The sequence below is a fragment of the Ornithodoros turicata genome, chromosome 1 (assembly GCF_037126465.1).
Source record: "Ornithodoros turicata isolate Travis chromosome 1, ASM3712646v1, whole genome shotgun sequence".
Lineage (NCBI taxonomy): Eukaryota > Metazoa > Arthropoda > Arachnida > Ixodida > Argasidae > Ornithodoros > Ornithodoros turicata.
In genome coordinates this window covers 37,076,539-37,653,254 of record NC_088201.1, presented here as the reverse complement: position 1 = coordinate 37,653,254, position 576,716 = coordinate 37,076,539, and the positions used below count along the sequence as shown (strand labels likewise).

The 576,716-nt window shown below is 45.7% G+C and overlaps 2 protein-coding genes, 2 long non-coding RNA genes and 1 pseudogene across 9 annotated transcripts; 2 read left to right on the top strand and 3 right to left on the bottom strand.

Moving 5' to 3' along the window:
* Positions 1-52,708: 52,708 nt before the first annotated feature.
* Positions 52,709-61,261, top strand: LOC135398370 (uncharacterized). Of its 3 annotated transcripts, XR_010424093.1 has the most exons (5): positions 52,709-53,078; positions 59,036-59,149; positions 59,225-59,454; positions 60,961-61,043; positions 61,122-61,261. It is a non-coding gene; the product is annotated as an uncharacterized LOC135398370 (long non-coding RNA). The 3 variants fall into 3 exon arrangements; XR_010424094.1 differs by lacking the exon at positions 59,225-59,454; XR_010424095.1 differs by lacking the exons at positions 59,036-59,149; positions 59,225-59,454.
* Positions 61,262-265,766: 204,505 nt separating this feature from the next.
* LOC135378021 (iroquois-class homeodomain protein IRX-3-like) lies at positions 265,767-340,281 on the bottom strand. Of its 2 annotated transcripts, XM_064610842.1 has the most exons (7): positions 340,109-340,281; positions 303,164-303,267; positions 294,013-294,288; positions 276,264-276,379; positions 269,250-269,406; positions 268,867-269,152; positions 265,767-268,019 (listed from the first exon to the last, which is right to left on the bottom strand). In XM_064610842.1, the coding sequence occupies exons 3-7, from the start codon at positions 294,280-294,282 to the stop codon at positions 267,199-267,201; spliced, it is 1,650 nt and encodes a 549-aa protein (XP_064466912.1). In that variant the 5' UTR covers positions 294,283-294,288; positions 303,164-303,267; positions 340,109-340,281; the 3' UTR covers positions 265,767-267,198. The 2 variants fall into 2 exon arrangements, with proteins under 2 accessions (XP_064466912.1, XP_064466913.1); XM_064610843.1 differs by lacking the exons at positions 294,013-294,288; positions 303,164-303,267; positions 340,109-340,281 and adding an exon at positions 276,965-276,998.
* On the top strand, positions 288,460-548,031 carry LOC135378025 (uncharacterized). 2 transcript variants are annotated; one of them, XR_010418237.1, is made up of 4 exons: positions 288,460-288,707; positions 463,446-463,507; positions 535,264-535,373; positions 547,381-548,031. It is a non-coding gene; the product is annotated as an uncharacterized LOC135378025 (long non-coding RNA). The 2 variants fall into 2 exon arrangements; XR_010418238.1 differs by lacking the exon at positions 288,460-288,707 and adding an exon at positions 363,450-363,590.
* Positions 439,542-539,728, bottom strand: LOC135378020 (iroquois-class homeodomain protein IRX-6-like). Of its 2 annotated transcripts, XM_064610840.1 has the most exons (7): positions 539,459-539,728; positions 492,158-492,466; positions 475,436-475,530; positions 448,027-448,186; positions 447,409-447,628; positions 442,144-442,869; positions 439,542-441,399 (listed from the first exon to the last, which is right to left on the bottom strand). In XM_064610840.1, the coding sequence occupies exons 1-7, from the start codon at positions 539,495-539,497 to the stop codon at positions 441,212-441,214; spliced, it is 1,737 nt and encodes a 578-aa protein (XP_064466910.1). In that variant the 5' UTR covers positions 539,498-539,728; the 3' UTR covers positions 439,542-441,211. The 2 variants fall into 2 exon arrangements, with proteins under 2 accessions (XP_064466910.1, XP_064466911.1); XM_064610841.1 differs by lacking the exon at positions 492,158-492,466.
* A 6,087-nt stretch (positions 548,032-554,118) lies between the features above and the next one.
* Positions 554,119-554,750, bottom strand: LOC135385438 (uncharacterized; annotated as a pseudogene).
* Positions 554,751-576,716: the final 21,966 nt, after the last annotated feature.

Genomic DNA, 576,716 nt, shown 5'->3' with positions numbered 1-576,716 from the left:
TGTATAGTATCAGTGCATATTATACTGCTATACTGGCAGTAGGCGAACTATCGTGCCTCTCGAACCGAGAGAAGTTCCGCGCTTCCCTACAAGTAGAGAAATCCGAATGCCGCCTCTCGTCAGAAGCACCAATATCAAAGTGGGAGCAACATAATGGTGGCAGAATGCACATTGTTCTAACAAGTGTACTTGGGTGCCGTGCACAAAGTCGTCCTCCAACCTGGCAGGAAATGTTTACATGTGGCTGCCGTGCTCCTTGGATGTTAATTAAAAGGACCCCGCGGGGTCAATAAAAGTCTCTCGCACCTTGGGTCAACAATCCGCCGCTTCGCTGTGTTTGGACTGTTGCTCATACAGCTCCTGCTTTGATATTGAACACTTGGTTCCAAGTTGGTAGCGTGGGATAGTGGCCGGAAATTGCCGACAGGGGGACAGAGCGTCAAGTACACCAGGAAGGCCACCTCTTGATTCCACTCGGCTTTTTAAAGTGAGATCGCCTTTTTGAGTTGCTTTTATTGCCTGCGTGCCTGCGTTTGTGGTTGCGTTAAATAAACGCCAAGCTCGCCAAGCTATTGCTTGCTACCGTAAATTTAATCCTCGCGTTGCCTCGGGAAGTGGATGAGTGGGCGGACCTTTGAAGCCATCTCCCATGTTCCATATAAAGTGGGCTATCGTCTGTCCCAAACGGAGTCACACCGGGTGAGGGCGTGTTGACACAGTGCTGAAATTGGCTTCGGTGTTACTCTGGTTACTGGCGGAGCATTTCAGCCAGTGCCAAGAAAATATATTTGGGGGCCGCGTTTACGACATACGGATGACACCTTAATGCGCGGAAACTTTTCACGTTTTCAATGACGAGTTTTGTTTGTTTTAAAATCAATCTAAGGGCTACTTGTAAAATAGTGCAAAGCTTCTGACGATATTCGTCAGACGGTATTCGTCAGACGGTATTACTAACGGTCAGCACATCATCCTGCACATGTTCTCCAGCTCGGTACATTACACTTGACAGCCAGACATTTGTCGTTAACCCAGCTCCGGTTCACGTGTTAAAGCGCGACCGCGTGCATACTCAATGTCCCTTCCCTCTCCTGTTCTGATACATTGATCCCCGCAGTTCCCGATACAACTGTAACTCGTGACCGGCCCGCATAGCTATTTGACGATTGCGCGCATAAGAACCCCCGCACAGATGATTTGCGCTCCTTATTCATTGCCTGTATACATGGCGTCATTGTGGGATGTTAAAATGTAGCGGCTCCAGGGAAGCGTATCATCCGCATGGGGCTGCGACGGAGTGCACCATAAACACGGAACACAAATTGCATATACGTGTAAGCAGCTCGTTCCATATAGCCCATCAATCACATCGGAAGGCGAGTTTGAGACAGGCGCACTTTATTCATTCCCAGTCACCGCAGTGTATCAGGCAACCGCACTGAAACTGGGCTAGCTTACACATAAATGGCTATATAGGCCCGCATGTATTTATTTACGCTGGATGGCAAGCTGTGCTCCTATAAACGCGTTCTTCTGTGTGACGTCGAGCACGACGCTCGTAAAAGCCCTGTCTTTACTGTCTCGGGTGGCACTTTATTGTACGTCCCTTTTAATTTTACGCCACAATATATATTTACGTTTCTACAAGTGAAGACACTGGTACGCCTTACAGAGGGAACCTCATGAGCGCGGTTTCAAGTTCCTTCGCCTCGGGTAAGGTCGTTCCCTATTTAGTTGTTTCTCTCTTTGGTTTGGACGCAAACATGTCGCGGCTTTGTTTATGAACGCTTTGTGCATTCGTAGATTTACACTAATTGGATATAAAAGAGGCGCGTATACTTATTATTTTCTTTTTTTTAACGAAGTTGTTGCTCTGCATTTGAGAGCTGATTAGTGCTCATATTATTCGATGTATGTAAATAAAAATCCGCACGCTGGGAGAACACCTTCTTTTATGTACTGTTCGTACTATGTTATGTACTTTGCAAACCCGCTCATGGTGCTCCAAGCGCAGCTACAGCTAGTGAAAGCTTTAAGCTCAATTTAAACTCAATTTCTGACGCGATTTCTAGCCGACACAAAAGCTACCGATGGCGCTCCCTCATTGGCTCTGCACAACGCGCAACTTTCTTCTCTGTCGTTCTCCTCGAAGATGGCGGCGCTCATCTATAAATCATGTTCTTGGGGTTGGTGACAGGAGTTCCATCAGGCTGCTTTCTCCATAGAATGCCATTTTAGCCTGATAAAAACCTGGTACCCCCCGCTAGCGCACCGCCTCGGTGCTGGTGATAGGACTCCAAAATAAATAAGGGATTTCTGGTTTACTTTATACAACCTCATTGAAATGCAGAGCGATATCGAAATTTGATCTGGAGCGCGAAATTCGCCTTCGACATATGAGCTTAGGTTCCGGTTGCTTGGCTCTTTGTCTTTTCCCCTTCGTAGATGAACGCAGCGCGACGCTACCAACCCCGATGACTGCGTACTGTTCAAATTGCCTTTTCGAATGCCTTGTGATCGCCAGTGTGACCGACACTAGAAACTGTTACAGTGTTTTCGCGATAAGGGAGTTGAATATGAATATTTTCGTTCTCGATTGACAATATCTCTTTGACTTCCCTGTATACACTCTTACACACTGTATAACTGCTATAACTCTATCTTCTGGCGTACTGGATTGGCGGGTTAGCGCAGAGCGTGCTATGCAGGGAAGTTCTTTTACAAAGGTAAGGCGCGCAAAGTAGCTATACGGAGCAAAACAACCACCATTATAGAAGGTTGCCGAAATGTCGTACACATGCGTCCCTCTGCGTTTCGGTGAGAGGGATTTTAGGCTGGTGTTATACGACCGAAGCTCCACCGTTATAAACAAACCGGATCGACTGCTTATTACTGTTTTATTCGCGGTAGAAAAAAATCGTGACAACAAGGCCTGCAAAAGCAAAGCACGGTGACAGCAAGCCGAGAGCGAATGTGGATTGTCTTTTGTCGTTCTTACAATGCGTAGCTTTTTCTAAATCGACTTTCTCACTATGTGATTACAGCGATTAAGGAGGCATCGGAGGACCCGTACACAGCCGCGTGTGCCGGAGCTCCCGTCCTTTTAAGAGGCTTTTCTGCTCCGATGGTTTTAATGTATAAAACCTGTTCCTTTCTATCTCTTAACGTGAGCATGTTTCGTATAAAAAGCGGTTGCAAAGACACGCTAACTTACCTGCGCTCCTGATTAAAAGTTGATATTGTGCGAAACTTGGGCTATGTTTTTCTGTCGGCAGCGTATCTGTATAGGCAAGTTCGCTGAGGCATTATGACGCTGATGACATCAAATACTGACTTTCGAATCTATTTCGAAACCAACTGGTAATTATCGTACTCAGTACCCTCGAGATTTGATATGACATCTTGTCGCAAGAGTCCCCAGTGTGACAGTGATGTCCATCACAGCGTAAATATGCTATCGGACCTTTAGTGGCCTCTGCGCCTTAGATTCTTTTTAATGAGACCACATCAAACGTATCTGATGTACATCATGCAGGTAACGTATATAGCTAGGATTGATCGAGTGATTGGTTCAAAGAAAAAAATATCGGCATGAAACGTAGTTAGGAATGCTCCAATAGCTGTACTTGTATGCAATTGTGCTCTTCAGCGCGATTTCTGATAAACATGTTGTCATGGCATGTACTGACTCGGAGCCAAGGCTTGTTCGCGTCAGTAACATATGCGCTGTAACAGGCTATCTGCGCTGTCTGGTGGGCGACAATACGGCCACTGGTCGCGTTTCGGCTGACGTTGCTTCGTGGTTGATGATGGTTACGGTCAAAATACAGCGAGGTAGAGACGAGCGATCACTGTTACAACCAGTGTTGTACGTATCGCCGTTACAGTAATCGATACTTTTTCGGTATCGGAGTGCGTATCGCGATACTTTTCTAAATCAGTATCGGAAAAGTATTTCCGTTACAATTTATAGTAACGCGATCTCTGTATCGTTACCGATTAGGGTTGCCACCTTTCGTAGTGAAAAATACCGGCTGAGGGAGAGGAGGTCGAATAGAGGGAAAGGAGGAAAGGCTCGCGGGAAAGGGAAGTGAGTAAGGGGTGGAAGAGTACACACAGAACACAAGAGAGATAGAGCTCAAGACAATACGAGGAGACGTGTTCCTGTGTGTAATAATAATAATAGTAATGAGTAACTAAGGAAACAACTGGTGACTGCTGCACGGAGTTGGGTCTGTGCTCCAGATTTATTCAAGCTGTTAGTGGAATGTTCAAGGGAAAAGCTCGCAAAAGCCCCTATGAAAGGTCTTGAGCCACAAATACCGGCAAAAGGCTGCCGGTACACCTTCCTACCGGCAACCGGCAGAGCGAGCAAATAACCGGCCGTGCCGGTATAATACCGGCCTGGTGGCAACCCTATTACCGATACCGATACTTTTAGTGTCCCACTCTTTCTTCATCGACCATATTTCTCACTCTTATTCATTGTCAATGGTCCGCCTTGCCCTCGACCATATTTCTCACTCTTATTCATTGTCAATGGTCCGCCTTGCCCTCGACACGAAGCCTGTGGACACTCCTACGTGCTAATTATGGAATTATACCAAACACATGTCCACTGTTTTTCTTTGAAACCGGAGGAAATAACCAGGCTGTGTTCAACAAAAGGGTTGAGGTCAACGAACAGAGGTCAAGTGTGTGACAGTGCTGGATTCCATTGCTAAGCTGCCGTGTCGCACTGAGTGACGCTCACATATACTGCGATATTGTTAACTTCGGATAGGATTCCTTGGTCATTGGACTCCACGGTATGTGCGGGCCTGACACTAACGTAATTGTCACACTGACCTCTGTCAGCTGCCAGAGAGACCACGGCCTGCAAGGATGGAAGAAGACGACTTCGAGAACCAGCTATTGTTAAAAGTCAAGCACAACGTGTCCCAGCTATATATAAAATATGCTGTTTTTATTGCAAAACTGTTCACGTAAGCGATATTTCTATGTTGCATCATCTTTTTCAGTAACGGTAGCGGTACACCGTTACTTTGAAAAAGAAGTATCGATATCGTTATTTCGGTACTTCTTACTCAAGTAACGAGTATCGGTATCGCGATACCATATTTCGGTAACGGGTACAACACTGGTTACAACACGTTAGGGGAAGACTGAAGAGCCTCAGGACGAAAGCCGCCGATATTTCGAACAGATACGTTCTTCTTCTGGGCACCGTCCTAATCATTGGCGTGGTATTTACAGGATTAAGGATGACCATGGGTATTATAGGTCAACAGCATGCGTGGATGGGATATGCGACGGGGAGGTGCATGTTGTTGACCTATACCCATGAACCCTTTAGTACGTCATCCCTAACCCCTTAAACGCCATGTCAATGATGACGTTGCCCAGAGGAAGTGTCTCTGTTCGAAATATCGGCGGCTCTCGTCCTGAGGCTATGAACTCTACCAAACTAGACCGCCGACTGTGTCGGCACCAAACGGCGATTTTAACTTGTTGGCTGTGACACTTTTGTATAGATGAATCCGACAGGTCCGTATGCAACCACTGCGATCACGGTTACCTCGGCTCGGTTCCGCGGTCGGTCAGCTCGCCACTGTTTTTCAACGTGAGCACGCATTTCTTCATATCTTCCTATTTTAGGCTTTATCGCAGAAAGCATGTGCAGAGAAAGGTGCCCGCGTGCTTTGTGGACGAAATACCTACGCTGTGTGCTGTCGTCGTCGTCGTCAGAGGCAGAAAGTGAATTGCACCACATCAGAAAACAAGGCGCGTCAAAGCGCGCTGCTTCTAGACTGCTCTCCGATGTAGAGCAGACGACGTTATGTGTATATACCTCCGCGTTGGCGTCTGATTGGGTGCTACAATTCTACATATGACGTAACAATGGATAGAGGTATCTGGATGGCGGTACGTCTAGTCGCCCGTATGCGAAAAAAGTGCCTTTTTGTGTTAACGCTGCACCCGTTATGAAGGAGAAGTATTGAACAAGAACTTGTAAATATAGAATTACGCGTAGAAGAACAATATTACACCTATTACACCCGTAACTCAATAGCTGCAGAGAGGATACCTGTGGCAGAGTGCGTCGCGCCGGAAAAGAGACACAGAGGAGAACAAACTAGCGCTTTCTTTCAACACTTCTGCAAAGAATACGTAACAGAAATAGGCCACACAGAAACCCGCAAAAACCTGGCCGTCACCTTTCGTTCTGCCGAAAAAATGCTATCTCCTTTCCAAATAGGATGATCGACGCTGTCCCCACGCATTAACTTCCCAACTTATCAATTACGTTTGCCTTGACTATCTCCCGTGTAATTCGGCAGGAAGACCTTGACACGCAGGCCCTGCCAGAAGTATGTTCCATTGCAACACGCCTAACGTCTTACCTTGTTGCAGATAGGAGCTAGATTTTCTACCCTTGGGGTACTGGACACTGTGCCCTTGCCGTGTTGTGATGAATGCATTCTAAAACACCTTTCATTATGTGTCCAGTTGCAGGCAACCTATTGATTCAGAAAATCCAACTCAACCTGCGCATGAATATGGACTTATGTGAGTATCAAACATTCTTCTTCGTACTTTACAAGATGCCACCCGCTTATTTTGCCTTAAGATTTCTGTCCCCCTCCCCTATTTAGGCATCCTCTAGTTAATCAACATACTTATTCTCTGTAACGAATTGCAATTTCCTGCTCAGCTAGTCTGATTTATTCGTATTATATATGGTTAGTGTACATTCAAAAAAGTCGTCGCATTTCTGCGCCAGCTTCCCGTCATAGATTTTAGTTCCTCAAGTGCATCATCGGAAAGGGAAGACTGGCCTGGCGACGATAATTGTGAGTTTTAGTGGATCGTACGCTATCGCCTTTGCGTAGGTAAGGAATAGCGTTGGTGGTTATGCGCACGCGCAAAACATAAAGAGAGCTTCGCGCACTGCGCAGGACCTATACGCTATCCCCTACGTACGCAAAGGCGATAGCGTACGATACACTAAAACTCTTTAATATCACATTACATGCATCACGTACAAAGATAAGTGTACTAGTCAAAGAAATATAATGGTGGAAACATGGTTCATGCATAGTTATCGCATACGGTAACGAAGTTTTACTAAAAGTCAAGTACGTGTAAATTTTACTTTCGGAAGATAATCCACCCTCCCCCAGAAAAAACAACAACAACAGTGAGTTTTAGTAAACCAGTTTGCAACGTCCCGGTATGGTACATGGTACTATAATTCGGAACGATATCACGATATGCGAGACTGACGCTGTTGGGGTTTTAGTACGCCGGGGAAGGAGACGGTACGGTTAATTAACGTCGTAGCGCTCCCCCATGGCAAATCCCGAACCCTGAACCGTGAAGCCTTTCGATGTTACGCTGTTGAGGAGTTCTATTATTGCAATTCACTTCGTTGCATCCACAAAAGAGTTACTCGCAATCTCTTTCAGCAGCATAAAAATGCTACGAGAGTCCGCACCGCCATCTTGCTTCTCGCGTAGTTGGCCTATGGTGAGCCTAGTCTTCTTCCTCTTCTCGCTGGGCTCCACACCCGCGTGACACCTCCGATTAGTCAAACGCGGTACGCTATTACTGTAGGAGATCCGTATCGGCGATACGCTAGCTGAGCTCCGATAGCGTCGCGTATGCGCCAACCAACGCCGTATCGGGTATCGTATCGGGTATCGTATCGGAGATGCCAAAACGGTCTCATAAAAATCTCTCTCTCTCTCGAAAAAAAGAACAATATCCTTTCTTAGCGCAACATTTTTCTTTTTCTTGATGCAATCCAGGTAAGTGTTGGAAGTTTAGTTCAATCCACCATTGTCCCATTTTTTCATGTTGTTTCGCAGCATTGTATTCATACCGCAATTCTTCTCAACAGTCCAGCATTGCTAGCATGATATGCGCCCCCTTTTAACCCTTTTCAATGATATGCGCAACGTTTCCTTTAAATGTGAAAGCCACGGAGTTAACGTATCTCTATAAACACTGCAGGAACGATATATCAGGACGCGATTTTTTATGCCAGGTCACAGGGCGTTTCACAAGTTATTTAGAACGCAGAAAAGTAAAAAAAAAGTATGAAAATAATAGTAAATTTGAAAACGTCACCATCGGCCGAAACGGTGTAGCTGTCCAGCAGACCGCAATACCTTCGTTATTTTCTATCCTTCGTTGGCAAAGTTTTCGAATAATGTATTAAATAACTGTAGTTGTAATTAAGGAGTTGTATAAGTATTACATAATTAAGTAACTATGTAAAACAGAAATCGTGCCACAGTGGGTTCCGCTTCCAAAGAATGTGCCCGAAGTATGTGCCTAAAGTATAAGCCGAATTTGCGGTTCAGAATGGGCCGACTTTACCAACAAAGAGAGGACACTTCACAACAGCGGTGCCGAATACTTCAAGAGAGCGATTCTTTGTTGGCTAGCCAAAAAAGACTGTCTATTCGAAGAACGGCCCCTGTGCACTCCAGTAAAACATGTTCGCGTAGCGGGGATCTCGCTCAGGCGGCCGTGTTTGAAATTATTTCTGACCATAGGACACCTGCGCCGCAATTAGCACTGGGGGTCAGCCATTCTTGCGATGCGTGTTTGAAGGTGGTTCTTCAGCAAGCATAGAACTCCTAATCCTGTCTTGTTAATTCTACACCGTAACGGTAATCTTCTTTTAAGCGTTGAGTGTTGTGCACGCTCGCTGCGCGTTGCAGGTGTGAGTGCGGAGTTCATGTGTGTGGAGACTTCAATAGACATCCGCAGTACAAGAGCTGAGTTGTTTGAATTGTGTTCTCTAGGGTTGCACGTGTGCCGGAACATGTGCATTAGGTGGCGCGGAGTATTTTTCGTTGATGTCGTGCACATTGCACGACATGATGCAGTGCGTTGTTGCGAAAATTGCAGTGCGTATGTGGGCAACCTTTGAGGAAGTGGTGTATATGTATAGGATGTGATATCCTCCATATCTAACCGACGTTTCGGCAAGCAGCACTGATGGCTTCAACATGACTGAGCCAACCCCTTGCAATCCTTACTCATCGTGATAATCATAAATCGCAATCATTACAAATAGGAATCTGTGCAACAACGCTTACGTGCGCATACGCTTATTCAAGCTAATCGCGCTACTATATTAACCATGTCGTACCTGTTTTTGTAGATCACTTTTTTTTTTTTTTTTTCTGCTGCCGTTTGTAATGACGTTGCAGATGACGTTGAACATTTAATGACGTAGAATTATGCGTTTACTCCCGACGCGCTGCTCTGTCAGCGTGCGATCAACAATATGTTTTTTGTCGGAGGCAAACTCGATACGCTCACCGATCTTTATTTATAATGCATGTCGTCTGACTGCATTTCGGAATGATGACATCACACACGAAGTAGCGTTGAGCATGCAGCACAGACAGAACGATACCTCCCTATAGATCCCGTACGCATTTACTCGATCTATAAATTTTGTTACGGATGTCAAACGACCTACGGAAGCGTTAGGACTGAAAGCGTAAGTCTTGTTGTATGATATATTACCTGGGAGTCATTTAATATCCAAGGTACTTGATGCGCCTTAGACACGAAAGCAGCCTTGCCCAGCATCATGTTTGTGAAATACAGCAGCAAACGAGGAATCGAGAAGCATTAGTGTGCTCCGATTGTCCAGGCATGGCTCGCCTTTGGTGGATCGTGATATCGATCAGCTGCGGTGTTCTACCTTGTAAGCAAGTACATGGAGAAGGGAAAGAAGGTATGGTGAGGCATGCATACTAAGGAAAATATGGACATGTTGGCTTACATGGGAGAGAAGAGAAGAAACGGCGGCACAGAGAGTTTTCACGTGTTTATTCAGTACTAAGGTGGTCCTCATTTGTTGCTTAACTGAATCGCTTCAGTTTACACGGGGAAAAAATAACCCATGTCGCCACTGTGCCTTAAAGCAATGCAATTTTGGCACACTTATGATAATGATAGTGTAATGTTTAAAGTATGGGTACAGTGTGGGTACAGCAGATGGGTGCAGAACAGAGATCCGAGAGCAAGCTTCTTCAGTCCACGAGCCTCGTCGTCGATTTTCTCCCTCACAATAGGAAGAAGGAAAAATGGGAACGTGAGTAGCGACAAGACTAGAAAATTGACAATGAAAACTAAATATATAGTTAGAAGGAGGAAAGTAGTAGCAGGTGAATGGAAATATTCAATCGGCACGAATCACCAGTCGAATTCAAGTGACTTTCTTGAAGGAACCGCACCGCCTGAGGACGTGCAGGCTAGTAAGTGACATTTCGACATATTTTAAGACCTCTAATAGACAGTGCCACAATGAGTCATATTACGCGTATTATGCACCGCTACACACACTCTTCAAACAGAACTTCACCGCATAACACTCTCCTAGCCATCATCCCAAATAGCAACGTCCTCGCCCATGATTTGTTGAAAACCAGAGGCGTATGTCTTTTTGTGACACTTACGCAGTTATGTTAATATTCACAAAAAGGTGCACGCCCCGCGCTTGCCATAAATCAGGTGTGATAGTTCTGTCAGTCTGTGCAATGGCTGACCTTCAACGTGTTATGAGGTGAAGTTCTGTTTTAAGAGACCACATCAGCTAGACCAACAACGGTAAGCCGGTATCACCACCACCACCACCACCACCATCACCTCTGTTTTAAGAGTTCAAATTACCTATACCGTTTATATACGGTATAAAGGGCTTGACCCATTGCTGGATTGCTGTATCTTTCAGAAGGGATGGAGGGATATTATTTCTACTCTGCGGGTTATAAGCATACACCTTTAATGAATGAATGTGTGAGTGCTTTTTTTAAACAGCTGTGCGGAATGAAGTAATCCATGGATAACGCTCCTGCCAGCTGACCCCGTGTGCCTCTAGCTTCAGTACATTGTGATGCTTGGTTAGGACACTGAGACAATTAAGCGCACACACCCATATCCGGCAGTGCACAATAACATTGTCTAGCATGTCTAGCCGTATGTCTACAATGTCTACAATAACGTCTAGCATGTCGTCATTTGCACAATATCTTTAAAGAAGGCTGCAATATAAGCGAGAACGAGTAACGCTTTTGTGACCGCATAGTTGAAATGGTAACTTAGCTGCGTCTGAGGACATGTAGCTGGCGCATGATTTCAATTATATTTTAAAAGTATACTTTTAAAATATAATAGCAGGTTGTAGCAGGTTGGCCGTATCTTAGTATAGGAGACGAAAGTCTACATATTTAAAACAGTTTCCTTTCAAGATGGCACGATCCCCGCCTTATCCCAAGATGGGGATAGCTAATAAACTATACTCCAAAATACATGACACACAATAATCTGACGGCACAGTTCAAATTTTTTTCAGGTAATACAAAGTTTTAGTGAGTTACCAGGTTGTCGGAAAAGACTGGAAGGTATTACTGAAAAGCAAAAACGTATCAGGAAAGTTGATCTCTCTGCCTTCCGTTCCCTGAAGTTGGCGAACACTGTTCTTTTCTTTTTTTTTTTTTTACGTGGCGTTTGTTTCGTGATTTTTTTCTTTCTTGAGCGTTAATGAGCTGGAAGATCTGTTCTCTTTCTCGTTTGTTTTCTTGATATCTTGAAAAGTACTTAGGTGGGCCCGCACCCCGAGTCGTTCCAAGTCCTTCCCCTTTCGTGTAGAGACGTATCGACATCTGGGTTGTTATATACTTTAACGGATTACCGGTCGATGAAATCTTCGACGTCGTTCAAGAGATCGCTTACACAAATCAGTTAAAGTGCATAACGACGGGGGCCAGAAGATACTGATCGCAGCGTTGCACAGCGCAGCTTACGACTTATCGACGAAGGAGACGACTTGAATGATCATCAGGAAATCGTTTAGTAGATTTCGTTCGCTGTTTCTTGAGATCGACGTTAAGGCGAGCTTCTCTCGGGTATTTCTTATGATTTCATCTTGACCATTAATTGGGCCGAAGTGATTTGGAATCGTCCCAAAATGACATGTAGCTTTGATTGCCCAGATGCCCTTATTAGAAAAAATTCGGTTGTTGCATATATTTTTGCAATCGACGATCGATCTATAAAAAAAAAAAAAAAAAAGCGTGCACATGACATGTTGGTTTGTTAACACAAAATAGCAAGCCAACACAGCGACATAATCGTATTCTGACATTCTGATATTTCTTACCACAACACAACGCCCACTCCCTTCGTGCTTCTGGAGTTTGTGTGCAGTGAAACATATCTCGAAATATGAAACATGTCGTGAGGACATCTCTACTTGGACTGTTGCTTCTATCAAAGATCAAGATTAGTGTTTTGTTACTCGTTCTCCGCTTCCTTTCTGTTAATTTATACAAGCTTTCTTCTTCCGTTTTTTTGAGTACTTATCAAAGTTCCGACTCAGTAGCGCAGCCCAGACTTGTGCCCGTTACTCGAAAAAAGTAATTGATTACCGTTACCGTTACTTGTACGGAAAAAGGAATTGATTACCGTTACCAATTACTCGACTCCAAATGTAATTGAGTAATGAGTAGAAAAGTAACGCGTTGCTCCAGTCGTTACTCTGCATTCATGCAAATTGTACCCATCTTTGTGTGCCCCAGAAAAGAAAAAAAAAGGCCCATCAGCAGTACAGCTGAAATAACAAAAAAAAAAAAAAAAGCCTAGAACAAGTAGATCTGTACGTCTACTGTGTTCATCGCACGGGAAGACGATGACCCGATTGTGGAAGAACATACCGTGGAACTTCCCCATGACTCACTAAACTTCCAAAGCTTCAGGTACCACTAGAGTCACTAAATAAGCTCCACTAGAGTCACTTATTTAGTGACTCTAGGTACCACCACACAGGTGTAGGAAGAGATTTGGAAGAGAGAGACCCTGAAATTCCACAACTTTATTACAATGACCTCCGCTTGCTATAGTGACAACACCTGAATGATAAGTTAATCTCTGCCGGAAAAGTAATCAGTTACTGAGTAATCGATTACTCCGAAAAGTAATTGATTACTCGAAAAATTACTTTGACAGTAAAGTAACTGATTACTCAAAAATTACTCAAAGATGTAATTGATTACAAGTAACGCAATTACTAGTAACGCGTTACGCATAAGTCTGGCGCAGCCTGAAAAATATTTTGGGAGAAATTCTACGGGAACATAAGAGAGAGGGTCCCCGCCCCCACCGGCCCTACTAAGGGTACCATTTCGGGAGGGGGGGGTTGAACTCCCTAAACCTCACCCCTCTCTGGCTACGCCACTGTTCCGACTCTCGGGGACCTAAACTTTATCTCTGCATGATTGCACTATATAAGTATAGGAGCTTGTATTATCTGACGTGTATTAACTTTACGGCTATCGCACCGAAAGACATTTCAGATACACTACGAACGAAAGCTAAAATACTTTCATAAGCCTTGTCAAGGTTTGTATTGCACGTCTCATGAATTTGTATCAGCTGAACCACTTAAATCACCGGTGTTGGGCACAGACGTAGCAGGTGTCCACCTATAGTCATATAGTCATTGACATCTCGTGTACGCTGCGCACTGTATACACTCGCTGAGCACAGCATCCCCCCGAAAAGCGCAAAAGATCTGTTGTGAATTGAATTCCACGGACATTCTTTCAGCTTTCAGACCCTTTAGAAACATGTGCGACACTACAGCCGAGCCCTCTGTGACACAGGAGGACCTACCCTTTAGGTGGGCTGAGTGTGTACAGCGCCATTGTACGTGTACCGCGGACCACCGTCGAATTCTTGCCCTCCATAATGCCCATTGGGGACATCACGCGACTTTTAATGCACTGCGACCGGAGAATGCGAAAGGAAGAAAGGAGAGGATATTGGCTTCTCTGGCAACGTGCAAACACACGTGCGAGGCGAAGAAGTCAAATTGTAGGAACGTGTCCCTATACGCCTCCTGCAGGTTCGGACGCTGAACTTTATTGTCGGGGCGGTTTCGCGCGCAGCAGGCACGCACTGATGGATAGGAAAGTGGAGGTGGTGTCGTCTGCGGTGTACGTTGGGCCTCGACAACGTTGCAACGATATAGTTAAAGACGACTAAAGGAGGCGGATTCTGGTTGTGTCAGCTAGGACGTGGCAGTTCCTCGCGAATTGTTGTGTGAATTGATCTCCATTTTCCTGTCGTATGGGACGCTCGTGTGCTGGAGAGTGTAAATATGAAATCATGATTATGTTTACTGTTTGACAATACGTGTGAATTTGTTGCACCTAACTAGAGAGGCGTTTTCAACTCTCTCCTATTCCGAAATAATTCACCTATGCTCGTGGGACTAACGCAAACCAAGTTTGCCAGTCCATTCGCACCAGTAATTTTCTTCTGCGATAGGAAGCACTGTACTGGTGTTGGGCTGGTTTCACACTACCGTATTTGCCGTCCGTTTGCTTCAAAAATAGAACCTGAAGGTAATTGAGCTCCGTAGGTCCAATCCGGGCCCGTTTTGGCTCCGCGTTAAAAACACTGCCGAGAAAAACGTTAGTGTAAAATGGGCCTTAGGCCTGTTTTACACGACCGTATTTGTCATCCGTTTGCTTCAAAAATAGCACCTATGGGCATTCGGGCCCCGTATAGGTTCCAATGGGTCCGTTTTGTCTCCGTTAAAAACACGGCCGAGAAAAACGTTAGTGTGAAATGGGCCTTAGTGTGAGACAAGACAAAAGCTGCGTTTACATGAATGCGACAAAAGCGTATCGTATCCACTTATCGCAGCGAATCCTCTGCCACCAGGCCATGTCAACCAATACGGTGGAGGGGATTGGTGTAAGGAGATGTGATAACTGACTACGTTTCTTTCTTTTCTTTTGAATCCGTGTCAGCGCCGCGAAGCAACTGTGGATATGAGCGGCGTACAGACGTGGAGAGGGGGGACTGAAGTCTGCCCAGGACGCACACGAATTCCTCTGTCTCCTAATCCTTCCTGCTGTTCTCTCTCCATCTGTGCACGTCTCTACGCGCAGTTCATAGCCACAGTTGCTGCGTGGCGATAACGCTGAATTAAAAAAAAAAAACGTACCCATCAGTTATCATATCTCCTTACACCAATCCCTTCCAGCGGATTGGTTGATATGGCCTGGTGGGAGAGGATTCGTTGCGATAAGTGGATACGATACGCGTTTGTCGGATTCATGTACCCGCGGCTAAAGTAACGCTAACTCCTCGTTGACCACTCCGACATGGTGACTCCCGGTTTGGTTCTCTGTTATATTTTTGCGCACTGCTGATTAAAGCGACAGCTTTATGAGGCACACCATATGCTGTATGCTCAAAGATGCAGCCAGTGTTTTAATATTTGAATGTGTACTATACACTCTAAAAAACTGAACTTCACCACATAGCACGCTGCGCGCCAACCATTGCCGCAAATGATAGGGTTATCGATCACTTCTGATTCGAGGAGAGAGGGGGCGTACGCCTTTTTGTGTCAATTTGGATGTATGATAATTGACACAAAAAGGCGTACACTCCCTCTTCCTTCGAATCAGAAGCGATACCGCTATCTTTCGTGGCAATGGTTGGCGCAAGGCGTGCTATGCGGTGAAGTTCTGTTTTATTAGAGTGTAAATATAGCTTAAGAATGAAATATAACTTAGAAGTACGTTTTTATTATGAGTAATTAATAAGAAGCACAAACGAAGCTGAATCGAAGATGAAAACAAAGCACTGTTAACGTCCGTAACTTTTCCATCTTGACAAGCTAGCTTGGTATCAAGTCTGACAGGGAGTACAGAAACATATCTGGATCTATCTTTATCGAGAACGATATGAAGCTGGGCTTTCGATAAGTCTGGGGCTGCAGGCAAGGGTTGAGAGTGAGACACGGTTCAGCAAGGAAGAAAAGCGTGTCAGCCGCTGTTTGCGAGGCGATGTCAAAGGCGCTCGTGGTGACGCCTCATTTACAGCAGAAATCGATCTGCTGCTGTGGGAGATTGTTTTTGCCGACTCAGGAGAAACGCGATCGACTTTCAATCGGCAACAGCCTCCGAATGAAATGTAGCGACATTGATGGAGTGCTCAATAGCGATGGAGCCATCCCACGCTATTCTTCAATGTCGCACTGTTATGATTCGCCGCCACGCGTCGCCACTCATCGCTCTCGCGGAACGGACGAGATTGAGCAGGAACAGGTCTTTGAACAAAACTTCAACACTTCATGGTGGTGCGACATTTTATCCGTCTCAAACGCGAGAATGACAGGCTGGAACTTGCCACGTGCTTCCATGGTACAGTTTTATGACAGACAACTTTTTGATACCCGGATGTTAACGTACCCGGCCGACATTCGTGCTCGACGTTCAAGACACCTGGGAGCTAAGCGAACCTCGTTCACACTACCAGTCTCCATGTGTCGTCAAACGAAATCATTTGTGTTGGTTGAAGAATGCGAATAACACGATGTCGAATGTCTGAAACTAGGATGAAGTTTCTAGGCCGTCTTAGAGACGTATCAACTGCGAGATCACTGGTTCAAATCTACCACACCAGCTGCGCCGTCGGGGTAGCAGCAGACATCCTTGACGAAGTCCCCTGTAAGGTGGTCTGAGGACACATTAAAGAAAGATGAAAAAAGTATTTGACACCAGCTAGTTGCTACATCTGTGTGCTTCCAACACTATAAGCGGAGCGTATGACCCGTGAATGTGGCAAGAGTTTACTACACCTACACTCTAAAAACAGAATTTCACCGCATATCACGCTGAAGGCCAACCATTGTACAGAATGATACCATTATCACTGTGGATTTGTTGAAAACGTGAGGCGTATGCCTTTTCGGGACACTTATGTAGTTATGCTAAGTGCTAATACTACAGCATGCAAAAGACGATAATTGCCGCAAAAAAGCGTACGCCCCTCCCCCCCTTTCTTCGAACCAGAAGCGATATAACCCTATCATTCGTGGCAATGGTTGGTGCACAGCGTGTTATGCGGTGTGGTTCTGTTTTTAGAGTGTAGAATTTCAGAATATCGTATCAAGCAGGCATGAAGTGTAACTGGTGCTTTTCACAACGTTCGATCGTTAGTTTAAGTTATATCGGTGAAATAACTAAGACCAGGACGAACAACACGGACACAAGATGACGACGACAGGAGGTGCTTCTTTGCTTGAATTACGATATCCTACCCCATAACATGTTGGATAACGCACACGCTCAAACTAAGAACACGGATTATTATGGGAGCAGCAATGTAGGCAGTTCTACTCGGCGTTCACACTAAACGAAAAAAGAAGCATTAACTATACATCTAAACATTACAACCATGTATCTGTGCCAGTGATGGCCACTAACTACTTCTACAGTAGTTTAACTATAACTACTAACTACTTCGCAATGGAGTAGTTTAACTAGTAGTTCAACTACTATTCAGGTGAGGTAGTTAAAACTACTTCTTTAACTATTGCAATGTAGTTTAACTACATCTCTAACTACTCAACGTTGTCTATCAGCACCAATCCCATTCTATAGTGTTCTTCAACACCTAAATATGAATCACAGGCAGTGATGAAAGTGAAGATTTCGTACGCATGCACGGCACAATTGCTCTGCACCTCCATTCTCATCAAGCGTGTAGCTCAAGGTAAAAGGCGGAAGCACAATCGTGCCGTAAAGCTTGCGGCAAAATCGGAGGTACGAGTAGTTGGCGCCTGCAGTAACCTAACTACTGTAGTTAACTACTCAAAATAGCAGTTTAACTAATAGTTGCACACTACATTTCTGCAAGTAGTTGATAACTACTTTTTAACTACAATCAGGTAGTTTAACTAGTAGTTTAACTACATGTAGTTAACTACTGGCCATCCCTGATCTGTGCTATACTTCGTGTTCTTGTATTTCTTGTGTTGCCCCCTCTTTTGTTCTGTCATTTTGACGTCTGTTGACGTAACTCTGAAATAGCATCCTGCTCTTTCCTCGTCCACACGAAGGTCCGTCCAAGACCCATATTCGTGTCCCTCCCTACTACCTGTCCGCCATGAAGCGTACGAAGAGCATGTTGCGTGATGCTTCTTCTTCTTTTTTTTTCCTTTTCTTATGTTCTTTTGTCCAGTCGTATGGGATTGCGGACATTTGTTCGACAAGAGATTCTCTGGTACACCATTTGACGCCAGGAATGTCTTCTGTGCGTCTTGACTATATATTCTTTTTTCCTTTGGTGACGACTTTCCGGGAACCGCACTGTTGTTCGTCTCGTCTATCGCAGGTGCCTCTAATGACAGTCATCCAAAGCCAAGATGAAATCCTGGTTGGTTTGCTATGCCAACAAACGCCTCTTTCAGTCGGCGCTTTGGTGATGCCGCGTCCGCCTCCCGATGGACGACGAGTCCAGCTGGCAGCTACACATACTCAGAACATCAGTCGCGGGGGCGGATGGTATCGTGCTCTGTAATTTTCGTAATGGACACCTGAGACACTAGCGACCTTCCGTGTTGCTGCAATTGCTGCAAGGAGCGTACCATAGCGCATTGCCTAGAAGATCCTGGAAACGTTATCTTATTCTTCTGAAAGGACGAGGTCCAGCTCCTGGTTGTTTCTTTCATATAATATCGCGCTGCTCCTTTTTGCGAGATGTCTAATGGATACACTATAGCCATATTTTGTCTATCAGTCCCAGTCACTCATTTCTCCTTTACGTCGTCGAAAGCTGCTTCGGTAGTCTTGCATTTTGTAACACGTCTACGTAATAGAGTCACTAATGTCACATTTTATCTTTTAAGAGAGCAATTACCCTCTCCAGGCAAGTTTCGAAGACATCATGACGATTCTTACATTCGAGCATGTCAACATCAACGATTGAATCAATTATGTTCAAACCCCGGTTCCTACTTGGAGCTTGTACCTGTCAATCAGCACCCATTACTGCCGGCGGGACTTTTTAAGCGTATCATCCACTAAATCAGTATACTGCTAAATAAAATCTTCGCAGCTAATGTCTTCGGAACCTCTCCCCTTGAATTAGTATGCCTCACGTTTCGCTCAGTGTCTTCTTTTGGTTTCAATGAAGCCTAATTACATTTGTATAAGCTTTTTACTCTGAAGAAGTTGCTGAATTATTAAACACCGTGGCAGCAGGTCTTTCGAGGGGGTGGAAGGGAGACGTCAGAGCTTTGAGCTCTGTTTTTGTATTTGGCACGTCTTTTCAAACCTATTTAGGGGGAAATCATTTAATTATCTGGTTTGGCAGGCTAAAGCATCGTAGGCGTTAGAAGATAGGACTCGGGAAGGTTCCAGCCCTGTAGAGCTGGAGGGCGTATGTCGTCTCTACGCGTTCAATTAGGATTTCGCCTGTTTATGGAACAGGCGCACGCGACGAATGGGATTACGCGAACTGTAGGCTAAGCCAGACAAGTAAAGAGGGTTTGTTGTGCTCGTTTCTGAAAGATCGTGCGTGTAGAATGAGTGCGTTCCCAAACAGGTGAGGCTCAGTAGGATCTGTGTGTTCACAGTATAGTTTGCGCGCCTATACTACAGAGTTTGTGACCATCAAGTAAAAGTAGGAATATCTTTTTAAAAGTCACCTATACGTTAGTTATCCGTAGTACCAAAATTGTACCTAACAAATACACAGCAGATATACAGCGATACGAGGGGTGTTCAAGTCAAACCGGTACCTTTCATTTTTCGCTAAAGTAAAATGAACTTACAGGCAAGAAATTAGTTTTATTTTTCAACGTAATCTCCAGCTGCACTAATGAACTTTTTCCAGCGTTTCACGAGGGCTTGGATGCCAGCAGCGTAGAAATCCTTAGCAGCCACGTAGCAGCCATGATCGGACCGCATTCTTGACCTCGTCGTCGCAGCTGAAGTGGGGGCCCCCATGGAACGCAATCAGTGGCCCGAAGAGACGGAAATCGCTGGGGGCGAGGTCTGGACTGTAAGGGGGATGTGGCAGCAACTCCCAGCCAAGTTCCTGTAAGGTGCGTGTCGTGAGGTGCGCGGTATGCGGGTGTGCATTTTCCTGTAGGAGGAGGACTCCTTTGGTGATGAGGACAGACCTTCAAATTGGAGGTTGAGGGTTGAAATAATGCAGCGTCAGAAACGCCAGACAGCGGCGGAGCTCGTAACTACACGTCTTATACAGGGTATGTGCAGAAAAACGTGACCCGCGTTTAGGCACATAGCTTGTTGCCTACCTAACTAACGAACTTCCGGTGGCGCACGATGGCGCATTTATGCGTGCGAAATCTGCAGAAAAATTGTGGAAGCCATACTCAGCTTAAAAAATAAACGGAACAACGAAAACGTCGGCTTCCGTGCATCAGAATAGGGCAAGATGGTGGACAACAGGGTGTATGTGAAAGGGCAACATGGTGGACGTAGGAGAGTTGTGTTCAAGTACCGCTAGGGGAGCTATCGGTGCATAAATCGAAACGATGTTCCACATGGATCCTCATCGGCAGTACCCCTAGCGGTGCCTGCACATAACTCTCCTGAGACCGAAATGCACTACCATGCACTGTCATGACCGTCCTATTCTAATGCATGGAAGCCCATGTTTTCGCGCTCTGTTTATTTTTTTACACTGAGTATGGCTACCAGGATTTTTTTGTAGCTTTCGCACGCATAAATACGCCGTCGTGCGCCACCGGAAGTTCCTCGGCTAAGTAGACAACGAGTTACATGTAAAAATGCGGGTCACGTTTTTCTGCACACACCCTGTAGTTGTCGGTCAAGTGCGCTACACGTGCTACTCCACGCTGGCACGGCTTCCTAAGGGCTTTCCTATTTTAACGGCTGTTCCTATGCACTGGAGGCATCGTGTTTGTGTGTTTGTGTGCCGGCCTCAGCTTGGTTAATTTTCATCACGTTCGAAGATCTAATATAGGAGATCTGTCTGTTTCGTCGTCCTCCATTGCCTCTAACAATGATCAGTTACAAAGTCGCGTGCGACCTGTCTGTATTTTCTCTATGGGCTGGATCCTGCTATACACAAAACTTGGAGGAGAGAACAACAGGAAATTTCAGCTTGTATTGTTCGACTATATGCTGCAGCTTGTTCCGTTTATTATCATTATCGACACCCTTTCTGCACATAGTGACTGATTTCACTGATTTTCGTTTAAGTCGAGTAATGCTTTGAGACTAGCTCACAATCTATATATACAATGTATACACAATGTATACATATATTTCACTTTGACATACATTTTCTTTGTCCTTAGCATATAGATATGTTGCTGTTCGTAAGCCGTTCGTGAACAGTTCGTTGAACTGTACACTGCTGACTCAGGTAACAGACTTCGTGCGACATTAATTTGTCGAACTGGTACCAGTTACGCTTTTTCCGCTTCCTCGCTAAGTACGAGACCTAACAGGCGCTCAGGACATACCTAAATTAACCTTTGTGTACCTCTAATATTTTTAATAAGCGTTCCCCTCTCGTATGTACTCCTCACAAGATTACGCGCCACTAACTGACGCAAGCAACTGCGTAGAAAGCTTCGCAGAAGGTACGCAGACTCTTTTGATCCTTGAACCTACCAATCGAGTGAAAGTGGGATTAAACCTGACGTCGAACCTCTCTGTCTTGCTCGTTTCGCTCCTGCCAACTCTCTTTAGGAGAGCGACGCCTCGCTGATGGGCGAACGATGGGGGCCGGGTATTTAATAATTCAGGGACTCTTCGCAAGTGTAAGTGGCTTACACCCATGTAATTAGGGGTCGAACTAAAACTGGAGAGGTGTTGTCTCCTCCACGGGCGAGCCACAGTTACAGTGAAGTGTGACATGTGACCGTACTCGTCCTGAGTGCATTTAGAGCACGGCCCCAGCGAAGCTTTGTCTTAGTTATTTTCCTTGCTGTCGCAATAGGTGGCGTTGCAAAGATGAATGCGTCCTAATTAATTGCTCGGGCCACGTAATGCAATGGAGATTTTGCCAATGCGCTTTCATTGGAATTCTACAACGGTATAGGTGAAACACGAAAGGAGTCGTTGTCATGGGTGCAGGAGACATTCGTCGCAGGACGCGGTTTAACGGACCTAAATGGCGATGTACGCTTGGATAATGCGGCTGCTGTTTGCAAAATGTCCTTTTGAAATGGGTGCCCCTGTATATTGTTTGTTACATAATATGGGATTCCGTGGAGCAACGATCCATTCGTTGATTTGCATTCATGTCTGTACCCGCTATATGGTTTTTAATGGTACACCTACCCGACGCTGTGGAGCTTTTTTACAGTGTTGTACGTATCGCCGTTACAGTAATCTATACTTTTTCGGTATCGGAGTGCGTGTCGCGATACTTTTTTAAATCGGTATCGGAAAAGGATTTCCGTTACAAATTTATGGTAACGCGATCTCCGTATCGTTCTCGACCACCGATACTTTTTAGTGCCCCACCCTTTCTTCACCGACCATATTTCTCACTCTTATTCATTCTCAATGGTCCTCCTAGCCCTCGACAAGAAGCCTGTGGACACGCCTACGTGGTCCGTAACCGGAATTATGGAATTATATCAACACATGTTCACTGTTTTTCTTAGAAACCGGAGGAAGTAACCACGCTGTGTTCAACAAAAGAGTTGAGGTCAACGAACAGAGGTCAAGTCATTGATAGTGCGCTCTGGACTCCACTGCTAAGCTGCCGTGTCACACTGAGTCACTCTCATATATACTATGGTATTGTTAACTTCGGATAGGATTCCTTGGTCATTGGACTCCACGGTATGTGTGGACCTGACACTAACGTAATTCTGATACTGGCCTTTGTCAACAGCCGGGGGGACCACGGCTTGCAAGGATGGCAAAAGACGACGGCAAGAGACGGCTAGCTATTGATAAGCGAAAAGAACCAGCTATTGATAAAAGTAAAGAACCAGCTATTGATAAAAGTAAAGGATAACGTGTCCGAGCTACATATGAAATATGCTATTTTTTACTGCTAAACTATTCACGTAAGCGCGATATCGTCTTCGTATTTCAAACAAAACTATCGGGCAAAGTATCGCGTTACTTTTTTTAGTAACGGTCGCGGTACTCCGTTACTTTAAAAAAGAAGTATAGATATCGGTATTTCGATACTTTTTACGCAAGTAACGAGTATTGGTATCGCGATACCATATTTCGGTAACGGGTACAACACTGCTTTTTAAGCACCGTGCATGATCGCTATAGCATGACACTGCGCGCAGCAGGTCCATCGAACACTTGCCACGAACGAAAATGAAGAAGGCGCAAGCAAGAATCTTCGTCCCGTTGCATATGTTTTTGACATATTCCTGCCAACCGCCCCACAATCCCGTAGTTGACCCCATGGATTGACATACGCGCTGAGAAGGGCATCAGTTGAACGTGTAAAGCTAGAATATATGACGCTAGAATTATGACACATCCCTCACCCCTTCCTGGATCCGGACATTTCGGTGCAGGAAATTTCGGTGCACGGACGTTTCGGTGCACGGACGTTTCGGTGCACGGACATTTCGGTGCACGGACATTTCGGTGCACGGAGTGCACGGACATTTCGGTGCAAAACGTTGCTGAGGTGTCCCGGAAAAATGGTCTCGGGTATGGCTCTCACGATGTCGACATATCGTAACAAAACAAAGGGAAGAGGGCGTCTTGGCATCAAAAGTAGTGTTGTCAAGGAATTTGGTTTACATAGAGAAGAACGTGCTTTATGTATTTTTTGTGTATTATTATAGATTTAAGACCTGATCTGCATGTGTTTGTGGTCTCTAGTGGCTTTTAAACTTTGGGGGAATTTTTTTTTTATGTTTTGCGCCCCACGTTGTGGTCGGTCCTGTACAGATATTCATTTTTTTATTTCTTTTCTCAAGAGTAGATGAAGAATTGCTGTGTCATTTTCTAGTGAGTATTATCTCGAAAAGGGTATCGTCAAGGTACGGATACTATGCAATTTGAATTCCATTTGTTGAGGACGTGCGGGTTACATCTTTAGTGGAAACATTTGATTAGACGTTATTCCCCTTGTATTCCTACATAATTTTTCCTCGGGGATGGCCGCGTATTTTCAAGACCTAAACAACGACATAATATTACCGTGGTGCCCCTCCAAAAGCTGTTAGCTGTTAGCAAAAAAAAACTCGCTAGCCATAAAATTATTGCGGTGACTTAAAATGATAAAATGATTTCAAAGAATAAATTACGTGGTTGACAATTATGTACTGCTTCTGCGGTTTAACCTCAATCTTTTGTTTTCTTAACTCGAGAGCAAAAGCTGACTGAGTGAACCTATGTGTAGTGCATGTCGGAGCGCATTAAACGTGTTGCTTTTGTCGCGCAAATAATTTTTTTAGATGTTTCTTTTACTGCGGACCGCATTATTTTTAACATAGTTCATCACGGGACGGCCATAAGGTGATAAAATGGCTTATTCCATGCTTGAAGACTTTTGTTCCATTTATGCAAACTTGAAGGGCCACTGGAAGGTGCAGAGTTTTTATCGAAATGAGAACACAGGAACGGGACATGGTAACTTGGTAACTTTTTGGAATACAAGGGGAATAACGTCTAATCAAATGCTTACACCAAAGCTGTAACCGGCACGTCCTCAACAAATGGAATTCAAATTGCATAATATCCGTACCTTGAAGATACCCTCTTCGAGGTAATACTCACTACAAAATGACAAAGCAATTCTTCACCTACTCTTGAAAAGAGAAAAAAAAAATGAATATCTGTACAGCACCGACTAGAACATGGGGCGCAAAATATTAAAAAACAAAATAAATGTCCCAAAAGTTTAAAAGCCACGACAGATCACGATCACATGCAGATCAGGTCTTAAATCTATAATAGTACACAAAAAATACGTAAAGCACGTTCTTCTCTACGTAAACCAAATTCCTTGACAACACTACTTTTGATGCCAAGCCACCCTCTTCCCTTTGTTTTATTACGATATTTCGACATCGTGACAGCCATTCCCGAGACCATTTTTCCCGGAACCGACGTTGCAGTGATTCCCCGCCCCGAACGGGCCGCCACGCTTTGCACCGAAATGTCCGTGCACCAAAACGTTCGTGCACCGAAATGCGTATGCCGAAACGTCCGTGCACCGAAATGTCCGCACCGAAATGTCCTGCACCAAAATGTTTTCCTCGCACTGCACGAACTAAAATAAGACCATCTGGCACGTCTTCTGGTATTAACTCTTCGAAATTATTCGTCAGCTCTGCTATTGAATCAGTATAATAAACTCTTGACATAAACTTTATTCTCACTCCGCCCCCAGGGGTACCTACACTCTTAAAAATGAACTTCACCGCATGGCACGCTCCTAGCCAACCATCATCTCGAATGATATCGTTATCTGCCCTGATTTGTTGAAAACGAGAGGCGTACGCCTTTTTGTGACACTTATGCTGATCATAATTGTCACAGAAATGGCGTACGCCTCCCGTTTTCAACAAATAAGGGCATATAACGATATCATTCGAGATGATGGTTGGCTAGGAGCGTGCTATGCGGTGAAGTTCATTTTTAAGAGTGTAGTGCCAAGTATGGGTAAAGGGTCCCTCACTTATTGCTCAGCCATACAACTGTCTCCGTTGTATAGTCTGATTGTCTTCTCTTCACCTAACGATGTATCCCACAAACTCAACAACAATGTCGCCACGGTGCTCCCCTCTGTTTGAAGCTCACTCAGGACATTCACCGGCTGTTGCAAGGTGATCCAGCGAGCCCTTGAGTGGAGGGAACGGCAAGGGAAGGCGCTGCGGTAGAGTGCGCTTCGAGAATCAAAGAGAGGGCCCCTTGAAGCGCACTAGGCGCTAGGGATTCCCGGGGGCGGAGTGAAAATACGTGGCGGTTTATATAGGAACTTTGCTTCCCTACGCGAATATCCCTTCACGTGTCAAAAGGCACGCACACTCTTAGAAATGAACTTCACCGCATAGCACCCTCCTAGCCAACCATCATCTCGAATGATATCGTTATCTGCCCTGATTTGTTGAATACGGGAGGCGTACGCCTTTTTTGTGACATGGCTAGGAGCGTGCTATGCGGTGAAGTTCATTTTCAAGAGTGCACGTCACTAGTCGAGACGCTGTCGTAATGGAGTGATTGTGTGTCTGCAATTTGGTTGTTATGTACAATATAGGGAAAGCTACACGAAATACCATGACTTTCCTCATGATTCCTTTTCGCTCATTCTTAATTTTAATTTATGTTCTTAGTTTCTTAAATGGGCACAAAAATGCAAAAAAGAAAATTATCCTCGTAGAATGAAGGATGCAGCTACCTAATGCGCAGTTCGTGAAAGAAACCGCATTCTACCCTTTCTCTCTCCCTCTCCTTCTCAAGAAGCGCGACAATGCGTTGGACTCGGATTGATCTCCTCAAACGATCTCCCGCGATGATTGGACGAATCGTTTGAGGAGACCAATGAGAGCGCGCTCCACATTGTCGCGCTTCTTAAGAAGGCGAGGGATAGGGAAAGCGTACATTGTAATTTTTTTTTGTAATAACAAGCGTAATTTTTGCACTTTAGTGCCCCCTTTAATGGTAAGGATTTAGAATTAGTTTGATTTTAATGAATAATTTATTAACAAAATATTTTGCCACTTTTACTTCCACCCGTTTTGCTGCTGCCATCAACTGTCGTATTTTGTTTACCAACGTATCCCAGGTAGTGAAATATGAAATATATCGAAGGCTTCCGCTTAATACGTCTATGACACGCGGGATGAGTACAAGAGATCTTGTCGAACTGAACAGTCATTGCATATGACACATAGCTGGCCTTCTCTGCCACGCAGCGCGATGTCGCTGCCGCAGGACAAGTACTGTACAACCGATGGAGGCTTCCACCATAAATGCCACTAGGCAGTATTGCACAGAAGATAGCGAAGCCCAAGTGGAAAAATCTGCTTTCAACAAAATGGGCAAGAATGCCGTCCGATTATGCGTCGAGAAAGGATGGCGGATGAGCCGCAGTGAAAAGGGATTATATTGCAGGTTCGCGTGTAACCGTCGTCAGTGCGTCAGGCAAATTGGATTTCGATGCTACTTGACTAAGATGCCCAATAGCATTCTCTCCCCCTGAGTGCTGAAATGCAGCAGGAGTAAAAGACGAAAATGGAAGCCAATTCGACAGTGTCACCAGTTGGAAAACAATATCCGCGCGTGGAGCGAGGGATGTCTCGCGTCAAGTTTTGCAACACTCTGTTGGACGCGCGTACCTATAGATCCACTTTAGGCTGCCAAAGTTGCTGCAGGGGATTCGCGGGGATTAAGATCCCGTTTGTCTCCAGCATCTGCTACTCTGCTTGCTCGTCCAACGCAGCCATTTGAGCGAGAAAAGGAACAAGGAAAATTGGTAAGTTGTTCCAGGAACCCGTATATACCTCTACTGAAACTGTCTCTACGGGAAAAAAGGATGTTGTCGCAAATCGCAGTCGTACTTTTCGATAACAAAGATCCTTTCAACGGATGCATTTTATTGTCAATCGATTCAGTTGAACTCAACAGATTATATCGTGTATACGCGTATAGCATTCTAACATGGCGTCTGCGTCTGATATATGGATGTATAGGGATGGAGCTGATGAAGCTGTGCGTGAAATAGCCAACAATGTACCGAGAATTCAAATGAACAGTGGCGAGCAGTGGTCCTGTGAACGACATAGGTTTGACATACACAGAAAAGCAACAGAGAAAAGACAAAAAACTTAACGTGCTCTGTCCGATCCTTTGCAAAGGAATGTGGAATTCGTTGTAGAGCCAGGTAACGGTGAAGTACCAGATAAACATAATTAGGGGGAACGGATGCCACGGGTGCTCCTTTATAATGTTTCCAGCATTGGTGCCTACTACGCGTAGGTCGGCATGTAAATTGCATTATCCGGAAGACCAAAATTGATCGTCATACACTCTAAAAACAGAACTTCACCGCATAGCACACTCTGCGCCAACCATTTCACTAAGTGAGACAGTTATCGCTTGTGATTTGAGCAGAGAGCAAGACATGCGCCCCTCCGTGACAATTGCCACACCTGCATAAGAGTCACAAAAAGACGTACGCCTCCCGTTTTCAACAAATCGGGCAACAGAACGATATTTGGAATGGCGGTAGGTCGTGAGCGTGTTATGCGGTGAAGTTCTGTTTTTAGAGTTATAGTGGCATATACTGTCTGACAGTATCACGTGCGAAAAGCCAAGTGGGCCCCCGCATAAAGAGCGAGATCCCAGCATTTTCCAATTTCTTTGAATATCAACTCCGCGGCACCTCCGCCTGCATAAAACACGGCCCGAAACCTAGCAAATACAAGCCTGAATCGACCCCAAGTTTTGCTTTGCATTATTATACTCGCTGTCTCCAGAGACGGGTGCTGCACGTGGTTATACTTTCGAAATCAAAATTCTGTAAGTCGGCCGGGGTCGAGGAATGTCTGTTTGTGTTTTCCGCTTCAACTTCGTAAGCAGATCATGCTGTTTAGCGAGCATACAGCTCCTCTCAAAAGATATATATCTGTGTCTGTATAAAGGGTTGATATACAGGCGTAAATGAAATGGAAAGCCATAGGGTGTCTGCATGCATATGTTTTGGAGAGAAGATTTCCCCAGCGGTTTAGGGAAATTCTGCTCTTTCTCATCCGCTCTGCTGTTTTAGACGTGTGTTGTGAAGTTCACACGTGAGGGAGACGAGATAATGTTTTCGTTGTGGTAACCCAGCGCTGTATGCAAATCAGAGGCTCCGCAGTGAAAGGCAGGAAATAATTCCCCGAGAACGGGAAAAAGAATCAATTGGACCTCGGAAATATCCCTTTGCCCAAGGCTTACAAGATATCCTAACGCACTTTTTTTATACATGGATGCAAGCGCCGAACGCACGAAAAGGCTGTCGACACAGGTTCCATAATTTACCACGTCACCGCTTTGGGTGCATGCAGTGACATTCTCGCGCGTTTCTTTTTCTTTTTTCTTTTTTCGACTTTTGTAATTTTCGTTTTCAGCTGAGCAAAGTGTCTGAACAGATATATGAATCCAGGAGCCTTGAATCGCTTTTCTCACCAGTTTCATTTTTTACGACGCATCTTGTTCTTGTTGCTTCCTTTTTCAGCCTTCGAACACAAGAAACCACAAGTAAATAGCATTTTGCGCTACACCCGTACGTTATATACCTTCCCTTCGGGAGCTTCAAGTGCAGACGTTATTTAACTTGAGTTGCTTCACCGCATATTTCTTCATTCCGACAACACCCCGCCTATGTTGAGAAATTAGTTTTGTGACTTCAACAAGAATTGTGCACACACGTCAAAAGTAGTGCCGTGTCTACGGGTTATTATTGCCCCTTTTCGCACAGGAACATTTGGTGTCACTTGGCTATATTGGTAAATGTCATTCCTCCTTTCAAAAAAAGAGAGGAAAAAAAACTGATACGGGATGGGTAACGTCCCTTGTTTTCGTGTGCGCACGCCGCACATTTTCCTTCTAAAGATCTAAATAAGCATATATATGTGCGTATATATACGTGAAAAAAAAAAAAAAGATAAATAACGTCAGCCAACTGGCAGATCGGGGTGGACCGTGTACAATAAGAGCATATGGGGTGCACGCATCCTTGCGGAATATTGAAATAGGGAGAACGAACTGCCAAAATGCATATCTCCTGTAAGTGCGCGTGAAATGCAGTTCGTTTCAAGGATATATACATATACCCGGACAACAAAAAGAGATAAATATGGTGCGATGGGGCTAAGGAGAATGTGAAGCGTGGTGACATTCGGCATTAATATTTACACTGGTACATTTCATACTTAGGCGTCCGAGTGAATGCCAAGTTGGGACCAAGAATTTCCGACGTTATTTACTTTCCTATCTTTCAGTATAGCTCTAGTGCATGAAAAAAAAAAAAAAACGAAAGAGAGAAAGAAAGAAAAATCGTGGCGCGATATACGAGGAATGTGAGGTCCTGCGTGTGGTTGCACAGTGGTTCACTGAATAGGCACGCTGCTGATTATTTATTTAGGTCTCTTCGTTAAATAAAAAATAGCTTTTGCGTGAACGGTTCAAAACAAGCCTTTTGTGTGCCGAAAAAAGTACTAGAAGAAAGGAGTTGAGCCCTGGCATACGCATTGCAGTCCGTTTCTGAATGTGTGAATGAGGAAGAAAGTTGAGAAAGTGGGTTATTTTTCATTCCCGACGTATTACGGCGAAAGTGTGGGTTTTACATCGCATCGCGCTCTGAATATTCACATATTTCTTTCGGTATAAGTTCCCGCCTTTTTCTAGGTCTCTTCCCGTACATATGTCGGCAGCGTCCACTGTTATCCAACGTGATGTTTTCTGCAGACAATAATGTCTCTCGCTGTATTGGGCATGCAGTCAAGGTTCTTCTAAAAACTTCTCTCCCGTAATGCCTATAAGGTCCAGTAGTCGAGTTCTGAGACCCAAAGCAACGAGACCATCTTGCATGAATTCCAGTATATGCTTTTGATCGATATCGCAATAAATGGTACTATCGAGCATCCTGCATAAAAACTGCATTAAACGGACGATTTATTTTTTTTACAGTTGCCTCGTCTCTAATGGACATCCAATAACTAATGCGTCTCATTAAGGTTTCCTCCGACCATTAGCGATAACGTACTGCTGCTTTTCTCTTTTCTTTTTCTTTTTTGCGTCATTACGACCTACAGGCCACACGTTGATGTGCCACTAAACTCAGGTTTTGTCAAGTTATCCTGCTTCATTTGACTCGGTCGCACTGCAGATGGCGGAGAGGTTCTAAAATGGGTGGCAAAAATACCATAAATCCGAACGTCGTTCAGATTGCGAGTTTCAATGGACTCACGTCCGCAACCACGACGTGCAGCGCGTCTTGCCCGTCTGTAGAGAGCAATAAAATTAAATAAGCCTATAAAACTTGCTTTGGAAAACGCCCAGCAGATGGGTTCATTTGTTCTCATTTTTGTGGAAATGCTTCGAAATGTAGCGCACACTGCAAAGTGTGATGGTGAAGCCACGCGGGTCTGTCCCGCTTGTGATTCACACTTACGAGAAAGAAAGAGAAATCCCGATTGTAAAAGTACTTACCTTAATCTGAAGGCGGTTCGTGAAATGTAAGTCTGCTGCGTTGTGTCACTTCATTGTATCTACAAGTATTTTTGAGTGCTATAGTTGAGTTGAGATTTATTACATTCAGTTGTATTGAGCTGAGACGTAAGGAAAGATCACTTGACGTGCCAGCATAGGCAAGATGAGCAATAGTAAAGAGCGTAAAAAGCAAAGGAAGAAATCACTCAGCGAGAATCGATTTATCCTCTAGTATTCGGCCTGTTGTCGCCAGCCCAGATTTTCACGAAATGGTTACAAAATAGCGGAGGACTCAGATGTTTGTTAGCCCTTACGCGAACACGAAAAAAAAAACAAAAAAACATTGAATTATTAGACAGCAACATTGCCGCCGAAACGCACACAAGAGTCTTTTGTTTTTGTTCTTTGCTCCAGTTTGGTGTCGATTAAAAGCCCACTTGATCGAGCAATTAATTTCTCTCAATCGAAGGCCGCCTGTACATATGAGTGAATGAATAAACAGAAAAGATCATACAAATATCAACGTTTATTATTAAGATTACGCTATAGTTTTAATGCAGGCGAGTGCCTGTGCTTTACCTCGGCTGGCTTATTACGTTGCAGTACATCGTAGTAATTCACACCTTGCATGTGAACATTATGTACAACATAGGTGGATTTTCGGGCCTTGGCAAGATTACAGAGCTTGTCGCCCTCACGGAGTTCCCATCCTGCAGGCTGTGCGTGCATCACGGCGACAGTAGTGCTTTGTGTCTTGCCGGTCTCTATGGCAAGTACACGCAAACACAATTACACTACGCTGACGACAAAGCATCATCACACCACACGACTCTATACTGTCTAGCGGTGACTGAAGAATGGACATGCAATCAAGTATGGTGATGGTTCCGTTGAACCCGGAGTATTTCTTCTGGCCGCATTGATGATGTTGACATGCAGCAGTCACTACGCTTTGACAACACGTCTGCAAGACTTCGTGGTATAGGTACATCCGGTATTTTTTCTTTTTTGGGTGGAGCTAATGTCTGCTTCCGACTCTGACTTGCGATTCCTGTATAAATTGCCTGTGCGGGAATGGGTTTACGGCAGCATACAGCATAAGGGCGCTGTCTCGCAAAGTGGTTGCCTCACATTGTTGTAGATTAGTAGATCAAAGGCATAGGAAGTCCGCTCATTGTTCACAGACAATTGGAACTTCTTGCAGGTTTTACGTTTACTGACGAAACAGACGAACTAGTTTATTTCTACGTCGAGAAGCAAACGTCGAGCCTCCGGTCTGGAGCCGCTGATGTTTCGAACAGGGGCTGTTCTTCTGCTGGGTTCTGTCCTCATCATTGGCGTTGTATTTAAAGGGTTGGGGAATAACATGCTAAAGAAGTGTAGGACGTTGTGTGTGAATTCTTGCCTGTACAGAAAAATGCAACCACTGGCGCAGGGACAAAGGTGAACAACCTTGGTTTCTTTTAGAGTGGAGAAGTGGTTAGTGCCGAATGCCGGTGTTTACATAAAATCAGATTAAACAGAGTAGAATGTTAAGGGGTCTATTATGAGTCTCATGGTATAGGTTGCAGCCTTTTTTTTTCCTTTGTGTGTGTGTGTATGTGTGTGTTTGGTTAGTGGGGATTTGAGAGTTGGAAGAAAAAGTTTGTATATATGACGTTCTTCCAATGATATGATTTTACTTCACGTTCGGCACTTTCTGTTTGGAATTTGAGAGTACATTTGAGAGTTTGTTTCCACACTAAGAGAGTGAATATTGGCGTACCTCAGTCTTCAGCATTGATTATGAAATTTCGGCAATATGTAGGCGAGAAATTAGCCGTCATATCCAGGAAGATGCTGACTCTTCTCGTGACATGTGTATACTAATATCAATGAGTTTTAATAACTGGTCCATATTACTGAAGGGCGTTACAGGGTCTTGGAGAAATGGGGGAGATACCCGGCCTTACCAGAATAAACGATGCGATGTGAAATTAACCACTTGACGCGATGTTTCATTTTATACGCTAATCACTATCGGGCGACGTAGTACACTGGGTTTTCAGCCCACTAAGGATGAAAATGAGCTATAATGAATTACCCAAAGAGAAATACCAGTTAAAGTTACTTGAGGAACAACGCGCCATTTGCAGTGCAGGAATTGCATTGAAATTGGAATTGAATTTGCATTGAACATAAAATACGAGAAAAACTGTTGGTTCACCTTGGGCGGAAAATCGAACTAATACTCGTGATCAAAAGCTTGATGATCGAGTTAAATGAATTATATTTTGATCAGTCTAAACAGAAGCAGTTCCTTCACAGCATGACTACGACACGAATAGTTCTCAACTCAGCTATGCACCTTAGCACCCGAACTGACTGCATGTGAACGACCTATAACAGTGCGTAGATGACTTAATGTGCTTATTCTGCACTGCGCTTCAGGTGCCGGTTGTTCTACTGAAAGTAATACGGACCATCGCTTAAAAAGCATCAGAGTTTTCACCGGATATGAAAACTGCGTCGGGCGCACAACCAAAACAAACGCAGACCCCGTCATGCTTAAAGGAAATGTCCGTAAGTCTCTCTATTTAAGGCCTCCTGTTGCTCGCGCGCATGGAGTCCACATTTTAGGATGACTTTATGCGTGATGATGATATGATAAAGCTCACTTAATCCTGGATGAGATATATGACTAGGTTAGTCGTAGATTGTCTCTGTATTTCCTCTGGCGGCTTTACCCCGTCAAGCTGTAGAAGACTGAGCAAGACTTTTCGCGGCTGAAAAATAAACGGAAAGCTTTGCAGATGCGCTTGTTCCGGTACGCTAGAATTTTGATCCCGCTGTGCGGCTTGCACAAGGCGCTCAGAAAAATTTGCGTTTGTAAATACTTTACAGACTCGATCTCTGAAATATACCGAAGGAATCCAGACATGGATGTGAATGTTGGATAGAGCTCAGAAGCATTCTGCAAGCGTGTTGTAAAACTGTTACACCGTGTGCGCTATTGTTTCCTTTTATTGTGTGAGAAGCTTATGAGGAATACATCTGGGTAGGACAGTCTGAAAATGAGGGTTTTTCGAATACCAAAGCGAATAATTGTGTATTCGATTCGAATTCAGAATGGAATGTGGATAATTTCGGTATTCTCATTTCGAAGGACTGTCTTTCTGGTCAGGTGGACAACAGGTATGTGCTAGCTAGATGACCTGGAGTACACAACGAAAATGAGACGGAAGCAAAGAAAAAATTTAATACATAAGCGTTAATTTCTAGCACTGCTGCGTCTATATATGTAGCCTATCGTATCATGTTTACTTCCTGTAAGTACTTGTGTGCTGCAATCTTAATCTGCCGTGTGTTCTTAGAATCCATCCGACATTAAACAATCCTCAGGTGAGAAAAATTAATCAACTGACCACCCACTGTGACGTCGTTTATACCCACAGTTGTTTCGCTGTGTAAAGCACCGAACTGTTATTCATATATGCAATTCCACCTGTTGCAGAAGAGCAGTTTAAAGACGACATGCAAGGATAATTGCAAATCATTGCACAAAGTCAATTTGTCGCCTGCTTACGCTCTAAAAACAAACTCTGCGCCAGCCAGTCCGCCGCATGATGCACACTCTTAGTACCCAACTTCACCTCATAGCACGCAGCTAGTCAACCATCATCCCGAATGACATCGTTCTGTCCCCTGACTGGTTAAAAAATGGAGGCGTACGCGTTTTTGTGACACTTATGTCGTTATGATAATTGTCACGAAAAAGCGTACGCCCCGCGCTTTCCGCAAATCAGGGGTGATAACGATATCATTCGCTGCAATGGTTGGCCTTCAGCGTGCATGCTATGTGGTGAATTTCTGTTTTCAGAGTGCGGGGCATATATAAATTGCCATAAAAGGCCGTACCCCACTTTCAACAAATCAGGAAAGAGAATGTTGATTCTGAGCGTGTTATGTGACAAGTTTTTGTGACAATCAATATAGCTGCGTATAGTATAACAACTGCAGAAGTGCCACAAAAAGGCGAACGCATGTCGTTTTCGACAAATCAGGGGACCGAACGATATCAACCGGAATGATATGCGGCGAATTTCTCTTTTTGGAGTGTATATTTCTATGCGGAACGAAACGAGACGTGTGTGGGTTCACCCCTACACTCTTTAAAATGAACTTCACCGCATAGCACGCTCCTAGCCAACCATCATCTCGAATGATATCGTTATCTGCCCTGATTTGTTGAAAACGGGAGGCGTACGCCATTTTTGTGACAATTATGAACCGCATAAGTGTCATAGAAAAGGCGTACGCCTACCGCTTTGAAAAAATCAGGCCAAATAGCGATATCATTCGAGATAATGGTTGGCTAAGAGCGTGCTATGCGGTGAAGTTCATTTTTAAGAGTGTACAGCTGGCATCGGGTTTTATGTCTGATCTTCTGCTACAAGAAAGCCTGTACTTTCATTTGTACATCATTTCAGTGCAGCTGAACAGGTAGTGTTTGCTGCATAGTGTTTGAAGTACACGTACAAAACGACGCCTTATCGATAATCTTCGTTTATGGCATTATTAATCATCAGGATCGGTACGCATTAGATGGCGTTCAGTATTTATAACAGTTTGCATATTACACGTACGCAAAAAAAAAAAAAAAAAAAAACGGGAGGGGACTTTTTCCCTTCATTTTGTGCCCCCTCATGCGGCCCTCTGTACTAAGCGCCCTTGCACCCAGTCTTTTTGAAACACCGTCTGCAGGTTTTATTAAATGTTTGGGAGCTTAATAAATTCGCTAAAAATATGTTATGACCGGGCGTGCGACAAAAACTGATTAAAAAAAAACAAAGGCAAAATGAAAAGTAAATTTTCGAACTATTCTCACGTTCAAGCCTCTCTTTGTCCTGTGCCTTTCATTGCTTCCCCTTGCTGCGCTGCGAAATTTCTGCCAGAATAGTGATTTAATAATGATGAATTGTTCGTTCCATTGGGTGGGGTTGCAGGTGGAGAGGGGATATCGGTACGTTCCTTAATCTTGCATTTTTTTCCCCTCTAGGTTTTGGGAGGCGCTTCGTGTTCTATCCGAGCAGCGGCTGTCACTGGAATAGGCTGATTGGATTCTTTACGGTAACTAGTTGCACAAGCTGCCGTACACTGGCGGGCGTTCGAGATTACTAAGCGCTTCGCTGACGGCGAATTTCATACCTCCAACCCCACAGTGAGGGGAGCAAAAGGGGAGAAAAGGAGCTGACCTTCCTCCCTATATATATGTTGGCTTCTTGAAACATGCGTGTGATAGCTACACTCTTAAAATTGAACTTCACCGCAGAGCACGCTCCTAGCCAACCATGATGTCGGATGATATCGTAATCTGCCCTGATTTGTTGAAAACGGGAGGTGCGCGCCTTTTTTGTGACAATTATGAACAGCATAAGTGTCACAAGAAAGGCGTACACCTCCCGTTTTCAACAAATCAAGGCAGATAACGATATCATTCGAGATGATGGTTGGCTAGGAGCGAGCTATGCGACGAAGTTCATTTCTAAGAGCGTAAGGCAGTTACTGATAACCAGTGTGCTGAAGTCGTGTTATATTCTACAGATACGCTTAGCAGTCACGTCAGTATAACATTCTTTTCTTTTTTTAAGTTTCTGGACAGCTCCCAGCTTGTTATTTGTTTACTGTCTCATGCACTAAGTGGAGCCCGTCTTCTACACTCAAACCTGTGGGCAACTGTTCTAACACGACTGCGTTTCTAAGAGAGTAAATTGTACCATGTCCAAATTACCTCTTACACCTTTATTCACTGAAAAGTGTCAGTATCTGAATTCACGTAATTTTCCAGCTGGCATTACGACCAAGCAACAGGAAGTGGTTATAGAGAGGATGTCGTAATGGCAAGGAGATTGTGTATCCGCAGGATATGTAAACGTTACAAAAGACACACAAACTAACTTCAGCAGATAGTTATCGTGCGCAGGTGTGATGATAATGACAGAAGAAGAATAATGACGAGGTTAGCCACAGGTTTGCACGGGCAACATTCAGTTAGTTTATAGACAAAAATAACAATTATAGGAACATTACTTCATAATTCTTATCGTCATCGTCATGAAGTCTATGTTCTTTGAAGAGGCTTCTCCAAATGACGGGAAAAAGTCATTGGGAGCAAGGTCTTGAGAATAAGAGGGGGTGATTGGCACTGCTAAAGCCATATTGTCGTACCCTCTAAAACCAGAACTTCACCGCATAACACGCTGTGCGCCACCCATTGCCTCGAATGATAGGGTGACCGCTTTTGATTCGAGGAGAGGGGGAGGCGCACGCTTTTTTGTGGCAATTACCATATATCCAAATTACACACACACACAAAAAGTGTACTCCCCTATCTCTTCTCGAATCAGAAGCGATAACCCTATCATTCGTGGCAATGGTTGGCGCACGGCGTGCTATGCGGTGAAGCTCTGTTTTAGAGTGCACAGTCGTTTGTGGAAGGAGGAATGTGCGTATGGATGTGTTGTGATGGAGCAGCAGAATTTTCCGATGCAATTTACGCTGATTTTATTCCTAAATATTCATAATCGAAGGAATATACTTGGCTGTAATACTATGCTCCTGTTATGGTACACTCTTAAAAATGAACTTCACTGCATAGCACGCTACAAGCCAACCACCATCTCGAATGATATCGTTATCTGCCCCGATTTGTTGAAAACGGGAGGTGTACGCCTCTTTTGTGACAATTATGAACAGCATAAGTGTCACAAAAAAGGCGTACGCCTTCCGTTTTCAATAAATCAGGGCAGATAACGATATCATTCGAGATGATGATTGGCTAGGAGCGTGCTATGCGGTGGAGTTCATTTTTAAGAGTGTATTTTTAGGTGAAAGGTAGTAAATAAGCAGTACACCACCTTCGTCCCAAAAAAAATGTTGCTATGGTCATTCCTGCAGGTGCTGTCTCGAATATTCGGGGTCGATAATTTCGATGCATCCGTGCTGTTGTGTCTTTCTTGCTCACCCAACACCCGTGAAAGAGATTCTCATCAGCAAGTTCTGGCTAATATTTCTTGCGACAACATCCCGCTCGATTCTCCGTCATTGCAGGCGTCAGCATTTTCGGTATCCTGCGCTCCCCACACCGGATATGCTGTCTGAGGTTTTCCCTGGGTTTTCCGGCAGACTTTCCAGACGAATGTCTGCACAGTTCCCCCTGAAGTCGGCCCAGGACGCATACAAACCATTGTCCTCCCACTTCTTCCTGCTGTCCTCTCCCATCGGTCCACGTCTGTGCGCCGCTCATAGCCACAGCTGCTTCGCGGCGCTAACACGGAATATAAAAAAAGTATCCAGCGCATGAAGAGACATTCCTAAACGTTCATGTAACGTCGTTCCCACAGGCTTTGTACTTATACGCAGTTCTCCAGTAGCCTGAAGGACCATCACTTTCACTTCAAGTGAACTTCAAGTGAACTTCAAGTGAACGCCCCTCGTATATTCTTCAGTACGAAATTTGCCCGCAATTTATCTAATTACAAATACCTTTTGCATTATTAAATCACGTGTTTACTACATTATCTATTGTCGCTGTTCGCGGCTTACTTATTTTTTGCGCGTATCACTTCGTGAGCATCCGACATTTAACTTCTTAATATGTAGAGAGAGGTATACATATATATATATATCTATATATATATATAAGTATATCATCGCGAGTAGGTACCTGAAATAATGAAAGCCAGAAACGTACGGCGTGTATGTGGCGCGCTCATATAGGACGTCACTTTGGGATTTTTTGTTTTGTTTTTTCTGAGGTGCTCCACCGCTGTCGGTGGCGTGTTAACCCGTTAGGTGGTAACAGCGACGTGAGGTGGGGAAGTGATGAATAAATGTCAGTGAAATTTCATTAATGGGGTTTCCCTTTTTGTGAGTTGCTCGTTTATTTTACGGGAGGTTCTGGGAAAGGTTTGTTATTCTGATCCCTTCGCGGTTTGGCAGGTTGGGGAAACCACGTTGATGACAAATGACCTCAAAATGGGTGCTCTAAGTTTGGGGAAGTTCAGTCCGTGTTGGAAGCGAAAATTTCAGTAATGCACGTGGCAGTGGGTGAAAGGGTTTACGGTGACAAATGTGTTCTGGGTGTCACTTCTTTTTGTGTCTGCCTGTGCTGGTGTTGGCTATGTTTTTGCAGACGGTCAATTTGTCTTTGTCTGTGTGACTGATATTACGTAATCAGTTTCAGTTAGTGCTCTGTGTCAGAGCATAAGAAACCGCTAGTGCAGTACGGAACCTAAGCTTGTTAGAGCGCTTTCTCCATCATCTTGTGAGATATATGAAGCTGTTCTGGCTCTGGTGGTTTGGTTCTCTAAGGTAGCCTTATACTTGACGGAAAGCACAGAGAAGTGTAGTTCCCCAGTAGTAGTAGTACATATGCAGATGCGCATGTGGGCCATGAGAGCAATTTTACATCATAGATTTACATTTTAGCGTTTTGCACGGTTTCCTGGCGTTTTACTCACCCGTATTCCTTTGTTAGCTCTGCACTCGACTGTTTTGCTAAAGCCGTTTTGCCGATAAGCTAAATGGGTGACTAGGTCGCATTAATTTCGCGATGCGGCTAATGGAGCATCTCTGCGCGGATAATCAATTTATGAAGGTCCATAACTTGCTGCAATCGCGTGATCGAGCCAGATGCAATGCTGTTCGACACTTGTTCGGGTCAGTTATACTTGTGCAGTGCTTGCTGGTCCTTCTAACAATGGCACGAGGGAAAACACTTCATGATGACAACACACATATGTCAACTATGCTATAAGGCTCATGTCATATCAGTGTGTCAGCACATAGTCAATCAGTCATATAGTAGTCAGTCATACGAAGTTAACTCTATGCACTCTAAAAACAGAACTTCAGCACATAACATGATGAAGGCCAAGCATTGCACAGAATGATCCCGTTATCAATCACTCATAATTTGTGGGGAACGCCGGGCGTACGCCTTTTTGTGACAAATACCATAACTGTATAAGTGTCACGAAAAGGCGTACGATTCCCATTTTCTACTGATCAGGGGAGAGAACGATGTCATTCGGGATTATGGTTGGCTAGGAGCGTGCTATGTGGTGAAGTTCTCCTTTTAGAGAGGCAAGCCAATTTTGACATTGTCCCCTAACTCTCCCCCTCTCTTTATTATTATTATTATTATCTATTTGCTTTTTTTAGTGTGGTGTACCGAGGTTTAGGGTTTACAGGTGCAGCATCTTCAGCTTCTCACGCAAAAATGACTCCGTCTGTCTGCTTTATAGTGCGGCAAGATTTGCAGACAAATGACGATTTCACGTCGCGCATGTATGAAGTATGCGAAGCGTAAAGAGCGCACAAAATGATCGCTAATAAGCGTTAATATTTTGTCTTCTACACTGCCCTGTTCAATGCTCCTGTTAATAATCATTGACTAGTGTTTAACTTTGTATTTTTATACATATGCGACTCTATAGCATGCTCCCTTAGAATTCCCATCATTCCTATATATATAGTTTTCATACCGGTCTGGTGACGGATCTCTGAAAGTGCTCCCCCCCCCATCATCATCATCATCCCCTCATCCGTTCCCAATGTGCAATAGCTAGGGTTCCGCGTTTTCGGTTTTAATCGAAAAACACCGAAAAACATACGCCGGGTAAATTTTCTCTCATTCTGTTTTAATCGAAAAACATCGAATACACAGGACAGAGATGACAGAGATGATGAGATGAGAGAGACATGACAGAGATAAATTGCTGCACATGCCCAGCAAGTTGTGGATGCAAATCAGAAAACCATACAGAAATACGATGGTTGTGAAAAATGTACGTTTACTTTTTCGTTAGCCGTAGAATGCCACCGCAGCGAACAACGCCATGTTGGATGAGCGTCATGCGGAAATTACATTGTGATTTCTATTCGCCGATAACTGTCGAGTACGTGAACCATGCCAGGAAAAACATCGAAAAATGCCGATTTCGTGGAAATCAATAAACATCAAAAAGCATACGGCGAATCCGCCCAAAAATAAAAAACGAAAACGCGGAACCCTAGCAATAGCCTCACTCTAAACCTTTTTACACCTTAAAAGGTGTAAACCCAAATGTGCAGGGCGCGCACTTTTTAAGGTGTAGTTTAACACCGTCAACATTGTTAGGGTGTAAACATGTGTGGAAGGGTGTAATTCTCAACGCCGAATAAGAAAAGACACAGAAAATGTTGTCAGCCTGATCCGAAAAAGCTACTTTTTTCGCATCGAGCTGACAACACTTTCTGGGTATATGCCCAGGACCATCTAGGCATGAAGTGTATTTGTATGTCATTTTGATAATCACCAAACGAACATATCTATAAAAAGTTTCACTGCATCTAAAATATTCAGTAAAAGTTGGTCTGCTCATGCAGCATGTCTATAGGTAATTGGTGAACTCTAATGTGATCAACTATGTGTATAAGGATGTTATGCTAAGGAAATATATACGGCTATACATAGGCAACTCAAGGATAGTCCAATTCACCAGAACACACTTCAATGAGCTATATGAAAAATGGTATGCATGGCTTGTTATATGCTCTGCTTTCTTTTTCTTTTTTTTTGAAAACTGATGGAGCCAGTGAGGTGTCACTTGAACAGGTACCAGAATGTCACATAAACTATGTTTCTGACAATCGTATAGTTGTTGACATTGTGATGTCTGTCAGAAGTGTCACGATTGATGGCTTTACAGTTTCAGCAAGTTGCGTAATTGTAAAAGAAATTCCTGAAAATGACTTGCCGGTATTTTCAGAGATCTTAGGAATATATGTTGTAAATTCTCAGATTCTTTTCATTGCCCTGTGTTTAACCACCGTTGAATAGGATTGCCACTTGCATGTCCATGTGGTAACCACCACTCAGGAGTCCACTGTTTTGAAAAATTGGAAGAGCGTTTCACCTGACGTGCTGAACCTGCACAAATTCCCGGGTGGCAGGCGCGTTATTAATCCATGTCATGCGCTTCTGTAGTGTGACTTACTTATGTCAATTCGTGTGACGCGCTCTCTGATTGCCTATGTTATTTCTTAACTTAGGTCAAGCTCTCCTTAGTGTGCCTGAATTAATCCACGCCTGGCTGTTAATCATGCCATGTGTTTATTATTTCGTCATTTCGTGCGTTCTTCTATTGTTTCGTAAGTAATTTTCCGTAATATGGAAAACCTGCCCACTTCATCGTCAAAATATAATTGTTGTTGTTGTTACGTAATGCGCTCCTTTATAATGTCCCCCTGTCATGTCTGCAGTATTCGATCTCCTTTCAGTGAACAAAGTAAATGTATGTTCAAGATTCAAACACACCCTAGAATACACCCTGTATCACACCCTCACCGAGATTTTCCAGAAAAGGGTGTAATACACCATTCTTACACCCTCAAGAGCTCTCAAACAGATTTTTGGGGTGCACAAAGGGTGTATTACTGCTGTGTACAGCCATTTTACACCCATTTTACACCTTTAGGGTATGAAAAGATTTAGAGTGATAGGGCAGTGTACCGCCTCAGCGGCGGTGAATCGCCCACCTCATCATCATCGTCCAATGTATGTGTGCGTGTGTGTGTGTCATACCCATATCATCATCATCCAATGTATGTGCGTGCGTGTGTCGTAGTCTAGTGCATATTTCTAAGCTCCGTAATCGTATACTTTCCGTCTTTTAGTGCTCATGCAGTTCTGGACCTTGATCAGCCATTTCTAGGTACAGGTCTAAAATACAGTTGAGGTGCGCGATTTGCTCTTATTTTTTCCCCTTCTGGTCAAGCCAGTTCAAGCACTTCAAGTTGTACGAGGAGTTGACAGGTGAGAATATCCGGCGTCCTGGTTGGAACGCAGATAGCGTGGATAGACTCAAATCAGGATAAGCCGATATTGCATAACAGGCTGTGCTTTGCCTTGCGCCCCCCGGGGGAGCAGCTCTGGGTCTCAATATTGACGGGTTCTGAAATGATCTTTAATACTACCCAGTACATGAACTCAAAGACAGCAAGGGTCATAACGAAGTAAACGGTATAGTCTGTGTTGATGCTAATGCCGAAATCAACCCAAAGATGTTGCGGGGTTATCTCGTGATTATTCGTGCCTTTCTTCCGCCTCAGTGGCGCCTCCTAATTCATCGCAAGCTTGATGTCCTCAAATATGAGCCGCTTAAAGCTCTCATGACCAGGCAAATCCCCGTTGTGGATTGGTGCCATATAGAAAAGAAGGGTAGCGCGTCGTGGCTGGGTCTGGCAGTGATGGATCGGCAGGCTGATGTAAAGTAGCGACTTGTATAAAACGCGTAGACACGGAGAGGTAAAGGAGAAAAGGCACTTTTTATTGCAGATTTTTTAGTTGCAGCACATACTATATAAGAAACGTAAACATCCTGCTGAGAGTACCATACTTTGGGAACGGTTATGTTTGAAGAGGGCTAGTCTGTTTCATCAAGACGCATCCGAGCACCGACACCACAAATGGTCTAGCCTTGAAATGAAGGTATCATGTGAGCCCAAGAGAATTTCGAAATCATCCGTTTTGACGTGCCTCAATCTGCACGTGAAACAGTGAGAGCAAAGTGTAGTTGCCCTTGGGGTGCTCGCTCTGTCACAGTTAGAAATCAACACAGCTCTGAGAGTGTAAATTGAGCATCGTATATACCCATACCTTATTTTGAATAATTGAACACCAGTAGATTATATTACGCTCACAGAAAGGTGTCGAGTGACACCCGCAAATAATAGACTTACACTTGTCAATGTACACTCACAGAGGAGCGCGCACACTCAACTCAGGTGCCAGCGAGGTGTCATACAAGAGAAAATGACCTTCGCACATGTCTTTGATTCCTTTTTTCAAACAGTGTATACGTGCTGCCAGTTTTCAATACATTGGCGAAGAACCTGCTGGCGGCCTAGTTCCAACACGAATGCTTCATGTGTTTCGGATACGGCTACGACGCCGACATTGGTGAATCGTTTTCATTTTCGCGAGAGAGTGGATCGTGTTACGCAACAATCGCTATTAGTGGCTCAAGTTAATAACAATCCTATTACTGGTTCAAGAAGATCGCTATTACTGGTTCAACTCGCAGAAGAAATTGGGGATGTCGGTGTACTTCACCGTCACCTTACGTGGAATCGGCACAGTGATACTTTTCCCTCTCTGAATGCGAGCAACGTCACGAGGGCCCGCCTTTCGTTTCTTCTTTTGTCCTTGAGACGCGAAACGTGGCAGATGTATTCCGATTATGGTTTAAAGGGAGACTGCGGGACAGTCCAAAACTATTATAATGGCCGTGTAAATAAGTTCGATACATTCTTCCGAAACCAGAAATAAAGTTTGTTTCGCAGTCGGGGACTCGCTAGTTGCCAAAAGAGCTGGGAAGCTCAAGACGAAACCGAAACTTCTGAAGGTTCCCTCTCCTACCTCCTATACCATGCGTGGCATCACCGGTAGCACGCGCTTTGCAAATTTATGCCACATGGATGACCGGTCATCTGCTTCCTCGATTTCGTTCCAAAATATTCGCCAGCGGTAAAAGCGAAACCTACAGAAAGCCGTACACGAGGAATACCGGTGAGGGGAAGCCCAGTGTTGCTGGACTGCTTTTCCGTGGAGGGGCGCCTAATCACTCAGAGGAAAATATTCCTTTTCAAATTATCTGTGCCACTTGGGGATGTATTCACTGAAATATCATACGGTACGGATTGATGTCGCACTGTTACCTCAACACGTTTTTGGTGCGGAGTCTCCCTTTAAGAACCACTAGGGATTGTTTCACACGTCGCAGTACGATAATAATAAACGTGAAGACAAAGGCAGAAGCTTTTGTAAGGCTTCACGTACTAAGTGATCTGAAAGTACGACGGGTATCTTTTGCCACGACCAGAATTAGTGCTTCAAACTGAATCCACTTTCTTTCATTGTGTTGGAAGCTGCAAGCGCTAAACTGGGTGACATGCCCTGATCTCGAGCGCATATCGGAGTGCAAATCCTTGTGTCACGTCTTGTGCCGACATGTCTGAGGGTGCGTCGTTCGCAAGCACCTTTAACCCCTCGACGCAAGGTTTTCACTCGACGACCTGATGTACCAGCTTTGAACACATGTCTTCCTGTCAGATTCAGGTGCTCGCCGAAGGATTTGTTTCCATGGCAACTGAGCGAGGCAAATGCACCTTCCATCCCCCTCGAAGAAGTAATGCTGCTGCTGTCACTTGGTTCCTACACACTCTAGCTCACTGATTTGCAGAAGATCCGTGGAGACCTCGTCGTCGGCTCAGACTTGGGCTTCATCCACGCAATGATCTTCTACGCTTGCACTTCCTGTAATCGCGTTGTTACCGGAAGAGGAGCTTTCAGCTTCCGGCGCGTCCCGTGAAGAAAACCTGCTGTGAAGCCCTGTGCTTATGAAGCAAGAGTAGGCTTTCGGTCCGGTCTTTCGGCACCTTGTTTCATTTTGTTGTGCAACCATGTACGAGTCACCGGCTGTATTTTTTGGTGTGCTGTCTCCTGTAGCTGTAAAAGAAGGATGAAATCTACATTAGGTCAAGCCCTGTTCATGTTATGGGTTGATCGCTCAAGTTACAAAGAGTGTTATCTTTTACAGAGCAGAAGACACTATAATGTAAGTATGTGGTATACTAGTATGACAATACCAGGCTTACACTGGCCATTAAATGAACCCTTAAAAGTTTTGGCAATGGGTTCCGTATGGCCGTCTAGGTTTGTGGAAGAACGTTTTCTTTCTGTTGCTCAGTAGGTTTGTGTTACGAAATGAGCAGCTCGGCATTTTAGACAGTTTTTATAGCTTTTGTACGAAAGCCCAACTGTAAACACGTCATGGGTGCGTTATCTTCTTGTCGTTTAGGCCATTTGGTGTTCCTGAATGTGTTTAATGAACACGATTTTCTCTACGATTCCTAAGCTTTCTCTTCTGTACTTGTCTGTGTCTATTTGGCTGCTTTGTTAACCATGAGAACATGGAGGACTTCTAATCCATTGCGCTCCGTCAGCTGACACATATCTCGAGTTGTCATATTTGACACATATCTCGATGCCATGGATTCATTCGTGCATGTAATAATAGTGCCGGTGACTTTTAACTGGTCGCCTGTGCCACGTGCAGGAAACTTGATAAGCATGTACTATGCTATAAGATTTCTTTCCAACATCTTCTTTCATTCGAAAAAAATAAACACAACGCTACGTTGTTAGGATGCACTGTCTAAACGATAACATATTGGACAATATGATGTACTACAATAAGAAAGCCCGAATGCATGCTTGTACCGTGGTAACACATCCAAATATCTAAGCTGTTCCTATAATTCTGTCTTTCAAACAAACGTTGGGTTCAGGTAAGAACACAGGCGTGCGTTGATTCATGATCCGCGTGCTCTACGTTGAGCGCGTGTTGCGGAATTGTTATATTCTCATTAATTATAACTGATGTACATGAAGTCAGCTCACTCTTCCATTAATCTGCAGTTAACGCATATGCGTTTAACTTTCCATCTACAGCAGAAGGAGTTTTACCTGTATATATAAGTATAATTTACTCTGGAAAGCTTGGCTTGATTCCTTCTTGCGTCTGACCGCAAGAAAATGTTGACAAGAAATGCCCGAGAAGGGTACCCGCCCCCTTGTCAACGCACACACGCTATCCTTCAGTGGAAAGTGAATTAGAGCCTAATCACCGTGCGTTATGCATACATGTCGCCATACTAGGCGTGTTGATGTTATTAAGCGAGCGTCCCGTTCTTAATGAACACCCTACACTTGGTAAGATGAGAAAAAAAGGGAAAGCGCGGATCCGGTGCTTTTTACGTAAATTAGTTGGTGACGGATTAGGGAGGCAACATTATAATAAATCTGCCATTATGATTAGGCGTTTTTGGTTGCAGGGGCAGAAGACGATAGCGTTAATGGCTGTACGGAGGGCAATATTATACGCGCAAGGGAAAGATTACTCTTGCATTATTCATGAAGAAGTTATACCTTCTTTTTTCGTTCCCCTGCTTCGCCATAAAAGTGACACCACTGCAGTTCCTTCCCACCACATCTATTCGCCGGAATGATAATAAATCCAAGACGGTCCCCGGGTTGTGTATATTTTTGTGTACACTGACAAGAATATCGTGTTTATATTCGTTGGCGATGCGCCGGTATATATACACATACATTTGCATACACGGGAGTCTCGTTGTAACACGATATACTGGACCCCGTGATATAAATATTTCGCTCTTGTTCGGGCTGCCTTGAGTGCTAAGCTGGCGTACTAGATGACGCAAGACTGTTCTGTCTTCTGATTGGACAGTTTTTACTTCCCGGGCTGGCTTCTCTGTCATGAATGTTATGGACTGCTGCTTTTGTTTCTTGACTGTATTCCGCGTACCAAGAACGCCTTGTGCCCTGTGGTATTTGCCATACGTGGTCTCTGTGAGTCATTGTATCCTGAGCGAAAGAAGAAGGTAGGGGAAGCGAGAGAACGATAAGCTTGACTAACTGTGTGGTGATAGTTCTGCACCTGCTTTCACTATAACGTTGAGGAGATTCCCTTCAGTATCGGTAAGGGCTTCGGGCACGTGTTACTGTCCTCAACTCTGCTCGTGCTAGTGGGGAGTGTGGACGACACTGAGGAACTTCCTCAACGTCCGTGCAAGTGGGCCCTGGTGTACTTAAGCTCTGTGTAATAAGTTAGAGCTGGCGAACTTGTGCACAGTACAGCCTCACCGTCACCTACCAGTTTCGTACACGAGCCTTCAACAGGGGTTCTCACACTGAGGACCGACGTTTTCTGTGGCGGCTTCGTTACTCTGAAATAGCTCCTTATGCGTGGATATGCAACATTTCGTACCACCGCAGACACAACTAACACAGGAAAAAGAAAATTAAAAACAGACACGCACAGGCTTATGATCGAGTATGGGAGACATTGTCTAGATCGATGCCGCATGTGGTAATTTGTACACCATGAACTTCGCCTTGAACATAAAGATAAACACATTAGGCAGAAGTTTAGAAACAGCCGGTGTTTCAGCAACCCTTTTGCATGCGAATGCATCAAGACATGTTGCCCATCATGCAAGGCTTCATGCACTTCACAGCTTGACCTGAAGAGCTGCGTATGCTTCAAAGGTGTCTACGGGCATGTCAGACCCTGCCATTCGTTGCGAGTGCATAGTTGCCTAAAGAAATGCGTTTCCATGACTACAATATGTGCGGTACAGTGGTCTTGTTGCAGGATGCAAGTAACCTATACTTCTTTTACTGACACCTTCTGTTACACTCTAAACCTAGTACCGTCTAGTAAAGGGTAAAAATTTTAAAATTGTTACCTTCTATTTCAGAAGTTACCCTGTAACCTATGGGTAATACCCTCTATAAACGTTACACAGATCACCTATAAAGAGAGGTTACTGTCTCCTAACCGCCACACAGATGTAAAAGTTAGTTTGGCCAGGCATGGCTGCCTCTAAGGCGCCTGCCTCTTCATAGACGCTGCGCAACAAATGGTGCTCAAAATCAGCTCGTATCAGTGCACAACGCAAACTGTCTTCTGCAACATATAGCTATAGCATACGTAATCCAGAGGCATCCAGTGCTGAAAACTACTGGTCACTACATGCACAGATTCCCATGCACAACAAATGAAAGAGAGAAATAATTGCAACTGGAAAACATTTATTATTAACATTTAAAATATTTATTATTTAATTGGGAAACCTGGCCAGCAGAGGCAGGAGCACGAGGACGTCACAATAGAAACACTTCAGCTATGGTCAACGACATTCAGTTTCAACGAGGTGTAACAGTCCTCACGTTGTTGCAAGTCCCTATCAGTACGTCGAGAACGTTCCTATTCTTTTCCGATATCTGAGCGACACACACACACACATACATTGGATGGTGATGGGGTGGGCGATTCACCGCCGCTGATGCGGTACACTGCCCTATTTCGCGTTGGGGGAGGATGAAGGGATGATGATGGGGCTTTCAAAGAACCGCCGCCAGACCGGTGGAGCACAAGTACTCCGCCAGAAGACGAAGGCCCTGCGTCTGGTGGGCAGCGTTCGACCACGGACCGAGGATCTTCGCTAGGTTGAACGGCCGCTTGTCAATGCGTTGCATAGAGAGTTCCATTAGGGCACGCTCGTGGTGGTATTGCCCACAAGCCAGGATGACGTGCTGAGGTCGCCGTGCACTCCACAAGTGGGGCAGAGGGAAGACGAGGTGGAGCCGAGACGGTGTGGAAAGGCAGGTGTAAAGGCAACGTTGAGCGACACGTCAGCGACGCGACTGTGGTAAATCAGAGGCACATGAGGAACTAAAACACAAGGATAAGAAATGATTAAGCAAAGAAAGGACGTAACGCACACACACGTAACACACTGTGTCGAACCGTTCAATCGCGTTGAAGAGACAGACACACGCTGCGATCAGCGTTGCTAGACTGTCCAGCAAAAACATAACGGAAATTTTGTAGTGAAGATATTGTACAAATACCCTGATAAAGTTCCATTACTTCAATCTTGTGCTTTCTTCATAATTCTGAACACGATCCGCAGTTCATGCAGAAACAGACACACAATAGTGTGACGCTCACTGATCCGAAACTCTCGTATTGAATGTGCGTCTAGAACAAGAACACAGTAACTTTTGAGCAGTACCTTTTATAAAGGTTACTTCGCAAACGAACAAGAAAAACAAACGAAGGAAATGCAGACGCGTAATTCGTTTAGAAGTTAAACGTTTCCATAAAGGGTACATTTATAAGTTACGACGATTGGATTTGGGTTGAATTCAAAAGAAACTCCTATTACTTCTACAATGTCAGGTTACAAGTCGTTTTTAACCTCTACATAGAGGTATCGGGCGGGTAACCTATACGATATTTTGAAATCTACGTCTATATAGAGGTTACACGTGGGTAAAAGTTACAATAAAAGGTATCCAGTTAAGAGTGTACTTCGAAACAGCCGTTCGTCATAAGGGGGTTATTGTAGATCACAAAAACACGTTTTCTACTGCATGGTTGTGTGACGGAGAAGGTTGCAATGGACGACATATCTCCAGAGTGTGTCTCGTATATGATGTGGAAGAGATACATGCCCCGCGAAGATAACTGCAAAAATTTGCAAAGGATTGCACGCTCAGTCATCTTATACTTTGAGTAACATCCTTAGGGTGACAGCCGATGCAAATATAGGAATTCATGAGATGCAGCAATGTGGCTGCCCCCCAGAAAGATAATTAATTCTATTAATTTATTCAGAGAAACTGAATTATCGGGCGAATTTGAAGCTAATATCCGTGGCCTGCAAATATGTCAAATATTTCTCGCATGTTAGAATGCCAGAACACGTTGTTTTAGAGCACTATGTGACAGTTTGCGAGAGAGAGAGAGAGAGAAAAGGAGGAGTGACAATTTAAACTCCAACTTAAACAGTGACCAGCATCGGAAACGCATTAGAAACACTTGCTGTTGCCGCACTGTAATCAACATGTACACGTGTCTTCTCGCGTAATGCAATACAGAGAATAGAAAATTCGTGTGGCAGAGTGGATCTACAGGACAAACGACTGCAATATATCCGACGCAAATATTCGCGTTTGTCCAAGCTGCTTTTAACTGGCACGACAATGGGTGCCGCTCTGGGATATATAGGTCTGCTCTCGAGCTGTTTCTTTTTACATAGATTCATGACATGGTTGACAGCGCCTGCATGTACTTGTTTGTTTTCCTGCTGGAGTACACCAGCAGAGGAGCCCATGTTTTATGGATGATGGCCGCACTTTTGTGTTTCTCCTTCACAGCAAATGGAAAGGCGTATAAATGAATTTCGTTATGCTTTCCGGAACCTGACGTTCGTGCGAATCACGTCGGAAATGTACCATGGCGTGTATCAGTCGTGATCAACTGTGGCTTTGATTTTATCTTCTTATGGTTATGGTATGTGTCTCTTCTCTATCTTATCGCTGTCATGGAACGTGGAAGCACCTGGAGCAACGGAAATACAAATGACTTTAAACGAGTAGTGAAAGCCCCTCCCTAAACTTTTCGCTTTCAGCTGCGGTCTGTTTTAGGACAGATACAATGCATGCTTACGCAAGAATAATCGTAGTTGATTTTTAGCGCGCGGGAGAGGTCTTTGTACTGGACGCTTCCTAGTCAACAATCCTCATCTCCTTCAGAGAGCTCGTAAAATAATGAGTCAATAGACGACACTTCCTGATGTCCCAGGATCCGATGGGAGTCCCTATCGGGTGGCATGCTTGCGGCTGCTCGCTGCGCTGCTCCTACGTCACAGTGGGCTTCATACGTCACGGTTGCAGATCGGGTCGCACCTCCAAGGTCGCGCCGCCCCTCACAGGGCTGACAAGACACCTTTCAGTGAAAATATTTTACGTAGTTGCTCCTGATAAACTGTCTGATGTATCAAACAGGGTTCCGAGCAATCATAAACGTCATTCCTGGCTGCTTTCATGGGCGACAAAATATCCCTATAGTAATATGGAATCGAAGCGCAAAATACTTTCAATCCCAAAGTTAAATAGGGGTAGGTTTTTTCCACGCGGCTTCATGTATACACAATATGTACAGTGCTGGACATGGACAAAAGTTTACGGAACGCGCGAGTGGTGTAGTTTCTCCTCGGCGCGGACGCCCTAGCGGGCGGAAGCGGGCGAGTTCACTCGTTCAGAGGGGTGGGCGAGTGCACTGGTTGCGATACACCGCCATAGTTTCGGTATCGATTGAATGTGCTCACGTAGTGGTTTGGATTGGTATCGCTATCAACGCACTCCTCTCCCCCTTCTGAACGAGTGAACTCGCCCGTTTCCGCCCGCCGCTAAGGTGTCCGCGCCGAGAAGAAAATACACCGCTCGCGCGTTCAGTAAACTTGTCCAGCACTGTGCAATAATGTCTCTAGAAATCTTCTGGCAGAACATCCGAGACTATTGCCACAGAACCAGCAATTTTCTTCGTTAAGAAATCGAGTTTCAAGTTCAAAACTTGGTGCTGCCTGTGGGATACACTGGGAGGTCCTCCTGTTGCTTATGTTAAAATACATCACATGCTCATGGTGGGTATAATGGTACATCATGTGCATGCGAGAGCATGCATGAATTGCGGACAGACCTTCCACAAGACGATAGGCGTTTTCGAAATAACGAAGAGACGCCCTGGTAAATGACGTAGCAAGCTGCGCAACGAAAATCTCATTCAATCAACCATCATTTGAACTTGCGCTGAAATAGGTATGCCACTGATAAGGACGAGGATTGTAAGAGTCCTGTGGAGTCGATCTGTACATAGACATCTGAGAATGCACGTCACAGCTGTTCAAGTCATGCAGGCAAACGTTTCCTCTTTTCTATTTCTTTTCTTTTTTTGTCGTGTTTCTATAAAGACCACTTACGTCATTCTTTATTTTTCTGGAGGTGGACGTGAGTAAGATTTGGAACCAGGAAAATTTCCTTTAGGATTTGCGAGACAATCTCCTTTTGTTCTCTCGGGTTAAACTATAAAGGCAGGGACCCTAAGCCCAGGAAAGTTCGCCACTCACTTTGCAGGCTGGACGTCGTACTCTTAGTCCCGCATTTCAAGCCGCAGTATTCAGTAGCAGTAGCCAACGTGAAAGAAAGCCGAAGTGAATATCCAGAGCGCGCGTTGCGAGCCTCTCTGGTGGCGATCGAAACGCTCTAGGTATTTTCTTGATCCCCTGGTCTTTAGAGGATCCATTTTGTGCCGAATTATGTGAGTGGCATAGAAACAGGATGTGTCAGTGCAAAGGACTAACCACAAGGGTCTCCCTGTGGTCCACGTTTTTAATAGAATGACGCTACGTATATGCTTAGTAGTACAACACTGCTTGCTCGTCGCTCATGATTTGAGCCCCCTGTGTTTCACCCTCACGTGGAGAAGCGGCTTGAGAAAAGTTTTGTTCGATGGTATATTGGCTGGTATTGGTTTGTGGCTGTCCTCTTCGGCAGGCGTTGGCAAACTTCAACGATGCTCTTTGAAGGAACCAGAGGTACGTATGATATCCTCCTCTAAGTGGGTCTGGAGGTTGTGCCGTTATCCCGTTTGCAGCTTTCCGCCGTTTTGGACTGTTGCTTGGCGACGACTAGCACATACATTAATCCTTGACATGCTGTGAGTCCTTGTCCGCGTTCTCCTCTAGTTTGTTTGAAACGTTAGAGGGAGCGAGTCCAGGTGATTTGACTTCCAATCTGATGGCAACACATTGTGATGATGTTCGTCTTGTCCCATCCTACAGTTTGCAATACAAACATGTGACCAGAATAAGTTGAGATACAAGACGACACCCACGCACGATCGCACCTTCGTCTGGAACACATACGTGACGAGATACTAACCTATTGACAGTCCTTCGTCGTTCTAAAAATTATCACAGAGCCCCGTAGGTAACAATGGGTCCGTTTTGGCTGCATGAAAAACACGGACGAGGAAAAACGTTAGTGTGAAATGGGCGTTAATGCGACACCACATTTCTTATAGTTAATGCGCCATGTGCACGTTTGCTTCGCGTTCTCACTCGCTCCCTGTGAGATATCAATTCCACGAAACGTCGAGGAATAAATTGGTATCAGGATTTAGTATAGGGAGCCTGCGATCACCAAGTAAAAGAAAGTAGTCATTTTGTATTATCAAGACTCATTTGCCCGGTATGCCTGCGCTTACCAACTTCCCGGAACCTCCTACGGTACGAAAGCACCGAGAAGGCTGACCGATTGCCCCCGCAGCCGCAAGGAACTTATGTTCCGGTCAGAGTGGACCGATTCCTTTCGCTTTCTTCGATCGAAGGGGGGGAAAAAGCGCTCGCTGCAAAGGACAGCAACGAACCACCCCTGCCTTGTTTGTGCTTTCACCCGACTGACCCCGACAAGGTTTCTCAATATAAAAAGGGGGAACACGGGCCAGAGCGACAAGGGCCGAGAGAAAGGTAAAACAAGCGGGCAAAGTTTGTTCTCGTGTTCTTTAGGTGGGCTCCATTAGCGTAAAACATGTGCTTGGGCAGTGACTAAGCTCTGTGCGGACCGGAGGAGAATCCGCCTCCGGGGAGCACCAGCGACAACGCCACACGCTGTCCTGCTGTGGGGATGGGAGTCCGTTCTTGCCGGTTTTTCTAGAGGAGTAACGCGGATACATTTGCACAGGAGGGGTGTTGAAGTTTTATAAAGGAACTCTGTAATCGAAGTGCTAATTGTGGTTTAATTGAAGCATACAGGGTGTTTCAAAAAACGTGTCATTCGGACTTTATAAAAAAAACGGGGCGACGGAAAAATACGGGGTAAACGGCACTTGTGTGGCAACTGAATTTGCCACCTTGTAAAAATATTTTCATTTAATTTTAATTAAGAGAAATTGAATTTCTTTGATTGAACTCAAAAATTTCCCAAGTCAACCTAACGTTTTTTTTTTTAACAGAATTAGAGAGCCCGTAGCGAACTTAGTCAGATCCACCAAGAAATCCGCTCGATATTGCAAATGGAACTGCCTCAAAAAATTCTCGAAATTGAGGCTTCAAAGTTTCGGGTATTCAACGGCGCACCAAATCAGTCGCAAAGATGCGCAGAGAGCAGCACATGCTCCTGCTCCCATGAAAGATAGAAGGTCGAAAAAAATAGGGCGGGAAAAAAGAGGTGGAATCATTTTTGTTTGCCGCTTATCAACGTATGGTGGAATGTCAACCGCCTTGTTATCGGCACGTCTTGTGCTGCACGCCGGTTCGGCGATAAATTGTCCTAGCTTCGTGGGGACATGAGCATGTCCTGCTCTCCGCGCGTCTTTTGTGCGCGTTGATTTTGCGCGACTGATTTTGTGCGCCGTTGTATACCCGAAACTCTGAAGCCTCAATTTCGGGAATTTTTGGGGGCAGTTCCATTTGCAATATAGAGCGAATTTCTTGGTGGATCTGACTAAGTTCGCTACGGGCTCTCTAATTCTGTAAAAAAACGTTAGGTTGACTTGGGAAATTTTGGAGTTTAATTAAAGGAATTCAATTTCTTTGAATTAAAATCAAATTAAAATATTTTTACAAGGTGGCAAATTAAGTTGCCACACAAATGCCGTTTACCCCTTATTTTTCCGTCGCCCCGTTTTTTTATAAAGTCCGAATGACACGTTTCTGAAACACCCTGTATACCCTATGTTATCATGCTTGCAATTGAAACGTGATTTTTCTTGAGGGAATTCGTCTATATTTGATTGACGATTACTCGCTATACCGGAAGCGAAGACTGGCAGTTGGGAGTTTCGGTAGATCGGTAGCGCGCTACGAAAACGATGGGATACCTGTCAAATCAAAGATCAGGTATTGTCAGCAACTTTAACTTTAAGGGAATAGCTAGCAACTTTAAGGGAATAAGGCGATTGGTTTATCATGTCTTCGGAATCGTTCTCGTAAATACCGTCCGGTCTATACTAAAACTCTCTGATACGTCACATTGTGCACAGATGACGCTGAGGAAACTTATGGAGGACTACTTTCTAATCAATGTTACCTTTCTCTTCGCCCTACCAAAACAAACACGAATGGATGCAAAACACGTTGTACTCTCCGATATATGGAACTGTGAAATTTCCACAGAATGACCTGGCTGGTTTTGGGATGACTGGAAAGCGAACTGACACGCGTTGAAATGTCGGAAAATGCGCCCGGATAAAGCCCGATTAATGATTTCAATAGCGAAAATATTTCATCCAGAATTAGGGTACACTTTCCGCGCTTACAGACTTGCAACGCACACTGGACCTCTCGTGTAATACGCTATCGAATCGCGCACAGCCCTTCAGCACTTGAAATGCAGAATTATCAAATTCCACGCCTGACCTGTGCATGAAGAATCATCATGACCGAAAATATTGCGCATGTGGCTGAGCGGGATATCAAGTGCGAGTGCGAAATTGAGGGTGTCGACTTGTGGGCTTCCGCATATCTGCCACCGCGATCGGGCGCGCTGGTTGGCGTGCAGGAGGGCTGTCTTTGTGTATGTGGAGGGGTGATTAAAGGCGAGCAGAGAGAAAAGGGCCTTATTTTGATTGATACGTGGTGATACAATCTGGGCGGGAGTCACACTCCGGTGACCATTGTGTTTATGAAAAGGTTTTGTGCGACGCTCGGGGCGTCGATATTAGCTCGCAGGATTAAGGTTTGGGGCGGATATAGATTAGCGAAGTCGTCGAGATTAGAGCGTCCCCTACTCACTCCTTTAGTGGCTTTGGCTTCCCAATGGTATTAGGGATCATTCAGTCAGGAGGGCTCCGCGGACACCCGACCAGGTTTCATCTAACGATCGTTAGGCCGCAAAGGGGCCAGCTTGTTGACAGTGGGATGCGGAGCTGGATTTGTCTCTGGACACTTTGGACGGTTGCTGAGTGCCTGCTGTTGTAATGTATTGTTCACAGTGAGATTAAAGACAGAGAGGGAACGGAAAGGTACTGTTCTGCCTTCATTGGGGAATCTGTCGCGTATCTTTTGGCTGCGGGGAGAAACGTGTGAACAGTTCCGAAACATGTTAGGATTTCGGTTTCGGTAATACGGCGTGTGCTATGTCTACCGCTGTACGATACGGCTGTTGCTGGATTTCTTTCATGAACTGTGCTGCGAGAACGTATTTATTGAACCTTGAAGGTCGGATTAGATAAACGCTCTTATATTCCCGTGCACGACATCGAAGTGGTGCGCATCTATTCGTCTACAGGATGTCGCTTTCGCATAGACTTTTAAAAGGGATGAGGGTGGAAATGTGCTGAATAGGCGCGGCGCATTGTTTCCTAATGCATTGTTCCTAATGCTTCTTGCCCCACTGACATTCCCCACAAAGAGACAGACGCATCAGAGTCTTAAAGACGCCATCAGCAAACACCGTGCTGCTGGGTGAAATAGAGTTAAACCTTTAAAGGGTGCATTGTGACGTGCTTTTTTCTTTCTTTTACTTCTGCTTCGAATGTAGCGTAGAACGTTATTTCCTGGCGTACGGGCTTTAAGTTTGCGCTATGCCGCTGCTTGTAGCGATGCTGTTGGCTTTCTGTTGGGAGGTTCTGTTATGAGATGCGTACGTCGCAGCTATAACGGAGGGACAGAGTATTTGCAATAAAGTTTTTGAAACATTTTACAGTGGCACTGTCCGATGACTCCACATTCTAAGGCAAAAAAACAACAACAACAACAGAAAACTAGATATCGTAGTCCTTTTGCGGACTAGGTGCATTGACACACCCATTGAACCCTTTCAGGATAAATGCACAGAAATTCATGCGACGTTTAGGGGCTATTTACAGGGGACTAAGATGAGGTTGATGGTGATGGTGATGTGATAAAGAGTGATGAGGAGTGAAAGTGAGGAGTGAGTGATGAGTGAGTAGTAAGTGATTAGTGAGGTGGTGAGAGTGATGAGTGTGATGAGGAGTCAATGCAATCTAGGTGAATAAGAGTTACAATTACTGAATTTACTCCATTTCTTTTCCTTGCAGTGCATGCAAAACTCACATAGTGTTTTCTCGGGGAAATTAAACAAATGAAACAGCAGTGATGACGGTTTCTGATTGATCTAGGCGAGTGAGTCTTTTAACAAATGTGCCACGTTGGTTATGAAAAAATAAGGAAGGAAGTATAGAAATGAGCAACATGGAACGATACGACGCAGGTAAATCTACAGACGGAAAAACGCTTCAAGCTGCATCGTAAGCACAGTACCAAAAGACGACTTAAAAAACACGCCTGAACAGATATGCAAGCGCAGGGTATTGGATGAAACGTCACTTCATATTTTTCCTGATCCTCTTTCTGGCATTTGAATCGCGACAAAGGGCACACAAGCCGTCGTTATATATCCGTGCCCAGCCAAAATGAATGTGGACAAATCTTCCCAAAGAATCGTTTTAAAAAGCAATACTCAGCTCAACCAACCCCCTCCTGTCACCCAACAATGGGATCAACGTCATCATTTTGAGCATTAGGGCTCAAGGAGGATACCTGCTTAGATGCGTGAAGCCAGGCACCACTACCATTGTTGGTCAGCGTCCCAGAGCGGGCCTTCTTCCTCAACTCGGTCGTTTAATTCTCAGATTATGTAGAGGGGAATAATCTGAAAGCTTTGTGAGTTTTGCTCCATATTGCCGAGCTCGTGTGTGGTGCTATGTATTCGTCACCAGGTGGCGCAAGCAGTGGCCTCGCGCGTCCATACAACGGGAAGCAGGGAGTACTAAGCCTCTGTGTGTGGGAGAACATTTGAAATGCGGGGTTTTAGTCTTGTTGAGGAGAATGCACCGTCTGAATGATGGCTATGATCTTACGGCCAATGGGTGACACCATGTCCCTGTTCATGGATGTTTAACCAAATTCTGTACATTCCAGAAGGAATGCGGAGCATTGGCTGTCTATTGTATTGCTACGTTCCATTTTACCGAGGATACAACTCTAAGAAACAAGAACTAAACAACGCCTTTTGCATTTCCACTTCTTGCACAACGTAGTGTTAAACGAAGCTTCGCATCTCTTGGTGCGTTCTGTGTGGCCTTTCTCAATTATTAAGGAGCAGAAGAAATCCGCAGCTCGTAAAGAACATCACTCGAATTTTTTGCTGTGTAGGCTGTATTAGGTTATTGGTTGATAGGATACTGAACACGCCATTCGCTCGTTGTACATAATCTTGAGTGCCTCTGCATACGAATAGACATTATGCATATTTGAAGCGTCATTTTACAGCTTAGCACGTGAAGCATGTAATCTACTAACGGAGGTCCCGAAAAGGGTGACCATAATCTTTCCTACACGAGGGTTGTGATCTGAAGCTTTTAACGCCATGGTTACTAGTTTCGTGTTATGTTACTATGTGAAAATGCCTCCCGCGTCGTCATGTGGAGAGATGATGAATGCACGGTCTTTTCTGTCTGAACGGGGCATCGCGGTATGCTGACGGGAGGATCACGCGAGTATAGTACAATGGGTAATATCTTTGACAGGTAATCGGAGAGGTGTGAGCTCGAGTCCCACTGCTACCGCTTTGTTCCTTTCGTCAGGTGCCGTTCTGTAATCGAGGCATGTAACTCCAGAGAATTTGTTAGGCTCCAGAAAAGGTAAGCCCTGACAGTTTGTTTCCTTTTTGTTCGTTGCGAAGTACTTGAGGCTCGCATGTCTTTTTTTTTTCTCAGGTTATACATGGTTGTATCTAACGTCTGATTTGAGAGCCAAGCATTCAACATACTGAACCATCGAGGCGTCACATGTGCCAGATCTTGGCTTCGTGCTTTTTCCTTCGTATTTTTCCTCTTTCTTTCTTTCTTTTTTTTTTGTGTGTGTGTGTGTGTGTGACTCATTGTTTGCCCGCGATGGCCCGTGAGACGACACTTTGGATATCGACCGTCAAGCTCCGAAATTTCAAGTGTGTGCCCACATTCTCATGCGTGTTCTGTGCATATTTATACATTAAGCTGCACAGACGACTTCAGAAGCACCAACAGTGGGATTCGAACCCACAACCTTCTCCCAATTACACCATACCAGCTATACTCTCTCTAATTGGTAGCATATCGCTGACCGGCAATCAGAGGGTGTGGGTTCGAATCCCATCGCTGGTGCCTTTTCTTCAACTGCCATCATTCAATTTGAAGTATGCAACTGGGCGTTATGAGGCGTGTGTTGTGTTTGTCCTTCTATGTTTAATTGCCTCATCTAGGGTAAAGTGGGGCTACTTGAAGCCGGGGGCAAGTTGAGGACAGTTTGGGTTTTTCGCGTGGCATTTTCTTAGCAATATTTTTTTCTCGTCTGTGAAACCAGGGTGAGCACAGTCGTTGTCTGGGCTTTGAAGTAGCGTGTTGGCGTTCTGCACGTGGCTTTTTAGAAAGACGTGAGACGATGTTTTGCAGATGTGGTCGAGGTTAGAGGGGCTTTTTTTTTTTTTTTTTTTTGTCCCATCTGTAACTTTCGCGAGCATTGACTTCCAATTTGCTCATTTCTGCTCCTCGGCTAATAAAATATGACCTCACCGTTATCATGCTGTGTCACTGCCCTGTGTTTCCATGTGCACTACTCGTGGATGACCGTTTCGGTTGGCCCAAACAAAAGACAAAATTTAAACCCGGCATTAATTTTTTGATATCCTCAACTTACCCATAGGGTGGGGTAAGTTGATGGAAATATGTAGCCTGTCATTCTTGGCTCGTACGAAATAAATATCTGGTTTAGCACCACAGTCATTTGTGGATCATTTCTGGAAGGTTTGGGGATTCAGTCAACGAATTATGATACAATTTAGGCGATTATTCTGACTGCTATTGACAAAATAGTTCAACTGTCTTCAACAAGAGACCACCTTACCCTACTACTACGCAGCACTGCAACCTTTGTATTGCCTGTCACACAGGACCCGGAGCCTTATGGCCCAGTGCCCACGTTGCACCGACTCTGTTGGATACACGAACGCCACAACTGCGTGAAATAAGAGAGCCATTGGGAAGATGATTCAACGGAGAAACTGTTATCACTTCTCACAGGAGACGGTAACCCGGAAAACCGCAGGCAATTCTTCATTGGGAATCTTGCGTGGTTTCTCCCCCTCATCATCTTCCCACTCATTTCATTTTGGCCGCCGCATGCACAAACAGTGGGGCATAGCGATAAGCAATCGAGAAAACGGGCTGGCACAAGCGAGATGACATGAGCCGCCGTTGCTCAAGTACTGTCAAAAATCCCTCATGAATATTCACCGCCTACGCATCCTGTGTCGTCAATCCCGGTTCTGCTTGTTCAGACAACGAGATTTGTCAACTCTGCTAGACGAGATTAAGTTCCAACAACGTTTCACAGGGGCCCCCTACACGACCACCGCCATGTATTCCGTCTGAAAGGCTTGAATGGCTTATGATCTCCCTTGGCTTATCTCCCTCAGGGATGACGTGCTGATATCTACGTTTACTCCAATCGATATTGCAGCTTTGCGAAGGACTTCGTCCGGGGGGACCACAATAGAAGGCGAGTCTTCGACGTATACGTGTTTAGTCGCGACATAAATTATGGGCATGTTCTAATCTGGCATCCTTTTCATTGCAGTCTTCGCCTTGGAAGTAACTGAAGATTGAAACGCATAGAGCGGTTTCTCAGCGTGAAAATGTCGCGGGTGTTGTTGTGCTATTATCGTTCACCCGTTCACACATTCCGGTGATGTTGTTATAAACGCTTTGTGTGCGTCATTCGTTCGTAATATCGTACAAATGATGAGTACAATCGTACAATCTAAGCGCATTGGGTGTTGTCCCGAGAATTCGTGCAACCTGCTTATACGCAACTTTATTTGTCGCACGGCGGACAGCGCCCTCGTCTTCCAGTTCCTGTACTGGGGTATCTGTAGTCGACAGACCTACACTCTAAAAATTGTACGTCACCGCATAGCACGCTCTGCGCCAACCATTGCGACGAATGATAGGGTTATCGCTTCTGATTCCAAGAAAGACGGAGGCTTACGCCTTTTTGTGTCAATTCGGATACATGATAACGGACACAAACCCAAGCAGCACAATGTACTGAAAGTCAAGTGCAATAGGGGTGGACGGTATGTGTCTTATCAAAGTTCTTTAGTTTCACAAGTCTGTTCAAGGCCTGCCACCTACCCGTCCACCCCTATTGCACTCGACTTTCAGTACATTGTGCTGCTTGGGAAAAGGCGTACGCCTCCATCACTCCTCGAATCAGAAACGATAGCCCTATATCATTGGTGGTAATGGTTGGCGCAGAGTGTGCTATGCGGTGAAGTTCAGTTTTTAGAGTGTACACCTCACGCGCTCGCTGGAAAACTGGCTTTTCCGAGGTAGCGCGCCGAGGTCGTCGCGGAATCGTCGGCAAAACGCTGCATGCGTTTCAGGCCTTGAAGCTTATGAACTATAGAACGTTTTGAATCTCTTCGGTTCTTCATAATTTTCTTCCCTATACCTCAGCTAAGATCTTCGGTGAACAGCGGTGTCGCGCTGGCTGCAGGGATTAATTGAGTAACGGAATACTTCAATTTTCGGAATGTAACGCGATGCCACACCGCTACCAAATAAGAGCAGCGGTTTCCCGCTCTCTTTCCCCATACCATACCCTGGTAATTCGGGTATAATGTTGCTCTAAATATCTAACGGCAGTGTATTTGGCTCCTTCAAAGGTATGCTAACTCGAAGTTGGGCTCAGTATCTTATGATGTTGCTATACCTGCATACTAAATTTTCGCAATCTGCTAGAACACAACATTTTTGTTCTGTTTTCTTCTGTTTTGCTGCGCATTCCTGAAGAGTTCGATCCATATAAAGATTATTATGATACGGTAGGGGGGGGGGGAAGGCCCAGGTTGGGAGACGCTCGAAAATTTCGAACCAGGTAACTGTTTTTCCGTACTCTAAAACAGGAGTCTCAAACACACGGGCCAGACGAATGTCGGCGCAGTTCCCCTTGAAGTCTGCCCAGGACGCATACTAACCCCCCTGTCCCCCACTCCTTCCTGCTGTCCTCTTTCCATCTGTCCACGTCTGTACGCCGCTCATAGCCACAGTTGCTTCGCGGCACTAACACGGAATAATACTGAAACAAAAACACGCGGGCCGCATTTTTCCCCTTGCATGGCATATAGTGCTGGCCTTGTCCGCATTAAGCAGCACGTACGTGTGTGCGCACTTCTTTTCCTCATGCATCTCAACAGCAAGTTACCGCCACAGCAGTCTGGTCTTCGAGCGCAACTACGAATGACCGCGTTGGTAAACAGTCAGTTTACAATTTGTTTTTTAAAGCAGCCGCCTCTCTAATCATCCTTGTCATCCACACGAAGCTAGAAAGGATCAGCTATGTGCAAGGGCTATTGTGTTTCTTTTTTTCTTTTTTTTTTTTACGAGTCATATTAGTGTAACAAGCTTGAAACCATTCAGAGTGGATAAAGTCAGCTTGCTTTTCTGTTAGTGAGTTTGCTTCTTTACTTTTCTTTTTTCTTTTGAGTTGGAACTGAAAGGAATGGCCATAATACAGTTCGGTAAATATGACATAAGCTCAGTGCTTTTGAACGGTCATAATCGTTCGCGAAGCACCACATATTAGAACTCGTTTTTCATCTTGTCACTATTCCGTTTGGGAAGGCAGCTTACTGACTTCTGTTGGCGTGTCAAGTGGCGTTTTTCAGTAATGAATTGCGTATACACACTTGACTGCGCTCGTGTTTTTAGTGTATATCGTCATTTTATGATATGTTAGGTGTCTTATGGCAATTACGGCGTTTTATTTTGGGTGGGGGGGGGGGGGGGTCTCTGCAGCCCGAGAAAGGCAGCAACCGCAACCGCGCAACAACAACAGTGGAAATAATAGAAGGAAGAGTAGAAAGCCGTGAGGCCTACACTTCTGCATTATTGCCCACTACTAGCACTACTACTTTCCTCCCTTTCTCTCCCCCCCCCCCCCCTCCGCCCCACTACTAGCATCATGATTAGAAAAAAAAGGCAGAAGGTGAACCAACAACAGCAGATAAATTGATGGTAATGAATGGAAAGGCAATGGACAATGGTAGAAGGTGAAAGTTCAACAAATATATATCTGCTTTTTCGTTTTTGAAGCTCTAGCCACTAACATTTTTCGATGCTACGTTATTTAAAATTATGTTTCGAAAAGCAAGCGAACAGGTATGAAGACTTAAAATGGGGCGTGGGCCTATATACGTGCAGCAACGGGAGCACTCCATAGGCTGCTTTGTGTTGGCAAATAAGTTTCTACGCTCTTGAGCTCTCTTTTTGTCAATAACGTAAGGGGGCACAAGAGATCCCTGTTGAACTATGAGCAAAGCACTCTGTACCTTGACAGTGTTGCCAGCAATCGACTATCGATGCTCACGATGAATAGCACTGCGGAAAGCAGTCCTGGAGAATTGCTGCGAGAAACAGAAGCTGGACGATATTTATTCATTCTTGTATACTTATGGGTATATAGAAATTCGTAATACGGAAAAATCTCCATCCCCGACAGCAGCGTTTTCTCTCGGGTGGCGGACAAAGGCAGCGTCGAATTCCCAGCTGGTTTATCTTTCAATTCCCGGGGTCCGGCTGAATGCCTGTTGCTCGAAAGAGGGTCTCGCTTTGATCACACGAGCACTTCCCGTTGAGTGATGACTCTCGTTTTAGAAGGAATATTTGCCGATTGGAGGTCGTTTATCTGTAGTCCCTTCCAACTCGCGTACTCCCCAACGCTCTCAGCAGTGGGGACTTTGGGGATTTCCAGAAGGACCTTCCCTCTGGCGACCAATTGCGTTGTTTCAGCCCCAACTTCGCTACACGCGCCGCTTTTGCTTTTCACTTGTTTATACAAACATCTATTCTACTCTCGTGTGTCAGGGATCTCGGGTCACTTATATGTATATAAATCTAAATGACACATTCGGATGATTTTTTCCTCTTTCTTTGGTCGCCGTTTAGTTTTCCCTCGTTTGATGTATCAGTTATTCGCTTTGAGTCGGCGTAGCTTACACAGAGCACGGCTGATTGGTTAGTCCCTTATACGTGGACGCACATCGCGACGGAGGGAACTTGGCTGCGTATAGTTTGTCGGAATGAATCAGTTACTAAGCAGATCTCTCTTTTTATACTAGTAAAACAGATATTCTTTGAGTATGTCGGCATCCTACTGATAACCCGGTCAACGTCAAAATAATTCGAGTACGTCCCTCGGCGTCGAGCGCCACCTCAATCCGAACATCAGCTGTCAAGGCATTCAGACGAGACAGTCTACCCAAGAGCAAAATGGAGCCTGGCCTTTCAAATAGTGGATGGCATTGTGCCTACAGTGACTTTTTGTGCTTTGCCAGAGGGACGCTGCTCGTAGTGGCTGTCAGGTGAGAAGGGGTGAAAGGCTCGTGAAGGTGCAGGATGTGACAGAAGAAAAGGGGACTGCAATGGGTGTGAAAGACAAAATAGCTGTCGCCCGAGGAAAAGAAGACAAAAAAGAAAAAAAAAAGAGGCGAAAAAGCTAGTTGTCAAAGTTGTCAAAGGGAATGTTGCGGGAATGTCAACGCGGTGTTTGCACGAATTGAAATTCACGCCGGATGTTGAATCTAGTGCGCTGGGTTCATCGACAGGGGCGTCTGTTTGTACCGCAGCGGGACTGAAGGAGCCAAGAAGAACCTTATTGTTCGTTTTGTTTTTCTTTTCTCACCATTTGCTCTGCTCGACCAGCAGCACAACGGGGCGCTATTTTTCAACAATGGCGATGGCTTGATTTTGGTGTCCGTGATGGTTTTACGCTACAAAGTAGCGAATCTTCAAGGGTGTTCAGGCTACATAGGTAACTGCTAACTGACGCGACAACATTATATCTGGTCTCTTGGTATCTGTGTGCCCTGAAGTCTAACTGGTATGCACAGGCAATTTCTGTGCTCTTTTCAGAATTTTCCTTGTCGTGTGACCTCCTTGCATTATAATATAGAGTAGTATAGAGACCGAATTCATAATTCATAAGTCATTCAACAGTTTCATAATTCAAAAAATAAATTCATGAGTGATAAAACAAGACGACTATTTATTAAACGCGATCTACAGCACTCAGTCACTCGCGTTCATCTATGTAGATATGTGCATGTTTTATATCCTCATACGTATGTCCTCTTACAATTCTTACACGCAAGCTATTTGCTTTCATTGGGTGATGACAACTGTCGTACCCTGTTCATCGCTATTTACTTTTGTAGGAACGAAGGAGAGGGGACGTCGCATTTTTACTCCCTATGCGGACACACGCATTTATGGGTCCATGCCAAGGTCAGTATAATGAGAGCCTTTCCCTCATCAAAGCCATGTCTGACAGCAGGTTGGCTAGAAGAGTCGCCAAATCCGAATCGGTCAGTGCCATTGTGCTGTGGGTCATAATACGGTACCTTAGCCCCGTATCGCGGTGTGCCAATGCTTTCACCAAGCTAGCCGTGATTTTTGGGCCTGAAATCAATCTCTTACAGAGCTCGTCTTTTGGGTGACCCCCCGTTGCAGCCGTAAAATCTCTAAGCCAGGACTCTTCACCAGCTTTTGTACGGAGACGCTACAATAGCTACAACTCAACAGTCCTCCCCGATATTCAGGAGACCCCTAAGAGTTGCCATTTTTCCTGCCCTCTATGACGGCGTTCTCGCTTAGATATACATATATATCTCTCGCTGGACCCACGGTGGTGTGGCACTTTTGTGCGTGTCACTTCTCACCTGGCATTTAGCAAAGAAAAGCCTGAAATCGAGATTTCACACCTTTGTGTGCACCCCCACGACGCGTCCTCCGTTCTCAATGCTCTGCGCCCGTGGTGGTCTATTTCGGCCTCAGGAAGTCGACTCAGGAGCACAAAGATAGTCCTCTGCATTATGACAACAGTACCGCCCTTTCTATTCAGGGACCTCAATGGTAGGTGGGGCCCAGGGACTCCTGGCGGTGAAAAGGCGAAAGTATTCAGCGCCTACTCTGTTTAGGGCATGCTTTATTGAGCCTGCTCCGTTTAAGGACCTCGTTGCTCGTGCACCTGGAATTTGGCGTGGGCTGTCAGCTACAACTTGTTAAATGACACGCATGGGCTAGATACACGGCGGTGTCCTTGCGTAACCTAACCTCAGTACTGCCGGGAGGGAAAGATATTAAGGCATGAACAATAGCTGTACGACATTGGAGACCCAGTACTGAATAAAAAAAAAAAAAGCCTAATTACATATATCAAACCTGTGTCATCGTGTAGTCAACGCTGTATGTATAATAAAGCGCAACGCACGCTAACACATTTTCTATATCATGCATTCTTTGGCGCCTTCTATTTGAGGCACGTGAAGCGCCTCAAACACAAAAACCATTCCCAGCTGAAGCTGAAAAGAACACATTCTTCACACCGGCCCGGGTGTCCGTTATTTGCCTGGAGCGGGCGATTTATTTTGGAAGCGCGAACATAATTACTCATATTTCGTAAGTAATTCCTCTGCTCCTCCATCACGCCTGCTTTTCTCGGGCTTCCGTTGTAGTTCGCTGAAGCCACATCAACGCTGCCTTGCCCGTTTTTTTTTTTTTTTTTCGCTTTGTTCCCTTTTTGTTATGACACTGCTTTTCTTTTTCAGAGAGCCGCGACATCCTTTTGCGAATGCTTCAGCTCTTTCCTAATGCGCTCTACCACCGCTAGGCGGAGCAACAAGCAATTAATACCCTTCAGCCCAGGGAGCCTGCGTAATTAGTTTAGAAATATCGGCTTCAAGAATATATTAATGACTCGCCATTTTTCTCGCGCAACCCACTGTTTTGCGCTGTAGTTAATTTGTTTCTTTGGGCTCTGATAAAGTTAGAATGACGGAGAATTAGAATAATAAATGTGAGCCGTTTTCTTTTTTTAAGCTGTCCTTCACGGGTACTGATTCACATGCGCATATTTTCTACTTCCCATAACTTTTAAACAAAAATGCCATCAGGCTTGTTATTTAGAGTGGCAGCTCAAACAATGGTGCTCCCTTTATCAAGTGAACTATAAAAAGGAAAAAAAAAAATGCTGGAACTTGACATAGCTGTAAGAGCCTTGCAACAAGGGGCTTTCACTTCCAATTTATAGCGCCGTGTGGAGTAATTGTGGTTCGGATGACGCAGCCTGGCATCCATGTTTTCATCTATCACAATACGAACTCTTCAGGCAGGTGGCATAGTATTAAACTAAATTACGATGTTCCATAATGAAACCATGCTGACATATTTAATTATTCGAACAGCAATGTCTATGAAACAGTTTAATATTGAATGGCGAAATTTCATCCATCGTGTTTCTTTCCTACAACTCACGAAGCAGCATCTGTACATGGCAACACTCAGATGCCTACTCAGTTGGACGACTAACGCAAAGGCATGGAAGACCAGTTCCTATGCAGTCGTGTTTTCATGGCACTATGCTAGTTGACTCTGTTGTATCATACGAACAGCGTCAGCTTTTTTTCCCCTTTTTTTGCCGCTCCGACAAACAAAATGAAAAAAAAAAAAAAGGAGGCACTGTCCGTTGGAGAACTCCCGACGTTTTACGCGAAAAGCTTACTTTTGTGTCAATGTAGTTTAATTATTTACTTTTATTTTGTTAATTCAATGAATTAATATAGTTAGTTAAGAATTAGTTTCATTATTCTGAAATTGTCAGCCACACAAACAATCGGAAATTCTATGTTATACTTGTCTAGCTCGACACGTTATACGAAAGCTACTTGTACTGTCTCTTTAGTCCCCTCTAGTGCAGGCTCCAAAGCGTGCGAACACGTTTCCATGCCAATATGCAACAAGAAGTTCCCTTCACACGTTAAGCTACGCTAAATTACGCGCCACGTCATCGAGGCCTCTCTCGTGGAGTGAATTGTACGTCCGCTCTCGCGTTAATGCCGGAGAAGCCAACGCAATAACCTTCGATCCTGAACTACTAAACGGCTCTTGTAACATACGAGGGTCGAAAAACAATCAGTAGATTCCGAAGGGGACAGGAAAACACAGAGTATAGTTGGAATAAATACGGCCGATCACGAATAGCTCCTATAATCCTGTCTTCGGGGACGACAGGCCATTTGCCGCCTGCGTGCTTCCGAAAAAGGCCACACGTCCCATAAACCCGTGAAGCCGGGCTGTGCGAAACCATTGGCTGACCAGTGGACACTTGCTGTGCCGGGGTATACGGGGTAATCAAACAGTCAGTTGGGACAATTTTATGTTCGCCAGGAGTTGCACCCTCCACCAGCTTGGCCTCCCGCGCGTGATTCCCGTCCGCCAACTACCGTCGCCGAATCTAATCAATGCGCCCAGAAAAGAAGAGCGAATGCACAGTGTCCGGTGTTCGGTTAAAGGGTAAAGAGAAAGAAGTGTTGCCTTTACCCATTCCGGTATTCACTGGTGAAGAAAACACGTCTATTTACACGCTGTCTTATGTGCTGCGAATGAACTTTTCATAGTGACCACAAAGCACCAATATCATGGGAAGGATGCCATACATTTTCAATGAGTGAGCTTTTCTCTTCTTCGCTCTTTCGGTGACGTCACATCTATCTATCGCGAACTGCCACAGTAAGGCCAGGTGCGTGACGTCAATTGAAAGAGTGCAGATGGCCTTTTATTTATTAAACTCGCGAATCGGAGTCGTGACGTATGAGAGTCATCGCACGTCATTGACTCTAGACACCCACCTCGAAAGGAGAGTCGGTGCGAGTCGACTCTCGAGCACCTCTAGCATTGAATCCTCGAATTTTAGAACGGGAGTTACTGTCACGTGGACGACGTCATGAGTGCCGCGCCGCGGCATTTTCGCCCACCAAGAGTCGACTCTAGCCCAATAAACTAACCCAACCATAAGGTGTTGGTCTCGCGTAGCAATGGGTGCAAACGCCCTCGTAACGTCACGGGGGTTGTGCTCGTTTATTGGACTTGAGCAACCCGAGAGACGAAAGGAGTCTACTCTTGGTGGACGAAAATGCCGCTGCGCGGCTCGCCATCCCTGTGGCAGTGCCGGCAGTGACTCCCGTATTAAACTTCGAGGATTCAACACTATAGAGGTGCTCGAGAGTCGACTCCCAGCGACTGTCTTCTCGATGCGAGTCGCTGGAGTCGATGACGTACGATGACTCTCACACATCACGACTCCGACTCGCGTGTCGCGCGAGTTGAATAAATGAACACAACCAGTGTTGTCTCATGACGTCGCGAATACATCCCTGTGTGCGGGAATTTCAAATAGCGTGGATTCCAGTGTTTTGCGATGCCGATACTAAATTATACCGAATAACGCCATGCAAAGCAACTCAAAACCTCGACAAAGTATCAAATACACTACCCTTTCCAACAAAAAAAATATATGATCTGCTCCGTCAAGAGTGAACTATCCTTTAAAGGAGCATGGAAGTGACCCCCAAAATATTTTTAGTTTTTCGCTGCGACCTCTTCTACAACGAATAAAATGAGCAGCTGCGAAAGAACGATGAGCGCAGGTAACCCAGAGAGCACGCGCAAGACTCTGTTCCGCACAGCTTTAAAGAACGCTCTCCACATCCGAAGAGCGCCGAAGCGAAGCCGAAGACGGCGTGACGTATCACGGGCTACGGCACGTGACCAGTGACGTCCAACGGCACAGCTGAAACATGTATAAGCGACGCGCGAGCCGAGATGAAAAAAAAAAAAAAAAGAAAGAAAAAAGGCACTGAGCAGCTTCTACGTCACGCGGGGCTCGTGTCTCTCTACCGCGACTGCCGTTCTCCGGCTGTCTTTTGTAAAGTGTATTGCGCAGTGACGTTACGCCGCAGATCGGAAATATTTTGCATGGTGACTCCTTGTGGACAGCTTCACAGATGAAGGAGGGTTTCGGGTCATGTTAAATGTCACTTCCATGCTCCTTTAATATGTGGCGCGCTGATCTTTAACTCATCATGAATCCCGAACATCTTATCAGCTAGCGGCCACTTTTAGTCAGCGCCTTTGTTTCTTTTCTTGAAGCATGTGATAGGTCGCCTCCTCAAACTAATCTTCTTCTTTGCTTGCTCTTTATCACCGGAATCGTACACATTTATGGTCACGTGAGCAATTTTATCTGGCTGATTACTGCTTAGTCGACGGATCCTTTCTGGCACAGTGGGAACGTGCACAAGGCTTTACATTCTGCGGCAAACTTCGAGCTGCCTCGGCTATACCTAAAATGGCAAGTATTCATCCTACAGTGGATACTTACTCGTTGTCGGACATTAGCCATGGACACGCTTCACGACACCGACGAAGCGATACCGAAAGAATTAATGTTACAGTAACTGGCACAATCCGCTTTCTGAAAGGAGAAGACGCTCAACAGCAATGTAATATATTAGGCCCAGGACGCAGCAACTTGGTGGCAGGGTACAAGTTGCTTAGATACGGCGTCGTCCGCGAGTCACGTTAAATACGGTCTGCCGTGTGCTGACAATTTATTGCACGTTAAAGGACCCCCAGGTGGGCAAGAGTAATCCACAGACAGACCACTGTGGCGTCACTCATAATCATAGTTGTCTCCCGACGTAAAAACACGAATTATTATTATTCAGTCTAAGGAAATAGCAGGTTGTGCATCTCCGCATTCGCCGAGCGTGGTTTTTCGTGAAGCGCTCGCGCTTGGTGAACACGCTATTTCCTTGCGTACGCAAGGCGATTACGTACGATACAACTAAAATTCACTATTAATAAACAACGAGAGCTAAGCAGCTATCACGCGGTTTCACGTCGACTACACACGTTGCAAGCCGTGTACTTTTCCTGTTCATTCCTCTTCATTCTTTTCCTCACCAGCTCGCGTGGCATAGTGGTTAGGATGATCGCCTTCCGCGCTGAGACTGGAAGGTGACGCGGGTTCGAATCACGGCACCAGCTGCATGTGCTGTCTCACGTTTTCCCTGAGTTTTCCGGCAGACTTTCGAGACTAATGCCGGCACAGTTCCCCCTGAAGTAGGCCCAGGACGTTCGACGTTCTTTTCGAGTGACGACTGTTGTACGTCCGAACAACCTTGCTAATCAAGCCAAATATATGCGAATTGGACGTCCCACGACGGCCGCTTTCGATCCCGCATAACCCCCTATCTCCCGCTCCTTCCTGCTGTCCTCTTTCCACCTGTCCATGCCTGTACGCCACTTATAGCCACAGTTGCTTCGCGGCGGTAACACGGGATTTCAAAAAAAAAAAAAGAAGAAGAAACTCAGACATCTACGTTGTGGGTCAGTTCTTCTATGACCCCGAAGAAATGAGATTACCTCGGTTTGGAACGAAATCACTCATAATCATACGTGTCTTTTCACTTGTAGCGACCGCCGTTAAAGTACAGGAAAGACAGCTTTCCAGCAGCGCTGATCATCGTCACACATTCGCGCTGACTCCCAGCGACATAATCTGCTAGGCACACGGCGAGGGGATCAAAGCTCCGTCCTGAACGATGGACGCGTCATATCCGGTGTCGACAAACATGAAAAGATCATTCCAAAATCCGCTCATTTGCATTGCGTTCCCACCAAAAGTGACGTCTTTTCCCGTACCGGGCTGATTCAATACTTCCGTCGGCAAGCAATGACAGCCAGCGCCATAGATAGCATAGGCCCCGCGTGGTAAAATTAAAAGTGGGCGCGAGGATTACGTGGGGGCACACGTGCTTGAGCACGTGCTGTAATTTTGACGCCCTTTCCTCCCCTGCCATCCCGCCCGTGTACTTTGTATGCACATTTGAAGCTTTACGCAGTGAGCGTCCTATAAAGCTGCGAGGGAGGCGACCGTGTTTATCGCTGTTCATTTTACAGTGTATCGCAAGATGGAGGGCTGCTCTGCGATATGGCTGGCACTCTCCTTGAGAGCGCTTTGAGATTTATATGCAACGAAATTTCCGATATTCTCTATCGTATAGTGGAACAATCTAGAATGTGGCGCTACTGAGCGCAATTTATACGAGTTTTGTTGGCGATACCGATTGACTGAGAAGCTTCCAACAAGCGGAAAAATCGGGCGTAATATTTAACAATCGGTATCGTTTGCAACGTACCATTCTGTTCCGTCAAGAACAATAACATTTTGAAACTTTTGATATCGTACAATATTTAACATGAAAAGACTTTGCGCAAAAAAAAAAAAAAAGAGAGAGAAAGCATGTGCGGGCAACGTAACTCGACTCTAAGCTGTTTTTGGCATATCTTTATTTTGCCTAAGACAGCAGGCGTCGCCACCATACGGCTATTCCATAGACTGCTTTAGTGAAAACGTTGCTTATATGGTAGTTGTGCTTGCAAATGTGTGTGTAAGGCGACCTTTCTGCACATAGCACTTTCCAACATTAGTGAATTAGAAATTATTCGTGGAAAACACGAAGTAAATTGTCAAATTCGTTGTAACAGCTTATCGTGTTTCGTGCTGTGGTTCTGTAAGTCAAATATAATAGAAAGAGAGCTGAGGTTAATGTTCCGTTCAACCTTACCATCGCAAGTACAACCATGCCACAGTCACATCTCCTGGGTTAGGACTTTGTACCTTCTTTCTTAAAACCACACTGTGATGTTCTCCACGAGCTGACTGAAATGAACGTCGACGTTCATCATCCTGAAACTCTGTAAACTTTTGGCTCACACGTTGGAACGAGTGGGTCAGCTGCAACGGACCGTGCCGTATCCCTACTAAGAGCGCGACCACGTCGCCACCTAGTTCGATGTTTTTCACCACCAGCAGTACGGAAGCTTGCAGTATTTGAACCCTGATTGCTTGGTTCACAGACCAGTTATACGAAGGCACTATCGTCGTAGCGCGAGCCGAATATGCGTCTTATCCCGGCTAAAGCCCATGCAGTGCAGGTGAAGGATGGCACACTTGCTATAACTCGTACATGTGCGTGTGCTACGTGGCAAGTTCGACATAAACTTTTGAGAAAGTTATCAGACAGTCCAGACGAAGACGATTCCTAAACAGAAGCCGGACAAAGCCGAAAGCCGGAGGAAAACTCTATCGTTTGTGTCATTTTTTTTTTCCACAATGTTTCACATAACCTGAAAGCTTTGTCTCAGTCTCTTACAGTTTGCTCACCTCAACTCACATTCTAAACACATGTATCGAAACGTGAGACCCTTACGTATATACTTACGTACTTACCCAACTAACCCACGCGAAACTTGTCCTCACTGGAACTTGACCGCGCGTGTGTGCCAAGCACGCAACACCATACCCGGTAGCGGATCCAGGGGGAGGGGGGGGGGGATCGCTAGGGTTTCTCCCTCTCCACTCCCCGGTTACACGCTTCGACAACGACCCCCTCCCCCCCCCCCTCCAAAAAAAGCGAGGGTCTGGATCCGCATCTCAAATTGTCCGAAGATAGGTCAACGTCAACTTTACATGGCTTCACGAGATTGTAGTGGGTAGAGTAAAGTGGGGCAAGATGAGACACGGGGCGAGACGCGACATTATTTGCTCGACGACGCCAGTGTCAGAGACGTGTTGCTCCATGCGCATGAAACTTTTACTCATGGTGGCTCATTGGCATGTTAGCTTTATTGCACGTGAGAATTGTCCGGATTGGTGCATGCGTTGAACATTTAAAAAATCTGTTACTTTTGCCTGGAATGTAAAGCCCCGCCAAAAAGGCGCGATTTTCTGTAGACCCTTTTCTTGTCATCTGTGCAGCAGCGTTTCGCAGGCTTATTCTGTCAATGCAAGTCCACATCGTATTTCCTTATTCATTCAACTAGATATATGCAAAATATGGGCACTCCTAGTTATCCGGTGTTGAACAGAAAAATTAATGCACCCGATGATATGCACGGGGCAGGACGCGACAATTTATTGTGATTTAAATTTAATGCAATTGAAATTTAATTTAATTTAGAAACGGATAAATCAACTATTAGGTGGCTTTATGCTTGTTTCTTAGATATTGCTTCTTCTTTTTTTTATATTGCTTATGATTTTTCAGCAAATTTTCCTATGATATTTCCAGCAAAGCAGAAGCGCACGCAAAAGCGAGCGACCAGCGACACATGAGACTGGCGGTGCGTTGTTTGCAAAGGACGGTGGAGCAAAGTAGCGCCGGGTTCTGTGTGGTTTTATTGCACATCATTTGGGCAGTGGGCTCAAGGGGGATGTGTAGGGACCCACAGGCTCTACTGTGTCTGCTTGAATTTCAAAAACTAATTTGTATGGTTCATTGCCACGGCGTGTCTCATCGTGCCCCACGCGATGTCTCTCGTCTTGCCCCGAGGGTTGGGGCAAAATGTGACAATCTGCATTTTTGAATTTCTTGTTCTGTGTTTATTTTAGACGGGCGACGTCCGTTCTGCATTTATAGGTCAGAAGCTCTAGATCCCTGAGAATGTACCTATGGCTAGTTTCTTTTTTTTTTTTAACACGAAAAATTAAAATTTCATATTAAATTGCAAATTTGTGTCTCATCTTGCCCCACCTTAGCCTATAGCATTCGCTCGTCGGTAGTAGCTTCAAGGTCATGCTGAAGACACGGAGGTGGTGGGTTCAAATCCTTCCACCGGCTGTGATCTCTGGGGTTTTCTCTGTGATCCCGACAGTCTCTCCAAACGGTTGTCTGCAGAGGCCCCATAAAGTCGGCCAATAACGCACACTATCCTTCTTGTCTTCCACTCCTTCCTGCTGTCCCCTCTCCAATGTGGGGAGTACTTCACGTACTCAGATACCACTTCAAGTACATTCCCGAGTACTTCTACTTTACTGTAAGTGCATTTTTTCAAATTGTTTTCTTTGTACCGTACTTTTTATGTACTTTGGTTCAGCACTTTTCCATCGGGTACTCAAGTACCCAGCTGGTAATAAGAAAGACATAGTATCAGCAAATAACTTTCGTGTGTGTTAGGGTCATTATAGAAGCAGCATAAATGCAGTGTTGACCGGCTTGAAATGTTGGTAGGCCAGAACGTCTACTACTCTGATGTATTTCAAAAGTTCGAAGTAGGGGACATGAAAATACGCGCGCACGCTCTGCGATAGGCAGCGCGGTAACTCATGTTTGAGTCTGTTCAGTGTTCCCAAGACCTGATTTCATTGCTCTGTCACATTGTTCCTTTCAATTTGCAGTGCAATGATGATGTCATTTCACAATATATGATTGTTTTTGAATTTCTATATGATGAATGAAAAAGGGAGAGACTAGAAGCCGCACATGTTTCGCTTCGCAATTTTACGTTTTACGTTTCTTATTGTTTTTTGCTGTTTTAGAAAGCTTGTGATATGCTACAAGGCAGTGTGAAGCGCGCAGAAATATACAATCTCGTTCTGTTAGCTTGGTTCATATACCGAGGGATTTGCACCCGGTGCTGTGCACTGAGAACATGGATAACTCGAGAAATAGTACTTTTTACTAGCATAGCTGATTGCATTTGCGCCTTTGAATGCGAACTATTCCATCTGTTCCATTTACTAAAAATGCTAACAAAAACGTACTATTCTTTTCTCACTTTTTGTCACCACCGAACAGTGGCGGACGTGGAGCGATACACACTACAATGTACTTTATGAGTACTTAATGTATTTCGCGAGGTACATTGTACTTCGCTTTAAGTACATCTGCAATAAGGTACTTTGTACTGTACTTCTACTACCAATGATGCCAGGCACTTGGTACTCCCTATCGCCACCTGTCCACGACTGTACCCCGCTCATGACCACGGTTGCTTCGCAGTGCTACCAAAAAAAAAAAGATAAATCATTTTGTAGTTGAGTGTTTATTGTCATTACTAAATACACGTCATATAAGTTCTTGCCTTTAATGAGTTTGGTATGAGGGGACACCTACTACGACGCAGACAGCTTCAATTTTGTTTATGCCTTTTTAACGCAGCTTGTTCATTACGCGCAGTTCGTCGATATAAGTTTACTGCCTGTCAATGCGAAGCACGAACAAAGACCATCTCTCACCAACCGGTTTCTCGATAAAACGCTGGTCGTATATACAAAGTCCTCCTCCAGTGTCATAGCCAGCCCCCGGAAACACGATCCCTCGACCTCTCACTGGGGCGTCAAGCAAGAACAATGATGTTTCTGAAGGCGATGAAAATTGACCACCGTTAAAACGTCATTAAGCCGCACTGGTGGAGGGTTGTTCAGAAACAAACCTCGCCAACCATAACCACGAACCAGCCCCTTCCCACTTGTGCTGTGATTAAATCCGGACCCCTTAAGAGCACCATCTTCTCGAAGAGCTAATCAAATCAATGAGCCGAGTAATGGCCGAAGTGGGAGCATCCAACGACCCCCGTATCACCCCCCTGTGGGCGTTTTCGTCACGTCGTCTGCTTGTGCACCCTGCATCCGTGGCCCCTGTTTATGTATGTCCATCGCTCGGGGATGCAGATCGAGATCAGCTATTGCCTGGGAAGAAAATCTCGCAGCGCAACGATACCGTCGAGTCTCCTTTGTTTTGGCGCGGTAATTTTTGCCCCCTTCGCAGCCACGAATCCATACCCAGAAGCGGAAACTGCAACGTTGATTTACAGCACTCAGGGTCGCATAATGGAAACAGCCACTTTCGCGTCGTGTTCCTTATAAAGAGGAACAGGGACGCTTTACAGTCTGGAAATTAATTGTAAAGGATAATACAATTACGGTTTTGGATTGTGTATTGTATGAGTGAGGGGAGTCGTATCTGACCGAGTGGCTTCGTTATGGCTGAGCAAGATAATCGGTTAAGCGGCAACACACTACGCTCACAGTCTCGTAACGGATGATTACCGATTCAACAACCCCTAGACCTTGAGCGGATCGATGTTCTCGTTGAATTCACATGCACGCTGTTCCGACTTAGGCGAGGTGTACTCACAGAAAGCAGACAGACGATTACTTAAGAAGACGTGACGAATTCAACCTCTCCCTATTGTTTATTTTTCGCCAACATCAATATCAAGACGGGCGTCAAATAACATCAAGCTCCACGCCTACGCGTTGCGAATGGAATAAGCCACGAGTTTACGCAGCTCGTGCTGGCCACTATTCTCCTGTCTCGCATTCATTCCTGCTTTTCAGCTGCGAATGTGTTTCATTTCTATAGATAAAACATCTCAAGAACCTTCTTGTTTCCATTAATTTTACAGCCTTTTTTCCGTGACGGCATAAGTAAAAACACTAATGCAATAATTTATAGCACTGTTTCCTACACAGTTTGTTACGATTAGCGAAGCCAAATATCTATTGCGCACGCTGTTGATAGGCGACATATATCGGCGCAGGGATCGTCACGACAAGTCTGCAATAAAAAGCGAAATTCAAAACTACTCTGTCGCCGTTTGGGCTGTAGAAAGAACTTGCACGGCGCCGGAAAAAGCCAGAAGCATACCAAGCAAGAGAGGAGCACGTAAACCTTTTGCGAATGGGTATTATATTTCTCGCCAGAAGCGAAACAATCTATCAAGCGAAGAAATCCTATCTGAAAAGACCCGGGGCGGGTGCAATTCGATTGTGGATGTACATAAATAAAAATGTGGAATAGCGCGGGGGGGCCTGAGCCGTGTGGTGCGACATCGTCGTATCGCTGCAGCGAATCAGGCTGAGATCCCGTGCGTCTTGGCGCTCTCTTCTGTCGATCATAAATCTTCAGCGATGCTTTTATTCGCGCTTAATCGAAATTTTATTTGCCACTTCCATTTTCCTCCGATTCAACTGCTCGCTATCTGTTCGCTTTGGATGAGGTGCTGCTTGGCATCCTTATGGCTGTCGGAGACATTCCTGTTGTTTATCCGGAATCGCGACTCATACTTTGCGATTGTTCTGCGCGCCACCCATTCTGAAGAGCTTCGGAGACGAGTAGGGTTGTTATCCACGTGTCAACTCCTCCCCCTCCTCTGCACAGTGGTAGTTTTTTAATCCACTGTGTTATGAGGGAGCAATAAGCGAGTGCTCCATAATATGCTCGTGGACAAGTATGTCTGAAAGTTTTCCACGCAGACGAAAAAGTAATACCCCTGTCACACGGGCACTTTCGATCCGCATTGAGCCAATGCTCATCGAGCTCAATGCGGACCCGGCGCTGCTACACGGACACTTTCGAGCAGGATCGAACTCCGATCCTGCTTAACCCGATCCAGTTCGTTAAACGGGATTGAGATTCTCAAGACGGCTTGAAGACTGCCATTGGCAACCTCGAAGTCAGCGAATTTGTAGTGGTAAACAAAACATTACATTAATTTGCAAATATTCCTATACAAGCCCATGTGAGCCAATGTAAGCCAATGTGAGTACTGTTTTAGTGTTGGTATAAAGGGCGACTGCGGTTGCTGATTTGTTTAATCTCCACCACTCTCGACACCGCGCAAAGGCTTAGTAAGCAGCACAATGCGGAAGAGGATGCGGTTATTCTCGACTTTTTAGGAACATATTTGTCAATCACAGCGTACTGTCTCGGGGCTGTTAGCGCCACCTGTCGACAAGCCAACCCTTCGATACGCATAGAGTTGGACCGTGTATAGCAGCATCGCGCACCGAACGCTCTTGAGAAACTCGATGCGGATCGGATTCAATCCGCATTGAAAGCGCCGTGTGACAGGGGTATAAGACACTGAAGCGGTGATTCAAATATTTATTCTACATTGTAGTAATCTAGCGCGAAGCTTCGCAAACATTTTTTTTTTTTTTGCATCCCCGCACATTGTGCGGTCATTTCCTCAATTGTTGAATTGTTTGGAATAATTGCTGCTATTTTTACACAGCAGTTTTCTCTTCTACAGCTGTAAACATTGCAACATACGTCTATGTGAGACTGAACATGAGTACATATTAGGTTATCACATGAAACGGCCGAGGTCTCGTCTTGCATGGTGGTATAATTAATAAGCAAAAGCATGTAGGATACGTACAGCCATTGCGTTTGCTTTATACCACCTTTTGTTCCTGCATTCAAGTAATATGTGTTATAATGCGTGCGTACAGAAAAACAACAACAACATATGGGTTCGTTCTGTTTTGTTTTGTAGGCACTCTTCAGTTACCTTCTGGTAACGTTGCCATTTTTTTTTCTTTTTTGGCGAGCATACCTGCCAGCAGCGATGGGCAAAGTACCTCAAAAGTATACTTAAAGTAAAGTACCAAGTACCTGGCATCATTGGTACTTCAAGTACAGTACAAAGTACCCAATTCCAAATGTACTTCCAGTAAAGTACAAAGTACTAGGAAAAGTACTTCAAGTATTCATCAAGTACATTGTGAATTGAATTTGTATCACGTTGCATTTCGCTGTTTAGTATCTGTGTGTTGCTTTTTTGGCAAAACGAGCATTCTTGACAAATGCTCTAAAGCCATAAAGTCCCGTGAATATGAACTTAATCAGATGACATAATTTGCAGTTACATGTAGAGAGGTAATCAGTCAGCTGTGCTGTGACTATACCCTGACTGATCCAAGATCACCCGCCTAGTGTGGTGCTGGTACTAATCTTCTGCTATAACAGGTAGGAACTTTCAAGGGGGGGGGGGGGGGGGAAGTACAGGTCAACGGAGATTATATATTAGTCGGCATTCCATGCTGCTTTTTGGAATACATGTTTAAAAAAGAATATGAAGAAAATAAGAAAAGGATGAAGCACAGCCATCATTTTTGTACGACTGATCTGCAGCAATGAATCCATGTGACCAATTAGAAAAACGTAAAATGTAAAAATGAAAGCTGTGAAGAAATGTGTCTTTTAGAGTGTTCATCATGTAATGCAGTCACACATTGTGATATAAAATGATGATTAATTGCCAATGAAGGAAACAATATAAAAAAGCATAGAACCCTGCATTGGGAGAACTGAAATGACAATTGACCAAGTCATTGTGCTGCCGGTTGCAGTGTCATAATGTGTGCATGTCCAAAATCCTTTTTGGTAATATGTCAGATTGGGAATTTTGGTACCGCATCCCATTAAAAGTGCTAAAATGACGGCAAGAAGACAAAAACACACAAATAGCGATACCTGTGTGTTTTCGATTTCCTGTTGTCGTTTTGGCGCTTTTAGTAGGGTGCATTTTTATACTCTTTTGTAATTTTTTGTCTGGAGTCTAAGTTTGGGTACTTGAGTACTTGATGGGAAAGTACTCGGAAAAAAGTACTTTATGTACGGTACAAAGTACACAATTTAAAATGTACTTAAAGTAAAGTACAGGTACACAGAAATGTACTTAAAGTACTACTTGAGTACCTGGTACTTCAAGTACTGCCCATCACTGCCTGCCAGGCACATCTCTACAAAATATATCATCGGCGGTCTGAGCTTCCCTCTTTGCCAACAGCTCTTACGTGGCTTCCGCATTATCAGTGATATTAGTGCTCGTATCAGCGGAGTTTGAAGTGCTTGTTACTTCACCACTATACACAGGAATGTAAACACGTCGATGCTGAGGGGAGTTATATTGCCAGGTCGATTAATTCGCTCCATGACTGGCTTTATTAATCTTGATGTACGCGTTTATGCTGCACTTCACCTATCTCTGTAGTGGCGTATGCACCTGTTATACAGTTCTGAGGTGGATGTTTAGCATGCTCAACAATCTGTTATTTGCAGCCGACACTGAAATAATCGTGGTATATCGGGTCTTATATACCCTTTTGCATGTCTATACTCCAAGTATATCAAGTCTAAGTTTGTTACACCTGGTTGCAATGATCTGCAGTTCGGGTGTTCGATTGTGGAAACGTTACATTAAATATTTTTTTGCGCTCGTCGATTGGCACAGTAACTTATTCTGAAAAAGTAAGTAACTTTGCTAGTGATTTTATAGTTATCTATATCAACTAATTTGTTTTTCAACTATGAATCGTAGTATAAGTAATATTTATTCTATATATGCTTCCTCCATATATATAGTCTTCAAAAGAGAATATGACGTCACCTCACATTCGCGATCGTCACCGACGTTAAACTCAGCTCGCCCTCATTTAATTTTACATAATCCCACGCAGGCGGACGGAAATTTACTCCTTTAGTTCAGCTTCGCCTCAAACTCACAGTCAAGGTAAATGTTGAACCCCACGTGAACCTTGCGTCAAAAAGCGAAAACGTCTTGGCGACCTCACTGTGAGGGATTCGTTCAGGATTTTCATTATACAGGGTGTTACCCTATAAAAGTCTACCCGTGCCGCGATGCCGTACTTGCCAATTACTCAATGCAAGTGCCACATTGTGCGGTCTTCATATAAAGCTCATAAGGACATTTAATCTTGGTAAATTTTGAAGTGATTGAGCGCCGCAGCACGAAGTTATAACTCAAAACGTGCAACTCCCGAAGTCAAAACAATCAAGATGGCGGCGTTGAGAAGAGCAGTTGACATGCTGCTCCCCAGACGGCGACGTATCGCATATCCTGCCAGCCGGATGGAACTGCAGTTTTCATTTCACTTTCATGTAACTGTCGTATTTTGCTCAGAAGTAAGGAACGTGAGGAACGAAAATGCCGACGTACTCAGCAGACGACACCCAAAAGGGATGTCGTCTGCTTACTGAAAGGCAGTGAAATAACATAACGCGGGGACGTCTCTGCCTGGATGGACGGATGGATGGATTGCCAGAGCGACACGTCGCCGTCTGGGGAACTGTGTCACAACTGCGATTCACAACACCGCCATTTTGACTGTTTTGACTACGAGAACCTGACGTTTTGCGCTATAACTTTGCGTTATGGTGCTCAATCACTTCGATATTTACCGTGATGGAATATCCTTATGAGTTTTATACGTAGGCACCACATCGCACCACCTGCATTGAGTAATTGGCGAGCACGGCATGCCGGCGCGGGTAGACTTTTATAGGGTAACACCCTGTAGAAAGGTTTTGGAATTTAGTGGGGGGGGGGGGTGCAACCCACCTCATCTTGCTATAGCCAGGCCGTGTACTATTTAGATTAGATATATGGATGTATGTGTGTCTGTGGGGGGCGTTTATAAAATATGTGGTCACTGTTGTTTCATTTCATTCCAAAACCGTGCATTACATTCATCATTTTTGCTCTGTGACGTATGAATGGCTGTTTCCCGCTGCTGTTCAGCATACTCGACATGTCTGAAACGTCAACGTGGTACTTTGTAGCTTCATTCAAGGAAACGTCATTCTGCTCAGTGAGGCCGGCAACGGCGAGAGATATATCGGCACAGTTCCCTTAGAAGTCAGCCCAGGACGCACATTCCCCAGGCCGTTAGTCGTGACGTTGCTCAACTTAGTGAGGCGGACAACGGCGAGGGATATATCGGCACAGTTCCCTTAGAAGTCAGCCCAGGACGCACATTCCCCAGGGCGTTAGTCCTGACGTTGCCCAACCCTGTGAGGCCGACAATGGCGAGAGATATATCGGCACAGTTCTCTTAGAAGTCGGTCCAGGACGCACATTCCCGAGGGCGTTAGTCGTGACGTTGCCCAACTCTGTGAGGCCGACAACTGCGAGAGATATATCGGCACAGTTCCCTTAGAAGTCGGCCCAGGACGCACATTCCCCAGGGCGTTATTCGTGACGTTGCCCAACTCAGTGAGTCGGACAACGACGAAAGATATATCGGCACAGTTCCCTTAGAAGTCGGCCCAGGACGCACATTCCCCAAGGCGTTAGTCGTGACGTTGCCCTTGGAACTCAGTGAGGCCGACAACTGCGAGAGATATGCCGGCACAGTTCCCTTAGTAGTCGGCCCAGGACGCACATTACCCAGGGCATTAGTCGTGACGTTGCCCGACTCTGTGAGGCCGACAACGGCGAGAGATATATCGGCACAGTTTCCTTAGAAGTGGGCCCAGGACACACATTCCCCAGGGCGTTAGTCGTGACGTTGCCCAACTCCGTGAGGCGGACAACGGCAAGATATATATCGGCACAGTTCCCTTAGAAGTCGGCCCAGGACGCACATTCCCCAGGGCGTTAGTCGTGACGTTGCCCAACTCCGTGAGGCGGACAACGGCGAGATATATATCGGCACAGTTCCCTTAGAAGTCGGTCCAGGACGCACATTCCCCAGGGCGTTAGTCGTGACGTTGCCCAACCCTGTGAATCCGACAACGGCGAGAGATATATCGGCACACTTCCCATAGAAGTCGGCCCAGGACGCACATTCCCCAGGGCGTTAGTCGTGACGTTGCCCAACTCTGTGAGGCTGACAACGGCGAGAGATATATCGGCACAGTTCCCTTAGAAGTCGGCCCAGGACGCACATTCCCCAGGGCATTAGTCATGACGTTGCGGAACTCTGTGATGCCGACAACGGCGAGAGATATATCGGCACAGTTTCCTTAGAAGTCGACCCAGGACGCACATTCCCCAGGGCGTTAGTCCTGACGTTACCCAACCCTGTGAGGCCGACAATGGCGAGAGATATATCGGCACACTTCCCTTAGAAGTCGGTCCTCGACGCACATTGCCCAGGGCGTTAGTCGTGACGTTGCCCAACTGTGTGAGGCCGACAACGGCGAGAGATATATCGGCACAGTTTCCTTAGAAGTGGGCCCAGGACACACATTCCCCAGAGCGTTAGTCGTGACGTTGCCCAACTCCGTGAGGCGGACAACGGCGAGATATATATCGGCACAGTTCCCTTAGAAGTCGGCCCAGGACGCACATTCCCCAGGGCGTTAGTCGTGACGTTGCCCAACTCTGTGAGGCCGACAACGGCGAGAGATATATCGGCACAGTTTCCTTAGAAGTGGGCCCAGGACACACATTCCCCAGGGGGTTAGTCGTGACGTTGCCCAACTCCGTGAGGCCGACAACGGCGAGAGGTTTATCGGCACAGTACCCTTAGAAGTCGGCCCAGGACGCACATTCCCCAGGGCGTTAGTCGTGACGTTGCCCTTGGAACTCAGTGAGGCCGACAACTGCGAGAGATATGCCGGCACAGTTCCCTTAGTAGTCGGCCCAGGACGCACATTCCCCAGGGCGTTAGTCCTGACGTTGCCCAACCCTGTGAGGCCGACAATGGCGAGAGATATATCGGCACAGTTCCCTTAGAAGTCGGCCCAGGACGCACATTCCCCAGGGCATTAGTCATGACGTTGCGGAACTCTGTGAAGCCGACAACGGCGAGAGATATGTCGGCACAGTTTCCTTAGAAGTCGACCCAGGACGCACATTCCCCAGGGCGTTAGTCCTGACGTTGCCCAACCCTGTGAGGCCGACAATGGCGAGAGATATATCGGCACACTTCCCTTAGAAGTCGGTCCTCGACGCACATTGCCCAGGGCGTTAGTCGTGACGTTGCCCAACTGTGTAAGGCCGACAACGGTGAGAGATATATCGGCACAGTTCCCTTGGAAGTCGGTCCAGGACGCACATTCCCGAGGGCGTTAGTCGTGACGTTGCCCAACTGTGTGAGGCCGACAACGGCGAGAGATATATCGGCACAGTTCCCTTGGAAGTCGGTCCAGGACGCACATTCCCGAGGGCGTTAGTCGTGACGTTGCCCAACTCTGTAGGGCCGACAACGGTGAGCAATTTCACCACCGCCACACTATGTTCACCTGTTAATTCATAAAACCTGTTCACAATAACTCTGCTTGCTCCTTCTCGATGTGCTACATCAAGATGTCAAGCTTTTCCAGGCTTTTTGCCTCATGCCTCTCTCACACCTACAGTGGAAAATAAATTACATTGCGTTACATTACACGATATGTGACAGCATCTACGCAGTATTAAGCCGTAATGACGGCGTCATTGACTGGAATTTTCTGTAACGTTAACATTTCCGTGTCTACAGTTTAATAAAGCGATAGCTCTATTATAGCACCAACCACCGCGTAACAACCAAGCGCCGTGGTCACGTGATATGGTGACGTGACGACCCTATAAAGCTACCGCATTTGAACGGGTTCGGCGCAATGCCCAAACATGCAGCTTATTTTTTAAAAGAGAGCACGATACAGTTGAAGTTGCGTCGGGTGCGACCATAAATATTTGGTGACACAGCACACACAAAGATACGATGCTAAAGCCCATAACATTTCTCTTTGGTCAACAAGTCCACCGTCGATCAGAGAAAAATGAATGTTTTTAGCCATACTTAAATCAAAGCGCGGATTACTTCCGATCTAAAAGAAAACTTCCAACCAGACCGCTTACACAATTCGACGTGCAATTCATTGCTTGTGCCAATAGACTGTTTCCTGAACCCTCGTATCAACCAAAGAGAGAGCAGTAGCTGGTCACACAACTGACTCTCTAGCCCCTTTCTCGTCCCCTTGTTCACTTTAGTATCGCAGATTCGTCTTCGGATCCATTGTGCGAAGTGGTGAGTTGCACGTAAAAAGAGCAGCCCAGGTGGCACCACAGCAGCCACGAAGAGGGATCAATTGAGGATGTATTACCCCTCCACGGACGACACAGGAAAAGAAGTCATGGAGGTTATACGACTGCGGAGGTGACCATTACGAAAAGCTTCCCCTTGTGACACTTCTCCTTCCACCCCGAAGAGATGTTAGTGCAATCGTCGCCTCAAAATTGTCGCCTGCGCTATCTATCTATATATTCTAACCCCGGATGTGTCCGTTCACATGTCCTACGTGCGAGAAAAGTATTTTGAGTGGTGAAGAACAGACAAAAAGACGTAGCGTTGAGATAGCAGATACGAAGGGCTGTGGTGTAGCTTTATAGTGGAGTCGATTTGGCCGTATTTCAGAGCAGTGAGAGAAAAAAAAAGAGAGAGATCCTCTAAAGGTTCTAGCGTGCTGTTTCCCCCGTAATAAAATACTACGGATCGTTTAGTTTCATTTCAAATGAGGAACGTGCAAGGGTCCTCCTTATTCTTTTATTTGGGGATCTTTAAGTGCTCGACTGGGCCTTTGAGCTTCTCTTTCGATATAAAGATATATTATCCTTCTAGAGTACTGCTTGAAAACACAGTGTACGATTTTGCGCGGGCGGTTGTGATTTATAGAGAAAGCCTATATTCAGTATACGCATCAATTTCAACACCTTGGTCTTTATGTTGCGTATTCGCAGCACCTGCAATTTTCTGCCTGGGGGTGTGCATCGATATGCCTTCGTGATAGAGAAATGGAGAAGAACAAAAGAAAGAAGGGTGCGTACCGTTAGTGTGAACGTGCTTAAAGTGCACCGTTGCTGAACTTTCTATGCTCATCTAAAGAGCACGAAAGAAATGTAGACATCCTGACGGATTCACCTCGCGAAAGTTGAGAGATGCGCGCATCGCATCGGTGTGTCACTCACAATGTGCCCACAAGATGTCCGTTTTCCTGATCGCCGCTTGAGAAAGCTTCACTCTAAAAACAGAGGTGGTGGTGGTGATGGAGGTGGTGATGAGACCGGCTGAAAAGAAAGAGAATGAAACAGAACTTCACCGTATAGCATGCCCGTAGTCAACCCTTCATTCTAAATACTATCATTCTGGGCGCTGATTGAACTTTTAAAGTTCGCGCGTTCCAAAGCCGCTTTGGCAGGCTCGCGCAAGAGCTTGTGGCGAATCACGGGCCGAAGTGATGCATTTAATGCGCGTCATGGGACAACGCCAAGTTGAAGATCGGGCTTCGATTTGTCCAAAATGGGACGTATAGGGTAAGGTGGGGCAAGATAAGACAGAAATTTGCAATTGAATGTGAAATTTTTATCTTTCGTGCTTTAAAAAAAAAAAAAAAAACGAGCCATAGGCACATTCGCAGGGGTCTTCGTTCGCAAGCTTCTGACTTGTAGATGCAGAACGCACGTAACCGATCTAAAATAAACACAGAACAAGAAATTCAAGAATGCAGATTGTCTCATCTTGCCCCAACCCTCGGGGCAAGATGAGACACGCCGTGGTAATGAACTATACAAATTAGTTTTTGCATTCCATGCAGACAAAGTAAAGGCCGTGAGCCCCTACACAACCCCCTTGAGCCCACCGCTCACATGATATGCAATAAAACCACAATAAAACCACACAGAATCCGGTGCAATTTTTGCTCCACCATCCTTTGCAAACAGGGCACCGCCAGTCTGACGTGTCGCTTGCTTTTGCGTGCGCTTCTGCTTTGCTGGAAATATCCTAGGAAACAGGAAAGTTTGCCGGAAAATCCCAGGCAATATACAAAAAAGAAATCTCGGAGGAACAAGCATAACGTCACCTAATGGTTGACTTATCCGTTTTTAAATTATATTACATTTAAATATCGTTAAATGTAAATTACAATAAATTATCGCGTTATGCCCCGTGCATATCATCGGATGCATTAATTTTCCTGTTCAACACCCGGTAACCAAGAGTGCCCATATTTTGCATATATCTAGATGAATGAATAAAGAAATAGGACGTGGACTTCCATTGACAGAATAAGCCTGCGAAACGTTGCTGCACAGATGACAAGATAAAGGACTACAGAAAATAGCGCCTTTTTGGCGGGTCTTTACATTGCAGGCAGAAGTAACAGATTTTTCTTCTCTTGAATGCGTACACCAATCCGGACAATTCTCACGTGCAATACAGCAGACATGCAGAGTCACCTATGAGTAAAGTTTCAAGCACATGGAGCAACGCGTCCCTGAGACAGCCGGCGTCGAGCAAAAAATGTCGCATCTTGCCCCACATTACCCTACACCTTTTTGTGACGCTTTGGCCTTCACCTCACTTATGTGTCCTTTGGCACTTGGTCCTTTGGTCCTTGGCCTTATGTGCCTTTGTCTGCATATCCTTGTCTGGGATTTCGCAAAGTTTGCCTTTCAGCTGGTATTTTCTCTGTTCTTTTTTCCCCGCAGTCAGTGTCTATTATTCACAGTGATGTTCTCCATTTCTTCTTTCTCTTTCTAACTTTATGACACTTTGCGTTTATGTTAATGGCCACAGAGAGGCGTACGCCCTGCTGACTCCCGTGAATTAGGAATGATAATGGTATTCTGATCAAAATATCTTTAATAAACATACGGATACACCAAAGTACATCGTTCACGTGCGTTACATTACGATGCGGTGTTCAGCCTTGATCGCGTTATGTGGTGAAGTGTTCTGTTTCTCGAGTGTTTCGTCACGCGCCAGCTGGTCATTTAGCGGGAGGATGCCGCCTGTTCGGCGATGCGTTTACTAGATGCTTAGAAACCATCATAAATATGGTTTCTGAATGGTGTTTACTCAGTATTGTAAGGGTGTTACGTGAACGGTAGGAATGCAATTCGTGGAGCCTTTGAAGATTTTGAAGATTTGATGCTCCTCTGGTCCCAACACATGATAATGAAAGTCAGCTGAAATAGCTACAAAAATTAGTTGCTAGATATAATTAGTTGCTACACAGGGGAAACGATGCGGAGGTCCTGAGTCGGGTGACTCGCATGGGGGGGGGGGGGGGGGTGCATTCCTGCTCCACGTGTTGCCCATGCAATTATTATATGTGATATTTATATGTTGCATATATTATTTTCCCATGTTATATTATGTAGCGCCGACATTGTGCGCCATGTCTCGCGCCGCTTGTGACGTCACGGGAAGTCATCACCGGTGATTGAGAGGTAGTATTACTGCGTACAGTAGATGTATCCCTTATCTAATAAGACCTTGGCCCCTTTGCACAACAATTGAGCGAGGAAGCTAACCGTATAGGAAACTTCCTTTGGCGCACCTTTTTAACTGCTTTAAGCACGTACTACAGCCATAAACTTGTGCAAAGCACACTGTCAAAGCTGTGACTAGGGGTGGGGGATGTGTTTATTATAAAAGAAAAGGAGGAAAACGACTTCCTTATGTTAGGTTCCTAGCACAGTTCTTTTTTGCAAACGGGTCTTTGTTTACATAGCGCATATATACTACAGCTCATTATACATACGACACTGTACAACGATGCGATTCGATAAGCGCAACAAGCCGCATAGTACCGATCTTTGTTACTCTCAACAAGCAGAATATCTGTAGAACCTCGTCTACACAGGTAATAGGCAGTGCTCAACTAACTCACCAGGCACCGCGTCTGCTATATATTGGATGTGGAACGAAGCCTCGCTAGCAAAACAAGACGCTTCACTTGCAAATAATAAGAGCAACGACGAGTTCCTGGTATACACATATTGGTGATACCGTGTAGCCGTCGGGAGGAGACAAGTATTGCATTCACGATGCGGAAGAGGAAATTGGAAAAGAATCGTCCCTTGTTTCATGCCTCTCGGTTCCAGTTCTGTTTGTCATTTGTCATTTCGGCAGCCAGGTAGAGGGAGCTGAGTGTCGGGAAGTGCGATCGATTTTTCCTGGGATTATGCAAATGGAGTTATCGATATGCAGAGCGGGAGGAACGGCGAGAAGAGACGTTCATTTCCCTTTTGTATTGAACCAGGTCTACTTCCGGCGCTTTTACGGTGTCACTACTCATAATATTTCACGCTGCGCTGCGTTGATGCGTTCTAAGTGAGACCCCACGAACAGTGTATAGTTAGCAAGCTGCGTACATGTATACGGAATCGTTTCGCACCTGTGTATATATGTACGTCTGCTTTTTTGTGAAGGGAAACAAATGTTTTAGCAATATACCTTCTGCCTCACCACGGAGCTTAGAGAATAGACACAGAATACACTGAGCTTATAGTGAGCAAATCTTCGTACTACGACGTATGAGGAGCAGTTGAAGTGTTGATGAGCATAAACCCTTTCACGTTCTTGTAATAATCGATATGAACTTTTCACTCCTTCTAATATTACTCTACAGCTCAGGTATCGTTACATTGGGCATTGTTTTCTTTTTCGCAATTTTTTCACATGTGATAATGCTTAAGGCTCATATACATAATGCTTTACTTAGGAGCAGCAAGTCTATAACAGTAATCACAGAGTGCTATAAACATCGCTTAAAAAAAATGGATATCGATATTGACATTATGGACTTCATTGTGTGGCTAACTATTTAAAACTATTTAAGCTTTAGTGTAGTATTTGCTATGAGCAATCGGGTAATCTTTGGATTTAGGAAAAAATCTTTCCAGGAGCAGAACTGCAAGCAATACAGCCCCACGATTGGATTGGTTTGATCCTTTTGCAGTTCAAAGAAATTTCAAACTTCTTCTCCAGTATACAGTTCGAAAACGTCAATCCTTCAACACCCAGCCTTTAGGTTAACTTTGAGTAGCGAAAAAAAAAATGAAAAGAAAATGTTGGTTATTACGCTGTCCCGTTTTGTGATACATATTTTCCAAGGAGTAAGCGCCTTTGGATGTCCTGCATGGCTGCAATCCCCTTCGGAAGTGGTCTTTGATTCTCAGTATATAAATTCTGACACATATCCTATTTCTGAACCGTCTATTTGCCGCAGCTTGATTGGTACAGATGTCATGATTTCATCCTGTCAATTCACATCTTCATAACTTGTAAATAAATTCTCTGTGTATGATTTCGTTTTTCGTTTTCTTTTTTTTTTTTATTGTACATTGAGTTTCACGCCAGCTTTCATATGTTTTCTCTTTCACGCTCATACGAAGGTTCCCAGACTTCTTTTCGCTTTCAGCCAATAGAGTAGTGTCCATCAGCTTATCCCAGATTATTCATATCTCTCCCAGTAATCTTAATTCGAGCAGTTGCTTCGACCAGGCTGACGTTTCGCGTCATATTATGTTAAATAAGCAGGGTGATAATCTTACACAGCCTTCTCGTGTCCTGAGCTCATAATAACTCCGCGTTCAGTTCCGGCTATCACCTCCTGATTCGCTCATAGGTGTCGCAGAATACATACAAGATATTCGGTTGCTATCATCTCGGATAACAAACAACACAAAAAAAAAGACGTTGTCTTCTTTGTTTCTTGTTTATCATACTCGAATGGCAAGGAATACAAGATCAGCAGTACATTTGCCGCCGTTGTTGTCTCGAATCCATTGTCATGGGTCACATAAAATAAGAACAGTGTGTTTTACTGACCTCCACTGAAGTTTCGAAACCATTGGTGCTAGCTCATTTTAAACGCGAGGTTGTTTTCCATCATGTCCGCTTTCTGTACCGCTATCCACAATTGGAGATCCGTTTCCTTGTTTTTCGATATTTCTTAAGATCCGCCCGTGTGGGGAGAAAAATATATTACTTTTTCACAGCGTCACGATAGCTATGTTGATGACTCGACAGACGGGAGTACCCTCTTCATACATTTAACGCTCAGTCAGCAATCGACGCCAGGAGGGAGAAAGCTGAATCTGAAGCAGCTTTCCCGTGTTTGTTCAGACGTGAAAACGAAGCCTGACACTTGGGTGAGCGAAAGTGAGACGTTACTGTATATATCTATTTATATATACGTGTGGTGTATATAGCGATGTATATATAGCCAGATATTCATATCCCTGGTGGCTGATAACGCCCCTCTTCCATTTTCGTGGTCCTGAATTAAGCCTCCCCGGAGCAGATATCGGACGGGTTTTCCCCCCGCTTTTGAGGTTGCCTCTTGATGCGTACATTTCTGCTCCTGACCCTCTTGAGCTCCGGCAAGCTGTCGAGGTGGCAGCCTTCAAATAGGGGTGCTAAGCAGAATATGAAGCGCGTGCGTGGGAATGTACGCTACGTGTGGGTTCCCTTGTTGAACATCCACTTGGATAATACGGCTCCTCCTCTTGTGTACAACGACTCAGCTTATCGGCGACATAATGTCGGCTTCACGTTAGGATATATGCTTTCTCTGTGATGTTGGTGCCTACCGAAGATTGTGATGACATAGAGGAAAGGAAAACATGGTGTCAGCTACTATGCTTATAGTATAGTGCTTCACTTGCGTTTGGGAAATGTTATTACACTGAAGCACAAAGTCTGGAGTTATTGCTGGGTTACTTTTTTTTTTGGGGGGGGGGGGGGAGTTCCTGAGTAGTAGCGCAATTACATACTGGAACTGTTTCTTCTGAATCTGTTTCTATGAAGACGCGAGAAATGCTTTTTTTTTTTTCACGCCTTGCTTATTCAGTTCTCTAACAACTGACTCTATTGAACCAGCTTTAAATTATCTCCGCATTCTCGTCAACTCTGGCATGCGGATACCGCACTCTCCTGATTTTTTATTTTCTTTATTCCAGTTTGCCTCTACAGATCCGCAGATCTACATTTACAATACTGCACGTAACAATTCACTCGGCTACATACAATTTATTTGGTTTCGTTTTTGTTCAGGCACCACAGCGTGCACTATTATGCGAGGCAATCTTGCTTCTCACCGAACACATCACTGAAGGAAGCCGAGCGAAAATCTTGCTTCTGCAGTCTCCCCAGGAAGCTGCAATAATTCTCCACATCAGGAAGTCGATCCGTGGCGTAATCAGTCGGCAACACCGCATCAAATCCTTGCGATTCCCGAAGAAGGGCGGCTTGAGGAGCGCGCACGCGCGTTCGCCTGCTTCTTCGGACCTGCGCACTGGGGTGGCGCACATGGACGCCTTCTCCCCGTTCGAGAGCGCACCGATGTCGTATCGCGCCTTATCTGGCGCATTGTTAATCGACTGTTCAGCGAAGCATGAGCTGAAGATTGCAACGGTGGGGGCGTCGCTGCTCGACGGCGCGTCGTGGACGCGCCGATGATCTGTCGATCAAACGCTCAGCCGTGTAATTTGAGGGAAGCGGAGCCGTTGCTAATTAACGGGCCCAGTTACGTTGCGGTGGGGCCGACCGCGCGAGGCCGGTGAGAAGGATTTTGGTTGCGCTCGAAGGGGAAAGTTTGCGAAAGCTGCTTTGTTGACCGGCAGAGCTTTAACGCCTTCCATTACTCTTGGGGGATTCTCTGCCTACTCCAGTGCGCAGACGAAAGGTGGTGCCGCATGGGAATCAACGGATCATTGTTTCATCACTGCGGGGAAGTTGCTCGTGCCCAAAGAGACAAAGTTGGGTTAAGTCATTTTGTTGGGATTTGCGCTGCGTGCGCGCTAACTAATACGACAGCGTGCATGGTATTAATATTATGCCGTACACCTACATTCAGTGTTTCCCCAAAGGATATGCATGTGCTGCATACGTCTTGCTGTCGAGCGAAGACATGCGAATGGAATATTTCGCCGTGCTATATTATAAAATCCTGAGGACATCATCTTGCTCTGAGCACAACGGGATGTTTACTACGTGGTTAATAATTTCTGCGAGCCTGTAACTCAGTCCTATAAGAATAGAATAGAAAAATAAATTACGTGCGTACGAACGTACTCAAAATGCATGCATAAACCAAGTGGAGGACCTGCATGAAGTGCAAACGTATTCTTATGTGGGACAGAAGCTGAAAAGACGGACAGAAACGCACAAAAAGAATGAAAATCTAGGTAGGTAGACGAATTGTGAGCGTCACCTTGAGTATGTGCATTATTCGCCTGACTCGAACACCAACAAGTGTTCGACATAGTCTTCACAACATAGTCTGCTGTATCAGCCAGTACATACATCAGTGTGTCATAGCGTGGAACCCAAAACACAGAGACGAAGGGGAGGGGGAATATAAGAGTGACGACGAAGAAGAAGGGCTCCCTGATGTTCCTTCCCGTTAAGCGTACACTATCTGCTTTTCTTCGTGGAAGATGAAGGCCACGCAGTTCATGCATCTGGCTATACTTCGAGAAAAATCAATTCCTACAGGTAGACCCAGCCCACAAATCTAAAGACATCTGTGATTGGTTTAGGCAGATGCATGACGCCTTCGAGTTACATGGGAGTGCGCCCGCATGCTTCAAATTGTTGCATGTCCACTGATCACGTCGCGAAAACACTCGTCGAAGACGACGTACTTCGAGCGCATTGAATGCTTTTAAAGCAAACACGTCAAATATTCGCGTTGACAAAACATGTGAATCGTCTTCCACATCTCTCTGGCGTCCGTCACATCTTCTCGTATGCCCCACTCTCAATGTGCGGACTAGATTCGCCACTCGCGGAGATACACCTGTGTGCATGCACCTCTTTAGTTGCCTCGGAGTATATAGTAGCATACACATCCGCAATATTTCAGTTCGAGCGGTCGCGCTTCTGCCCTTTTTCAAAGGGTGCACCGTAGCTGTTTCGCAACGTTTGAAGTCACGAAGCATCATTATCACCATAGCTGTCACCAATGCATTTAATCAGAAATTTATCCAATCCTGATGTGCCGAAGAATGTGTTAACTGTCTCGGCGACAAGTGCATCAGTTCCTACATGCTCCACGATTGTTCTTTTGTTTGGTAAAGCTCTGAGGCGACACCCCACATTTTTTTCGTTTTTCGGTGCAGAGTGTTCTCCAACGAATAAAATGGGTTCCTGCGAAAGAACGATAAGCGTAGGTGACCTACAGAGCGAGCGCGATGGGGCTCCGTTCCGCACACCTTTGAAAATCATTTTCCTCGTGAAAAGAGCGCATCGCAGAACGAGAGGACGTCGTGATGTATGCTACTCCCCTCACGTGACCAGTGACGTACAGCGGCACAGCTCAACCATGTAGAAGCGGCGCGTGAACTGCGAAGAAAAAAACAAAGAAACAAGGCACGGAGCGTTGACTACGTCACGAGCGCATCGTGTCGGCCGTCCGTGGCTGCCTTCTCCGGCCGTTTTTTTTTTTTTTTTTTTTTTTGTAAATTCGATTGCACAGCTATAATACACTGCAGAGCGAAAATATTTTGCATGGTGACTCCTGGTGCACAACTTGACAGACGAGGCAGGATTTCGAGCCATGTTCAATGTCACTACATTGCTCCTTTAAGATGACTTGAAACGCTGTTTCATTCACCAAGCAGTCTATTAGGAGTCACTATGCACTATATTTTCGCTGTGCAGTGTATTGTCACTGCGCAATCACATTTACAAATACACCCGGATAAACGCTCGGACGCCATCGGGCCGGCCCGATCTCCTGACGTGACGTCAACAGACCCTGGTTGGCATCAGGCCTGTGTAGGGACCAGCCGTAAGCTGTCATTGGCCACTGAAAATTCGTCTCCTACTGCTACGGTGCTTTCGGCCGCGACGGTCTGAGCCATGCGTCGTGTGATCGGCCCATCTATCGGGACTGCGAACGTCACGAAGTGCTGTCCCCTCGTTTACTTACACGCTCTTTGAAGGCGTGGAGGGATTTTAGAAGGTGTGCAGTTCGACGCCGAGACTGGAAAGCTACCCGGGTTCGAATCCGGGCGCCTGCTGTGCTGTCTCGGTGTTTTCCCTGGGTCTCCCTCAGGCGCTGACAGATGTCGGCATAGTTCCCTATGAAGTCGGCCCAGGACGAACGACCCCCCACTGAGATAGTCGTGACGTTGCCCGCCTGAGCATGGCCGACAATACGGCGAGCAGTTCCAGCACCACCACCATCATGTGCAGATCAGAGGCCTCTCTCGCGCGCTCCAAGTCAGCTCGCACGCCGTACATTCGCAAGCGCTCATGTTATTTACTGCACACCACGCCGCAACCGAAAACGAAAAAAAATATGGAAGGACGTTTTCACTGCGACTTTAAACACGACTGTATTTTTCAGCTCCTGTGGATAAGCTCGTTTGACAGTCTTCTTCGAAAACTGAATAGCTGAAGGCTCATCGAAAAGCCGTGCCCATATTAAAATGTGACCTCTTGAAAAACATGGTTGTGGAGATGTTCTCACTAAAGCTTCCTACTATTGCACATAGTGAAATAGTAGAAAGGAACTAGTGCACACAGTCATTGTCAAAGTATTACTTATTAGTACGCAGTATAATGCTCATTGTTGGTCAGCATTGCGTATCCGCATACACACCCTCATTGTATATATTCCATTACATCTAATACGTAGCCTAAACACGGAAACCATCTTTTCCGGTACTCTCGACGGAGAAAAACTGTTAGAAAACCACCCCCATTAAGACGAACCCGCTTCGTACGCTCACACGCACTAGACTGGTAAACACTTTCTTGTTTACCGTTAAACAGACAGCTTAACAACACAATTCACCCTGTGAAAGTGCTCATTTGTGCAGAACATTCGTATTCCAGTGAGCACAAAAGGGAAAACGTAATGAATGTGGCAGACAGCAACAGCAGCAGGAGAATCTGCATCTGGCCTCAGCTGGCATTCCTTCCGCGCATCAACGTTTGCGCTTCTTAATATCGCATTCTGGCTGTCGTTGCGTTATGGCGCGCGTTCAATTAACCGGAGGAAGGGGGAGCGATGCTATCCCGTATGTAATTGCGTTTCTAGCAGCATTTCTCCGTGTCCACGTGAATGAACACGGGAAGAAGCAAAGCAATAGTTGCGCAAAGTTGACTACCCTCCCACGAACCCCTGTTCGCAGATGTTGACTACGTGTCACTCAGCCGATATTGCGACGTGTCTCGAAGCTCGATGACAGGCAGCTTAACCGGGCGAGCTAAGAAGCACACACGGCGCGTGGAATCCTTTATCCTTTTGCTAATCCGATTAAATTAATTAAGTTGCGTAAAGGGAGCCAGATTTTTTAGCAGGGCGGGGAAACCGTCCCTCCGGCGCAGTACGCTTATCCCAACTGTACACCGCCGTTCCTAAAGTCAGGAGCAGCTTTTTCTTTCCCCCTTTTTCGTTTGTGATGTTTGGTCATATGGGTGCTAATGTTGGCTCTCATGGTTGAAAACGAGGTCGAAGCTGTGGGTGCTAAGCCGGAAAGTGAGGAACGGGGGGGGGGGGGGGGGGAGGTCCTATCTCACGCTGGCCCTCTCTTTTCACATGACGCATTGTTTGATTTACATGCTTGTGTAGATCCCTCATAAAAGTTATCCAATGTGTGTAGATATTGTACGTCCCCCAGGAATTGTGCGGACCACTTGGCTGTTAGACCTGTACGGTGCACAGCATGTGCACAAAGGCTGCGCCATTTATATAGTTTGCTGGCAACTGTTTTCATACGTCGTAAGATGTACGCGTGCTAAAGTTGCAAACAACTGGTCTGTTCAGCGTACGCTGCACGTGCGCTTGATGAAGGAGGTAACCCACTCTCGAGTCTGAGCGATAACCGGGACGGCTGAGTCTGGCAAGAAGTAGACAGGACTTCGTCCGTGGTCGTATTTTCTTTATTTTTTTGTATGCTGTGCCATGATCCTCTGGGTTATATGCAGTCCGCTTCGTTCCTGACAAACAGAGCCCTCTGCAAGTCACAAGTTGTCTTGAAAATGAAACAAATCAAGAGGCAATGTTGCATATCGATTAAGAGAGAGGAGCAACGGCAAAATTACATGCATAAGCGCGTTTTCTAAGCAGAAACCATGCCGAAATTTAATAGCATCTGTTGAAGAACGAACGTCCAGGAACCAACTGGTTTATTGGCGGTGGTGTGTGTCTACTCCTAATTTGATTTGGTTTATTGTGGGAAAAAAAAAAAAACGGCTCGCGCATGTCCTTTGCGCGCAACTCACCCAAAAGCCTCCGAGCCGTCTTTTTCATCTATAACAGCGTCCCGTAGCGCTTTTTTTTATTCGGTGTTAGCGCCGCGAAGCAACTGTGGCTATGAGCGGCGTATAGATGTGGATACATGGAGAGAGGACAACAGGAAGGAGTGGGGGACAGGACGTTAGTATACGTCCTAGGCCGAATTCAAGGGGAACTGTGCAGAGATTCGTCTGGAAAGTCTGCCGGAAAACCCAGGAAAAACCCCGTAGCGCTTTTAAACCAGAGGCTGATTCTCCGGTATATTTCATTCAGCGTCACCTCGTTCAGATTATCTGATCTCGCTTTGCGACACTCTATTGTTAATTAATTAATTAATTAATTAACAACGATAATTATTAAAGGGAATTGTATTTTAACAGCATTCCGCCAACTTGGAGGCGGGTTATCATCAGTTCAGTACATGATATATTCGAGGGTTCATCGGCCTCGGTGGTTCAGTCGGTAGCGTGTTCGCCTACTGATACCAAGGTTGCAGGTTCGAACCCGGCCGAGGACATCATCAACTTCGTGGCAGGGTTATAAGTTGCTTTGACACGCTGTCCTCTGCGAGGGACGTTAAACACGCGGTGTGCGGTGTGTTGAGATTTCAGCGCACATAAGAACCCTCAGGTGGGCAAAATTAGTCCGCAAGCGTCGCTGCAGCAATCACTGTGGCGTCCACATGATCATAGTTGTCTCGCGAAGTAAAGCCACGAATTATTATTATTGTTCGAGGACGGGCGTGGAAGTGGGATAAACAGACTGCAGCAACGTAATGTTTTCTACCAATGTGTTTTTATATAATCGTTGTCGAGCAGCACGTCTCACATTAAGCGTGGCCTGCATCTCCTCATCTTTCTGTACTACGCCATCATCATCATCATCATTTTCAGCAATGGGCAAATCCAGGAGAGTGCTCTGCCGTGAAATTATGGCCACGTTCCAATTCTTAGGCGCCGCAATTGCTGTCTTTCGGTGTGCGTTCACCGATGAGCGCCCGAACACACACTCTAAAACGATTACGCTAGCGCCACCTAGGCAGCGCCAGCGAATAGCTTTGTGACAAGTGTGTATACAACAATTTACAAGCTTATATTTGCGGCAGCCCGACGTATAGAATTCTTTGAGATATCGCTCATGTTCAGTTTGGAGGTGATATGCAGAAAAAAGTATCATCTGCCTTGAAATTATCTGTTGATGGGCGCGACACCATAAGCACCCACAGCAGGAAGCGCGTAGCGCACTTCACGAAGTCTGCATCGCACACAACAGACTTCGTGACGTGCGCCTTCGTTCGTTCGTTCGAGGGCACTTCCTGTGTGCGGTATGCAAAAGCGCACCTCGTACAGCCCGAACGTGCCCTATACTACACTCTGCACTGTGTTCACGTGCAATCACAGAGCTACGTCTTTTACCTGCCCCTAAGCAGAGACACCGTTAGCACATTGCCTTCTGCTCTCGCGCATCACACTAGACATCTCTAACACGTGAACGTAAAACCTTCTGCCGTCCATGATCGGTTCTTGATTTGCTTGCAAAGACGGCGATTTTTTTTTTTTTTTTTTGTGCGTTGTTTATTATTGTCGCTTAGCCATGCAAGTAGTGTCATGAAGTAGTGTCTGCCGTACCACTGCCACTGCGGTCACGCTAGACGAACTGGTCGACGTTCCGGTTCGATTGAGGGAGCCTGTGTTTATAGTCCACACACACACACACACACACACACAAAGAAGACAGCACACACGTGTAATCATATTGATATCTCTCTCGACCGCTTCACAAATGTAATACGGAAGTCGTCGCGACTTCTTTGCGGTAATCAAAGGTACTGCAATGTTTCTATGAAGTTTAAAATAGAGAAATTTTATAAAACAGAGAAATATTTTTTATGTAGTACTACCCGTGTCCAAAAAATTAGTTCCTTCTCGAATAAAACCCTCTACCCAGTTGCTGTGTCGGAACGACAAGAAACACGGTTACTTTTATGATGGCATTTGCCATTTTGGATGTTGCCTCCTTTCCTCATCGTTACCAGACGCGTGCCGTCTTGCGACAGGCGGAGCCTGCTTGATGTGCATCTCGGCCGCGCTAAAAGATGAAAGATGCAGCAGTCACTTCAGCGCTCGCTGCCAACAGCTGCATTGGGAAAAATTCACACAATCAAATTAATCATATCGGTGTCCAGAAGCAACAAGTAAATAACATAAAAAGAGGAAAGTAAAAAAGTTCTGACGGCAAAGAGAGAGAGAGAAAAGAAAAACGAAGTGTAACTCTTCCGGCTGCTTACCGAGCAAGCTAGACATCCTTGGAATACGAAACTCCAGCGGCGCGGAAGACTGGATATAGCACACACTCGTTGGTTGTAGTTCCGAGGGTGCGAAACACCTTATATAAACGAAGTGACGACAATATCCCGCGCGGTTCTCCTTATCCCTTCCAATATCCCATATATACCTCCTGAAAGACACATCTGTAAAAGTCGTTGATGGGGCCTCTCTGATCTCAGCCTGCAACAACTTGGAACCGTTCTTGGCCGCCTATAGTAATCTTCCGAGCGATGGAACACCGTAGAAACAGAAGATGAATCAATAATACCCAAAGTGATTGGATAAGGCTGGGAGAAAGAGCTTCCGAGAAGCAGCAGCCAGCTTTTCTTCGCAGCATCAGCTCCAAAATGACCAACCGTAGACAGAAACCATTTTGCGAAGAGTGATGAACTTGGCAACGATATACACGCCAGGCGTTGCAGCTTTTGCTTCACACTCATGAAGCGGGTACCTTCTTTTTCTCCGACGCTTGTATCTTTTGTCTCGAAAGAAAAGATCATAAGCGGAATCCATCAGGCGGTAGTGACGAATGACAAAGGAGATAGAACCGGGAGATCAATTTAATGCTCCGTGTTCTGGTCATCTTTTATACAACCCTGACGAAGCTGGCCGGTACATCGAAAACGGCACGGTGCGCCTGAATCTGATGTTTATGTAGAGCTACTACAGCCGTGGCTCGGCTTGTAGGAACATCATTTTTCTGCAGGGATTGAGGTACGGGAGGGTTCTCTCTTCCGGACGCTATCTGCTTTCCTTCTTCAATGTATCGACAAGGTGGACGCTGCCTAAAAAAATAAATAAAAATAACGATGTCGAAGCGGTATCCCATCTGCAAGTCTTTCTTTCTCTCACATTCTCATCTCCTCTATACCTTTTTGCGTTCTAATGCTTCTTTTTAGCTGACCTCAATGCCGGCTTACAAGCCTTTGTATATTGCTTTGTATTCCCTTGCTGTTTCTGCTTTTATTTTTAGCCAGAGTAGGTTTTGCTCCATAAAAACTCATAAAAACCACCATCATGATGTTTCTGCTTTTTAAACGTCTATTATATCAACTGCAGAATCGTCTATTGTGTAGCGAGTGCCAGAACAGAGTCCCAGTACGGAAACTTGCAGTATGGTAAACGGACTATGTGATCGAAGGACTGGCGAAGATGAAATGCCAAATTTATTCAACCGCGCCATTCTGTAGGCGTGCAATGCAATATATTCGTGGAACTTGTAAACGTAGGGTGCAAGCACGGAGGTGTATATTTGAGGAAGGTAACGTTTTTTTGAGACTCAGGGAAAAGGAAGACACGAGACGTGTACTTGTGCATGTACCCCTTTGTACTTCGTGTTGCCGTCTTGTGTTTCTCTCCTCCCTCAGTCCCAAGCCAAACGCTCTCTTCTTTGCAATATATTCACGGCGTGTTTGTAGAGCTGGTCACATGTCTCTCGCTTGCCCATCTCTTATGTTTACATCTCTCGTCTTCCACCGATGACGTAACGGGAGAAACAGTGACGTCACGTGGTTGACATTGCTTTCGTTTGTTTTTCTGACTGGGCCCTCCGAATATGAAAATGTGCGATGCGTTTGGGTGCATACATTTCCGTGTACGTAAGGTGTCAGGTATGAATGACAGCAATAAATTGTAGGGTAAACAAACACCTACACATTTTTGTCTGGAGCAGCCGTCGTAGCGTGATGATGAAGACGACAAACAGAAGAGAAAAAAAAATGGGGTGGTGATTCGCGACTAAGTCGGACGGGCTACCCCAGTGCACCTACGTCGTAAAAAAAGTGGGAACGATGGTAGCTAAGTGGGGAGTCGGAGCAGTGTGATTAACAGAATAGTGTCACAGTTATCGGTCACAATCTCAAGGCACAACGTAAAGACATATAATAGTGTCGACGCCACAAGTTGCAAAGCACTGATCAACTTGGTTGCCTCAAGAAACCGCAGCAGAGCCTCCAGCGTCGAAGGCGCCTGCCGTTGAAGCGTCTTATATCTGGTACTCGCCTGAATGTGTATTTGGAGCTCCCGCGTGTGTCTGGAGTGTTGGCTTCTCCATAGTACAGTGCTGTGTCGGGTGAAGCATCACGGTTGTGCTGCGATTTCCAAGCAAGTTCGAGCTCTTAACATATGTGAATACATAGTTCGATTTTTTATCGAGATTTGTGCCATGTGGAACGTGAATCACTAAACTAACAGTGTTGCTGCCGGTGAGAAAGTGGGAAAGCTGTTATAAGCGATAGGGGTACGTAGCGTATCGAATGCTCCGAATAGCGTGATATCGGAATTCATGCAACATTTTTTTCAACCTCTATCTCACCTCTATATAAAGGATGTAAGGTAGAATTGGGAACAATTATTTGAGTACTCGTAATTAGATGATTTACGCGTAATGCATTGTATTTCTAATGGCACGCTGTTCGTATGCCCTGCAGCTGTAGCCGCGGTGCTGTTACCATTTGGCGTAGGTAATTATCATAACATTGCTTGGGACACGTTAGACGGTTAGAAGAGTGTGATGGTAACAACACAGACAAGGTGAAGCCTACTTTCCGAAAAAAAGAAAAAAGACCGAAAGCAGGAATATTCCGGAATAACGAGCGAACGCTTTCTGCACTCTGTCTGTTATTCTTTCCCAACTTTCGTAGACGTCTTCACCAATGTACATACCTTCAGGTTACAATGCCTATTCACTTTCAAATATAATTATACCGCTTAACTCGCGTAAGCGATCGTGTAATCTTGCTAGCGTTAACTGCAAGTCCAAACTTACACCGTATAAAGGGAAGCCCGCTTCTCGATCCTTTTAACCTCGTCTCTCGTTCCTCTCTTATCGTGGTGGACACCAGCGGGAAGTGTGGTGGGGCTACTCCTAATATTGGGAGAAGTGAATCACCACAGCATCAGGAGGGTATACACGAAGCGGTGTCGCAACAATATTATTATTTTTTATTTATTATTAGTACGTACTGTCATTGTGATGCACCCATTTGCACATTTGAAGGACCTCCTTTACATAGGGAGCTAGTGTTTTTCCCAGATATGTCCTGCTCGACGATGGCGAAATCTCCTGGAGGATCGGATGTGCAGTGGAGCTACTCAACCGGTGTCCTAGTCCGTAGTGCTGCCGAGAGGGCTGTTGCTTGTAGCGGCTGTTGCGCATGCATCCTCGTCCTTGTCACTGCAGCTACTTGAGGAGCGACAACCACTAGAAGCGCCGTTAAATTGAAGCTGGATTGTCAACTGTTCTATATCAATTATACACATAAGTAGAGGAGTGAGAAAACCGACGAGAGCAGAAGATGCGTTTCCAGTAGACAACACTCAGTGTCTCCGATTATGTAGATGTGAGATTCGAAGGGCGTTACGCGGGTCGCGACTAGCCGCGGTCGCAACGCTAAAATGTCTTCGGGCAAGGCAAGGAAATCGGTGTACGGTGTGCTGCACCCGAAGGCAAGAATGGTGCGCGGTCCTCGGACGAAGGTAGCATCTATTATATGCCACATCATGCTGTAATTCGAGAAGATCGCATAACGACCATTCGACGCGTCGTCTCATGAACCTTGGACGAAGTCACTAAATGATAACTTGGATCCCGGGCCGAACTTAAATCCAAGCATCAACGCGCTTCTCCTCAATTTCAGACCTCACCCTGTTGCACTGGTATCTGACATTCAAAAGGCGCTTCTGCAGATCGCCATACGTGAAGAGGACAGAAACGCTCTGAGGTACTTATGGTACCAAACTCCTCCTCAAGAAGGCCAACCTCTACCTAATGTAGAAGTATGGAGAATGACCAGGGTAACGTTTGGGACGACTCCTAGCAGCTTTCTCCATGCGGCAACCCTAGGTCATCGTCTTCGACTGGTCGCAGCTGATTACCGGGATACAGTGAACCTCCTCGAGGATTCTATATACGTTGATGACGTCATCCTGGGAGCCCAAAACGACGAGGAGGCTGTAGAGATACGAAGACCTATAAGCGATATTTCGCAAGGCCTCTATGGTACTACAAAAATGGGGTTCCAACAGCTATCAAATGCACGAGCAATTCAAGGCAGAACCAAATGCCATTTTGATTCCCACTACCACCAAAGTTCTTGGGGTGACATGGAATTAAGAATGTGACACACTATCGCTACCTGTCACGGTTAGTCTCAAACCCGATCTGCAAAACGTTGTCACGAAACGCCAAGTTTTGCGTCTTATCGCACAGATATACGACCCTCTAGGATTCATTCCACCCTGTACCGTCACTGGAAAGCTCCTGCTCCAGTTGATATGAAGAAGAGAACTGGATTGGGACATTCCATTACCTCCTGATCTCTACCACCAGTGGATAGTTCGGTACAGCGACCTGCCGCTTCTACAAGACTTTAAACCCCCACGATACTTGGATCGTTTACTTCTGTTCAGACAGAGGTGGAGTTACACTTCCTTTCGGATGCTAGTCTGTACATATTCTGTTCAGCTTGTGACGGCAAGATCATGGATCGCACCCATAATGGAAGTGACGCTAGGCTAGGCTGGCGTCCGCACGTCTCTCCAAATATTTGCAAAAGAACTTCAAACTGAAAACGCAGCATCACTTCTCTGCAGATTCCATCATTGCACTACATTGGATACGAGGAGACCCAAGTCGTTGGACACCGTTTGTGCGCAGAGATACAGCGCACCGTTACACAAGATCGTTGGCAATACGTGGCCACTGACGTGAACCCAGTGGACCTGATAACTAGAGGAATGTCACCAAGACAATTACATGCGTCGCAGTTGTGGCGGAACGGGCCGTCATGGCTACAAGCTCCCTCAAACAAGTAGCCCACATTGAACAGTCCGGTTGGTGCCAAGGAGATCGAGGTAGACCACACCGTGTTGCAGAGCGTCGCATCCAGTTCGAATCCACTCCTGGACATGGAACGATACAGCAAAGTGACTTTCCTTCACTCGAGAGGCGTACGCCTTTTTATGACACTTAGGGCTGATTCACATTACTGCCTTTACGGCTGCGTACAGCATCTTACGTGTACCTTCGTTCCACCCGGAAGGATGTTCCTTTGCAATGATTCGCTGGTCAGCGGACGTAACACGTAAGCGCAACCGTAAACGCAGCAGTGTAGATCAGCCTTTATGCAGTTATGACAGTTGTCACCAAAGGCGTGCGTTCCGCGCTTCCCACAAATCAGGTGTGATAACGGCATCATTCTGTGCAATGGTTGGTGGCCTTCAGCGTGCTATGTGATGAAGTCTTGTTTTAAGAGGGTGGATAGTCCAGAGGAAAAAAAGAAAAACGCAGGGGAACCTAAAACACTACAGCCGGGTTCGACCCTTCCAGGCTTTCGCATGACCATGGAGGTACCACCAACGTGGTACCTTACAACCACCAACGTGATACCACCAACGTGGCATCAACGTGGTCCCTCCAAGGTACTAGTACTACCAAGGTACCAACTCAGCCATGCCACTGGTGCCTATTCCGCAGACCACGAGCCGCCAGTTTTCTGTAGCGCCACCTATACCCAAACTGATCCTCAGTTTGCTTTTTACTTCCTTATGTCCCCAATGAATATAAAGTGTGCGTGGCAGGTGTGGCTAGACGTTGGCTAGGCATTGTACGTTTCTCCCGCTTATTTCATTGTGCTTGCACCGCGGGATTTCCAATGTTGTCAAACTACAACAAACTTAAACCCGATGGATAGTGTGCGCAAAAAGGATAACGGGCGAGAAAAAAAAAAGACATCCTTTAAGAACGCAACCTGCTTGAAAATTCGTTGGAATTCGTATAACATCCCTTTAGCGTGTCTAGTCCTTGCTTGAAATCCCGTCGTCATCGAATGCAGACAGCGCAGGGCATATCTAAATCCAGCTGTCTTCAATTTCCATGCGTCCCCCAGGGCTGCCAAATCAAGACCTCCCGGCGCAGGGAGCCCGAATTTGCATGTACACCCTTTGAGAAACACGCGGTCTGAAAATGCACGCAACCCTTGTGAGGCGTACCGAGGATAGGAACGTCTCCTCCCTGGACATGTCCCGCCAGAAATTGGTCGGCCGTCGACTCATGCCGACTGTCACGACAAAGGACAGGGTGGACTGAGCGCGTTGTTAAGGCACAGATGTCGCCCGAACCCCGACCAGATCCCTACCTTGTTAATGCGACCCTTTGCAAATGAGATTCTGCTCCGTGGAGGATGGGTTCCTGCTATCTTGCCATGATGTCTGCTGGCAGGCAAGAGTGGGAATCACTGGAGGTGTATACGGCTGTGACATAAAACTTGGAGAGAAAAAAAGAAACAAAAACAAAGAGCTGAATGGAAGAAAGAGTTTGAGGGAAAATATCGTTTTCTTTTTCGCAATACAGTAGGGAAATGTATTATAAAATATCTCTACAAATCTGCGTGCAACTTGCAAATGACTCATATAAGCGAAGAGCTGAATGTGTAATCTTTCTTGAACAGTATAAAGTAAGGTTCGCACAACGATGTTACTATTGATTGTAGCCTATCTCAAGTTCACTCGTGCTGATAACTACTGCCTCACTCTAAGAACAGTGGTGGTTCTGGTGGTGATGATGATGATGTGACTGCTTGCCGTAGCCGGCAACGATCAGGCGAGGGAACGTCGCGACTGTCGCAGGAGGGGATCGTGCATCCTGGGCCGACTTCACAGAGAAATGTGCCGACATTTGCCTTAAAGCGTCTGAGGAAAACCCAGGGAAAACACCCAGACAGCACAGCCGGCGCCCGGATTCGGATCCGGGTCACTTCCACGTACTTTACCGCATAGCACTCTCCTAGCCAACCATCATCCCGAATGACATCGTTCTGCCCCCGATTTGTTGAAAACGGGAGGAGTACGCCTTTTTGTGACACTTATACAGTTGTGTTAATTGTCACAAGGAGGCGTACGTCCGGCGCTTTCCACAAATAGGAGTGATAACGATATCATTCTGTGCAATGGTTGGCCTTCACCGTGTTATGCGGTGAAGTTCTGATGGAGGAGAGCGTGCACTCTTAAAAATGAACTTCACCGCATAGCACGCTCCTAGCCAACCATCATTCGGAATGACAACGTTATCGGCCCTGATTTGTTCAAAAAGTAGGGCGGAGACTATTTTGTGACAATTATGCTGTTCATAATTGTCACAAAAAAGGCGTATGCCTCCCGTTTCTAGCAAATCAGGGAAGATAACGATATCATTGGAGATGATGGTTGGCTGGGAGCGTGCTATGCGGTGAAGTTCATTTCTAAGAGTGTAGGCAGTACACTCTTAAAAATGAACTTCACCGCATAGCGCGCTCCTAGCCAACCATTATCTCGAATGATATCGATATCTGCTCTGGTTTGTTGAAAACGGGGGGCGTACGCCATTTCTGTGACACTTATGCTGTTCATAATTGCCACAGAAAAGGCGTACGCCCCCTGTTTTCAACAAATCAGGGCACATAACGATATCATTGGAGATAATGGTTGGCTAGGAGCGTGCTATGCGGTGAAGTTCATTTTTAAGAGTGTACGTGCTGCAGGACACCGAACTGCCGCTAAGATTAAGGTGTCTCGTTTTGTGTGTTTTCTTAGGATGTGCATGCGTTACGTTAAGCCAGTGTATGTACGTGAATACTCATGACGTTTCCCCTGGCTTTTTGTCCTATCTTCCATCTTCGATTCGTGTACAGAAACACGAACGTCCATATTCCGTCGGATCGATATTCTCAAGAGGAGCAACGAACCTTAACCAATCGTCGTGTTATTTTGCAGGTATTGAACGAACAACATGATGAACATGTCGTCCGCACGGAACGAAAAAAATAAAAAAAATAAAGCAATTATATTCTATTTCAGTGATTTAGGAAAAATCTTTCTAGGAGCAGTACTGCATTTAGGAAAAAAATCTTTCCAGGAGCAGTACTGATGTGCTGTTTTCGAAGAATATGTATTGAAATTTGTCTTTTTAATTCGATATAATAGTACGGCATGCATACAGGGTGTTCAAAATTAAGCTTTCACTAGCACTTTATAAATAGGGGAACAAAAGAAAACTGGTGCTATTTTTTCTATTCCTTGAGTAAGAAACAGGTGCTACATAATTAGCAGCACCTGTTTCTTACACAAGTAGCGTAAAGGCATCATCCGGTTTCCTGTCATCGCTGTGTTTGCGTAGCATTCGTGAAAGCTTAATTTTGGACACCCTGTATACTAATGTCAGACATTTTGAATGAATAAAGAATAAATTCAAGCCATCTGGTGCGCAATGCAGGATTTAAGGGGCGAAGCTAGTATGTCCTCTTCCGACGTAAAAAGGAATCAAAATACGCTACGAAGTCCGAGTGCATAACGGGAATATAACGTCCAACCGCATGACATTAAAATCTTCTTGACTCGACATATGTTCGAAAAAGAAAAAAGAAGAATAACAAAGAAGAAAACTGAAATAACGAAAATATTATTTTAGACCTCCATTTTATTCTTCTTTCAGCTTCATGCTTTTTCGGAAGTTTTGCATCCTCTAGACACTCTTCCGCCTTGCTCGCTCCATATTATTTGTTGAACTAGCACCTGCAGAGAGATCGTTGCCAATACACGAAATAGATGTCACTTTATGTAGCATTTTATTGCATTTTGTGTTCTCCGCGCGTGCAGCGACTGTCACGTGCACTTGTTTAGTGCTCCTGGAACAGACATTTCCAAGCGTGCTCTCTATAATATGTCAAATTATTTAAAAGCGTAAAGCGCATGCGGGCATTGTGCTACGTATTTTAATTCAACTGGCAACTTTTATGTTCTAGAGCAGTAGTTTATAGTTACTTGCTGTTCATTGTTTCTTCCTATATCGGGTGGTTGCTGACGCACGACGGAAAAAGAGAAGATGAGGCGTTGCTGACTAAGAGCGTAATTCTGTTTCTGTGTTAGATATTTGCACATTTCGAAGTTGTGTCACAAGAGGTAGTGAAATGTTGCATGAATCAACGGCTTAGAACGAAGTAAATAACGGTGCATACATGACTATAGATTTGCACAAGTGTTTTCCTTATTTCTTATGATAAATCAACATCACAAGGTAGGAGCAATGACATTATACTCGACTACTTTATTATACTGCCTTTTACGATTTCGGAACCATCGGGGTCCATAATTTTCCAAGGAACGTACGAACCTCTTAGTTTACGCTTTGCTCAGACGCAATACGGGCACATAGCGCGCTTGCCGAAGCGCAGTCTCAACAGGAAGCGCTGCTTCTTACACCGCAAATGTACACTGGGTATAAGTGAAACTGTCGCATGGAGAACGAACACAATCTGACATACACGAGAGACATGCATGCTATTCCGTTGCCTTCGTTCACCACCATTAGGACTCACCTTGTATCGATACGAAATGAAGAACGCAAAGTTATCGATCGAGAATTCTTAAACACGAAGCCGGCTATGAAAAAGAAGGATTGACGTCATTGCCATGTAAATCGCGTACGCGCTGTCAAACCTGAGAACTCCTCCGTGATGTAATACACATAGGCGTAATTGAAGAGCCATGCTCTTTGACTCGGTGTAACCATTGGAAACGATGCCATTCAAGTCGTCTATTGCGATTGCCGTCTCCGTAACGGACTCAATGTTCGTCTCGCAGCTTCACTCGGAAAACTGCCTCTTCCATAGCGATACACATTTGTTGTTTTTCTTTTACCGAAGAGGATGGAGATCTCTTCCTCCTCGGGAGAGAAAGCAATGGGCGGGCGCATCGCTAAAGGCCTTATTGGTTGAAGGAGGCCCTCGAGAGGCGGACCTTCCTTCTTCCTCTTCTGTCGCCCTCTCCGGATTTTCCCCTTTTCCCCCCTCGTCTGCTTCTTGCTGGTGATTGACAAAGATTTCCTTTTCATGCAACGTTTCCCCTCTTTCCAATCTCGTAGCGAGCGTCCTTTTTCGAGGAGGATTCCCTGGGCGCTGGTTGGTCACGTTTCGCAAAACGTGGTGGAAGAGGGGGTGAATTCACCAAGAGAGGGATGGCAAAAGAAAATATGGCACAAAAAAAAGGGATCGCCTTGCAAATATAGAGTCGCGAGCGACGACCGTTGAGACGAATTATGATGATGCCCAACAACGTGGGGCGCCCTGATTCCGATTTGCACGGCGACAGATGTTTGGTGTTGGGTACAGCGTCACATTGTGGAAGGTCAATGACCAGCCTCCTAGTAAACTGTCCCTTTTGTGGACATGGCTGGCTCAAAAGAGAGAGAGGGAGTTGTGTGTTGGTCACCTTCATTTGCAAGGACACCTCTTCCACTGTCACTAGCGAGGGTCTTCGGGTGGCAATATTTGGAACACGTTTGGTACGTGTCAGGATTGCACGCGCTGAGGCACAGACAGATGGCGTTCTGTTACACTGACACATATATCACTCTTTGTTTTTCCAGTTCGCTGTTTAATATTTCTTCTTAGGGATGTACGGAAGTCGGAATACGGTATCGCTCTTCTTGTAGTATTCGGTCGTGCATTACCAATCGCAACGTTCGAAGCATCTATACGGCAGCGAAAACCGTATACTATTGCAAAAGTACACCACTTGATGGCAATGTATGTCTTTTGGGACACTTTGCACCTTGAGACACATACGTTATGTGTCCCAAAAGCGCCTCCCGTTTTCATCTATAGTCAGAAATGAAAGTGCTATCCTTCTGAATGCCGGCTTTACTCTGAGCGTGTTAAAGTCGTAGTATAGGAACGGCACATTTAATGTAGTTTCGTGCTGGGCCAGAACGAAAGAAAAAGCAGATGAAAGGAAATTATGGTGATGACTTGAACAAGCAGAAATTATAGCGTTAATCGAGATAATGGTCGAGAATGGTTACTTCGGTACTCGTCAAAGGAAGTAATACGAAAGCAGATATAGTAAGAACAACCAATCAAAATCATACGCACAAATATATGCATAATACATTGAAAGAAAGAAATTAGAAGGATAAAGTGGGTTTTGAAGGCGGCGGTTCAGCACATCTGGCTCAAGCCAGCATCGTGACGTCCTCGTCGTGAATAACATGAATGTACTCAACTGTGTTGTTTTTAACACGACCACCTGCAAGCAACTGATGTTACAATGGCAGTAAAAAGAGATGCCGTCGCGATCGAACTTTTGTTTGTTGACTCCCACAGAGGACACGTGTTCCACGGAGCCATTTCCTTTGGCTGCCCAAAAACAACGAGTCTCTAATGCCCTCCCGCATTGACTCCATGTCAGAAAGCAAAATTAAGGAAGAAAGCACACACGGTTGTCTGCAGACAATCGCCGGCAGAAAGCAATTGTGACGAGAGAAAGCAAGCTGTATTTATTTGGAGCTTGAAACGTTTCGTTTTCTTATACCTCCCTGTTTTATTATCTTTGTCCGTGCCAGCGATTTCTGTTCGACGGCTTAAGCCTCACCTCCTATAACAATGAGAGCACAATCTGTCGGAATACATTCTGCTAATGAACAATGGTCGTCGCCTTGGATTTGTGCTGAGGAAAGACAAGACGAGAGAAATAATTAAGAGACTTACCGGAAGAGACAGAACGGGACAAAGGGGAAGCAAAGGAAAAAAAATAAAAATGAAAGGAAATGGGAACTGATGCAAAGTTTAATTAAAGAATTGAGTTAATACTTGCTAGAAAAGAATCCGTGAAAGCTTCGATTTGTATGATACGGTTATTCTGCCTGTCTTGATCTGGGTTTTTACAAAGTTCGCTGGCCCTAGGATGACTGCTTTTGCTGGTGAAAAGTCTCGGAAGTGAAAGGAGCCGTCTGACAAAGTGTGGTCGTTCTCTCGGAAACGGGGATGTCAATTTACACGTGCTGATTTGTGATTGAACACCATGTGTCGAGGGACGGATTATTTGCATGGTTATAGTTGTGTTTGTTCTAATCGCAGTATTTTGATTATTTGTGCTCGTGAGCGAATCTAGGCATGGATGCAAAATATATGCTACAGGTGTGCCATACTTTTTCATTCCTGTTACATTTCACCCATGCGCATCGCAATACTTCCCTGGAATGCCTGATACAGTATCATGACTGTGGCACAACGTACGTCCAAGCTTTAGCTATTCTATCTTGCATTGTTGGGAAGGCGACCTCGAGAGATGAAAATGAAAGAGATGTAAAAAAGCATGTTTGTCGGAAGAAATTATCGTGATGGCAACACACTATAGTCGCACGTAACTCCGGATCAACTTCTTTGATACTCACAGATAAGAACGAGGTTCAATGCCAAAAGCAACAGAAATAACAAAACAAAAGGTGATAGAGTGAATAACGTTATGCAGAGGAAGCTTAAGGCCCGTCCGTACCGTATTTTCCGGTGTATAACACGCGCGGAATACAGTAAAAAATTGTTCTGAAGAGGTCCTGCGCGTTATCTAAAGGTGCGCGTTGTACATGGAAATATTTTCCTGCAGAGTTCCTTTTCAGGTCGGCGACGTACAAATTCTAGCCTCTTCCAGAGTGTGCTGTGACTTTCTCCCATATCTCTTAGGGTCAGTTGACAAAACCGGCGAAAAGGCACTGGGGTTCATAAAAGGTTGATGATGCCGCTTAAGGATGCTATTCAGCAGTCAATAATCTTGAATTCATTTCAGAAGAATGGCGTCATTGAGAAGGGACGCGAAACGGAAAGCAGAGAGGAGACTGAAGTATACTATGACAGCGACGGCTGTTGCATCGGAGTTTAACGGATTTGACTAAATGTGTTTGAAATATACCATATGCATATATGATTTATTTATTGGTTTATTGTGTATACTGGTGGCAGTACAGAAGCTTGTAGCACCATTGCGGTGCGAGTTATGCACCGGTGCGCGTTATACATCGAACATTTTCCAAATTCGGCCCGTTTTTAGGGGTGCGCGTTATACACCGGAAAATAGGGTATTTTGAAATCCTATACTTTCCTTTCCCATCCCTCTTTCCCTTCGAAAGAGGACCTTCCGCCAAATTTCAAACGATCCTTTTCCCTTTCGGATTCCCTTTCGCCAGCACGAAAGTTCCACCTTTGGATAGGTTGCCGTTGGGCTATACCCTTCGTTGCAACTTTCGCTTCCGCCGACACGCTACCGACTTTCCTGTTTTCTAATAGGACCTTTTAGCTTGGCTCAAGGCTTGGCTTGTATTGGCTTAAGCAGGATCGCTGTCTTATCTGTTGTTACGTATGATGTTCATGTTGCCATATTTGGTAGCATACACCGCGAGCGTATATCGTTAATAGGACAACGTTAACACGTGTCAAGGTCAACGAAAACGAAACACATTTTCGGCAATTCTCTCTTTCCCATGTCAATAAGTGCGCAACGCCTGCGCAGGAAGCACGGGGATTTCTTAAAATTGTCTACCGCCCGTTCTGAAGTACATGTGAAAAAATTTTTAAAAAGTTTTTAGGTTAAAAATAGAGGACGGCAGCTTGTCTTTATGGGATATGGTTTTGTAGTTAGAACCGTAGTTAGACTAGTACTCTCGCTATAAGACGCGCTGCTGGAAGCACTTTTTTTTAATTCTGTGTTTGCGCCGCGAAGCAGCTGTGGCTATGAGCGGCGTATAGACGTGGACAGATGGAGAAAGGACAGCAGGAAGGACTGGGGGACAGGGGTTTTAGTATGCGTCCTGGGCCCACTTCAAGCGGAACTCTGTCGACATTCGTTTGGAAAGCCTTCGGTAAACCCAGGGAAAACCTCAGACAGCACAGCCGGTGACAGGATTCGAACCCCGTGTCACCTCCCAGTCTCGGCGTGGAAAGCGATCATCCTAACCACTATGCCACGGGAGCTGGTGCTGGAAGCACTCAGGTTTCCTTTCGTTAGGAAAGCGAAAGTCGTGCTCAAAACTGTCACTAGCTAAAGAAGGCAACTTTCCGACGAAAGTAGCGTTGTGAGTTCCTAAGAAAAGAAACGAAAGCAGCGGAAGGAAAGTCGCATTCAAAAATTTTGGCATAAGAATTTCACGACTGGGGTGTATATAGAGCAGGCAGTCGGCGGTATGCTGACCGGCGCCAAGCATTTGGTTTTATTGAACGGATCGTTGTCCAGGCGAGGAAGGCTGATTCCGGAGCACGACGACTGTCGCTCTACTGTATACACTCTTAAAAATGAACTTCACCGCATAGCACGCTGCTAGCCAACCATCATTTCGAATAATATCGTTATCTGTCCTGATTTGTTGAAAACGGGAGGCGTACGCCTTTTCTGTGTCACTTATGGTGTTCATAACTGTCACAGAAAAGGCGTACGCCCCCCGTTTTCAACAAATCAGGGCAGATAACAATATCATTCGAGATGATGGTTGATTAGGAGTGTGCTATGTGATGAAGTTCATTTGTAAGAGTGTAAGGCACGCTGAAAGGATATGTTCTACATTATATCGCACTCACTGCATGCAGTGTGGAGGAAGAACCTTGAATAAATGACTTATAGACCCAAGCAGCACAATGTACTGAAAGTCGAGTGCAATGGGGGTGGCCGGTATGTGTCTTATCAATGTTCTTTAGTTTCACGGGTCTGTTCAAGGTCTTCCACCTACCCGTCCACCCCTATTGCACTCGACTTTCAGTACATTGTGCTGCTTGGGGAACGGTGACTTATACACTCTTAGAAATGAACTTCACCGCATAGCACGCTCCTAGTCAACCATCATCTCGAATGATATCGTTATCTTCACTGATCTGCTGAAAACGGAAAGCGTACGCCTTTTTTGTGACAATTATAAGCAGCATAAGTTTCACAAAAAAAGGCATACGACTCCCGTTTTTGCAACATATCAGGGCAGATAACGATATCATTCGAGATGATGGTTGACTAGGAGTGTGCTATGCGGTGAAGTTCATTTTTAAGTGTGTAGAGAGAGAACGTTAGTTGAAGCCCATTTGTAGTTGGGACGGTGGTGACGATTCCAGCTTCCCGTTGTTGGCCTCACACATGTGGCTCAGTGTAGCCACACTCTTAAAAATGAGTTTCACCACATAGCACGCTCCTAGCCAACCATCATCCCGAATGACAGCGTTCTCGCCCCTGGTTTGTTGCAAACGGGAGGCGGAGCATATTTTGTATCTATTATGTATCATATATTGTATCTATTTGTCTCTATTTTGTATCAAATCAGGGGCGAGAACGTTGTCATTTGGGATGATGGTTGGCTAGGAGGGTGCTATATGCAAGATGAGAAAAGATTCATACCAACACTCGTTAAAATCCCTCATGATGCAATTGGCTTTGTCGTTGTCACTGGCGATGAGGTTTGGGATGACTTTCTTTCCTTTCTCTTTTCCTTTTCCTTTCTCTACAAGAAAAAATATTTAGAGTTTAAATATTTTTTCTTCTAGGCAGCCAAATAGAACTCGGAATCTATAGCTTGGACACAGCCGAACATAGAGTTGAATATATCACGATTTTGTTCGTCGTGGACGTCATCTGTTAAATCGTCGTGGAGGAACAATAGATCGTGATCTAGAACGCTAAATGGGCACTATAAAAGTGCAAAAATTTCTCCTCGCGGAATGCATAATGCAGTTACCTTGATATCTACACAAAAGGAACGAGTTTCATCCGTTGTGCCGCTTGTGATTTATACGTGAACGAAGCCACAATTTAAGCTTTCCCTCTCCCTCTCCTTTTCAAGATGGACAATGTGGAGCGACCTCCCAATTGGTCTCACCTTATGATCACCGGCGATGATTGGGCAAATCGTTTGAGGAAACCAATGGTGGGCCGCTCCGCATTGTCACGCTACTTGAGAGAGAGAGAAAATAAGGGAAGGTGCAAATTGCGGTTTCGTTTGTGTATAAATCACAAACGATGAAAATGAACGGATCCCGTTCATTTTGTGTTGGTATCAAAGTAACGGCATCCTTTATTCCGCGACGACAAATTTTAGTATTTTAGTGCCCCTTTAAATCGTAACAAGTCTTGACTTGACCGCGAGCCCTCCGCAGTAGTTCTGATAATGGCAGGCCCTATGTATAGACTGCCAGTGACTTGAAAACCCTTCGTCAGTATAGGTACTGGAAGATATAGGGAACGTTCTACATGACATAAATTTGTGCATTAGCTTCGACGTCCTTTTTAGGTGCAAACGAAAGGTTGGAGTTTTGAAGCGTCGAGAATGCGAACGATGACAGAGCACATAATCTACAACTTACCGCGAAAGATGACAAGTTGGGGAAAAAAATCGTCCTCATCCTCTTGTTCCCCGAGGTGGTCTTCCCAAAAATGTTTCACCAACCAAGAAGTATAAATGCTGTATGCTTCTTATTTTGGGTTCGACGCGGAAAGAAATGTCTCATTCTGGCCTAAGCCGTAACAAGTATACGGAGGAGATATTTCGTAGAGCAACAAGGGGAGACGCTGTTTCTCTCTTAATCCTCTGCGAATTAGGTGCAATTTCGAGCTCCGGCGCACAAAGCCGGTGAAGTGGTTTATGTGGCGCGACTCCTTCAATAGCGCTTCGTTATTTGGAAGCGAATAATCCCCCTTGTGCCGGTGCAGCGGAACAAGGAGGGCGTGCTCCTTCTCCATGGCTGCTTACGATCACACTTTAGAGGAATAAAATCAAACTCTCCCCGGCTCATTTCACGGCAGCTTTCCTCTGATACGCGCAAACATACATCTTGACATCGGTCGCGTTTGCAATCGACTCCCGGAAATCCCTCTTATGTCTCTCTCGCCTCGCACGGCGAGCTCATGTAAAACAGCTCTCAACTCATGAATATCCCGGCGGCCATTACCACGTCTAGAGTTACGCCAAATTCAGCCGACTTTCTCATTTATCAAAAGGGGTGGAGCGGCATAGATCGGCCGCTGTAAAAGCATTAAAGTCCACCAGGGATATAATAGGGAAAGAGGAACGAAAATCGCTATACGAGGACCATAAAGACGCAGGATTAAGGTGCACGTCGGGTAAACTCTTTCCCTTTCTGTTTCACTGCGCCGAACGTATTGCGCCTGCTTTTGTTTCCCGACATCCCTGTTCCTCCTTTTCTTACACGCCATTGGACAAACACACGGATCAAGCTGAATCGGTTTTCCCCATTTTTATTCGCTCCGTACGAAGGGAAATGCAAAACAGGGAAGAAGGCGAAAAATGCTGTCCGAATGACTATTTTTCTTAAGCCTGGTATATAAAGTCGTTTTCTCCTCAGCCGTGTAGTACGTATGTGCCTGTATGCGTGTTTGAAGAATATATATCGTTTCTTTCCCTCCCTGGCAATGGCTGCTAGTATTGCATGCGGAATCGGGCCATATGTTATTCACAATCTCCTAGGCTTTTCTTTGTCGTTGTTAGGGAGTGCACCCTCCGGGTGACGTTAGGAGCAAGCGGAACGCGCAAAAGCTGGTATAAAGTGCAACGGCATATAATTCTACTGAGCCGTACCCCGTTGTGTTAGGTGCATTCGTTCGAGTGCGGAGCTAGATGAGGTATATATGCCTTCTTTTGTTTTACGGAGCGGGTGAAGTGAGCTGGGGTTCCTTTGACGTGACGCGAATAGAACCTCCAGCTTCGCCGTAGAGGTCGATATACATAATAAAAAGAAAGGACGCCGCGCGGTCTTTGAGACTATAGGATGCACGGTTTGACTTGTGACAGAACCTTTACAGAATTGGGCTATTCGTTTTCCCGTGCACACTCCGAGATAATGACATGGTACGTATATTCGGTTGTAAATATTTGGAGTAGATAAACCGCACTATTATTGACCGAGATGGCGAACATCTGTGCTAATCCAATGGCAACTGACCGTGAAGAAGAACCGATAGTAATAGCTTCGATGAGCTCTGCACGAGTAAGCAGACGACGTATATAGCCCCGACTTGCTGTTCAGTAAGAACATTTGGTTTCCATCATAAGAAAAAGTGCAAGAATTTAGACTTTTGAAGATGTACAAGACGTGGTAGTGAAAGGTGCCGGCTATTGTATGCATCCTCACAGCACATGTGACAACGTCTTTCCTGTTGATTGATTTCTAAACAGCCATTTTTCTTTCGGTGCTGAATATGCGGCGACTTCATCTGAAACATTGACAATACACATTTAAAACTTTTTGCGTTATCGTATCTGTAGACTTATTATTATGTCATGTTAATCTGAACGAGGATCTTGAATTGCTACTTTCGCTACCTCTTTTCGCGTCCTGCGATCTAAGGTAATTTACTACGCATGTCACAGTGTTCAACAATGGCTGAGAGTAAAGACGCAATGGTCATAGTTCAACTTTCTTTTAGTTTTTGGCAACTGATGCCGGTAGTATTTAGCTAATGATCTGGCAGTAATGCACGTTCACGTACCTGTTGCAGCATGAATTTCTTAGTGTAACAGGATGCTGACGCACCGACGTGCTTAAGCATTGGCTGCACATACAGCATTAAATCAGTCATCCATATGAACAGTGTCATATTATACGACTTGAACGCGCGAACACCTAGGTTTATCGTTCTGCTGTAATATCGAAGCCCTGTAATATCGAAGGACAACGATGGTGCACCGTTTTCAGCCTGCCTCGATTATGTAAATTAATGCGTCAAAACATGGAGTTGAAGCAGACATCGCAGGTTCCATGGCTCTGACATTAGTCAAACGTGAACCAACATGAAGTGAAGGAAAGGATAGAAAAAATAATAATAAAAAAATAAAATGAAAAGAAGTGATCGTGACCCCGAAGCCAACTGTGGATGATGTCCTTTGCTGCAGTTAGTGATGTGAATCGCTCTTTGATTTTTAGGGTCTTCGTGTGTGCGTGAGAGGCTCCGCGCTTTTGATTTTTTTTGGGGGTGGGGGAGGTCCTCGTTTTTCATTCCGAGGTCGCTGCCAATGACACGACCACAAAGGCGCTCGGGGTCTTTCACACCACAGGCGCTAGATTCATCCTCGTTCGCTTTTCTTTTTTCTCCTTTGCGTCCTTCCCACTATGGTTGCCTGAAAATGAATAAAGAAGGAATGCGCACCACTTTCGCGGTGCTGGATTAACTGTTGGCCCTTCCACCCTATCCTGCATTGCATCTTTCAATGATCGTCGTACACTTTCGTTCACGTGATTGTGGGTACTGCTTGGGACAAAAGTTCACGGAACAATGCGGTGTCGCATTCCTCCATTGGAGTGACACACTAGCAGCAAACAGGAGCGGACACAAATACTGGGAGATGGACAGAATAGCCGGTCACCAGTTTCTTATTCGATCTCTTCTTGATATCTAGCAGGAGGCCGCTCAGATGAAGAAATGCTCCAGTGCCGTGTTCCGTAAACGTTTGTCCCAAACTGTACCACCAACACTGTAGGAAAAGAAGAGTAAATTGGGGTGCAATTACAGCTTTTAGTCCCCTACACCCCATTTAGTCCCCTGGTCAAGAAATTTCTCCCCACACTCTTAAAAATGAACTTCACCGCATAGCACGCTCCTAGCCAACCATCATCTCGAATGATATCGTTATCTGCCCTGATTTGTTGAAAACGGGAGGCGTACGCCTTTTTTGTGACAATTATGAACAGCATAAGTGTCACAAAAAAGGCGTACGCCTCCCGTTTTCAACAAATCAGGGCAGATAACGATATCATTCGAGATGATGGTTGGCTAGGAGCGTGTTATGCGGTGAAGTTCATTTTTAAGAGTGCAGCACCGCAAATAGTCGCTGAGCTTTGATTAGTCTTACGTGCACTTTGTTCCGAAAGGGACAAGAGGTTGTGGTATAGTGCATGCAGTCCACAAAAGGACATATGGAGATCACTCCTCTTTTCTTAGAGTGTACAGAGATGCCAAGGAATGCCGTGGCGCAGTAGCGTTGAATAAGACGCTTCACCACACTACACTCTAAAAACAGAACTTCATCACATGGCACGCTGATGGCCAACCATTGTGCAGAATGATACCTTTATCACTGTTGATTTGTTGAAAACGGGAGGCGTACGTCTTTAAGGGACACTTATGTAGTTATGTTAAGTGTCCCGAAAGGCGTACGCCGCACGCTTTCCACAAATACAAAGTGATAAAGGTATCATTCTGTGAAATGGCTGGTCTTCAGCGTGCTATGTGGGGAAGTTCTGTTTTTAGAGTGTAGGAACGGACATTTCAGTCCCAGTTTCCTGAACTGAAACATATTCTGAACTGAAACATATTCAACCTTTTTTTTAAATATATTATATTGCCTACCTGATATATAATATTCAATATTTCAGTACCTTATTTATTTTTCAAACAACGCCACGGCCGATTACGTACCACATCCACACTCTAAAAGCAGAACTTCACCGCATGAAGTATCTGGGCCTTTGCGCAGCCCGCCAAACGGCACAACGCATCCTGCGACGCCGCCCTTCTGCGCGAGCAGGACCGAGTATCAACGGGTCTCAACGGTACTGCGGCGCTATACAAATACCTTAGGCCGAGCCCAGTGGAGATCTTTCTCCGCATCCCTAAATAAACACACGCGGACCAGAAAGGTATGGGGTGTGGCAAACGCATTGATGGGCCATTCCGAAAAAGGAAATCCTTTCGCTTCATTAGCCATGGCTACTTCGAACACTGCCGACTACTTCGAACATGGCTAAGAACACTTCGATGGAGGTGCTTGCCGAGGATTTCGCAAGCAAGTTCGGCGAAGGTAAAGACATCCCTGCGCAACTACCTTCCCACCAAAAAGTACGCCGTCAGACCTAGACATTCCCTTTACGCCGTGCGAGTTACAACACGCACTATGTCACCTAAAGGCAAAATCGGCTCCGGGAGCCGATGGCATTACCTATACCAAGCGTTGAGAAATCTCTCCACGTGCGGTACCGATGTCCTTCTGGATTATATCAACAAGGTATGGATATCGGGAAACGTCCCTGCCGAGTGGCGAGAGAGCGTCGTAGTTCCCATTCTAAAGAGGGGCAAACCAGTCAACGACATACGATCCTATCGTCCCGTGTCCCTCACCTCATGTATTGCCAAACTCACAGAGCGCATGCTGCTCAGGCGACTGTTCTGGTACATATAAGCAAAAACTATCTTTCCGGACCAAATAACAGGATTCAGAACACACCTAAGTGGTGCTGACGCACTATAACATTTCATCTCCGGCGTGGACCATGCCACACAGTGCAAAAAGAGGACCCAGCGGTTTACTTCGACGTCGAGTGTGCCTTTGACATGGTGTCAATAAACATAGTGATGCAGGCCCTCGATTCAGCCAACGTCGGAGGGAGGCCCGCTGCTTTAATTCATGGTTTCCTCAGTGACCGTACCTTTAGGGTCCGCTTGGGAAAGACGCTCAGCCTGCCCAGACGCCAGAATCTTGGGTTACCTCAGGGATGCGTGCTCAGCCCCTTCTTCTTAACCTTATCCTCTCTGGTCTCCCTATCCTTACCGAGGTCAATGCCGGAATTGAACATTTCTGTTTACGCAGACGACTTATGTTTGTGGCCATCGGAAACAAAACCATGCCATCTCAGACAAGCCATTCAAGACGGCATTACTGCGGTTGACAACTATGTCAGCACCCGCGGGCTGCGACTTTCTCAAGACAAAACATACTTTATGCTTCTGGGGCCTGGGAAAGTTTGGTCTCATTTCTCCCCACTTTCCCTAGATGGAATACCCTTGTCCAGGGTGAAGACGCAGCGATACCTTGGCCTTGTGATCGACAGCCGCCTGTCGTGGGCGCCACTCACAAAAGACATAAAAAGCTAAATGTATGTCGTCACAGAACCTTGTTCGACAACTAGGAGGCCCTACATCTGCATGCCCACAACGCACAGTGCTAGCCATTCACCAGGCCACGACCGTCGCCAAGATACTTTTCAGACTCCCACTCGCTCGCCCCGGCGCCTCCGCACTACAAGGCTTGGAGCAGCTCCACAGAAAGGGATTAAGGAATGCACTCGGCATCCCAGTCGTTGCACGAAACGAGGCTGTGTACGTGGAGGCCCCAGCCCTGCCCCTTCTCCCGCTGGTCACTCAACAACTCCTCAAGCAGCTCACAGGACTCCACAAGACCGTCACTGGTAAATCCCTCATCGCCAGAGTGCAGCGTCGCACCATCACACCATCCATCCGCGCGTCCACCATCCGCACCTTCACAGAGGTGGTGCCCACACCCTCCGCAATGCCTCGCAAGGAACCTCCCTGAATCTATGCTAAAATCCGTGGCGAACTATGCTTAGCCGGTGTCGAGAAGAAAAGTCAGCTTTCTGACACGGTCGTCCAACGCCTCGCTGCGTAGTGCCTCCACAATAACCATAATCAAGCCACGCACATTTCTACAGATGCTATGCACTCTAAAAAAAAAAGGTTTGATTTTCTACCCATTTCGGTAGAGCTGCATTGCAACCACATTTCTACTCCAAGCAGTTTTACCTTTTGGGTATAACTGCAGAGTAGAAACAAACAACATAGTAGAAACTGTCGTTCTATAAGCTTGGGTAGGAAATTCTACCATTTTCTCTTAGAGCAAACGTGAGAGAGAGGAGCAAGGAAAAGGGACGCCGCCGCTTCTACCCGCAGGGGAGAAGTCACGTGTGGATTGGCACGAAATGGTAGAAGTACTGTTTTGCTGCAACTTTGGGTAGGAAATTCTACCTTTTTTTCTTAGAGATGCAGTGTAGACAAACACGCAGGAATAAGTGCCACCGCATACTGCATCCCCCCGCTGAAGCTCAACTGGGCAGAAAGTCTACTCAGGGAGCTAACATCGACAGACGCGGAATTGCTGGCAGTAATAGAAGCGCTGAAGGCTGCAGAACACCGGAACCTAACCAACATTGTCATCATCACGGACTCACGGGGCGCTATTTCTCGCATCAAATACCGCTACGAAAGATGCTGCTTCGCAAGAAAGGCCCGGCTGCACATAGCACGGCTCGAATCCCAGGGCACTGCGGTATCGCTACAGTGGATGCCTTCCCACAAGGGCATAGCAGGCAATGACCACGCTGACGCTCTGGCTGAAACAGCTGCGAGAACCAGGCCGTAAGTCAAAGCTCCCCCAAGCAATTTCTGCTGCTCGAAATCAATTACGGGGTATGTGTGGAGGCTACACCCTGGTAAGCACACGTGAGACGGATTTGCACCACCACTCTGCAACTGGTGGCCTCTCCAGGGCCGAGGCTTCCCGCCTTCTTCGCATCCGTTCCCGCAGTGCTTACACACACGTCCACGTCTTCAAGCTCGGCCGTAGCCCGAGCACTGGATGCCCACACTGTGGGGAAACAGAAACGGAGGAGCACGTTATTATGGACTGCCCAGCCACATCGGCTGCAAGACGCAGGCTGCAGCAAGCTGTGCAGCCCACCGGCACACCTGAACTCGAGGAGATTGTCTATCCCCGTGGCAACCTCCATTGTCGGAAGCTCGTCCAAAGAGCTCTTCTGAACTTTTTCAAGGTCGTCGACCCACAATGACGGCTATAGGAACACATGCTGCTTAACAGCAAATAATTTAACGGTCCTCCCCTTCCCCTCCCTCCCTTTTCCCTCTCCCCGAGCAACGTGCCGCCAGCCTATAGGCAGGCAGACCGCTCGTCTACCCAACGTTACCCCCCTAACCAACGTGACCGTTCCACTTCTGCGACTACGTATTCCTTTATCCTTTTTATTCCGAGTTATTCTGTTCCCTGTAAAGGGTGCATCACGGAAAAACGTCATTCTATAGTGGCAAAGCCTACTTGCGTGAATCACATCCGAGTCGCAGGAAACCAAAAAGCATGGTGTGTATCTGAAATGCGGAAAAGATTGCAAAAGAAAATGCTCTCTGTGGTCGTTATAATGACACCGGGTTTTGACAGCAGCATCGTTAAAGGAAATGCGATTTGCACTGCCGCATTAGCAACATTCTGTTTTTACTTGAACCCGCGTAGTTGTACCCGTTGCCCTTCTGTATCCAGCTACTTCTGTATAACTTAGTGGAATGTATGATGTTGAGTGGTATATAATGCACGAGATTTCGTCCCGAAAGTGTGTCGCTTTTATATTCTACAAACGAAAGCAAAGGATGATCAGTAAGAAAAGGGAACTAACAGAAGCATACCTCACAGCGGCAGTTTCTTATTGCTGTTGCTGTTCGTAAAGCGTTTATCACCTGCTATTCGACAACATGACTCGTGAATATGTTGGCCTATAGGGGCAAATGTCGTGTATTGTACCGAGAAGGCTGCACTGCTAGCAGGTGCGTCGAGAGTCTCTCGCCGCGGGGGAGGGGGGGGGGGGGTATCTGAAGTTCGATTGGTACATTAAGAAGGTTCTGTATACGTATAAAAAACAAAAAGCGCGTAGCAGGGTGGCATACGCTGCATGCAGTGCAGAATGTCTCCACATATGACGAATAGGCTTTACTCTATACGGCATTCGATTAATAAGGCAATGGCTGGTGTAAAGAAAAGGAAGAGGAACATCGCGTGCACTACCCACTGCCATCGTCATCAGCTTATGTTCTCTTGTGTCAGACCCCTTACGGACGTCTCCCGCCTCTTTTGTTACATTGGTGCCGAAACCCGGGACCCCGGTCCACATACGAAGCAAAGAGGGCAGGAGCTACAGGGCGTGAGAGCCTCATTACCCGCAATATCATGAAGGCCTTACAGCAACTGGAGGTAATACGTAAGCATCGCCATTCCATACGTTTGAACATCTTAGGCCTGATCGCGAGCATCGATGCGCTCTTACACGAATGTTCTGGTGGCACGTGTCTGGTGGAAAGACTGAAGCTACTGGATCGATGGTACTCAGAACTGCAGCACCTGGATGAGGATATTTTGGGTGTAGTCGACCTAGATGAAATAGACAACGAAATGGCAGACTGCGATGTTTATCTCGAGGTGGTCATTTCTACGAAAGTAAGGGCAAGCGATCATCTGGAACGCTGCGGCATGGTTTTACCGACGTCAACGACATACAGCTTGACTGCAAGTTAAGCCGAGCGAAGCAGCCTTCCCCGCTCAAACATTCAACCAATGTCGACGCCTCTCTCACACCAGGCGCCTTTCGAAATCTAGTCCTTGGGTACCAGCACAATACGAAGGCCCCAAGAAGGAAATGCGGAGCCTGGTATACAGATCGCAACTGATAGCATTGCTGGAGAAGGGCACGACGTGCTTGATGGCTCGGGCCGGAATTCTGAGAACGCCGGAGTTTCCGAGCCTGGCTTTGTGATTACTGTGCACTTTGCTACGCTGGAACCGCAAATTCCGTCTACTTCAAGCTCTGGACCACGAGAGGACCAAGGACAAGAAAAACGCCCGATTCCTTCCCCGGAGATCCCCGCGAAGAGCCCATCTGACCCCAACTGCTCTGTACGTGACCCATCAGAAGATTTCAAGTGTACGACCATAAGAATCCGTGCCAGTCGCAGACCAGCCGATGGCTTGAGGGTTTGCTGTGCTGCACCTGAGAGTTCTGCACTTGCCCATACTGCCCATACTAGCTGCGCCCGCGATGACGGTCCCAATGGGCTAATGTGTAAGACGTTTCTCGCTGTGCGAATATCTGTGCTCGTCTTCGAGCCGGTCTGAGGCGCACCGACTCCGTGCTCCACGCCATTTCAGGACACTGTGGATCTCACCCTCATCTGACCTCACTTCTATGCATCGTCTGTGGCGGGGGAGTGTAAAGAAAAGGAAGAGGAACTTCTCGGGCACTACCCACTGCCATCGTCATCAGCTTATGCTATCTTGTCACGATCATCATCATCATCATCATCATCTTGTGTCAGACATAAAACCTTGCTTCATCCACCCCTTACGGACGTCTCCCGCTTCTCTTTTGTTACAGCTGGTATTTATGTCATTATCAGATGCAGATATATTTAAGCTTCAAATGTGCTTCATGTCAGAGGGGCAGTCACGGCACCGGTGAATATGCTCATGCGAAGTGCTTTTCCTTAGAAAAATGTTACCTGCCTTAATTAAACCTCGTTGAAACAATGCAATTCCTGTAAAAACTTCCGAGGGAGAACACCAGGCAACCTTCCTAATCTCTCTGGACCAGGGATGGGCAGTATTTAAATACATTGTAATTAAAATACTATTTAAAATATAAATACATGTATTTATATTTTGTATTTAAATACAGACTTGAAAAATGTATTTATAATTACATTTAAATACCAATTTTCGGGTATTTATTATTGTAAATACTTTATAAATACTCTTAAATACAGAATATACTGACTCATATCTTAAAGTTACCCTGCATTTGACCTTTCGGGAAGAAGGGCGAGTTTGGGGCGCAATTATGCCGGGTTTGCGCTAGCATGCGCATGCGACAAACCATTTTAGATGGCGAGTTTTTCACTGTTGTTGCGGACAACGGTCGTGATTACCCTATTGCATTGTTCTACGAAGCATCTTCGTCAAATTTAATACAAGCATTTGTTCATCGGCATCTGTGGAGATGCTGTTCTCCTTTGCGAATCTGATTGTACGGCTGAACAGAAGATGCGTAAAAGAAGCAGTCTTCGAGAAATTTCTAATATTAAAATCGCCATGATAATTTAACAAATAAATGTTATTCTTTCTCGCTGATTTGTCCTCATGATCATAATTATTTCTCTGATTCCAGATGACATCTTCCTCACAGTATTTATGGTAGTAGTTACGGTATTTAAATACAGTATTTATATTTTGTATTTAAATACTCATGTTGAAAACTATTTATGAAGAGTATTTAAATACCCCTGTCAACAAAGTATTTTGTATTTATATTTAAATACTCAAAAATGTATTTATGCCCATCCCTGCTCTGGACGAAAAGGGGGGCCGGGGCCTGAGCTCAACGAAGGCGGTCGCCCCCCCCCTCTCTCCCCTCCCTCCACCTTCCGACGCCCCTAAGTACGAAGCGGTTCCCTCATGCAGATTCACGAAGCAGTTCTCCAGTTTGAAGTATCCACAAGCCGGAGGTATTAGCATCAACTTTCGTGAACCAATTCAGAAGAACGCTTTCTACATACTGATGACAGGTCCGGTGGTTGTATGCCTCATTTAATGTAGACGCGTTGCATATCTTCTGGCTGCTTGGCTGGTTTCTTATCTAACGTGTCTTTCGTTGCAACGTGGTTGAGTGTCCATAGGAGACGTTGTAATGACGGCGTACTCGTGTGGTTTGAGTTAGAGGCGAGATGTAAAACAAGAAACGTCTTCTTTCTCTCTCTCTCTCTCTCTCTATCACTCTCTCATTTTCTTTTGAACACAACGATCCGCACACATTTTTGGTTGTAGAAGCTTCTAGATCAAACTGCGGTATACTCCTGACACAAAACTGCACCGCAGAGCACGCTCCTAGCAAACCAAAATCCCGAATGACATTGTTCTGTCCCCTGATTCGTTGAAAACAGAAGGCGTGCGCCTTTTTGTGACACTTATGAAGTTATGGTAATTGTCACAAAGGCGTACGCCCCGCACTTTCCACAAACCAGGCGTGATAACGGTATCGTTCTGTGCAACGGTAGGCCTTCAGCGTGTTATGTGGTGAAGCCCTGGTTTAACAATAACAACAACAACATCTATACGGGTATGACCATGGGATGAGGTGTTTCACCGCAGGAATTGCGATACCCTACCTCGGTGCATGTCTCCGTTTTAATAGTGTGTGCACACGTACACCGCCTTGAACCCGTTACACGATGACGTTTTGTACGTTGGCACTCACAAAACGATTTGAGGGCCTTCATCACACTTCTGAAACAACACAGGTAAGGGGAACATTGTGACAGAGGAATATTGAGGTGTCCAAACAAAACTCTAGACGTTGCACTATGGCCTTCTCATCGGTGTTCGTTCTCCCTCTCTATGGTTGCCCCTTTCCATTATTTTACACAGGATAAAAATGTTTGCGTGGCTCTGTGACATTCTTACCTGCTGGAAAGGAGGCGCTCGAAGTTTCTAGAAGTTGGTTTGTGGCGTTTTATGATCGAAAAGGATGGATGTTGAATGCAACAACATAGGGTCCTCTGGGAGCTGCAGTTAGAGACCCTTCTCATTTATACTAACGGGATCTCATTCGAGCATATCCAACAACGGTGTATTTTTTTCTCTGGATAAATGGGGCCACAACAAACCGGGAGCGAGTGCACGCCGTATAAGCGATCGCTCTGCCCGGTGACAAGTGTTCTCGCGATGGCGACACGTCAGTACCGATGTTCTGCAAATATCCGGACAATATAAGGGACCGAATATCTCCTGTCGGAGTGGTGACGCTCATCTTTCAGAGAAACCTATATCCCCCTAATCCCAACACATAGTGGATCGCCCTCCCACGCACTTTATTATTATAGACTATATTGCGCAAGTTATAAGGTTGACGTGTCACCCGCGGACCCATTAGGTGATGAGCAGCAGACAGCGCCTTCTGCTCACTGCAATACCCGGATGTACCCGCCGTCTCCCCCCGCGGTCTCATGACGCAATGGTATTGTCTTTTTTATGGACACGCGTGCATTTCAGTCCTCTCGGATGCCTGGGCGATGATCTGAGCGCTCTATGGGGGGAAGTTACGGATGTGGGGAAGGAAGTCGGCTTCCGCACATTCTTATTGGGCTAAATGCACTGTCTAAACTGGGTTCCGCTATATTACGTTTTGAAGTAAGTGGTGATTCTGGCACTCGAGCGCGGTTTTGTGGCGGGTGTGGTGGCGTCGACTTTCACTTGCTTCTCCAGGCATGAGAGGGGCCATTATAGCGATGCTTCCCTGCTGACATTAAACTGACGTGTTGTTGTTTGGGGGTGGCGCCGCCATAAAAAGCAACATGGTAATCTATCTGGTGTTGTAATTAGAACATGCTCTTTATTTGCTCTTGTAGATTTGACCTCAAAATATACAGAAAATGTATTTATGTGCTATGAATGATGCGAACGAATGGATGGTGGGTCTTTCCCGGTATTGTAGTTTTGGATAATTTCGTATGTTTATTTCGGCAAGCCTAACTCTTTATATCCTCGCACCGATCCTGAAAGGCTACGTAGGAACTTTCTGTACAAAAGCTCTTTCATGACTGTTTATATATTGTTATATTGCACTTATCTATATGGTGACCTTTGGAATTTCAGTTTTGGGAAAAGGAAGAAGCCGCACGAACTCAAACCAAGCGAATGAATGGGCTGTAGGACCAATGGAATATCATTTATTTTATTTTATTTATTTATTTTTTTTTTTTTTGCAAAGAAGGTTCGGTCACAATATTGCAGTGTGTGTAACGGGAAGCGTTGTGATGATGCAGCACCCAAGTGTCCACAATGTACGGACGGACACGGTTAGTCCTTTTTTGAAGCCTTTCGAGGACCTTATTTTATTTACTCCCGCTAACAATTGCCCTTGAAGCACGATGTCCCTACGAATAACACATTGAAATTAGCATCCATTTAATTTTCGACTTTTTCTCACTACGTGTATTCTCACAACCCGCTGTCAAGTCGGACGTGCTAACACTATCGGGATGAAAGCTCAAGTACGAATGTATACGTCTCGGCTGATATGGGAGGCGTGGCTACAGTGTTGACTGTTTTCGAGCAAAGCGTTCCCGTCTCATCGCTTTTGAGATAAACCTCGCGTTATACATTACCTCAACAGCATTTTCGTAACTGTTGAGAAACTGATATGAGCGAACACCAACCTTTATTGCACGATACCGTTTTCCCATTGGTTGTAACGTAAGGATTGATATGAAATGTCATACGGTGTTATTTCTCGCTATAGCCGTTTGCAGACTGTGATTGTTGCCGTGAACGCAGTTTTATGGTCTGTGCTCTCATGTAGGGTCACCTGGGTGCCATAAATGCTTAAATATTGCCTCGAAGTATGTCATCAAAAAGGAAATGGGTTTATTGCGCTGTCACCTTATTTGAACCCTAAATTTTCTACCTCCCATTAGAAGCATCTGGCCTTGTTCATCTTTGAGATCATCTAACGCGAGTAGAGCCGCATTTTTCTTAGCCGGATCCTGAAAGAGGCTCTTTTTCTCGGACATTTATATATAAGGTCTTGTATGAGGCCTGTAACGTTAAATCATGGTCTCATTTATTGAAAAGGGAGCATTTCTGTGGAGCTGTGACCCGTCGCTTTTTAAAGCGCTGGAATTTCCGGACTCAGTCGCGATTTCTCCCGCGCCGCTGTCATCCACATGACCCCAACGGGGGGTGGCCGGCCACTAACAATTGAGCGGACTTTACAAAAGTTGTTGTTTCGTGCGTCGTAGCCATTTAGAAACTTGAAAGCTGGTCATTCGGATGGCTCAGGACAACCTTTCTCAGGCCAACCAAGCATTAAAATAAAGAAGCCATCAAGCAGACATCTTTAAAAGATTCACCATCATCTGCAGCGGAAGATGATCTACGCTGCAAAATTATACACTGTTATTGTTATAGCGGCAGACGTGTCCTATCTGCGCTTTGAAAGATGACCCCTCATTGCCACATGGCACAGTCCTTCAGGGTGACAATGGCGAGGCAGTTTCTGACAAATGGTGTTGGTCTATACGTTACTTTCAGGCGCCTTGCCTTTACATAATAGGATGGGTGTCACTAAAACCTCCCCCTCTTTCTATGCGAAGGGCCAACGAAAGGGGGAACTCACTCGGAATATTCGGTCAGTGAAAAAGACGGTGGCGATGTGCTGTTGTCACTTCTATTGCAATCGCGCTGACAACCCCTGGCTGGTGAAACGGACCATTTGCTTCCAGCCCTCCCCGAGACAATCGTCGCCCATAGCTCTGCTTGCGTCCCAAGCATTTGTATTGGACGAACGAGACCAAATAGCCTGTTTGTAGTGGCCGTATTATTTTGGTATTTTCACAGTTTGATATTCTCATATGGATCTTAAGACCGCGACCTTGCCTTTTTGTGTATGTGTGTGTGTGTGTATGGTGCACCAAATTCCTAGGGGTGTGAAGAAAATACGTTAAGGCATTGAGCACTGCCATACGCTGTCACAGAAGTTCACCGCGTAACACGCTGATAGCCAACCATTGAACAGAATACTACCGTTCTTTCTCTTGATGAGTGGAAAAACGCCAGGCGTACACCCTTTTTTGACAATGAGCAGAAAGAGCGTGTTATGCAGTGAAGTTCTGTTTTAAGAGTGTATAGGTAGGGCACTCCATGATAGGCCAGTCTGAGGAGTTTATCCACTAGCCTGCATCTACACCATTCTGGGCACCTTGCTGAAGTAATGTCCATCTTTGTGAAGCTAAATTTCGCCTATCATTACTGTCGCTGAAACATAAAACTGGAAACGTGTATCAAACAAACCCTCATGTAACCGAAGTGCGCGTGAAGTACACGGCTCTGATCCCCTCCATTCAGAGCACCCTACACTCTTAAAAATGAACTTCACCGCATAGCACGCTACTGGCCAACCATCATCTCGAATGATATCGTTATCTGATATCGTTAAAACGGGAGGCGTACGCCTTCTTTGTGACACTTATGCTGTTCATAATTGCCACAAAAAAGGCGCACGCCTCCCGTTTTCAACAAATCAGGGCAGATAACAATATCATTCGAGATGATGGTTGGCTAGGAGCCTGCTATGCGGTGAAGTTCATTTTTAAGAGTGTACACTCTTACACTCTAAAAACAGAGCTTCACCACATAGCACGCTCCTAGCCATCCATTATGCCGAATGACAACGTTCTCTTCCTTGATGTGATGAAAACGGGAGGCGTACGCCATTTTTTGTGGCAATTATGAACTACGTAATGCCACAAAAATGGCGTACGCCCCCTGTTTTCAGCAAATCAGGGGAAAGAGCGATGTCACTCGGGATGGTAGCCAGTCCGATTTAGTCGTGACTCACCTTCCCATTTTTTTTCTTCTATCCATCACTATCACCGTCACTCGGGATGATGGTTGGCTAGGAGGGTGCTATGTGGTGAAGTTCACTTCTTAGAGCCGATCCTGCCATTACCTCCCCCCCCCCCCCCCCAATTTTTTAGAGTGTGCGCCTCCCAGTTTGAACAGATCAGGAGAGAGCGATGTCATTCGAAATGATGGTTACTTACGAGCGTGTTATAATAGTAAGTTTTATTTAACCACAAGTGATTTGGACCAGTGACAAAAAGCCGCTAAGTGTGGCTTGATGAGGCCCCATACAGGCGCAGCAACATACAACACGCATGTGCATATCATATTACATTTGTGACACACAACTGCAATGCCAGCAGCCTCGAAGAAAATAAATCTAAGCAGGTGGTCTAACGTACAAAAATAATTTATGATTTTTCCTTTAGAACTATTTAAAATACCAAGCTTAATAGTATATTCCGAAGCTTAACAGTTATGTCGTGATGGCCAATTTTCATCGCGTACACCCTCTTCAACGGAGTTAAAATGCAACAGTACTTCAAAAGTTTATCAGAGCACGAAATTGCAAATAACAGATATAACTTGTAAGAATATCCGACATTTCCTTTGGATCATGTACTGATGAGCATTCCACCGCTTGGCGAATTTCTGGAGCCCTCACCACGCAACAGGTGCGCTCTGAAACCAGATCTTCACCGCAGAACACCCATCTATAGGCAAGCATCATTCTGAATAATAGTGTTCTCTCTCTCCGAATTTCTCGAATGTGGGAGGCTCACACCGTTTTATGACACTTTGCACTTATGTTAAAACCGTCACAACTAGGAGCACGCCGCTATCCCTCACTCTGGCAGGTAGATCACCGCAACCATAGGTAGATCCGCGTAACACGCTCCTATACCCAACTATCTTCCCGAATGACATGGTTCTCTCCCCTGATTTGTTGGAAACGGAAGGCGTACATTTTCTAGTGGCACTTATGCAATTATGTTAGTTGTCACAAAAAGGCGTACGTGCCGCGCCTTCCGCAAATCAAGAGTGATAAAGGTATCATTCTGTGTAATGGCTGGCCTTCAGCGTGTTATGTGGTCAAGTTCTGTTTTCAGGGAGTGTTATAGCGAGCCGATCCTACCATTACCCCCCCTCCCCCCTGTTTTAACAGTATAAGTCCCTTTTGTGAACAATTTAAGATCTGTATTACTTGCCATACAATGGCGTACGCCTCGCTTTCTCCTGAACACGGTAGAGATAAATGTATCATTCGGCGCAATGGTTGGCGCACAGCGTGCTATGCGGTGAAGTTCTGTTTTTAGAGTGTGTAATTCATCATGTTAGGATACGTGCATTTCCTCGCCCGCAAGCACAGCATATGCTTTAATAAACCACCCATCTATTAAAAATATTCTGCTCAGTTTTTTTTATGAATATTAGTATTAAAGTTATGCGTCATCTATAGCTGTGCTACAAATACATGCCCTGGCATATATAGTTTGCTCAGCTGAAGGAACATAAACGCCGTGAAGCTATACAAACGTCGAACAGGTGTCCCGTGCCTTCCCCGGTGCTGCAACAGACGCTATAGACAACTGTGCTTCCTAAATACGGGAAGGTGGTCTATGTTGAAGACAGTTGAACTATTTTGTTAATAGCAGTCAGAATAATCGCCTAAATTGTACTATAATTCGTTAACTGAATCCCCAAACTTTTCAGAAATGATCCACAAATTACTGTGGTGCTAAACCAGATATTTATTTCGTACGAGCCTAAAATGACAGGCTACATATTTTCATCAACTTACCCCACCCTATGGGTAAGTTGAGGACGTCAAAAAATTAATGCCGGGTTTAAATTTTGTCTTTTGTTTGAGCCAGCCGAAACGGTCAGCCACGAGTAGTGCACATGGAAACGCAGAGCAATGACACAGCATCATAATGGTGAGGTCATATTTTATTAGCCGAGGAGCAGAAATTAGCAAATTGGAAGTCAATGCTCGCGAAAGTTACAGATGGGACAAAAAGGGCCCCTCTTACCTCGACCACATCTGCGAAACAGCGTCTCACGTCTTTCTAAAAAGCCACGTGCAGAACGTCAACACGTTACTTCAAAGCCCAGACAACGACTGTACTCACCCTGGTGTCACAGACGAGAAAAAAATATTGCTAAGAAAATGCCACGCGAAAGGTCTAAACTGTCCTCAACTTTCCCCCGTCGTCAAGTAGCCCCCCTTTACCCTAATTCCCGACGCAAAGGTGAACCCTGAGAGAGAACAACAGTGTACCATAGCATCATAATCTCTACATTGATCACTAGAGATATTTAATAAATTCTAATAAATTTGTGATGGAAATAAACTACAAATATAGAAAGCGAGTCACACAAGCGCACTGGCAAATCTTCACCATTTGAGTCGAGTGGAAATGCCTTTTTAGGAACACATGAGCACAATGGATTGCAAAAGTCACATATTGGTGTAAGAGCAATAAAATGATGCTGTGGTTCCAGGTGCATGGCTTGACGATCCTCCGGAAGAGGAAGTGGTTGTAGTAGTAGTAGTGTTCGCTGTTTAATGCACTTCACGTCAATTGTAGTTTGAAATGTCTGCCACTATACGTCTATTCTACGGCATGTGAAATCTATAGTGAGCTACACAATCGTGTGAGGGCTATTTATTTCGATCTAGGTGATTCATTCGAATCAAAAATGGATTCCGGGAATTCCCTCATTAATGTAAAAAAAAAAAGTGAGAATTTGTAACCAGAAGAACGGCACAAGAATGTCTCTGGCAAAAGCTACTGGAGTGATATTTGTTACAATATCTCAAGAAAGTGATTACCTTCGTGGATTAACACGAACCAAGTGTTTTTTTTTTTTTGTGTGTGTGTGTGTGGCTAGCTGCATCCAGTGCTGCCAACGTCTCCACTTTTGTCTTATCTATCTCCCTCTCTCTTACTGATATTTGTTTTCGTCTACACTCTAGAAAACAGAACTTCACCACAGGGGCGTAGCCACACTCTAAAAACAGAACTTCACCGCATAGCACGTTTTGCACCAACCATTGCCGCGAGTGATAGGGTTATCAATTCTGATTCGAACTGTGAGGGAGGCGTATACGCCTGTTTGTGTTAATTTGGATATATGATAATTGAAACAAAAAGGCGTACTCCTCCCTCTCTCCTCGACTCAGAAGCGATAACCCTACCAGTCGTGACAATGTTTGGCGCAGAGCGTGCTATACGGTGAAACTCTGTTCTTAGAGTGCAAGGTTTAGGGGGTCAACCCATCCCCCGAAATCGTACCTTTGGTAGTGCGCTTGGGGGAGGGAATCCAGGGGAAATCCTCCTCCCCCATGTATAGTACTCATAGACCCCCCCCCCCCCCCCTATATATTTTTCTGGTTACCATCCTGCTTAACCACGTAAAATACTTCTAGCGAGCCATCATTCATATGATACCGTTTCCTTGCCTGATCACTTCAAAATAGGAGGCGTATACCTTTTTCGGTTTCGCTTTTTTTGGTATCACTTAGTATGGTAATGATCATAAAGAAGTCACCTCGCTTTGTCCTCATTAACATCTTGTGTCACAGTCCTAAGACTTCGCCGTGGCCGCTCAAGGCTAACTATTACACAGAATGATACCGTTATCACTCCTGATTTGCGGAAGAGTGTGAGCAGGCGCTTTTTTGTGACAACTACACTCTTAAAAATAAACTTCACCGCACAGCACGCTCCTAGCCAACCACCATCTCGAATGATATCGTTATCTGCCCAAATTTGTTGAAAACGGGAGGCGTACGCCTTTTCTGTGACAATTATGAACGGCATAAGTGTCACAAAAATGGCGTACGGCATATAACGATATCATTCGAGATGAAGGCTGGCAGGGAGCGTGCTATGCGGTGAAGTTCATTTTTTTAAGAGTGTAGCGCAAACGTATAAGTGTCACAAAAAGCGTACGCCTCCCGTTTTTTAACATATCGGGAGACAGCGGTGTCGGAATGTTCGTTGGCTACAACCATGGTATGCAGTGTTGTTCTGTTTTAAGAGTATACAGGGTGTCCCAGAAAACGTGTCATTGAATTATAATAAAAAAACTACACCACCTAGAGTCATGCGGTCAATGGCATTTGTTCTTACTGGGTTTTTGCCACCTCCTCATGTGAATGTCGTGTAACGTAAGTTTAAGGACGACGAAAGGAGGTTGGAAACCCAGCCCTCCCCTACATCGCAGAACGGGATAAAACAGGCACGCCTTCGTCCGACTTTCGCTGGAATAATACTTTCCCTCTCCCAATTTGAGGAACTGTTACTTTTTCTACTACACTCTTAGAAATGAACTTCACCGCATAGCACGCTCCTAGCCAACCATCATCTCGAATGATATCGTTATCATCTCTGATTTGTTGAAAACGGTAGGTGTACGCCTTTTTTGTGACAATTATGAACAGCATAAGTGTCACAAAAAAGGCGTACGCCTCCCGTTTTCAACAAATCAGGGCAGATAATGATATCATTCGAGATTATGGTTGGCTAGGAGCGTGCTATGCAGTGAAGTTCGTTTTTAAGAGAGTATCACTCTGTGGGCTGGCTTCGGAACCTCCTTTCGTCGTACTGAGAGCGATTGCGCTCAAAAAGTAATCGCGCGCTATGGTCCGGTGCTCCGAAAAGCATGATATTCGGCTATTTTTTCCGATGGGATAGCTCGTGAATATCACTGTGAATTATCATGAATCTGAGTGAACTCGGCACGCTCTTCATATTGGTGAGGTAAAAAAGTGACCTTTACTTGGCAAATTGCCGAGTTCAGTTCGCAAATATTTACATAATTAAACTTGGAGTACATGACATTCACATTAGGAGGTGGCAAAAACCTAATAAGAACAAATGCTGTCGACCGCATTATTCTAGGTGGCGTAGTTTTTTTATTATTATTCAATGACACGTTTTCTGGGACACCCTGTATACTCTAAAGACAGAACTTCACCGTATAGCACGCTCTGCGCCAACCATTGCCATGAATGATAGGCTTGTATCTCCTGATTCGAAGAGAGAGGGGTCGTACGCCTTTTTGTGGCAATTAGCATATATCCAAATTAACACAAAAAGGCGTACTCCTCCCTATCTCTTCGAATCAGAAGCAATAACCCTATCATTTGTAGCAATGGTTGGCGCAGAGCGTGTTATGTGGTGAAGTTCTGTTTTGAGAGGGTAGGCTAGGAGCGCGTTATTCGACTAAGTTCTGTTTTATGAGTGCGGAGCAGCTCATTTTGTGCAGAAGTTGGTCGTGAGCATGTTATGTGGTGAAGTTCTGCTTCGAAAGTGTATTTTTCGCGGTGCATCTGATTTTTTACATGGTTATGGAACCATAGATATATAGTGTATGCTTTATATGTCTGCAATTGATGTTTCATCAACAATGCTATCACCTCGTAAAATTTGCTTTTTCTTCCAAATTTCAACTGGACTCGATGCCCATCTCTTCGAGAAACCTTTCACATGTCCGCTCTGCCACTGTTACAAATACGTATCGCCCAAAGACAACACGACAGATCCTGATACAAAAGACCTACCTCGAGAAAACGTGTGTCTCGTGCGAAACACGGTCTATGTCTGGGCCTTTTGCTTTCCGATGTTTTCCTTGCGCCCGGCCAGCGGGTGGTCAAAGCATCTCCGCCGTACATGTCTGGAATCAAGATGCCGTTCAATTACCCAACCTTGTCGTCGAACAAATCCTTTCTTTGTCTCCACCCACTTGTCTCACGCTTTTATCCCCTATATTTTGTGGCTTTTTTTCTTCGACGAGCCTAGCGATTGCAACACTTGTGCTCAACTTATGACTAATGGCAGAGACGTTGTCAACATTTGTAAACAGCTCGAGAGCAACAACACACAGCTGTATGTCTCTCCAGAGGGAAGAAAGAGAAGCATCCGCTCGAGGTGGTGTCACCCCTTGCTTTCTGAACACTCTGTATTAGCCATAAATATGTAGACATTAAAGCGATGGTGTATTTTTCATTGTGTATGCTTGCGACGTAACTATTGGCATCCATGACCTTTACTTACATGCAGCTAAAATGTGAATGACGTGTGAAGCTTATTGGGTATTGTGGGCAAAGGTGTGTATTCATTCATCTATACATGCGAAATATGGGCACTCTTGGTTTTCCGGTGTTGAACAGAAAAAATAATTCATCCAGTGATATGCATGGGGCAAGACGCGACACTTTAATGTGATTTAAATTTAATACAATTTAAATTTAATGTAATTTAGAAACGGATAGGTCAACTATTAGGTGGCTTTATGCGTGTTCCTCAGATATTTCTGTTTTTGCATATTACCTAGGATTTTCCAGCACATTTACCGGTTTCCTAGGATATTTCCAGCAAAGCACAAGCGCACGCCAACGCGAGCGACCAGCGACACATCAGACTTGGCGGTGTCTTGTTTGCAAAGGACGGCGGAGCAAAACAGCACCGGGTTCTGTGTGGTTTCATTGCACAGCATGGGGACGGTGGGCTCACGAGGATTGTGCAGGGGAGGGGCCCACGGGCTTTACGCTGTCTGCTTCGACTGCAAAAAACTAAGCTGTGTAGTTCATTACTACGGCGTGTCTCATCTTGCCCCGAGGGTTGCGGCAAGATGAGAGACAATCTGCATTTTTGAATTTCTTGTTCTGTGTTTACCTTACACGGGCTACGTCCGTTCTGCATTGACAGGTCAGAAGCTCTAGACCCCTGCACTCTAAAAACTGAACTTCACCGCATAGCACGCTCTGCGCCAACCATTGCCACGAATGATAGGGTTATCGCTTCTGATTCGAAGAGAGAGGGGGCGTACGCCTTTTTGTGTCAATTTGGATACATGATAATTGACACAAAAAGGCGTACGCCTCCATCTCTCCTCGAATCAAAAGCGACAACCCTATCATTTGTGGCAATGGTTGGTGCAAAGCGTGCTATGAGGTGAAGTTCAATTTTTAGAGTGTGAGACAGGCCTATGGCTAGTATTTTTTTTTTTAACAGGAGAAATTAAAATTTCATATTCAATTGCAAATTTTTGTCTCATCTTGCTTCACCTTACCCTATCATCTGCACTCAACCAACGCCATATCACTTTGACATCTCTCCCACTGCCGCATAACTCGCTCGTATCCAATTGCCACGAATGACATCGTTCTCTCCCCTGATGTATTGAAAAGTGGAGCCGTACGACTTTTTATGACACTTATGCGGTTATGTCAATTGTCACAAAAGGACGTGCGTCCTTCGCTTTCCACAAATCAGGAGTAATAACAGGATCTCTCTGTGATATGGTTTCCCGTCAGCGTGTTATGTGGTGAAGTTCTGTTTTGAGGGCAGAGCGTGGCGTACGCCTTTTTGTGCCATTGCCATAAATGCAAGTTGTCCCCCAAATGACGTAGCCTCTTATATTCAACATATCAGGAGAGGGAACGATATTATTATGAATGATGGTTGGCTATATAGGAGCGTGTTATGCGGCGTGCAGCGCAGCACACGTCGATCCGGAATTGATTAAACGCACATTCGTCTCCAGAGATGGCGCCGTGGGATGCGTTGCTGGCGTGCATACAAAATGGAGTGGATTGCCTTCACGAGCACTACAAAGACGATGTTTTCGTGTACAATGCTTGCTTAGTCACTATAAGTGTACCACATAATAACGCACTGCCCTATAAAATAGCCACAAAATTAATTAAAGTTATCACAAGAATTATATCCGAAAAGCCTTGCTGTTCCTGGGCCAGTTGCTTACATAATCAAGCTCCAAAACTATAGGTGAACTATAGCTCTGCAATCGTATTCACTACTGCAAACGTGCATGAGTTGGGGTTGGGGTTGGGGACTGCCCTTTCAAGAGACGCGCATTTTACTTAAAAATACGCGCTCAAGAAAGAAACTGAAAACTTGTAAAACTATTATCTCATATTTAAGGAAATGGTGCATACATCACCGATTTTTTCTTCTTTTGCCTAGGCAAAAACTATATAGGTGTATACCACATAACACTGAAAAATCCGTTCCAATATATCTCAAAGTTCCCCCTCTTGAAGAATCATCACGAAATCATTTTTAGTGCATATTCCCTTTCTTCCGCAATTCGAGAAATAGGTTCACTTCATAGTAATACATGCATAGTTTGGTACCGTGCGCGTTTGCGAAGCAATCGTCTTCAGATGTGGCACACGCATCCATACTTGCTAAATCCTGCACTGCTATAGCTACTTCCCTCGAACACAGGAAAACGCACAGCCCCCACTCAGTTCGATACGCATATAAGCAGTTACAACTCGATTGGTGTGGCCATTAGCTATACCAGCATGTTCACCAACTATAAAGTGCATGCTACGAACAGTCGGCTTTCCACGCACAAACACTCCACGCAACGGTAATATAGACCCCGAAGCTGTATCCAGTCGCGTATCATTTCTAGCTACAGGAATGAGCCTTTGTAATGTTGAGAGAGCACGGAATATCCACGTGCAGGCCCGATGACAACATATATTGACAGTGAAGGCGGACGTCGGAGTCGCCAAGTTTGTCACGCAATAGCAGCGTTGCTTGCGCACGCAGTGGCGTGCCGCATCGTTCACAAACTGCTGCCGGTATAGAGTTGTCGCTTAAACGGTGGGCGTAGGCCGTTGCTGTTGCCAATTGTGTAAATAGCGGGTAAATGATGCCGTCCTCATAACGTAGGACGGCCGTGTTTACTTTTTAGGCATCGAGCACGCGGGACAGTTTTCCCCTCCGTGACTTTGATCGGTGTTGGTAACGCGCTGCTGGTTGTTTTACCATGGCGATGTCATAACTGCTTTCCCTTAATGGAAGGATGTACTGTGTTTGCTGTTCGTCCGGTTGTACATACGTGGCTTCTGGTTTTTATTAGCAAGGGGTTAAATCATTGTGTATAAAACTAAAATATGGAATTTCGACAAATATAATACCGGAAGGAAAGGTATACGTAGCTCGATCGGAGATTTCAAAATGCAGAAGTGTTCGTCAAGTGCACAGACCAGGCACGAATGAAGTGATAGAGTTTTTGAAACACCTCAGGGCAGACAGCTTGTCTACCCAACGTTCCCCCCTCCCCTCACACTCTGAAAACAGAGCTTCACCGCATAGCACGCTCCTAGCCAACCATAATCCCGAATGACAACGTTCTCTCCCTTGATTGGATGAAAACGCTGGGGCGTACGCCATTTTTGTGGACTTATGAACTGCATAATGCCACAAAAATGTCAAGAGCTGCCTCCTTGGACACTGAGGTTACCTGTGGGCTCTGTAGTAATTGCAACATGTCAACGAAAACTGTCATCAAACGCGTTGTTAGACATCTTGCACTGGGCACGATGTGGACTACACAGAGAAGAGTCATGTAACTATGTACGCATCAACTCGATGTGCGGAACCCGTGTGTGGTGGTGTAATTGCAGCTGACAGGGCACATCAATGATGATTCAAGGAACACTCCCCCGCTAACAGAATGTTGCAGAACCTCTGGGTGCACAATGGAATATCTTTCTTGCACCCTTTAACAAGCGATATGGGTAATGACCAAGGCCCGTATAGAAGGTCACCAACAACCTTCCCATCGTTGACTCTAGCTGAAGAAACACACAAGCAGAACTGGCTAACATTTCGCTGTAATCTTCTCGCTTGACTGACATCCTATAGGCCTTCTCCACAGCCACAAGTGACTTCAGTCACGTACTTGACAACCACTTCATCATGGCATACTAATTGGACCACACCGCCAAACGTCTCGAACAGAGGTATGCACCAGAGACGCGATAGGGTGGGAAACCAAGCACATCGTAACCTTCCTGAGTCCGCTCTATATGCAAGCTCCTGGACCAGATAAATGAAGCATGCATGGGCCATGTTTAATATTCCCCAACCATAGCAAGAATGAATGTCAGTACAGATTCCCAAACCAGAATAATAAAATTTGGAATGGGAACGGGCGCCATTTTTATTACCGTTTCTGTTTTCGGTCGTTCCGGTTTCTGTCTCCGGTAGTGAAACGACTGTGGAGCAGCGACTCGTCACCCCTTTCAGCTCTGTGAGCACCTCTTCCGCCAAAGTGCTGTCGTAGAGCACATAACGCGCACACACTATATACAATTTCGTTTCGGTGAAATCGTATATCTTTCGGGATTTACAAGGAAATGGTCTCAACACAGACGTCGAGTACGAAAACAAAGCTGCCATGCCAATGTCAAAAGAACGCTGCAGGGACGCGTCCTCATCTTATGTCGTGGACGTGGTGTCTCTTTTGCATGTGTTTGCGTCAGAGAGATGCAGACAGCTACGAGCGAAAGACAGATGCATCCCGAGTACATCAAACCGTGAAGATCATCACCACCAGAACTCTACTCCCTGAAAAATAAAAACACCGAAGCACTCGACAAAAGCGTATCGTATCGAGTTAGCGCAGCAAATCCTCTCCGACAAGGCCACGTCAACCAATCCACCTGTCGGCATAGGTGCGAAGAGGTGCGATAAATGGTTACGATGCGCTTCTGTTGCATTCATGTAACCGCGGCGTATCGGAATAGTTGCACAACACAACTTCACTGCATAGCACGGTGAAGGCGGCCAACCGTTGCACAGAATGATGCCGTTATCACTCCTGATTTGTGGAAAGCGCGGGGCGTACGCCTTTTTGTGACAATTAACGTAGCTGCATAAGTGTCACAAAAAGGCGGACGCCTCCCGTTTTGAACAAATCAGGGACAGAACGACGTCATTCAGAATGATGGTTGGCTAAGAGCCTGCTATGCGGTGAAGTGCTGTTTTGTTGTACCTACGTTGCACACTCCAGGACTGGCACATTGGCGAACATCTACCCCTGCGGTTCTTATGCAGAGCGATCTACAAAAACTCGTAACCTCGTGCGTTTTCTCCAAGAAACGGGCCTTGCCCAAAGACCCCTCTATAGCGTATACCTTCCATCCACAGTGCTCTTCGGTGCCATCGGTTTCATTCATCCTGTACATATACCTGACATTCACCCCTTCATCCCCCCTTTTTTTTTTTGCTGCTTTAGTCTGTACAATGCCCATTCGCGTGTGGTTAACAACGGCAACCCTATTTTGACATTGCCTCCCCCCCCCCTCCCTCTGTTTTAAGAGTGTGGGTCATCTTCTTGGACGTTAGTTTGGCCTCAAAGCACTTAGCGCTGTGACGAGGGCCACAGCCGTATATTAAAAGGGAGCCTGGTCATTGGGATGAGTCACAAAAAGAGGCTCGATCTGTCAATCACAGTTTCGCTCCACTGATTGGTTTGCTTTTTATCAAGGGGGTCGCCATGACACCTCACTGCCACCCAAATTTACGACGAAAACAAACAGTGAAGCGGGGATTTCGTGACAAAAAATTTTCACAGACTACTCTGATTTTACGCTGCACATGTACATCCTCATATACGTTTCTTGGAAATCAGTTTCAACCAGACTTGTACACGTTACTAAAAAAAAGTAATTGATTACCATTACCGTTACCTTGTACGAAAAAGTAATTTTTTACCGTTACAAATTACTTGCCGGAAAAAGTAATGAAGTAACGCCTTGAAAAGTAACGCGTTACTTTGCCAATTACTTTCGATATCTGAGAAAACGATATAAAAAGAAAGGAAGAAAAGATTTAGAAAAAAAGATATCCAAAAAAAAAAAAAAGGAAACTGAGCAAAAACGAAGCGAAACGAAGCAAAAACGAAGTCAGCATTGAAGCAGAGTTTATTTCATAAGAGCAGTGTTCAACTTTAGTAGCAGCTGCTTCTCGAAGTTTTCGTCCGTTAATTTTCCGCGTTTTCTTGTCAGAACGTCCGCAGCCACATTGAACACTCTCTCCACCATCGCGGCGGTGAATCATCCCATATATGTGTGTGTGCGTCGTCCCGAACAATGTGGATGCTTTAGTTTCCAAGTAATCGATTACTTGGTAATTGATTACCGAAATTTGTAATTGAATTACTCAAAAAATTACTGGGCCCCAAAAGTAATCGATTACGTTACAAATTACTCAAATAATTGATTACTAGTAACGCAATTACCCGTTACCCGTTACGTACAAGTCTGGTTTCAACTGATGCTCACCCATCGATATCTAACCGAAAATAATACGTTTTGTCGCCGGTGTTAGGCCTAATGAACACGGCGATCACGGCGATCACAGCGAAATCATAACAAAAACGGCACTGTGCTGTACAATCTTATATTTAATTGCTGGATTCTATAGATATAAACATTCTTGCCTTTTATATTCCAACTGTTCATGTAGATTTGTTTAAAACTCATACTGACGACCGAATGTGTCCCAGGAGGCGGTTCTGCCTGTAGCGGTGCAACGACGGAAGCAGACGACAGCTCCCGACGTGCCTTACGCTCCCCAGGTGGCGTTCATCAAATTTGCACCATTTGCACCAAATATCCATTAGTTCTGCAGATTGCGAGAGGTATCCATTTCAATCCTATCCAATCCACTTGCCACCCAAAATGGCGCTGCACATGCTGGATACGGGGACAAATAGTGAGGATAGGTTGATTGACAGCGCCTCATATTTCAAGACTCCATTGGTCGGAAAGCTGAAAAAGTGGGTGGAGCTTCAGGTATAGGCATGACCCATTAATGGTCAGACTCCCTTTTAATGTACGGCTCTGACGAAGACCAACCATGAGCGACGTCTTTAAGCATCGGAGCAAGGGTATATTGTTAAGCTAGAATGAAATCCTTGACACTGTGGCTTTCATGCAGTCACGCGGAATTCGTCACTTAATAAATAACGATAACGTGCTCAGCGCAGCAAGTGACCACATGATTAAGAGCATGTGGCTATTTTGGGACGTACACTCATGGATCCCCAAATGAACCAACCCCAACTTCACCAACCATCTCCCCTAAAGGGTGCCATGGTCTACAGAGACACTGGTGCATCGTTCAAGACTCAACGTTCCTCTACCAGCAGAACTCTTACACGACACATATACGCCAAGTTGTCAGACGTGTACAAGGCCACGGAGCAACTAAGTACTATGTCTGTAGGCACTGTAGCTCCAGCCGACGGTCTGTGAGGTACGCACTGAATAAGGCAGGCGGTCGACCGCTTGATAACGGCACTGACAGGCAGGCCACAACTACAGAAACAAACCCTGATGCACTTCCGTACGCATATAGGTACTGTGGCCATCTTTAAAAGATGGCATCTATAAGAGAATTACTAGCAAAACCCGCACGATATTTCTGAAAAAAAAAAAAAAAAAAAGCACGGTGAATGAGAGCCAAAACCCAATATAACTACCCGACTGTGGCTATTCCTGGAAAGTAGTAATCAAAGGCTCATAATGAGGAGATATAGGCGCGCGGTTAGCCATTATCAGTCGAAGGGAGCATCACGCTACAAGCGATGCGCGGTCCCATTGATAAGAGCAAGGCGAACATACCATTGATTTTTAGACCTTTCTAAGCTTTGTTGACCCCACAAGGAGCGGATCCAAGACCGATATTTGCCGGAGGGGGCGTATAGGGATTTTCAGATGTGCCGTGAGGTGCAAAGCGGAGGAGGACAAGAAGAAGAAGAAGAAAAAGCCGATCAATTTCCCAAAAGGATTCTCTCTGTGGGGTGGGGTAGCACGCGGGATCCGTGTTTCCCCAATTTGCTCTGGATCCACCTTGAACTCCGACCTGTACGTCTTCTTCCCGTCACTCCACCGTTTCTTGACTATTGCCGTCTTCCTTTCTAGACTTCAGAGCTACTATAAGTAACTTCGTTCACCGGCCTTTCCTTCTTGAAAGGCACGTTTTCACAACTTTAGCGCCTCATCTTACGATTGAAAAATTAACAGAGTGACGTTCCGAATGAGATATACACTCTTAAAAATGAACTTCGCCGCATAGCACGCTCCTAGCCAACGCCTTTTTTGTGACAATTATGAACAGCATAAGTGTCACAAAAAACGCGTGCGCCCCCCGTTTTCAACAAATCAGGGCAGATAACGATATCATTCGAGATGATGATTGGTGTGCTATACGGTAAAGTTCATTTCTAAGAGTGTAGGATGTCACAGGAGTAAAAGTTGAACGGTGTGACGTCAGATGAAAATGTAAATATTTCAAAGCACGTAAGAACTTTGCTAAATGACATCAAAGGGGGATGACTGTTTGGTACTTCAGCTCATTAAAATGACTTATAGCATTTATTAAAGAAAACACACAGCTGCATGTATGATTCGGTTCTGTTGACTTGGTCAAACATCCTTTGTCTGCGCTTGAGCTCTGTCCAGTTTAGATGGCGAACCTCATCGCCAAAATGAAAGTATGGTCAGTGCGTGCTCCGGTTCTAATACCGATGCTCAAGTCCATCTTGATAAATAACGTTCAGAATTTAAAATCATTCCTCCGGGCTTCCCCACTATATACTTGTGGTGACTGCCATCACGAAAACAGCCGGGACGAATGCATAAATTTGTCACTGTCCACAAGGCTTGCAATGAGTCGTTAATCCTCATTTTGAAATCCGTGCCATAGATCGGGGTGGCCGGGAGGACCCGATCCGCTCATCACAAGTCTTGTCACTTTCAGCAAGAGCGATCATCCTTCTCTTGCTTGTGCTGGGGCTTTCGTTGCTCATTATTTCCAACGGCTAGCTGTCATGCGCAAATAAAACAGCCAAGCTTGCCAGGCGGGGGAATCCGTCAAAGTTAATCCTATCGTTACCGTGGGATACTACTAATTACATGGAATTTACATTTGACGGCAACGACAATTTAACCAGACAATGATGCTTCAATGACATCTGTACAGTAAAACAGGCAACGTTAAATGATGAGTCTAACGTACCGTGGTGCTGCGCTACCGAGCTCAAAAACGCATTGTGTTATGTGCGTGTGTATGATTCACGTGTCAATGCGATCGTCAAGTGTGTGTAAGTATAAGCTATGTAAGCCACACATATAAAGGGTGTTCGTAAATTATCTGTAAATTTTCATCTCCTTTATTTTATGTATGCTACTTTAAATTTGTATGGCCGGTAGACTGAATGGCAGACGTGCATGTTTTCAAGTCGGAGTAGAACCGTTAACTTTAGGCGAGTATGTTTCCTTTTCTTTTCCCTTTCTCAGGATGTTACCACCATGATCGTACTTCCTCCGGAGGACCAGTGAGTTAGTCTAGTGAGGACCAAGTCAGCGCGGGGTACAAACTCGACTGCACTCTGTTTCTTTCAGCAGTAATGAGAAGTCGCGCTGGTAATTGATATAATGTTGCTATAATCTGACTCGTTCATGATCTAGCGATATCCTGACTGCAATGTTCTTTAGAAGGCGAGCCCTTGGCAAACCCCGCAAAACCGTAGGTAGATTCTGCCTGTAGTTCAATCATTGACACAAATGTGGCGCCTATCAGAGCGTGATTTCAGTCTTTCAGATTTTCGTCTTGAAGAACATAGTACGGATTGTCACAGCACGAGATGTAGCAACTATATGACAGCCCTCATAAGCTGTTCGAACGTCTCTTATTATCCCGCCTTCCATAGCTTTTGCAAGTTGTAAATACAATCAGGAAAAGAGCACAAGCAGCAAGGCTATCTATGACAACGTGCGTGGCCATTATTACTGTTATTTCTTTCTTTCTTTTACAAATGTTCCTCCCACAGTGCTGAAGATAACTCACCAAGAGAGCCACTTCCCTGATAACAATCTGACCGAGTAGAAACACTTATAAAAACGGTCCGGACTTGAGTACACATCTGCCATTTTTCCTTCATTCCGGCTGTCCGTGATGACCAATAAAAAGCAGAAGATGGCTTCGACGAAGGTGACGTCTGCGAACCGTGATAATTCTTAAGTAGTTTCTGCTTCATCTAGGGGTATTTGGGGCTATTACCTGCTCCTCTCTTTTATTCTCGTTTGTTCCGCTGGGCGACGGTCTGGCAAGAAGATCTCAAATTAAATCCTCCAAAATGGGGCGAGATGTCTCAAGTGGTACGAATGAGATAAGAGCATCGACAAGTGATAGCGAGCCACATAAACCACTTCGTATAAGTGTAGAAAGTGGCGCGAACTGAACTTTCCATCTCCACGGGATAAGCACTGCTTATCACTCGGTAGAAACACACAGCATAATAACCCACGATATAAAGTTTCATTGCAAGCGCACGTATAGTGTTTCTTCTGCCTGCTCTTCTTCTTCTTTTTTTTTTTCTGCATAACAACCGGTTATTTTCCCTCGGTAGCACAGCATGGCACAGAAAAACCGATCGGTGCCTTTCGATCCACGGCGTTAGGAGGTAGAGGAGGAAAAAGTTGTTCGCTGTCTGTAACACAGACTTGATAGGTGATATCCATGCGTTTGATTAATGAATTTTCTCTATTGCCTCGAACCAATTTTTTATTCTGTTTAGGAGTCACATATCTTCTTAATTGGAGCATCGCAGTAATGTCATGTATCGTCATACTGACACTGATTTTATCGGTCAGCCTTCGGATTACTATGATTCGGCAGCGCTCTGTGTGTGATTCCAATGATGTATCGCGAGCGTTGCTCTACTGTTATATGGCAACTGTAGACCCACCCTTTCTAATATTCGTCCAGGTTTTGCCTCAGCTGACAGCCGTCCTTTTCAGAGAAATCGGGATCCCTATGCCCTCGTGCCAGCTGGTTTTGGGAGCAGGAATTAGCATAACGCGTTTCTGTAAACGAACCTCAATAATTGAGCGAGGAACGTGTACACTGCAATTTTCCGTCTAATATCATTCCGTGTGCGCCTAATGAAAGTCTCGCAGAGCATCTACCATTGCCGTTGAGCTGCGACTTGAGAATAATTGTTTCGTCTCCTCCTGCTTATGTGCTAACTATGTGTGCCTCATTTCGCGAAAGAAAACTTAAGGCTAATGGCCTCGGAAATGATCGCCACTGAGACGACGTCGCGCGAGGATTCGCTTTGCCTTTTACAACGGCGCCAACTGCACCTAATGGTTTCAGGTTCCGGAGATGAAGTAGCCAGTCTTTATATTTTACGAAATCGAAACTTGACACCTCTTCTTATGAATAAGCAATAAGTGACGGGGTCTATGAGATTGATAATGATTTCTTTGATTAAATAGCGCTTGGTGTTCCATCTCTGCCGATAGTTGTGAATCGAAGTATGTAATATTCCTCTTAGTTCGAATTGTATAGATCCGGTGGTGATGATAACGGAAGAATAACTGAGGTTTTTTAACAGATTAGATCAGTTTTTCATTATTTGCCGGGTTTGTAATAGTTTTGCCATAGTATTTAGTGAGTTAGGAAAGTAATTCATTTCCGTACGTGCGAAACGGAACTCCGGTGTCCGCCAGCTCTACTTTGGAAGTTGCTTTATCGTACTTTACGAATGAACTTGTCTGAATGCAGACAACCTATATTAATAGTCAGGTATCCATTCTTTTTACAAAGTGTAAGAATGAACCTTGCTCTTCTACCACTTACAAAATGCAGGCGCTTTCTTGTGCGACCGGCAATGGGTACTTGGCGTCCATAATGCCAACACTTTCCTCTCAGCGTTTCCGCTTCTTTCCGAACATCTTCCCGATACGTATCACAGAGACGTCTGCTGATTACACGAACAGCGTGTACGTTGTGCAAATGGCTGTCCTTTTTGTTCCATGTCGGCCTTCTTTTTCCTCGCGCTCCGAAAAGAAAGCGCCTTTGAAAGTAGTGTTACAAGACAGGAAACGCACCCGCCTTCTTTGATGTTGTTCCAACCCGCTAACATGGTCGTTAGGAATACATGGCGTGTACCCTGTCATTTTGTATAGAATATTATTTCTAAGGCTGCTAACGCTATGTGGGGGGAGCAAAAGGCCACGTAAAGTTCATCGGCGCGGGGTCACCAGTACTTTGCTGATCAAACACGTCTTTGTTTGGGTTGCAGGTGGAAACCCAACCTATCTTGGCCAAGCGCCATTTGTACATCGTGTTGTTTTAGATCCGCTATCGAAACAAGCTATTCTTTGCAGGAAGTGTACTGGACAGTCCACAGCCATCTACTGTACTGGTCTTCGGGAGGGCAACTTTTGAGGGCACCTCAATGACAAAATGAAGACTGTCAGACGCAAACGTACAACGAGGCACATCCTTTAGATGAGGGGCCTCAAATTCAAATCTTGTCGCGGACCGTATTGACCTTAGACGACGTCATCGAGGTCAGCACAGAATAGAAATTACTGCCACGAAATAGCCTATAATACCATCAAATAAAAATGCATACGAAGAACAGGAGCAATGTATTTATTTGACCGTTCGTACAATTCATTACTGAAACACTCCACTTGACACACCAAGAGAAATAAATAAGTTGCCTTTCCAAATGTCGTACTGAAACTGTCAAAAACGGTTCGCGGAAAACACGTAGATCGCCACAACCGATTATGACTATGTTCAGAAGCTGTCTATATACAAATCAGAGAGAAAATCGAAGCTAACTTTGCCCTAGCACATAACCGTTCCGTCTCCCATTTTGTCTTCTCTACCTCTCACTGTTCGTTTCTAATTTGCCGCGGATAACACCCCGAAAGGCTGCTTAAAAAACATGCTTTTTTGTATTCCGTGTTACCGCCACGAGGCAATTATGGCTATGAGCAGCGTACAGATGTGGACAGATGGAGAGAGGACAGCAGGAAGTTGTGGAGGACAGGCCGGGTTAGTATGCGTCCTGGGCCGACTTCAGGGAGAACTGTGCCGACATTCGTCTGGAAAGTCTTCGGAAAACCAAGGGAAAACCTGAGACAGCACAGCCGGTGGTAGGATTCGAACCCACCACCTGAGGTCTCAGTCTTCAGCACGACCTTTGCTACCGCCAACGAGCGGGACGCCTTAACCCGCTCGGCCATGCCGCTGGTTTCTAAACATGTACATGTAGTGTGAGGATTAAGATGAGCGCATCTTAATCCTCACATTAGTTACGGTCTGGATGACCAGATTGCTGTAAACGTCACTTATTGTTGAGGTTCATGAGCCGCAAGAAGTCCTCACATATACATACGTGCTGCCTTATATATAGACAAGGGCAGCACTACGCCAGGCAAGGGTAAAAACAATGCTTGAAAATCTGGTTTCGTTCCTCGTTCTCCATTACGTTTTTTGAGGGGCAGCTTTCTTCTCTTTGGCGGTCAAGGGCCCGCAAAATATCCGATTGCGGGACGTGTGTTTGAAACACCTGTTTTGTATGGTTCTTGTCCCGGATATATTCACTTCGGTTATTCCAGTTCAGAAAATGCGCATCTCATGTATCACACAAACGGGTTCAGTTGTTGAAGGAACTGCTTTCTTTTCTATGGGACAGTTTTTGTACTTGTATTCGTGAGGCATAAGGGGTTTCTTTTCACTTTTGAAGTGGCTTCGTATAAATATTGAGCGAAACGCAGTTTGTATCTGAACCTCAGTTAACCTTTTTGTTGTCTGATTTTTCAATGCACTTTGGATTATAAACCCGAGTATGTACAGCTCATGTCAAAGTTAATAACAACACTGGAAAAAATGATCTCATTTCCGAGCGTGATAACAGCCACGATGGGGGCACTGGGGGAATGTTAAGCGAACAAAATCCTTGCGTTAAACTAACAGAATAATTTTGTTCAATTAAGATTTCCTCATGGCCTCAAGGGTTGCTATAATCGCGCTTGGGAACGCGACCACATTTTTTCCAGTGTTGTTATTAACTTTGGCGGGAGCTGTACGTCACCCATATATCTTGTGGGGGCCAAGTGAAACTCCTTTGTCCATAATTAATTTCCTTCTATATGCGCCTGTATTACTTTGCGTTGTGTGTGTATGTATGTATGTTAGAACATGGTGCGTATTTGACGAGAATAATTCCATTATGTCGCAACGTTATCCTCAGTGGTCCCTCTGCATTGCCGCAGGCAACCAACCAGCGGTGGCTCGAATCATTTTACTGCTTTCCGGTGAACCATTGCGCATGCTGCACACGTCTCCTCGCTCTCCAGAGAAAATCCCTTTTCTTTAACTTTTCAACGGGGCGCCCTATTGATATGAACACGTGATCGCGCTGTCTAAAAAGTTCAAAGCCTCACTCTTCTAATGTGATAAAATATAAGGTGAACACAAAAGCTAATAATGTGTTTCCATCTTGATATCCAGTTTTCGCATGCAGGGAGCGATTGAGAGCTCTATGAAAAATTCCTGGATAAAGCTGGAACCAGATATATACCAACATGAGCCCTGTAGTAGACATCTACATCTGCTGCTCCCGTCTCCTTATGAACTTGAGGTCTGAGATCAGATTATATTTGGCGTCGACGTCATTCTTTTCAGCGCTATACTCGCTTCTCGTGGCGTCAGGTCAGCGTATAATGCGGGCTGAGAAATCGTGACGTGGGTGGCTAAGCACCTGCGGGGACAGTTTGCCCCAGGGCTCTATTGCTTTTCTCCTCGCTTTTCACCCTCTGTCGAGTGGTAGAGATTCGCGGTATAGCATGTGCTCCCGATTCAATCGAAAGGCGCGGATTAGTAATGTTTACGCGTTCTTGGTTCAGTTAAAGCGTTTGCATAAAACGAATGTATAGGCGAAAAAAGGTATTTCTAATTTCTTCCCTCTTTTTTTTTTACATTGAAACTCAAGCTCAACTCGGTACACGAAGGTTGTTGTAAAGTGCTCTGGAATAACTGGCATCGTTATAGTGTACGTAATCAGCTATGCATGATTAATGATGCCAGTTATACGTGGCCGCCTCCTTGCGCGAAAACAGCACCTAATTCTATTGTGAACGAAATTTTGCACAATGTCGCTGGCAGCGTCCACTTTGTCCGGATTGCACCTGGAGAGAACTTATTCCTCGGGTGAAAGGGTACTCCTCAGACAGTGCGGGTAATACACAGAACAGGCTCCCACAATTCGTGAATCCCGACCCGAAGAAAGAGCAAAACAGAAACAGAGCATTTGTCAATTTTATCAAAAGGATTATTTCCTCTTTTTCTTTTTTGTCAACACTACAATTTTACTGCGGGCATAATCTCTGCAGGCACGATATTCTTGCCGCGGTGGAGTAAAATCTACCATACCTGCGTGAGAGATTTACTCCGCCTCAAAAGTCGTGCTATGGCGCCACCACTTGCCACCTATAGGGCTCCTTATCGGAGCATTACTTGTTAGGACGCGCAGTGATGCGGCTAGCTATCAGCTACCAGGAACAAGCGTTGGGCGGGGCTTTAACGTGCAGTTCTTAGGTTGAACATGACTAAGCTAAATAGAATATTTCTTTCACTTGTTGACCAAATGTGCATAACATGACCGACTAAGCTTACCCGTACATCCTCCCTTGCAGTTGTTAGAACAGAAAAGTTATTGGATATCACTCTGCATGGGTCCCTTCTCCGGACTGCCTCAATTTCATGGTCTTGGTAAGAAAGGCTTATTCACGAGAGGCCACGAAATAGCTGAATGACTGTCACACAGCAATGCCTTGATCATCAGCGCAGTGACTTCGTTGTTCAGAGTCGATTACAAGTGTTGTGATATTTTTTGACAACATGATTAAACTGTTCTAGGTTTGATTACCTAATAAGAACAGACGGAACTTTCAAAACTTTAAAGTTATTTTCCTGGCAGTCGTACCGTGCCGATGATCAAAAAGTTTCTTTTACACAGCACCGCCACACTTAACCGTAACGCGCGAGCGCGTGGCGTGAGCAGACGCCAGTGCCGCGGTGCGGTGGCCTCTGGGTTTGAGACTGCGTCCAAGACTATCCTGAGACGCGGTCCGTCACTGGGTTGAGACACTGTCTCACGACAGCAGCTCGGCATGCCCGGTTGGGCGGTTATCGCACCTAATCGACGCTGTCACCTATAGACTTAAACCGAGTGGCCACGGCTCCGCGGTGCTGGCGTCTGCGCAGGCCACGCGTGTTACGGTTAAGTGTGTCGGCGGCTGTACACATTGCCCTTCAAATACATCCTGCGTTCTTGCAGTGAACCGCCTTTGAACCAGCGAACTTTGAATAGGTTCAGCTGCAAAGCAGTTCCCGAATCTCGCCAGAAAGGCAGTAATCTCTCGGCCTCTGTGCGTAAGGACGCCACTTAGGTCGTGCTCGCACATACTTCACCGTCCTGAAGCCGAATTCAAATTGACAAAATCGTCATTTCCGTTAACCTCATGAATACATAAGGCGGGTCGCATTATTTCTTTTCTACGGGTAACCGTGGTGCTCGCGCACGCGCAAAAGCACACGCAATGTGCTTTTCCCTTTTCGCAAACCCCACAGTATTCATCTGACATGTTTTTGTTTTTTTTCGTTATTACTCTTTGGTGAATTCATCATTTAATTAGGCCACAAGAGGCAAGTCAGCACACTTAGTTCTGTATGAGTGCTTGTGTTAACAATGCTGATATTCGGACGAGTAACGCTGCGGCCGCAGAATGAGCTAGCAAAGCGCGATACAAGACCACCTGCGTTCATACACGTACACTTTTGTTGCAGCAGCAGTGCTTGCTTCGTCTGCTCAAAAAAACTGAGAGAAGAGCCGATTAGCCTCAGCACTAAATGAAACCCTAATCACTTGGAACGTGTTGGAAATATAAACATTTGCAAGTTTCCGCGCAGCTTTAATGAGTTCGAGTAACGCCTTTGGCCCCGACGGTAAAGATGCGCAAAGGAAAGCAGAAGCATACAAAGAGAACCCACATCAGAAATAGCGGCTTTCCCTCAGTCGTCGAAGAAAAAACGAACCAGAGATAAGCGCTTTCGCCTTATGTGGCCCGCTTTGTAAACAGCGTCATCTCAACGTTTCTGAGGTCCCAAAGGCGAGACTCACGCGATGCGCTTTCTGCCTGTCTTCCTCGCTTCCCCCTCCCCCTTTGTCCCCCGTCCCCTGTCTCTACCGCCATTACCTCTTGTTCAGTACCTCGTCGCAATTCGTTAATTGATTCCGGTAAACGCTGCGGGGCTGTTTTGTTGGCGTGCTATTTGATATTTGTCTTTTCCCGCATGCAGTTGCAAACAATGCTGTGCGTAAAAATAAGAACCGAGAAAGAATACGGTGCCAGTAATATGAACATTAAAAAAAAGGAAACTGGTGTTTACATCGTGTAAAACACTCTCACTTTTGAACCGCAATTTGAGACAGTGTGACCCCCTCCACGAATGTCAGACTATATTTATTTTGTTCGGCATCTCATGGTTGAGCTAACATCAGTCTATGGCACCGCTTTCGGCAGTGGCCTTAACAGCGGGACACTGAGAGTCTGTATCATTAAATAAATGGGGATATGAGTGACGCCCATCATGTCTAGTGCTTTAACGGCATTATATGTAGGTGCAATTGCCACCTTTGAGGATGGTATGCTCGCTATAGCAACACGTGTATAGGCGATGACCAAAAAAGACTGCGACCATCTAGTTGCGATCACATAACTGAAGGTCGTCTCGCGTTTTCGTGGCAGCGCAACCTTTTCCTGTTGAACGCTCACTAACAAAAAACAATTGTCGAATAAGGCACCCCGCATCGTATACTCATAAAACGATTTCGCTGTCCACGGAATTCTGACTAAGCTAGAATGACGAGTGCAACATTCGTCTTATTTGTGTATTTTGAGTAACTCATTTCATGCAATGCGCAGAAAGCAAAAGGCGTGACGCTGAGGTAAAATAGTGAGACGTTTGACATACTCCAGCCAACTAACGTTCATCAGTCGCTGTAGTAGTCGCCCTTCAATATATCCGCCATTGTTTCCCCCTCATCATTTGAAAATGCAGCACATGTGTGCATGTGTGCTTGTGGGAAAGGGGGGATAAGTAACTATACACGTCACGCCAGAAGAAGGGAAGGGAAGGGGGAAGGCCCGTTGACATAGATTATTATATCTAATCTCTGTCCTGGCGAAAATATACTAGTACTACCTTTTTGACTGCGGTGTGTCCTCCATTTTCATGTCACACGTTTTTATGACTCAGCAGGGAAATGCTAACTTGGCTTCTGACTGAATCCTGCCTGCGCATCGCCTCTTCAGTGCCAAGGTTACGCGCAAGGAACTCCATGATTTGGGCAACTACTTCGTCTATATGGAGTTGTAAAATATGATAGATTATAGTACCATTACATTATAGTACGATTATATTACGCAGCTTTTTTCCTTCTTTCTTTTTTTCAGGGCAATGGTGAGCGATTCTAATAGAAAACCAGCTTGTTTCAATGTGGCTTTACTCAAATTTATTGACGCTAAAAGAGCAAGCTATTCTCTGTGTGCGCAGTGAGTTATCTTCCTAATACGTGGCGCGGTAAAATCCGTGATTTTCCAGATACGAAAATAGGTTAAAAATCCCTTCACTCATCTGCCTTATCTCTTGGCACTTGTTTCTAGATAACAGTAATTTCAAAGCATTTGAGACGTGCTGCTGTGGTCTACACTCTAAAACCAGAACTTCACCGCATAGCATGCTCTGCGCCAACGATTGCCACGAATGATAGTGTTATCGCTTCTCATATGAAGAGAGAGAGAGAGGGGCGTACGCCTTTTTGTGGCAATTTGGATATATGAAAATTGCCACAAAAAGGCGTACGCCCCCCCCCCCCCGCCCCGTCTTCCAATCCCAAGCGGTAACCCTATCATTCGGGGCAAGATGTTGGCGCACAGCGTGTTATGCGGTGAAGTTCTGTTTTTAGAGTGTACACACAGCTGTCCTGTTGTTCAGTAGCACAGCACGAATTCCTTCATCGAGCCAGCAGCACCAACGGCACCTTCCCCAACGGCAAGCCCTCCGTCGTCGTCTAATGCAGCTTGGGTGCAGCACGATCTCCATGGCCACCCTCCTTGGTCCCGTCCCTCTGTCACCACCTCGAACCCCCCTCGAACAACGCATGCCAATCATTTCAGTTTTCGTAGTTCAGTTTTGAGTTCAACGTTTAGCCCTCTGTTTCGACTGCATCCAACTGAGGAATCCTCACTTTGTCGCCTCCTTCCAGATTAATTCCTCTTCACATTTTGACTTTGGTGACATCTTATGTTCCAGATCGTGACTAAACCTCACTCCCCGTTAGCCAATCGGCATTGTATTCCGGTCTCGTGCTTCCTGGTGTCCTTTCATGCCAAAGCAGTAGATGAAGACCAGGGATGGAAAACAGACATTGATGGAGTGAAATGAAGCCAACCACTGACCACCAGAGCACGGAATGCTTCCCACAGCAAGCAACCAGATGTACTTCGATTTGATGATGATTGCGCCACGGCGCCCTTTTGGCTCGAAAATCGATAATAAGAAGTCGCTGCCTTGCAGCTGTCCCGTTGCCACTGACAGTGTCCAGAGGACATTGCCAGAGCCTGCTTCCGTTGTCCACTGTCGCACGCCCGGAATTCTTGAATGTTCCATTACTCTTTCCCCTCTCCGACGCCCTTGCCATCTGGTCGGCTCGGGAGCGCTTCCCCGTCGCAACACTCAAGCATACCAACAGAACGGAGGAAAAGGACCATGACAAATCGCGCTGCAAGCATCGTTTGCTTTCTCTGTTCTACGGATACAAGCATGGTTTTGCTCTTTATTCTATGGGACGAGTGACCAGGAAGTTGTTGACCAATGTACGGGTATCTTTTAGATATATGCTGTTGGTGCAGCTCATTTTGCTACATGAACCCGCGTATCGTAACCGGACTCGACTGTGCACAATGGAGAGGATTGTTTCTTTCCTTATGGGTGCGCCCGTCTTCGTGCTCGTAAGAGGTCGTTTTACTAAGCTCCCGATGGCTGAGATCAGAGGATGGTGGCGGATCGAGAAAGTGAGGTTGAGATCATGCTGTTACTTTTCGCAAAGTTTGTCTTCGAGAACTTCTGCACTGGGGAAAACCTGTCTCAGTTATTGTACAGAGACCACCAGCGTACAAGCATTTCTTATCTTTGGATAATCGTTCTGGTATGAAAGAGGAATTGATAACGTTCAAACTTTGTATTTCCTCCTTGTTGACGTCGCACCAGCGAATCTTCGCGTTTGTTTTCTCGAAGAACGACGACAGCCCTTATAATTGATATGCTGTTCCTACAGGTTATGGTTTCTGAGGTCTTCCCTAGGTTTTCTGACACGCTGTTATATAACGGCACGTGCAGACACAATTCCCCCTGAAGTCGGCCCAAGGAGCATACTAACCCCCTCTGTCTCCCATCCTCCCTGCTGTCCTCTGTCCATCTCTCTACATCTGTTTCCCTCACAGCCACAGCTGCTTCGCGGTGCTAAGAGAAAATTCCATAGCTACTGCATACTCAACCTAAAGAAAATGCATAATACTTCGTGTCGCACTGTGCCAGACGTTTCCTTTTGCGTAGGAATACAAAATAATGATGGTTAAAGAGCAATAGTGGTTAGGAAAATATGAACGTGGGTGTTGTGTAGCCACGTTCACGAGGAAAGAATAACCGTGCACGTGCTTCCGTGCTCCTTCTCCAAACTCCTCTTTATTCTCATCTTGTTTACTTTCTCAGCACAAGCAGCGGTTTCCGTAGCATATAGCACAGCAGTAGCGCAATATCATAAGAATTATCACTACGATACGCTTGAATATGTCATGGTATTTGCTGGTTTCTATTCCAAGTTAATATGTTAACTATTTTATTGCGTTGATGCAGGCAAGCTGAAATATACTGTACACACACACACACGCACACACACACACAAAGAACGAAAGCAAGCAAGAAAAAAAATGTTGCAAATAAAATGTATCGTAAATACCATAACCTGTGCACAAGCGCACTCTTTACTAAGGAATAGCAAGCCGTCTTGTCTGGCTAACTTTTCCTGCCAAACTAAATAGATTCTTCCACTACCCGTATATACATGAATAAATTATACCTTCTAAATGTTGCACTCGACTGTCCATCTTATCGATTCCTGGAAAACGGGATTCAAATTAACCTTCGAACCTGTCAGACCCTTGCAGAGACAATTTGCGCACAAAAACACGAGAAGCACAACCCCCGGTCCACGCCCCACCACCTAACCCTCATCAGCAGGGTCCCGTTCTGCGTGCCTTTACTGCACAATGCGTGGCTCTGAACAACAGCCTCTAGCCTTACAGACACCTCAATAAACCGTGCCATAATGCGGGGCTCGATTAATTATGGGCCAACAAACAACGTATGTCTGGGAAGGGGAGGACCACCCTTTGAATGAAAATAATAATCGAGCTAGTCACGCTGATGGAGCTGAGAATCACAGCTTTAGAGGAAGGGAAGCGCAAGACGTGCGCCATTGTCTCGTCTTTAGACAAATCCGCAGTGGCGGATCAGGGAAGCAGACAGAACAAAGGCGGCTCAGAATTACCGCGACGGCCGACAGAGGACGCGATAGCAGGCGCGCAGGCCTGTGGACAGCCAGTCTGCTGACCGGTCGTTTATGTGGCAAAGAGAAACGCCAGGATATACCGTGACGTCACAAAGGGAGTGCTACGGTACATGATTTATCGTCTATTATTATGTAAAGGTGGACGTGTATTAGGACAGCGCTGGACAAGCAACGGTACAATAACCAAGGTAGCTCTACTCCGCTTTTTAATGGTATGCCTATATATCCGTACGCCGGGCAACGGGGTGCACGCAGTTGCACCTTTTGTTTCTACTTGCGTACACTCTTAAAACTGAACTTCACCGCATAGCACGCTCCTGGCCAACCAATATCCCGAGTGACACCGTTCTTTCACCTGATTTTCTGAAAACGGGGGGCGGACGCCATTTTTGTGACGTTATGCAGTTCATAATTGCGACAAAAATGGCGTACGCCCCCCCCCCCCCGTTTTCATCAAATCAAGCCAAATCAAGGCATTCTGGATGATGGTTGGCTATATAGGACCGTCTAATGCGGTGAAGCTCTTTTTTTAGCGTGTAGTAAATATGATTACTAATTCTCATAATTTGTATTCTCGTGAAAATTCTAAAACTTCAAAGGGAGAACGAAAGCAGTAAAAGAGAAATGAACGACATCCGTAATTATAGCAAGTGACAAATAAAAACAATATATAGCAAATATAGCAAAAATATATATATAGCACAAAAAATCCGTTTGGCGTCTCCTTCTAGATTATTACACCGACTGCGGCACATGGCGAAGAGGGAAATGAAGGTTTATGTCAGCCATTTATACAATAACGCGTTCTTGAGCGCTGCAGACACAAGTATTCGCTGCCAGGTAGGGATATCTGCCTCAATTTATTAAAGGAACAATTTTTCATGTGCACGTCCCAAGTGTTGAGAATGCAAAACACGTTCCTTCTGCCTTTCATTTTAATTATACGTATAAGGGTTAAAAGAGCTGTTTTTTTATTAACATTTCAGTAAGCACCAGCGGCGTGATCGGGTGGACACGGCGTTCACTCGACAGTGGTAGCTTCAGGGCCATGCTGAAAAAGCGGAAGTGGAGGATTCGAATCCGTCCACTGGCTATGCTCTCTGAGGTTTTCTTTGGGTTTTCCTGCAGACTTTCCCGACGGATGGCGGCACAGCTCTCCGTGAAGTCGGCCCAGGACGCATACTACCCTTCCCTGTGTCCCACTCCTACCTGCTGTCCTCTCTCCATCTGGCCATGTCTGTACGCCACTCATATACCCACAGTCAGTAGCTCCATATTATTCTTGTTCCTATCATCACCGGTATCACGAACAGGAATTCGCATTCTTGAACTCCGGGTCTATGAGCTCAGAGGCCTTTGGTGTGATGTCACAGCTGCCAACATTTTTATGCTTATGTCAACGTCTCTAAACTTCTCCTGTCACCAATTGACACTAAGCATGGCCCTCCCAGTCCGAACGTTTATCAAGATCCAAATTTTCGTTATCTTTTCTATCTCACGGTACAAGTTCTGCCAGCCAATTTCAGGTCCTCATGAGATTACTTCCTCCGTTACACGTCTGAGAACACGACCGTAAGGAAGGCCATAGACTGCAGCTGATAAGGCTCGTTCTTTCTTTCTTTCTTTTTCCTTCTTTGGATGGCACTCTGTTATGCATTTAGGCACAGAAAACTTATGCGGCACCAGGAACGCATTACAAAACGTAAAAGGAAACATGCGAACAAAACAAATAACAGTTCCAGGTCGTGGTCGACCGTATGGATACGTCTGTGTGTTCGAACATTGTGCACATTAAAAACCGCAAACAGGCGAGGTTGCCTGTCCGGAACGTCTGCGACACAAACCAGAAGGCGGAAAAACAATACGGATAGATAAAAACAGGATCAGCAGCCGTAAAGAAGGGACGTCTCCCTGTCGGGGGACCGACTGGCCGGCGGGAGGGAACCCACTACTTTGGCGCCAAGTCCACATCTCACGGTGATAAGGCATGTACTATTCGGCCAAGTGGTCCTTGGCCACTTGGTGCGTAAACACAGACGTAACACTGTCTGCGGTACAGAAAAGCAGATAGTATACTGGCGAACGCAGGTTCCAGGAAATTCTGCTCAGACATCTGCCCATCCTTATCTTCTTGTTAGTAGCGGATGCAGTGATGATGAAGTGATCTTGACGTGAGGTGCACTGGTGGCGTTGGTCTGGGTTGTCTAGACAGTGATGTTGTCGCGCTGTGCTTGCTGTCAGACCACTAGCCTACGGTCCTTAGTTCTTTAGTCGCGCTTCGTTCTGCGTTTTAGACGATCTCCGAGATAACACTTGCGAGTAAAAGGCAGGGATGCGTGCTGAACAATTTACACGTGTAAGACGGTCAAGAATGCTGAAACGGTCGCTGTATATGCAGTCAGGACATTTTGTACTTCTTGACTCGTCATTATTAAGCCACTTTGATCTCTATCCTTAGTTCCAGTGCAGGCAATGAATTAAATTTCGTAATTTATGCTTGCACATGCGCGTCGTGCCATTTTTGTGCGATTGGTCGTGAAACTCCTACCCGGAAGATGCCTGCTAGTGACTCCGGAGGCACTGCCTCATCCGCCAGAAACTAGCCCCATCTCTGCAACGCAGACTCGGATACAGCGATGCAGGCCTATGTTCCAACTGCGGCGTGGTGGCGAGTATTGGGCACCTCCTTTATGGGCTCTGATCTATACAAATCGGAGTGACAAATATTTTGGGCTCAGTTGTGTAACATTTGCGGGAAGCCGTTCAGCCTTGCTGCAATACTAGGTCCTTCTCCTATAGTCCTGTACAACGCCGTCAGGGTCTTCAACTATTTATGAAGTTCTTAACAATCACCGGCTCGTTCCAGATGCTTTAGTCGGACTCGCAGTGGTCTCGGCTATTTGCGTGTCCTGTTTATCTTTTCTTTTTCTTTTACGTTTTTTGTGGTTTGGAATTTTGATGTCTTGGGGGCTTCCTTTTCTCTTTGGTTTTTACTGCATAGCGACCTGAGAACACTAGGGACTCTGGGGACCGTTACCTCTAGTGGACTTCTTGATTGAACTGAAGTGTAGTTGTCGGAAGTCATTGTGTACGTAGAGCGCCTTTTATGTCAGCCCGGTGACGTGGGTTTACGGTGTATCCTTACTCGTCATGTGTGCGTGTGGTCCATTCATTTCGTTCCCACTTCACTCATGTAATATCCAACTTGTAATTGGGTAGGGCACCGCAACTCCAGCGGCGGAACACCTCCTTTTCTGCTTCATCATGTATCTTCTTCTTGTTCCTAACTCTGCACGGCAGGTCTGTGATTAGTATACTTCTCGGAGCGGTCATAACAAGATATATAAGGTGACAGACAGATCTATCTATCAGATCAGATATATCTATCTATCACGAAAGCTACAGTGACCTCTTACACCGGTCTCTACACTGAACATTTTATTTACATGACATATATCCTGTTCGCTGCTCACATCGTGTATGCAAATGTGGACAGGATATCATCGACCGAAGCACGAAGCATCAAATATTTGTCACGTTGATTTTCACAAAGCGATCTAGCGATGTACAATGTCGGAGAGTCGTTAGCCCGGTGTGAAGACAAATAGAATGTAAATAAGGGAACGAGTGGACAACCGATGATGATACCATGCTTTGTTCTCCTATCGCTGTGTGCGGCCTCGCGGTTGCCTATTTGCATAATTAATTCAGCAGCAGAAAGCGAACCGTCATCACAGGCCCGAAGCGTGGCCCTAGGACAACGCTAGTTGCTCTCTGGAAGACCAGGAAGCAGTTAATAAGCAAAAATTACATTTGTTCCGTGCGAAGGCATGAAGGATTACGGGACCACCGCCCTCTTCTGTGTGCGAACAAGGACCGCGACATTGATTTCGGTTAGCGCAGCTCTAAGCTTTCTCGTGTGTGCACCCATTCAGATGAGATAAATTGACCAGAGCGGAATACAATTTTAGTATTACGCCAAGGGTATGCCGTGCATACTTATCTGGTAGGTGGAACATATATAGTAGCACTTTGTCGAACGCATGTCGGTGGTGTCCCGTTCCCCAAAAGAACTTCAATTTTTATAAGCACCGTCCGTGTGCCAGTTTGTTTTAGATGAGACCTCGATTCGTAAGCTTTCACAATACAAATGGTAGATAAAGCAATTTAAATGAAGCTACGCAGAGAACTTAAACCTACCAGTCTTCCGTGTGGAAAAGAGTTCAGAGCATTATTCATCTACTAAAAGCATGCACTAAAAGCACTATTAGCCTTTTCTTTTTTTTTTTTGACAACGTATGGCTTCGGTCCTCACTTCGCTCATCCACCAAATTACGGTGAGTGATGAGGTAGAGTACCGCCCCCGGCGATAAAACACTCCGATCCTCATCACTAAAACAAAGCTGTTGTTGTAGATTGAGTTCAGAGGCTCAAGAGTAATTGGAGATCACCTGGACTGAGCATACTGCCATTCAGATGTACGGAGCCCAACTGTTTAGAAAGTGAAATGCGAAACATTGAGATCTACAGTGGATCTACAGTGCGATCTTATGCGAAGAAATTTTATTGCAACATTGCTTCCAGCACCGTAGGTCAGAGATTTTCGGCGCACGTCAAAAGAACCCCCAGGTGGTCGAAATTATCCGCAGCCCTACCCTGCGGCACGTGCAGCATGTCGCCACACAAAGAGGCTGACTCACCTTACATGGAAATCTACTCCCAATTATTATGTTATTCATTGCGATTTACATTGAGATGAGAGAAGTATGTTAAAAGAAGGAGGCGATACAGGATGGGGTCAAGCCCCTCTTCCCACAACGTCAGTATCCACGAAAGAAAAATTTTACCCGACTATGAGCAACCTGCACCTGTTCTAGCAGGGGCAGCAACAACAACAGCAAGAAGTACCTGATGGCGATGCAGGGCTAGCTCAAAGACGAAACACCAAAGAATTGTACGCTTTCCGCGCGCATGATTAAGTGCGTTCTGAACTTTTCGCCCAGGTCTCATACGCTTTGTAATAGGCTTCTGGCACAAGATTTTTTAAAACTCGTTTACACGTATGTACAGCACTGGGAATACTGAAGAGCTATATGAAAAGTATTTATAACTAATAGTGTCATCCGTTGTATTGGTTGGTGCTATTAAAATGTCCGATTGCTGGTACGGTGGGAGCACAGGCGCCGGGCCACGAGCACTGGCCCACTGAAGTCACGTGTGCTACGTCACATCGCTACAAGTCCGCAGGACAGGCTGTGGTACCGAGGTCATCAGTAAGTCTAACGCTGTTGAACAAGGCCTCGTCCAAGTGAAGAATGGAGAACACGCAACTGAGAGTACTTGCGACGCATCGCATTTGGGACAGGTACGGCTAATGAACGCATGCGCCGGTGGTTCATGAAATTTTGTGCTGGCGATACAACACCGGAAAATGAGCCCCGTGGCCACAGTCCGTCAGCAGTTTCCGAACTCCAGAAAAATACCGTCGTAGCTGATCCACGGTAAAGTGGTCGTGCTATTGCAGGCAAACTTGGTGCGCACAATACGGCCGCTGTTCGGCGCCTCCAGGCCATCGGTAACGTGCCACATCAGTTGACACCGGTCAACAAGGCACGCCGTTTGGAAGTGTGCAGTTCGCTTAGTCTGAGAAGTAAACGGGAAGGAATTCTACATCGGATTGTCACGTCTGACGAAAAAAGGATATGGTACGGCAATCTCAAACGACCTGCCCAATGGATGAATCGTGAGCAACATCCAGGACGTTTTCCCAACCAATCTCTCCACAAACGAAAGGTGTTGGTGCTTGTGCGGTGGTCTGCTATTGGAATGATTCAGTCTTCAGAAACTATCACGGCGGATCGTTATAGCGCTGAGCCGCATGAAATGCACGGTCAAATTGTCCTCAGGCGTCCAGCAGTGATCAACACATGGTGTCCTCATGTTGCATGACAATGCCCACCCACCACGTCGCACAAAAGACTCTGTAAACTCTTTGTGAATTGCACTGTGGAGCCTCACCTTCCTTGCCCGCCATATTCCCCAGACTTGTCTCCTACTGATTATCACCTCTTCCGCCGTCTTGACGGCTTCTTGGCCGTTAAAAAAAAAGAAAATAAAAAATCACTGATGACAGACAGATCCAGCATGCAGTTGACACCTTCTTGCGCCATGGAATCCATTCGTTGGCGGAACGACGGCAAAAGTGCGAGGACGCCGATCGAGGCTACTCCGACTAACCAGTTATTGTTGATTTCATTTACGTGACATTTGTAGATTACATATGTCACTCAGACAACCACCAACCCAACCCAGTGCGTTGTATTTCTATGCACGACTTCCACTGACGGCAAGTCTCTTCAATATTACACTGTGGTTCCTGCTCTCCTTACATCGCTTACTTGTATACCATAAATGGTCATGGTCATGAACGAATATCTGTGCTGTTCCACACACTACGTCTTGAAAACAAAATGTAGTTAGGAACACCCGTAGAATACGCTATTCTCTCTCTCCCTGTCTCGAACACCAAAGCAAAAATTGGCACTGTCGATCTGTTTTCTCGACTTTTTGGTTTCGGTAACATCTTTTCTGGCGGCTCAAGTGAGAACTTTTAGCAGTGTTTGCGGTGTGGGGTAACGCTGCCCATAAAGAAAAACGTGCCCGGGACAACCTTTTTCTTGGCGACTTCCTGTGCTGGTTCTCTAATAACGGACGGAAGTAGGCACCAAAGCAAGGCTCGCGCGTGCCACGGTAAATGACTATGATTTCGCTCGCAAGTTGAAGCAATGGAACCGAAAGAGAGGCGATGAGGTTCGAGCGACTGCACTTGCTGTTTCCACTGATAGTTTGAGAAAACGTTCCACCCACAGGAAGAGGAGGGATGGCATAACCTTTGAACCTCACGGAGACCATCGGCATAGCTTATTAGAATGTATGGATGGGGGTCTGCATTGATCTTCGCTTGTGTGTACCGTTTTGGGTGTTACTCATCATTTTCTTTGTATGGTTAACGACAATGTGTTGCGAAATGCCGTATATTTGTACGGTACTGCGTAATCGTCCATGGGTGTCATTTCTGTTCATTCTGTTCGTTTGTTTGTTTTTGCGTTTTTAAAATGTTCATTGCCCACACTACCAACCTTCCCGAACCGCACACTCTGGTCTCTTAGTCAACTGGACTCTCACCCATTCTGTCTATCAAAATTGCTTGGTCCATGGCCGAATCCAGCCCACCAACGCTCTGCGCTCAAAGCTCTTCTGACCTTTTTGGACACAACAGGACTTCGATCCTTATTGTGAAGGGGCTCATTATATCATTCCCCACATCACCACCAGCAATGGGATAGAGTATAGCCCCTGGCGATGAAACTTCACATTCATCATCTTAAAATAAAGTTGTTGTTGTTGTTTTTTTTTTCATTCCGTGTCGTTCTCAAGGGATCACAAAGATCCAGATTCGACTAGGTTATCTAACATCCCAAAGCTCCAGATTTCTGTACTTCATCATCAGTGTATTTGTTGTTGTTATGGTTTGAAGTAAGACAGCGATAATGACGATAATTTCGTGAATTAGTGTTTGCCCAGCTGAGGTGGCGGTGCTCGAAGATGCGATGAGATGATGGGTTGGAAGCGACTCGGGTCGGTTGATGGTTGACCGGTACTACATGTCCAAGTGTAAGCTAGAGCAAGCGATAAGAAGACTTCACCTATAGCACATCACAGAGGTCTCCGAGCTTAGCCTGTTTCACGAAAGAAGGGTTCTGGGCTCTGATGTGTCACTCGGAGAACGTACCACTGGTGTGAACAGTATCCTCCAGGTAACGTTCTTAGTCTGCTTGATGTTTTTGGTGCTCGTCATCATGAGCGCAGAAGGTCCTTTTGGGCCGAAATCTCAACGAATGCCACTAATGGGCCGCGCTCAGTTCTCTGTCAGGTCACCACAAAAAGTATTTCGCTGTTTTGTGAAACTTAGTCATTGACGTAATTATTAGCTGATAGCCTACACGACCGCCATCTGGTGGGTACCAGGAATATGTAGTCGGAGTTTAGAAGATTGTAATGTTGCTTCACTTAAGGTCGGAAGCGCAAGCTTCTACAGAATCATAACATTCACTGCATGACATTAGCGTTGAAAGTTTAACAATCGTCTCTGCGCTTCTATGCAGTACATGACAATTCACTATTCAATATAGTTGATAACCTTTAAACGTTTTCAGAACTGGTATGTGTTGACGAACGATACAGATCTTTGGTTGAAAATATCGTCGTCCAGAATATTATGAAGAACTCTGCAGTTGGAAACCGATCTGTAGAAAAATCAAAGGGAATTTTAAATTAAAATTTATTTTTTATTACTTTATTTAAATTTAATGCAGGTAATTAAAGTAACACTTAAAGGGAAAGAGTTGTAGAAGTGGCACACTTGCAAACTTTGCCTCTGCACACATCTCAGGACACATACGAAGTGGCTAAAAATGCGAACAAGGCGAGACACGCATACGCTTAACAGAATATTTATCGTCACCGTCCGGTTATCAATAGAGGTGCGCATTCCATTGGAGGAGGCTTTACCTCGCAGGTACATTCCGGCGTTAACAGGTATGTTAGGTGGCATTTTTACTCCATATAGCTTCCTCCAAATTGCATGCCCTTATCTGCATGGGCGATTTCCGCTTTATTCGAAGGGCAGGAAGCGAAATGCCTTCGGCAAAGTTGCTGGTAATTGTACTCTCCTCGCTTGGCTTCGTCCCTTCGGCTGCTTATTCACGCAAGCATGAAGCGACGGCGTGATCGTAGTAGCCTACACACGTATCGTGATACCACCTGCCAGGTTCGTTTGTCCCGGGGATGCCATCTTCAGCCACACTTCCTCGGAAAACAAGATGCCTCACCTTCTATAGCTGTGTAACCTTAATTTAGTAATTAACAGCTAACATAATTCCACCTTGCACTTGCATCAACAATTTAATAACTCCTTAATGGCTAATAATACCCACCCATGGACGGCGTCTTCAGTTCGCCTTACATCTCCTATCTACGTGTGAAGGTACTTCTACCTGGTGAAGCGGCATGAATGAGGCCATCCGTCAGGTTTGAGTTAAGAGCCAGCCTCTTTTTTTTTTTTTTTTTTGCTCGGCACCAAATTTTTGTAATTAAGAGGGAGTTTGTGGTAAGCGTAAAAGAGGCGATGCTTTGGGTGGCTTCAGCTAGGTGGCGCGTCCGTTGCCATTCTGGTGTCGGAAAGCCATTTTTCCCACACAGCGCATAATTAAGGCGATCTTATCGCAAGGCTCTCCACTTCGTGATAATCCCTCGAAAAATTCGATCCTCCGTGTCGTGAACAACATATTATGGGCGGTGTGCAGCACCTATTCCAGCACGGAGGAGACGGCCGAGTGGTGATTCATGTGCTGGATAAGGCGTCCACCAAGTGGCTATAAAAGGCATGGTCGGTCCGACACCTGGCAGCAACTCTGAATGCAGTGCAGAAACATTGACTGGTCTCGAAGGAGGTTTCAGCGTATATATGTGAGCTGCTTGTGGAAGAACAGCTCGGCTGGAAACATTAATTCAAACTATAGTGTTTCTTAGTAAAGAAATAGGTGATCGGCTCTCTTAAAACGGCGTTAAAAGTTAGAACGGCGAGGGAGCAAGCGAGGTTCTAGAAATGGATAAAATAGTGTTGACTAAATTAGCAGTTTTATGGTTTGTTTGTTTGTTTGTTTGTTTGCAGGAAGAAAAAAAAGATGAAGCGTTTGCGTCACTTTGCACGCAATACAACCATGCAATACTTATACTCGAAATCACTTTCCGCCATGGTTATGTAGTCCTGAAAGCTTGGAGGCATATTATACTTTCGTAATAGATGCAAACGAATCTTTTTCCCAACTTCTGGTCAGAGTCCCTTATGTACAAGGTATTAAGGAAACCAGAAATCAATGACATCGCTGGCTTTCTCCTACGTCATGGCCATGCTAGAGTTTCTTGTCCTGTATTCCATGCAAGACAGAGAATGTAGCATGTCCCACACTATACTTTTTTAGTTTGAGAATGGCGGAATAGAGAGGCTATACGCGTGATCTACTAGAAATACAATTAGTAACTAGTCGTGAGTGGTAAATTAGTAAATTGTGCAATATTATGTATAATAATTATATTTTAATATTGTATTAATAATTGCGTGCAAATTGCTTAAAACCTGTAAGTCCTTTCTATATTGTGAAGGGAAGTGCCTCAGGACGAGAGCCGCCGCTATTTCGAACAGAGACTGTTCTTCTTCTGGAAGTTCTGTTCTTCCCCTGTTCCAGAAGAAGAACAGTCTCTGTTCGAAATATCGGCGGCTCTCGTCCTCTCGTCCTACGACACTTCCCTTCACCTTCCTTACCGGTTCGCTGGATTTCCTACCCTTCCATCTTCTATATTATGTATTCTACGAAAAATGCCGTGGTTGGTTAGTTGACTGGATGCAGGAAATATTCTACAGAAAATGTTATAAAAAACACAAAATATTTTACAGAAAATATTATATAAAACAGGAAATATTCTACAGAGAAAACACCCATCAAAAACAGCCCTGAAAATTGCAGGGCCGTGTCAAATAGGTGTCTTACAAACACCTTTTTTCTAGCACTGTTATACCATTCAGTTGAGCAGTGGAACCAAAAATGGTGTGTATTTACAAAAGCGCCCCTTTTGCACGCTGAAAGGTATAAAAAAGTATATTGTTGTCTTCAAAACTTCGTGAAATGGTAGTCGCCTAGAAACGCTCAAGTGCCGCAATTTTAACGGTTTTCACCTTTGCCATTGAACGAGCCGAATGACGAAGACGCCTCTGTGCAATCTTATGCAGGCGGTCGTCAAGAGCAATCCCAGCCCGCCTTTCTTCAGTTGGATGGTGTCACCCTAGAGACAATCAGACGTCGATTCAGCCCGGGATGCCTTAATGCTGTTTTCGCAGGGAGGGAATGTCATCGAGTTAAAAATCGCACTCGAGTTTTTCCTCTCAAATCAGAACAAGGCAGAGTATCAGCGGCAACCTTAATTAGCCCAGTGTATTTAATGGTTTATAATCTACGTAGCCCTTAAAAACACCGCATAAAAAAACGAATTCAAAGGCCGTTAATCTGCTATTCAACGCATAGTAGAGTGGTCCCCTCCATTTAAAAAAGTATTCCAGGTCCGCGCGGGCATATGCTACTACGGGTATTCCACCTTTTTTTTTTTTTTTTTTGGTTGAACAACGTGTGTTTTAAGTAGGAAAAAAATTAATCTGAATAAAAATGATCAGGACAAAACCTGCCAGTGCGCAAATTCTTTTACCGGTACCCCTATGCAAATAGCCAACATAAAACAGATATTAAACTTACGTATAGGAAATATACGAATGCCATGCATGTTCATGTTAAATAGGCTCTGCCGTAGCCATAAATGGACTGTGGGACAACGACTACATTCTTGCAAGCAAGAAATATGCCAAGCGTTTTGTTGCTAATCATAATTCGAAAATGCTACTGAGCTGCAGGTCTCTCGATCATTTGAAATAATGTAGGAACTTAATACGACTTCATGCACAATATGCGGGGCAAATCTTTTACACTCTTTTTTTATTACTATGTACGCAGGTGCTTTCGTGCTATCCAGAGTCCCCCCATAAACATTTCTGACAACAGACACTTGAAACGTATACGGCACTTGGAAAAGTTGAACGGGAAAAACATGACATGTAATCTTTACGTCAACGCTGTGGGTCGTTTGTTTTTCGCTGAGCGATGAGAAGGAATATAGATTTCCTGCGAGCAATTTCAGAAGCACCGAAAGCTATAATTACGCTTCTGTTGTAGCGACGTGAGATGTAGGGAATAGCAAATCGGCTAAGACAGATGGCACAGGAACAACCTGCGGCCAAATGGTGGCCGATTTAGAAGAACTAATATCGTTGCAATGGTTGCACATGTACTGAAGAACAAAAATGGAAATAGCACATTTGCCGATTTCGCGTGTACGCCGAGCAGCCGCTCGGAAACAATCATAATTGTGGGACATGCTTCCTGACGTATCTTATTATATGGCACGCGGACCTCCTCTGTTCCGTCACATGTGCGTCGTTTATTTGTATCTTGTCGTAGTGGCCTTTGACAACAACAACAACAATAAATGATGACGATGACAGTCCTCATCACAGTATAGAAAAATGGGGAGGAAAGTAGCAAGGACGCTGTCAGTGCACTGGTGCGACTTCGATAGGTTTCTTTTAGTCCTTTTGGGGGACCAGGGGCATGGCATTGCCACAACCATTCGTCCCTTCCGGGACTAACTGCAATGGAAGTTTATGCTAGGTTTAGGTGTTCTGTGCAGTGTTATGGAGGGCTAAATGGATAGTAATTGCAAACTAGGGAATAGGAGCATAATTACTCCTCCCTTCACTATTCCTTTCCCTTAGAGCGCATGAATTTCATTCATGTGGCTCTAATGACATCATTGTAGGAATAATGCGCCATTGCATTCTAGAAACAGAACTTCACCACAAAACACGCTGAAGACGAAGCGCTGCACTGAAGGATATCATTTACTTACAGGATCATCATTTCCGTTTTTTTTATGCTAGCGCCGCGAAGCAACTGTGGCTGTGAGCGTTGTACAGACGTAGACAGATGGAGAGAGGACAGCAGGAAGGAGTGAGGATAGAGGGCTTAGTATGCGTCGTGTGTCGACTTCAGGGGGAACTATGCCGACATCCATCTGGAAAGTCTGCCTGAGAACCCAGGGGAAAACCTCAGACAGCGCAGCCGGTGGTAAGGATTCGAACACACCATCTTCCAGTCTACAGCACGGCCTTGGAGCTACCACCAACGAGCGGATACTTTTATCCACTCGGCCATATGCCTCTGGTCATTTCTGAATTGAGGAAAGGGCAGGGCGTGCGCCTTTTTTTATTTATTTATTTATTTTTATTTATTTTTGTGGCTGTCAGCATAAATGCAAGCTGCCCCGAAAAGGAGTACGCCTCTGCTTTTCAACAGGTCACGAGAGAGAACGATGTAGCTCAGAATCATTGACTGGCTAGAGCATGTTATGCGGCGGAGTTCTGTTTCCCAAAGACTATGCCCCAAGAGTTTATTTTGCTCGCGGAACTTCTCCCCAATCCCAGCAGTGACCAGTCCACAACCTAAATGACGACCGCCATCATTTTCAATTCAATTCAATTCAATTCAATTTTTATTTTTCCTTTCGGAAGGGAGAGAGTAAAAAGCCAGAAGGCTTTACGAAGACTCTGCTCACAAAAATACATCGTACAGCAGCATTACAGAGAATTATACACAAGAAACACATAAGCAATAGCAATTCACTTAATCCCTGGATATAAAGAAATTGCACAATTCCTGTTTAGAAAGCAAGAAAGGGTCTACTGCAGCACCTATAGACCGATTAACAAAGACGCAGACATGTACTGTAGTGACTGTTTCCTGTAGTTAGTTCTACATATCGGTACATCAAATTGCAGCTCTCAGTTTGATAGGAACAGGATCGTTTCCGAAGATTACACAAATCCAATAATTATGCACGATTGTTACGAACGCATCATCATTTCAACATCTCATCATATCATACCGTCCCATCTTATCTTGGCTACAGGCGTGACACTCTCCACATGAGTAAGGCCAACAACGGCCAGCCAGAATCGTCGCCACCACAACCATATGTTCCCTTCACCACCACCACTTCTGTTTCCCTCACCCCTTCACCTCCAATCCCTTCATCCCTTTCTCGTTATAGTCGTGACGGTGCCCACTCGCATGTGAGCAACAATGGCGAACCGACAATACCGCCATCCCCCCCTCTGTTTCCTTTTTATTCCGACTTAGCACTACGAAGCAACCGTGGCTGTGATCGACGTACAGAATTGGACAGGCTTTTCTTAAATTCCGTTTAGCGCCGCGAAGCAACTGTGGCTATGAGCGGCATACAGACGCGGACAGATGGAGAGAGGACAGCAGGAAGGTGTGGGGCACAGGGGACTAGTATGCGGCCTGGGCCGAGGGGGAACTGTGCCGACATTCGCCTAGAAAGTCTTCGGGACACCCAGTGCAAACCTCAGACAGCACAGCCGCTGGTAGGATTTGAACCCACCACCTCCCAGTCTTCAGCACGACTTTGGCTACCACCAACGAGCGGACGCCTTAACCCACTCGGCCATGCCGCTGGTGGAAGTGGACAAGTGGAGAGACCACAGCAGGAAGGGGAGTCGGAGACAGAGGGGGTTAGTATGCCTCCTGGGCCGACTTCAGGCGTAACTGTGTCGGCATCCGTCTACAAAGTCTGCAGCACAGGACTCGGTGGAAGGATTGGAACCCGCCGGCTCCCAACCACCACCACCACCAACGCAGAGCGGATGTTCTATCCACTCAGCCGTTCTTCTTCTCTTTTACCTGCTCATTATCATTTACCATCGTTATCTTCACCCTCGCGTAAGTGGTGCGATAGCCCACCAATGTGAGGCCACATTCGGAAAGCGAGTATAACACCTGAGTGCGTCAGCTTCCCCCCCCCCCCTCTTACCATAGAGTGTGTGTGCCGAATAGTGTTGGCACGCGTCGCAGCAAACTTCCATCCGAGTTGCGAAGTTTCCTGCCAGAGCACTGTTCTTAGTCGCAGACTCCGCGAGCAAGTCTTCACACGCGCATGGAGATCGCATACCATTCATATTATGCGGCTCCTGTCTCGAACAGCGCTTCACTAATTGGCCCGACCCCACTGTTGTGCAAATGATTACTTTGCCCAGAAGAGAGCCACCGGTGAGCACCTGACACGCCGCTTCCAGTCTAATTGAGGAACTCAGACCGTACAGTAGTACCGCAGGCGTGGCTCAAGTGGCTGGACATAAAACGCAGCTGCCTAGGATCTGTCCGCTTGAAATGATAGCGTGGCGAGATGCGGGCTCGCATGCGTGTCGAACAAGACGTCTCCTTTGCGTGCAGCTCCCAGCGAAAGTGACTATGTTGTAAACGGTAGCAGCCCACCAAAGAGGGCAATCTCCCACAAGACATTTTCCTCTAACTTCGCTGTATGAGTTCCCTTTAAAACGCGCACCCTGCCAGCTAAGACATTGGGTTTGAGGGGATCAAATGCTTCTTTCCACCACACTCTGGGACGATACAAGAGCGTCTATGACACTTCTTTTTGCAGGAAAGCAGATAGTGGAAAATTATTGGGGTTGGAAAATTGCTCAAAGAACAGTCGCTGGAAGAACGTTTTCGGGAGGCATTGTAAGATCACTAATGCACTTCCTTCTCCGACACCGACGCTCGCCCCGAGGGTCTATATTATGCTTAAGCTTAATCAATATCATCATCGCAACAATCAATGATCCTAATAGAGCATTATTGTTCGTTTTAGTGCACTATTTCGGGCATTTTATAAATGCATAATTGTATGAGCTTCTACGTATTTGCAATACACATTTATTTGGGCTCAAATATTGAAGAATGCTAGTATTTGTGTAGATAGATCATCGTTGTGGGGTTTCGATAATGATAACTATGTCATTATCAAAATTTTGAAGGACTGACGGCTGCCGTGTTTACGCTATGATGTGAATATGGACATACAGGTCTGTATGTCCTGCACGCGTCTATAGGATATGGACGAGAGGGAAACTCTCGGTTATTTTATGTCCACATCATTCGACAGAACTGATTACAATAACCAAACAGCTCGAGTACGGTGCCCCATATTTTTAAATTTATTGCCGGAACTTCGAAAAATTCATACTATGAAAACGTCAACTGCTCTTGTAATGCCCATAGAGCGGACGTGGAACTCGATAAACTCTATCCCCTTCTCAGTTGCGACTTACACTGAAAAGTGGAAAGAGAAACATTGCCTTCTATGTTGCATTTTTCTTGTATGTGTCAACCCAGAACTGCAGGCAGCCATAAATTGTTTTCGAGCAGCTGGCCCTACGGGCATGTGCGATATTAGTTTTCAAAGTATATTACACGACCAGCATCGTTTAGTGCGTTCGACAGTTTCCTTCCTTTCGCTCGAGGCGCGGAGTTAACGCCACGTTTTATGAACGACTGTTTTCTGTGCTCCAAAATGTTGTTCCAAGAGGCGGTGCGCATTTCCCTCCAGCACTTTTATCGTCATCGCGTGTTGAAGTGAGCGGCTCAAAAAGAGAGCTGCTTTCGAATCTTTTCCCTTATATGTCTCTCGTGTACGCCGTGCGCGCAAGGCTGAGTTAACTCGGTGTCCCGACTGGTGTCAAAAAGGTGATTGAAAGCTCATTACGTTCACTGACATCAGCGCCACACGCAAGTCGTTCTCGCCATTACTGGTAGCGGTAGTTGCAACAAAATTGTTTTACAGGCTATCTTTTAGACGTGTTGTATGTATTAACAACAACAAATACATGTAGTGACGATGAGTTGCCACTTAATTTGCGGCTCACTATCCCAGGGCACACCGGTTTTATACTAAGGTGGTAGTCGACTGGCCAACCTAAATGATGTGTATCTTCTTTACTTGAAAGCGCACACACTTTACAGCGTACACACACTTTCTAGTTTTCGGTACCTGCAATTGCATGGTCGGAGTCCCTGTCACTTATATCTTCGATTAGATTTACTACTGTTCCACTATTATTCTTACTTAGCATATACAGCTTACCTTAGCATACAGCTTTAAGCGTTATGGAGTAGCTGGCACCCTAGTTGATGAAGCCTACACATCTCAGTGTTATTCGTTTTTATGCCGTTTTCATTTCCAAAGTACAAACGAAAACGGCCAGCGACATTGGTACATTTCTCTAAGCGAAGCATTTTGTGTGATGTCTTGGACAACAACAACAAATAGATGCAGTGACGATGAGTGTAATAATTTGCCACACAATCTGAGAAGAACAGAATGATATATAATTTTTGAACATTTTGTGCTTTCTGTACACCTATTTATACACACCTTATGTGGGCAAAACAAGTGTCAGGATGGTCCTACTAAAGTCAGCCCTCTATAAGGGTTTTTTTTTTCATTCTCTAATAAAAAAGCTATGAGAGCACCATAGATGCCGTTCTTGCAGTTGAGTTATATGGCCAGGCGGACATCCTCTCGATGTGAGTTTGTAACGTTTGTAACGCGTTTGTAAGTTTGTAATTCATTAATTAACCTTTAATTAGGGGATTTCGGGCAAAAGGGGGTGTGCAGACTGGAAGACAATCCTCCTTGAAAGCCATTCCGTTTTTTAAAAAATCCTGATACGAACACGCGCGTTGAAATGTCCATCGCCGCATTTTGCTATGTAAATGAACCGAAACCGAAACCACACCAATCATGAGCGCAGGGAGAACAGCGCTCAGTCCATGTCAGAGGGGCCACGTCCTTTGGAACGACAGAGATGGTTGGAGTATAGGTGCTGATCTGCTGGCCAAATCAACCGCTTTGCATCCCAGATAAGCCGATGGCGACGAAGGTCATGCGCTCCTGAGGCGCGCGGTTTGGGTTTCGGCTCATTTGCATAGCGGAATCCGACGATGGATACTTCACTGCATACTGCATGCGCTCGTTTCGGGATTTTTAAAAGACAGAATGCCATTCAATGAGGATTGTCTCCCATTCTGCCCTCTCGCGTTTGCCCGAAATCCCCCTAATTAAAGAGTTAATTAATGAATGAATGAATGAGTTAATTTTAGGTGATTAGTCATCTTGTAGTTACGCGAGCATATCCGCCTGGCCGCATTATTCAACTGCAAAACGGTATCTATGCAGCTAAGAATAAAACTGGAAAGGAAGTGAGTGCATGTGTGGTCGTTGCACGTTGAGACACCTTTATATGAAGTCGTATGGTTTGAATCGCGGAACCTGTCGCCGTCAAAAGAAGCAAAGCCAGAGTGATGAGAACATTGCCCAACTCTACTGGAGGAGCGACGCATGTCTAACATTTGGTAGTAACGAGATTTAACCTTCTCCAAATGAAGACCCGCTCCGCACCACGTCGAACAATTCCTCTCAACAGCTGCGTCCAATTCATTTTGTGCATGCCAGGTATTTCGGAGGCACCAAGAACATCAGCTGCAATGAAGCGATGGGGAGCGAAATTAAATTCCATTACCTATTTCGCTAAACCATGTCCGGACACTCGTTATGCCTCAGCGCGTGATGCACCATCAATGAGCGGCTTTACGTGCGAAGGTTATTCGAACAGAGAATGAAAGCGCCGTGCCATGGCTGCACGCTGGTGTTAATCAGCCGCAATCAATCCCTGCGGCGAACGCCGCTAGTGCGACACGGATATTCGATAAGCGCCCTATTTTCCATCTGCAGCAGTTGGCCTCTAAGCAAACGTGGCAGTTCCTAATGGGCCATGCGTACAGCTGCAAAGTAGAAATTGCTAACTTAACAATTCCAGCCGTGACAGCCATGAAGCTTGTCCAGTCAAGACTACTTTGTCACAGGCAGTGGACATGGGCACACCTGGCGTCAGTCACCCCAATTACGCGCGCAGGTGCTAACGGGACATCATGTTGTGAGGTAGGCGCAAATGACGAGCATTTGTGGTAACTTTCATCTGTCTCACTTTGTACAGTTTCGCCAAGGTTATTTTCGAGCCGAATTAACGTGCTCTGGGGCGGTGAGAGCGTCATAGGTACATGGGAATCTCTTGCTTTCAATTTTTTGTTCTGAAATGCATTTTGTTTTTCGGTTGCAAATGGAACGTCCAGGTGTCTTTCTTGTTCATCCCAAGTGCACGCGTATGATCCAAAGGCTTAATAAAAGTATAAAGCTAGGAAAATGCTACGTGACTGGCAATAGACTGGGTTATTGCATCTGCCTCGTGCAGTGAAACGCAGATTTGTTTTTTTTTTTTTTTTTTTTTTTTTTTTTTTTTTTTTCAGGGAGCACCTCACCTGCTGTTAAAGCGATGTTTATGATATATGAATGAGCACAGCTTCTGGACATTTAATCAAGTCCCGCGAGACCGCGGTAATCTTGACAATGTGTCGAGTGGTAGAAATTCGCCAGATGTGAACCTCAGCCCACGTTATACTCTGTCCACAAAGCAGTACATAATTGCCAGTAAGCTATAAGAGCCATCTCAGTGACAGACTAATTCCCGAGGAACCAGTGGGCGGTGCAGTGAACGCCACGTCAATCTACGAGACAACACACATCAAAGAGTCGCGGACTGCCATCACAAAGGGTTGTCATAACAAAGGAGGACAGGTCTCAGTTCCGGACCAGCCGCTCGTCAGTGAATGCGCGCACAAAAGGCAACAGTGCTCTCATGTTGGCATCAACCTGTCAACGGCACCTAGGGAGGGTGCTCCATGATACCGCGACCATTATCCGCAGGCAACGGAGCTCGGCAACAATAGCGCTAACTAAAACGTCCATTCTGGTTAGGCGTTCGACGGCAAGTCGACTGTGAAGGTCCTGGCTCGTGGAGGTTTGATGCCAAAATACTTTGACAGCTCCAGGATTGACGCATACGTAGCTGGGACGTGCGCGATTGCCCTGTGTCGTGTTTTTTGCTGACTCAACGCTCGCAATCCGTTGCCCAATTTTATGGGTCTCTGGACACAACCGTGGGTTCGCTTTTGTGGGTGGCGGTTTGTCGAGTTGTGTGGGAAGGTTTTTGTGCCTTTTGCGGTTGGATGGGTGCTTGGTCAAGATGAAGCAATCGGGCTGTTGAATGAAAGCAGTGTGCGCGTGCATGTGTCACCCATAGTTTTATCGCCCCGATTGTTTGACAGATTCGAGATTTGGGGATGTCTGCGTGTTGGGGGCAACACGTCACATCTGGAAGTACAGTGCTTGTCGGCTGAAATGCCTGTTGAACACATTATTTGCCATTGACCCCTTTGCATGCAGTTGTTAGCACTTTGAGGCAAGGCCTAAGCTGAAAGCGAGCTTTTGCGCGTTTTGTTGTTGTAGGTTCCAAATGCCTGCCTTCCACACTTAAATCGAAGTAGAAATATAAGGAAATATTCGTAAAAGCTCTTACTTAAAACCGAATTAAGCCCGAACATGACGTCACGAAAGACAAAGTCTTGCTATAATAATCAGGCTGTAAAATCCCACAATGCAAGTCTCATTCATACCACCATATACTCAACTTCCAGCGTTTGTACGACAGCATTTCTATTCTAGTTTTAAACTGCGTATTCTATACGCCCTCAAGAGTACCCTGATATCCCTCTATCTCCATGGTCTCCTCACAATCGATATAAAGTTCCTTGTGCACGTTTCAGGAGCAACGCTTCCGCAACTCAGATGAATTAAAGTCTGCGACCCTAACAGAAAGCCACGTCGGCCACGTCCATTACCCATTCATCTTTGTATGGCACCATTTGGCGCTTAATCTCGATTTTTGAAAGGCCGTCCACACTTATTGCTCAAGCTTGCCGTTGTGCAGGGGAACAGCAATACTGCCTTACGACCTCACACAATTGCGCTTGAAACTGTTTCTTAGACATAATAGCGCACCGCGCAGAACGCCAACCAATGGCCACTGACGAGGGGACATGCATTACGAGTGCTACGAAGGCATCGAGTCAAACACGGCGTTGGCATAATGAAAGAAAGGCCATCCGTGGGAGGGCCATCTGGTGCTGTCGTTGGACAGCCGCCTGCTACAATCGAAACATCGTGATTGACTCCACCTTCGTTATGGTCCCCACACGCCAGCAGACGATGGTTAAACAAATATCTTGGACGATGAGACGCGCCCTAGAATGCGGATGTTCAAGCCGTCTGGCAGCCTGCCATCCCGCCATAATACCAGGCCAGCGACAAGGGTGAGAAGAACTGTGTGTTTGACCTTTGCCTCGTCCCTTGTGGTGATCGTGCGTGCTGCGGCAAATAAACACTCCGCACTCTATTCTTATACCCCATATATCGACCTCCTCCTCATATCCCTGTTCCGTCGCAAGTGACACTTCCGTTGGGATATGCATTGCGCCTTTCTGGTGGAATGGAATTTGGGTCGACATCCCATGCAAGGCGTAAGCACTGTGCATATGTAACAAACCTATGTTACGCTCCGATTGTGTTGCAGTCTATTTCAGCCTCACGCACGTGGCGGTTCCGTTTAACCACGCAGATCCCCCGAGAGCGTGCAGTCTCAGCATCCACAGAGGGAAGGGGATGCAGCTTTCGACGAAGCGACCTGTCAATTCATCTTGTCGCTGTCTGTGTGGGGCCTGCTCTGCGCAGAAGGATTAAGCACTGTTAACGTGTTCATTAAAGCGCTGCTCTCTCCCGAGCTGAACTGCGCATTCCTATTATTTTCAATTTCACAGATCGTTGCACTCCCTATGCGTTCATGGTCAATCTAGTATAGCTCAGTGGTGAGCCCGAAATTGGATGTATTTGGAACGTTTCCTTGATCATTTATATAACACTTTTAAGCGCGATGGTACTGATTTATCGCAGTTTGTCGCCTTTGGGTTCTCACACTGAACCTGGAAGGTGGAATTGCGCTGAGAATGCGAGACAAAACACTTGTGAGTGATACCACTTATGCGCAGCCACCTCACACAAGTGGGTGAGGTGGCTATCAATTATCAGGGTTTATCCGTTCATTACAAGGAATTTAGTTTCTCAGGCTTCGGTAAGCCAATAGACGGTGCGCTCACGTGTGACTCCGCTACGCTTCAATTATTTCTCCTTCTTTCTTGCATTTGGTTCTCCCTATCACTTGAGTTTCTTCAAACTTTGGGCGACAGGAGCATTTTAAGCAATGGCAGGCAAAATTGCTAGGTCCCGTCCGTTGAGCGCAAGTGTATCTGTGTACCTGAACTACTCTGAATTTAAAAGACAATCTGCGATTAACGAGCTGGCGCTTGTTTCTTTTCCAAAGCCCGCTACCCATGAAACCATGTTTAGCGCGCTTGATATATACGTAGTTCTTGATTCCTGCCAAGAGCATCCCTTTTGTTTGAAGCTCACTATCAGTGAGTGTGGTACCGCTGTCATGGAACAAAGAAATAGTGAATATCTAATATGCTACCATAATACCCGAATCCACTTAGCCCCATGGGTCTGGCACAAATCAATATGCGCACACCGAGAACTGTTCTTTTCCTCAACGTGATGTGTTTATATCATGACCCTCTGTTTCTGTTCTATTCTTTCCGTCAATTCCTATAGGTTTCCATCAATGCAATGCGGAACAAGTGTCGCCTGTTCTGGGCCAGAGAAAAAGCACAAAGAAGAGATGTGACCCGGTGCAGACGCCTGCAACTGCCGCCACTTGAGCAGTCCTTTCGCGCTCTATATAACTCCACTTGGTTTGATCACCTGATAGATGCAATCTGGATCGCAAGCAATCACCTTAATGGAGCCCTCGAAGATCCACCCTTTTGTTTGCTCTCGCTTCAGTCGCTCCTTCGAGGCGTTAATGGTAATGGTACTCCGTGAGGGGAGCGTCCTCCTCTGTTGCCAGACTGCCATTCCAACAGTCCATTGGAAATGGCGCCCGTGGAGCTCGTCCGCAGGTGTCGCAGGGAACGCGCCAATTCTAATAAAGCTGTTCAGCCGGCATGTTTAAGGAGATTCGCACCGATATAGACTTTTCTCCAGGGATAATGGGGAAGTTCGCTCGAACGCACAAATAAATTTAGGGACCGCAGAGCTTTAAGGAATTCACTTCAGGATCCGTCATTGGCGTGATTTTATGGAACCTCTCAGAAACGCGTCAGGAGCTGCGTGTACATGGGTTCAATTTACCCTTGCCCTGTCTTGATGGTACTTGTTTCAGAAGATATGTTGTTGAGGCTTCGGATGCCCTAAGTCTGCGACGTGGTAACAACAAAAATGATATTCTTATAATGAACTACTAGAATCCTCAAAATTTCCTGACAGGTGCTTACCACCACGTTCCCCTCAGAGAAACGATCTGAGGTTTATGACTGCGGCTTATGAATCTCTTAACGTGAAAAGTAAATTGTTTCCCCAAATGATTCATCTATTGTTCCTTTGAGCAGAACGCGGCGATAACGACACGAAGAAAAATTTTCAGCATCAACACACACAAGAGGGTGTGTTGATGATGCTCGAATTTTTTCTTCGGAAGAGTCCCACGTAATGAGAGTGGCGTACAACATTTTTGTGTTATGCACAGAATGTTGGGTAACATCACTGGATATGAAACGTGTCGTCGGCACGCACAACTCTATTTCTCGTCAGCAGTGCTATGGGAGCGCAGTTCAGCGTGTGGTCCTCGACAGTGGTAATGGAGAGCCGGTAAACAGGAACAGGAAAGCAATCGCTCACCTCGCAAAACTCGGGAAGTGCACGCGAGAACTCCATCGGATAGCCATCGCAGTGCTGTGCCGCTCGAGGCAACCGGTGTCTGCGTACAGCGTAATGATGACGAAATGGCAAAGCGAGCATCCATCTATGAGTCGAACAGCGTTTATAAGACCGTCTGTTGAAATGGTACAACAAATACGCTAGGCCCACCTAACTCCTCCTTATTTTGACAGAGATAATGGATGAAGCGGTGGCTATGTAGTCTGTCTTTTAAGTGGACTAGAGTTGCATGCACCTCGACGTTTCGTGTTCCGTATTGGTCAATAAACGTTGCAATGAATTCGTAACATAAGAAGTTTGGGGATATTTTAGGTTTTTTGTAAAATTCTCGCGGGAATAATCGCCTGAGCCATTGCGCAAACCCGGTAATTTGTGTGAATGTAAATTAAAAAACGCTCTTTGAATTTTAGCTTTCATCTTGTTGCCGAAACGGAACTTGCTGGAAGTTTGTTTGTTTGTGAGGAAACAAAAGAGGAGAAAGTGTTTGTCGAAAACAGTACGGACTACGTGGAAGGTAGAGATATAAAAGATATGAGCTGTAGCGAAGGCCGCAGGTCGCGTTGGAGTAGGACATAAAGAAATGCCCGGCAGTATTTGCGGGTTGTCAACCGAGCAGTGTACTGAAGTGGTTGGTTGTGCGTGGTAGTATTGCAGACATAGAAGGGTTTCGTGATGGAAGGAGAGGATCCAGCATGAGTGACTCGTCTCTCATATTCTGGAAGGCGTGCGCTTAGTAAAGCTTGGCAACGTTATGCAACCGCAAGATCCGAAGGTTCGGTATTTGTTACATATGCTGAAAGAAAGAAGAAATCGTGCTCCACGCCACATTATACTTCGAAACTGCTGATATTCGAGGTTAAAAAATCCGCTGTGATTATTTTAGGCACTAGGCAACTCGAACATTTCAACCCTCTTAAAATCTCATGTGCGATATCTTGGCTATGGATGCTATTTTTCAGAAAAGGCAAGCAAACATTGCTTATAATTGTCTTGTAGTCTTGTTTCACATCATTGTTTCACAAGTGCACTTTGCAGCTGTCATCTCGATGCATCAAGTCACATTTCATGTACCAGATGAAACAGCAATGCATTGAATGCCCGAATGCGAAGGAACTAGTTGTATAGAATAGAGGGATAGGAAACCCTCAAGCAATCGCATGCCGAACAGAACTTTTCCGCTTGTGTCATCAATATTATATTTTGGCATATGGATACATCGATATCAATCAGTACAGACTAAGCATGATATCTCGCTCCTGTGAGGGAGCTATGAACATATCTCGTGAAAGACGCAAATATCGTATGCCATTCCGCAGTGCTTTTCAATTGCTTATGAAAAATCGATGCCAGAACACCCTCAAAATAGCGCACATATACTTCAGAGAAGAAAAGGAAACAGTGAAGGGTCAGTGCAACGTGCATACCATCCCTGCAAGCCAGCGGCAAAATAAGCGCTCCGTGACGTGTATTAAGGAAGCTTTTCACCTGTGCTTGCTAGGCGAGATTTATGATTTGTAATTTCATGAAAAATTTGTAAAAACATTGACAATAATGTCATCTGTATGTTTCAAACCGAGTTTTATGTGATCCGGATAACCAATAGTGTTAAAAATAGATACATACTATCTAGGGATGTACGAAAATTGATGTGCTTCGAGCTTCCAAATCAACCAATGGAGTCAAAAACTTGACTGATTGATTGATTGATTGGTAAAAGTAAAATGGGGATGTTAGACCCAGACCGATCGGGACTGGCTACTCCAGGACGCGTTATTTAGGGGTCATCACATGTAAAACAAATGAAGGGAAAGGAGGGTGGGGGGAAAAGAAGAAAGGGAAAACTATAGAACTCAAACTTGAGTCAGTCAAAAACTCCGTAATCCACATCCCTTCAATAAATTTATACCCCCCCCCCCCCCAATATATATCGGCGAATGTGTGAGCCATTTTCGAGCTTGGCCGTATAAGATCTGCTGCAAAACGCCGCATTGAATCAACATAAGGACTTCACGCTTCTTGTTTTCCATCTACACCACCACCAAACTAATTTCCTACGTCTATATCAAGAGGTGTAAGTATATGGTACATTCGTCTGTGTTAATTCACTTTGATTTTAAAAACAGACGTTCGGTTTAACAGACCTCAACGACATTAGAATCATTGCCTTGAGTGGAAGGTCTTTTTACTGAAATGTATCTTAGCAACCCCAACTTCGTTCGCACTCCAGCTGGTTTGCAGTGCATAATGTTCGATATGCACAGTTCTTTCTATTGAAGAAAACGACGACGTACAGGCAAGCGAAACGCGACCACGCTGACCAAGCACATCACGCTTTGACAAGGAAGATTCAGCTTCCTACGCAAAAAGAGTGCCCCTGTCGCATCAAAAGGAGAGCCGTTTTTATCGCTGACCGACATTTTATTTTCGGCTTTTCAGCCGCTGACACATTTGACGATACGGCTGCAAGCTTGTGACCAAGAGCGACCATAAGGACGACATGTAGGAAGGAAAGGGAAGTTTGCTTTCCAAATCCCCCCAACATTTCTCAGGGAATGTGTCGACAGCAACGGATTACCGGGCGGGACCCCGTCGACACGCGCGACACCTATCATAGCCTCGCACCCGGACGCCCCCAGAGAGAAGCCCCTGGAAATGAGGAGCATTTCTCTCCCGCACTGTCTATTCTTTTGCCCATATCACAGGGATAGCCTCGTCCCCACGGTGTGTCCGGTGTGTCCCAAACGCTTCACAATTCGTCCAGCGTTCCCAAGACGACAACGGGAAAGGCAGCCAAGTCGCTCGATGGGGGAGATTGCATTTAGAGAAGCGGCAGACTGCTGCCTGTCCCCCGGGAAAAGGGCTTCTGCTTTATATATATATATATATATATATATATATATATATGAACATAGATAGGTGTGTGTTCGTGTTGCCTTCCACCTTCCTTTCGATTTTTTCCTCTCACCGCGGCTGTCGTTTCCGAAAGAGTTGGAAGAGCATTCCCAGGAGACGAAAGGGGAGGGGGCAACGTCTGAAACGAAATGAGAGGTTATTAAGGGATTTAATACACGGACACTTCCTTTCGATATATACCCATATAGATATATATCGAAGCGGATTTATTTTCTTTTAACCGTACTGACACGTTGTTGGACAAGCTGTAGCGCATTGGTGACAAAGCGTGCGCCGCTAAACCCGGAGTGGATGCCCCCGTGATCGGGAAGCGGACGAAAAAGAGGCTGGATAGGCAGGAAAAAAAAACGCTGATAGAGACACATCTACCGCTGTCAAAAAGGTGCATGTCGGAATAAAGAGACATGGAAGGGATAACGAGGAATTGAAAGACGTAATTATGCTATTTCCATTTGTCACTTTTACTTTTAGAATGGCAGTAATGTGAAAAATACAGAGGCCACGGTTTTAATCACACGGGGTTCGTAGGATGTGATGTTCGTATGCATGTTACGGGATGTCTTTAAAAATGTGGGGAAAAAATGTTGTTAGATATCACGTGGTAGAAAAGGAGAAAACAAATAGAAATTACTCTCAGGTATGATTCCTTTTATGCTTGAACCTTTTGATCAGTGTTAGTTAAAAACTATTTCCGGAACCGTGCGATATGTAGCTGTATGCAGGTTTAAGCAATAAATGATTTAACCGACGCGTGCTACAAAAAAATTTATGCGATATTTTGATGCGTAAAATATCACTTGGAGTACCCTTTGAGGGGGTGCTACACCCCTCAGCCTCTGTGGGATACCTAATACATTTTTTGAAATCGTATATGCTGCCGCGAGGAATTGCTCAATTGATGTCTTGTGTTGTAGACCTTAGTGACCTCTTGTGCGATTTTTCGATGTGGGCCTCAGCAACGTTCCTGCGGCGCTCAGAAGATGACGAACAAAAAAAAAAAAAATATTAAGAGAGAGAGAGCGAAATCGCATTTCGTGCTTCGTTCACTTTTGTGATCACTGATAAATGCCTCCAGCGCGAATCCCAATTCTCATGAAGCGTTGAAAAATATCTCTCAAATTAATACAGCCAAGAAAATTTCGTCTACGTTTAAACATCTACCTCATACGCGATTTTTTTTCAGCTAATGGTTAGCCAAGAAGACTCGCTAATATTTCAGATTCATGCTAAGTGCAGGGTGTAACGCGGTGACAACAGGGTGTAGCATAATCGCCCTGTCGTGCGTGGTTGGAGAAACAAGATGCACGACCACTTAAGGGAGCAGTGAAATGTCGCTCCATAATTTCTTTCGTTTTAGCTGCGGCGTGTTATGCTACAAATAACACGGGCTCTTGTGAAAGAACGACGAGCGCACATCACCTTCAGCGCGAGAGAGAAGCCACTGAAGCACACGCCCTCTAGAAACCCTTCACTTCTTCAAAGAGCGCGTTAGTGAGCGAGGGAAGTCGGTCACACTTCGCGACGTTCGAAGTCCCGATGGGAGGGCCAATCAGGTGACTTGCGACGTAGCGCGGCGCGGTCGAAACGCCATTGGCACTTGCAGTAGCAGACCAATTTTTCGGTGGCCGATGAGTGCTCCCCACGCATGTTCTGCTGACGTCACGTGAGGAGATCGGGCCGGGCAAATGGCTGCTTTTTCTGGGCCATTTGTAAATTCAATTGCGCAGTAACGAGACATATCCTGCAGCGAAAGTACTGTGTCTGATGGCTCCTAGACTGCTTGATGACTGAAGCAAGGTTTCTAGCCATGTTATGTGATGTGACAGAAGAAGGAAAAAGTGGGGATTTAAGTCACGCCATGTCTAGCCATGTTAAATGTCACTTCCTGGCTCCTTTAATGAACTGAGAAGCAACACAGAGCAATGCTAGTAACTTGTTTTCTTTTCTTTTTTTTTTTCTGCTGGCACATATTTGGCTGTAAAGGTGAAATACAGTTCTCTGTTTGGCCAGATGGCGTACTTCTATTAAGCATATGCGTGTGAGGAATGTACCCAATTTGAGCACTATCCGACGTACCCAACACATACCTCATTTTCTCTAGGCGAAAGGTATAGTTCGCTAAGATACGAAGTGATATATAAGATACGCGGATATCGTATGCGATATAAGATGATATGTGAAATAAGATATGCGGTAGCGTCGTAACCACGTACATTATTTAGTTTCGTTTCGTTTGTGGAATCTGTGTCTCCGTTATATGAATTATAAACACATAGCATAAACCGTTAAGAATATCTTTTGTGAAGTTCAGTACAGCGGGACGCTCAACAGGGTTGTATACAACTACATTTCCGGGTCTGCATTACAAACGTGGCGGCATCCTTGAACATTTTGATGAATAATGCGATATGTAACGGACTCTTAAGTGTGCTGACAACCGCGCTTATTTTGACCACAGAGTTTCCGGAAGGAGATGCACCGAAGATATATCATGAAACACGCTGTTGGGTTAATATGCAAGATGAAGCAACTTCGACGTTGCCTTGCCTGATATATCTGCTGGCTCTGGGTCCTTCTGCGGCAAAACATTGCAGTCCGTCACAAAATATGAAAGCCTTGATCTGTACGTTTGTCAAGAAGCCTTGCCGAAGCTCCGGTTCTGCATTCGGTGCACATCTCCAGTCACTATAATTGGCCCCTCTGTTCCTCCAAAAGCACCTTCAGGCACAAATGTACCCATATGCCTAAAAGTGTAGAAAACCATTTCATTTCGCTGAATACATGATAAACATTCGTACTGACAGAACTGGTATATGTTGATACACCTCCACATTTCTCGGTTTAGAGGAGCCAAAGAAGTGACATTTAATATGGCTTGACACCCTGTTGCATTTATCAAGCAGTCCTATTAGGACTGCTTGTACAACATGTCAACATGTACAACATTTTCGCTGTGCGATGTACTGTCATTCCGCAATCAAATTTATAAAAACGCCCGGAGAAAGCAGCCATATATGCCCGGCTCCATCTCGTCGCGTGACGTCAGCCGACCTGCGAGCAGCCGTAAGTTTTCATTGTCCATCAAAAATTCGTCTGCTACTCCTGCTCTACGTCGCTTCGGCCGCGACGGACTACGTCACGAGTCATATCAATGGCACTCCCATCGACAGTGCCAACGTCACTCTTTGAAGGAGTCGGGGATTTTTAGAGTGTGTGCAGATCAGATCTCTCTCTCTCTCTCTCTCGCACGCGTGCGCTACAGGTCAGCCGTTCTCATCGTTCCTTAGCGATACCGAACCGACTTTTACGTTTATCTCAGATAAACGTAAAAGTCGGTTCTTTGCATCGCTGTGAACCTGCATTGAGAGTTTCACAGCGAAGCAAAGAACCGTCTTTTACGTTTATCTGAGATAACGTGAGATGACCTGTCGCAACCCTATAGTGAAATGTGAAAGTTTCACAGAGAAGCGGGTAATGGAAGCGGAGAAAATGCGAATACCGAAACCATGCGGCTCTGACATCACAGCCCTCGCCGCCGCCAATGAGGCAGCGCACGAGAAGTCACGTGCCTACGGCTCCCAATGGGAATAGACGCAACTCTGACCTCTGTGACGCGTGCGCTTTGCTCGGGAGTATGTTTGAGGGCTTGTATCTCGCTAAGTACGGCACGTAGAAGAATAATTCTCAGTGTCCTGGCGTGCAGTACGATGCGTCCATGATGCAGCCACATCTATGAAAGTGTCCCAACCCCTTTTTAAGAACCTCGTCGAATTGTGCCGTTTGTATAACCGAGCAGAAAAGTACGCTGTACAGTATTGGATCGACGCTAGCTATAGGGTGCGTTACTGAACCTTTTTGCCGAGATCGGTATTGCCGTGAACGTCTCCCTCACTTCCGAGTTTGGCGTCTCAAGATAACGATTACGCACCGCAAATACGTGGTTGGCCTTCACAGTTAATGCCCACTTTGCATGTGATTGTCCAAGACTGAATTGTCTCTATGTCGGTCGAGTCTCTTCTGTGTCTTAGTGGCGGCAAGACACGAAGCAAAACCACACATACAGTTGTTAGGAGGTTCTATGTAGGGCAAGGTGAGGCTCGATCAGACGCGGGGCAAAACACTATCTATCTCAGGAATGCACTGCTTGATGAAGTTCACAGTTTAGTGTGAGGTATCTACTTTATTTGACTTGGGAATTGCCGTGATTGGTGCATTCGTCGAAGAGAAAAAAAATTGTCTCTTCGTGCCTGCATGGAAGGTGGAGACTCACCAAAAAGACGCGAAATCCTGTAGTTCTTTCTTTTCGTGAGTGCAGCGGCGGTTTACAAGTCTACTATGTTAAAGTAAGTTTGCATTCTACTGCCTAGCAAGATTTGTGCAAAATATAGGCTCTCTATGTTTGCTGTTCCTGAGGTATTTGGTTTTCACTCATTGTCTGGGATGTTTCGAACACAAAAACCAAAACCGCGAATGTCAGCGACAGCACCGTCGACATTGGGCCGTCATTTTAACCGTCTAATTCTAATTGAAGCAGTGCATGGCAAGTCAACGGCAGCGCTGTGAGATAATGCTTGAACCACAAGCGATCGCATACCGAGCAACTGTACCCAAATGGATTGTCCCTGAATTGCCTAGTGAAGCCCTTCATGGCTCCTTCGGCTTTCGCTTGCCTCTGACACCTCTTTGCCTCCGCTTCGGCGGCACGTACTGCAGGGTCGTGCCGCTGAGTCCGCCTTATCTCTGCTTCGGTGGCATGCACTGCAGGGTCCTCGCGTCTATGTTGTTTTGCCTCAGCTTCGGCGGCACGCACGTTGGGATCCTTACATCGCACTCTCTTGTTCCCGGCCTGTGGGCTGCACGACGACCTGGGACTTCGCGAGCTCTGTGCTTCCGTTCGCGTTCTCGTACCGCCGCAAAGCTTGTGCGTCAGCAGGACCAGATATCTCCATGGCGTCTGAAGCAGAATTTTCTTACTCAAGCGCCATGCTAACATTGTCCTCTTCGTCGTCGTCCTCACTAAGTCTGCGTTCGCTTTTCCTTCTGCGGACGACGCCGACGCATGCGATCTCGGGGAAACGAGGCACTAACAGCTGTCGCTGTAAAAAACAAGAAGAAAGAAACCGATTTTGCAAAGCGAATTATGAGGACGAACCAAAACAAGAGCGTCTGGAAAAGCAAGCCAAGTGCGTCACCAAAGCCAGGCAGTGCCATATTTGGGAAGAACCAATGCACCGCATGCGATCTATGGTCTCATCAAAATTGCATTGGGGATCATGAACTTTCTTATGGCGAATTCGCTTGGTCTAAATGTGGCAACACAACGCGCCAGGTCACGTGACGGTTGTCACCCGAACATGGGTTCCCAGAAGCTAGCTCGGTTTTAGTCACTTGGATAACGATAGGGGCGGTCGCGGTCGCTCGTGTTCCGGTTCCGTCATCTGCTATCTCATGTTAACTTCGACGTGTGGGCCAATGCGGGCCCTCGCGGTGCGGATGTGACGACACGGGATATAGTTGGGTAACCCGATACCCGGCTATATCGACGCTGAGCGAAACAAAAGTGCTAGCTAGCGAATTCCTGGCGCTAGGAAAGCGCCACAAGAACACGCACGATTGCCATGTTTTCACCAAGACAACGCAGTTTTTCAGAATCTGGCCAAGAAACTTGCCAGGAAATGACCACGCGAATTCGCCATTAGCTTGCTTCCATTGCAAGAACGAACGGATACGGGTCACATTTCTACGCGCATTTTGCCCCGAAGGTCAGGGCAAAATGAGACGATTGTGACTTTTAAATTTTCGTGTAAGACCTCGTCTACTGCATTTATATTTATAGGTTGGAACATTGAGACCCCTAAGAACTCTCCATGATATATATATATTTTTTAAATAGAAGTGCTCATAAAAAATGGCGTTCAACTGCAACTTTCTATTTCAATTTGCCCCACCTTACCCTACACGAACATTGATGATTACCAAAAGCCAGGAGAACACTACAAATTTCCCCGTGGTATACAGCAGTGTTCTGGTTTATCTTCGACTCTGTAATAGCCGTTGTTTTCTTTTAATAGCGTTTTATAGGGGTGCTCCGACTTTCAATTGCGTGCGAGCCTATCGATAGAGGCGACTTTGTCTTCCACACGTATGAATTATGCCGAATCTGATAGTTACGGCTGTACTTCAATTATATTGATATCGCGTGCGAGCGCTTGTAGTAATATTTGCGCACACCGTTCAATGATACTCTGTTCGTGCATGTTCGCTTCTGTCATGAATTTTAAATAGCCTACTTGTCGAAGACAGGGCATTCGATTGTATACAGATGGAGACGGCGTGAGTCAGGTAGCGCCGCAGACTTGAATTGCGTGCTTGCACCTCGTATCTTCGGTATAATTTTCAGGCATAAGGCAGCGTAATTTTGAGGTCTGACTGTGTCATCGCGTTTTGAACACAACTGAATTGCGCTTACACTAGTCATGTCTGAGCCTCATCACAATACGCGGTATAACGTATATTAACAGCGACTGGACGATTTATTTATGTGTGCTGGGATCGTGGGTCGTCAGGAAATAACCAGCAATTTGCGAGGGTTTTCCGGAACAGCCGTACTTTGAAGAGTGAACACTGTCCCGTGCAGCATATTGGGGGCTATAAAATGTCTTAAAATAACTGTACAGGTACATTGAGGACATGGCTAACATTAGGAAGACGTGTACAACGTATAGTGTAGTGCAGTGTAGTGTAGTGTAGTGAGCTTTATGCTATTCTTTGCGCCCTGCGGAAAATTACTGACAGGCCCGTTCGCTCCTGGGGTCGTTTTTACGAATTCCAGATCTGCGCTGCTGTGTGTGGCAACTATGGAACTTCGCGGCTCCCTCAGCCCTGTGGTCATTGAAATGCTGCAAGTCTATAAGAAACCAAGCGCACAGGGCCACTCTATCGTCTTCCACTGGATCCCGGGTCATGTGGGCATCAGTGGAAACGAGGACGCAGGCGCGCATCAATACACCCGGTGCGTCCCTATCATCTTGTCTCGGGGGGATAGCCGTTATCTCGTCTCAAGACTCACCGGCCCCAAGATGCACTTTGAATGGCAACATGACATCACCATCCACTCTCTGCTTTACTCCGTTGACCCCACACATTGTCCCTTGCTCTCCCCTGCCGAATGCCACGTTCCTTTACCACAGTCTTCCACCACGTGAGACCTAATGTGGCTTTTACACCGGCTTTCAAACAACTCCTCGGTGTCGGCGTATCCAGCCTCTGTTCCACGTGTGGTGTGCGCGGTGACCTCCACACTCTAAGAAAAAAAGGTAGAATTTCCTACCCAAAGTGGTAGCAGGACAGTACTTCTACCATTTCGTGCCAATCCACACCCGACTTCTCCCCCGCGGGTGTAAGCGGCGGCGTCCCTTTCCCTTGCTCCTCTCTCTCTCTCACGTTTGCTCTAAGAGAAAATGGTAGAATTTCCTACCCAAGCTGGTAGAACGACAGTTTCTACTATGTTGTTTGTTTCTACTCTGCGGTTATACCCAAAAGGTAAAACTGGTTGGAGTAGAAATCTGGTTGCAGTGCAGCTCTACCGAAATGGGTAGAAGATCATACCTTTTTTTTCTTAGAGTGCATCACATCCTCCTGGTCTGCGGACAGTACGATCGCGAGCGTGCCCTCGTGGAAACTGCTCTAGAACTCGTCGATCAACGCCAATTCAGCTTAGCTTAGCGGGCTATGGTTAGACCCCTTACATCAGATGCAAGGCCTACGAGTTGTTTCTGAGTTCCTCTCCAGCACTGAATTAATTGGCGAACTCTAATAGGACACTTTTCCATCATCATCCCTTTCTCATCCCTTCCGCAAGAGCAATGGGGCAGTGTACCGTCATAGCGGCGGTGAATGACCCACCACATCATCATCCTATTTATGTATGTATGTATGTATGTATGTATGTATGTGTGTGTGTGTGTGTTTGTGTAGACGTGTACAATCTAGACATGTACAATGTTACGTGTCTATCATAAACAGAACTGTTAAGCGCACACGTTACTCAGAAGACCTGATTAAGTTGCAGCTTAAGATGACCCAGAAAGTAATTAGGTTACAAGAACAGTTACCGATACCAAAATGTAACTCAGTTAGAGGTGCAGTCAAATGTATAGTTGAGTTACTTCAGATATTACACAGTCTTCCAAAAAATATGTGAAGTAATACTGTTCACGCCAGAAGTTCATAATTTACACGACGGGCTTAATGACAGAAATGTTTGTGTGAATAACGAAACTTATATGCTGAAAACGAACACCTGTACAGAACCAGGGAAGCACATCTAACGGGAGTTAGATATCATCCAAAATTCGTCGTTCTATTGCACGAAATATGGGACTCAACTTTAAAGCAGTGCACGCACACCATAATGAAACTGTGGAAACAGAGGTTAAAGCAGGTTCGTGATGAATGTCCACACGAATAGTTAAAAGCTTTTTTGAGTATGATATGTTTTAAACGAACTCTAAAACTCGCGCGAGCGCAAGACCAAAATAGGTATAAAAAAAAATGGGAAAACCTCTGTGGAGTAAAAAAGTCCGAGCCTTTGGAAAGACACAGTACTGCAGACATAAATTTATAACAGAGTCATTTAAACCACAGCAGAACGTAGCTGTCCTTCAGTCACAAGTACAGGTAGAAATTAATTAAATAATTGTTATAGAGTTGCAGTTAATTACGTGACTTAATTACTTGTGTGCTTACATCACAGCTGTGAGCAGCGCCTTTAAAGGAGCAATGAGGGAACATTTAAGGTGTCTTGAAAGCCAGTCTCATACCCCTGTAAATCCTGTTGAGCAGCGCCGGTCTACTCTCGAGTCACATGCCAGGGGAACACGTTACGTCACGACGTTACCTTGTTCTCCGATACGCTCTGTCCAAGGCCGGTGGAGGATTTTTGAAAGGTGCGCGGAACAGATGCCTCGTGAGGGCGCTGCAGCTCGTCGTTCAGTTGAGTCGAGTTGAATTCAGAAGAAAAAATGGAGAAATAGGCACTCATTACGAGAGCCGGCTATTCCAGGTCACTTAGAAAAACAAAAATGGCTAACTACAATAAGAACAATGAGTGACAAAGGCACTCTGTCTCTCACACTGTCCACACACACTGTCAGTCACTGCTGTGTTGGTGGACAGAGCTCGTCGTTCTTTCTCAGGAGTTCATTTTATTCGTTACAGAACACGCAGCAATCAAAACCAAAACAATTTTAAGGTGTCATCTCCGTGCTGAGAGCCTCAGGACAGGACGAGGGCCGCCGAGTCTCTGTTCGACATATTATAGGCGGCTCTCCGTCCTGGGGCTCTTCCCTTGACATTTCCTTGCCGGTTCGCAGGGTTTTCTACCCTTCGGTGTTTGGGTGTCGTCTGCGCTATATAAGCCATTTCCAAGTAGACGATGTGGTGGAGACTGGAGAGGAACTGATCTGTTGGAACACACAAACAGACGAACACAACACAGTCTTCAAGGTGCCTGAGAACACGAAAGATTGAAATATGGCAGTCGTCGAAAGCGTTCGACAGCGGCGGCTGGCAACGGCTTTCCGGACTATACTTACCAAGGGACCTGAGTCAACGAACGAGGTACTCATTCACTCTCTTCACCTTCTCGCATACGTGTATTTTCATAACATTCATACAACACAGGACGAGGCAACGGCATCTGGTGAACATGATGGAAGGTAATTGTTCTGAGGCTGGAACACTCAAACTGACGAGCGCAAGACAAGCCTCAAGGTGTCTGAGATGATGCGGATACGTTACAACTTGGACGACGGATAAAAACATGCTCTTTGGATATAATGAAGTGCCTATATGCTGAGTGTGGGGTATGATACCATTTACCTACAGTTTCTCTTTTTTTCCCTCCTCGAAGACGTTCCGGAAAATTTCGCTTTTACACCCAGAATTTACGTCGGAACACCGACGACGTAGTTTCGAGCTACGCGGCGTCTCCAGTCACATTCTAGATTCGTGGACGCTGCACCGATCTCTGTCAATAACCTACAGCTTATAACCTACAGCTTATTGGCGTGGCAATAAAACTCCACTCGTATGGGAACGTCAAACGCGTTTACGATAATTGAAAGGCAACTGTGGATGAAGTGCCACGAAATGTGACTACAGATGACCCATAAATGGGATCATATATAATATACGAGACTGGTAATATACCCCTGAAGTAGCGCAACTTGGCCCCATTTTATGACGGGAATTCTGGACATTGCTCAACAAGAGGTGGGCAGCAAATTGCGCTGCGTGTAGTGAATGATTAGCTGGCAGCTTGTCGAGACGGTACACCTAAAGTTCAACGTCTTCGTATCTGCGTTATTTACTTTCGTGAATTCACAATATTCCGCTGATGCACATCTTGTTTTAAACAGTGGGACCGTTATGCTACCTCCTGGGAATGTGTACATTCGTCAGTACCCCAAAGCTCTAATACTGGGTCTGTTCACGACCTACTGTTCATATAGGGCCTTGTGTTTTAGGGTTACACCCGGTAAAACCAGTTTCGTTTTTACCCCCCCCCCCCCCGATTTGCATAAGTGCCACTCAGGGTAAAACCCGAAAACCCACGAGAACTACCTTGGCAAAATGCAAATTCAGCCTCCAATGTGGGCATTAGAGAACGCTATGTTCTGCATCTCAAGTTCGTGTAAAACGCAAGGAGCGCTCTTTTTTTTTTTTTTTTACACCCGATATTGCCGATTTTACCCTGTTTTACGGCTCCTACACGCGATTTTTACCCCTGATTTTCAAAATACTTAAAACCCGAAAACACAAGGCCCTATGGCTATGGGTATAGCTATGGGTATAGCTATACCCCTGTAGGTGTACAGTTGGCCGTGGGTTTGTTTCCTTCTCTTTTTTCCCGACCGTAGCATCGTACACACACATACAAACAAAAAAAAACGAAAAAGGAATTCGTGATGGGTGCCACATATGACCACATAAAACGTAGAGATTCTTGTTGACAGAGACCAGATTGCGAGCATCACTGCACATCAACTTGAACTTTTGCGACAAGCACCGCTGGGAACGTATTCACTGATTTGCATTTTTGTACCGTGGTATTTAGCCAAGAAGCTGCCAAAATTATAATGCGTAATAAGCGTCATGTGTAACACAGCACGAAGTAGACCGTAAACGCTGCCATTATAGATGCTGAGCATATTTCCTTCTTCATGCCGATCCTCATTGAAAGCACTCGTTACAGCAAGATTTGAACTGCTGAAAGCCAAATAACTCGCACTCATAATACAAAAAGCCGACTTACTGAAGCCACTTGGTCGACTCGGCGCGTGATGTGAAAACGGTTTTGCCTCGACGGTTGACGTGCGCTAGTAACAAACGCTTCAACTCTTCGGTAGGGAGCGAGACAGAAAGTGAAATTAGGCTTCCGTGACGGTGGTCCAGGGACTAGCTATTTTCATCTAGAGAACACGGCTGCGTACATGGACGTGGCAAATTTCGATTTTGTACTCACTTTGAATAAACTCAGCATGGGGGCCAGATTGCCCAGACAATGGAGTGTACCACAGCGCGGTGTATCTGGTAGGCTGATCATTATCCTGTCAGCAAGGATATTCTTCAGAAGGTCTGTGTGTAATAGACTGAGGTGATGGCAGCCAGCACGCAAGAACGAGTCTGCTTTCATAGCAATAGAAAGAATTTCAACTAATCATGTCGCCTTTATTCGCGCTTTGTGTTTGATGGATCGTTGCTGCCTGTGGACGCTGGGGAAGCTCTCTTCTTCGTGGTGCACCTATTGTGTAGGCACGCCAACCGTTCAGGTTCACGCTATAAACCTGCTCTGCGCACGCCACGCTCGTTGTACCATGACATGTTAGGCGCGACTTGGGTGCTGCCGCAATCTACAAGAAATGATTCCAACTTTTCTGGCAATGTGCAAGCAGCTCCTGCGCTTTGAATATGCTCGAGTCGTGCGCGTGGTCACGACTGCATGCTGAAATTACCGTCGACGTGTTCGTTTCGATTGGACCGCGTATGCTTTGCCATCGCGTATTGCAAGGCAGACGTTTCGTTTTTTGAATGCATGGATAGTTCTTAAATACTTGCTCTCCTCAATCAATCTTACTGCTTGACATGATCAGGGCTCTGAAGAACAGATAAGAAATCTACTATGCGCATTATTTACGAAGCGAGAATGGATCATCATGCCTCATGCTTTTCGGTTATGCTGCATTACAAGTGGCCATTTATTCGGGATAGTGCGTGCTCGGTTGCACGGGTTTGTTATGAACCTGATCATGGCCTATACGGCAGCTTTTGTATCGTGTGACACGTTGTTGCAGATGAGCTTCGCGTCACGGTCCGGGGTGATTGACTATGCTGAGAGTTGTTCAGTGAGTAACTGCTATCTTTGACTGCCAGTACCAATTCGCTGTCTCTGAATAGCCCTTTTTAAATAAGCTTTTTGATGGTTTAAAGCAGCACTATACGGACTAAATCTGGTGTCACCTAATTTATGGTATTGCAGTCTACGTATCCTGCGATTGTATCCTATATTTTCGGTGTGCGACGCGGAGGTAACACAAAACTAATTTATACTTTTGGCAAGTGTGACGTCAGAATGTGCGAAATCTGCCCTCCGTCTGGCAACGTTGCTCATCGAAGGTCTCTTTCCGTCTCATCACAACTCCTGCTGGCAGCCTTCCGATGTTGGATGGATAGCGGAGACCGCGAAGGTGTGTGCGACAGACGCCACAGAGATCATCCTCAAGCCACCTAGACTTGAAGAATCCGAAACTCTGAAATTTTTGCGGGTGCTTTTGAAAATTCATGGAAGTGCGTAGTGTTCACTCACGACGTTCACATTTTGCGCGCCAAGTCATTGAGCGGTGTTACTCTACAGTACGTACGAAATAAAATGAATATAGTTTTTTAATCCGTAGTGGGCACTATGTGTTATCGTTTGCTCACAATACAAGGTGGTGTACGTATATTCAGTATTCACAAACCATTTCACTGGTTCATTCTCAGTTGCTTGGAACAGTCGCGTGATTATTTCAGTTACTACCCGCCTCAACACGGCGTAAGCCGCAAGCATCTTGACGTGACCTGAGAAGGTACTGCTTATCCGTCTTTAAATGAAAGACGACCGAGGCGTCACAGCTGGCCAAGAGCCTGTCTTCGAGGGAGATCACTTCGGCTTGTAATTAAAACGACCGTTGTATTACTGGCGAAGTGAGAGGGAGCCACCATTGTGATGCAGAAAGGGTAGCGCAGCATTTTGGGATGACCATAACAGATCATTACGACGTTGTGCTCCGAGTGCCAGTTACGACTTTGAGACGACGAAGCCAGATTATAGAGAGAATTTGCCAATTTGGAGACGCGTGTCCTCTGGTGATAGCAGTGGATGATTCCTTGAATGGATTGACAAAATGGTAGCTTACGGAGCATGTCGATCGCTAATGCGCTTGCTTTAATACCCTCCACTCATAAAACGGGGAGACCTTAGATAGGGTCGAGTAGAGGGATCGATTACACTAGAATTCAGATATAGTCCTGTTACCTGGAAGTCGACAGCGCGATACTGTTGCTGTGGTGTGAGGAACCTTTATTACCATTGCTGCAACAGAAATACAAAAGTACGCAACGTAAAATATGAATGATTATCTGGTATACTTCCAATCGTTGCTGTGGAACTTGTCTGTGAGATGACCCCACTCATGTTTTTGTTTACTGTTCCCTGTGCGCTTCGTAAAAAAACTGCTTTAAATTTTACATGCGGTATTCAGGAAAAGACGGCAGGGAGTTATTTATAGGTTTATGTTTATAAGGGCTACACATAAACAGGTTGTAAAGCAACTGAACCACCCAACCAGTGCCCGTCGAAGAACTGCTGTGCTACACTAGCTTATTGTATAGACGTCTAGAAGCGTACCCTGATCCCTTGTTCACAGAAATGCGATGCAGGAAAATTGTCCATCGCCTGTTATAGGGCAACGTTAAACAAGTTGCGCACAAAACGTCATTGATATTTTTGGTGTTCAGGAAGCGAAGAAAATTCACCAAACGTTTTGTGACATTTCTGGGTTTCATTGGTACGGGATACCTGAGCTCCCAGCACCCTTCGAACCATGCTGAATCTTTGAAAGCCAATATGAAGTGGTCCCGAAAGCAGAAGCTCTTAAGGGTAATTTATCTAACAATCTACCAATGATCTAATAGCTTTTTGTATTTTGGTTTGTCTGTGTGTATATACCTTTTCCCCCTACGAGATCTTGCGTATTTCTTAGCTACATTTTATGCGATATTTTATTGTACGCCTTTATTATTAGTTTTCTCTCTTGTTACAGCCGCAAACTAACAAAAGCGACAGTAAGGGATGTCTTAAAGGTTTAAGGCTGCCCCTCTCTTTGTAACTCGTCATGCTCCCCTTTTCCTTTCCTGTGGTGTGTGGAAATTATTTTCGTTTTCTGAACATTCTGCCAGCAACATTGATCTGGAGCGAAAAGGCGACACCTGAGGAGAAAGGAAAAAGATAAGAAAGAGGAAGACAGGAGAAGAGGTTCATGGAAATCCTACTAAAAGCGGTAAAAACCTTTTAGTGTAGGGCTTAAGTCCGAGTCCCAGTCCTTTTTGTGCATCATTATTAAGGCGTACCGCTGTTTATGGGCACGCAAAATGAAGTTGGAGATTGGAGATTTTAAAAAATAAAGGGACGGTTACGCAATTGTAACACGATTTTCAGCGTCAGCTCTGTGTGAATCAATGTTTAATGGTTTTTATAATACCATGGTTGAAATGCTTCATCATCATACGATGTCTATTGGCCAATCCAGCCGTGCCTTCGTAACTGACGCTGTAAAATGTCACCCGAGTCAAGATTTCGAACCACAGTTCCCGCGCAAATTGAGATATGCGCGTAAACTTTTAATACATCATAGAGGAATACGTTTTCTATCGTTCGACGTCAAGATCGCGTTTGTGGACCGCTTGACTGCCAAGATTTTGTGGATGTTACATAAAGCGGCGTACCGTTCACAATAAGCGTAGCACATCAATGGCGGTCGACGAGGCCAGAGCCAGTGTCATTTGCAATCTGCGCACCTAGTTTTATCTGCCTACAGCAAGAAGCGAGCGAGAAACAGCAGTTCAACGTATTGGGAATTTCCGTTATGCGTCTAGAACTCTGGAGAGCCCTGGCACCATCCGCGGATGGAAGCGGATATCCGCAAGATACTTGCGGATTCGGATGAAAATTTAGCACTTTCTGGCGGTGTGCGGATGGGATGCGGATGGCTCGAGGTCGGATGCGGTTCGGATGCGGATGCGAAGGCGGCGGATCGGTAGCGGATCGGATGCGGATATACCGCATGCTGTAATTTTTCCACCAGTAATTTATTTGTATTGCGCGCCGACAGCGAGCGCATGCTCGGGTTCACCTTTGACCATGCACGGCCAAGACGGGAGAGGAGGCATTCTGGCGTCTGGAACCACGCGAGCACCAGCGAGGTAGCGTTCCACGCGTTCCAGAAGTCTCTCCATATCGCGTTTGTTGAAAGGTTTACCTTTGCTTGTCGTCGTGAGTCCTTCCGTGACAGCATGCAGACATCCGAAATTATCCCAATATGCTTCCGGCGGTCTTTACGCGTCCTTCGAAACGTGCGGATTTTGCGGATCGGATGCGGATGTTGCGTTTTGCTCAGCGGATCGGATGCGGATATGAACGGTTGTGTATGCTGCGGATCGGATGCGGTAACGTGTGCGCGGATGCGGGTCGGATGCGGATGCCAAAAATCTCATCCGCGCAGGGCTCTACGCTGGATTACCCTTTGCAGGGGTCACGTGACGCGCGTTTTCTGCGGACGCCGACCACGAGATCTAGGGTGGTTAGGCTGTAAAACGACAACGAGAAGGGACGAACACCAACACACTGTATACTGATTGACTTGGATGATGAACTATATACTTGAGAGATAACGGACTTCGATCGAGCCGCATGTCGAACGACGTCGACATGCGCCAGTTAATTTGAGTTGTTTGTTATGGCTTAGTTGTTAATTAAAGTTCTTACATATACAGGGTGTTTCACCTAACATGTTATTAATTCCTGGTATTTATCTTCTGGGTGCTTTTGCCACTACTTGCGTCGGTTTTAATTCGCTTTTTTTTTTCGCGGGAAGTTTAATTTTCAAAATTGAATTCGAAATTTTACCAAGTGTAGGCAGCGTTTTTATTTTTATTTTTAACCAGAAATGGACAGCCGATGTCGGAGATACCCCAACCCATTCAAAAGCACGTTCCCTGTTCCAGTGGCAACAGGTGAAAAAAATACTCGAAAATCGTCGTTCTGAGACGCGCCGGCCAACCTCGTTTCGCAGTCATGAAGCGCTCTGAGAGGGAGGGCACACGTGTATATATGCAGATATGATTTATATGCACAATGAGTCGATAGACGCTGAATATTAGCATACTGCGTGGAATGCAAGATTCAACCAGGGCCGGCGAGAGGGGGGGAGAGGGGGTCAGCCGGAAGTGGAGCCCCGGGGCCTGGGCCTCTTCAGGGGCCTTGCCCGACTAAAGGCCCGACGGTTGCGAGCACCAGGGACTTGGACACACGTAATCGTATAAATAAGAAATATTTAGACTAGGGAAAAACTTAGACGTGAGGACGGGGGCCCTAGGCAGCACTCACCCCCGGAGCCCGTAATTTCTCTCGCCGGCTCTGCATGCATCACAAGAACCCCTGTAAATACTATTAGCTGCAGTGGGGTGTATGCGCATACTGCAAAGATGAAGAAGTGGCATCCGAAAGTGCCCATAATTACATTTTATACGAACCAAGGTTCAGCAAGACACTTATCGTGTTTATCAAGTTGCAAATTAATTTCTTCGCAGTCTATCAATCGGCAGCCTTCCGCTGTAGAATATATTAAAGACAGCCTTCTATCTTTTTGGTATTACATAAACGTTATTCTTCCGGCAGCCCCTCTGGCGACGTCTACACACGAGAGCGCGTTAACCCTACACAAAGGGAAACTACCTCGGAGGACTCCTTGTTTTCACCGTGGAGGGTCCAAGATGAACATCATTAACACTGCCGTCGCTTTTATATCAAGGCTAGATAATTGTTGCTCAGGAGGCGATGTTCGTGCGAGAATCTTGTTAGGCATATTATCCTGGTCGATGAAGCAACCACAATAGCCCCGAGATCTTTCATCTCGCAATTGTAAGCTGTCCGCTAGTTCCTAGAAATGAATAAATGAAAATGACGCCTGTTTTGTTTCCTGTATGGTTTGCCTTCTTCTCCTGGACATAGAGACAATTAAGGGATGGGCCAAGATCTATGAACGCAGCTCGTTACAGAAGGTCACAGATCAACAGTGGCTTGTTGGCAAGACATGCCCTGCGCATGAATCCAAATCGGCAGAGTAGGTGTCAGTTTGGAACGCACTTTGTGTGACACTTGGAGAAGATATATAGTTCTTCCAGTAGGCTTATGAAGCCCATAATTAAACCAAGAGCACATAGGAATATATTCCAAAAGCCGGGAGAAGACATATTAAAAAACTTCCGCTTACTTCGGCTAAACAGCTGTTTTTTAACAGCCGGCTTTTTAAGCTGTTTGCTTTTAGCCGGAGCAACCGGAAGTTTTTTTTGTTTTTTTTAGAAGAGCACAGAGCACAACACAATCATAATATTTTACATACTGCTCCACCTCCGACTGTAATACATTTATTCAATCTTCTGGAAGTCTCCTCAATGAAATCTCATGAATTCCGATCTCAATGAAATCTTTCGGTCGCGCATACGTGTGCGTGCGCATAGGGGTGATATAATGTTGTTTATCGTGTGCAGCTCTGAGAAATGAAGTGCTGCATTGATGCCTACCAGCCCACCCCTGTGCACTTGGACTTTGGTTGGATTGTGCTGTTCGAATGAACTGGATTGCATGTATCAATGGGTAGGAAAAGAAAATTACTGAGGGAGAAACGCATTACTCTGTCTTCTCATTTATTTGCCTCAATCCAAACCATTTCACGCTCGTAGCTCGCATCGTCCAAGCCATCGAAACGTCCGGAGGAGCTCAGAATGATCCAGACATTCCACGAGGATGGACAAAGGAGTTGTCGCCCCTTTTCGGCGTTTGCAAGGAGCTTGCATCGGATCCTATAGCAACCAACCGTGCATTGCGGGTTCACCCAGTTTACCTTCGACTTGCGGGTCTCCGCCTCGACACGAAAAGGAGGCGAGACGCGCGCTTGTTCAGTCAGAGAAACAGGTGAAGACAGCGGCAAGTGCGAAAACAGAATCGGCTGCACTAGAGGACAACCTGTAATTCGGACTTCGTCCAGCTCCTTCGCATTTCAAAGGAACCAACAAGCCGTGAAAATCGAGACAGGAAGCCCCAAATTGTGCCCATCCGGCGTGCAAAGAAGAGATTGGGAAACAGACTGGATTTTTTTTTTTTTTTACTTTGTCCAAACCAAGATAAACACGTGTAAGGAGCTTGCTTGTGTCAGCTTGCCTTTATCTCCTGTAGTGCGTTCCTCGTCGTAATTTGAGGTGGAACATAAATTTGTAACTCGCAAAGTACAGGTTAGTGCGCCTAAAAAGTAATTTAATTGCCGTTTCGGTTGCTTGGTTGTCAAGGTATATCCGTGTTGTCTTTCGTATGCTTGCCACGTTAACGTAGTTCAATTCATTGCGGTATAGTTACCGACGCAGTAACTATATGTTTCGATTGAAACAAAAAGCTCAGCTAGAAAGCTGCTTGAAGTGTATACATAGAAGCTTGAAGTATACATAGAAGCTACGCATATTGATTATCGCTGTATTCTAAGTCACATTATGTGTCCATGAATCTGCGAAGGTTGTGCATTATGTGCATTATGGTGGCACTGTCTTAGTCTTTTCGGTAGGTGGAATTTTTTTCTTTTCTCTCTTTTATTTTTTTTTTGCCTGGCATCTGTTATCATCAACACGAACAACCATATTTACACTTGGAACGAAATACATCGTCTGTTTCACGAGGCGCATAAAAGCGTATTATATGCTTTTCAGCTGTTTGCGTTACTTTAGCGGTCTCACTTATCGCTGGGCCTGCGAAAATGTGCCAGGTGGATCGTGGGCTGCCGTGATAAATTTGCTGCGCTCTCTTTGTTGGCTGCGGGAAGCGCGCGTTGTCTCCGCAAGCGACGTTCAATGTGTAATTATCACGCACCTTTATTAGGGTTGCGCCACGCTGCTCTTCCTGCAATTTTCACAAAGTGGGAAGCACTGGATTGCTCCTTAATGACCCTGCTACAAGTCGACGTCACATTGTGTTGTGTTTAAGACACAATTTCTTAGCGTGTGGTCTGATATAGCCTTATTGAAAGATGTTGCATCGGGGGAGCGATGTGTCTTGAGTGCTACATAAAGTAACTTTTTACCAGCGTTTTTTTAGACACTTCGTGTAAGGAGGATGCATGTTTCCTCGCTTGCAGGCTAGTGAATAGCCTTATCTGGCTGGTAAGCATTCGGATTTGAGAAGAACCCGTGGCAGCGTACGTGATGAAGGCAGTGGCCGTTATAATATAGGAATCGTCCAGTGACATGGCCGACTAGATAAAAGCAACTACGCGTTGGTGGTCACTCCAAGGGCATCCTGGAGACTGGGAGGTGGTGGGTTCGAATCCTACCACCGACTGTGCTGTCTGTGGTTTTCCTCGGGTTTTCTGGCAGACTTGAAAGACGAACGCCGGCACAGTTCCCCCTGAAGTCGTCCCAGGACGCATACTAATCCCACCGTCCCTCACTCCTTCCCACTGCTGTCCACGTCTGTACAACGCTCATAGCCACAGTTGCTTCGTGGCGCTAACACGGAATTTATTTAAAAAATAAAGAAAGGAGTGCAACAGTTATGCTCCGGAATCGAGGACCGTACGCACGTTTAGTGACCGGTACGTGATACGCATACCTCGGTCCCTTGGAACTTCTACTTGGTGCTGTTAATGTTCACACGGTGGCTAGTTCAGGGACAAAACTTTCAAACTTCAAACTTGTCACAAAAAGTTCCAAAAGGTGCGAACGTCGCTAACAAGCCCCGAAACGTTTCGGACAGAAACACGGCTATGTTCAACATGAAAGATCTTTGTGTAATGTAATGCCGCTGTCTTGCTTCAATTGACCTTCTTACTCGGTCGTTAACATTAAACGGATTGTACCACTTTGCCTTTGAGGCAGGCGCGAGAGAGGTCACGTGGCTTCGAGAACCAATGAGAATGGCCGATACTCTCGCTCCTCCGATGTCAAAGCTTAACGCCGACGTTTAATCCAGGGATGATGATTCTTTTTCCCTCAATATCCTGGCTTGTAGTAGAACAATGTGTGCATGATGTAACGAGCCACATGTGCCAAAGTGTCACAACACCTTTCATTTCTTATGCCGCTATGCTTCATATAGAGTAATGACAAAAAGAACCACTTGGTATGGTGTCAGCCAACTGCTCTGAAGAGCACCGGAAGAAGAGCACTCAAGAGTGGGACCGTTGGTGCCTTTCCACACACACTCAACATCTTAACACCGCGATGCAACTGTGTCCGTGAGCGGTGAAAAGACACACACAGACAGAGAGAGAACAGCAGGAAGGAATGTGGGGAACAGGGATGTAGAGCTTTTTCGGCCGACCGCAAGGGAAGAGTGTTCACAAGTGACTTCCAGAATACGCAAGGAAAATCTCAGACAACGTATAGCCGCCGGTGAGACTCGATCCGAAGTTACTTCCCAGTCTTACAGTGCCATTGGTGTCACCTCCCACGGGTGAGCTCCAAACGACCATGTCGCTCTCTTTTTACTTTTTCTTTTTTTTGGGTTTCAGTACAAGGAGATTAATTCCTAGTTAAGGTGCTATACGCGAGCAGTGATCCCGCCGAAGTAGTGTGAAGCCCAAGTATAGAGGCACGCGTGGATCCGCTTTCGGGGTTCGGCCAGAAATTGCGACGTGATAATCCAAGCGCTCATCTTGTTCTTGAAGCTGAGAACCTCGGATCTGCAAGAAAGGAAGTGATCCAATATCATGCAAAGGGAATGATGATAGGTTACTCGATAGACAGCTCAGCGGTTCATCTCCAGCTGAAAGCTGGACAGCAGTTCCCTAGTGGGTAGAAGAAAAGCATGCAGGATCCTCAAAGAAGAGGTGCATGCCCCTCGTCGTAAGAAACGTGGCAACCACGTCAAGGGATCTTTGAAATCAGTGCTTCAATGTTGGCCACTGCTTTCCTGAAGACCAAAAGCAATCTATGCCATTGACATAGAGACTAGTGTGACGCCACAAAGGAGCAGTTCAGGCAGAAATGATAGAAGGACGTTGTAAAGATGTCTTGGGACTCAGTCTTCTGGCTTCCCTTTTAGTTTGTCATAACTGTCACCGCTGCCTATGAGCATGAAGACTTCCCTTCCGTTTAGACCAGCAACAATTCACCCTATGGTTCAGCCACCCAAAACCAGCTTGTGCAGGGAGTGGAACATATGAGGTAGATTAGCGTGTCATAACCCTTCTTGGAGTCCTGGAAAACGACTTTCGTTATACGACTGTTTGCCTTTCTTTTTCAACGCTATGTGGTCAAATGCAGTACAGAGTCAAGCGCAGAAGTCAGAGCAAAAATCAGAAGGAAAAGCCTGTCCGCTATGACATAGCTGGACTCATACAACGAGGAAACGCTGTGAACGTTTAGAGCCATTCCTGGTTCAAACTGGCGCCTATTAGTAAACTGGCTGTAGGCAAATATGTGTTGGGACATGATCACCCCTAACAGTCAGTTAGCCATACAGGAAAACAGACGAGGGACGTTTCGAGAAGATAAGTAGATCTCAAGCAAGTGCCGCATATCTGCGCTCTGAAGAATTTAACATATCCATCGTTTAGCACTATCATCCATGTCTTCTGTGAAATGCCTCAGTAGGTTTCTATGCGCGTCATCTGTGGATGCTACTGCTAAGTCATGCGTAAGATCATTTCTTACGCACAGCACAGATCAACCCTGAAATGCCGGTCGTTGAGACTTTTCAGTATGTTGCGCGGGCGCCTGATACCGCTATATAGGCACTTACTGCTCATAGTAATGGTACCGTGACGTTACACGTAAGGTTTGCCGGTGAACAAAGTTTACACTTTACCTGTAAATCTACTCCCAATTATTATTTAAAGTTTCTGAAGGATGAAGTTTCCCTGGATGTGGTGTAGCGCGTCCTTGGGTTCCATGTGACAGATACCTTGTGTATGCGAAGATACCGGGTCAAGATCCACTGAACTCTGCTTTTGGATATGCCTGTGACCTGGACGAGTCTAGATATCGACTCAGCGATGTGCCACGACCTCGTCGTGAACACAGTTGAAGTTTCCTTGGGCGGTTATCTCCCGCAGTCACACCAGGACAGGGCTGTCTTCGAGGTTGTCCCGTCCTCGCTTGAATTGCGAGGCCCACTACTGCACCGTGCTGTAGGATGGGGTATGTTTCCCCAAATGTCGGCACCATGTCCTGGTGGATGCCTGCCGGAATTAGGCCCTTCCTGTACAAGTACATGACATCACTTGCCTTCACTTTCTCCATTTTAGCCGAACTGCGCGGATCACCACCTGCCGGCAGCCGCCACAGGAAAACCGTGCAGCGTGTATGCTCCATTTCTGGTGGCGTCAATCTTGAAGAATGCCTATGTCCTGCGGTAATGTTTCGTCGCTCTACACGCACCCCTTCTGTGTCCATGCCGAAAACTCGGCTCTCTAACTCTACTAAACTGGTACCTCTACGAAGTAATTTTATGTATTATACATGGTGGTTAATCTGACGTGTTAAAAGTCGTTTTGAAACATATACTTTCATTGCAAAATACATTCCCTACTACAATGGTAATAGCTGAAAAAAAAAGCGAAAACCGTCGTTTCGAGGCGCGCAAATTGTCGGCCGACCTCGGTTCTGCTAGTTCTGCGTCAAGTTAATGCAAGATGCTGCAGAACAAAACTGTGGCACGCCTCTTCCTATTTCATTCTCACTGTTGTTTCAGATAGGTTTGTGTTGTAACCATGCTGCTGTTATCAGCAGAAGCGTGGAGAAGGAAAAGTGAAAGGGCATTTGCATGGCCTCCTCGTATCGCTTCGTTCGGAGATCTGAGCGTGGCCGACATTTTTTTTTTTTTTTTTTCATCTATTACCATTCTAGTAGATAACGCATTTTGCAATGGAGCGGGGTATGTCCGACATGCACTTTCTGTTTGTGACAAAAGAAAAAAAGAACACAAAGACAAAAACGGGAGGTTGGCTTGGCAAATTTCGGAGTTCAATTCAAAAAATTCAATTTCCCGCGACCTAAAATTTATAAAAGTGATCGGAAGGCATAGCAGATGTTCCCCCGAGATAAAAAGCGCTGACTCCATGATTTTCAGACAAGTAGACTTTTAGTACGATTTTTTAGATACATTAGGTGAAGCACCTTGTATAAGTGCATGTAGAGCTGTACTGGAGAACAAAATACGTTAATGGTACATACCGGAGAATTCAACAGTATGAAATTGCTGTTTTGTTTTGCAACGCAGGTTTTATAAAATATTCCTAAACAACAGAATTTCATCCGTATTTATAACGTTCATTATACTGGGATCTTCACCGCTCATCAGAAGTCGTTCACACTCCCCGCCCTCAAAACGTACACACGGGTGCAGCAAATGCGAAATTACCGCGACCTGCACTCCCGAATAAAAGCTGACTTTCAACAGCCTCACAAGCCGCTGGAACCCTCCAGTGATTTCGCCACGAATAATTGCGTGTGTGCCTTTTCTCTTTCTTATTCGTAATTCTTCTTACTTTTGCTGCTTTCTTTTGTTGACGTTGTTGTACCTCGGCCGTCTTTTATGCAAACACGTAGGAATGCTTGCAGCCACCATTTGCACGCATTCCGTACACCAAATGAAGATTTGCTATGATGCTAAGTGGCTAAATTAGCCCCGTATCCCACTCATTTCGGCAATCAAGGAATTATACTTCATCTCCTTTTTAAAAGTGCATCGCTTGGACCTGGACGTACGTGGTTGACGTAGCCAGAGGCTTGTTTCCTTTATAATGGACGTTGTGGCGAGGAGGTCGAGCGAATCTGCACCTCGCCGAGGTTGTTGCCACCCAGGTAGAACAGATGTACACAATTGGTCGGCTATGAGGGCACTCATTGTATAGCGGTTGTGGCCTTCTAATAATCCGTATCAGTCTTTGTCGGAATTGAAGAGTACACTTAGGCTTGTGCTCACCGTCGGTTTCAGATCCTCAGGTCATGCACACCAGCCATTTTTTATTCTTGACCGATTTCGCTGGGCGGGGATGTTTCTTTTAATTTCACTTGAATGCGCAGGTACATACAGTGTACATATTGAACTTCGCACTATAAAATTTTCTTCTTGCTTCGCGCGCGTTCCCCAGGCTCATTTCCATCAATTGGTGTCCATATGCAGTCAATAGCAAACTTTAGTGATATTCTTCGACATCGTGAGTTGTAGTAAATTCGTTACGTAACACCGCCTGTAATTTAAACCAATTACAAAATTTATCAGACATGTCCAGGGCTGTGCATCAATTTGGATTTTTCGAATACCAAAGCGAATAACCACGTATTCGATTCGAATTCCGAATAGAATATGGAATTGCATACTCTATTCGGGATTCGACTCGAAGCGTTCTCTTTTCAGCACCGAATATATTCGAATTTCGAATCGAAATTGCACTTCTCAGCCCAAAAACGAACGAATACCCCGTCTTCGTAAAAGTATAACAATAAACTTCATAAAACAAAGTATTTACTGCTTCATATTGGAGATCTGAGCTATTTAGACCCTAGTATACGAGCATCCGTAGGTACGTGTTCGGGTTGATTAGATAACTATTTGCTTCGTATTCAATTCAGGTACGTAACTATTCGTTACGGGAGCCTAACTATTTGCTTCATATTCGCTTCGACTACATAACTCCCCTCGCATTCGCTTCGGGTACGTAACTATTCCACTGGTATTCGCATGTTCCACATAACTATTCGCTTCGTATTTGTTTCGGGGACCCTACTTGTTTGTGCGCCGTAAAAACTCGAATCATCATCATCATCAGATCTGCTTCGAGTACACTATTCGCTTCGTATTCGCTTCGGATGCATAACTATTTGTTTCGTATTCGTTTCGAGGGCATAACTATTTGCTTGATATTCGCTTCGAGTACGTGACTATTCGCTTCGTATTTGCTTCGGGTACATAAATGTTCGCTTCGTACTCGTTTCGGCTACGTAATTATTCGCGTTACATTCGCTTCGGGTGCATAACTATTCACTTCGTGCACATAAGTATTCGCTTCGCCTTCGCATGTCCACATAACTATTCGCTTCGTATTTGTTTCAAGGACGGTAGTTGTTTGTGTGCCATAAAAACTCAAATCATTATCATCATCATATCTGCTTCGGGTACACTATTTGCTTCGATTGCGTAACTATTCGCTTCGCATTTGCTTCGGGTGTATAACTATTTGCTTCATATTCGCTTCGTATTTGCTTTGGGTACATAAATGTTCGCTTCGTACTCGCTTCGTGTACATAACTATTCGCTTCGTATCTGCTTCTGTTACGCAACCATTTGCTTCGTATTTGCTTCTGTTACGCAACTATTCGCTTCGTATTTGCTTCGGGTACATAATTGTTGGCTTCGTACTCGCTTCTGGTACATAACTATCCGCTTCGTATTCGCTTCGGGTACAAAAGTATTCGCTTCGTAATCGTTTCGGTTATGTAGTTATTCGCGTTACATTCGCTTCGGATGCATACCTATTCGCACCGTATTTGTTTCGGGGACCCAAATTGTTTGTGCGCCATAAAAACTCAAATCATTATATTTGTTTCGGGTACACTATTCGTTTCGCATTTACTTCGGTTATGTTACTATTCGCTTCGCTCGGATATATAACTATTCGCTTCGTATTCGCTTCGGGGCAGGTACGTAACTATTCGTTTCGGGTGCGTAACTATTTGCTTCATATTCGCTTCGACTACGTAACTCCCTTCGTATTCGCTTCGGGTACGTAACTATTCACCTCGTATTCGCTTAGGGTACATAACTATTCGCTTCGTATTAATTTCGGTTACGTAATTATTGGCGTAACATTCGCCTCGGGAAGATAGCTATTCGCTTCATATTTGTTTCGAGAACCCCAGTTGTTTGTGCGCCATAAAAACTCATATGATCATCATCATACCATCGCATATTTGCTTCGGGCACACTATTCACTTCTCATTCGCTTCGGTTACGTAACTATTCGCTTCGTATTCGCTTCGGCAGCATATTCATTTGCTTCGTATTCGCTTCGAGTACGTACTTTCGCTTCGGTTCCGTAACTATTCGCTTCGTATTTGCTTCGGATACGTAACTATTCGCTTCGTATTCGCTCTGGGTACATAACTATTCGCTTCGTATTCGCCTCAGGTACAGAACTATTCACTTCGTATTTGCTTCGGGTACATAAGTATTCGCTTCGTATTTTGCTTCGGGTACATAACTATTCGCTTTGTATTCGCATCGGGCACATAACTATCGGCTTCGTATTCGCATCGGGGACCCTAGTTGTTTGTGCGTCATAAAAGCTCAAATCATCATCATCATTCTCAGATACACTGTTGGCTTCGCATTCGCTTCGGTTACATTACTCTTCGCTTCGTATTCGCTTCAGGTACAGAACTATTCACTTTGTATTTGCTTCGGGTACATAACTATTTGCTTAGTATTCGCTGCGGGTACATATGTATTCGCGTCGTATTCTGCTTCGGGTACATAACTATTCGCTTAGTATTCGCTTTGGGCACATAACTATTTGCTTCAGGTGCATAACTATACGCTTCGTATTCGCATTGAGCGCATAACTTCGCTCAGTATTTGATTCAGGGACCTGGTTGTTTGTGCATCATAAAAACTAAAATCATCATCGTCATCATGTTTGCTTCGGGTACACTATTCGCTTCGCATCCGCTTCGGTTACGTAACTATTCGCTTCGGGTGCATAACTGTTTGCTCCACATTCGTTTAGATTACATAGCTATTCGCTTCGGGTGCATAACTATTTGCTTCATATTCGCTTCGGGTCCGTAACTATTTGCTTCATATTCGCTTCGGGTCCGTAACTATTCGTTTCATATTCGCTTCGGGCACATAACCATTCGCTTCGTATTCGCATGGGGTACATAACTATTCACTTCGAATTCGCTTCGGATACGTAACAATTCTTCGCATTAATTTTGATTACGTAATTTTTCGCGTAACATTCGCCTCGGGTGCATAACTATTCGCTTCGGGAACATAACTAATCGCTTTGTATTCGTTTCGAGGACCTCAGTTGTTTGTGCGCCATAAAAACTCATATCATCATATTTGCTTCGGATACGTAACTATTCGCTTCGTATTCGCATCGGGCACATAATCGGCTATGTATGCGCATCGGGGACCCTAGTTTTTGTGCGTCATAAAAGCTCAAATCAGCATCATCATATTTGCTTCGGGTACACTATTCGCTTCGCATTCGCTTCGGTTACATTACTTTTCGCTTCGTTTTCGCTTGAGGTACATATCTATTCACTTCGTATTTGTTTCGGGTACATAACTATTCGCTTCGTATTTTGCTTCGGGTGCATAGCTATTTGCTTTACATTCGCCTCGAGTGCGCTTCTATTCGCTTCGTATTTGCATTGGGTACATAACTATTCACTTCGTATTCCCTTCGGGTACGTTCAGTTACATAATTATTTGCGTTACATTAACTATTCTGTTCGTATTCGCTTCGGGTGCACAACTATTCGCTTCATATTCGCTTCGAGTACGTAACTATTCCCTTCGTATTCGTTTCAGTTACGTAATTATTCGCGTTATATTAGCTTCGGTTGCATAACTGTTTGCTTCGGACACATAACTATTCCCTTCTTATATGCCATGGAACTAATTCGCTTTGTATTTGTTTCGGGGACCCTAGTTGTTTTGCGCCATAAAAACTGAAATGATCATCATCATATTTGCTTCGGGTATTCGATTCAAACTCGTTTCGGTTACATTACCTTTTGCTTCGTATTCGCTTCAGGTGCATAACTATTCACTTCATATTTGCTCCGGGTACATAACTATTCGCTTAATATTAGCTTCGGGTACATAACTATTCGATTCGTATTCGCTTCAGTTACGTAACTATTCCCTTCGGTTTTAAAATTACTATTCGCACAGCCCTCGACATACAGCTCGATATGTTACCTCTATCGACTCTCCTTTTGAGTATGGAAACCCCAAAAAGTCAAATTTTTCGCTAGATTTCGGTCGTAACAACGGCGGGACATTTCTACTTTCAATGAGATTTCGATTGTGCATGACCGACAATTGGCATAGTGTAAGCGTCGAGGACAATTCGTAAACTGCTAACATTAGGAAAGTGACAGACAAATTAGGAGGCAATCTTCGTAATTTCATCTAAGCAACGTTTTGTCAGGGTATACATATGTTCCAGTATACGAGCTTACATCGAACGCACAAAAACTTCTCTTCGTGGAATGTTACGAAGGTCATTTTCAGCATATCACCGTCGTCGATGGTACGTAAATTCTTCAGCCCCCCCCCCCCCTTATCTCCTTCCCAACGAACTACGAATGTCTACTGGACGTACCAGTAATATCCGAATATCTATGACCGAGAGGATCGTCTAATCGACATTTATTATACGTACTGGTAGTACGTTGAAATTGATGGAGGTCTATGGAACGTGCATTGTACCCATATTCTAGACGTACACTGTCCATCCATCTAGCAGGTGCAGTGAATGTATAATGGATGGTACAAACTTATGAGACATGGTTCCAACTGCCAATCTAATGTCAATTTTTGCTTAGTGCTAGAAGCAATTGAATAACCTGTGACAACGTAGGATATTGGGAAACAAGTAAAAGCCTTTTTTTTATCCTTCCCGTCCTGGTCTGTGGAAGGAGTTTTCGTAGCACTCTCCAACCAACACAGGAAACCTATCGGTTTTACACCTCCACACAGCAGGTAATGACATCATCGACGATAGCCTGAATTACAAACACAATATTTGGTGGGAAGACATGTCAGAAATGTAAGTTGGTAGCTTGATTCAGTGAAGACGTATGTATTAATCGTGCAAACGCATCCTCGTCACCGTTGCAAGTGTGTTAGGCCCTCACAACACGTAACGAACGTGCTCCAACGATTTGTATGTATACATATACATGATGTATCTGTGGTTACATATGGGGGCGTTCAAATAAAGACTACTGAGGGATGCTCGCACGTTTCCTATGGTGGATAGTTCTCTTGGACTATCCAAATTCCAGACCAAGAGGGTTGGCACACCTCTCCTAAATGCTACTGAGAAATGCCCATGCAGTTTCCAGGGCTAACAATGGGAGGTGATGGTTATGCATTGCGCTATAGTTTAGGCATTCAAAGCGGACGATCGAAGCTCAAATGTTACTCGTACCAGAGCAACGGGGTGCCAATAGACTCTGCCGAATTCTGTGGGATTTGGCATCTCGCAACTCCGGCTGTGTTATGTTATGTTCGGCTGCAACTGCATGACTTGCCCTGAAATTGCAATAGTACACACCTAATATAACCCTGCACATTAGTACTTCAGTAGCTGAATTTTTAGGAAACCCGTAAAAATGTAAAGCCCGTATTAATTCTAATAATGTCCTATAGACATCCATGTCCTTTGAACTGACAACTAATCGATGTCACAAGCGTCCAGTAGTTACGTCCATTAGACGTACTTAGATAGAGGTGTGGATGGTTTTACATGTTGATAGTACGTCCAAGCAACATCCAGTGGATCAAAATGGATATCTATTAGACGTGCACAATATCCAGGACTACTCGTCTTCTGGATGTTAATAAGACGTTTCTGGTTCTCTGGGTTGTGCTGTGAAGCCCGTCCAATCAAATTAAAGGGCTTGCGACACTTCGCCCTAAGTTATGATGGATAAACGTAAAAGTCGATAATTTGCATCGTTGTGAATCTGCACCCCGAGTTTTGTAGCAGATATGGTAATGGAAGTGTAGAAAATTGGCGAGCAAAAATTTCCCCTCTCGGAATGAAGGATGCCGTTACCTGGACAACAACACAAAAGGAATGAGATTCATCAGATGCGTTGTTCGTGATTTATGAGCGAAAGGAATCGCAATTTAAGCTTTCCCCTTCCCTCTCCTTCCCAAGAAGCGCGACAATGCGGAGAGGCCTCGGATTGGTTTCTTCGAACGATCTCCCCCGATGATTGGACAGATCGTTTGATGAGACCAATGAGAGCTCGCTCCGCATTGTTGGCTTTCTTGAGGGAGAGGGAAATCACAACCTAACGGCTTCTTTATCGCTTATAAATCACCAAAGACGCAACCGATGAGTCCCGTTCCTTTTGTGTTGTTGTCAAGGAAATCTTTCTTTCCGCGATGATCACAAAAAAAAGAAAAACACTGGAGACTTCCTAAAATTTAATAAGGTACAAGCTTTCGCGCAGAGCCTGCGCTTCTTCAGGTACAAGACGCACTCAACACAGCAATATGTATATATGACAAACTAGTCACGTGGTACTACCATATACTATATTATATATAGTATATATATATATATATATTATATACCCTATATACTAGTCACGTGGTACTACCACGTGACTAGTTTGTCATACGTATTGCTGTGTTGAGTACTTCTTGTACCTGAAGAAGCGCAGGCTCTGCGCGAAAGCTTGTACGTTGTAAAATTTTAGGAAGTCTCCAGTGTTTCTCTTTTTGTTTATGATTTTCCCCCTTGTGGACCGACACTTCTGGTCATTTCCGCGATGAGAAATATTCGCACTTTAGTGCCCCTTTCAGCTTAGGTGTGTTTGATATTGACTTTATCTCTTGTTTTATAGTGTAGCATTGACTGGCTAACCCTAGTCGTGAGGAACGGCACTCGACCAGAAGGTGCTGCTGAATGAACCCTGTTTATTGTACCTCATGGTTTAAGTAAGTCGTGATGGGGGGCGTAACCCAAATACAGAAGACAGGCGATATTCTTATCACCAAGCGATAGCACGCGTACATACCATGCTACAATCACCAAGCGATAGCACGCGTACATACCATATGCTACATCTTCCCCTTCTAGTAAACAATTCAATTTCAACCAAAACAACAACAAGAACAACCGAGTCTTCAGGCGTAGACTTCTGGAGCTGGATAGCGGCAGGGTGGTCTCCGAGGCCTTTTGCTTCTCCTTTCAGGCGATGAAGGCTCAGGCGATGAAGGCTCAGGCGATGAAGGCTCAGGCGATGAAGGCTCAGACGATGAAGGCTCAGACGATGAAGGCTCAGACGATGAAGGCTCAGACGATGAAGGCTCAGACGATGAAGGCTCAGACGATGAAGGCTCAGACGATGAAGGCTCAGACGATGAAGGCTCAGACGATGAAGGCTCAGACGATGAAGGCTCAGACGATGAAGGCTCAGACGATGAAGGCTCAGACGATGAAGGCTCAGACGATGAAGGCTCAGACGATGAAGGCTCAGACTTCCGACGTGTATTAGGTTGTTCTGTGGGCCGCAGAGCTTCTCTGTTGCGTCTAATGAGTCGACCGTCTGCAGTTTCAACGACGTACGATCGTGGAGTTACCGCCTTCCCTGCTATAACTGCTGGGCTCCAGTTTTTCTGGTCGTAGTTGTAGAGCCAAGTGGTTTCTCCAGGCTCTAGGTCACGCTGTGGACGGGCAGTCGTGTTGTAGTACACTGTCTGTCGATGGTGAAGTTTCCGAAGTCGTGTAGCCACCACCTGAGCTGGTATGGTTTTTGGAAACAGTGTGGCATCCGGAACTGGCACCAAAGTCCTTGTGTGGCGACCCATCAAGCGTTCTGCTGGAGACTTTAAAACGCTGTCTCGGGACTGGTTGCGCCATTCTAACAAGGCAGTATAGAACTGTACGGTACCGTATGTATATTTCTTCAGCAGGTTCTTTGCTTCTCGGACGGCCCTTTCGGCGAGTCCATTTGCTCGGGGATACCTGGGGCTTGAGGTGACATGCTTGATTTTAAGACTGTGAAGAAAAGACTTAAATTCATAACTCGAAAAGGGAGGACCATTGTCGCTTTTGAGCAGCGCTGGTAGTCCATGTGTTGCGAATACGTCACTGCACACGTTGATCAGATCCTTTGCAGTTGAGTGTCGAAGAAGACGCAACTCGTAAAAGAAGGAGTATGAGTCAACAATGACGGCGTATTCATTACCGTTATGTTTGCACAGGTCGACGCTGACAATTTGCCATGGATAGTCGGGAATCTCGTGGCTTAGCATCGGTTGCTTAGGATTCCGAAGCATATCTCGTTGGCAGTAGGCGCAGGACTTCACAAAGTCGGTTATCTCTGACTGCATTTGTGGCCAGTAGAATATTTCTCTTGCCCTATGCAGCATCTTCTCTATCCCTGTGTGAGGATCGTGTAGAGACGTAAGTACTTGCCTTCTCATGGACGGTGGGACAATGATCCGATTACTTCGTAGGACGATTCCTTCTTCGGTGTGTATTTCATCTCTGTACGGCCAGAAGTGTCGAATCGGCCCTGGAACATCCCTCTTATCTTCGGGCCAGTCTGTTGCTGCAAACTTGCGAAGGACAACAAAATGTTCGTCATTGTCAGTTGCCAGCTTAACTTGTTGCAGCCGTTCGCTGCTTGCCGAGACTATCGTCAAAGCGCTGACGAAGACGTGTTCGTCTAACTTATCTTTGTTCGGAAACCGAGATAACGCGTCAGCCATAGGAATGTCTTTTCCTGGCTGATACCTTACTTCAAGGTCGTACTGTTGCAGAAACAAACGCATTCTTTGTAGCCGTTGTGGACACTGTGGAAGCGGTTTCTTAAAGATGCCCTCCAATGGCTTGTGATCTGTCTGAATCTTTACTTTGTGCTTTCCTAAAATAAAATCGTGGAACTTAGTGCAACCAAAAACAATAGCAAGTAACTCTTTCTCAATTTGCGAATAATTGCACTGAGAGTTAGTGAGGGACCTTGATCCATACGCTATTGGGTGATCTTCTTGGCTCATTACTGCTCCAACGCCTACGCTGCTGGCGTCTACTGTTAGCACAACTGGTTTTGACGCGTCGTAATAAGACAACACTGGTGTCGTAGTTAACTGACGTTTCAGCTCATCAAAACTTGTGTCCTGCTCTTTAGTCCACTCCCATACCACGTCCTTTTTTAGCAGCTTACGTAGCGGCGCACTAATGGTTGACATGTTCGGAATGAACTTGGACACGTAGGTTACCATACCTAAAAAGGTTTGGAGTTGTTTTTTGTTGACCGGGACGGGAAAATTTTGCACGTCCTGAATCCTAGACTGGTCCAACATAACTCCTTTGTCGGTGAGCACGAAGCCTAAGTAAGACACTTCCCTCTGTCGAAACAAACATTTTTGGCGATTCAGTTTCAGGTTGACATTACGGCATGTGTCCAGAACTTTTCTCAGGTTTTCATCGTGTTCTGCTGAATCGGCGCCCCAGACTAGGATGTCATCCATTACTACTGCTACATTGTGGTGATCCTCAAATATCTGATGCATGATCCGCTGGAACACTTCTGGGGCAGTACAAATGCCGAAAGGCATGCGCAGAAACTTATACCGCCCATACGGTGTATTCATAACACAAAGTTTAGAACTGTCTTCGTCCAACTTCACTTGCCAGAACCCGTGTGCTGCATCTAGTTTTGAAAAAAACTTTGCACCAGCAAGTTTGTGGGTTACATCATCCAGTGTGGACATGGGGTAGTGTTCACGCAAAAGCACTTTGTTCAATTCTTGCGGGTCGAGACAAATGCGAACTTTGTCTCCCTTGTTGACCACAACCATGTGGCTGGCCCAATTTGTTGGCTCTGTTATCTTTTCAACAATCCCATCGCGTACCATCCTATCTAGCTCGTTCTTTACCTTTCCTTTCAATGCAATGGGAACAGTTCGTGCCGGGCTTATCACTCCTTTGCTGCCTGCTTTGACTCTCATTGAATATACGGCGTCCTTTATCGTGCCAACGCCTTCAAACACGTCTTTGAACTCTTCAACGTCAAACTCAGAATCGCATTCAATGGTGTAAAGCCGCTTGAGTAATTTCAGCTGTTCTGATGCTTCCCCGCTTAGTGTTAGGGGAACAGACTGTTTTACAACAAAAAACGTTGGCTCCGCTGTGGCTTGCATATAGCTCAACTTCAGCTTTATCTTTCCTACCGCCTGTACTTTATCACCGAAGAATCCCTGTAGTATTGCTGAGCAGCGTTGCATTTTGTAGTCTCTTTGCAGACCCCTCAGGTCTTTGTAGCTAATCACACAACAGTCAGCGCCGGAATCAATTCTCGCTAGCTTCCTCTGTCCGTCACACTTAATCTCGATTTTCCAATACGACGAATTATGCCCGGCTGCGTTCACTTGCAACGCGTTGAAATAGTAGTCACAGTCTTCAGACGAGACTGATTCGTCATCGCACCCCAATATTCTGATCCCGTTCCTGGTTTTGTAGCGCCTTCTGACTTGCTTCTTATCATTTGATGTTTTAGATTCAGTCCTGCAAACTTTAGCAAAATGGTTTTTTCTTCCACACTTTTTGCATAGCTTGCCTCTAGCAGGACATCTGTTATCACGGTGTACACTGTAGCCGCAGTAGTTGCACTTCTTAGGATTTACCGCATTTGTGTTCTTTATGCTACGTACTTCCTGCTCACTTCCGACTTTTGCCATTTCTGGTTCGGCTTGAATTGTGTGACATTGCTCGTTGCTTTTTTCGTGCAGCCTACAGACTGTTACAACGCGCTCATAACTAGGATTATCTTTGATAAGCTGTCTTTGCAAATCCTTATGTTTCGTGCCGAGTATAATCCTAGTACGGAGCATTCTCTCTTCCATCTCCCCGAACTCGCATTGCTTCGCCAGAAGCCTTAAATCCGTCAACCAGTCATCAAATCGTTCGTGAGACTTCTGGTCCCGGATTCCAAACACGTAATCCTGATATACTTGGTTAATTGCCGGCTTGCACCATTCCTCAAATTTCTTTTGCAATTTCTCAATGTCGTGCTTTTCATCTTCACTGTCAAAAACAAGTGTCTCATAAATTTTCCGTCCTTCCTCACCGATAACTACTAAGAACGTCGCCGCTTGCACTTCTTTGGGCTGAGACTTCAAGTTCGTAGCCGTTGCGAAAAGAGTAAACTCACTTATCCAACTTTTCCACGCTGTGGCGAGGTCCACTGTTGAAGCATTCAGGGGCCTTGGTGGCGGAAGCAGACTGGTGAAAAGTGTCGCTGGACTTGGCGGCGCAGATGTACCCTGCATCCTGGGCCACTCCTGACACCATGTAGCATTGACTGGCTAACCCTAGTCGTGAGGAACGGCACTCGACCAGAAGGTGCTGCTGAATGAACCCTGTTTATTGTACCTCATGGTTTAAGTAAGTCGTGATGGGGGGCGTAACCCAAATACAGAAGACAGGCGATATTCTTATCACCAAGCGATAGCACGCGTACATACCATGCTACAATCACCAAGCGATAGCACGCGTACATACCATATGCTACAATAGTTTTTTTATTCCGTGTTAGCGCCGCGAAGCAACTGTGGCTATGAGCGGCGCACAGATGTGGACAGATGGAGAGCGGACAGCAGGAAGGAGCGGGGTACAGGGGGTTAGTATACGTCTTGGGCCGACTTCAGGGGGAACTGTGCCGACATTAGTCTGGAAAGTCTTCAGAAAAGTCGGGAAAACCTCAGAGGCACAACCGGTGGTAGAATTCGAACCCACCACCTCCCAGTCTTCAGCACGCCCTTGGTTACCACCAACGGACGGGACGCCTTAACCTACTCGGCCATGCTGCTGGTTTATCTCTTGTTCATTTGCACCACTATTACCACCATTATAAGAATTTTCCCGCATGGCCCACTAGTAAGGGAGCCTTTGGCCTGCGCTCAGCGACTCTGTCTTGACCCCATACTCGTCCGTCTTCTGTTTGCGTCCTCAATTTTCTGACAACTTGTACGGATCGTTCACGTCCGTTTGCCCGATAAACACGGCCCCCTATATAATACCCTGAATAGCTGCGATTTACAAATACAAACTGTACCTTGTGTCTAACCACATGTTAGGAACCCCCCATTGGTTTCCGTGGTGTTAGCTAAATAACGTGGCAATTCTGAAACGCAGTGCACGCTGTTGCAGACCTCTGTTATTATGTACAGGCGTCGCGAAGTACGCTACCTTAGTTCACCCGCGTAAAACATTACGAATATTGTTGAGCTTAACTGCTACTCGTTTGCCGCAAGAGACGTTTAGCATACAAATGTACCCCTGACCTATGTTTGTCGTACCCCAAAATCACATTAACCTTCTGGAAGCAGCTGCCGACTTGGAGCCGGGTGTACATAGTGTTTAACGTCGGCTATTTCTTTTACTTCTCTCCCTCTCTTTTTCTTCCTTTCTTTGGAAATATCATCTCTCTCGCATATTCATCGCTGGTTTTATTCACGATGGTTACAAGAGCAGGCATCGCAAAATAAAAGTGAGGTGAACATTAGCCGTGGTTGCACGAATGCGACAGAAGTGTCGTACCTCGTTGTCGTACCTCCTCGCACCTGTCCCGGCCAGTGGATTTGTTGACGTGGCCATGTCGATACGATACGCTTTGGTCGCATTCATATAAACGCTTTCGCATTCATGTAAAAGCTATACCGTCTTACAGATTTCGATTTTCTGATGATCTAGTCAAATGTATCTATGAACTAAGTATTGTCTGGAACTTACATTAACTCAGCATCTTAACTTATAACTTTTAGTAACTTTTGACTAACTTATTTTAACTTGTGTAACTACTGTGTAACTTGTGTATGTCAAGGTCTAGTTTATAACATACCTCGTGTTTTAGCTTTGGAAATGCGCCATTCCAATAGCTCAGTTTCTACTCTTTATAGTCGGCATCTCTCTTCGCCACATTACACGGCGAATAGTAGCCGTGTTACAATACAAGCAGAGACGGCGACGGAGTCGCGGCCCAACTGCAGCACTTCGTTTTATGCAAGTATGATCAGACTTTCCTGAGAGAATCGGTAAACGGACAACATATGTTAATATTTCAACGTCCCGGTTTTTTATTTGTTATCTGTAAGGATCTGTATAACATTTTGTGCCTAAATTTCCGTGTGTTGTCTTCGTTGCCAGGAAGACACCAGACTGCGTCGCTGCAGGGTGTTTTCCTGTGCAAAGCACTGTCAAGCTCTGTGGGTAAATTTCAATCGCTTAGAAACCACCGAAAAGTACGTAAAAGCTTCGCATGAGAGGCGATTACGGCAGAATACGTGTAAACGCGACAGACAATGTAAGACAAAGTAGAAGCCATAATAACAGCATCGACTTCCGCTCCCTGAATATGATCCACACACTGGCCGACTCGCTTCCTTTTCTTTTAAACCCTTTCGTCTTGACTTCCCATTCCACCTGTACTATCACTGCTACAACAGGTGATCAGTGAGAAAGCACCGTCGAGGATAAACTATGATGCCGCCTCAAAGTCTCAGGGGATTTTCAAACCCCCTCATTAGCGTCGACGCTCCGCATTGTAATTATGCTGAGCAGTCTGGCCGTCGCATGTGGAAATGTAACATTCGCGCAACTATTGTTTCAAATCTACGCTTACAATAGTAAATGTGTGGTGCTAATGCCGCGTAGCCAGTCTTCTGTGACTGCGTTCACTTCTTTGTTTAAAAAAAAAAACTTACGTAGTTAGAACGAGAAGTTGGTTGGATTTAACACTGTTCACGCTGCATGATTTCCGGCCCCTACAACTGTTGCGAGGACAGTCATAAATACTTTAACGAGCATTCCAGAGCCAATAATAATTAAATTACTAATATAGCGAGGTACAAGAAAGATGTATATTATAGAAACGCGCGTTGTCAGGCAGTAGCTTTTGTATTTCGCGGGCTTTTCTTCTTAGGCAAATATATATATATACAGGGTGTTTCAGTTAAATCCCCGGGCTAAATAATTCGCGAACCGGTTCACCAATCGAATAACTTTCTTTTTTACAAGTATCTGTCCAATACCGCCTACAAGATGCGCACCGCGTGAATGAGCGGGAGGCGCTCATTATTTAAATAAAAATGCAAATGAGTTTCGTAAAAAAGCGTAACTTCTAAAGCAGGGCGCTGTCGGTATTAAAATGGGTACTACCCCTTTTGGGACCTTCAGTGGACACCTTTCAGAGAAAAATCTGCCACCGAAGCGGGTCATTTGTTGCAGTAACTAATTGGTTTCGGTTTACGTATTTTTGTCGCGGCTGGTCGCGGCGAAGCGCAAAAAGACGCTCTTTCACTCCCTTATCCATCAATGAATTACGTCCTTACACCAATGAATTACACCAATGAATTACGTCCTTTTGCGCTTCGCCGCGACCAGCCGCGACAAAAATACGTAAACCGAAACCAATTAATTACTGCAACAAATGACCCGCTTCGGTGGCAGATTTTTCTCCGAAAGGTGTCCACTGAAGGTCCCAAAAGAGGTAGTACCCATTTTAATACCGACAGCGCTCTGCTTTAGAAGTTACGCTTTTTTAGGAAACTCATTTGCATATTTATTTAAATAATGAGCGCCTCCCGCTCATTCACGCGGTGCGCATCTTGTAGGCGGTATTGGACAGATACTTGTAAAAAAGAAAGTTATTCGATTGGTGCACCGGTTCGCGAATTATTTAGCCCGGGGATTTAACTGAAACACCCTGTATATAGCTCCAAGTAGAGCGAAACAGCTGTCCTCGGCTGGGAGTGCACGATCAAATTGTAAACATATGCTCAACGTGCAGCCACAGAGCTTCGGCTATTTTTCCTCTGTATATGTACTTGTTGGCTTGCACTGCGGCCTCCACAGGTGGCGCCGTCACCGTGGGACATTGACGTCTCGCCGAGATGCACTGTTGGCGCCGACCCAAGATGGTGTCACTTTTCTGCGCCGGGCTGACGAGCTCGAAGTAGAACGAAACAGCTGTCCTCGGGTGAGAGTGCACGATCAAATTGTAAACATATGCTCAACGTGCAGCCACAGAGCTTCGGCTATTTTTCCTCTGTATCTGTACTTGTTGGCTTGCACTGCGGCCTCCACAGGTGGCGCCGTCACCGTGGAACATTGACGTCTCGCCGAGATGCACTGTTAGCGCCGACCCAAGATGGTGTCACTTTTCTGCGCCGGGCTGACGAGCTCGAAGTAGAACGAAACAGCTGTCCTCGGGTGAGAGTGCACGATCAAATTGTAAACATATGCTCAACGTGCAGCCACAGAGCTTCGGCTATTTTTCCTTTGTATATATATATACAAATCCGCACAAAGCGTACCTTGTTGGAAACACCCCCGCCGGATGTTTCTACAACTTTCCCACTCACAGTTCGTCCCTTAAATCAATATTTTATAGTCCTATCTAATTTATTCGTGACAATGGAACAAAAAATGAAAAAAATACATGTCTTCGTGCCACCTGTAATTACGCACCCACTGAATAAATTTTTCCCAAACATAAAAAATGCTGACGACTACCATACGCTACTGCGAACAACATTCAGTTGATCTCATTCGCCGTAGAGGTATCCGGTTTTTTTTCTTCTTTTTTTCTTAAATTTATTGTTGTTTGCTTGTTGGGACGCCGTGCTATTTCTGCATGGTGGAGTAAGGACGTGGAGAGAGAAAAAAATATAGTAAACGACAATAAAAATTAAAACAAACGATAGTAAGTTGATAAATAAATTAAAAAAATAAAATTAAACAGACTAACAGAGTCTTGCCTAAAACAAACGAAACATGCTGTTGACTGGTCGTTCATTGTTCATTTCCTAATGCATTTGTGCGAAGGCATTGTGAGAAAACGGTGATTATTACAAGAAATCGATGCAGTTTTTCAGGTAGATATAGGTGTTCAGTGAATGATGTTCCACCACCGTGCAGCTGTCTTGCAGTCTGACTCTGGCAAGATTGCAGATAGCAAGATCGATATCTTGCAGGCATATCGACGCGCAGCTTCGTGCAGCTGTAACCGAAATGACGTATAAGCGATTGCGCGCGCCACTGTGATTACCTGATTACCATGTGTGTCTAGTTCTGGGTTTCTGAACAGGTTTAATCGGTCCATTACATGCCTCGTGTTTCGTTTCACCTTCATAGAAGATTAATGATCATAAATACATTGATACTCTTCTGCGCAGTAGCGGTTTGTCCATGCATCTTCGGCAGATTAGTTGCGTATCGTTTTAGTTGCGTAGTCAGGACTTGTAGATAGCCTTCCTGATTAGGAAGCTCAACGGGAGTTCACTCTATGACTATATACTACACTGGACACTGGACCTTCAAAGCATTACACGTTTTGCGACCGGGATTAAAACGACCTTTGCTTGCTACGCGTAGAAAAAAAAAAAGAGAAGAACTTCCTAGTGTCACAATATCCGAAAAATGCATTGGTATTCTTAGGTAAAATTTTTGGTTACGTGTAAGAATTTTGGTGAAAAATTTGAGTGGCAGAGCATACAAGGTTGCGTGTTTTCGGTTTCCGATGCTTTGCATGTCTCCTACGCAAACGAACTCGCGCGGTGCTATAATAAAGGCAACTGATGGTTGCGGCAATGGTTCGCCGCATCGAAAAAGGAAACTAAAGTTCGCAACCATGCAAGCGTTCGACCGTCTGTACAGAAAACTCAGACTACCTCCGTTTGTAATTTAAACGTGTAATTTGAATCTGTAGAGAAGGTCAGATCACTTTACCATTATAAGTTGAGGCACCACACATGGCATGCTATTTATGGCATGCGTTTTGCAGCATTTTCCGCAAAGATTTCCGCAACGAGGAATTGGTTGCGTGCGTTTTTGGGAAGTGCGCTTGGTATTGCATGTACAGCACAAAACTGATGTGACTCGCTCATGCTCACCACAAAGAAATACCACGCGGGCAACGCCCCAAATCCGAAATCGGTTTTGAAGAAAACAGTGATTGTTGACTCTGATGAAGAAAAAAGAGGTGATTCATTGGTGAGGGGGTGGAAATTGTGAAGTACAATGCTCTCACCTTGTGTCATCTAACAAGTCAACAATACATTTGAAAGAAAGGAGAGAAGAAAAAGAAAGTGGTGGTCCTGCACTGGAAAGAAGACGTTTGAAGCCTGTTATCACAAAACACCTTTCGTGTGTAAAGGACTATATACGCTGTTTGCGTAACACTCAAAAATGAGTTCCACTTTGCTTGAGCTGTCCGCGCTGGTTTTGTTAGTCTGGGTTATTTCGTCTTGTTCCGTTCTCCTTGGTCTCCTCTCTCCCATAGCCTCTCGGAAAGTGTTCTCCTCCGATTCGCGCGGATGTGTCGACTCCTTACCAGTTTCTCTTTTAGTGTTCGTCGTGAGTTTATGCCGGTACGGTCGCAAATGTCGGAGGGGGGAGAGAGGGAATGTCAGCACAGTGCTCTAGGAAGTTCACTATGAGTTTCCTAGAAAACGAGAAGTTTTATGTAGTATATATAAATCACTTCTGATTCATGTGCCATGTTGTTACGTATGTCAAATGCAGTGTTGACATATGAAAGTGCGAAATAAGTGAAATGCAGGCAACACAGGTAGGGAGATGTATAAAAAAATGTGCTTATTAAGCGTCAAACTACATAACAGGAATTCCTTCCTAAGCCTCCGTTGTATAGTAGCTATCCTTGGATACTTCCCCTAACACCTTGCAAGTGGTTTAAAGCTTAATAATATCACCACTTTTTATTAGTCACCATACTTGTATTGTCTGTATTTAATTTATTTGGTGCTTATCTTACCTCGCGACATCCAGACCTCTCATTTCTTGACATATCTACGTACATGTACTTTAACGTAGATGCGTACAAATGTTACCTATATGCACTGTATGCTGAGATGCATTTGGGCAAGATTGTATTTAGTATAAAGTACTCATGAAAGTTGTGCCGGAATAAATTCCGAAAATCAAAACCGCGGAGCGTATAGCCGAGAATATTTGTGGTTACATGAAAATTTTTGTCATCCTTGCGACCTATACAGGTAGATCCATAGCTCTTCTTGTTTTTTTTTTGTTTTTTTTATGATTATCGAGCATGTACTATTAGTTACGGCATCATTAGAAACGAAAATATTTAAATGTACGCAAGAATTCACAATACCGCAGTTCAGAAAGTGAATCCATTGACATACCATCTATTTAAACATCGAACAGAACTACATAACAGGTGCATGGCGCTATTCTTCCTTGCAGCGGTCCATCTCAAGTTCGTGCACCAATGGTGGTGGTTGTGATCTCTTCATTTGTCGTAGTTTTTGTGGAGTCCTAAGCTTTTCTTTTTTCGTCCTTTAACGGAAGTTTTTCATCAATAAATGAGAAGAGTGCATGTCAAGTAAAAATATCTCGGTTGTTTTTCTAGCGCGCCGTGATGAGCACAGCAGATCCCATGCCTTTCCCATCCCTAACACGAGAAAGGTCACGAGGACTGCTGTCTGCAAACAAATTTTGTCGCCAGGAAGTACGTGTAATTCTTTCCCATTGCGAACGGGCAATATATCTTCAGCTTAGGGGGCACATTTAGCCTGGAAACAACACCTAGTGGGAAGCGAATGCGTATATGGCATAATTTTTATGGCGTCTTGTTATGTTGAGCAAATATTAGAGGAGCAGCCAGTGATCGTGCGTTGCCAACTGCAGGCGCGTGAAGAGTGCTACTTCCACGCCGAGTTGTGTCTGTCATTATGGCTAATTGCTTATAATTCCCGCGCTCGTAAATTTTGAGTGCATGTGAGGAACGATCGTGTTTTCCGCCTTTAACGACGCTTAATTGGACAACTTGCTGGTTCACGAACACGTCTACATTGTGCGGGAATCAGTAGGCATCTTCATCGGAGATGTGACACGAACGTGTTCCGCCTTCTTCTTTTTTCTTTTCTTCGTCCGCTTTGATTTGCTCCAGCGAGTTCATTTTATCGTTCCTCATTTGGGATGTGTGCCCTCCTCGGTATTAATTTTGGCCCTCTTCGCCATAAATCAGGGTCAGAATCTTAATTAAGCCATTCCGCGGCAGCGCTACGGGCGATCCTGCTCGCACACATACATGTGTATGTTACTGAACGGAATTTGCGAGCCTTCTCAAATGAGCAACGTGAGGTCATTTTCTGTAATGGGACTGTCTGATATTGTGTGTATTGCCTGCATTGTTCTTGCTGCTGTTGACCGAGCTCAGCGAGATTTGTCAGCTGTGCCTAGCGGTGTGCGAATATAATGAGCACTTGCGGTGCAACGGGTATTTATTCCAGAGCAGAACGCGGGTAAAATTTATTTTTGTGTTTTTTGGGACGAGAAAGGTCAGTCTTTGCGCCACCGATACCACGTCCTCTATATTCTCTTAATTTAGCTTTACAAATGGGGTTACACTAAATCTGTACTTCTGTATGCCGCGCGTCGTTGTTGTTATTCTTTTTCAGCTTTCTGCCCAACCTGACAACATAACACACAACTCACCACTCGGATAAATGGTGGCTGAATGAATATTTGAGGGGGGAAATGTAGAGTCTGCAGAGTGAGACCCGTTAGTACTATATAGAACACTTATTGTTTGTTCCTAGGATGGTGGCTGTATCTGTCTTACAGCGACAGCGGTATATGCGGAGTTAAGCGTGGGATAGCGTGCGTACGCCGTGTGTCCCACATATCGCTGCGCAGTGAGCCACGGAAGAAGCGCGCTGCGAAGGTGGCGTGATGCGACCTTGGGTATCACGTAAGGTGTGGTGATGCAGGTGGCGGGAGTGGAAAGCACAAGACGCCAGGATGTCTCCGCCGAGGAAGGTTCTTAGTGAAGGTTCTTGTCTTGTGTACTTGCAATACGAACTCGTTCAGAAAAAAAAATTGTAAAGATTCCTAGACATCTGAACAGGGTTCGAGTTTCAATGCATTTGTGAGAGATAATTTCGAAATATTAGCGTACTATATGTAGCGTAGAGCTCTCAAATACACAGAATTAATCGTGTTAAAGTCTGCCCACAATGCGTAACGGCACAGTTGTCGCTGTATTTCACCTGCGAGTACCAAAGGTTGCGCGCAGCTACTCGGAATTTCTCTCTTTTGCTTTCTTTTTTCTTGTTGTTCACGTGTGTTTTCCCAGACTACGAGTATTCGAATAGCCACTCCTTCCGACGCCGGGTCTAACATCTCCATGTTTTTCTGTTTCTACCTAATCAAATATCATCTCCTTGAGTACGATTTTGCATGCGTGACGGTTAATATAGTTGCATCTACTAACTACGATGTTCAGTGTGCCTGTCATTCATTATCATTAATTTATTTGTTGTTGTTGTTGCTGTGTCTGTGGCATCTTACTTCCTCGTAGCTTAGTAAGGGAACGAAGTACAACACGCAGGACCTAAGTTTAACTTTCTTATGCCTTATTTTACTTTACTTTGGTCTTTCTTGCTTCGTGCATCGTCTGTTTTCACTGCCTTTGTGATATGTAACTCGCCTCGAATCCACTCGTGTGCAGTTATATTTTTATCTGTGTTCACTGTCGTCGTTTATTATTACTTCATATCACAGAGAGAGGGTATAATATGTGGTGCTGTAGTAGATACTGCCACTAAAGCAAGCGTCTTCGCGCATCGCATGTGTAAAACCTTCCTCGTAATATCTAACCTCGTCACTCTCCCGAAGCCCATATAACTTCGATGGTCCTCATTAGAAAAAAAGAGTCGAAAAAGGTCTGGGCCCATTAAAAATCCGGGTCAGACGACCTGGCAGTGATGGCACCGCCCACATATCATTCATCTTCATTTTCCTCACAAACACCCCCTCTGGCGAAAACGAGTAACGCCACCGTCCTCCCTATTCAGATTAAAAGTAATAAAAGAAATGACGAGGCCTTCCACTGTTAGGTAGCGCCAAATGGCATAAAAAGTGACACGCACGGAATCTAAAGAGTCAAGCGCAATATTGCCACAGACAGCAGCTCGTCATCTGGTGTTGAACAGTGTACGTTCGGGGTGTTTCTGATGCGCCTAAATGATTGACCGTAACCGGAGTGCTGGTGTGATCCGTGTCGCTGGGTGCTGCTGGGTATTTGGAAGCGTCGGAAAGTGGGGCAAAAACAGGAGCTCTGCGTTCGACGGTGCCCATGCGTGCGCTAAGATTGATGGCAACTGCAATTTTATCAGAGTCTGTTCTCGATCTGCCGTCACGTTGCCGGTTCCGCGCTGTCTACGAGACACGCAACGTGGCAAAATATTCCCCTTATTTGACGCAGTAATTGTTTTACACCTTTCGGCGTGTACAAGAGATGTTTTTTGTAAATAAACACTCGTTTTTGTTCTGCAGGCTCAACTGAAAGTGTTGAAAAATGTGTTTGCAAAACATCCGGTCTGAAACAGCGCTTTCAAAAATGCTGTTTTCTGTGGAATATACTTTTTGAAACGGTACTTTTTCTAGAATAGACCTCTAAGAAGGCTGTTTTACAGTGTCTGTGTGGTCTGAAACTTACACCACAAAGGCGTGCAGGCCTTGTGTCCTTTAAAGATTGCTGCGAACAAAGGCTTATGGGATGACATATCATCGTCATCAAAATAAAGATTTTTTTTTTCAATTCTAATAATGTTAATTTCAATAAATAACACCTCGTGGAAAAGACATTTACTATCACTTGCTACCATATGTATTGCAGGTCCTAGTTGAAGTCGAGACCGGTGTAGTGTGAAGCATTCAGTTTATATGCCTCTAGATAAATATTGTGAACACGAGTCACTATGCGGTCGATAAATCTCAACCTCAAGCCCTGTGTGCAAAACACCTGCCGAACATACATGCGCCTTTAAGCAGTCCTTCGTAAATTATATACTGTTGAGTCAACTTGAGTTCAGCAGCAGCGCTGCCAACGAACCACACACAGAATAGAATAGAATATAAATAGAAAGACAAAAATGGGAACGTAGGTCGCACACACACAACTCTGCACTTGCACGTTATAGGCAAGTCTCGGAATAATCAAAACGAGCTCGTCTCATATGTATAGTGATAGGCTTGCTGCTTGATTTTGGACAAAAAAATATGGAGAACATATTATTATATTCGCCGCACCGTCGCACGGAAATCGAAACTAAGATGCAGAAAATCGACCACTACAAATGAAGGACGATATGCCAGTTCCCCTCGAAAGCTGCCCCTATTCTAACAGATATTCCACAGCCTTAAAATAGATATCTGACAGAGAATGCTTCAAACATGACTTCAAGAAGGAAAAGGGAACATGTTGAGTCTTTTCCATCGAGAACCATCGGCAAAACACGTCGACACCACTTGAGTAGAAATAGCAAAACTACAAGGAAGCCACACTGACGACCAGTACAGGCGTAGTCCTGTACAAAAAAAAAAAAAAGAATTTGCGCGAAGAACCCATAGGAAGACTTCGTCTACTGAATACACACGGTGCTCAATATGACTTACACGACGTCTGTCTTGAAGCCAATTTACCTTCTTCACCTTCGTCGTTGCACCCGTGGGCAGGGAAGACGGCACAGATAACACGCTGGGTGGCCGTGGCTCCAGAACGGCCGATGGATGCCGTGATAGTGCTTATGAAAAGCGGTTTGAAGCGGGACCCACTTTGTCACTGCGAGAGAAAAACAGGCATGAACAGCTTATCCTTCTTTCAAGACAGCTATGCATCCACGGAACTCATCGTGTCAATGGGATGCTACTTGCTATGCAACTGGGCATTTCATCAGGCTGCATCTAACAACAGATTTTTGCTTTCTTTTATTCATTGGATAATCTTGTGTTGCACATAGTTGGACTTGGATATTTGACCCTAGAAGAAATCTTAATGTTTAAGTACGTATATTTTGTTTTAAGCGTTGCAAATTAAATGCATGGTACACGTTTTTGCATTGAGTTCATCAAGAGTTTCGCACGTAATCCAGAGGCATCTAAACGCATTTTCCCCAGCGGCACAATGTACTGGAAGTGCGAGTGCATAGAGGTGGGAAGCATCCGCGCATTGGTGGTAGCTCCACGATCGTGCTGTACAGTGGGAGGTGGTAAGTTCGATCCTACCACCCGCTTTGCTGTCTAAGGTTTTCCTTTGATTTTCCGGCAGACTTTCCAGACGGATGTCAGCACAGTTCCCCTTGAAGTCGGCCCATTACAATTCGTAAAGAGCTAACATTACGAAAGTGACAGACACATTAGGAGGCAAAATTTGTAATTTCATCCCAGCAATCCCCCCCTGTCCCCCTCTCCTTCCTGCTGTCCTCTCTCCGTCTGTCCACATCTGTACGCCGCTCACAGCTACAGTTGCTTCGCAGCGGTAACATGCGGAATCAACAAACAATAGAGGTGGACAGGTAGATCAAGGTTGTTTTCTAATGAAGCACAGCACAGATAAGGTATCTGTCAGCTGCCCCCATGTACTTGAATTTTCTGCACATTGTGCTGCTTGGGTTGTGCGACACGAGTGTGAGATCCCGTACTCAAAACAGCGATGGCCTATTTTGAGCCTAAACCTTAGTCTCCACTTCACAAATCGCCTCATCTCGTTATCCGACCCCGTGGTCTATTTTTAGAAGTGAAGACAGATGATGTTCAAAGTACGCTGATATATTGAATTGACCTTAAAGCAATGACATGAAAACTCAAACAGCTCGGGGTATAGCCTACTTATCTACCGAGTGACATACTCGTTGTCATCATTCCCGCGATGGTGGCCGTATTTTTCCTCGCTGCTGTCACTTAGCAAGCCCGATAAGGAGACACAATTTTTTTTCCCCAGCTCTGACGCCTAGTGACGCTCAGATTGGGCTTAATAGATGACCTAATGCGGGGGCACGTACGGTTCAAAATCATTTTACAGCACCGCACCGCTGGGAAGTCTCATGTCGTCAACTCAGTGTTGACGTGCTACACCGAAATGAATATCTTCGCGTCATTTTTTTTCCTGATTTCGTGTTTCGCTTCCATTTTCTGACTCCCCGATAATACTGGTGGTACGAGAAGTCACTATTTTATGGACACTGATGACAGCTGCCTTTCTATACGTTGTAAAACTGGTTTTTTCCCCGTCTGTTTTATCATTCAACTACAAAGCTGTTTTTATGAGGAACTGCTGTGTTCGGGATTACTCAAGCAGTAAGGTGTCTCTTTCACGCTTTAGCAGTCAAATCCTGGAAGCCACGGTATACTAAGCGGCTGAGAACACTTATACCGTGGGCTTTTACACGATAGCCTACAGCATGTAGCCGTTTCTCTGCTCGACGTCTGCAACACACGAAAAGAATTTGTGACGTAATTCCAGCCCACAGCTCTGGCAGAGACACGTCCAAGTGCACGCTCATCTAACATCATGTTGAGCGGCTCGATTACGATCGCGAGAATCCTCGAGCAGCAGCAGAAGCAACAGCGTGCGTCCTTAGACTGCTGGCTGCAGCAGTACTGTGTTATTATTGTGATAGTGATCGTAAACTCATGCATGGGACCGGTCGATACGTAATGCCGAGCGGGACCAACTTCAAATGGAATCTATTAAAATGGGAGGTAATTACATCGATGTATCGGTATGACCCCATCTATCTCGCTCCCTTTTTATCTGACATGTTTACAGGGAGTGCTTAAGGGCAAGGGCTGGTACAAGTCATTTGTTCAGCATGATTTGTACCTGCTCGCTTGTACTGTGCAACCGTTTGGACGCCACCTGTAATTATCCGAGTCAGCGGGCTCCTTCTCTTCCGACTCGCTATGCTTTCTATTTCTCACGGAAGGATTCGAGTTACTCTTGGATATCTTTGCTGTCAACATCTTACGGCCCGTTTGATGGCAAACGTCCGTGGAAGGAAGCAATTGCTACCGCAGCAGGGCCACACAACGCCACGTGTCCCTTTTTTTTTTTTTTCTCCGGCGGCGTTGGAAGCGGAGTGCGTCACATTTGCTTGATGCCTCACAAATGAATCATAATAGAGCATAATTACAACACTCTAATTTCGTGTAATTAACTCTTTTACTGCAGGCTGCTTCATTATATTTTTCTATGAATGTCACCAACAGCTATACGTACCTTCCTCTTCAATAGTTGTTAATGACATTTTGTTCTTATGGTGGATCTTGGACAGAGTTGATTTGGACTGTAGAACATACCGATAAGGTGGCAAAGTAAGAATACATCATGCAATTCACTTTTGAGTCAACAACTTCACAGGATTTTTTTACACCATTGGGGTGTAAATGTATTGTCCTGTGGGACACAGTTTTGAGGTTTCATAGTTTCACTCCATACAGTTTCACACCTTAGTACACAGTTCACACCATACGGGAGGGTGTTTTGTAAAGCACCCTTCTAAATGGTGTATTCTATAAAATGTACCACTTCAAATGGCGTATTCTACAGAAAACACAACATTCCATTTCAAACACAGTTCCAGATGGGTGCGGTGCAAACACCATTTTCAACGTGGTTATTATACCTCCCAGTTGAGCCTGCGGTTTTCGTTGTAATGTGGGGAGAATATCATTAGGTTTAGTTTCTTTTAGATGAAAAGGAAAGACATGGAGTTTTAGTTCCGAGCGGTTTTAACTTTTCATTCATGGATCGCAGTGCACAAGACCAATTTGAAAAATGTTCGATGTATAACGCGCACCGGTGCATAACGCGCACCGCAATGGTTGTACAAGCTTCTGTACTGCCACCAGTATACACAATAAACCAAAGCGGTGTATCGTATATGTATATGCTATATTTGAAACACATTTAGTCAAATCCGTTAAACTCCGATGCAACAGCGTCGCTGTCATAGTATACTTCAGTCTCCTCTCTGCTTTCATAAATCAAAGATTATTGACTGCTGTATAGCATCCTTAAGTAGCATCATTAACCTTTTATGAAGTTCAGTGCCCTTTCGCCGGTTTTGTCAGCTGACCCTAAGAGATATGGGAGAAAGCCACAGCACACTCTGGAAGAGGCTAGAATTTGTACGTCACCGACCTGAAAAGGAACTCTGCAGGGAAATATTTCCGTGTATAACGCGCAGGACCTCTTCAGAACACTTTTTCACTGTATAATGCGCGCGTTATACACCGGAAAATACTACTTGCCAGGGCACATTACTATAGCGCAATGCAGTGTAACAATACAATGACTTTCATCCACATCAAAACGGATACACAAGGTTTATAATGTCCTCGTTTTTCATTCGCGCTTTCATTACATTATTTTCCTCAATTTTCGTTAATAATTGCGTCATTGTATTAGTAAGTACAACAAAGCCCTTCACAGAGTGCTGAAACGTGGTTTCTTACAGGTATATATACTGAGAAAGGAGTTTCAAGCCCGTTCCTGCAATTAACGGCTGACAAAGATAACATACACAGCTGAGCTTGTCCAGTGCGGCTGAAGTACGATGTACTGGACGCATCTACAGGAAAAGAGTATGTACTGCCGCCGCCGAGAGGAACAAACTGGCACATGGCGAAAGTCGGGTCGCATTTTAATGCAGATTCTTATCGCGATGTAATCCAGTGGCGCCATTTTTCGTCCCCAGGTGCCGCGAGAAGAAAATTTTAATCTTGGCTTAATTGCTCCTTAATTAGTTATAGATGTAATCTTCCCTTCTGAAACGCGTATGGCATGTATTCGGAGCCTGATAAAACACTATATAGAGAAAGCAAAACAAAAAGAGGGGAAAAGGTGGTATGTAGTGTACGTCGTGTCTGCGGGTTTCTTTGGAAGAAAACCGAATACTTACACAACAGCAAGCGCGTGTAATGAGTGAATGTTGAGAAGAGTCAATACCAGCTCTCGTGGCATAGTAGTTAGGATGACCGCTTTCCACGCCGAGACTGGGAGGTGACGCGGGTTCGAATCCCCCCACCGGCTGTGCTCTCTGGGGTTTTCCCTGGGTTTTCCGGCAGACATTCCATACGAATGTAGGCAGAGTTCCCCTTCAAGTCGGCCCAGGATGTATACTAACCCTCCTGTCCCCCACTCCTTCCTGCTGTCCTCTCTCCATCTGTCCGCGTCTATACGACGATCATAGCCAGAGTTTTTTGGCGGCGCGAACACGGAATTTTGTTTAAAAAAGAACAGTCAATGGTAGAATTAGGGTACAGGGTTTGTTTTAGCAAATTCTGGAGTTGCTGTTTCGTTTTATTTTTCGTGGCAGCTATAACGAGCTTTGAAAAGTGCGTACTTTTTCGGGGTTAATGTTTGTGACATTAAATCCAGGGAACACGGGGTTCCAGGCATTGAGATCAAATAAATGCCTTGTGGCCGGATCCTCATCCCGTTGCCTCAATTCTCGACGTTGCCGGAAGAACGGAAGCTTTCAACTTGTATAGATAACTATATTTCCTTGAGTATAAGGAGAAGACACGAAGACAAGAGACACGAAGGGACGAATTCAAACCAGCAAAATGAAACGTTTATTCCACAGGAAGCACTCTAGGTATGACAAAGGAGATTCACCAAAGAAGGCGCCAGATTGATCGACAGCAGCTCGCCGCCTTTGCTCAACTGAAGTTTCTGCGTTGCGCCTGTCCATTGTGGCGAGTCCGCGTTGGCCGCCACGCGTTCCCCCCTTGGCCGTGGAGCAGTGTGTGGTTCGCCTAAACCAGGGGCGGATTTAAGAGGGGGGCGACCGCCCCCCCCCCCATACGGCTGTGTTCCCTATGTAAATACCCTATCTCTTGGATGATGATGTGCCGCAAATTTCCTTAAGACCCCCCCCCCCCCCCCCATGACAGACCCTTAAATTCGCCACTGGCCTGGACGCAACGGAAGTTCAAAGGAGAATGACACATGGATGTGCAACATTTCCACACAGCTATGGCTTGTAGTTCGGTTTTAGAGATCGTACTACGCGAACTTCGATTCCACAGCAGAGCATGCAACAACACCAACCTTTCCCTACAGCGAGCTCTATGTACCCGTATCCTATCTATATAACCTACAGAGTTTACGCTCTATCAGTACTTATTTTTCCAGTACTTCTGGGAGTAGCACAATTCGTCGGGTGACTTGTTCAATTTCTCTTTTTTTTTTCTCGCAATTGAATTGAATTCAAATTCTTTTTCCAATTTGGTCACAAGTTAGTGAATGGCTGGCAAGATACAAACCGAATTGCAACAGGTTCGTTGCATTGCGTGAAAAGCGTAGATTGAGAAGTTACACGCCAAAAAGAACTCGTTACAAGTTACCGTGTGAAAAATGTAACTAAGTTAATAACGAAGTTCTTCAGCCTGAAATGTAACTCGCAGTTACTGAGTTACTTAAACAAAAGAACGAGTTACTTCCAAGTTACTTCGGACACAAAATAGCATTACGCAGGTGCAGCGCGCGTGAGCAGTTGAGTTAGACCTTGAGTTGCCTGCGGAGAAGTGCAACACGCTTAGATCGTTTTCATTTATGTCCAACAATAGACCTCTCCCTGTTTGTAAACAAATGTCGTCATAGTGCTCGACAGCGCTACAAATTTGGAAGAATTGAACTACGCTCGAAGCTAGAGGTGAACAAGGTCGCGCCCGAAAGCCACGGTCTTGAGGGGATTACGATATGGTCCCTTATAGGGACTCGACCCTCGGTCCTGCTTTGCTTTCAATGGGAGGCAGCGAACAAATGCCCGTTCATGGAACCCAACCCTCTTCTTCCGGTTTGTTTTGGTTTCAGTCTGTCTACCAATGTCATGATGACGTTTCTCTGGTAGAGGTCTATTCGAACGCTTTGCATCTTACTCCCTGTGGGCGCACAATGGTTCAGCTTCATTTCAATGGCAGTGGTTCTTACTTCCTGAATAAAATACTGTCATTGATTGAATATCACGTTTTATGGCAACAAATGCCATGAAGGAACCGGAAAGAAAGCAAGAAAATATGTGGACGTGAGTGAAAAGCGAGTTAAAAGTAACTTGGAACTTAACTTAAGTTACTTTGGAAAAGTTACCTGAAAAAGGAACGAGTTCCCCTAAAAGTTACGACGGCGCAAAAGTACCGAGTTAAGTTAAGAGTTACCAAAAAAAGGAACTTAGTTACAGTAACGAGTTACCTCGAACTCTGGTGAAAAGAGTACCTGCCAAGTGATCTTGATGATTAATTAGATACGGTACGTTTAGCTGAAAGGAGGTTTAAACCTTTGGCCAAGGTACTTTCAGATGGTGACACGATAACGTGGTCCGAGCGCCTCGCCGTAGGTGAGAGGAGCAGCCGATGTGGCGAGGTATAAGCACACACTGGTCCATCTCTTTTGTACGGCCCGAACGCAGCCTGCTCATCAAAGCGTGAAACGAAGTCTTTTCCTGCGCATTATCTAGTAGTACCGCGCTGCCTCCCAAGATCTACGAACAAGTGCTCGTTCCGCTCACGTGACCTCGTCCGTGTCGCTGCGGAAGTAGGATCACCGCGCTTCCATTCAGTGGGTATCACTGCACAGGGACAATGGTCGCTGCCCATTATCGAAACAATCGTGTTAGGAAACTTGAATAGAACGTTCTGACACAGGTACCTACGTGACAACGTATACCTGCGCGAGCAATAATGAACGTTAAAGCAGCCGATGGCTATTATACTTGCGGCTAACGAGCAGGGTGCTTGCTGACTATAGCATTGGGTTCCGCTCACAGGGAACCCCTGGTATTGAAACAGTAGGCAACTGTCATCCCCTGTTTTTCCTGGCTGGATGTTAGCAGGTCACTGATCGCCCCTCTCTGCACACAGACAAAAGGGAAAGTTCGTGATGATGACATATAATTGCGCCTCACCTCCACTGCTATGCGGGAGGCACCTGCTGGTCCTGCGGGAGCCCTGTAATGTCGGTCGCCTCGACAAGGGAGGAGGTGGGGCGTAAGTTTAGAATGAACTTGTTACTGAACGAACGTTACGCTGAAAGTTCTTGGTGTAAAAAGGTACAGGGAAATGGTTAGCTCCCAGCTCGTGAGAAAACGATGAGAAGAGCAGGAACAGACGGCGAGCAGAAAGACGACGACGGAGTGACAAAGGGTGAGAAATGGCGTGCGTAGCATCGACCTGTACTCTGCGTGCACGGTGAGGACATGGTCAGCGTATAGTTTTGCATTTCGTGTCCAGGGACACGGTAGTCTTGGCGATTATGTAAGTAACAAATAAAGACCTCTTTGGCATTGGAATGTGCGCCTTGTGTTCTTGAAGCGGTTCAGACAGGTCCGTGGGCTAAAGGCATCCCACAACATTATAGTCATCTCTTCCCCGCTCGCCACCCCCGCTCTCTCTCTGTTTAGTACCTCGTCATTTACCTGTCACTTGATGAAGTTAAGCGCACTCTCATTTTGGAAGTTAACGCTGCAAAAAAGGGACCGTCCACAGCATTCTCTTAGTCACGCAATCAACTGCTCAACCGGCATTTCCAGTTCCTTATTCGCGAAGGTTAGTCTGCGTATTTCTTCGCAATGTTCGTTCGAAAATAGTTCACGGAGAAGTTTCAAATTACATTATACACCCTGACGATACTGCTTCTAGGTACTTCCCACGATTTCGAAAACCTCGGAGGTTTCCAGTGAAGTCGACAGAATTGATAGCCTTCCGCATTTGATGCACGTCGACGAATGATTGCGTGCAAAAGAAATCACATTGTCTCGGTGTGCTTGTTAACCCATAATGTTGTGCGAGTTCCTCGTAACGTGATGTATCTTAATAGCTACTACTTGGATTGCCCATTGTTTCTCACCACGTTAGATTTGCGTCTAACGTCGCAGACAATGACCATATGTTCTCACTAATGATGCCAAGAATTGCACTACACCATCGCATCCGTCCCAATGTGTGTGCAGACATGGGTAATATATCAAAGGCGTGAGTGTGCTACAGGGGCGTTAATTTGCTGACGCTCGCTGCTGATTTTCGCTTGGATGTTTTACACGGAAGGAAAACATTAGGACGATGCGCTATGACACGACCCTGTCTGACGCACATGTTTACGTCATCGACGACACGTTTCATTGTTGCTATACTTCGAAGAAGCTTGTCAAATGCATACGTAGCACGTGTACCTCTTTATGGTTGCATTTAATGTTGCAGCGTGTGCTGTTTTTAATGTCCTTGGACTCACAAGAGTACTTTCCAGCGTACGTTACGGAAGTGCTACAGAGAAGGGAAAGGGCGTATGACAGGAGTGTCTCCAGAAACGACTGGAACGTGTGCAGCAGAACCTGCTCCTTCATGTGAGCGATGATGTCATCCACCGTTTCAAGAAGCACGGCTGCGGCAGTGGCGGATCCAGGGGGGGGGGGGGCGATCGCCCCCCAAAACGCTAGGTTACACATTAGTTTTCTTTCTTTCCCCTCCCCTATTACTCGCTTCGGCGATGAAACCGCCCCTCCTCCACCAAAAGCGCGGGTCCGGATACGCCCCTGGTCTGCGACGGCGCATGTATGGGAGTCCTACTGTACGCTCTATCCCATATACTCTCAAAATAGGTCTTCACCATGCATAGCACGCTCCTAGCAACCGTAAAATCCTAAACTGCATCGTTCTGTCCCTTAATTTCGTGAAAATGCGTTGCTTACGTCTTTTTGTGACACTTATGCAGTTGTGTTATTTGCACAAAAAGACGTAGGCTACATCTCGCGCTTTCTACAAATGAGGAGTGATAACGATATAATAATATAAATAAATAAAGTGGTTGGCTCTCAGCGTATTATGTACTTAATCCTTGCGCAGGGGCCATGCTATCAGCGTGTTATGTGGTGAAGTTCTGCTTTTTGAGTGTAATACCAGGGGTCGCTTGTGCCGTCCTTCTGCCTGTTGTTCCTTCGAATACGCAGATGCCTTTTTAGTAAGAGATGTTACTGACTCAAGGATGCAGCTTCGCATCCTTGACAAATCCGAGAACTTAGAATCGGTCTTGCAGTATATGTCATGCATTCGGTCTGACAATCTCATCAACAACAATATGTGTAGGAATTTTCCGACCAACAACCTATTCTACGTTCATTGGAATTTGTCGATGAGGCCAAGCTTCCCTCAACACCACAGCACCCTCAGAACATCCGGACATCCTAGAGAGGTCTATTTCTTCTTTTGCTAATCGTAACGAAGGCTGAAGAGCGATACAACACTCGAAAATTCAAGCTCTCGAAAGGTCGGATGGCCGTGAACTGATACAAGTTGTACTTGCTATTTGAATACATGTACAAGGGACAGTTGTCGACTTTGCGACGAAGGCTCGGCCTTCTTCAGGACAAAACACAAACAATTCAGTGATAAGTGGTTTTAAAGATAGCTTTCATGCATGACGTTACAATATCATCAGTTTGTATTCATTCAGTCATTGTCGCATTCATGTAAACGTAGCTGACAGCTACGTTTACATGAATGCGACAAAAACGTATCGTATCGACTTATCGGGAAAAATCCTCACCGACAGGGTCACGTCAACCAATCCACCCTCCGGGATAAGTGCGAGGAGATGCGATAACTCGATACGATCCGCTTCTGCCGCAATCATGTAACCGTTGGCCCTCCTCGGTAGCTCATTCGGTAATGTGTCGGCTTGCTGAGCTCAAGATCGCGGGTTTAAACCCGGCCGAGGACGGTAGCAATGTGGGGGAGGTAAACATTGCTTCCTGTACCGTGTGTCGGAGATTTTCGGCGCACGTCACAAGAACCCCAAGGGGTCGAAATTATTCGCAGTCCTACCCTGCGGCACGTGCAACATGTCGCCATACTATAGGCAGACAAACCTTACGTGGAACATCACGGCACCATTATTATTGTTTGTAACATCGGCTTGTGACGGAACCTGCAGGGTCAATAAACCCAGACCATCCCTTTCAGTAAGTTTGGACCATTACAGTTTGCATGTAAGCCTCAAGCAACTGTGAGCACGCGTGTGATATCGGGCATAACATCTCATACATACTGCTCGCCTGCTGCACATATTCGACATGATGCAGTCCCCGGCTTTTACTATGCGTGCTGCTGTCAGATGGCAGAAAGCATATCTTATTGCATTGCTCACTATATGGAATCAGTCGCCGACTATAGACGCGATGGAAAAAGTTTGGGGATCCGCGTAGGCCGAACAACACTCACAGGCACTGCACCTTCTTGCGTGGTTAGTCCGCACAGGAGAGCTTGCAGATCGGATGCAACAGTTCGGACGTATTACTGGAGGTACGGCCTTCAGATAAGCGGCGCAATGATTCAGGCGTATGCGCCCCATTATAAATATGTTCGCGTGTGGGATTTCATATGGAAGCAGCAGATCCTAATCTATGCATGGCTTGTCTTGAATATTCATCCATCCATCAGGTTGCTCTGGATAGTAGATCTGTTCACTTGTAAGTCTCCCGGACATCTGCATATTTCACTTTACACCTCACTTATCTGCCATTTACCTGGTCTGTAAAGTTCCTATTAAACTGCCAGCGCAAGAATTTTCAGTCAAGATAGTGTATAGTTTCTGGTTTGTATTTCTTTCTAAAATTCTCCCCTTGCCGTCGTCACGCGCATTGTGGCTTTGCAGACGGCGTTGAGGGATGGATGATGTGGCATAACCGCCTCCCTTTCCGCATGTTGACAGGTATAGCTTCGTATCACGAAAGTGCGGGCTGTCATCTTATTGTGTGGACACTTCCTCCGAGGTCCACCTCGAATGAATGCCCATTCGTTCTCCTTTACAATTTTGAGACAAGTTCGCGTGAGTAATTAGCAACGACATGGATGGGTTCTTTCTTCGAGAAGATTGAAACTGACCGCCGTCTTAAAGGAAAGACAGCAAGCATTGCATGCTCGCATGCGATGTCACGAAAACAAAGGAAGTATAAGTCCAAGGCCTCGTTTCAAGCAAAAACAAGTTTGATGTTGAATGCAACCCGTCTATGAGGTGGAAGATCCTGGTACAAAGGACCAGCGTCACGGTGGCGCAGGGCCTAAGGCTAGTGTTCGCCCTGAACCTCCCTGCTCCCACGAAGAATGAGAGTAGGATTTGATACTGCTTTGGAGATATGGTTAGTAGCAATAGTATAGGAAACACACAAAAGACTTTGAACGGAAGGTTGGCTTCGTTCCTGTGGACACTTGTCTGTTGTCGTGGAACAACTCCTTGAACCTTGGTTTTGAACGCGGGCCCTAAAGCTGCTACCGCCACAACACTAGGACCGCTCTTACTGATCCAGAAACGTACCCGTGCCATTTTGCAGCATCTTAGGTGCCTCACAACGTAGGGGGCCGGTTGATAATGACTGAAGTGAAGCGACCACCACAAAACACAGGACAAAATTTCAACACGTCGCTCTTTCAACCTTTTTATCACACAGTACATATTCTGTAACAGAGAAAACATGCAATGAAATACGTCACGAGCCCCAGCGGTAAACCTTCCCCTCTATGTCAATTCTTTGTGATAATCAAACGCGTCACAAAAAAATATCACACAGAATTGTTATTTCTTGTACCTTGGATCTGTGTTTATTACGTTATTTTATTGTATGTTTTCAGTGTTAATTGTGTGATTAAAAACTTGGAAGTACGACGTGTGGAAGTTCTGTCCTGTGTTTTGTGGTGGTCGCTTCGCTTAATTCAGTCTTAGGTTCCTCTTCGGATTGGGCCTATGACCGCTCAGTCAAAACTCCAGATTTTATCAGATTCCAGCGATGAAAGATGGACGAACTCACTGCCGGTGCTCTCATGCAACCATTTACGGTTGTTTAGAGCATTCCGCAAAGTGACCGCACGCCACTAACCAACCTCCTATATTCAGCCCGCTGCGCCCTGTGGTAAGAAATCGTCAGTCCTATACATATAAAGTCGTTTAAGTTCTCTTTCCCTATGGATGTTTTTGCCTCGTGGATCTTTTTTCTCGTTTGGTGGAAATAACTGGTTCTGGAACACACAAGCAGACAAACACAGTGAGTCTCAAAGTGCCTAAGAAGATGCCTCTGGACCTTCTTTCCAGTTGGGTCCACTTTTTTTTCAATTACGTGGCTTCAGTGGATATTCATTTCCGTTGGATATTTTTCCGCGCTGGACCTTTCTTTCATAAGCTTCCACTAATCCAGGAGCAAGTCGCACTCATGTATTTCCACATGTAGCCACAACTGATAGAGCTTCCACATAGGACCACTCGCCCTAATCGAAATTATTCTGTACTGTCTCCACAATACTTCGCAACACAGGATGCAAACCAGGAGTTAATTTCTGCATTTTTGAACGCGAATACCGAAAATATACGCGAACACACACGTCAAACCGCAGCAAACAACACCAGTAAACAAACTGCAGCATCAAATATTTTTTTAAAATGGCGTGTTAGCGCCGCGAAACAACTGTGGCTATCAGTGGTGTACAGACGTCGACAGATGAAGGAGTGAGGGACAGGGGGGTTAGTATGCGCCCTGGGCCAACTTCAAGGGGAATTGTGCCGACAGAAAGAAGAATTGTGTCATTATGCTCGCCAACTTGAATTATTGTCAGAGCTGATGCGTATAATGCGAAAGGATTAATACGGGTATATCATATCGTGTGTCACATACCGATGTGTTCACATACCGATTGCCCAAGCAATGGTATAACGAAGGTCTTACTTTTCATCGAAAATTTCAAACCCTGTGCAAGTCGTGTGAATTTATGTAGGGATGTCTGTAGACATTGTAGATATGAATGACTCTACAAAATAACGGTTTATGTATGTTTATGTTTTAGGAAAGTTGTTTTCTCATTACTAGAAGCAAATGCGCACAACCGTGGTCTTTCATGCACGAAGCACGGTTTCCTGCAAATTTGCGAACACACCTGGAATGTGCTTGTCAGGCGTGGCGTACAATTGGTGAGCTTGTAACATTTGTTCCGTGCCCTGGATGTACGTGACGCTTTCATAATCAGCGCTGTCAGTGACCAATTAAAAAAACTGCACGGGTTTGTTAGCGTGAACGCACGCCGAGAATGAAAGCCTACCGTTTTTGTTTTTGTGACCACCTGAATGAAAGGCACTTGGCTTGATATTCAGTACAGGTGACCAGCTACTGCGTCAGTTATTCGTCTTTTAATGAGTTCGTGCATTTGTTTGCGCTTGAGTACGCGATGCCGTGAGAGAAACCCACGGGCCGTTCGGACTGTTGTCATTTACAAGGGGAAAATATTAGTAGGATGTTTTGGAGCTTCATAAATGCATATCTGAGTAATGATAGAGGTAATAGCTGATAGATTTGTGTTGTCAGAAGCATATTGAGAATATTTGTCATTTATTTATTTATTTATTTCTAGAAGCGCGAAGAGTGCATATACATTCCATTTATTGTATCGCAGTAGTTCGTATTCCATGCAACGTATAACGTTCTTCAGTCCATAAGGTTCACTGCCTCCCTGCGCGAAGTCTCCGAATGTACTTGGGAGTCCTCCGAGCGGCGGATACTCGTATGGTCATTGTTGGGGCGAAGGAAGCCCCGCTGGAAGTTCTTCGCTACGGGGAGACGTGTCGGCAGTACCTCCGCCTTCTAGCTCACCATCGGCGGCACCCGCTAGTTATGAAGCTCCGGAGACGCAAGCACTGCAGCCTACATCAATGTGTCTCTCAACGGAAGTCTAGTGTACCTGACTTCGTGTCACTCCCACAGCTCCCAGCACTCCTCCTTGGACTTTTCCGATACCCGACATCTCCCTGACTGTGCCTGGGCTACCAAGGAAGAAAGGCGACGTTGCAGCATGCGCGGTGAAGCAGCTCACTCTAGATATGATGAACGCGTGTTATGCGTCCTCCACAGCAGTATTCACGGACGGCTCAGCCCCGAGGGGAAGTTCGTCCTCCGCATTTGTCATTCCCTCCGAGTCAATTTCAGATGGTTACCGTCTCCCACATAAAACATGGTCAACATGCGCCGAGCTTTATGCTATTCTTTTCGCCCTGCGGAAAATTACTGACAGCCCCGTTCGCTCCTGGGTTTCTTTTGTCTTTATTGCTTTCTCCTTTTTTTTTTACAAGGAATATCAAGTCGACTTTTGTCTGGCTGACCTTTCCTTTCAGCATGCCTTTTTTTTTGTAATAAACATATCCCCCCCCCCCCCCCCCCCGGGTCGTTTTTACGGGTTCCAGATCTGCGCTGAAGTGTGTGGCAACTATGGGACTTAATTCGCGGCTCCCTCAGCCCCGTGGTCAGTGAAATTCTGCAAGTCTATAAGAAAGCAAGCGCACAGGGCCAATATCAAGGGCGGATCCAGACCCTCGGTTTGGGGGGGAGGGGTTCCTTTGTCGGAGCGCGTAGTGGGGGAGGGGTGAGAGAGAAATCCAATTTATAAACTGACGCTTTTAGGGGGCGATCCCCCAACCGTCCCCCCCCCCCCAGATCCGCCACTGCACTGTATCGTCTTCCAGTGGATCCAGGAACGGATCAGGAACTGTCGGTGAATCAGTGGAAACGAGGACGTAGATCGAACAGTCGCAGGCGCGCATCAATACACCCGGCGTGTCCCCATCATCTTGTCTCGGGGGGATCGCCGTTACCTCGTCTCAAGCCTCAACGGCCCCAAGATGCGCTCTCTATGGTAACATGACATCCCCACCAGCTCTCTGCTTTACTCCGTTGACCTCACATTGTCCCTTACTCTTCCCCGTCGAATGCCACATTCCTTTACCACAGTCTTCCACCTCATGAGACTTGTGGCTTTTACACCGGCTTTCAAACATATCGTCGGTGTCGGCGCATCCAGCCTCTGTTCCACGTGTGGTGTGCGGTGACCTCCATCACATCCTCCTTGTCTGCGGACAGTACGATCGCGAGCGCGGCCTCTTGGAAACTGCTCTGCAACGTGTCGACCAATGCCAGTTCGACTTAGCCAAAATTCTCGGACCATGGTCGGACCCCTCACATCAGATGCAAGGCCTACGAGTTGTTGCTGAGTTCCTCTCCAGCACTGGACTAATGGACGAACTCTAATAAGACACTTTTCCCATCATCAACTGTTTCTCATCCCTTCTGCAAGAGCAGTGGGGCAATGTACCGCCATAGCGGCGGTGAATGACCCCCCCATCATCATCCCATTTACGTATGTATGTATGTATGTATGTTTGTTTGTATGCATGCATGTGTGTATGTACGTATGTATATATGTATGTATGTGTATTTTGTGTGTGTGTGTGTGTGTCCATACCGCGTAGAGGGCGCAGAACACTTTTCGGTTAACATATTGCATAGTATAGTAGTCCCTTAACGAATAATCGTTGTTTCGGCTGTAACAATTCACTCTGCCCTACATTTTTACGCGTGTCACATTTGCAACAAGCATTTGCTCTAACGAACTTTATGGACGAAGGACCAATATATTTATGGTAAGGCGTTATTTGTCACATGAAAAGAACACATATGCAACATTGCAATACGGTAACTGCATTCCATCATACCTCGGCTTAAACCAGTGCTTAGTTTATGTTCAACTAAGTGTCAATTTGTAGTATAAATCCTAGCATGCATGCGCAGATATGCAAAGGGTATCCGTGTTATTAACATGGCAAAAATTATTCGCTGAAAAAATGAGCACGAATATTTCCTCTACGCGTAGAAGCTTATAAAGTAAACAGGTAGCCACCTTACCCCGCTGTCCTTACGATAAATCCTTCGGGGACCAATGCGTTTCACCTGTCAATTATCATTAACGACTGGGGATCACGCGCAGACCTGTTACAAGGGGCGCCTTGGAAGAATTTCTCTCAATGTCGCACTGAGCGAACCCAAACAGGAGTGGCGAGTCAGCTCGACTGAGCTATCTGTCCTTAAAACCCCCTAATCAACGAACGAACGAACAATAATGTATGCATCTCGTACACCTAACAATGCTTTGCAAAATACAGTTGCCTTCTCCTACTGTTATCTCTTTATTTCGTAACGATTGGTATTTCGGCGTGGCTTACTTCGTTTAGACGGCTACGAATAGAACAAAACACGAAGAAGAAAAAAAGAGACTGAATTGCGCGCACGAGGGCGTAGGGAAGATATGCCCTTCCTTACGCGGCATTGAAAAATAAAACGTTGCACCACTCTGACAGAAGCAGCCTTTTGTTGCACTCGGAATACATTATGCAAGCTAATCTAGAGAGCACTGTATATGGGGAGGATTTTGTAGGCTGTAGGGGATGCGCCAGGGTGCTCAAACCAACGGTTGGCCGGGCTCAGTTGGATGCCAATTTGGCGTGTCGTTCCCAAGGTTGTCTACCTGCAGCACGTTCCTCATTTATCCGCTGCACTCCGTGTGCGCTCTGTGGTTTGACGTCGCTCTTTCGCTATTTCAAGCTCGGGATTAAGGTAGAGCAGGTTGTAATAAAACGGACGATTTTGTGGATTTATAAAAGGGGAAACGTGTGTTTCCTATACGTGCGGGGAAATGGAGATCATACTGCGCTTCTTTCGGGGATTACCCTTCAGGGATGGCAGCGTACCGTCTTTCCTTCTCTGGCATTAGCTCTGTTAGAATGTTCATACTTTTATGTGCTGCGTGACTTGCGCGCTGTCATTTTCATGCCGAGATGCAGTTTTCGTTTGTAGGCATTAAACAAAGAGGTCGGACACGGCAACAAGGACAGATGACAGGGATTGTGTGGGGAACTTTTCTGACACGGCGATCAAAAATATGAGAAATTGATGCGCTATTCTGTAACACACAAGCAGGGACTTATGTGCTTGTTTGCCACGTATTCCCTTGTATGTCTGCTGTATTGCGCTGCAGGACGATGCCTCCTGTTCTCTTTCTTCCTCATTTCAGCTAAACTCGAGAAGCGAAAGCTGTTGTTCCTAGATGTCACGTTCGCCACGCGGGGGGGGGGGGGGGGGGGGAGATAAAGAGACAGAGAGTTTTCGTTTTTGTGGTAACTGGTGCTCATGGGATATACTTGAAAAGCATTTAAAACAATATTATATGTTTGTGCTCTGTATTCAGCCCCTTCATTTCTACTCTGTTATGCTACCTGTGACACCATATGGTTCATTCACTGCTACCGGTTCTAATTTATATGGGCCAGGTTGTGGAGGAACTGAGCGGTTGTGATTGCCTCTGATGCACAATCTCGCTTGTTACCATTCCACTACATATTGCACATGTATCCTTCGAATTCAAATATTTTCCATGGTGAACACGTTGTGAATCACCCCGCATCACAAGTGAATTATTATTGGATTGGATTGGATTGGATATAAAAGAAAAATATGGAGAGGTTAGTCCCGAATTATTATTCTCTAAAGCAATTTCCACGCTTTCCAGTATAAAGCTAACGTCGCGACGGTGCCAGCACGTATATCCCGTTTTATGTGTTAATACTTTGAATAACAAAAGAGGAATATTCCGGTGAACCCATATGTACTCTCGATTTACTTGAACCGTAAACCCTGCGTCAGTCACCTACACGCACACAAATCATATGAAGCACACAGAGCCAAGGTGAGGCCGTTTCTCATGTGCAGTAACTGGAGAACAGTTGCTAGGAGGCAGTGATTAAACAATGTTTCATTCTTCAACGGCGCACGAATTTCACAAAAGTTCAGGATATAAAGTAGCACCCCGAACACAAGGAGAAAGCAAAGCATCCTAACTCGCAGTCATATTTTACGCTAGCATTATGAAGGCACAACCCCAGATGAAGTCTTCTCCTTAGTAGCCTCATAAATATTCGCTCAACACGAGCGAGACGGGCAACCCATCTGTGTTTTCCGGACGCCTGCCTTCCTAAAATACACAGTGGGGCAACATCTTCAGCAGTTAGAAAATGCGAGCATTAAGAAAGAGCACAGGAAGCCATTATGATTAGGAATCGCTGTTTCACCAAGAGGTGGACTACTGTCGTATCCACACAAAAAGAGCTAACAATAAACGACGCAGTGACCGCCAGCTTAGTGCTACCAGGACCTGGCGTAACAACGCGGTAATAACACCAATTTAAATGAATCCCGTACCCTTTGGTGTACTTAGACACGTGATGTGTGTGTGGTGCGCAAGACATTCCGAAAGACCCCCATTTGAGGGCCACTCGAAGAAACTAGTTCTCAGCGAAGCATCATCCATCATGGTATTAAATGTAGGGGTCGCCACTTTTACGGTAGTCATTGTGGATCTTTTCCTTAGTTTTTGTTACCCGTGCAGTCCTTTTGTTGTTAGCTGTACAACATATTAAATTGCGATCTGTCTTGTTATCAACCCTAGTTAGTATGCGGAGAACCCATACTTAAAGCGACACCTTTCTAAGGTCAACAATTTGTAGCGGAGTTGCAATTTGTAGGTTGCGCTGGCGAAAGCTTTAAGCGATTTTCGTTGCATTGATCTTTCGTGTAGAGTTAAAGCGAGTTAATGCAAAAAATACCCTCGAGAGTGATGAAAGAAAGTGAGTGCAGTGCAAGAAAGCAGCCACTGGGGTATGACTAATGTGTGATTTAGTGGTCATATGTTAGTGTGACATCGCATATGTGTCAACCAATGCGTGAAACGTTAGCATAGCGTCTAAAAAATTAAACCAATAAATGCTTGACCGGTCTTTCTTTACGTACGTACCGTTTCTCGTCGTCGATTTCAACACTTGATAGATGATGATGATGATGGCGATGATGACAGATAGAAGAAAAAAATGGGGATGTTTCAACACTTAATTTTCTTCTATGTGTACGGCACGCGTAAAATTGCAATTTATCACCGTATGTATGCTAAGCATCCGAACAGCATTCAAGCATCGTGTAGCTAGAGCTTCTATTGAGTGAACTTGTGTGTTCTTTTTGCACCGGAACCTTTCTCTAACTTCACTGCAGTGTAAAGTCCAGACAAATGCTTACAGTATATTAATAGCGCTTATTAAACCACAAGGTTGTTATTGACGCATGCAGATTTTTTGTCACTAACGAGCACAGGACTATCACCCTATACCTACGCCCGTCATCCGCTATCAAGGTCAACGTATAGCTCGGGCACACGTACTGCGTTAACATCTGCCAGATATAAATCGTGATGCATATGTTGACTGTCGTCGTTATTAAAGCATATTTAAATTACGTGAGTAAGATAACGAACTGGTCACGACTCCGCATCTTGATTTGCAAAATGAAGTGGAAGATCTGCCACAGATAACGACGGTTGTGTGCCAGCCCACAGTTTATGCACAGTGCGAAAAAACAGGTGCAAATGTGTTGGCTCCTGCATTGTTGCTGTAGCTGCTTTTCTTTCTTTCCTTTTCGTTCGTTTTTCTACTTCTACGTATACGCGTATCTGATTTTACTTTTACATAATTGCTGGCATATGAACTTTCTTCGTCATTTGAAGAGTTAGTGTACCTGCAGGTCCAGGTGAATCTTCATATTACATGGCACCCCTATATCAAAGCCATATCTATAGCGGAAGCAGGTTGGGCTTGGGAGCACGGGAGGAAACATAAGACGAAAGTTTTCTCCATCATATCCATGCTTCCATCGAGATATTCTATCAATGCGTCTTCCCTGTATCTGGAAACACACCGTGTATGTCTTTGCACAAGGTGCAATTACAACTCCTATTTAGAGACCTGTTCCAGTCGTTCATGTACATAACCTTGAGCTATATTTGAAGCTTGAGTTAGCGGGGAACATTAATGTGTGACAGGTCATATTTAACTTGGACAGGTTTGGCTGCAAAGACGATGCAGATGTGCGTTCTCTTCACTCAGTTTGCCCCGCGCTTGGAGTTTGTTCAGGCTGTTAAGCGTACATTTTCTTCTGTTTGCTCTGTCAGGTATAGATCAGCGGATAACGACAGGTCCGAAAATGGACAGTGTATCGGCGCGATGCCGAACACCTGTATCAATCCGAGAAACACGCTCAATCTTGTAGCTCGTGTGGGTAGATGTCTATCCCCCTTCCCCATGCCATTTTCCCCCAACCCTTCTGTACATATATGCTAACACTACACTAACTACACTGCACTAACACTACATATATGCTCTAACGCAACGTGATACTAAATTAATCGGGCCTTTTGTATTTTTTTGTGGGTCATCCATTCTCCCTGTAGTGAATCTATGGGCGTGACTATCGAAGCTTCGTGATGTAAAGCCATGTGAAGCAATAATAAACCCCCCGAAGTGGCTGTTTCTTGGTTTCGAATATGTATTATCAATATGTATGGTAGTTTCTTTTCATGTTACCATATTATCAGCATGTGATTTGAGGGCGTAGTTGAAGGATATAGCTAATTTCACTGTAAACGATCAGGGCAGGACAGCTTCGAGCGCCTGGGTACACGCATTCATCTATTTGTGTCCACGATGGACGAGTCATAGCCGCGGGAGTACCGCCGTGCATAGATGTCTGGCGTAGGAAAGTCACAAAGTATCAATTAATAGTACCACACTAGCTGTACATATTATGCGTAACTTCCCACCTGCATAACGTTATGAAAATATACGTGTATGTAGAGTTATTTGGTAGATAAGGCAACTAGATTTCACTGTACAGCTGTGCGTTGGAGTACACAGCATTGTTCTGCATCTGAGTTTGCATTTGAGTCCTTCTGTGTACCCTTTCTTCTTTTTTGCCCATGACATTAGCGGACATTACGTCCGCTGACAGCGAATCATTGCAACGGAACATCCTTCCGGATGGAACGAAGGTACACGTAAGACGCTGTACGCAGCCGTAAACGCAGTAATGTGAATCAGCCTTGTGTGCATATACATAGCTTAGGTTCTAGGAAGGTCCTGGAAAGAAACAAGCAAGAATAGTTGTATGTTCGTTTAAAAAACTGATACCACACTACCTAAGCGTGGAACCTCGCTCAGAGCGCGGTAAGCGCGGTAACGATTCGCTGTCAGCGGACGTGCAAGCGCAACCGTAAACGCAGTGGTGTGAATCAGCCTTTAGGCGACTTGCAGGCAGAAAACGCCAAAGTGCCGACACTATCGGAGTCGGGTAGTGCTCACATGATGTACAATATTTCATATAGCTCAAGGCGAAGTACACTTAACGTTACTCGCTTTTCGAATGCAGACATGCTTATGATCAAGGCGTTTTTTATTCAGGCAAATAACACTGCCCGATTCACGTTACAGGTTTTATGAACGCACAAACTACCTGCGAGTCGCTATGGTTTTTTTCCCGCAGCGCACGGCATCCTCCTTTTGTTGCGTGCAAGTTCTTGATCTAGCTCGAACCGTGCTTCTGTCGCAAATTTTAAAGCGAGACAGGGCGACGTTAATCGCTTTTAAGGACGGGTAAAAATGAGGTTTAATCTTCCAGCTCGGTGGCGTTAGTGAGCAATGCACACAGCCGATTATTCGACGCTAGCTGCCATCAGCCGCAAAAGGCATCTGGCAAACGGGTGGTGCGTTTGGGAAGCTTTTGCCCATCTTCTGTTTGAAAAGCCGGCTCAAGAAACAAAATGTCCCGCACGATACATGCTAAAGCCGAAGGGGAGGGGGGAGGCATCAAACGTAATTGCCGCTGTGAAGAAGGAAGCAATTAAGGACGCAAACCCGCCTATCCGTAGACTATGCCATTATTCGGTGAAGCCTCAGGCACGAAATGTTACAGTATTCTGGCACAGTGGCCTCTGTTACATAGGGCTTGTGGATTGCCACGTGTTTTCAAAGGAGAACTACTAATCCCCTCGAACAAAAAGAAATAAAGACAAAAAAGGAGGCGACTTCGCACTCGCTGTACCTGGTTTCTATGACAGAAATGCATTGAGCTGAAAAATAAGAAATCGAAATGCGATGAGCAGATTCTGCGCTAATTCTGAGTATGTTGTAGAAAGTTTTCACGATTTCTCACTTCAAACGTGGTGTAACCAGTAGCGTAGACATGATATAGTAGGTGGCTGAGGTCTCGACTAGTGCTAAACGTACAGTGAACGTAATGCTCTCGCACTCGCTCCTATAGAACGATGAGCATGCAACGGTGAGATTCTTCCATACGCTTTTGCCTCACACTTCCCATCACCACGGTTCGCTGTTTTGGAATGCCAAATCATTCTTCGCGTGCATTACAGTTACTGATCCCAGTTACATGACTGCACAGTTAGGTTTTACTAGCCGACCCATAGCCGAACTCTGGTCGAGCCTGTCCTATACGTGAAAAATAGGTCACTTGGTCCAAACCACGCACTCCTTGAGCTCCGCTCAGTCGAACCTGTGACTGTGAGCTTAGTCAGTGGATACGTTAATGTGTGCGGAAGAGGTGTCGCTGACTACTAGCGTTGTGTATTATGTCGTTGTAAGACCAATTAGAACTAAGTATTTCACTATAGCAAATGTCTTGCAATTCACTGGGGCAAGCCAAACACCCCATATGACGGTGTCATCGCATATATTTGTTATTGGGACAAGTGACTACATGGGGCGAAAAAAGCGGGACGTAGAAGCGCATTGTTCGCTTTTTGCCAACTCTCTCTACATAGGTTCCCTTTTAAATACCATAGCTTTGGTATACCGAGCGGACGCTATTTTGTTTCCCACTGGTGAATACTGCTTACAGTAGCATGCATCGGACGCAGGGCGAAAAAAACATCAACTGTTCAAGCTAGTATCAGAACAGTGTCACCAGAGCAATGACAGGGGGGGGGGGGGGATGTATTTATTGGGTTATATGTACAGATGTTGAAATAGACTAAACGTGTAGCCACGAATTATCACTACACTCTAAATCGTTTTACACGCTAAAGGGTGTAAATCAAAATGTTCATGGCGCACACCTTTTAAGGTGTATTTTAACACCCTCATGGCGATTGGGTGTAAAGGGTATAACGCTGAATAAAACTGCTGGGTTCGTGGCAATATGCTGGTAGCTGTGTATTCACAATTACCAGCATATTGCATATAATCACAGTGAGGTCCATATATGTATGTACATCAAGGTGATTAAATGCGTGTAAACATGCACAGCCGACAAACAGACAATCATGTATGGCACGGCAGCTGTTCATGGCAATGAAGCATGGCAGCTGTCTATAGTCTTTCGTGAAATTGTAGACCTTCTCATGAGCAGGCACCTCCCCCATGTGCATGTTAATTACTTAGAACGATGCATTTATTCGTTTCTTCAAGGATTTGCAGTGTGGTACCCACAAATATCTAACCCCTGTAAAATGCATTACATTGTTCATTAACCGCGACTCATCAGGATGTTTGGTCCTCTCCTATAGCTCTATGGTGTATACGTTTCGAAGGGAAACACTAGCATTTTAAAGATGTTGCTAGAAAAACTCGAAATTTTAAGAACGTAACCCTTTCATTAGCAAGAAGACATGCATTTTATCAAATGTATGTGTGATCGCAACCCTTCATCAGAAATGCCACATCTACTGATGGTTCCAAGGAGATACTACTCGAACATGCCCCAGAAGCAATTCAGAGTTACATTAGTGACCGTGATATTCACGCAGAATCTATAGTCTATGTGAAAAGTGCAGTTGGTAATGATAACGCATTTGCTGTTGGCTGTGTTGTTGCAAAAGAACCTTCCGAGGAGGACTTACCCGTGTTCGTTGAGATTGCAGGCATATATGTTATTAACTCTGATACCATTTTTCTCATACAAATATTAACTGCAGTTGAGTATGATGAGCACTGTCATGTATTTGTTCTGTCTTGCAATGAGGAGCAACGTGTTTTAAGAAATTTAAGCACTATCTCAACAGATCTTCTAAATCTGCATATATTATCTGATGGTAGAGGTGTTGTAAATCCACGCCATGCACTTTTGTAATGTAATGTCCCGTTCCCTGTTGTTGTATATATTTACTTTTGTTCATGTGAACGAAAATAAACATACTCCCTTTATACACCCAGGCGACACACTTATGACCATATTTCACCTGAGGGTGTAGTACACCATTGTTACACCCTCAGGAACTTCCAAAACAAAGTTTTAGGGTGTGAAAGGGGTGTGATCTTTGTTAATACACCTATTTTACACCTTTAAAGGTGTGAAACGATTTAGAGTGTACAATCGTTATAAATTTTGAGGTACTAGGACTAGAATGCTGCTCTGGATTGAGCGAATAAATTTAAGTTCAAAAATGATAAACCGTGAAATATTCCTGCTACCGCACCATCATGAGCTAGTTTGCGTATGTAGTCCCTGCTCCCGTCTAACCTTCCAGCACTGTGACTGGGCGTATTATCTAGCAGCGGACGGGAATTCGTGTTTGGCAAAGGAAGCTTTTTAATCTGAAAATCCCATTTCGCGTGACTCGCTAAGTGCACCCTAGTTTGTTGTGTTCTTAAGTTAACACGGTGTAACACAGGGTTGGCGATTGGATTTGCAGCGAATGTAGTTTGCACGGCTGCAACCAAGTTTTCCTCGGGCCCTGGCATGCACATCGGGGCGCTCACGCGGGTGATGAGATTACAACGACGGCTCTTAATGTGCTCTCATTCGAAGTCGATTTAATAAAGTTCTTCGCACACGGTGGAGCGGTACTGCAGCTTCTGAGGTCTTCCGTCGTGTTCTGTATCTGTAAGCGCCTATGCGAAAAGAGAACGGCAATGAATGCTGTCGGTAGTAGATTTACACATGGCTTAACCGCTTCTTGCTTTTTTTGCAGCATGAATAGTATATACTGAATGGAGCTTAACTTTGGTGATGACTCGCATCCTCTCAAATGATGTTATTTTTGCTATAACTGTCCTTATAATGTATTGTTGCAGCAGGCAAGAATCACAATAGTTTTATTTTTATTTTTTTTTATGTGCGTCTCAGCGAGGAAATCAATAGCGCGACTTTAAAAGCATGCTCATCTCATCGTCATTCATGTTGTTGTTGAAGGCAACGTATGTGCTTACTACTGCGCTTACTATACAGCGCGATCCAGAAGGTGGTGAGAGCACACGATGCCCAATATTATTCGCTTGCCATATACAGGCCACACTGTTATCGACTGTGTGCAAAATCGTAACGGCAGTCCCTATTCGCTGCATTTAGGGATAACTGATGCAGTATGCATATTTCTGATCGTTTATGTAGCATGACTTTTGTGTGTGTGTGTTTTCACTTTGTTCCTCGCTGTTTCACAAGAAATAAAACAGAAGGAAAGAAAATCAAATGATTCCGGCGTACATCCGCATTGTATGAAGCGTTTACGTTTGTGAACCTTTAATTTAGAGGACGTGAGAAATACTAGGTGCCGTAATTTTCTGTGTGTTCTGTGTGTGAAGGAGGAAAAAGGAAACAACGAAATCGAGAGAAACAGCATTTCACATGGTTGCGAAGGTTTAACAGCTGCAGTTGTTGAAAAGACTAAACAAGGGTTGCAGAAATGGACAATGTGTTCTTAAGCCAAGATCGGTACGAACGGTGTCTGGAACTCCTTTCCTTAGGTGATCTGGGGTAGCCGGCCCTCGTGATGAGGGCTACAATCCCCATTTTTTTCTTTCTTTCAATCAGTCAATCAATCAAGATCGGTACGGCGCTATCTATGTCTCCGGGCGATGAAAAGACCATAATTTTGGTTTGAAAATGGGGGAATATCTAGCCGATGGGCTAGTTACCTTTTTTTTACACTTTAAAAGGCACTGACTTGCAGGGCAGCCTCCCAGAGGCGAATCTCTCATCCTGTAACTTTACGTCATCAGCTACATGACTTCCACAGTGCCAGGTCTTCGAACCTCGACTATGGCAAGGCCCGCTGACGGAACATAAATGGGGAGAAACAGATGTTCATAGCTACGCCTGAGCCACCAACGAAATTCCGCTTGCAGCGCCCTTTTTAATTTCTCGCGATGATGGTTCGGTATTAATTTTTGCTCTCTTTCAGTGTTCCGCTTAAGCGTCTGATTTTTTTTTTTTTTTGCTTGTCTACCTTTATTTCTTTAGCACGATGGAAGCTATCTTACCCACGGGGAAAAGGACGAAATCAACTAATAAGAGAGATAATACTCAAGCAAATGTGTCTGTACAATTTGTGAAATAGAAAATTATACTATTGTGGTGGAGCTGCACGAAATCAACTGAACTATGCTAAAAATACTATGCATTATACTAATTCTGCGCAGAGGTAGCTATGGACATAATGGAAGTATACTCAGCTACGTGGGATATGATCTCTAGAACGTGTAGGCTCACGTTCAGTTTATAAGCTGGCTGCTCCAGTTTCGTTTACTTACTTAAAATTTGAGCTTTGCTAATTAACTAACGACAGAAGCCCACTAATTAGTCATAGATTCACACGTCGTCCGCCACAGAGTGAGAGCGGTTAGGGGAACAGCATTTGTCTATTTTTACTTGCGTACAGGCGACACAGTAACCTGTAGCTCTCGAGTGTCGTACAAGACGTCGTCAACGCGCGCCGAAGTGCGTATATGCAAATACTTTTCACCACGCGAGGGATTGAGGAGAGTACTGTTCTATCCTTGGGTACCTTACGCAGGCTCTAGATATGCGCAACAGTGTCTGGCTAATATAGGAATCCGCTCATCCCTTGCAGTGTAGTTATTGACATCTCGGAAGCTTACTCAAGGTTGTATATAATACGTGACACCGCATTCAGTTGCAGTGAATGCCAGGCCACGTGGGCGTTACCGGAAACGAGGAAGCGGACAGGGCAGCGCCGGCGCTCACCACATAATGTCTTCTGTCCTCATCACACTGCCCCGAAGGTGTTTCGGATATCTTTGGTTTCGGCTCTTGCTCCGAGCAAAATGGATGTCCTCAGAGGCAACATGAAATCACTTCGTGCCCTTTCCAGCGTGCTATGGTACTCGTCGCTTTCTGTGGCGCTTCCTCCGTGGTTGTCACGGTCTTCAGCAGCCGTATTTCACCGGGCACGGCGAAGTGCCACATTTACCCTGGAACTTAATATATTGAGGAAGAGTCAGCCCGCAGCTGACTCTTGGGACGTCTGTTCCACATGCGACTTATTCGTAGTCTGTGAGCGTCGGTGGCAAGAGCACGAGGTGTTGCAGAGTGGTGTTCAATGAATTGATCCCCGCCCGTCCCCTCTTTAAAATCTCCGCCGCGAATCTCTGACTATATATAGGCGATACCTCATAACGGTTACAGTCGCATCCTTAATGTGGCCTGCGAAGGTCATTCTTACCTTAACCACATTGGTGTTTGACTACGAAGTTAATGTTAGGCAGTAACTCATAAGCATAGCTAAGATTTACTTCGTACACCTCAATATTGTTAGGAAGCAATTATATTATAAAATATGAAATTGTTTTGCATTCTGTACAGTTTTGAGATATGATGAAACGTAATGTGGAAGTTTTATTTCGGATCGGTGGCTTGGATGTTTCGCAGACCAATAACAGGAAGCTGCTTATAGTGACGTCACGACCGCTACACCCCTGGCTACAGCATTCAATGATAAACAATTGGCCGCGAATTTAATTGAAATATTTTTCACGGTGACTCCGACCGTCATGAGACGACATGAGACGGCCTGAGAAGCTTTGGTTTGGGTCCGAACTGCCACCTGCAGATGGCGCTACACGTTTTGCAAGTCGGCGTATAGACTATCACTATACTTATACAACACCGCTTAACACTTGCTCAGACATCGTAACAGCGGCCGAGTGATGAGGTTTTAGAAGCGTTAAAGTGATAAGAAAATTAATATACATTTTTAGCCTTTGCAGAATTTTTATTTAAAAAAAATATGAGAGCAGCATAGATGCCGTTTTTCCAGTTGAGTTCTACGGCCAGGCGGACATCCTCTCAAAAAAAGTGTGTAACTACAAGATGACTAATTACCTAAAATTCATTAATTAACTTTTTAATTAGGGGATTTCGGGCAAAAGCGACATGGCAGATTGAGAGACTATCATAGTTGCAAGCTATTTCACGTTTAACAAATTTTTACAGCGCTCATTTCACATCAGAGGGCCACGTGCTTTGGGGCAGACATGTACAAGATGCTCAAAAATGTATTTAAGATAAGATAATAAATGCTGACGTTAGAATGTAATTAAGATAGAGTATAAATACATGGAAATTCAAGTAATTAAGGTAGAGTACGAAATACTTAAAAGAGTATTTGAAATACAATTAAGATACTACATATTTATCGTTGAACGCAAAAAGTCACCAGTCACTGGTCAATGCGGCGAGTCGCCGCAATGTGACATGAATCACCTAAAACGTACTATGCAAGCCGTCCCTGTGTGATAGGAGTCATCTAAACGCAAGCCCCAAAAAGATGACAAAGAGATATCATATAACTCCACTAAGTATATGTGACCCAGAACAAATCAAACTTCTAGCAGGTCCCTGCTCGGCGAGGTCAGAATTCGGCGTTACCACGTCATGGCACACATAATAGAACCTCACCCGCCCAGGATTAGTACATATGGAGCAAGATCTCTAAATGGAGACTTTCAAGAAGGGCCAATGTCCGGGTCAAGTCCGAGGGATTCAGGGAATTTCCACTGAACAAGCAAGATAATGGAAAGACGAGACACAGGAAGTTTGAGAGGGAGAGCCAAAATATGTAATTAGAGTATTGAGTAGAAAATACCATAAAATGTATTTTAAATAGAGTACAAATACACAAAACAAAGTATTGAGTAGAGTACCAAAATACCGCAAACTGTGTTTAAAATACAGTATTTTAAATACAATACTCCAAATACGTACAAGTCTGCTTTGGAGCAATGGAGATGATTGGAGTAGATGCCGCTCAGCTGGCCTGATAAACCGCTTTCCGACCCAGATAAGTCTCCGTCGGCGTGGGTGATGCGCTCCTCAGGCGCGCTTTTTCGGTTTCGGCTCATTTGCATACCAAAATTCGGGGATGGATATTTTAACGCACGTGCGAGTTCCAGGATTTTTTAAACGTGGAATGGCGTTCAACGAGGATAGTCTCAATCTGCCATCTCGCTTTTGCTCGAAATCCCCTAATTAAAAAGTTAATTAATGAATTTCAGGAAATTAGTCATCTGGTAGTTACATACTCTCTTCCAGAGGATGTCCGCCTCGCCGTAGAACACAACTGCAAAAACAACATCTATGCTGCTCTGATAGCTTTTTTGTAAAAATTTTGTAAAGCCTAAAAATAAACACCCTGCATAAAATATCCATACATAAACGAAACGAAGACCGGGCTTTTTCATTTGTTGTCCTCATTACAATTCAGGCTGCAATGTATGGTCATCCCTTCTATGTAAAGTTATTGTCTTGCAAGTTATACCCATGCAAATGCAATAGACACAATTAAGTATCCAGACATCTTCCATTTCCGTTCCCATGTCTTTCGTTTGTTTGTTTTTTTCACATTTTTTTAACCCGGGATATTTCAAAACCTATCTGATTCTATTTTCTCTTTGTACTGGTAATATTTTCAGCGCTTGATCAGTGCACCGTCGCAAGTATGTTTTCCCGGCACGTAGGCATCAGTCGCTGGATAATTTAGACTGATTTGCAAAATTCTGGTTGTAGATAATATTGTAAAAACGAAAGGGACAACCTTGTGAGGCGGTAACCAGGGCGTAAAGTTGGGCTACGTGGTTGTCGTACATGCTGAACGGAGCATACTAATACGCAAATAGAGCGAAATTCACTAGCGCCATTATACACGCCAAAGGTGTACCAAGGACGTTGCTTGACCATATGAGGTTTTACGACCCTATTTCTTTGTATACGTGCCTGAGACCAAATCAATGTAGGAAAGGTACTCCTCGCATGAATAAATCATCCGAACTGCCAGCCACCAGATGTGCCCGCATTCGGCTTGGGAACGAACATCTCGTGAAAGGTAGTAAGCGTACAAGTCCTAGTATTATGGAACGCAAATGGTCAAGTACTGGCATGCTCACACACCTGCTGTTGTGCTTAATTGAGTTTGTACCCCTACTTTGTATGAGCAATCCTAATTGTTTAATACTTTATAGCCGAATTTCCGTTGTGTACAAGCTGTGTAGCAATAAAACGTTTGAAAAATACTGTCACTTTTTGATGCTAAGCAGTTTTTCAAGCAGTGTCATGCCAGTTATCGTTCTTCCCAGATTAGATGGAAAACATGTAGTTGTTAGTCCCGACGAAGTCAAAGGACTACCTATTCCAATACTCGTCGTCTGGGAAAATGAGCAACATATAAACATGAACAGAAAAAAAACAGAAAAGATAGCTGCTTCTCCAGACGCTGCTGTACCTCAGGAGATTCTGTCTCTCTCTCTCTCTGTGTGAGTGTGTGTGTGTTTTATGTTCTCTAGTCGAGGCACGATACCAAGTTCTCGCGTCCGGGACTGACTTCGTACAAAACTTTTATCGGAAACTGTTTGCGAAAAATTCCCAGGAAAAAAAAAAGAAAAAGAACCGCACATAGCAAAAACGAGTGCCGCGGCTGGGACCCCTCAGTCTGGGCTCCGATGATGGGCGACGAAAATAATACAGTTTTAAAGAAACACGTACACGTCGCGTGACTCTCTGAATGTGCGTCGCTGTGCATGTATCGGAAAAACCTGAAGGCGAAAGCCCGCTTGTATACGCAACATTATAGGAAGCACTTAACGAAATAGCTGTAGGCTGCCTTACGAGAGTCATTCGTCACGCTGCGCTTCACGTCTGTGCCATGGACTTTCCACCGCATAAGTTCTTCGACGATTTTCGTGCAAAACGTCATTACCAATTACGGACATCAATGGGTTAATATCTTTCGATGCACAGGAGAAGTATGATAGCCGCGTGTTATACGATACCTCTTCAAGCGATCCCAGGGTCCACACCGTCACAAACCATATGCTGTAATTACGCTACGACAGTTTGTCTCTGCGCATTTGGGAGGGTAAAGCTTGAGGAAACCACGTGACGAGGTGTCTGTACGAGGCAGCAGACAATTACGAGGCAGCAATAATGGGGTATTCATAGACCGACATGCATGGTACTCTGCTTGAGTTCGCGGAAGAAACCACACATTAAACTTTTTACACCTATGTTAGTGTAATAGGGGTGTATTTTGCAATATACACCCAGATCACACTCATATTACACCCCTTCGAGGCTGATCCTCTCATGGATGGGTGTGAATTGGGTGCACACCTACATTGGTGTGTTAAGGGTGTAGAAAGGGTGTAATAAGGGTGCAATGGTTTAAGGGTGTTTTGCCTTATTGTAAAATGTTTAACATTGTCATGGAATATGAATGCCGTGTACACTGAGTCTTAATTTTCCCTCATACCAAAACAAGTAAGAAACACAAACGTTATCTTGATGATGAGTTGATACACCAAGCAATTCCTCAATTCAGTGTTTTTTGTGTGCATAATCAAAGTAAATTTAGACATCTCACCCTTGTTTTTGACTGGAATGCGAGCAGGGCTATCGAATTTGCAGTCGCTCGCAAGACAGGCAATGTACATAGTATCTGTTTTGCTCTTAGAAAGGAAGTGAGCTTTTGGTTCGTTATCCCATTTATGTGATGTTTCAAATGTATCTCTAAATTGAAGCCTGTATATCCTTATCCGTATATCAGACCGTATATTGGTCCAATACGGCACCATTTCGTAATTGCTATATTGGGAGAACACCATGCATTACATGTTCATGTTTTGCATTTACTTTGGCTGATATGCATGATACCCTCACTATGAAAGCAAAGCTGCACACGTTACGCCACACCGAAAATTGAATCAGTTTCAGTTATAGGGTGTCGTCCAATTACCAGTGTAGACCAACGAGCCGCACACCCGCTAAGTAGATGTTACACCCTTTCAGAGGTGTGTGTATGTGTGTGTGTGTGAAATACACCCTGAGAGGTAGGTGTATTTCATTACACCTACAAATTTTAACACTTAAAGGGGTGTGAGTTATGGTATACCCACCTTACACTCAAAAGGGTGCAAAACGTTTAGTGTGCACGTGCTCCTAACCCGGAGCTGCTACCACCTTATTTTGGAGACGGTCCAATGAGTTCGCCCCCACTGCCAATAGGGGAGAGAGGGTAACTGGGGAGCTGCGCGGACAGCTGCCCTACTTGCATAGCGTATAGACATGGGCTCACCGGTCTCAGTGGATCAGTGAGCAGCGTGTCCCCCTATACTGATCCCAAGGATGCCAGCAACTTGGTGGAAGGGGACAATGCCAGCATCTTGGTGGAAGGGGTCAAGTTGCTTAGACACTCCGTCTTCCGGGAGGGACGTTAAATACTGTAAACGTATTTTTATTCGCGATGTATTAATTTTCGCGAATTTCGCGACCGCTGAAAAATCGCGAAAAATTGTACTCGCGAACACAGCTTGATGTTTATACCGCTAACGGAAGCAGCCCTGGAATCGCGAAATTAAATACTCGCGAATAATTTCGCCAATGACTGAATGCGCGATTCGCGAAAATTACTACATCGCGAATAAAAATACGTTTACAGTACGGTGTGCCGTGTGCTAAGATTTCGGTGCACCTTAACGAACCCTCAGGTGGGCAAAATTAACCCAGAGACCGCCCACTGTGGCATCGCTCATGGTCATGTTTGTCTCGCGACGTAAACCATGAATTATCATTACAGACATATGGGTTTGTCGTTGCCTTGCAGCAACTGTTTTCAGCGTTATGTGCAAGCCAAACGGGGAAATTCGGGGAAATCGAAACCTGGACACGTGACATTTTCCTTTTGGGGAAACCATCATCATCATTTGGTGCACGACTATTCGGGGTGATTTCTAATATGTAGGCTATTGCAGGAGGTTGTGGGAGCGAACAGCCTCCACGCAACTTCCCTTCAAGTGTTTCTACGTATCTCTATCGGAAATACTTTGGAAATACTGGCGTAAATGACCAGAATTCAGATACAAGAGCTCTGTGTGCACAACATTAACGCTTCCTTGTTACAATAATACCATCTTGTCGTTGCGGAACCACCATATTAGAGCTCCAAGAAAAAGAAAAAAAGACAACCATGTGCACAGATTATTCTCTCATGACGCTGCTTTAATCCAACACGTGGTACTCGGCGGAAATACACACCCAGTCTCATGAGCATTGAGACAACATGCTGCATTGAGCTAACAGAGCGAGCAAAAACGTGCAAAACAAATGCACTTTACTCGTTACGCATCTGCTACGCATCTGCTACGCTTAATTTTATCAGTTTCAGTTATACAGTGTACATTGTTGCATCCCTGCAGATATGTTATTAAGATATGGTAGTTCATAGCTGTATTTACCTGTCGTAAAAGGAAATATACAAAGTTTTCACCCATCCCATCTATGGGTCGTTGTACCGGTTTTTTGTTGTTACGGTGCTCAATAATTATGCTCGGTGCTTCATAATTTTAATGGCATTTTTAAAGCGTTTAATTTAGTTCAGTCCCTTGGTGTTTCGATATCATTTCACATTTAATACCTTTATTTGATATCTTTAATTTAACAGCTCACATTTCGACACCAGAAAAGACAGTGTTCAAACCCCACAGGATTGCACCAGTAGATTAGATTGCCGCTCTTCACAAATTAGAAAGCATGACTAAGATGAGAACCAGGTCACAATATGGCAACTTTATTCTAACAACAAGGCCAAGCAACACTAATGTTTCATTTGTTTAGGAACAGCAAGCAAAATTTGTACACTGACACCTCTCTGAATTTATGAACAAAAGAATCAACATTGACTTGCCTGGAGTAAGCTTTTCTCAGATGATATGACTGTCACACTGTACAAATCGAGCGAAATGCACAGCTGCAGATCCACGATAAAAATTTCGAGCATCAGTTGCAAAGCTATGTTCCCATAAATGTGGCAGAACCACCGAAACACCTGCCTAAAGTGCAGTTCCTGTTCATTTACACAGTGACCATCACAATTTTCCTCGACATTTCCTTTTTTTCTTTTTACACTGGAAAGATCGGTATGAAAGGAGCACCGGAGCCGTATTTCTGCATATACATGTAATTGATACGGGAACCCAACCATAAGGACCGAGGACAGCGGATCTTCTGTGACACGGAAAAGCGGCCAACGCGGGTGACCGCTCGTCCCCCCCCCCCCCCCCGCGTGTCGCTGTGAAAGGGTTCCTCAGTGCGCCAAGCCTGGTTCAGTACCAGTTGTTTCCTTGCTTCTTGTGACTGTCACGAATTTGTCAGACTTTGAATGAACCAACCTTTCACTTTTCAGGTCTATGACGCCGTGGACTGCACCAATTGTGATGCAAGGAGAGCACCGATCAATACTCTCTTCCTTCCGGACGTCAGAGGAAATAAAATGCGGTGTCCCGTTTATCACCCAATAATTTATGACAGCCCCCTACAAATCCTATAGATTGCTCACACAGGGTGCAACTGGTAAGTGGTTTTTTTTTTTTTTTTTTACATGGGGGAAACTGTTATATTTACAAGCGAAGCAATGTCATAATGAAGCTGCCCCGACCACTCGTGACAGCATCGGTGATAATGAGACGCAAACTTTCCTAAATGGGCGCACGCTGATAAACTGTGCTGATAGTGAATGTGTGTAATAAATAAAACGTATGAGTTTCGGCAGCGTCATAGCCCAGTCTACGTCGTTATTGCGCGTTCCCGTTCAGAAACCCCGTCGCTGCGGTTGACAACCGTTAGGTTGCATATCGAACATCGTTGCCTTCGCGAGGAAAGCTTTCGTTACAGGAGCTCGTACCTGGCGTGCTGCCTTACGTTGGCCGAGAGGCTTTTCTACTCAGGGTAGGGGAGCGTCCTGACTAACAGCATGCACACTGTTCATTCGCCACATTCCACAGTGAGTGTTCACGGTCAGTTCCACACTGTTTTTCAAAAATCACGCACTTTCACGACGGACTTTGTTGCTGTGATCCGCTGGAAGCCAAACTGCTTGGGGGGCTGCTGCTAGCAGCCACAGCCGCTGAGGAGGATGTCCTTGGTGGTTGACTTGCTGATCCAGCCGCCGACGCTAGTCGGCTCAGGTTAAAAACTCCGGAAGGACCACCAGCGGGTGACGACGTGGGCGCAGATTTTGACAGGACCATGTCTCCAGCGGCAGAGAAAACGGCGGCAGTTCGTAACCGACTCAGGGACGCGGCCGTTGTGGAGTCCGTCAAGGGGGAGCCGGCGGTTACCGGCGCGAGCCCTGCCGCCGGGGACATGATGGTGGGCACACTGTAGACGGTGGAGAGTGGGAAGGAGCCGCCAGCGGCACCCAGGCCTCCTAATGGACTAGCATACCAGGCCCCCGCTGCTTTGTGGTACGGTGACAAGTACTCGAGTCGAGCAGAACGTTGAAGAGAAGCCATTCGAGCAGCAGCCGTGGCAGCAGGCGAGGAAGCTTGAGGTGGGAGCATGCCTGCGGCTGTACTGGGGCTACCCGACGTTGCAGTGTCCACGATAGACCAGATGCGAGGCTTCGGCGCCGAAGAGGACGACACGTCTGTACTTGAGTGTCCATTTGGGGCTGGTGATGTTGCAGGTGTTCGCGACGACGCATCGGAATCGGAAAGCGAAGCGTCCGAGAGATTCCCACCGCCTCCACTGGCCGTCCCACCAGGCGTGTGGTGAAGGCTATGGCGAGGCTCTTCAGAAGAGTTGCCTCCTGAACTTCGTCTGAGGTCATTGAGATCGGAAGAGCGGGAATCATCGTCTACGTCCACCAGGTCTGCAAATCAGTAGAGAGATGGCAACGCGTTAGTACTTACTGCACAAGAGCTGGTGTTTGCGCGAATACAGTAATAATAATAAAAGCGAGACATTCAGCGTTCGATATTGATAGACGTCATTCCAGGCTATTAATCTAAAACGAAAACGACAGCGTGGTACCTCGTACGCCATTTCTACGCATAAATATACCGGCAGCTTGAGAGCAATCAGCTCTCTTCCACGTCAAGAGGGGAACGTTAAACTGATTCTGCAAACTTCTGGTATAGACACACTTCTAGTGTACTCCTTTGGTTCATGGTGAGAGAACCAGGCTTTGCAATTTAGCCTAACTTTTACTTAGTCCTCAAGAGCACATCCCTCCACCATTGTTGGTAAACATTCTGCTGTTCCACATTCACTGTTGCCAATGATGCATTGCGTCACTGAAGCTGCGATGCTATGAAAGCGCGCTCAGAGGAAGATGTCGATTCTACGGGGCGGAGAAGTGTTTGGCACACGTGGCCTGTCATTCCACGCCCACCATTTCTCCTCCCACGGACGTGCTGCTCTTCGATGCGGAGGAGGGTAATCAGCATCCCTACGCTGCCATCTTCATTCGCGCGATGTGCAATACACAGTCGGGGAGAAAAACAATACCTCCATTGTTCCCTTCTCGATGGAACTGAATTATAGACACTGAAGGTACCACAGAGGTATGTTACAAGTACGAGACCAGAAAGTTAATAAACAAGGCACGACCAGAACTGACTCAACTTGATCCTTGAGGTCAGGGCAGGTTATTACCAAGAGGGGAAGTGGCTTCAAGGTTATGCAGCCACCAGAAACAGTTGATGTCAACAGCTTACCGTCTGACTCATCCCGTGACCGTTTTCTGCTATCGGACAAGTTGGTCGCCCCAGCAGCAGCTGTCATCAGATGGTGATTCCGGCGTGCAAGCTCCTCGGCAGCTCGAGACGCAACCTCGGAAGAGTCTTGCCGTGGCGTCTGGGGGTCTTTGGAGTCGTTGCGGGATGTTGCGGGAACGTCGTCCCCATCTGCATCGTCGTCGTCGTCGCATCGATTTCGCGGGGACCATGTCATCTTGTTCTCTTTCTTGAGCCGACGTCGCGCGTTCGCGAACCAAGTGGACACCTAAAAATCCAACGATACCTCAAGAAATTCTGCTTGACATGTATCCCCTTGTCAATAGCGGTAAACGCAGGCTGTATCGGGGGTTTTCATAAATTACCTGTGTCAGCGTCATTTTGGTAATTATGGCAAGCATAATCTTCTCGCCCTTGGTTGGATAAGGGTTCTTGCGGTGCTCGTTTAGCCAGGCCTTTAGTGTACTCGTTGTCTCTCTGGTGGCGTTCTTGCGTCGGGCGCCGTTCAAATCCATGCCGTATCTGCAACAAGACAAAATCTTGTCAGCGAAGAGTATCGATGATGACGATAATGATGGGATGGGAACAAGAAATCAATTGTGTGAGGCAAGATAGACCAAGGGAAAAGGGTGAAGGAAGGTGTTAACGCTGGTGATGGACCCGATGTCCCTGGCTATCTGCCAAACTCAAAATAAGATTCAGGAATACGGCATTTGGATAACACACAGACAGCTTACTAGCACTCTGGTATGATACATACAATGAATAAATGACTGGAAAGATATACCTAGCAATTTGGGTGATGAAGGGCCGAATGAGCTAAAGCGAGGATCCAACAGACTATGTATTGCCAACTACACAACAGACAACAGACAGGATCCAACAGACTAACGACGAATGATGATGAACGTCATACGATGAAAGAACTCAGAACAGCACGTGGCGCGCGCTTATAAGCATGTAGCGGCGCCACTGCTGGCTATGACAATGACGATGAGGCCGAATTGAACAGATTGGCTTTCACACGCCCACTTCTAACAAAAAATGAAATGTCCTCATTTCGTTATTACAGTGAGGAAAAATAAAACGCTACAATAGCGGTAATGCAGAAATTTAACATTTTATAATCGAAGCTGTTCTGAAACAGGATAAAAAACAAAAAAACAAAAACAAAAGAGAACATGATTCATGCCAGGGCCCTTGGCAGAAGCATGCAGCATCTTTTGTCCTGAATTGCAGAACAACCTAGATTTAAGAGAGTTTAATAATCCACCCTCAAAGGAAGTAGTAGAATCTCCTGATTCTAAACACATTGTGAATTTGTTAACATTGAAGTAGAAAGTTCGAGTTCAAAGTTCGTAGTACATGACATAGCACAGCATAGCATGAATAGCATTGTGACATGCAGTACATACAAAGTACATGCAGTGATATGAAAATGAAGAGAACTAGTGCAAAGAAGTAACTAAATTCGAAACTAAGACACTAAATTCGAAATGCAGAAAGTTGATCTGAAGAGGTCAGTAGAAGGGAAATGCTAAACAGCAACAATGTAAGCGTGTGTTTGAGTGTGGCTGTGTGCGTGAGTAACTAAGAAATGTGGAAGTAACCCAAAGTGAAAATCAAAGGAAATGATGACCGCAAAAAAATTCCTATTGCAGACATTGGATACATTTAAAGCAATGTAGTACAAAGTCATTTATGGACCAGAGCGTCCCCTGTCCATGAATGAACGACATTCACCAAGGCGTCGCTATGGAATGTGTGTACTTTGAAACAAAGTCAAACGAGGTCGTACGCATGTAATGGTATCCTTTGTTTGGTGACGCGTCCATACCTTGTCGTGTAAGGTGGACTAAGTGTTTCTTCGGATTCTGAAGAACTGTCTTGATCAACGGACGTAAGCAAAGAGTATCATTTTGACCCGACTTTGTCGGGTCTCACATCTCCATATTTTTTTTATATCTTGATCTATAAATCAGTATCACTTTTTCTCGATTATACACTAGAAGAATGTCGAAAGTTGAGTCTAGACCAGAGCCATGTACCCTAACCAACCAAGTGAAGCTTCAGGGTTATTCGTATTGTTAGTGATTGATTATATGTGCAATCTGCCTTATACGCATATACATACTATGGGAGCATACAGTATTAAAGCGGGCATTCACAGACAGTCATTTAGGAAGTGCACGGATTACATCCCTCGATATACAGTTACTATGTGCAAATGATGTGTTGGGACTGACGACTTAACGTGTGACAAAGAAGTCATCGTAATAAAAATGTAACACGGAACCGCGCATACCTCATTAACAACTGACTTCGGTGCCATACAATTTAATCACTATTATCTCGTCGTTTATTAAGTGGTATTCGCACGGGACCTCAGAAGCAGACGCTCCCCGTGCGGGGTGGGGACCACACGAGAGGCACTCATTAGAGAAATCGTTTGTCTAATGCTGAAAAATGATCATTCGTTTCAGTTCCGCGCGTGATAAAATCTCGGGAGATGTTGGCGTTAAATGCGTTTTGTCTCCAAACGTATGCTTTTATTCGGCGTTTCTGCCGCAAGAAAAGCGGCACTCTCAAGTCAGGACAAAGTGTTCTACACCGAGTGCATGACAGCGAGAAAGGAACTGCACACAGCCGCAGCGACATGTGTAATGTACGAAAAAGGCCGGTAAAAAAAGAACATTTCCCAGCACAGTCAGTTGGAAAGCGAAAATACTACACCGTTGTATACGGGAAAGTTGAATTGTATAACCCCGACGTCAATATACACCCCTCCGCTACGGCTTAAGCGCGGCTACCCCTCTACACACAGCCTGCATGACCTGATAAGCGTCGCCCCTACATTTTTGTCTCTTTTTCCTGTTCGTTTTGCGTTTTTAGGGGTCCTACTGCATAATCACTGTACATGCGCGCATATGGTATTGAGCAATCTTGCAAATGAAGTGTGCATGTCCGTTAATAGTCAGTCCACGTAAACCTTTCAATTTCGTCAACCGCGCACGGCGCCTCGGAGAGCTTGCCTGCGACGCCCATTGGATGAATATTTATGCGTTACGCATGATTGAGCGCCTTTTATCATCTACGTCCTGCCGCTATTGGTCCGCTGCCTCTAACGGGTTATGGGTACACATTGGAGCGGTAACTATGATAACACGCCCACATTATTCCTTACCTGAAGAAGGAAACGCAGCGTTGTTTTCTGAGACAAGAAAAACGGCAAGGAAGCCGTAATTAATAAGACCTGCTCTTTCACTAACTAACCTCTTCTGACACGACGAGCGCTTGCCTATAGCAATTTCCTGTTCGTGCTTGTCATACCTGACAAACTCCTTTCGAGCCAAAACTAAAAACTGTCTCGCTACCGGCGCCTGGCATGCTTGATGCGCATTTCTTCTCATACTGTCAGAATTTCTTCTATTAGGTATGGCCTAGCCGGTATTACACTACAGTGGAGTTGAATAACTGAATGTCACACCGTCGAAGTAAAGCCCCGAAGGACCGTCCACTTTCCCTGAGGGGTTACGAGCAGTATCACGAAAGAGAGAAGTAGGCTGAGTGCTAGCCTGATGGCGGAATAAAGAAAACTGCCCTCATTAAACTTGTTCGACACGACAAACGCCTTGTACCGAACAGCAAAGGCGATCAGATAAGGATAGGAATAACGTATGCTGAACACCAATGTAAAAAAGAAAAGCACCAAAGATGACACACACACACAGATACGGAAGGTTTGCACAGATGCGATCTGCCAGTGGCTTCCCTTACAAATACTGCAAGCATCGGCAATTCTCCAGTGTCTGATGCGAGTATCGTATAGTGGTTTACGTTTTGACACGTCCAGGTCAAACCAAAAGCCATTAAGTGATCTCCCATGAGCCTAGACGGCTGCGTGAAATTTATGGCGCGCCTAAAATGATTCATAAAGTAGGATCTCGTCACTGTTCGTCTCCGACCTGCCAGAAAAGAACCATAAAAAATGCGCGCTATGAATTTAAACGATATCAGGCACGGTGATTATGTCGTCCCACGTCGTTTTTCTTTCCCACTGCAGTAACAGGTTGCTCTAATTGCGAGCTAAATGCCCAAGCTGTGCTCTGACTGGAGTCTGGCCGCCGCCTCTTTCTTCCCGGCATCTATAAATCACACTTGCGTTTTCGGAAGCCATTCTCATCAGACCTGAGAGGGAGCTGATTGAAGCGGATCTATATTTATAGAGCAAACGGAGCTCTCTCGATCAATGGCAACGGAGGTTACACTAATATGCCACATCGGTTAACTCCGGAGCGGGTCGGGAGGGGGGTCACTTGATGAAAGAGGCCCCATCGATTGCACTTAGTCTGCTCTCCGCGGAGGGCAATTCCTTCATTGATTTTGAGTTCCGCAGATGGGGAGTCGACAGAAGCGTTGATTGCTGCAGTGGAGGTGAACTCCGTTCATCTTTACCTTCTTTCGCCTCTTACATGATTGCTTGGTGCGGTCCCTTGTTGCGATTGCCTCGTGGCGGTGCCCAACGTGGGAAGGAACATTTCTGATGATACACCCACCTCCGCTCATATTTTACATCGGTGCACGCTTGAATCCTGAGCTAGCCATATCTGAGTGCATACACAATTCTATTCTGATGCAGTTCTACAGAACGTTCACTACTGAACTGAACATGGGAAGAGCGCATAGAAGCAGGGACGGACACGGACAGCGTTCGTCCCTGTTTTGTGCGTTCGAAACCATGTTCAGTGTTAACCGACACGCTCTTCACATTCTTGCACTATTGAACTGATTTCAACTAACGCCCATCAGGACCGACATGCTACTGCATCTAAAATAGAAACGGATCTATAACCAGAAAACAGTGCTCGCATCACATGGCATCACTTTACAGTAGATGTTGAAATCCTTGTCGGATTTTGCATGTTACAATGTTTTCATGTTGCCTGTTTTGTGAATGCTCTACAAGCTCTTTCGTATCCAACAAGGCGAATTCGCTTTGTTCTGTAAAGGGCGTCTGCTTCCTGTTCATTAGAAAAATGGCAGGGAAGGAAACAGCCTCGGACATGTAAAGTGAATGCATGCTAAATGCGAATTTGTCGCACTCTAAAGGAAAAAAGAAAATACGCCCGTTTCCAAAGCTTGTTAGGAAGAGGGCTTCATGGGTACCACTAGAGATACGTGTATACAAACATGAAAGCACGAAATATCCTTGAACATAGAAGAAGTTTCTGCATGGGCTTGAGAGACGGCCCTCCCCGTTGTAACGCGCCCCAGAGAAAGGGAATCGCTTTCTGTATAACCGCGATTTGTGAAGTGGTCGGGGAATCTCAGGGAGTGAATCCGAGGACTGGTCTCGCACTTTCAAGTGCTCGAGCGAGAGTTAGTACATTTGTAAGCGAGATCGGATTATGTGGGATATGACGCTTTGATATATTTCGAGCTTTGTTGCGTTTTCTCCTCTAGAAAAGGGGTTAACCGATTTCTCCAACGCACCAATCTGCAGACGCCTGGAAACACACCAGGTGCCTTCTTTTGTTAGAATTGAGCTCCATTGACGCGAGTGCATGTTTTATGCAAAGGTCGTCTGACAACCCTGTGTGGACTGAATAGCTGAACAGATGTAGGGTCGTGACAGCATTTCGCTCGCAACAAGAAGCTTGTGTTGACAACTTCTTTGTTATCACGCTTCCCTCCTTACTCTAAGACAATCGGCAGATAGAGATCGCGCACCGAGACGCGGAACCAGCCACGACTCCTTTTCTAAAAGTCGGCTTCTCAACCTATTCGACTTTGCACGTACTACAAACACCATGGGTAGAATATCCCCCAGCATTCCAAACGAGGCGAGCCGATGCAGAGACTTCTTTTCTAGACTTTTTTTTCCTTCTGGGTCGGCGTGTCGGCGGCGTGGCTTTTTGAATTCAGTGAAACTCCCCGCGCGTCTTCATGAATGTTTATGTTCCTATATGGAAAGAAAGATCAAAGCCGGACTCTACAAGAATATTCCATAACTCAGGCTCATCTCGCCACGCCTGTTTCTTTTGTTCTCCGCGCTCGTGTATATTAGAATAGTGGACTCGCAAGTCTGGGTCCCGCAGGCGGACTGTCCAGGCGTCTTCCACTATGATACTTGTCATGTACCTCCGCGTGTTTTTACATGCAAAGCAGCCATATAGAAGGTGTGCGTCGCGACCTTCTGCATCGTAAGCGTCCCTTGTTTCTATGAAGGAAGGAATCCCTTGCCGTTGGAGCATATTATGTATCATCCAAGCAGGCTATTGATTGCCATGCGTATCCATCTGTCTGTGTGTCACTTCATTGCAGTCATTGCAGTTGATTGGTCGTCACGACCGGTCTTGGGCACCCATAAAACACATTATTATTATTATTATAACATGGCACATTCACAATACGTAATTTGAACGAACGTCTTTCAACTATGGTTTTCCTACGAGTGCGGGCGCCACCGACCCATATAAAATGAGAAAAGAACGAAGAAGCGTCGTCTACGTATACTAAAATGCGTACGCGTACATAGCGTTTTTTTTTTTTTTAATTAGTATTATTATTGAACGTCATCCCCCCATACCGTATTTTGTTTCGCGCACGAAATACTGTGTTCGACTTTTAAGATCTGTCCTCATGGCGGGTCTGTGCACCCAAATAGAATAGGTGCTTATGCACGGCAAACTCACTGGGACGTGGAAAAGCGATAGCTGGAGCCTTCGAGGCGTGAGCCGGTCACAAATGCATTCAAAGCTCGCACTACACGATTGTGCAAACGCCTTGTACTCACATATATTTCTGCGCACACATACGGGCCTTCAGAATGCTTTGGCGTTGCGGGCTTGCGTGATACGAGTGTATCAATGTGTGCACAACTTGCAACACACACCAACGCGTAGATTGCCACGTACACTTGTGCGTGCGCGCGGTTATTCGGGGGACGTATTTCCTTTCAGGCCAATTTGGTTACTTCCCTCCCCTCCTGTACGCCTTTTCACCGGATGTACTTTATTTTAACTCCCGTAAGCGATACCCGACAATTTTCGAAACTGCGAACTCAACTGGAAACCGGACGCTGGATGAGCACGCGAAATACGTGTTTGTCATTACACATGCACTAGGTTGTCCTGAAGCATAGAGTTCTTCCTGCCACAGACCGGTTTGATGCAAAAGGCAAGGACAGTTGTGGAACACACAAAAAAGGGAAGTCTGTAGCGAAAACAACTTCGTAACGCGCTGATGGGTTCACAATTTCTTGATTGGACAGCATGACCGCAGACAACACGATTACGTTGAGCTTAGCACACACCTGACGCGTTTGATAACCGCCCCGGGCCCCTATACATGCATGGCATGACAGAGGAGTAACTTACCCATTGGCAAAGGGATACCCCGCTATGGCGGCTGAGTCGTACGGGTAGTACATGGACGCTGCATATGGGAGATTTCGCCAGGCTTCCAAGTTTTCCTTGATGTCGAAGCCGTTTGCCTGAAACGACAATCATACATCATGTTAAATCATCCTCGAAACTGTTTGATATCCGACACTATAGGAGAGGAGCAAGGCCCACCCACAGCATCTAACGTCTTTTATGCCACACTTGTTTTGCGGCCACTACGCATCATACCAAGCAGCTTGGAAGCAGCTTAACCCGAGCACTTCTTACGAAGCAGTCCCTTTACTTCTTCGAGGAGAAACGAATTATATGGAAGGCAGTTCCCTGGCTACATTACGGCTCTCATTTGGATTCTATGTGTATACCCACGGGAGCAAACGAGTAACACGACCTCTCGAAACAGAAAAGAGAAATGGAAACAACAACTGGGATGTGTCAAAGTGACCGAAACAAAGAACACACCAGGCACGCATACAAATGAGTTTTGAATGCTGCAACAAGATAAACCGTACTAATTCTATACAGTTCAGTTGAAAGCCCCATGCGAAATGAAGTATTCAGCTGACGTGTGTAAGAAAATATCGAGAAATACAGCCCACTACTGGAATACGCCATCTCCAGTGCTTACAGCGGCGCCTTCATTACTGGAGTGAATCAGGCTGAAGACATCAACTCACTTCTTGGAAAAATAAAATTGAGCTCGTCACTGCCGACTGCCTGTAGCTCTCCCCACGGTGCTGTACAACAAGACTCCCCGATACAAAAATTAGCATTCCGAGACGCTTTGACTCCAGGGCGAAGCAAAATGTGAAACGACACAGCGTGCACGGAAAAGTAGTTCTTTACGCATCTTATCTTCCTACTTCTTAAATCTCGTGAAAGGAAGCGCCCGCAGCAGCGAAGCAGACTCTGTCTATAGAAAGCCACAGGCAAGGAGGAATCCGTTACTGTGACAATCGGCGGGTTTCTATAAAGCGTTAACTTCTCCCGTTACACCTCTAGCCTAGATACTTGAAGTCTCGCAGTCAGCATGCAGAGCGTGGACATGAGCGTGTTTGCCGATGAAGGCGTTAACATGTGGCGCCCGACCCCATTAGCATGTTGGAGGGCCATTTCGCGGTGAATGTACATAACCGTTAGCTTAACTAAGTTTGTAATGTGCAGCAGCCAACTTCCATGTATTTCCTTTCTCTCTTGCTTTCTCCTTCCTCTTTTTTCTTCTTCTTTTTCTTTTTTTGTCTTACGCAGGCCAGTGAGAAATTGTTATCTTCAAACACTCTGCGCTTTTAGAACAACACAGATAAGCTTCAGATAGTTCTACTACAAGCAAAATTTTGGCACAGTAAAAGGGGCAAATTTGGTTCCTGTTTTCAAGTAACTGCGTTGCAAAGTACGCAACTATTTCGTGTATGCGTGTGTGTGTGTGTCTACACGCACTCAGAGCAGACTTTCTTAACAACGTGCAACCTTGTTTTACGAAAGCGAAAATTAAAAGATCGCCGTGCTGACTACATGCGCGCTGAAAATGCGAGCGTGTTAGTAAGTGTGCCACAGTGGGCTTGATCTGCTTTGGTGCGGCCCGGTTCTGTCTGCTCACGAAAGATGTCAATTGAAGGCCCAAATGCGACCGATTAGAATCGCAGTCCGCAGGCTCGACACAATGATAGTGGTGAAAGGGCTGTCGCCTCCGGCCCATGGAGTTCGTGCGTGAAAGAACACCTTGTTATACGGACACGAGTACATCCTTGTGTTGTAAGGAATTGCATGTGTGCTAGTCCTTCCCTGTTTGCATACTACATGCACACGCACGAAGGCGCTCGATGTAAAAACGTTCCCTTGTAGCTGTCAACTGTATACGCCGTGTACGCCTGCGCAATGGCACAACGGAAAGCTCAAGACTGCCACCAGGCTTGTGCGATGAGCCCAATATCCCATCAATATCCGCCACCAATTTTTCTTCGTCTTTCTCCACGCACAGAGCTCTTCCAAAGGCTCCCAGTATTGCATGACAATGCCTTCTCCCACAGAATAGTCTTCCCTCAGCTCGGGGCATCACATGTGTAGATCAAATCTCTCCTTACCGGCGTGTGTCAGAAGCACTAACACGTAATAACCTGATATTCAATGTTCACGCAGAGTAAGCGACCAAAACATGTAGCCACTGCGGTGTAAATGTGCACCACGTATAGCAAAATAAGAATGGGAACAGATTAACATATGCCGTTGCATTTTATGCACCATAGTACGGCGTATTAATATGTCTATTTTTTCCTTTAGCGCGTATCCTTAATGTTGGAGATACCTTATCGTTGCGTTTGGGGCTTACAAGTGTGCTACAGAACCTTTTTCCCTTTATCATAAAACGTACCGAGAAAGCTTGGCCTCCAGGAAGGAAAACACGACTAGAAGCGTATAGTGCAGATATAGTAATCGTGAACCCTATGGTGATAACGTCCGTGCGTCTAAGACACGTTGGACCTCATTTCCTACACTGGCTCACTCGAAGACAGATGAACTGCTAACCATGTACAACTGACAAAAACGTTCGAGGCAAACGGTATCACCCTATATCACCCTCAATGCATTAGTTCTTGCTCTACACCAAGGGGCAGTGCTTCGATAAGTTTACGGGAAACTGAAGATATCGACAAAAAGGCCGCTCGTCATTGGATTCCCCCAGGTATAGAACAGTTCCTTCTGCGGCCACTTAAGTCTTAGACACTGGTGAGCACCAGCTTTTCGTGAGCCACTGATAGGCTGGAGAACTTATGGGGGAGACGTGCGGGTACGAACGGTCCTGAAATATGTCACACGTCATGCCCCTTAAAAGAAGATATGGCAACATTCGTTTCGCTCTTATTTCAGGAGATATTTCACGTGGATCACAGTTATTGTCCCTACGCATTTCCCAATCCCAAGTGTCCTACTAAGTGCACTTTATCAGAGTTTTTCTACGCATCAGAAAGAGCAGCAAAACGGAAATAAGTGGGGACATAAAGATAGCAAAGAAACCAAAGTTCCTCCCTATCGCGGCAGCGCATCTGTTACAGCCTGCTTCGCCGGTATTTTACAGGCTCCCACCATTGGTCAACGCAGATCACGTGGTCTACCTGGCGACAAGAATACTGGCGACTCCACTGCTTTATTGCGTCTGAGGGGTGATTTACGAGTCTTGCTCACTTTTAGCGGTTTTTAGGTCTCGCTACGAGTGTCGCCCCCGGAAAAGTGTACTACAGCCTAGCACAACAATTAGCAGAGATTGTATTAAGTGTGACGGGCTACTCCCCTGACCATTTCGCGAAAAGTGATCAGTATACAGCAACAAGGAAGCGTGCTTGTAGGAACCAGACAGGACATGACCTTTTTCCGACACATTGAACATCCGAACCGTTGATTGCTCACATTTCGCTAACACCTGGAATTTCACTTCACATTCCCTGTCATATACATATGATGTCACGTGCTGGTCACAACCGCATGCTGAAGAATTGTTATACACAAGATGAAATGGTAGACTATCTCTGCGTTCTTGCAAATATGTACTTATTAAGGACTGCGAGAAACCGACAGGAATGGTGGGACATGAATTCGTTCGTGAGCGAGGACAGTTGTATTCCTTGTGGTCGCCTCTGATGTATTGGGAGATAAGAAGACGAAAACAATGAGGAGCCCGTGATCGGTATAGTGCTGAAATGTCAAACACGCGACAGTACGCGAGGCGGCTCATCGCACTTGGCTCTGTTATCGAGTGCGACAAGGTCGAGCACGATACAGGGTATCTGTGAACTATTCAATTTGCGGCGAAAAGAGCCGCAATAGACGTTTACCAATCGATCTCGCCAGATTTCTACTTTCCTCTTTCATAATGCACCATTCGTATTCTGGACGCCTCCGGCACTGACTCGACAAAAAGGTTTTAAGACGAGAGGCCGTAAACAGAGTCACTCGCCCGTTCTTCTTTTCTTTTTCTGTTTTTTTCAGACCCGTGGCTTCGCACTCACGTTCTTATCACGGAGTCCATTAGTTGAAAGGGCCTCAAACAAAGTAGTAAGCAAGATGAAAATGGTGGCAAAAAAACTGCAACCTGTTTTGGAGATAACTGCGGATCGTGTGCGTATCATTCGACAGCGTTTTATATCACATCCAAAGTTGTATTATCGCAGTAAAGTGTCGCCAGATATTGTCACCTGTTTCGAGGTGATGCCATATGGCTCTCAAACAGTTTGTCGTCTACTCTTCTTGGCTGGCAGTTCGGATAAAAAAAGCGGGGTCCTCTTATAGCGTGCGTGATGCACTGCTGCTGGCACGTCGGGATGTTTTCACTTTCATCACAGTGCTCGTCGAAGATTACTTACGGCCTAAGAGGTGGGAATGGGGCGGTTGAAAATAAAAAGAATCATGGTATGTCTCGTAACATTTATCGAACGCATATTTATTGTCGTCAATGGCTGAAAGCGTAACTGCCGCAGTCACGGAGTGTACAGACATAAGATTGTGTAGGCAGTTGAAAACAGAGAATAAGCGTACTGTAATTTTTTTTATTTGTTTCTCTAATTTTCTACGCCTTCAAAAAGGCCTCCAGGCGAATAAAATCAATCCACAGACACTGTGGCGTCGCAAACGATCATACCTGTCTCGCGACGTCAAGCCAATGAATTATCTAATGTTCTTCAAAACAAGGAACATCCGTGCGGTTGGCTAGTTTCGGGTTATTTTTATCTGTAATATAAATATCCCGGTGATGATCCAAGAGGGATATCTAGTAAAGGCTTCGCGAACAGACTAGAGCGATGAGTGCATACTTTTCGATCATTTGTACCACGCATACAATACACTCGCTTCAATATCAGTTCAGCTTACAGTAAATACCGAGAGGGCGCCATCATTACTAGTGTCCTATTACTTCAAAGAAGCTGTTTTGCTGACAGTTCGTTCCCTAATCCTTCACTTATTTAGCTACGTTTCAGTACATGTACATGTTCTGTCCCTTCTCAGGTGTAATCTGGAATCAAAGTTGGCAGGACCTTGCGCCAGTTTGTCTGTGACCTCAAAAGAAGTTTTACTTCCAAGTCCACAATCCATCATTTTGTAATCGCGCTTTTGTCCGAAGGTTCGTTACTGGCGGCGGTTCTGCTTCGTTTGCTCTTCCTAATCGGCCGATCGGACGTTTCGGTGGGACGAATCTGTGATTCCTCCGGGTTCTACGTTTTCTTGTTGCGACGGATAATGTGATGCTATCTTACGTTGTCAATTTGTGGGCGCCGATGAACGCGAGGTAAGTCCAGGAACGTTCGTTATCGAGTCAAATCACCCCTTATACATGCCCTCCGTTTCTGGTTTCTCGATGGTATAATTACGTGAATTGGAAAGAATACATAGGAGAGGCAGGTTGAGTAGCGTCTCGCGGGGACTGCTTCAAGTTCATTGCAAACCCTGCCCAAAGGGGACAAAAACACCTTGACTATTAATAGCGTACCGTGATGGTGGTGGTAGCGTGCTATTTCCGAGCGCTTTGCCTGCCTGGCAGCATGTTGCTCGGGGGTATCGTGCGTCCTGGGCCGACTTCACAGGGAACGGTGCCGACATTTGTCTTAAAGCCCCCCCTCTGAGGAAAACCCAGGGAGCACAGCCGCGCGCCCGGATTCGAACCCGGCTCACCTCCCAGTCTCGGGGTGGAATGCCATCACCGTAGCCACTAAGCCACCCCGGAGCTGGGCATACGGCGATGGGGAGGACATACCCAAGCACGTAAGCCTGGAAGGTGATCGAGCAGCAGAAGCTGACGATGAATGATGAATGTTACACATAAGTCACACATTGCATTGCCATTGCGCGAAAACGAGCCGCAGCTATAGCGAGCGAGAGGCGCCCGGGGCTTAGCTCTTTGCACTTAAAAAACCAAAGCCATCCGATTAGAGTGTGTGCACCCTTTCTGCACAGTTCCCATATTCACTACAAACTTCGACTTAAAGATTCATGCATCTCAAAGCAAACTACATATGCCCCATATTGCATACCTCGGAGGTAACCATCTATGCAAAATCCCGAATCCCCTTCCCCCCCCCCTATATCCCCTTTAGAATCATTTCCAGTTCTCAATAGCACGTTTGAGCAACTCCAATCCGAGCTCGGTTGAATGTTCCAACGACACATCAAAGGAAGTGAGGAAGAACCTGTCAAGAACGAGAAGACGCGGGCGGCGAGCACGGGGGACATGACCCAGGATCTTGCTGGACAAGCTCATCGATCGGTACGACACGGCAAAGTGGACAAGGGCAAGTGAGTCTGTCTGCACGGCCATCTTGGACCCCTCCTTGATCCTGTCACCTGCTTTTTATTTCCCATGACTGGAGATGATGACGTCAGCAGGCGTTCGGTGCTTTCTCTGGGTCAGCGTGACTCCCAGATGGCGCAATCTCCGGTCCACCCATCCATCGACGGCATTCGCTCTACTGAGTAGTGGAACTTTCCCTGTCGACGAGTCTATTAATCCCGTGCAGAACGCGTCTGAGGCTAGCGCGTGGTCGCTGGCACCTCTCTGCCGCGTATACTGTGCTAAAGGATAATAAGAAAGAGCCTAATGAGCCGGCAGCCAAGTAACAGCCGGTGTCAGAAAGACCAAGTGTAATAAGGAACCAGGTTCAATAAGAGCGAGTTCGCGTAATGAAGTCGTACAAAGGGGAAACGCGTTCCACGAGAAGTTCTGGAATCCCATTCATATTAGAGCAGGAAATAGTACCGGCGACGACTTCTGCCGCTATTTCTATTTCTAATGACACAGAGATAATGAAAAGGAGACGCTGTGAGACGTACAATTCAAATAGTATATACAGGAGTAGAAGACTGGGCAATGAGATAGCAGTATCTGATGATACGCTCTTATAATGCTACGCTGAATGGATTTATTGGAATGAAAAGGCGGAAAGATGGTCCCGTCACTTCTATTTTTTCCCTCTGCAGTGCACCATGCTTGCTGCTACTATCAGTAGCAGCACTTCCCCGTAACAGGCAGACCCTTGTCAACACCTTCTAGATAACAGAGGAGGCATCTGCACTCTTTCAACTGACGTCACGTACCTGGCCCTATACTGTGGCTGTTGGCGATAGATAGATGTGACGTCACCGAAAGAGGGAAGAAGAGAAAAACTTGCTCATTGAAAATATATGGCAGCCGGGCCAGGTGCGTGACGTTATTGAAAGCGTGTTGAGGCCTTCTCTGTTATCTAGGAGGTGTTGTCCCCTGACGGAGAGCTGAGCACGATCCAGTAATTGACGTTCTCCAAGCAGCGGTTTTCGAACTCTCTTCTATCTATTGCACCAGGGTCTCTATTTTGTGGCTGATTTGGGGTAAATCCTCAAAGCGCTTTCTTTGTTCTGGAACACGCACACAAACACACAAAAAAGGAAAAAGAAAGACGCTGCTTCGAATTGGCAAATAAACTATATATGTGCATCTTATTGAACTCGATTGTGAACATTTATACATTTCAGAATTATAATTTCCAGTACCGATTATTAATCAATATTTGCATTACCTGCCTTTTCAAAGACAATAGAAGGATGTGACAATTTTGAAAAACAAGGTTGTTCGCACTTTGTTTGTTATATGCTGTTCCATACCTGCACGGGTTTTTCACCTTAAAGGGACGGTCAAGTACAACATGACCCACTTACAACCCATACCATTATATTATCCATTGTTGACAACACAGCAGTGGGAATATCGTCAACCAACTACGCCGTGAATGAAAGGAATTAATAAGAGCGTCACAGCTTATCATAAGCTGTGCTAGCAACAACACCTACTATACGTCGACAGAGGTGACACAAGGTTCAGATTTGGTAACCACACTCAAGCGTTCACTTGTGACAAAAGCGCCATCTTGTCCTGACCGCACGTCACAGGAGACGTCATCTTGAGGTTACGTGACCTTGTTTATGTTCCGTTTTGGCGCTGGCCGGCATTTCCTTGTCAGCATAAAATCATTCAATGAATCTGTTTTGCTGGTGTAAGCTACACGGTGCTTCTTATTCGACGTATATAATAGTTTATGCTTACGAATTCTCAGTACCTCATATCGACTCAGTGAGCCTTAGCACCGCTGTCGTTATCAAATCGTTGTGAATGACGAACAGTACGAGGCCACATGCGCAAGTCAGCCTGTTTAACTGTTAGAATATCGGATAAAACGTATTGGTATAGATCAAAACGACGCACAGAAACGGCAGTCACCTTGTTTACAAACGGTTCGACCGCCGACCATGGGTGCCGCCATTTTTATGGTCACGAGTATGATTACGTTTGCAATGACGTCCGACCAGGACCTGCCCAGAATACATTGCGTCCCCCTGGCACGCTATCGTCCATGGAGCGATGTGTGGTATGATCCCCCTGTCACTACGTCTCCCGTACATATTCGCCTCTGACAGAAAGAACATCTGTTTCGCTACACTGTACCGAAGCCCTGGATGTGTATGTGCACGTCCATATGTTGCCTTGCATTGGTCTAGTCTGGATGACGTCCGCGTGACGTCGAGTGAGACGTTCCGTGTCCTAAGGCATCAGCTATTAGACAACATTGCAGATTTCGAAAACGACTTCATTATCCTGAATCAAACCTTCAGTACTATGTTTGTTTATATCAGTCCCGAATAATACTAAAGTTTTTTACTTCCGAAATCGATTAGAGCGCACGAGGCCGTCACAGGTACCTGTGGACGTGTAAACACCATACTAATACAAACCTGGGCGTAGGCACACACAAAAACACGACACAACCAACATATCGAGTTGATTGTGCTGTATTGCGTTTTCTGTGAGCACACGCTCGGGCTTTCATTAGTATGGAGTTTCTGGGCCAGCTCGCCTGCATATACGCCAGTTTGTACTCCACTCGCGTCACCATACGCTTTCAAATAGATTTCACCGTGTTCCATCACAGTCATGAACTCGCCCGATTTTCGTGAATTTCCGATAACATAGTTCTTTTCATAAATCAAAACAGAGCAGCACGTCACTGGCGTTATTTCACTTCACTGTTATTGGTGATGAGGAAGTATCGCCCTTATTTCAACAAAAGACAAACAGCAGCCGTGTCTGTGACAACTGGTGGTGGCTCGAATGTAATCTAGAACGAACACATTGACGAGACCAGTTATTGGGCAGTGACTAAGTTTCAAGTAACTTGTAACTGTAACTAGTTACTTTCCTACAAAAGTAACTTCTAACTGTAACTAGTTACTTTCCTACAAAAGTCACTTGTAACTTCGACTAGTTACCACTTTTGGCAAAAGTAACTGCGAAATGTAACTGTAACTAAGTTACTTAGGTATGGTAATCGCGTACCCTACTGTCGTTTTGTCGAGGCTTCAAATGCATTGCCGTTTTTCCCAAACAGGAATTCCACAAATTTTGTCATCTCATACACAGCCATGATGGCCTAGACTAACTCCCAACGCGTTGTTAAGGCCTACGGTACAACCATGCTAGGACAGTGTAAGTGCTAAAACAAAGGTTTTGGTAGTCACATTTATTCTGCTTATTTTTTTTCTTAGAAGGTAACTGTAAAGTAACTGAGTTACTTTAACGTGGTAACTGTATCTGCAACTATAGTTACATTTCAAAAAGAGTAACTGTAACTTTTACTCAGTTACTATTTTTGCAGACCAACTAACTCAGTTACTTTTTTTAGAAAGTTACCCATATGACTGGACGAGACTAGACTCGACCAACGAACGGCATCTCGGGCGCTGAAGCAGAACTTTATAATATATCTTTACTACATTTAACTATGAAAACAAGTTTTGGCAAACATAAGTATGAGTGTGTGATCTTAAAAAATTATACAGAACCCTACCGAAAAGACATAGAGGAGGGTGGGGAAACAAGAAAGAAAAAAGATAGGGAATCGTGGGACAAAGACAAAACTGGTCACCTCATTAGCCTCTTTCACATGCTTTCCATTGCTGCATCCATACCATAAGAAAGTCATAATGCTGCTTCATAAGTTCTATTTTTGGGTCATGCCCGATGGTTAGTTCAAGATATCAGACGATACGGAATCCACACCTTCTCGTAGCATCGAAACCTGCCCACCGACGTCAGAACACAGAGCTAAGGCAATCTGCAGGAACGTAGACACAGCCCCTGTTACAGTACCAGAATTTATGAGCGCCATACCACGCCAACGCATTGCACGAATCCCCTCGAAAGCGACGCGTTCTGTCACAGTGGTCAAATAGCGGGGCAATGTTTCATTTTTATGTAAAGCGGAAGGCGTCGTGTTATCGCATACATGTGGCAGCTCCGCATGACATGGCGCGACATGGCTGGACACGGCTACGAACCAAAAATATATCCGCACGGCGGGGTCGAGTCTGATAACAACCTGCCGTGCGCAATGCATTATACATGGCAGCTCGCCCCGGAGATTGGCATCGCCGCAACACGAAACGCGTAGCGTCATCGAGAACATGGAATCATTGTTAGCGAAATGAAATGAGAAACACGACTCACGTGGACCCTGCGAACGAGAAATGTCTTCCTATCTCGTTCATCGTACATGCGCGTGCAACGGTGAATGACTGGCCCAAGAAGTTATCTTGGACTCTGTTGTATGGGGGAAGTAGTCGGTTCGATATTACACGCTCGGCCTGCTGTTGCGATAGGAGTTGGGCGTATATAGCCTTACGGTTTGTGGAATCATTCTGAGCATTTTCAGAAACGCGAGTGAGAGCTGTCTCTTTTATGAGAGAAAAATGTATGATACGAATTAACAACTGTGTACCACGGCTGAACCGTGCGGCAAGCAGGGGTGGACATCTGTGCAGGAGATGTAGCAGGGAGCCAACTCTACACCCGTTTCGCACAGTCCATAGCCACTACAGAGCCACGATCGTTTGAGCAGTCGAATTTTGAACAGTGCGTTGCTGTTAAATCTAGAACTCGCTCAGAAACGGCACTGAATAACACTGAACACAATCTCATCTTCGCTGTGTCATACGGCTTCTATAGGTGCCCCCGGGATTATGCAAATGGCATCTTTTTAGATACTGGCCCCATCACCCCCAGTACCCATATCAATAATGGAAGGCGATCAAGTAATGCATGCTGGAACGCTTTCGTGTACGTGGCCCATATCTGGAGAACTCACAACGGAAGGTGCCGTTCAATTGAGAGAGAGAGAGAGGGAGAAAAAAAAGTTAATCTATATTAGCGAAGTGTGTACTGTTCAGTATGGCTTGGAGGGTGCATGGGTAATGAGCGGACTGGTGTACGAAAAGGAAATTGCTCTTCCCCCCTTCCATCTTTCATAGCCCGCGTGGCAGGGTGGGAAAAGGGTTTTCTGGTGGGAGAGTTTAGCGGGCATCGTTGAGTACTTCCACAGATAAACACACTATACCCACCCCTCTTTTCCAACAGTGCACAAAATTACTTACGCCATTTCAGTTCACCTTTTAGGAAATTGATAGAGCGTAGAAGAGATGTGCGGGGTGAGGCGCAAGGCTGATGGATTGGGAGAATAAAGCTAACGGATTTCAGCGGGGAGGGTGGCGTCAGCTTGACCGCTCGCTCAAATACGTTTTATATTGCCATTTGTGCCCTTCGTTTATGCCAATGTGATTCACATGAGTTGAGTAGGCAGTCGACAACGTACAAACCGTCCGGAAGCGATCTTATGATAGCGATATGGTACTCGACAGGATAATTTGTGTAGAAGGGCCGCCTGGTGGAGGCGATGGGGATTGAAGGGGCTATTCAGATGTCTTTTTTGGCGTTTTCTCTTGGGGGTGTAATAGAAAACGAATAAAGTATGAACGCCTATTGAATGTCAAAACAAGACACACAAACAAAAATCCGAGGCAGCAAAGTACTACAAAGGAAAAAGTCGCAACAGAAAACGAGAACCAGTTATTTGTTATACACAAAAACGCGTTGACAGCTGCCTACATTTCATTTTGCCCCCATAATACGAATAGAAAAAGCCTATGCCACAGCCCTCGAACACTGTACCATCCTTGTTTCTCTTATCGCTGTCTTCTAGCCAGCGAACGCAACACGTATTATCTTCCACGTGTAGTCGCTGTGGCGTGAAAAAAAAGAAAATCAGAAAAAAAAAACATTCTGGCAACTTGTAAGCCTTTGCATCAGTTGCAGTTAAGCAGACGGCTGTCCGTGTAACCTGATCCTGGGAGCCAGTTTTTCTTTCACCTTGTCAACCAAGTCGGCGTCGAATTCCCGCGGGCTCCGTACAAGTGAAACTTGCTGAACACTGCGAACGGTGACAACGTGCTCCCACGAAATCTGCCGGGACCCGAAGTATTGGATTGCGCGTAAGCTGTCCAGAGTTCGTTCGCTGCTGTGTTGGCAGGCCATCGTCGTGCAACAGAATCTAACACCATGCATATCTGCAGCGACAGGCGAGAGATGTTTCAAGTGCTCTTTTCGTTACTGTCTGTGTTTCTTTCTTTACGAAGTCTGCGCTACGATTTGGATGAAATCTGTCCCCATTTGATACTGTTTACTTTCACGAGCTTCATGGCCCTCGAATCTTTAATATTGGAGAAATATTCGAAATCCTAGTTTACTCTTACCACTTTACCACCACCTTTTCCCTTTGGCGGTAGCGCCACCTAGCCTAAATTAGCGTGCGGCGATACGAGATATCGTGTATTACTCCCTTTGTACAAGTTATAGTTACCAAATTTATTCTAATACCGCCAATCATTAAGCCGGTCTATAATCGTGTGCGACGCCGCGGTAGTCGGAATATGAATTAAACAGTGCCCACCTGAGTGTTCATTAACATGCGCTCACATCTCAGCACACGGCTACCCATATTTAGCGTCCTGTTGGTCAAAACAACATTCATCATGCCAAGAAGTCGTTGGCATTCTCAACCAGGTTCGAACCTAATCCATGTGATCAATAAGCCAACATGTAACTTCGTATGCTTACGGTATGCTCTCGCTCTCTCTTCTTCTTCTTTTGATGCGTCATGCCTAACGGCTCGAAAGCTTTCCACGAAAAGAAAATTGTGTGATATCGCCTTTCAGAAGGACCAGAGGCGACACAAAGCTCATATGTGTTCCTCCCTCACTTCCCCAGCCAGTACGCTTCTCACACGTACGGAAAAAGCTTGAAACAATCGGAAATGAGGACTGGAGATGCATTTTAGGTTACGTACTGCAGCCAATATAGTTGAATGGTTAGCGCGGCGACGGACCCGTCACAGCTTTTGAATCTCGCCCTCAACCCCTCGAAAATCAATTACAGCGACTGCAGAGTCTTCGACATTGGCGACTAAGGGAGGCGCATTGATAAGCCAGATAATACCAGGCACATCTTAATTGAAAAACGCTTATTTTTATCTCTCCACGGGGAAGGATCAAGCTTAAAGGGTGCCCTAGAACGATAACGCTTAATCAGGCTGTTTGTATGAAGCACGTCTGTCCCATTCACCGCCACCCCAAGCAAGCAACAGACGATTGGCATCCCGGTACTAAACAATGGGCCAGGCTCTCACTGTGTGTGTGGATCCCGAGGAAAGCGGAGAGAAGGTGTCATTGGTGTTGGATGATTATGTCGGGGTGCTCAAACCAGCCGGAAATGAGAACCCTGTCTTCTTGATAACGACCGGAGTATCTGTAACGGTCTACCATGCGTTATGAATAGAGAGGGTCAGATCAAGTGTCTTTTACCCCAATTACTGGCCGGTCCAGGTGAATGTTGTTTGTTGTGTTCGTAGAGCCAGGCCGGTATTTTAATTTCAGCCCAGACAGAAAATTGAAGGGTACACCAGACTGCGTGTGTCGTAAAGCGTGAGAAATGGACTCCGCACTGAGTGTATTCGACAATGAGTAAGCGTTGCATGTTGCCCAAGTACGAACGCATCATAGTACGTACACCGCATTTCCCCCTGCATTCATCTCGACAGCGCAAAAATGAAACTTTTGCAAGAAGGGAGTGCATTGTCACCATTCAATCTTTTTGATTCTGCTCAGCTTCCACATTGCCATCAATTCGTTCAAAACGACGCGCTTATGACAATCCCTTGCCACGAGGCTAATGTAGCTGCGAATAACCGCTGATTACCCTTTCGCAGTAAACGAAATGATTATTTTTGCAATCTGTGGAGAAATGCGCTATGTTTGTAACGATGATAAATTTTTGGCGAGCTTCGCGAGGAAAGGTCGCACTGATGATGGCGAGATCAAGCCCGCGCAATTAATCACACGTCGAGGGGCACCCGAGTCATTGACGTCCATCGCCGCTGTCATTGCGGGCTCGGATAACCCTCAACGACTGCGACGCCAACATCAATCTGGCAGCCCGGTGGTCCGCGGACATAGCCAATCCGCTACTCACCATATCGCGGGGGGTCGTCGCAGTGTCACTGGCACTGATTGAGCTAAATAGGCGGATTGTTTTCAAGTGGCTGGTGAGACTGGAAGGGCGCCATGTTCTTCTACTAAGTCGCTTCAGACTGGCTGCCTTGTGGTTTCCCTCCGCATTACTCACTCTCTGCATCTATCTGGCCGATCGCATGCGGCATGCACACAGCCAAGCAGTACCAAGCCCTTTTCGTTGCGCTGCATATAAACAATTTTGGCTGAACCTCAAGTGGGCGGTTTGCTTCATGTACCGAAGGTCACACATTGCAGACCTGTGAATCGTCTGTTGTTCGAGTTTAAGGTGTAATTTATTACGCGTCAGCACGCTCAACTGCAGGCGCTACAAAGGCACAGAAATGTGCGTGGACGCACAACATTCATGGGCAAACACTCACCGTTAGCCAGGGCAGAGCGCAATATACTTTCGATAATAAGGCCAAAATGCGTTATACGTATGCGAGTGGGCCAGTCTGTGCAGTCCTGGATGTGCTATTCTGGCGTGCTCAACAAAGGCAATTAGCGTAACAAATAATTCGAGATCGTCCTGGTATAAAATTTATTTGAAAAAAAAAAAAAATGTCATCGCCCTCTTTCAATCTCGATTTCTTGTCCTTTGAACGTAATCTACTTAGGTTTCGTCGACGCCATTCTTATCAGACACCTACACAGCTGTGAACATGAATGAGATGGACAACCGAAATGTTAGAACGTACCAATGCGGAACAAATCTCGGAACCGAAGCTGAGTGCAACGGCGCTTATCTGGAGCTAAGTGCAACGAAAATGTCGGACATGTTAGCCAGAGTTGAAGCGGATTGCTCTTGGAGGCTTTCACTCATGGTCTTCGGCTGCTGAACGACGAAAGCCTTGTTGCCATGAAGGATTACACGGACTACGTGTCTTCCATTTTGTTTCCTTAGACACGTCACTGTCGCTTCTGCAAATGCTAGTCTTGCCCTCGGTGCAGAGAAAGATAAAACAGAAAGAAGCTTAATTCCTTCGAACGAGGGTCTCGGATTGTCACCATTATGCTTTGGCGTCAAGGTGAGCTGCAGCCTCTAATCGTAAGAGCTAAACCCTGTTTGGGCACAAATGTAAAGGATGAACAGACGCTTCTTGGATGGAATACTGGCAGAATTTCGACTCTGTACCTATTCGATGTCCACTTCCAGGTGATGCATCTGAATGGTAGCATGAAAGAGTAGCAGGAAATAGTGAGCAATAACTGTTGATATGGCTTTAAGTACTCCGTTCAGAATTGGAAAGAGTCAGAAATTTTAGCCATCAATTTCAAGGGCAGTTTATAGTTCCGATGTGAATAGTACTAAGAAACAACCGTGGCTTGATTTCCGGGCCTTCTTAATCTGCTGAATTCCTAAAAGCACCTTCACCCAGTCATTACGCCAAATGTTTCTAAAAAAGTAACTCAGTTGAAGCTACAGTTGTACTACCAGTGTATCTGTTCTGTCATCGGAATTACAATGTGTGCACCTCTATATGACTGGTTCTAGAAGGCACCTTAGTGCACCTTAGGCACCTCAGGTGCCACATAGTGATTACAATACAAATAGCTTACTCGTTTGTTTCGTTCTCTATGCTTAATAATAACGCAGCCCTTGGTGGAACACATCACCGTCTAAAACACACCTATAACACATAGCCCTTTTAACCTAAGAACAACGCGCCTTTCACTACAGCATACTCATGAATACTATATTTAGTCCCCAATAGGGTTTTATTGATCTGAAGTGTCAGACCAAGGAGGCATTGGCTGAATGCCTTTCTTCGGTTCAACACGGCCACAGCTATATATTGCTTCCTCGTGCATTTCTTGGATCCTAGTACAACGCATGCGCACCTATCCTTATAACCAATTCTCAAGTACTCATACATATAAAACATTCCAGTGCTTCTTAAATGACGTTTTCCGACCATAGTACCCATACATTGACTGTGTGCCGTTGGCCTTGCTGAATAGTTCAGTGTGGAAGTCTCAGTATGACACCAACGCAGGGACGTGACAATGAATAGCCTCGAAGGCGTGGGTGGCAAAGTCGACTGATCCCTAATGTTTAGGTGAGTACAATGGTCAGACCTTCCACAGCCAGTAAGCCACAATGAAGGTGACGCCTCGCAAAAGTAGGTTGCTTGAAGAGCGCAAACTGCGTAGAAATTTCTCTGACTATTTCCTTTTCTTCCTTTCAACCCCTCTCCCCCGCCCTGTTTGTCCGAGGACCCTTCAGCACTAGCTGTGTCAACGAGGTCCAACCTATGCGCGACATGATCCCGGACGCACTCAACAAAAACCACAATAACAACTATATGGGTCTCTTCCCCTCAGTTCAGGGTGTGAACCCTCGTTTTACGAGTTTCAATTGCTACCCTCCCACCGGTGCTAAAGAACGCTCGTGTGTGTATGCTGACAAGAGTGACACCTGTGTGTTCACTCTATACACTGGGACCATTGGATTACCTCCACCATGGACGGGACAGTTACCTGTGCCAGCAAGCGTGACAGGTCTTTTGCGTTCCAATAGCATAATTTCCCCCCTTGGAATCTATCCTGTTAAGCTGTACTGCTCGCATGAAGACGTGCCATTTTAGTAATCACCGGACAATGCGTTTTCCCTTTCGTTACTAAAATATTTTCATTTTCCGTTTTCAGTACTAGTCTTGCATAGCGAGCTAGTCGATGTTCGGAATGGAAGATCACACGCACACACTGCTTACCATCCTGACCAATCTGACTACGCTACTACGCATTAAGCAATGTACGCATAGATATCGAGACTAGCTATTACTGGCTTTTTTTTCTTTTTTTTTTTTTCTAATTCACTCACTCATTACTGGATGCCGTAGTCGTGTACCCCCTCGGCGGGCATTTAATGTACGAACAGTAAAAATCGTAAAGAACGTGATAATACCACCCATACGGTCGGCAAGTGGACGTCACACCACATGTATTTCAGCTGCGGCACAAGTATTTTTTTAAAGATGAAACCGTTATGTGTGTGGTGGGGGGGGTCTTGCACAGCAGCCTGTACTGGAAAGGTTCTTACACTTTGTTTTTAAACACGTCATCTCACTTCATATGGCACAGGCGCTGTAACATCTACTACCTCAAGAAGGTCCATGCAATCCGATAGGTGTCATCCGACGGCGCCTTACATCTGTTCTCGACATCGATAAAATTCATCCCACTGAACCGTTTGGCGACTAATTTCCAGAGGTCCGTCGGCTTCAGCTCATGGCGGAAGCGGTCAGAACGTACCACCACGAGCTGGCACCGGCGAAACACTTCGCGTCAACAAGCATTCAAAAACTTCACTTACCGATGGAGAGTAAAAGGCTGATTGCTCGGCGGCAGTCCCCAAAGGCAGAAAGCCCTGTTCACCTGCGGCGTAGGCCGCAGTGCCGTACATGTTGATTGGGAGGCCGGAAGCAGCAAGGCGCTGGTAGTTGAGAAGCTGCGCGTCGTACTGGCAGGAGCACACCGTTTGCCCGGTGATGGGGTCAGTCAGAACGGGGCGTCCGGACTCGCAACACGGCGTACCGGCGGCTGGAGCGCTGCCATGGAGACTTTGAGTCGTCTGGCCTGGCATCGGGACCTGCAACCACACGTGGTCCTTCTCTTCAGTGCTCTCTCCACAACCACCCTCTTTCCTTTCACACTTTGAGAAAGTGGGAAAAAAGGAACTGTCTTCTCGCGTGGGAGGTGGAAAGGACACGGGGTATGAAAGGAACCCTGTTGGAGAATTATAAGATGGGGGATAACGTGGGGTCCCTGGCAGTAGCTAAAAGGTTCCTTTGGGCGAACAAATGTAGAACTTTGTGTTTTGTGTGCTAACACAGTGTCGTCTGGAGCTTTGTCTTGTTGTCCATTGTAAGCAACCTGCCTTCGTGGGCCAAAGCGCCAGTTATCCCAAGCGCGCTTGTTTGTTCCGTCTCCATGAGCTGTCCGTCATTGACAATGCAGGCAATCCCCTAATCATGCAGAACGAAATGTTTTTAGAAGTTTAACTGTTCGGAAATGGACACGTTGTCCGGAAAACATGTAATGGTGCCTTCTTTTGTAGCCTGATTCAATCTATGAAGGGCATTGTCGACGCGTGTGTATCCGAAATAAATCGCGGAAAAATCCACGCCCTCAACATAAACATTGCCAAAATAAATCATTGTTAGGCTTAGGGAGGGAATGTGCCGGGTTAAGGACGACACAAGGTCGTTTTCAATGCAACGCACAATGCGAACGTTTTTTATGAATATTTCTGCCAATTATGATTGATGTGCCTTCTAATAAGAGCTGGAAAAAGTGAAATATCCAGCTTAGAAGGGCAGAAGATGGCGCGCGTATGAATAAAGGAATATAACAAGTGCCCGATCTCGAAATTCACGGTCTCGAAACAAAGAAAATGCTCGATTGCTTCGCAAGATGATATGCCGTGTTTAAAAATGCAATATCACTAATTAACCGCCCAGCTTCACAAGTTTTCGATGTATGTGAAAGTCGATTTGTGAACTGCTGGAAATAAATGTTCCGTGGTTCCCCTGATTGAAAATAAGCTGCCGAAAATGCACTGTCACGCGAGGGAAAATGCCAACAGCGAACTTAGACTAACCTGACAAAAAATACAAACATCGAGCTTGGACTAACTTCGTAATAAACTATCTAATATGCTGTTCTGACATGTCCGCCCTGCTAATCCTAACGGCCGCTAAAATGTGGCTTTCATTCGCTAAAACGACTTTCGCAGACATTGAAGACTCGTTAAGCTGAGCGGTTAGTTAGTGATAATAATGGTTTTAGAACGGCCCAAGAACGGCCAAGAACGGCCAAGAACGGCCCAGGGCCTTTTTTCGGACTGCATATCATCATGCGAAGCAATCGAACGTTTTCTATGTTTCGAGACCGTGAATTTCGAGATTGGGAATATCGAGGCCCTCCCAAGTACGACAGCCGTACTATTTTTCGAGGCGGACGTAGGGAGCTTTGGCCGTTCGCCAGAGAGGATTTATTTTGAAAAGTTGATTTCGTGAAGTGTATTTCTACGAGTTGATTTTGCCACCGTGGATATTGACGAAGTTTATTTTTGAAAAGTTATTTTGGAAAGTGGATGTATACATGGTTTATTTTTCAATGTTTTATTTTTAAATGATTTATTTCGGCGTCATACCCTCAGGTAATCTGGAGACAGTGATTCGTGTTGCGTTTTGACACCAACAGTTCTGGACCAGCTGGCTCCACAAGTGCGGGTTCCCATTTTCCACTGCACTCTTACGTATTACGCATTTTAGAGTTTTGCGGACTTGCAACTGAAATCTCGAGTAGGGACGGTACATAAACGTTGTGATAAAGTTGGCGCTGCGTGAAGGGCACGTGCCTTTCCCTAATTCGAGGAAAAACTGCTTTCTGGGGAACCGCTCAAAGTATGCTACCACGTGCAGTGAACCCCCATAACAACATTCTGGTGTCTCTGTGGAAACAGTGATATCCGATCGGGTATTAGCAGACACGCACGTGAGTAAACGGAACGATACAGAATAAGTCTAACGGCGGTTAGTTTGACTGTCATTCTGAATGTCTCCTCTCGATTATTTTAGAAGCGTTAAAAACTCCGTGCTAGTACACGAAAGAGATGTACGAGACACACACACAAACACACATACACACGCACTGAACTGACAACCACGAGACTTTCGGGCCTAACAGGGTGTCTAACGCTTCTAAAATGTCTCACTAACCAATGTTATTTGCATATTTAAAATGTTTTTAATGTTCTGATATCCGTAAAGACAATTTAACTACTTGATAGATTAGCGTGCCGGCATTGCAAGTGGAACGGCTGAAACAAAAGAAACAACCGGGAGTCTTCGCGCCTTGCTCGCGTTTAACGCGCTTAAACGCGTTAGTTAACGCGTTTCAATTATAGAAATGTTTGACAAGAACGAATTGGTGAGAATAAAGGTCGTCAAGTAAGACGATCTGTCTTTGTGGAGCTCACATCGTGGCGAATTCCAGTACCCACACTTTTTCATGCCCGCTACCTATATTTCGCGAAACCTTAATTTCGTGAAAAAAGTTCGATCGCGAAATTCGCAAAAATTAAGTCATCGCGAAAATTTCTACTTTTACAGTATTTATCAAGGAATAGCAAGCCGTCCTTTCTGGCTGACTTCTCCTGACAAAATAGATCGGTTCCCCGACCCACACGTCTGTGGGCTGGGTTCAGCAACCACCTTTCGTCGGACTGAGAGTGAGGGCGCGCAAAAAGTGGCCGAGCGCTATAGGTTCTGTGCGCTCCAAAACGCGTGATGGTCGGCTATATTCGTGTCAATTATCATGAACTTGAGTAGGTTCGGCACGCGCACTTCACATTGGTGGGGTAAAAAAGCGACCTTTAGTTGGTAAATTTCAGAGTTCAGTTCGTAAAAACTGACATAATAAAACTTAAGTTAGATGCCATTCACATCCTGAGGTGGCAAAAACCAAGTAAGAACAAATGCCGTTGACCGCGTGATTCTAGGTGGCGTAGTTTTATTATTATTATTATTATTATTATTATAATTTAATGACACGTTTTCTGGGACACCCTGTATATGTGGGTTTATTTCAAACATGATCGGTAATTTCTAGTTCACATTAGTGTTGCACACCCTGCGAACCGCAAACGCACATTAGAAATCAGTGGTGTAAAAATGAGCTGTTACCAAGTTCCTTGTTCATTCCCTGTTAGTCAGTAATAGCATTTGTGCATCTGCTTGTGTGTGTGTGGGGGGGGGGGGGTTAGTGAAGAATAGGACAACGCATCCGATTGATTTTTGAAAAATAAGTATCTCATGAATATATTATTGGGTACCCAACAAAGGCGTATATGTTATAGGAACTATTCCTGACGAGTAACAATTGTCAAGTGGGCGGAATGAGGTTTTATATAAGGAAGTTATAGTATACAAGTGTGTTGTTTTCTCTTCTGTTATTAGATTATAGATAGATATAGATTATTATGCCGTGAGTGAGCCTATGTAACTATACTAAATGATTAATACCCTAAAATCCATTAATTAACTCTTTGATTAAGGGCTTTCGAGCGAAAGTGAGAAGCAGAATGGGAAACAATGATGGGACATAATGGGGGAAAAGTGAAATGGAGGTGTTGGCTGGGAGACAATCCTCGTTCAAAGCCATTCTATTTTTTAGTTTTATTTATTTATTTATTTTCAATTCGGAAACGAGCACGTGCGTTGAAATATCAATCGCCGAATATTGCTACGCAAATGAGCCGAAACTAAAACCGCGCGCCCCGGGAGCGTATGGCTGTCGTCGTCAACGGCGTATCTGGGGCCGCAAAGTGGTTAATCTGCCAGCAGATCAGCACCGGTTTCAATCATCCTCATCGCTCCAAAGCACGTGGCCCTCTGACGCGGAATGAGCGCTGTGCTCCCCGAGCTCCTGAGGTGCAAGTTTCGGTTTCGGCTCATTTGCATAGCAAAATTCGGCGATGTATATTTCAACGTACGTGCTCGTTTCCGGATTTTTAAACAACCGAATAGACTGTCTCCCATTCTGCTATCTCACTTTTGCCCGAAATCCCCTAACTAAAGAGTTAATTAATTCTAGCGTAATTAGTCATCCAGTAGTTAAGTATATACCCTCTTCCAGAGGATGTCCACATGGCCGTATAACTGAACTGCAAAAGCGGCATCTATGCTGGTCACCTAGCTTTTTTTAGAAAAAAAAATCTCGTGCAGCTCGACAAAAACATGGCCTGCATATACTGGCCCACAGCGCTGCCTGGTCAAGGCCGCCGAAAAGTAATGCACAAGTGAGAAGGAGGAGAGTCATAAACGGGTATTGTTGGCAAAAATACATTATCCGTATCCCGAATGAAATTAGTCATTGCGAGAGCTTTGTTTTTATTTATTCATATGATTGGCTCTCGAAAAATATTTAATAGTCCACCAGCACCCCGTGCGGTGCGTCGTTGTACGGCATTATTTCTACAAGCATTCCTTCTGTTAAACTAAATACTTCACTATTCTATCAACCAAAACAGCATGTGCGAAATTTTTGTACAGGAAAAATCGAACACGATGTTTTGCAAAACATTTCTCCCGTTGCTACATTGAGACACATAGTTTGAGATCCGCCTGTCCCCCACTCCTTCCTGCTATCCTCTCTCCATCTGTCCACGTCTGTACGCCGGTCATAGCCACAGTTGCTTCGCGGCGCTAACACGGAATAAAAAAATAAAAAAAGATAGTTTGAGATACAATGTGCGTCGGGCGAAAATACTAATTGTAGAACCCTAATATTCCCGGAGGCCGGCACGGGAACCATGCACCTTCAAAACATTGTGACAAACGGTTTCTTGCAATCATCTCTTCTTTGCACGCATATACAATCACGCCAACAGGTTTCGCTGCGTCACAGCTGGCATGCACGTCCATAGCAGCGCCGCGAAAGACCCCTCGAGGCTTCTGGGTGAAGCGTCCGTAGTGGTCATCCCTCGTGTAATCTCTTACGCGGCCAACTATACTTCACGAATAGCGCATTGGCATGATAAGACCTGCCGCCATCTTTACGAACTCTCTATAAGAATAAAGAAGCTATAAACATATAAATATCGTCCTGCCACTTCAAATTTGGAGGCCACCACAGTTTATATAACCGACGATTGTGTTTGTTTCAGAGATTGTTATGTACGTGAGCCTCCTTGCTCGTAATTGCTCATTCTCATTGTGTGGCCCGTACGTATGTCCGCTATAAGCCGCCGGAGAGTTGAAAGCACAATAGGGCCTTATATACCAGGCTGTGAGTTTCGAGACACTAAAATGGGGAAAGTCTGATGAGGTGGATTTAATATAAGCGGAAGGCCTTCAAGACAGTGAGGCGTTGCGTAAGTTGGCACGTCTGTTCCACAAGCGTTTATTTTACTCGAGACGACTCTGCATCACGAGGGTCTTCACCAGAGAAGAGACGTCGCTCCTAATGAGAACTAGGAGAGCGAAGACAAAATATGTCCTCTGCTCTGCCCCGCGGGCAGAAGCAAAGATGCGTCACGCAACTTGCGACGCCACACAAACAGTACAAGATGTCCTTTTGCATTGTTGGAAATATAAACAGCAGAGACGACGATTTGTGATGGGGAAAAACGAAAGACTTGGTCCGCACCCAGCATCCACCGGCAAGGCCGAACCTCCCACTACTTACCCAGCCATGTAAAGGGCTGTCGTCCCCTTGTCCAACCTCAAAGCCATGTGAACGTTGTATGCCCTATACACCGGACCTTTCCGTGTGTACATGTTATGTGCTTTTTCCTTTCCTGTTTTGTTTCCTTTTTAGGACACCTTGCCGCCCTTGCTGATAGGCAAACCGGCTTTCCTCAAATCACACGATATGATATACGTCAGAAAACTTTCGTCTGAATATTGAAGCAGCAGCCTCAGGTAGGGAGCAGCTGATATTTCGAACAGAGTCTGCAAACTCTGTTCGAAATATCGGCGGCTGTGCTGTTTCACCCTTCGAGGTACGTATCTTGGATGTTGCACAAGTACTCCATAATGCCCAAATGTATCCTTTTACTCACACGTGTGATAATGTCGGAATGATTCATCATGTCAAACTTCCGAACGAGCGCAAAAGGCTTCGTTAGGCTTAAGTTAACTCTTTCTCATCAAGAGCATCTGACCTGCCCGATAAGTAAAGGGTTAAGATGACTTCGGAATGGAAGGACTTTCGCACTTCTTTTGTAATTCGTTGCATACTGATTTTACTTCATTAACTGACACATCAAGCAAACGGCTGCTTAGCAATCCGCTTTGCATATCGGATACGTGTAATCGGGGTACAAGCTGAATCTTGCCCTCTCAGGATAAGAGAAATGTATGCATACATGATGAATGTGCGTAAGCGGATATAGACATATAATAAGTACACACAGAACAGAGTAAGAACATAATAAGTACAGAACAGAGAAATATGCAAATGGAAATAAGTGCAACAACGGGAATGGCATACGACTCCACAAATAATACATACCCGTGGTAAACTGTAGGCTACTCATAAAAAGTATGCACATGTGAATAAATAAAATGCTGCATCAATTAAATTTGCGTGTTTAACATTAAATTAGATGTTTCATTTGTTGTTCAGACATGTTCCTACGTTTGCTCTTCAGCCCGAGGAAGTTTGTCCTCACGAGATCTTTTACGAAATCACAGCATTTTGGGGGAAATAACTGCAGGTTTGGGTGCCCTACCAATTATGTAAAATACTTGTGTAGGCGCATAGCATTGTTACTATAGCCCCACGTTCGGTTTCACCCCAAGTTCAGCTACAGGTGGAACCTGTAGGTGAAGCCCCTTTTCCTTTATCGCATCTATCTAATTATTTGTTCCTTTGAACTGTTATTATGGCCATCGCAACGTATTATAGCATCAAAAATTGTTGTAGAGAAGTTATTGACTTGGAGTGACAATTTGGGCGGAATATGACGCAGTAGAACGGGATAAAACTTTAGCAACATTTGAGCATCATCCTGCAGCGATACACCTCGTTCAGCCTCCTGCACTCTAATAAATTCACAAATGCCTTCAATGCTTTTGTTTTCTGAGTTGAGTTGAAAATCAAAGAAATATGCGGAACATCTCGTGTCATCAAGGCCTAACTCTCATCACGCCAACTGCTTTGTGGACAATAACTAGAGATACATTATGATGATGTGAAACACCTCGTGCAACCATCACCACCACCATCATCATCATCATCATCAGGCGCGGATCTAGGGGGGGGTCCGGGGGTCCGGACCCCCCTCAATTTTAGACTTTAACATAGGGTTCAGTGGACCAATCCCAGCATGCACGTGGTACTTGTCCACAGCGGACCCCCCCCCCCCCTCGGGAAAATGCTAGATCTGCCCCTGATCATCATCATCATGCATCTGTTGTTATTGTTCGTAAAACAGTCAGTGTAATGAGACTTAGGCCTCAATTTGGAAGCTGCTCGGAATCTCAGCCAAATTATTTCCATATTTGCACTTATTTTCAGCGTGAGAATACGATTTCTCATGCCATGTTTTCCGTGCAGCGAAGAAACTACAGAGAAGGGGCATGGCGCACTGTAAATTGGGATAATGACGAAAGCTTCGCAATGAAGAAGTGACGTACGTTTCCAAATTCTTAGAAGCGGAGGCTTGGAAGAGGACGTCGTCTGGGCTTAATAGGAATGACACACTTCCTGCTTAGTGACCCCTTCGAAAAGGGATATTTCGTTAGCCAGACGTCGGACAACCGCGGGCCTCTCAATGAACGATGTCTCTATCATGTTCTGAATGAGATTCCAGCTTCCCCGGGAAGGAAATGAAATTACCTATATTGTCATTACGTATACCCTATGTAATGGCGTGTATGGGAAGTATATCGATCAAGCTGTGTTGTTCATTATACCCGGTTGTCATTGAAGCTACTCTTTCCAGAGGTAGAGAGCGCTGTTAGCACGGTTATCTGTAACTGAGTGATCGCGGACTACTACATAGTCACTCAGAATCGATACGTATTCCTGACATCTGAAAAGTATGTACGGAACCAATACATAGCGAGTCGTCGCGAGTTTTTTTTTCTTTTTTTTTTTTCCTATCATCATTCTCATAGCGAGTCGTTCCGAACACGCGAGCAAAACTCATATCTTGTTGTGTTTAACGGGCGTTAGAGTATGACGCTGTTCCCCCGGCTTCTTCGCCTCGTCCGGTCGTGTGTCAGTGCCGTTCCATTTACTTCGAACTAACGATGAAATATATTACATTAAAAGTGTTTATACAGCATGGAAAATCTCATAATAGCCCACTTTTATTCAGTAGCGTTGAACGCAGGACAGCATGAGGTGCGCATCGCGGTTGCTGGTTGTATGGCGGGGACCGACAGGCGGCGCCACACAACGTCGGTAGGACCGTGACCCCGTCACTACGGTCGACAAACTGTCGATACCATTTTCGGCCTGTGAATATCTGCTTCGCAAATACCACAACTGATTTTTCTTTCCGATCATAAAATAGCAGACTGCGCGGAAAGTTATCTGCATAGTTATCTGCCTGTTACGTTGACGTTTCTTCCTTTTTTTTTTTTTTTTTTCGGTAACGCATGTAGGGTGTGTGCATACCGCTGGTTTTCACGTTTCCGTGGTCGCTGTCATTACACAAAGCCCAGACACTGCACCTGTGGGTGGCTGTGTACATGTAACATATGTCCTGATGTATGTGTATATGTAACGTATGTAACATGTGTCCTGATGTTGAAGGTATATAGCACAGGATTCACTGCGATGCTTGGGAAACTGAGGTCACACTAACGCCTGTAGTCGTTCCCCACGCTATTTAGTCTTCTTGTTATATCTCTTTTTTTTTTTTTTTGTTAATACCCAACATCCCGTAGCGACACGAACTTGAGCAGCGGACAAGCAATATATCACCAACTCTGAAAAATACTGACCTTGATGACCAGATTCGAATCTTCCCCGCTATCTGCCGTGGTGGACAGTTTGTGAGACAACCACCGTTGCTAGATGTGCACACATGTCATGGCAGCGGAAGATCCTGCGAAAAGAAAAAGGGCGTGACGAAACGTTGTTAGCCTATCGTAACACCAGTAACAATATTTATGCATGTTACAGTGAAACAGGCAACTTGCACATGTAAAAAAAAATTGCACGCAAAAGTCATCAAAGTAGCTCATTGAGTTCGCCAGCGGCGGCGTACATAAAATAAGAAGTTTGCTAAAGAATAATTATTGCAGCCACCATTTTTTTTAATTGTGCGTTTCAAGGATGCGTTTCAAGTAACAGTGTTTCTTCTTGCGTGCACTATGCATGCATCTCTAATCAGAAAAATGCGACGTTATCTTCGTCACATAGGTGACGCATAACCAAAGATGAGTTGATAAGTAAATTAAAAAAATAACCAAAGCTTGCTCAGGGTTTTGCTAATTTGTAAGTGAGCAGCTAAATGACAATGAAGGATGCGTTCATTTATTCGTATGCTGTACACAAAAGACTCCCCTAATATCGGTTGATGGAACGTAGTCCGAAAATATTAGTGTGAAACTCATCAGACTATTTTGGTCTGCGTAAATAAATATTGCTTTATATTATTCTAAATTTAAGGTAAATCTCGTGAATGAAAGAGATCAAACCAATCTTAAACTTAGTTTGAATTTAATACTATTCATACAACCAGTGGCGTAACCAGAGAAACCATACCTTTGGTAGCACATTCCGGGGAGGGAAACGAGAGTGAAATCCTCCTCCCCCATGTAAAGTTCCCATAGAACCCATCCCGAAATATTTTTTTTCGGCTACGCTACTGCATACAGCTCCCAACAAACAACCACAAATATATGTAGTGACGATGAGCGAGTAGCTGGCAGTAAACTGTCCGAGAGTATAAATTCGAGTGATGCCACGTAATATAGCAGAGGGAAACCGCACGAAACGCAGCAAGGATGGGTTTATGCCGAGCTGCTACCTTAACAGCCCATGAAGGCACTCGTGCAACGTAAATATATATCTTGGGAGCAAAACGAGAGGACTAAAGGTAGTCGGATACGACATTAACGACCCCAGTGTCTACAGTACTTCCAACGCTTACACCCCTCTTTCATCTAAGTGGAATCTATGTGTGGTTCCCCTCTTTAACTGTCCATTTTCAGAGACCCAACACGCCACGTAAACAGCAGCAGCGAGAGTAGCACCGAAAACACTCTATATTTGCTCGTAGATCTGCGACTTGTTATTATTTTCTTTTTAATGCCCTCTCGTGTTACACTTCTGTCGTGGTTCGACGCTCTAAACGACGCCAGCGCCTGTGTGTTTTCTAACGGCGTCGCTTTCTGGCTGGCCGTCCACTCTCATTTCTGCTGCTCGTTCCCACTAACCTGCAATGAATTTGTGTTGGTACCTGACTTGCTCTTTCTGCGCTGTCATGTAAAAGCGGTTCAGGGTAAATGGGAGCCGTCTCGTATTATTGTTCTTCGGGGCCGACATCAGTGGCTGTGTTGTTCTGGAAGCATTTTTACTTCGCAATTTGTGTCGCCTTGGTGGTTACACGCCGAACAAAACGACCGCTGGCACTCTGTGAACATCGTGTTGCGTGAAGGAAAGAAAAAACGAAACGCTCATGAAGGCGGGAAAAAACTTGTCGACTGATTTCGCAGTAACAGGTGGGGAACCGTTGCATTACGATTCATTACCTTCATATTATGAACTGGAATGGCGATAAAGCATTCGCGAACGATATGTCCGCGTTCTCTGAAGATAACCTTGCCACGTCTTGACCTCTTTCCCTTTTCTTGTTAAGTTGTTATACTGTGAGACGTCTGTGTGAACATAAATTGCATAGGCTGAGTGAACAATTAAGACGAACACAACATTTACGAGGTACTATACAACGAGGCCTTGGTAGTATGTTGACGAAAGCGTGATGTCAGCGCAGAGTAATGGTATAGTACACGTGACCGGCAGTCAGGGAGGTGTGCGTCCGATTCCCGCCACCGGCACTCGCTGACTTTTGGTCAACTGCCTCCCTTCAGATCTGTGTGAAATTTCTCCCTGACACGTATATATACTTTTTTTTAAAAGCAATTTTAGTCATTTTGGGGACTAAATGCATTGTCACAATAACTAGTCTCTATCGGGTCTAAACGAATGTCACAGAATGGAGACTCATGCGTTTCACGCTCGTTCTCCCCGTCTATAGGTACATAATTCTTGTGCATGAATGAAAATACTTCGAACTAAACCGTCAACCGTGGTATGTCGACTGATATAAGATCCTGTGATATGCATAGCACACAATTTGTCAAGAAAGAACGGCTAACTATTTCTTACTCGGTGTGGGTGGAAAATAGCTAAGTTAGCTAAGATATATATATATCGCCTTATCCCATCAAATACACGAAGAGCGCATATTTACGTAGACTGTTGTATTCAGGAGACCATTTGCGAAGTTTAGTGGCAAATTTCCTGATCAGGGAACTAAAATGGGGAGTATAATTGCAATCTAGGGTACTAGAAGCTGCAATTACTCCCCATTTTACTCCTTTTTTTTTCTTAGAGTGTAGTAGCCTGCATAAAGTGAGGTCAAGAACTGGAGTGATAAGGTATGTATGTACCTACTTATGTAGGTAGGTACGTACCTACTTCTGTGCTTTCGAGGCACAGTTTGACACACACAATCGCACAATCATAGTACCCGTTTTAGTCGTGACCCTCAAATTTACGCCTCAACACTGCAAATAGTCCCTAAATTCCGCATCAACTGCAGTGCATTTATAATTCCGAAAGGGACTGATTGTTGTGGCAATGCATCTCGTCCCCCAAAAGACGAAAATTACTATTTTCCTCAGACTGCACGTGCTCGCTTTGAACGTATAGAGTACGTTTTCTGAAGAGAGTGCTCCAGTGAAAAGAAAAAAAAAAAGGGGGGGATTACATAAAAGCGACACCGCAATAAACTGCCATCCACACTTCTAGATGCCACCATTATAGGAGAGCTACAATTAAAAATATATATATATATATCGACGCAGGTGGCAAGTGTTTCTCCGGTATAGAGAACCATCGTATACGGCACCAATAAAGTTCAACATTGCGCTCGCTCAGTAATCTAGAGCAGCAAAAATCAGATACACTTAGCTTATAAAGAAGCCCTGAATTACATATTCACCCAGGCGAGTGCCTGCCTGTGGCTGAATGTCCTGCGAGAGATACCGTGGAAAACACCAATTACCAGGAGGGGTACGGCGTATCAGCACAAAGTTTTTTTTTTTTTTTCATAATACTATATATACGGTTCGTTCGGGAATGACTTATCAAGCACGGCAACGGTAACACAGCGATCTAAGTTCCCTAAAATGTGCCCTAAAAAGATACAAAATACAAATCACGTAGTGTACCATGCGCTGAGCAAAGGGTCTACACGAGATCCGTCTACGCGATGCGTCACCGACGCTATAACCTATAACTTTTCAGTAGAGTGTCATGGTAAGGACTCCTATTCAAATCGCACTCTCTCTTTCATGCTTCAGCGTGACGCTCACTGCGTAGTAGGTATCAGTATAATCCTCTTTTGCCATCCTGTAGTATCATGCTGCGCATGCAGCGTGTACCAGAGAAATGCTTACGAAAACGCCACTTCCCGTGACGGTGATATTATAACGTCGTTACCAACTGGAGAACAGTTGAGTCACCTACGTTGAGGAGATTAATTGTGGCTAGGCACGAACCGGAAGTTCGGCACCTTACAGCCCAAGTGTGGCGCTGCCGTCGCGTTCTGTTCCATTACGAGGCGGAAGCTGTCGTTTCGCTTGTTGTGGCGCATGCGTTTTTCTTCACTACCCTCAGGCTGTTCCGCAGGCACACGTGAATGAACCACTGAGGCTGGTTTGAAGGGACAGGCGGTGCTATCGAAGTGTTCTGCACGTATGCTGCTTGAGTGCATGTCTGGCCGACGAAGTTTTGCTTCAAGAAGCATTGTTTTACCTCATGCCGTCCGCGGCATCTACAGTTCTTTTTCTATTGTACTGAAGTATGTCTCGGAGTGTGTCTTATTGTACGAAGTATGGAGCAAAGCGCTTCTCCTTCCTGCGATTGTTCGCGATTCGTGATTACGCGATGATTAGCGCTCTCTGCAATAGGCGCTTACGAGCAAACGCGAGTGCGGACAGACTTTAATGTGGGGCACAGCATGCATAGCGTGAAGAATCATTTGTCACTTAGGAACTTGTCAGCATACCACATGTCAAGCGTGTTCAAACACACATCAGGCTACACATCGGTGTTCGTGCAATTTGCCAGAAACCGAGAGGCGTGATGGATACAGTTTGCACTGCTCTTAAAAACTAGACATCGAAGGCTAGGGGTATTTAACGCAATATTTTTGTCTTTCAGGGCTTTCTCGCGCACAAATGTGCATTTCTTACACCGTGGAATAAAACCGTCATGAGCATGATGGAGCTAGTCGAGTGATGTGATGAGAAGAAGAAAAAAATGGGAGCTAGTCGGGTATTTTTGGACGTTGAGGCAAGTATAGGAACAGAGTGGCAACAAAGAGGGTATCGGTCCAGGGTAATATGTGATGGACAACTAATGCACGAGAGTGCATGCCTCCCATCACCAGGCATGCTCTAGCTTCTCGAAATTTCTAATTTCATCGGAATACAGCGAGTCACTAATCGTAGTTTGAGGTGAAGGGGTAGAGCACCCAGGTGGAAAGGCTATGCAATATACATAATATATTACATAACTTCGGAACTCAAACTTAATGCCCGCTCCATAATACAGTAGCTTGTAGCTCGAACGTCCCTATAGCAGCACAGGACGGCTGTCTTCTACTTTGGTATGACCTGAGGACATCGCCAGGCACTTACGGCTAGCAGTTCAACACTTGGCCATCGCAGCTATGTTATCTTTGTATGTTTTATGTTTTGCGCTATGCTTGGTGAAGCGTAAGATTCTTCCCCTGACGGGAAGATATCACGTTCTACGTGACGTCCTAATGTCATTTTCTCAAGGGCTGCCTTCTTAGAGTTGAATAAGCCCGGAAGGGCGGTGTAGCGCTCGTATGGCGACGTTTGTGTTATAAGCCAATGTGCCACCGTGCAGCTATTGGGTTTGAACTTCATTGTTGTATATGTTATACCGGGTGTAATTTCACGAAGGTACCCGGGCTGAATAATTCGTAAACAGGTGACGCTATCGAAAAGCTTTCTTTTCTGTGAGCATCCCTGAGACATCGGCCAAGAACTGAGCAGTGAGCGGCTCATTTGCATACACTCATTAACTAAATAAAACTCTTTACTTTTACTTCGGACGCTTTCGGAACCTCTGTTTTACCGACCGGAACCTTCCGCGAAAAATGTTCCAGAAAAAAAAAAAAAAAATACCGCGTTGACACTTGGTAATCTGCAGAGTAATTAATTGGTTTTGGTGTAGATATTCTTGCGCGGAGCAGCGTATCAATGCGCTGTTTCGCTCAGTTATCCTCCTGCAATTATGTGTTCATCCGCATGGTTCACACTCGGGGGTGAAGCAACCGCCGCAGGGCGTGCCTTTATCGTCATGATGACGAACGCACCGGAGCGACTCTTCTGTCCGTTCCTTATCTTCTGTCACCCCTGCGTGTGAACCAGACGGAGGCGAATGAACACGAATTGGTAAGCCGGACAGCTGAGCGAAAAAGCGCATTGGTACTCTACTCCGCGCAAGAAATGTGCAAACCGAAACCAATCAATTACTGAAAAAAAGAGAAAGAAAAAAAACACTAAGTGTCGACGCTTTTTTTTAATAGTTTTCGCTGAATGGCTCGGTCGGTAGAACAGAGGTTCTCAAAGCGTTGGAAGTAAAATTTCAAAGTTATGAGTTTCATTAGGGTACTCGGGCACCCAAAAATTTCAATATTTCCTGAAAAAAATCGAAGTTTGGTCCTATTCCGAAACCGAAACTATGATCTTTACACTTCGTTCTCACGCAAGAATTATTGTTGTACTACGCGTAGAAAGGAAGTTACATGGTGTTTTATCGCTCCTATCAAACACCTCACATACCGGAAGTAGAACCGGAAGTTGTTTCGGTCGCGAACTCTACCAAATGATTTTTTGTTGTATGAACTGCGAACGAACATTCGTCTGGCAACAGTCTTTGGCCTCCGAAACTGCGCGACGTTGTTTTCTTCACGTTTGCAAGTCGAACATTCTGCGTTGGATATTCCACGTTTCGTGTCATAACCGAGTTGCATTGCTCCAGTAAGTGATTTTATGGCTGTACTATAGCAGTGGAACTGGTGGCTTTTAAAAGTTGGTGAGTGTGTTTAAAAGTGAAATAATGCATGAAAGTGAGAAAAGGCCATATACCGAGTCTAAAAATATAAGAATTATAAAATTATGTGGTCTGGAATCTTTTTTATATGCATTTCATTAACACCATCTGAACCACAGAAAAACACGGCCACGCTAATGCCTAACGGCTTCGGATGGGTGATCTTGCGAAAGGTATGAGCCATGGGTTAGGTCAGGTAAGCGCATTTTAGTTAGGTTAGGTCAGGTCAGGCTAGGTCACACAGATTGGGGGTCTGGGGGAGCGCCCCCCCCCCCCCCCACCAGGCACGCACTAGGCGGTGCGGGCAAGAGACTGTGCCGGACTAAAGATGGCAGAAATCAGTCCCATTGCTATAGTATATCCGATTTTATTATCGTGCAGTGACGTGAAATGGCCAAGTGCAGGAGCGGAAGACCCAGAAAACGCAAATATATGGGTAATGGCTATGTGAAGTGCAACAAAGTGCCGAAGTTGCAGCATGTTCTTGCAATGCCGGATTGTGCAGCCACCGCGGGCTCATCGATATTGAAAGGTGTGTAGCGGGCCGTGGACAACGACGAAGATGGCCACGCGCCTGGAGCACCCGCCTCAGTTCCACCGGCGCGGCCATGGAGATAGGCCACCGTTATCGCCTCTCCGTGGCATACCATCATCGCCGGTCGGGGCTCATGTAGAGGAACTCCACCTCCTCTACATTTGGTGACCCGAACGATGAACATCAAGTTCGGAGCAATTCGGCCCTTCTCTATCCCAAATTTTTGACAAAATCGACTAGCACTGCCAAGGCAAGCTATCCCTGGAAGCCACCACCATTACCCGACGCATCACGACCGACACGCCGACCGCATCCGTCCCGCTTCCGTCCACGATACCGATCCGACCGACCACGCAACGTCCAGACTCATCATCCCATGCGCCCACCGACCCGCTCCACGGCTTCCAGGGACCGACCTGCGCTGTCCACGGCCCCCGGCACACTCACCACACTCTTCATTTCTGCATCTCAACTCGCACTCACTGCCGGCCGCGACACCTGAGCAACATGCTCGCCTGCCGGTTTCGGCAGTCGCGGCAGCCGACGCCACGGCACGCATCAGCCGACGTCTCGGCAGTCCTCACGGCTACGCAGCCTCACCTGGCGTCACTTCCTGGGGCCCTACGAGCTCTCGCTCCCGTGCCGGTTGCGGCACCCCAGGCCACGACTCCAACGCCAGATCACGACTTCGACGACGTCAACGTTCATCTCTGGCAAGCCTCATCTCGGCCGCTCCCGCCCCACTCATCGACCTCTGCCTGCAACGTGTGCTGTGCCGCCCGTGGACATGTCCAGCAGTGCCGTCATCCACGGTCACTCTTGCTCTCTCCCTCCGGTATAGACGTGATTCTTGGATCTTTCTTATCGCCGCTCCGCGTCTGAGGGGGGGAGCACTGTAGCGGGCCGTGGACAACGACGAAGATGGCCACGCGCCTGGAGCACCCGCCTCAGTTCCACCGGCGCGGCCATGGAGATAGGCCACCGTCATCGCCTCTCCGTGGCATACCATCATCGCCGGTCGGGGCTCATGTAGAGGAACTCCACCTCCTCTACAGGTGCATTGCGTACTGCCAGCCAGTCTTCAGAGACCGCACTTTCCGGCTTTCGCATGATGGACATCAAGCTGTTGAAAGAGGCATTCGAAGCAGTGGCTTGTGTAAACTGCGGTCCTGCCGAATTGCGGCTCAGTGAAACCTGCAAGGAAGGGCTGTCCTCGAAGTTGTACCTCACTTGTCACAGCTGTGGCAGTGAGACGTCATTCATGACATCGAGGAAGGTCGGCAAAGCTGCTCATGTAAACACACGGTTTGTCTACGCCATGTGACTAATTGGAAACGGAAGAAGCGGTGCTCGACGCTTATGCGCCACAATGAACATTCCACCCCCCTTGAGCAAGAAGTCGTATGGGTCGCATGTGAAGACGGTGAAAAGTGCAACAGTTCGTGCAGCAGAAGAGTCCATGCTTCGTGCATGCGAAGATGTCAAATCACTAAAGGATGAAGATGATGGTGACACCACCAAGTGTGGTGTTTCTGTTGATGGGACCTGGCAGAAAAGAGGCCATACATCACTAAATGAATGTGTCAGCGTGATATCTGTCGATGGCAAGGTGCTTGACGTTGAGGCCTTGTCGTCGTTCTGCCAAGTCTGCAAGAAGATGGGGAAAATGGCAAAAGACTCTGTAGACTATGACCTGCTAAAAGACCACGTCTGTTCGTGCAGTTATAATGGTTCAGCACCGAATATGGAGCCAGTTGGAGTGTATAGAATATTGAACGGTCAGTGGACAATAGGGGTCTGATGTACACCGAGTACTACGGAGGCGGGGACTCTAAAAGTTTCCTGAAGGTGAAAGATATCTACAAGAAGACTACGGTGAAGAAGCTTGAATGCATTGGACATGTGCAAAAGAGAGTGGGGGGCAAGGCTTCGCAAACTGAAGAAGAATGTAGCTGGGCTTGGAGGAAAAGGGAAGCTGACTGATTCACTCATCGATCGGCTCCAGAACTATTATGGGATCGCCATTTGCAGCAACCCCAACAACCTGACTGGCATGAAGAGTGCTGTTATAGCATCCTTTTTTCACTGTTGCTCATCAAGAGACAAGCCAATGCATGGCCAGTGTCCCAAATGGCAGGACACCTGGTGTCGCTACCAGAAGTGCATCGCTGACGGAAGACCTGGGAAGTTCAAAGAAAAGGCTGGGCTCCACCAGGACATTATCAACAAGGTGAAACCAACATACATGGAGCTGTGCAAGGATGACTTGCTTTCTAAGTGCCTGCATGGGAAGACCCAGAACAACAATGAGTGTTTCAATGGAGTACTGTGGCAGCGGGTGCCAAAAAGCACGTTTGTGGGCCGAGAAATCCTGGAATTTGCTGTGGCTGATACTGTCGTTCAGCTCAACGATGGATTTATTGGACTGTTACGTGTGTTTGAGTTTCTAGGAATGAGTCCAGGTTATTACACTAGCATGGGGTATATGAAGTTGGATGATGAAAGACTGTCAACCAGTTTCCGTTGCTCGACTCCGTTGGCTAAGAAGGCTAGGAAGATTCTGCGGGCAAAAAGAGAGAAGAAATGCGAGAATGACGAGTACCGGGAGGGTACCACGTACAAATGTGGTGAATTTTAAGAACATAAGCAGATTTTTTCGTGTGTTATATCACTATGAAGTATTAAATTTCAATGATCTTTGTTGTGGATTTTTGGCATGTTTACATCACGGTAAACCACATATCTAGAGATCTGTGCAATGAACTAAAATCTTCAAATTTTACTCATGCATTCATGAGTGGAAGTCACTTCCATTAGAACGACCTTGCTAAATTTATCTGCAAAACAAATGAAAATTCACCAATAATTTATTTTTTGCACAATGAACATTATTTTAGTTCACTGAACAAAACTAGTCTTTAGCCACCGTCCTAGTAAATTTCACGGGGATTGACTCCATATTTTTTCTGTTATTGTGCATAGCATCAGCATTAATTTGAATTGTAATGTGTTCAAAGAATTCAGAATTAAATCTGGACTTTTCTCAGCTCTGGAGTGATGCCTATGTGTGCATATATCATTTCGGATCAAAATATAATTCATTTCATGATTTGCAAAAAATAAAAAAAATAGGTGCCCGAGTATCTTAATGAGCGTATGCAAATGAGCCGCTCCTGCTCAGTTATTGGCCGTTGTCTCAGGGATGTTGCTAAAAAAGAATTATTCAGCCGGCGGACCTTCGTGAAACAATGTATACCCAGTATAATTAGAACGAAGGTGGCAGCCACGACGACGATGATGATTGACAATAACGGTTCTTGATTGATTGAGATATAAAAAATATGGAGAGGTGATACCCGATAAAGTCGTGTCAGGCTACCCCAGTACTCGTGGATAGAAAAGAAAACAGAAAAACCAATCTCAAGATCCACTGGGTTCTTCCTCACAGTATTATTATGATTTTATGGTTGTGCCATATCAATGATGCCGCAAATGACGACAAATCCCCATGTATTCCGTTATTTTGTTTGCCATAATTGTTCAAATTGTGGACGCGTCAACAATAATGTAACTTAGTTTCTGGTGCCGACTATCCGGCGCGTATTGCTCGAGACTGCAAAAGTAGTGCATGAAAGCGACATATGCTAACACTACTTAGGTGACGTTCTTCGGAAGTTTATCTACTATACCATGCAATTGATCAAGGTGCGCAAGATCGACTTCCGAAGATAACACCGGAGAAGAAATTATGTGTATTATCAAATTGCACCAGGTCCGACTGGCGACGAAACCATAATGGCCGACATGATGCATTACCGGAGATAAACTTCAGTGGTGCGGAGGTTCTATGGCTGAACAAGAGATCGCACTTATCCAAAGATGGGATCGTCTGTGGCGCCATCACCGTGCAGGTTACAACGCTTTGTATTCTGGACGTTGCGGCCCTTAACGAATTTCCATCTGTCTTGTTCTGTTTTCTCTTGTCCTTCTATACTCCGGCCTTTCATAAACTCGACGTGTCTAAAGAGCTTGTCTTTAGCACATGCAAATGTTGCCTACTTCACCGCCACCAGTGTCGTCCTGGCGGGGTTCAGTAGAGCCGGTTATGCTAATTGCTCACAGAGCCGTCACTCCTTTGTTCCATCATTTCTCGCAGTGGCCAATCGCAGACGCATGTGGCATTCATCTGGACAGCGATTACGTTTCGGTTCTGCGTTCATGGTGGCGCTTGCCTATTGGATAGTCTTGCTAACTTCCGGTGCACTACGATACGTTCTTTATCTGCCGCACACCTCTGGCTTTGAATTTATGATGCATTGATAAGAGGAATGTAGCGACTTCTGAAGGCTGCGTTACAAAGCCGCGCACACGGTGTAAGCCTCTACTAGAACAGGAATATGGGTTTGTTGGTAAAATTGCATCTCTCAGTATCTGGAGCCACCAGAACATGGACAAAACACAGGACACAGCGGAGCAGTTGTTTGTGTCCCGTGATTTGTCCGTGTTCCGATGGCTCCTGATCTTTACTAGATGCACTTACTATAAGCGATGCAGTTTATCAAGAGGGAATAGTATGATGAAGTAGGTTCCAAAAGCCTGCAGTTCAACACAAAAAACTGGCGTCAATTTCAAAACATTTTGCCTAATTGTTAGCACCATCTATGAGGAGGTCACTACATCAACATGCCTCGGAGGGACCGATTAAAGGGACTGTCGCATCCGCCCCGATCAATTCCGACACTATAGTGCCGTTTTATTCCGCCTTCATCACTGATAATAACGCCGTAAATCCGACGCGAACTGATGGCGTTGTTCCTGTGCAGTTTGATGTAACACATGGCAAGAGCAGACTGGCATCATCCTCGCCAAGCGGGCGAGGATTTGGAGCGTTAGGCAGCTCCTTGTGGGGTTAGAGTCACTCCCTTTGGAGCGCAAGAGTCGCGACTCAACGCACCCTATGCGAACGCCAAGCAGACGACCTCGGAGACACGCCTACGCAGCGCTCCCCTTCGTGTGTCTCGCTTACGTCATCGTGGTGTTAGCTCCAGAAAGAGTGCGAATCTTTAAAAACTCGTTTATTTAATATGTGAGCTGTTTCGGAGGAGAAACTTTGGCAAGTTGACTGTGAAGCGGTGACAAACATTACCGTATCGGTCTCATACATACGTTCCCGGATTCTCCCGTTAAAGGGAGACTTAGCAAGGATTCGAAAAAAATTAGGTGAGCATCATACTGAACACGAACCAACCCCTCGATACCGAATACAACATTCGCATTCATTTTGCGCGAGTAATTAATTCGTAAATGATGACAATACCGAAACCGAAATGCGAAGAGCAAGAAGCAGACATCCATACTACGGCGGTTCGTCCGGTGGAGGATACCGTGACGTCACCCAGCATTGCCGTCTGCTACGAAGCCTGCATTCTCCCTTGCCGGATGCCAGATGATGTCAGCTGTGTGTTGCTTTCAGTGCCCTCTTGCTTCACAGAGGCGAAGCGCTCGCTTCGTAATAAATTCGTTTGAATAAAATCTGCGCAGTTTTGGAACGAGATATTTCGTACACATGTTCCTGACTTCCCAAAGGTTGCGGATATGCTGCAACCTTTGTGGTGATTTTGTTGCGGAGTCCCACTTCAAGCGTTTCTCAGCAAGTGGCCCCTGTCCAGGGCGATGATGATAGCACTAAACTGTCAGCGTGAGTATCACATCTCTGTTGGCTTGACGTCCACGGGCTGCCACGAGTTCCTCACTTGAAAGAGGGTGTTCTCAGCATCTAACGAACATAATCACCGTTTTTTTTTTTTTTTTGCTTATGCAAAAGACGAGTACAGAAATACCTTCTCCAAGTGCTCACTGCGATTGGATGGTTCTTGTGGGAAAGCTGCTTCTCTATATACAACAACAACAACTGCAGCAATATTTTGCCAACTCCGGTCGACACCGACAGGCAGATGGCCGTTCAGCAGCTTGTTGAACTGCGCCACCCTGGGATACGGGACATCATGCACCATCATCGCCCCCTTCTTCCCATGAAAAACCTTCCTCGAAGCATACAGACCATGGTCCATATGCTCCGCACTGGGTGTGCGTTCACCAACTCTCAGCTGTTCAAGATCGGCGCTAGGGGTGACGCCTGCTTGTGGCCACTGTCAACAACCCGAAACAATCGAACACATCCTGCTAGACTGCCGAGCATACCATTCTACGCGTGAAGCCCATCTCTTTCGCTCCACCTTGGGCACGCTAGCGGACATCTTCTACCCCGCTGGTTCTTCTGCCGAACGTTCCGCCAAAGCAAGAAACCTCCTTCTCTTTCTGCAGAAGGCAGGCCTTGCTCAACGACCCATCTAATACTTTGCTCTCCCCGACGAACTCGTGCACCCTCACCGCATCCCCATCCTTCATCCTCCTCTATCCTCCATCCGTCCGTCCTTTCTTTGTGTTTTTTTTTTTTGTTGTTGTTGCTATAGTCGTGACGACGCCCACTTCTGTGTGGCCAACAACGGGGAGCCTATCCTACCATTACCCCCCTCCCCTCTCTATATGCAACCTTGAAGGGATGGGATAAACAGTGTCACCTATAGGAAGAGAGCACCAAAGGTGATCATTGTAATGATCGGCCTATGGAAGTGATGACTGAGGAGATTTTGAGGAGGAAATGTTCAATCAGGATGCTGAAGCTCAAAGAATTCTCAGTGGAGCTGGTGCTTTCGGTGACGGTCATCTTTTGCAACCATCACGAGAAGCTTGGTATAATGTTCAGTATAGATTAATGAAGGCCAGTATCCCACTCTTGGTTTTTTTTAAAGGCGTGTCCTGTTCCCGAATGTTTCCATAAGTTAATCAGGGAATCAGAGGAAATGCTGGAGTTCGTTGGGCATGCAACCATGATTCTTCAAGGATTCTGATTCAGTTATTTTTATTCTTTAAGGCTTCAAGGAAAGGAGCATCATATATATGCAGAAAACTATGCTTCAAGGGAATGAGGACCGTGTAGTTGGCAAGTATCCATAGTATACGTAAGCAGCAAGAATGACACGAACGGAAGAATTGACGCAGTCGTGTTTGTCAATTATTCCGTCCATGTCGTTCTTGCTGTTTACATACTATGGATACTATGCTTCGCTCTTGCCCAAAATGTGATATATGGCACAAGGAAGAGGTGTCCAGGGCTGTAGTTCCCATTAAAATGCTATCGCTGTAGTATTTCTCAGTATTACCAGTGTTGTATCCGCTACCAAAACGAAGTAACGGAATACCGCTACGCGCTACTCCACAAAAAATAGCGCAGTACTAGCGTCGCTACAAATTCGAAAAATAACGCAATACCACTACCGTTACGAAATAAAAGTAACGTAAGCACTATGCCGTTACTTTTCTGCTACCGTACCCTTCCACCAGCCCCTTTTTTTCAGTGTGTTAGTGCCGCGAAGCAACGGTTGCTATGAGCGGCGTACAGACGTAGACAGATGGAGAGAGGACAGCAGGAAGGAGAGGGGGACACGGGGGATTACCAGCTCCCGTAGCTTAGTGGTTATACAGTGATGGCATTCCCCGCCGAGACTGCCTCCCCCCCTGTGAAGTCTGCCCAGGACGCACGCCCCCCCCTCCCAGAGCAACATGTCGCCAGGCAGGCAGATCACTCGGAAATAGTACGCCATCACCACCACCGTACCGACTTTCCAACGAATGTCGGCACAGTTCCCCCTGAAGTCGGCCCAGGACGCATACTAACCCCCCCGTCCCCCACTCCTTCCTGCTGTCCTCTCTTCATCTGTCCACGTCTGTACGCCGCTCATAGCCACAGTTGCTTCGCGGCGCTAACACGAAATTAAAAATAAGAAAAACACACCACCGTACCGTTTTCTAGGCAACACTTTACCGTAGGTATCTCGTTGTCGAATATGTTTAAAGTCAGTGCGATATTTATGTTCCCTCACATAGCCAGCATGCAGCATTAAGTATACCACTACTTGCAGCCAAGGTATTTATTTTACTTCTGACCTTGCGGTGATGCGCATTTAAGACATAATGTAATGGACATAGCGCATATGTGCATTTAATAGTTCATCTCTCAGAATGTTTCGAACACAAGACTTTTTATGGAATAACAGTTCGAGATATCCGCGAATCCAAATTTCAAACTTGTCCGTCTGCTTACCGTTGACGGATTGATCCTTTTGCCCTGTGGTCAAGAGGCGCAAATGATATCATAAGCGGCCACTCATCAAGTCATCAATAATATAAAACGAATAAAAGATAAAACGAATGGCTTATGCTTTCGCCAGGGCCAACGCTTCCGCAACAAGAACAGACAGCCTTCTAGTAACTGCATGGTGGCATACTGCACGAAAGCTTAGGTATCACATAAATGAGGATTTACACCAGCGGCATGGCCGAGCGCCCGCTCGTTGGTGATAGCCAAGGTCGTGCTCAAGACTGGGAGGTGGTGGGTTCGAATCCTACCACCGGCTGTGCTGTCTGAAGTTTTCCCTGTGCTTTCTGAAGACTTTCCAGACGAATGTCGGCACAGTTCCCCTTCAAGTCTGCCCAGTCACGACGGCTTCTCTTACAAAGTGTTTGAGAAGAAAAACTGCGTTTAATATTTTTTAATTCCGTGTTAGCGCCGCGAAGCAACTGTGGCTATGAGCGCGAACAGACGCGGACAGATGGAGGGAGGACAGCAGGAATGAGTGGTGGACAGTTGGGCGTTAATATCTGTCTTGTGCCGACTTCAAGGGGAACTGTGCCGAAATTCGTCTGGAAAGTCTGCCGGAAAACCCAGGAAAAACTCCAGACAGCACAGCCGGTGCGGGGATTCGAACCCGCGTCACCTCCCAGTCTCTGCGTGAAAAGCGGCCACCCTAACCACTGTGCGCGTTTAATACGCTTTTTCCGGGAGTATGAATTCCTCAGGAAGAGTCCACCCGTGTGTGATTACCTATGCATAATGAAGCATTTACACAGAAAAAAAAGATCATATAACTTCTCTCTAAACATGTGAAATGCTGTAAACAATCAGTTGATCGCCTGTGTACCGTCACCAAGCAAGTGTGCAAACAGCATTTATAAGCATGTTGGCATACACCGACTTCCGAATAATATTATTATTTCTTCATTCTGTGTGCCTCACATACCTACCGTGTAACGTATTCAATGTGAGAAAATAACTAGATAATAACTAACGAATAACTAACTAGTGAATAAATAACATCAGAGGTCGTGCTCCTCTTACTCACAAGCTCTCCAACCATACCGTGGTACTATACCCCGACATAAGCGGCTCAAGTCACCGCTTCCTGTCTGGAGTATGGGGATCCCGAGGGTTAGGCTGACTGTTCCGAATCTCTCTGTGAAGAAATATGTGCCTATCTGTGTCCAGCGGCAGGTGACTGCCGACTTAATACATAACATCCAAGACCGAGTGGTATATACACAGATGGCTCCACTACAACGACTGGATCGACAAGTGCCTTCGTCATACCCGCCTGTGGCGTTGAAAGTGGAGTGCGTTTGTCCCATTCGACATCGTCGACAGCAGCTGAACTGTACGCTCTGCTAATGGCTATGGAATATATAGCGTCGACTGAAGTGGGTGGTTATCTCGGATTCGCAGGCTGCTCTGCAGTCCCTTGTGTCTGCAGGAACTACCAGCGTTGTTAACCCTGTAGTTGCTGATGTTATGAAACTACACGCAGAGGCGGTGGCTGCTGGACACATGTTCTTTCAATGGATCCCAGGACATTGCGGCATACCTGGGCATGACGCGGCTGATGCTGCGGCACGAAGAGCACATCAGAAGCGTGCGTCACGACTCATCTATTACAGCAAGTCCGACGCTAGGGTCATGTTGACTGCTTTGTGTCGCCAACTCGCTGAGACACAGTGGCTCTCTGGCGGGGCTCGCGCCTCGCTGCTACACCGCGCTGACCCGGAGCTTGCCTCTACTTTCTCGACATCGTTCCCTAGGCCGTTTGCGTCACTTTACCACCGGCTCCGCCTGAATGTGCCCTACAGCCGACGTCTTCTTTACAAGCTTGGAAAGGCAGATTCACCTAACTGTGGCACCTGTGGGACTGTTGAGGACACTGAACACATCTTATTATCCTGTCCATGGTATCAGCAGCACAGACTATATCTACAAGCTCCTTTAGCTCGGCTGGATGGCAGACCCTTCGATGTTGTTAAGGTTCTGGGCCCTTGGACACCCGACCATCAGTTCCACGCCATGCAGGTATTTGTGCGATTTTGCGCAGACTCCAAGTTGGTGGACACAGTGTGTGGACAGTGTGTGTGAATGACTGACTGAGTGTCTTTATCACTCATTGTTTTTATTGTAGTTAGACTTTTTTTTTTCCTAGGTGATCTGGAGTAGCCGGCTCTCGTTATGAGTGCCTATTTCTCCATTTTTTTTTCTTATCAATTCAACTCAACTCAAACTAGATCGCGCTCGACAAACTGTGTAAGCTTAGGTAATTCTATCTTGCCAGAAATGTTTCACCTGTGGCACAACCACCTTAAAGCAAAGTCGGCGGTACGTTTGGAGTGCAATGACTATATATATATATATATCGGTATCTCGTTGCGACACTTCTGCTCCGAACAATAAAGTTGCAGAACACAGTTTAAATGTGCTATCAACACCGTGAAATTGAGGAAGTCACACTAGGCTGCCTGATTAACAAAACGTAACTAAAAGGAATAACAAGGGGGCTAAATCTGCTCCGCCGTGACGCCATGTCGCTTTTTTTTCTTTTTTTTTTTTTTTTTTTCAGTGTTCCACGTCTTTCATCTTATGAAAAGTAGCGGTAGCGGAGAAAGAGGCTACCCATATTTGTAGCGGGATCGCGACTCCGCTACTGAAAAAAGTGAATACGGTACAGTGCTGGACAAAAGTTTATGGAACACTCTCCGGCGCATTCCTTCCTCAGACTGACACCCTAGCGTCGAATGGTACCGTACGGATTTACAAACAGGTGACTGGGTTACCTAGGCACATGTCTGTAAGTCTGTAGAGTCCCATTCGCTCCTAGCGTATCAAGCATGGTTCACACTAGTGCGTTCTGCTGCGTGCGGGCGCTTGCGTGCGTATGCGTGCGTTGTAAGCAATCCGTTCCGCTGTTCACATACCTGCGTCCAAATGCGTGCGTCACCAAACCGTAGGCCAATGAGCGCCGAGCGGGATTTCCACTCCGATGGCCGTCATATTGAAAACAGTCTCGCAGAGACAAACCTTCTGCGCATGCTCGGAAAGCGGCCTCGCGATTCGTTCTCCGCTTGCGGGCTACTGCATGCGTCGGAAAAAGTTGAGCTCGGGCGAATTTCTTGCGTTCTGCTGCGGGATGTCGCGCACGTATCTGTTGCCACGGTAACCAGCGCCCGCGCACATCTGCACGCAGCAGAACGCACTAGTGTGAACCATGCTTCACTCTGAGGAAGGAATGCGCCGGAGCGTGTTCTGCAAACTTTTGTCCGGCACTGTACAGTACTGCGAAGTAAAACCCGAGACAAGGAGTACAGGCAAATTCTCGTTGTCTCGGGTTTTACTTCGCAGTCATGCACCAGTTTGTCAGCACCATTTTGCTTTTGTCGATGTACAACACTGCGTATTAGTACCATACTCACTTTTCTGCACCTATTTGTGCATATTATAATCCTAAAAATGAAGTGCTGGCTCAATTATAATACTTGAGAACGTTTAATACTTATGTCTGATATCTATTTGTGGCTGATGCAAACAATTTTTAACCAAATAATTGTGGGTTCTTAAAGCTAGTTATTTGAGTTTTTTTTTTTTTTTCGTTGTGGACATGCACACAATATGTACGAACTTTCTTCAAAGAATGAAGCGTTAATATAAATAATGAAATTTTATTATGTTATTCATGGCGCCGGCGAACACCTACCAATCCTCAGGAGCTAAATGAGCAATGTGGACCGCAGATACAAAACTCAGCAACCCTAAAACCATGGAAGTACAACACATGGGGGGGGGGGGGGGGGAGGTATGTTTATGGAAAAAGAAAAGGAGGGAAGGTTAGTGAGGCGTAGGCAGACTTGCTATTCCTTAAAAAAAAAACACACACACACAAAAGGGGGCCTTAGACACTGGTCAAGAGGCCGAAGGCACCAAGAAAGCTCAAGAGTGCAGTCGTAACCGCCCCCTGGTTGTGCAAGACTGGGCCGAGCAGAGTGGCCAAAATGACGTTGGGGTAACCAAGTACACATGGGGCTTCCCTGCGTCACCAAGCATAATGGGGGGAGGGGTATGCAAAAAGAGTTACGCAGAGGACGGACTATTTCTGACGTAAAAGATAGTTTCAACGCAACATAAGTTATGGGGGTTAATTGTGACTTTATGATAAAACAGCATAAATGCAGCTAGGCGAGCTGGTGGAGGAGCTCCATACTGTAAAAAAGCCAGAGTTTGGGCGTTTTTCCTTTTTTGCCCAAATTCAGGCTTTTTTAAAGAATATTAAGATCTATATATTTCTATACAGTACAATCAAATAGGAAACATTTGGATCGGTACGATTCGCAGTTTCCTACACTTCTTGGTCCTTGGTCCAACTTATCGTTACAGCGTTTGACCATCAAAGGCCCCGGACATTTCCGTACGGGTACAGGACTGAACTCTCGTCTTTAACCGTGTCCTATATAACGTCGATGCTGATGTGGTGCGTTCTGTTGTATCGCACCAACTGGACATCCCTGCTTTCATTTTGGTAGCACCTGGCTCATTTGCTATTAACACATGAATGCAGATTAACAGGTCCGAATTTTTTATGACCAACTTCTTTCTTACATATCCCCCGACAACCATTTTCAAATCATAATGCAACAGTTCTGTACACACTCACTCGTCCAACTACACTGCCTAAGATTACGCGGAAAAGACCCGCTTGCAAACCGAAGGCAAACAGCGTTGCGCCTCTTTCCACGTTGGCTCTTGGTCTTCAACTATACATTTGCTTGTGTTCACAACGATACACCCTGGTCCAACAACTTCCGCGAGCGCAGGGAGGACGACATTATAGGCCGCTGGGTGTTAAGCGGGAGTCGCACGCTGGAGCGTTTACCATATATCAACTATTCCCCATGCAGGTGTGCAAGCTGCGCCGTCGCGGAACACAGCAAAGCAGGATGAAGTCGCTCGTATATAGCCACGTACTGTTTTGTACTGCATTCTTCCTGGAACAAGCATGCCAGTGCATCGACATTGCGTTCTCGTTCGTGGTGCGGTTTTGAATACTGTCGGTCCTTGGTTCGCGTGAGATAGAATTCTCAGTTCCCAGCTCTTGATACTCGCACGAAAATCTCGGTGCTCAAGACTCGTTTTTGGCACCTTGAATGCTTCCAGCACATCAGCGCCGATTTAACAACAGTGTTGACGACAGCTGGCCGCTACTAAATGTCACGAGCGTGGCAGAACACCTGAGCAGAGATCAATGGCGTGCAGGTTCGAAGCCCGGTGCTTACATTAGCCGTTTTCTTGTATCGCATTCTTCGCGTCTTTTTGGCGAAAGAGGATTTAAGTTTGAATCCTCGTAAGGACGCCCGAAAGGATATACATGGAGTCCCAAGAGTAAAAATCCCTACTGCGCTTAGAAAGGGGAAATATAAATTTGACTACTATAAAAGCATTCCTTAGACTTCCTCTATTCCCACGCTTCCTGCTTCCTCAGAGGCCCTAAAAAACACATTTATATGCAAAGTTAGTTTTTTAAGGCTTGTGTCCATGAACAAGCTCGAAGCTTGTCTCGTGATATAAACTCAAACTAACTTCTGAGAGCCAAAATAGATGCTAGATAAAAATTCTCCACAACCCGATTTCCGATTTTTCTACGTCGTCAAAAGAAGAGGTCTACTTTCGCGTGCGTTTTTGAACTTCGAGATCCAAGTATTCAGTGAAAGCGACACTCAAAGGGCTCTCGGTATATTACTTTGGTGCTTGTGCTTGATTTCACCATGCACGCATTGTATTGTGCACCAAAGTACCGAGTAAGAAAAGACGCATCTTTGAATGTGCAATAGTTAGCGAGATGCGAGCTCCTAACAAGACTACCGCTTCAAACTACGGCGTCATTCTTATTGGTTCTCGTAGGCACGTGACCTCCCCACGCCCACTGCCAACGCGTTCTACAATAAAGAAGACCTGCTTGATGCCGCCTTTCCTACCTCCGCTACGTAGACGTACGGGGTGGTGGGTGGTGGTGGTGGTGACAAAGTCGTGGTGTCCTCAGCTTGAGCCAATTGACTCGCAGACGATTTCAAACAGAGCTACGAGTGGCCGCCCATGCGACTCTTTACGGCTCATTTCCATGGTCACGGCCGGTATGCTGTGATGCTGCCGGTAGGCTTGGCTGTGATTAGCTGGACTCCTCTAGGTCACGCCGATAACTGATCAGAGCTTGCTTAGTCTAATATCAATTGAACCAAATACGTATTTTGCATCTGGCATAATTTGGGGTGAGGCGCCCAAGCCCCTTTAATGTTGCAGTAGCATCTATGCATTGAGAGATCTCTAAACGTGAGTAAATGAATAGAAGATAACCCTGCGTGGTGACCACATGCATGGCGTTCAGGTCACATGAGGCATGACATACGCTTTACTTTCTTTCTCCGAGGGGCTCATAACACAAAGGAAAGACGTCAAGAAATGATGAAGGGGAGTAAAAGCAAATAAAAGTCACTTTCGGTTTCCCACACAACTCCCGTGTGGTGCGCTGAGGATCCGTTTTGACAAAGAAATGTGCGGGGGAAGCGCGGTTAGGGCCGCAGGGAGCGCACAATTAATTATGCCTCCTGAGAACAAAATCAATAACGGTTGCTATTCGCGAAAGACGTCAAAAAGAAAACGAAGAGTGGGCGCGGATTCTTATATACGATAGTTTATCAAGCGCACCCATCGTCGTGAGTTGCACCGGTGGCGGAAATCTCGCGTTTCGGCGTGTTTGCTTAAAAACTCTGTTGCTCCTGGCGGAGCTCCCGAGCTCCGCCACTGACAAGTGCTCACACGCCGGATAGTGTGCTTTCCGCGAGTAAAGCGCCATCTATAACAGAAGAGGGGAATGTCTCTATGAATATTCATGATACCGATGGGGATAGCTTTGAAGAATGAGCTTTTATTGTGGTCGGTTGAGCAGCAGAAAACACCGGGTCGCGAGGTGAAGCCTTTCCCGTGACTTACCGCTGGCTTGCGACAATAACCCCGCTTCGAGGAGGAGAAAACAAAAGGCTTTGACTTTGAGTTTCGCGCTTAGTCTTCGCTTCTTGACATGGACTGAATGCAAACGAGGAACCTAAAAATGTGACGATCCTTAATGGCCTGATTGATTGCGAAGGGATTTGCCCTCTCTGTAATGTAGCGAGAGCCTCCCTGTTGCAGAGAGAATCTTGTGTGACAGTATACTGAATTTAATTACTGTTGTAGACGAAATATTCCTTCGTCTTTTGTCTGCAATACATTTTCTGCTATAGTGAGTGAAAGTATTCCAGGTGTAATGTCCAATGATTTTAGCGCGCCTATGGTCCTTAATTCTCATTCAGCGATGTAGTATATGCGCTGAACGTTATACATCGTCCGTAATATGTGACACTGCCTCGTCGACACTTAGTGCTTACTTAGTGCTAAATAATTATGCATTCGATGTTACATTAATGTCCGTGCATAGCAGGGTTTGCAGTAAACTGTAAGACGTAGCCCATTACCGCGGCACTGGCATAAGGACACTTTTCCAGTTAATCGTCAGCAAAAGTAACGCGTATTATGAATTTCTGGTATTTTAAAAGCCAGCTTATGGAGGAACAATTGGATTGGATTTCACAAATGAGTCGTGACAAATGTTCAAGAAGGAAAAACGAGACGTTGTGATCCTTACAGAGCTGGACCTGCTACTCTTATCCACTGCGTAGAAATAGGAACAGACTGCGTAGTTCAACTAGGTCACGATTCGTAGCTCGGTACAAATTTATGTAGCGGTAGCATTTTGAAACTTCCAGCATTATATGTCGTCCACTACATCTATACCACTACCCATTTACCAAGTATTTTTTCAAGAATCGGGCTTCATGACAGCGAATACAGTGTGTTAAAATATGCAAACAGCTTGTGATAAAAAGCTGTACATATCTGCTTTCAGCACAAAGTAGATGATTGGTATAGGAATGGCATTGTTGGACAACCTGATTGCGATGACCACAATGGTTTCTTTCCCTGCCGGTTTCTCTTCCTTGGGCGGGTTATTGCAATATCCTCTCGCCACATCGACAGTCTAGAGATGGCATTTCCTCGTTCCGCCTGTTCACCGAAGACTCAAAAGCAACGATTTTCGTTGGTTATCTTGTAACGATTAACACTATGAAGGTGCAAGGGAATTAGGATAGGATAGGGGGAACTGCGCACGGGAGGCCCCTGTATACTTTGCCGAGAAAAAGTTCATTGCCTATGTGGACTATTTTTGGGTTCGTTACCGAAACATATCTCGGAAACGCTTCCATCATATACGCTTCAGAACTTCACCGCATATATCGTACTTAGAGCCAACCGTCATTCGTATGGATATCGCTCTTTTTTTTCTCATTTGCTGAAAATGGGAAGCGTAAGCCTTTTTGTGACAGTTTACACACACGTTAATTGCCGCATAAAGGCGTACGCCCCGCTCTCTCCTCAAATCCGCGAAGCAATATCTGTATACACTCTTAGAAAAAAGGGTGGAGCAGTTACACCATTTAGGAGGTAACAGTTGTCGAATATGTTGTGCCTAAAAGAGTGCAAAGTTCTAGCCGCTACATCACTCTCAAAACAGAACTTCACGACATATAGCACGTTGTCCGCCAACCATTGTCATGAATGATGGGGTTACCGCTTCTGATTCGGTGAGCGAGGGGGGGGGGGGCGTACGCCTTTTTGTAGCGATTTGGATTTATGGTAACTGCTTTTACCACCCTTTTACATCCTTTATCAGACGCTATGTTGACCTAGGTGGTAACTATAAAAGTTACCACCTTTTCACACCCTTTTTTCTTAGAGTGTAGCATACGCGCAACGCTTGGTGCAAATCGTGTTGTGCGGTGAAGTTCTATCTTTAGAGTGTAGCTTCCGATTTTGAGAAGAAAGAGGGGGCGTACTTTTTTCTTATGCACGTCGAATGCATGTCCACTAAACTGAGGCCCGTTATCCGTCTGTTTACTCCATTTATAGTTCATTCAACATATTATTGTATATTATATATTGTATTGTATATGTATTGTATATATTGTATACTGTATGTTATATAGTGACTCAATTATTGAGTCACTCGTTATGTGCTTTGTTTTTATTTCGGTATTCATTCATATACGCTGACGAAAGTGCCCGAAGTCTTCGAGCTGTTCCGCGATGCCGAAAAATTCCGCAGAATTCGCCACGAAGGCACGGCAAGAGCTCATTGTACGGGAACACCTTCAACGATACGCGCAGAAAGAAAAGAAGAAAAAAAAACAGCAAAAGAAAATAAATATAAAGCGAAGACAGTGCTTGGCAAATGGCAATGCACGTGCGTGCACACATTCGCGTGTCATTGCAGCTGTTACGGAAACGATGTGAAGTTTGGACGATAGGGGCTTCCGTTCTGACGTTTATGAGTGGTTCGCACACTGTCACACTTATCTAGCATTCCTGACGCTCCTCCTTCGCTCGTGAGATGTTTACAACAATACAAACAAAACAAAACAAAAACGCTGGTCAGCTACACGCGAAGAAATGTGGTATCGGTCCAGCAGAAAGTTCTCTCAGTGATGAGCTAATCGACCTGTCCTGTGCGTGGGGCGTGTACCTTAGAGCTGTAATCGAACTGTCTTAAACGGACAAGGACTTCTTCCTCAAAGAGTGTGCTCCAGGAAGAAAGCCATTTAATAATCGAGGAGAAGGGGCATGCGTAAAAAAGGTTATGCCGAGAGGTTGGTCACACACACAAAAAAAGTAATATTTAGGTATCGGTGAGTACTATATCCACACTAGAATCGAATAGAATAGAAGTAGAAAAAAAAAAGGAAACAACACACACAACACACAACTATACACACGTAACAATAACATAAATATACATGGTACCCAGAATAAAGTTTACAATTGACACTGCACTTCCGACAGTATTTATGTCCTTCGACGTGGTTAACGTTTGAACAAATGTCTTGTGCTTTACTTTGAGTGATTAAATTCTCAGGTGACCTAGCTACCTCCTATATGCGTGGCTAAGCCAAGCCTTATTTCGACCTACAGCTATTCCTATACGGGTACTGTAGCTCGAGAATTTATTACCATTAATTTATTACCCTGACGTCATCCGGTTACGTTTCCACGATGTCCCGCTTATATACAGGCATGACGATTACATTACACTTATATTCCTTGCGTTACATATACTGCTGTAATGAGTTGTCATATGATTCCACAGAAAAGTATTATAGGGGCACGAATTCCCAGTGTTCTATAGTTACTGTTGGGCCGCTTTTTAGGACGTTAATCGCATCAGGTAACTGAGGAATACGTTTGTTTCGAGTTGTTGGAGGGTGAGCAATATCATAATGTTTTCGTTTTCACGCACTTACGTTTATATGTGTGCTCACTTGTCAGTGTATCGCGCCACCAGCATTTCTAAATAAGTATGCCTGTGTTTCATGTACTTGTCTCATATACGCACTGTAGTTAGCTCTGTCCTAGATAATGAAGCTACAGCTGCCTGCCTTTGTGCAGCTACACCTACGCATACATATACTGCATATTCTCATACCGTATCGAAATGCCGGTGCTTTTACGATGTGTGTGTTTAACGAGAGCCAACTTTCCCATTTTTAATAGCCTATAGTTTTCCCAGCACAGTTCATCTGTTCTCTTTGTTTGTCTCCTTCTATACTTCTTATTCACCTGCACTTTGACTTAAATGTTTTCTGCTGATCCTGATCTGTTGAACATTACGAGTTTTCTGCATAAAATGTACGTTGGAAGTAGAAACTATAAGCTGCTAACATACGTGCTGAAATAATCTTTTAAATCATTCGGCGCTTTCACACGTCAAGCGTCCTGGAACAGCTGGTCGCACCAGCGCCACCTACGTTTCCATTTTTTTCTTTCTATTTCTATTTCTATCAGCTGCTAACAAAGAAAAGTGGGTTAGGTCGTCTCTGCAAGAGAACGAAACTGATTTGTCCACTGCCTATACTACTCGTATCAGCGTTCGTTCGCAATGATGTTTGCCTCATAACTTTGCTATTTATGTAAATGAAGGCGGCCTCCCAAGTGGGAAGGCGCAGTGAACATCGATCTGCGACACGAGCGACGCGCGTTTTCAAATATACGCGTCCAAGTAGCAGATGTTTGCGTATTTGCATTAGTAACGAAACGTCGTTCCGCAGATTAACCAGTGGCGTTGTTTGTGCAACTCATCCCACAGGCTGGTCACGTTCTAACGAATGTCAAGTAAGCGTATCTCCGACCGCCAGCCTAAAAGTCTCGCCTTCCCACCTGCCGACGGGCTTGTTGTGCGGGTTTCCAGCTTCATGGTACAACAGCATGAGTCTTCTTAGCTGCACGCTATATTTTACAACTTGCACGTACCTTAAATGCCTACTCGACATACCGCATTTTGAATATCGTATTTCCCGGTGTATAACGCGCGCCGATGTATAAAACGCACCGCCGAAAATTACCGATATAGCCGAATTTGTATAAAATGTGTATAAAGCGCACCAGTGTCCGTGGCCCCTCTGTCCGTTCCTCGCGCTTATTCGTGATCGCCGTGTATCATTCATTTCTCCTCATTTTCCTCGAACAGAACAGTTTGCGCATATGTGTCACGCGGGTGGACCAGGGCTAGAGGCTGCAGGTTGCACGGCATCCCATTTCCAACGGCTCTTCCGGGAAAAACTCCGATGTATTACACACACTGCCTCTTCGGAACACTTTTGACAACGTGCGCACACCAAAAAATACGGTACTTTTGTTAGTATCTTGCTGGATACTTTTCCCAAAATCTATTTAAACTCTATTTCCAATACATTTTTCAGTATTTTCTACTCACTGTACTTGAATTACTTATTTGGTTGTATGTCTGTCTTTGTAGCCCCCCCATGTTTAGTTTCACAACTTCTTCCTCGCGGCCTTTCCATTCCACTTTGCCTTCCCTATGGCATCCGTCTCCTTATTCTGTGTTACGACCTCATCACCTTCTCTCCCGGGAGTTTTGTTCGAACGGGTTTATCCCACGTGCATGCGGCTCTTTCGTGCACCTGAGGACACAGGGAATTTATTGACTCATATTAGGTAACTATATATAGAACCTCCCGAGTTGGCAAGTGACCAGTGCTTGCTTTCTCCCCGTTTCGATTCTGTGAGAGACAGGTGGGTCATATCTGCCACTCACTGTGATTGGTTTATTCCTTCCGCACATGGGCATCGGACCACAGAATGTAGCATATGGGAAAAGGTATCCTCGCTTCGATAGCATTGTGGACAACAAACACTTATTGTTGTTGTTGAAGCCCTGTTAGCCCAAGTTGATGATTTTCAACAAAAAAATAATAATAATAAAAAGGAGAGAGAGAGGGGAAGGCTGACTGACGGACATTCTGAAATACAAGTTCTGTTATGAGCAAATAACGTATATGCTTAAATTACAAAAAAAAAAAAAAAAAGAACGCACGCAGTAATCAATTTGATGACCAGTACTCCCTGAAATGTGTCAAATATTTCTTGACGTATTTGCTACTCTACTCTGGTTACTTTCTTTTCCAGGTATTTGTACTGTATCTTAGATTCTGCATTCACTATTTAGTATCGTATTTTAAATACTCAGTTTTTATAGTATCTTGTACATGTCTGATTCTGACGTTCAGCTGAAGGCGCAGGATGTGGCCGAAACAAGAAATGAGCTCAGTGGTTTTGTGGACATTACTCGTCAGTGTTAAACGCGAAATAATATTAAGCGCAGTTATTATTTTTTGCGGGAATTTGTCCGATATATTACTATCCTACATAAGTTCCAGACGTTGGAGGCGGTCTTCCTGTCAGACACAATTTCTGATGATGATGATGATGATGATGATGATGGTGCTGGTAGAAGAAAAAATATGGAGATGCGAGCCCGCTCCCCGCGGGACAAGCTACTCCAGATATAGTAGAGGAAGAAAAAGGAGAAAAAGAAAACGCCTAAAAAGACGAAAGCCCTGCTATATGCTCTTAACGAAGGTGATGAGTGAGCGCTGTCCCCTTGACGATGAATTGCAGGCCATTCGCCCAGCAATTTCACGATGTCAAAGGGTCGACTATATGAAGACGGTCCAGGGATCTCTGCGGTTGCAAACGGCAGTGTGAAACCGCGCACATTCGAGAAGAATACGTTCCCAATCTTCACGCACACCACATGTTGAACACAACGACGAAGGCTGTGCGCCTATCTTGAACAGAAATGCGTTGGCCAATGGGACATCGAATCGAAGTGACATAATTTCTACTAAAATGTATGTAAATACGTCGACCAGAAGATCTCCAACGACAGAATATCGAAGGTCTCGAAGTAGTACGGACGTTAATGTGACGTTAATAGAATTTCACACGCTCATATATCCCCTGTTCCTTGATGAACAAGTGCAGACTGATTGAGTTGAGTTGATAAGAAAAAATGGAAAAATAGGCACTCATTACGAGAGCCGGCTACTCCAGATCACTTAGAAAAACGAAAATGGCTGACTACAATACAAAGACACAGTTTACAAAGACAGTCAGTCACTCACACACATTGTCTACACACACTGTCAGTTAACTGATTAAAAATAGGACTATATATGAATCCTTTACCTGCCGGAATAATCGGTCAACATAACTGCATAATTCGTTCCACGTTGCGTGCATGTATTCGTACATTTTGTGGCTTGGTGACTAGACGTGTGATCACATTCGCTGTATGTAACGCAGGTTGGAAAATACGGACGGTGAAGCAACGTACAAAGATGCCGATAATAATAACAAAAAGGAACGCTACGAAATAAAAGAGTAGAACATCACCACCGATGAAATCATGCAAGATAGCTGGTATTCCGGTGACGGTATAGCATCTCCTTGAGTTTGAGGAGTTCAGAACAAGGACAATTTGAACGAAGGAACAACGAGGAACAGGACGACTTGTCGTCCTTCTTGACTTCTTGTCCTTCTCGACTTCTTGTCCTTCTTCGCCGTTTCTTCGCCCAAATTGTCCTTGTTCTGAACTCCTCAAACTCAAGGAGATGCTATACCGTCGTAAGAAGTGAAAATTACGAAGAACGTTTGGTAACCTTCCCTTTTCTCAATAAAACTAGCTGTACCTATACGTACCCGTATACAGCTGCCACGAGTCCCCGACAGCCGTGCCCATTGTGCTGTCGAGAGGTGACAGAAGGGCCCTATACTAACTGCATGGTTTCAACCCTTGGCTCTGCAGCAATGGCGCCGGGGCATCACGGCTCAATCTCTCATGCGGTCGGTAGACCCAAATTCGTCGTTTTCTTTCCCTGCCCGTCTATTACGCCATTTTGCCTCCCTCCTGCGTAGACTCCGGCTCAATGTGGCTTACACCCCGCAATTCAAGTGCATGATCAGATGCTGTGACACAAGCCTCTGTTCCTCCTGCGGAGTCGTGGCGACCGCCCAGCACATTCTTATGGAATGTTCACTCTATACTGCCCGCAAAGGCAGATATTGTGTGATGAGTTTGCCCGTATCAGCAAGAGGCCGCCCACATTAGCTGCACTCATTGGCCCCTATGAAGATCCTGTGCTACATCGTCGGGTTCTTCACCTGTTCATGGACTTCCTGTCGTCCACTGGGTTGCTCCAGACGCTTTAGTTCTTTCTTGTGTTTTTCATCCTTCGTTCATCATGTTCACATAATGTTCCACGTGGAATGGGGTAGGGTATCGCACCGCCGCGGTGAAACACCCCATCTCATCATCATCATTTATTGTTGATGTTGTATAGAGCTGTATTTACATCACACCAGCGGTTGAACAAAGCCCACCCAGTATGAGAACAATTTCGCGAACATAAGCCCATAAATTTGTTGTCGTTGCGCCATTAAACTCCTAATCATCATCATCATCATAAACCCATAAATGAATAAGGCTCCCGTAAAAATGCGAGAAACCTTGCGAGCTGGTGGTGACTGCAGGGTAGCCATATTTACAACCCTGATCATGCATGAAGAACAAAGAAAAGAATCTCAATTCTTGTCGTGTCTTCAAGAATCTTGCCCCGTGCGTTCCTGTCTTTGTTCTTCATTCTCAAAGTTCCAAATATGAAGTCTCTTGTGTGTGTCGGTAAGTGCTCAGAAAGCGAGGTCAGCGTGGCGTAAATTAACGAAATATTCTAGATGTATTCATTACATTTCGTGTGTCTTTTTTCAGTTATTTTTACCAGTATTTTTCTATTAATGATTGTTTCTTTGACTTAATTAGCACGCAGCTTTAAGTGATATAGGGTAGCTAGCATCCATGTTGATGACGCATTGAGCTTACATCTCAATGTTCTTCTTCCATTTCTATTCATGCGTCGTTCTCTATACACTACAGTGCAGATACTATCCGTACTGTAAGCGTATAGTGTGTCTCATAGATAGTGCATGCCATTTGCATTCCTTGTGTCATGAAACAGTGCCACAGTAACGAGCAATAGAAAGCATTGATCATATTTTAATCCTACACAGTGCTCGCACTGCGTGACAGTTATTATTAGAACTTGTTTTCGCATGTTCGAATCCGTGGAATGTATTTAAAAATTCACCATACAATGAATGCTGAAATGTGTATCTACTTATCCACGATATGCACAGCTGTGGAATTGTCGATATAGTGTCAGAATAGAGATTCGCTGAGCGTCTATTAATGTCTGCGAGCGTCAACAAATCGGAGCGAATTACGATAATACTGCATATTAGACCGAAAAAAACGGAAGCAACAATGTGCTTGTGGTAACAGCTCCTGCCGCAAGTTGTACACAAGGGAAACCCATACACACTCATCGCAGTACAGATCGGATGCAAAATGCTTCGCCGCTGTCCGCTGAAGCGACAATTTGAGGAACGAAGCAGTCCCTGTCCATCACGACCCTGCTGATGATACACAAGATTATAATCCATGTGTTGCCTCATCAAATGAAGTGATTTAGGAATAGGATACGCCTGGACGCCTACAATGTCCATCGGTTTCCGCTGACAAGACTGTGTCATATATAAAACATCGGACAAACGAAATGGACAATCGTCACGTTTCACCCAGAGTGGTCAACCATGGTCAACAGATCTGTCCTGATTCACTCGTGACGGAATTAAAAAAATGATATGATGCCACACGTCACGGTTTTTGAAATTGTTTTGACTGTATACTTCTGGTACACAAGCGTTCGCACTAAGCGAAAGAAAAAGAAATTTAACTGATCTGACAATTTTTCGGAGGCAATTATACTATATGGAATGTACGCAGACGTCAACGATATGTAGCAGCATTGTGATTAATAGGGATTCATCAACAAGATGTTCCTCCTCAAAAAGTCATGCAGTCAGTAGATAGTTTTGCTACATAAAATATATATGTATATATATATATATATATATATATAATGAGACAGTCGAGGCTGTTAATTCATCGTCTCTTATGTGTGTTTGTGTGTGTGTTAGGGCGGGCCCTAACTAACCAAAAGTTCGCACTTTGTTGTAGCATTACTTCTTTTACGACCACATTTGTTCAAGACGCCTCAGCGTTCTCCGCACGTACACCTTTTATGCCGTTTACAGAAGAACTATGGGAATATGTGCTTTTCGCCCTATGTGAACGTAAAGATTATAGCTGCACATGTTTCTTACCTGGAAAATCCCATTATGTTTCGAAGCTCTGTCGTGCTCAGCTGACTTTTAAGCACACGCGATCTGTCTCAGATAAACTGAACGGTTCAGAAAACGTGAATTGGCGGGGGGGGGGGGGTTGCTTTATTTGATCAGTACAACTGTAATTTAAAATATGAACTAATCGGTCTGTACCTGAACAAACTTAAACTACATCTTCGAGCGTAATAATAAAAAGAGAAACTCGAATAATTATATAAGTTCTCTGCTTTGCTCACACCAATCTACGTCTTCAACGTTCTCATGGTATATACGGAGCGGACTTTAAACCCAGTTCGCCCGGCCGTGGCAACGTTTTCTGAGAAGCCATATACTTCACCCAGAACATCACCCCAACGGCCTTGATTCTTTTCTACTAAATGTTCGTAATTTTCTCAGTCTTTTCTATGCCTGAAGAAACTGATGTGTATTTCCTCACTTTCGTCCCGCACTGACAGTTTAGTCTCGTCTCTTTCCGCCTGTTCTGCTGCGGAAATAGGGGCTCCGAATGATGCAGTGGTTCCATGTTCCATGCGAGAGGTAGATGATGCCTTGTGCTCGTAACACGTCCGCATTGCGAGTTAAACAATTCGCTGTATACGATGTCGAGTGCCCCTCGACATACAAACGAATACCACCGTTTCCGGTATGACGAATAAACCGTTGAAGTGCACCGTGGAACACGCATGCAACATGGATGACGACTTACAGCAACCATACAACATTCGAGAGTTCTTACGTGCTGCTCAGAGATCATAATGCTCTTTCTCTTTGTGGAACCGCCACGTATATATATAATTCGGGGCTTTACGTCGCGAGACAACTGCGATCATGAGCGAGAACCGCCACGTTTCTGCAGACATTCCTCGAAAGTTGCAGGGCCGTATATATCGTTGGGTTCCAAGTACATGTATGCGGGTTCACGTGTATAGGTTTCCTGCAAGAGAAAGCCTCTTTTGGGACCTTGCAGATTAAGTAGTTGAAATATGCCTTGTATGCTTTTTTTTTTTTTTTCGAAGAAACTTCGGCCTCTTGAACAATTTGATGTTGTGTTACATATGTGCGTTTCGGCAGCGACTAATGTTGACTGAGTGCGTGACATGTATTAAGTGGTATGTGACCGCTCCTGCAGCTTTTTTCTTTCTTCTTTTGTACGCGTAGTAAGATCGGTGGCAAACATCCGACATGTTATACGATTCCAAAGAATCTACTTGGTGTATATAGTTCTACATGCCAGTTTACGAATATTTAACACAAAAAAAAAACAGCGTTTGTAAATACCACTAAACCGCAATAACAGGTAAACACGTCAGTAGAACACAGAAATCAGGTTCGGCCGTATGTACGCATACCGTTCTCTCTTTTCTGATTTTTTTGTTACCGAATTGCGATGTTTTTCGGAGGCCATGTTTGTCCAAGAAATCGGAGCATGACGATTTTTTTTTACTTGTATCGATTGCACGTGTGCTAGCTGTGCACGAAAGAACGCGAGTGTTGTAAATATATATATGGCCAAATCCTTGTCGTCTGCGTTGATAGGGTTCCAAAAATAATGCTGCGAATATAGCTTCATTCTACACTTAATTGAATCAGAAATGTTAAAAATGATTTTATATGCCAGTCATGTAAGCAACACGACGAATTTTGAATATGTGTAGGCCACGAATGATATACAAAAATGACGTTTATGAGCTCATTTTATAAGCTACAGCCTCTGTTCTTGCTTTCGTAATAAAACAGAAAACACAGCACCTGTATACTTGCACGTAAGCTATAAATGGAACGAAGCCAGCGGAGTCATTTGGTACAGCACGAACACGAGCCCTGTTTCTGATAGAGGAAGAACACCGTAACCCATTCTTATACCGCTCTCTTCTTCAAATCACCACCCAGCAGACATCGTTGTCTAATCAAGGGCACTATAGTGAAAGCACATGTCGCGACGGCGTTCAAAAGTGTGAAAGAGGCACGGTAAAACCGTTTAAAGAAAGTAGCTGCTTATACTTAGCTGCAAGCCATTAAAAAAAAAAAAAAGAATAGAGGAATTATGAAAGAAAAAAAAAAGGTGTGGAATGCTGCGCAATATGAGGACGAAAAATTATTTTTAATGGATCGAATACGTGTTCTTACACCATGTTATCCTGACAACCCCGCCCTATCGCCGTATTAAATCAAGAACGCTCATTATTTCATTATTTTTTCGGTTAAAAGATCACTTTACGACTTCTGTTAATAGGTCTGAGTTGCTTGCTCTTCAGATTTAGGGGCCATTTTGAAGCAAAAACAGGCACTGTTTAAACACAACGTACCAGAATAAACAGATTAATAACGGCGCAAGAGAAAGCGCGAACGTTACTCAGGACGGAATTGCAATTTCGACTATAGATTGCTCCGCTTTGTATTGAGCTGTTTAGAACAATTAAGTAAACTAGCGGATATCGACACAGCGGGAGTCGTACTCCGGCTATCTTTGTCGCTGTTATACTGAGTCGTGAACAAGCGAGCTTAAAATAACGGCGGTGAAAGAAACCTCTGTCGTGAACATTTTGTGTTGGCTAACCTCGTTTTGTGTTTACACGGCGGTTGACGGGGATGGTAATTATAGTTTGCCTGCTTGAGAGATCGACTTTATAGATATACAGATAATATTGACCATAGAAGTGTAATAAATATGGGGCGGAGCTGAGAGATTAGGGTCATTCAGTTACGTTTACCGCAAACTATTGCGTAAACTAGTGCAAAAAAAAAAAAGAACCGCATTTGTAGGCAATAATAATCACAATAAAGAGGATGAATGTTTAAAAAAATATGGAGATGGTATAGTTCCACAAATGCGGATCAATCTACTCCATAGCACTAAAAGCTGACTGCTCAGCGGCTAGCGAAATGAAGGAGGAAAATTAAAATTTGAAAAATGGAAAAAGAGAAAAAGAAAATATAATGAGTGAAATTACTGTCGCGCGAGTGTGCGAATCTATAAAGCCACGAAGCCGGGTTAATGATAAGGTTCAAATATCCTGACCAGGTTATATAGATTTCTCGTGCTTGCACCCTAAGCACTGAATAAGATTACACTGTGATAGCATGTCAGGAACGTGTAATGCATCATGTACTAAAAGTGTAAGCAAGCCGGACAGGATTTGAATATTACCTATTTCAGCTTTCGAGACAATGTATATACTCTTGTCAACACGCTGATCGTGTATATGTTACGAAAAATCCAGATCTCGTCCTTTCGTGGACACATGGTTACGAACACGAGAGTGCGAAAGAGAATTGAACGCAAACAGGATTGTAAAAGTGCGATGGGAAGCTGCACTAAAATGGCGGCGCATTTCTCATGCGAGTTTTGTCGGTTAATATCCTCAAGCTACATGTGTTGAAAACAACTTTGTCGCACGACGTGAGCTGTAGTTTTACTTATTATTTTAAAAGAGTGAATTATTTCCAGACATGTCAGATACAGATTGGACACGTGGCTGTGTCTTGTGCATTATGCCTGTTTCGAATTATTTCGACTATTCATGTTGGTTGAGAGGTAAATACAGATTCACAAGCATTCATGTTGCAATACAGAAATGCAAACGACATCGTGAATCATCAAAAACAGACTGTGTGTTGTGGTGCAGATTTACGAGACAAGCATGGTTGTCTACTCTGTTTCTAAGATATTCGAAATGCTCGCCAATATATGCCTATATGGTGCTTCACGTTTATCATCAGTTCAGTAAAAATTTAAGTTGACGATACTGTGGTGATGTCCGACACCCCGTGAGGTCGACGGAGGAAAGGACACCACCCAATATCGTTTATCATAGATTTGTCTGAATGCCATTGCTTTTATTTCGCAAATGCCTCTACTCCAACATTACAGCTTGTAAAAAATAGAGCCTATAATGTTGTCAAAGTGAAAGTTTAACTCCCTAATGAGACCTGGAGAGCCGTTTCTTTGAAACAAGGCTGTCACCTCATTTTGCCGCACGTGACGACTACCAATAAAGGGGATCATGTATTCATAAATTTTTCATAGCTTTTGACATAGCAGTGTATGAAAGGTAGAATTCCATGAAGGGGTGTCTTTTGGGGAATATGTAGAATAGAATGAAACGTTATCATATGACGTACGACTGTATAATTCAGTATATAGTATCGATTCCGTGACCCCTCAGAAATCAGTTGCTACACATATTATTTCGACGGAAGTCAAGTTTGAGGGGGAAAAAAACCGCTTTGAGAACATATAGTTACACGTAATAGCGTGAGGAAGCCTCATGAGAAAGCTGATATCATAACCTCATGAAACGTTAGTGCTCATATGACAGCGTCGGTACAATAAGGAAGCGAATATGGCCCAGATTGTGTACATAAGCACCCAAAAGTATCGGCACTCCGTAGAAAGTAATGCTAGTCTTTGAAATACAGCAACATTTGCATCTATTACGTCACCATGCATGACGTCATTGCAATTGTTGACGTTCATGTAATTGAGTTGCCAAATGGTATACGGTGACTAAATCACGTCTGGTAACTACCAAAGGTCGCCAGAACCCTAGCACGTGAAATGGAAACCGCCTTGGCTTAATGACAACCTATGAGGTGCGTATGTCGTATTTCATGTTGTTAGACCACATGTCCGTCATTCATGTCTGAATTCCGCATACTTCGCTATACGTAAACTTGGACAACACTGTCGTATGAGTCTCGATGAGCATCTCTATGCGATGTTCTCACGGTGATACCTATTGGCAAGACAGACAGTATACTATGCCAATCTCGTCGAATTAACCTTCCTCGTTTCGGATCTCCGATACCGGCATTAGGCACACATGTTTAATTTACACATGGGCACTGGTTGACACCCTGTTACGGCTTGTCCATTGCGTATTATCATGAAGCACATCATCGTTAGGTGACATGCGCCATGACACAACGATCTCATTCACATGGTCATTGACGGCGTTATCTTGTACCACGACTGCTGCACAGGAAGCACGAAATGAAGTTTATCCCCTGTTCTGGCCACCGTCATGCACACTGTTGTTTGCATGAGCCAAAAAACAATGGGCGTAACGGAGTCCAGAATGTTGCTGGCGGCGACGACTACTAGCGACACGCGGTCGGCCGGTTCGAAGGGCGTCTTACCTTGCGATCCGGGTGGCGGTTCCTTATCCAAATTCATGCGTCACATCGGCATGGTGGTCTTTCAAAGGCACGACACAGGAACACTCGGCATAATAACGCGTTGTAGAACACGGCGGCCGGTCAACGAGTTCCAGCGAGCGCGACCAGCGGCGATCCGTGCTTCTGCCGGGATGTTTGTGGTGGCCTCGGCGGTGTGCACTTCCCTCTCCCGGTCGTCGCTCTCCCCGGCAGTCTCGCTCTCGCCAATCAGGGCACGGCGCCGCCGCCGCAGAAGCATTGGTCGCGGCTTGGGAGCCTCGCCTCCGTGCAACAACTCCGCCTTGCTTCGCGGGATTCTGCCAACTCCGCCTCGGCTCTCCCCGTCACACAGCCGTGTAACTATTAACCGTACTAGTCGTGAAAATAATTATTATAGAAGGGGCCGGACGACGGGGGGAGGTGCACAAAAAAGTGGGAGCAACAAATTATCATGGCTGCCGACAAGCCGCGTCGACATCGGTACCTAGTTGTCAAAAACCGATCCCAACTGTCCTCCTCGGAATTTCCCCCCGGTGATACACCAACCACCGAGAGGGTATCTGCATCTGTACGTACGTGTGTTTGGGGAGTGTTGCGAATAAAGGGCTTTCTTCTCGGGATCCCGTTTGGGTTAGGGCGAGCCTCCCCGAATGTTCTGTCACCGGGTTTATACATGTATGTAAATGTGCCCGCCATGTGCACGTATATATAGCCCCGTAGTTCACCCATTTAGCCATTGTGCGCATTTCTTTTGTAAGTTTGGCCGGTTCCATGCTGTTGATTGCGTTGACGTCACGCGTGAGGCTGACGGGGAATAAAAACGGATCATCTGTCCCGTGGCGTGAATGATGGCCCAACGCCATTCTCAGAATATAGTCTTTGTTGGAGCCAAATTGTACTCGGAAGATTTCTGCGGCTTTGGGCTGTGGGCTCCTATAGGTCGATCGGCCTGGCTTAGTTACATTCTCCAAACACACTATGGGTGGTTGTGACACTTTCAGACATTTCTTTGTGGAACATACGCTCTGTCATGATATGGAAGGGTAATTGATTATTACGTTTCTACCATTGTTTGACAGCAGCGCTTTCGCAAGTGAATGTGAGGCCGCCAAAGACACGATATATGTTGGAAAAGTAATGAACTGACAACAATCACTTTTTGTGTATTTCCCTGTTCCCAATATCATCACCATCATCACTTTCTGCATTGGTTTTGAGAGTCAAATAGCATTAGCAGACCTCCTCATTGCCAAACGTACAAGGACCTTTCAAAGAAAGGTGACATTGGATCTTTGTCATACTTGGCGAAATTTTGTGAATTTCGGTTTCCAGGTAGTTTGCACACGTTTTTTCTTCGGACTTTCTCCAAGCGGAAGTGAGAACCGAGCGTTGTCAATTGGTCTACTGTAGCAGACCGTCAGCAGACCTGGGGCCATGAGGCGGAGGTGGACGGTACCGTGCGATTTGAAGTGACTGTATACTCGTGTTCAACCTAAGAACGGTATCTGGGGTGCTGACTAATAACTTTATAATATATTCCTATAACATTCGAGTATGAAAATAACCTTTGTCCAGGGTAAGTATGACCCTAAGAAATCATACACGCGACGTTTAGAACTCTATATTGCCTTCTGGGGGTTAGATATATATGCTGAGGAAAAGAGGCGCCCACCATGCAGTTCTTATAGGTTGCATGCAAATGACAACAGGTGCCATGCCACCCTCGAAGCTTAGGCCTAGCCGTTTACTCGCTATATAGTTGGGATACAATTTCCATGGCGCGCTTCCTGTGCCTTTCCCTTTTTGATATGGCGCAGTTGTGAGCACGCATTCACTTGCAGGGATTCACATATTACTTCATTCGTAAGCAACTCAATTTCCTGAAGCTTCCCACTCGATACTGTAAAAGATGGAACCTCACCATCACATAACTCGCGCAGGGCCAAACACAGCACAAAATGAGACCACGGTAGCTCAAGCGCGTCTTATTTCCACCGACGGTACCGCAGCCGGCACGGAACGTATAGATCTCCGGGTTGGCTCCCCCCCCCCCCCTTTTTTTTTTTTTTTTTTTCTACGCGGGAGTCTCGCCACACGTGACAACAACGACATACGCAACAGGCCCTTCTATCAATGATGTCTATACCGCGAAAAATAATCTGCAGTTGTTGTGCCGACAGTTTCCATCAGGTGTTCAGTTGCGGGAATATCGCGCAGGCCACGCAGTCGCAGCAGACGACAACTGCTCTTGATTGATCTCCAGGCCACGTTTTAAAACTTATCATACACTCGTAAGACACGGTTTAACCTGTGTACGTGTCTCACCCATACACTCTTAGAAGTTGAAAATTGTAAATGTAAATTGCAGCCTAGCAATAAGTGCTTGAGCGCTCTTCTAGAGAGTCATATAGCTTAAACGTAGAATACGTATTTGGGGCAAGTGATCTTAGCGAGTGATCGTAAGAAAAAATGAGTGATTTAGTCTTTTGAGCAGTAAAGGCTATGCCACAAAAATTGGTCCCTTTCGGGACTAAATGAATGCCACAGAGTGGGTACTGCATTTCACGCTCTCTCCTAACACTTCTATAGGTACATAATTCATGTAGAAGAAAGAAAATTACTTTGAATCAAACCGTCAACCACGATATGTCGAGTGATATATAAAATCTTGCGACATGCATATAGGGCACAATTTGCCAAGAAACAACCACTATTTCTTCCTCTGTGTCGGTGGAAAATATATAAGTTAGCTAAGTTTTTGTCCTTATTCCATCAAATTCACGAAGAACACATATTTGCATATAGATTGTTGCACTTTTCCATCATCATCCCTTTCTCATCCCTTCCGCAAGAGCAATGGGACAGTGTACCGCGTATGTACCCATAGCGGTGGCGAATAACCCACCACGTCATCATCCCATTTATGTGTTTGTGTGTGTGTATTCAGGAGACCATTTGTAAAGTTACTATTTGCAGTCTGGAGTGTAAACTTTGGGGCCAGGGGACTAAAATGGGGAGTATACTTGCAATCTAGGGGACTACTGCAATTACTCCAAATTTTACTCCTTTTTTTCTTCTTAGAGGGATAGTAAAAAGCCTAATCGTAAAAAGCTGGGAAAATGTCCCAAGAAAGTGACACCCCGAGATACTGTCATTTCTATACCCTCTAAGGAAAAGAAAGAAGTAATTTTGTGTCCTTTTCGAGGCTATAGAGGCATTGCCACAACCATTAGACTCTTTCGGGACCGAGGGCATGGACGTTCATGCGAAGTTTAGGGTATTTGCACAGGCTGGGGAATAAATTTCAGGGTCAGGGGACTAAAATGGGGAGTATATACTTGCAGTCTATAGGGCAATAGAAGCTGTACAATTACTTGCACTGTGCTGTTTTCCTTTTTTCCTTAGAGTGTAGCCATACTTTATGTATCCCCTTGAAACTTTTTGCATCAAATGGAAATGACCACCCGGCATATTTGACCGCTACGCTGATATGATTCGGTTGTTGTGCACGTGACGCCCTTCATGTAGCATGCGCAGTAACTTAGTCACAAACGCGGGATTAGATTCAATTTATAGGCAATTTACTGCCTCTAACGACTGTGAAAATTTCATACCGCATTTCATGTCATATTGCGGGATTTATAGTAAAAAATAACGATACATGTATCGAGTGTTTCCCCGAGTTCAATGTTGCACACGTGCTTTATTTGACAAAATTTCATGTATACTGATAGACAGTGAAGTCCTGTTTTACAGATCCCCAGGCTATTGCCCGTACGTCCCGCAAGAAATCTGACGTGGGGAATACAAAGGAGTGCAAAGCGTATCGGCAACGTAAGAAATTATAAGTTGACATTGTTACATATTGTCGCTTGCAATGGTGTATATTTTTAACTTCTGTTTTCGTGAGTTAAATATTTTGTGGCCTGCACCATTTTAATGTTAATTCACGTTAATGTGGTTGAACTATATACTATATATGTTATTGGCATGGTTCGTGCAGTGCCAAGGCGTATCTTTTCATATTCATATTTCATATTTTATTCAAAATTCATGCCAAATTAACATTTGCACAACATTGTGTGGTCCCGTAGCCAAGGCTAGTGGTGGATCCACTACAAAAATGCATTTATACATTCGGCAGCAAAGACTGGCACATCATGTAAGTTTCAAGTGCTAAGGCTATGCTTAATGCTAAGGCATAACAATGTAGTTGATCACATGGCTCAAGGAAATACATCAATGAGACACGACTCTACTATACTCTAATACTACAAACTACACTATACTACACTACTAGTACTATTACACTACTAATACTACACTATACTCTAATAAGACACCACTATAGATGTTATACGTTTACCATATACCCACAGAAACATTTCCAATATATTCATCTAATGCACTTTCAAACTGCTGAGCGGTTTTTACCGTAATTGAATCGTTCCAAATTCGGACCCCAAAATGTTGTATAGTGCGAGTACCATAGACATTCCTTGCAATATAAGGATAATAAATTTGCAACTAGTATGAAAGCGTGTGACTCTTCGCGGCTGTTGTAAAGTAGTTACATGAATCGATTCATTATTCCTCAGAACGCTATGTATTAATCGCCCCCATTTTTGTATTATTAATTGCTCAATCGATAGAATGTCCAAACATCATAATTCTCAAAGCTCGTTTCTGTAGTCGTACTATATACCCCTGTCAGATACGTCTTATACGTGCATCCCCAGGTCTCTAGACAGTATGTGAGGTGACTTTGAAAGAAACTACAATACAATAATCTCAATATGTACAATGGAAAAACATGTCAACATTTCGTTAGTACATGGCAGCCGTATGCTAATTTCTTCTGTACGGACTGGCTTCCAGGACAATCTGCTATCCAAAATTATACCTAGGTGTCGTACTCGTTCTGTTTGTCTAATCGTATCATTGCACAGAGTTAAGGAAAAGTTGTTTGTGTCCACTTGGGATCTGGAGGTGCGAAATATTATAAAGGTGGTTTTCGTAGTGTTTAGTGTTAATCTATTGGCCGACAACCACTTCTGCAACTCGATCAAATCAGATTGCATAGCAACTGCCAATTGCTCTAAAGAAGATCGTGTGCAGAACAGACGCGTATCGTTAGCATAAAGAAACGATTTAAATACCTTTAGAGCATTCGGCAGGTCATTTATATATAAGGAAAATAACACCGGCCCCAAAACTGACCTCTGTGGTACTCCTATTCTTATTTTTGAAAATTTCGATGACATCCCATTAACTGTGACAGACTGGCTACGTTCCGAGAGGTAACTCTGAAAGTGAGAGAGAGAGAAATACATGATGACGATGATATGGGGATGACTCTGAAAGAAATAGTATATGTGTCCCCTAAAGCCGTAAAAGTGTAGCTTATTCAGTAATATGGTATGGTCAACCCTGTCGAAGGCTTTCTTCATATCGAACAAGATACTCAAAACGAGAAGTTTGTCATTGAGAGAGCCGTTAATAAGCTGACTGACGTCTATAGAGTTGCAGTCGAGGTTGATCGGTGGGCCCTGAAGCCATGTTGATTTGCACATATTATTTTGTATTTCTCAAGATAATGTGTTGCCCTCTTGCACACAAGCTTCTCAAAAATTGTGTTTATCGTGTTTAAAATAGAGATCGGACGATAATTCTCCAGAACGTCGGGGTCGCCGGACTTAAATATGGGCATCACCTTTGCCATTTTTAACGCACTGGGATACACTCCACTACTTACGGAGTGGTTGAAAAAGTGACAAAGGGGATAACAGAGAAGATCTATGGAATTCTTAATTACAGAAATGCAAATTTTTCTATGCTAACTTTTTTCTATATAAGTGTAGTGTACTGCTCTCCAGCGGTGAGTCACCCCATGTCATTGTCACGATTTATTTGTTGTTGTCGTCGTTGTTGCTTCTAATTCCTCAATTTTTAACTGGTCCTTTCTTAGTGACAAATGTCGTCATTCGAGAGGTATGTATGTGCTTCGAGGGCTACACATGCAGTGTATATAGCGGATGTTCTAACGTCCTGTAGGACAGAAAGAACAGAATTGCAAGTGTTTGTTTGGGCACAGGTTGTGCTCTATAACCTCTCTACTCACCTCTAAAATGTTGTGTATGAACTTTGTGTCGCAGTCATGTAGTGGTACGTGACTGCCTAAGCCGTCCATAGCAGGCAGTGGTAGCACATACCTTATCTATACGCGGCAGAAGGTGGCAGGAAGCTATGGAGTTAGGCGACATGTGCTGGAGCGTCAAGTACCTCGTGTCCGGGTTCGTATGTTACAATAAATAGCAACAAACGTCGATGATGCCGGTGCAACATGGTTGTCGCATGTACAATTCTTCGGGATATGTATCTCTTACAAATGTCTCGAAGAAATTCCAGTTACTCCTGTAAAATTCCGGTACATGATTATATGCAGCTGCCATTTAATTGGTTTGGTGGTGTTACGAATTTGCGCTATTCGCACAAGACGTTTGTACGACTTCCTAATAAAATAACATTGAAAATTAAAACAAACGAAAATAAGTAAATAAAATTGAAGAGGGTTAAAATAAATAGAAGTGAGAGATATCATCCACTACTTTGTGAGAGCCGGATTCAATGCAGTGAGCGAGCCCGGAAGCCCAACATATAGATTAGCCTAAGCGTGCCTAAATCAATGTATTAGTATCCCCGTTGAATTCCACTGTCGCCGTAAATCGTAAGGTGTGAAATGTACATACAAATTGTATATTGATGCCATTATTCCTGATAGCCTAAAACACATACAGCCCATGCACATTATTCATCTATATTGTATTGATTGTATTGTATTGTTGATTGATTTTTAAAAGAAAAAAAAATTGAGATGTTAGTCTCGAGCCACTCGGGACTGGCTACTCCAGGACGCGTTATTAAGAAAAGAAAGGGAAACCACACAAAACTGGACGCTTTAAAACGGAATGGAAACAGAGTAAATGAGAACATCACCACCTAGCTTGGCACCAAAAGCGAAATCTCAATGCACAAAAACCAAGAGCGTCACAATGTGTGTTGTTTGGATCGTATTGTATTGATTCATTTATATTGTAAGCGCTGGTATATTGCAGGCGCTGAAGTTCTTGCATTGGTGCTGAGAATTAAGTGTGCGCTGGATAAATTGGGCGACTGTTCGGTGTATAGAGAAGTTGCCATGGGTCTGGCCAAATCTGCATTGATATCGTGTCCTAGCGTACTTCCTGAAGACAGGTGCTGCGGCTCTCTTTTAAAACTAACAAATACAGCAGGAATTGGTGATGAATTTGCCCCAAGAGTTCTGAAGTAACTGGTTGCACCAGCGTGAACGCAGTCCGTTCTTTTTCTTCTTCTTCTTTTTTTTTGTTGTCTTTCCTATACCACCTATACCCAGGGAAGGATAACAGACGTATTTTGGTTACCGTTTACATTTTCGTTACTGCTATATTTTCGTTTCCGTTATCCCTTTCTGATACAGGCCTTTCAATTTCGTTACCGTTACTGTTTCCGGTAATGGAACGGTTGCTACAGAACTGCGGGAGGACAGCCCGTCCGGCTCTATCAGCGCCCTGTTTTGCCCAAGTGCTGCTTCGGTGTCACGCGTACACACTACACAAGTAATTTTACGTCGTTGGGATGCGCACATGTTGCAGGATAATATATATATATATATATAGATACTCATGGAACGATGCGACAGCACCAGAGGACACGTGTTTCGCCGTGTTTGCGGCTCGTCAGCCCTGGGTAGCTGCGCATCGTTCGGGATTGGCAAACCAGGGGTCACTCAGCGAGCGATATACACTGAGTGACCCCTGGTTTGCTAATCCCGACCGATGCGCAGCTACCCAGGGCTGACGAGCCGCAAACACGGCGAAACACGTGTCCTCTGGTGCTGTCGCATCGTTCCATGAGTATCTGTTTCTCTACGTGCAGCCATAGAAGCCATCTTAATCTGTAAGTTTGAATTTCAAACACGTCTAGCGTCATTTACTTATTTCTTTAATGGCCTTTCCCCCTCTTTATATATATATGTATATATATATATATATATGTAGGAACATGTTTTCAGTCTTCAGTCACTCAGAGTCCAGCAACTCAAGACGGGCGTACCTTTCATCCAATGTCGCATTCATAAGCGGACGCTCTCAATAGTAAATAATACCGCCATGGCCACAGTGAAAAGAAAAAAAGTACAAGATAAGTAAACTAAAAATCATAGGCTGGCATCCTCGTGCTATGGTGGAGTATAGTCATGTGTTGATGCCATGGAGTTATGAGGACTGGGGCGTGGTAAGTGAGGGATGCATCCTCGAGATCCAATTGCGCTTTCTTCCCATGCTGTCGTGTAGTATTTAGAGCATTACAGGGAATGGAGTCATCAAAATACAAAAACAAAAAATTAAAAGTCACTCAAATGTCATCGCACAACAGGAATAGCCATTACCGAATTCAATACCGGACGATAAATTCGTTTCTGTTTCTGTTTCCGGTAATGGAGGGCCGTGGTATGCGTTTCCGTTATCGTTACCATCTCCAATTTCGGTAATATACCGTTTCTGTTTCCGTTACCATTAACGTTACCCTTCCCTGCCTATACCTATATCTGCCTGATACTTCGGCTTTTTTGCTAAGTACACTGAAAGATAAATTTGTGGTGCCGATATTCATGGGGATGAAAGTGAAACTCTCCAATCATCATCATCATCACCATTAAACTAAAGTAGTAGTAGTAGTTGTATGCTCACCATATAGTTGTTCTAAGCCTATCGATGATTAACTTGTTATTTCTCTTGGCTCAATATTTTTCACATTTGTTCTGGGACTAAATGCGAAAAAGACTAAAGGGAGGTGCATATTTTACCGCGCCTAACCAAGTCGGTGTAAGTGTTAAACACGTGAGGGTATTGTTATATGACTACGGTATTACGTCACACAGAGAATTATTCAATTCGAGGTATAACGCTAATCTATATTCAACAGCATTTTTTTCTGGTGCCGACGTAAACTTACTAAAAAAATTACCAACTATTGTATCGGTACCCGCTACAGAAACTATACTTCACCAATCCAGGAATATTGGATGGAAATTAACCAGGCTGAGCATGGTACACAAAGGGACAAACGCGATACAAACCTCAAAGCGCCAAAGAGCATTGAATGAGGCTCTTGACAAGTCGTTAGGAGAGTCGTGCCAGCGTAGTGTAATGGGTTGCACACTTGACCAGCAATGAAGAGTTGTCCGTTCGAGTACTGTCGCTGACTGGCTTTTCCAAGCAGCGACTGCCATATTTCAAACTTTCAGGCAGACTGTCTTACACTCATGTTCATGTAGGTTTGCTCAGACACCAAGGAGGGAATACATTTTTTCTCTTCCCTGATATGATGGTACGTTTTGTCATCGTCGAAAGTAACCTTCAGGATTTCCCAATTCGGCCTTTCATTCTTCACTTTCTGTGTGTAGGGATGAAACACCCCACACTCTAAAAACAGAACTTCACCACATAGCACGCTCTGCGCCAACCAGGGCCACGAACGACAGGGTTATATCGCTTCTGATTCGAAGCGAGAGGAGGGTGTACGACTTTTTGATTCAATTATCATATGTTGAAATTGACACAAGAAGTAGTACGCCCTCCCCACCCCTCCTCTGTCCTCGAATCGGAGGCGACAACGCTATCATTCGCGGCAATGGTTGGCGCAGAGCGTGCTATGCAGTGTAGCTCTGTTTTTAGAGTGCCGTCATCATCATCATCATCATCAAAATTAAGGTACTGTTGTGCTGCCTCGATTTTTGACTCAAAACTACATATGTTCCTCTGTTTATTTCAATTTTTCTTTCCTAAATGTGACGAGGTATCGAATTGCTGTCGTTGATTGCTCGGAGATCGTCATCATGCCTACATTTCCATAACTCTTTTATCATTGATTGATAATCGGCTATACATATAGCAAAGCAAGCATGTTTAGTGACCATCTGAGAAAGCTGTGAGAGGTCCACTTACCTTATCTTATGATTTTCTTATCTCATTCTTTTAAATTGAACGGGTAGGTGGATGTACATCAGGTACGAGCGTTGAGATTGCAATATTATGTAATCATAATAATAATAATTGCAGGTTATTTAATCAATGATTTCGTTGGAGGTTCAGACAAAAAGCTGCTGTTGAGAAGTAGCTTGACTAGGCCAGACCCACCGATACATTTGACATACAGCAACAGATGAGACTACGATTTATAGGATATCGTATTGGGTACCCGTACAAACTGAAATACAGCAATCAATGAACAACTGCCAAGCACACACACACACACACACAGAGGATATTTCACGACATTCAGATTTTCGCAACATTTTTCTATCACGACAGAGGAAAATGGAGTAAACGATTATTCTGTATAAAGCGCCTTTATTGAACGGCATGAGAGTGACTCAAGTGTAATGTTGTTTTGGATGTGTGAATTAATGGGAGCAGGTACCTTTTGAGTGAGAAACTGCAAACCATAGTCCGTTTTTCATGGGAATTTAGACATATCTTGATAGACATAATCTGGTAAAAAATACGTGATCCGGGAGCAGGTCACTACATTTCCTCCGCCTATGAAAGTTCTGGAAACGGGTGGCGACACCATAATCTTCGCTGCATTTTTTTTATTCCGCGTAAAATAAAGGAAGATGTGTCTCTCCAGTTACCCTTCTCTTCTTTTTTTCTCGTCGCCATCTACGGTAAGACGACTAGTTTATCTCTTGATTTAGTGTATTGCTTTCAACGCGACAAACTTCAGTGTATGTCCGGCGCATTCAAATCAATTATCCTGCAAATCTGTTCTGATGACCGTGCGAAGTGCGGTTTAGCCAGGCGGCGCCGCTGCGTACGGCGCGATTTGCGACACCCGAAGGAACGGCGACCACGCGTATCGAAACCTCGCGCATCGTTTTGAGCGTTTGCGGCACAGCAGCGCCATCTCCGTGAGAAGTTAGGAAGTGCTCCTGGGCGGCTCGACCACTACTGATTTAATTATTGAGCATGCTATACTGTTTATTGTCACAAAATTGGGTGTGGGAGTGTATGGTTGTTTTGCCTGTCTACCTGCACTTGTACGACTTGGAACTGCAGCTGGACCCCACAAAAGTGCACATGTATTCATTATCGTCTATTATCTTGTGTAGTATATTGTATTGTGCAAAGGTACATTTGGGTGCTGTTACAGGTGTAAAAATACGTTGAGAGAGCTGTGAGTGTGACAGCTGTGAGTGGTTGTTGATGTACGTTCGTATCGAGTATCTTGTACCGGATGGTTCATGTTGAATGAGATCGGATGGGCAAAAACCAATCAGGATCGGCTGTGATGGCGTCACTCATTTGCCTTGCGACGTACATAATGTAATTCCTACATAACGGCAAACCTGAGCGGAGCAAAAACACATATACAACACGACACAGCAGCTCGAACCAGCAAAATCAAACCAGCTCAAACCAGCAAAATTAATTTTGCTGGTTTGAGCTGGTTTGGTTTTGCTGGTTTGATGTGTTTTTACAGCAGAACAGCATTTACTCAAGTCGAGCTTCAGAAATCAATCGTGTGTGGTTCTTGTCCGTTGTTGCCCGGGAGCCAAACAGCAATTGTCCTGAAGCGAATAGTGGAGTACCGTATTTTCACGCGTATTAGCCGCGGCTTATGCGCGATTTTTTTTTCTCACGGGCCCCCTGCGGCTTATCCACCGGTGCGGCTTATCTGATGACTATTTTTTCCTGGTATTTTCCCCATACGCCGATTTTAACGAAAGGGCCGACAGTGTCTCTGGAACAGCACTGCCCTGCCGATGCACGGACAGTGCGTAACAGGGACGGGTCCACATTCGAGTAGATTGATCTTCCTGGTGCATTCCCCCAAGCAGCTTTAAGGAAAGTGGTGACAGTCATTCACGTCTTCTGGAAGATCACTGACCCATCAGTCCACAAAAAACACCCGACAAGGGCACAATCCGATCTTGGTAGAACTCCAGAACTGACCTCCTCAATTGTACACTGTGCCGATCCCGGAATATGGACCACATGGTTTATGGCCTTCTCATGGTCTCCTTTGTCGCACAAATCAGTCGTCTCGTATTGCCCGCGGCTTATCTGCGGGTGCGGCTTATCTGACAGAAAATTTTCAAAACGTCCCAAAAAACGCGTCCTGCGGCTTATCTGCGGTGCGGCTTATACGCGTGAAATTACGGTAGTTCTAAGAACAATGCAAGACGTTTGGTATTGATATTTCAACATTGACATGTGCTGAGCTTCTTGCGAATGCTAAGAAAGAATGGTAGCATTCTCCAACATTGCAGCTACTGTATTTCAGTTGTAATCAACACGTAATAGTAAGTTGTTTTTGGTTACCTATCTGCGCACCGCTGACGATGGTCCAATAAGGCCCAAGCAGCTGTCCAGTGCTGGAATGGCGATGGTTGAGTTATGAACCCATACACTACGTAGAGCCAATGAATTCGGCTTTTTTTTTTTTTTTTTTTAAGTACTAGAGTTGGTATTGTGTCTTGTACTCCACCCAGCTCATGCAAAGGTGCACCATGCACCTCATCTGGCAGCGTAACACAAATATGGCGACGCCTGCTTTGTAGCGTTATCGCGTTACTTTTTCGAGGGAACGATACGGGCAACTTTTTTCCTCTGAGAGGTCCAGCTGGAGCGGGGGGGGGGGGGGGTAGATCTATTCCGTTCCTTTGTTTGCGTGTGACAAAACACTACGCTATTCCGGTTGATGGGAAAGGGTGTTGGTACCGAGTTACTATTGAAGCGCGCGAAAGACACTACAAAGGTCCTTATTGGCGTCTTTTTTTTTTTCTCTTTTCTATTATTTCCTTCAGCTTTCGTCTCGTTCAGTTTTAGTTCTCAAATGGTTCCGTCCTCGTTAGTTTAGCTTTAATCGTCAGTTTGTTGGTCCACTCAATGTTACCGCAGCGAAGCGGCAGCTAAACCTATTGTTAATAAATCTGAACGCAAAAATGCACAGTTGTACATGGTTAACATTTCTCAGTATTGTGCGTTGGCATCAGCGTTCGTCCCTAGAATTTTGTCCCAGTACCCGTTTTCAGTATCCCGTACCTGATACAGGAGGATGTTTGCATTTTTCCTGCGTGAAAATCTTACACAAACTATTTGCTTGACGTCATACTCATTCACCACGGTATAGCTGGAACAGGACACATTAATCCCGGCACAAACACTGACGCTTACGTAGAGAGCTCGAGTAAGCTGTCTTCTGATTACATCAGATCAACATGACGTCAGTTTGAATGCCGCTATTTCTGGAGAACTTTTCTTGTGGCTCTCAAAGGATTTACACGTCTAATATGAGTAGGCTGTGCACCCTCGATACAAAATTGTATTACGTATACTACGTCATGCCATCACTTTCGCCTATACGATCCTTTGAGATCCGTTTTGTGTGTGTGTGTTTGAAATGCTGTTTTGCAAGAATCTACGCCAAGAATATGCCACATTCCACCTTACGCGATCTAAGCGCATTAACAGGCAATCATTTCTCCTTGCTCTGCACTTTTGAAGCAGCCAACCATCATCCCGAATGACGACGATCTCTCCCCTGATTTAAGGAAAGCGGGGGGGGGGGGGAGGACGCCTTTTTGTGACACTTATGGAATTACGTTAATTGCCCCAAAAAAGGCGTACGCCCCGAGTTTTCCACAAATCAGGGGCGATAGCGGTCGTTCTGATCAGTGGTCGGCCTTCAGCGTTGGTGAGGTTTTGTTTTAGGACATCCAGGCAGACACACAATTATTTCAATTTCTGTTTTAGGAGTGTACGATTCTTGAATATACAGTGTAAGCTGATCAAGGTTCGTCCCGTAGAATAATCTCTGTGCTCGTGTACGCTGGAGCTCTCGGTTTCTTTGTAAATTTTGTCCTCAACTTTTCAGCACATGCAAAGGTAACCCCCTTAATATTTATAATTAGTCAAATCAGCGTATTAACTGCTCAAGATGTCGATAATACTACGCTATGCGTCAAGCGCTTGGAACTTTATGATTAAAATCATGAGCTTCAATAACTCTTTTTGATCTTTTCGATACCGACTTTTTGATACCGAAGCAATCTCCTAAGCAAATAATTATCCACAACTCTGTATCTCGTGGAGAAGTCTTTTTTTATTTTTTGACGGAGTTCCCTTAAGGCCAAGTTCACACTACCGTATTTGTCGTCCGTTTGCTTCAAAAATAGAACCTATAAGGGCAATCGAGTCCCGTAGGTTCCTATGGGTTCGTTTTTGGCCCCGTGAAAAACACGGACAAGAAAAACGTTACTGTGAAACCGGCCTAAAGCTTAACCACCACTGAGTGTCATCGATATTACAGTATCAACAACTGCACCGAGTTTGATTCACACGCGATTTTCTCTCATGTGGCTTCTGCATAAAGTGGTAGGCGTTACACCGTATCTTCCCCCCTCTCCACTTATGGGATAACACGGTTGGGTGCATGCAAGTGAGCGTTAAAGCAATTTTGTTCAGCTTGCACTGCGAAAATGATGCCTTCGGAAGCACACACAGATCCCGGTGCATTTTACACGACATCCTTGTCATGGTTTATAAACACGGGGCGAGACGCGTAGGCACTTTCCAGGGAATCAGCGCTTTGGGGTGTTTCATCGTGCGTTCAAATAAACACAGCTCGTCCTGTTTCCGCGGCTCGAGCGAAAAACGATCCACGGTGCACAACGTTGTGACGCTCATATTTATGTGCGGACCATGCACCCTGTACAATTAGCCGCTGAGCTTCATTACGCCTAAGTAGGAGTACCTTAGTGCCATTTTTCGCAGCAAGCTGGGCTTGTGTAAGCAATATTTCATAGACGCGCCTATATAAGCAGGCTTGTCCGAATTACAGGAGACGCGAAAATATACAGATTGAGGGTCTGCGGGACTATAGGCAGTGCTAATCTATGCGAAGTGCGGAATTTGCAGTGCTGGGTCATTAGCGGCGGGTTAGACGGCGAAGTTTGCAACCGCGACAGTGGTCTTTAAAGAATACTTCAGATAATTATGTTATGGTGGACCTTTCACGACTATTACATTTACTACGTTCAGCTGTATATGCACTAAAGTAGGCAAAACTGCTTTCAATAACGATGAACTTCCAGCCTCACCATAGGAATAGACGGCAATATGGTAGTTCTACACCAGACTCTATAAATATGTAATCCAAAAGTGCCAGAAATACAACAGAGGTAGACATAGAACGTGGTGCTCATTATGCACCTTCGAAGTAAACAATTTCTTACAAAACGTGAAAAAAATAATAATAATAATAACGCTTAACAGATCGTCTTAAGTACTTACTCGTGTATTTGCTTGACGTTCTTGACACTCCGGACATGTGCATCGCCGTTCACGTCAATCCGACCCTCCTGGCCACAGCAAACAATGGTGCTCACAAAATTATTCGCGAGGGTTGCGAGGACACCTTCTGCGCCACCCTCCATCCCTCGGTAATGTTTCGTGGGTTGATCGTGAGGAGAAGGAAGTACTCATGGACCTCTTTTAGAAGCGGCCGACACCTGGTGGCATGCTGCGAGCAAAAAGGGACTCTCAGTAGCCACGTGATGACAGTGTGTTACATTCTGTGAAGCATATTGCGTAATGAGATGTACATTTCGTCTTATTGATCCTTCATCCCACACCGGATTTTGCTGCAGACTTTCCTGGAGGGCTCTATTGCCACCGTTCCCCCTGAAGTCGACCGACGATGCACACTAAGCCCTTTTTGTCTCCCTTTCCCTCCAGCTGAAACTTCTGCTAATGCTGAAACGCCGCTCATAGCCACAGTTACTTCGCGACACTAACACGAAGTAAAAAAAAAAAAGAACGTGATAGCCATGCTCGTATATGATTTTCTACAAGGCTCCCGATCTTGCTCACGACAACTAATGGGCCAGTTCGATTAAACAGTTGCATAGACGAAGCACACGTAATTTGCAGTGGTTTGCTATTGACCACTACTGATAGTCGTGTCAGATTGGATGTTCACAGGAATACAAAGTGAGTAATGCCTTTCCTCTATACATCGTTTACGCAATTTCGCATCGTTGACCAACGTTGACCAACGTTGACCAACCATCGTTGGTCGATGTTGACCAACGTCGAAAGTATGTCGTATCGTGTACTCTGCTATGTGAACTAATCACTTTCTAAATCTGTAGGGGGTACAAGTTGCTTTCACGCCGCCACAACGCGCCACAAACCGACCATTGTGGCGTCGCTCATGACCATACTAGTCTCTACAGCTACGAATTTTTATAAATTTGCAGGCAAGGTAACCTGACGCAACGCTAGGTTACGTAAAAATAGCATTGGACTGCTTTGGATACAAGCAGATAAACTTTCGAGAAACTGCACCTGTACTCAAAAGTTAGGGGGTTTAACGGTTGGACCCCTTCCAGTGCTTTCAGCAATTTTATGGGCACTCGGTGTCCTCCACTAACACAGTATGAATGCAAGTACCAGCACAGCTGCGCTCAAGAAAAAAAGAAAAGAAGTATAGTCGCTGTCGTCTCGTCACGTGAACGTCCATTCTCAGTTGTCTCGCGACGTAAACCCCCAATTATTATTATTGAACGTCCATTGTTCATTCCTGCCCCCGTCTGGACTGTTGCACTTGCACTTCAGGAATCTGTCTTGTGCCTCCACACAGCAACACATGCCCCACATGGCGCTGGCATGCTGCAAACCAAAGTGTGCAGTATCCTTTGGTGTAGTCCACCTAACTCCTGCAGCAAAGCTCTACATACAAAACTTCTGAATGCAGTTTACAAGTACAAGCGTGTGACGCTGTACCACGTACGCTTGATCAGCGTCCAGCTAATGTGCGGGCCAATCCAAACGACGGATCGGAAGGCAGGATCCACATTGCACGTTGATCCACGATGCAGACCTCGTGCGCCTGGCGGCCGCTCTCCGCCAAGTGAGGACCGAATGTCACGTGGAGAAGTTACACATGCCGAAGGATGCGTGGTGTCACTACACGAGTGACCTGTTACCGTACATCGGTGAATAGGTTAACGAGCGTAGGTGATCTAGTATGATGCACCCCCCCCCCCCCACCTCCCGACCACAAGATCACAGCAACACATCCATATACCTGTCGCGTAGGTTGTGTCGCGCCCTATAGGTGTTGGACTTGTTGCCGAGTGCTTTCGGTCCCTGAACATGTGGGCAGTCGCTTTCCAAATTGAACCGCGACTCATCAGAAAAAAATGCCCTCATTCACTGCGCCTCTGCACATGATATGTGGTCTCCGAACTATTCCAACCGATGTTTCTGGTAGGCCACGGTCAAGGAATGCACGCACGGACCTCATGCGGCTGCGCTCGTGTTGTTCTACCTAGATAGCGTCCAGTCTCAACAGTCAATTCTGCATGGGCATGAGTTACTCGTAGATGCGCATATTCAAAGCGTCGACAGACATTCTTTCACTTCGAAATGAGTACGCACTTATAGGGCCAACATTACTCGCAATGTTTAGGGTTGTGACGCTTCCGATTACGTGATGGTCATTGGTCTGCCTCGGGTTGCCCAATAACCTCTTCGTGCTATCGAGGTATAGACAAAGTGCCAGGACAACTGTAGGTAAGTGTGTGACCACGCGCGTGATACGACTTGTGCAACACAGTTGAAATTACTGGGGTGGCCTCCACACTGACACCAGTGTAACTTATTTTCTTATATTGTCAAGTATGAAATAATGACAGTGTAATGAGGGAGAAGTTGCAAGACAGAGAAAACGATATTGCACGAATACTCGCGCCCCGAAAATGATGATGACGATAGTGATGATGAGGGTGTTGATTATATCTCTCAATATTTATTTATGGAGCAGCAGGACTGCAATCTCTTTGTCTTATTTCGATATTGCCGTACCTCCCACCTGATTGCACAAGCACCATAATTTAAGCCCCTTCTATTTATTGCATCCAAAGCTTCGTCATCAAGGAGCAACTTCATCCCACGCAAAGTACACTGTGGTTATTTGGCCGTATGATAGGCCACTTGAGGGTTCAACGAATAATGCGTAACAAAGCAAGCTCCGACCAGTAACGCGGATTGGGCATGGGGCGTACTTGCATGTAAGCGACCGGAACTAAGGTTTCGTATATGAATGCTTGGTTCCATGTACCCTGATTTTTTTTGAAGAACCATGCACTACTATACCACGCTTAATAGTAGGCACGGATCCATGTTTGGTAGTAATTCAGTTTCTAGGTTGTCTCGCAGCGTGAACTATGCATTTTTATATTACAGGAATGACTAATGTATTTTCTGTCAGCTGCTCGGTTATTGTTATATTACAGCTGTATAATGATTTAATAGCGAGTCTTGATAGATCGGAATGTGTTCACGATAACGGCTCCGAAAACATGAAAAACCAATCGCCTTGCCCCTTCGAAGTTGATGACATCACTTTGATTATCTTTGATTTGACAGCTTCATTTATCGTATCGTTTTCGAAAAGTGCTTGCGATCCACTAAAACTCCCTATTATCAGCGTACAAGTAACAGTGGTACTTTTATTCTTTTAGTTCCGTGTTAGCGCCGCGAAACAACTGTAGCTATGAGCGGCGTACAGAGAGAGGACAGCAGGAAGGAGTTGGGGGACGGGGGGGTTAGTAATGCGTCCTGGGCCAGCTTCAGGGGGAACTGTGCCGACATTAGTCAGGAAACTCTTCGGAAAACCCAGGGAAAGCCTCAGACAGCACAGCCGGTGGTAGGAATCGAACCCACCACCTCCCAGTCTACAGGACGACCTTGGCTATCATCAACGAGCGGGACGCCTTAACCCACTCGGTCATGCCGCAGGCGGTACTTTTATTCTGAACAGTAATAGTGTAACCCAGTGACAGGTCCACTACGAGAATCAGAACGCGTTCCAGCGAAAGTCGTTTATTCGTCCCCATCCCTGTTTGAGCTGCGGCACGGTGTAATTGCTCCACTTTCACCACACGCCGTCTTTTCGTCGCTCACTATACATTATATCGCCATGTGTGTTCCTTACTTTTTATTTCATCGCGTAGCCTGTATTGAAGACCATAATTTTCGGTTGTGCTGAGAATGGATTCAACACGGAAAACAGCTGCATATTGTGAGTAATGAAACGATCCGTTTCCTGTATAAAATCCTCGCGTGTCCTTTTTATATCTTTCGCGATATCTCTGGCCGCTTCCTACTATATGTGACCGTAAACCAAGCTGAACAATCCACACCTCTTCGTGCCTGTCCGCTAAAAGATTTGCAAGTGTTTGTTTCGCGTCTGTGCGGCACATTCGATGACTTCTTCTCTTGTTCTGGGCGCAATCAGTGTTTGACGTGCGGAAACGCATGTGGAAGGTTTCGTTCAACACCCTGAGTATTTATGTCAGCAAAATCAAAGGGAATCGTAATCCCGTGTCGTTTATTTTACACGTGTTATAGCACGCACTGGCAGAGCGTGGTTGTATGGACAAAGGGGCAGAGTGGCAAGCAAACGCTGTACTTCATAGGATTCCCAATAAGTATACACATGATGTATGTATAGGAAACATATTCCTGAGTTTGAGATGAAGACAATGGAACGAACAAAGAAATGCACAACACAGGACAAGACTCAAGGCACAGTCTTGTCCTGTGTTGTGCATTTCTTTGTTTGTTTGTCTCCTTGTCTTCACCCCAAACTCAGGGATATACGTAGCCTACGTCAAATTTACACCAGCTCGCTTGCACAATCCTTTTATGCTCAAGAATACACAATTATTCGCAATGTTTGACACATTACCAGATTACAGTACCTCTTTCCTGTTGCGTGCGCCGCACTAAAACAGCGGAGTTGTAGTAGTAGTACTTCATTTTCGGCGGAGACGATGTTGCTACATGCTTGTGAGCGTGTAGCTGCCTTGTATCGGACACATTCCGTTTAATGTGTTGCATACACCCCTTACGCTTCCGTGACGCAGTGTCCTTCAGGGCGCTTTACATCACGTAAGACATTACGTATAATATACATATATCTTAAAATTACCATGACAACGGCAACCATGTCTTACCTTCTAACACTATGTCAGTAGTTGTCTTTTTACTTTTTGTGCACAGTTGTAAAAGACGACCCCCATGAGGAGCCTTACGCTGCTTCCAACAGACTTGGCTGTGTGCACAAGGGTAATGCTGTCAGCATGTGTAGACCTTGTATCCCGCCTAGTATAGGGTGTATGGCAAATGGTATACAGCATATACGTACCTAAGGGGCTGCACTTTACAAAGAGCCATATTTTAAGCCCGCGACACCAAACCATTGCACCGCCATTGCTCCGCCATTGCTCCCGAGAGGGTCATACGTTTACGAAATGTCTAGCTTTTACCCCATAGTCATGTCGAATGGGTCTCTGTATCGCCGTTTCATGCATCCCGTGCTCAAATATGCTATCTCTCATTCTAAGAGCTCTTGTTATCCTTGTGTGCATAACAATATTGCTCATTTACTTTAGACAGACTTGCCTGTACCCAATGGCAATCTTTCCGCAGTAGAAGTAGCCCAAAGCCTCTAACTAATAAATAAAATAATAAATGTCTCTCTCCCTTTCATCTTCCAACAATTGTGTTCCACAACATCGTTCCACAACATGAAGATGTTGTTCTTCAAACAGTTGTGTGTTTGTGGAACACACATTACCGTTTACAAGTAAATACTTCCGGCTCTCATTTTACGAACACATTTGTTTAATTTCGTTTTTAGTGCGCATAACAACATCTCTCTGTTCTAAAAGCGCAAAGATCTGAAGATGGGAATGGTTGCAGGCATGAGCATGCTTTATTTTTACCTTGCAACAAAAAACCTCAGGCGCGTTTTTAAAAGAGCTCGGTGCTGTTTAAACTTGAGTATAAACCACAACCTGCGTAATGACTATATTATTGTGTGATTGAAACATCGCAAACTCCCTAAATTGCTGTAGCCATTTTCTCCGTGTGTTAATGGTATTTCATGCAATTAAGAATCTCAGCAAGGCTGCTAATGCTAGCATGGCCGTGTAGTGCATCGTGGAATTATGTCAGTTTTGGTAGGCTGAACACGAAGTGCGACTGCTCGGCGTGTTCGGGGGCGCAGTGTCGACGCATATCTGACGCCTGTCGGAAGCACGAACTGTTTTACGAGTCGATCCCGTGCACATTTGGTGCGTCATTAGGAAGAATGGTGCGCAACGGACATGATCAATTGGCCCGTGTCGATTGCTGAGCGGAATTCATGAGCAGTAGTCGCCATGGAGTGACCAGACTTGGCGTGACTTGGGCGTTTAACCTGCACGTTACGGTGAATTTATTATCTTGGCCAGGATTCTCCATCTCATTTTTGCACATGTTATCAAGCCTGTATTTGTTGGCAATGTACCCTTGGAGGGTACATGCCGCCAACGAATAATAATAATAATGATAATAGCAATTCATTTCAATTTAACAATGACGATGATGATGTCAAGGTCGGAGGAATTTAGTATGCTATAGATAACAAAACGAGACTAAATTCTGTTGTTTTATCGGATGGTACCCTGTGGACGCTCACATGAAAACGTGAGCGTTGGTACAAGAGACTGGTACTCGGGGTACTTGGTACTCGGGGTGCAAGGGAGCTTACGATGAATACGCAAGGTGCTACTCGTGGCATTCTGCCTCCATATACCGGGTGTTTCAGTTAAATCCCCGGGCTAAATAATTCGCGAACCGGTGCACCAATCGAATAACTTTCTTTTTTTCAATAAAAATTCAAATGAGTTTCGTGAAAAAAGCTAACTTCTAAAGCAGGGCGCCGTCGGCATTAAAATGGGTACTACCCCTTTTGGGACTTTCAGTGGACACCTTTTAGAGAAAAATCTGCCACCGAAGCGGGTCATTTCTTGCAGTAATTAATTGGTTTCGGTTTACGTATTTTTGTCGCGGCTGGTCGCTGCGAAGCGCAAAACGACGTAATTCATTGGTGTAATTCATTGGTGTAAGGACGTAATTCATTGGTGGATAAGGGACTGGAAGAGCGTCCTTTTGCGCTTCACCGCGACCAGCCGCGACAAAAATATGTAAAACGAAACCAATTTCTTACTGCAACAAATGACCCCCTTCGGTTGCAGATTTTTCTCTAAAGGGTATCTACTGAAGGCCCCAGAAGGGGTAGTACCCATTTTAATGCCGGCGGCGCCCTGCTTTAGAAGTTAGCTTCTTTCACGAAACTCATTTGAATTTTTATTTAAATGATGAGCGCCCCCCCCCCCCCCCGCTCATTCACGCGGTGCGCATCCTGTAGGCGGTATTGGACAGATACTTGTAAAAAAGAAAGTTATTCGATTGGTGCACCGGTTCGCGAATTATTTAGCCCGGGGATTTAACTGAAACACCCGTATACAGGCGATCTGGGCCACCACTTTGGATAAATCCTGGAGGCTACGGAACGGATAAAATATTCCGGCAAGAAATAGACGTTTTGGCGATGTGATACTAGGTCTGGCTCTGGCATTACTCCATGCGGTGCAGTCAGTAAGAATCATTATCTCACAGTACTCATGCACTCTTAAAAAAGGGTGTACTTTAACTCCTTTTCCTTGCCACATGTTTCACTCCCTTTTGGAGAGTACAATTACCCCTGAAGGGAGTGAGGAGACCCTTTAACTCCCTACTGGAGAGTAATTGTACTCCCCAAAAAGGAGTTACTGTACACGCTTTTTTTAAGAGTGTGTATGGGTTGTCAATCCCGCAACCCTATTAACGCTGTTGCTGCTTTGTCCGTTCTCGGGACTTCACAGAGAGCTCGCAACTCCACCAATAATATTGTGGTGTCAGTAGAAAACGGCCGACCCCGAAAGGAACGTCGTCAGCGACGGATCTACCACCAAAAGTACGTAACGTAAGAGAATGTGCTCCGCAGTTCAGTTGGAAGTGGTCGCCGGCCATTCCCTGTATTACCACAATCAACAAGAAAGTTCACTTTTCGTTCATGCCACAACGATGCTACAGCACGTCACTGCCTTATATGGCAGTGGCCACATCACGGAGACGAAAGAAAGCACCAGGTGGAATGAGCACGGGCAGAAGAAAGTCCGTACACAGGCGCACGGGGCATGGGCTACATTTCTTCGGCTTGGCAGAACAGTGTCAGCATCGGTCCAGGCGCTTGGTTGGCTCCTAGTCTCATTCCTGACAGTGATGGTTTCGGCTCTGATTTCAGGTACTGGGTCCTGGCTGTGAATTTGTGGCACTTGGGTCTGGCCCTGGTTTCGCAATCTTGATCCTTACTCCTGCTCCGTCCCTCTTGGGTTAGCAGCTTGGTTTTCTCCCTGTCCTGGTACGTGGAAGTAGGCTGCCCTCCTCTCCGAGGTAACCCGACTGGCGCCATACTCCACGCTTGCCGCTACTCTCATAGCGTACGTATGAAGAGTAACATTTTCATACATCCCTGTCTCATGCTGCCTTCTGAGCGACCAATCTTTCGAGAGCCCTATCGCCTTCGTCTGGAGCAGGGACTGTGAACTGACCTCTCCCGCGTAGGTTAGGCCCCAGGCGGTCGTATCACAATCACCTTCGAAACAAGACGCTTTACCGGGTTCAGAAACAATTCTGGTGGCTAAATATGACACAAGGCGTCAAGGCCTCCGTCCTGTCGTGTCAAACGTGCCAACTTCGTAAGACACCACCACATATGCTTCCGACTGCCCATAGTGCCTCTACATAGTCCCTTTGAAATGGTTGCCATTGATTATCTGGGGCTCTTCCCTTCGATGAATCGCTTCAATCGTTACGTCATCGTTTCTGCAGGCTATTTTATCAAGTCGGTATAGGTCTCACTAGACCCAGACATTTCGGCCTGTCATATTGTACGGTTCCTTTCGTCGAATCATGCGGCATGGGCTCACAGACCGGAGCACCCTTTTCGTACCTCGTGAATTCGCCTCCTCTCTCATCGACTATGACATCCACTACGCTTTCGCCTCCTCCTATGATCCACAGTGCAGCGGTCAATTGGAACGTTCTAACCGCACCCTTATTTTGACATCCTATTCGACTACGCTGATAACCACCACTCCGACTGGGACGACCACGTCCCTTGCGCTTCCTTCGTGCCCAACACGGCTCGACACGACATGACCAATGAGGCTCTTTTTTACTTGGTATGTGGACGAACGGCTCCTCTCTTTCAAGAAGCTTCACCTGACGTTGCCTAGTCCTTTCGTCGTGAGGAACCAAGACCGGACTTCTAGCCAACGGCTGCAGGATGCGCGAGTCCGTGATCGCAACAAAGTTCTACGCTCCTAAGAGACGCTTCTGGAGAAACGTAGGTTCCCATCTGTAAAGTTTCACACTAATGATCTTGTCCTTGTTAGGCGTCGAGTCAGACAGGGGCAAAGGCTTACGGTCGGTTCACACGATGCAATGTTTGCTGCAACTTCGTTCCAGCAATGGACCTTTTTCACGTTGATGTCGTATCTTAGCGGCTCTCCAGCGAAACATCATTGGCGCGCGCAAAAAGAAACTCACGTGGGTAGTATAAAGGACGAAAACCGGTCTTGGTGTAGGGCAGGTGGGTTCGCGCGGTGTCCCCACCGGTCCCCACTCCTGTCGTCCCCATCCAACGTCACCTATTGAACACGGAAATAACCTTGTCCGGCGCACCCAAGGTAATCGGCGCCGCAGCGCATGCGCATAAGCCGTAGTTAAAAAGGTCCATTGAAGTTGCAGAGAGTAGACTCCTTTCACACGCTCAGCAACTCGCCGCATCGTAGTGTAGAACGAACTCGTGAGATGGCGCGAGAAAATGTCGCCTTCATCACCTTCGTCCAATCGCACGAGAGCGAGAACTGAAAATACGGTTGACAGCTTGCAAGGACGTTTTCAAGAACACGTTCTCGTGAATATTTTACATGAACCGCCCGGGACGATTTCATGCTGCATGCGTCGCCTTCCTAACCCGCGCCGGCTGGGCTGCGGAATTTACGTCTCGGAAGTGACGCCACGACAGACAGCCATTGCGATTGGATGTCTTCGGAGGAAGAGCCAAGTGGTGGACAGGTTGCTGCCACCGCCACCATCACCACCACCACAGGTTGCACCTGAAGGTTGCGCCTGAAGCTTGCAAGAAGAATCATACGTGGGGCGATCCGTGCTGCAACTCCAGCAACTGTGTTGCGTAACCGTTCACACGGCGCAACCTGGTTGCGCGCCACTAAAGTTCGTGTGAATCGTGTGAATAAACCCTTAGAAACTGTTACCGCGTTACATTAGCACGTTACGCGTCGAAAGCCAACTCGAGCCACCACAACAAATGCGAAACGGACAATCCTGCAGCCAGGTCCGTACCGGCATATCTGGAACAACTGAGGTTACACGGTAGCGGAAGCTGTCTCAAATGATGACTTGAGTGTATTTTCACAAGTGTCCGCCCGAGGAGGATGTTACGGCGACGGTCATCGCCGTAGAGGAAGCCTGGGTTCGCGACTCAGGGTAAGAGCAACGAGCACGTTGTTGTGCAACGGATAACACCTTTTTCTCATGGACGCCGCCTTACTGAAAGCGCAGCGCCGTCTCGCCGTGAGACACGTTCGAAACAGTTAATCGCCCAAGCCAGAGAGAAGAAAAGCACACGGGCTGTATGCTTCCTCCCTGGTATCACTTTCCTCCTTTCTGGCTTTTGCTGGCTGCAATGGCGCTGGGTGTGAGGTTAACTGGAAAAAGGTGTATAGAAGGTGACTTCTCGGATTCGCATTTTCCTGTAACAATACGTATTGTGAAGAAGAGGTTATGAATATGAAGTAAGAGACTGGTTTTTAATCGGTCTTCAACGAACATAAGGCTTAAACCAGGCACATGAACGCAGGGTGAGTCAGCTCCCGGGGCCTAGTGGTTACGGTGAATGCATATTCCACGGCGAGACTGGGAGGTGACCCGGGTTCGAATCCGGGCGCCGGCTGTGCTGTCTGGGTGTTTTCCCTCGGTTTTCCTCAGACGCTCTAAGACAAATGTCAGCACAGTTCCCAGTGAAGTCTGCCCAGGACGCACGGTTCCACCCCCCCCTTGCCATAATCGTGACGTTGCTCGCCTAAGCGTGGCTGACTGCTGCAAGCAGTATCACCACCCCCACCACCGGCTGAGTCAGCCTACTTCGCATGGCTGCCATGAAGAGGACGACGACGGTGGTGGTTATAATGATTCTGCCGCACAATGTATCGAATATTACACCTACGGAGGTTAAGAGCGAACGGGCAAGACTCCTACACCCAAAAGACGAAAACTTTTCAATGACCCTACCGCCCGCATTTATCACGCGCTATCCGTTGCTCGTAATGCCTCGTATGGTAGCGCTTGTTATGTGTCGCGATATCGCAGTGCTGATAATGATGATTCGGGGATTACGTCGCTAAGACAATTATGACCATGAGCGACGCCACAGTGGTCGGTCAGTGGCTTAACTTTGCCCGCCCAAGAGGGTTTCTTTTAAGGTACTCTGAACTCTCAATACATGACGCACCGTATTTAACATTCCTCGCGAAGGACGGTATCACTAAGTAACTTCCCATGCAGCACAATGTACTGAAAGTCTAGTGCAATAGGGGTGGACGGGTAGGTGGAAGGCCTTGAGCAGACTTGTGAAACTAAAGAACATTGATAAGACACATACCGTCCACCCCTATTGCACTCGACTTTCAGTACATTGTGCTGCTTGGGTTGTACCATCCTACAACGTTTTTGACGTTTTCGGCCGGGTTGGAACCCGCGACCTTGGGATCGGTAGGCAGTGTCGTCTGGCGTCTGCAGGCATTTCAGTGTCGTTTCGTTATGTGGCAACGCGGTAATCTCGAAATACAGCGATAACGATCAATAAGTGCAATTCAAGAGCTGGCCGCTGGATTCCCTTCATAAGCTTTTTCTTGTAGAGATTTACTGCGATTAGAGTAGACTAAATAACGAAATGTAAAAGCTGAAACGTTAGACGGGATCACGACCGGCCGATGCTTGTAGTCTATCCTGAACAGCAATCAAAACCGCGACAAACGAGACCAGAAAAAGTGCGGTGTTCCTTCGGTGCTTCCACCGGACCAAACGGCTCGTACCTGCAGAATGCCATTCTACTATAACAACAACTTTATTTGAATGATGATGAGCGGGGAGTTCCATCGCCAGGGGCGATACTCTACCCCATTGCTAGCGGCAATGTGATGAAATGGAATGAGTCGCCTCGCACGGATGACCGAAGTCCTACGGTGTCCAAAAATTGTAGAAGTGCTTTTAGGGCAGCGTCGATTTGGCCGTGAACGAATCAGTTTTGACGTAATGAGAGAGCGAGAATCCAGCTGATTTAGAGACACTGAACCTGTGGACCTGAAGAGTTGGTATAGTGCGCGCGCAACGGAGAAGGATGTGCTCGACATCTTCCAGATCACCGCGGTGACGGCACCTAGGAGAGTCAGCTTGTCGCAAGCGGTAACGCCGCTGAGCTCTAAAAGGGTCGCATGCGATGAGTTAATGCAGCGTCTTGACGAAAGGTGTTTCGTGGCATCCGGAAAGCGAGCGTTGCTCCTCCCATTGGTGCGATATTCACTCGTTCTTCTCCTAGATGAGAGAGCTGCTTCTGCGGCGCTGGCAGCCTGTTCATTCCCCACGACACCACAATGGGCTGCAACCCACTGGAGAACTAGTTCGTGTCCTGCTTCGTACACATGCTGGCATGCTGACGCATCCGTCACTAAGGCTGCCGACGAGCCTCGTAAGCCTGTGTTCTCAATAGCTTAAATACTGCAGCAACTTTACTGCAACTGTACTGTTGGGTATTCGTCATTAAAATCGGTAAAACAGTGCGATAAGATGGGGTCTAAAGAACGACGAGACACATTGAAGCACTGCCTGCTTTGAAGCATCGCGTGCTTGAAGCATTGAAACAGTGCTTTAATATGTCTCGTCGTTTTTTAGTCCCCGTCTTATTGCATTGTTTTACCGAATTTAAACTCAATAGCGTGCAGCGCAGATTTGGAGTGGGTGAACAGTGTCCATTCTCGCGGGCTAAAATCAACTATGTGCTGCAGAAAGAATAGAATGGCATAGCGGTCTGCAGCTTCCAAATGGTCTTCCAAAGGGTCTCCGCATTGTTATCAGTAGTTAGAGCCGCTGCCGCCGACTCCCTTTTGTGTGGCCTGCCTCTGTTGTGTTAGCTTTAGTTGAATGTGTCTTTCCAAATCCAACGAATGTGACACGTCCGCGCCCTACGTATAGGCTGACTCCAGACCGAAAGTAAGCTCGCACCAAGCCAGCTCTCCGTAGACGTGCATCGTGTGCGATGTGCCGTCACCGAACATCTGGTACCCGTAGCAGAGCGAGGGCAAGGAGGAATGGGAGAGGAAATCGAAAGAGCAAATGGACAAGAGAAGTTAGGAGAGAGTCAAGCTGCCGTGGGAGAGTCAGCTGCCTGTGTTTGTTGTGAACACAAGGCACTGCCCTCTCTCATGACAGCTTGGCTCCCTTCGGCTCCTTGCCCTGAACTGGACAAGCGGATTCCGTGTGATTCCTATTGTTAAAATGCATTCTGCATTAAAAATTGAATATTAATAGAAAAAAAAGACAAGCCGACAAAAGACAAACCATGCAATATAGACAAAGGAATGGAAGACATTAGGTGATGTAAGAAGTGGGATCACTACCTGTCTCCGACGCCAACAATGTCCACAGGGACAGCATATACAGTGTGTTGCTGTTTGCGCAGGAGCATTAATGAGGATGAATTTCAAAATATGGTAATGAAATCTCTTGTTTTTAAGAGCTCACGAGTGCCTGCACTACGCGTTTACGTCATTTCCTCAGCGAACGAGCTGACGCCATCGCGTCCGCATACCCTATTCACATTATTGCGTTCTCGCGCTGCATACTTGCAATGAGCGTGTTTTCTTTTGTCGCCCGTTTTCTTCCACGTGTACCATTTATGGACAAATTTCAGATTGATAACCCTAAGAAGTATTCTCATAACAAATAAACGTAGTGTTCTCTTAGTAGAACATGTATCTACTGTAACCTTCTGTTTCCATCTGTTATGGTCACCACTTATTGTTCTTTCTTTTCTTTTTCTTTTTTACTTTTAAACGTTCCAGATGAACCGTTAGTTTTTACGATTCTGTTTGACATCCTGATACATTTGTCATCGGAGCCATGACTATACATTGAGCGGTGACCGGAACCCCTCTCTGTGGAATCTTTGTTGGCACCATTGTGGTGGGACGTATGGCTATCCGCGTTCCCATGGTACCCGTACTTGCGCCGTGTATAGGCAGTCGGCTATCCGCCACAGCGTCCTGTCAGTAGCACCCAGTGAAAACCCGCCGTGCAGCACCTTGTCGTGTGCTCTCTTAATATCTAAGAGCGCTGTGACGGTCAGCTGCCCGTCCTCCCTTTCCCGTTCTACGACATTGGCTATCACATTTAAGACGCATTGTGCACCGTGCTTTTCTGAAGCCAACATGTGCAGGAGCTAAGCGGTTCCGCAGCTCCAGGAAGCGGTCTTTGGGATTCAGAATTAGCGCCCCCGTGACTTTACCCCCATACGTACCCAAGCAGCTAATGAGATTACTGAGCCAAAATGACGCCAGCTCTCTTGGTAACCATCCCACTATGCTGCTTCTCATATTGTATGCACAACACCGTCTTTCAAAATCCATGGATGAGGCATTTCAGTGTTTAACGCGACATAGATTCGAAGGAGACCTCCACCTCCTTTGGACCTGGGTCGGACAAGGGCTCCTTTGGACAAGGTCACGAGGTGTTCTCCTTATACATGGCAGTATAGTTCTTCGTATGAGAACACTCCTGAACCTTTTTAGGATCCGGTAGAAATTCCGCTAGGAGGATTCTGGCGAGAGGACGGCAGAAGTACTCACCTGCTCCGGTGTTTTAGGGTTTCATACACACACACACACAAAAAAAAAAAAACTGCCTCGGTGGCTCAATCGGTAGCGTGTTCGCCTTCTGATCCTGAGATCGCGGGTTCGAACCCGGCCGAGGACGCCAGCAACTTGGTGGCAGGGTACAAGTTGCTTAGACACGCCGTCACGGTGCCGTGTGATGAGCTTTCATTGCACGTTAAAGAACCCTCAGGTGGGCAAAAGCAATCCACAGACCGACCGCTGTGGTGTCGCTCGTGATCTCAGTTGTCTCGCGACGTAAACACCCAATTATTATTATTATTATATACCAAAAACGCCCTGAAAGGTATCACTTGATAGACCGGGCAACTGAGACCCTTTCTCCTGGTTGGTGTACTGGGTGACAAAGGGGCCAGAATGTATCACTGAGTGACTGAGCAGAACCGGTTCAAAGAGTTTATAGTATGTTTCGTAATCTTGACACCTCCCTATAATTCTGGCTGCGTCCACATCTTCGAAACCGTTCTGCACGACGTCGTATCGCACGCAGTGGTCCAAAGCAAATGTCCGCATTTGACAGCTTGGACGGTACTTGATCCTGTTTGTTTGCCGTGGAAGCTCACTGACAGAGCGTGATTTAAGTACTGTAGGTAGAAAACCGAATCGAATACGAAGCGGATGGCCGATTTGGATATTCGAATACGAATCGAATAGTTGCAAAATCGAACGATTGGCACGTATATGCTGAGTGGAAATACAGCGCAAACGTACAGGGAACGTAAGCAGAGAACGTATGTATTTTAATTTGCAGCGGTATACAAGCGTCAAATTTCTGTCAGTATGCATTCAGAAGGTGGTGTTGCCGAGCGGAAACACTAGGTGCTCCGGCAGAAGACTCTCCCTTCTGGATGTCACGGTAAGGCCACAGACGGAGAATAGTCGCTCGCTCGCTACTTCGATATTTCTGTGCCCCGTTGGCAAGCTTGTTGTACGGCTGGCACCCTGTAGTGCGCCACCATGATAATGAGCATTCTGTGCGCTATACAAGAGAAAACGAGTGCGAAGCAGAGCGCTGCGCCACCTCGTTTTGACTTACGGAAGTGCACTTAAACAGTGTTTGCACAGTTAAACAGTGTGCACTTCAACACGACAGTTTGCAATACAAACTGTGTCTCTGACGGTTTCGCTGTAGATTAATTAATTGTTCTTGCGTGGCTTTTTGCGCGGCGACTATTCGAATATATTCGAAGAGGCATTCGATTCAATTCGCAATTCGAATACCGAAATTCGTATTAGGTTCTGAATTCGAATCGAACATATAAGTCTTCGCTTCGATGTTCGAAAACTTCGAATATTCGAACGGCACTAACTGTAGGTTGTGTGACAGACCAGACCGATTTTCCGCTATTTCAAAGAAGTGCCCATCTGTGAGCTTCTTTATTCTAGGTGGTCACTTCGCATTGTTTGCACGCTGTCGGCTTGAAATGTCTGCATTGACGCTAACGACGGCAAGGCTTCGCGTGGGCGCCCGCTGAAAAATACAAGTTCTTCAAGAGGGAAGGGATGAAAAGTAGCCGAAGCTCTTTGGCTGCACGTAGAACATGTGTTTGAACTGTCCAGTGCTGGTGTAGCGACGTTTGGAACTTATAAACACAGTTCTTCAAGAGTTCTTCATGGTGCAAGAACCTTTCTCTGAACCTTTCCTATCTTCAAGGACTAAAGAGTGGCTAAGGCTTACTAATCTCCTGGCCCTGGGTGTCCTGCATGCTTCTGAAGAACCTTTTCAATGTGAAAAATATGGACAAGCTGAAAAACTAAAGTTCCTTTTTCGAACGGTTATTTTTCTCTACATGCATGACGAAGGTTGCATCCGAAGAAGCTTACTTGGAATATTCTTTCTGGCGCACGGCGTCACATATACCATCCCTTTCAGAGACTGAAACATGGTATTCACTTGGGCATCGCTGAGGTCAAGGATGGGAAACCGGCGTCTGGAGCAAAATTTCCGCTGTTCCCCTTGTTTTGTAGACAGCTGCAGTGCCACTGAAGAATGGTACTCCTAGAGTAAATAGTGTCTACCGCTGTTGGCTGGACTGTATATGTTTGTTGACAATTAGGTACTCACCAGAGCTTCAAGTGTGACTGTGCCCCGGGAAGTCGACCTGCTGTTCTTATAAGCTTTAGTACTGAGCGCAGGGCAACAGGAACTTGAGGCAGTTGCGTCGCACGACTGTCTCGTCCATCGCACGACTGGGTTGCATTTGACACTGACTCAGAATTTGCACGGTTATTTTGCTGGAGACTGTGCATAGAAATACTATTGTTAGCACTGGTCTTCTCCGTTCCAACTGCTCCAGCACTGCTTTCTTTTTTTCGCCTGAATGGCACCTTAGTTTCTCGTCGATCAACTAGCTGAAATAGAACTGCTCGTCCTGAGATGGGAGTCATGTATGCTGGTTCTTTAGCTGACCAGCTACGCTCTTTAACTGAAGATGGTCTTTGGATGTTACTTCTGATGGTACTCTGTCAAATATCCGCCCTTCGTAATTGACTGCAAGGAAATGTTCTCTTCTGTGGCGGGCATCATCGCTGTCGATGAGGATGTATTTTCCAGAACGAATGTTCTGAATTGAACTTTGTTGAAGACGATATAGGGATTCGGTAGATCGAGTTCTTTTCTTCTTTTTTTTTTTTTTCAGCGGAGCGGCGGTGGTTCGGGTCGGGCTTCATTCCCTTTGTTGAATCAGAGGACGCCTGCCCTTCTTTCTGAATGTCATCGTCGTCTCATTACACCTTAGGGGGATCTTCCTTGTCTTACCATAGGCACTTGTGTCTTATCAGAAGAAGCACAGCAGGAGAACCGGTAGCGGTGGTCGCAAGATTTGTGCATTAGCCGCGGACGTTCCTCGGACGCGGCGACAGGTCCGCCGTTGCTGTTCCCGGCAGATATAACGAGGGGCGACCGCCTCCCTTTTTCCGGTGTACTCTGGAGTTCGCAGAAGTCACCTGTTGATTTCCAATGATATCCGGCCTTCCTCGGATATTCACGACGTAAATAATTTGGAGAGTCGTGGCAAGGCACGGTGGCCTCTTAAACTAACTGCGAACACATACACTTTTCGTTACTGTCTCCATACGGTACGGGACAACATCAAGAAATCCCACATGCGCAGGCATTCACTATGTATCCATACAAAATAAATTTAGCGACCGACCATTCGGTCTTCTGTATCAACAGAGCCTCCTATCAGGTATACGATCGGTCACTGAAATTGAGCCATTCTCGTGGACCGCGAAGTAATGTGTGCGTGAATCGCTGTACGTATAACACCAAGACGAACACAAAAGGCGAAGCACCGCAGAGCAAAGTCATTGCGAGCCCCCTTGCTTTGAAGGGCTCACCATTACGGGGTGTAAATAACCTCAACCGCTGAGTTGAATGGCTCCATTTCGCGGCACGTAAAAGTCCGCATCTGTTCCGTATAGGCACTGTCGTTCGACAGGACGGTTGACGTCTTGATACACGTCTCGAAGCGTGCTTTCGCACAATGACGACGTTTGAGTTGGGTCTCATTGTCCATCGACTTCATTATCACGCGTCGAACTGGGCCACGCTTAGTGATGGGCTCGAGGTCGTGGCTGCCTTATCGTCCGTGGCATTTATTTCGGTGACTTCGATTGAACTGAACTGTCGCAACCCAGTTTTTGTGGTCGTGCTTGGGACATCCCGTTCATCCACGCCAATGCAGTGAGTGCCGTTTGTGTTGCTGCGTAGCTGAGCAGATGACGCCGCCAAGGAACTACTGTTTTCTTAATCCATTTCGTCATCTTTCCTTCTTCATTCGTCGACGAAGGCAGTATTAGCCTGTCGTTCAACTGTCATTTTATTGGGTAGCTTGTAGAGCTTCACGTAGACTAAGGAGTGTGCTTCGCCGCTGCCCTCTCAGGCTTTCTTGTCCTGTGACTAGAATAGGCAAGCGAAAGGTTATAAATTGGCTCAAAACGTAAGGGTTACAAAATGCCATAACCTTCTGCTCCTCACTCTGTTATAAGTGCTCCATGCACTTTATGCTCAGTAACCTGAGAAAATAATTTACTATGCGCGAACCATCAGTTATTTCATAAAAAATTTGGGCTTTTTTATATATGTTGTATTACCTATATTTCAATGTTGTGGGCAATTGCACAAAGGGGCTACAAGATATAACGATACCAGATCATTACATTGCTCATAAACTCCGCACTTGGGCTTCACGTCAAGTTGGTTGCTCATGTTCTTTCTCTCTCTCTCTTTGTGCGTGTGTGTGTTTTTTTTCTGGGGGGGGGGCACTTAAACCAGATATAGAATACCCTGAAAAATATATGTTATGTGTGTGTAACATGTGTTATATGTGTATATGTATATTTAAAAAAAACTTGCAACGCTGATGCTGATCAGATATATTGGGTGCCGATGCAATGCTCAGTTGAGTACTGCTAGCTGACAGACATTCAACGTGGCTGCAATTCTTGGCCCTTGTCAGAGCCACGTCCAACACCGTCGATGTCTTCTCATGTTCTTCGAGTTCCTCTTGTCTACCGGTTTGCTCCAGACGCTGTAGAGTCATACTCTGTATCTCAATGACCAGTGGTGCTTCTTTCATAAGTGTTTTTTTTTTGTTTTGTTTTTTTCGTCATCTTCCTTTTTGCGGCGTAGCGCAGCCAGTGGAGGAGAGCTCAGTTGTTGTACTTGCACATAACTTCTCATATCATCATCATCTCATATCTGACATCTAATGTTTCGCGTGTAATGGGGTAGTGTACTGCTCTTCAGTGGTGAATCACCCCATGTCGTAGTCATTATTTATTTGTTGTTCTTGTTGTTGGCTTCTGGCATACTGATATGATTTCTAGGATCTGAGACTCCCCTACCTCCACCTAGAAAACTCGTGTAAAGTTTCATTTGTTTCTACCCATAATCCTCCATACCGCGCCTACTGCATCTTCTGTATCCGTTGGGGAATAACTGGTGACACGGCCGTGTTACCTTGCGCCGCATTCTGTTTAACCGCTGGCAGACATGTACAACATATTATAAAACTATATTCAAAATACGATGCTAAATAATTAAGGTTCGAAAGAACCCCAGGTGGTCGAAATTATCCGCACTACCCTGTGACACGGGTAGCATGTAGCCACACAAGTGTGGAGGGACGCCTCGTGTAAATCTGCTGTGTGTGAATCTGTGTAAATCGTCTGCGAAAGACTTAAATCTGTAAATCTACTCCCAGCTAATATTATAGTCAAGGCAGAGTGCAATAAGATGCTGTAAAAATACTTGAAGTAATTTGACGAAACACCCCAGTCATCATCATCAAAATAAACTTGTTGCTATGGTAAGTAATTAGAGTAAAGTAGGAAACAGTTCAAAAAGTATTAAAGGTACGCTGTTGCTTCGCGGCGCTAACACGGAACTAAAAGAAAAAAATATGATATACTTGAGCATCCGTCGTCAAACAGTGCTTTCTTTTTTATGTCTTTAAACATGGACTTTGTTTGATTTCTTTTCAAAATAACAGAGCAACCTCCGGGCCGATAGGCTGTCAAATTGCTGTACGTTGAGTTCAAAAAGAAAATTACCATGGTAGAAAGGGTACCTTCTTCCTAGGTTTCCATTCTGTGCGGTGTTGTACATACACGTTACCGAAATATGTTATCACAATACCGATACTCGTTATTTGAGTGAAAAGTAGGAAGATACCGGTAACGATACTTCCTTTCTAGCGTAATGGAGTACCGCTACCATTATTAGAAAAGTAACGCGATACTTTACCCGGTACTTTTGCTGGACATACGAAGAACTTGCATGAAATCCGCGACATCGAAATCTCGCTTACATGAGCAATTCATTTCGTTAATATCGAAATGGGAGAAGACAGTTTTGCAAAAAAAGAAGGAAAAAAAAATATAATACCGCTTAGACGCTTTGGTTGACCTTTAGCAATAGCCTGGCGCTCAAAGTTTTCGTCTGTAATCATAATGCGATTACTTGTAAGCGTGTCTGCACAGACACTGAACAAATGTTCCGCTGAAGCACTAGAAGGAAATGCTGTGTTCCCTTTGTTGCAGACCCGGTACACATTCGGAAAGCTGTCCTTGTCGCTGGTCCGCGCTAGGCGGACAAGTGACAGTAAATAAAAGTAAGAAATACGGCTGGCGAAGAAAGGGTGGGGGCATTATAAAGGTCTCGGTAACGATACGGAGATCGCGTTACCATAAATTTGTAACGGAAATACTTTTCCGATACGGATTTAAAAAAGTGTCGCGATCTCCACTTCGATACCGAAAACAGTATTGATTACGGTAACCGTGTTACGTACAACATTATGTGCCAGTGTGTGGAAGAACTAAGCCCAATTGCGCGCACGAAATAGGGACAAATTTGTTCCATACTTTCATCAGTGCGGCCAACCGCTCCACGAATTCCTCTTTACCCCCCCCCCCCCCACACACACACTCTTACTGTGAGCGAAGGAAACTGTGCAACCGAACATGATATGTAACCAAACAGACAAACAAAAATAATTATAGTATTGAGTAGAAAATACTGTAGTAAATAGTGTATATTTGATATACAGTACAAATACCTTTCGGGAAAAGTACTGAGTGATGATAAATGCTAACAAAAATATAATATAATAAATATAATACAGTATTTTCAGCACTGTACTCAATACACGTACAAGTCTGGCTGCAGGTGACTTTTATGCCTTTGACGGAATGCACAAGTTTCATAAATATATGGCCGCTTGTACGCGGTCAGGATATCTGTCTTGCCGTCATAATGAAACACTGATGACACGTATATATAGTCGACGTCAGACGTGGCATTTCATAGCTTGGTACCTGCTGCCTTGTCCTACCACCAGAAGACAGAGATTTATTTGGGCTATTCAGATGCGCCACAGAGTGCATTCTGCATTCCGTCGTGTGCCGTCGCCACAGCCATAAGTTTATCGTAGAGAGCTGTACACCGCTTATTTTTATGGCGAGACCGCATCTCAACGTTTCAACTGCCAGCGTTTGAGGACATGCAGAACGCTTTGTCCTATGCAAGACCGATATGCTCAGCATGCTAAAGATCCAGGAGGAAAAAAACCACACCCCATGCAGGAAAAAGGAAGGCGCCGAGTACAGTACTCATACAACCCTAAGGACTAAGTGAACTACAGTCATGTCCTGCTTATCTGGACACCACGGCAGTCGTCCCTTTCGTTCGGGTAACGAATTTCCGGATAAGCGAATCAAGCAAACTTCCAGGGAAGCCCGAAAATTTAGGAGACTACTTTATTGCTCGAGAAGAAAGAAAACAAGGAAAAGATCGTCCCTGATATCCGTTACATTAAAAAGTCGTGCAAAGTGAGCTGCTTGAAATTAGAAGACATATTTCATGCGTGTGACGGAAGTTTGCTTGGCTTCCTCTATGAGCATGTCGTCGCTAACGGCAGCATGTCTGCTTCTCATGTCACCAAACAAGGAAAAAAGCGCTTCTTCCAGCTTTGCAAACATGGGGATCCTTGCACGTTTCACTTGACAAAATGTAGGTTCGCTGGAAAGCCACTTCTCTTTTCGCCGGAGGGTGTCGTAGATAGTGGACTTCCCCAAATCAATGGCTAGGGCCTCTTTGGTCCAAGCCAAGGGACCGGAGATGCTTTCGGACAGCCTGGACACTCGGCGTTCAAATATGGATTTCTTGTGTCCGATGGATACAAAACAGTAAAACACCTCTTCCGCTTCTCGTCTACTATCTCTACTGTGTACCCGCACTATAGGGTTCGGAATCCCAGGATTTCGGAATTTCTAAATGCGGATCTCGAGACGGGATCGGGACTTTTTGCAGCTATTCCCAGGATGCCGATAGAAATGTATCCACCTACACATCCATCATACTATCACAAATCGCGATACAGTGCGCGCTTCCTGTCATCCCCGCGGAACATTCTAGTGGAAGAAAACACACACACGGAAAAAAGAAAAAAAACCTGCTCAGCGGGCAAAGGTTTCGCCGGATATTATATTGAGCTTTCGCACCGTGCAGGAATATCGACTTTGCGTTGGAATGCGTCTCTTCTCGTCCGCTACGGAATATCTTGTGGCTGCGCCCCAGCATATTTCTCGCGGTTAGCGGTGCAGAAGAAGACATGACGTTCAGCAGTTATATATGAAGCGGCTGCTACAAGCAATGACGTTTTTCGCATCTTCCGCTGGAGTAGGACTGGTGCGTTTTGGTCTTTTCCACTTTTACTCATCCACAGTAATCGTTGTGTTGTGGTCTGGAGCATCCCAATCTAGTTTTCTCAAAAGGTTGTCTCAGTTTTTTTCTTCTCACTTTCAAGCATACGTATTCATGGAGATTAAAAGAACAAAAAAAAATCTGCAGAGAGAGAGAGAGAGAGATTCTGCAATGCGTTTGCGGCCTTATGGACCGGAAGACTCACGATTTCGTAGGAGTTTTAATGCAAGTTGAGGGCAGTTCTTGGCTACATAGTTCGTGTGGATCACATAAATTAGCAGGTAACGTCTTTGTCATGTGTCGTGGACGATGAGGTTGGTTCCGTTTCTGATTGCAAATGATATTTTTAAGGGAGGGCCGCTTGAAACCAAAAGTCGGTAAGACGTCGTTCTTTCCTTCTCACTCGTATGACCGCATATTCGTTGTCCAAAAAGCCGAAATTCATTATCCCGGGATTTCGGGGCACGAAATTATGCGAAAATCCCGGGTTTTCGGGATCCCGAACCCGAACTCTCGATCCAGATACCGAATCCTAGCCCGCATGCGCCAAAAGGGAGGGACTTCTGAGGAAAGGGAAAAGGCCAAAAGGGACCTCTGAGGAAGAGTCAAAGATACAGAAGGCCTCGGTGAGATGTGACCCTTTTGCGGAACGATGCGAACAGAGCACGTGCCAATGACAGAGGCCGTTGACACATTTCTGGATAGGATAAGCGAATCAGGATGACGTATGTTTTACAACATTGGTCCCCGTACTTGCTGTCTGGATACTGATAGTGAATTCCGGATAACCGAGACAAAATCCAATGGTATAGCAGGTTCGTTCCCGGTAATTTGGTCCGCATAACGAGTTTTCCGGATACCTGAATTCCTGATAAGCGAGACGTGGCTGAATATCATTCCGGACGGAAGTAACCAATAAACGTAAAGACGCAGTGTGATTTCCTCCAGCAGAAACTGCAAAGAGCCACTGTGCGAACACAAAAGAAATCTATTTCCAGTAAATGATACAGCACGCAAAAGCAGGAAAAAAGAAACACAAATCGGACGGTTACTAAGTCAGATGTCTTGCACTCGGGGTAGTCTTATGCTCAAATGTTTGTTTCAATGTAAGCAAGAATGAACAGTTGTCAGAACCGTTGGTCCAGGAGTGTCTTTTGAATTCATTACATATTTTTTATTTAAAAAAAAAGTATGAGAGCAGCATAGATGTCGTTTTTGCAGGTGTTATACGGCCTCGCGGACATTCTGTCAGAGTATGAAACTACTAGATTACTAATCAACTAAAGTACATTATTGTTGACATCAAGACTGTCATCCCTATGTCATCTTTGAACACACGGAGTAAAACCATGACACTGTAGTTGAGTATATTCTGCACTAAAACATGATTGTTTATGTCACCGAAGAGACGAAACTGGAAACAGACTCACAGGAGCTAGGGAGCCCCATTGCCTCTTTGCGCTCGGGGCACGAAGCGGGACAGTTTGAAGTGTGGTGGAACAAGTCTCTTTTTGTGTCAACTTGGAGTTGCTGTTCTCTTATCCTAGATGACACGGGTGTGTCGAGCCCAGAACCCAGTGGGACACGAAGGAATTCACACAAATTGACGCCCAACGTGTTGGCGTTACAGCTTGGATTATCAACCTGCTTAGCCAGGCGGGTGCCTGATGGCCACTCTGGGCATGTCAAACTTCTTGAGTGCGAACATGATAGTCTAGCACTCTTCCTCTGTTACGGTGCAATTGGGTTCTGGAGACGTCAGCGTGTGGCTTGGAAAAGCCACAGGCCGGAATTAATCTTGGTGCTCTTCTAATAAGACTAGACTGAGATTAGCAACAGTTTGAAAGTTAACATATTAAAAGAGTTAAACTGGGCTGTTTGGTGGAACATTTTAAAAGCGCTAAAACCCCAGTGCAGGTGAGAAAAAAAGGACGCCAGCGCTGTGTTCTCTGTCCATCCTTTTTTCTCACCTGCGCTGGGGTTTTAGCGCTTTTAAAACTGAAAGATAAACAGGCGATTCAGGTCTGTGAGATACAGGCGGGCTGTTGGCACAAACGCCTAAGCAAAACAGGCCTTCCCCTCTGCTTCACCCCAAGACCTGTACCATACGGCGAAAAACCAAGTTAATGGCTGAGTTATGCATGCGCACTGCGGTATGAATTGTCCGAAAAGCCAGTCACACACCGTGGACACCGGTTCTCACCAGCGTACTTTCGTTGTCACGTCCTGGCGTTCGCAGTCCCGATGAAAGGGTCGATCAGGTGGTCCAGCGTGTACGCGAGGAGGTCGGGCCGGGCCTATATGGCTGCTTTCTCCGGGCATTTTTATAAATTTGATTGTGCAGTGACAATACATTGCACAGCGAAAATATTGTGCACAGTGGCTAATGAAAGACTGCTAGATGAATGAGCAAGGTTTCGAGCCATGTTAAATCTCATTTCCTTGCTCCCTTAACCAGACGTGAAGCAACAACTGAGATAGCTGACTCAGCCTTGTGGGCATTCATTTATTCCCACCTGTGTTGAAGAAATACCACGTGGGAGGACGGGCTCGCGTAATCACGCGTGCCACTCATTGTGATAGACACTGGTTGTTTTTATCGACGCTTCTGTGCTGTGTGTGTCAGTGCATTACAAGAAAGAGTCCTATCGCACGTAAAAACAAAATACAAATTGCCTACAGGTACCAACTGCACAACTGGTAGCTTACGGCACCGTTCACCGCCGTAAGCCAACACCTTGCATGCAGGAATGTACTACACCAGGAGCTCAGGGTACCTCTACCCGCCAGTGGCGCACAGGCACAAAAGAAAAAAAAATATGAGGCTCCCCGCGCTAGGGAGCACCCTCGTAGCAGTGAGCATGCTTATCACTGCACTAAAGAAGGCGCGGAAAACTTGACTGCATAATTTGACGTGCTGCACGAAGAAGTAATCCCAAAGGAAGACAAAGATAGAAACCTGAGGAAACAACAGAATCTGAACGAACACGGGCAATACAAGGCAAACAAGAGTGTCATGGGTCACACCATTGGCGCATAAAGCCAACAGCAAATAGCGTTCGCGAATAAACTGCAAACTGCGCAAACCAAAAGACAAGAATGGAGAACAACCCTATAACGGCTGTCCTGGGGGGGTGGATCACCAGATCGGGCCCACGTTGGGCGCCAATTTGTGGGAATCCCTCAATGTCGCATTTGATTTAAGGTCCGACTCACCTGTGTCACCCAGGCCAAGAGGACACAACTCCAGCTCGCCATGACAGCAAGTTTATTTCACCACACTTCGAACTGTCTCGCTTCGTGGTTCGAGTCCTCGAAGTGTGGTGAGTAAACTTGTTGTCGTGCTAAGCTGGAGCTGCTCTATTTGCCTGGGTGACACGGTTGGTCGGGTCCAGAACCCAGTACGCTTCCAAATGTTTCTTCATAGGTTTACGGAGTGTGCTCAACAACTTGGATTTAAATTGCCGTGTCATGGTAACGTCAACGGCCGCTTTCAAAAACTTATGTTTGTAGCTCAGTAAAACATCCTGTATATAGTTGCACTAATTACTCTCCCCAGCCTCCTTAAACCCTAAACTCCGTTTAATATAATCAACGGAACAAATATCCAGTCTATCTCTGAAGAGAGGTTGCATCCACATAAAGGAACAGATGTCGTGCTAAGTGCGTTGGGCCTGCATTCAGGGCTGCCTCCTGAAAAGTCGCCAACGCACCATGAGAAAGTAGCCAAAAGTAGCCAATTCACCTTGTATATAGCCGGTTCTGTAGCCAGGGGTGTGCAGGCATCATATATTGAATGAAGGACTCTTTAGAACGAGTGATGAAACGCCGGTACACAAATAAACTGATGCACACAAATAAATCATGAGTGGACATTCTACCGACTCAGAGACAGCCGATCGTCAAGGGAAACAGGAATTAACGCACTGTGCATACCTCGGCTTGATGTGATGCACGATGAAAACTATCCCGACTTAGGTGCTCAGGAGTCTCAGAAAGTCTGCAACGTAGAGCGAAGAAGTATCCACAAAAGTAGCCAGATAATAGCCAAGTCGCCCTTGCTCAAATTTCGGCGCCACGACAACCGTCAGAAGGTAGTCCATTTCGGCGTAAAGTAGCCAAATCTTGCAATCCTGCCTGCATTAGACTCCTGGTCATCATGTCACTTCGCCGTAAGGCACAAGTGCCATCCAGTGAAGCACGACCAACTGTAACTATGGAAGCAGACTTTCAGTGCCGAATTTCTGTGCTCTCATCTTGCAAAGTGGCCACTATGATACTCATTTTCCTGCTTTCGCTTTGTGAATTAGTTCATTTCCCCACTTTCCATTTCATTCCCCACATCACCACCAGCAATGGGGAAGAGTATCGCCCCTGGCGACGAAACTCCCCATTCATCATCAAAAATAAAATAAACTTGTTGTTGTTGTTAGCTGGTATGCCCACGTACAGTTGCAATCTGCCCTTCAGGTATTGGCGTCAAAACTATTAACCGTAATATACATAATAGCTCGGCCTTACCAACCTATACGTAAGCGCAAGCCACGCGGATATGTATTCGAACCGTCATGTAGCGGACGGTACTGATTCAGCCTGCATAAATATGTGTGCTCTACCAACAGAACCGCACCAGTGTATATAGCGTAATGATTAGTGCACTGCACCAGTAATCAAGAGGTACATTGTCCGGTTCATTCCTGCCACTATCTATCTTTCTCGACGACTGCCATATTTCAATCATTCATGCTCTTCTGCATGCGTATGTAATGTGACCAGACGTCTCGATTTAGGCGGGACAGGATGCTTTTGCGATCGTAGTGTCGCTGTCCCCCACCGGCCTGCTTGTGGGATGGCATTTTTTGTACCGCTTTTGGCTGCCACGAACCTCGAATGGAAAAAAGATGCGGCTCAATAGCGGATGAGCTTTCAACTTCTGCTTGGCACTCTACCGGTTCGTATCTTTCCATGGTCTAGCGGCCAATGGAACCTTCTGAATGCGTTCGCTATCAAGCCATTCTCAGAGCCAATACTTTGTCTTAAGCATTGTTCGCTTGCGCACGCTTTGCTCGTGAAGGTGCGTCGGTGGGAGCATGGTCTTGGCATAATAACCAATCATCGCGGCGCTGACGATAATGGCGGAATTGAAGCGCATGTGGACGAGTTCGAGCTGATATTCTTCCCTTGATATTTGCAAGTACGAAGACACAGTAAGCGGCATAATTTCTGGTGAAAGTATTTGATATGCGCGCGATGGAGTACGTGAAAATGCAATAAATAAATAAATAAATAAGAGGAATACGAAGTGAAAATAAGCGATATAACGGCACTGAGTATAGGGCGAAATATGATCACTGACCCCCCACTCCCCTACCTCACCGCAGATGTCCCGCCTAGCGTCGGATGAATTGGTCACGATATAGGCACAGCAAGCATAGCTTTATGCATTGACTACGGTTACTTCCACTCATGTGCATATAAATTTGAATTTAGGCGTACAAGGCAGTGAAAGCTTTTGCGGATAGGAGAAGCAGTCTAGGACGTCTACTTGAGTTTGAGCTTGAATGCAAAAAAAAAAAGGGAAGAAATTGAATTCGTAACCTGACGAATTCTGCTACTCCCATAAAGAACCCCTAAATGGATGAACCCCACAGAAAGGGAAAAGAACAATGAAAAGATAAAAAGAGAAAACATCACCCCTCCCACTACTCTTTTGCTTTCTTGTCTACACTCTTAAAAAAAAGGGTGTACTTTAACTCCTTTCCTTGCCACATATATAACACCCTTTTTGAGAGTACAATTACGCTCAAAAAGGTGTCTCCTCACTCCCTCAAGGGAGTAGCATAACACCTTCTCCCTGCCGGGATGATGAGACGATGAACGACGCTGAAGTGAGTGGTCGACAGTCAGCGCAGGCGGTAGGTCAACATTAGAGGCGGCGAAAACATCAACAGAACACACATCACACAGGGGTACGCAGGAGCATCATAGGATAGAGAGGAGACCGGTGTCACGGAGAAAGACAAGGAAATACTGCAGAGCACGACGATGTTCGATCATGTTGGACCAAGGGCTGAGGGTGGTTGCCAATGTGAATGGTGCGGCAGCGATCGATTGCAGGTGACACTGAAGTGCTGCTCTTTGGTAGTTGTAAAGATGACAGTCAAGTAGCACATGCTTGATATCTGCCAAAACGACACAGCGAGAGCAGAGCATGGAGTCGGAGCGGTCGAGCAGATGCTTGAAAGGGGGGGTGAACGCAACCTCCAGACGCAGTCTATGCATCAGCGATGCAAAATGGCGGGGTACACGGGAGGGCATGGTGAAACATAGTTCAGGATCCACTTCTCGCATCAGAGTTCTTGATGGAACGTCACGAGACTATTCTCAAATCTGGAGTGAAAACTGCATCATTCTGTGCACTGGTATGTCTTGAGACTGCTATGCGATGAAGCTCTGTTTTTAGAGTACAGAGCGGTTGAATGGTCGTATCTTTAGAGGAATTGTATTTACACATGTGCACGCATGTACCTAAACTGAATTTTCTGCTAAAACAAATTGCAGCTAATATCTCGTTTGCGATGTGAACAGTGTCAAACGGTTTTGTGTTTGAATTACGGTGCACCAGCGGGATCATCGTAATCTCCTTAGAGGTAGTATATTTTCATTAATGCACCCACTGCTTTTAGTTCAGAATTAATATACATTTAAAAAGAAAATTGTCTGTGCGGAGGTACTTTGGATTGCAAATAAGCCTCACTTCAACGTAACATCCCATGTTACAGTTAAAACAAATGCATGCTGCATTGCCCACTAGTCCTTCCGGGTAAGTTTATGTTGTGGTTTCCAATCGTTACCCAAGGTTTTGGCAACAGTTATTTTCTGATAGTTTCATCAACGTCAAGTATTTTTTTAAAAATCCTTAACCGCTCCTCTGGTGGCTCGCTCAGTTTTATTTTGCCAAGAGGGCAAAGACGAACGACGTAGACGAGCTGAAACTATGCTGAAATGAACTGAATTTGGTTATTAATGGGATGCCCGATTCTCCGTTTTGAAGCATCCGACGTCCCTTGCCCTACCTCTCTTCGGCGCACGCTGGGACGGCTTTTGCTGATGAAGGGATAGGCGTGCCATCTCTCGTCTGTCTGTAGAAGTTTCGCTGCCCCAACAGATGTCGCGACATCCCAGTAGCTCCCCGGTAAGAACTGGTTCTTGTATTGTTTTTTTTTTTTTTTTTTAATTGCGTGTTAGCGCCGCGAAGCAACTGTGGCTATGAGCGGCGTACAGATGTGGACAGATGGAGAGAGGACAGCAGGAAGGAGTGGGGGACAGGGGGATTAGTATGCGTCCTGGGGCGCCTTCAGGGGGAACTGTGCCGACATTCGTCTGGAAAGTCTTCGGAAAACCCAGGGAAAACCTCAGACAGCACAGCCGGCGGTAGGATTCGAACCCACCACCTCCCAGTCTACAGCACGACCTTGGTTACCGCCAACGAGCGAACGCCTTAGCCCACTCGGCCATGCCGCTGGTGGTTCTTGTATTGGGTTACGCCAGTCGAGTAAACTTTTGTGCCGCTGAATTCGCGTTGCTATTTGTCTGCACTCAATCAGATTTTGACCACTGTTCCTGATATCAAGCTGAAGTGTGGAACTAATAATCATACTTATGTTTAACAGCGGCACTTGTTGTGCAGTGGCACCCAGTGCTGAAGCCATGTAATCTCCAGTCTCGAGTTGAGACCCGGAAACTGAGGGACTCGGAACCATAAATATAATACCATAATCTCGGGAAAGTGCTTTCTGAACCTCTGAAATCCCGAAGTTCACCAAAGGCGCTGTACTGATTTCCGTCACTTTATCTGAAACCCCTAGTATACATTTGAAACATTTATACTGATGAACATTTCTTTCTTGTGTCACTTTTTGTGTATTTCACCTTACGACGCCGAGTACTTAAAACAGCGGTTACTTGGGAAAGTAACGTCTTCCATTGTGTCTGAATCGATTATGAGATGACAGAGTTACCTCAAAGAGCCACCTGGAAGGTCATGAGCCAAGGAGAGCAGTTGACGAAAAGTCGGTGAATGTCCATGGCGGGATTCGAACCCACACCTCTCTGATTACCGGTCAGGTGCGCCACCATTGCACTGTGTCGTTATTTTTATCATCACTCATCAAAACAGAAGTCAATTACAAATGCATACGACAGTCTATGAGCAATTAGAAGCTCAAGGACACGGAACCAAGGGGCGTCTTTTGCACAGCCTGTGCGAGACAGAAGAAATTTACGGAGAGAAATCACGTATTTCTTGCACAAGTGACATGATTCAACAGGAGGATCGTTGAGGTCACAAATGGGAAAATCCATAATGAGCACAGGCCCAATGGTGTCCTAAGGGAGCTCACTTAATGATCTTGACGGCAGGTATACATAGCGCGGGGCGAGTAAATGTTCTTTTTAAAAGCTCGTTGGAACACATCCCATAAAAATATTTGCGTGTCGGCACGAGACAAAATCTTGCTCAATGGTCTCCTCCTCTGGACACAATCTACAGGTGAAGTTATTGAAAGCAACAAAGAAGCCCAGGTCCCGCAACCAAACTCGCCAGAGTAGTGTGCTAGTGTGCCAAAGAAACAAGAAACCTTGAACTTTGACCCCCACAGGCACTTGCTTCACATGCACAGGCACATCGCGACATCGCTCTCTCGTCAACATGCCAAGGCCTCATTCAGAAAGGCGTTGGTGAGTTGGCCACAGTGAATGTGTATCCATGTATTTGTGAACGATGGCCAAACTTGTGTCCAGCTTCGACTCCGCTTTATTTATGAAGTGTGAGACTCTGAGACTGAGTTTCTGATACACTCTTAGAAAAAAGGGAGTATGAGGAAACTCCCTTTGGGGTGTTCACGCTCGTCACACATACGACTCCCTTTGAGGTGTTTAAGCTACTCCTCTTATAAGGGTGTTCTCTTGATTCCACTCCCTGAGGGTGTTCACCTGACACCCCTCTTGCAGGTGTTCCTTTGACTGCCCTACCCAAGCACCTTGCAGAGAATACTAAGCACTCTGTTTTCCCCTCTGTCATTAGGGTAATGTTACTTCGTTGGTCTTGTTTTTTTTTTTTTTTTTTGTGCAGATACTGATCTCCGTTGCACCACGTTACAAAAACAATACTGTCCTCACCCCAAAGCACCAACAGGTGCAGTGCCTTTCCGTCGTTGTATTGCTCAAGAATCTAGGTAGTCCCACAGAGCTCCCTCAGAAGCCGTCGTTTGGATTGCAGTACTATACAACCCAAAATTTTACAACCCGCTCCTTGAGTACAAAGGGGCGAAACACTTTCGTAACGGTGACGGACATACGGCTCATCAACTCGCAGTGCATCTGCAGCAGAGCGTCTAACCGAAACGTTTTTTGGTTGGTTTCGGGTTCGAGTTCGGCCATAAAGGTTCGATTCCGGTTCAGCTCCTCCGGAGTTCGCATATATCGGTTCGATTAACCGGTGCAGTGGCTGCAAAATCGGTTCGGAACCGGTTAGAGGTTCTAATATGCTACAAAATTATAGGTAGCCAAAAATGATACAAGACATCTTGGTTACGTTTTTTATGCATTTATTTGTGTTTTCCGGCCAACAGGGCCCCCTTTCATCCCTTCCCCGAGCAACGTGCCGCCAAATCTAGGCAGGCAGACCGCTCGAATCCCCACGTCAACCCCCACCCACCCCAGGATATGGTTTAAATTGCGAAAAACAAATAAATAAAACGATATACCTACATTATAACGGTAACACGTCGTCTGAAAGTGGAACCTATTTTTTATGTAGCATCTTCATACGGCAAATGAACTAGTCACTATTGCTCAAATGAACTCCCAACGCCGCATCGAAGTCTCAAGACTTGCCTTCTTGGGCGTCACTAGGTCGATGCACTAACATATCTATAGTTGGAGGGACTTCACTCACCGAAACTTGCATTCACCTCCGTGTGCTTCCTTTCGCCTTCTTTGCGTCTGCGTTTTGACAGACTTTCACAACTTCGGCCGGCGTCTACACCTCTAAAATCGAAACTATAGAAGTACGCCACGCCGCAGCCGCCGCTGTCGGCGCCAGGGCACTTCCAAGTTGCAAATGGAAGGACTGAACTGCTGTGACAGGCGAGTCGCGGCACACTTGCAGCAGCAGTGCAGCGCAGCCTTATCGAACATAGTGGTTCTTTGGCTACGTTTTTAATGTTCCACATGACGTTGTTACAATGCACTGCTGCTGCAAACTTTCGAAGGTAGGAATGACAAAACATGTTTCTTCTATAAACAGCGGCGAGAGGACAACTTCCTTCACCCTTGGCCATGTATGTCCCGCGCTACCGAATGGACCGCCAGATCTTGAGTATTATGTCACATAAAACGGATGTCGCCATCAGACGATGGGATAGATAACAGGCGGCACACACCAACCCGAACCGGTAACCGAAGTTTTTAGAGTGGTTCGGTTCCGGTTCAGCTCCAAGATGGCGCTAGTAATTAGGGTTCAGTTACGGTTCAGTTCCAGCTAAAAGTAACGGTTAATTTCGGTTCCGGTTCCGGTTCGGTTCGACGCTCTGATCTGCAGTAACTTCGAGGCACTTAGCGTTACAGAACAGATATCCCTTTCTATCGGACATTGCGTTTCTTACTTGACCTGCCGCTTCCCTTGTCATTAGAGAGTATTTCCACGGACATTTTCCCTCGAATGAAACGACCGATCCGGGTGTCGATTACAATTACAACAAAAAAGACTGCATTGTAGAGGCGACATCTTCAGGAACACTAGAAAACAAGATATAAGCACCAGCATGCTTGTAAAGTTGCAGTTGGTGTTCCTCAGTACGTAATGTTGGGTATTTCCCAAAAAAATCTGCCACCAACGCTTTCCTTTCTTTTCTTTTTTTTTTTGTACAGCCAGGATTTGCAAAAAGTAAATACCCTCTGCAGGAATATAACTACTTTGGCCATGTCAGACACAGGCTTGTTCATCTCTTTTTTCATTATTTGCAGGTGTGTCTCGATAATCTTACGAGGCTGCACTGTTGCATAGTCTGGAAGAACTTCGTAGTAAACACTGGGGAGTGAGGCTAACGCCCCTCCATCAAGGGAGTGCACGCAACACCCCGCATTAAATACAGGGTGTCGCTGCAACGCCCTTTCTGTTCGCGAGGGTGTCCGAGCATCATTTAACCCTCTTTTGACTCCCTTTTTTTTCTTCTAAGGGTGTACTTTGAGCCGTGCACGGTGGAAGAGTGCGCGACTGTGGCTCGGGAACCGCAGCAGCAGCATAGCTTTGAAGGAGAAGTTATCCACCTGACATCGTTGAAATTATAGTCTTCCAGGAGCTTGTCATTCCAAACAACTCTCCCGCGACTCCTTTCGCTCGAAATCGACATACTTCCAGGGTTATTCGTATTTTGTCGTGACAGTTGGAAGCGGGCACGCAGCTACGCGGAGGAGCAACTGGAGAGTCTCCTCACCGGCTCGCGTGACGCTTCCGTGACGCGTCGCGTCCTCTGTAACACCTCCTCCTCACTCATTTTCTGCTGCGAGACGCAGACTGTTCTGCAACAGGAGAGAAGGAAGTCACGCGCCAAAGCCACGCCCAAATATCCTCACCCTGACGTCGCGCATACGTTTTTCTGCGCGCGAATTTGAAACCGTGCGGATTCCAGTGGTTTATAAGACCTATACTATAATAAATTATAGAGCACGAGTCGACAGAAAGTGAAGCATGGATTCGATAAAGCAGGGAATACACTATACCAGTGGAGGAAACAGATGTCTACGGATGCTCGGAAATCAAACTATATCCCTTTAAGTCCAGGCGTCATTGACGAAATCTGGAACCTTGAAGCCTTTCCTTTCCATTTGGTGCAATTATGAGGCACGCAGAAGGCGCTCGCTGAGATGGTCTGGTTCTCATTCACGGATCTCTCTGTGAAGATTTTGTTGTCACTAGGGGTCCAAGTCAGTGCTCCTGCTGCACCCCGTGCTTGAAGTGCTGTCCTTTTGTTGCCTGCTACGACTGTGCTTGTCGTATAGTGTGGTTTCCCCCGCAAAGCAGAGCTGCAAGCATGTGTTTACTGTTGTGTCTTCTGGAGCTGCTCTTTCGGTGTATACGGGCATGTCGACGTGCCTAAGTGCCGTGAGTACTGCGTGCATGCTTAGCGGCCGCTCTCTAGCCCACAGGTAGGTTTCCTTAGTGTCAGAAAGGCGTGGGAAACTCAGTGCTGTTATGATTCCTGCCCTCTACATACTCCCCAGTTGTTGCAATTGAGAGCTACCAATGTCCACGTACGGAGCTTCGTAGAACATGTGGGATATGATGCGCACTCGGTCCTGCAGATCTCAGTTGTAGATCACGTCGTTCTTGCGTCTTGTCATTTTCGGCGCGTTCAGCAGGTATAACACTGGCGAAACTGTTGTTGCTGTGCTGTACTATGGCAGAAACTAAGTACCCTGCAACACACTTCGGACAAACAGGAAAATGTTACAGCCCGCTCTTTGTACCATTGGCGGACGATACGTTTAAACAGGATGCTAAGAAAGACCGTTCTAGGTACGGTATGTTCCTCTTGCTTGAAGGGAGGGATAGGAAGCCCTGAAATGCTGGAAACAGTGCAACAAATATAGCAAGTCGTTTCGCTTTGTGCATACCTACTTTCCTATAGTACTAAAACAAACCCTGCTCAAAGGCGGCCGCTGTAGCTTCACGAGGCAAGCTGCGACTTCAGTGAAGAAGTACGACGTTTGTTCTCCAGGCGTGCTTTACCGCTAAGCTGTCTGCTCTAAGCCGCTTGCCTGGGACGATTTACAAGATCTTCCTTTTGACTGTTGTAACGAACACGAACTTCCCATCCACCGTAAACTATATTTAAACACGAACGAAGAGGTCTCCTTCGGCACCCACTCTCTCTAATTGACGCTGTCAAAAAAGAGAAGCCTGCCTGCGTTCAGTATCTTTTCTCGTGTGTCTCCCTGTGTCACGGAGTAAAACTTACGAACTCGTCGGCCTGTAGTATGTGCTGTAAGCGCTTTTGTAACGAGCACGCTCCTCAAATATTTCTCTCTCTTCGTGCCACTCCGACACAATTCCTCGCCAGACTATTTTCTCACTGCGATGTGGTGCGTGTGCGAGGTAAATAATTATAACCAACTGAAACTTCCGAAAACATAGGACAACCGAATTCTATTCAGGCTCACTAAGCTGCAGTGTGCATAACTTGATCCTCCGAAAAGTCATGTTCAATAAAACGAGGTTGGGATGGACCTTGCCCCTTAGCCCAACGACCCACGTGACATTCGGGGAAATATTTTGGTTGAGGCTCGAGTCAACAACTCAGCAACTTCCGTTTATCAGTGACGCTGTGTTTCGGAACATGGTCCGCTATCAGGTACATTAAGGTGAAGAGGTACAAACACGCTCCACGCAGTCTATCGGCGCACTTGTACCGATAAGAACGTTCGAAATTTTCCGGCGTCGTTTTCTTCTGGAAACACCGCCTCTTTGGCTCTTCGCTTCACTGATTACCAAGCAATTGTCGCTTCCATTACAGAGTGAGTCAAATATAGGAGCGTTTTGAAGAGCGCCGTATCGTGTTTCGAGGGCCCGAGTTGTGATTGCTCCTTTCTTATCATGCTCTTTGAGAAATCTTGACAGCTGTAAGCTTATCTTGCCGAGTCAACCAACGTTAGTGAAGGCACAGTCAGGAACGTGGCTACCAGATGCCAACGGCGCGGATACAAGAAGGAGACTTCAAAAGAGACCGTTATTACGTGTTAAATGAGTCGGGTGAGAAGAAGCATTCAGTGCAGATACAAGGCGTGAAACGCTTAGATATCTTCATATCCCATACGCTACCAACATGCATGTCACAGTGTGCCATATAATATGAGTACACGACGAACGAAAGTACGGCGCACTGCAGATTTGTTTGGGAGAAAAGCAGTAGTTACGGAGATACCAGAGCACAAGAACTGTAGAGTAAAAGCACAAGCTTGTCCAGTTTTCGGCATTTAGTTGTTATGAACAATGCTTAAAATGGACATGCGTGAGAAGCGGCAAAAATAAGAGAAAAAAAAAGCTTTTGTATAATTGTTTCTCTGTTGACTCTTTACTACATATGCATGACCTCTGTAAAGTGTAGTACCCAAGCAGCACAATGTACCGAAAGTCGAGTGCAATAGGGGTGGACGGTATGTGTCTTATCAACGTTGTTTAGTTTCAGGAGTCTGTTCAAGGTGTTTCACCTACCCGTCCACCCCTATTGCACTCGACTTTCAGTATCTTGTGCTGCTTGGGTACAGGCTGTGGCGCTTCATTCAGCATTCCTCGTACTTGCTAATCAGTAGCGATAGGCTCACCGACGTCATCACCCGTGTAGGCCTGTCCGTAACATATCTTGGGAGATAAGAAGAGGAAAAGAAGATAAGAGAGAGAAGAAAACAAGGAAGGAAAAGTTACAATCGCATTAAACGAGTGCGGGATCCCGATGTTCAGGATCCGGAGATGGCCGGCCCTATAAAGCTAATGCATTTAAACGCGTTTGGCAGAATACCCATAGATACAGCCATTATTCTATCCGCAGAAAAGCCGAGCTGAGTAACCCTGCGTGTGATATTGCAAAATACTTGCTCCACTGCGAGTATTCTATTATTGCGCACACATTGCAATATGTTACTTCACTAGTAGGATGCCTACAAAGCAAGAATTACATAAATACACGAGATTCATGCGTGAACATGCAAACTTCTCCGATGACACGCGACAAACGTCATATCGTTGCTATCAGGAAAGAACAAGGTGGCTACACGGATATTCACCCTTATGATATCGATGCAGTGCGTATATAAAGCTGTACTTATCGCTATATGTCTCCACTCTCCAGTTAACTTACTCAGCATTAGCACGGTTGCTATTGGCTTCCAATTATGAATTGTTGAAGCAGAACTGTAGAAATTAAAAGCAGACGAAGAACTCGCAGGAAAAACACCAGGTTTTTTTTTTTTTTTTTCTATCAGCGCGATGGGACGTTTCCCTGGATACACGTATCCCTGTAGACCCCAATGTAGCTCAACCAGAATCACCATGCAATATAGTGTACGGTTATTCTGATTGGGCTACTGAATCTAATAATACTGACGTGTTCTTTCACAGCACGTTTGGAATTAATCACACTCACAGGCAAAACGAACACACATCTTGGCCTGCACTGAATACACAGCAGCATGCTGGCAGGAATCTGTCTGGTGCGCAACTTGTAAACACGCACGCTCTCTTTGATGGCGGACACCCGGATCGTACTGAGTGCCGCTCCATCATGCCCAGTTAACGCGACAGTTTAAATCAGGGGCGCCTCAGCAGACCGCAAAGACTGTGTACAAGATCTACGGGCCTGCCGAGATAGTTTTTGTGTTGTATATGCGGAATGCATTTTCCCGTGATTCGTCAAAGGCATCATTTTCATAACTTCACCGTCAGTCAGGAAAAAAAAAAAAAAGGAGCCTCCCGCGCAAATTATGTTCCACGGATCAGTGTCTACGTAAGGAAAACATAGAACAGTCAACGCCGCATCGCTTGCACAGCCCCCCAGCCACTCCAAAGAACATCAATCCTAAAACCCCTTTGAAACGTGATACGCGACTTTCTTTTAAATCTCGCGTTAGCCAACTAGAAGAAGCAACCCCAACATTCCCCAAAGGACCACTCTGTCAAATGCTCGGAACGTCATCATTTACGAGGCGCTGGCCCAGTCCGGACATTCTGTGCATGAAAGCAGATATCGATCACGCTGCATGATAGGTCATATAATGGTTACTCAGACTGGTTGGTACTCGTCTGGATTTTAGCCTTGGTTGCAAGCACCATGGTGCAGCACTCCTGTGTGTAAGGAACTGGAACTGGCGATCAAGTTCGTTATAGCTATGTTCAAGAATGGCGCTGCAGCCCTATCATTTATCTTGGTCCTTAACAACCGCAAAGCGTAATATTGAAAGAAATTGGGTATATGACACTTGTTCATATTGGACTTGGGTTTTACAAGTGTTTTTTAGAGCAACATGCTCTGGTCAAATAGACGCCGCGAGTACAGACCCACGTGCCATTCAAACATCGTTATACCATTATAGTGCTCTTTTGAAGGTATGAGTGATGTTGTGAGATTAATTTTTGAACAGTTCCTGTTATCAAGGGGGAAAATTAGGACAACTAAAACGGCTCTCGTTTTCCATCAGCTCTTTCCAGTGGGACCGCTTCAAATATACCATTAGCTTGGAAGTTGGAGTGTTTCTGTGTTACACGAGACATTTTTTAGAAAACGAAATTATGATGTCTTTGTGCAGGTACAGGGCCAGGCATTCGCTTTGAAATGCAATAAAAATATGCAATTGAAAAAGAGTCTCTATACAACAGCACAGCTGTACAAAACCCGAGCCGAGAGAAAACGAAAGAAGAAAAGGCGGAAATGAACGAGGAGGATCATCGCTTGGGCAGTTGGTAGCGTGCATTGGTATAAGCCCAAGACTTACACCGCAAAGCCTCTCTTGCGCTATTACCTGCGAGAGCTGTCGATTTTATGGTCCGGTCAATAGCCCGCGCAGCATTGATGCGAATTATTGCATTTCATGGTATATCTGTACATGCCGGATATGATACTTGCATGCGTGCGCAGGTAATACGGCTTACAGATAGGCCATGTCATATAGTTCACCTTTGCTATAGGTATATACATAATCTGATAAATGTACTGGTAATGTCTTTGTATTAGCAATTTAAATTATGTGTGCTCTCTCTCTCATGTGAGAGTACACTCTTGCAACATAACTTGACCTCATAACACCGTCATAACCAACTATTGTCCCCAGAGCAGTGGCGACGGGGGTGCGAGAGGGGCAGCCGCCCCGCGCGCCCTCGCTATGGAGGGCGCCGAACGGCAGGCCGTGGCAGGTTGGTATAAAGCCTCAATGAAGACAATTTGAATTCACGATCTCGACAGTGCAAATAAGCGTTTTCTTTTCTTTGTTTACAGGGTTAGCGGGGGGGGGGGGGGCGCTTCAGATTTGCCATCGCCTCGCCTCGCCTCTCCTCGCGACAGCTCTGATCATCCCGAATTACATCGTTCTCTCCCCTGACTTGTTGAACACTGGAGGAGCGGACCTTCTTGTTACACTTATGCAGATACGTTAATTGTCACAAAAAGGGGGTACGCCCATCACCTTCCACAAATTAGGAGTGATAACAGTATCATGGAACGGAAGTTCTGTTTTAAGAGTGTAGCAGGTTCCAAACCTTGTGTGGACTATTCCCTGATCTCTCTCTCTCTCTCTTTTTTTTTTTTAACGCATGCAACCATCATAGCCATCCCTTTCTCCCCATACAGCGAAACCGCAGTCAATCGTAGCATAGCTTGATGTGAATGGATGTGCTCGCTTATAGGTGTGCGTAGGGTGTTTCCCATACGACGCAAGCAAGCAAGCAAGCACGCGTAACAGAGACCAACAGAGATTGAGATCCCCCGTTTGTGTCTCCGTTTATAGCAGTATAAAGCAACTGTCCTACGAGTTAGGCAACCGCGGCTCTAGCTCGTAAAATAACCGCGAGCGAGAGAAGACACTTCAGCCAGCCGTTCTTTGGACGGATTAGTGGGAGACGTAGGTGACAGACGGGCCAACTTGTGGCGGAGACGACGGGCATGTGTGTTCCCACGGGCCAACTGGCGCCACCACTAACTACTGCCACACGAAGAGGACGCGGGCGACAGAGCATGCGCTGCTTCTTGGCTTGTGGGGGAAGTCGGGCCCTCCGGACAGCCGGACGCGACCCCGTCGGCGCCGAGCAGCACGCACAGCTGAAACTCAATCTCTAAACAAGGTGCTCCTTGGTTCAGAAAAGTAACCAGGCGTTTGGCACTCTCTTTTGGAGGGATGGACTTCACCCTTATCTGATGAGACTGGACAGGCTGTTCGTTGTCGCATGGCGAATTCCTGTCACTTGCCAGAGCGCGAGAACGCGGACACTGCACGCGCTCTACAGATATTGACAGGATGGCTGATCACTTCTGTTGCATGCATGCATACCTGTCCTCAACTTCTTTGAATGGTCCAAATGGTCGGAGATGTGCTATTTGTTGGTATGTATAAAATTAGAGAACGTGCATTACTGCATGAAGTTAGGAGATCTACCTTCCACCAATTTCCCATACAATCCACCAAAGATGAGCTTCTTCCGTGTTCTTCAGCGTCACTTATGTGGTACGCCCTGGGGAAGAAGAAAATGATTCGAAGAAGGTTGATATTTCGAACCCCCAATTTTCTGATTCAAGTGTCTGCTGGCAACACGCTTATTTACATTCTTCAGTCCTGTTAAAAGCGACAGTCTGTGGCAGTAAGATACCTGCCAAAACGCATACAAGCGCTCCTGCATGTCTGTTGCGCAAGTATATTCTCGTCAGGTTCTCTTCATGATTTGCAACTCTTGACAAGGAATTTTGCGCCGCAGCACACTCCACGAACAAATTATGATCACATTTGTACGTCACTTATTTCGCAAACGTTTATTTTATGTAACGCCGCATGCCCCCTTTGGTGAGCGGATAAACCTTTGCTGGAAATGCAAGAACTGGAAGCTAAAGAAGGTGTAAGTTTACTGCTTCTATTAATACTTCCATCGACCCCTAGCCTTTCAATACGACCCGCTCATTAAGTACGCTTTGACAGCGTGCCTCCACACCATTACTATTCCTCTGCTCTGGGTGTGATATCTGTCGCTGTGTGGCGCCCTCACCCGGCCCGAACACGGGGTGGCGCGAACCTGCCTTTTCAGTAGTTGATTCATGATCGCGATGCCAGACTGGGAGCCGAACAACCCTTCCAACATGTTTCGGCCCGAATTCCTGTCTCTGCTACAGGAAATTAAGGTTCCAGCAACTCTGGCGGGGCCAAACAAATGTTAGCGTTTGTACAACGGTGCTCGTGCGACTCCGCGGTGTTCGTTTCCAAGCCAGCTAACGAGCTCCCGAAATAACAGGCGCGCGACCCAACAGTACGACGAAGACGACGGTGTGCTTTTGCGAAAGCATTTTCGTGTATCGCGTTCGCCTCCCTCTCCTGTCATGGGCTCCATGACATGAGTCTGGAACACCGCACTTAGCAGCGTCTCCCTTTGTTATTTTGGAGCACACCCAAGTCACGCTTCGGGACTTGCCAGGAACAGGCTGCCATGTGTTGCCCTCGGGCCTTAGTAAGGTGGCTTTACATTCTAAACGGTTGTAAATGGCAATGATCTGGAGTACGCTTATCGGAATGATCCGCTCGGGGAAGAACAATACATACTGTTGAAAATAGAGCAAGAGCCAGGGGGCATGTTCTTGTATTGATAAAAAAACAATGGCTTGACATAACTCGACAAAACAAAAATGAAAAATTGGACGTTTCGATGCCTATACGGGCACTATAATCAGCATGTGAAACGGAACGTTGACCAGGTCCTCTCAAAGAACGAAACCGAAACTGGAATTCTTTTAAATCCTAATGATGCCCTTGTAGTATTCAGGGAGCGTAAAAGTATTTGTTCATCATGCGTGTCTGTTGCAATGGAGAAACAGGTGGTGTTACTTTGCGTTGTCGTTCTCTTTCCTTTTTTTCTTTCTTGTTTTGTTTTAGCTCACAAAAGAAGCAAAGAGAGAAAAACAGGAACAAATAGGAAATCTACAAGAGGTTGCTATTGCAATTCGAGAGAAGTCATGCAAAGAAGGTTATTCTGTCATTTTGTTTTTACTATAGAGCTTGACGCCAGACAGTGGAGTTACAGCATTCCTTGGACCGATTTTTACAACCTTTGAGCTCATTTCTCGGCGGGAGCGAAGATGCGCCCGTGACTAGCTGCATGATACGAGGCCATATTTCTTTACAGTGGCGAGAAAAGATGGATTGAAAGACGCGGCGGGTGAGCGTAAATCTTGACAGACGCCCCCTCGCGCTCTTGCCATAGTCTGACAAGGACCGATAAACAAACATGCTGCTTCTATCCTTGCATTATTCTTATCCCCGATAGCGCCAACGGCTTTCAAAACCTGCACTATCAATATCGCGTAAGGGATGGCTGCGGAATCTGAAACATTCGATTTTGACATGGTACCTCTTCTTTCACCATAGTGATGGCTCAGGAAAGAAAAATGATTCAGCGAACGCTATAGGAGTGGGTGGTTGCGCAAAACGAACAGAGTGACGTGTCTGTATGCATGCGAATGATACATTGCAGAAATGTGTGACTGCAATCATTTTCTAAACGTAAAGTAATTTCGTTTCTTTGCTCTGCAAATCTGCAAAGGCAAATGAGACTCCAAACTAGACATCGCACTGGTCTGCACAGAGTCTTTGTGTGAACAGGATGACGTTGTTGATCCCGTTCTGAACCCTGCCGCGTCTTATAAATGTATTACACAAAAATCAAAATTCGATTCAACTGGATTGAAAGAAAAAAATAACATGGAGGTTGTGGCTACTCCAGAACGCTTACAATCGTGTAAGTTTGTCAAGTACAGGCGGACAATGGGCCATTTCATAAAATGTTAACGCAGCATGCGCAAGGCAGTGGCGTATTCTATCGGGACTTCGGCGAAAGAGTTTGGTTGTAATTCATCGTCTGCCATTCGTCGTCTGTGATTCGTCGTCTGTGGATACATCCGTATCCACATACATCCGTATCCACATGGTGTCGGGTAGCATATTTTTGCGCTGAGAGGCAACATTTCGTGAACTTATGGAGCAGAAGGCTTTTTGATAAAGATGGCAGTAGCATGTTCGTTCAGCAGTTGCAAAGCGAAGTACAGCAAGGGGGATAAGTTTGGTTTTTTCGGTTTCCGTGCAAACGACTGAACCCACAGCAGAAGTCCAATGTTTACTCGCTGCTCGGGCACAGAACACCGGTAATAGCCTTGTTCCAGCCTGGGATGACAGATCAGTACCCCCCAGGTACAATGTTGCATTCCGGACGCTCCATGAACTTCAGGTTATGTCCAATTAACCTTTAATCCCGTGACTCATCGAATCAGTCAACAATACAACCCTTTATCACCAACGAAGACAGCACGCACATGCATGGTTTTAGTTGACGCCATGATTGACAACCAGTTACTACTTTGCCAGTTAGCCAAGCGGCTGTTTTGATTTTAAAATGACCAAATAAGGGTCGTCAAAAGAGCGACATCATCGTTACAAAGGTTGGGTCCATTCAGCAACAATTCTTCGGGGACTTGCCGTGTGAAACTTTCTCGTGAAAAGAGTGAAATCTTACTTGGCATCCAGCGTTTTGTCTCCTCTTGCTCTCATCGTTACCCAACTGTCGAAGTTGGCTTGAAGAACGACTATTTGCACGTAGTACTCGCAATGAATGAGTCGTAGATACAAATTAGGTATCCAGAAAGAAAACGAGCACTAGTTTATCACTTGCAGATTCAAACCCAAAGCATATATACAGTCCTTTCTTATGTTGACAGATGCCACGAAGCTCTTTCACCCTTTTTTATCTGTTGGCTGGTTTATGCGAGCGCGATACATTACGCAAATGTATTAAGCAACGTGATGAAAACATGCTCTCTATCTGCGTAACAGATATATCCCATTCCCGCTCAACTCTCAGGCTCTGTTTTTAGTACTGGCGTCGAGTGACACCTCGTTCCGTATGTTGCGCTATTCCGGGGGATATGTTTGCCGCATGCCCGAGTGTGTATGGGGGTGCAAGCATGCATGCCAGATTAAGAGTAGCAACTGTTAAGAAAATGTATCGTTTTCTCGTATGTCAAAGACGTGTGAACCTTCCGTGCTGAAGCTTAGTGAAAGCCACCGGAAGTGTGGATCCAAGTTGCGCAGTGTGGTGCTCGTAAAAACGACAGCTGTCCGTCTATTCAGGGCTTGGTTCACGTGCGTGGTGGCATCTACGGCTGGAAACGACAAACATGCGTACGGAGAATGGTATACCGCGTTATACCGGTACTGATTGATGAGGCAGCGACCAGCAGTATCAACATGTAGGGCACAAAAAGTATCTGCTCTTTATTATATGAGGCTTCTACGTGTACATTAACGTCGTCACTTTAGTGACGACCAACCTACGGAGAGTTACTGTTACACGGGGAGCACGACACAATGAACTTCCTTCATAAAGTGCCGTGACAAGCATTTGCTTCTTATCCCAATTAGCACAAGATTTTGGCCCAATGTTGGCTCCATATTGACAACACTGCTCCAATATAGGACTAATATTGGAGTAGTATTGCCGGTATACCGCCAATATTTGGCCAGTAGGGTAAGGAGGGGCAAGATGAGACACGGGGCAAGACGCGAAATTTTGTGTTCGACGCCGCCTGTCGCAGGGATGCATTGCTCCATACGCTTGTAACTTTACTCATATCGGTGGCTCTGCATGTCCGCTTTATTGCGCGTGAGTACTATCCGGATTTTTGCGTTGAAGAGAAAAAAAATCGGTTACTTCTGCCTGGAATGTAAAGACCCGCAAAAAAAGTGCAACTTTCTGTAGTCCTTTCTCTTGTCATCTGTGCAGCAGCGTTTCGCAGGACTATTTTGTCAATGTAAGTCCATATCCTATTTCTTTATTCATTCATCTAGATATATGCAAAATATGGACATTCTTGGTTACCCGGTGTTTAACAGAAAAATTAATGAATTTACACAATTCAAATTACGACAATAAACGACAATTTAAATTAATGCAATTTAAATTTAATGTAATTTAGTCCACTATTAGGTAGCTTTATGCTTGTTCCTCAGATATTTCTTTTTCGCATATTGCCTAGTATATTTCCCGGCAAATTTTTCTGTTTTCTGGGATATTTCCAGCAAAGCAGAAGCGCATTCAAAAGCGACCAGCGACACATCAGACTGGCGGTGCCTTGCTTGCAAAGGACGGTGGAACAAAATAGTACCGGGTTCGTTGGGTAGACGAGCGGTCTGCCTCTCTGCGGCTCCTGAGGCGCGCTGTTTGGTTTCGTCTCATTTGCATTGCGAAATTCAGCGATGAATATTTCACGGCACGCGCTCTTTTCAGGATTTTTCAAAGATAGAATGGCTTTCACCGACGATCGTCTCCCATACTGCTATCTCGCTTTTGCCCGAAATACCCTAACAAAAGAGTAAATTAGTGAATTTTATGTCGTTAGTCATCTTGTGGTTACATACTGTCTTCGAGAGGATTTCCGCCTGGTCGTAAAACCCAACTGTAAAAACGGCATCTATGCTGCTCTCATAGCTTTTTTTAAATAAAAATTCTGTAAAGTATAAAAAACGCCCTGTATATGGTATGTGTATACAGTTAAAACCATAATTTAATCCATTGCTGAGTACTCGTATGCTATCACTACCTCTATGCTGCAGTCTTCTTTCTTCCTCTGGTTTACAACATTCTGGAAATGCAGTGTCTACTTTGGTAGTGCTTAACTGCGCGATACTTTGTTTCGAACTCGTAAAACAACTCGCACGCAAACGCATGCAGGTACCGACATTATATCTTTCATTCCGTCTCCCTATCTAATGAACGGCTTGCTAATAGCGCTGTTTGACTCTACTGGCATCGTTTCACACAAGATACACAGTTCTACTGTATAAGAACTGTATCGCGAGCAGCATACTCTGTATGTCCCGGGTGAACGCAATATCATCTTGATGGACATATGCACTTACGGCATCGGTGTTCTACGTTCGTGTGAGCCACAAGAATGGCATAACTTTACAAGAAGACGTCCCTATCCTGCACCGCCCCATGATTGTTCGCTATTTTTGAGTCTCACTTATAGCTTATGGCAGGGAACGGCGCCGCGAGGACGGCTATATAGGTCGCCAGTAATGGCCGGAAGCGCGCATGGAATACAGAAGTTACGACACTGGTGCTCCTTCGCTTTTATTTCCGACAAATTGCGGAGGCGTTGCTAATGTGCATCAGCTATCTCTGTGGTCTCAGTTTTTAATATTCCTATCGCTCTACATCTTATGGCTAATGGAGCCCTCTTCAAACTAAGATGGGAGGAAAAACGGCGCTTGAGAGTCTGCAGCAAAACGTATATAAGATAAGCAATTATGTGTTTGTGGTGTTTATGAATCGTAAAAACAAAGAAAAAAACCCGTAGTATTGGTTTGCAATGAGCCTTCACTGAGAGGATCACTCATGTTACTTAACGTGAACTAACCTGACGAACCTAAGGCGGCGCCCGCTTTTGCAGGCTACGCCGCATAATGACGGGGGTACCCCGGAATATCTGAGATGAAATGTATGCATATATAAGTGCCATAACGCCCAACCAAAACAGACGAAGTTTTTTTTTTCTCGACCTTTCTTTTCTCCTACCAAAAAAAGTGATATGGAGTATCTTAGGAGCAGTAAGTACAAGTCAAATGACTGCCGAAAAATAACTAAGTCTCTAGGTACTAAATACTACGTACTTGTAAGATACCAAGCTACTCCTAAATGTATTTAAGATCGAATATAACCTGAGTAGCGTTATTTATGTTACGTACAAGTCTTCTTGCGACAGAACTGACCCTTCTCCTGGTCATGTGCAACTGAAGTGCAATATCATTGGTTGTTAGGGCTGTTTGTGAACACATTAGTTGCAGAAGTAAGTTTTGACCACGGCTCACTGTACTTTGTCATGCGATGCAATGAGGCAGGAGCACAGGACATGTAGGAGACGACGATTCTACGATATACTTAGTTCGAATCAGGGATATGGCCGCATCGATAGCTCTACAGATCGAGAGTTATGACCTTAGATGTGGTTGCGCCATGAAACATCAAATATCAACCAGTATCGAGAGATCCACAATAGAGATAGTGTTATTGCTTCTGAGCCTCTGCTAAATCTGAGAATATGCAAACACGTGCGGCCCGAATAGCACCACAAAACACTACATATATTTTTACTCTTTTTTTATTGCTTTACTTTACATAGATGCGCATGAAACAACTATATTACAACTTTTGTGGCTCCTCACCTGCACATTTGCGAACAAGCAACCAGAAGAAGACAATATCAAGGTGAGAATAAAGGAACCAACTTTACAAATATTTTAATTAGGCACAACGGTGAGCATGATGCACCCTAGTGAGAGCGAACTGCAAGCGCCATCTGTGATTCTCTCGGACAACTAGTCGCTCGGCTTTCGGCGACTTCTTGCGCCTTCATTCCCCGGCGGGTATGTGTGAATTAGCGACGTGTGATTCGCTGATGGTCAACACATGTATCCAAACAAAGGACACATGCATGCGAAAAGAGCGTAGGCTGGCAGTGACTATTCGAAATTCTTACTCGTGTGCACTGGTAGTATTTTTATCATTTCAGACTGATGGCAGCACTGAACACCGGTGTCGCGGATTGTTCGTTGTCGCAGAAGTTACCCGATCTTTCCTATGTCATCTTTCTCTGGTTATTGACTGGTGCAGCTATGCTTCAGGGTTTCTTGGCTTCTCTCTCAACAGTGTCAGCTGTGTCGGCATTTCGAGCCGAGTCGTGCGAAAGTGACTGAATGCCCGGTGTCTGTCTGCACAAATTCAACGTAGAGGGTGCAGGTCTTAATATCATGTGCACCTATGCACAGAATTCTTTGTCAAATGTACTAATCCTCGAGTACGGCAATATCGCGATCGCACCCCCCCCCCCAAAAATGTCGGTTTATACATTGGATTTCCCTCTCTCCCCTCCCCCACTACGCACTTCACCAAAGAAACCGCCCCCCCCCCCCCCAAAAAAAAAAAAATCCAGGGTCTGAATCCGCCCCTGTGCTGGTTTAGTAGGAGGCCCAAGCAGCAAACGCAAACTGGCGTCGTTGCAGCGAATCCAATCTCTTGGAAACATATAACTGGCATATTTTGCAATGCTGCGTGCGGTTAGAAATTCATTCGGTTGTCTAAAACATGGTCAAAACGTAGCTAGATGACGATTGCTTTCGCAGGGATGCCTTCGCTTCTCTGTGACATTTCACACTGCATGCTAGGTTACTGGCACGAGCATTGTAGTGCATGAATTGGTCAATTGTCGTCGTACTTACTCCGGTCGATGGATTTGTGAACGCAAAATTTTCCCGTGAGCGTACCGCACCTGTTTGCAGGGGCGGATCTAGGATTCTCCCGAAGGGAGGGGGGGGTCCGCTGTGGACAAGTGCCACGAGCATGCTGGGATTGGTCCACTGAACCCCATGAAGAGTCCCATTAGCCTCTCCCACCAAGTCAAGCATTCAACAGTGAACTTGCACTGACGCGGTTGCTGGGGCTGAAGTCACGCACAAGACTCTGATGGATATCTTTTGCCGCTCTGCTGAACGATAGCGCGTTTTCGCCAGAGATGATGTCCGGCAATCGTCTTTGCGATATGGAACTCCGCGAAGCCATTACGAAGTAAGCGACTCTCAGATATGACACGATCTCTCGTTCGGCAAGAGCCAATGCACACGTAGGTTAATTGATGCATCCCTCTTTTCCAAGTTTTCACATGGAGGGTTCGAGTTGAGTCAATACCCACGACAGTGGACCTTCTTCTTCTTCAACCTTGTTTATCTTTAGTGGATCAATTAGGGATGTGCGTACCTTCGTGGTCCTCGCTTTGCTTAACCATCTTAACGAAGGCGGTACTTTTTCTGCGTGTATGTCTCCCTGGTAGGAGCCTGATGGGCCATATAACTTTATTGGAGCGTTCCAAAAAATCTATATTTCGATTAAGGGCGTTTATGTTTATTCGCTCGGAGGCGCTCGGATTCATAGCGAATACACGGCTCGGAGCGCCTCCGAGCGAATAAACATAAACGCACAAACATAAATAAAAATAAACGATATCATTTGCATTCTTGTCTATTGTCTATAATTTCAAGGTGTCCAAGGTCGTAGAACCATGAATGATGTGTCATCATCTGTGTCCACACCAGACCACCACTGCCCCCCCCCCTTTTTTCTCTCTTATCGCGTCACTACCTTCCTTCAACAAGAGTAACTGAGCTTCATCTCACAACGATCTCAGTATGTTTGTATTTGTTCAGCTGCTACAGTAGCAGTATGCGGTAGTTTGTAGTAGTTGTGCTTTTTTTTCATTTTTTGAAGGCGGAGGGTGTTACAATATTGATACTTTCTATCTTAGTAAAAAAAATAAAAAATAACAGTTACTTTAGCGAGGGAATTTTCAGAACGCAGTTGAGAAGTTCATATCCTAACTGCAGCACAGAGACCGGACTAGAGATAATTGGAACAAACAGAGACACACGCTATTTTATCCCATTGATGCAGTTCAGAAGATCACGCTTCCAGCAATTCAGAACTGGTTCTGACTTGTAGTACGTTGAAAATATTCGAAAGAGACCTTTTACCCCGTACGTTCCTACGAATTGGCTGTTTTATTTAAGTCAATTCAATTTTATTTTATTTTTAACGTTACGTGAAACACCCTGTCTACAGAGTGCAACAGGATAAAATACCAGTCGATGACGTTGAGAGCGGTAATGATTAACACAAATTTTCATGTAAGGTCCCGGCAAGGTTTTCGAGGGTACGTTCCCTGAGGGGCGCGACATTCCAACATAGACGACAATGAGCAACCCCTGAGGCCCGGGCTAACTCCTTTCACTTCGAAAATGGCCCCGAGATGGCGATACGAACGACACGTCTTGGGCTTCATCGATCCCGGCCTCCTAGCTGTCGGTTCGAAAGTTCGTATGTAGGTGTCGCAAGGTGAATACGTCCACAAAAGTTCCGAAATTTGTTTACCGTTCCCGCAGTTGTCAAATCCAATTGCTATGAAAGAAGCGACAAAGTCAACCTGCAACGAGGCTGTCATGGTATGGGTTAGCAACAACAATGCTATGCTCGCGCTCCTGAGTCTGCCAACAGTTTTTACCAGGAGACTGTAGAGTTTTTACAGACTTCACAGTCGCAAAAGCATGGGGTATGCTCTTTTGTACATATTTTTTCGGCTGTGAATGAAATCTAAAGAATGTATTTAGGAGGAGGAAGGAGGTAGAACTCCTATCTGCAGGTATTTAGTTACGGGTTTAATAGATGTAATATTGTTCTTCTACGATTCGTAATTCTATTTACAATTTATTGTTCAATTCTTCTCCTTCATAACTTGTGCAGCGTTAATACAAAAACGCACTCTTTCGTACTCGGGCGAGTAGACCCGCCGCCGTCCAGATACCTCAATCCATCGTTACGTCATCTGAAGAATTGTAGCACCCAATCAGATGCCAGCGTGGAGGTATACATAACGTTCTGCTTTACCCTCTTCAAGATGAACTTCACTACATGGCACGCTCCTAGCCAACCATCATCCCGAATGACAACGTTCTCGTCTCCGATTTGTTGAAAAGGGGAGGCGTAGCCCATTTTGTAGCCGTGCATAATAGATACATAATTGCTCCGCCTCTCGTTATCAACAAATCATGGGCGACAACGTTGTCATTCGGGAAGATGGTTGGCTAGGAGCGTGCTATGTGCTGAAGATACGCACCTATCAAATTCACCTATACAAAAGGTGTCACAGACAATACGTTAAAATCGACGTTTGGAGCCGACAGAGCCGGCGGGCTCACTTGGTACAGTTCATAGCTCCTTTAACAGCACACGCCTATTTTCCCAGTTCACGTGTAGTATCGCGTTTAAGATAAAACCGTGTAACCATTTGAGAAAAAAATCATTTCTGTGATGTTGCAAGTTTTCTTTCTTTCTTTCTTTCTTTTTTTTTTTCATATCCTGTACTTTTCCGTAACTGAATTTGAAGGTGCTTTGACTACCCACCATGTTTCTTGCACCCTCCATGCGACGGAGGCTCACAACTGTACGGACCTGTGTACTCAAAATACATAAACAGAACCAAAGACAAGTAGGAAGCAAGTGCTCATAGCCCGGCCTTTCTTTTCTACACGGCTAAGAAAGTCTCGTGCCTAGGTAGCGGGTGTAACCTGCACTGAGGCGGGTGACACTTCGGTGTGTCTTGTTTTTGCCCACTTGCTCCAACCGTTTAAAGGTAACGTGAAATGCAGCGGACAGACAGTATGTTGGCGGCGTAGTTTCACAGCTTGTTGCTTGTAAACACAGCACAACGAGTCATACATATGACAGGGAACACTAAATATTTTTAATTTGCTGGCTTGCTGCTCATGATGACCACGTAGCCGACTTCTTTTGTTTTGGACACAGTGTTATGCGCATGCAATGAAGTTCTGCCTCCCTACTTGACGAGCAATGCGCAGTTGGTAGCGACTTCGACACAGTGTTGCCCGTAATTTTCAATTTTAATTTTCTATATTTTCTAAAAAAAAACTGTGAGCGCAATTGAGACGAAAGTTGTGACGTGAGAGTACTGAGGACTCAGGCTATCTTTAAGGTACCTGTAAGGTGCCCCCCCCCCCCCTCGCTTCTCCCCATCTGCTTTCATGGTTTGCATCGCGTTAGAGAAGCTAAGGACATGTAAATAAAGCTGTATGCGCCGGGTACACTGAACGTATCGCAGGGTCCTGTCGACGATAGCATGCAGCGGTGGCGGCAGCATCTCCATGCAACCCTAGCCCGACAGGACAGTCGACCTTTTGACGAAACAAATGTCCTGGGTCCTTGGCCCCCGATCAAACACCTCCATGCCCTGCAGGTGTTTGTGCAGTTCTTTACGGTGCTGGTGGATGTACTGTGACTTTACTGTGCACTAACTATGTGATGCACGTGTCGCGAGACCGTCTGCCGCTTTGTTTTTCATTCATTTATTCCTTAATTATCATTTTACTTACTTTATTTCATCTTTAATTGAAGGCAGTAGCCACATGAGCGCCACAGTCACAGTTTTATTTTTCCATGCACCATACCAAACGAAAGCGAGCTAATTATCGTTATTATTATTATCGAAACTGGACATACGTACCATGTGTGATACGGAAATGACGATGGTGACTTTGGGAAGCCTTTTGTTCTTCATACATTTGGCTCAAAAAGTTCTGGTTCGTGCTTCATCGGGAACTGTAGCTCCATCACGTCGTAGTTGAGCAACAACCGGGGAACTAAAACCCCAAACAAGCCCAAACCCAAAGACGAAGATGAATCTTACTGGAGAGAAACAACAAAGAAAAGTCACCGTGTGCACACGAGGCGTTCATAGAGAAACCGTCACTGTACTGCAGCTGCCCTGCAGCTACATTCGTGGTTCGAAAAAAGTGTTGGAATTGTTGATTCAGACGGAACAATGCCGCAAACGATTGTATGCCTCGTCAGGGAAGTATTCGTCGTGCAAACTGGAAGCCAATCTGATATGAAGATGACAAACACGGTGGCGACACAGAGAGACAGCTGCGCGTCGGGCACACGCCGTGTCGTGGAGCGTGACGCGGATTTTGGCATCCGTTCACTTCACCTCACTGAGCCACGTAACGTGAACTGCGCTTATGTGGGCGTTGCAGGAGAAGCGGTAAGCCGCACCTTCGCGAAGTGAAATCCGGCGATAGCGAATTTATTTTGGACGAGGCTTATCCTCGAGAATCACACATCGTGACAAACTAGTGGTTTGGAAATCGCGTGTACTACTTTCCAGCACAATGAATGTATACCTGGAGTCACGGCTACATCCACGTTTATATTTCTCACTCTGGTCGCATTTACTTTTCATTGCCTGAACTATCGCAACGTGAAATTATTCTTAGTTAACTCGAGATAGGTTATATCGTGATATTGCCTACATATTTACCTTGCCCGTAGCGTCAAACGCTTATATTCGAGCGCTAGGCGCAGCCGGCATCTAGGAGAGCGCCTCTTGTGTTCGCTCGCAGTGCGAGGTTTCCCACCTCTACGGAGGTGAGGCCTTTAGAACGGAGATCATTTCTCAAGGCACCAGGAATGACTCCTTCTTGGGTGGCTCGTCATTAATATTGCAACGTTGTCATATTTCAATTACTGTGGACTACAGCAGCCCGTTCGCGTGGCCTCCCCTGGTCCACTTGCACCTCCTGGTGCGTGCAATGTTTGGTCAGCCCCCCGCGGTGCATGCCGTGCTGACAAGGCTTCGAACGCCATCCACGCCCCTGGCCCTTCTGCGCCCAAGAAAACCGTGTAATGGATGCGTCACGTAGTCACACGCGTATTTTTACCTCACCAGGCGCAACTGATCTTATGGCCACCTTCTGGTGCTTCTCCCGGCCACCACTGTTTTCTTGTTTCTCTCATCCGAAGGAGAAATGAGTTTGCAGATTTGCTTTGTGGAGCCGAAGTGGGGTGGGGGTACATGTTTATTCGAAAAGTATATAGGAAATGGATGTGAAGTGATTAACATGGTATGGTGGGAAGATGGTGATACTACAAATCAACAGCTGGTATGGCGTAAAATCAAATAATGGCGGCACCCCTCATTGGGCGTTTTTCGGGCTAGAAATGCAGCATGCATTGATTCCTGCTTGGTTTGTAAAATTGGCATCGTTGACTAATTGTAAAAAAAAGAAGTAGGTAAATATTGGTCCTTGCCGTGTGACCTGCACGGAACAGTAACGGTAATGGTAACGGAAACGCTATATTACCGGAAGTGGGGCCGGTAACAGTATCGGAAACAGAAATTCATATTATACATCACTATTACCGGAAACGGAATCGACAATGCTATTCGGTATCGAATTCGGGTAATGGCTGGATATATAAAAAGGGAAATGACACCACACAAGTACAAGGTGTCACACAACTGCACCTTTGGCACATGGTCACCTTCTTTTTTCTTTATTGTCATGCGTTTGTAGATGAAATGGTCAATACCTTGCGCAGTAATCTGAATACGCGTACACGGTGATAACTGAGAACATAGGGAAAGAAAGCACGTGATCATCAGGCACGTGTTGTTCTGGAGCCTCTGTCGTCGTTGCTCCTCGAGACTCATTCAGATAGAAGGTGGCAGAGGTACACTTCGTGCGGCATCACCCAAGACGACAGGGTATCTATATTTATGTAGTTATGGAAGACCCCCCTCCCCTCCCCTCCCCTCCGGTCCGGTGCCCATGATCCAAACGACTAGAAGGAACCAAGCAGGCCCCTGGCCAGGACCGCGCTCGTTTTCTTTACGATCATCTTATTCTGTGACCTTGGTGTTGCGCATCTCCTGACCAGACCGGCGCATGCACATTAGCAGTCAGAGCTTTCGCGCATGTCCCAGATGGAAGAGAACGTTCGGCAGGTACCACTAAACGCATTCTGTAGGTCCTGGCATAGAGTGGTGACCAAGGCCTTCTGAACGTCATGCTGTAGTCCTGCAGGTCTCCTCAGGGCACCTCTTCTTATCTAGCTGTTCACATCCGTACTTTCCTGCACAGTGCCTCTAGGCCCAGGGAACAGATCACTCATTTGTGCAAATAAACAGAAACATATCGTGTGCGTTGCAAAACATTAAAAGCAAGAGCAACAGGGAAAAAATGGGAGACATTGACGCTCATGTGCCCAGTGCTCGTGCCGCCATGCTTTCCGGTTTCGGGCAAGTGTATACATACAAGGAAAGTAGTAGAAAGAGTAAAAATGTGATCACATTCGGTGCTTTCAAAATTAAAACGGCGCTAGCTCAGGGTTGAACGTGATGTACGTTCAATACTCCCAAACAAGCACCTCATTACCGGAAATAGTAACGGAAACGAAAATGTTCCAGAAACGAAACAGGAAACGGTAACGAAAATACTGCCGTTACTGTTCCCTGGTGACCTGAGGTGAAAAATTAATAGATACAAAGGGAATTATGGGGGACATGTGGTTAGAATATAATGTGAAAAGCTAGAGTTCAGGTGGTAGCAGCTATGGCGATGAGCAGTTGAAGGAGAACGTGCAGTAGGTAAACGTGCTTGTGGAACGTGTCCAGGCTCTATGCTCAACTTTTCGTTATTCCACACAGCGCGATAAATGCATCGCTTCTCTGTGATTCGCCACGAGCTCCCACGCGAAGGCCAATCGTGGCGTTCACTTGAATCGCGGTTTACCGGAACGCTCGTCACGTGCCGCCACCTGACGTCTGCAGGGCGCCAAATTCAAAGCATAGTCAGTTTTAGTATACGTCCGCTGTCGCCTTTGCGTACGTAAGGGATAGCGTGTTGGTTCTGTGCAATGCGCAAAGCTCTGCATATGTCTTGCGCGTGCGCAGGACCACCAACGCTATGCCTTGCGTACGCAAAGGCGACAGCGTTCGTTTACTTAAACTCACTAATAACGATAACGAACGGTATGTTCAATTCAGCATCGGGCACGGACAGAGTCGCAGCTCAGTCTATAGAGAGTTCTAGTGCATCGCACGCTATCGCCTTTGCGTACGTAACTGATAGCGTTGGTAGGTCTGCGTACGCGCAAAACATAGAGGGCTTCGCGCAGTGCGTAGAACCACCACGCTATCCCTTACGTACGCAAAGGCGATAGCGTTAGGCGATAGGCGATAGCTCTCCAATGTGTTTCGCAATTCCACGCGTCGTAGATATGTGACGAGATTTTGAAATTTTGTACAGAAGGCTAATGGGTGCAACACGTATTTAAAGTGTAACCTAATGATGTAGTGTTTCTTTGTCTTTCTTTTTTTCCTTTTGTTTGCTTGGCAGTTGTTCGAACCACATTACCTCATTCACTTTTATTCTCAGTAACGATTCCCAAACATCATCACGTGCTAAATAAACCATTGAATGAGGAGCAGGGAGAATTGAACACGCACTCCTTGTAGGGATGCTATTTTCATCTGAGTCTTCAGGTCTTTGAGCGCACATTCAAAAAGGATATTTACTTGAGTCCCCGTACCATATACGTTTTCTTCCTGTCTGGACGAATAGCGCCTTGCCTTGAGATATATTAATTCTGTTGGGCATATGCATTGTGGGTTGCTCGCCGCATGTATGCAAATGATCCACCTGTGGGCTCATGGCGCCCATGTTCCGTCGAGTGGTCTTTTCGTTAGCTCAGTTCCTAGTTTTCACATTAAGTGACGAGTCTGCACATAAGTGGCTAAGCGTTATGGACCACCTGCGAGCAGGTGCCGTAGACCACCAATCTTGATTCTCATGTTTTGGTTTTTGTGTCCCGCTGAACAGTGATTGTATGTTGCACTGTGTGTGTATGTTGGAGTATTTGAGGTGCCACAGAATGGTAATGTGAAGTACGTGTTATGTTGCATTAAAATCTACATTGTATACATACCTCATTTTATGCACTACTCTTATACATATCGTGAACGACATTAAAATGAGTTTTGAAACAAAAACAAAAAACAAGAAGGAGCAGAGGGATAGATGTCTCGTCTGTACACACCTTAACTGACGAAAGCTGAACAAAAAAGGTAGACAAAGCCTAACTATTCATCCATCCCTTTGCCACTTTACCCCTGTTTTGTACTATTCGGTTTATTTTGTGGGAACATAAGTAAAACACTGACATAAACGCCTACACTGCGGGGTACAGTTGGCATACAATGTAAAGTATTATTGGTAGGACTAGGGAAAATATTCACGAAAACCAGCCGAAATATTCATGCGTTTATGCTGTATGGACAACCAACAGCTTACCCTTAAAGTAGTATAGGATAATGAACAGCGCTTCTGAAATAGATTGTTCCTGTGAATTCGTGACTTGGTCTTCGAATACGCGCACGTATGCGAAGGCATGCACAAGAGGTATGTAAAAACACACAGTACGCCATACCATGTTGATGCAGGTGATACATATGTTCAAAGCTGTTTGTTTCTCGTTACGATTGACTGTCATAATGCAATTCACTCAATTACTTAACGAAGGACACACAGAGCTATACGCTACCCTTCAAATGGCATACGTGTCATGTTCCTCAGCTTTAAAATCGCCGTTACTATTTGATGCAACAGTCCTTCGCAGGCTAAGTAATTTCGACATAATGCGACGAGGTCGTCTGTATTTTTATGGGCGGCGGAGCGGCGAACTTTGGGAGCCACTGATCTAAGTAAATCTAAGGAAGACAATTTTATAAAATTTTCAGTATTGTCTAATTTTTCTGCCCGCATCAGAAACACAAAACAACAAATATAGACTATAATGTCACCCATGTGAGGCAATTTTGGTTGAAGCACTATAGGGGATAATGTCGAAGCGCCAAGGGAGTGAGCTGCACGTTTGAACTACGTTCAAGACCTGCAAAGTCGTGACTAGCACGTGGAAATGCATGATCTTGGCATACGAAATTTTAAAATAAGAATATTGACGCCCCCTAAATTCTTGTGTACCGTTGTGTCCATTAAAATAGACCTCCTTGCAAAAATATGCATTTTTTTTTGTGACTCTTCGATGTCTCTAATTATTCGCGGTTGATTTGCACTTTAACCGGTCAGGCGTCCTTCAAGCGCAGGCGTTTAACCTTCAGGGCTTCTCGAATGGGCTGTTTCTTTAACGGAACCTATCGAGTGCATGGAATCGCGTCGCACTTGTGGGAGCTCCACCCGTCTCTGTCTGGGGTTCGTTCGTGTGCACCACGTATATACACTGTATAGATACTGACTTCGCGTACACGTGTCTGTAGGTTTATTTTTGAGAGCATCGGTATATTAGCCTTATTTATAGATTGATTCCGAGAAAACCCTCCCATCAGTTCCTTTCTTCCGAAGCGTACGTGCGGAAAGTGCTGTTCTTCTCACCTTATGGTTTCCAGACCGTGCCTTCTCGCGTTACACCTTCACGCTTCTTCTTATTAACGTGTATATAACGTCATAAAGTTACAAGAGAACAAACTAAAACGTACTAAATTACAGTCACGCTTTTGCTTCATCGCGTTCGCTTCTTCATTCGCCGTATACATCAGTGGTTCACTCTGAAGCGTTGTCAGCCAAAAAAGGGTCCTAGGCTTAAGATCCACGAACTGACTGTAAGCATGGGTTGCTCTTCATTATCGGTTCCTCACGCTTAACCCAGCAAGAGGCAATGCAGACGCCCTCGTTTACATTTAGCCATACGATGTCTTACTGTCTTTACGTTACTTTTATTCCATGACGCTTTCGACGTTCGTTGCTTCTTCGGTCTCACGGTTCTCATCTCTGGAGCTATGTGAGTGCAGGCTCCCGCGCTGTGACGGTTGGAGTCCATTGATTCCTATAGAAGCGGAAATGCGCAGGTAGAAATAGTGTTAACTCAAGTATGGAAATATGTTTACGGACAGTGGAGACTGACTGCCGCGCCGTTGCGACGGAATACGAACGACTCCCACAATAGTCATAAACTCGCAATTTTTGCGCAAAAGCAACGTGAGTACTTAGCAATGTGAATAGCAACTATCATTTTCGTTGTCATTGAGTTCGTTATGACCTGAGGTGATAGTGATAAAAAGGAAAAATCATCAAGTGCTTCTCCTGAACTTATTGGCTGACCATGAATTTGTGCTCGACCTTCTCCCAGGGCACACTCCTGGTGGGGGCTGCCATCTCTTCTGGCGACCGTTTGTAATCTCGGCTGGTCGTGATTAACGAGAGTGAGAGCAACCGCATAGGCCGCCACACCCCCTCGCGGTGCCTCGGATGGGGCCTGTCGTCGTCAGTCTTTGTTGATGAATGGATGCGCAGCCAGGTCATTAGTAGAACGTATTGATTCGCCCAAGTGGCTGTTGGTCTATGCAAATTCACCGACACTCGACAACGTTTATGGACACCGGAAGAGAGCATCGGAGATGGACGACGTGCTGGCAGGTCGCATCCGGTCGCTGCGATATCCTCCGTCCACATGTTTGCTCCTACTCTCTACGAAGGTGGGCCCGATAAAAGGCGATACATGGGAGACACTTATTGGCAGGAAGAAGAAGTGCGCGTTGACACTGTGTTTGTAGTTGGGCTTGTCCCGCCGATCATCCATAATGCTATGAGGCGGACAGTTGCTTCGCCATGTCAACAGTTGGGTGTCTTCCGAATAAAGAATCGTCTATACTCGGGGGCGGAGAACGGCGCTGAGGAATGGGCTTGCGCAAACACATAAACACAGCCGAATTGCGGCTAACATAACAGAGGACTTAAGAACAGGAACTGTCCTTGTGGTCCCGTCATGGTGTTTTGATGTGTGGTGAGCGCGAATATATTGCGGGTTGGTCATGCGCAGTATCAAATGCGGGACAGATTTTGTTACCCTTGACAACTTCCTCGCTCCGTTTCACTCATGAAAGGAAAACAAAATATATGAAAACGTTGACAAACTTTCTGGGCACGCTCCATTTTATTGATAAGTCACCCCTCAACAGACAAACAGAATGTGACGACATTGACACCGCTCGTTACGTCCAACTTCCGTTTGTCATTTTTTTCCACAAGCCAACCAAAGTAATTTTTTGTTGAATACGCACATATCGTGTGTTTGTTTTGTTTCACGTACAAGGCCCCTTGCTACAGATGTGACGCTCTCTCTCCATGAGTGTTCCATCGGCGTGAACAGACATTCATTTGGCGTTTTCGTGTTACATTTCACCACACAGCCCAGCTGTACGTGCATGTACCAACATGCTTTCACAACCTGGAGTTGTAGGCTATTTATTGGTTGGCTTTAAAAACAAAGAAAAACCATGAGAGTTTGGCCCAACATATCTATACATTGGGCCGGCTACCCCAGCACGCCTATGGTGTATTTGTATTCACCTTGGCTGGGCTGGTTCTTAGTAATCAAGTCGAAGAGTCTCTCGAAAACAATTTTTAAGCAGCCATTCAAGAGACTTCAGCCTTTCTTCCCGGTTCCCCTTAGTGTAGCCCGGTGTCTTTAGTAATTTCTCGGTTTCACCCTGCAATAGGACTGGTTGGTTTTGCAACAGTATGGCTGTAATGGTTCTGGCTATATGCATACTCATTTTTTTTTCTTAGAGTGTTATTTACAGTAACGAGTAACTTTTCTAAGAAAGTAACTTGAAAGAAAGTCTAAGATATAACTGTAATTAAATTACTTGGGTAAAGCCATCTTTTTGTCATGTCTTTTGCGTGCTCTGAACGACGTTCACATCGGGAATATGACACCGGCATTCCTTCCTGCGCTCTTAGTGAACGAATTTGTGATCTCGGAAGAGACATGTTCTGACAGAAGCGAAGGAAGATTACTGATGATCACTTCGAAAAAGAACTACTGATTAAATGTAACGAGGATTGGATGTAATTGTGGATAACAGTACAAGTGCTAAAATAAAGCTTTTGGAATTCGCACTTACTACTTTAATTTCGTTTGTTGAAAAGTAACTGTATAGTAGCTAAGTTACTTTAACGTGGTAACTGTAGCTGTAGCTAGTTACGTTTCCTAACTGTAACTGTAAAATTAACGAACTTAGTTACTATGTTCACGAGCTAACTGTAACTCTGATTTTGCTACTTTTTAAAGTAACTTGCCCATGCCTGCTCCAAGGTAACACTGATTGTGAATACACTGCGCACCATCTGCTGAGGTATGTGGTGGATGCCTCTATCCATGCTTTGTAGAGGGGTGTTACGAAGTGTAAGTACAAGTTTTAATGAGACAGAGATCCCTAACGCCCCGACGACGCTGGGAGGGATTTGCTGTTGACCCGCCCAAGAAACAACCAGATCGCTCTCACGCTTTCAAAAGAACATTTATAAACATTTTGCGAAAAGAAATATAGAACAATTGAAATAATTTAGCAAAGCACAAGTGGGAAAACCCAAGAGTAATGAACAGCTGAACAGTGAGATAACTTGCGACCGCAGTGTCCAATTCCTGAAGGGTGTGGTCCCTCCACGAGTCGAGATGCACAGATATGTTGGAAGACGGGTTGGGCCGCACTCATCTGACACAGATGGCGACAGAGTTCAAACGGGATTAGTACATAGATTACAACAGGTTAAAACAGGTTACTGGACAAATTCCATCAACCCGGTACTATCGGCATTTAACATGCCTCACTCTTGTACAGAGTTGATCCTCAGGCCTCAGCTCAGATTTCGAATGCCACCAGAACTGCCTCGGTCAGTTGCATCCATCATGTATAGGCTCAATGCTCCTTACAACGGCCATCTGCTGTTTAAACTCGGAAAGGTTCCCTCCCCGAATTGTAGCGAATGCGACGTCACAGATGACGCTGCACACGCCATTCAAGATTGCAGTAATACAGAGACCATCACTGTATCTTAGAATCGTCGCTGGTCCACCTGGATAACCGCCGCTTCAGCACCGAAAAAGTTCTTGGATGCTGACCTGTGGGTCACCAAGTACCGGCCATACACCCAGTTATGCAGTTTTTACAGTCATGTGACCATCTCGACACCGTCTGATGTCTCCGTGTTTCTCGGCTATACTATCTTAATGGACAGAGTACATATGTATAGTGCAGTGTGATCAATCAATCAAGCAATTCAATCAATTTATTGAGCTCCCAAAAGTCCCATACGGGCGTTACATGGGAGGAGTGGGTTACAGGAAGTGAGGAAAAAGATAATACGTAGAAAAAAAAGGCAGTAAAACAACAACAACAAATGGAAACAACAACAACAACGTTAGGCCAGGGCCATTGGTGTATTTAGTCTACGTTCATTTGAACTCTTATTTCATTTACTGGACTCATTCATTAAGTGGACCCTACTTGTTCTTTTTCATTCTCTCTCTCTCTTTTAAATGCCTCTTGGTCATATTGATGCTGGTTTTTCTGCTCACGAGCTTACCTGACTTGTTCGGGTCTCACATCTCTATATTTTTTTATTTCTCAATCAATCAATCAATCAATCAATCAATCAATCAATCAATCAATCAATCAATCAATCAATCTCGGTGAGCCGGCCCGACACCAACTACCAAGATCCCTGTTTGTAATTTCAGGGTCACAGCAGTCCCCACAAATCTACCGGTAATCACGCGCCTCCTTTTTTTTTTTTCTGTCTTTCTTTCTTTCTTTCTTTTTCCGCTTATATTTGGCGCCGCCTGTCTCGCGTCTGATTCAGAGCAGTCGACAGAAAACAGAGTGACACAAAGCAGTCGCCTTGCTCGCACGCTGTAGCTGGCGGTTTTCGGTAGCCAATAAGGTGCTCGATGATCTGACGTCATAACACGCTGGGAGGAGCTGAGAGAGATGGTCACCGCTGCGCGCACTCTTGTAAACTAATCTTCTCAGGAAATGCGCGCTTCTCAAAGGAAATATTTTGCGTCACAGCTCCTGATGCTAGTACATTCATATCATGCGGTAAAAAAAAAAAAAAAAGTGTCGAGGCGCCTTCCATGCTCCCTTAAGGACCGTGACACGGAAACGTAGCACTGTACAGTGCCTTTACAGTGCTTTATAAGTGCATGTACAACCCTGTACAATAAGAAGCCTTAGGGCTTTCCAGCGCCAGCTTAGGTTGAAGTGAGAATTTGACCTTTCGTTTTGGGGATCAATAATATCACATTCAACACGTCAACCATGTTGCTTGCTAAAATGACAGATCAGCGCGCCCCCCTCATCCTTTTACGACGTCATTAATAATTTTTCATGCTGTATGTGGACGCGAAATCTCAGTGCAGCAGAACGAGCTCGACGCACGTGGTCGTAGAGTAACGACGTCAGGGGATTGCATGACAATAAGTGTCATTTGAGAGTCTCGGGGGAACTGCGTACAGAAAATGAATCACGTGGCATGTCACACGACTAGCGGCGTGACCGACTGCCGTACAGGCCCCGTTCTTCACGCTATGTCTCAGAGGTGAACCGTGACTGACCCCACATATCGCCTGTGCCGTCTAGCATTTTCCCGGGGTTCTCCGGCATTCTTTCCACAGACGTGTCTGCAGAGTTCCCAACAGTTTGCTCAGGATAAACACGAGCGCCGATCCCTTTCCCCTTACTCTCTCATGCGCTGTCTACAATCGCTCATACCCATGCTCACGGGGCACATGTGAGGTAGCTAACAGCCATACAAAGTAAAGAAGAGACCAAGACAACGATGATGATGATGTTGACGATGAGTAGTGAAAAAAATCAGAAAAATACCAAAAGCATGCTACAGACGTACCTCACGTCAGTTATGGACATGTGGTGACTTGAGGTAGGATGCTACAAATGTCAGTACGGAAAAGTCAAATCAAAGCGTTGTTGCACAACGGCGTAAATGATGTAGCATTGCTTATTTGGCTTAGTGCTGCTTTAGCGTTTTTTGCAGCAATTTTGCTCTCTCACCGCACTGACGATGCGTAGTCCCTATCCCCCTGTCCAGTCACATAGAAGAACTACAGTACCAGAAGAGAACAAAGCTGCTTCGTGCGGGGATCCGTTACGGATGAGATCTTACATCTGAAGTTTAGCGGTATCTTCTTCCTGTATACTCTATGGAAAATGTCTGCGTTCCAAAACTCACTCGGGTTAACCCGAGAGTCGGGGGTAGATACCCTCTGCGTTTCAAAGCCCTCGACGTCACGATCCTCGTTCCCAAAACGGGTAGCCTACTCTAGGGTAGCGACTCCGGAGTGCCTCGCTCTACTCCCGCCGAGGCGCGGGTAGCTGAAGCAGTGACGGCACAACTGTCGTCTGCTCCCCCTCGTTTTGTTTGTGATGGACGACGCCCAAAGTTTTCGCCCAATGTGCGTACGCCCAATGTGCGTTGTGCGACGTGCTATTTCCTTCGGAGCAGTATGCGTGGCACCATATACATGTACGAGTATATTACATGCATGAGACCGTCACACGTGAAGGCAGGGATACATTTCTAAAACTTTTTAAGTTCGCCGCGGACCTGTACTGAGCGTAAAAGTTACTTTCGCTTCTCTGTATTACGATCTAAATGCTTTCACTTTAACACCTGAATGTTCTGTAAAATGATACAGGTGGTCTCGCGCAAGACACAACAGATGCACAACAAACTCAGGCATCAGCCAGGAGCCTTGATGTCTGGAGCTATAGAACGCGATAACTCACCTTCTCGAATGAGTATGCTACGTGTACTAGTTTGTTTGTTGGTTTGTTCGTTCGGTTCCGTGTCAGCGCCGCACAACCTCAAGAAGCATTATCGAGAGGTCAAAGACCACAATGCTCACAGTGGTAACAACAGGCAAACTCATTCCTGTGCACAGATGGGATGACAGCAGTGGTGGAGAGTACTTCAGATACCGAGTATTTAACGATTAAGTTATAATCTACTTGAGTACATTGAAGTACATTGTCCTAGTTTGTACTTTACTCCAAATACATTTGCAGTGTGATACTTTGTACTGCACAAGTATCAATGACGCCCAGTACTTGGTACCATTCTGAGGTACTTTCACCATCACTGGATGCCAGATGTCTGCACAAAAACTTCAGCGTTCATCTAACATGTGAGCATTCTGTATTTGTCGGTTCCAATCATTGTATCAGCCTCAACAGAATCCTCAGCCTCAGAATAACATATTAAGATTACTAGATCACGTTCCAGTCTTGAGAAACACATGCATATGGAATTATTTCTGCAGAGAATCATATGAATTCCCATTTTTTATTCTATCCATCATCATCATCATCCTTGAGGTGATTGATGAAATCTGTCACAAAAGGCGAGAAATCACGCGTCCAGCCATTGCCAGTGCATCAGGAGGTATGGTTGTGAATACAGACCAACAGGAGAATGAAGAGATGTGTAAGCTGCCTTACAAGAAGCCCAGGCGGAGCATTCACGATGATGAAATGAGAACACGTTTAGAACGAAAAGTACAGGCCCTAGCATAATTCAATTCTCTCTTCAAGCAATATGCAGAAAAAATGTATGGAGGAAATTGAAGAAGAAACAAGAAACAAACAAAGAAACATCAATTGTGACAGAATGCTTCTGATGTTACATCCGTTTTATTTTTCCTGTTTCCCTTCTAGTTTCTCTTGTACAGTTCTTGACAAAAGATGATGGAACACCTGAGTGGAGTATTCCTTCGTCGCTACGAGACCTTATGGTGTTAATTTGAAGCAGACACACTTAAAGAGGAGATGGTGGGCTACCTAGCCACCTACCTGTAAGCGTGTCCACTTCGAATCACCGCTAGGGTGTCACTCTGATGAAGAAATACTCCACTCTGGTGTTCCATAAGCTTTCGTTGGGAGCTGTACACTAGCATAGCCACTGTACATTGGATTTGACAGCCCAGCTGTGCTAACCGTTACAGAGGGCTGATAATATTGTCTCTTTTTGCTGGCTTCACTGGTCTCGCCACCTTCACTCGATTCATCACTATCATCTTCATGCGCAACGACAGCACTCACATCAAAGTCATCCCCCTCATGCGTTATGCAGGACACACGCCGAAATAATCAACACAACAATTGTTATCCCTAGCTTTCTTGTCTCCAGATACAGCCATCTACGGAAACGTCCTTTGAGCAGTCCGAACGCTCTCTCTATCACCGCTCTCGTCTTTGAGTGCCTTGTCGTATCGTACATGTTGTGGAGTAAGGTTTCCACAGTTCTTGTATATGGCGTCATCATATGCTGGCTGAGCGGGTACGCTACATCACCACCTAGGTGGCTGCCAAAAGGAAATGTCTCGTCAGTTATGCCTCTAGAGTCCGAGCGACGGTACACCCTGCACTCTCAGAAAAAGAAAAAAAAAATTAATAATTAGGAGTAGACGGAGTAGCATGGAGTGTAACTAGGATTTTTCTATTTCTACTCTTTTCTGCTCGTCTTTACTCAGATCACCCCGCTTTACCCTTCCAAGACTCTCTTTACCTGCTTTATCGTGTGCCAAGATTCCCGTTACACATCAAAGAGCGTAAATGATATTCTTAGGGGGCGTAAAGGAACTAAGACAGAAACTGTTACTCTCCTCTTTTACACTTTTATTCTCAGGTATACTCTTCTCTTACACCTCTTTGCCTAACTTATTCTTCCGAAATTCGCTTTCCTAGTCTGCAATTTCAAACATTTGTTTAGGAATTGCAACACATTTGTTAAATAGGGGGCAAACATGGTAGTTGTAGTAAGCAACGTAGTCAGAAACGGAGCAAGATCTTTCTTTCTTTCAAATTTTTCTGTACAACAGACGCTGTTCCTTTGAAATTGAGCGAAAAGTGTGGTGCTTTACTCTTGGCATTGCAGCAATGTAAAAGGTACAAATGATTTTTCTTCAAATACTTTATCGAAATACTTTATGTCTGCTCTAGTACATCTCCTGCCCTCTTGGAGCCGCAATAGTGTTGTTGCTTCCGACTGGTTGGCATGGCTATGACTTTGTTAAGCATGGTATGACGTTGTCATGCTGAATACGCCGGTTCTCGTCCGTTGACGGCCTGCGGCCTGCTCTTCGTTTTTAGCGCGAGGGCAATAATATTTTTGAAATGCAATGTGGGCAAGCATTGCGTCTTGTCCCATCCTACAGTTGGCAATACAAACTACATGCATTTCTCTCAAATAGTGGCTTGTGAGCGACCGCCAAAGTATATATGCGCGTATTAGCGAGCCGTCCTCTTTCTCGATCCAAGCGGTCATCCGTCTCGACGTGTGTACGCTCAGGACGACGTCAGGTGCGGGGCGTGAACGTTAAAGGGGAGCACTCTTGATGATTACAAAACCAATAAGAAAATGACGTCACTGAAACACAGTAATACTATAAATTTACCCGATATCCCCGCAGAGTAATTTCTACTCCCTTAGAGAGTTAACTTACACTCCTGAACGACAGTGTAAGTGCTAAAGACTTAGCCATGCCGAACCTGTCTGCAAGAGACTTATGAATAACAAAATTAATGTATACAGTGGTGTAGTGTGGAACGTCGCCGTTATTCTGTCAGATGCTGCAATAGACTCACCGAAAGCGCCCCTGGTTAACAAGGCACCACAAGAACATGGGCACCTGCTTTTCCATCCACCATCTGTTTCAGGACTTCCTAAGGAAGGGGAAGCATCTCTTCCCAACATCCTAACAAGTGTTTCCACTGATGACCTCTGGAGTCTGAAGTGACTCTCGAAGTCATCGAGATCTGCATGGACACTGTGGTCTCGGCATAGCTAGTCGAATATTTTGGGACGTGGTCTCCAGACACGCAATGTAATTATTAGTGATACAGCAACGAAAAAATTCACTGGCGATTTAGCGGTAAATGCGAGAGAAATGCGTTAGCATTAACCGTCTTTCCGGTCCATACTTGACTTCCGGGTATCCGGAAGATGGCCGAAAGGATCCGGGATCTTCTGGGTATCCGGAAGATGTACCGGTGGCCGGAAGATGGCGGCAATGGGCTTACAAGGTCGAGGTGGACGTGATCGAAACGTGCGTCAGGGAGAGCAAAGCGGCCAAGAGGGGCGGACGTATGGCAGGAGATCTTGGAACGCTGGCAGGAGGAACAGGAACCAACCCAAGCGCGAATATCAGCGTTCATCTTAGGCCATATGAAGCGGGATCCAATAAGGCGTCGTGTGCCTCGTACTCCTGGATGCGAGAGTCCGTGGTGAAGGTCAAAAACCGCTCGACGGTAGGGCTGAGGGACATAGGGCCTGGAAGGAACAGTGGTTGTGTCACAGCAAAGCGGAGGTCGGATCCGGGAACGGGAAGGTCTTCAAGATGAAGGGAGGTGGACGATCGGCGTAAGGCTGCAAGGTCTGGATCGCTGAGCTGAGCACGCGCTAGAGCTTCAGGAGAGGGGGGTTCGACTGCAGCAATGCGACTAAGGGCGTCGGCAGGGCAGTTCGCCGATGCGGAGACATGCTCAACGCGGGTAGTGAGTTCTGCCAGGAAAGCTAAATGCCGAATCTCACGAGGGGAGTACTTGCTGCTGGCCAAGCGAAAAGCGTATGTTAAGGGCTTGTGATCGGTGAGTATGGTGAATTCTCTGCCGTCCAAAAAGTAGCGGAAATGCTTGACGGAGAGGTACGCAGCAAGCAGTTCTCGGCCAAAGGTGCTATAGCGTGCTTCCGTTGGCTTGAGTGCCTTGGAAAAGAACGCCAGAGGATGCCAAGTGTCACTGGACTTCTGCTGCAGCACTGCTCCGACTGCGGTAGAGGAGGCATCGACCATCAGAACTGTTGGTGCATTTGGGCTCGGGTGGTGCAACAGAGTGGCGGAAGAAAGCAGCGAGTTGATGGCACTGAAGGCGTCGGAAGCGGCGTCCGACCAAACCAGGGAATATGCGCGACTGGCAGGACCGGAGCCGGTGACATGTTGGTTGCTGCCTCGATGTGATGTTTCAGAGTGGTGCAGGAGCTCTTCGAGCGGACGTAGAGTGTGGGCACAGTGGGGTAGGAACCGTCGGTAAAAATTGACGAGGCCTAAAAAACGGCGCAACTGGCGAACAGACTGGGGCTGTGGGAAGTTCACGATGGCAGCGACTTTTTGCGGGAGCGGTGCGATGCCCTCCGAGGACACGTGATGGCCAAGAAATTCCAGCGACTGCGCTCCGAATTCGCATTTCGCAATATTGATGACGATTCCATGGTCGGCAAGGCGAGGGAAGAGGAGCTGAAGATGTTCGAGGTGCTGTTCAAGGCTCTCGCTTGCGATAAGGATGTCATCAATATATGCAAAGACGAAGGGCAAGCCCCGGGTGACGGTGTCGATGAAACGCTGGAAAGTCTGTGCCGCATTCCGGAGCCCAAAAGGCATGCGAATGAATTCAAAAAGCCCAAATGGGGTGGTGATTGCAGTCTTCGCGATGTCACATGGCGCTACAGGGTCTGATGACAGGCTTTAGTTAGGTCGATTTTTGAGAACATCTTCATGCCGTGCAGGTTAGCAGTAAAATCTTGGAGTCTAGGTAATGAGTAGCGGTTGGGCTTGGTGACTAGGTTGAGGGCGCGGTAGTCCCCGCACGGCCTCCAGTCTCCCGTCTTTTTAGGCACAATGTGGAGTGCTGAAGACCAACTGGCGGAGGATGGACGGGCGATACCGATGTCCAACATGTGCTGGAACTCCGCTTTGGCTATCTTCAGTTTCTCAGGTGATAGCCGGCGAGAACGGGAGAAAACAGGTGGGCCCGTGGTTTCGATGAAGTGAACAACATCGTGCTTGACCTATTTCGTCTAGTCAGGAGGTCGTGTGAGTGTGGGGAACTGGCGCAGGAGCTCTGAGATTGGCAACGAAGTTGATGGAAGGGAAGTTCCACTGGCGCCAGCAGCAAGGTGGGGAGCGGCAGGGATCGCGTGGGCCGATAGCCGGGTCTGGGTATCGACCAGAAGGCGTCGTGAGACATCTACGGAGAGGGCGAAATGGTGCAAAAAGTCTGTTCCGAGTATAGCGTGAGAGACGGCGGCAACGCGAAACACCCAAGGAAACGCTTTTCGCAGGCCAAGATTAAGCGTGAGCAGCTTTTCATGGTAGACTGGTGTGGCGTTGTTCTTCACAGCCATAAGGTGATAGATTGCGTTTCCGCGCCGGTCGCTGGATGAGGTAGGTAGAACGCTGACGGCAGCTCAAGTGTCCACGAGGAAACGAGTCTTGCTGGAGCGGTCCACAACAAAGAAAAGGCCACTTGTGGCGGGAGAAGGGAAAGCTGTGGTCGCAGTCATCGGTTCCCGCGAGCGTTTCCCGACCAACCACAGGGATGCGTGCATCGCATGGCGGCCTGACCGAAGCGTTCGTGGTACCAGCAGGGTGGTGGGTTCTGGTTATCAGCTGGAGAATTGTGGGAGCCAAAAGAACGCAAGCTACCACAACGAATGCCAGAAGGAAACTGATTTATTTCGTGGCATGAGCCACCGATGGAAAGCGGGGGCGTGGCGCGAGCCTAGTCATCGTCGTCCACTACAAGGCTTCACCATCTCTCTCTCTCTCTCACACACACACACGCACACGCACACATACACACATACATGCAGCTTTCTCCATTTTGACACTCCTAATGATAACGCATTAAAAAATAAAAACCTACGAGGGTGGCTCCATAAGTTTCCGGCCCGACCAACTTTTAATAGTCATAGAGGCGAAACAAGTGTATCACTTTTCGACATGATCACCCTTAACTTCGATGCACTTTTGACACCTTTCAACCAGCATTCATATACCCTTGAAAAAATAGTCCGAGGTTTTGTCTGCAAAATGCTGGAAAACTGCCTCTTGCACCTCACTATCGTTTTGAAATCTCCGTCCTCTGAGATCCCTCTTCAAGTTTGAGAACAGGAAGTAGTCACTCGGTGCCAAGTCTGGACTGTAGGGTGGGTGGTGGGTTTCTTCGAATCCGCACTCCTTCAGTGCAGCCTTGGCAACAGAAGCCGTGTGAACAGGGGCATTGTCCTGGAGCAACCGGACAGCTCGACTCAACCTGCGGCGCCTCTTTTCCTTGATGGCGTCTCGCAGTCGGTGCAGGAGTGAAGCATAGTAAGTCGCATTCACTGTGGTGTTCCTCTCTTTGAAGTCGATGAGGAGGATCCCGTGACAACCCCAAAATATTGTTGCCATGATCTTCTTTGTGGATTGTGTGACCTTGGCTTTTCTTGGGGGTGCTTCTCCTGGTTTGCGCCATTCCATCGAGCGCTTTTTCGAAAGGGGATCATAGTAGAGCACCATAGTCTCATCCCCTGTGACAATTGACTTCAATATTTCTTCTTCGTTCTCTTGACAGAGCTCCAAAAACTCTTTGGCACAGACGACGCGCTCTTGCTTTTGAACTGACGAAAGAAGTCGTGGCACCCATCTCGCACTGACCTTTTTCATGTGAGGGCCCTCGCCGATGATGCGAAAAACGGTTGTTTTGGAAAGCCCCAGCGTTTCTGAGATTTCCTTCACCTTCAGACGACTGTCGCTGACCACTTCCTCCTCGACAAGAGACAAATTTTCTTGTGTCACCACTTCCACTGGACGACCATCGCGTGGATCATCTTCAATGGACTCTCGCCCCAGTCGAAACTGCTTAGCCCAGTCTTTTACCGTTGTGTACAAAGGAGAGGCTTCCCTGTACACGTTGTCCAGTCGCCCTTTAATTTCTTTAGGCGAAAGTCCCTCTTTTGTCAATAATTTTATCACAGCGTGGTACTCGATTTTTTCCATTTTAACTGAAGAGTGCATCCTGGCTGTTTGAAATGCCGCTCTCCAACCGACAAAAGCATGGAGAGGGTTGAGGGTGGTGCTCCGACCCTCCAACAGATGGCGCCACCTTAATCGCATTTTCAAATTCGCGCGCATTTTCTACCTCGGGCCGGAAACTTACGGAACCACCCGCGTATATCTATCTGAATGTCCATGAAAGCCAAATGTTAACACTCTCTTTCATCAGCTTACACCTCTCATCAGCTCTTGCACCTACAATGATGCATGCTCAGTTATTCATTGCTACGTGGCTCTGTAATCAGCGCCATGACTGTGCATAGAATAAAGATTCCTTGATAACTTCATGTCCCCATTGCCCTATGTATGCCGCTACTCAGACAAGATAACTGATAATTCGTGGCATTTTGTCGCGAGACAACTATGACCATGAGCGACGTCATCGTGGTCGGTCTGTGGATTCACACTGTGTCAGTCACACTGCAGTATATCCTTATCAGTATATATATCAGTATATCCACATGACGTGCGTCGAAATCTCGTATCTTTGGGGTCAGTAGGCCGACACGTTACCGACTGATTACCCGGGCTGTCACTACTCAGATAATGAAAATAGAATATAACAGACTTACAACATTCGGGACACTGACAGGAATTAAATGTATTCACAGCAAGGCTTTCTCGGAGTATTTTTCCACGGTTTGTGAGAAGTTGCGGTCGACTATGACTCGCGTACTGTGTGCATGTGTGCTATGTGCAGGACACCGAGTAAACCATTAAAAAAATCGGGACCTATGCAATTACCATCGACAGGATATGTGGTACATGCAACTGATGTTCGTTTGGTGTCTCATTTACTGTTCAGTTAGTTCTAATACGTTGAAGAAAAACCAATCATCTTACCTCATCAGCCTTTCGATGCGTCGATTAAGTTCACTTTCACCGTCGTCGTCGTCATCGTCGAGAACGAATCACGCCACAATGAGAAAAACTATGGTGCTAGCAAAACTCCCTCGAATATGTTGTGGCCGCCCGTGTGTGATGACGAAGACGTGCCTCTGCTGCCACGCGCTACGGCGCTGGCACGGCAGTTCTACCGGCACCGTCCTAGCGTGAGGCCACGACCATCTGCCCGCTGGGACATTCCATCATCGCCGGTCAGGACTCATGTAGAGGAACTCCACCTTCTCTACATTTGGTGACCCGAACAACGAACACCATGTTCGGCGTAATTCGGCTATGCAACATCCTAAATTTTTCGACAAACCAGCAGCGAACCACCATCTAGCAGGCAAGGCGCACCGGGACCACTGTTCCACCGGGGACCCGCAGGGAGACCACAGCAAGCTCAGTCTACGGCCTCCACCTGCTTCGCGATGGTCTTCCCCGGCACTTCTCTGCCGACAAAAAGCATCCACGCTTACGTACCGGTCGCGGTACTGTCGCCCCACTCTCTTATCACTTCGGCCTACATGCATGCTCTCCGCTTTGGCCCGCCGCTGGAACCCTCCCGGCCAGCTCTTGTCCGCACCGTTCAGCCCGCCACTTCTCCCCACTCATCACAAGACGCAAGACCAGCCGTCCCTGTACTGCGTGTCGCCCGTCTTCCTCTTCCTGTATCGACGCGGAATCTCAACCGCCAGCTCTACACCGCTCCGCGTCTGAGGGGGGGAGTGATGTGGCCACCCGTGTGTGATGACGAAGACGTGCCTCTGCTGCCACGCGCTACGGCGCTGGCACGGCAGTTCTACCGGCACCGTCCTAGCGTGAGGCCACGACCATCTGCCCGCTGGGACATTCCATCATCGCCGGTCAGGACTCATGTAGAGGAACTCCACCGTCCTCTACAATGTCATTGTCGACAAAAGTGCCAGGGTACAGGCGAGCAGCACCCTGGAAACGAGGAAACCTGATATGTGATTGTCGTCTGCTGCCGTATAACGCTCGCCATCTTGTACTCGTGCCTGTTCCACAACCTACCGGAAAATCATCATCATCATCTTCTTCTTCTATAGTGTTACGTGGATTAATCCTGTCACGTGATCAGAGGCTACCCGCGGGCTTGTGTTTTTTATGTTTTAAAATTCTATTTAAAAGGCACTGCTGACCGACCTTTGAGTGTCAAGGCGAGTAGCATAGTAGATAACAATTCACACACGCGTGGACAGCATTACAGTTCTTCACGTTGAACCACGTGACTGTACTGTAGGGCCTGATACTCCAAGGTCCGAAGTCGTCAGGGTCAACATGGTGTCAGAAGTGGGATGCGAACCCAGGCCCACATACGTAGTGTCAGAAACGGTACCCAGGCCAGCAAGGTTCCACGTCCGCGGCTGAAAGCATTCTCCAGAAAAGCACGGAAGTAAAGCCACCGTCGAAAGGTAGGCCTATAAGGATCAACATTGCGCAGCCAGTGGACACGACGCAACGAACGCAAACCGAGGGACCGAACGCGGCAGCTCCCATACCAGGCGGAGTCCTCGTAAGTCTTCTCCCACCGCTTAAACCGCTTGATATGTCCGGGGACTTGGAATACATATTGGGAAGAATTCAAGTTGTTTTTGTTGTGCGGCAGCAACAAACAAAGCGGCTACACGTTGGGCTGAACGGGACTTCACTAATAAGAATAGTGGGCGTGCGCAAACCAGGTTTTAACTCCAGCTGTCGTTGTCGTCATTCCAACACGCCCCCCTCGACAACCACCTACTGAAGGTCCGGATCTTCCCTTGCCGAAAGCAATAAAGTAGTTCCCAAGGTGTGGTATTCCTCTCCTCTGCTGGTTTACTCTCACCAATGCCTGGTGGTGTGGTACGTGTGACTTCTCGCGCACAGGCATTGCTGTGTCGAGGATGCTTCTCCCTGTAACTTTCCACTGCAGAGAGCATCCTGCGTCCTCTAGAGACCCGCCCGTCTGGAGCATAGCGACTACCTTGCACATCTTTTCCGCCAGGACCTGTCACGTTGACAGCTTTGTGCCCCTTGTTTCCAGCAACGACGTCAAATGCGCCCACCTCCACCTCACCTACGCAGCGCTTCAACTTTAAAGGGTTGTTTGTGGTGATGGCCGTCTGATGAACAAAGATATCCTCGTGGGTGTCATTCCGGTGGATGAATCCATAGCCGTTCTTCACGTTGAAGCACGTGACTGTACTCGGGCACCCTCTTGGCGATCAGACGTTTCGCATTGACCAGTTTGCTATTGTCATGTCTTTCCCGTAGTCCATGGTGACTGGAGGCTCGCGTGATTTGTTCCCCCATGGTATTGCTGGTCACAAGCCTGTAGAGATCATCTTGTAGGTAGCCGGTTGCTACTACCCCCTGTAGCCGCTGTGTCCCATTAGAAAGTCATTTTCAAGTTGCGTCATCTTGTTGACAGAAAGCAAACTACCTCCTAGAGACTGGACATACAGGACATTTCTAGCTCGAACCTTTCTGCATATGTCCCCTGACTTGCAGTAGAGGAATCCCTCGCCTACCCGTTTGCAAGATATGCACTGACCATTGGCCACGGCGACCTCCTCTATCTTCTCGGTGAAACTTTCGGTGAAAAAGTTCCGGTCGTTGCACATGTGACTCGTAGCGCCTTACTCAATATACCATGCGGTCTTTGTAGAAGTAGCCCTAGTAGGAAAGCAACGTCAAAAGAAGACGAGCCACCTGACTCGGCAGCTCTCGCCCTTTGCCTAGTGGGCTGTTTGGGAGACGACCCTTTCCCAGTTCTCCGTGCGGGACAGTTCCTCTTGACATGGCCCAACTTCTTGCAATAATAGCACTCCCTGCCAGCACCTGGCGCCTACTGCGCCCCACGCGCCTCGATTCGCAGCGCCGTCTCAGGATTAGATGTTCATACGAACGTGCCCTGCTTTCTTTTGTACTCGTCTGCGAGCTTGCCTTTAACGTATTCGCAGTGGAAGCGTGCTGGGCCCATAACCTGTTGAGCGGCAGCAATAAACGGAAGCGATTACACGTCGGACTGAACAGGACTTTACGTGCGCCAGCGCGCGAGTGTGGGTGCAGGTTTTAACTCCAACTGTCGTTGTTGTTGTCAATCCAGCAGTTTTCAACGACCACGGGTCTGAAGGCGCAAGACGCTGAGGTTCAGGCAGCAACCTTTCTTCTTACGATTGGTGAAGATGCAAGACGTGTCTACAACTTTGGTAACCCCACAGACGAGTTACGCATAAAAAAATAAAACATGGTCGATCCATTAGTGGAGCCGACGAAAATGCGTTAGCATTAAAACTTGAAAACCCTTTGGGAACTCCCCTTCACAACGCTACACAACCCTTCAACGACCCTTCACAAACGCTACGCAACTCTTCACACGACCCTACACAACGCTAACGCAAGACAGCATCCTCAGCTAAACGAGCCTTTCGGGCTTCCTCCGATTCAGCTTGGCGGCTCCGTCTCGCAGTCAGCGTTCTTTCGCTGCCGCCCCTCTGCACAGCTTTCATAACCCATGGCGCGCCCATGCAGACACGTACGTCTGAACCTGTCGACCACCACAACTGCACTGCCGGTTGCCCGCAACCTGCGTCGCGTCGTGCTCTCCACGGCCATCTCCCTTTCTCCTTTCCTCCGCGCCACGCCGCGATTCTTGCGTACCGAGGACTCTAATGCTTACGCATTAAAAATAGCCGAACCGTTCGACAAACATTGTAAGCCCGCCATCAACATCAGCTACAGGGACAGTGTTCGGCACAAGGAACCAAAAGGAAGACGAACGCTTCGACGACTGGCTTACGGACTTGCGTACACTTGCAAACCAGTGCGACTTCGGCAACTTACATGACCGCATGCTACGCAGTTGGATCGTTCTTGGGATGAATGATAAGCGTCTCCAACAGCGGCTCATCAACGAAGACCAAACTCTTGAACAAGTAATTCAAAAGTGCCGTACAGAGGAACGCGGGGATCATCAATTCAAGGAAATCTAAGCTGGAGCAGTACCAGCCGTCGTCTATGGCCTACAGTCAGACGCATGCCTTCAGTGGATATGCGAAGCACACGATCGGCCCATGTCCTGCAAAAGGTTCCAAGTGCAAAAACTGCGGCAAAAGCGGACATTTTGCCCGTGCATGCCGTGTTACTATAAAACAGAAGAACGGCAGACAGAAGCCACGGAAGAATGTTCATGAGATGGAAAGAAACACATCATCCGGTTGCGACACCGACGATGACAAGTTGGTTTGCAGCATCCGCAGTTGCGGCACTGGTGAAGAATTCTGGACAGCACACGTCAATGTTGCAGGACGCAACGTGGAATGCAGGGTCGCCACAGGAGCGAACTGTTCCGTTATATCTGCAAAACAGCTTGCAAGCATCACGACCCATAAGCCAAGCCGGAGGTACATAACACGAAAATGGGATCGTTCTTATGCCATGTTTGTAACGCCGAAGGTAAAATCCGGCTACATGTTGTACATGGTGGGAAAAGGACAGAAGTATTTATTTATTTATTTCATCACACAAATGATTAGGAGCAGAGGCTAAAAAGTCACAGGATACTTGACAAGGCCTCTACCCCCTACAGCAGCACATTAAATAATCACAATGTATGCAACACTATGCACAATGATAAACAAGTACAAGTACCATTCTACGTCATGAAAAAGGAAGTACCCACCAACCATAAGCGGCACAATAGCAGAAAGACTGGACCTCATCAAACGCGTGGCGACTGCTGAGAAGCTGTCCACTCCATGGATGAAGGAGTTATAGATAGTTAAAGATACCTTTCACGGATTAAGTGAAACCAAAGGTATAAAGTACCACATGAAGCTCAGGCCAGGTGCTCATGGAGCAATACAACAGCCACGCACAGCCGCAGCCGCATTGCGAGACGAAGTCAAGAGTCACTTAGATGACCTGGTATCACGCAATGTAATTGCACCTGTGACAGAGCCGACAGAGTGGGTGCATCCAATTGTAGTCGTCAAAAAAAAAAAAAAAAAACAAGTTCAGGTTGTGCATTGATCCCCAGAAGCTAAACAATGTACTCATGCGAGAACTCTACTGCATGCCTACACTGGAGGACATTGCAACAAGACTAGAGGGAGCCAGGTTGTTCTCAACACTTGATGCTGCAACAGGGTTTTGGCAAATCCAGCTTGACACGCCGAGTTCATACCTGTGTACGTTTGCCACACCGTTTGGGAGATACAGATTCCTCCGCATGCCTTTTGGCATATCATCAGCTCCAGAGGTATTCCAGAATACAGTGCACAGGGTCTTTGAGGGTCTCAGCGGAGTAGAAATCATGGTGGACGATATCCTCATCTGGGGAAGAACAGAGGACGAGCACGACCGATGGCTACAGGCGTCCAGGGACTCACGAACCGACACACAAGGACCGAAATACCCATGCACCCGTCACTCCTGAGCACGCATACAGACCATGCAGAAGTGGAACAACGCTTGAAGGACAAAAAAGAGATACAGCAGCAACAGTACGACAAAGGCGCCAAACAGCTCCCTGACCTCCATCAAGGGGACGGCGTTTACCTCAGGGATCAGGACAGTGGAAAATGGAGGCCAGCCATAGTCGTTGCAAGAGCGCCGCAACCGAGATCGTACATTGTCCGGAATGTCGAGGGAACACAGTAGAAGGAACAGCATCGCACTCCGTAGGGGTGAACGAACAAAAAGGAAACCTCTCCGTTACCAAGATCTAACTTTGTTTATAAATAAGAAAGGGAGATGTAGGTTAGTTATCGTAAAGACGAGGAAGACGACATTTAGGGCGCGAGATCACGTGGTGCGTGTCGGGCATTCTTGTTGTTGGGCAGCCTTAGATTCGTTTCACGGGTTATTCGTAATAAAGGTCTTGATACTTCAAGGTCCCATTGCAAGTCGTCAGGGTCTACACCATGTGTACTTACTATGTTGTGCAGAAAGTTAAGCGTTTGACTCTTCTTCGATAAGCTAACGAGGGCAGTCCAGATGCAGCGTACCAACGAGGATATTGAAGTTCCTCTCCCATACGAATTATAGATAAACTGCAAAGCTTTCTTCTGAACGCTTTCCAACAAGTCTATTTGGACCTGTGCGCAAGGGTCCCACAAAAAATCGCCATATTCTAGTAGTGGACGAATTAACTGTGAGTTTAGTTACAGAAGTGTAATGGCGCATTGATTTGCGTAAATACAAAAGGTTACGGAACGCTTTTGCAACAATAGTGAGTTTGATTGCATCGTACGCTATCGTCTTTGCGTACGTAACGGATAGCGTTGATAGTTCAGCGCAGAACCACCACGCTATCCCTTACGTATACGCAAAGGCGATAGCGTGCGATGTACTAAAACTCCCTAATCAACGTGAGCCGACCATTTTAGGTTAGCTGTTATCATAACTCCAATATACAGGGTGTCCCAGCTAAATGCGAACATATTTTTTAAATATATATATATCACTTTTTCCGAGATGAAATCAATTGGAATATAGCATATGCTGAAGGGCACTCCTTAGAAGGGCATTAGCAAACTCCTAAGACAATGTCTTAATTAACTTTCAATAATTAACTTTTTAATTATAAATATACGAAGTTGTCCCAGTGAGAACATCTGTTCCTTTCGGTCACCTGATATCGTAGCCGTTTCCAGAATCCGTTCGGTAGATCGTCCGCAAACAATTCATGAAGGAACATCGTTTTCTTTATTTTGTTCATTGCGCATCTTCGGAGACGCGTCTTTCCTTCACCCGCAATGTGAGAGGGTGAAGTAGCACAGTGCCGCCTCATGCGTCGAAGATGCGCTTTAACTTGCGGGAAAAAAAAAATGTATCAGGTGACTCTATCGGAACTGCCCTTATCTTGGGCTGCATTTTCTGTTTTCTTTTAATCTTTTTCGAGGACGCAAGAGGCGACGGTGTGCTCTTTCGACCCTCTCACATTGCGGGTGAAGGAAAGACGCATCTGATGCGCAATGAACAAAATAAAGAAAAAAAATGGTGTTTCTTCAAGAATTTTTTGCTGACGATTTATCGAACGAATTTTTGTTCTGAAAACGGCTCCGGTATCAGATGACCGAAAGGAACAGATGTTCTCATTGGGACAACTTCGTAACTTTTATAATGAAAAAGTTAATTATTGAAAGTTAATTAAGACATTGCCTTAGGAGTTTGCTAATGCCCTCCTAAGGAGTGCCCTCCAGCATATGCTATATTGCAATTGATTTCATCACGGAAAAAGTGATATATATATTTTTTTAAATATGTTCGCGGTTAGCTGGGACACCCTGTATTTATATTCCTCAACTCTTCTAAGGGGTATCATTGATAATTCTGGAACGCACCCTGAGTTGCATCACGAAACCTAAGCGTCTTATGGTAAAATATTGTAAGCACGCCTTCTTTACGCTGATCTTCCATGCACAAGGTGTAGTCCGAAAAGTCTATCAAAGCTAATGCTAAACTTGGTGTGAGGATCACTTGATTTTGGTGGCAAGGATGTTCTGAAAAGAGAACCAGATGACAAGTTCATAATCGGTACATTATAATAATCGGGGAGTGTGGGGTGCGTGGCTGATGTCTCTACTTCTCATAGAAATGATTTGTAACCACTTGGGTCACCGTGCCGTTCCAGAGAACGATGGTGCTCTCTGAAGAAATGCTCCCTGATCAATGCGTGGATGCATAGACGAACGCGAGGGTAAACTTCCAACCCAACTGAACGTCATTCTCAAAAAACAGTTGCTCCTGCGTCATTTTGGTTTTACCGTTGCGTCGATCGTTTTCCGTGCTTCTCCCTGACTCCACGACGCTAGAAGAACACAGTGGAAATCTTTGCATCTAGCACGACGTTGACGTACGGAATGACAGAGATGCTCCGATGCAATGCAGCGTCAAGTTCCTTGTGAAGGAGAACGCCAAACCAGCTGGGATTTTGCAGGGACTATATGTGCAGTATGGGAAACAAACGATGTCAAGGGGAAGAGTGTACGAATGGTGCAGACAGTTTGGCGAAGGACGGGATATGGTGACGAATGAACCACGTGGACACGTTCGCCCGACTGCAGTCACGCCAGTGAACATCGCAGGAGTTGAGCAAGCCATCCTCGAGAGCCTGCGAGTAACAGTTCGGGACATTGCAACCCAGAGTAATAATAGTGTTGGCAGTGTGGAGACAATCCTTTACGAGCACTTCCTGTTCCTCAAAGTCTATGCAAGATGGGTTCTCCGACACCTCACTTGTGACCGTTAGGGAGCGCGCATGGCAGTCCCTGAGCAGCTGCTGAACCGGTTTCAATGTGAGGGGGACGAATTTTTGTTATCGATCATCACATGTGATGAAACCTGGATGCATCATTTCACCCACAGAGACAAAAAGAAGCAGCATGGAATCGTGACATAAGGCTTCCCGCCGCAAAAGAAAAGCAAGATGCAGCCGTCTTCTGGGAAGTCCATGGGACCTGTCTTCTGGGACGTAGGGGGTGTCATCCATGTGGACCGCTTGAGCAAGGGATCACGATTAATCCCCAGTACCACTCCACGTTGATAAAGGTTTCCGTGCGAAATGCATTTCGCAAGAAAAGGACTGGGATGTTGTCCGGAAGGGTCATTCTTCATGACAATGCCCGGTCTGACACGGCGAATTTAACGGTAGCAACCTTGGCCGAAATGCCCTGGATGTTTTGCCCCATGCCCCTTACAGCCCAGATTTAGCCCCAAGCGATTACCATTTGTTTTCAAAGAGCACCTTGCAGGAAATACGTTCCACACAGATGAAGCGCTCCAGAAAGACGTCCGGCAGTGGCTACGACAACAGCTCACTTCTATCTACGCCAAAGGCATCAAAGAGTTGCCATAGCGATGGCAGTGGTGTCTAGATGCGCACAATGAATACTTTGAAAAACCATAATTTTCATTGAATTTAAAGAAATAAAGTCTCGGTCAACCTTGAGCGACCCTTGTACATTCCGTTCTGCATTCCTCCTCTTCCTTCTCCCTCTCCTTTCTTTCTTTTTCTTTTTGCTATATTTGGAAAATAGGTAATACTGTATACACGCGCACTACGCCTTCCTTGCTATTCAAGACGGTAAGACTGCTTTGAGTCTGAGAACGAGTGAGAAAGAAGGAAGTCCATAAGACGGAGTCATAAGGAGCATTCTTGTCCGTTTTGTCCTGTGATCCATCTTCGCCTTCTCCGTTCCTCCTCAGGTGTTCTTTACATTGGCATCATGTAGCTCGCCGTTACCTACTGTGTTCATCGAAGTGCCATTGACAAAGCTAATTCTTCTTGACTCGTAGCTTAACAAGTTTTCACAACACAGCTACATCCAGGGTCAATTGAAGCAGTATGTGAAGACAGAAATTAAGATGGGGACCTGTGCATACGGACTCCCTTCTAGACCCCCCCCCCCCCTGGTTTCATCGCGATCATATCACAGAGTTTGAAAAACACGATAGGATACTGTACAGTCGCAAAATATGCGTTACTGCTCTTTCATTACTTTTGACTCCTTAGGACTAATTCCTTTTTTGCTGAAAATTAAACGACCGCGTAACTAGCTAAACCAATTAAAGGTAAGCTCTCTGACCTTCATGTTCGACGCCTTGCCACGCCTATGCACACTCTGTGTACAATCTTCAGTGACTCTCAGTGAGGCAATAACGGAACTTTTCGGTGAAGATGGAACAAAATGCAGCGTCAGAGGAAGGTCTCATTTCTCGTCCCGTTCACTGGTGGAGATACTGTAGATGGACGGGCGAAATTGAAACGCTGCTTATTTGTAACGTCACAAGTTTGAGGCCGATGTACGTGCTACCTGGTGGTCAACTTTTTTTTATCTTGCATTTGATAAGGAAGGGCAGGGTGTGAGCTTCAATTTACTGGTGTACCTTATATGGTATAATCCGCACGTCGTAATGAAAGTGGAGCCGCAGTTGATTGAAGTCGGAATGAAAGTGGTGATAAACCGTCGGGCAGCCCCTCGCCGGTGTGTGTTTGGCCAGCAACAGCGTGTCTTTCCTGTATATCGAGCGCGAGGATATGTATTTCGATCACATGGGCACACCACATAGTCGGATGAACCATACCGTATAAGCGAGCAAGAGGAATTTGTCAGAAAGGGGCCGTTCGGATATTGACATAAATTATGTACAGGATACATAAAGCCACAGCTGCTCAAGTCACTGGAGAATTGAATGCGTCCCTCTATTCGCCTGTTTCCTCCGACTGTTTTTCGTGAGCTTCACAAGGTGAATACTCGATGCCCGGTTGCTATACTACCCGTACTCACCACAGCCCATGTGAAGCTCGGCTCCAATGGTGCTAGCAGCCCAGCTCTTGGACTTTGGATTATGTTAAACGTGTAGTGTTCTTCGAGGAGCGCACCTTTGCTGTCTTTCCCATATTTGGGAGGGTATACGTGTGGAGAAGCCCTTCGCTGTCTCACGAACAAGACCGTCGCGTGCCGACTGTGACAAATAGATTATGGAGCCGCGACATTTTGATATTCTCGATGGGCATTGCCACGGACTATAGGACTGTTCTGGAGGGCCACGTGCACCCTACCCATAATGTGGCACTTCAAACGATTGGAAGGTTCAAAAGGGTTCAAGGATTCAAACGCCATACCCAGAAGGTAGTGTTGTGTATCAGGACGACAGTGCGCCAGTACATGCAGCAAGACTGACGACAGAATGGTCTGACATACGTGAAAGTGAGGGTGAACGAGGACGCCAGCAACTTGGTGGCAGGGTACACCGCGATACACACAGATTTCGGCGCACGTTAAAGAACCCTCACGTGGGCAAAATTTGTCCACGGACCGACCACCGTGGCGTCACTCATGATCGATTGTCCTTAACATTATTGAGCTAATCTGGAGTGTCTCGGAGGAAAGACTGAGGAATCGTTTCTCGTTACCCGCCTTACGTAGGGAGCTTGCTGATGTTCTGGAAGAGCAGTGGCTCCATCTGACCATCTACGCAACTCGCATTTGTCTTTCCCGAAACGCACCGATGCTATATTATTCGCTAGTGGAGGCTCTAAACCCCACTAATTAGGATGTCTAAATACTAGCTCCGTCTCTGTACAGACGGAGACAGCATAGCTGTTCAGTGGCCGTTTGTTGATGCTGCAAGCTGCAGAGAAGTAAGCTGGTTTGAAACAGAAGCAGGCAACATAAGCATGAGCATGAGGTGGGAAACTCGGTCATTTATGCAGGTAGAGGAGAAGTTGCATCTTATGCCTCCAACCCTCTGGCGCTTTCAGGCATATGTCTACCTTTGTAGGTTATACTGCCGTGATGTCGTCTAGATGGTGCATGTTTGCAGGCACTTCGGTGTTTAAAGCAGCCGTTATGTGCACCGATTCCTTTGTAACGCCAGTATCAGCTTTATTATTTTCATGTATTTACAGACGTTGCAAGTCCACATAACGGTATCTACAGATGTCCGACATGGCAACACGTACGAGACACATTTTCAGTACACGTCCTTTTTGATAATGAACACCTATGTACAGAGAATGACGCAGGGGACTGTTGGGAGTAGCACAGACATACGTGAGGGGATCGTCATTACTTGAACCATTGTTGGAAATACAGACATTTGGTTGCGCTGGAAAAGGTTGGACATCATGCAAACTTATCTGCAAGGAAGACATCGCTCTCTCGAACTCCGAGAATTTCTTGCACATTACTCGTGGTTTCTTTGTTTTGTATCTTGAAAGACTGCAAGCTACTTTTGCCCAGGAGCGCACTTGAAAGTGCGAGTACGTAGGGGTGGACGGATATCATGTGTGTGCGAGCTAATCGCTGATAAGACACCTGGCAGCCTCCCCTATGTGCTTGAACTTTCATTACACATTGTGCTGCTTGGGCAAGTGCACCGTTCCATGCCAACTTGTTTTTAGGCATTTCCTTTTGATTGAACTTGAATCCAAGAAACCACGCGCGATTATTGCCACTTCAGGCAACCCTTGCGATCGCGGTCGACTGTGTTCTGCTGGTATGATTGAGTGCACGTTAGCTTAAGTATATCCTACACATTTGATCGGAAATGCAAGCAGCATATCGGGAGTCGTGGCAATCATCGTTTTTATATGGTATACCGTGCCATAGAGATTAAGTGTGGGCGCGCTCTTTTTTCTTTTTGAAGTTATGGTGGATCTGTTTCACCAAGCCCTGCAGCCACAGTGTAAATGCATGGGCCAGTTTCTTTTCCTTATCATAATCTTCACAGATTGGTGTGATTTATTTTATGTGTAAATCTGTATAGGGCCTGACTGACGGTGTAGTTTTATGCAGAGTATCCATTATTCTAAGAATAGCACTGCATGCTCCAGTACAGGCGTCAGTACAGACGAAGTTTGCAGACAATGAGAAGCGCTTTGCAAACAGAACGACAAATTCCCGGCTGAGATGAACTGTCCAGCATTGTGCCCTTTCTTTCTGAGGACTTGCACTTAACCAGCACGCTTCTACGGGAACGATGACCAGATGAGTAACGGCTAAGCCTTTCTAGAACATGAAGTGACGCAAGTATGATAACCCTTTGTGCCTGTACATAATTAATCCGGATGCATTGAGATTCGTGGCACCTGTGCCTCCATACACGTCATAGTTAAATATACATACAACACAATAAAATATGACTGTGATCTAGGTTGACATGGCTACAGGATTAACCCCTCAACAGCAACAGCCATCATCACGTGCTCCGCGGCTAACTCTGTCCCGTCACAGAGCAGTAGCAGCCTCATTTCTCGTGAAAGAGTAACCGTGCTGGTCTCGGGTTACCGCGCGATTTTTACCGACCGCACATATCGAGCACTGTGCGAGGGACCAGAGTGACAATCGCGCTGGCGAGCACCGCGGCAATCCACACATGCAAGCTCGCACTCAAAAACACCTCACACTCGACTCACACCTCGCACTCAAAAACACGACACTCATGACCGCCGTCTGTCTTCCTCGGCAAGCAGCAGTAACGAAGAGCCGGCTTTCGCTCGGTCCACCTGAGTCCTTGTACGCCTCGTAGTTAGGCCATCGACTCGGGCATGCCGTTTCCCTGCGACCCGGGGCCGAAGTGCTCGGACTGAAAATCGTCTTCTGAGGAGGACGAGGAGGACGCAGCAGACGGGCTGCCAGCGATCAGGGGTGCGGGTGCCGATGACGCAGCCGCGTAGCCTCCTCCCGGTCGGTAGATGGCGCAGGACGTCTTGTCAACTGGAACATGGAAAAGGTGGAGACGAATTAGGGACATGATTAAAGGCAAAAATGGCGGTCCTACCGCCAGCTGATGAGCCGAGGCGGTGCACCCGACAATCGATGCGAATGAAAGCGACCGGCGGAGTGCTTCAAGGTGGGTGTCGTTGGAAACCAATCCGTCTCCCCCCGAATAATTTTATGCCGGCCAGAATTCAATCTGCATTAATTGAGTGGAAGGAGGAAGTCTGCCCCGCAAATCGGTATACCGGCCATATTAAAAATATTTTCAGCGGTTGGATTCTGCGGTGACTCTCTCTCTACCGCGTAATCTCATCCCTTTCTGTATTTTTATGTATGTCTTCCTCCCTTCTCTCTGCCCATTTCGATTGCATTTCTTTGTACTTTATTGGAAGAGTCTGTCTGGCCCCCTGCACCTTTCTGCACCGAATCGCCATATTATATATATTATTTTCAGCTTGTTCATTTTTCTCCTTTTCTAGTGTGGAGCTTTGTAAATTTAAATTGCGGAGCTATTTTTCGTCAGGCTGCTTGGGGAAGGTAGCGTGCGTTTGTATGATAGAGTGTATTTGGAGATTTGTCGAGCCTCGATAAAAAAAAAAGGATTTGCGTCTTGTCGTTTCGCCAGCAGCAATCGCCCGCTGTCTGATCTTCGTCTTTTATAAAAACATTCCCCAGCAAAGACGTTTAAGAGCTCAGAGTGAAGAATATACTTCAAGAAGTGTTACGGTTCCCTGAAGTTACCTGCTAACTGTGGATGGCTGGATCCGCTTGCAATGTAAACATGCGAAGGGCAACTTTGACTCTGAAAATAGTTAGTGGACCCCAGATGTAAAGCCAGGGACGATGTAGCGCTGGCTGGGTTGGACTTTGCGTTCGGTGGCGTCTGTGGTGGAGTATCCGTCTGAGGAGCGCCAGGACTGAACCCATTGCTGCCGTAGGCAGTAAAATGACCACTCGTAGGCGTTCCTCCTCTGTGGTAACCACTTGAAAACCACCCGAAACTGCTACCATGATTCCCCGGTGTACTCTCCTTGACAGTCATGCTTGACGGTTGTCCAGGGCAGGCAAGTGGCGGTGGTGGGCTCTTGCTCGTAGCTGTATCAGCCAAAGACCAGATCTTGGGTTTACTGTGGGAGCTGTCGGGTGAATCGTCCGCTCCATGGGGCGATGACTTGGACATGAGAGATTCGAGGCCTTGCAAGTCGGGCGACGGACTGTCCGACGATGCTGCGGGCGTGTAGCCCGTGAGGACTGACGGTGGTGCGAGTGGCATGATGCTTCCCAGAAGTGGAGACCGAGAGCTGGCGTGGTGGTTGCTACCACCCGTGCCTGAGCTATGAAGCTGCGCCATGCTGTTGGCGTAGTTGTGGCGTTGCTGTTCCAGATTGTGGCCAGAGGATTGCGATCCTGCGAGGCTCATGCCACGATCACCGTCTGTGATTATGTGGGTTGTCCGTTCTGAAGAATCTGAAAAAGACAGTAAACGAAAGCTACTAATAACTAATACCAACTAGAAAAAAGTACGGATAGCCGTCATGTTACAATGATATATGTATAACAACAGCCTGCCTTACACACTCCTTGTAGCCTCCATTGGACATTAGTGTCTAGCAAAGAACAGACTAGCGTACACAGCAGTAGTTTTTTTTTTTTTTTGTTATTCCGTGTTAGCGCCGCGAAGCAATGGCTATGAGCTGCGTACAGATGGAGAGAGGACAGCAGGAAGGAGTGGGGGACAGGGTGAATGTCTTCGGAAAACCCAGGGAAAACCTCAGACAGCACAGCTGGTGGTAGGATTCGAACCCACCACCTCCCAGTCTTCAGCACGACCTTGATTACCATCAACGAGCGGGACGCCTTAACCCGCTCGGCCATGCCGCTTGTAGGGCAGTAGTTTAATGTCCAGCAAGTAAATGACAAATATCCATGGATCACTTACAAGTAGGGTTTCTCGTTTTCGGCGACTGTACTACCACTCGCAACGCGGCAAAAATGAGCGCAAAAAAGCTACAGTAATAAGAGTTCGAATTGGCTAATAACATCATAAGACAACAGGATTAGCTCCTCTCGCCTGTCTTCGCCTTTTCTCGTAGTACCTCGGGAAATGTGAATGCCGAAAACTAGAAACCCTAACAAGTCACATGTAAAGCCCGTATAATCAGGGTTTCGGGTTTTCGGATTTATCGGGGAAAAAATCCGAAAGACATACGCCGGTAAAGTTTTAAGCAATTCGGATTTATCCGAAAAACTCCGTTTTTGTAGGTTCCAGTATCTGAGAGCTCAGCAAGAAAAGCCATGCCCTGACAACTGATTCATTCGTTTTGTGTCAAGGTGGCCTTGCATCGCGGGTTACCAGCCCCTTCGACAAGGAAGGGGGGTCTCTTGAATCAAATCTACTGTGCAGCATTCTTTCACTTAACAGTAGACTGCATCTTTGTTTAGAGGCACCTCGACATTGGAAATGCTGAATAGGGTCCCCGTTTTAGTGACTCGACATGAGCACATTTTCAGGTCATTTCGGTCATTTCTCAAGTTTACTTGGAAACAGCGCTTAGGGTTGTCTTTCTTCTGTGAATTATGCATGCGCTCCTTCTGAAAGTGGACAAGGGCACATATGCTGATTGTCTTCTAAGGGACAGATAGTCGTAGCAGCGCAGACAATAAGATGGCACGTAAGCGAATGCTGCCTTAGAATATGTCGTTTCACAGCCAACGCTTTTTCTCCGAATTTCGGATATTAACTCAGTTGTAACAAATAAACTCCGAAAACCCGTAATCCTACTTAGAATACAAAGGCTGTTGCCAGTTGTATTATCAGTAAAAAAGCTTTCATTCCGGCTCACGTTACACAGTTCTACGATACGGCGAGTGCTTGCAGAACTGTTTCTCCCAAATGGTATCTGTGCGGCCCATGAAAACCGCTTCTGCTACACCCCACTTTCGAAGTCCGTTCGATGGTCATAGTCTGCCCGTTCCCGGCGGGCCCATCGGGAGCTTATAAATCTCCGCAATGGCCTTTGTCCCTGCTAACAGGTCTATTTATTCGATAGGTACCCAGAAAAGAGCATCTTTCCCTGTCCAAAGTAATGAACTAAACAGAGCTAAAGGAAACCACCGCGCGACTTTCATATATACGCCGTCCCGATGCACAGGGGTTAGTCTTCAGGGACAATGGTAATCCCCAGACGGAAGCATTACATTCCCTCCTCAAAGTTAAAAGCTATTTGGCTTTCGTTTCCTTTTAATTTGTCTGCGCGGCCCCTACCAGCCGAGAGGGTGGCCACCACGTTTGATAGATGAACGAGTGGGGGTGGAAGTTTTTTTGTTTGTGCCTGCCTTTCCGTTTTATTTTTCACACCGAGCATCCCCAACTTACAACTGGCCTTTGGGATATATGAAAGCCTGTGTGATGGTTTATTTACAATGGGGACTGGAAGCGAGGATATTATGACGTGTTTACTTGGGCACGCGTGCGACACTCTTTCTCCCCTCTTTATGTGGCATTTATTTATTGTGCTGGCCGAGCCAGTTCTCCAGGGGATCGGATACACTATGTTTCTCTTAGTTACCACGCTGGCGGAGCGCGCTGTAAAAAGCGAGCGGAGTAGGTCGTGAATGGATGCGACTTCGTGTCGAGCACTACGCGGGGTGTGTCGGGGTGTCATCAGCACCTGATGCCGTTGCGACACGCCTTGTTTTCCTTTCTTTGTCTCGGTGGTCCTGCGCTACAGTTAGTATGCTCTGACTCATAACGGTTTACAGGCGACGGATACGTACATATTCTAATCATTCCGTTACTCTGCGATTTGAATCGTTGGTGCTTCTTGATCGAAACACTGACGGCCTGGCCGTTTATGAATGCCAATGCGATTCCGTGCGTACAAAACTTAACAGCCTAACATTTACTTGAAGACCGTCTGCTCCTTCGGTAACTAATCTTAAGATTAAGATTTAACTAAGATTTAAGATTAAGACTTAACCTTAAGATTATTTTAAGGGGTTGTCTGTATATCAGTGGAGGGTGTTTGCGGGGTTGTTTTTCACGGAGATTTCGTTGCAATCGATCGTCACGAATGTTCTCTGACTTTTCTCGTGCCAATAGTTTAACTTCTAGACCTACAAAGCGCTGTTCCTGGGTTCCATATGCTCCTCTATATGAGGTCTGCACGGTAATGATAGAACGCTGTTGACCAACGGGACCTTTGGGGGGGGGGGGGGGGGTCATCTTACATACCGTCTCAGTCTACTGCAGCGACGAGAGAACTAAACCTTGTGGCGCGTGTCAGCTGTTGCGCATCTTGGTCGGGGTGCGAGAAGCGGTTCACGTGCTTCTTTTCGTACTGTAAGGGTCGAACAACCGCGAACTAGTTTGATTCTTGTACTAGTTAACCAGTACAATGGACGCCAAGATGATTTCTTTTACAACATAGAAAACAGAAAGAAAGACGCACATGTAACATAGTGGCAGCTCGAGGAAACCATTTCATCGTGGGTCGGTCGGTCGGAAATATGTACTAGCCAGCGCGGTTTCCCTCTCTCTCTCTTTCTCGATGCGATCTGCCGTCGCATCTTGTAACTATTTGGAGAACAAACTTATGCACACACTACGCAGCTTGTCCGTGCAGGAAACCGCGTGGAAGCATTGCAAAATGCCGTGACAAAACTGGTGACGCCAGCAGTCGTCTCACCTACCGTCACCAAGTGCCGTGCATTCACTTACTTCCTCAAGGCTTTGCCACTTGAATTATCGGTGAGGTGGACTTCAACGTGTCTTTAGACTTTCTCTTCTGCCTCGATCGGTTGCGCACACCGAATGGGAATGAAGGATAACCAACACTTCACATATGCATACGCGGAAATCATAGCGAGAATTGTCTTTATGCTTTTATAATCTCGCTAATACAAACGTTCGTGTCCTAATTTCCTGACATCTCGCACGACGCATCCTGATGTGACCACCAGTGTCGCTGCGGCCCGTTCAAGAATCCCTTGCTTGTTTGACACATGCCCGGATCTCGAGTCACGCTCCTAAAGTCACGCCTAATTTTACATCTGCGACGTGTACGATCGTCCGTTTGAGTCCCCGATATTGAGCATGATCAGTGAACTGTCATGAGCTGCACGTAACACGCGTCAAGTGGTCGTTTGACAGGGAGTCTAAAGACACCTCTATCAGTGTCAGGAAAAAGCAAACACCAACTTCTCTTGTCCTGCGCCTTGCTGTCGACGTAATGAATTTGACAACGGTGCCTTGGCGGGTGATGCTGCTGCCCGTGGCAGGCAGCACAGCGTGCGGCCCACCGCCGGTGTCTCGTTCCCTATATGAATCCGTGACTTGAAATGGCGTAGCGCGGCCTCGGAGCGGTCATGATAAAGACGGTTTCGTGCTTGGGAATGTAAACAAGGGAACGCGTTGATTTCTACCTCCTGCGTCTTGCTTGACAAGAAATGTAATAAATAATATACGCTCCCCGTATAATATACATTCCTTGTCAATATACACTGCATGACCTTAACCGGTTTGGTCATCGCGGAGTATCTAACGCTGCGTGGGATTTGTTTCTTTTTTTTTTTTTTTATGAGTCCGTTGAAATAAGGCTGCCCTTAGCACCCTTGACGTAGAGAAGGCATGAAAGGTCACCGATGACAGATAGCGATAATATTTGCGTGAAACGTACATGTGGTATACTATATATCGAGTAGGTAACGAGATGAGTCAACCATGAAGTGTTAGAGCCAATGTCCGTATCATTTGCAAAAACCGTACAAATGTAGATGATACTGCTGGTCAACCATGGGTGCGGCTGGAAGAGGGTGGGGGATAAATGCCCTAGAAATAATTTCTATTTCGATGAAAATTTTTCTGGAAACTGGTAATTTAAAAAAAAAAACCCTAGCATCCCTCCCCAGTTATAGACCATATCGGGATGAATCAAATTTATCGGCAAAGCTGTCTGAACGCAAACACATATAATATACAAAATGTGTGCATTTGTGGTCCTGTACCTCTAGAATGTTGAAGTCCAGCTAGGCTGCAGTATGACCTCGAGGGCTCTGTTCGTCGCATGTGGTCTTGGGTTGTGGGTAACCGATCATCCATAGATTCCTCGTCATCCTTCTTGTCCTCTGCTCCGGAATCATCCGCATCCGCTTTATTTCTTGGTTCCCAGGTCATCTTGTTTTCCTTTTTCAATCTTCGTCGTGCATTTGCGAACCACGTTGACACCTAAAAAGAAGGTCGCCTGCTCATGAAATAGCGGCTCTCCTTAAAATGTTGTCCACGCACAGGTAGCACTTTATGTAACGCTTACTGCGGATATGTTTCGTTTATTTATTTATTTCATGAAAAGCGGTTGCTGTAAATCACCCGGCACCAGGGTTTCCTTTTGACTTCCTCGTTCGTTTGTTTCTCTCTTTCTCTCCCTTCTTGCTCTCTCGTGGAGGAAGTTTGGCTGTCAAATAAGAGAGGCGACGGGTTTCAAAGTGCGGGTTTGTGTATGTAATGACTTTATCTCGAAGTTGAGTGTATATCGCATTTTCTAATCCCCATGCTTACATAATTTGTGTTAGCCTAAATGTAGTCACATGTAGGACTACCGCGTGCCAACAATCGCTTCGTCTTACCTGCGTGAGTGTCATCTTGGTGATGATAGCCAGCATTATCTTCTCGCCCTTTGTTGGGTACGGGTTCTTGCGGTGCTCGTTCAGCCACGCTTTCAGGGTGGATGTCGAGTCACGTGTAACATTCTTTCGTCGCGCACCGTTGAAGTCTAACCCGCCGTACCTGCAAACGTAACGAAGAATATGGGCTTAGATGGGTATGGGGCCCAGTAGCGTGTACTGGATTTCAACATCGGGAGACCGTATGTTACTTGCGTGATTTCATTCCAAAGAATTGCAGGGCGAACTATAGTAACCTCTACTATCCAATTGGAGACCTGAGAAGCACCATTTCCGATTACTATATACCAGTTGCACGAGCGTTTACGTGACTGTTATGAAAGAGATGCACGCGCATGAGAGCAACACGCGCATGGGCTATGCATAATTCTTTGCAGAATGTCGAGCGATGAGGAATAGACTCCTTCTGTCGCACAATACGTCCATCTTCCGTGGAACTTTAGCTATTTCGTCAAGAACGATCAAGGAATCACCTTCCGTTTGCGTCTCAATGGTTGTGGTTTCTAAAGGTGATGGAGTTGCCGTGGAAGAAACATGTGCTTCCCTTCTGCCCCCTTTCTGAGTGTGCATGTCGCCTATCACTGGCGCAAGAGGCACATGGCATACTCATACATTGTCTCGTATTTGTAAAAGGTAAAAGTGTAAAAATAAAAGCAAAACAAATTGATGTCTTTGCCGTACCCCATTCGGAAATAGCTTTCAGAAAATTATTGCCGCCAAGAGCCAGAAGCACTTTTTTCGAGGTTCGATAACGGCGCGATGCCATAAGGCTACGATACGATACGAGAACGCTACGAGAAATGACGCTAAAATGTGCCGCATCACCATTTCTGCAACCGAACTTTAATGCGAATTTAGTTAGTCTCCAGTTTTATCTTGACTTGTTTGAACTATCAAACTCTCGTGCTCAGGTCTAAGGAAACAAGTCTTAAAGTGACTCTCTATGGCCCGGTTTCACCAACGCCGATTAACATTTGAACTGAGATCAGTAGCCCCTTAACTTGAACTTAACGCTTAACTCTGCTACTAAAGGGAGTTATTGTCACTGAAGCATTCATGTCACCAACTAACGTTTGTGAAAAAGATTTGAGTGCTTCAAGTTTTAACAATCCCTTTATCTCGGTTTAAAGTTAACCAGCGCGTTGGTGAAACCGCGCCTATAACGGCTATGACTACACCGCAACGCGGAAACAACGTTTTACGCGTAAGTACTGCCGACCGCACATTTTGCGTTAGGTAGCCTTTCCATATTTCTTATGCCTTTTAGGTTGCTCTATATCGCTGAGAAACCCCCTGCATATGGCATATTCATCTTCAGTTGTCTCCCAACCGGCGATGCCCCGCACCCTTAACCTCGAAATCCAAATGTTTCAGCAGTTTCATTGAATAGTTCTTACCAATGACTTCCGCTGAGAGTGCTGTGTCACGCGTCGAGTGGATTAGCTAAATGACGTGACCCCCTCTTCGCGAACGTCCTCGTTTAGTATCGACCAATTGGCTCCATAATTATCTCCACGCTCACACGGCGCCACCGAGGTGGATCGTTAATCTGATCCTTGTTGTAGTATATGTACCTTCGACCATGCGGACAGCAGGCAAATGGCTGGCGTATAGAGTTGTGTGTGCTCCGATTTAACGCTTGGTCGCGGATTGGCGAGTATTAGTTTCCCTTACGTTATCCGTATCTTATACTATATAGGTGACAAAACGTGGTGTATACTTATGAGTTTTTTGTCGGTGATTCTTCGATGGGGAAACCTATCTCCATATGACATTTCGAACGAATTGGGGATATACGATATCACTTTCTAATGATTTGAGCAGCACAAAATCATCGAAGACAAATTCTGTAAGACCCTTGTTCGCGGGTCCCTAATTTTCGCTGAAAAACTGAAAAATCCGCGAACTTTAAGGGCACGCGATAATTTCAAGAAAGAATTCCCACTTCTAGAACTATGCCGTAATCGCAAACTTTCCATATTCCAAAGCAGCACGACATCTTTGACCAATATTGACTAGATATCGGCGATACTGGTCCAATATTGCTCCAATATTCGACCAGTATTGCCAATATCCAGCCAGTAGAGGGCCGAGATCTTGTGCTGCTACGGCTGGTTGTACAGGTTACTCATTTGAAGTATCCTTCAGCACACCAGGTGAAATGGCGGTTTTTATCGAATGTGGCTGTAAGGTAATGTCTGGCTTCTCATGAAACTGCGATGAAAGTCCCCATTCATAATCTCACAATAAAGTTGTTGTTGTTGTTCTCATGAAGTAAGCCAACTATGGACGAATTCTAGCATCCAGAATTTATGAAGTTTAGTGGCTGCGAATATCTACTCTGTGTGTGATTCGTGAAAAATTGGGGCAGCGAAATTAAAGGGTTTTACAGTATTGTTACACACTATTGGTAGGCCAGAAATGGGTCGGACATTAGCGTATACGTAAGGGATAACGTGGTAGTTCTGCGCTTGCGCAGCCCCACCAACGCAACGCTATGCCTTACGTACGCAAAGGCGATGACGTACGATCCACTAAAACTCACTATGTTAAGGTGTTTTTCGCTTTCAGAGCGCTAAATTTCGACTTTCGCGATCTAGGAATCTTGTTCGAACCATTATCTTATCCTATCGTTATCTTTATCTCTTATCAGTAGTGAGTTTTAGTGTATCGTACGCTATCACCTTTGCCTACGTAAGGGATAGCGTTGGTGGTTCTGCGCACGCGCAGAACATAAAGAGAGCGTTCCGCATTGCGCAGAACCACCACGCTATCCCTTCCGTACGTAAAGGCGACAGCGTACGACATACTAAAACACACTATTAAAATATAAAAATATCCGTTGTTTCGCTCCCGTTATATTACGAGAGCTATCCCTGTCCGTTTTGCGTCGACTGGATGTAGCAACAAATTATCCTTCCCAATTGTATGCTCTGAATTGCGAAACACTCAAACTATTTGTTGTTCTCGATAGCACCCTGCCTATTGCCGTAATAATTATGCCCACAGATGTGAATTTTGCGTTGAGACCTACTCTGTTCTTACTGCCTCTCAGAAAGAAATGCGAGAAGAAAACAGACCACTACTTCATTGTAAATGCTTTAAGAAACTGGCACAAATTACATAGATATCATAGATATTTTGTAGCGAAGTTAAGATACTTCATCCTTGTAACAGACACAGAACATTAACTGAATATACATATACCAGTCACAGTCACTCCTGTCAAGCTGTTGTTGAGCCAGCGTTGTTTCTTGGCTCGAACTAGTCACATCAAATATAGCTTCTCATAGCATGGATTTCTAGCACATTTCCAATACAGCAAAGGGATACAGCATGCAGGAAGAATTGATAGAGAGCAAGGTGGCTTTCACCTTTAGACTTCCTTTTGCCGCCTTGCGAAGCTGAGTACGACATGGTAACCTTTTTATTTCGTGTTAGCGCCGCGAAGCAACTGTGGCTGTGAGCGGCGTACAGACGAGGAGAGATGGAGAGAGGACAGCAGGAAGGAGTGGGGGACAGGGGGTTTAGTATGCGTCACGTGCCGACTTCAGAGGGAACTGTGCTGATACAATAGGAAAGTCTGCCGGAAAACCCAGACAGCACGGCCGGTGCGGGGGTTCGAACCCGCGTCACCTCACAGTCTCGGCGTAGAAAGCGGTCAACCTAACCACTGTGCCACGGGAACTGGTGACCGTGAAAGGTAACTAAAATATGGGTTGCTAAGCAGCATGCATGCAGCAACGCTCAGAATATGCAGCTCGTCACCATTTGATGCGAATGTCTAGTTCCAGAAATGTACAGGTCTCCCCTGCAGTCAACGGCAGCTAGATGTCGTAGAGGTTAGCACTCCTTCGTGTTTTTCACAAGCAATGACCTATGATGCAGGACTTGCGCTTCACAGCTTCGGTACAATATCGTGAGCAAAGCCTGCATGACTGTTCGTAATAGCTTTAGCCCATTTTTGTCGCACTTGCAATGCGCGCATCCTCTTCAACACCGAGACTTCAATTGTCAATTACCAGCATGTTCTTCCCGCAAACTATACACATGGATTTCTCTACTGCAGCACGTGCACGGTATCCGACTACGTAAGTACAAAGGGATCCTGCTGAAAGCAGGGCCTCTTTCTCATGATGTCCTGCCATCCGAAGGTCAAATGCGCACAAAACGCGGTGCGAGTCAGTTATGGTGGCGCAAAGATGTACTGTATCCAGTTCTGGAAGCTCAAGATCATTTCGCAACCCTAGGTTGTGGTCGGCAACGCAGACCAAGAATATTGAGATGTGATACTGTGCTCAAGATGACTGCCTAGCGGATCTCTCCTCAAGACAGTCGTCTGCAGTGTCTGCGACACGTACTGAAAGACGAGCTCTTCGATATGCTACCTTTCCACTGCAGTGAGAGCATACGAAGTGTGACGGTGTACACTGTGAGACACATTAGTCAGATGACCACATCGTATCGCCATAGTCGACCGCCTGGCACAGAGCACGATTCATGCACTTCGTCGTATCTGTCCTCACCACGTGACCTTTCCATTCAATAAATATATAATAATAATAATATACATATAAAATAATAATATACATATATTTATAGGGGGGATATAATAAATATATCCCCCCTCACCACGTGTTTGTGCCACACTGTTAAAACCTTAAATTATAAAGGGGGGGGATTCAAGAGAAATTCAGCCATTTAAACTCCAACTATCAGGCACGCTGGTAGCTGAAAATTATATATTTACAACTGATCGATTTATAGTGTCCTGGGAAGTAATTTCGATTCACCGGAAATTTCTTTAGAAATAATTTTAGAAAAGCCAATTGCAACGTCGTCGTCTTCTTCTTTTTGATTTTGTTCGTTACCACCGTACAGTTTACTGTTTGAAGTGTCATCGGATGAAACGTTCTGCAGGGATAATGGCTTTTTACTGTGTGCAGGAATCATGTACAAAAATGTATTACTTTCGTTACTCCAAAAACCTGCCACGCCCATCAGAACACTACGGCCTATCCTGATTGGAAGTCCAGCCACAAGGGCTGGCTTCCTGTGACGTCTCAAGCAGACTTCACGAACACAAACTGAATGCCAGTTCGCGCCTACCCCCTATACGTCTCGTCCGAGATTGATGTAACGACACGAGGACCCTGATCATCTTGCTCCAGAGACATTACCCCAGAGCCTGACACAGAGACGCCTCAAAAGTCAACAAGAACCTTACCACAGTCCACTTGAGAAAAGACTTTGGAAGCCATCTATACCGCCGCTGAAACTCGACTGCTCCCAGTATGGTTCTCCCTCTGCTGAGAACTCGTATGCAAATTAAATTACTTATCGCTAAGCAACAGGGGTCACGTGTTCTCAGCTGTGTGTTTTTCACTTTATCCGTTGCACGAGAACTGAGCTCTCCGTATCAATTGCATTGTCGCAGCCTTATTCCTTAAAGCTGAGGTTTTGGCAATTAGTCTTTGGGATTCCCCTCGTTAGTTGCAACGCCACCAAATGAATATTAATGGAACTGCTCATTGGCCCCCATGAGGCTAGTCTGGCTGCATTTCATTTCTTCGTGGTTCTGACTAGGAAATGCGTAGAAATTAAGGCTTTTTTTTTTCTGCATTTCCTGAAAAGTCATTGCGTGTATATTAAATATATAGCCTGGACGGGAAACAAATCGTTGTGAATTCGCAGTAGGAATGTGTTTCGAACATCTTGGCTGTATACCACAAAGTGTTGCACCTGGGCAGCTCTGGCCAAAACGCATCGCTATGGCGCAGCAATGATGTAGCTTTCCTCCGTTCTTTTCGGAAGTTCCACAGGTCTGCATGCGTATCCGAGGCTTTCCCCCAACATAATGAATTTACGAGCGAGGGGAAGTGCATGGTGTTGTGTAGGGGCGTAATTGAAACAAGGTGTCCCTGTCTGGTGCAACGCTTGGTAGCAAGCACAAGTCATCTTTGCCAAAGTAACAAGACATTATGTTGGCGACGTTCTTACGTCTACCGCGATCGATAGAGTACGCACCTTTGAGACTGCCGAGGATATACAGCGTGGTGAAACCCATGTTGCGTCTCAACGTGATAACGTACTTCCGTTCGTAGGAGTTATATTTAGATGCATGAAAACAGTACTGCGTAGGTAAGTAATGAAGACTCGTAAAGTCGCCATCTGTGAAGGTAATCAGATGTCAGGCTAGTTTAGGCTGTTTGGGAAGTGTTAGTATATTTCTTGGAAATTAGCAAAAGCGATCGTTGCTTGCAGCTGGCGCAGTTGTCTTTCGCATTTGGCCACTTTAAAAGCATGTAGTGAGAGAAGTATTTGGAAGGATGGCTCACATTGCAACTATAAAACTGTTGCGAACGGTACAGCGAACAATCGGGTAAATAAAATCTAGCTGTGTTGAATTATTTCCCGGCCGAATTTCACGTATTCTCAGCATGCAGGAGTCAAGTGGAGTGGAGGACAATTCGAATTATGAATACTAACAAATATAACCAAACAAGGCGTAAATGGGTTCGTAATGAGCGAAGTTTCTTTGTCTGTGCGTATTTTGATTACTTTTTACTTGCCGAGATTAAAGTGTTTCGTGCCGCTAATATGCTTGTTCTTTTTTTAAGATTAAAAAATCCTAACTGTCACATCGAAAATGGCCTGGAGCGCTTTCCAAAGTAGTCATATGCAGCACAAAATCCACTATATTGGCCATTTGCTTGAAAATATATCATTTCAGATCGTACATACCCTGTGGCCAACACTAACATGTTGAACAGCTTTGGGACAATATAGAACATCTGCATGACGTTGATGTGTGGCGAATCGTACTGGTTGCTCTGCAGCGAGCACTTGAATCCGCTACACAGCAAGAAAATCCGGCACGGAGGGACTGACTCCACAGGCGAAAAACAATCACACTTCAGCGAAGAGTGATGCGGAAGTCGTCGCCCGCACTCGGCAAACTCAGCGAGTCAGCGCAACGCTCGCTGTTGCTCGGCCTCGCAATGTCGGGAAGCCAGGACAGTACTTCTCGGTTGTTCCGGCTGAATCCGTATCTTAGCTGAATTTCATAGCGGAGCAAGGAGGAGCGCTTCGGTACGAAGAAAGTTGCAAACTCGCTCTTGATCGACCAGCGAAACACGCATTCTCCACCGGAGAGCGAAAAGAGTTGCTTCAGAATGACCAATGGAATAGACCTCTACCCAAGAAACGTCACCATGACGTTGGCAGACAGACCGAAACAAATCGGAAGGGGAAGGCTGGGTTCCACGAATGGGCACTTGTTCGCTGCCTCCTATTCAAAGAAAACTAGGACCGAAGGACGTGTCCCTCTCAGGGACCATCGTAATCCCTCAAGACCGTGGCTTTCGGGCGCGACCTTTTCGCCCCTAGCTTCGAGCGTAGTTCAAATCTACCAAGTTGGTGTCGCTGTCGACCACTATGACGTCATTTGTTTACAAACAGGGAGAGGTCTATTCGCCATAGGTGAGTTGTGAGATACACCAACGTTGTAGCGTTTCAGGGCGTCAGTTTCTGAAGAACGTCAGGCTGAGTTGCGATTGTTCTACTTTTCCTACATGGATTATTTGGTTTCAAGTCTGCAATGATAAATCATGGACTGATGGTGAAAATGCCTCACAGCAAGTAATTAGCATGAACCACGATAGATATTCGGCGGCGAACTAGAACCTACTTCGATATTGCGGCCGACAAGGCTTCAGCTGTGAAGCATATGTCGTCTCGTATACTATCTCGAGTCGTTACTACATCGCAAGAGCCACATGTGCCCTAGTGCGGCAGCTATAGCAATTCATCATTTTCCTCCTGATGCCAAATGATTGGGTATACTTGCGCCTTAGATGTCGTGATGCTCTTCTCTTCATCTAAGATGGGCGGCCGCAACATTTTACTGCTGCATAACGAAGCTACAAGCTCCGCTTCTCTGCAGGTCCGGAATGGTACACCATGACACGATGGGCCAGGGCACTTCTCCTTGTGGATACAATGAATGGCTTACGCGAGACTCAGGAGGATTTTTTGGAGCGTTATATCTCAAGCTACACCAGATGGTGAAATCGCTAAGGCCTGAGCCTCTTCTTCCGCCCTGTGAAAATTACCTCTTTTTCCAAGGCAGACCAATATGAAAACGCGTTCGTACGCGTTCTATGGAGCCACGTCGATCTTGCTTCACGTAGCGTATCGCCCACGGCTTCTTTCGCAACCGTGGTTGCTCATTTATGAGGAAAAGTCTTCCCATAGCTGCCCTGTTCGTGGCGTGCTAGACATTCGATACGATACGCTTTCCTCGAGTGCGTACTGCCAGCAGCTCTACTTAGACTTGCGGCCGGGGTCTTCGGTCTTCCCACCAGGCCACCCACCAGTTCGTGATACCTATTGCTGAGATAGCGTACTATAGGTCAAGAGAGCACGTCATGCAGACGCGTTCAGTGGAACGTAGGCCCTGCTGTCGTGTAAACAGTCAAGCACGATTCACATTTCATCGGAAGCGTATATGCTTGGGGCATTGCCTGTTCTTCTCTCTCGAAACTGCCAAAAAGCATTTGACTGGTAGGTTTAGCCGACATTGAAGTCCTGTTTTAAATTTTGATATTGTGTTGGATGTGGCGCGACGCTCCAAATGCCCCGTGACGGGACCTCAGCCTTGGTCTGACTTGCATGACGGCGTACTGACCATTATGGTCACAAGGTAGCCGGCGCATTAGTGTTGGCTATTGGCACTGATCTGAAATGGCAAGATTGATTTGTCAGGTTCTGACTGGCCGTGAGGGCCTTCGTACCACAGGAACTCTGGGGTGTCGCCACTTTGGCACGCCTGCTGTAGATAAAGGTCAGCGTGAACGTAATCCATGGTGGTGTGCAATACAGGAAGAATATGTGCAAATAATTATCAGATCCGACTTGTCGCGATGGTCTACAGCAACTCCTTATTTCTCGTGACTTAACCAAATATGCAAGCAAAAAGAAGGGTGTATGGAAGAGACTCAACCCATTGCATAACGCACAAATATGAAGGTGATCGAGCAGTTGTCGAGCATGCTCGGAACTAGTTGCCCACCGCACGCTGTCTCTTTAAATGTCACCGACATCGAAGATAGCGATCGAGCATGATGCCGAGTTCCTTCTCGGAAGAGGGCGTGTATGTGTATGTGAGCGAAGGCGTAACTACGGTCGGCACGTGCGTGTTTGCTTATGCACGCAGGTCTGCATATATTTCAGTGCGCTGAAACAACCTGGACATCCGTTCTGCTGCCGCACCTGGCCGGTTCTCAGAGGGAAAAAAAGAAGAAGAAAGAAGAAGAAAATCTCCATAAAAATACATGAGCCATTCTATGTGAGCTCTATCGGTCGGTGAAATAAAACAAAATGGTTTTCTCTCGCCGATCCCGCCTCTCCACACGCCAAATGCCGATTAATGCCCGTAGACCAAGCCTCAGTCAAGTGAGCAGGCGTAACCGCCTCTAAATAAAGTGCGGACTTTTTTTTTTTCGTTTCTTTCCTTTGCTGTCCACCTACAAGCAGACCGTTTGGTCGTCGTTATGCGTGTCCGAGTGGCCTGACTGCCCGCTTCGCTGTGCTGCTGCGGTCCGTCAGAGATGTATGGGCAATCATCCTGTAGCCATAACTATTGTGAAGAGTGGAGCGTTAAAGAAGTATCTTTGACGGTCTGTGTGCTCGCTGAATTGGTATTAATTTCATCACGTGTTGTTTTTATGTAATATAGAGTGCGAATTGTTTGTCTGGATCTGGTTCGTGTAGTCGTCACGCATTATATCCGGATTTATTTTTATTTATTCACCCGTTGTTACTTTTAACGCATTGTGTGGCCAGTTGTTCCTTTTTGGCGTTCTTTTTTTCTTTTTTTACACGAAGAAACAAAATGCACTTCCCATTCCAATTCAGCAATAAAACGAAAACAGATGGCGATGCTTATTCAAACAAATCTGAGTTCCATCCTGATACGGAGGGCACGTGTTAAGCTGTAATGAAAACTTATTGAACGAAAGAGAAGATCATAGCCGTCTCCCAATATAAGACAAAACGAAAAAAAAAAGGAGGACGGAGCAAAGCCAGAGCAGGGAGCGTTGCAGCTAGGCAGCGGCCTGTTTCATTTTAATTAAAAGCTGACGCCCCATTTTCTCTCCCTCCAACTTTCGGGCTCTCTTTTTACTATTTGTAAACAGAAGCAAGGTGAGCGAGAGCAAACTTATAACACGGAGCACAACGTGAGAAGGAGCAGCTTGGTGAAAGTGGGGATTTCCAAATGGCTGGTAGCCGGCGTCTTCTTGTGGAGGTGCACGCGGGCCCTTAGTAATTAGCGTGCGTGTCACCGCACTAATTTCATTTTCTCCCTCGTTGGATTTGATATGTTTGACTAATAAATGTGTATGACCTAGGAACGGGAAGCACGGCGTGGAAGAGTCTGGCAACGCCTCTCTTGGCTGTGGAAGGAGGCTTCGAGGCGTGCGAGTTGGCTGTCATTGACTTTTGCCTGATAGACTATACTTGTGTGCTACTGCTCTTTTAGCGCAGCACCTATTGGGATTAAATTCTCTGGAATACCGGTTTATACCGCCTTCATATCCCGGTCCCATAACTTTTTCTGGTATTCATATTCGTTTTCTTTTTTCTTTGTATAACATTTTTTTTATTCATTCGGTTTTTCAGTTCCGCTTTCGTATAGCAGCATGAAGTACATGGAGATATCGTTACATTAGCGTTTTTTTTTCCTTCAAATGCCGAAAAAAGGCTGTGTCTTAATCTATTCCACATCCCATCAATCCATTTTGTTCACAAAAGCAATAGCTAATTTCTGAGTATTCACACACACGGTTTAAAATAGCAAAAAAAAAAAAAAACATTCCTCAGAACACTTGACCTCCTGTTGGAAGCATAATTGACTGGCTTACATTTTATTTAGAGCAAATACAATATACGATCTTCGGCAAAGCAACACAAAAGTCATAGGTCTGTAAAGTATCTCATTCGTCTATTCGAAAGAGGACAAAAAAGGTGCTAGGCAAATCCACTTTGACACGCGAGTTTAAGTTTGTAATCTTAAGAAAAAATCTTCCCGTGAACAGCTACCGCAAAGGGTACTGCCCCGACGACCGTTTTACCGAATGGAATAAGTTTGGAAAGAAATAGGACGTTATTGATAGTGAGTAAGTCATGATTTACAAGATGGTTACAGAATATCAGCAGAAACTTACTACCAAAAGGCTTCCAGTTCTAGTTACTGTGTATTATGTGCACACCGTGTGGGCCTGCTGTGTATATTCCACAACTACTGTGGATATACTGTGGTTATCTACTGCACATAAAGTGTCGAAGAAGGCTCGAAGGCTGGTATGCAAATAGACTTCACAGAATTTCACGCAGAACGCGTATAGCGGTTATGGCCTCCAGAGCGCTGTGTATGACGCACTCTCTACTCTTTCCCACCCGTAGAGCAAATGTGACAAGCTCACACTGTTTACTTTTTACTACTTTGCATCGACTAAAGACGCTGAGTGCGACTGGCAGTCTAGAGAAAAGTCCAGAGGTCATAAGTATATTCGACAGAATAACAAACGAGAAAACAGAATGTCCATGATGAAAGATGAAAGTCACTGAAGTTACTGTTCCAGCCTCAGAACATCAGTTTCTCTCTTGTTCAGAATGTTCATGTTCAACCTGTGTTATCCTATGCCCAGAGTCCGAACTCTTTCATGCTGCTATAACTCTCGCAATTGATTTCAAATTGGTTGATTACAAAGGCCGAGAAAGGCGTTCGTGAATTCAATCAACGACCAGACTCGTAGCGGACGTCTGTCTCCTCGCTCTCTAGTTTACAGATGCCAAGAGCTTTAGACTCCAGTTATAAAACCACACTCTAAAGTTCCAAAGAGATTTACGAAAAGAGTTTCCATTATTTTCGTTTTGCTTTATTGCTGGGAGCACACGTAATAGCTTCGATGGTCCTGTTTACTTTGAGTCACACCTACGAGATAGACGTCTGTCCCGAGGGGCCGTGCATCACGACATTTGCCGTGAGCCCGGCTTCCATGAGCATAAAAAACGTCGTCCTAGCTCGTGTTAACCGGCGTTTTTTATAGCGAGAGTTTGTTCGTAGTGGGAGTGACACGCTGCGTTATTTATGCTCCCCGAGTGTACTCTATCTTCAGGCGCGTCTACAGCGGCGCTCCGAGTGTTGGCCATGTTTTGTCCGGAACAGATTTGGAACGATCGCGAAAGGAGCATGATATCGGCAGCGCACTCCGTAGACCCCCATGTTGTTTAAATGCACATTTTCTCACGTGCATGTGCCCGTTAAGAAGACCACAGAGTTATAAACAATTCAGGTGCCGTGATCTTAATTATTTTAATTAGCACAGATACGGCAAATCGTCAATAAATACTGTTGGAGTTGACCATAACGCTGACAGTACAGATAGGAACCACTGTCGCTGCAGAATTGAACACGCCCCTCGACTCCCCTGTAGGGAGCTCAACGTACGATTTATCTTTTTACACCTTTCGGGTGCAAATGTCCTATGGCCCATACCTTTGTGCTGTACGTTTCACGCCATGCAGAAGGGCTTTTTGCAAAACACCCTTTGAAATGGTTTGTTCTACAGAAAGCACCATTTCAAAGGAGGTATTCTACAGCAAAACACCATTTCAGGGGACCGCATTCCATTTTAGAACGTTGTTTCAGATGGCTGTTTTGCAAACACCTTTTTCAACACTATCATTACACCTTTAATTGAGTCTATACGGAATATAAAAAGGGTGTTTATTTACAAAAACACCCTTTTTACACCCTGAAAAGTGAAAAAAAGTTTACTGTCCAAAGATAAATATTCACGAAAGTGCTACCAGTGCAAGACACCAGTGCTTCCACCGAGCTTCGGCTTCTTTTATGCCAGCAGCACTCTCATAGACCTCGGAGCTTGGAGTCTGCTAAACCTGTAATCTTCTCCCAGGAGCTCGCCTTCATTGTCTTTCCCACATCTAGGAAGGTGCACATGTGCAGAAGCCGTTCATTGCCTTACGAACTTGACTGTCTCATGCCCTGAGTGAAACAGGAACATGGATCAGAGATGGTTTGAGCCGCGATATCCTAGTAATCTCTATAGGACCACTGGTCGTCCCAGGTGGGCAAATAAGGCACGGGGTTCTTCATTCTCGAGGAACTATGCATCCGGGGGTTCAAACACTACACCGAGAAGGTGGTGCTATGTATCCGGACGTTAATACAGCAGTAAATGCAGCGTGAGTGCTGAATGGTTTGACGAGCATCGAAATGGAATAGATCATCTGTCATTGCCTGCGCGGTTAACTGATATTGATATTTAGATGTCCTTAAGGAGGAATCGTCTTCCCTTACTGGCATCACGTAGGTAAACTGACATTGTTCAGCTAGAAGAATGACTAGAAATATCTCCGGCCACTGTACATATCGTGTATGTATTCTTCCCGAAACACAGTTCTGCTGTATTAGCCGCCAAAAGTGGTCCTATACAACGTAAAAATAAATAATTGTGCCCTAAAACCACGTGTTCCAGTTTCTATGTCCAACCCCTGTACGTAAAACCTATTATCCCCAAACACTTTTATTTTCAATATTATGGAATAAACACTGAGAAAAAACCCGTGCTACTTTGGGGGGGGGGGATATGTTTAATAGTGAAATGGAAAACGGAAATGTCAGCCAGGCTATTGCCAGCTTGCTATTCCGGGAGAGAAAAGAACTGCGAATAAACAAAAGAAATAAAAGAAAGGAAAAGATGACAGAAAAACTGGCACGCAGTGCAGTGCAGCACAGGCACGAAGGAAAGATCGAAGAACGCTACTTTGGGTTTGGTGTGTTTCCTATGCCGATTCACGATTGGGCAACACAAATGCAACACAAAAAATTCCAGTTATAACGATCGTCTATGTTCGTTATAACTATTCCTGCGTTATGCCAAAGCAATGCAGAAAAGATAAACACGGACGTGTGGGACCGATTGGTGGGACGTTGTATTACGACATACCAGTGTAACTGTGCGGGATAAGCCGTATATCTCCTTTGCTTTTAACGGCGATTCCTGCTCAAGAGCGGCTCAGGAAAGGTGATTTGTGTCCCGAGCAAGATTTATTTATGTCCCATAGATATCCTGCGTTGTCAAATAAGAATTTCAAGGCGTCTGTAAGGTCGCATGTCAGGAAGAACATTCCAAAACAGTAGTCTGTAGTGGAGCATCCGGGAAAGATGTGTAACGTAGATTAGAGAAGACAACGTGATGTTAATCTCTAAATTGCCATTTAAACAAGTAATAAAGTCAAGGATTTCCCAACAGTAGCCCACGTTGGTGGGGCTGGATTAGTGTGGATATATGCTTTCAAATATCCATCACGAAACCACCGCGCTTTACAATTGAAGTTGGTGAATGGATATTCGGTCGGACGACGATAAAGATCGACAGAGCAGTGGTATATGCAGCTAACATGGCGCGTTGGACATCTGGAACAGTCTTACATGTCTCGTTTTATTTTGCACCTTTAAACTTTTCGTTTAGTCTCTGGTATAGACTTGGTTCCCAATTACAGCCGAACTGTGTTATTTTTTCCAGCGTTCTCATTACTGTGTATGGAGTATCTTCTGTGGCGTTGAAACACGCCGCTCGTTATCATCAAAATATTCTTATTGTTATGCGCTCTCTTTATAACGAGCTAAAACTAGATTCGGGTTTACAGGCTCACTAGCTTTTTTTTTTCCACACTTTTTTCAGTGTCTTTGAAATTTCATCGTGCAGTCACAGTTTTTGTTTCCTTCGAAGCAATCTTCGTAAAAAATAAAAGTGGCAAAAGCATCCCTTTCTGTGCACCGCAGAGTGGAGGTATACTCTTGGGTCGCTGCATGTAGAAATTTCTAATACGAATGGTGGGAGCAACATAATGTCTTCGAATGTGGAATTGTAAACATTATAATAAGGAAAGGCACTCGAATGGACCAGTTCGTTGCATTGTGAAGTGTGCTATTAACATTTGTGCGGACACGGCACGAAAGGTCACAATGAAAGCGAATGTGGTACCGTGTACAGTAAATCCAGTACAGGGAATACAGTCAACTTTTGAAAAAAAGCTACGTTGAAGGTGCGATATAGGCGGAAGTCAAGCAGCCCAAGACCATTCTAATGTTATTCCCCTTGTGTTGTGCAGTGACACACATACCTATGAGTATCATAACTTATTCCACATAGGAAGTCATTCTTCACGTTGTGTGTCTCCATGCAGCACAATGCACGGAAAGTTTAGGTGTGGTCCTCGTGCCTGATAGGTATGTTTTGTTTTCAGTGGTGATTTTCTTTACATTGCAGAGCTGCACTGGAAAAACAAGATCTGCTTTGCCTTCCCCTATGCACTCGCACTTGCTACTCAGGTATTCTTTCCAATCCCTCCATCACCATCATCTCATCTCTGTTCATCATCTATCATCTGTTTGTACTTTCCGTGTGTAAGCGTACTGGGGTAGCCAGTTCGACTTCGTCGAAACTCACATACCCATTTTTTACTTTATCACATCACCATCACCATCACCAATACCAGCGCCAGATTCTTCTGCTATTCTACGGGTATAGGTTGTGGCCTCTGCGTCAGTCTTTCGCTCGTTTATTGTAATGCTGCCACAAAGTAGTTTACTTTCTGTATGTATACAAGATAAATGAAAGCAAATAAAGGCACGGAAACAGCCTCGTTAGAATAACGATAATGTGTCGGCTCATTGGAGCCCTATTTTCGTAAGAGGGCTGAACGTGGTGATGTCGTTCACAAACATTAACCTGTTCAATTTCGGGATTTCAGTGGGCCATTTAACGGGAGCCATGTCGTAGGAACAGCATTAGGCTAACGATTCCGGGATAATGTTCCGCGCCCCGGGTACACGTGTCCAACACAGCCGGGTCCATTCGTGACACTGGAGCACGTCCGCTGTACCCTGGACGCCTGTTAATGGTGTATTTGCTCTGTGAACGTACACACCCGACTGAACGTGTAGTAGCTCTCGGCCCTTGTAGCCTGAGTCAGTGGCTATACCGTAATGTCGTCTTTTCGTACAAAAAACCATCGACTTGCTTTAGTCCAGGGTGAACTTGTTACCTATTTAGGCGTGGTTAATGGGTATGAAATTTTCGGAATCCAGGTTTCTTCCGTGTAGTTTGTTTTTTGTTTGTCTTTTTTTTTAATTAAATACATTAGTTTTCTAAAATAGGTAGAAAGCCCTCATCAGGGCTTTGCCCCATCTGACCGTCACATCAATTTGCGTAGGCACTGGAAAAATATTTCAAAATGCCGAGAAGTGTTGGTACCGTTGCTATTGGTCACGCACTGAAAGAAAATCCAAGGAGCAAGTGAAGCTTCTTCATAAAGTCCCGTGCACTTAGTCCCGAAATGGACTAATGCTTGTTGCAATGCGTCTAGTCTCCAAAAGAGTTAAAATTACTATTTTTGTTTTCTTAGAATAAGTATAAGTATGCCTCGCGCATATATCTAATGAGCACACTAGCGACCTGGGGCGGATCCAGGATTTTTCTGAGAGAGGGGTCCAGCCTTGGCCAGCATGGTAGATACACGATCTAGGCCAATCAAACACTATGTGAAGACAGAAATTGAAGAGGGGGTCAGGACATCCTGACCCCCCCCCCCTCTAGATCCGCCCCTGATGACGACGCCATTGTTCTCTGTAATGTCTACCTGTATAAGGGAAACCCACTCCCACAAAGTATCCCCTATGCTGTTCATACATAGGGGATATTAACGAACATATCCCCTGTTGTAATACGCATGCCATCAGGAACAGTCTTACATGTCTCGTTTTATTTTGCACCTTTATTAAACTTTTCGTTTAGTCTCTGGTATAGACTTGGTTCCCAATTACAACCGAAGTGTGTTATTTCTTCCAGTTTTCTCATTCTACTGTGTGTGGAGTATCTCCTGTGGCGTTGAAACACGCTCGTTATCATCAAAATATTCTTATTGTTCTGCACTCTATTTGTAACGAGCTAAAACGAGATTCGGGTTTACAGGCTCAGTAGCTTTTTTTATTTTTTGTTTATTTTTCTTTTATCTGTCTCTTTGAAATTTCAGCGCGCAGTCACAGTTTTGGTTTCCTTCGAAGCTATCTTCGTAAAAAAATAAAAGTCGTCGTTTATCTTTTATTCCCGACTTTTTGCTGATTTCCTGATTTCTGATGGATTCCTGATTCCATGCCGCTCCCATAGCTTTTCTTTTCTTTTCTTTTTTTTTTGTTTGTTTGTTTAATCTGGTGTAGCTAAAAAAACACAATCTGACTTTCGCTATATAGAGCCCTCTTGATAGCCTGTCCATGTGCAAACAGAAACGGTACACTTCGCACGCAGTGGTTCATCCGGAATCGTAATCATGGGGGGGGGGGGGGGGGTCATTATCACAGGTACGTTGTAACAGCTTTATGTATCAGTGAAGGCATGTACCTAAAGCAGGAACAACAGAGCCCCTCCCCCCCCCACCCCCACCAGGAGAAAAATGGTAGGGGGTGTCGCCAGTTAGGGGGTGGCTGGATAAATCACTCTTCGTACGTGCTGAACATTTGCTTTTTACGGATTGCTGGTACGTTCAACGGCAACAGGCCTCGGTTGCTCAGTCGGTAGTGTGTCCGCCTGCTGATCCTAAGATCGCGGATTGGAACCCGGCCGAGGAAGGTGGTAACTTGGTGTAAGGGCATAATTAAGTTGCTCAGACACGCCGTCTTCCGCGAGGGACGTTAAATGTGGTGTAGGTGAACGTGAGGCACCGTGAAACGAAAAACCTTGTCGATTTTTTGTATTTTTGTACAGGAAAGAAAGCTTTGCATTTTTAACTCCACTGGCTAGAACAAATCTTGTTTTATACTGGTCATACAAAATAAACGTTTTTTTTTGTTTTTTTTAAGAGGTGCTCAAACAAATTGCGAAAATATAGACAAATAACTCTTGTAACTGTGTGCCCCGGGCAGAGTGTTACAACAAGTGGGAGAGTATGATACCAAGAGCATACAACGAATTGATTGATGCAAAGTTAACTTCGAACGTGTATACACGTTCGAAGTTAACTTTGCATCAATTAATTCGTTGGCTATAGCATGGCTCGAGGCGTCTGCTGGCGGGAGCGCGCCGTAGGGTAGGCAAGATGTCAACACTATCGCTCCCATATAGCAGTGCCATATCAGGAACGTCGGGATCGACATACGAATTCGGGCTGTGCCTCAGAAAACTAACTTCGTATTCCCCCGTGGCATTCTCTTCTGTCAGAAACCTTAGCCTACTTTATGAAGAAGCTACACTTGCTCCTTGGATTTTCTTTCAGTGCGTGACCACTAGCAACGGTTTCAACACTTCTCGGCATTTCGAAATATTTTTATAAGCCTGTAAATAAGCCTGTAAACCCGAATCTCGTTTTAGCTCGTTATAAATAGAGCGCAGAACAATAAGAATATTTTGATGATAACGAGCGCCACGTTTCAACGCCACTGGAGATACTCCACACACAGTAGAATGAGAAAACTGGAAGAAATAACACACTTCGGTTGTAATTGGGAACCAAGTCTATACCAGAGACTAAACGAAAAGTTTAATAAAGGTGCAAAATAAAACGAGACATGTAAGACTGTTCCTGATGGCATGCGTATTACAACAGGGGATATGTTCGTTAATATCCCCTATGTATTAACAGCATAGGGGATACTTTGTGGGAGTGGGTTTCCCTTATACAGGTAGACATTACAGAGAACAATGGCGTCGTCATCAGGGGCGGATCTAGAGGGGGGGGGGGTCAGGATGTCCTGACCCCCTCTTCAATTTCTGTCTTCACATAGTGTTTGATTGGCCTAGATCGTGTATCTACCATGCTGGCCAAGGCTGGACCCCTCTCTCAGAAAAATCCTGGATCTGCCCCAGGTCGCTAGTGTGCTCATTAGATATATGCGCGAGGCATACTTATACTTATTCTAAGAAAACAAAAATAGTAATTTTAACTCTTTTGGAGACTAGACGCATTGCACCAAGCGTTAGTCCATTTCGGGACTGAGTGCACGGGACTTTATGAAGAAGCTACACTTGCTCCTTGGATTTTCTTTCAGTGCGTGACCACTAGCAACGGTTTCAACACTTCTTGGCATTTCGAAATATTTTTCCAGTGCCTACGCAAATTGATGTGACGGTCGGATGGGGGAAAGCCTTTATGAGGGCTTTCTCAAAGCCGTACTATTCACCACCCTGGAGTACACTGCTTCAGCGTGCCCCATGTGGTCCCGTAACACTCTGCCTCTGCCTCATCACATAGCTATTGAGATGCGCGTATCAGCATGTGGCTGAGCGCGAGCAAACAGCACGCTATCTTTTCACTCCGCTTTCATCTACCACAGTCATAACGTGTAGGATTCAAGACACTATTGTTGTATACCACAAAGAAATGTCATCAAAATATTTTTTTCCTCGTCGAAATACGTCCGTTAATACGATTTGCCTACCGACTGCCGATTGCTTGCCGACTTGCGTGAACTGATGACGATGTCGCACTGTTTGACGGACACATCTGTTACAGTTTCGCTTTTCTAAGATTCCCGAATGAGGCAGATATCGGCAATGTAACACTGCCCCATGCCTCACTGTGCCTCACGTTCCCCTACCGTGTGTCGATATTTCGACGCAGGTTAGAGAACCCCCAGGTGGGCAAAATTAAACCACGTTTAGCGTCACCCATGATCACAGTTGTCTCGCGACGTAAAGCCCCGAATTAGTACTAAAGAGTTGTAGTACATCGTGCGCTATCGCCTTTGCATACGCAAGAGATAGCGTTGGTGGTTCTGCTCAATGCGCGAAGCTCTCTTTCTGTTATGGGCGCGGAACCACCAACGCTATCCCTTACGTACGCAAATGCGATAGCGTACGATGCACTAAAACTCACTAATATAATAGTGAGTTTTAGTATAGCGTACCCTGTCACCTTTCCGTACGTAAGGGATAGCGTGGTGGTTCTGGGCAATGCGCAAAATTCTGTTTGTGTCTTGCGTGTGCGCAGAACTACCAACGCTATCCCTTATGTACGCAAAGGCGACAGCGTACGTAATACTAAAAGTCACTATTATGAGTTTTAGTGCACCGTACGCTATCGCCTTTGTGTACGTAAGAGATAACGTTGGTGGTTATGCGCACGCGCAAAACATAGAGATCTTCGCGCATTGCGCAGAACCACCACGCTGTCCCATACGTACGCAAAGGCGATAGCGTACGATGCCCTAAAATTCTCGATTAGTGAGTTTTAGTATACCGTATGCTATCGCCTTTGCGTACGTAAGGGATAGCGTGGTGGTTCTGCGCACGCGCAAGACATAAACAGAGCTTCGTGCATCGCGCAGAACCACCACGCTATCGCTTATACGTACACAAAGCGAGAGCGAACGATATATTGAAACTCGCTATTAGTATTCAACAGCAGCGGCTGAAATGGAAAAGTTCCTCGCGAATGCAGCAGTGTTCCCGAGTTTTGCTGTAGTATGTATACATCGAATGCCACAGTGTTCCTTTTAGGAGTAATACCTCAACATTTCATCATCCTGGGTGAATTATTGTATCTGAAAGATTACTATTAGAGTACGGGACGCCGCTTGACATGCGTCTGTGTTCGTCTCTTATTAGTGTTCCTATTCGTTGTTCACTTCATGCGAAGTGAAGGCCTACATTTCATCGATTCGTTGTAGGTCGTTACGGTCCGTCCAGCTCTTGCAAACAATTGTGTCGCCGAAATAGTGTACGACGATGTATGGGTCGTCGATTCCTGGATGCTGCTACACGTATACCACATGTCGTAAGTACAGAGTGCCAGGCAAAGGGGAAACAAACAACGAATGTGCTCAAACTTGTCCTGATTGCTGTCCCGCTGTCATTTCTGTAGTGGCCGAGAAATTATACGAGGAACGCTACGCTAGGATCGAGGTATAGGACGGCTCATAAATATGACCGCATTTGACGCCCTGTATACGCTGCTAACAAAGTATAGTTAAGCGCTTTCTTATTCATTGCTCCTTGTCACCTGACCTCGAGCTGTGACCACATACGTCAGTCTACAGCGAGTCAGCAACCTCCACAATGCCCTGTTGTTAGCGGCAACGAAGAGAGTTACAATAAAAGCAGGTGGAACGCTGGACGTGCATGGAACGTCGTGAGGCTTTCGCCAGTCGTGTTGTAGACGCCACCTGTGTAACCATAAAACACGAGCCGACTATAATGCTCGTATTCATCGTAATTTTACCCCCTTTTTTGCTGTCCTTTGTGTGAATTCGTTTTATGAAACGTTCCCTTTTCCTCATAGCAAACGTGGCCGAGGAATACCAGCGCACTCAAATTTGAACCCGAAGGCAGGGAGTTTCCCAGGATTTTCATGTCGGGGAAGTGACATTCGTATATGCTGCTGTTCGGGTTTCTTTTTTTCCTATTAATGGCAGATATTTTGGGGGGTGTTACAATATCTTTGGGAGGTATAAGGGGGGGGGGGATTCCTGCGCGAAGGTAACCACGCAATTCACCACTGTGCAACTTCGTCTTATGTGTATATTTCATTTCATTTGTACCAGTAATAACGTTGCCGTGTATTAGTAAAAACTAGTATAAAACTATTCCAAATGCTTCTGAAGATGATAGCGAGCGTTCTAAACAAAAATAATCGGATGTTTTCACCCCAACAAGTCGAGGACAACCTAAGCAACAACGCAAAGGCTAGATTATCTAAAACAGCGACAGCAACAACAACAGAAAGAAGAGAACGAAAAGGAAGCTGAAATGGAAAAATAGTCAGCGGAAAAGAGTTGAATATTCTAGAGTTCTAGAGTACTAAGAGTTCTAATATTTTTAATTTGAAGCTAGTCTTAGTTAACAGCGTTTGCTGATGCCAGTTAAAAAAAAAACAATCCGAATTAAAACGATACATACGCTTGCGCACGAAAAATTCACGTTTTGCCCGTACGCCATGGCATAGATGTGAGAAAATCACTCGTGGAGAAGACAGAAGGGGGCTCAAGTCTCATCTGATCTCTCTTCTATTGTTTGGGCATCGCTGCTCCAGCGGTGAAACATCCCATGTCATCATCGTCGTCAGTCAAACGCTATAAAGTTAATCGCCTATCTACTGCAACAAATGAAGGATGCAGAGAACATTAGTGGGCATTTTGGTATAGTCCTATTGGGCTCCCGAAAAATGTTGTTGCTGTATTTGGTAGATTTCCCCGCAAGGAGCATCGGCGCTCTTGCTGATGTTCAGTGAGTGGCGTCACCACGGCTCCACGCCCCAGTCCCCCAGGTGTTATTCGTACCGCGCCGAGAGAATGAATGGTTAACGGATAGAAGCCTCTAAAGGTGGAGGTCGGGGTCTTGGTCAAGCACGGGCCAATGGATGTAACACCTCCGGGACCTTCCCACATGTATGGACAGGAGTGTGCGCGACCATCATGAATATACGTGTACTTAAATGCGACACTTCAAATGCAGCACAAAACAAGAGAAATACGTGGCCTCCCCGTCGTCCACTTCCACTGCCTCTCTTCCGCAACGCCCCTACCGGCTTCAGCCGTAACTAGCAACATGTGGCAGCAGCAGAAAATGCGCTCGCGAGCTATAGGAGAGGATCTTCCTCTTACTTCTTCCTTCCTGACTTAAAGAAAACTTCTTGCAGACAAGGACCACTTGAACGCGTTCATACTCCAGAACACAACTCAGTTATACACATCCTTCTTAGTTATTTATTGAATGAAGATCATCGTTAAAATATTTTTTAGATACTTTATGAAAACCTTTTGCCACTTCACACAGCCCTATTGCTGGGTGATGAGCCTTCCGTGAACCTTTTAAAGGAGTACAGAGGGCCATCAAAAAAAAAAAAAAATATATATCAGATTAAGACGTCTGATGAAAGTGTGTGTGTCATTTTCCCGAATAGCGCGAAAGGTTTTGATGTGTGCAATTTGTTTCCCAGAAAAAAACTGACATAAACATGACTCCGCGCGTTCACCCTTAACTCGCCACTCCAGGTATAACGAGGGTGAGAAGGTATGATGCCACGTCACCGATGACGTTATAAGGAGAACGAGTTCTGGTTCGTCGGTCAGTCGGGGTCAGCGCCTTGTCCCTTTGCCGCCGTAACCCAGTTTTGCCAGTTCTCCCGGAGACTTGGAGATAGAAGGAGCGGCCGAATCATTACCGAGCCCTGAGAAAGGCGTTTTCAGAACCGCGAACAGCCGAGTAGCAGACGACATCGGAGTAGCAGACAACATTTCTCTAGACCGATCAGCGAGCATTCTCCTTATAGCGTCAGCGCGAGGTTCCAGGCAGATCACAGGCTGGTACTGCTCTTCACCATCGTTGCGCAAGTCGCTTTTTGCGGCGTACCCTAAATTCAATTTCTGCGATAATTATGACTCTGTGGTGTGAATTACTTCGCATGGTGTATCTTACTGGCCTACTTAACAGTTTTATAGGAAAATTAACAGGGTGTTAAAAATGACTTCTATGCTACTTTAAGAGCGCATGTAACATTTTCACACATATCGACCACTTAAAGCGTTTATAATTCAGTCTTTACTTGGTCACCACGTTTGTAGTTTCTTAACTGAGCTTCTTGTCTTTAATTTCTTGTTTTTCCGTTCTTTCGCGCATTATAGTCGCTCATAGGAGATGACGCGCCATTAATCTCCAACTCATCATTGTCACCATTTTGTACATTTGATGAAACTCACATACCCAGTTCCTTACTCCATCTTTGATTTGGTCGCGTTCGGTAACCTGTATTAGCCAAATAAATTTAATTTCACCGGAAATGTTTCAGTTAAGCGTAAAAGCAAATCTGAACTGTCTGTAAGGTATTTTCTTCTTGTGTTTCCAATATACAGGGTGCTTTTTTTTAGCTGCACCAGATGTTTTTTTAAGAAAAAGCTCTGCGAGCAGCATAGATGCCGTTTCTGCAGTTGAGTTACACGGCTATAGGCGGGCATCCTCAAGAAGAGAGTATGTAAGTGCTAGATGACTAGTTATCTAAATTAATTAATTAACTCTTTAATTAGGGGCTCTCAGACAAAAGTGAGAAGTAGAATGGGAGACAACCCTCGTTGAACGCCATTCTGTTTTTTGGAAAAAAAAGTATCGAAACGAGCATGTACATTAAAATATCGATAACCGAATTTTGCTATGCAAATGAGCCGAAACCGTAACTGCGCGCCTCAGGAGCGTATTACCTTCACCGTGTGAGGCTTATCGGGGCCTCAAAGCGGTTGATCCAAGGTATATGTAGACAGGTAGCGAACTCCCATAGGCCCCTGCGTCTTCAAAAGGACGCCATGATAGAGACCGTCAGCGCCATCCATCCGTTGCGCGGACTATACTACTATTGTAATAAGCACTGCAGAATTAGCCATAGTGCGTTTAAATGCGCGCACTTTGTTTGCGTTGTATTCCGAACAGCTGAAACAGACATTCCAAAGCCGTTGGCTCGCGAGCCTAACCAAACTTTCCCTTTTCCTGACCAAACCATACCAATTGCCCTGGCCAACAATACCAGACAGAACAGAGGAAAATAAATCGTATCAGCAACTGGTTTAATGACATATGGTAATTCGAAATGCACACAGATACCACAGGTGTTGACAAGTCCAAGTAGGAGGACCATCGTGATGACCACCTAGAGCTAAATGTACATGTAGTCATTAGCCGTTTGCATTTTTCTAATGAATGGCCATAATGGGTCCGTTGCGAAAACAGGACATCGTTGGTGCACAGCTGGTTCCTGCCGACACTCACACCGACATAATGGCCGATCTCGCCATGGTGAAAGCTTTTTTTTTTTTAAATATATAAGATATATAAAATATATTCCATTCATCTGTTCATACGTGTTAATCTTGACCTGTACAGCTCCGAGATATGAGCCTCGCTTCCTGTTTAGCCAAAAAAGTCTACAAACTGCGTATTACGATGCACGGACGCACGGATACAGGGATGACGGATAAACAAGCACACTGTGGCACGTACGCAAAGGAATGGGATACAGAAAGGTACTCTGCCCGTTCTGTTCATGATTATGTCGTACACGAATGGGTTGCGAAACGGGTTTTTCCTATATTGAAATTATGAATAAACTATTAGTTCACATACAAATCATGCGCACGTCGTAAATATTTTTTTTTTTTGTTTACGATCGTACTTCTACTACCAACACCCCGGATCGCTCGCGCATCATCAGGACAGCCGTGTCGATAAGACTGACTTGGTATTGTCGCTGGCTTTCGCTACCAGTTTGCATTTACCTTGGTTGATCTGACCAGCACGGCCGGCAGATCAGCACCGACTCCAATCATCTCCGTCGCTCCAAAGCACGTGGCCCTCTGACGTGGAATGAGCGCTGTGCTCCCCGCGCTCCTGAGGCGCACGCTTTCGGTTTCGGCTCATTTGCATAGCACAATTCAGCGATGGATATTTCAACGTACGTGCTCGTTTAAGGATTTTTAAACGACAGACTGGCTTTCAACGAGGATTCTTTCCCATTCTGCTATATCACGTTTGCTCGAAAGCCCATAATTAAAGAGTTAACGAATTTTAAGTAATTAGTCACCTATAATAGATACATACTCTATTCGAGACGGTGTCCGCCTGGACTGAACTGAACTGCAAAAACAGTTTCCATGCTGCTCTCATAGCTTGTCTTTTCTTTTTCTTTTTAATCTGGTTCAGCAAAAAACAAACAAAACAAAAACATCATGTATATTCTGTTCCTCCTCCACTCGACAGTCCACACCATGTTTTGTTTACCTGCCCCGAATAATAATGTTGCGAAACCCAACCTGAACTGTGTCATCAACATTCTTGTTGTTTTTTTATTCCGTGTTAGCGCCGCGTAGCAACTGTGGCTATGAGCGGCGTAGATGTGGACAGATGGAGAGAGGACAGCAGGAAGGAGTGGGGAACAGGGGGAGACATTCTTATTGTAGCCCTACAATTATTTGTATAACAAAAACTGGCATCCTAATTTATAATATTCAGTATCTTCTATCGTATGTGCTTCGCAACCAGGAACTATGAAAAAAGTTTCTAAAAAATAAACAGATACACAGGAGAAAACGCAGTGAGATAAATTCTGAAATAATTCGTAAAAATGTTACTATTTGAATGAGAATGACTGAAATCGAAGAGGGATCGCCACCTACATGGCAAGTAAATAGTGAGTTTTTGTGCATCGTACGCTATCGCTTTTGCGTACGTAAAGGATAGCGTGCTGGTTCTGCGCACTGCGCGAAGCTCTCTTTATGCTTTGCGCGTTCGCAAAACCACAAACGCTATCCCTTACGTACGCAAAGGCGATAGCGTACGATGCACTAAAACTCACTAATGAAAGCAATAGTGAAAGCCTCCATTTTGCTGTCGGCGCGTTTTTCTTTTTTTGCTCTGTCTATCACGTTTTCCGTAGTAGTAGCGGTAGCGGAGAAAAGAATCGTCGTTACATGAATTTGTAGAAAAATATTTTTTTCAGCCACCAATTTAAAACGTAGCAGGATCGTTACTGAGCTACTAGTAGCGCCTCTACGTCCAGCACGGCCCATGTGCAGCGTGCCGTATGGACGGCACACGATGGTCCTAGAATGTTTACAGCTGAGTTACCGCCATTCGTGACGAGTTATCCATCGCATATCCTGTCGTAAACACTGCGGATGACCACCGTACTCGCACAATCATTCAACCCGACATCGTAACGCGCAGGCAGCTGTAGTAGTTCAATGGAGGGAACAGGTGTTGGCATACAGAAAAGCCACAGCCGCTTCCTGGTACGACCATTTTCCATTTAGCTGTATAGCTTCTGTTGGCCGGCACTGCCGTTCATTCGAGTTTATTCTATCTTATCGTCATCGCGATCGGTATCACGAAAGTCTGGGGGGACACGCTATTGTGGAGAATACAGCCATTATGACGACGCGTGGGTGATTGCCCATGGGGAACCAGGATCGAAATGAAGCTGTTTCGGAGGTCGTTCCCGTTTTTACGCGCTTTAGTAAGCAGCGATGAATTTTTGTGTTGTTGTTTAATTTTGTTTTTCCGGTTAGCAATATGACAACATGATTATTGTAACGCCGAAGGGAGGTGGCCTACCCCTGAAACAAAACCCGCTGGTTGTTTTATCTAGCCTGTCGTCAGTGGTTAGTGCATGGAGTACTGCGAGTGCGTGACATGGAATTTTTAGCAGCTAGAGGATCACAGTTTTACATGATGTCCTCCTAAGCATTATTGTTAAACACGTCTCTTCATGGCAGAAAAGCACTTACCCATAAGCTGCTAACGTGGGGTCGTAGTAGTAAGACGTCGGCTGGGTGATTCCTCTCCATGGGTCAGTTGCTTCTTTCATGGTGTAAGCAGGGTTCTAAAAAATAATGGAAATGAGTACAAGTCATTGTAGTGTAGGTTTATTGCTCTTTCAGCTCGATTATAATTTCGTTGCAATATCTCTGACGTCATATCTATCTAAGACGCAGGACTACTTGTGCGTATCTCCGCAGACTCAGGGTAAGTTACAAACAAAAGGGATATGTTCTCAACAATTAGAAACACCATTCTTCGTTAGAGTTCAACAACGCAGTAATGAAACATTGTGATTTGCTGCCTTCGTCCAAGCGAGCTCTGATGAGTACTTTATGATTTTGCTCCGTCTTTGCTCTAGCTGTTTTTAGCTGCCGAAATACGAATTAAGACCAAGCTGTTAACATCCTGATACTGCTACACAATAGGCTTTGCAGTGCTTACGGTTTCCACAGCTTGGCAAAGTTATTGTGAGGAACGACTGGGGAATCCGAAGCGCAATTGTGATTGTAACGAAGTATGAGACCTGGTATAGGCTGTATAAGGAGCCTTTCTGGGGAGTCTCCTAGCTATACAGGACGCAACCCCTCGAACTTCTACGTACACCAATGTACTAGATGCAAGAGAGACAGCGTACCCCTGTCTCCCGGGAAGTCATCTGATAATTATTCGCACATTGGAAACGTGCATCCTGTTGTCTGTTGCGTTAATTGATCGACTGATAAAAGGGAAAATGGAGATGTGAGTCCCGACAAAATCGGAACAGGCAGCTCCTGGACGCGTAAGCAGAAGGGAAAATGGAAGAACAGCGCAACGGAAAAAGCAAAACAAATGGAACCCAAGATGTCCGAGAGAAGTAACAAAAATGGCATTCCATGCCGAGACTGGGAGCTGACACGGGTTTGAATCCTGGCGCCGTCTGTGTTGTCTGGGTGTTTCCCCTTGGTTTTCCTCAGACGCTTTAAAGACAGATATCGGCACAGTTCCCTGGGAAGTCGGCCCAGGACGCACGATTCCTCTCCCCGAGCAACATGCCGCCAGGCAGGCAGGCAGATCGCTCGGAAATACCACACCGCCGCCACCACCATAACAGTAACAAACAGCGGTCAACTAATGAGTGAGTCCTGTTAATGAGACCATAGTTCCAAAGTCCGTAGACCAAATACAGCTGTGGCTCTCAATGCACACTGCACAGTGTACCTTGCTCTTAGGACAGTAGCCGAGACACACAGAGACGTCACAGGGTGTCGAGAAAGTCACATGATTTAAAAAAATTGCGCAACCGGGTGCATGGCCGGCACTTGGTGACCCACAGGCCAGCATCCAAGAACTTCAAACAAAAAAGTCGGTAAAAGCAGTTATCTAAGTTGGCCAGCGACGATTTGTCTGTTGGGTTCTTCGTCCGCGTTTACATACAAATTGCGCTTTCAAGTTTGCTCTGTCGAGCTGTCACATGGGAGGGGGGGGGGGGAAGAAGGCGAATATCATCACTGACGTCAGCTACAACGAGATCGAGTGAGGAGGCAAAAATATTGCTGCTGGACAATAAAAATGAGAAACAAAGCGGGAGAGGCGTGTCCTCTTTTCTTCCTGCAGCTTCTGGTATTGAGCGTGAAGAATGACGCAGCTTAATATGAAAGGTAAGCCTAATATGCAGGGACATTGGGGAGAGCGCCGTTGAAATGAGCCCCTCCCCGCGCTCCAACCGCACCACTTTTGTTCTCGCCGTTTTCATTTTGCCTGCACGCGTTAGCCAAGGTCTTCGTTCCGCTCGCTCCTTCTCGTTAGTAATCTATGGCCATGTCTCCTTTTCTCTCTATTTTCATTTGATCGCATTTCTTTTTAGGCATCTTTCGAGGAAATGATCAACACTGTCATAAGCTGCATTTGCGGCACACATGGAGGTGTGCTCCGCCGTCGCTTGTCAGCTTTCTCATTTGCAGCCGGTGCGAACGTGCATCAACTCGCACGCAGATTACATTGTTCCCCACTGATTACTTGACTGTTGGATACTGTGCATCTCGCAAACAATTCTTCCCGAGAAATTGTTTTAGCTGAACATAACTGCTCCCCGGTGCGAATGTGCTCAACCAGTGGTATACCACGAAGGTTGTCTGTATATATATATATATATATATATATATATATATATGACAACCTCAGGAGGTTTCAGACCTGTCATTGGAAAGGGCCAGATATCACTGACGCTAAATTTGCATCCGGGAACTGATGCGTCTTGTACCCATGATCCCAAGTTGCAAGTGCTTATACGATTCCGATCAGCATGCACAACAGCTGTTCTTTTTGTTTGTTTGTTTCATAGAAAAGTACAGAAAGAAATAGTGTGCGTGTGACACATGTTGATTTTCTTTTATCTGAAAAACAATAGTGTCGCTGCGCTCTCTACACCCTCCTTTCTAATTCCTTTCCTTCAGAGAAACGTTTATAAATCACGATACACTCTTAAACTTCAGGAAACAACTTTGTCTTAGTATTTACCGATTTAGATACTTTGCGCCTCATAACCATGAAGTACCCCTCGTAGGTGACATAGTAGGTGTGGTGACATTTAACGTAGCTTGAAATCCTGCCCCGTCTGTCAAGCTGTCCACAAGGAGTCACCGCTCTGCGGTGCGTTATACCTGAGCAATCGAATTTACAAAAACAGTCAGAGAAAGCAGCCGCGAACGACCGACACGATCCTCGCTTCCTTTCTGTCTTTCTTCTTTTTTTTCTCGGCTCACGCGCCACTTATACATGTTTGAGCTGTGCCGCTGTACGTCACGGATCACGTGTCGGGGATCACGCTATGTCACGACGTCATCTCGGTCTGTCATGCGCTCTTTTCACGAGGAGAGGATTTTTAAAAGGTGCGTGGAACAGAGGCCTCGCGCTCGCTCTGTAGGTCACCTGCGCTCATTGTTGTTTCGCAGGAGCTAATTTTATTCGTTGCAGAACACTCCGCAGCGAAACACGAAAACAAATTTGGGGGGAGGGGGGTCACCTCAGTGCTCCTTTAACGAAACTTCGGGACCATTTCTGTTCTGACCCAGACAAGTTCTGAAGGCATGAACTTAACACCCGTGACACGCGGGCACGAACAGCGACAATCTTGAGTGCCATTATTGACCACGCTCATGGCATACGTCCTTGTTTAAGTGACATCAAATGCCATGATGTGGCCCAATCACCGAAGTAAAACATATGGCATACTTCTCTAAAAATTTAAACGTAGTTTACAGGCTGAACGTGCATTAAATATTTTGAAATGTTGTAATATTAACATAATTGCCATGTGGATCCATTCTTTTATTTTTATTTATTTATTTATACATACTGCAGCCTTAAAAAGGCTATAGTAAGAGTAGGCGTACATTGCTGGTGAAATCACTAAGAGATATTACCCTAATCATACCAGGAATAGAGTTCCATTTAACAATCGAGCGAGGAAAGAAGCTATACTTGAACACATCAATGCTCGAAAAGAAAAGTACAATGTTCAAGGCATGCGCACTACGTAGTGACGAGGGCTGTGCAAAACTAAAATAGGAACAATACGGAATGTTGATCTGCTCATGAACTATTAGGCACAGATACTTGAGTCTTTCCAAAGTTCGCCTGTTGCTAAGGGAAGCTAGATTTAGGGTGTCACGGGCAGGTGGTGGAGAGAAATGTCTATCATAGCGTTTCATGATGAATCGAACCGCCCTTGACTGAACTGTTTCTAGTGTTTTAGCATCCCTGTCGGTGTGAGGGTCCCAAACAACTGAGGCGTAATCCAGAACTGGGAGCACAAGAGTTTTGTAGGCCAAGAGCTTGGTGTCTGAGGACGCCAATTCTAATAGGATGTATTAACGTGGTCGATTAACATACTTGCCAAGTGGAGCTAATTCCAGAGCAGAAGCAATATGGTGCTATAATTTTACGAAATAATCTTGCATTCTACACTAGAAAAGTGGTTTTATGAAAACAAACATTGTTACTCGCTCTACGCATACATATACGCCAGGGGCCTCAAATTCAAACCAAGTCGCGGGCGGGATGACCTTAAACCACACCATGGGGGACCGTAATAAATGACTATAATTACCGTTGAATACCCTTAAAACTGCATCAAATAAAAATATATACAAAGAAAAAAGAAAAACAGGAGCAGTGTAGTTCCTGTGGAGCCGGACGGTGTGCACAATTCATTGATGGAAAACTCCGCTTGACACACTAAGAGCAATAAGTAAGCTGCCTTTCCAAATCGGGTACTGAAAATATGAAACGTGATTAAAGAAAATGTGTACATATAGTTCTTCACGAACGATTATGGCAATATTAATGAGCACTAAGATTGTCTCCTATTTACTCACGGGATTGTTGCCTTTGCTACCATTTTCACCTTGAAAAAGAAATAGAAGAATCAGAGAGAAACAGCAAGAATTAGAACTAAATACGATGGCCCTTATACATAACTGTTCTTTTCTTCTTCTACTTCTCCTCTGCCTCTCTCTGCTCCTTTCTAATTTCCCGCGGATGATATCCGGTGACGCTGCTTCTATAAGCTTGTAAACTTAGTGTAAGAATAAAGATGAGCCGACGCATCCTCAAATTAGTTACAGCGTTCGTTTACCAAAGTGCACCGAGGTCCAGGTTGCTGTGACTGTAAATTTTTGAAGTTCATAAGCCACAAGAAGTACTCGCATGCGTATCTGCTGCCTAACATGGACAAGGGCAGCTACGCCGAGCAAGGGTAAAAATAATGCCTGAAAATCTGGTTTGATTCCTAATTGTTCACTAATTTTGGGGGGAAAGCAGCTTTCTCTGTTTGGTGGTCAAGGGCCCTCGGGACACAGAATACCTGAGTGCGGGCCCCTTGAGACCCCATGCTCACGCAAACAATGGGAGCAAGAGTGGGCAAATGAGTTGGGGCAAACCCATTTCGCAGAATATAACATGAAGAGAAATATCATTAAAACTGCCATGTGCTACCGCACGAATGACATTACTTAACTTAACGCGTTAAACATGTTATTTTTCGTGTCCGTGTGTCACGCATATAAAAGAGCAACACATTTAGGGTTTTTCGATGTCAAGCAGCTGAAAGTGTTCTTCGCCAACGTAAAGCTCGTGATCAAGACATGTAGGACGCATATTCTGTGCGCAGCTGACACACTCGTGCTACTTTAATAATTAAACCCCTCTGTGGACGGCCCTAACGGGTTTCACATGTAGTTTCTTAGCGGCAAATGCAATCACATTTTTCCTTCCTTGCCTACACTTTATTCCCGCTTTCTATGCGTGTAAGCTTAAGCACCCTGGCTCAGTCACTGAAGCTAAACCCTATGTGACTTCTTTGACATTTACTTGATCATCAACTCTGTTCGAATCCAAACTTCTCACTGTAAAGCAGTCGTCTTCAACGCTAAGAAACCTGACCACATTCTTTTTGTATATTGAACTAGAGGCTCGGGAGCGTATTATCTACGACAGGCACCTTTCTGGTTGCGGCTTCCTGTATTCCATGTGGGATTGTGTAGTTGACTGAGTCGCCTCTCCGACGGCGCGTTGATTTGCACCGATCGCTCCCCGTGGATTTCTCTTCAGGTTCAAGCTCGCGCGCGTCACGCTGAATTACGATACCGTCCTTGCCAAAAACAAACTCCGTTTGTCGCGGTTCTCGTAAACTTCACGGGAGACAGCTAATTATGATATCAACGGACCAGTAGAGACGACAGCTACGATGAAGATCTGCTCCGCTGTGTTAACGCGGCCGCCGCACTTTTGCTGATGTACGTGCTGATATGCGGGTAGCAGTCCCGGAATAGAAACCTTTCATTACAACATGCGCACGGACGGCATTTCAACGCAAACGCAGGGAAGCGAGCAAAAGATGTAGTTTATTTCACTGGTGATGTTGGCGTAGCGGTAGTGTGCATAATAACTTATGATAGTCATATAGAATGAATAAGCTGTTAGCGCTTGGTAAATTGAACCATTTCGTTGGGTCTGTGCGAATATTCGGTATCGTGAATGCTGACAATCCTGATATGTTGTACAACAGTTTGCAATCGAAGACAGCTTTCGTTGAAATCGAATAGAGTTTACTACACGACGTCACTCCCAGGGGAGCGCGACAGTCGCTAACGCGTTTGCCGCCATGATGGAACTCATCAGGAGCCTGACCATATACAGACCTTCACCTTCAACGTTGTCATCGCAAATTTAGTGTTTCTAGGTTCTTGTACTGTGTGAATATTACTTTTATCATACCCCAGTAATGCCTATATATTCAACGTCAGTAGTCTTCTAAATAGTATGTGGCAGCGAACGAAAACCGAAACCAAACTTCGCCGGACCTACATCAAGGCGGCGGTCTCGCCTTTTTGAAGCTAGTACCCTCTATGTGTTGTGAAGTCTGTGAATAAACTCTATCATACATGTATAGTGGACGAACAGTCTCGTATGTTTTCGCAATAGTGTGCGTCAATGTTGGTTTTCCATAAAGAAGAAAGTGCTAACGTGTCGATTCCCTTTAAACTACGGTTAAAATGTTTTGGCGGGGCTTTGACGAAGACGTCGAATGACATGCAGCACAGGTAAACAGGCAGTAAGCTACGAGTACGCTGGAGCCATGATGGACGGTGCATCGTCCATCAAGCCCCTTGCGAGCTAGAGAGTCAGCACTGGTTACTCCAGAAATCCTTTGTGCTACTCGGGAGGGAAGCGCCACTAAACTCCCCAAGGGAGAACGACCGAAAGCGTCGTGTTCACCCTAAGAACGGCATCTCCGGCGCTGAAGTAGAGCTTTATAGTATATTGTTATCACATTTAATATGAAAATAACCTTTATCAGAAGTAAATAAGACCCGAACAAATTCTACATACAACGTTTCACATACTATGTTGGCTTCTGATAGTTAAATACAGGGAGAAAAAGAGGCACCGACAATGCCGTTCCTAGCTTGAACACGACTATATCGTTAGAAGTCGACGACGATATGGTCGATGAGGTTCATCGCACAGGTGCGACCAAGTCGGACATCACCGTTGTCACTCAGAATGATAATCTTCGTCATTTGAGAGTAGTGATTTCCGAGACGAAATGCTTGCGAAATGAAAGGCTTGTGAAACAGCCAGCTTCACAGCGGTCAATCTTGATTCCTGACAAGTTATTTGGGAGAGAGTTAAGCCAGATGCAGTCGCTGCTGACGTTATGAATGCAACACGGGGGAAATAACGTTACAGTGTATGACGAAGGACGGCACCCTCCTTATCAAAGTGCCGCGAAAAGGTGCAACAGGTAGCATACTTAACGTTAAGCATGTCACGGTCCTCGAAGAAAGGGCAACACCACGCACGAGTCTATAGCCATTATCTCCCGTTCGCAAAAAAAAAAAAAAAAAAAAAAAATAGAAACATATGTTCGCTTCGTCAGCACGGACGACAAGCTGTGCGAATGGCTCGCGCTATGTTACCGGCCATTCGCACACGTATCCTTTAGAGAAGTTTTCCTCTGTGATGTACGGTCCGAGTTTCGGTGCTCCGTGTAACTAGAACCTCAGCGAGGCGCAGGAATGCTGCGCGCTTGCGAGAATCGGCGACCGTGACTCGGACGACAAATTTATGGACGGGTGTGTTTTAGCCCCGAAACGGGGCCACAATAATGATCGGTATAGGTAGTTGGAATCGGGCCGGCTCAAGAAGACGACGACTGTTCTTCGAGTGGCGTATCGGGCGCCTTGTCGAAGTGCCGCCAGCATCGGGCTGGTGGATTCTTCAATTAATCTGTGCTAAAGTGCTTCCCAACTCAAGCTCCGTCTTCACTTCCGCCAACTGCGTGTCAACAGGTTTGAGCACTGCGAGCTTTTAAGGAGTTTGTCCACGCACTTAATCTTGCAGGCACTATGTGGCAATTGTAGCAGTATACGGATAATAGGGCACTCTGAAGGATATGCCAAGACAAGGACCAGTCTAGTTAGGATCGCAGGACGCTAGCAGGTATCCTTTACGCATGGCCTTAAGGTAGCTCTTTGCACATCACTTTAAATTAGATTACAGGAGAAAACAAAAATGTGGGAGTCACGAAGCACGTTACTTTACATGCTTACGAGTATACTTATCTCATTATGCAGAGCTTTCATGTGGTGTAATGACTGTTTTCGCGAGACCTGCAACGTTGAGTTCACTCTTTCAGCCATCGATCTCTCTGCGTGCATGGCCAACCCATAATATTAAGTGTCGTGCTAATTGACGTATTCGATGTGCTATTTACTCAGAAGCAGCGCGGAACCTATACGCCTGCACACACGGATGGTTCACATATGGAAGGCCTAGAAAAGAAAAGAACTATAAATGGTCATTTTATTTAGATACTTAGATAGACACCGCTTTTCTGAAGCACTTACCAAATCTTTAAGGCAGCATGGTTTATTGCAAACCATGTTGAGGTTACTGCAAGCACGAACGAGTGAATCGTCAAGTATGCTATGGGTGAGAAAGGGTTCAAAGTGTACTGTCTGATAAGACTTGTCTTGTTTGCCCAGACCGTCGGAAAACAATTTACGGAAACTGAAAGGGCAGGATAACGACTGAACAAACATGGTGTATCAACAGACAAATACGGCGAGAATTAAGGCATCTAGGGTTGTGTGCAGCTTAGCGGCAGTTTGCAAGCATGTCCTTGCATTAATTTTTTCTGGGCTCGTACTTACCTACTACTTCGTGGTACATATATAAAAATACAAGCAAGTTTGCACTCGCGGGCGCCTGAAGAATATCTACGAGGAATGTTATAATTGAACGTACAGATGCAAGTAGGACTCGGATGGATAAGTGGATAAATCACGGATCGGATATGGTTCTACGTACTCCACAACCAGTGAAGGAGAAACGCTGTATCGCCATCAGCGTAGCAGACTACACTAAAGCGACAGAAACAACTCCTCCAGCCACACGAGAGTCCATTTTGGAGCCAATCGGGTCGAATGGAAGTTGTGGGGTGATTCAAACGGCGGCGTCACTGAGCGGTTGCTGCCAAACCATTTCGATTCGCGGCTCACACCAAAGCGAGCTTTCCGCTAAATTCTTGAAAGATATTTGCGTATAACATATAGCTATACGTGAGGTCTGTGAGGTTGCGTAAAAATGCGCATCTTTTCATGTAACTTCGTCCTATTTGCATACGTAGGCGGCATGCAAAAGCATGCTTGCAGCCACTGGAACATCCGCTCCTCGAATTCTGCGAGAAGAATCCGCCATGCTGTGCCGCTCGACTTCACCCATCGAGGACGCATGGAGCAGCGTTATGAGACAGGAAGCATTACATGGAAAATGTATCGGCGACACTTATACGCCAAGAACTCAATTCGAAGGAGTGCGTCCTTTCACGTTTTTGACACATGTACCAATATCGAGGCAGGTAAAAGGCGAAGCCGGTGATCACCCACTTCTTCTTCTTCTTTTATATGTTTAAATATAATTCAAGACGTGTATCTCGTGGTCGAATACGCAAACGGTTAGGATCTGCCACAGCGGTCTCTCAAACTGCTTATGGGCTCTATATTGTGCATGACCATTTGTCGTCGACAAAATCGCCGACATCAGTCGAAGTGTCACGAATCGAACTCCAGGTCCCGCTCCCGCCATCTCTCTCTCCCTCCGTATAGTTGATGCTGTGCTCTCTTTCCAATTTGACCTTCGACGACAAGGAGCTTTGTTCTAAGTGCACGAGCCATATTCGTTTGTTTGTTTCGGTACACCAAGAAACTCCAATATGAAAAAAAAAAAAAATCCTCTGTTTACCGCTAGGAGCATATCTGCATATTTACCGGAGCGTTTGTCTCTCTTCAGATAGCAAATGCGTTGAATGAATCTGTACATGCTCTCAACAAGATAGCCCGCTTTTATCATAATGGACGTTTGCTAGCGTATAGTGGAGGCTTTGAGCAAAGGTCAGCCTCCATGTGTGAAGTGGCGCGCGTGTGCGCTTCGTGATCCGGCAGACCACTAACGGTTATTCAAGTATAGTTTCCTGTCTCGGACTCGGAGTAACCAAGAAAGAGGATCTTCACGGCCGAAAAGGAGTGCGCGGCTTTCATTTGGGGCATGAAGAACTTTCATGCAATATTTCATGCCTATATAGCGCCAGACACAAAAGCAAGAAACGCTTTTTCGATTCATACCCATTCTGACACATACAAATACTCCACTACAAAACAACAGACCACATCCATTCCTAGTTACAGAGACGTCGTTAAACCTGATTTACTATATTATTGTCAACACTTAGTGACCGTGAAGGCACCATGACATCAAGCGGCCGCAGTATGACAACACGCGCCATTCTCACGTGCGTGGCGTCGTGGGGAAACAACCATGTTCCGGTCCACAAACCAGCAGGGAAAAAGGTTTCAATGACGTCATGATGATGTATAATGCCACCGTGACAGGAAACACGTGAGTGCACGTGCATCGTACGCCAGCCATGACTGACGTTCCGTCACGACCACTAAGCGTTGGGTCATAAAGCACGAGAGCTTATCATCGGCTCGCCCAAAAGATCCCGGCCGATGTACGTGAGTACTGATACTGGTACTTGGGAAGCCAGAGAGGCAGCGCCCGGAGAGGACCCTTTAGGATACTTTATGAGCGATATTATAGGGCGTCCGTCCTTCCCGCTAGACGAAAGTGGCCCCACAGCGTGTGCATAGGGGAGATATGTGGCAGCGGAGAACTTTGCGGGTGTTTCTCGGCTGCGTGTATATCAAACGAGTGCTACAAGTAACTCGTCACCAAGCTCTTCTGTGCCCCACCCCAACCCACTCTGGTTGTATCATTCGGCGTGCGTCGTGTCAGGCTTGCTGGGGTGGTTGTGACTTGGTGGATCTGCCGCTAAGTGGTTTTGCTGTATGTTTGCATTATACCGTTACCTTCGTCAATATGCCGTCCTTCCCCTTGACCCTCAAGCAGTGCTTGCGGGGCGTTGGGATTTCGGAGTTACCGGGACCTCAAAGCCCCAGGTGGACAACTGTGGCGTCGTTATGAAGGTACTTGTCTCACGGTGCAAACTCCGAAATATCAACCAGACACTATCCTGAGGAAAACATTGGATATCACCGACCAAGCCTGAAGATGAGCCAAGCGCAGAGGAGAGGGGCTACAGATTAAATATGTGCTTTTTCTGTATTTATTTCCTGTTTGCTTCCTCCCAGCGTTAACCCATGCCACCTTAGCGAGCCTTCACACCGTTATGCAGATTGATCGACTAAACACAGTTCGCGAGATACAATATGTAAAGAACCACGTGATGAAACGTTCATCAACAGTTACTTACACAGTTAGTTAGTTTTTTTTTTTATTCTATGTTAGCGCCGCGAAGCAATTGTGGCTATGAGCGGCGTACTGATGTGGACAGACGGAGAGAGGACAGCAGGAAGGAGTGTGGGACAGGTGGGGTGGGGTGGTGGGGGGCTAGTATGCGTCCTGGGCCGACTTCAGGGGGAACTGTGACGACATTCGTCTGGAAAGTCTTCGGAAAACCCAGGGAAAACCTCAGACTGCACAGCCGATGGTAGGAAGTTACAGTTAGTGTACTTACAGTTACACTAATACTAGGTGAAAAACATCACTCCTTTTTTTATAAAAATAATATTTATTTCAAACAACAAAACCAAAGACAGCACAAAAAAGGTCCGCCTAAGCCTAGAGGCTTGTGACGCTATCCTTATTATTTGTCCTTATTCTAGTTAAGTGAAGTAGACAACAGTAACCAACGTTCTAATTATCAGAGCTACTAAAACGTCAACTAAGACAGAAGGAGGCCTTGATGAAAGATTGAATCCTGTTAAAGTCCCATGGTGACATCATTGGATATAATATAAAATATCAATATTAAATATAATTTCTGGACACGTTAGAGCAAACGCCCTGTATATACAGAAATAACCGCTCTCCCTTGAGTTCCGTTCGTATAAACCACGCAGACAGCAGTATGCGCGACAAGGAATGATAACATGCGTTCCACAGCATTTGTTGGAATGATATCAACGTTGTGTGATTGCCATCAGTCTGTTCATTTTGTTAGCAAATCAATTGTTAATTTACCTGGAACTGAGACCTTTTCTAATCTAAGTCTGTTTCCTGACAACGGTGCGTCGTAAAGCTTAAGCTTAGAGGGTGTAGCCAGAATTTTATAAGAAAAACTTCCTTTTCTCAGTCGGCTACAGTCATGGCACTCATCGATCGCACAAGCTGACACATCCCAACAGCATGCGTTTGCGCAGCAGTACAGAGCAGGTAATCGAGCAGTACTTGGGGAATAAAATAGGAATATATTACAATTCCTCATCGACAGCTTCAATATTGGTAATTTTCTACCATCTCAGCTTGCTTTGGTAAAAGACAACCCTAAGGCACCATCCTTTCACGGACAGAACAGCGACTTGTAGCGAGCATTTCTCTGTCTTCGCCAATCTAGCCTTGTATCTAGCCGGAAAAACATTTCAAATATGAACACAGAGCAGTGTCAGGTTGGTAAGACAGGAACATGACGGCTCTACTTAGGAATGACAATGCGGTCACAGCTACTATGTCGCGCTTTGCAATCGTGCGTCAGCCACTGTCGCAGCCACTCACTGCCGCTACAGTATCCCTGCTTGCATTTCAAGTGCTATGTTGCCGTCCATATAGCGCAAGCTGACGGAATACGAGAGGGGTGACATGTCTAACTTTCCCAAAGGATGTCTCGCTGTCCAAACTGGGATCACAGCTACAGTCCCCCGTTTAGAGTTGCTAAACTCGGCAACGCGCTTGCAACAATCCGTTTTCTCTCCTGCCATTACCTTCACTTCCGCACATCTCCTGCTTCAGCTAGCCATCTTCAACTTGACGTTTCTCTCTGTGTCTTGTCGTCCCTTTAACTGAGTGCGGCTCGAGACATCGGGATCGCGTTTCTCGCTCACCTGACGTTTGCCCTGCCCGTTTGATGTCTGCCTTGAAGCTTGGTGTCGCTACTATACCTTCTCTTTCATTTTATGTGATTGTCTCGTTTTCATGCCGCTCTGTTTCTAACCCGTGGAAGCAGCGAAGACAGTTTTTCTGCTGATTGGTAGGATCCTGACTTTTTCTCCTTCGCTTGTGGCTCCCTAACCTTTCCTTGAAAATTAGTGTTCGATTAAGGTGTCCTTTTAGGCTTGCAATAGTATCGCTTCGAATTTGTGGTAATTGGGTAATGGAGTTGCATCGTTTTTGGTCACTTCAGAGCCGTCCGTTGTAAGTACTAATGCTGTTCAACGGTCAAAGTACTCATTCGTTCTTGCGCTAATTGTTGCTAAGCTCAGTTTTGCGAAACTTTGAGAAGACCAAGAACACGAGTGGCTTGAAGCCTGTGTGGAACGAAACAAGGACTGACGGTGAGTGCGCTTCCAGGTTAATCGATACAGTGTAGGGGCTGGAAGTCTATATATCCATCGGGGATGTGCATGTGCTATAACACGTCTTATTAGAAGGTACCGAGCGACCTTTCGGTTTACAGCAGAAGTAAAGACAAGTGAACGATCATAGCCACCTTAACGTGGTGGTGCTTTGTCCCGAACGCTTCGACATTTTACGACGGGCTTAACGGCGCTTTATGCAACAGGATGTGACCAGCACCTACCGCAGCCATTTCGTGCAGCAGTAAAAAAGCTGCCCTCTCTTGTTCCTGCACAAACCCTTGCTGGATGCGCCTAATTGTGAGTAGAGTTTAGGCTTCGCTTTGAAGGCGCCGCGATGAGGCTCGCAGGTGGATTAGGGGAAACGACCTGTGTTGCCCGACCTATTAGCGACGCGACGCCGGAAGTTGTATAAACTCCACTGGTATTGAACCTTAGAAAACGATCAACTTGAAGGGGGAAACGTAAACAAAAAAGAAACAGAAAGAAGAATCAATAAGAGGCTCCACTATATAACACAGGCGGGTGACCGCGCTCCTCCAAATACAGTGTTAGCACGTGAGGCCTAAGTGCTAACGTATGGTTACGACTTCAGGACGGAGCATGTCAGTAAAAGTCATTTCTCGTAACATAACAACAACAAGTAAATCGTGACTATGGCCTGGGGTGATTCACCACTGGAGAGCAGTACACTACCCCATTACACGCGAAACATAACGGGCGTAATGCAAGTATGCGGTTTCATTACCATATATGTGTGTTATGGTTGGTCAGCCTGACGGCATGTACTTGCTAACTGCGCGGAGTCGAAAAAACGAACACCGCTAGAAGGTGATTATATTTGTCACACATTGCCCCATTCCCCAGTTCCCCATCAATCATAACTCTTACCTCATTATCAAACCCAAACGTAATAGAAATCTACGTAAAGCCCATCCCCATTTTTTTTCTTTTTCTATCACATCACATCTACGTAAAGCGTGCTGCGGTACACGGTAAGCAAAGTCCAATCAGAGGTAACATGCATGGGGACTAGTACAGAAAACGCTGTCCACTTTACGTGTCTAGGAGGTCTTCTAACTCGGAACTAATTTTGAAAGCATAATGGCAATAAGGAGAACAAGAACATTTAGGAACTCTTCACAAAATTTCAGAAGTAAACATTTGCGACGCTTGCGGAAACTTTGAAGAAAAGCAAAAGCAGCGTCTTGGTTTTGCGACTTCAAACTCTCCCGTGCAGACTTCAAACCGCACTCTGTCCTCGCGAAACAAAATTGCAGAAAGAAGCGCACCACGCAGTCACGCCATGCCGCCGAAAGCTGAAGTGGAGAGAGGGGCCGAAAACGAGTGCACCACGTGACATCGCCACGGACAGGACACACTCTTTGTCTGAGCAGCACTAAGACAACGCCTTTAACTGTGTTCAGATTTCTCTGTAATCTATGGCGGTCCGCCTTTTATGGATCGAAATAATTCGCATACGTATCAAAATAGTACGCGAACTTATGTTGTAGGGGCGACACTGTCACCTTTCTAGCGTGGATAACACGCCGGCCAGTGTTCCGAGTTGGTGGTTCTTTTCTGTAATTCTTGTGTATATTCACCGGAAGATCATTTGTGCCACAATGGCAACGTACTGCACGGTTCCCCAATGCTCCACCTACTGTACTGAACGAGAAATAAACGTGTAAAAGCAGACGACGCGTCCACACCACGGTAGTTCATCGTTTCTCCGCAGCGCTCCGACACAGTTCGATCTCGGAGCGGAGCGAGTGCGTATAGCAGCGTAACAGACGAGCCTCTGTTTACAAACATGTGACGTAACGAGAATACCGGTTCGAGGTTATATTTTGCTGTTGTGGGCAAGAAGCGAGAAAAACGCGTCGGCTGATAGGCTGAAATGGCTGATAAGGTTGACAGGTGCCCACCAGCATACTTTGCGCGGCGGTGAAACGTAATCGATAGCCTAGGGGGTGGTCGTCTATAGCGCAGGCATCGTAGATAACGCTGTTCATTATTGGCCATAATGCATCCATGCATATAAACCTATTTCCGCGTTATATCGAATATGTAAACAACAGGTAAGTCACGCGGTCTTGGATGATTATAGCAGAGCGTGACATATTTTCTGCGTGCACTCCGTGAAAAATTCTGCTCAGTTGCTTAGCCGACCCATGCATTTGCAAACAACACACAAGTTCCCCCTCTTCCGTGATTTTTACGTAAGTCATATGCTCACGAACCCCTCACGCAGTCCATAATATAGAACTGTTTATGGATACACGTGAGCATCGATACCTCATAACATCAGTCATTGGCCTTGTGTGAGGCAAGGAAATGCCACACGTGCAAAGCACGGCACTGCACACGGCATCCGTTCGTATACGTTTACACGTTTATCTTCTAAGGAGTGTGATAATTTTCGTGGACCAGGTTAGTGCCTTCAGGAGCGCTAGGCTCGGATGCCTTAGCTTTCCTTTTAGCAGCAATAGCGGAGGTCCTATAACTTTCGATGGAGCAGTATCCCCAGTGCAATACCCATAAGCAACAAGGAAGCAGCTACCATAAGTGCATGCAGTTACATTCGGTATACGCGAATTGTGATGATGGACGTTTTTGCAGAAAACACAACATGTGGAACAGCATGTTTCGACAACAAGGTTTCGTTTCTAATAGATGTGTTATCAAAAATGATGTCACCGCGCCAATTTCTTTACTTCTTTCTCTCTTTTCTTTTTTTTTTTTTTTTTTTCATTGGAATTTGCACGAGTAGGACTCCGTGACAACTTAGCTCGAGACGACGATCTGCAACTTCTCTTTCGTCTGGATCTGTGAAAATCACTGTAATAAACTATGGGACATGCCAGAGTGCGAATGGCGAACAGAAATACAGAGATTTTGTTCTGTGGCTCATTACAACTGCAGCACCCTTGAACGGAAACTATGGGACCCCAGCGAAAGGCATGCTCCGCAAGTATAGCTGACGTTCGAAAAAAGAGGAAAACGAGGTGTGTCCTTCTATGTTATCTTCATACGAGCCGTTCACTGTGCATTTCCGGTCTGGTATGCAGACCACACCATGAAACTGAATATCCTGGTTTCGCTCACTGGAACCAGCGCAGCTTGGTTTTTTCGTGAACTGCGTCTGGTCATCGCGCGTTAGAAGTTTTAAGCAAGTGTATGACCCCCCGATGGTATTGCTAGCCTCGCCTATTTATTTTTCCATTGAGGTCGAAACATGAGAGTATAATAATGGGACGACCACCTACGTACCAGAGTAGGGTAAAATGCGGAGGAGTCAACGGTGAGGTTAGCATAGTCTGCGGCAGCAGCACCTGCCTGGTCGCCGTAGCCTGTATTGTAGAAGCGAGGAGTGGCCAGCTGCGGATACGTGGACAAGAGCCTCGAGTCGTAAGAGCTTGCGGGCAATGAGCACATGGTGGGGCCCGATGACGGGGTGGCTGCAGGGCTGACCGCTGTGGCTGCCCCTGGAGATTCTCCCAGCAAGGGCCGTGTAGGCTCACAGCATGCCGCCGTGCCAGGGGATGGCGAGTGTCCCGCGCTCCCGCTGCTCACCATCAGCTGCCAACGGAACAGAGCCGTTCATCAGGCACTATCATTCACATATAACCGGTTTGTATTTCGTCAATCAAGTGTTGTTACGAAATGCGAAATCCTGTGAACGTTAAAGCATGGCGGTGCCCTTAATAATATAATATCTGAAAATCTGTTTCACCGTCCCTTGTAACGGTTCTTGATCAAATCCAATACCGCATACAATATAGGGTATGGTACATACGAGGACACGCACATCATGTAGACAGTCACACTGCAAAGTTTTTCTTTTTTTTTTTTTTTTTTTTGTTCGAGCACTGCCGCATGACACTAGTTTTGCCATTATCCACGGAAGACGAGCCGACGATTCGAAGACTAAATACAGTATAGTTCAGTAATTTCTGACACGAAAACGAATAACACAATCCATGCAGTTGTTGCGTGAGCTTACATCAAATTGAATGGGATTTGGTTATTTGTGGGATCGTCCTAAAGCTGTAGAGAAGCGTCGCACGCGAATATCTATTTAATGTCGGGAAGAGTTTTAACACGCATGAATAGACAACACATTGCTGGAGAGCTTGGATGCACGTGAACGATGCGTGTCTGTAGGCGTGTCCAACTCAAAATGCCACTCGTAAAGTGTCCAATGCTGATGCGAGTTCGCGCCACAGTTTGCTGCCGATAAACCCAGGAGAGTAGCCATGTGACGAAGCTCTATAGATAAGGGCTTTTATAAACCCAACAACACCTGGGTGGTCGCCACGACTATCACGCACAGCACTCCTGTAGTGCATTATAGCAACGCCTTCCCGTTATCTCGTAACGGGACGTAACGGACTCCATCATTGTAAGGAAGGCCAAATCTGTGGTTTTTCAGGTTGGTGAGACAGTTCAGAACGCTGTATATGAGGAATGACTGATATTGGCACGAAATGCAAACAAGCTTCCTAAATTAGAGGCGTCTTAGGTTCAAGCCTCTCGACTGACTCTGGTAACACATGGGCTACCCATAGGCATTCAGGTTTTCGGTATTTACCGAAAGGCACTAATTAACGTACGCCGGCTGATTTTTTACGTGGTCGGTGAAAACAATTGTACACCGAAAATCACCAGAATGAGCACTTCAAATTTCTATTTTCTGTCACTTCATATCGAACTGTTTGTTAGAGTACGGGTGAAATATGGTCGCTCCGTTGCAAAACATTGTTGCAACAAAAGGAGCGGTGTGCCATTTTGCCCGAATCTGTTAACATGTACCTGGAAATTTATTAAAACAAGTTTGGGCTTTAACAGTTGCTACTTTAGCCGGAAGATGTAAATAAGGTGTTGCGTTCACTGTATGCATAGAAAATGCGTTTCCTTCCCGCCGATTTTCACCGAGTGGCTTCACGTTTAAAATAGTACCGCCGAGAACCACCCATTCGTGGTGAGCCAAATATCCACCGAATATCTGAAAAATTAAACACCGGAAACCCTATAGCTACACTTAACATTCCGCAACAATGGATAGATAGAACAATTATTTTTATTTACTTTTTTTTTTTTTTTCATGACCGTACTCCCTTCACCACAGTTGTTTTTGAGCGGCACAATACAATGGGATCACAAGACAATACTGAAATGAATACGCTGTATGAAGCGTACTGCAATGATGGGCTAATGTGGTAATCCAGTACATCGTCCGTAGTTAACTGAAAGCGCATGCCAACTTGAGTACTGCACGAGATCTAAATTTATATGGAAGGCGATTTTTGAACAAACTAGCAGAACATAGAAGGTGCGCCGGTCGGCTGCAGCAGTACAATACCGGAATTTAAGACCCAAACTTTAACCTCGATACATACCGGTAATATAGTTCCATGGCGACGCTATCATTCTTTTGAACAGAATACGTACAGGCACACGAGGATAATTACGGACGGCAAGCAAAGGATTCGTTGAAGAAGATCAAGGCATGTGGAGGTTGATCTCCATTCTCAACGCTGTTTTCTCGAAACTACTTTTGAGCGGGTGAGCAGGATCCTCCGACTCTCCTCTCAAAATGTCCGTGTCGATATCCTCTTAGATTAATTCGCTGCAGGAAGGAACGTTTGCTGATATGCCAGGACTCGAGGATGCATATTTATCTTCGATCGAATGCAAACACGTCGAACACGTTTCTGGATAACTGACCCCACAAACGTCCTAATTTGTTAGAAGGCTATACAAACGGCGAAGAAAACTAGAAAACGGTACGTATCGGCAACAATGTGTTTCTTTCTGTTTTTTTTTTCTTTTTTAATACGCATATTCTAACCGTGGTTTGAATGAAATTGAACGTTATTGCTAAAGCCACGTGTTCGCGGTCGACACGGCCGTTCTTTTTATTTGTTTCTTCCTCACAAGACAATCACTCGTGTCATATACAACGCCGGTTGAAGAAAGTCCTCAGCTGAATATCTCCACGATGGTTGCGGCTATTAAACTTCTTCGTGAGGTCTTTTTGAGTACGGGTCACCGTATGTCGTGAAACCGATATGGATGCAGGTAATAAAATGATACTGTTCACCTCAGCGTTTCACACGTCCAATAAGGCAGTGGTGGGCAAGACTCGCCCACTGACCGGCTCCTATGGCGGTGTGAAGCAGTAATCGCCCCATGTGTAGCCTTCACCGTACGAACACACACCACTCTACATGTGTCGGTTGATAGCAGACACCGTGCTGGCGAAATGAAAACCACGCCAACACCAAAGTTAACCGTGTCATTAAAATAAACTTGCGTACAAGTAACCTACGCTTTCATTACCAGCGTCTGGCTCCTTTATAGCCCCGGAAGAGATGAAGATGAAGCTGAAGAAAGGTCAAGTAGTCTGCAGTAAAATACCGCCACCTGTGCCAAAGCTGAGGGGAACTGGCAGCGAGGCAATGTGACTCGTGGAAGAAGCCCTGAGGAGTGTCGCTCTTCACGCGTCCGTAGTGGCCGTCGCGAAAGCTTTCCGTGTCATGCATTACGTCCGCTTGTCTGCGTACATGCCGACTCAACCGGAAGTGGAAACGCGATGGGGCGGAAGGTCACGGGAAAATAATAATAATCATTATATATAAAACAGTATATAAAGAACGTATATATACAAGAGTTGAGAGAGCCTTCCATGGGCTTCACTAGTTCAAGGGGTGTCATGTTGTTATGAGGGAGCTCACAGTTTCTCTCTCTCTCTCTCTCTCTCTTCCCTTCGCTCGATTATATGTGTGTTTTATCGTCATTCTTTCTCTGGCCCTCCCCAAAGCTGTCACATCATTGCTGAGCAGAAAGTTATAGCCTGACGTATAACATCTTTAGAAGCCTAGAGTAGAGTGAAGTCTTTCGGGAAAAAACAGTTTTTGCTTTGAGGATTCTATAAACAAAGAAATTGCAGGTTAGGTATCACCACAGTTGACCAAATGACCTCACTTCATGGTGTGCATGGCCACCTATGCATGGTCATCGTCCTGATTCTACTGACGTCATCAATGTGGCGGTACGAAAAGTGTCGCGTGCCGGGTCACGTTTCCGTGTGAGCGTTGTTATAGTTCACTCCCAGTTTTGCTTGATGATTCCGTCGATTTACGTGATTTCATTTTAGATTCTGAACATAAATAACGCAGTTCTACATCTTCTACATCTGCACACCAGCTCGCTTGCCTCCTTGTGTTATGTTCAACATAAATAACACAGTAGACCCAATTTCGCAAAGAACAAGGATCGCTGGAAATATGAGAACACAATGTGGGTTGTGTCATTGCTGATTATAGCCGAGCTGTCTCGTCGTGCTCGTGTGTCTGACTGCAGTTTGCGCAAACGTAGGTACGTGAATGCTGTTGAAGACTGCTATGAAGTTTGCTGGCTCCGCCAGTGGTAACCCTGAACAAGGCAGTTTTCTACTCCAGCAGTTTTCTCCGAAGTCAGACTGAGACGCGAAATACCTTGCACTTGTAAATGCCCCTCGCACAGATTTTGACGTAATAAGCCGCTTCAGCGTGGCTCATTCCAGGTTGCGCTTACTCGAAAAGGCGGCTTTGATTCGGTGTCACTTGCAACGTTCGCGTCATCGTGCCCAGGTAGCTTCATGACAAGAAAAATGAATAACAGAACAGGAAGTAAAACAGGGGAATGCGGAGATGAAGAACACTGCATAAAATTATTCTCAATTGCAAAGTATCCAAACACCCATGCTATCTAGGTCCCAATACATTGGATTCCGAAGGATAATAATGCACATCTGCTTCAGTTGTTCTAGATACTCTTCGACGACAGTCTTTGGTTTGTCACTGCATCCGTTGTCAGGTTCTTCTTTCCTTGTGAGCATGTGTTATACCAGCGTCGTATTCGATAATTTCTTCGCCCTCTTGTGGCACCATCTTTAACTCATCGTATTTAAAGTTAGCCTATATGCACTATAATAAAGAATCACGGGCCTCGGTTATTTATGTAGGGGTGTGACATGGCAGTGCTGGCGTCGCATATTCCGGTTTCAAAGGTGTAAGTAAATGACATTTGTGATTGCTCGATACCCTGCTTGATTTATCAAGCAGGAACGACCACACAAAATTGCTGAACAGTGTTTTACCACTGCGCACTTCAGTTTACAAAAACGGACCAAAAAAGACAACGACGAATAGACAAAACGCACGACCAAACCCGGGAGATGCGGGACTAGCAATAGTTAGAGAATCGTAAGCGCACCCCGACACCCAATACGCTATGCAAGTAGGCCAGTTATCTACGCAGGTCCCCAGTTTTCCTCATTCCCCCATGCCCGTGGAGCGACCCCATTAGAGTTTACGAGGCGCACGCGGTTTCTGGCGATCTACGAATACCCCCTTGTTGCTGCTTTGTGAGTGGACAGCCACTTAGTCACGTGGTTTCTCCAAACTTTATCCCCTCTCCCGCGCAGAGACAAACTGTATCGTATATGTCTTGCGAACAGGATGCGGAGCGCCGTTTGAAGTGTTTTAGTGCAACAGATTCTTCTTCGTACAGTACGACTCCGCAGTCGTCGCGCCCCCCATCAGCGGCGATTGCTGTCCACCGTTTCGTCTCGCCGAATGAATTTCTAGTAAACACTTAACGAAGCAGAAACGAATCACCATCCATGGTTACGAACTTGCGTGAAATTCAAGACGTTCCGAAAGCAGTTGTCGCACCAACGTCGCCATCTTGACTCATTGAGAAGGGGCTCCCTTACAGGTAAAGGGAGTGGTTGGCGCATAAAACGTATCAGCTTCCGAGTCAGTGGGCTGCGCTCTGATTGGCTGACAGTGATACGGAATTGGAGGGTGCTTACGATTTTCCCAATGACATCACGATGCCACGTAAACTTCAGGAGATGTTTTGATATACCGGCCATGGGCTTCCGGTTGAGCCGGTATTGACGTCAGCACTCCAGTGCGCAAGCGCGAAAGAAATAGGTCTACCGGTCGGGAGGCGAAATACCGGGCTGTCTACCGCTCATCCTACCGTGGAAATAGACATCAGGGCCACCCACCTATAGCTCCAGCTTCGCCAAGCAAGATGGCGTCTTCTACCAGCTCCCGTGGCATAGTGGTTAGGATCAAGGGCGGCGGTAGGGGGGGGGGGGGGGGTACAGAGGTTACTGTAGACTCCCTGAATTTGTGAAGGGGCGCAAAATTCCATGTAAGTGAGGCGCCAAAGTGTTATCTCAGGTGCCGCATGCGAATAAAATGCCACAAACCCTTTTCCTGAATCGATCAAATTGCCAGCACAGCCAAGGCTCTGTCGATGGATCGGTAGAACTCACGACGACGTGACCTGAAAGTGTTCACGGGTTCCGGGATGTTTTACACAACTCTCAGTCTCGATCATGTGTGCAATGAGCTGTATTTTCCATATTTTTGTCATTCAGACTGCCCCGAAGTTTTGGGATCCGGGTATGAATTGGTGGTGGCGGTGGGGGATGGAAGGGGGCGCCGGTTGGGATATGGGGTCCCCCTAAATTCAGGACGTGCGCCGCCCCTGGTTAGGATGATCGCGCTTTCCACGGGAGGTGACGCGGGTTCGAAGCCTACGACGGGCTGTGCTGTCTGAGGTTTTCCCTGGGTTTTCTGCAGACTTTCCAGACGAATGTCGGCACAGTTCCCCTGAAGTCGGCCCAGGACGCATACTAACCCCCCTGTCCCCCACTCCTGTCTGTCCTCTGCTGTCCTGTCCTCTCTCCATCTGTTGACGTCTGTTCGCCGCTCGGATATTGCATGATTTTTATTCCTTCTTTTGACACTTGTGTTGTCACTAAAGGAGCAGTGCAATGCCCTTTCGTAACTTTTCTTTTTTTTTTTTTTTTGCTGCGGCGTGTTGCGCAACGAAAACATGCGCCCTTCCGAAGGAACGACGAGCGCGGTTGACCTGTAGAGCGAGAGAGGGGTATCTGGTCTGCACACCCTCTGGAAACCCTCCACTCCTACAATGAGCGTGTAAGTGAGCGAGGAAAGTCGACGCAACACCGTGACGTTCGCAGTCCCTGGTGCGCTCCCCGCAGGCCTGGTGCCGTGCAGATGAGGTTGGCAGGGTAAATTCAATTCTCTAATTCAATTCTCAATTCTCTATCTAAACTTTGGAATTTTCCACGTTAAAAGTAACAATGAACTTCTTCCTGGGGTTCCACCATTGATGACCGAATTCCGAAGAGAAGTTACCGTGAAAGAATGGTGGCGGGATGACGCGAGTCCGTACTCGGAATGAGCGATGGACAGCTCAGGAGTAGCAACAGTTATTGATCTATTTACATTATGTGCATTGAACATAGTATCAGAGCACCGAGGGAGGAGATCGACCGTCTCTGCGCTGGACTTTGCTGAGTATCTCCATACCAAAAATACCCTTTTTCCCGGCCTTCACTACCTTTTAGAGCGCAGCTCTTAGGCACCCGTTCCTGCGTTGAGCGGCGTCGGCGTTGTAACCGGCAGAGCGAACGAGAGGAGCGAAGAGGAACGAGAGGAGCGAAGCGAAGGATGAAAGTACGGGAAAGCGTGAGGAGGAAAGCAGCGGGGAAGCCTACGGCGTGAGTGAAGAGGGCGTGAGGAGGAAAGCGAAGTAGGAGGGCACGCTTGGGAAGCCGGAACGCATCTGGTTGCAGTTCGGCGAGCTTGGCTCCAAACTTGCGACTGGAACCGCATCAAAAAGTAACAAAGTAAAACAAGCAAAGCAAAAGTAAATAAAACAAAAGTAAAAAAAAAGTACTCTCCCTAGTATAATTGTAAGAGCAGGGGAAAGGCGCCCAGTTCCCTGTCACGATACAACAAGAAGCTGCTGAAGAGAATGGCCACACCTCTTCTGGTTTCCTTCTCGCTGCAATTACAGATAACGGTAACGTTGTAGCCTAGCTGCGGCTATCAGTAGAAGCATCGAGAGTCAAGGGGAAGGTCGTTTTCGCTCCGCTTGTTGGAGTATCCTGATGGAGAACCAAGCGTCTAATACCCTAGTCAAACGGCAAACCTAAGTCCGTTAGCGGAACGGCGGTTACTTCCACTGTTGTCCAACCGTCATTTCGAATGACATCATTCTCTGCTCTGATTTGTTGAAAACAGGAGGCGTACGCCGTTTTTGTGGCAACTATGCACTGCATAATTGTCACCAAAAAGGTGTTCGCCTCCAATTTTCAACAAATCAGGGCAGAGAACGATGTCATTCGAAATGATGGTTGGACAACAGTGGAAGTAACCGCCGTTCCGCTAACGGACTTAGGTTTGCCGTTTGACTAGGGTATTAGACGCTTGGTTCTCCATCAGGATACTCCAACAAGCGGAGCGAAAACGACCTTCCCCTTGACTCTCGATGCCTCTACTGATAGCCGCAGCTAGGCTACAACGTTACCGTTATCTGTAATTGCAGCGAGAAGGAAACCAGAAGAGGTGTGGCCATTCTCTTCAGCAGCTTCTTGTATAGTATCGTGACAAGGGAACTGGGCGCCTTTCCCCTGCTCTTACAATTATACTAGGGAGAGTACTTTGTTTGTTTTTTTATTCGTAAAAAAAACATGCTAAGTGCGTTCTAATTTAAGAAAACAGCAAAAGAGAAAAATGTTAGGGGAAAGCGGGGCAATGCGGAAAAATTCTCTTTATGGCTTGTTGGTGGCGTCATCATCACCCCATGCGGAATGTTCATCGAGCAGGACTAGTTGCGTGTGTGGACTAAATTTCATGTCGGTGCACGGAGGTGTTGAATGTTAGTAAGTAAATAACGTTTTTCACTGCTGTCACTAAAATGGTGCACAATCACATAAAATCTGCAAGTTATGAAACAAATTATAGTTGCGCTCAATCATGGCTGGTAACTTCAAGCAACGGCTATGCTGTAAAGATCTAACGCAGGGATTCCAACGTTTGCAGTTATATCTCAGTACTTTTGATTGAGAGAGAACCTGTGAGGGCCAAAGTGCAAAATCTTCAGTTTCTGCTCCCACTAACTCCGACTAGAACTCTGTATACATATCTTAGCTCAAAATGGGCCAGAGGCCGGGGATTGACCCGTTACTTGATGTATATTTTACACACCGGCGTACAACTTCCAAACAATTACATAAAATGACGTTTCGGGGTTCATGCGAGCCCTATCATCAGAAGTAAAATGATAACAATATCACTCGTCAGCTACTTTTAAAACAAGGTGGCGTAGCAATCTGGGAGCGGGCCTGGATGTGTATTCAAATACATCCTCGGTTCATTTTGATATGCAAAGACACCAGATTCCTATGCACACCCCAACGATCTTCATGTACCAGAATACACGGGGCCTCCAAATTGATAGCGCGCCCTATTTTTCTTACATGTTCACGTCATTCGGTTGTTTTTGTGTTGCCCTTATCTATATCTCTTTTGTAGATATCTTAACAAAAATTGGATATTTATTCGTGACGTGTCCATGTATGGGCTGATGACAAATGCAAGACCACGACGTTTTAGGGTTACTCAATATGTACTTTTCAAATCAAGTTTTTATTCTCTGTTTAAGAGAGTGTACACTTTCCACTTTGCCCCTCAGTATTTCCCACGTTGCCCTCCCCATGTGGCAAAGTGAGAAAATACCTTTTGCAGCATATTTTTTTTGTATAGACTATCTCTAAGAACCTGCACTATGATACACTAACGGTATTTTGCCAAAAAATCAGTCTCTTTTACGTGTAGAATTTTGCATGCCCATGCGCATTAATATGCTCAAAAAAAGTTCTTGAACGTTAGTATAACCGCTTTGCCCCACCTTCCCCACTTAGCTTCTCAAATTGCAGAGTTCAATTTTAAAAATAAATTTCTCCTAATTTTATGAAATTATAATATACTGGGAATATAACACACGAATTAAACTAAATATAAGATAAAAATTGTGTAAAATAGTATGTATCAAGAGTTCCCTGAAGATAAATGCCATCGGCCCTCTATTTTTCACACAATTTTCTATTTCTTACACCGATCACAGTTGTCTCGCGACGTAAAGCCAGCCACGAGTTATTATTTTCTCACGCTATGTGAAACAACCTGTGTGCCCCGTTAATAAATAACATACCAAGATTCGTTTTAGTACAGACACTAATCGTAAGGGTAGGGGGCGCAAGCGGTTCCCGAAAACAATCTGTAGTTGTGTTCGAGCTAAGAACGACACCTTGAGTGCTGAAGGGGGTACATTCTGATCATAGTCCCATAAACGTAACGCTTGCACTTTAAACATCGAGAGAAGGAGATGCGCTTGCAGTACCGTTCTTATTTTGAACGTTATTTACACCAGCTAGCTTGCATCCTTCTTCTGTGTTTTAGGTTCTTATTTATCGACTCCAAAAACTCGATTTTTGTTCTTGGTTGTATTGTTGTTGCAACCGGTATTCTCTCTCAATTGGTTCCAGGAAAAGTTCTAACTGAAATAATTGCTCCAGTCGTGACGTTGGCCACATAGGTGAGGTCAACAACGGCAAGCCGGTTTCGTCACCACCACCACCACCACCACCACCACCACCACCACCACCACCACCACCACCACCACCACCACCACCACCACCAATTGCGAAAGGCACTAAAAACGAAATGTGTTTTTATGGTGGTGGGATATTCGATCGCAACAGAACGTTTTCGCGTGAGAAATACGAGCATATCCCACCTACAAAGCACATGCAAACACCAACAAGAGCATAAATATGTTCCTCACGATGAGTGAGGAAATTTCCTACTTAAATTACCACATGAAATGCAAAAATTGCAAAATTCGCAAGCTTGTTCCAACACTAACGAGGATTTGAAAACAGAATTCCTGACACAATACATTTCAGAATGGTGTCATTGCTTCGCTTGTTCACTAAATGTTTTTCTTCTAAACACACGGACTACAACTCCACTATCTGTTTGGAGGCCTTTCATAACGGACGTGCTTTTATATAGTGGCAGGTGGTACGATGAAAGCTTAATAGTGAACTAGCACGTAACACCTGAACTGAAGCGTGGCCCATTTCGTTGAGCATTTCACATCACACACTAATTGCCTTCGGGATGCAGCTGCTAAATATTCGTTGGCACTGTAGCACTTGTGTCCCTCTAAACTAAATTACCGAAGGGCTACCACCCCGTGTAGGGCATATTCTTTGATTCTTCTTTCGACCGCCTGGCAGGAGGTTTCAACGCTCAACACACATGGACACTTTTCTCGCGTCGCTGCACTAAAATTATACTTGTTTGAACGAGGTATCATTAGATCGAAACAATAGTGAAAGCACGTAGCAGAAGTTACTGCGGCGTGACATTTAAAATTAAAACTATAATAATATAATAGTACCGTTGAGTGAAAGCTACACCTGAGCGTGTGGCATGTAGCTCCTATAGTGCTCGGTTACAACATGGCGCAAAGTGGAACTTATTGCATTCCGAGCTCTTAGCCTCACATTTACATTTTACTCATCTGCAATGCAAAACTGTCTGAGCTTTTACCTTTGAAGTTATAGCTCACATCACGATTCTTGGCACGGGATTTAAATGCGAGGGCACAGCGCGCATTCCACACATCACGCCGAAGAGTGCGACAATCATGTGGAAAGTATAGAGGACGAATCCGGCTACTTAGAGTAGAAGAAAACGAATTGACAGCGTTGTCGTGGACCTGGCGGGCATTTCGCACGATCATACACGACCGCAGTTTAAATCCTATAGTGCTCCACCACGTGAGAGATGTGTTATCGTGCACTCTATAAGCCAACGGTCCGGACCCCCAAGCATACCAGCCAATCTGCTGTCGCATATTTCGTTATGATGCGTATTACGGGCATACCAACTACCATGAAGGAAAGTGTTTTGAGGCCGGAGCACACAAATAGACGAGCACAACACAAGCCTCAAGAATGACGCCGTTGCCTCGTCTTGCGTTTTATGTATGTATGTATGTATGTATATATATATATATATATATATATAAAAACAGGTAGGAGAGAGTGTGAAGAGAGTAAGTGCCATGTCCCGTTCGTTGACTGAGGCAACTTGGTAAGATATCGAAAAGACGTTGCCAGCGCAGCGGTTAGTGGTCAGGCGGCAGTCGTGAGGTGTATATGGCTCGGTTACCGCTGCTGTCTGGCTTGCTTTTGCGACGACTGCCATATTTCAGTCAAGCATACAAACAATGTCAATAAAATCCGCACCCAATCATTTATCATTGAATTTTTGTTACCAGCTGTCTATTTCCAGTGGCATCGTGACCTCACATGCTTCCCCGTTTTTGTCCTCTGAAGCTACGCCGTCACAGGCTCCAGGCAACAGTTGTTAATTATGTTTTCAGCGACTCTACACACTCTATTCATTAGATATTGTTTAAAATCGAACACCCAGACCGATTCCACGTTCATCCACGGGATTACACAGTGAAACCAGCTGCATATAAACCAGTGACGTATTTCAGTAAGAAGTGATCTGATAGTCAAAGGAGCAACTGGGCACGCCGGAGGCGCTAGCTGAAACGCCAAACGCCCCTGGCGTTGGGAGAGAGCGAACAGACTCTTGCGCAAGCGCTGCCGCATATCCTTTTCAGAAACTTGGGATGGCATCATCCGCGAAAGAAAAGGTCTCTTCGATTTGGCCTGCACTACCGGCACTAGTTCAGGGGAGTGCCGATGTGGTGCAAAGAGAGTGCGCCGCCGACTGAGACAGTGCAAGTGTAGGTTTAACACTAGCACTTCCAAAACGAACAAGCGAGTGCAGGTCCAGGCTAGTGGTCTGCTGCTAGTACCGCGGCCATTGTCGTGTTCTTTACGCTTGTCTTTCCTTTCATGTATACTATCTGTGTGAGTTGTGTTTCATTCGCTTTAGTAGTCATTGGTATAGGTGTTTGTTTGGCGCTGTACCTGTAAGCAGAATTGGAGCTGCTGGATTCCGACAGTAACAACGGGTTGACGACGTATGCATTCCATTTACTTGCGCAGAAGGGAAGCAAGATCGCAATCGTGTCCCGGGCTATCACGGGAACATTGCGGGAAGATACTACGAATAGGAGTCTTGTTTTTCCTACTCGGTCCTTCATATCTCTATATTTTTATGAAAAAAAAAAATTCTCTGCCGCTCCAAAGGTTGCGCCTCTTTCCAACACAGTAAAGACAAGTGTAATATGCTTCCCGTGCAGGTAAAAACTCGAATCATCCGTTCGGTAGGTCTCATATATGATCGCATTATCGCTACTCACGTGTTTATCGCGACAATGCAACTGGTATTGCATCGTACACATATCAAGGAACCGTCAGCGTTACAGACGTGTCGTCTGCTCCGCGTGCACTCCTACTGACTTCCTATCCAGCAAGTGCAGCCCGGCCGTGAACTCGTGCAGAACTAGTGCTGCACCGTTACAAAACGAATACGAGAGTGTAGGGGGCATGAGCGGCACTGACAAAACGAATACAGAAGTGCTGCACTGCATGAACTAGTTCAACGAGTGCAGCTAAATCGAAGATACCTAAAGGAACAAGTTTTGCTGCACATGGTGCAATCCTTGGCGGAGATACCCCTTTCCCTTTCTGTAAAGGGAAAAGGGCTACCGTACGGACGGACGCTGGAAATTGGTATTGCAAGTCCAATAATGTATTTGGCGTAAAAAAAGTCCAGTGGGTGGGAAACTGTGCCCCCGTGCACATACTAATAGCGAGGGTATGCTGTGCAAAGCACCATATAAAGTGTAGTGCCTGAACCGAAGCACGACCGCCATCTAGGAGCACATACCGTGGAGAAGAAACCCGAAAATGTTGCGATGAAACTATAGGGGTGTAGAAAACACACAGGCGACAACATGGATATGATTAGATGAGGTGATAAGAGAAATGTCGAGTTGTTGATCTCTACGGGGGTCAAGACTGGCTGACGACAATGCACAATAACGCTACTTCCCGTATTTAATGAAATGACGTCCCTCTATTTAACATTATTTAATGACTCTTCTAATTATTTAATAGGAAACTACCTATTTGCATAGCGCAACCAAAACCAACCAGTGCAAACGGCAATTTATCTTGTTTGAGCGCAACACGAATGGAATATACCATGGAAAAGAAAGTTATGATACACTGTAGATTATTCAGCAAGGATTTGAATCATCCTTTCTCTTTTTTTGTCATAATAAGCTATGAAGGAAAGGTCAGTCGGTCCCTCCGCCTGTACGGTGACGTAAGCTTCACCTGAAATAGTCAATGAATGGTGATTGATTGATTGATTGATTGATTTTAAAAGAAAAAAATGGTGAACTTGACTGGTTTCACCTGAATCTCCTGAAGTTTGTTTCTAACAAGACCTGTATGGCAGTACTACTTCCAAGGACATCCGAGTCCCCTCGCGATTAGTAGAGAAGCGCAAACAGAATTTTGTGTTGAATCATGGTGATTCTGGACAAGAAACTTTTGATATTTCTGACATCAAAATAGATACGGCATTCGTTCGGCATTCCTATACCACTCCTATATATGGTTCTAACGCTCTGCGAATAATGATCTCTCTCTCTCTTTCTCCCTCTCTGCATTCTGGTACACAAAAAATGATCGAGAACAAATTACATTTATGGAGCGGAATGACAGCTTCCTTAGTCACGTATAGCGCATACCTTTATGTAATATCTCCTTTTCTTTGACTATAATTTACGATATGGCACCTATCTCTCCAGACAACGTTGGAGGAGCGTTGACGAAGAATGCATTCGTATCAACAACAGTGGCTTGGAACCTCCAACAAGCACGACGTATGTACGGAATTGGCTATTGTTTTCCTGCTCTGAAAATGTAGCTTAGGATTAGACATCGCATGGCGCCCAGTGCGCATTTCTTTAGCAGAAGCGAGGGTGAACGACAGGATAACCGCTGAAGGAATCCGGGAAGAAGACAGATGTGATGTGATGTGATGTGATGTGAATAAAGAAAAAAATGGGGATGTAAGTTTCGACGAGGTCAAACAGAAGACAGAATCAACCGTGGTCTGTGTGGTTTTACGTTCGTGTGGCACACACAACTGCAGCTCAGCTGCTATACAAAAAGAGCTTACGTGGTAGTTTAATCATATGCCGCTACACTAACGACTGCCCGTCACTGCTTGTCGGATGAGACTTGCATTATTTTTCTTTCGTAATTGGACACGAGGCAGTAATGATGGGTCATAAAAATGCATTTCTGCTGAGACACAGTACGATGCAGCTCAGCACTACACTGTACTGTGTACTGACTTCTGACTCTCTGTCTCCTGTGATGTGCTGAGGACGAGGGGCGTACGCCAGTTTTGTCACACTTTGTGTATATGTAAGCGTTGCAGAAAATGCCACATGCCTTCCGTTTCCAGAAGACAGAACGATATCATTTCGAGTGCTGGTTGGCCATGAACGTGTTACGCGGTGGTGGTGATGGCGCGCTATCTCGGAGCGCTCTGCCTGCCGATGTGGCGGCATGTTGCTCGGGGGAGCGTGCGTCCTGGGCCGACTTCACAGGGAACTGCCGACATTTGTCTTAAGCGTCTTAGGAAAACCAAGGGAAAACACCCAGACAGCACAACCGCGGTGAAGTTCAGTTTTTATGGTGTAGTAGCCGCGTAGATGCCGTCGTGACATCACGGCACTTCAACTATGCGTCACTGTGACGGCCCAGGACTGAAGCACCCTGGTTCTGGCGGACAGCGTCCTTGGGAGAACTCATGTGCCTCTCAGGATCAATAAAATTTTTTTTTTTTTTTTTTTGTCTTTAGTTTGAGTCTCTGGATTAATCTTAGTAGCTGCAGCGTGCCGATTTCTTTATCGCGTGTCTGCTTATACGAGAGACATCAACATTAAAGCGATTATGAACAATTTTTATAAAGTACCGCAAATGTCTGTATGCCATTACAGTGTCTTTTTTCATTTTCTGTGCCGGATATGAGTTAATCTGGCACCAAAATAGCGTTGGTGCTCGACAAAAACGACGACCGCCAACGCGACAGCTGTGCTTCTGCTGCTGGCTGCGTGGCGGGTAATGGTGCCTATTGTGGCCACAGGAGTGCTCGGACCTGTCTCGCTTCATGCCAATATTCGTGCTCGACTCGCGCAATGCACTCTGGGCCGGTCCTGGTCGCACGTTACTGTGAATATCACCTGACATGTGACCATAAAAATGACCGCGTCCATGGTCAGCGGCCAAACCGTTACTAAACAACGCGATTGAAGGACGACAACCAACTGAACAACTAGATTATTTTTCAAAGAAAGAGCGGAAGGCTGACTGACGAACATTGTGAAACGCAACTCCTACAACGAGCCGATAATGTATATGGCCAAATAAAAAAGCGGGAATCAGTTTCGTGATCAACACTTATCTCAAACTAATCTAAGTACTTTTTGAAGAATTTGCTACTCCACTCTAATTACTGTCTTCTCCAAGTATATGTACTGTATCTGAAGGACGTTCTCGTTTCAGCATTTAATATCATATTGAAGATACATTTTTATAGTTTCTTGCGCATGTCTGCCCGCCAGTAGTTTTCAGGAACGGACACCCAAGACATCGACGACTGGTTGGCCGCTTACAAGTGTGCAAGCAAATTGAATGGGTGCGATAACACGACACAACTCAGCAATGCGGTGTTCTCTCTGGCCGACCTCGTAAAAACGTGCTTCTCAAAGGGGCACTAAAGTGGAATAATTTGTCCTCGTATGAAAAGAACCGTTACCTTGACACCAACACAAAAGGAACGGGATTCATCCGTTTCGTCCTTCGTGATTTATGATTGAAAGAAACCGCGACGAAGCTTTCCCTCTCCCCTCTCCTTCTCAAGAAGCCAGACAATGCGTAGAAGATTCGGACTGGTCTCCTCAAACGATCTCCCGCGATGATTGGACAAATCGTCTGAGGAGACCAATGAGAGCCCGCCGCAGTGTCGGCTTTCTTGGCAAGGAGAGGAGAGGGAAAGCGGAAATGCAGGTTCTCTCGCTCGTAAATCACGAACGACGCAACGGATGGCTCCCCCCAAAAAAGATAAAAGAAACAGATTATGAAGTCATTTTTGTCGCTGCGACAGAAACGCGCTTTCTCCCTTGCCCTTGGTGCTGCTTTTTCTCCCTCGCATTTAAGGGCAAGGAAGAAAGTTTTCTCTTTTTTTTCTTTTTTTTTGTCGGAGTGACAGAAATAAGGGTCCCATGAGGTGACCCACTTGACCAAGAATATATCGGGATTAATTGTAATTGAATTAAAGGCATTGCCTTATATAGTTAGCCCTGACGCCCTGTACATCGTGAAAAATTACTACCATATCTTTCCCGGAAGTTTCGTGCAAGGAAAATGAGAAAATCTGCTAGCTCTTCCGCAACTCTGTCCGCAAGTTTACAGAAGTAGCTTTTTCTTTCTTTTTTCGGGCGCATTGCTGCGAGTAAGCGGATGAACTTTACGCCGGTGCTGTTTCCTGTAACGCCACACATCCTGTGACCTACGACCCTTTCAACGCTCCTCTTTTCCCTCGTTACTGTAGTGCCCCCAAATAATGCTCTACACGGAATGAATCTTGCGTCCTACAGGCGCATGCGCAGTGTAGCGAAGCAAGAAGCAAAAACGAAACTCTGTATAAATAACGTGGAACGAAATAAATAATTTTCACCCTGTACAGATTGACACATGAGACAGGCGGCAGGCACAATAAATTATCGCGATAATGAACTGTACGTGATCTTGGCTGGCGAGTTCCATGCAGCAGCGAGAGAGTGGAAAGAGCGCATTTGAGCTGCTCGAGCAGCACCTGGATGCGCTAATTCGTGCATTCGAGACACGTCCCAGTGAGGCGGAGGGGATGGCAGCCTCGACCACCCTGCCTCGGCCGGGGCCTATCGAAGCGGCCCGATAAGCACCTCGGAGCGACTTCTCCTGCGTGAACAGTCTCCGGGGCACGAAGTGCGTACTTTGCAGTTGTTTCCTAATGGGTGTAAGGCCCGCCGTGGGAATATGTCGCTTGACAAATGTACAGATAATCTCAGAACGCAGTTGGATGTGGTTTTCAGCAAAGACAGAAGGAATATGGCTGCAGAAATACATAGAGCATGTATCTTCGTGTAGCTTCGTTCATTCATCTTTGAGACAAAAGCAAGAAAAAAAAGATATGGGTGGACGACTTGGCGTGAAACGCGGAACAAAACACGTGTAGATACAAACTGGTGCTCCTAACGGTTCACTTAGGAAAAACTGCGGAATTTTTACCGTGCTTCCCTTATTAATATGATAGTTAACATTTTTTTTGTTTACTTTTGTAAACGTTGTTGTGAAGCTCTGTTCCCCCGAGAGGGAATGACAAACACAAACCTTGTAACAGAAACGGCGCCATACCAGTATTGGACAGCTGTTTCGGTCTCATAACGACCTCATCAGAAGTGCATATAGGCAACGCAGGCAAAGAAGCCGGAGCCTGCTGACGGCACTTTCTGAAGTGTCGCCTATAACTATACGTACTGCTGATTAGGTCCACTGATGTGATGTGGTGTGACAGAAAACGAAAAAAAATGGGGAAATGGGGATTAGGTCCACTGCTGGTTCATCTCTCCGCTCAAACACAGGTCAAAGACTGAAATAAAGAGACAACGTACAGACAGACGAACTCAGCTCCGTTTCAGTTTCTCATTCCTTTCGGAGGAACAGACCTTCATAACGACGTTCACAACAGACAAAAAAGCAAACATACATGTTATAACAGAAGGCGCCGCGGAAAGGGTAAAACTTTCCACAGTTTGTACGAGGGGTGTTCAAGTCAAACCTGGACTTTCTGTCTCCTGAGTGTACAAATGGCTCGCGCTACTTCTCTTTCGTCATTTTCACACGCGACAGGCCTCCGCGTTCACCACGTGGTGGTCCAAAGTTTGTGCAAAACAGAAGACACGTGCTGGACAAGATGGCCGACAACGAGGTGAGCGAATTGTCACATCGAACAGCGAATTGTCATGAAGTTTCTCGTGAATGAAGGCGTAAAGTCATCTGAAATTCACAGAAGACTCCAGGCTCAGTATGGCCACGATACACTTAGCCGCAGCAAAGCGTTTGAGTGGGCAAACGGTTCCGAGACGGCCGTACATCAGTGCAGGACAATCCCGGTCGGGGCGGCTCAGAGCCCAGTGTCAGAGTTCCTGAGAACATCCAACTTGTGGAGCGCCTGATCCTCAAGGACCGACGGATAATATGTCTCAAACTTTCTCGAAAGACGGACCTTTCTGTGGGAACGTTGAACACTATCATTCATGAACACCTCCAGTTTCGGAAAGTTAGTGCCCGGTGGGTCCCGAGGCAGCTCTCCGTGTTTGACCGGCAGAGAAAAGACTGGAAATCTCCCAAGAGCTAAGGTACCGTTTCGACACTGAAGGACAGCCGTTCCTTGATCGGATCATCACGTGCGACGAAACGCGGGTGCACCATTTCACTCCTGAGTCTAAACGCGCATCAAAACAGTGGAAGCATCCGGGTTCGCCAGCTCTTAAGAAGTTCCGAAGCACCCCGTCTGCGGGTAAGGTCATGGCCACGGTTTTCTGGGACAAGGCTGGCGTTGTTCATGTTGATTTTCTGCCCAGTGGTACCACCATCAATAGTGCATATTACTGCCAGGTTCTCAAGGATGTGCATAAGACGCTGAAGCAAAAGCGGCCGGGCCTCATCACCAAAGGAGTCCTCCTCCTACAGGACAATGCACGCCCGCATACCGCGCATCTCACGACACGCACCTTACAGGGACTTGGCTGGGAGTTGCTGCCACATCCCCCTTACAGTCCAGACCTCGCCCCCAGCGATTTGCATCTCTTCAGGCCACTGAAGGCGTTCCTTGGGGGCCGCCACTTCAGCTGCGACGAAGTCAAGAATGCGGTCCGATCATGGCTGCTACGCGCCGGTAAGGATTTCTACGCTGCTGGCATCGAAGCCCTGGTGAAACGCTGGGACAAGAGCATTAGTGCAGCTGGAGATTACGTTGAAAAATAAAACTAATTTCTCGCCTGTAAGTTCATTTTACTTTTGGGAAAAATGAAAAGTCCCGGTTTGACTTGAACACCCCTCGTAAGACGTGGGGAGCATTCTCCACACATAAAAACATACATTTGCAATATACTATCACCGTTACCAATGCAATAGGTGATAACGGTTGATAGTGCGTGATAACGATTCAAATCACTTGGAGGGTAAATGCTGAAATGGAACAGCAGTGCTCGTGGGTGGTAGTGGTGATGGTGCGAACAGGTCGGCCGTATTCTCTTTTTTCTTTGTCCCCATGACCCTATGCCAAAGGAGTCAAAGCTAATGCCTCACTGGATTCTGTATCGGGAGTATCCACAGAATGATTGAGTACTATGCAGGGCATATCTAAATGCACACCAGACCAGCCTTTCTGAGTCATACAACACAAATCATTTCGGTGACCTTTCTTCAAGCCACGCGTTACATCACGCACATTTCACATATTATTGATTGATTTTAGTCAACTGAAAAAAGAAAAAAGAAAGAAAGATGCGGAAAGGCTACTCCAGGACACACAAATAGTAGGGAAAGTAGAAAAACGAAACAAATGCATCCCCAAGATGTCCAAGAGACATTACAGAAACAGGTAGGGACTTATGAATGAAATGAGTCCACTTAACGAGACAATAGTTCGAAAGTCCGTAGACCAAATGCAGCAATGGCCCTGAACGCACTGCGCAGTATCTTCCCATTTTTTCTTCATCACATTGCCATCACCATCAATGTACCCTATTCTCAGCACAGTAGCAGAGAGACACGGAGGATTCAGAGGGTGTCGAGAAGGCCGCATGAGTTCAAAAATTGCACAACTGCGTGTGGCCGACACTTGGTGACTTACTACACGCTAGCATCCAAGACAGTTCCCTTAGAAGTCGGCCCAGGACGCACATTCCCCCCAGGTGGTTAGTGTTGACGTTGCCGACCTCTGTGAGGCCGACAACGGTGGGCTCTTTTACCACCACCACCAGCATCCAAGAACCTTTTTCGGTGCTGAAAAAGCGGTTATCCAGGTGAGCCAGCGATGATTCGAAGATACGGCTATGGTCTCTGTATTTAGTGCAGTCTTGAATGACATATACAGCGTCCTCTACGACGTCGCATCCGCTACAATTTGGCGGGGGAACCTTTCCGAATTTAGGAAGCGGCCGCTGTAGGGAACATTGAGGCGCAACCTATAGATGGTGGATGCAAGTGTCCGAGGCAGTCCATATGCACAAGCACAAATGTTGCTGATTTCCATATAGGCAAGTTCAATAGTTGGTTCCAAATGCAGTGCAAATGTTGCTGCGAGCGCGACTACTACTTACGCTGATATGGATTTACCATCCACCCATTACCCGCCATGCCTTCAGACGCGATGTGTATTACAACGCGCACACAATAGCCGGTGACTCCCCCTACAGTGTAGAAACATTAAAGGAGTAGAGCAGAACCAGCTCCCGTGGCATAGGGGTTAGGATGACCGCTTTCCACAACGAGACTGGGATGCTGGTAGGTGACGCGGGTTCGAATCCTGGCATGGGCTGTGCTGTCTAAGGTTTTCCTTGTGTTTTCCGGCAGGCTTTCCAGACGAATGTCGGCACAGTTCCCCCTGAAGACGGCCCAGGACGCATACTAACCCTCCCCCTGTCCCCCACTCCTTCCTGCTGTTCTCCCTCCATCTGTCCACATCTGTACGCCGCTTATAGCCGCAGTTGCTTCGCGGCGCCAACACAGAATTAAAAAAATGTACTGCAGGCGCCTTCTATATTTTCCCATTCGTATTCGGTTGCGCTGGATTGTACCACAAATGTGATGCTTTCTTATACAAGAGCGCATAGCTGGCCTGTTGTGGACGTCTGATCTGTCCCAGGGATTTCTCCAGCAGAGGTATCATACCGCCCAACAAAATTCCACCAGCCCCCTAAGATGAACACCCTGCGCAAATTTCTGTTTTAACCAACACACGCTCTGAAATCTTTTGCACTGCTTCGCAGGACCCGATGTATATCAGTAAGCGTGACGTCACTCCGTCGCGACCAGGGGAGTGCTAATCTGGTGGCTCCTGGCGTGCCGTCACTGGTCGCGCTGGGATCGTAGCAGACGAATTTTCAGTAGCAAATGAGAGTTCACCTTCTCATGACGTCACAGCAGCAGGATCGGGCCGCGCCTCCAATGTTTCGCCGCGTCGCTGATTTGTGATTTCTGAGGCTTTTTTTCTAAATTGAATTGCGCATTCATCAGGCAACCTTTGGAGAAAATATTTTGCATGCCTGCTCTTTCGAACAATCCTAAATGTCGTTTTATTACCCCTTTAAAGTAGTTCTGCACAAAAGTGTTCTGTTCCCAAAACACAAGGCGACGTTTTATATCGGCCCAGAACCGGTTTCACCGATGTAGTGAGAATCAATGTAATACAAAAAAAAAAGTGCTGCTTGCGCGATAACGCATATTGCTCAGACTTGCCAATTAACAGTCTTGTTGGAGGAATTTGTCTGATACGGCACTCGTTCCGTAGCTGGATTTTCGTACCGTTATGGGTATTTTATAACAGTGAATCAGGAATGAGGCGTAACAGCCACCTCATTCCTGCGTTTTCGGGAATCTACTTCTGTAAGTGTCCGAAATACGATCTGGTGCTTGCCCGACGGATGCACCTTTCCTAATACGATTCAAAAATGGAAATAACATTCTACAAAGGAAGTTTGTATTGTAAGCAATAAAGAGGAACACTGACGAAAGTTGTTGGTGAGCTCCAGCTGCCATTCTGCATCCAAGGTACCTAAACGTTTTGGGGGCTGTTTCTAGCATTACTGTTTTGTGTACACATTGAGCCGCGCCCTCTTACATCCTACGTACAGCAACAGCTATAAACGCGTAGGAGCCGGTAACACCTGTAATTCGCCCATCGTCGGTAACGCTACAGCAGGTCAAGTGCTAATAGACATATTGGATCATTATGGGAGTCCTAATTGTGTTCACACGTTTGACGCTGATATGGAGCACATTTGGTACTCAATCCATTTGTATCACCCACCACAATTCAGAAGAACCAGAGTGTTCTTCTGTTCATTGGAGAGAGTCATTGCTTTGATTCAAAAATATCAATCACGCATGCACAATGTAGCCGTGACGCCCAGCGGTGGGCACAGGTGCGGCTTCAATAGTTCCGACCGCGCGTTCGAGCGGTGTGGTTCCCTTTAAACTCATTGGCCAATTATCGCATATGTAAGCCTTCGTGTGACGCGCCTATGTGATGAAATTGTTCAAATGTTAATTACCGTTTCACTCCTGCAGAAAAGTATGCTTCAGAGAAGGAGTACCATGATCGCGATTATACAGGTCTATTGAAATGATTGCGCTCTCGTCGGTCGGTTCTGCATAGGCTCCCTCCCGGTTTCCAGCCGCGAACAACGGCGAATGGCCGAGGGTTGATATGAAACACTCAAGGCAGGCGATGATCCGAGGAACAATGGCCTCCGAATGCGTCGCCGTCATCAACGCCTTCTTCTCGCGGATTACCTGGGCGGCAGACGGCCTTTCCAATTTTTGCGACACACGTAAAAATTTATCGGAGGTCGTACGGCCACTTCTGATAAAGCGTGTTGCTGAAAGAGTTTTCCTCTGGCGCCTTCCATTAATGATGCGGATGATCCTAGCCACGGCAACCAATCTTTCCATCAGTAAGCAAGCACTTGAACGCAGATAAAATCATGGCAGTTCCTCTTTCTTCGGTAGCCACCGTGGATTCTTTTTCGTACCTCGTATTTCACCAAGTTCGCATCCCTAAAATTATCGGCTCCAGGCCAGTGAAGAAACGAGCTTTGCACGGTTAACGGCCAGAGGTTCAGGTACCACAGAGCCTGGAGCTAGTAAATGTGTTTCACCGCGTTAAAAAACGGGGGGTTGTCTGCTGCGCACACTGGTTGGCGAAAGACGAAGAAGCCGCCGCCACTCGCGCCACAGCGCCATTCACGCACGACACCACGAAAGCGCGAGGCAAGTGACTGAAATGAGCCAGTTCGTTTATGACCGTCGTAATGGGAAACGGCTTCTGTCTTGCCTGGAGCCCACGACAAGAGAGCTCCCACAAAGTAACCTACATTACTATAATTTTGCCGCGTAAAATCAAGCTTAAATGATACATTTTAGCCTCGTCCAAACATCAAACACGCAATGGTAAGACCGACGACAACTACTACAGAACCAAATGTACGGCCAGCAGGCATCCGAAACTTCCGTTCCAGACAAAGGACAACATGAGACTTGAAAACAACACATATTTCGCTATCTGCACTACCGTAGCCGTTACGTGAACAGAAGGTCTGCAACCGACTCGTATAGGAGTTGCTGCACACAACCATATCACTTGTCGTGACCGCAGTTCAGAAACCAAAACAGTTGTCTTCCCAGAGTACACTTGGCGCAGCGTCTGATGACTATTTTTTTGTTGCAATATGAATTTAAAGGGAAATGGACCATCGCTTCACGTGCATCATTTTTATACTTTTATATCAGCTGATTTTGTGTAGCCAATCTAATTAAACAAATAAGTAAAATAATTCTTAACCGGAATTTTTAAAATAAAGTAAGTAACCAATGTGATGTCATTCACGCTTTGTAAGATTTATTCCGGCTTCACATCGTCAAGCACGTTCGAAAGAGTATGCCTTGCAAAATTTGCAGTGCAGCACGCGAAACCGACCGACACATCGGATGCTGTCTACTCAATTGGCGTCTCCAAGAACTCATCGTGTGATCTTTCGTGCAGTACTAGGAATGTGCCTTGGTGACAGCAAGGCGTAATTTGGTTGCACGGTACAGGTCACTGAGATGCCACACACTGAACGAGGACGTTATACCTTGCATGCCATGGTTTGATATTTCAACATTTGAACAAGCCTCGGTGAACCAAACTGATCATCCCTCCAAGCAGGACGGGATCATTCATAGTTGCCTCGCACCGCGAAAGCTGAACTATGGTGAGCTTGCTGAACTTGCCAATGAATCCAAAGAAAGCAATGTGAGTGCAGAACATCAAGCAATGTGAGTGCGGACATCTTGTCCACGAGGCTAGAGGGTGCGTGACATCACCTTATAGGAATGGCCCGCTCCTGAGAAAGTTTCAATACTTTCAATGCATAACGCGCATCGTTGTATATTACGCACTGCCTCTTCGCCAGACTTTTTTCATTTGTAACACACTGGAAAATACGGCACTTTAATAAATATAAACAAGTATGTTACAATAAGGACAAGGTGATGCATCTACATACGTATAGAGCAGTGCCCACATTTCCATATTTATTCCACTGCCATCACCATAGTATCATTAATAATTGGGGGTTTTACGTCGCGAGACAACTATGATCATGAGCGACGCCACAGTGGTCGATCTGATGATTAATTTCGCACAACTGAGGGTTCCTTAACGCGCGCCGAAATTTCAGTAGTACTATATAGGGTGTTTCTTTTTATGCACAACAAATTTTCATAAAAAGGGGAGTTCCTTAGGACGATTTTTCTTTTGTCATTGGATTACCCGACGGGGCTGCAACTAGGAAACCGTATTTTTTCTCACTTAGGGGACTAATTAACAGAGATATTTTCATCAACTTTTTAATTATTGACTTTAGGGAGCACATTGCAATTGCGATATTATAGCGTGATGTGCACATGATGTGCTCGAGGCACAGATGAAGCACAAGAGTAATCACAGCGCACTACGGACCTAAGTATTTGACCGCTGTCGTCTACTGTAAACCGCAAGTGGCCGGCAAAAGAGCGTCAGCGACGTTGATATCTCATCTCTCAAAAACGTCATACGCGATGTGGGGAACCCTTATCGCGGCATGTGTCACGATATTTGTTTTGTATTTCTTTTTTGCTTTCTTTTCTTTCTTCATTTGTTCCGAGTCACTCGCGGTATCACTCCTCTCATTCTGCTGGACACGGCGCTCACCCTTCCCCGGTACGATACGCGCTGATATGTAGCGGTGATGCACGAAGCTCCTTACAAGCTAGAAATAAAACAAGAAAACAAAGATCGTGAAACATACCGCGAAAAGGGTTTGCCTGAATTGCGTGTGACGTCTTTCTGTGACGTTAAGTGAGGGGGGAGATATCGACGTCACTCGCTCCTTTGCCGATTACTTGCTGTTCACAACAGACGACGGAAGTAAAATGCTTAGGTCTGAAGCGCGCGCTGTGATTACTTTTGTGCTTCATCAGTGGTTCGAGTGCATCATGTGGACATCAGGCTTTAATATCGCCATTGCGATGTGCTCCCTAAAGTCAATAATTAAAATGTTGATTAAAATATATCTGTTAATTAGTCCCTTGATTGAGAAAAAAATACGGTTTCCTAGTAGCAGCCCCGTCGACTAATCCAGTGACAAAAGTAGAAGCATCCTAAGACAACTCCCCTTTTTATGAAAATTTGTTGCAGATAAAAAGAAACGCCCTACACACGCCACCCCGTATTTAACGTCCCTCGCGGAAAACGGGGTGTCTAAGCAACTTGTACCCTGCCGCAAAGTTGCTGTCGTCCTCAGCAGGGATCGAACCCGTCTTTGTCTTTTAACCATAGCAAGAATAACGCTTGGGCGTATTCAAACCCGTTGTGGTTGCGTTTTTACATACCACACAATAAAAAGTCACGACTTCAGATGGAATGTATTCAGGAGTATCTGGTGACCTTCCTGGTGCTGTTGGAGACTGACGTCGTCATCGAATAACCAAATCGTTCAATTACAACTCCGCCGCTAGACATTTTTTTTTTATTATTATCACAGAAAAGGTAAAAAATCCACCTTTCCCACCTATACCGCCACACCTTTCTCCTCGGCCTTGTAGATACACGCACATAGGTACAATTATTCTTTGCAAATGTTGGAAGCTCGGCTTTCTCTAGTTTAGACATTAATGAACAGGCGATAGATGAAACTTGGTGAACCCATGGCCAGCTGCTCTTATTGCGAGTGAGCGCGAAGGTTTAAAAAAAAAATTTTTTTTCATATGTTTTGTACTGCGCAGCCACTTGGCGGGGGAGGGGGGGAGGGGGGGGGGGACTTCGATCGCTCTGTGAACCCTAATCTGTCGCATGCAATGAGGTGGGTTGCTACAGCTTCAGCGGTGAATTACCCTCATGTTCATCATGAGCACGTATCCGTTATTCGTCACAGCTTTATTGCGCAATCTACTTTTGCGCAGGCCCCTTTTCTTTAATCTGCGCGTAAGGCAGAGTTATTTCTCTTATTTCAATTTCCTGCGACAAATGCAATGTAGATGCAGCTGCACTAAACATGCGTATAATACACCATCATTCTGCTGAAAACAAACACAGAGAGAGAGAGAGAGAGAGAGATCTGTTTTCTAACTTTGATATGCATTTGGAAGAGACGGAGTGGCGTTGGTGTTACAGCATAAAAATGTTCGCTCGGATCTTAAGAAATGCCAGGTTGTCATATGCATTTGCGTTTAAAATCACGCGCCGCATTGGCACTGCGCCAGTCGCTTATGTCTTGAGGCGCAGGGGATACGTGATCGCGAAGTTGTACACTCGCATGTTTATGCTATTTTTAAGATAGCTCCTTGGGTCTCTCAAAGACCACGAGCATATGGCCTCTGTGAAGTCGCACATAAAGAGTTGCGCTTTGAACCAATGCAGATCAAATGTAAAGAAAGTCGTCATATATAGCACCCATGCCGGCGTACGCTCTCAGAAAAAAATTAAAATAAAAAGAGCAATAGTCCTTTTGGATGTCCGTCAAGTTGTCTACGAATAGTGCACATGCGCCTCGTTCGGTCACGTTATGCACATTTGGTCAACAAGCGAAATATTCTATTTAGATGTATTGCCACAACCATTCCTTTCTTTCGGGCATGCAACTAAATGGATGTCACAGAGTGAATTTCACTCTTTCTCCTTATACTCCGAAGTACGTAATTTATGCGCTTAAATTAAAATACTTTGACTTTGAACTGAACCGATATGTCAGGCTATAAAATACTGGTGACATGCATATAGGGTAAAATTTGTCAAGAACGACTATATTTTACTCTGTAGGTAGAAAACTGCATTATTATGTTGCGTTGTGACATGAAATTCTTGCAGAGCACATGTTTACGTAGAGAACATTTTACAAGTTTGGGGACTATATGCAGTGTTGGAGAATAAATTTCTGGGTCAAGGGATTAAAATGGGGAGTAATTACAATCTAGGGGACTAGAAGCTGTAATAACTTTCGACTTCTTTTTATAACTTTTTTTTTTCCCCCTTAGACTGTAGGTGGGTAATTCGCAACTCTTTGTCAAGAACTACTGGTACGTGCTCAAGTCACAGAGAGTCGATGGGTAAATCTGGTCCCTTTCGTCCCTCACATGATGGAGACACAGTCATTATAGGGTCATGAGAGGATGTCCGGTAAATAATGATAATAATGACTTTTATTGACGTCCTCGAGAACGGGTTTGGCAGTCGATGTTGGTGCCTCTCGGACGAACGTTCTACGTACTTCTGCGGGATGCGGGAGAGAAGAGTCGTGGGCGGGGAATGTCCCCCAGAGCTCCCCACAAAGAGGTGCCCCCAAAGTATACCCCGCAATGACGTAAAATTTATTGTGCTGCAGTCAGGGGATATGAGTATCGTGCTGAGAGTACGAAATGATGCAACACGCCCAAGATACTAGAGTTGTCCGCCGACACGCTACTGGGCTGGAAAGCATCTCATGATCAAGCTGAGCTCTTGAGGTGTAAGCGTATCCGCCTGTTTAGGTTCTGTTCACCAGTACGTGGCTCAATGTCATAAAATAATTCTCTCCGGTAACTTCAATAAGCATTGTATAATACTACTAGAATTCACGATACATCTATGTGCACCAATATTCGCCGAACGTTCGAAAACGTCAGACTGGGCGCTAGAACCAAAGCGAAAAATCCTGCTGCATTTTTGCTTCTGTCTGTTATTTTGATATTATGTCAAGCTATAAAATCCTGTGACATGCATATAGGGTAAAATTTGTCAAGAAAGAACCACTATATTTTACTCTGTAGGCAGAAAATTGCATTATTATATTGTTATTTCATAAGTTATTTGATTATTCTGTTATTAAATTCGAACCACGACAAGAACGCTGCTGCCAACGGCCACTACAGTTGCCCCTGAGGAAGGAGCCGAACTGGCTCCGAAACGTCGGGTATCCCCTTCCTGTACCTTGGTTGGAGATTTTCGTAACTATCAAATTGGATAATGCATGGTTGTCCAGGTGTCTCTGACACATATGAGCACGTCTAGCATACACGCAAGAAAAAGGAACAGAAGACATGTACCACTTCTGCAATATGATGTGCTCGGATAATTCAGCAAAGTGTGTAGAGCACCGGCGTCCAGGAATGAGCATTTTTGGTGTGTTTAAATGTAACTGTATCACAGTGCATTTCTTTTTGCTCATTGTGTTGTTTTTTTTATTTTACTCGGTGTTAGCACCGCGATGCGACTGTGGCTATGAGCGGCATACAGACGTGGACAGATGGAGAGAGGACAGCAGGAAGGAGTGGAGGGCAGGGGGGGGGGGGGGGGGGGGGGGGCTAGTGTGCGTCCTGCGCCGTCTTCAAGGGGAACTGTGCCGACATTCAAAGTCAGCCAGAAAACCTCAGACAGCACAGCTGGTGGTAGGTTTCGAAGCCACCAGTCTTCAGCATTACCTTGGCTACCACCGAAGAACGGACGCTTTAACCCGCTCGGCCATTCAGCGCTTTTGAAGGTATAATCTGAAACACTGTTTTTAATAGAATAGATGCCCCACAGAAATGGAGTTTCTGTAGAATATGCAATTTGATATTGTGCTTTTTGTATAATACACAATTTAAAAGTGTGTTTTATTAAACACCCTTCTCTATGCAATGCGAAACTCGGACCATACAAAGACGTATGCTATAGGACGTACAATAAGACATGACATTTGCATCCGGCAGATGTAAAAATGTGCCGTGTACAAAGTACGTCTTGCATACACGATTACTGACTGTAGCTTGTCAAAAGCACCATTAACTGAAAGAAATGCGCCTCCAAGAGCTCAACAGCTCAACGGTGCAGGACAAAGCTTTACTCCGCGCAGATTTTGTTATCTGATACCGTGTATCGTGGCCTGGCTGAAACGTAGCTACAGAAGTTTTAAAAGGGATGTCTTAGCGAAATACTCAGAAATAGATAACAAAACATGGTCCCTGCGATATCACCACCTCCCCCACGACCACGCAGCTGATAAGCGATTTGCATGTGATGATATGCAGGCTATATCCATCTGCAGCACTGGCCAATGCAAGAGTGGAGGGCATCCCCTGACTAAGTGTCTCCTTGCATTTCTGGTTCAACTTACATCACGTGTGCTACGTAATCCCAATCGACGGTTCCTATTCTTTGGAGACGATTCGCCAGTCCTAAAGATCGGAATTGCGGCTTTCCAATGAGACAGTAAGGTTTCATGGAAGAACCAGCACTATATTGCTGAAAAAATGCGTCGAATTTAGCGGCTAGACATGTTCGCTAGGACTTTCGGCGCTTCCGAGATTCCGTGTGTGTATATCAAAACCTTAAAATTTGTCTTGGTTCTAAAATTAAACTTGCTTCGTTAAAGGTGTACAGAAACTGTTTTCAGGATAAAAAGTCCAGCAAAACTGGCACGCCTTCCCGTACGAAGACCCTTCTGGAAAGTTCAGAACTGCCACTTGGACCTGTTGGTGAATGGCTGAATTCATGATTAAAAGCGTTAAACACTTATAAACAGGGACGACCACACTGACAACACACCACAAAATGCTTCTGGAAGGGCCACCTCCTAAACCTTCAAATACGGAAGTTCCCAATCACGCGGTGATGCGCTCTCGCTATCCCAAGAATGTGCAAGCTGAAAAGCATCTATTACGGGCACTGCACGAGAAGAACTGCTTTGACGCATTTACACAGCATTCTAAGCGAATAAAAACTCGGAAGTGACACTCTATACGTGTAACCACTTTCCTGCCATATAGTTAAATACAGCATACAATGTGTTTAAATATGCCCTTCCTGCTCAGTGGATCCCTATGGATCCTGCTCAAAATATTAGAGGTACACCTTCGTCGGCGAAGAGAATAAGTTACGTATGATAACAGTCTCTTTTTCTTCTTCTTCTTCTTTTTGTAAAGGCATCCGGCACTTTTCTCTCTTTCTCGAATGAATGACATTCTGTGTCAGCATTCTTATCACTTGGCCCCTAGTTGATTGATGATCAAAGAACTGAGTCTGTAAGACGCCACATGTGAGGAGGAATCTTTATCGGGGAACATTTCTCGAAGAGAACGTTGTCTTACATGAAGCTATTTATTTTTGTCTATCCCCTCATATTAAAGTAGTAGCATTGGGGAAGAAAACGTCAAGTTTATTTCCCCAGAGTCGGATCCATAAAGCACGTCGCAGTCTGAATGACTGATAACCATTCGGTATAAAATCGAGAGCGCCGGTTTATGGTTTCTCACGCGCCGTTTTATTGATGCATCCCCTTCTCGAGAATCCATAAAGCGTTCTTTGTTTACAATGCACGAGGTGCAGACAAGCGAAAGAAGGTGAGCCAGACGATTTCGACATAGATAACACAAGTTTCCCAACAAAGCTTCAACCTGCAGCGAAGCAACGGTGCCCGGGAAGGCATCCTTGAAATTCCTTGGATTCTCGAACGGCGCCTCACGCCGTCTAGCGCGCTCGTCAAAAATGGAGTGTCGCCTGACAACTGCCGGCAGAAACCTCATCTCGTTTTCGAGTGCAGATCTGTCAAGCCGAGCTTCGTTTCGGCTTTTAATGACGGGGACAAGTACTCACGCGCAATGACACTCCAATTGGTGGCGCAATTCTGACGCGCAGAGTTCTTATGTGGCGTAAGCCCGCGTACCGCAGTTCGTGCCGCACCGGGGTTTCGGACCTACGTCCCAAGCCGTGCGCAGAACGTATTTAGGTTCTTAGACTGAAGTAGCTGCCAAGCATAGGAAACTGATAATTCGCGGCTTTACGTCGTGAGACAATCAGGAGCGACGCCACAGTGATCAGTCTGTGGATTTATTTTGCCCAATCTCAGCACACCGTATTTAACGTCTCTCGCGGAAGATGGCGTGTCTAAGCAACTACAAGTACCATGTCATCAAGTTGCTGGCGTCCTCGCCAGCGTTCGAACCCGCAACCTTGGGATCGGTGGGCGGACACGCAATACCAACTGACCCACCGAGGCCAAGATAGCGTAGGAAGGTTCTAAATATGCGTTAATTCAGCGAATAAGGAGGTAATGAAAACATCGAATTGCTTTCGTCGACATCTCCTTGTGTCCACAGGGTTGGAAGCTCCGCCTTGGCGCACGTGAAACTATACTTCGCTTTGTGAATAATCGCGGGGAAACAACAAATGCATGTAGTGACGATGAGTGAGGAACGTCCCGTTCGCAGCAGCATTCCTTCATAAGATAGGTGGCGTTGGATCGCCAAACTGTTCAACTTGCGGAACTGTGGAGAACACGGAGCACATGCTGGCCACCTGCCGACGCTTCGACTCTAGTCGGCGAACACTGAAGAACGCCCTCGCGAAACTTGACAACCGACCTTTTAGTGTTAAGAAGGTACTGGGGAGCTGGCCAAGGCAGCACCAGCAACCTGCGCTGTGTGCACTGGCGAACTACCTCAAGGACGTACGTGGTGAAATAATCTTTTAAATCATTCAGTGCTTCCACGCGTCAAGCGTCCTGGAACAGCTGGTCGCACCAGTGCCGACCTACGTTTCCATTTTTGTCTTTCTACTTCTGATCTATTCTAAGTGAGGAAATTTGCCACTTTTTCAACAAACCCCAGCTCCCGCGACTTTGTGGCTAAGATGATCGCCTTCCCACATCGAGGCTCGGAGGTGACCCGGGTTCGAATCCCGGCTGTGCTGCCTGAGTGTTTTCCCTGAGTGACGTTGTAAGGCAAATGTTCGCAAAGTTCCCTGTGAAGTCGGCCCAGGACGCACGATCCCCCGATCAACATGCCGCCACACCGACAGCCAGATCCCTCGGCAACAACACGCCACCAACAGAAATGCCCAAGAGTTGTCGAAATGGTAGGAGGTTCCGGGATCCACGTCATGTCACAATCACAATTTCGAACATCAGCGCCGTGGTCAATGTGTCTTCTAATTATACCCTCCTGAGGGTTAGTGAATGATCGTTGAAATTACGCAGAAGGGGACGTATATACACGATCTGCACAGCGGCCCTCAAATTGGGAGTGGTCGTGTCTCATTCAATTACTGAAACACCTCCTCGGTGTCGGCGCGTCCAGCCTCTGTTCCACGTGTGGTGTGCGCGGTGACCTCCATCACATCCTCCTGGTCTGCGGACAGTACCATCGCGAGCGCGCCGTCGTGGAAATTGCTCTGCAAGGCGTCGATCAACGCCAATTCGACTTAGCCAAAATTCTCGGGCCATGGTCGGACCCCTCACATCTGATGCAAGGCCTACTAGCTGTTGCTGAGTTCCTCTCCAGCACTGGACTAATGACGAACTCTAATAGGACATCTTTCCATCATCATCACTTTCTCATCCCTTCCACAAGCGCAATGAGGCAGTTTACCGTCATAACGGCGGTGAATGACCCACAGCATCATCATCCCATTTATGTGTGTGTGTGTGTGTGTGTGTGTGTGTGTGTGTGTGTGTGTCAATTACTGAGTGGCGTACCCGATACATTGGCGGTATATCGTTGGTGTGGACTAGTGCGCCCTGGGTCGACTTCATGGAGAACTGTGCTGACATCTGCCTGAAGGCGTCTGCGGCAAATTCAGGAAGAATGCCAGAAAGTCACAGTTGATGCCGGAACTCGAAACCGGGTCACCTTTCATCCAGGGTGCCGATGTTCTCATTCGGATTCGCGTCGCAACATTAAGAGTAGTTAGTAGACGCGTGCCTACCAATACCGTATCTGCCAATTCACAATACAGCGGTTTAGAAAATCGTAAGCGCCCTATTGTGGTGCCGACATGAATATCTTGTCGTTGTTCGCCTTGCAATATGGGCAGCATAACGACTGCAGCCGATGATAATGCGAAGTGATGAGAACAGATGAGGGTATAGGGTAAGCGCCCTCCGATTCCGACTCCGTATCGCTGTCAGCCAATGAGAACGCAACCCGCTGAGTCGAAGGCTGGAATGTTTTATGTAAGGGATCCCTACTGATCCAAAGGCTTGCGGGCTCGATCCCTGCCGAGGTATATATGGTAGAAGTTGCCTGGACACAGCGTCTTCCGCGAGGGACGTTAAAGGTGGTGTCTGGACAAAAAACGCAATTGAACTGAAGGTGCGATCGGAATAGTGGGTGCTAGATATACATTGTAACCAGAATATTTCGTTTTGCAACAGTCAGAAACATTAGAAAATCAATTTAATCGGATTTTGCAGCCGGCTGCGCGCTCCCGGCTGAATTCATGCAACAGTGTGCGGACCGACGTCACCGGAGTCTGTTATGAAGGCAGACTGCCCGTCTCAAAATGTTGTCTTCCGACTCGCAATCTGCTGCCGAACAGTCGCTGGAAACACCTGCGTTCATGCTTTCGGTAGTATCGGATTGAAACCAGCCTGGCGACGCCGTCAGCTGAGTGATTAAGAATCTCGCCGGCAATGCCAATTACGTCACCGGAAGAGGCGAAGCCGGGAAACCGCGGGAAAGCCGTTTCAACTGGAAGCTGGCAGTTGGTTTCGAATTCGACGTTTTGGATGTTTTATAAAAAAAAACACGAACGAATTTTGCGAAACGTTTTTGGTGTTTCCTTCTTGGAAGGCATCTCCAAGTGTATATGACATTAACTTTAGAATTCCGGATTCCTCGCGGACACCACCTTTACATAAGGTGTTCCTTGTGCTGAAATATCGCCGCATGTTAAAGAACCCTCAGGTAGGCAAAATTAATCCACAGACCGACCATTTTGGCCTCGTTCATTATCATAGCTGTCTCGGGACGTAAAGCGACGAATTACGTTTTGTAACGGAGCCCTTACACCCCTTCTATGAAAAAGGAGCCCTTTACCGAATCTGTCTCGTGAAGTCAAGATGGCGACATCTAGAACTTTCCGCAAGTGCTTCACTATATGAACGATGATTTATTCCTGCTTCGTGAAATTGTTGAAATTAAACGCAGGCAAACGAAGTAACCATACGGATTGCAGTAAGAGCAAGTCAATTCCTCCCGCCGCCACACTCGGCCCAGTTGGACTAGAGTGGTGGAGATGCGCCCCTTACACTAAAACACTTCGGAGAGAGCTCCGTATCCCGTTCGCGTGGTCGGGGTGTGCCTACGATTCTAAAAAGAAAGAAAGAACTAAAGAGGAGAATGTTCTTGCTTAATCTGGCAACGTTAGCACATAACTGTTGTGATATAACTGTAATAATTCCATATACTATTCTAAGTGTACTAAGCATATAGTACCAATCATACTATACAAAGCGTTCCATATACTAACTATGTATACTATATTGTGATTTCAGCCTATGGACGATGGAAGGCACTTCGGGCCGATTTCGGCAAGAGTGACGCGCCATGGACAGGACGCTTGTCGTTGAACAAAGAGCCGCGACGTAATCAGCGATAACGATAGGTCCCTGACACTTGTGAACTTGTGATTGTCAGCGAAAACAGCTGCGCGTGGCACTCACTTGGAGCATCTCACGTGACGCTGAAAGCTCAAAAATCAGCAGATAATGTAGGTATGCAGCGCAAGAAATATAAAGAAAATAAACCCCTTCGCAACTAGCTCAAAGTTGTGTATGTGGCGTCGTATGCTCAGTCGACTCGACTAAGAGTCGACTCGACTAAGAAAAACAGCTTCAATTTAAAATTGGAATGAAATCTGCAAAAATTTGCTTCGAGCACAAGTGAAAGGTGACCTATGCTACTCAGAGTGCAGCAGTAGTGGGTTGTGTAAGAGCAAATACGCAGGTAACCGACAAACATTATCTTCTCGTCCTGTCTTACTTCAGGTCTGATAAGTATATCACTTAATGATGCGAAAGCGATATTGGCGAGTTTTAATACATTGGAAGAACTCTACGAGAACATAGGGTAAAAGAAGTTATCAAATCCCAGCTTAGCAATGTAATGTCACCCGCTTCAAACAAACGGGGCGATTGGCTTATCATGTTTTCGGAACTGTTATCGTGGACACCTCCCGATGTACTAAAACTCGCTATTGTGAAAGAACATATCTGTTGGGTTTCACGTGATAGGTCTTTTTAGACGTTCTTTATTTTTCTTCTCTTTTTCTTTTCTTATAGACCTGGAGCAGCTCGTCCCGCGGTGAGCGGGCTCACATCTCCATTGTTTTCTCGTATCATCATGACTTCATGATGACTTTAAGTGTTGTTTTCGTCCGTTTTTTTTTTTTTTTTTTTCGGCATGCGACAACCTTGCCTTTGTGACGAACCCGTGAGGTGCCACGGTCACCTCTTATTAATCATCTCTTGCTTGCACAATACCAAGTCGTATTTGTGTGACTAAATTACAGAAAGTCAGAAATAGCTCTCAGCAGATCAGAAACCTTCGTTTCTCTAAGTAATATCTGGAGAAACCTACAGTACAGTCGCTACCAACTTGGAGGCAGATTGCCTGTTGCTATCCCTTGAGGGAGCAAATTCAAAGGTACTTGTACGGAAGAGCTATACGGTCTAAAAACGATGCATTATAATACGCTATGGTAAATTGTCTCTGCGCGGGGGAAAAGGTAAAGTTTGGAAAAACCACGTGACAAAGCGTCTGCCCACTCACAAGGCAGCAATATAGGGTGGGGAGGGGGCATTCGTATAGACCGGCATGGGTCCACAGAAGAGGCCACGTACGCCTCAAACTTGAACTATTTCCCCCTTATTTGGGAGAGAGACCAATGAGGTTGTTCCACTGGCAATGGGGAAGAGAGGGAAACTGGAGAACTGCGCGGACAGCTGACCTACTTGCATAGCGTACTTAGTGACTCTTCTTGACGTGAGGGCACTTTGAGGTACATAATTCCGGCCATTTCGCGAGTCTACTTCGAAAACACCTATATAGGGTATTATTATATGGTGGATATAGGGTGGTATGTAGGGTGGACAAGAGAGCACAGGTGACATACAAATTGTATTCTTGAAAGGGAGCTAGTTGGATGCAACGCAGTTGACAGTCGGACGCAACTCCTAACCACCTGGAGGAATATCCGGATTTCGAGATGTTCACATCGCCACTGGTGATCGTGATACAGATGTCGTTGTCTGCAAGTTCTACCGCGTAATAGTAAGCGCTTTTGCAAGTCAGCTTCGCATTCTTTTTGTGAGTATGCCTGTTCATAGCCACCGCTTTTCCTCAGAATTTCAGATATTAACTCTCGTTAAAAAGTTGTTGAAATGAACAACGAAAGGCTTCGAATTCTCGAAAAAAAAGCAGTAAACTCCCCAAAACACCTCGAATATACCAAAAATAAACCCGGAACCCTAATTATCATGCACGCAATAGAGCATATGGCATTGGATCTTGTAAAAAAAAAAAAGAAGAAAACTTTAAAGAGGCAAAAGGCTTAAAGATTGTGCTGCGCGAAGGAGAAGTCTAGACTGGAGCTGTTGACTGGCCTTGAGGTTAGAGTCCTGTACGATACTGAGCGACGTGTATATGTGCCGCCACTGCAAAATTTAATTCAACGGGGCATCGTAATTCTTTACATAAACATTAGAGGTGAACCACATGTGCACATCTGGTTTGGGTTTTGCGATGGCGTTCGTGCAAGCAGGAACATCTATGCGGACGCTACAAGGACGTGCGTTTGAGAAAGGCGCCGGGTGAGGAGTGTTTCGACATTCGCTAAAACGTAATCAGGAAGTTTCGTCTCGTATCGGTGATTTCTTTGCTTCGCCCGGTAAAAACCAGAAACTTCATCTTCACAGATAGCCCAAGCAGCACAATGTACTGGAAGTCGAGTGCATTAGGGGTGGACGGTATGTGTCTTATCAATGTTCTGTAGTTTCATGATTCTGTTCAAGGCTTTTCATCTACCCGTCCACCCCTATTGCACTCGACTCTCAGTGCATTTTGCTGCTTGGGGGGTGTACAGGTTGCTGGTAAGCATTCGAACTGCTCTACAGCACAAGCATGTGCAATGTCCGGCTTTCATTAAATGTGCTACGTGCAATGTCGGGGGGGGGGATATATTTATTAGAAGACAAAAGAAAAGGAAGAAATGGAGAAGGAAAGGTCAGCCAAACGATATGTCGGCTTGCTATTCCGCAAGTGAATAATTAGAAAACTAAAAGCAAAAGCCCCCTCCCCCACTCCTTCCTGCTGTCCTCTCTCCTTCTGTCCACGTCTGTACGCCGCTCATAGCCACAGTTGCTTCGCGGCGCTAACATGGAATTAAAAAAAGAAAAACAAAAGACAGGCGAAAGAAGGATGAGAAAGGAAAGAAAAAAAACTGAACAAAAGCAGGCGACCGTAATCTAGGGCCTATCACAAGGTAAGCCAATCAAGCCACGAATTCGGGAAAAAACTGAGGTTGCAAAATTAAAGGGTTTTACAGTAGTTCTTATTGTTGTGGCGCCTTTAATTATTCCATCCTCTATTGAGACATAATAATAATAATTAGTAGTACAGAGCAAGGTGAAATAAAAATTGAGGCATATGTTTTGTGATACTGTATAATACTATATTGAGGCACAATCGAGGGTGTACCCCGCTTTGTTGGCAAACAAGGGTATATTCCTTTATTTCTGCGCTATTATCCCGACATGGCGAGGATTTGGCTGCAGAAATTGCTATGTTCGAAATCCGCGCCAGATAAAGTCCTCGTAGGTCCGGAGTATGTGCCTGTCCGCAGAGTTCTTTCTAGCTGGACCGCATTCCGTGAATGAATGCCATGCATGACGCCACGAAGGAAAATCTTGGAAAATCCTTCGCGCGTGGTTTTTGAGCAATGCTCTTACTCGTGGAATGCGACTCTTGGAAATCTATTCTCAACAGCGGGCCGCGTCCTCGAATGGAAAACGAACATGTCAACGACAGGTGGTTCCCACGTACATATGCAAAGCAGTGGCATAATAACTGTATGTAGAGGAAAACATTGGCTTGTCCAGCGAGTTACGCTTGCTACGCCCCATACTTGAAAAAAAAAGAAAAAGAAAAGTCAATCTGTACTACGTAAGAAACACACAACAGGAAACTATCGTCCAGACTAGCAATAGGTGCCAAATCTCGAATTTGTGCGAGTATTGTTCACCCAAAACCCGCTTTACCCAAACGATCGAAAGAATAATACCCTAGTCAGACGGCAAACCTATAAGGCCGTTAGCGGAACCGCCGTTACTTTACCTGTAGTCCAACCACCATTTCGAATGTCATCGTTCTCTGCCCTGATTTGTTGAAAACGGGAGACGTACGCCTTTTTTGTGGCAATTATGAACTGCATAATCGTCACAAAAAAAGGCGTACGCCTCCTATTTTCAACAAATCAGGGCAGAGAACGATGTCATTCAAAATGATGTAAGTAACGGCCGTTCCGCTAACGGTCTTAGGTCTGCTGTCTGACTAGGGTATAACTTCGTCTGCCTCTCCATCGTCAAGCTCAAGGCCACTTCAGCCGTCAGCCAGCTTGCTTGTCTGCTGTAGTTTCAAACTTTGTGGTTTCGGATGTTTGATACGAAAGCCCGCATGGTTGTATAGAAACTATCTTTTGAGCACGGAGAGCTGACAAGGAAAGGCATAAAATGCCACATCAAACACAAGGCACAGAATTACTTCTTTTAAAAAAATGAGCCTCGTACGTGGAAAAGTGAGGAAGGGACGAATGTTGTGCTATCCGTTAGCAGTAGTTGTGTGACGATAAGTTCCAGGACGGTGCTCTCAAGTTTCCACTAATACATAACGTGGTAGTTCACAGTTGTCTTGAATATATCTTCTTAACGATAACACTATCCTTCTGATTTATGCCCCCCCCCCCCCCCCACACGTTTCTCTCCTGTGTCTTCATCATCGCTATCCGTCTGTGAAAAGAAAATCACTCGCTGCATGCCTGCGCTCGTATAAGGAACACTTCCTGTAACTCTATGAGGTCGACATGCACTGTACAGAGGGGATCCAATTGGCTTCGAGACTTGACATATACGGCTGTCGAACACACTCCAACTTTCGAGTAGCTTTTCTTTTACTCCCATAATTGCTGACTCCAAAGAGGCGCTATAGCCCGCCCCTTGTAATTCACACGAATTGCTCTTACAAGTTTCAGCACGTAAAAGGGGCGTTTTTGAAAATGAAAATAATGTTTTATTCCGCAGGCGGTGTAATAACGGTAAAGTAACAGTTTTGAAAAAAGTGTTTCCAAAATATCCACCAGAAACCCTGTTTTGTTTGGAATACACCTCCTCGAAAAGATATTTTCTGTAGAATGTGCCGCCTGGAATGGTGCTTTTTGTAGAATATACACCATTTAGAAGGGTGTTTTACAAGACCAGAAAGTTGTAACAAAAAATGATGTGTGCCTGCAGTGTATAGAAACAGAGGATGCAATATACCATTTTCCACTACTGTGAAGAAATGCCACTTAGAGAGCATCCAAGTATAGATATTCTATCTCTTTTCTTCATTCGCACCGTTTGCTACACCTCAAATTTCATTTCTAGCAGACGACATTTTCGCGGAGTGATGAAAACGCCGTCTGTTATGAAGCGCTATTACTGGTTCGGGGCAGAGTTTTGATTTCTGGGATTGCGCGAATTCCGCTTCGCAAGCTAATGGGGAACCTGCCAACAACTCGAATGGAAGGATGGAATGGCAGCAATCGAATTGCAAAATCGCGTCAGGATATATGATGATTGGATGACATGCATGGGGCTCTACGTCGCGCTACAACTGTGATCATTAAAGCCCGGATTTTTAGGTACGAAAAAAAAAAACTCGTTTTAGGCGCTAAAAATGTCATTATAGGCACTATAAATTGTCGATATATTTTCTTTTGTATGTAGCTCTGAAAGTGCAAAAAACAAAGTGAATACATCCGCGAGAACAATATCGTAAATGGGAGTTGTGACTGTTTTTCTAAATTTTTTGCTGCACGAAATGCAAAACTTATCCATCCTACTACGGTCACACGGCATCTAGCCATTGCCACTGGTTCCACAACACCTCTCAGAAGGACTTGTCGCGGACAGCATACTGGCGCTATGCGAGATGGGCTTCGAGTATCGGAGGCGTTAGTCTAACGCGCAAATTTCTTAGTCCTCGAACTTTGTAAGCTTTCCCTTCTAGATTTCGTTTTCGGCATTGTCACAAGGCTCGAAATAGCAGGCAAATATAGTGGTCCAACTCTGCTTACTGTAGAAACGTCATTTTCGCTCGTGGCCCTGACGTGGGCGGTTGCCAAACCGTAGGGATTGTACCGGAATTATACCTACGTTCGTTCGTCAAGCCCCTCCTCTGCGTTTTACCGTGTGTCAAATTCGTTGTACAAAAAATAAAACGAAAAGAACAAGCGAAGAAGAAGGAGAAATTTAAAAAGCTGCGGGGACTCTTCTAGATACAAACGGGCAACAGCGCTGCGAGTTCTAGATTGAGACAACACCGTTACGAAACGTGCCTCTATTTTATAATAACGACGCGCGAAACAACACAATGCTGAAAGGGATGGAAAGATCGAGTAAGCGACTGTACCGAGTAACCGATTTTCAATTGTCGGCTTACATTCGTGAACCTTTGAGATGCTCGTTTCTTTCAAGCGATGGGTTTCAAAAGGACGTGCGACGTGACCAACGTCAATTTCGCCTGGACAACGGAGTTTCGCCACCGCTTTAGTGCCATTATAGGCATTTTCCTATGCTTATGCGGAGTTTTAGGCATCTACGCCAAAATAGGCGCAAACGCCGGAATAGGCATTTATAGACATTATCAAATCGATACAGCAGGTTCCCCAGCGCCCAGTTCGTGCTCCTGTATTGAAAAGGCACTATTAGAACCACACGAGAAAAAAAAAAAAAAATAGGCAATTGCCTAGGAATCCGGAGTCTAGTGATCATTAGAGTCACCCTAAATAGTCCCTATTTAGTGACTAGTTATCATCAGCGACGCCTCAGTGGTTGGGTTGTGCATTCATTTTACCAACCTACCGGGGGAAACTTCAATGTATGCCACAAAGTGTTATTACCTGCATTCTCCACCCCCAGTTCCCATTCGCTCTCTTGATCTGAATGGACGGACGAAAGGTACCGAGGTTGATAAAACCGCGTCGTTGGATTTGCACATTCGCCATGCACTGTACTGGTTATATATAGAGAGAGGTAGTGATGTGAACTTGACCGTCATAAAAAAAACACCAAACCAGACCCGGTCTTTGCTACAGTCCCACGGTATTATGTAAGCTTGGTTGCTTTGATAATTTGCGTGTGAGTGCTTCTATATCCTATTGTACTATACACTCTTTCTGGATATGTGTCACAGACTCGAGGTATATACTCGAGGGAGCGACACACCTTTACTAAGTGCTAGCTAGAAGTCATTGACTGACTGTTTACTATGTCTAAAGTTATTGGGCCTTGGAGCAATGAGGTACCAGCAGGTACCAGCTCTTCCGTCAATTATGGGTATCCTATAAAGGCGATGCGACTGGCATGCTGAACGAACTATTCCGCCCCGTAGCACCTGCGTGCATGTTACGTATACCACATCTTCATATTGCTCATATCCACTCACACGCAATGGCGTACCGCAGCTGAAGCCGTGAAACACCCCATGACATTGTCATCATGAATTTCTTCGTGTTGTTGTTCGGATGTTACAGAAAAAAGAAAACGTTTACTAACAAAAGCGCACTTGTGCGTTGCACCAAACAGACGCTTCGAAGTTCGTAATTGAAGGACATAGAAGAATTCATTGATTCATAAAGTGCAACCTAATTAGACGCACGCGAACCTAAGCAAACGGTGCCCCGCTTTCGAACGATTCAGTGCTCATTCCTTAATTACTCGTTAATCACTCCATTAGTACGTTGTGGCATGTATACGTATGCTTCATAGGCTCTAATGAGGATATTCTTTCTCTCAAATCCAATTGTACTGCAGACCGTGCCACAAACGTGCTGACTGACGCAGCTGCACATTTCAGTTACAACTGTGGCAAACGCCCTCAGTGCACTACACACGCATGCTATAGCTCCAGTAAAAAGCAAACAAACAAAAGAAAGACAGCGCGAAAGCGGCGATGCAGCGGAGGTGCTTGATATAGTTGATTGTAATACTATAGTTGATAATAATGAAGTTGATTAAACAATTAACGAGAAGAAATAAATAAATAAACTTCAACCATGTGTTTGTACTTGTTTCCGTTCCAGAATGTGCATTCCCTGTGACACCTGGATGGTTGTCTCGCGACGTAAAGCCGGGAATTATCAATTATCAAGCGACACCCGCTGACGCTGCATTCCAGCAAAGCGACAACCAGGCAAGATCATATTAGCTCTCATTGTCATGCGGTGTTTAAGCTAAACGCACCCCATAAATGATAGTTGTCGTTTTCGCGCTTTAAGCCGTGTCTACATCATATCCACTCTGTCTGGAGTGCCATTCGAGCGACACAATAGGCAGCTCATAGATCGCTAACACATCGTACAACCACTGAAAGGCGTGAGGAAGCGTGGGGAGGAGGTGGGCGCATCTTTCTAGGAACCGCAACTGTGGAGCCCCGAAGGGAGCATCGCGTTTCAATGCACCCCCTGCCCTCCCCCCACCCACTGATGGAACTTGGGAGCTGCGGATGTGAAACCTGCGCGTTCACGCTTTCGCGCCAGTCATCGGCGTGTCGTTCGTTTTCGGGGCTGAACAATGGGGACGGTTGCAGATGTGGCACAGCGTTGCCCTCTGGCTCGTGGAAAGTACAGCGGAAAGTGGATATAGCAAGTGAACGTCGTTGCGTAAGCAAACGTGTCTCCTTGATGAAAGATGGAAGTCACTGAAAAGGTTAGCCAGCTGGTAGTCCTACAGCTGGCTAACCTTTTCAGTGACTTCCATCTTTCATCGTTAATTTCTTAGGCACTTCGAGATTTTGTATGTATTTGTCCTTTCTATGCGTTCCAGCCTCAGAACATCAGCTTCTCGTGTCTCCTTGTGCTCAGCAATTTCTTGTGACTCGAGCTATTATGCACTGAAGATTAGATCAGATACAGGGATAAAAACGTGGGGACGTTAGAACCGACGTGAGCAGGACTGGTTACTCCAATGCTCGAACACTCTAAGAAAAGAATGAGCAACTTTAGTCCTTTGAGGGACTGTAGATGCATTGCCACAATCATTGATCCATTTCCTAGGCTAAACGCATGTAGGTTCATGCGAAGTTTAGGGAGTAATTGCAGTGATGGGGGGTATTGTAGAGTATTTGTGCAAATAACGCTACACTGATTACACAAATTACTGCAAAGTAATTTCAGGGTCAGGGAACTAACATCGGAACAATCTAGGGGACTAAGAGCATAATTACTCCCAAATTTACTCTTTTTTTTTTTCTCCTATAGATTCTGGGAAAGCATACCGGGAATTTGTACTGAACATTAAGTATAGTATAGCATTCTTTTTATCGTTATAATTCTCCCGCAAGATGAGAAATACTCGTTTCTCGAAGGACTATATGGGAAGCTAATTGATCCCCTATAAAATCGCCTTTAAAAAGTCCCCTCGGGCTAGACGTCTGGTGCCTTGTCTTCTCCGAGTGGACATGTCTCCTGCACTCTTATAACAGGACTTCACCGCATAGCACGCAGCTAGCCAACCATCATCCCGAATGACATCGTTATCTCCCCTGATTTGTTGAAAACGGAAGGCTTACGCCTTTTTGTGACACTTATGCAGAACTGTTAATTGTCACAAAAAGGCGTACGCCCCGCTCTTTCCACAAACCAAGAGTGATAGGGGTATCACTATGTACTGTTGCGGACACGGTAAGCTAAAATCGCCTGTCGGTACTTCGCCGTCCCCTATTACCTTGGTTGCGCTTGAAAGTGTTTGTGCCAATATTGTATTTGAAGTTGGACCATGTGCAGCACGTGTTTATTACTCGAATGAAATAGTCTTGCAACACATGGATATTTGAGATGCGATAAACCACACTGAGTGCTGATTTTAGACAACCGTGTCCCCTACAGTACAATGGTTGACCTTCAGCGTGCTATGTAATAAATCTTTGTTGTAAGAGTGCGGAGTAGTTGAGAAATTGTTTTCCTATATAGTTACTGTTAGGGGAGGGCCCGTTTATCCAAACCACTTCTGTTCTTGCAAACGGGACAACACCACAAGTCAAAGCCGCGCGAATTGTAAGGGAACTGCGAGTAAGGTATGGTGGGCGGGTGTGGTATAAAGATTTTTGGAGAGCAGGAGCTCGGGTTGACTGTGCACGATTGATAACGCCAACGTATTATATGATGACACATAAATTAGGTTCTCGTTGCTTTTACTTGATCGTAACTGCTATCATGTGCTGCTTTCTCTAAAAAAGACAAAAAAAGAATACCTTTCAAAGGATCGCCAACGAGCAAGTATATAGCAAAAACACGTAGCACAGTAGCTATGGCTCAATCAGCAGAGTGGGCAGTCGGATAAGGCGTACATGGCGGATGTTTATCTCCTTTTTATGTCGAAGCCCGCTTAGTGCGACATGTCCGTCGCCTCCACCGTGGCGTGTGACGGCTTTGTCAGGGACCTGTCCGCGGTCTCGTCTTTCAGGCAGTGCTGCACATGCAGGCGTTGGTCCGTATATATATATATATATATATACACACACTTTGAGACCCCCTCAAGATGCACTCATTATAGGGTATTCAGTGTTTTCAAACATGCCTGTCTTTTCTTCCTTTTGTTTTGTTTTGCTTCCCGTCGATTTCGCGTCGTATCAAGGCTAAACAAGCAGAATATAAAAAATAAAAAGGACAAGAAACAACACTAATACAACTGGAATTAGAATTTTCCATAGAAAATTACTTGCTAGTGATGCGTATTTCCTTAGTTCCACGGGCAAGTGTGCGACCTGAGTCCATTTCGCTATTTCTACCGCTATTTCTCGCATTATTACTCACCCATTCGTGCTCAAACTACCGGTTACCTTTAGCTATGTTACACATAGTATCAGAAAGGGATGATTATTCGTCGATAATTAGTGGCTTCTTTGTCGCTATAGAGCATCAGGGGGAGATCAGCGTGTGTGAAGATCTGGTGTACGACGGAAAACACGTGGATGGGTCGCACGTCGTGCAATTGACTCAAATTTAGATATTCCTATCTTCTTTCTTACTTTCTCTTTTCCTGTCTATTTGTTTCCTCTCTCTCGTTCTTGCAAGAGCAACGTTCTGATCAACTGCACAAATAATCTCGTATTTAGTGTTCCGGTTTTCGTTGCACACATTGTTTGTGAGGGCAAGCACTCCGGTTGTCAACATATACTGTAAACAGCTGCATGGCTGCTGTCTAATCAACCCTTTCCCCTTGCAGATGGAAAACAGAGTAACGTCTAAGTTGTGCCAACGTAGTACCTAGATTTGCATTAGGACGTAGTTCGCAATACGGAATGACTTTACTAACGTGCCCTATATTCTTTAGTCAACGTTCTCCCGTATTCCATGTCGGTCATCGCGGGACAAAATAAGAACCCGTAGGATATATGCGAACGTTGCCTGCTGCTAGAGCACTTTAGACTCTGGCAATCTATAAAATCCTGCCAACAGAACGGAAGAAAACAAAAAGCACAAGCTCGCAGCATCAGTGCACCTATATGCACTTGCCGATGGCACGTTTTCAACGTAGTAAAAGGGAGAGGAAATGCGAAAGCGGGAATCCCGATTTCGCACCAAATTAGGCACCCTAAGCTTTCTTGTACTAATTGCTTCAATTAAACTCTATTATTTTCTCCATTAAGCGTTCCTATAATTGAACTTATACGAGCGTATGAAATCCAAGATGTAACAAAACACACTCAACTAACACGCAAACCAAAAACAAAATAAAATAAGACCGCGCTTAGGTTACCAGGTCGGATGACCAAGTTGACTCTCATAGACAAACAACACTGGGGCGTTCTGTCTTCTTTGCTCCTCTACGCACCTCAAGGTTACGCGCATGAAAAGCAGCTCTCTGTGGCAACCTCCCAGCGACCTCACGCACTTTCTTCTTCCTTCCATGGTGCTCGTTTAAGTTTAAGTGAGAGCGTGGAGTGACGTGTGCATCATGGTATCGTGCTTTGTAAAGGATACGTACAATCCTGCACCGTTCACGTGGCACGGTATTACGGTCCTTACTAATATTGGACGGAAAAACGCTTTGGACAAAGTAAGGCGGCGCTGTTTTCGTGGCTCGACAAAAACACGTGCTCGTCTCGTTTATTTGGATCGTTTCGATACGTGTTGTCAACTGCTATAGAACGTGGAGACAATTCAAACTGTGGACCGGGGACATACCAACGTATATCCGCAGTCCTTAGCCTGAATCGTACATCTGTCATCGTGTGGCGCACTACGCACAAAACGCTGAGAAGGGAGATGCACCCACCTGTGGCGGCGAAGAGTAGCCAAACTGCCCGTACGACATGGTAGGTTCGATTCCACACAGTTTATTGGCAAAGCCTTTCACCTAACGTCACCGGATGGAGCACACGTCGGAACACCGACAGAAGTGAAACGTGGTAACACTCAAACGCATGAAGAGCGGGGGTGTCCAAGCCACTCCATGGTGACCCAAGTCCAGTAGACGGACAATAAACGCGTGCCAGTCTAGACACGCGTGGCACAACACGCAAGTTGCAGCGGACGCGTGCGTTACCCCACGGCCAACAGAGGCTGGATTAAAATGGAGACGCGTGGCCTTGAGGCGGGGCTTGCGGAGGCGGTCAGCGCGCTAGCCCCGCCCTCTCTGGGTTGATTGGCAGCCGTTCCAGACGCCCTTGCTCACTGCGACAGCGTGTCTGTCCGCTCTACGCCCTGCTGAACAAGTGTTGTGACATCAGCTAAATCAACGGTGGTAATGTGCTGCACCCTACTGTTGTTGTCACTCTGCTTCGCGAACATTTTGTACGTATTTGCTTGAGCACGGCAGATTACGTGTGTTACGAAAGTATTTCAATCTGGCGGGCACCACTTTTTCTTTCTCTTTCTGGCGAAGAGAACAACATTTGATGGTTATTTTCACTCGGGCTGGTATTCGCGGCGGATTTTTAGTTTTCTCAGAGCGTGCACCCGTCGCATGATGCACAAGCCTGAAAAATAGCGAGACGTTCGGGGGTCAACGGGTGGAACATGGCGGAATCTTTCTGTCTACCCATGCTTTAGTTGCGGTTCAGTGCAGCAGGGTTTCCCAAAATTGGATAGTACCTGTGCACTCATAATACAACTTCACCACATAGCACGCTGAAGGTCAGCCATTGCGCAGCATGATGTCGTTATCACTCCTGATTTGTAGAATGCGAGGAGCGTATGCCTTTTTGTGACAATTAACATGACTGCGTAAGTGTCACAAAACGGTGTGCGCCTCCCATTTTCAACAAATCAGCATGCGGAGAACGATGTCATTTGGGATGATGGCTGGATCTGGGAGCGTGCCATTCGGTGAAGTTCGGCGTAAGTGTCGAAAACAGCTGTGGTTTGTGAGGAGGGGGAGTCTAATTAGTTCACACCTCTCAAATGCCAAGACTGCGCATATCGTAATCTCCGGCACTGCCGATGAGATGCTGCGCAGGCGCGTCAGGATAGCACGCACGCTGTGCTGCAATCACGACCTCTATCACAAAAAGATAAACATCCGCGAATTCTACGCGAAATATTCCGCGTTTTACACTGAGCAAAATTTGTAGCCACTTTATCGGGCAAGATGTCGTCGGAGGCGCGAGTGAGAAAAGAGCAACGTCAGAGTTATAGTGAAGTGCGCGTCACCATCTGAACCTTACTTTTTGTCCCAAAAGGGCGTACGCCTTTTTGGTGACAGTTAACATAGCTGCATAAGTCTTACAAACAGACGTACGCCACCAGTTGTCGACATGTCATTCGGGATGATGGTCGGCAACGAGTGCGTTCACACTCTTAAACAGCACTTCACCGCATAACCTTTTTAAAATCAGTGGTAGCACCGCGAAGCAACTGTGGCTATGAGCGGCGTATAGACGTGGACAGATGGAGGGAGGATAGCAGGAGGGAATGGGGGACAGGAGGCACCGCATAACTGAAGTTCTGTTGTAAGTCTGTATACAATCTCTGCCACAATGAATTGATTTTCTAAAATTTTCAGTTCAGTTCATGAATATAGTTCCAGGGAATCAACTCCACTCGTGTAACATGTTTTGATACCGCCGTATTGCACTTCGCGCGCACCCACTTTACGCCGACAAATATATATCCGCGCAACCGCCTGACACGCCTACATGTGCTGCGGAGGGATGTCATGTGCAGGAAGTTCGCCTAGCGATCTCAAGTGGGGAGCTGCCGCGATATACGCTGCAGGGACCCGCGACGCGGGCTGCAGTGGAGGCACAGCTGTCACACTGGATCAGCAATGTTTTTGTGGAATGTATACGTCATTTTCATATTACATTTCTTTCTCATGGAGAATAGAAAATGCACTAATATGTGACATCCAACCGTTTGTGATGCTTTACACAACGAAGTTACGAACCCTTAACGAAGTTTTCCTGTTATTTCCCGCTGTTTCCCTGCAACTGAAGAAGGCAACAGTTGACTGGTGCACTACTTTATCTACTCCCAATTATATTCTACCTTATGTGCACGGCTAGACGGGCCGCTTTTTAAAGTACACTCTTAAAAATGAACTTCACCGCATAGCACGCTCCACGCCAACCATCATCTCGAATGATATCGTTATCTGCCCTGATTTGTTCAAAACTGGAGGTGTACGCCTTTTTTGTGACAATTATGAACAGCATAAGTGTCACAAATAAGGCGTACGCCTCCCGTTTTCAACAAATCAGGGCAGATAACGATATCATTCGAGATGATTGTTGACTAGGAGCGTGCTATGCGGTGAAGTTCATTTTTAAGAGTGTAGATGGATGTGACACCCCCAAGCAGCACAACAGCCCAATATTGGACCAATATTGGCAATACTGACCCAATATCGGTTCAATATTGGGCCATATGTGCTGGCTTTTCTGGCTTCCTTAGCCCTTCTGGCAGTTTTTTTTTTTTTTCTGGTACTGAGGTATAGAGTATCGCAATTCCTGCGATGAAGCATCTCATCCCATCGTCATGCATGTAGCTGTTGTTGTTGACAGTTGTTTTTTTTTTTTTCTTTCTTTCTTTTTTTTCTGTCTGTTTTTTGTTTGTTTTACGATAGTTGGGGTGTTTGAGGCAAGGTGATAGGGAAAACACCTGGCGTGACCCAAGCAGCACAATGTACTGAAAGTCGAGTGCAATACACTCTTAAAAATGAACTTCACCGCATAGCACGCTCCTAGCCAACCATCATCTTTAGTGATATCGTTATCTGCCCTGATTTGTTGAAAACGGGAGGCGTACGCCTTTTCTGTGACAATTATGAACAGCATAAGTGTCACACAAAAGGCGTACGCCTCCCGTTTTCAACAAATCAGGGCAGATAACGATATCATTAAAGATGATGGTTGGCTAGAAGCGTGCTATGCGGTGAAGTTCATTTTTAAGAGTGTAGGGGTGGACGGGTAGGTGGAAGGCCTTGAACAGACTCGTGACACTAAACAACATTGATAAGATACATACCGTCCACCCCTATTGCACTCGACTTTCAGTACATTGTGCTGCTTGGGGAGTTACGTAGTTTCACTCTTTTCAGTACCTGCTGTGCCTCGCGTACCAATGTTTGTGCACATGGACTCTGTATCCCACCAAACGAACAACAGGCCCGGTCCTGAACCTTCTTTTCTTCCTGTGAAGGCGCGCAACTCGGAAGTTTTTCCAGAAGTCGATATTCGAGCGAACCTTGTCGCGTGCAATGATTGAGTTTCAGACTAAGATATTTAATTCGGTATTGTACCGCGGTATCGTATCTGATATTCCGTATTGAAAGTTTACGCTCCAGTTTTGCATAAATTAGGAGTGATATTTCCTGATAAGTACATTCTTATTTGTCTTCGAGTGACCGCATATTTATACAAGCTGTTTATTGTTATCCTGTTATACTGATTATAATTTTTTTTATTAAAAAACCATGGGAGCAGCATAGCTGACGTTTTTCCAGGTTACTTTTACGGCCAGGTGGACATCCTGCCCAAGAGAGTATGTAACTACGAGGTCAGTAAGGAGCTGAAATTCATTCATTGGGTTTTTAAAAAAGCTTTTCTAGGAAATATGAGATAGCAGAATCGGAGCCAGTCATTATTCAAAGCCATACTATTGTTTAAAAATCTCGAAACGAGCAACTACGCTGAAATATACATCGCCAATTTTCGCTATGCAAATTAGCCGAAACTGATGCAAGCGCGTCTCGAGCACGTGGAGAACAACACCCATTCCACGTCGGGGAGCCACGGGCTCTGAAGCGATGAGCTGATTGGAGTAGGCGATTGGAGTAGGAGCTGATTTGGCTAGGCGCCAGATAAACGATGAAAATTGATGTTCTGAGGCTGGAACACAGAAGAGAGGACAACACAACACACAAGGCTCAAGTGCCTAGGAACAATGAAAGAAGGAAGTCACTGAGAAGGTTAGCCAGCTGTAGGACTCAAACCAACATCCTCTGGCGCCAGATAAACTGTTTTGCGGCCCAGAGAAGCTCCCGGAGGCGCAGGTCTCATCTTTTCCTGCGCTCCTGGTGTACCTGGTTTCGGTTTCGGCTCATTTGCTTATCAAAATGTGGCTATTAATATTTTAACATAGTTGTTCGTTTCAGGATTTATTAAAAATAGGATGGCTTTAAATATCGACTGGCTTCAATTCTGCCATCTCTGACGGATTGTCCGCCAGGCCGTATAACCCGCCTGCAAAAATGGCATTTATGCTGCTCACATGGCTTTTTTTATGTATTTTTTTTATGACGGATAAAAACGAACACTCCGTATATTTATGTTACATTGCCACGGTATGCAGTGGCACTATTCGACGAACAGTTTAAAAGCGCTTTATAAGCCCGCTTCACAAACAAAGCACTTGAGCCAGTATCGCTCTCAGAGTGTCCTACCGGGGCCCCATGCCGCCAACCTACTTACCTCGCCAAAGAATTATCTCCAAGCGGTATATCAGTGAAGATTGTGGTGTCGATGGCTAGATAATTCGGAAAGTTGGAGCAATTGTCGGCCGCAGCAAGTTTATCGTCATTTGATCTTCAATCTGCTGTGCGAAAGGCATGCAGACCATCGTCGCCACAAAAACATACATAAAAGCGTCCGTGGATATCGCATACCGTCACAATGCTGGAGAAGTCTAATGTTTTTATTATTATTTCGTGTGAGCGCCGCGAAGCAACTGTGACTATGAGCGGCGTGCAGGCGTGGACAGATGAAGAGAGGACAGCAGGAAGGAGTGGGGGACAGGAGGGTTAGTACGCGTCCTAGGCCGACTTTAGGGGGAACTGGGCCAACATTGAGTCGAATGTGTTCCGCGGTATCTTCGGGTGCCGAGCCAGGCTAGGGCCTAGCCTATATATGAAGACCCTGGTGCAACTTTCGGAGTATCCCGTCTGCAAGGGGGTTGCCGATATTGCTCTGGTTCCGGGAGCTCTTCCGTACATTCGTGTATGGTACAGTTGGTGGTACAAAACGCGCACAGTTTCTGGACGCGTAATTCGCAGGTAGTCGAGTTGTCATTTGGTAAACCTTCACACAACACTTCTCCTACCGAATAGCAATTCCCGATATCCTATAGCTGAGGGAATGGCGGTTATGAACGGTGGATCCGTGCGCTGGTGGCAGCTGATGCTCCCAAAGTGGATGTCACGATATCCCACCGTTAAGAATCCACCGTTTAAAATCAAATCTCAGATTTCTAAATTAAACCTGTAATATGAAGAATGGCGGAATGATAGTGTTGAATAATACATATTACTGACAGCCAGTAATCTACCACCAAGCATATGATGACTTTTGTACAGTATACAATAGCATTGCGTACTGCATGTAACTGGGAACACAGTCTACGTTTTTCTTCTCTGTTTTTTTTTTTTTTTTTTTATGAAAGGAACAGATTTAACTACTTCTATCGCATGTTTCCAATTATACCTGCTCCTTCTCGAGTAACAGAAAATAATGACCTTTGCAGTCAAGTCCAATTGAGATGAGATCGCCACGATGTTCCTTCATCATCTGTTTGAAATCGTCGTAGTTGAGCTCTTCCTTGTTCTCCAGACCAGCAGGCGCGTACATCCCACGAATGATGTCAGTCGTTTGATATTCGCTCAGAGAGTTTGTTCTTGCAATGTCCACAAGGGACCTGAGCATCTTAGTCCAGCTCCTGCTTGTGAATGACACCCGTCCCGTGGTTGTCGCACATGTCGAAGATGATACGGAACCAATATTACCAATGCCAATACCAATATTACTTAGTATTGCGTGATTTTGACGCAGGTAGAAGTCATTGTCGTGAATAAAAGAAAGGTTTTTGGCGACCGTTAGGCTTAGCGTGGCGGGCCACATCAGAGTAGCAGAGATGGTCAGAAGTTGGTTAGCTTAGGTTAGTTTAGTTAGTTTAGTTACGCTTTTTCATTTTTTTTTTTTTTACAGTTCGCCACGCGGTGGGGGGCGGCTGGGCACGCGCGCAGCGCTACACTCTTAAAAATGAACTTCACCGCATAGCACGCTCCTAGCCAACCATAATCTCGAATGATATCGTTATCTGCCCTGATTTGTCGAAAACGGGAGGCGTACGCCTTTTTGTGATAATTATGAACAGCATAAGTGTCACAAAAAAGGCGTACGCCTCCCGTTTTCGACAAATCAGGGCCGATAACGATATCATTCGTCATGATGGTTGGCCAAGAGCGTGCTATGCGGTGAAGTTCATTTTTAAGAGTGTACGCTAGGCGCTGCTTGGGATTTTGAACATATGGGATTTTAAACGGTGGATTCTTAACGGCGGAATTTCGGGACACCCCGTGGAGGCAGAGGGTTTCACCGTCATTTTCCTCTCCCAAATGCGCTACCAAAGGTGCCATATTTCTGGAGATGGGTTAAATGCCCGAACTCCCTTGCTACGCCACTGACGTGATAAGTGGACATACACTTTACACTCAGCCATGCAGCTTCGGCTTCTTTCTTCCAGTATGCATGTCATATGTATAGTAAATAACCATAAAACTCTGTCACGGTTGCCCGTCGCGCGATCCCCCAACGGAGTGAGATTGCTCTCATTGGCTGATGTTCGGCATGTGCCTTCTGCTGTGATCCCATCATTCGTCACATTATGACGTGGACCTCTGACACGTGACGTGGGCTGTACGACGAATGGAAAACGGGCTTTTCGCGTGTATTGGAATTGAACGCCTGATGTGCGCTTTCTTGCAGATGTGTGCAGTTGCATGCATTGCGTGAAACGTAATGTGAACATAACGTATAATGCAACGTAATAATGTAGCGTGACCAACTAACTCGCAATGTAGTAATCGAGTCCACCACAGTCAAAATCGTTATTTGTGCTTATGGTCTTGCTCTGCTTATTCAGAGGTTATCGTTTATAAAGCGGCATGGGCTCGCCCCCTGGCGGTTGTCATGAAGCTTCTTGAATCTTCTTGAGTCAAGTTCAGGTGCTATATCACCGTCCTTGGGTTTGAAGTATGAAGAGTGGAGTACCGTTTCCTTGAGTATAACTATATATGAGGGGAGACGAGTATAGAACCGTATAGAACAAACACCAAGTGCACGGACAGTACGAACAGTTTTTCAAGTCTCCGATGTCAGCTTCGTCCCTTCCTCGCCTTGCCCATTTCTACTCGAACTCATGGAAATGATACCCACTCATCTGTTAACCAAACTTTCCATTTGTTACTGCGTTCATTTTTAGAGTGTCTTTTATCTGGAGGATTCCGTAGAGTCTTGGTGTGGTACAAGGATGTCTTACGGGAAAACTGACTGAAGAAATAATCGTGCTCAAATTTGAATTGTATTTTTCGATCGCGTTGGACCAACCGTATGAAATGCAGTTCTGAAAGATTCGTTGTTTATTTAAATTCTGGCTCGTATATTGTACTTGCCGTATAGCCAACATTAGAAGAATTGCAGTCAACACCCGCGTTGATTTTGGCAGTGACATTTGAATTTACATGCATATCAATCATATTGGCTGACATATACGTAAACGAACAACGACGTCTCTGAATATATCGCAAATCATATACGTTTGGAAAGTGGTTTCTATGTCCCGCACTCCTATACCGAATGCCCTTCCCGAGTTTAACAAGTATGTTCTAGTGCTCTCTCGGCATGGTCAGTGTTTCGCACTTCTTTGTCTGGCATCTGTCTGGTTCCCCTTCTATTAAATCGCGCCCCCCTTCTTCCAATGCAGATCCGCAACTCCGACCAAGCGCAGGCGTGCAGGCATGCATTACAAACTCCCGCAGCTCACCACCCTCCAGCAGGCAACACTGCGTCGCCAGCAAAAAACGCGACTGTCTCTTGCCGGAATTCTCCTCGTTAGCCGAAGGACACAGTGACGGGTGGGTGGTCTAAAACAACCACCTAAAACAGGAGCCAAAAACGAGTTTAGACGAACTCAGCATGAAGCACCCAATGGGCTCATGACGTCCCGTTGGCATGCTGGGTATGTCTATTTTCTTCACTCAAGAAGCTCTGCCTTTTGTTCCGATTCCTAATTGGTCTCGAGAGTACAGCGAAAAACAATGTATACCGCAGTTGGCCGCGAAAGAACATGGCACCCCCGCTGGGTCTTGTAACGGATTGCTGTGTACGCCCGAGCTTGACTGCTACTAAAATGACCTTTTAAAATAATATGTGCTGCGGAGGGTAGAGCAGCTCTCCGTTTCACTGCGTCGACCACGCGTGTCGTTGTGATTTACGCTTTCCAAAGTTTCTGATGCGGAAAAACTCTCTGTTTGCTTGTACTCGCTTTCTTTTGTGGGCGGGGAACGTTGTTCGTTCACTCTAAACAAGCGAGTCTAACAACAATGTACGAAACGCGTTCGGACGGAGACGATGTTTCTGCAGTGTCTATTGTAGATAAATAAATGTATCTAATAAACTAATAATTATAAAAAATTTCTCTGGCCTAACTGTTTATGAGATGACCTGGTGATTAAATATTTCGTGGCTGTCCGCAAAATCAAAAGTTTATATAGGAGGATGAAGCGTTGAACCTTGTGTACGCGTTACCCCCTTTTTTGTTCCCCCTTTTTCCTCTTCTTTTCTTTTTTTTTTTTTTTTGTTTTGTCTTGTTGTTGTTTCTGCAAATTCCAAGTTGTTTTTTCGTGCCTTTCACGTGAGACGTCCGAATGATGTAATTTATTACTGCAGTAGATCCATCTCTTTTTCGACCAGCGGCATGGCCGAATGGGCTAAGGCGTCCGCTCGTTGGTGGTAGCCAAGGTCGTGCTGAAGACTGGGAGGTGGTGGGTTCGAATCCGGCTGTGCTGTCTGAGTTTTTCCCTGGGTTTTCCGAAGACTTTCCCGACGAATGTCTGCACAGTTCCCCCTGAAGTCGGCCCAGGACGCATACTAACTCCCCTGTCCCCCACTCCTTCCTGCTGTCCTCTCTCCGTCTGTCCACATCTGTACGCCGCTCATAGCCACAGTTGCTTCACGGCGCTAACACGCAAAAAAAAGGAAGGAAAAGAAAAGCATCTCTTCTTCGCTGGGCTAGTAGTTTTGGCTATATTGTGTTAGGTTAAGTTAGGTTAGGCGTGGTGGGAAAAATATGAACATGTTGATGAACGTAATAATCAGATTATGTATTTGATCTTTTTATTTGATTTTTTTCCTCAACAGAGCAAGAAAGACTACGAGCTAAAAGATTAGGACACACAATTTGGCATTCCTTCCTAACACTCATCAGCCAAAAGTAAAAAAAAGAAAAAGCACTGCCTGTACGGAACTGTACCAGGGGAGGTGAAAATGCTTCAAATCTGCAGACCGCCTCCGAAAATTGGTCACACCAAACACACTCGCTCCGAGCCCGTTAACGAGACACCAGCTTATTTTACATGGTTCCCGAATGAGTACGGTTTAGTTCCAAGACAAACAGATGTTTGCAACCGCCTTCACGCTTGTCACTCCCAATTGCGTTCCTCTCCTCCATACCCGCGACTGCACACACAAAAAAGTAGAAATACATAAGTCAAGTATGTGACCCTCAACAAGATGTCCCTTTTCCCCAGAACGGCACAGACACTGTGGCGACAGTGGCCGACAAATTGTGACGCTTCAGCCTCACTAGTGTCCGTCCTCACTCCCGAGAAATGGGAGCCGTGTCCGAGCACATCGGCCGAGCGGCGTGCTTTGGGAGAAGCTACTCTGCTCCTTCCAAACGCTGCGAAAAGTTGGAGACCCTTACAGCTGTCAGCCTTCTTTGGTTTATTGGCTTTGTGTTGCCCGTTGTGGTTGGAGGGAGACTGATTTACGAACAGTGTAGGGAACGGTTTGGAGAAATGCGTTTAAAACTACTCATGTGCACAAGGTTGAACGTCAAAAAAGCGGAGAGGGAATAACACACACACAAAAAAAAAACAGTAGTACAATAGTACATGTTTGTCTCTCTTTGTTTACAGCTTTACAATTTTATTCTCACGGTATAGTCTACCCCATTTGTATAGAAACGCGTATTAAAAAGTAGTTTTGGACATGCAATCCTCTGTAGTGTTTCATTTTGGCACAACCTGCTCTTGACTCATAGCTGGTAGCTAGTAGAGCACTGCACGGGCCGGGCCGGGCGGGGTAAAGCCTTCTTTTTCCGGGCCTGGGCCGTGTTCCGGTTTGATATTTTGGGGCCGGGTCGGGCCTGGGCCCATACATTGCCGGTCCTATAGATCGGGCTCGAGCATGTGTTACCCCACTGTTAGTTATAGCTACGGTCAACTTTTACAGCCCGCTACACTGGGCCGGGCCCTGCCGGGCCAGACCGGGTAGCCTAGAAATTTCTCGGGCTCTGGCCGAGCTTGGGCCGGAAAACCTAGAAATTATTCGAGCTTGCGCAAGGCCCGAGCCAGATACGGAGCCGTCGCGCTGTACCCACCGGGTAAATCAAAGCAGGGCCGGATGGGGCCGAGCCCGCACCTAAGAATGCGGCCCGTTTTAATCCACTTGCTGCTCCGTCGGAAGAAAACAAAACAGTTCTGCATGGTTGTTTTGCGGTGGGGTTGAGCCCTCTGGGCTTCTTGCCTACCTGGCTCCCAACTTGGTGTCAAGTTTTATTTTGATGGCGACCCTGGAGGTGAGAGATGATTTAGGATACTGCCTCAATCGCTATAAACTCTCCTAGAACAGGGGACTTAATCGCTACACGCTTAACGAATCAACGAGAGGCGGACAATCGCTGATACGGGCTGTAATGTGATCTATCGCTCTTTTTGTTAACGGGAGAAGTACATGCGTAATCTTTGGCTCCTGTAACGATCTAACGCGCTCATAACGAGAGGTTCATCCCACGTGTTAAAACATTAAGCCTGTTCGCTTGCTCTCGTAAACACGAAGTGAAGATGGCGGAAGGCTTCTTCGCTTGGAAAATTACAGAATCGGCTAACCGCGCACCGCGCATCCGAAGATGATAGAATGCTTTTCAAGCAAGAATGCAGCGCGCACTGTTTTCGAGGACTTACGACCGTATCTCGCACCGTTGCCGATGCTTTTTCCGTCGAGACAAACGTACGTGATCCGTTTGTTATATTTTGGCAATTTGAGTATAGTGTTTCTCACGCAACCTGCTTTGCTCTCACTTAGTTGTTAAAGGAAAATTTATTAAACTCAAGAACGGAATAAGAACTGCCACTTCTCACTTAGTAATAACTTGCTTCACTGGTGCCCGGTTTCACAAACGCCGATTAACTTTAAATCAAGATCAAGCGTCCCTTAAACTCGAAGCGATTCTTTTTCAATAATGTTAGCTAGTGACGCAGGTTGAATTCCAGTAACGCTAGCTAACGTTAGACAAAGAGGGTTGAGTCGTAATTTGACGCTTAAGGGACGCTTGATCGCGGACCAACTCTTAGCCGGCGTTGGTGAAACTGGCCCTAAGTCGTATGTGTTCTGGAACTTGTGAATGGCTGCATAACACAACATTTTTGCCACTATGTCCGCATTTATTTATTAATGTCCGCCGATTATTTATGAATATACTAATAATACCGCCGGACATTACAGTAATATCCACCACATGAGTCCTGATCGGCGATGGTGGAATGTCCTGAAGGGCCGGATGAGCTGAGGAGCTTCTCAACCCGTTGCTTAATTCCAGGGCATAGCCGATAAACTGACGAGCCAGCGCGATAGAGCGGTAGAGCGTGGCAGCAAGGCCACATCGTCGTCGTCCACGGGCCGCCACATCACTCCCCCCCTCCTCAGACGTGGAGCGGTGCTTGCGGTTGTGGTCCTCGTTGATGCTATGAAGAGAAGAATGGCGACGACACGTGAACGAAGGACGGCTGGGCGTACAGCTTGTGGTCGTGGCAGTGGGCGCAGCACCACGATAGCGGGTGCGATCTAGAGTGTAGTGCATCGCGCTGCTGCGCCAGCGGAAATCTCGCGTCATGTCAGGTGATAGTAGGGCGATGGGGACAGCGTGAGACATGGCCGCGAGCGTCTTCCAGAATTCGTCTTCGCATGTGCGTGCCAGGCCGAATGGATAGCAACGTACCGAGACCGGTAGCGGAGCGCGTTGCTCGTTAGGGTGTCGCTGGTGATGGTGGGGAGTGTCATCACGAAGTAGGTAGAGACCTGAAGAAGAGTGCGAGACAACAGCGTACCGGTACCGGTACGGGACATTGAAGCCGAAGAGTGCCGGGTTGGAAGAAGCTAGCGTGCCTTCCCATTACGAGTCCCCGGCGGAAAGACGTGCTCGGTGACTTACGTTACGAGGCAGGCCATAGCGCCATCGTCTGTTTCCCGAGCAGGTGTGCGAATCTTGGTGCCCCATGACGGTGGTCATGGTGAAATTTTGAGATGGTAGAAGGCCGAATTGTTCGTCGGACCGAGATCTTCGTTGTGCAGGTCATCGGCGATGATGGAATGTTCCGGAGGGCCGGATGTGCTGGGGAGTCTCTCAACCTGTGGCCTCACTCCAGGACGTTGTCGATAGCCAACGCAGTATAGAGCGTGCACAGTAAATCATTTTCTTGACTTTTTTAAGCACATGCTTGTCCCATGGCGCACTCCTTTTTTTACACAATGAAATGTGTTTTTTTTTTTTTTTGAAACACCATTTAGTTAGGTGTATTCCTCATAACACACTCTTATATAATGGGAGCTTAGAAACAAGAACACCCTTAAAAGGGGAGTAATCTATTTAAAATCACCTTTTAGGATGGAGTGTTTTCTTGCAAATACTCCCTCTCAAATAGCTTGCAAGCTCCCGCGGCAACATATGCCGTGCCACGCAGTTCGATGTTCTTGTCTAGCACCACACTGAACACGGCAGAGTTCAATGCCGTGGCCGTGGTTCCAACGTACAACCTAAACTGGAGCGCAATGCGTCATAGGCACGACTCGCTGGCTCGGTAACACTGTGGGACCAGCGTAAGTGCCGAACCTGCGGGCGCCCTCGGTAGCCTATATTGGCGTACCGGATGGATCATATACTGAAATACAATTTCTTGGGCCACGTTCGTTAAGTGTATGGGGCGGAAAACGTCTGTAACGGTAACGGGAATGCGTCTTTGCAATTAACATTTACACCTGCAACGAACCAAAGATACCAGCTAAATTCCTGACATCCTTTCAGGTTATTGTCTATAATGTGATTACTTGCTGAGTGCAGCTATGAAACCAGTATAATTTTTCTTTCACGAATTAAAACACAATTTTCAACACCATGTTCCCAGTTCAAATGAGGTGTAAAAAAGTTGTGTAGGACGTAAACACCTCTCAACACCTCACTTTGCACCCTAAATGATCGACATCGGATAAAATGTGGTGCATGTCGATATTACACTGCTCTTTTTACACCCTTTGCTTCAGTTTGCGGGATAGAAAAGGGCGTTTTTATAAGAGTACACCTGTTTTGAGCGAATAAAGGTGTAAAATGATTTACTGTGATGGTAGCAAAGCCACATCGTCTTCGTCCAATGGCCGCCGCACTTTCGTCTAAGAACGTCTAGAACCGAGGAAGAGGGGTACAGCACTGCCGTACCCAAGCCGACCAACCAAGCACCTTAACTGAGCGGATCACTTCGGCAAGACCGGACATTTGAGAATATGTACCGTTGCTGAGGGCTCTAGGACATTTCGGTACAGGACATTCTGGTACGGACATCTCGGTACACGGACGTTTCGGTACACGGACATCTCGGTACACGGACGTTTCGGTACACGGACATCTCGGTACACGGACATCTCGGTACACGGACATTTCGGTACATGGACATCTCGGTACACGGACATCTCGGTACACGGACATCTCGGTACATGGACATTTCGGTACACGGACATCTCGGTACACGGGCGTCTCGGTACAAGAATTGTCGCGTAAGGAAAATGTTCACACGCCAGTTCGTTGCCGTTAGAAGTTCCAGCTTTCTCGATAAATTAATGGAATGCCAAGCTGGAAAAAGGGATATGCATTATAATTTTTGCGGCAGTGTAGATTCAAGGCTGAAGCAGCTGCCTATAGAAGATCGGGTATCATGTTGTCTCTGCATAATTGCGAACTAAACCCGCGACAAGGAGTACAGACTAATTCTCGTTACACAGCAACAAGGTTAATGAACAGCTTATGGACTTAATGGACAGCAACCTCTGCACAATTTTCGCGTCAGTCCGTATCGCCGCTGAAGTACACGCAAGATCTCAAGCAAATTAATTAATGTTATATTTCGGACACTAGGAGCACGAAAGACAACGAGGTGTGGTACGTGAAGAACTGTCCTTCGGTCACGCCTATATCTGGGCCCCGGACCAAGTTTACCCGGCCATGGTTACTTAATGGAGTTACGCACCAGTTTTTTTTATTAGGTTATGTAATTTTGGCATACTACAGAAAAGAAGATGAAAGCAGACGCATTTGCATACAATGAACGAAGAGTTTGAGTACGTGGACTCGGAAGAAAAAATATTGTTTAATGACCGGAAGAAGATAAGCGAACTATACAATGACGTTGTAGGCAACACCTCGAAGGTATTGCAGCAGTTGCGCTTGGTCGTAGGTACTTGCCAGGGTCTTCAGCCTCTCAGCGCAGTCTCTGTATCTTTTCGGATGCCTTTTGTGTTCACCCATTTGGATACGCTCTAAACGGTGCAAATTCATGCGTCTTCCCTGTGCAAGACATTGCGGAACTTCCAAATTGTAGGATGAGCGCATTGAACGTGTGTCTGGAATCCACGATGCCAACCTTCTACGCTGTTCGTCGTCTTTGGATCACAAGACAGAGCAGACTCGTAATGGTTCCATACTGCTACAGGGAACCGCCGATCCCTTCTGCCTTGTCCAGTTCTTCGGCCAATGAAGTTGTCCTCGAAGTAATCGAGGACAGGCATCAGGAGATCATTGGGCATTGATTCTGCCAAAGCATCAAACGCAAGTAGAACGTCATCTTCCGGAACCAGAGCCAAAGCAGTAATCATCCGGACCTTTAGGCTAATGCATGAGTCAGCTGTATAGAGCTCCTGAAGACCCAGATCTTGCACCTTCCTATAAATACACTGCGACAGGTGGAAAAAGCACCCACGGATCACGATGCCTTGGAATACACGCTGGAAGGCGTTTATGGCGGCAAGCTCGAAGTCGAGCAGAACAATATCTGACTGATATTCGAGCTCGTTCGTCAAGACTGTGAGTGCGCGTATATATGCTGCAGTAGTCTTGTGGGTCATTAGCACATAAGCAGCTGGAATAACAGAGGCGTTGACCTTGCAGTGAATGGAGGACAGCTAAAAAGAGAGCTGTGAGGCAACCTTAAATGTTCCATCGGATAACCAATAGTGCGATGAGCGCAGGGCCGACAGCATTTCCAGGCTTGCGAATATTAATATCCTTTTACTGCTTCCGTATCCGGAGTCGTAAAGCAGAAATCTCGATCCATCACTTTTGTTCACGTACTCCGGATGGATTGCCAGTTCTCCGACGTTTCTCGGGAGAGCATGCGGCCTGTGTTCACGGACCCTGTTCCTCCTGCACATAGGTAACGTGGATGACAGACACGTTGGATATCTTCTGCTGATGGCAATACCAGAGGCTGACTATTAATATTAGGAGACCTACCTGAGAGTTCTTTTCATTGTGTCCCTCGAAGGAAGGTAAGGCCGAGAATCTGGAGTGACCTCGTACATCAACGTGCTGATGATGTTTTGGTTTATTTCATCTGTAGTGTGCGCCGTCTCTTTCATCGCTGCGTAAGCCAAGAGAGATTCCGACTTGAGGTTGCCTGGTGCGTGGACTCTGTGAACTACCTCTTCGTTGATCGTGTGAACCCTAGCTTGGCACTGGCCTTTTAGGCTGCATTGCCAGTATACCTAAAACCATATAACATGAAAACATATTTGTAACCGAAATAGAAACTGTGCCGAAATAGGAGCAAAGATGTCAAGACAGAAAGAATGCAGCTCGGTTCCGTTCATCACTGATAACTCTGATACTTCAGGATTTTATTGCCTAAATGTCACCTAGTTATGCGCATTCCATATTTTGATTTTACTGTAACTGTCAAGCGCATACGTTGATATTCATGAAATAAAGCTCTCTAACGTAAAAATATAATAGCCAGAGCATCTTTTTCCATACACTGGTTTCCGTCTGTTCACAAGACAACGAGTTCATTGACCGACGTTTCCTATACCGAACCGTTTCGAGGATTCGTTTTATCCACTGACGCAGTATGACAACGTTTAACTTCTTTTTCTTTTTATTCATTTACTGTTTGGGGGTGGACATAATGGGAGTTGAAGACAGCGGGAAAAACGTAGGCCTGGCTCGACGCCAACACAGCCTAAGTAGTTTCGTAAACTATGGGTGACTAAGTTATACACAAAATAAAATGTGTTAATGAAACAATCAAATATGATCTCGATTGACGCACCCGTGACTACTTTACGAACGAGCGCCGCAGCATAATATGGTGAGTGGCTGCGTCTCTTCACGGAGACAATATGTACGTTCTAGAACACAAAACGATCATTTTACGCTCACTTGCATTACCTGGGCTTCTACCTGTGCTGCTGTGCGTCACAGACAGCATAATCATAAACGAGCCGTAATAATTAGCTCTGAGTAACATTGAAAAATATTAAAGGTCAAAGGCACCTAGGTAAGCAATTGTAATGTTTCTTAACTGTTACTCAAACTGCTAACCAAAACTTATTCAATTAGTTAAGTGCAGATTCAGTTCAAAGATGGCTGCAGCAGTATTATAGTTGGGTTCATCCGGTTTCAGCCGAAAATAACGGTTATTTTCGTTCGGTTCCAGCTTCTATTCGACACTCTGGACATGGTGAAAAGCACGGTGCTTCTTCTACCGTCTTGTTTATTTGTTTGTAAGAAGACCAATAAGAAGCCCAGTAAGAAGACCGTCTTGTTTGTAAAAAGAAAAAAAAGAGAGGAGAAATTGAACTCGTCTCCCGACGTGTTCTGCTACGTGTTCTCTCCCGTCTTACTAAACAAGCCTTATATGATACAGGCGGAAAGGACTTATATGTTGGAGTGAAATGTTTCCACACACAAGCATGCGCGCAATACATCTTCAGAAACGGTTACGTACCTTATCCCTGTAAATCTTCTGCTTATCGTACTCGAAGCCATCGTGCAGCAGCTTCCTTCCACCACGGTTACTCCGGACGTATAGAGCCATCGTCGTTTTCCCACTTGCGTACTCTGGCGATCTAGGGTTTGAATAAAACGGTTTAACAAACTTTTCCTTGTCTTCAGTGGTCGCAAAAGTGCGGACAGTTTCAAACTGTCACAAGTGTGCGCGTCCCCTCACCCACTTTCGGTTATTAGGAGAATTCCCTTTGTTGGATGGGATAACGGGAACCTACACCGAAACCGCAGAGCGCAATTGAGCGCCATAAAATATATTACAATCTGGCAGTGTCTTCCCGCAGTATATTCCCCTGCACAAGTAGTCCCTTGTAAAGGAAGCCCCTGAAAGGGACCCTTGTCCTTTCTATGTGTTCCAGCCTCAGAACATCAATTCCCATCATGCATCACTATGTATGCGCGGAAGCTGCGGAAATCACGGTATTCTGGATGGAATCTTCACCAGCAACAACAGACCAAAGCAAACACCAACCGAAGTGAATACGAAGCGAATATATAGTTATGTATAAGATGGCACACATAATCCGCACTATAGTACGGATACACAGCATATGTAGATTATATTTGCATTTGGTGCTTCCTATGATGCAGCACTCGCTTTGTTTTATACCCTCTCATCTGGCGCTTACGGGCTTATGAGCGCAGCTTCCGAACTATTCCAATATCAGTTTGGAACAGCAATCGCTTCAATTCGAAATTCCAATATAGTATCCTACATTCGATTCGGAATTCGAATTGAATACACAAGTATTCGCTTCAGTATTCGAGAAAATCCTAATATTCAAACAGACCTATTAAGCGGAGTTACAGCAAGATGCGTATAGTAAAGTAAAACTTCGAGAAAAATTAGCCGTATATAGTTCATAAATGTGATTGTGTTACATAATTGATAGAAATCAGGGGGGGGGAATATATATTTATTGAAAGCGCGTACTCAGTTACGTAAATAAATAGAAATCAGTTACGTAATTGATATACCATTTGTTCCCTTCCTCCAGGGAAACGGCCACGCGAAAAATAAATTTCGGGGCATAGACTAATTATTCGCAGTGTTCTCCTCCTAGTATTTCTTCATCTGCGTAGCATTTGGTACGTTGTAAGTAGAAATGAGCATAAGTGTTTTCCACTCATAAAAAAATGTTAAATAACATTGGTGTTTGTTACAAAAACAGCTCGGTAAGATCATTTATTCCGCACAGGATTTAACCCTCGTTTACAAACTCGACGGGCGCAACACATGCGCTCTGCGTCCCCCGCAGGACTTGTACCGAGGTGCCCGTGTACCAAGATGTCCATGTACCGAAACGTCCATGTACCGAAACGTCCGTGTACCGAGAGGTCCGTGTACCGAAACGCCCTGTACCGAAACGTCCGTATACCCTCTTCCCTTTGTCCCTCCTACATGTGCATACTCGAATAAAGCTTTATTGCTGGTTTGAGTGTTGTCCTGTGTTGGGGTGCATTTGTTTGTTCGTCCCTTTGTCTTTGCCCCAAACTCAGGGATATGTTGCCCACGGCATGTTTACACCAGCTCGCTTGCATAATTCTGTATGTTCTACTGTTTTATTTGAGTTTCCGTTGCTCTCATTTCGTTGCCTTGTGGTTGCTCCAAGCGTGATGCCCAGCAGATGCTCTGCTTGTAAAACCATTGACTCTTGCTTCGAGCATTCGAGGTGAGCAACGGGTGTACAAGATGGTAGTCATATACCCACTGCCTTGCCGGCCTTCCCTCCGTGCGGTCTTTCTGCAGACCATGCAACTAGTATTGGTGACCAATGGCAGCGGTGAATAAATTGATTTGAAAATCAACTCGTTAATCTCAATATCACCAATCCAGAACAAAAAAAAGCACTACTTTTACACTACAGTGTGGACGATGGATATGACGTATACACCGGAGCCGCGTTCGGATATTACGGTAACCCAATCTTCGAAGTAGCCTCCTCGGCAGATGTCTCCACAGCGACAGAAAAAAAGGGACAGGTAAAAAAGAGCTTCACGATCACTTCGCAATTAAGGTAAACAATGACCACGAGGTTTTCCGGTTCCGAAGTACGAGTCTGAGGAGGAAGCACAAGACACTGATACACAAAAGCACAACCGGACGGGACAAGTGTATCAGTGTCTTGTGCTTCTTCCTCAGCCTCAAGGATATGCTTCCCATTTCGAATCTTCACCAGCTTGATTGCGCACTTATATTTTGTTCAACAGAAATAAAGTCTCAAATCGTTCTCGGAACAACGTCCACCAAACTGAGGCGCTTTGCACTCCAGACGTATGTTACACTTGACCAGCTTCTGATGCAGGGCCGCCCTCACGAAATCTAGATGCTAGCCGCGATCGATGCTTCGCCGATCTAGAGGCTACCGTTGCGGAAGGACACGTCACAAGCTAACGTATAGACACATTTGGCATACAATATGCGAGAGAATCCGATGCATCCGATGAGATAGAGTATCGCCTGTGGTGTGAAACAGCCCGATCATAATCATCATCGAAATAAAGTTGTTATTTTTCCGATGTAGTAACTGCGGGAAGATGGATTATAGAGCTGATCGAAGCGCGTAGAAGCAAAGAGCAGGACGATAAGATGAAAAAAGTACGAAGTTCGTGTTTTGTAACAACAGAGCCGATGTGTGTAACAAAATAACATGGAAGACGGCTATATGTCGAGCTGAACGGTGGTGATAGGGTTCGACACTGCTCTGTTCCAGGTTCTGTATCAATGCAGTATTGTCCAACAAGGTAAATGCACTTGCCAAAGACTTGGTTGTCGAAGGAGTTGTCGTAACGTGCTTGGTGCGCTGAGGAGAGGGTAGCATATCTGACTGGAAATCAGAGGGTGCGGGATCGAATCCCACTGCTGATGCCTTTTCTTCAACTGCCATAATTCAATTGAAGTATGCAACTGGGCGTTGTGACGCTTGTATTGTGCTTGTCCTTCTGTGTTAATTGCCTCATCCACTACAATGTCGAAGGAAAGTTACGAAAGAAGAAGGTGACGATGATGATGCGAACTGTTCGGCTTGCTGGTAAGTCATATCTAGAGACGAGGACACAGCAGACGATCACACAGCACTGAGTGGTGTGTCATCGTCAGTGCTGTTTGTGTGCTGCTGCTTCCTTGTCCCGTTTCTTTTTCCTTTTTTTTTTTTTTGATTTCGTGTAAGCGCGTGCGAATCAACCGTGGCTATGAGCGGCACACAGATTGGACAGATGGAGTGAGGACAGCAAGAAGGAGTGGGGGACAGGGGGTTTAGTATACGTCATGGGCCGACTTCAGGGGGAACTGTGACGACATTCGTCTGGAAAGTCTTCGGAAAACCTATGGAGACCCTCAGACAGCACAGCCTGTGGTAGAATTGGAACCCACCACCTCCCAGTCTTCGGCACAACCTTGGCTACCACCAACGAGCGGTATGCCGTAACCCGCTCAGCCAGGTACCGTATCTGCACTCCAACTTCTGTGGACAGGTATCCGTGCTGAGGGATACTAGGAGTAACACCGTTGCCGTCAGAAAGGGTCTGATGCACGATTCCCAACTCACGAAACAGTGCGGATTAGTTTCGACTTGTGGATGGCACCACGGGACGATTGCCAGTGTCGTGAACGTGATGACAACCTTTTTTTTTTTTCTGGTGACGTCACAGCAGAAGTAATGGACGAGTGGGTAGTTGGAAAGGGATGGATGTACGACGTCATACTTTGTAATGCTCCGAGGGTGCGAGCCGCTGACGACCCAGATGAAGGTTGGAACCAGAGAAAGGATGTCCCCCGAAGACAGGCGATATCCGAGGAGAAAGACACCAGCGATCCAACATCCGCTGATAACCTGGAAGCCCCACAACCTAGGAATCATGGAATGTGTGACGGAGAAGCAATAGGGGTATCCTGTTGCCAACTGTTGTGAAAGAAATGAGAATACTACCGCTGCTGTCGTTACAAGAAGCCACAGAAGGACTGCAAAGAGACCTCTGCCTAGGTAACGGGTTCTCCAAGTCAATATGGCGGATCGACAGGCACGGCGCTATCAATGATCCGTGCACAAGAAGAAGAAGAACAACAACAAATAAGTAATGATGATGTAGTGAGATGTTTCGCCGCTGAGGCGGCACCCTATCCCATTGCTTGAGGGGGAGAAGATGGTGAATGATGATGAATGTTCAGAGTTCACGCAGGAGCCCTATAGCTGCTAAGAAGGTGATGGGGGCTTGAAGAACTCGTAGCTGATGCGCTGGGTTGGCCGGAGGTCCAAGCAGTTGAGGAAGGGCAAGTGAGGGTGTCCCAGTGGCTTCAAGTTGGCGCTGGAGAACGCGTCGCTCAGTGGAATACTGCTGACAGTCAATGAGAATGAGAATGTGGCGGTACTTAGAGTATTACAGCAAGGGCATAGCATTGTGTTACTCTAACCCAGCTTCTGGTGGAAGTATGGGGGGAATGCGACGCTCAAACGAAGTCGACGGACGATAGACGTAAGAGTCCGACGAAAGGTAGACGGCACTATGAAGGACAGTCTGGAATCTACTAAGTGGAGGAGGGATCCTTCCGGGATGTCTTGACGCCAATGATGGGCGGCTTTGGCTGAGGCAAGCGCCGAAAGGTAAGATCGTCTATCCCCTTTTGGCAATATGATGGAGATCGTATGTCGACGGTGGTGGGCTTCTGCAGTTATTAAGTCTGCGTCTTCCTTACCACGTATACCGATGTGGCCCGGGATCCACTGTAAAACCAGTCGGTGTCCCTGTTCGTGTAGTCGCTTGCAAAGTTCCAGTATGGCAGTGGTGATTGATGCCTAGGAGCCTCGAATGCCCCTTCTTGTAATACACTGTAGGACTCCTTTAGAATCACTATAGATCACCCAGGAGCGGTGTTGAAAGTGACACTCCAATAGCTGTTTCAGGAAAGAGTATAGCGTAGAGCTCCGCGCAAGTGGATGACGTGCGGTGCGAAAGCTTATACCCGCATGACATGGACTCCTCTGGTATGACGAAAGCGGAGAATGAACCTTCTTGAGTGGAAGATCCATCGGTGAAGAATGCAGAGTGAGTTATGTATACCGCGTCCATCATTTCTAGTGTCGCTTGCCTCAAAACAGAAACTGGGACTTCCTTTTTCTTGTTCTTGATCACGGGGACAGAGGTCGAGATTGCCGGTGCTGGGAGTGTCCACGGAGGTAAGGAGGAAACTACATGCTGCACTTTGAAACGTGGGAGGTGTTGATGCGCTTCACGAACACATGCGGAGACTTTGCTCTTCGCTTATAGATCTTTATGACCAGAGGATGACGGCGATGGTGGGCCAACAAGCACATGTGATGCCGGATAGTTTCTCTCTGACACAGGATCTCAATCGGGATCTCTTTCGCTTCCGCCATCACCATGCGTGTGTCAGTACAGCGCGGTACTCCTAAGCAAACCCGCGGACTACGTGCCAAGGTACCACGAAGTTTGGAGATCGATGTCCGGGACATGCCATGGAGAACAGGTGGACCACGAAGAAGAGGAAGACTCCACGTTGCAGTTGTATTATCGGAAAATAGGGCAGCTACAGCGATGTCACAACACGAAGAGGAGTTTCCTGTTTGTTAAAGAAGCGTGTTGTATAGGCGATACCATGTCGGATGTAGGAATGATGCAACAACAGTTGGCGGTGCCAGAAGAATACAGGGGTACCGTCCTAAGACAGCCCTAAGACTTGCTCATGAAGGTATTATGGTTTGACATGTTGAGGTGAAGAAAACTGCAGGTCAAATACTGACGGATTTCCTTTGGCCAGGAGTACAGGCGGATGTGCTGTGCCGCATTTCGTCAAATGCGACAGCTGTCAGGAAGCAATCCGAGAGGGACGAGTTGCAAGGGTCCCGCCTCAGTCGATGCCTAAGATTGACACACCATTCTAAAGAGTAGCTGTTGACATTGTAGGACCTATTTCACCCTCATCTTGATCAGATGACCACTACATATCAACCTTAGTAGATTTCGCAACACAATATCTTGCTGCTATTCCTCTGCAGTCCATAAAGGCGGAACAAGTTGCCGAGGGTCTTGTAGAAATCTCTTCCAGAGTGAGCATCCCTGAAGAGATACTCAGCGACATAGGAAGCAACTTTGTGTCGGGTATAGATACCCCCCCCCCCCCCTCAAACGGATTCAGATGACATCGTATCACCCCACGGGCAACTGTGGTCAAACGGTTCATGGAACCTCGGAGAGCATCTTACGGCGGATGTGCGAAGAAAGGCCGGCCGATTAGGACAGATACTTCGCGGCATTGCTCCTCGCGTATTGGGAAGTCACCTACATGCACATGAGAACAGAAGCACCGGAATTTAATAGCATAAAGAACATACACTGAAAACACTTTCTTGACGAGTTCACCCATTATGGAGTCGTTGCCCATAACAACAGACAACATTTCCACAAATTTGGATATGATAATTGACATTTCGTGGCTTCACGTCGTGAGACAACATGATCATAAGCGACGCGCCACAGTGGAGAATTCTGTGGGATTAAGTCTGTGGATTAATTTTGCAACACCTGAGAGTTCTTTGAAGTGCACTGAAATCTTAGCAGACGGCACACCGTGTTTGATGTCTCTCGCGGAATACGACATGCCCAAGCAGCTTGTACCCTGCCACCAAGTTCGTCCTCGGCCGGACAGAACCCGCAACCTTGCTGGGATCAGTAGGCAGACGGGAATTTGTATTTCCCTCTGTTGAACTGTTCCCTCTGTTGACGAGGAAAGGAATCGCTCCTGACACTTTCCTTCACTTACCGGTATATTCAGAATACAGTAGCAAATTAAGGAGATGTATATGGATGTTTTTCTTTTTCTTTTTTTGTCGGAAAATACCGAATTTGCAAAAAGGAGAGTCCATGAATGGTTTGCGGTATTTTCCCTCAAATGCCGAAAACTTTCTTTCCACCACCGGCATGGTCGAGTTGATTCGCTCGTTGCTGGTAGTACCATCAAGGTCATGCTGAAGACTGGGAGGTGCTGGGTTCGAATCCTCCAACCGTCCGGGCTGTCTGACGTAATTCTCCTGGGTTTTCCGATAGACTTTTCGGACGGATGCAGTTCCCCCCGAAGTCCGCCCAGGCCGCATGCTAACGCTCATGCCTTTCACTCTTTCCTGCTGTCTTCTCTCAACCTGTCCACGTTTGTACGACGCTCATAGCCATAGTTGATTCACGGCGCTATCATGGAAATAAAACAAGACCTTTCCCGGGCAGAAACAGGCCTGGGTGGCCTCTCTTCTCTCTATCTTTGGTTCATTCTATTTCCGCCTCATGCTTCCGCTTCATGGCCACCAACTATGACTTCTCGCACAGTGTGCGAGACATTTTAATGGCCTAAGAGTCAGTTCTGAAAAAGAAGCACCTTCGGATTAAATATACCAATTAAAAAGACATAGATATACACGTGTTTCAGTAGAAGTTTTTATCGATGCGATTCCACAGCGTCGTGTGCCACGCCTAGAGAACTCGGCGCCGCCTGTGAGATAGTTGTCGTCTGCGGTTAAGTGGTTGAAATGCGCGCTTTCTTCGTTGCGTGCGCATAGAAATGTAGAAAGCCACTTTTCCCTGCCGTGGACTTGCAGAGAGGTCACCCGGTCCAAGGGTGGTTTCGCAGGTTCCAATTCTTCTTATCGAGCTGGCACCCGAACCATTACGCCGGCCAGCTTGTTGTCAGGTCGTTCTTTGGCCGTATAAAGAGCTTCGTTTCAGGCATTGACGCAACAGGAAAAATTGGTGAGGGTGATAGGATACGCACCTGCTCGGTGTCTAGCGACTGTGGAAAACCAACTGCGGAGCTGCAAATCCTATTGCTCAAGATGTGCCTGGACGATACATGGCTGTCCTTCTTACAGAAGAAAGCGGGCATTTTTGAAGGCATAGTTTGCTCCCTGAGCAAATTGAAAGAGATGTATGTCTCGGGGCCATTTGACTCAAAACAACACTCCTAACTCACCTGTAAGACGCTTCACTCGAAATCAATGTATTTCTAAGGGTATCTGTATTTTCCCGTGAGAGCTTGTAGCGCAGGCAAATCCACAAAGAGGAGAAAACAGGAGAGCCTCTCATCCGCTCGCGTGACGTTGCATAACGTTCATTTGGGGGTGGTCACGATGGAGCACGCGCTTCCCTTCCTCACGTATTTGCCTCAGTGCGAAGCGAATATTACTTCCGCCAGGAGGCCGCTGCTTGGCCAAGTCTGGCCAGGCAATGGGAGAGAACGCTTTCGTAACGTCACTGAGTTGTCACATGACGTTTCGCATACTTTTCTATGCTCGGGAATTTCAAATCGCGTCGACTCCAGTTCTTTGTGATGCCGATACTAAATCATACTGTACATATTCACGCAAAGTACCGCAGAAACTTGGAAAAGTAGGAAATGCAGCAACTTTCCTACAAAAATATACGATCAGATCCATGAAAGGGGAACTACCCCTTTCATCAAAATTTAGAACACTTTGCTAGTGATTGCTTAAAGTGGTGGACACTTTGCCACGTGCTATGTTTGGGAGATATAAAACACGACATCGATATGAACCTCCATTCAAAATTTTACGGCGACGGGCGTAATAGAGCCTCAGGACGATAGTCGCCGATATTTCGGACAGAGGCTGTCCTCCTTCGGGCGAGACGACTGTGCGCTTACCCCATGAGGCCAACAGATCGCCAGTCCCGAACGTAGAAAGGTAGAAAATCCAGTTAACCGGTGAGGAAATGTTAACGGGAGAGCCTCAGGTCGATAGTCGCCGATATTTCGGACAGAGGCTGTCCTCCTTCGGGGCCAGACGACGGTGTGCTTACCCATGAGGCCAACAGATCGCCAGTCCCGAACGTAGAAAGGTAGAAAATCAAGTTAACCGATGAGGAAATGTTAACGGTAGGGCCTCAGGACGAGAGTCGCCGATATTTCGGACAGAGGCTATCCTCCTTCGGGGCCAGACGACGGTGCGCTTACCCCATGAGGCCAACAGATCGCCAGTCCCGAACGTAGAAAGGTAGAAAATCCAGTTAACCGGTGAGGAAATGTTAACGGGAGAGCCTCAGGACGATAGTCGCCGATATTTCGGACAGAGGCTGTTCTCCTTCGGTGCCAGACGACGGTGCGCTTACCCCATGAGGCCAACAGATCGCCAGCCCCGAACGTAGAAAGGTAGAAAATCCAGTTAACCGGTGAGGAAATGTTAACGGTAGGGCCTCAGGACGAGAGTCGCCGATATTTCGGACAGAGGCTATCCTCCTTCGGGGCCAGACGACGGTGCGCTTACCCCATGAGGCCAACAGATCGCCAGTCCCGAACGTAGAAAGGTAGAAAATCCAGTTAACCGGTGAGGAAATGTTAACGGGAGAGCCTCAGGACGATAGTCGCCGATATTTCGGACAGAGGCTGTTCTCCTTCGGTGCCAGACGACGGTGCGCTTACCCCATGAGGCCAACAGATCGCCAGCCCCGAACGTAGAAAGGTAGAAAATTCAGTTAACCAGTGAGGAAATGTCAAGGGGAGGGCCTCAGGACGAGAGCCGCTGATATTTCGTACTAACACTGTTCTTCTTCTAGGCCAGTGCACATGCGCTTACCTCCTAAGGCCATCGAATCTTTGGTCCAGCACGTAGAAAGGTAGAAAATCCAGTGTACCGGAGGGCAAATGTCAAGGAGAGAGCCTCAGGACGAGAATCGCTGATATTTCCGACACAGGCTGTTCCTCATCTAGGTGGGAGGACGGCGCGCTTACTTCCTGAGGTCGCACGATTGTCGTTCACGAAGGTAGAAAGGTAGAAAATCCAGCGAACCGGCGAGAAAATGTGGGGAGGGCTTCAGGATGAAATCCACCGATATTTCGGACAGAGATTGTTCTTCTGTGTCAGATGACGCTGCGCTTACGTCCTGATGCCATCGGGTCGTGGATCGCAAACGTGGAAAGGTAGAAAATCCCGCGAACCAGTGAGAAAATGTTAAGGGGAGAGCTTGCCACCGATATTTCGGACAGAGACTATTCTTCTGGGTCAGATGACGGTGTGCTTACCTCCTGTTGCCATCGGGTCATCGATCACGAACGTAGAAAGTTAGGAAGTCCCGCGAACCAGTGAGGAAATGTTAACTGGAGAGAGCTTCAGGACGAGAGGGACAGACACTGTCCTTCCGGGCTAGAGTGCGGCTCGCTGACCTCTTGAGGCGATCGGATTGTCTGTCCCGTACGTAGAAAGGTAGAAAATCCAGAGAACCGGTGAGGAAACTTTAAGGAAAGGCCCTCAGGACGAGAGCTGCCGATATTTCGGCCACAGACTGTACTTCTGGTCCAGAGGACAGTACGCTTGCCCCCTGAGGCCATCCCATCGTCCGTCGCGAACGTAGAAAGGTAGAAAATCCAGCGAACTGATGAGGGAATGGGGAGAGCCTCCGGTCGACAGCCGCCGATATTTCGGACGCTCTCTAAATATTTTTAATTTGTCATGAAAAATCCGGCCTAGTACAGCGGCGCGACGCCTGGTGTCGAACAACCCCCTTTACAACGGGCAACACTGTCCAATATGTATTATGTATGCAGCATTATTTTGTCACGATTTTGTTCTTTTGGTGGCTATATTATTTCGTATCATATTTCCGTAGGAGTGCAGAAACCCCTGTTTAGTGTGTTTTTTGCGAAATAAAATGAAAAAGAAACGCAGCGCTGTTCGACGGAAGCGCCACCTGAACCAAGTGGCGAGAAATCACAGAATGATTGACATACCGGAAAGCAATGGTTCTGAGGATGACGCACACAGTGCACAAACAAATCCCGACACTGTCTGGCCTTTTTAACGACTTCCACATTTCAACTGTTCAGTATTTGTAAAACCACGAGACTAGGGAACACGAAGGGACAGACACAACACGAAGTTTGTTTATCCCACGCATCTCTATGTATACTGGCTGGATCACGCATAGGAGAGGGGCGCGTGGGAGAGAGGTGCGGCAACCGGCCGCCATGTTGGAGGGCCCACTGGCGCCGGCTGCTCCCATAGGAAACAATGGGAAGCGATTTGATTTGGAGTATTTGTTGCGCTTTAAACGCTCCTCATTGCTGATTAGCACGCATTTTTCTTAGGAATCAGTGTGCTGATGTATTCCAAACGTGCTTCAGCCGTGTTCCTGTAGTTTTGAATGGTAATTGCTTTCCTTTTCTTCTCCGCTGCCTGTATTCCGAATAGGGGGTCGTAACTGTCGTGCACAAGGCGCACACGCACGAAAGTGAATTTGGTGAATGTCAACTTATAAAATTAATTATTTTTGCTCAGTAAGGTTTCACACTGTTTGTTATTGTAAGGTACTTCCGTTTTTCTATTTTTTCTTTGTTTTCGTTTGTTGTTCGGTTTTCGTGTGGTGTTCCGTGGTTCTCGTTCTTTATTATGTGGTTTGGTATTGTATGGTTCTCGTTTGACTTTTTCCGTCATCGTATTATGTTCTACGAGTGTCTGTGTGTGTGTTCTACAATAAGACCTCGATCCTTATTCTGAAGGGGCTCACCACCAGCAGTGGGGTGGAGTATAGACCCTGGCGATGAAACTCCCCATTCCTCATCTTAAAATAACGTTATTGTCACGAGTGCGTTGCAGTTATTTAGCTGTCAGCGTATTTCATTACAGAAATTCGAAGCGCTGTGCACGAAGAGCATGCACATGCATGAGTTCACACGCTGTAGGAGCGACTGCACATACGAGGTTAACACAGCAGTTTATTTACTTCCACCGTATACCTCACAAATTAAAAGAACAGTGGAACAAATTGGCATATTGGCGCAGGTTCTGCATCCGCTTCTTCGGCACAGCTGAGCGACTGTGACGGTAACCTGCAAGCACAAGCGCATTGTTGATAGAAAATACATGGTTTTGAGATTTATAAGAACAGCCACACATACTTTCTTAGTACGCAATGGCACCAGCGAAGTAGTAATGCAAACAAGTCCGAGTTGTCAGATGCATGCGATACGAATAAACAGATTTTTCCTCAAAATAAAGAGCTTACCTGTGAAAAAGTATCCCTCTTTCTCTGTCCATGTGAAGTGTACTCAAAGCTGCAACAAACTGGCATGACATGCCCTTTCTTTTAAAGAAAAGTTTAAAACATACGGGCAGCCCCGCTGTGAACTAAATGCAGACGACAGAATGAGTTGGGCCCACCAATGTGGCGTCCGCTGACCACGCTGTGGAGCACCCTATGCGCGATCTAGCCTATACTATAGAGATCAGTGGTTTATCCGCAGATATGGCTCGTTGTGTGGATTGCAGGGGCGGATTCTGTGGTGGATTGTTTGCTCGGGCCCAGTGTTATACGCATGCAATGTGGTTGCCGCCGTACTCGGCAAAGAGTACGGATCCCTTCCGAATACTATTACAGTGTTGCCCGTAATCTTTAATTTTAATTTTCTAATTAACTGCACCGTCTATTGGAATGAAAGTTGCGCCGTTTTCATACTGATGTCTTGGACTATCGAATAGCCACGCTAACTTAAATTGGACCTCTGCTGCTTTACAGTACCTTTAAAAAATGTCACTCAGTTTGCACCATCAAAATTCAACATCTGACCATATACAGGGTGTCCCAGAAAACGTGTCATTGAATTTTAATTAAAAAAAACTACGCTACATAGAATCATGCGGTCAACGACATTTGTTCCTACTAGATTTTTGCCACCTCCTGATGTGCATGTCATGTAACCTAAGTTTAATTATGTAAATTCTTGCGAACTGAACTCGGAAATTTGCCAAGTAAAGGTCACTTTTTTACCCCACCAATGTGAAGAGCGTGCCGAATTTACTCAAATTAATGATGATTGACAGGAATATTGAGGAGCTATCGTATCGGAAAAAATAGCCGAAAATCATGCTCTACGGGGCTTGCAGAGGATAGCGCGCAACGGATTTTTCAGCGAAATAATAGACCTCTCCCTGTTTGTAAACAAATGACAAAAGCCACGGTCTTGAGGGGATTACGATGGTCCCTGAAAGGGACGCCACCTTCGGTCCTACTTTTCTTTTAACAGGAGGCAGCGAACAAGTGCCCATTCGTGGAACCCAGCCCTCACCTTCCGATTTGTTTCGGTTTCAGTCTGTCTACCAACGTCATGATGACGTTTCTCGGGTAGAGGTTTATTGTCAGTCTGTGAGAAAGCAGTAAACCTGGGAGCCAGCAACAGTGCGTGTGCACGGGACGGGTTTATTCCGAAAGTGGGGCAGGTGCGCCAGAATGGGTGCGCACGCAACGAGGTTAGCATGTCGACTTCTTCTAACACCCCCCGTCTACAGGTTATCCCTTGATGAGCCCCATCCGTTTCCTTAACGCTTCCAGTCTCGGTCGTGGTAAAGGTTTCGTCAACGCGTCCGCGATGTTGTCAGCGGACTCGCGGTACTGAAAGTTGATGATGTTGCGTGCTACTAGATCACGGAAGTGATGGTGACGGACATCGATGTGCTTTGTCCTGGCGTTGATCCCTTCACTAAGGGCAAGCTTAATGCAGCCCTGATTATCCTCTGACATAGGTGTCGGTTGATCAATGACTAGTCCGAAATCTTCCAACAATGGACGCAGCCACAAAACTTCCTGTGAAGCATAAGCCGCGGAAATGTACTCTGCTTCGGTGCTCGACAGAGCAACAGATGACTGCTTTCTGCTGGACCAAGTGACCGGGCTGTCTCCAAGCAGGATGATGTAGCCACTTGTTGACTTGCGGTCAGTGACGTTGCCGGCCCAGTCTGCGTCGACATATCCTGTCAAATCCAAGCTTTGTCGACCTGTAAGGGTCAGCTTAAAGTCCCGAGTATGCATCAGGTACCTGAACAGCTTCTTCACGGCCCCCCAATCTCGCTGACGCGGATTGCTCACTCGACGACAAAGTATGCCAGTTGCGCAGGCGATATCAGGCCGTGTCGTCGTGCTCAGATGCAGCAGCTCTCCGACTGCTTTCCGATACAGATCGTTGCTGGGTAGTAGATCTTCTTCCCCCGTAAATCTCAGATAGTCTGGATCCATTGGTGTGAAGCTGATCTTAGCAGTACTGAGGTTATATTTCTCCAGCAATGCAACTATTTTGTTCTTCTGATGTAGCAGGAAACAGTCGTGACGTGGTCTCTCTATCTCGATACCAAGGTAGTGGCAGACATGTCCAAGGTCCTTCAGCTCAAAGTGTCTATTCAACTGTCGCCAAATTCCCGTTATGGTAGAATTGTCTCGATGGCAAATTAACATGTCGTCCACGTATACAATCACGTATAGCCGGGATCCGTTCACTACTTGGGTGTACAAACAGGGGTCTGCCTGGCTCCATGTGAAGCCCGCTCCAAGTAGTACTTGATTGGCTTTGATGTTCCATGCCCTGGCAGCCTGTTTAAGTCCATACAACGACTTCTGAAGTTTACACACTGGATGTTCCTCCCCTGGAGCGACGAACCCTTCCGATTGCTGCATATCAATGTCTTCTTCGATTTCGCCATTCAAAAATGCGGTTTTTACGTCGAAATGACGAACTCTCAGGTTCTCGGCAGCTGCCACTGTTAAAAGAATCCGCAGTGTGGTGAGCTTCGCGACTGGAGCAAACGTGGCATCATAGTCCTCTCCAAACCGCTGGGAGAACCCCTGAGCGACCAGTCTTGCCTTGTAACGCTCAACGTTGCCATCTTTGTCCCGTTTAGTTTTAAAAATCCACTTGCAGCCGAAGGGCTGCTTGCCCTCCGGTAACTCTGCAAGAACCCAGGTGTTAAGCTGGTGAAGCGAATCGATCTCATCGACAGCAGCCTTTATCCATTTGTCCTTGTCAGCAGCTGGCAACTTCTGCATGTCCTTCCAGCTAACTGGATCAGGCGCGGATGCCGCGCAGGCTACATAAGAAAGACGATCCGGAGGTACTCCTTTGTCGCTCCGACTCGAGCACCGTGGTTGAACAAGACCATCCCCATCAGCTGCGGGAGCAACTCCATCTGCCACCTGAACATTCGCATCGGACCCTGGTACAACTCTGTCAGTCACCGGAACATCTCCAACGCTGTTTCCGCGCAAGGGCAAGCTAGGAGGGCGAAAGCTAGGCAGCTCCACTTCAACTTCACCAGAAGACGACTGCTCCGAACGCTCTGTGCCCGGACGCCGGAAAGCGGGTGATTCTCCACAGAACGCTTCCATGATCGGGCTTTCGTCAACAATCACACTACGTGTCACTTTGACACTGTGACTACCTTTAAGAAGCACCCGGTACCCCTTCTGCGTCTCGCTGAAGCCCACTAGCACACCCTCAAGAGCTCGAGCGTCCCATTTGTCTCGCTTCTCCTTAGGAACATGAAGATAGGCCGTGCTCCCAAACATGCGCAAGTGTTCCAGGTGGGGCTTCTTGGCAGTCCAGAGTTCGTAAGGAGTTTTCGATACCGCTTTGCTAGGCAGCCGGTTCTGGAGGTAGCAGGCAGTCATAACAGCTTCGCCCCAATATAACTTGGGAAGGCCTGCCCCGAAAAGCATACTCCTTGCACTCTCACAGAGTGTCCTGTTCTTTCTCTCGGCGACCCCATTCTGCTCGGGGTTGTACGGAACCGATGTCTGGAATGTTACACCGTCCTTGCGCAGAAGGGCCTGTGTCTTACCACTGGTGTACTCTGTCCCATTGGCGCGAATTACCTGCGGATGACGCCCAAACTTTGTGTGCATCAGGGCCAAGTAGTCCTCCAGCTTTGCAGATACCTCGTCCTTAGATTTCAGCAGGTACAGGACAGTGTATCGTGAAAAATCGTCGATGAAAGTGAGGAAGTACTTGTTTTTGCTAGGTGTTAGAGTCCTCATGGGGCCGCAGACATCCGTGTGGACAATCTGCAGAACAGATCCCGCTTGCGACGAAGTCTCTTTAGGAAAGGATGCCCTCTTCATCTTTCCTTTGGTACAGCTGTTACATTTTACCAAGTGGTCGCAGTCGCCGATCAGGATCCCATCTGCCAAATCCTCCTGCTGTAAACGCTTGACTGCTACTGCGTCTGTATGCCCGAGACGAAGGTGCCATACGTGTACGCACTCTCGGTGACTAGACGACCGCGAGAGATTGGCAGCCGTAGCACTCAAAGTGGACAAGCGATAGAGGCCATTTTCCACTCTTGCCTTAGCCAACACCTCCTGCCTCCTAGTGACGATACAGTGGTCTCCTTGAAATGTCACCACGTTACCATGTTGCGTGAGGCGCTGGACAGACAGAAGACTACTCTCGAGGGAGGGTACGTAGAGTACATTCATCACCTTGACCGACTTGCACTTGGAGTCAGAAATGCGACAGTGTAGAATGCCATCACCGATTCCATGTGAAGAAATTCTCTGACCATTCGCCACGGTAACAGTTTCTGCTGACTGACGATAATTCTCCGTGAAGAAATCCTTGTCGTTACACATGTGGCTGGTAGCGCCAGAGTCAACGTACCATGGTCTACCTGGCAATACGGGAGCGGCGATAAATGCAGTTTCGGACGATGACGAGCGGTCGGACGCTGCTGCCTTAGCGCGCTGCCGAGGCTTCGTGCGCCCCTTCAAACGGGGGCAGTTCCACTTCAAGTGGCCTACCTCCTTGCAGTAGTAGCAATGCCTCCCATCAGACGAAGGTTTCCTACTGTCCTCTCTCTTCGTTTGAAGGGCAGTTCCCGAACCAGACGTTGAACTACTTGGTGCTCGCTTTTTCATATACTCGTCCACGAGTTTTCCTTTGACGTACTCCAGCGTCAGGTCGTCGTCAGGCCGTGCGTCCAGGGCTGTTACGAGCCCCTCGTAGCTCTCCGGGAGACCACTTAACAAAAGGGCCGCTACCTGGAAATCCGTGGTCTCCTGTCCGATCCCTCTTAGCCGCTCGATTAACTCCAAGGTACGCCTTATACAGCCTTGAATGTCTTGGTCCTCCGCTAACTTGGATTGGTAGAGCTTCCTCAGCAGGTAGAACTTATTACTAAGGCTTGCTCGCTCATGAACGTTGCGTAGCTCTTGCCACATCGCCTTCGCTGAGCCGCAATTACAGATGTGCACAATCTGATTGTCCTCAACGCTGAGGCAAATCAAGCTCTGCGCTTTCTCGTCGCCAGCCGTCCAGTCTGCAGGAGGTGTCTGTGGAGTAGGTCCGTTCACGTACGTCCACGTTCCTTCCCGGGTCAGCAACATCTTCATTTTGAACTTCCAGACCTGATAACTGCCGTCCGTGAGCTTTGCAACCGGAAACTTGCCGCTGTCTCCCATATCCACAGTTCTAGTGTTCTGGGCCCATAACCTGTGAGAAAGCAGTAAACCTGGGAGCCAGCAACAGTGCGTGTGCACGGGACGGGTGTATTTCGAAAGTGGAGCAGGTGCGCCAGAATGGGTGCGCACTCAACGAGGTTAGCATGTCGACTTCTTCTAACACAGTCCGACGAAAGGAGGTTGAAAACCCAGCCCACACCGGCATAGTAGAAAGAGATAACACAGCCATAGCTTATCGCGTCCGGCTTCGACTGGGACCATACCTTCCCTCTCCCAATTTCAGGAACTGTCACTTTTTCTACTATCACTCTGTAAGCTGGGTATCAAACCTCCTTTCGTCGGACTGACAGCGATTGCGCTCAAAAAGTCCTCGCGCGTTATACTCAAGTGCCCCGAGAAGCATGATGTTCGGCAATTTTTCCCGATCCTGAACATCATTGTCAATTATCATGAATTTGAGTAAATCCGGCATGCTCTTCATGTTGGTGGGGTAAAGTCACCTTTACTTGGCAAGTTTCTGACTTCACTTCGCAAAAATTTACATAATTAAACTTAGGTTACATGACATGCACATCAGGAGGTGGCAAAAACCTAGTAAGAACAAATGCCGTTGACCACATGATTCGAGGTGGCGTAGTTTTTTATTATAATTATAATTAAATAACATGTTTTCTGGGACACCCTGTATACAACTGGTGGGTCATTCCATGCCAAACGTCCCGGAGGTGACGCTCGACCCTCGTCGATTTTGTTATAAAAATTCATACTGATTCATTGCTTGGGGAAAACCACTAAAACAAGTGTTTTAGCTGCCACCGCATAATAGTTGTCCCTAAGTGTCTGCTTAATGTTACGGGTTCAGCCCCTGACCACCCCTGCAGTCTACGCATGCCGCCGCCAAAATTATAGAGATATCGCAATTGTTTTCATGTCGCGGTAAGGGAGAAGTGTCCTTCTACCTATATGAGGGTCGCAAATATTCTGGTTACTCGCTATATGTATCCTAAAGGAGGTGCGAAAATAGCTTCGAGAAGCAATGTTTCGCATTTTTTCTGAACTACATTGCTACAAGTAAAGAGACAAAACTATTTTTAACATTGAGATACGTATGGATACTACAAGCCAAAAAAGTTTCGTTGAGAGGCTAAACACAATAATATGAGAAAAAAATACGCGAAGAGGCAACTTTGGCGAAAATACGGCAACTTTGACATGAAATAACAAAAATGGTGGAACACAGAAAGAAGTACAGTGAAAGCTGGAAGAAAGTATCATGCCCAAAGAACACAAGGAGTGAGTTTTAAAAAATCATATTTTTTTATAGAGGAGAAAATAATTTTTGAAGTTCGGGTACGGCGCAGATGGCGCGCGCAACCGTAACAACGCTCTCATGCTCTCGGCGACATCACATCGAAGGTGGACAAAGGAAGCACCTTCTGACTTGGTTGACTTGACCTTATTGACATGGTTTCACTCACAACGTGTCTGTGACTTGACACTTCTTTGCAACTTTCCTCGTTATAAGACCCTGTGACTGCATGAGAGGGACGGCGAAACGCCTAGCAGCAAAAGCAAGCTTGCAACGGTCCTTCAAATAGTTGATTCTGGGGGTGGGTCAACCGGAGTCTCGATAGTGTAAAAACGATATGGGTTTCGCAACAGTTTGTAAGTGAGACGAGACAGTTCCTTGAAGAGAAGTTACCAAAGTGCAGTGACCGTTGCCGGCACACGCCTCTGCTTTGAACCAGTGAGCCTATTGGAGGCTTATGTGTTTGTGTCGTTCATGTTAGTAGCCTCCCTCGGCTAATTCTCGTTGTTTACGTCGAATACTGTATTCGACTCAAACAACGAGAATTTTTTTTTATTTCGTGTTAGCGCCGCGAAGCAACTGTGGCTATGAGCGGCGTACAGACGTGGACAGAGGACAGCAGGAAGGAGTGGGGGACAGGGGCGTTAGTATCCGTCCTGGGCCGACTTCAGGGGGAACTGTGCCGACATTCGTCTGGAAAGTATTCGGAAAACCCAGGGAAAACCTCAGACAGCATAGCCGGTGACAGGATTCGATCCCGTGTCACCTCCCAGTCACGACGTGGAAAGTGATCATCCTAACCACTATGCCACGGGAGCTGGTACATTATTAGCCGAGCGAATTAGCCGAGGCAGTCTACAATGGATGACACAGACACGTAAGCCTCCAACAGGCGATGTCTTGTGTATACGGTACACACAAGACATCGCCTGTTGGAGGCTTACGTGCCTGTGTCATCCATGCTTATAGACTACCTCGGCTAATTCTCGTTGTTTACGTCGTACGCAAGCAAGTACACTATCAGCGCCGCACTTACGTCGTACTCAAGAAAGTAGTCTTTTCCGACGTTTTTTTACGGTTTTTCCGAGTGGATGAACCAATCACATCATACTGACTGCTCGTAGCAGACGACACCGATGACGACACAGACGACACCGAGACGCACCTTCGATGGGCTGCCGCCGAGAGCATGAGCGCGTTGTTACGGTAGCGCGTGCTGTCTGCGAAGGACCCCGAACTTCTAAAATTATTTTCTCCGCTATAAAAAAATATACTGATTTAAAACTTGTTTCTTGTGTTCCATGGGTGTGATACTTTCTTCCAGCTTTCACTGTACTTCTTTCTGCGTTCCACCATTTTTGTTATTTCAGGTTAAAGTTGCCGTATT

Coding starts and splice junctions, on each gene's coding strand:
- LOC135378021 (XM_064610842.1), bottom strand. CDS start 294,282: ATGCCAGGCCAGACGACTCAAAGTCTCCATGGCAGCGCTCCAGCCGCC. Junction 269,407..276,263: donor GGGTATCCCTTTGCCAATGG/GTAAGTTACTCC, acceptor GTCTTGTTGCAG/ATACGGCATGGATTTGAACG. Junction 269,153..269,249: donor CCAAAATGACGCTGACACAG/GTAATTTATGAA, acceptor TTGGATTTTTAG/GTGTCCACTTGGTTCGCGAA.
- LOC135378020 (XM_064610840.1), bottom strand. CDS start 539,497: ATGTCGTACGGGCAGTTTGGCTACTCTTCGCCGCCACAG. Junction 492,467..539,458: donor GCTACTCTTCGCCGCCACAG/GTGGGTGCATCT, acceptor TTCCGTTGGCAG/CTGATGGTGAGCAGCGGGAG. Junction 441,400..442,143: donor CAGCCATCCACAGTTAGCAG/GTAACTTCAGGG, acceptor TCCATGTTCCAG/TTGACAAGACGTCCTGCGCC.